General features: G+C 49.2%; 3 protein-coding genes and 2 long non-coding RNA genes across 38 annotated transcripts; 2 read left to right on the forward strand and 3 right to left on the reverse strand.

Moving 5' to 3' along the window:
- Positions 1-32,574: 32,574 nt before the first annotated feature.
- On the forward strand, positions 32,575-266,540 carry PLXNA2 (plexin A2). 6 transcript variants are annotated; one of them, XM_027565724.1, is made up of 33 exons: positions 32,578-33,329; positions 59,048-59,175; positions 59,440-60,707; positions 66,870-67,052; positions 138,702-138,836; positions 180,509-180,609; positions 184,588-184,711; positions 186,412-186,565; positions 187,274-187,370; positions 190,484-190,598; positions 201,897-202,097; positions 203,854-203,950; positions 208,434-208,624; positions 227,463-227,614; positions 233,830-233,947; positions 236,280-236,416; positions 237,304-237,471; positions 237,587-237,680; positions 242,264-242,503; positions 243,055-243,198; positions 243,474-243,708; positions 246,435-246,577; positions 247,216-247,484; positions 249,498-249,564; positions 249,904-250,050; positions 250,684-250,843; positions 251,197-251,300; positions 257,011-257,110; positions 258,288-258,478; positions 260,290-260,459; positions 263,240-263,452; positions 264,069-264,219; positions 266,033-266,540. In XM_027565724.1, the coding sequence occupies exons 3-33, from the start codon at positions 59,520-59,522 to the stop codon at positions 266,126-266,128; spliced, it is 5,685 nt and encodes a 1,894-aa protein (XP_027421525.1). In that variant the 5' UTR covers positions 32,578-33,329; positions 59,048-59,175; positions 59,440-59,519; the 3' UTR covers positions 266,129-266,540. The 6 variants fall into 6 exon arrangements, with proteins under 6 accessions (XP_027421527.1, XP_027421529.1, XP_027421528.1 ...); XM_027565723.1 differs by lacking the exon at positions 59,048-59,175; XM_027565725.1 differs by lacking the exons at positions 59,048-59,175; positions 138,702-138,836 and having other exon boundaries at positions 266,033-266,470.
- Positions 266,541-374,253: 107,713 nt separating this feature from the next.
- On the reverse strand, positions 374,254-376,223 carry LOC113906193. The gene is made up of 2 exons (XR_003514815.1): positions 375,789-376,223; positions 374,254-374,691 (listed from the first exon to the last, which is right to left on the reverse strand). It is a non-coding gene; the product is annotated as an uncharacterized LOC113906193 (long non-coding RNA).
- A 7,238-nt stretch (positions 376,224-383,461) lies between these two features.
- CD34 (CD34 molecule) lies at positions 383,462-406,578 on the forward strand. Of its 2 annotated transcripts, none has more exons than XM_027565730.1 (8): positions 383,462-383,615; positions 393,498-393,683; positions 394,289-394,548; positions 395,561-395,641; positions 403,621-403,759; positions 403,993-404,045; positions 404,338-404,502; positions 405,013-406,578. In XM_027565730.1, the coding sequence occupies exons 1-8, from the start codon at positions 383,537-383,539 to the stop codon at positions 405,025-405,027; spliced, it is 978 nt and encodes a 325-aa protein (XP_027421531.1). In that variant the 5' UTR covers positions 383,462-383,536; the 3' UTR covers positions 405,028-406,578. The 2 variants fall into 2 exon arrangements, with proteins under 2 accessions (XP_027421531.1, XP_027421530.1); XM_027565729.1 differs by having other exon boundaries at positions 383,473-383,615; positions 405,156-406,578.
- Positions 406,579-411,307: 4,729 nt separating this feature from the next.
- Positions 411,308-425,333, reverse strand: LOC113906935. The gene is made up of 2 exons (XR_003515043.1): positions 425,091-425,333; positions 411,308-412,440 (listed from the first exon to the last, which is right to left on the reverse strand). It is a non-coding gene; the product is annotated as an uncharacterized LOC113906935 (long non-coding RNA).
- A 73,893-nt stretch (positions 425,334-499,226) lies between these two features.
- Positions 499,227-538,332, reverse strand: LOC113906936 (membrane cofactor protein). 28 transcript variants are annotated; one of them, XM_027565742.1, is made up of 15 exons: positions 538,002-538,291; positions 534,550-534,738; positions 534,102-534,204; positions 524,387-524,472; positions 523,299-523,496; positions 513,789-513,971; positions 513,328-513,393; positions 513,172-513,213; positions 513,019-513,060; positions 510,819-510,866; positions 510,104-510,157; positions 508,584-508,615; positions 507,804-507,864; positions 507,196-507,239; positions 499,227-501,740 (listed from the first exon to the last, which is right to left on the reverse strand). In XM_027565742.1, exons 1-14 carry the CDS (start codon positions 538,120-538,122, stop codon positions 507,235-507,237), a joined length of 1,230 nt encoding a protein of 409 aa, XP_027421543.1. In that variant the 5' UTR covers positions 538,123-538,291; the 3' UTR covers positions 499,227-501,740; positions 507,196-507,234. The 28 variants fall into 28 exon arrangements, with proteins under 28 accessions (XP_027421543.1, XP_027421534.1, XP_027421540.1 ...); XM_027565733.1 differs by lacking the exon at positions 507,196-507,239 and adding an exon at positions 504,240-504,328 and having other exon boundaries at positions 508,580-508,615; XM_027565739.1 differs by having other exon boundaries at positions 508,580-508,615.
- Between the last annotated feature and the right edge of the window lie 36,523 nt (positions 538,333-574,855).

The raw sequence follows: 574,855 nt of genomic DNA on the forward strand, positions 1-574,855 counted from the left end.
GTCGTGTCCGACTCTGTGCAACCCCATAGACAGCAGCCCACTAGGCTCCTCTGTCCCTGGGATTCTCCAGGCAAGAATACTGGAGTGGGTTGCCATTTCCTTCTCCAATGCATGAAAGTGAAAAGTGAAAGTGAAGTCACTCAGCCGTGCCCAACTCTTAGTGACCCCATGGGCTGCAGCCTACCAGGCTCCTCCGTCCATGGGATTTTCCAGGCAAGAGTACTGGAGTGGGGTGCCATTGCCTTCTCCGATATAGAAGTTAAGGAAGTTGTAAAAAGCAATAGAAACGCTGTGGAATTAAGAAAGAGAAGGAGCCATTCCTCTTAAAGAGGATCGGAGATGGCTGAAGCGGCTTAGCATGTACCCGCGTACCTTGAATATTTACTTTCAAACTTGATCTCCAGTGGGAGCCCCTGCCCTCAGTCTTGGTATCAAATCTAAACACGCAGACTTCAATAAGAAGTTGTGAATCGGGGCAGTGTTCCATGGGAATGGTGGCACGTGGGGCCTCTCGGGGAATTGAGAATATTCCCACACCACTTAATAGGTAGGGATAGTGGGAAGCATTGTGGCCAGAGGACTTGGGGATCAGAACATGTGGGACTATAAAGTGCCAAGCCAAGGGCTTCCAGTGGGATGGAGCTGGCAGGGCGGACCACTGAAGGCTTCTAAGGAGTGAACTGATCCGATCAGGTCTCAGCTGGTTTCCCTGAGACCTGTGTCTTCACTCCAGGAAGCAATCACCCTGCAAGGAACATAGTGTTCCTCCTATTCTTAAACGATGAGGAAGGCGTTCGCTGCCTCTGTGGTCTGTCTGAGCTCCTGGGGGTCGGTCTCTGTGTGGTTATCTCTGAGGGCCTTCAATGCCAAGTAGGCCACTAGATGCTGAACACAGCCAGGTGAGCACGGCACCTCATCCCCCGGTGAGAGGACCACCAGGCCTGTGTGTGCAGTGCCTTCTACCTAACCGATTCGGGTCCCCAGATGGCAAATACGGTGTTCCTTTTGTTCACAACACATTCTCTATCTTCCCTGAAGTCTTCCCAAGGAGAACACATTGCTACTCAGTGACATGTAGCCATTTTCATTACAAACATATGGTATTGACCAACCCCTGCGAATGGCTTACCGCTGAGCAACACATACTCACTTGTCTAGCCCAAATGACAATGTGTGTTAGCCAGTGGAGGGCCGTGAGTGACCCATCCTTGCGGTGCAAGGGCATACACACGAAAGCAGGTAAACTCGAATCATTAGAGGCAAGAAGGAAGGGTGCTGTGATCAACCTTGCTCTTTAATCAGAGGAAATGCAAGTGGATGTTCCCTCGCTAATGACACTCACGTTGCGCCGCATACTGACTTATCTGGATTAGCGGGCTTGGGCGGAGCTGGAGCAGAAACTGTGAAGTCAGAAGAAGTAAGCCTTCTTTTCTTGTGGCTTCTGGGTTATCGGGGACTAAGGAGTGTTTCCATGGTAGAATAGATAATCAGATAATTACAGGGCACATATTTTTAATATAAAAATTGGACATATGGTTTGACAAGTGTGGAAAATATAAGAGAGTTTAAAAAAAAAAACACATTGAAAATCTGGACTGTTCCTGAACAAGCTTTGACATGTGGTCAGCTTCACGTAGTGCCCTCACTTAGAGACGAGTACAGTGCCTGTAATTCAGGATAAACCAATGAACACAAACCACTAATCACAACTCTGGTTCACCTGTGATCTGCATGTAAGACCTCATCAGCATCGCTCAGCTGAGCCTCTGTGCGACTCTCAGCAGATCAGCCAGTGACTCAGAGGTCTCCGCATCCTGCAGGTGAGGGAGCCTCCATCTCTGTAAGGACACAGGACAGCTCTGGCCAGGGTAGCACCTGGGCGAGACTTCGAAGCTGATCAAGTTAAGGCGGGCGGGTTACACAGTGTCCTCCCAGGTAGCTTTCTCGGAGGGGGTTCTCCATCTCGTTTGTGGACAGTTCCCATCAGGATGAAGTCACGGCTTTCCTCGCTACCTAAGAATTATTTTGTTCTCATCCACAAAATGCTCAGTTAGTCTCAATCACCCCGATACACATGTAGACACACCTCCGACATAATCCACCCCTCTCTCTCTCACACACACACACACGCACACGCACACGCACACACACACACGTAAGAGCAGGTTCCATTTGGTTGTAGCTTTTGGAAGGGATGCAAAAAAGAGCCAGATTTTCATAGGATGCCAGACAAGCCCTCTGGCCCCTGAAACTTCACACCTGTCTCCTGCCAGCACTCCAAGTGCCATCTGCTTCCCCAGGAAAGCCAGACACAAGGCCCCCCTCTTTCTGCCTTTGGTAGATGAAAAGAAAACCTGGCATGGGGAGCCTTAATTGCTCAGAAATAACCCCATGGTAGGCAACATACAGTTACATGAAGATCCGAAGAGAAAGCCTTGGCAGTCTTCTTACAAACATTCAGATAATGGTTGGGACATGCAAAAGAGAAACTATTTAAGGACTCAACCGCATCCCATATTATTTCCACTGCCAAGAACTCCAGCAGTGAGGAGCTCTGAGTGTGCGGTAGAAAGTCCCCCAGCAAAGGTATGGGAAGCATCCAGGCAGGATTGTCCTTTTGCATCTACCTCACACTGGGGTTGCGAGGCTCTCCTAGAGCTCTTTCTGTTAACACCACCTCACACAAATAATCTTACTCCTTGGTGCTACTTGTGAAATCGACTTCTAACTCCAGTTTCGAGGCCAGAGCAGAGGGAAATGCCCTCTTCCAGGCCTGAGCGAGAGCAGCCACACAAAGCAGGGAGGCGTGAGAGAAGCAGCAGGGTTTCTCGTGTGGAGAGTCGGCGCAGGACTGTCAAGGCCGGAGGACGCTCGAGGGCAGGGTTTATCAGCGGTGCCCTCTTGACATTTGGGGCTGGATGCTTCTTTGCCATCGGGAGGTTTTCTGTGTGGGGTGGGATGTTTCAAGCATTCTTGGCCTCAATTCATTACATCCCAGACATCCTGCTCCCCAGTAAGACAGCCAGAAATATCTTCAGACGTTGTCCAATGTCTCCTGGGGTTGAGGGAGGGGCCGCTGGGTAGGGCAGTTTCACCCCTTTGGAAAACCACTGAACTAGAGAGTCTTGCAAAGTCTCTTCAAAGCCCACTGGGGTATGTAGGTGGCAGAGAACGTTCTGATAGCGTTGCATTAATCGTACAGAATGATATTCACTTGCTTGTGAGCGATGTCTCCCACTAGACTGCGTTTCAGTGATGACAGGCGTCGTCTCCCTCTGAGCCCTGCCGTCTCTCCAGCCCACAGCCTGGTGCCTGGCACAGGCGTCAAAGGGAGGGGTGAACGCCTGGATGAAGCAGGCTGGACCCGTTCTCCTTCCCAGCCTCGAGCTCCCTGTGCCAAGTGCTGGGTCTTTGTGTTGGTGGTGGGGATAGAGAAGGATAACTTCACAAAACTAATAAAATAAATGACTAGATAAATGGAACCTCTCGTCTAAAGAACACAGAGATAAGATAAATCATTCTGAGTCCTGGGAAAATTATCTCCACCATCCTGCCCCACTTTCTCCGTTCAGCCAGAAAACACTTTAATTTATCTTGTGAAATTTTTCATCCACCAGACGAACATTAAGTATTTCTTTCTTCTTTTTTTTTTTTTTTTTAATATTCTTCTCTCTACAAAGGTGGGTTGGCTCTTGACTCATTGGAATAAAAGCTCCATTAGCCTCACTGCACGTAAGGCTCGTGAGGTTGGCCTGGATTCAGGGCCGGCAGAAGGATAAAGAAATCTGACACTCATTCTTCATGTAATTAGAGTTGGTAAAATAAACTGTGTGCATTTCATTAAGGGAATGGATCCATCAGGCCCAAGACAGGGCGGGAATCCCATGCTCACTATATCAGCCTTTTGTCTCAAATTAACCCCCAGCTGATAAAAAAGGTTCCTGTGGAGTCCCTGGGGAAAATTCCTGCGCCCCACCACCTCTGGCCCTTCATGCCATTTAGTTTCTGAGTCCACATAGTTTTGCTCAGCTGGCTCAGATTCAGCAAACACTACACACAGTTGTCTGCTTGTACACAACACATGTTCTCCAAATCCCTGCGTCAGACGCGGCTCTCGCCCCTGTAACATGATGGCGTTTGCCAGCAGATACCCAGGAATCCTCCCCTGGCCAAGAAGGCACTGGTTTTTCATGCATGTCAAGAGCCAGGACGGGTTTGCACTGAGAAACCCACACTTGTGACCCGCCTTGGGGCAAGTGGCAAAAGGAATGACATTGCTGATGGGGCGTCAATAGAATAATCTGTGATGTAGCAATAGTTTCTTTTTGAAAAGCAAATGCCCCTTCCTAAATTCAAACTATGGTGTTTACCTGTTAATATCCTGCTTGCTGGATCCAACCAACCCTAACTCAGCTTTCAAAAAACGCCAAGGTCTTGGAAGCGTCCAACGTTCTTGGATTACCAACCAAAAGCTGCAGTCATAGCTCTGTGTGGTCTCCCTGTCTGCCATCTTACCATGCCCTCACTTTGGCTAACTTAAAATCAGTCTAAATCTCCTCTAGCAGTTCTCCCCCGCTCCTCACCTAGCAGATGCTCTTATCTTTCTGCATATTTGATCTCTAGGACAGAGAGGAAGGCGACTGTGGGAATAAGATAGGCTTAAGGAACAGACAAGCCAGGTCTCTCCGGACTTGGAAAAATATCTCAAGTAAGAAACAAGAAAAGAGCCAGAATAGTATAGGACCACTGGGAAGCAAAGACAGTCTTCGAAACTGACAGCTTGGGGAGGAGGCTAGGGAAGTAGGAATTGTTTTGTCCAGAGGTGCCAGAGAGCAGCCTGGCAGTCTGCCCTCATTAAGAACTTGCGGGGCCCTGTGCTGGGGCCACACGGCTGTGCTGTGCTGGGAGAGACAGGGAAATAGCCGACGCTACGATATCAGCTAGCGAGGGGACTTCTCTGTGGTGCGGGCTGTGAAACAGCTTTCACCATTTCCGGGGTCTTCAAGATCAGGAGAGGCGGTCTTCTATCTGAGAAGAAAATAATGCTGAGCTAGCCCGGGTGGATCCTTACAAGTTTCTGTAACTCTAGGAAACTATGAAAATGTCCACGGGGCTCTTCCCAGGGCAGGGTGCAGGGCCCGAGCAGACTCCAGCTAGGGGAAGGGGTGCTATGGGAGTCTGGCTGGGTCCAGCATTCGCGCCCTTTAACCCAGCTGGGGTCTCCTCCGGCTTCAGCGCGTGCTGAGGGTATTTCTCCGTAGTCCTGGTGGGTACACTCTGCGGTGTTTTCTTTTTCATCATCTCGCTGATAGAAGCGCTTGTGTGTGTGTGTGTGTGTGTGTGTGTGTGTGTGTGCATGCACACATGTGCATTTTCTTGGCCATTTGCTCCATGGGAAGGTTTCCAGGGATATTTCCATGAGGGTAGAAGCTTGAGCAGAGATGAAGAGCTAGAGGGAGGTGGCTCAGGGGTGGGGAGAGGGGCTGTTCACGGCTGAGCAGTGGCTTCTCCGTGAACTCAGCTGCTTGGCATCCATGACATCTCTGCCGTCGAGCTCACAGCAGAGCTGAGGGCCGTTCTCCCCACACCCTCCTCCCCAGCTCCCTCCTCCCCCGCTCCCTCCTCCGTCCCCATCTACACCCTGCTCTCCTTCTCCCCACTGGGTTCTTCAATTTCAATGAGTTTATTGGCATGACGAATGTTGCCAAAGCCAAGAGCGCCGAGTCTCAGCGTCTGGGGATGGATTTCACAGTGGGAAGGGGGTGATGACCGGGGCCTCAGACCACATTCCCACTGTGGGTTTCGGCTTCAGTCTGAGCCGGTGGCAGGCTGCCAGAGACCCTGTTCCCGTGGATTTCCAGTCCCAGCTGAACTCACCAACCTTGTCTCCAGACGGGGAGAAAGTTCTTATTATGGCAGAGGTCATGTCTGGAGCCTCAGGTCGGGGCGGAGCGGCGGGGGGTGGGGGGGAAGCTTCAAGCTCCTGTTTGCAAGGAGCAGTTTATAAACACATCTCTCACTTTCCTGTGTAAGCCAGGCCGCCAAAACTCCAGCCACCCACCGACCCTGCAAATTCACACACTGGGGCCAGGGTGACAAAACAGGCAGCTCTCAGCCCAGCACTCACGGGAGGTTAGAAAGGGTCCTTGATGGTCTTCTGAACATGGAACAGTTCTATCTTTTTCCATACCCACCCCCTCCCCCAAACACACACACATAAGAAAAGCAGTTTGGAGTAGGCAAGAGAAGATGGATATTGTTACAACCAGAGCCTCAAATATCCATCTCAAATGAGTTCTAGCTAAGGAAGTCTCCTTCCTAATGAACGAGCCTTATGAGGCTTATCAAACTTCTATTTTCTGTGTCTCTCTTTTTCTCTCTTTCTCATTTTCTCAAACACACGCGCGCACGCACACACACACACACACACACACTCCCCTTGTCAGCACAGCAGACTTTCCCCACCAGGGTGCCTCAGCTGATGGAAATTTCTATTTGCAATGAAAATCAACTTTGGATAAAAAACGTCGCAGCAAGGGACTTTTTTTCCCTGGCTGCCCCAAGATTGATCTGGTCCATAGGATGCCCCAGATCATTGCATTCGGTAATTTCATTCTGCTTATGATCTATTTCTTATACGATCAATATGATAAATGCGAGGGAGAGCAAAGTGGGTTACGGCCCGACGCTGCTGAAGTGAGGAGAGGGGAGCGCTGGGCTGCCGCGCCGTGTGTCTCATGAAGCAGAAAAGCAATTCAGTCTGACTAAAGGCTACAGACAAGGCGGTATATTCTCGTGATAAATGCAAATGATGCGAGTCCATGTCCTTCCCACCCCCACCCCGCGCACATGGCGGGAGGGGTGGGCGGAGAAGACCCCCGGTCTGGAATCACGGTATCCCCCTAGGGACCCTCAGGAAGTCTGCACGAGGCACGCACGTGGTATGGGGTGAACGTGGGGGTGCCGGGAGGGAAGAGCCAGGGTTGGTTACATAGTCAGGGCTAAGCAAGGCCCCTCTTCCTGATCCAGCCATGCCTCTGAGCACTGCCACTCTTAAAGCGGTGCACAACGGAATCAGGCACCTAGCCAGTGGAGAACCACGGGGAAATTTTGGACCGTGCACTGATCCATGAGAACCACATCATCTTTTCTGAGCACCTGAGTTCCCTTTGGCTACAGGTCTTATAAGAAACAATCCGTGTCACTGCCTGCCTTGTTATTTTGTGCCAGGGTCTCCTGCTGTCCCATAGGAGCTGGTGTACTTCAGTTCAGTTCAGCCGCTCAGTCGTATCCGACTCTTTGCAACCCCATGGACTGCAGCACGCCAGGCCTCCCTATCCATCATCAACTTCCAGAGTTTACTCAAACTCATGTCCATCGAGTCAGCGATGCCGGCCAACCATCTCATCCTCTGTCGTCCCCTTCTCCTCCCACTTTCAATCTTTCCCAGCATCAGGGTCTTTTCCAATAAGTCAGTTCTTCACATCAGGTGGTCAAGGGATTGGAGCTTCAGCACCAGTCCTTCCAGTGAATATTCAGGACTGATTTCCTTTAGGAAGGACTGGTTGGATCTCCTTGCCTGGTGTACTTAGGTGTCTTTGAACAAGTCGTTGAATTCTCTGTATTTGAGTTTCATCATCTGATAAAGGAGATCCATTCTGTCTCTGAGGTTGTTGGAGAGTGTCTTTATGAGGATGAAATGAAATAATGTAGATAGGTGTAGAAACATATAATGTGCCCAAAGTGTAAGATGCTGGTTGTTGTAGGCACTGGGAAACCTAGAAAAGAAGAAAGGGAGGCCACTGTCCTCAGAGCTTAGAGCTTGATGGGGAAGATGGTCAAATACAAGAAGAGGAGAAGCAAGGCAAGTTCACACAGAATACACAGTCCTGGACCAGGGAGTACAAACCCTGAGCTGTAAGCATGGTTCTTCCACTCCCCCGTCACATGATTGTACAAGTTCCTTCCTCTCCTGGGCCTCGGCTTCCCCAAAGGAGCATGTTGGAGAATCTCCAAGGCCACCACAGGCTCTGATTTTTTTTTTTTTTATGATGCTGTAACAAATCAATCCCTAATGTGGATGCAAAAAATGGAAGAGTGATCTGAGCTCCAGAAGGAAATGAAATAGACTGAGATTTTTAGAACAGGAGAAGGGCATGCTTTGGCAAAATGGAAAGGCAGGAACATTCCAAATGTGAAAATCAACCTTGCTAAGCTTCCCAAGTGGGAGTGGGTGTCTCCCAGTCAAACGTGTTCAAACGCAGGTGGCTGGATCTTAGAGAAGAAGGGTAAAGAGAAAGGTCAAATGGCGTGGGAGATACCTTTGACATCTGAGGCCTCATCTGGGAAGAGGGCAGACAGATGGCAGGGGACGGCACTGTCAGGGTGGTTGGGCTCTCCACCCCAGTTGAGAAGGGCCTGACATGCTGCCCTCTCACCTCCCATCTGTACCAAAAAGACCTCGGGATCCTTCACAGGAGTGCTTTTCACCACAACACTGCTGTGTCTTGTGTCCTTCCAGGAAATTAAATTTGAAGTTGCTCAACCCTGCTAGTGTTTGATCCCTCCCAGACACGCTCCCCCTCCCGCTGCAGAAAGCCTGAGGCGGGTGCGGAGAACGTAGGCCAGGGAGAGAGTGCTGTGGGTGGGGACGTCGTGTAAGATGGATTCCAGCAACTCTGCGTCGGTGATTCTCTGCCCTCCCGCCCCTGCCACTGCAAGAAAGTCTGGCCTGTGTTTGAATAGGGGCAGACAGAAGGCCCTGTCTCTTCTCATCTAGGCGGCAGAGGTTGGCATGAATCTCCAGGGGGAATGTTGACTAAATAGCCACTGTACCAAGGGCAGAACTGGGAACTGTGATCCCACTGATAACCGAGCCTTCATTGCCCATGGAAAATGGTCACGACAGCTCCTCTGGACACCTTCCATGTACAAGGGGGCCAAGCGAATTGTGTTCTTAATAGGTACTGTTTCTACCAAACATATATCTTGGTGGTGGTGTTCAGTCGCTAAGTCATGTCCTACTCTTTGTGACTCCATGGACTACGGTACACCAGGCTTCCCTGTCCATCACCATCTCCCAGAGTTTGCTCAAACTCATGTCCACTGAGTCGATCATGCCATCCAATCATCTCATCCTCTGTCATCCCCTTCTCTTCTTGCTTTCAGTCTTTCCCAGCATCAGGGTCTTTTCTTATGAGTCAGGTGGCCAAAGTATTGGAGCTTCAGCTTCAGCATCAGTCCTTCCAGTGAATATTCAAGTTTGATTTCCTTTAGGATTGACTGGTTTGATCTCCTTAGATTTTATATCTTAGATTTTATTAAAGGTGACCTTTCATGTGTTCATTCAGTACTGGGAAGAGAGCTCCAAAACATGAAAGCGTTGCCTCCTTCATGATGGCTGAGACAGCTGAGACCTGTCCAGGGTGAGACAGATGGTAATTAGAAGGCTCGCAGGTCTAGACAGTGTGGGAGGTCTGTGGCTTTTGAAGGAGGTGGGGGCCTGGGTGGGAGACCATATGCAGCTGTTTGGCCACATGCAGCTGTTTTCCGATTAAAAGAAGACATGAAACTTTGAAAATGGGAACCACTTATTTTAGCCCAAGTTTTCTCATCTCCTCTCCACTCAAGTATCTCAGCAAGTATGAAGCTCAGAAGGAGCACAGGGCAGTGTCAAGGATCAAAGGCGAGATCCATCCCCTTTGGCTTTCCTGGCATGAGTCGTCCAGGCAGAGTGCTTCAAACTTGCTTATCAGTGACTGAGGATCATCAGCACAGGAAAAGAACTTACTAAGTTGGTGTGTTCAAAAGCTGAAGTTGGTGTGCTGAATTAAGAATATACAACTCAATGACAAAAAAACAAACCATCCGATTAATAACTGGGCAGAGGATCTGAACAGACATTTTTCCAAAGAAGATATACGAATGGCCAACAGATACATGAAAAAATGTTCAACATCATGAATCATCAGGGCAACGCAATTAAAACAATGATGCTAGATCATCTCACAACTGTTACAATGGCTATGATCAAAAAGACAGCAAATACAAGTGTTAGCAAGGATGTGGAAAAGGGGAACCTTCGTGCACTGTTGGTGAGAATGTAGGTTGGTGCAGTCACAGTGGAAAACCATATCAAGGTTTCTCAAAAAATTAAGAATAGAATCACCACATGATCCAGCAATGACATTTCTGGGAATTTATATTAAGAATATGCAAATATCAATTCAAAAATAAGTATGCACCCATATGTGAGCTGAAGCATTATTAGCAATAGCCAAGATATGGAAATAGCCTAAGTGCTGTTCATCCGCTCAGTGGATGAATGGATAAAGAAAATATGGTGTATATGTATGGAATACTACTCAGCCATAAAAAGATGAAATCTGGCTATTCATGACAACGTGGATGAACTTTGATGGTATTATTCTAGGTGAAAAACTCAGATGGAGAAGGACTAACACTATATGATTTTACTCATATGTGGAATAGTAAACAAACAAGACAAAAGAAAAACACGTGGATATAGAGAACAGACGTTTACAAGAGGGGGAGGAGATGGAGGGAGGATGAAGTGGACAAAGAGGGTCAACTGTGTGGTGACAGATGGAAGCTTACTTTTCATGGTAAGTAGACTGTAGGGTATACAGAAGCCAAAGTATAATGCTGTGCTCAAGAAACTGATAGAATGTTATAAACCAGTGTTACCCCAATAATGAAATTAAGTAAGGGCACATATGACCTACGGAAGGTGGAGGTACAAGCCACCTACATGTGATCAGCAGCTAACTTCCTCAGCATCAGAGCTCCCATTTCAAGGGGTTGAAAACTTTGAGGTCCTTTTAATTGGTAGAGGGCTTCCCAGGTGGTGCTAGTGATAGAGAACCCGCCTGTCAATGCAGGAGACATAAGAGATGCGGGTTCGAGCCCTGGGTCAGGGAGATCCCCTGGAGGAGGGCATGGTCACCCACTCCAGTATTCTTGCCTGGAGAATCCCATGGAGAGAGGAGCCTGGTGGGCTAGAGTCCATAGGGTCACAAAGAATCGGACATGACTGAGCGACTTAGCGTGCACAGGACACAGTTTCAATAAGTGCACACAAAGGCAAGAAAGTGACAAAATTTGCTTCTCACAGATCCCATAAGTGGGGAGGATGCACAAAGTGAGCTGAGGCAGGGACAGTCCTTTATCCCTGCTTCCCAGGTCAATCACAGATCAAAGGTCACAGGCAGGTGGGCAGAAAATACAGAGCAGTGTAGTGAGCACCTGTTACTTACAAGATGGTTGGGGTGGAGATCACTAACTTCTCATGAGCTCAACTCTGAGCAGTTATTTCAAAAGGCGACCCAGGAAAAGCCAAGTGGGAACTTGGGTCAGGACTCCTAAGCTCCATCCTTATTTACGTGACCAGACTCGGAGTAAGCAGTGTTGTCATCCTGTAAAATGCCAGGCAGCAGCTCAAAATAATCATTCCTCCTGTCCCACCTTCCAGCTCAGAAGAGGAGAAACACTGCTTCTCCCCCAGCCTCCCCACCTGTGAGTTCCTTTTCTATTGCCTTGACTTCAGCTTCTTTCAGTTTTTAGCCATGAAGGGATTTCTGACTCGCTCTGTGCCAGCAGCCCAGGTTGCTCTTCTTTGGTTTGTAATAAGTTCAATTCCCGTGAAAAGCCAGAGCCTGCTTCAGAGGCATCAGGGCAAGTCCCAGGCAACCTTTCTGCCTTACTTGCCCGTCAATTCATCTCAAGCCCCTGGACAACTTAGACTCTGCTCCCTCCAGCCCACTCTCAATGCTCCAGAAGAAGTCAAATACCAAAACTCAAGGGGAATTTTCCAGTGGAAAGGCTTCCAAAATCACCAAAGACTTGAATTACCTTTCCATCATTGGGAAGTCCACCAAATAGCAGAGACATGATCTCTTTCTTTTTCCCCTGGCTTGCCATTCGAAACACTGTCTGCTCCCGATCCAAGGCCTGTCACGAGGCCTCTCCCCAAAGAGCTCAACTTCAGTAATTGGAAGCAGCCCTACCTCGCCTTTGGTCTTGGGTATTTTCATCATGGGACTGTTCCAGCTAAGGCATAAATTTTGCCAAGGAAAACTTTGCTTTGAAACCTCCATCTTATCCAAACAGAGAGCTGGAATTGACTCTTGGCAGCTCCAGAGATAGTTCTGAGTTATGAAAAATAGAACATATGTGTCAGCGAATCTATGAGATTGTCCCCAGTTTGGGGAAAAAAAAAAAGGCAATCTTACACATGAACTCATCTCTCATTCCTATAGCTGATAAAGCCAGTGCACCTGCAAAGTTCAGAGTCCTTTGAAACCACCTGTTCTGCTCCCCTAGATGTGACCACCCCCTCAAACCTTTTACCCAAGGAAGTTTGTAAGGCAAAAGAGCAAGAGGTGTTTCAAAGAAAGAGAAGATCTAAGGTACAGAGAAACATAGCTGTATTCTTCAAGGGGAGGCATTCAAATTCCAGCTCCTGGCAAGATTACAACTTGGGGAAGGTTTGGTCCAACTTGGAGGAACTTCAGTGTTGGGGAAAAAGGGCATTTGCAGGCGCTGTCTGCCTCCTTCGGGAGTAGAGTGGGTCTTCATGATGGAAACCAGATTTATACCCAGAAGCTGGAGAAAACATTTGCAAATATTCAAGCCAATCACCTGACCTGGAAAACAGAAAGAATGCGACCCCCTGACAGCCTTCCCCCAGGCAGGGGTTGAGGGAGGCAGAGAAGGGCCCTTCTTGAGAAATTCCAGGCTCTGTGAATTTCCTCCTGTCCTGCCTCATCCCGGGTTACCGATTTCTCTCCTAGTGGCCTTCACAGCTCCTGGAGATGAAGTGTTATCACATCACAGTCTCAGGACAGTCACCCTAGGGGGAGAAGCAACTTAGAATCACAAAATCTCACAATCAGACATGACCGTAAAGTCCATTTAGTCACCTGGCTCATCTCATCTAGAATGCCTCCCAACACAGGAACCTCCATTGCCCAGACAGTTGCTGTCATCCAAATAGCTCGAGGGGCAGGACCACACAGGATGCGTCATGGCTGTGGTAACCAGATATGGAGACAGAGGAACCAACTTTACCAGTTGAGGGGATAATGCTGCTTAAGACCATGGGCTGAGACTGCCCGGAATTAGACCCCCCAAGCTCAAACGCTGGCCCTACCATTTACTCCTAGGTGACTCTGGGCAACTCAACTGACCTGTCTGAGCCTTGGTCTCTCATCTATAAAATAGGGGTCATGATAAGACCTACCTCATTTGGTGTGTGTGAAGTTAAAATGATTCAACATGAGTAAAGCACCTAGAATACGCTTATTCCACCACATCAGCCAACAGAGATCCTCAGTTTCTATAAGTAATTGTATATACTATGTATACAAAAGCATTAATATCAGTATAATGGGCCCTCATACATCAAAATAGTTTCATGAATGACTCATCCAGCTGCAACTGCACTCCACCCACTTCACTCCCAGCCCCAACTATTTTAAAGCAAATCCTATTTAATCCTTAAAGGTTTCAGTATGCATCTTTAAAAAGGGGCACACTTTAAAAAATTAATAACCATAATAACATTATCACCCTCCTCCCAAAATATAAAATGATTCTATGATATCAAATATCTTCCATCTCTGTTCAAAATGATATGAAGAAAGGTCCGCACATTGAAATTTGTTGATATGTCTCTTACTGTGGTCAGTCGCTCAGTCATGTCCAATTCTTTGTGACCCTACAGACCGTAGCCTGCCAGGCTCCTCTGTTCATGGGGATTTCTCCAGGCAAAAATACTGGAGTGGGTATTGCCACGCCCTCGTCCAGGGGATCTTCCCAACCTGGGGATCGGAATCAGGTCTCCTCCATCGCAGGCAGATTCTTTACCTGCTGACCTACCAAGTAAGCCTGGTATGTCTCTTTCAGTTCAGTTCAGTTCAATCACTCAGTTGTGTCCGACTCTTTGGGACCCCATGAATCGCAGCATGCCAGGCCTCCCTGTCCATCACCAACTCTCGGAGTTCACCCAAACTCATGTGCATCGAGTCGGTGATGCCATCCAGCCATCTCATCCTCTGTCGTCCCCTTCTCCCCCTGCCCCTAATCCCTCCCAGCATCAGGGTCTTTTCCAATGAGTCAACTCTTCACATGAGGTGGCCAAAGTATTGGAGTTTCAGCCTCAGCATCAGTCCTTCCAATGAACACTCAGGACTGGTCTCCTTTAAGATTGACTGGTTGGATCTCCTTGCAGTTCAAGGGACTCTCAAGAGTCTTCTCCAACACCACAGTTCAAAAGCATCACTTCTTCGGCACTCAGCTTTCTTCACAGTCCAACTCTCACATCCATACATGACCACTGGAAAAACCATGGCCTTGACTAGATGGACCTTTGTTGGCAAAGTAATGTCTCTGCTTTTGAATATGCTATCTAGGTTGGTCATAACTTTCCTTCCAAGGAGTAAGGGTCTTTAAATTTCATAGCTCCAATCACCATGTGCAGTGATTTTGGAGCCCAAAAAAAATAAAATCTGCCACTGTTTCCCCATGTATTTCCCATGAAGTGATGGGACCAGATGATCTATAGTTTCCTCCTTCAATTTTATTTTTTTTACTAATTTTCTCCTTGCAACTTTTTTGTCATAAGATCAGACCATTTGTTGTATACACTTTCTAACAGTCTGGAGTCTACTGATTACATATCATTTAACATGTTTTTCTGTCCCTTTTTTATTTCTTGTATATTGATAATTAGATCTGCAGGCTTTAATAATTTGATGCATCTACTTTAATAATCGAGATTCAATTATTTGACAAACCTACTTCATGGGCAGCGGTATGTACCTCTGTCAGGAGGTTCACAGCGTCTGGCTGGTTCTTTGGTGAGGACGTTAGCAGTGTCAGTGATCACCGTCTAGATTCATTAATTCATGGTCAGATCGGCAGCCAAAATGCAGGATGTCCAGTTACATTTGAATTTCAGGTAAACAATGAACAATTTTTAGTGTCAGTTTATTTCAAATACACTTGTACTAAGTAATTAATTGTTTTTTATCTGAAACTTATAGTTAAGTGGGGTTATATGTTTTTATTTGTTAAATCTGGCAACCGTAATAAGGGGCTGCAAAACAGTGACTTTCTATGATTCCTTTTTTATTTCTTAGTCATATTTTTCTAAACATGCACTTCCCTTTGTTGATTTGATAGCCCTAAAATACATATCACATATGAGAAGCAGAAGAGATACTTGACTTTTTTTTTTCTTTTACTTGTCAATTGAAAAATAATGAGATACATCCTCTAATGATCAATAGAGGCATCCTCATGAGCTCACAGATGTGAATGTATTTGTTGTGAATTCCAACTCTTTGCAGTTATTATCTTTTTTGATGCTTAAACCATCCCATCTCTGGTCAGTGAGAATCTATTCTAGTAGGCTCCTGAGTCCTTTTTGACATGACATCAGTAGTTTAATATTTAGTTTGCTTTCTAGCGTGACCAGATTTTCTAGGCTTATCATGTATATTTCCAGCCCTGGATCTTAAATCAGGCATTTCTTCAAGAAACCCTATTTCCCTTTAAGAGGAAATGGTACTTAGAAAACATAACCAGGGAGCTACAAGAGTTCCATGCTACTGAGGTGTTCATTATTTGTAGGTCTTTTCAGCAAATAGACCCAGGAAACATGTATCTTTTTCAAAGATAATGAAATTCATAAATTTGTAATATTTTCCATAGTGATGCAAAACCACGTGTTTTTCTTTGCTTCATTGATCTCACATCTGTATTCCTTTTCTCCCATGGTAAAAATCCCTATTGTCAATGACATTCATTTGATTACTCACATACAACACATACACATAAAACAATGTATACACCCAATATACAACTTCGCTTACACCACAACTTTGGAATAGCAAAATACCAGTGCTACCACCAGCAATATGCTTGGTAAACATAACATAAGGTTCTGTTTCATTTTGTATAGTTATTTTTATTCTTAGGGCATATATCACTAGGGAAATAAAAATATGTACTTTTTATATAAGCAGAGACATTACTTTGCTGACAAAGGTCTGCTTAGTCAAAGCTATGGTTTTTCCAATAGTCATGTATGGATGTGAGAGTTGGACCATAAAGAAAGCTGAGGGCTGAAAAATTGATGCTTTTGAACTGTGTTGTTGGAGAAGACTCTTGAGTCCCTTGGACAGCAAGGAGATCAAACCAGTCAATCCTAAAGGAAATCAGTCCTGAATATTCATTGGAAGGACCAGTGCTGAAGCTGAAGCTCCAATACTTTAGCCACCTGATGCAAAGAACTGACTCACTGGAAAAGACCCTGATGCTGGGAAAGATTGAAGTCAGGAGGAGAAGGGGACGACAGAGGATGAGATGGTTGGATGGCATCACCGACTCCATGGACATGAGTTTGAGTAAACTCAGGGAGTTGGTGATGGACAGTGAAGCCTGGTGTGCTGCAGTCCATGGGGTTGCAAAGAGTCAGACACGACTGAGCGACTAAACTGAACTGATGTTCCAACTGGATGTACATTTAAGTTCTCTTTTTAAAATTTCATTTTACTTTAAATCAATAGGAATTGCTCTTTTGTGTTGCATTTTTAAATTATGTAAAAGCATTTATATAGTTCCGAAGACAACTCTATAAAACATTCAAAGAAATCTAATGCTTATTCTGGTCTCCTCTACTCTACTCTTTTCTTCCTTCTAAAGGTAAACAAACTATTTTCACAATTTATCCTTCATTGGTTTATCCTTCTATAATTACTTTAATCTAAGCAAATACAAAGATACATCTGTATCCTCCTCATTCTCCAAGGCTCAGCTCCAATATTACTCCTCTGAGGCTTCACCACCAAGAGCTGAGTACTCACCAAATTGATTACAGTTAGAAGGATCACCTGCCTAACAATATACCGGTATGGCCACACTGTTTACAACTAACCTCCATTCTTATGGTTCAGTTTTCTGTGCTAATGGGTTGGTGCCCGAGTTTTACCTGATGACGGTTCGTTGCATTTGCATCTGCCTCTCTTGGGAGCAAACACTGCTCAGATTTCCTAGAAAGTTAAGGCCAGGCCAGCCCTTATATCTTTTTTTTATATTCCATACAGCCACCCTTAATGAAAATTCGTTGAATTGAAAGCATATAAATCAGGGCCTCTGAGCCCTGGATAAGCATCCAAATTACCCATATAGTTTTTCCAGCTTTTTTAATAAGTACAGGTTGCCAAGTTCTACCCAAGACCCACTGAATCAGAATCTCCAAATGTGATCACCAAGAATCTGTATTAAATAATAAAGCACGATTCTATTACACAGCCAGTTTGAGAGCCTTTGACCAAAAGCCACTCCACATAAAGGCCCCCATGGAGCACGTGCAGGCAGCTGCAGTGGGTGTTTCTTAGTAGAGTCTCCCCTCCGCTGTTTAAGATGGGGCAGTTCTGTGTCAGTACAACCAAGAGGAAAGCTTAGCTAGCCATTTCATTTACCCTGAGGATTTCCTCCGGAGAAACCCTAAAGAACTGTGGAGGGTGGGCTTATGCCTTTGAAAGAAAATGGTTGCATTCAAAGGTTAATTACTTTTTAAGGTCACGCAGTTTGTCAACACCAAGGATGAAACTGGCTTCATGGTCTCGTGGCCCAGAGGTCTGTCATCATTAGTAAAACAGTTGCTTCCCTTTACCAAGCCCAGGATTATCCAAGGGCAGGGATAACCCACGTCTTCTCTGTCTCTCCAAGGGCACTTCCATCCCCAGGCAGGATCCAGAAGGGATTTCAGGGATCTGATCCAATCCCTAAGGTGAGAAAGCCCTGTCCTGAGTCAGACAGTTAAACGCAGGGCTCAGACTAGAAGCCCAGTCTCTAGCCTTCCGGGCTGATCAGGCTTTTTACTTTCCTCGATGCCTCCACAGTCTCACCCTTTCCTATGTCACCCGGTTAATAGTCACTGCAGCCGCGCTTTGCGGTACGAACAAAGCTGAGTTAGGGTTGCTGACATCTAGTCTCAGCCAAATGAGCCGAAGTCAGATTTCTGCAACTATGTAGAAGGCAGGACTCAGATCCTGCTCCACTTGTCTCAGCTTCAGAGACAAAGCCATTCCCAGACCAGTGTCCAGGAAGCCACCCGACGTGAGCTGGGAGGGGCAGAGGGAGCTGGTGGAGAAAGGATTATCTCCTCCTTTTACAATAGCTTTAAATGAGCGCTCTCATTTTATTTTTCTTGATCATCTGGCAGTGAAACAGGGCAGCGGGTGGGTGGGATGGCTGGGGCAGGGGCCCCCAGAAGTAGCAGCGCCATCGGCTTCCTCCAATTCTGCCTTTTCACGTCTAGCCCCAGGGCTCTGCAAGCCAGAGATGGTCTAATTGGTGTCCTGGTGGAAAGGGATGGTGGCTGAGCTCTACAGAAACAGGCCTAGGTTTTTCTTCCATTGTGCCAGGCTCTGTAATCCTCACCATTCTCTGCCCCCCGCCCTCAGTTTGAACCAAAGGCAAAACCTGGAGGTGGTCCACTTGGGTACATCTGGCTATTTTGGAAAACTCCGGGGAGGAAGTCATCACAGTAATCGAATGCATCAATTAAACCCAACAGATCCTTTTCAGTCACAAGCAGCATATACGTACATGCACACACACACACACAGTCTCACTGTACTCTCCAGGACTCACTCTGGCCTCCCCATCTTCCACATTGTGAAGAAAGGCAAAAAAAAAAAAAGAAACTCTATTCAGGTCACAAGGCTGAGGTTATGAGGGATGAAGGAAACTGGTGGGGGGAGGGGGCCAAGCATGCTGGTGAGCTTGGGTGTGTGCCAGGGAAGGGGGCTTTGAAGGAAGAGTGCTCATTCTATAGGGACGCTAATCTTGAGAATTTCACTGGGATAATTCTGGGTCTCTCTCACTGGGACACACACAAAACTGTGCTGTGGGGTGGGAGCCTCCCAGCTGTTCCCTGTGGCTCCTTTGGAACAGAGGTCAGTGGTAGAGAACAGCCTTCTGCCCAAGGCTTTCAGAAAATCACTGCTTTCACCAGATTAAAGTTCAAAAGAAAATTGTAAGCTAGAATTTAAGAATCTTCCAGGCTAAAAGTGCTGTAAAAACTATAACAAGTACCAAGAGTTTTAGTAATATATTCTAGGTCTCCTAAAGGTTATAAGATAGTAAATGCTTAATCATTGGATGGATACAAAGAGATAAAGAATGACCACTTATTGAGTTGATGCAGTCAATAATTTTTATAGAGGGTATCCCCCCAAATATATGTTCAAGTTTGTGTCTACTAAAAGTATATGTTCAATTTCTAACCCTAGTACCTCTATATGTGACCTTATTTAGAAATAGAGTCTTTGCAGATGTATTCAAGTTAAGAGGAAGTCATACTAGATTAGTTTAGTTCAGTTCAGTTCAGTTCAGTCGCTCAGTTGTGTCCGACTCTTTGCAACCCCATGGACTGCAGCACACCAGGCTTCCCTGTCCATCACCAACTCCCGAAGTTTACTCAAACTCATGTACATCATGTTGGTGATGCCATCCAACCATCCCATCCTTTGTCATCCCCTTCTCTTCCCACCTTCAATCTTTCCCAGCATCAGGGTCTTTTCCAATGAGTCAATTCTTCACATCAGGTGGCCAAAGTATTGGAGCTTCCGCTTCAGCATCAGTCCTTCCAATGAATATTCAGGACTGATCTTTAGGATGGACTGGTGGGATCTCCAAGCAGTCTAAGGGACTCTCGAGAGTCTTCTTCAACACCACAGTTCAAAAGCATCAATTCTGGATTCAGTTCAGTTCACTTCAGTCACTCAGTCATGTCTGACTTTATGCAACCCCATAAATTGCAGCATGCCAGGCGTCCCTGTCCATCACCAACTCCTGGAGTTCACTCAAACTCAGGTCCAGCGAGTCAGTGATGCCATCCAACCATCTCATCCTCTGTCGTCCCCTTCTCCTCCTGCCCCCAATCTCTCCCAGCATCAGAGTCTTTTCCAATGAGTCAACTCTTCGCATGAGGTGGCCAAAGTACTGGAGTTTCAGCTTTAGCATCAGTCCTTCCAAAGAACACCCAGGACCAATCTCCTTCAGAATGGACTGGTTGGATCTCCTTGAAGTCCAAGGGACTCTCAAGAGTCTTTTCCAACACTAGAGTGGGTCCAAATCCAATGATTGATATCCTTAGAAGAAGGCCATAGGAACACACACATGGACAGGAAAGATGACCATGTGAAGACAGGGGCAGAAAGTGGAGAGATGTAATTACAAACTAAGGAATTCCAAGGGCTGTGGACAACAGCCAGAAGCTGGAAGAGGCAAGGAAGGGTCTTCACTATAGCTTTCAGAGAGACCCATGGCCCTGCTGACACCGTGACTTCCAATATCTGGACTCCAGCCACCATGAGAGGATAATCTGTGGTTTTAAACCATCCAGTGTGTGATCCTTTAGGAAACCAAAGGGCTGCCCAGGTGGCACAGTGGTAAAGAATCCGCCTGCCAACGCAGGAGGCACAAGAGACAAGGGTTCCATCCCAGGGTCGGGAAGATCCAGTTAGACTTCATTGTGCTGTGAATTTCTCTCACACATGCACACTCTTCCTGCCCCTCACGTAAATATCAGCTGCATACCTTGTGCTGGCTCTTGGGGACAGAACCAGACCCTAGTACCCAGAGCTGGCAAGTGTGATTCCTGACTCAGGAGCACATTCAATCCCAAACAATTAAGATAATCCAATCCACATCGCCACTGATGCCTTTAGAGGCAGAATCTCCCCCAGGCAGTGGGAGGAGGAGGAGAAGGGTAGAAGAAAGACAGTGGGCTCAGTCTCAAGGTCACTGTGACCTCCCAGCCTGAGTTACTTGGGACAGATGGCTTAGAGGCAATGCCAAAGTTCTTAGAGGCTGACACCAGAGTCCTCTTCTGAGGAATTGTGATTGAAAGTAAAGATGGCACATGCTTCAAGGGACAGGGCACCTTCCAGAGACTTGCAGGGGAGCCCACACATCTCCATGAACAGTGCATGGAGCTGGACTCAGAAATCTTGCCTTGATCTTGGCTTCTCCATTTATCAGCTGCATCCCTTGAATGAAGCGTTCGATCTCCTAAGCCTCAGTGGCCTCGTTGGAAAACAGTGATGTTGCTTGACTTCATTGCTATCTTTCTGTGTTGTTCCGAAGACTGAAACATATCAGGACCCGACGCGTCCCACTTTACAGAGGAGGAGAACAAGGCTGCCTGAATTCCCCAAGGCCACACTGCCAGTTAGTGACAGACAGGGGCTGACACGGAGCAACTGGCCTGTAAGTAGCAGGTTTTCTCGAGCCAGACACTGCGGTTTACAAGACTCATTTAATTCTCGTAACAACTCCCTGATGTCCACATTCTTTTCCTATTTTCCTGTTGAGGGGATTGACGTCAGCAAGAGGTTAAGTAACTGCTGAGACCAAAAAGAGTTGGTGGCACAGCCAGGAACCAAGTCCACTCTGAAGTCTGTGCTCTGAGCAACTGTACTTGGACCCAGCCAGCTTTCTAGCATGTGTCCACCTGCTCCTAATGCACTTGAAAACTTTGCCAATGCTTGCTACACACACTACTACATTAATTATTAATTGTAACTTTTATATATTATTGCATTAAGAGAAGTGAGCATTAATTTGACTTTGAAGCTCGTCAAAAGCACACAGGTGAGTCACAGGTCCTGGGATGAGGTGGCTGCAGAAACTACAAAGCAATTTATCACGTTCTTATGTCAAAGGGTCTTTCCTGTACCAGTAATAGTGAATTTGAAAGCATCTCGGATGTCTCAAATGAGGAGATGTTCAGCCTCCTGAGAGTCCTGTGCGGTCACATTCCATGTAGGAAAGGGAGACCCATATTGGTGGAGCGGGGCTGGGCGGAGGAACACAGTTCACGGGTGTGCGCAGATCCAGGTCCGCAGAAGACCCCAGTGTCAGAACCAAGACCTACCAAAGTTTGGCTCCAAGATGTGTATTTAGCCAGTTTTGACAGACTGGGGGGAAAGCCGGGGTGAAGTGGTAACCGCAGATTGATTAAAATTTTTCACTTCCAAGGTAAGGTGCAAGAGAAACACGAGGCCTGGCCCCTGCCTGAAAGGACTTCGCAGCCTGATGAAAAAAAATGAAATGCTGAAGCTAAGCACACTAGTGAGCAGCAGGAGAGGTCAGAGGAGATTGTAGCAGGAATGTAGCATAGCACAAGGAAAAGACCCTGGACTCAGAGTGAAAACATCCAGGTTCCAGTATCTTCTCTGCCACATAACTGGATAGGTGATCTACAAACGGCTTAAGCTTGCTGAACCTCTGGGAAATGGTGAAAGTAACTCAGCAAACATGTATCTAGTGAATTCTCTAGGCCAAGCTCACTATGGATAGAAACAAGTTTACAAATTATTAACCCTTTATGAGCATCAAGTGCCTTGAGCAGACCTTGGAAAGAATATCTTTAAAAACACAGGTCCTGGAAACGGCAACCCACTCCAGTATCCTTGCCTGGAAAAGTCTAAGGACAGAGGAGCCTGGAGGGCTGCAGTCCATAAGGGTTACTCTACTGAGCACGCGTGCATGAGGGTGGAGGGAGGTGGGTTGGTATTAATAAACTGGTTCAGTTCAGTTCAGTCCCTCAGTCGTGTTCAACTCTGCAACCGCATGAATTGCAGCACGCCAGGCCTCCCTGTCCATCACCAACTCCTGGAGTTCACTCAGACTCACATCCATCGAGTTGGTGATGCCATCCAGCCATCTCATCCTCTGTCGTCCTCTTCTCCCCCTGCCCCCAGTCCCTCCCAGTCTCAGAGTCTTTTCCAATGAGTCAACTCTTCACATGAGTTGGCCAAAGTACTGGAGTTTCAGCCTCAGCATCAGTCCTTCCAAAGAACACCCAGGAGTGGTCTCCTTTAAGATGGACTGGTTGGATCACCTTGCAGTCCAAGGGACTCGCAAGAATCTTCTCCAATACCACAGTTCAAAACCATCAATTCTTCAGTGCTCGGCTTTCTTCACAGTCCAACTCTCACATCCATACATGACCACTGGAAAAACCATAGCCTTGACTAGATGGACCTTTGTTGGCAAAGTAATGTCTCTGCTTTTGAATATGCTATCTAGGTTGGACATAACTTTCCTTCCAAGGAGGAAGCGTCTTTCAATTTCATGGCTGCAATCACCATCTGCAGTGATTTTGGAGCCCCCCAAAATAAAGTCTGACACTGTTTCCACTGTTTCCCCATCTATTTCCAATGAAGTGATGGGACCAGATGCCATGATCTTCATTTTCTGAATGTTGAGCTTTAAGCCAACTTCTTCACTCTTCACTTTCACTTTCATCAAGAGGCTTTTTAGTTCCTCTTCAATTTCTGCCCTAAGGGTGGTGTCATCTGCATATCTGAGGTTATTGATATTTCTCCAGGCACTCTTGATTCCAGCTTTTGTTTCTTCCAGCCCAGCGTTTCTCATGATGTACTCTGAATATAAGTTAAATAAGCAGCATGACAATATACAGCCTTGATGTACTTCTTTTCCTATTTGGAACCAGTCTGTTGTTGCATGTCCAGTTCTAACTGTTGCTTCCTGACCTGCATATAGGTTTCTCAAGAGGCAGGTAGGACTATTAAAAAATATATATATAGGTCTTGAGATCCTAAAGCTTGTTCAGGCTCTGGGAGTGAGGAAAGGAACAATGTGTTCCAGAACATGGGCAGAAGTATGGAGAGAAAATGGGCTTAACAATTTCAGGAAACCCAGAGAGGACCAGTAGTCTAGGTGGGTGGACAGAGGTTTTCAGAAATAAGACTGAGCATAGAGAGTGGGCAAGGTAACGAAGAACCTTGAAAGACGACCTATACATCCTCTGATATTATGATTATGGGGTGTTATTTTTATTCAAGGGGAGGAAAAAGCAAAGCAATTCATGCTGCTCACCCAAACATCAGGACATTCTGTTCCTCTGTGCTGTGCTTCGTGAAAATGCTCTCCAGCAAAAAAAAAAGAGAGAGAGAGAGAAAGAATGATTAAGGGGAAAAAAAATAACCAGAGCCACATTCATTTCAGCTCCACTGAGAGCACAGCAGGAAGAAGTCACTGTGTTTGCCAAACTCCAGAAAGAGACACAATTGATGGGGGAGGGGGGAGGGGTAGAGAGGGGGCGGGGCCGGTGTAGCTTTATTCTCCCAAGAAGATATTGTAAATAATAGTGAGGTATGGTGCACAGAAGGGGAAATTACTCTGACAGGGCCCTTTTAGGGAGGAAAATGGAACTAAATACGTGTTCCATTATTTCTGATCTTTCATTCAACTCCCCATTTACATGGAGGCTCCCCGGAGCTGATGTTTCCCCTTCACTGTCGTAAGTAGTCATTGACTGGAGCCGATCATTTCGAAATAAAGGCCCGCAATTCTTCCATTGTCGTGATTAACACAGGGTAATAATTATTAGCCACACGGAAAAACTGCAGAGCAGAGAGGTACCGCTGCCAGGCTGCCCAGCTTTCCCCACGCCAGAAAAGTTCCCCAGCATTCCACCGGGGGGGGCAACGTCCCTGAGAGACCACAGAAGGGCTTTGGGAGGCCAGGTGGGCAGCCAGGGCTGTGGTTTGTGGCTCAGATGGTAAAGAATCTGCCTGCAAGGCGGGAGACCTGGGTTTGATCCCTGGGTCGGGAAGATCCCCTGGAGGAGGGCATGGCAACCCACTCTAGTATTCATGCCTGGAGAATCCCCATGGACAGAGGGGCCTGGCGGGCTGCAGTCCATGGGGTTGCAAAGGGTCGGACACGCCTGTGCGACTAAGCACAGCACAGCAGGACCTTGTGGGACAGCATAAGATAGAAATTCCACGAAGAGGAGAGGGGTCGGGAGAGCCAGGTGGGAGAGGTCGGAGGATGAGGGGAGGAAGTGAAGCAGATCCACCCTACCTGATAATCCCCTACTCGCCTCGGAAACATCAGGAAATATTATCAGCTGGATGGGTCGAAGGGGCTGGAGCCACCCACGACTCAGAAAGCGTCATAACCGCAGGGCCGCGGACAAGAGAGTTTATCAAAGGCAGGCAGAGACAGAAATATCCAACTGCAGGCAATTCAAAGGCAGATTCCTCCTCTGCAGCTCCGTTACTAACTGCACATCCCGGGTGGTGTCCTGGGCACTGGGCTCTCCTAGTCGTGGCCAGAAAGCTGTCTAGTGTCCACGGCCCTTCTTCCATTCCCCAAGGAGAGAGTTGGAGTGAGGACAGCAGAGAGGGGCATGAGGAGCCTAATTCCTCCTTCTTACGGATGCGGAAACCAGGGCCAAAAGGAGGGAAGGGTCTCATGCAAGGCCAGGCAAGCGTGGCAGCGAGGTCAGCACCCAGCTCACCCGACACCCAGAGGGAAGGGGTCCAACCTCCATTTATTGATGGAAATAGTAGCCTTTCCATTTGGATACTGATTCTGAGTGCGTAGACGCCATTTCAGAAAGAAAAAAAAAACACATACACAAAAACAAATAAACAAAAATCAGTGTTGTGACCCCAGAAAGAAAGACGAGGAAAGTTAGAAGATGACAGAACCAGAATCGCTCTTGCTCTTAATCTTTGCTTTCCACCTCGTATGTGCGAAGTTGCTTCGGCTGTGTCCGACTGTCTGTGACCCCGTGGACCGTAGCCCACCAGTCTCCTCTATCCATGGGGTTCTCCAGGCAAGAATACTAGGGTAACCGGCAAGAATTTATTTCAGAAAAGGGATAAAAACGGAATTATTAAACTGACTATGAGGAGAATGTGTGGACCTTACTTTCTAGGAATTCAAAACTCAGAATACAGCAAATAACGTTAAAGTGCTTTATTCCTTTCCTGGTGGCTGTTAATGGTTTCATGATGTTGGTGATGACACTGTTGACTCCTGCCTGCCAAGACTTGCGCCATTTCTGACTTTTTCCTTTTAGACACTAGTAGCTCACACCCTGCCCTAAATTTACAGCACTGAAGCCGGCCCTGGGGTGGGCATCTGGATGCCAGGACATCTGAGCCATTTAGGCAGTGAGGGCAGTGGGCTTTACTCTCACCAGCCTCCTCTGGGCAAGGCCCCACCTCCCTACCCCCACCCCTCCAAGGCCCAGGATCAGCCATCAGGCAGCAAGCTGGAGGCATCCCAGGCCCCTCCTCGCCAGCCCCTGCTGGGCACTGCCTCCCCGCAGATCAGCAGACCCGAGACAAGCCCCCGGGCGGGGTCTAGCTTTTCCAACCAGCCCCTGTTCATCACTCGAATCACACACAGGCTCCAGTCCCAGGGAGGGCCTGGCACCACATTAGGTCCTCCAGGTATCAGACAGGAGAGAGAAGGCTGGGGGCAGACAGAGAAAGAGCTTAATGTTCTGTCCCTGAAGAGCCTGCCATCAGAGGCAGGAAGAAATTCTTCTGCTATCATTCTTGTCTTCCTTTCTCCCCTAATTGGGAGGAGATGTAAGTTCAATTCTGTTGGGGTTTGCAGAGCCCAGATGCAATCAAGGAGAATGCAGACTCTGGTGCTTGGCTGGCCCTGCTCCCTGTGAATTCCACAGTGACCGGCTGGCATGCTGTCTCTAAGGCTGGGGCTCCAGCCCATCACCCCATTATCCTGCGGTGTTGTGCGGGGCAGAGGTTGACAGAAGCTAGTGGGGACCTGCACGTGTGGGCAACTTCTTTCCTCTGGACCAAGTCTCACAGTTCAATGCATTCACCCCGCAAAAGAAAGGAGAGTTGAGCTCATCAGTGTGATTGTTTATAATGATCACCATAACAATGGCAACACGCTCTCCTGTGTAGGAGAAAATGACACTGCTGACCTTCAGCAGAAGCTCGGTGATGTTCTGCTGGACTTGTGATGAGGACTCCTAAGGAGCCTCTGGCTCACTGGCCAGCTCAGTGCTGAGAACGGGGATTCAGGCCTGGAGCCTCCCGTGTCCTGGCACATGAAGAGCGGACTCCCATACTTTCATCCCTTTTTCCTCCTCAGAAGAGAACAAAACTAGAGAAAAGGGATGTCAGAGAAACCCAAGTTCAAATTCGGACTACCTAGACGATCTTGGGTCAGTTCCTTGGCTTTCTGATCATCAGTTTCTTCATCTAGAAAGTGGGGTGGTAACACCTATGAAGACCAGACTTGTGAGGACGTGGAGTCAGGTAGGCACACTGCCAACTGCAGTGATGGAAGCAAGGTGGGCACCCAATACATGTTAGCATGGACCACTTTATGACGACAATTATGAGCAACTCGATTGCAGCTGGGAAGTGCCCTGTGCTTCCACACAGGAAGGGAACTGGGGAGAATCTCGGTCTGCAGCACTTTCCTGTGGATGCGTGGGAGAGAAGGAGGGACGCCAACGGGATGGGGAGACGATGTAGCCACCCCAAAAGCAGAGGGGTATCTCTAAGGCGCCCAACTCTTTCTCTCAAACACTGAACAAGAGGTTGGACTGTAGATTCAGCAACTGAGAAGGCTTGGTTCTCAAAAGGACTTTTAGAACTTTAAGATAGCATCCCTGTTAGACAAATGTGTTGTGCTCTCCAACTCACAGTGAGCATCGTGTTGGATTCTTGTGAAGCAGAGCATGCAGGCCAAGGATATCATTTCCACTTTATAGATGAGGAAACAGAGGCACAGAGAGGCTTAGCCAGGGATTACATGGCCAAACCGGTAGTATGTCTCCTTTTGGGGGGATCTCTTAGGGAAAAAAATAGCAAGGAGGACCCTTTCTCAGGTCTTCAGTACCCTACACAGAACAGCAGCAAAAGTCACACGCCGGAGCTGAGCCCTTCACCCCATCTTCACCTCCCACATCTGAAGCCCGGCGGTCCACGCTCCTCCCTTGCCCCCTGCAATCTTCTCACCCAGGACACACAGGAGTCTTTAGATGGATCCAGAGGCCCTTCACATAGGTTTAGGGCTGCAGTTGGCTGAGCCTCTGAGAATATTCTCCTCCCAGAGCAGCATTCTTGATGGATGGAGAGAGAGAGGGAGGGTTAGGGACAGAAGCTGAGGATACAGGCACACCAGCTCCACTTTTGGGAGGTTGAGTGAGAAAGGAGTGAAATCCCGCCTTGTTTGATTTGGAGCCTTAACAGGCTGGCTACTGTTTAAGGTACACAGGAACGCGGGCTTTGTGAAGGGCCGGAAGGGGAGGAGAGAGGTGGCTGACATCTTTATGTATGGTGCTGAGAATCCTGGAGCAGGTGCCCAGTGGCCACATCCTGGACCGCTGTCCCCAGCACCCAGCCCAGTGGCCCACCGCTCTTCATTCACACGCCCTGGCCCACACACTCAAGTCTGGCCCATCTGACCAGGCCCTCGGTCCCAGTCCATGTGGGGGGCGGAGGGGCGGCTGCTTCTGCACTGTGCCTGCCTCAGCATCCACTGGCAAAAGTGAGGTGGGCGGGTGGGAGACGGAAGGGCCCACCCACCGGGGAACGTGTCCCTGCCGTGAAATGGGGGAGGTTCAGGACGGGTGGGGCAAATGAAAGGGGACAGGCCTCTTAGAGCCAAGGGAGCTGGAGCTGGTGGGGGCACCCGCGGTCTCAGCTCTGGGAGCTAGAGGCAAGCCCGCTAAGAGACCATGCTCCACCCAACGGTCACCGCTGACACTGGCTTCCTGCCCACAGCTCCAAGCACACAGCCCCCCAGCCCAGGCCCCTAAATGTATGCACGGGCACACTCGCAGGCAGCGTTCCCATGCTCAACACTGACTGCTTGCCACCCTCCCAACCTCCGAAAGAGAGCAGACTGGATGCTGAAAGCCTGCCAAAGTATGGCCGCCTTCCAGCACCAAAAATACCTCCCGCCATCCGAGGGGCTACCGGACTGGCATCTATTTGTGGGGCTGGAGCTGCTACTGTGACAGAGAGGACTTCCCCTGAGGATGGGCTTGTTGCCCACTTGGGCCTATTCTCCCCCAAAGTCTCAGGCTTGCTTGCAAAGGCCTGCGGAGGCCTGCTCAGCCAGACCTGCCTCTGCAGGAGCAATGCTTCTTTCTCCCGGGCAAAGTTCGGCTCCATTCCGGAGTGTGCCTTTGTCCTGTTCTCTCCCACTCCTCTGATCCTCCTCCCCAGCCCAAGCCACCCATCTGGGGACCAGCAAAGAAGAGCATGGGGCCTAGAATGGCAATGCAGTAGGCACCGGTGATTTTGCAGGACTGAGGATCCAGGTGCACCGTGGCCTGTAGATAGAGGTGGGTGGCTGGGGCGAGGAAAACCCTGTTTCAGTCTTCCAAAGATGAGGATTGGGCTTACAGCAAACATCTGCCCACCCATCACTCTATTCATCCGATAGACATTTACTAAACACCCACCACTTGCCCAGAGCTGTGCTGGGCTGTGACCATTACTCCTGATGGACACGAGGAGGAACTGCAAGGGGCTGGCAGAGGCTTGACGAGTCCCCAGGGGCCATGAGTTTGATATCAGCTGAACAGGATGAGAAAGAGGACATCAAAGCCCACAAAGATGCCAGGAAACTCAGGTCCGAGAAAGACGTAGATGGGTCTGAGGGCATGAAACCTATGAGCAAGATTATCAGCATAATTTCCCTTAAAAAAATATGTGTGGAAGAAATAATCATGTACTATATACCATTCCATTTAAGAAATCTAATAAAGTCACTCTTAATAAATAATGTTTGTGGAATGAATGAATGAATGGATACCCAGTGATCAAAAGGATATGATTATTGGAGCACCTTTGAAGATCAAAGGCTCATATATATTGCCATTGCCTCAGAGAGTGCTATATCTAAATATACAGCATGAATCTGAGGTGTTCTTTTTTTATTCCCAAGATATATTGTTGTAATAATGTGCTTAACTCATAAGACCTATATTTGTTTTAGCCTATCAGGACTAAAAATATGAACAAATCTTTCCATTTTAATGACACTATTAAAATCTGCTAACATTTCTATATATTTCTATTTTAGCTCCCACAACTCTCTGAAGATTCAAAGTAGGAATTCCCATTTTACAGATGGACAAACCAAGGCCCAGAGAAGTTGAGGGTGCTTAACAGGTGCCTCCCAGGAGACCGAGTAGTGTCCTTGCCGTTGTTTTGCTGGCCACAGGCACCCCATCACGTCACAGGACTCAGACCTCAGGCTGTGCTCCGTGGCGATGTGCAAACTGGGTGGCATTGGGTCACGTGCAACAGGTTTTCCTGCCTGGCTTCCCTCTCTCCCTCCCTCTCTTCACTATTCATTTGAAAGGGAGAGGGGAGACTGGGGTGGAGGAGGCAGTGAGTGTTTCATTTCACCTCCCTTACTCTTCCTTCTAGGGTTGATTTCTGGACCACAGGAGGTAGGATTAGAAAGTTATTTAAATTGCTACCAAAATCAAAATTGTCCCAAGACATAATTAAGTTGAGGCATAAGGAGATCAAGCCAGTCCATCCTACAGGAAATCAACCCTGAATATTCATTGGAAGGACTGATGCTGAAACTGAAGCTCCAATACTTGGGTCACCTGATGCAAAGAGCCAATTCATTAGAAAAGACCCTGATGCTAGGAAATATTGAAGGCAGGAGAAGGGGACAACAGAGGATGAGATGGTCGGATGGCATCACCAACTTAATGGACATAAGTTTGAGCAAGCTCTGGAAGATGATGAAGGACAGGGAAGCCTGGCGTGCTGCGGTCCATGGGGTTGAAAAGAGTCTGACATGACTGAGCGACTGAACAACAACAACAACAAAAATAGAGAGAGATGGAACCTCTTCCAGAGTCATGCAGCACTTGATTTGAGAACCAGAAGGTCCTAATTTTCAGCTTCAAGCTTTATCAGTTAGGTATTTCCAAGCCTACCACTGCCTATCCTGGGTTGAGCTGACCAGACCCATGCTCCATGTATCAAACAAAGAAATTTTCCAAAATCTTCTAGCAACTTCTTCAAATCATATTCCTTAATAAATTGTGGTTTATATTCAGTCTAACCAAAGTTAAGACGGTAGGCAAGGCTGTCTGGATGGAGAGACAAGATCAAGTTATAAAGAGAAATAAATAATAATATAGAGTAACATGATAATTGCCTGGAGGACTGCCAACAATAAATACTAGAGAAGTTTAAAGAACAGAGCAGGTATGGATCAGGAAAGACAGCTTAGACAAATTCTTTGTGGCTGCACAGGCCACTACAAAGAATAACCAGTTTAAGTCACAAGAAGACGAATTTCAGCTAATTAACAGTGAGGAAAGAACTTTTGAGAAATGAGCTAATTTCTGTGGATGAAGTAAATCTTACATTTCCCCCACAATACTTTACTTAATTCAAGGGGTGATTGCACAGCATAACAGGTGAGTCTACATTTATTTCTCCTTTTTTTTTTTTTGTTTTGTTCTTTAAGGCCCCTGCTGCCCTGAGAATTACGTGCGATTTCTTTTAGGCTTTCTTGTGATTTTTTTCTTCCCCCTTCTCTTTTCTTTATACCACTGAGGGCTGTGGCCACGAGAGGGCAGTAGACGGAGCTTATCAGAATACTTGGACGTATTGAGTAAACTCGCGTGTGCTCTGATCGCCAACAGGGACTAGGCAGATCCAGCGAAGTCGCTGGAGTCCAGCTCGCAGGCCTGTTTCGCAAAGCCGCGTGCAGAGGCTGCGGGGGGAACCGAGATTCTACAGGACGTGGAAGCAAGCAAGTTAAGGCGCTGAGGCCCTGCCATCCGGAATCCAGGCGCCTCTCACCTTAGTTTATTAAAACAAGTTATTGTACCGCTACCTCTCTGATTCCCCTGCCAGGAAGGCTTCCTGGGTCTGGACATAGAAAGCTCCCCGCTCATCTCAGCCTCCCTACATTTGCCAGATGCCCAGGGTCTCTAACCAGAGTCGGAAACTTGCAATTCAGAGCAAGGCTCCTCTTCACATAATAAAAATGGTAATTAAAAACAACAACAACAACTTCAAACCTCATTTGACAGCTTGTTGGCTTTCTGAGATTCACGAGCAGACGGAATCTGCTTGCACAAATTCCGAGAGCCCCCTTCTTAACCTCATCAGCCAAAGGCCGGTCCCCCCACCCCCCGCCACACACCCCTCCAATTAAAGACGAAGAGGAACTGTGCAGTATGCGCGCGGTGACAGGTGATGCTGTCAGGGGCGGGGGGCGGGGGGAGGTGTCCACGTCCCGACTGACCTCACCCACCCACTCCGCTTGTCCTGAGCTCCCCACGCCCCGAGGGGCTCGGCGAGGCCCCCACCCGAATTCCCAGGCCCCAGCACGATTGGCGTGCCCACCCCCCACCCCCCCCACCCCCCCCGCAATCCCGCTTTGGCCACTTAAGGTGGCTGGCGGGTCCAGGCTGGAGTTGGGCGCCGAGAAGACAGCGGGGCGGCCTCCCCCGGCCCAAGCTGGTTGTCCTTTGTTGACAGCTGGCGGAGGAGGAGGTCCGGGAGGGGGGGTGGCGGGGGGGGGGTGGGCGGGGAAGGGGCAGGGGGCTGGCTGCAGAGGGCGGTGCCAGCGGCGGGCGCGGCCCCCGTCCGGGCGGGCGCGGCCGGCAGGGAGGGGGTTAAGGCGCGCGGCCTCTATGATAATGAGCCGCCTGGTAATATAGGGGGGCCGGCGCTCAGGGCCCTGCCGCCGCCGCCGCCGCGGGAGCCGAGCCGCCGGGCGCAGCGCCGTCCGCGCCAGACTGGAGCGGGAGCGCGGCCGAACGCAGTTGCTGGGAATTTTTCAGCCGAAAGGGCAGGCGATCCAGACACAGGGACCCCGCGATCCAGACAGGAACCCCGCGATCCAGACCGAGACCCCGCGCGAGCTCGGGAGCCGTGGGGAGCCAGGGGGCCGCCGGAGCGAGCGGAGCCAACCTCGAAATAGATCCGGAGAGCCAGGTTCCCGGAGGAAATGGGACTGTGAACGAACCCGGGGAGCGAGAAGGGAAGGAAGCGCCGCGATTGCTGATGTCAGAGGAGCCCGGAAAGTCGCGCTGGAAAAAATCTGAAGACAGCCGGGGCTCTGCCGCTTCCCAAGGAGAGACCACCGCCAGCCGCCACCACCGCCGCCGCGCCCCCCCACCCCCACGCCCCCTCGGCGCCTCCCGGTTCTCCTCGCGAGCCGGCCACCGCGCCCGGCGGGGCTGCCACCGGGCGGCGGAGGACGGAGGGGCTCGCGGGCCGGAGACCGAGGGGCCACTTCAGGAATACAGATAAGTGGCTGGTGGCTTGACGTGGATTTTAATGAATTTGGACTCCATGTGGATGCGGTCGTCCGCGTGATCGCGAGCCGTGAGCAGCCGGAGAAGCAGGCAGCGCGCCGGCCTCGGTAGCCGGCGGCCGAAGCGGTCGGACCGGGGACGGAAGGACAGACCGATATCTCCGAGCTGGGTAAGCGGCGCCCGAGGCCGGGCGCTCGGAGTCCGCGGCGCCTGCCAGGCGCCCGATCCTCCCGAAGCGCGCTCGCCTCGCGGCGGCTTCCCCGGTGCCCCGCCTCCGCAGGGTCCCAGCCCCGAGCGCCGGGGCTCGGCTGCAGCCGGCGAGTCCCCGCGCCGGGCCGGCCACTTTCGCGGGCCGGAGCGCGGCGCCCGGGCGCGCGCGCGTGTGCGGGCTTCACTCGGTGCGGCCGCCTCACGCCCCGGCTTCCCCGCCGGCGCCTCGCTTCCCCGCCCGGCTGCTGGCGGGCGGCGCTCCTCCGCGCGCCTCCACGGCGCACCTGCCGGCTAGCTGCGGCTCCGGGCAGCGCAGGGGTGGCGGGGCTGTCCCGAGAGCTGCAGCCCCAGGCGGGCCTACCCGGGCACCGCACCCGCAGGAAAGCCGGGTCCACGGTGGCCGCCGCTCGACTGGGGGCGGAGGGGAGGGCGGCGTTCACTCCGGAGCCCAGAGACCCTGGAGGCCACTGGCGGTTCTTTGGAGCAGGGAACTCGGGAATCCTAGGCGCAGCTTCCCGAGGCTCAGGGAAGGAGTCCAAGGCAGGAATGGGACAAGTGCTCTGTGCGCCCTGGAGGTGAAGCGCCCATCACCGCCACCCCCAGGTCTGAGCTGCAGGAGAGGGTCGGGGGCTGAAGGATGAGCTTACTTTGGGTCTGAGAGGCCCCTTATAAGACACTTTAGAATATTTCTTTCCTTAGGCTTCTTCCTGCCCCACCCCACAAGTGATGTAGGGATCTTAGAAAATTCTAGCCCTGTTTCTCCATCCCACAGGTAGTCTCTATACATACGTTAATCATGGTCTGGATGGTCAGAGAGAGAGAGCCATCCCGAAACTGCCATCCCAGGCCCCTGACGAACGTCCACCTGTTTGGCATGACCCTTGCTCTAGGAAAGAGCTACCTACTCAGACTCATCCTGTAGGGATGGAGTTGGAGGGAGTCAGCTGTTTCTAGAAATGAGAGCCCTATGAAGTGGGTAGTGGAAATATCATTGGTCTCCTGTGAGAATCTAAGATCCTAGGGCAACCATGGCATATCCTAGCAGTGGGTAGACACAGGACATGAGACAGGACCAGCTCGAGGTGGTGGCTTGGGGACCTAGCAGCTTGGAGGGAACCCACTGGGATCTGGGAACCCACTCAATCCCCCTCCTTCTATCCCTGAGCACAGTGGACAAGGTTATGAGCGGCAGATGAAGATGAGTACTGGGCTGGGCAGGGCTGGACCTTCTGGGAGCTGGGAGTCAGCTTCAGCTCAGCCTCCACCCCCACCCCAACAAGAGCAGGCTCCTGTCTTGCTGGGCTTCTTTCCCAGACCTTGAAACTTCACTCTTCCCTCTGGGCAGGCTTTGGGTTCTGGGGCCTTCCCCAGAGCGACAGAGCCCAGGGAAGAGATAGCTCTGGCTGGAAGAATTCAGCTATTCCCAGTTGAGATGCACAACTTTTGTGCAGTCACCCCAGAATGCTCCAGGAGTTGCTAGCAGCTGTCTCTCCCGTGACCTCCTGGCAAGAAGAGAAGAATTCATTAACTTTCCCTTCACCCCCATCTAGTACCTTTTGAAGTAATTACCTAGGCTGTCCCCTCCTTGGCCTGGGGAGAGGGGGTCCAGAGCAAGGTGGGTAAACTAAGAGCCATCTGGCAAGATGCCCTGGTGAGGTTTTGCTTTTCCCCTTCTTCCACCTGGCATCTCTGCTTCTACCCACCCTTCCTCATCCCAGAACGTGTCCTCGCCTGCTGTCAGCGTCACCTGAAAGAGTGGTTCCGCTCAGCCCTCCAGCCAGCCATCTTCGGGCACCACTGATAACGGCAGGGTAGGGCGGGCTGCCCTCTCTGCTCCCTCGCTGTCCTCAGCAAATCATATTAGGATGGGGCAGATTGGCTTGCAGAGCAGCTAAATGGAAATGACGTGTAGAGCGCTGTGCAATGGAGACGTGGCTGAGGAGCGTCAAGGTGGGAAGTGATGGAGAGTGGGAAGGGCCCCTCTGCCCAGGACCAAGAGTCTGGCAAGGGGATTCCACCTGGCCCTTCTCTTTGACAGGATGTAAGGACCAGGGTCACTCATAGCCTGGTGCCGGACGGGGGGACTGGTTGGCCTTGCAGCCCTAGGCTAAATGAAGAGTAAATGGTGGTGTCCCATCACCCCCAAAGAAACGATGCAATTACAAGGTTGGTGGCCCTGCTCTCATAGCTGCCCTGAACACCCACCCCTGTCCCCAGAGCACCAGGGAACATTCACCCCCTCCAGCCTCTAGACCATCAGAGCCGCAGGCATGTCGGATGCAAAAGTTCTCCAGCTGTTGTAGTGGAGTCTGAGCTTAACATGAGGTTCCAGAGACACCCCTTGAAGAACAGCTACTTCTCTACCAGGCTCCTTTCCCACTTCCAGATCCTTCTGGCGATTCTGTTCATCTTTATTTCATGGGCACATTACAAGGAAACACACGAGCAGGAGGGGAGGCCAGTGACACAGTTAAATATACACGGCGGCAGCTGGCAGCAGCCTCAACTTGCCAGTTCAGGTGCCATGAAATATTTATGGCGCTGGAGTTGTCACTGTTGGGGGGGTTTCTAGTCTCTGTCCTGCCTCCTCTGCTACGGCTGCCTCTCCAAGCTCTGGGGTTTGGTGCAGGGGGAGGCGATTTCTGTCTCCAGGAGCGATATCCTTCCCCCACCCCACCCCCCGCCCCAGCTGTCTCCCTGCATTGCCACACAGCTGTCTCCACACACGCAGACAGGGATGAGGGGGGGCAGTATCATCTGTGTCCATCACAGCCGAGGGGAAGAGAGACACCCCAAGCCAAGCCTGCAGCCCACCCCCACCCCCCCCGGCCCGTTCTGATCATAGAGACCGGAGCATCGTATTACTGGAGTCTGTAAACTACAAATAAGTCAAGATGGTCAACAGGGAAACTGGCAGGAGCAGGCTTTGGGGGGCTGTAGTTTTAGAGCTCGTGGACACAGCCACCCCCCAGCACTGCCGCCCTCGCCCAGGGCCAGTCTGTTATCAATTCATTCTAAGAGCATCTTTCTCCCCTTCGCAGATGCTCAGTTCCAGCAATAATGAACGGAACTGATTCCCTCATGGGAAACAGTTTTTTTTTTTTTCCACTTAGTTACAAAGATTTCATGCCTGATTAGAGTAAATGAGGGGTGTGGGGGGGTGTTCCCTTCTTGTCTGGTTGTTTCTAAAGGTGAGCCCTGTGGAGACAGAGAAAAGCTGTTCTTCCCGGGGATGGGGGGAGGGGGTCAAACAGCTGGTCCCAAGGGCCAGGAGGGATGAAGGTAAGAGCTGGACACCCCCTTTCTCCCTGGGTGTAGCCCTCAGCTTCTCCAGGGCCCCATTTCCTGGCCTTTGGGGCATAGGGAACCTCTACTCTTCTATCTGGGATTCAAGGGCAGAAATAGAGGCCAGAAAGTTCTTTGTTGGGGAGCCAGGTCCCTACTGGGAAAGTGTAAAGGGAGAGGAAGAGGGGAGGCGGGGAGAGGAAAGAAAAGGTCCCAGCAGCGCAGGGGCTCCTGCTCCCACCGTGAGTTCAGCGTTGGCCCCTGGCCTGGCCTGGTCCTGTCTCCTGCAGGGTGGGGTGTTCCCTGTGCCCCCCTCTCCTCACCGCAGGCCATCCGCCCTGTCTCCCCTCAGCCCCCAGATAACCCCGGGCCCCACTGACCCTTTATTCTGTCCCCTCCGCTGGCACCAGCATCCTCCTCCCAACCCCTGCCGGCCGGCCCCTCCCTGGGGCTCTGCCAGCTGTTGGCCTGGCAGCAGGCTGCCCCACGGGGATGCTGGCGGGATGGTGGGGAGAGTAGACGGAGGGGGCATGCTGGGTTCACGCAGGCCTCCAAGGCCGGAGCTCCGAGCTCAGGCTACAGACTGCTTCAAACGTGCGCATCAGCCCTGTGGGGGTGCCAGGTTTGCTAGGGAGCGGGCGTGAGGCTGGGGTTCCCTCCCCTGGGGGAACGCCTGAGTTGGGTGAGGAGTCCCCACCTTGGCCCTCGGAGACAGGCCATTTGCTCCATGGCTTGGTCAAAGCATTTCCCTCTCCCCAGACCTGGAGCCCTGAACTTTGTGGGGAGGGAACCAGCAGACTGACCAGAGATGCAGACCCAGACACAGGCGCACCAGGCGCACGTGTGAGACCCAAGCAAGATGCAGGAGCAGTCACAGACAGGCTGAGGGGGCGGGGTGACAGAGGACAGAGACGAAGACAGAGAGCCTGACGGTGAAAGGGGGCGGGAAGGGCTGAGAGCAAACTCAGGGACCGCCGGTGGGAAGGATGCGGGCAGAACGACCCTCGGGTCCTCCCGGGCCTTAAAGGGGCTGAACCGGGAAACCGAAGCTGCAGGTTCTCTCCACTAGAGGGGGCGCTTGAAAACCAGGCTGGGCCCTAAACGGTGGCTTTGTAGAGGGTTTTGTGTGTGTGTGTTTTCTGATTTGTTTTTGCTGTGTTTGTTTTGTTTAGGAGAAGGAAAAATATAGTTAAGATATATTAGAAACTCCCAGCTGTCACTGCTCTGAGGCCACAACGGGCAGCGTCCCATTGCTGGTGGGACGTCGGGGCCCCGTCTGGTGGCGGGGAGCAGGACAGGGCGCCTGCGGCATTAAGAGGGGGCCAGGGTGGGAGAGCCGCGCCGGGAGGGGCCTGCCAGGCTGGCAGGATGTGTCTGGGGGCCGGGGGGCGGGCAGGCATTCTCAAGCAGTCCTGGCCGCCAGCTGGCCCCGCCACGGAGAGGCTCTAGCCTCTCTTTATCGGCGATGCAAGTTTTTGGCCCGACCCCAAGGTGCCTTCACAGGCTTTCCTTTTCTCCCAGCCCCCCTAAACGTGCATTTTCCAAACAGTCTCAGGTGGTGGTAAGACTGCTCCTGAGGAGACTTTTTAAAAGAGACCTTTCAGGAACTGAACGCACGTCAGCGTTGTATCACTGATTTCATCTTTGTCTTCATACTCTCTGTGGGAGCCTTTCTCTGAATTATAATTCCCCCTTTCATTTCAGCAGAGGACAATATGGAGAGAACAGGGTCCAGAGGCTTTTCTCATGTGAGCAGACAGTAACCGTCTGATGGGGGTGGGGAAGATATTAAAAGTTTGGGGATGGCAGCGGGCCGGAAAGGAGCATCTCTTAGGATCTGATAGCTTCCTCTGATATTTAATCTTGGCTCCCCCTTTGGCTCACGTTTACCTGGGGTCAAAGAGGGAGTGGAGGGAGGAGAGAGCAAGGAAAAAAGAAAAACAAGATAAATGTATCATGTTATGAAAGTCTAATCCCGCTTTCCCTTGGCTAAAATTACTTTCGGTATGAGAGATAAAAGGCGGTGGACTCACCCTTGCAGAGTTCAGCTTGTCTGCGAGAAGGAAGTGGGGGAGAGCTCCCAGGGCCAGTGGATTATCCCCCCTGCTCTGCCTGCCCCCTGCAAAAAACATGTGTTCTCTCTGCAGCTTTGAGAGAGGGGGCAGAGGCCCTCACTAAGGCACCTTGACTTCTTCTCCACGCTGTCTGGGGAGTTAAACTTTTTGTATCTTTGCATTTACAAGCCTGCCTTCCCACCTTGGTTTCTTCTTTGCCTATGGAGGAACAGGGAGGGATAGCAGCAAGAGGAGTGGAACAGCTCAACAAACTCCAAGTGAGAATCATTGCCCTTGTGCTGAACCAAGACAGAAAGACAATGAAACCTGGAATCAGAACCCACTTAGGTTTAATCAAGTAGAAATTGATCACTTAGGCAGTGCCAGGAATGTGTAACACCCAGGACCAAGACGAAAATATAACTGATCCTACCTTCAAGACACTTACAGCATCCTGGGAGGGAAGGAAAATGAACCTCCCCTCCCTGAATTTCAATATGAAAGTAAAGGCAGAATGGAGTTAGCAGTATGCTGGGGGATCAGAGGGAGTGGAGGTGCAGAAGTTTCCCTTTTGGCTCGTAGGTTTTCTGGGAGGGAGACTGCGATGCCGGAAAACCTCACAGTTCCCGTCAAAAGGGCCTGTCTCACCCTCTCCCATTCCTCACCCTCTCAGAGCTACCCCAGCCTTTTTTTCCCCTCATCCCCCTCCACGGATTTTAAACTGACACCACTGTAGTTGTTTTCTATTAGTCAACATCCTAGAGCAAGATCTCCATGTAGCACCCTCCCAAGGGCTTTGCACTGTGTATTCTATGTAAATTGCATCCCTTTCCGGTCTCCTGGAGCTGGCAGCTTGGACTCCACTGTGCTTCATCAAGAAATGTTGTTACTCATCTGTATTCACATTGAAGTGTCCAGAATCCTGCTGTTAGCGCACGCACTCTTGTCTGAAGGAACCCATTAAAGGGAACCCAGAGAAAATATATTCGGATTTCCCCCCTTCACCTTGACTGAGCAGGAAAGCCCCCTCCAAGAGCCATCCCTGCCTTCTGTCTGCCTCCTGGAGAAGGACTCTCCTTTAAAGGTTCTGTCCACAGAGAAGGCCAGGAGGATTAAGGGAGGGAGGTTACAAGCAGGCGGATCTCACTTCAACTTGAAAACTTTCTCTAATCCCATAATGGAGGGTAGTGTTCTGCTTGTACATTGACGTGTTCAGATCAGATTTGGGGTGCGAGGAGACCCGGGCCTGGGGTGGACAGAACCAGGGGGCGTGCTTGGACTGTAAGAGGCCTTTGAAACCTTTAAAAGTCTATGCTTTTGAGAAATACGTGTATGTGTGTACGTGTGTGTGTGTATTTCTGAAGAAAAGGAATTTGTAAGCACCCCCGCCCCCGCCCGGTGTGAAGAACCACCGAACTCGAGGCTCCAGGAGCTTACTTGGCCTCAGTTTCCACTTGGTGCTCTGGTGGTGGATGGTATAGAGGCTTCGGGTGAGGAATTGTAACCCCAGTGCCTGCCCTGCGTCCCCAAGTGACAGATGACTGACTCAGAGGAAAGACGAGAGGCCCAAGGCTGGAGCGCCCAGGTGTGGGCATCGCTGTGCAACCATGGACAAGTCATGGCACCTCTCTGGGCAGGAGGCAGGGCAGAGGGTTTCTGCCTTGAAGCGGCCAAGGGTGGAAGGTTCAGGAGGGGAGGAAGGGCTGGTGAGAAAGCCCTGACTGCCCGGTGGAGGCAGGAGGGTCAGCGGGCAGACAGAAGTGACACCAGGGGACGTTGCCGCTTTGAAGCGGTTTCCTGCTCCATGAAAGCGAAAGGCCTCAGCTGGGCTGGGTAAATATTACACTGGCCTCTGACCTCCCACCTCCCCTGACCACCCCCGCCCCCCATTGCAGCTTCCCTTTTTTTTTTTTTTTCCTGAGCTACAAAGATACCTGAGGGAGAAGAAGCTGCTTTCTGAACTCGGGGTTCTCATTGGAAGCCCTTGGCCAAAGCCAGGCGGACGGGCCAGGCTCCATCACTGTGCCCAGCCCTGGGAGCCAGGTCAGCCAGCCCTACAGGATCTGAGCCCCTGCTCCACGCTGGAGGCTGGTGATTTTTCCAGGAGAGAGGCAGTCAGGGTTTCACAAGCCCCTGGAAGGACTGGCCCCCTACTCTCACCCCAGCCACCCAGACCTTCCTGGCAAGTCCCTTGACTGTCTGTGAAATTAAAACCCATAACCAATAGGTTCCGGCCAGGCAAACACCCCCTGAGGTTTATCTGGAAATTAACAGAATTCAAGTCTAACGGCCCATTCCGAGTGACCCCCAGTGTGTGAAGCCCTGCAGGTTCTGGGCCCAAGAACCTAGCTGTGAGAGGCTTTGAGAAAACCGTGTGAACCATTTGTGAAACTGGGAAGTCACACCTGGCACCCGCCTTCAAGATCCTGAGAGCAGCTAAGAGGGGTCGGAACAGATGGTCAGGAAGAGGCTTGCGGCAGGTTAGGGTCCTGATGCATGAGAACAAAGGGCCTGCCTTTACACTTGTGGCTCTTCCATCTTCCTGAAAGCCTTCTCACCTGTTGACTGATGCTCATCCTCCAATTGCTCCCAGGTCAAAGAGGGAGATACGAGGGAGCCCCAAGACACTCTGGGAGAATGGCGTCCTGCCCGTCACACAGCACCTCTGTCTCCTCATCTGTATAGTGGGGATGAATTCTTTCCCTGACTCTTCAAGCGCCCTCGCTTGCCTTTGGTTCTGGAGTTGGGCATGGGAAGATAATGTTAAGGGATTTGGAAAAACAACAATTGTCACAATGTGCAAAATAATTCTAAAAGTTAGAGCAGAAATACAGCCAAGCTGGAGATTGTTTTCCCCTCCCCTCTCTCTCTCTCTGAAATTTGTTTGGAATTTTCTGATAAAAATAAGATTTTATTTAAAGAAAATCTGTGTGCTAAAGATTTTTATATGTAGAAATAGATGAAGAGCTTAAGACTCAGTGGAGACTGGAAACTGAGAACAAAACCCACGGTGATCCTGGCACCCAGGTCATATGTGTGGCTCTGGGTTAGGACTAAGCCATGGGGATGGAGTCTGAATTCTGAATTTGCTACCCTTGGGGCTTTGATGTCTTCACATATAAGAGTAGAGATTTACGATACTATCACAGACCTGACACGTTGGCATTTTCCTGGGAGTCAGCCTCCAATGAAGGACAGAGGGCAGAGTTCTCAGCTCCTAGCTGCCTGCCTGCAATCAGCTTACATTTGTCTGCAGAGGGAGCTCCTAGAAGCATGGATATGAATGGGATGGACACAGCATGAAAAGCACTTGCAGACACTAGGGCCCAGGGCCCAAGCTAGACCCTGGGGCTCAGGAACTAGATCCCTGGGCAGAGCTGATCCCTGGGCAGAACGTAGCAGGATGTCGGGGGAGAAGCTGTCTTCTACTAGCCCAAGAAGCTCCCCCTGACCCAGCCCTCCCCTCTTCAGCGCAGAGCCTGGCCCCTTGTTGGAAACAGCACGGGAGGGCGGATGCAAGCAGAGGGAGCCCCGTGCCTTCCGCAGCACTGCCCAAGAGCCAGAGGTGGAAAGCGAGGGTGACAAGGTGCCTGGGGTTTCTTTTCCAGAATGTTATGAAGAAAACCGTTTGCACTGCAGGAGAATAGGTGTTAAATGTAGAACACTTGAGAAACGTCTCTGAGTGTTTGATCGCAACTTTTCCCCAGTCCACACAATAGATGCAGAAGCTGAGCCCAACCTGGGGGAGTGGGTTGTCACCCAGCCCGGCGAGTCGAGCTGTGGAGAGAGTGAGGAGGTCCGTCTGCCCCAGCCAAGCCCAGCACACCGTCTCCACCTGCCTGTGTGGGAATTTCTCTTTCCAGCCTCTCATGCCTCGACCCTGTGCCCCGCCACGTCTCTGACTCTCTTTCTTGGGTTTGAGCAGGTGTCCCTGAGGCCGGACCTCTCCCCTGCCCTGCCAGTCTGCCAGCCCTCGGGCACCCCCGTGCTTCTCCATGGCACAGGGCAGTGTGTGGAGAAACCGCTCCCCCCCATTAAAGACTCCAACAAGCTTTCCCCCATCCACAGCAGGCCTTGGTATTTGCAGAGTCAATGGCCCTGGCAAAGCCCAGCTCTCCCTTCCCTCCCCAGAGGCACTGTGGGCACTGTTTGCGTGGCGGTCTCTATAGACTCGGCATTCACAGCTTGGAGAGGCTGAGACAATGACCTGAGCAGCTGTCTGCAAACCGAGCTGGCTGGGAGACTGCCGGAACGGGAGGCGGGAGCCGGGGCCGGCCGAGTTTGCCCAGCTCACACCTGCGAGCTTTCTCAGGCGGCCATGGTGGGCCCAAAGGCCACAGGAGGCAGGGCTGGGATCCAGCGGACCTGGCCCAGGCCACCTGACGGACTCCCGCCACAAGCCCCCAGCCTCCTGGGCCAAGGCTTCCACCAGCCGTGTAGTCACTCTGGGCCTGGAGGGCCAAGCAAAGCCCTGTCTTCTGAGGAAGCAGTGGCCTCTGGCCTGAGGACAGGAAGCGGAGAACACCTGTCCAGGTAGGGACAGACAGGCCACCTCCCCAGGAGCCTGCCCAGGCACAAGAAAGGTTTTGGGTTTTGTTTTCTTTTTTTTTTTTTGCATTACTTGCAAGGAGGCTGAAGTTGGCACAGCGTAATTAACTTTGTACAAATGTTTATTGAATACCTGCTATGTGGCGGGTATCATGCGAGGGAGGCAAGGCGCTGTCCTGGCTCTTGAGGAGCTCCCGGTGTGGCAAGGGAAACAGGGGAACACATGCAAATAATGGTCGTACAAATTAAGTGTTGTGGGAACACAGGAGAGAGAAATCTGCCGGTCATATGATCCAGGGAGGGAAGGAACTCTGCATCCACATGGGGGATTCAAGCAGAGGCTGGAAGGTGATGACCAGGTCTCCTGTGGAGCAGGAAGGTGGAAGAGGTGATGGCCGAAGTCCTCACCCACACTCCAGCGCTCTCACCGTGGGTCTTTCTGTTTGCTGCTTGGGGAATTCAATGCAGGAAAAGGCTCCTTTGAGAAGTGAGGTTGGGTGTCAGGCCCGTGAGAATGACCGGCAGCTGCTGGCCTAAATTTCACAGTAAACAGAGCTGGTTCTCACACCTTCGCCCCCACCCCACGACTCCCCTCGGAGCAGGGTGCCAGGAAGGCTGGAGGACTGGGATAAGCCCCGGCCTCTCCTGGAGCCAGAATTGTCCTAATCGTGTCCAAGTGAGCCCTCTGTCTACAAGCAGGGGCAGAGCCGCGTGCATGGTCAGCTCTCTGCCTGCACAGCTCTAACTTCTAATCACTGTCATAAACAGGATGGAAGCAGCTGCTCACTCCAGTCTATTATCAGCTTGGTTGGAGACAGAGAAATTTAAATGACAGTAAGATGCTTAGCAAAGAAACGAAAGTCGGTGTTAAAAATAAAGAAAACGAGACAGCTTGTTTCATCGAAATAGAAGGGTTATTAAACAGCCCTGAATTAATCAGTGATCTGCCAGGGCTGGGACTCAGAGCCCGCGGAGCCGGGGTAGAGAGCTGGAGAAGACAGAGCAGTCAGAGGCAGGTAGGGTCTGCCTGCGATCTCGGGCCAGCTGCTGGGACCATGGAAGCAAGGGTCTTAGAAGGGGAGGTGGCAAGTATAGGTTTTCTTCCCCACAGATAAGAGCAGGTCAGGTGGGGAGGGGACTTTGGCACCCCAGCCTCTCTGCCTGCAAAGCCCTGTTTCTGGATTCTTCTTACCTGCCACACCTGCCCGTGAGCCATCTCCAGTCCTCAGCCTCTCCCCAGGGCTGGACAGGAGCCAAGGGGCATTGGGTGGAGGGCTCCTAGCCAGGCCTCTTCCTTTCTCACAGGGTGTCCCCAAGAATGCAAGTCTGACTTGAGCTCCTTACACTGCACCCCCATTCCGGAAGTGGTGACAGTGTATGCTGGGTGTGGCCGGAGCCTGCCTGGTGCAGGGAGACTGACCTCCAGAGTCGGGGTTCTGTCCTTGCTGGTATCACTTGGTGGCACCTCTCACTCCCGGCAGCAGAGCCGCAGAGAGAGGGATGTAACTCCAGGATCACGTCCAAGGCCCACTTCCAAATCAGTGCTTTCTCCAAAATATTTCACCTCAAGTTTGCCTATGTCTGTGAAGTGGTTATGCTGATGCTCCTCTCTCCTTCATAGGCTTGCATGAGCAGTGCATTAACTGGATGCTGTTGTTCAGTCACTCAGTTGTGTCCAACTTTTTGCAACCCCATGATTCCCTGTCCTTCACTATCTCCTGGAGCTTGCTCAAACTCATGTCCATTGAGCCGGTGGTGCCATCTAACCACCTGTCCTCTGTCACCCCCTTCTTCTCCTGCCTTCAATCTTTCCCAGAATCAGGGTCTTTTCTAATGAGTCAGCTCTTCCCATCAGCCAAAGTACTGGAACTTCAGCTTCAGCATCAGTCCTTCCATTGAAAATTCAGGGTTGCTTTCCTTTAGGATTGACTGGTTTGATCTCCTTGCAGTCCAAGGGACTCGCAAGAGCCTTCTGCAGTACCAGAATTTGAAAGCATCGATTCTTTGGCAGTCAGTGTAGGTGAAATTCTTATTATAGTTAGCTATAAGATCGCTACACAAATGCTAGTTTATACTACAGTGGGGTCCCTTGGAGACTCAGGACAAATGGAAAGGAAGGTTTGCCAGAGAGTGTGGAGTGGGTCGGGAAAAGAGATTTGCGTGCACCTGGGCGGGGCCTCAGGCGGGGAGGCGGGGCCTCGGGCGGGAGGCGGGGCCACGGGCGGGGAGGCGGGGCCTCGCATGTCCTGAGCACATGTGGCTCCTGACAGGCCGCCTGCTAGATCTTGAATTAGTCACTCCAGGAGCATTTTCTTTGCTCTTTGACCTCAACATTCTTTCTCCTCCCGCCTCCCTCCCTCTCGCTTCCCTCCTGGCTGTTTACCCTTTTCCAGGCTCCTCTCTCACACCCCATTCATCATCGGGGGGCCAGATCCTCCCTGGAAAAGCCCTCTCATCTCCGGCCCAGGTGGCCCCGTGCTGCCCCGGCCTGTGTTTCCCTCTCTCCCCTCCGGCACATTCTTCTCCCAGCCGTGTCCGGCTTCTCCCATAACTGTGCCCTTCACTTTCGCTCACCACTGTAGGGCCTCAAAAGCCTCTTCTCTCCTCCCCGCTCACCCAGGTGCTCAGGGTCCTCCAGGCTGAGTGCGCTCTGGCACAGACAAGCCCCGTAAGTGGGCACATCTCTGCCCAGAGTGCCCCTGGCCCCGCCGTGTCCACGTGTCTCCTTTATCCAGTGCCACCGCGGTTCCCCTGCTCCGTGTGAGCCTTCGTGCGCCTGTTACTTAAGAGAAGCTGCTTGACAGCTCTGGATCTTTTCTGCCAAGAGCTCAGAGCCTCAGACAAAGAGAGAAAAATAATAGAAGCTGAAGGTGGGGAGGGACAGGGTGGGCACACAGCCTGCTTAAGAAGCTTCCTCATAAAAAGGAGTTACAGCTTTTTATTCAAAGGCAGGCTGTTGGTTCAGAAAAGCCCGGGAAAGAAGGAGAGGCGGAGAAGGTACTGGAGGGGAGTTCCATCCATTGTGCTGACCAGACCCCAAGCATGGGAAGAGCCCCCCCAAACTGTGGAGATCAGCCCGGGCAAGCAGCTCTCAGCATCTCTCTCTTCTCCTGTAGACCAGCTGTCCTCTCTTCCCCTTTCCTTCTTTCCTGCCAGGGGCACCTGGTGAATCATCCAGAGCCCAAAAGGGGCCCTTAAATCTCTCTCAGGGCCCTGAGAGGAGGGGGTGAGGCCCAGGGCAGTGTGGGGCCCAAGGGACTGGAGTGATGGCTACCAGTCCTCCCCAGAGGCCTGGGTTCCCAAGCTCCACGCACAAGAACCACCCCATCACCTGAGTGAGGCCAAGGCTTCCTTGTCGTCACCACCACCCAGGGCAGCCATTGTTGCCAAGGAGATGATGCCCTTGCAAGTGTTTCTCCAAAAACAGAAACAAGAGTAATTGGTGTTTATTCAGAACTGTAGCATTTGCAAAACACCTCGTCTGTTTTCTCATTGATTCTCGCCACAACCCTGTGAGGTATCCTTTTACAGTTGAGGAAAGTCAGACTCCAAAAGGTTAAATAATGTGTTCAAGGTCACTGAACTAGAAAGTGGTAGAGCAAGACTTGCACCCAGGTCTACTTCCAAAGGGCTTCCCGGGTGGCTTAGCCATAAAGAATCTGCTGCCTAATGCAGGAGCTGCAGGAGCCGAAGGTTCAATCCCTGGATTGGGAAGATCCCCTGGAGGAGGGCATGGCAACCCACTCCAGTATTCTTGCCTGGAGAATCCCATGGACAGAGGAGCCTGGTGGGCTACAATCCATGGGGTCACAAAGAGTCAGACACGACTGAAGTGACTTAGCGTGCACTCACATCCTACCTCCAAAACCCACAGCCTTCCCTCTGCATCTGCTGCCATGTGTCATAGTGAGTTTGACTTCCTCATAGAAGAGTCCTCGTCTGAAACCTTCCGGGGGGGAGTCTCACCCCACCCTCTCTGGTCCTGATCACTTTATGCTATCTGCTGGCCACTTACAAGTGTGTATTTTTTAATGTGATCAATGATAGTATATGATTCATGGCTCTGGCACTATCTTGCCAAGGCTTTTCCTGCACCAGCCCTGTCTGTAGGGGGCATTCTTCAAAGGAGAGCTGGCATCTTCCCACTCTGCTCCATCCTTTTCCCCACCTTATCCACCCAGCTAATGATATTTGCTCATCACCCAGTGGGCCCAAGAGGAACAGCAGCCAGGATCCTTCCCAAGTGGCTCACTCTCTTCTTCACTGCTGCCCAGTGACCGATTATGACAAATAATTGAGCCAAGTGTGTTAGTTCCACCATGGCTTAGAGCAGCCTAGGGGGTGAGAGAAGCACATATGCAATCCCCTCCCCTTTGCCCTGCTCTCCACAAGTCAGACTGAGTGCTGCTGCTGCTGCTGCTAAGTCGCTTCAGTCGTGTCCGACTCTTCACGACTCCAGGGACTGCAGCCCACCAGTCTCCTCCACCCATGGGATTTTCCAGACAAGAGTACTGGAGTGGGGTGCCACGGCCTTCTCCGAGACTGAGTGCAGTCCTGAGTCAAAGGCCTCATGCTAACCCGGCACGGATGTCAAAGACCTCTACTTCAATGGGAAGGTAGGACATAGTCACGCGGAAAAGCGGGCCGACACTACAGTGCAATGTTTGCGAGAAACAGCAATTTCTAATTGACTTTGGAGAAGAGACAAGTGAGCGTCTAGAGGCTTCCTGAAATTCTGAAGGATGGGCAGGGTTTGGAGAGGCCAAGAAGAAAGTGGAGATGGACATTCCAGAGATAAAACTGTGCAAGGTCTTTTGGGGACTCGGCAAATGAACAAGTTTGTTAGGAGTGGAGTCACTCTGGAAGAGGCAGGAAGGAGAGCCAGAGAAAGACGGAAGAGCCAGCTTGGGAGGACTTGAACTTGTGCACTTAGCAGTCCCAGGTCTGTCTGGGCAACAGCAGGGAGCCCAGGAGGGTGTTTCCATGGGTGGATTTCATACTTTGGCCATATGCCTGGCAAAGTCAGTCAACGGTAGTCTTCTGACGCACGAGAAATGAAGCAGGACGAGGCACACCTTGCAGGAAATCTTCGGCTCAGTCTTTGATGCTGGTGGCTTTCACCATAGCCGGGGACGTCCGTCAGGGTGGGAAGCCTGGATGGTGACTGTCTTACATGCACATTTTCAGGGAGGCAGTGCAGGGTTGCTGGTGAAGAGGACCACTCTTTTGAACTTTGGGAACCCCAGCTTCTGGAAACCGCATTAAAAATGCACCTTGATCTGGCACTAATGGCCACTTTCCCTGACAAGGATAAGGAAGCAGCGATGGGGAGCTCCCCTGGTCCCTGGAGCCTCTCAGTGGCTGCCATGGAGCAGAAAGCAGGAGGGTCTGCAAGAGAAACAGCAAGTGCTGTCATCCAGGGTCTCCTGGGAGCTGCTAAAATTCTTCTTCAAGAGGAGAAAGGCAGGACCGCTTCCCAGAGAGTAAGTGGCGTGTAGGACCGGTCCCCTGCCTGAGTCGAGATGAATGTCCAGGGCTTTGTTTTTTCACTTTCCTCGCTCTTTTGCCTCCTCCAACACCTCAGCCCCCACTGCTGAGCACTGGAGATGTGCCACTATTCTTTGAAAACATGGCAGGTAATGGAGCATAATATGCCATTATGTGGAGTATCTGTAAGTGATTAGGGTCTAAGCACTTAGTGGGGCCCCTCTGCCCTGTGTCCTGCTCTCTTATCCCGTTTCTGTCTCGGAGTTCTTGGCTCTCCCTTGTACAGTAAGCATGGGTGAGAAGGCAGGAGATGCCCTGCCAGGCCTCTCGGAAAGATCTTTTGGAATTTCTCTGAAAGGTGACTGCCAGCCAGCAAACCTTTTGTCACAAAGCACCTCCGGGCTCCACCTTGTATCGGATAACTCAGTCCTGGCGGCTCCACCCTCAGCCCTGCTCCCTTACCCAGATAAAATGGGAACCTTAAGGCTTGACCTTTAAAGTACTTGCCAAGTCTTATTTAACATACTCGCAAGTCTTCCGAGACCAGGCACAAGAGAGTTTGGCTGAAAAATAATTTGTAAATATCTCAGTGATGTAAAAGGGTGGGGAAAGCATGGGTGTCAGTAAGTTCTGCTTCCTAGCAGAATGATGCCAGTTACTCAACCCTCCTGAGAAGATTCCATTTTTTTCATCTGTGAAATGGGGAGAATAATACCTATCTTGCAAAATAATCACAAAATTACCCATTGCGTTTGCCAAGAATCTAGCAGTGTGCCACATAGCAGATGGTTAACAAATAATAATAATAATGACAGCTGCTCCTCTTTATTATTTTTGCCATCATGGAAATTTTTATCGTCCTACTAGTCACGGCCCTTCAATTATGAGGTCTTCAAACATGAATTTGGATATGACTTAGCAAAGCTAGATTCCCACATTTATTCCTTTGCCAGACTTGGGAAGGGGCTTGAAAATGCCTCTTCCTGTCCTTTGATTTCAAAAGGCCTACCCACAGAGCAACCCCACCACTGGGGTGGTTTGGATATAGTCCGGCTGGAGTCCGGGGACCAGTGGGGTAACCTTTCTAGGGGCCCCATAATGCAGAGGGCAGGCACACTCCCAGGGCTCAGCTTGGAGGCTCAGTGCCCCGCTAAGTCACGAAATTCTTTCTGCCCCGGGGGTGAGGTGGTCACGGCCAGGCCGGGCCGCACCATCCCCCAGAGGGGGTTGAAGAGGGCAGAGCCCACGGAAGGGGGACAGGGAGGGGTGGCGGGCTGGCAGCTGCTTGAAATTGATGGTTCTTGTAGTTTGGTTTATACTGTGGGCCCCTCTCCGCACTGCCCGGGGGGCGACCTTTAGATAATAAAGGGAATTCTGGGAGAGCTCTGACAGGCCCGTGACATATGGGGCAGGTCTGCAGGGTCAGGCGGTGTATCTCCCTGCTCCCGCCCCCGGGGTAATGAATCTTGTTTTGACTTGGCCGAGCCAGCCCAGCCAGTGCCCCAGAAAGGAGCCCAGCCCCTCCCTGCTGCAGCCCTTCAAATCAGCGCCTGTCTTTGGAACCCCTTCATAATGCAGGGAGACAATTCCAAACTTTGATAGCCTGTGAGTGGAGAGGAGAAACATGGCGTGTTTTGCTAAGGTGCTGGGAGAGCTGGTGCAGTTTCCAGGGCTTGAGGAGAGCCCACTGGAAGAACTGGGAGAAATTAAAAACAACAGAAAACTCTCCCCGGGGTGAAGAGGCAGCGCTCCCCAGAGGACAGGCCAGAGGAGGATCTGGGGTGGGAATGGAGCGATGTGGCTCCTGGGGGGCCACAGAGTATCCCTGAGTGTCCTTGGGGTGGGCAGACGACACGTGGACTCTTCTGGGCCGGAGCAGAAGAGGGTGGGGGAGGCGAGATGGACCGGAAACTCTCTGTAGGAGCAGCAGGAGAGGTGAGAGGTACTACACCCGCCAGGGCCAAAGTGGGCTCAGGGGGCCTGTGTTTGCCTGGGTGAGAAGGGAAGCTCGTCTCGCCACCCTCGGTTCTCACAGAAACCCGAAGGGGCCTCCATCTCCAGGAGAGTTGGCCTCGTGGTGGTTTCCACCCACCCCCCTCACCACAGACACCCTTTTCTTTCAAGGAGCAGGTCCGAAGCCCAGCCGGTGGAGCGCGTTGCTCCTCCTGGCTTCAGGAGTTTGCAAGGACTGCTGTGGCTGAGCACCACCCCCGGGTGGTTTAGACACCGGGTGTTAACGGCCTCCTGGAGGCCTGGAGTGAGGGTCTGGGCAGGGCTGTGAGGGAAAGCGCTGTCCCGGCCTCTCTTCTTGGCTTGCAGGTGGCCGTCGTCTCCCTGTGTCTCTTCACACGTCTTCCCTGAAAGCCTATCTGTTTCTGTGCCCAAATGCCCCCTTTTTGTAAGGACACTGGTGCATTGAGACATAGGAGATGTGGGTTCGATCCCTGGGTCAGGAAGGTCCCCTGGAGGAGGGCATGGCCACCCACTCCAGTATTCTTGGCCTGGAGAATCCCGTGGACAGAGGGGCCTGGAGGGCTACAGTCCATGCAGTTGCAAAGAGTTGGACATGACTGAAGTGACTTATAATACACACGCACCACCCTAATTATCTAATTTTAATTCAGTTACCTCTGTAAAGACCCTGACAACAAAGGCAGTCCTGCTCTGAGGTCGTGGGGCTTAAGACTTTGCCGTATGAATCTGGGGGTGCGTGTCAGCAGGGGCACACTGAGACACCTGCCTTTCAAGCCAGGGCCCAGCCCTGAGCCTCCCCTGCCCCCTGCCTTGCCCACAGTGCCATCTGGGGGCGGAAAACCCGCCCCTACCATGCACTCATGGGGGATGCAAGGCACCTGCCTGGCCCGCTCACTGTCTGGAATCTGGATGCTTCCCTAACTGCTGATCAGTGTTAGGGACGCCCCCACATTTCCTTCACTTACTCCTTGATTATTTGAAACTGGATCAGATTTATCCACCTGTGGAAAAGAATGGCGTGAAGGATAAGCAGGGTATCTCCCTTCGCACAGTGAGAGGAGCAACTTCCAGATGCTACTGAAAGTTGCCTTGACATACTGCGGGGTCGGGGCTGGGGAACACAATGTCGTCTATTTCACTTTCTCAGAAAAGAGGCCCAGAGGCCACATAGACAGAGGCCCGTTTTCCTCCTCCGTCTCCCCTCGCCTCCTCTCTCTCTCGCTCTGGGGCAAGGTGTAGCCACTTAGCTTCACAGAACAGCCCAGAGTCTGGGGGGGGAAATGACATTCGATTAATGAAGCAAACGCAGCTGGTACTGCAGTGACATCTAAATTGTTCCTTTGGTCCTGTTATTTTCTGTAGGAAATTCTGCCTCTCCCCACCCCACCCCCTCCCCTTTTCCCTTTAAATCGCGTGCATGAAATACGCTAATAACAATCTCGGGTGTCTGTGCCTGAGTGACAGCTGAAATAAGAAAAAGACTAATCGTACCTCCTGCAGCCCCGTCACATGGAGATTAAATGAGCCTCTCCCCCACCCCCTCCCTGCCCCCCTCCCCCTCCCCCCACTTTCTCTCCTGGTCTCTTCTCAATGAGAATCATGGGCATTTGAATAATAATATTATAGACGCCGTCAGGGTGACAGTGGGGGAAAAAATCAGCTCAAACCCATGATTACTCCTTCCATCTAACAATTATTTAAATACCAGATAACTCCTTTCACTCTAATTGAGGCCTTTCAGCTGTCGGCGTCACCCGGGGCCTCTGCACACGCCCTGGCGCTCACCTTGTGCTACCCAACGTGCCTGGACCACCGCGGAGGTCGCTGTTCGACAGAGTGACGCTTGGAGTCCTGGCATGTACAGCCATGCAGATGACACGCGTGTGGGTCCTTCGGGAGCAGTCTATCCACGGGAGGCAAGGCGGGGCCCCCCGAATTTTGCTGTGAGAACATTTTACTCTCGTAGATTTTGATTCATAGAAATCCTACCAGAAAGGCCACCTTCTCGGGGTCATTGGAACCAGTCCCCTGCCTCTGGGTAAGCGTATTCCTCAACAGCTGTCAGGAAAACTCACCATCAGAAAATTCCATAATTTCCTTGGCAGGATGCCCCGGGATCCTCTCTGGATAGGATGCCCGCTGGATAGCTCACTCCCGTCCCTTCTGCTCTATTTCTGACTCTTTGAGAAAAAGAAAGACGCGGCCTGTGCTGGGACACATGTGTCCTGCCTGTGAGGTTGTCTGCAAGCCTGAGGAAGAGGGTACGGGATGCTGTGGTAGCTCCCCAGTCATAGTTCAGTCAGTTCAGTCGCTCAGTCATGTCCGACTCCCTGCGACCCCGTGAACCACAGCACGCCAGGCCTCCCTGTCTATCACCAACTCCCAGAGTCCACCCAAACCCATATCCATCGAGTTGGTGATACCATCCAACCAGCTCATCCTCTGTTGTCCCCTTCTCCTCCTGCCCTCAATCTTTCCCAGCATCAGGGTCTTTTCAAATGAGTCAGCTCTTTGCATCAGGTAGCCAAAGTATTGGAGTTACAGCTTCAGCATCATTCCTTCCAATGAACACCCAGGACTGATCTCCTTCAGAATGGACTGGTTGGATCTCCTTGCAGTCCAAGGGACTCTCAAGAGTCTTCTCCAGCACCACAGTTCAAAAGCATCAATTCTTCGGCGCTCAGCTTTCTTCACAGTCCAGCTCTCACATCCACACATGACCACTGGGAAGACCAGTCACAGAAGAGGCGCCCTTCTCATGCATGATGACTGCCTGGGCCTGGAGGAGGTCACTCCCCTGACACAGAGGGGAGCCTTGTGTCCCTTTTCTTCCCTGCCCCTTAATCTGCACCCCTTGAGTCTGCCCTGCATTATCACCTCCCTGTCCAGGCCCAGTGCCAGGGCCTCTGCCGTCAAAAGGCATCTTCTGGGCACCCCAAACAGGGCAGCCTCGAGGCTTAACGTAACTGACCCCTGGGACCGCTTCGCCCACAGCAGAGGAAGCAACTGGGCTTTGGTCACAAGGTCTGGGTTCTGCTGGCACCTGCCTGCAAGTCACGCTGACTCACCTTTGACGATTTGTTTCCTTTCCATGTGTTTCGGCTTCTTCATTTGAAAAAAGAGAAGTGGGTTTGAGTCTTCTTAGAGTCGCCTTCAGCCTGGCCTGGAATCCCTGCTTTAAAGGCGCCACTCGTTAGGAGGGGCAGCTGAGGAGAGGACGGGCTTCTCCCCGCCCTGGAGAGGAAAGGGCTTTGGGTGAAGCCCAGGAACAGCTGCTGACTCCTCTGACTTCACAGGCCTCCTTTTCTGTTCAGTCGCTCAGTCGTGTCCAACGCTTTGTGACCCCGTGGACTGCAGCACACCAGGCTTCCCTGTCCGTTTTGTTTCACTGACGTATAGTTGATTTTATTATAGCTGATATCGTGTTAGTCTCAGGTGTACAGCAAAGTGATTCAGTTATATATATTTTTTCAGATTCTTTTCCATTATAGGTTATTATAAGATATTGAAAATTGCACCCTCTGTTTTAGAGTAAATCCTATTTTATATATTGTAGTATCTGTTAATCCTATACCCCTAAATTATCCCTGCCCCCCTTCTTTTTCCCTTTAGTAGCCATAAATTTGCTTTCTATGTCTGAGTTGGTATCTGTTTTGTATATGGGTTCATTTGTATTATTTTTTAGATTCCACATATGTGATATCATTATAATATTTGTCTTTCTCTGTCTTACTTCACTTAGTATGATAGTCTCTAGGCCCACCCATGTTGCTGCGAATGGCAATATTTCCGTTTTTTTATGACTGAGTAATATTCCACTGTATATGCGTACCGTATCTTCTTGATCCATTCCTCTGTGGATGGACACTGCCGTTGCTTCCACGTCTTGCTTGTTGTAAGTAGCGCACAGCCCTCGTCCTCATACTTACTGTCTGGATTCTGGCTTCTCAGGATCCTGGCTGTGTGAGCCACCTCGTTGGTGCAGTTACAATGATAGACACCTTTACTGTTATCGTGATGAAGAATATCATAGCCTGGGTGTGATGGTGCCTGTAGCGGCGATGACAGAGCGATGGAGGAGCCGCAGATGGGCCCGAGGGCAGGGGCTCTAGCATCAAGAACTTTCACTCAGTAGCAAAATTGTATTCTGACACTAACTCCTCTTTGTGCCTCCTCTTCTTTCCTTTTGCAATAAGGGGGGCCAATAAGCAGAGAGGCTTGTGCTCCCAGATATCCTGAAAGAGGCAACAGAACAGGTTGTGGGGAGGAGAGAATCCTTCACTGAGCTGAGCTGGAAATGCGTGATTGTCGTCTTGTCCCTGCTTTGCCCCTGGTGCCCGCAGCATCTGATCGGGAAGGTATTAGATGCCTTCTCTAGCTGTCACCAACACCTGCTTCCTGAGGCCTCATCGGGGAGATGGTGTCACCAGGCCCTCCAAATGAAATATTTAGTGACTCTTGCTTCCCAAAGAGGCAAGTGTGGCCTCCCCTTGGCATCAGTGCGCTGAGTGCTTTGCGGGTAGAGCTGGCATCCCAGGGCGGCGCGTCTTCATCTGAGACCTGGGATGGAGGAGAGGGAAGCTGGAAGGAGAACGGCCACTCAGCAGGTGTGGCTCTCAAGAACGCATGTGGCACAGCGACTTCACAAACTAGACAGAGAGAGGAAGAGGGACCGGAAGGAGGCATCATGGAGAAAATCCCCGAGGGTGACACTTGGGGTGAGGAGGAAATGCTAGATCTACAAAACCATATGCATGTGTTCACTGGCTTCTACCAAATTAAGGGTGGAAAATTTATTCTCAGACCGTGGGATGGACGAAGATGAAAAGCTGGGAATGTTGACAAATAGATTACTACTGATAAAGGCTAAGGTATCTCGAAGGTTTCCAATGGGCCAAGCATTGTTCTAAGCGCTTTATGTGTATTAAATGACTTCACCGTCATAACCCTATGAGGTAGATGCTAGTGCCAATCTCGTTACGTCTAGTGAGACAGCATCAGAGAACAGCTATGTACCTTGACCAAGTTTACACAGCTGTCGCCTCTGTTTGAATCCAAGCACCTAAATCCAGAGCATATGAGTCTCTCCATCACACTACATGGCATCTCATCAGAGGCACAGAGGTGGGTACCCTTCTCCCTTACCCTGAACTCAGACAGGACCAACCAGACCAGACCTTGCCAACCAGACCCTTCTTTGGAAGAGCTGCCTGGTAACGTCAGCCTTGGCATTGAAAGACTAGGGCTCTCGATTCACTCTTGAAGCCAGTTTGTCCTTGCGAATTCCAAGGTGGGATGCAAGCGTCCCTCCACCCCTGCACTGCAGGGGACCCTGTCTCCTCTTGACCCTGAGGCCCCAGTGCCTGCGTCTCCCACATGGACCACCCTTGAGCCCCATGGAAGGAATCTGTGTGGCTGGTCCCCGGGAGCAGTCTGTCCCAGAGTAGATGCTGATTGAGAGGGAAGGGGAAAACAGTACAATTACTGGTCTGTTGAAACCTCTAGATTTAACCAGCCCTGCCAGGCAGGACAGAAGGACCTCAGCTGTTACTGCAATCATTGACTCTAGAAGCTGAAAGAAGCAAGTCTCAAGATACCATTTTGTCTGAAGGAAGAAATCTTACCAATTGGTTATGACATCCTTTGTTTTAATAGCATTCTTTAAGATCAAATAACATCCTTTACTGGTCAAGAAATAGGCTCGGGTTGACTCTGGAGCAGCCTAAAGCCACACAACTCATGGCGACACAGGCAAGATTTGAACGCAGGTCTCTCTGAGTTCCCCACTCTGCCCCCTGCCCCAGGGCTCCATGCCTTCTGGACACCAGGCCAGTTTTCCCACTCACACTTCAACTCTTCGGATCCTGTACCTCTACCAGGCTCCTTGCAGGCTGCAGAGGGCTGTGCTGGGACTTGTGCAGTAGTGTACTGGAGACGATCACCTTCAATCTATTCCCTTTTCTCTGATGCACGCCTTCATCGGGCCAGGGAGGGCTGGGGCTCAACGGGCTGCCCACAGTGTTCATTCCCATGGAAAGGAAGAATATGAGCAAAAAGAGAAGTCAGGAGGTCTGGTAGGATTCCTAAAGCGCAGTCTCTTGGGGAGGCTTCAATGATAATAATAACTAGTATGAGTTGAGCATTCACTGAGTGCCAGCTCCCATGCTAAGAGGCTTCCCCGCATTATCTCATTTACTCAGATGACAACCCGAGGGGTCGGTACCGTCATTATCCCATCCTACCAGAAAGGAGGATGAGACTGGACTTGCCCAAGGTCCCAAATTTCTTCCCAGATTCTGCCTGACAACAGAAGCCACTCACTCTTCAAACTGTGCCTCTGGAGGATGCCTGGCAGGGCGGTGAGACAGTTCATCTTAACCTCACTTGGTGTCCTCTGGCGTCACCTCTGCTCCTGGGACCGTCCCCGCCCCCCCCCCCTGGGCTAAGCATGTCTGTGCATGTATGTTGTGGGGCAGGCAGGGGTCTCTGCCCGTGTACTCAATGCCAGAGTGTCTCAGAGAGCCCTGCCCAAAAGGCCAAACCCCAAGTACATCATGATGGCAACTATAATCCTAACGGCGGGAGGCGGAGGGGGACACACTGCCCTCCACCTGTAGGCAATAGAGCTCTCCTGCCCAGAGAAGGGGCGCACACAGCCCTGCCTCCTGCAGCTCCCTACCCAGATGGAGAATATGAGGATTCTGTTATTTCCTTTCCGCAGCTCCTCTTGAGGAATTCATGTCCGGCTACCGGCCCCAGGACATAGCTAAAAATAACCTCTGATTTTCAAACCGAAAGCTCCGTCCATCGGGGAGGCTTTGCGGGTGAGCGCATGGGGCCGGAAGGGCTGTGTCAGAGCTCCTGAGGTCAGCCCAGGCCTCATACCGCTGCGCCTTCCTCTTTCCAAGGAAGCCTGGGGCCTGATGAATCACCCCAGAATAGCACCCCAGTGCAGCCTCCTTGGAGGCTGGCGGCCAGGTGGGGCCCGCCTCTGGCACCAGGGGGGCTGTCAGGTGTGGGAGGCACAGCTGCGGAGGACAGGGGGAGTTTTGAAAGACACGGAGCAGAGAGCACGTGGATCCCGCAGGGGGCATCTATTCGATCCCCAGTTCCAGCCCCGTGTAGGCAGGTCGGGGATAAATAAAGGGACCCAGGACCCTGATGCTGGGAAAGATTGAAAGTGGGAGGAGAAGGGGACAACAGAGGATGGGATGGTTGGATGGCATCACCAACTCAATGGACGTGAGTTTGAGTAAACTCAGGGAGTTGGTGATGGACAGGGAGGCCTGGCGCGATGCAGTCCATGGGGTCACAAAGAGACGGACATGACTGAGCCACTGACATGAACTGAACTGGACTCTCCTAGGCCGCCTTGGAGCACGTGCTCCATCCTGGGCGTGAGCCTTTTCACTCCTGCTGCCTCATTGCCCAGACTTCTGTCTGGACTTGTCTGAGAAGGTTGCCGGCCAGTCTGTCCAGCCGGGAGAAAAGATTTCTCTGCTACAGCCACCACTGTCCCTGCCTCCCCCATAAAAGTCAGGAGCAGGCAGAGCAATGGGAAGGCTCCACCGTCTACCCTCTGCCCACCACTCTCTGAAGGTGTGCGGGAGCCCCACCTTGCCCCTCTGGGCAAGCTTCCCTGGAATACTAGGAAAAGCTGTAGAACCTGGGGCTTGGGAGGGCAGGGAGGGAGCAGGGAAGTCAGGGCAGGGGACTGACCGGCAGGGGCGGGCAGCCTGAGGTTGACCATGTGGAGCCTTAAACCATCATGGGGCTCCAGCAGTGGCTACCATGAGACTGACCTTCAACTCACCTCCCTTTGCTCCTATCCATGTCTCCCAAACCCAGAACTCTCGCCTGGGTGGGTGAGGCTGGACTCAGCCAGCCAGTCCCCATGAGTAAGGTGGCCGGCTCCCCGCTGGACTCAGCCTGCAAAGGAGGCAACAGGGTCCATGCTTTCCGGGGAAGCAGTGGCTGACGTCCTCCTGACCCAAAGAGGAGGGGTGGGTGGTTGTCTGCCCTTTCCCCGGGGACTCTTCAGGTCCTGAATAGCACCCGTCGGGGCCCCGGGCCTAGCTCACTCTCCGAACAAGTTTTCCCTGCTAACACTGCAGGATTCTCTCTAGAGAGGACCAGGCTGAAGGGCGGTGAGAGGCAATGGTAGATGACCAGCTCCCCTCCTTCCTTCCCTGTGGGGAACGGAGCATGAAAGAGGAAACCAGCAGTGCGAGGGGGTGGACGGCTGAAATAAGAAGGAATTTTATTTGTGACACCAGATTCGGACAGGAGAGCCTGGGAGAGGGCCTCCCTAACCACTGGTGTTTCACAGGCTGGAGCGTTTTCCACTGGACTGGGAGCAAGCAGGAGGAACCTGGCAACTGAGTGGGAAGACTGGCCTTAGTCCTCACACTGGGATCCACTGGCTGCGGGGACTCAGTCTGTTAATCTCTCTGAGAGGTAAAAACGATCTCTGAAGAGGACAGAAATAGAGATGCTTTGTAAAGTTTAAAAAAAAAAAAAAAAAAAGCATTTTACAGTGTCAAAGCTGGAGACCAAAATAGATAATAGGATTCCCTGAACATCCCGAAGAGGGAGAATGTTTGTTAAAAATAGAAAAACCCAAATACAGAAGGAAGAGGCTCACAGAGCTAGTAGGCGCTGGGACCTGGGTCAAGCAAGATTTGTTTTCTGTCTGACCGTTCTGCCTCTTGTGTTTTGCAGAACCATGTGAGGGCCAGGCCGGGGAGGCGGAGTTCACGAGAGATCGGAGGCCCTGTGTCCTGGCCCTCGGCCGGCTCAGAATGGAACAGAGGAGGCCCGGGCCGCGGGCGGCAGACGGGGACGGCTGGCCTGTGGTCCTGCTCTCGGCTGTCTGCGTGCTGCTGGCGCCCCGGGCGGCCGGCGCGCCCCAGTTCAGCACCTTCCACTCGGAGAACCGCGACTGGACCTTCAACCACCTGACAGTGCACCGCGGGACCGGGGCGGTGTACGTGGGCGCCATCAACCGCGTGTACAAGCTGACGGGCAACCTGACCATCCAGGTGGCTCACAAGACGGGCCCGGAGGAGGACAACAAGTCCTGCTACCCGCCGCTGATCGTGCAGCCCTGCGGCGAGGTGCTTACGCTGACCAACAACGTCAACAAGCTGCTCATCATCGACTACTCGGAGAACCGGCTGCTGGCCTGCGGCAGCCTGTACCAGGGCGTGTGCAAGCTGCTGCGGCTCGACGACCTCTTCATCCTGGTGGAGCCGTCCCACAAGAAGGAGCACTACCTGTCCAGCGTCAACAAGACGGGCACGATGTACGGGGTGATCGTGCGCTCCGAGGGCGAGGACGGCAAGCTCTTCATCGGCACGGCCGTGGACGGCAAGCAGGACTACTTCCCCACGCTGTCCAGCCGCAAGCTGCCACGCGACCCTGAGTCCTCCGCCATGCTCGACTACGAGCTGCACAGCGACTTCGTCTCTTCGCTCATCAAGATCCCCTCCGACACCCTGGCCCTGGTGGCCCACTTCGACATCTTCTACATCTACGGCTTCGCCAGCGGGGGCTTCGTCTACTTCCTGACGGTCCAGCCCGAGACGCCCGAAGGCGTGGCCATCAACTCGGCCGGGGACCTCTTCTACACCTCGCGCATCGTGCGGCTCTGCAAGGACGACCCCAAGTTCCACTCCTACGTGTCCCTGCCCTTTGGCTGCACACGGGCCGGGGTGGAATACCGCCTCCTGCAGGCCGCCTACCTCGCCAAGCCTGGGGACGCGCTGGCGCGGGCCTTCAACATCAGCAGCCAGGACGACGTGCTCTTCGCCATCTTCTCCAAAGGGCAGAAGCAGTACCACCAGCCGCCGGATGACTCCGCCCTCTGCGCCTTCCCCATCCGCGCCATCAACCTGCAGATCAAGGAGCGCCTGCAGTCGTGCTACCAGGGCGAGGGCAACCTGGAGCTCAACTGGCTGCTGGGGAAGGACGTGCAGTGCACCAAGGCGGTAAGGAGGGCGCCCCGGCACACACCCCGCTCAGTACACGCCTGCCCCCAGACCCCTGCGGGAGGAAATGGCAACCCGCTCCAGTATTCTTGCCAGGAAAACCCCATGGACAGAGGAGCCTGGCGGGGCTACCGTCCATGGGGTCGCAAAGAGTCAGACATGACTGCTACTGGACAACCCAGACCATCGCAGCCTGCAGTGAGAGAGGTGGCAGGTTCATGCACTTGAGCTACGTTTGTCGATCCTGCGGAATCATTCCGCATATATCTCATCCAGTGTCTCTACCCCACCAGCCACTGTTGTAAGCGTTGCCGGCTTCAGCCGTGAACCCTACCACATCACGACCTGCCCTCATGGAGTTTTTGTGTGTGTCCACGACTTTTGCTCAGTCGTGTCCAACTCTTTGCGAACCCATGGACTGCAGCCCGCCAGGCTCCTCTGTCCATGGGGATTCTCCAGGCAAGAATACTGGAGTGGGTTGCCATGCCCTCCTCCAGGGGATCTTCCCAATCCAGGGATCGAACCTGGGTCTCCCGTGCTGCAGGCAGACTCTTTCACGTCTTAGCCACCAAGGAAAGCCCTTCACTCACTTCGTTAGTGAGGCAAGACATAGAAATACATAAAACGGGTAGTCTCTCCAGTGATGACTGTTGCTGTAGAGAGAAAATAAAGCAGGGAATGGGGAGAGGCAGGACCCAAGAGGATTGGTTCATTGAGAAAGCAGCATCTGAGCAAAGAATGAGGAAGAGCCAGCTGTGTGGGTATCTGGGGAGAGCGTTGGAGAGAGTGGGCAGGAACAGCAGTACAGAGAATGCCGGGCATGCCCGGAGCGTGTGAGGAAGAGCGAGGAGACCAGTGCAGCTGGACCACAGCATGTGGCAGAAATTGTGGCTGGAGAGGAGGCCGGTCAGGGGTAGCAGGGACCACGTCCTGCCCTCGCAGGGCCCTGCCGGCCACGGTGAGGGGTAAAGGAGGCAGGCTGGTATGTAGGCTGGAGGAGGGTGAAGCGCAACTGATAGGTTGAAAACTAGGGAAGAAGAACCAGGCATCCCAGCAGAGGGAAAGAAGGAGAGGAAGGGGAGTTCAGAGTCCAGACCTGAGGGTGGCAGAGACAAGGAAGTTGGTGGCGAGCCCTGTCCTGTGAGAGGATCAGAATGCCGCCATCTCGGTGGTCACCGTGATCCATCAGGCTGTCCATCCATCCGTCACGTCATCCATCTACCCACCCCTCCGTTCTTCCCTTCATCCCTCCTTCCGTCCATCCATTCAGCAAGAGGGTATCGAAGATCTCTCGAGTGCCCTACTGGGCACTGGGAATGCAGACATAAAAAAGACACGGTCGTGACTCTCCAAAAAAATAGCCAGCCGCGTCATGTAATACCGAAGAGTTTGGGATTCACAGTTTAGATTCCATCTGTGCTACTTCCTGGCTTCAGAAGTGGCTTAGTGTGTCTACATCATCATCTGTGAAGTGGGACTCATAATGCCTGCTTCACAGGATGATCAGATGTGGCAAGATTAACACCATGCCTGGCGTGTTAGGTTGGCCATTATTAGTTAACTGTTACACAGTGTGACAAATTCTAAGATGGATTTCTGTGCAAAGTCCTGTGGACACGAGATCTGCAGCCTGGGGAGCAATGTGACACCAAGTGACCCATATGGCTGCCTTTTGAACCCCGTAAAGAGGGAGGGTCTGCTACTGGGACCAAAAGCCACTTCTTAAAGCAAGAAAAAAAAATCACACGTAGACTATGCTTCTGTTCCTACTGTCGGTTTCTTGGTAAATAGAACAGTAGTTAAGGCCACAGGCTTGGAATTCCAACAGATTTGTATTTAAAAGCCATTCCTACCAATTGTGTGACCTTGGGCAAGTTACGCACCTGATCTGAGTTGTATTTTTATTTTAACAATAGAAATACCAAGTCTCTTTTTATGGTTTTTATGAGGATTAAAAGTATGTATTAGTGCAATACTTGGCACATAGCATCTAATACAGAGAAGGCGATGGCACCCCACTCCAGTACTCTTGCCTGGAAAATCCCATGGATGGAGGAGCCTGGTGGGCTGCAGTCCATGGGGTCGTTAAGAGTTGGACATGACTGAGTGACTTCACTTTTACTTTTCACTTTCCTGCATCGGAGGAGGAAATGGCAACCCACTCCAGTGTTCTTGCCTGGAGAATCCCAGGGACGGGGGAGCCTGGTGGGCTGCCGTCTATGGAGTCACACAGAGTCGGACACGACTGAAGTGACTTAGCAGCAGCAGCAGCATCTAATAAATGACAGCTATATATTAATTAAAGAACCAATCATTTCTTGTTATTTTTCCTTCGTACAATGAGGAGGTTGAGCTAAATAGTTTCCAAAGTTCTTTACAGCCCTGAAATTCTATAACCTATGGCCCCAATGAATTGAGAAAGTAGCACTGAGATATATACATTGCCATGTGTAAAATAGACAGCCAGTGAGAAGGTGCTGTATAACCCAGGGAGCTCCGCCCAGTGCTCCGTGATGACTTGGATGTGGGGAGAGATGCTCCTGAGGGCGGGTATATATGTATACTTGCATCTGATTCACATTGTTGTACAGCAGACAACAACCCAGTATTGAAAGCAATTATCCTCCAATTAAAAATAAATTTAAAAGATAATAAAACAAAAATACAGATTGACAACCAAAAAAAAAGAAGAAGAAATGGCCTTCAGTCAGCACAGCAGGCTGCCCACCACAGGTTTGTTAAATGAATAAATAAAATTCCCTCAAGCACTTAAAAAAACAGAGAAGAGGAGAGGAAACAAAAGGGTTAACGCCTTGCAGAGTCTGTCCTGGTTCCCACTGCCCAGAGGGGGCCTTGTCAGGAGGAAACTGCTGATTCCTGCCTGCTTCTGAGCCAGAGGAAGGAGGAAGAGCCCACACCCTCACGGGACTCCCCTGTCTGCAGAGACAAGCCTGGGCTAGTAAGCAAAGGGCTGCAAAGGCGGGGGACAGCAAGTGGGCTATAGGGCTCGGAGAGAAGAGCCCCGCACTCACCACGCCCACCCAGAGCATCAGACTCTGCTGAGGCCACCTGGATAGCAGGGGTGGGGTGGGGGGCTACAGGAAGGGCCCCTTACCGTCCTTATAGTCCCAGACCTGGGCACCCAGAGGCATTTCGGTGGCCTCAGAGGGGCTTAAGGATGAGTGAGAGAAGCAGAGGTCCCAGGGCTTAATTTTAACATGCTCTCTGGACTCACAGGAAACTCTAAGATAAAAGATTTTGAGCTCTGTTCCCAGAAAAGAAATAAGGAAGGGAACCCTCACTCACTTAATAGCAGCTCTGTCCTAAAGGCTGTGCTGGCCAGCTTAAGGGTTATCTCACTTGATCCTTAGTATGACCCTATAAAGCAAGGGTGTTTGACAGATGGAAGAATAAAGATCCCCAAAACTCAATTGCTAACATCAATACAACCATAAATGGCACAGCAGGGGGCTGGATGCGGTTTAGCCCATAGGACTTCTGAATCCAAGCTCTTTGCCTTTAGCCATGATGTTCCTAAGGAAAGCCATGCTTCAGGCTCTCCCTTTCTGGACAAAAGTAAACGGGCAGCAGGTGTCTGAGAATATCTGACAACTTAGAGAAGAGAGAAAGAAATGCTGGCCAATCCTGGCAGCTTAGGCTCAGAACAAGCCATTTCCCTCCCAGTCTGGGGATTCTAGACTCAGGAGGGATATAGAGAAATTCAAAATCACAGACAAGTGTTCAGCTTCTGTCATCATTTCTCGGAAGCTGGCTTGAGTTATGCCTGAGCCCAGACTCTGCAGCCTTTCGGGTCCCTGGAGAGAGTGAGAAAGAAAGCAAGGCCGTGGAATCAAGAACTTTCAGAGCCGAAAGGCAGCTTGACGATTGCCTGATCCAGTCCTTTTCGTTTACAGTTGAGAACATTTAGACTCAAAGAGGGTGTGTGACGGATCTAGATCACCTGTCTGGCTAGGGGTGGAGGCAGGGCTACGATCTAGATTTTCTGATTCTTTATCAGGGCACTTGTGCCTACAGCGTAGGGATGAGAAAGAGAAGTAGAAAAGGTAAAAAGTGGTAGCTGAGTCCTCTGACCTGCCTTTCTAGGGAGCTTGAAATTTCCATCATTGGCTCCAGGGATGTGCTGGTGAGTCTTAAACGCATGGTTCTATGCAGGCAGTGAATGTGGTAGGGAAGAGATGGGGCTGGGGGATCTTGATCAGAAGCATCTGCCAATGTCCTTGGTGTAAATACCCCCACTGTGAATGATTTCAAGCCACTAATAGGAAGCCACTAAATGCAGAGATAGATGTATGGGCATCCCTCCTGAGCTGGCTGGAGCAGGTCATTGCTCCACTCCCTTTCTGAGAAACTTATCTCTTCTGTTGTGCAGAGTTGCATAAAATCCAGAGTTCAAGGTAATCCTTAACCTAAGACTTAAGTTTCCTTTCCTAAAGAATAAACACATGCATACACATGCAGCCACACACAAGCGGAGTGCCATGACGCACTTGTTGGAGCGGCAGATCGCTACGGAAGGATGCAAACACTGTCCCCTTTGGATCTGAACAGGGAATGGAAGGGAAGTCCCTGTTTTACCAAAAGGGAAAAAAAAAAAACATGCTGATACACAGTTCTTCCTAGGAAATAAGTCTGTCAGGGAGTAATAAGTCAGCCTGCTCTTCCCTGGTGTGGCTGAGAGGAGGAGCGTGATGGGAACACGTCTCTCCACCATGCCTTCCATGCTTCCTGTGACCATCATTTCCTTCCTCCCCGGGATGCCCAGAAGGAACAGCTGCAACAAGGCTCAGTGCTCTTTCAGGCCCAGAGTTGGCAACTTTTGCCCAGAGGGTCCCCTGTTGTATAATCAGCCAGGCCATTTCAGAGGACCTGTCATGGCCAGCCCCAGGCCAAACAGTGTGCAGAGAATGCAAGCTCCTCAGCAGGACCTGGTCTTGGGATGCATGCAGTCTGTTTTCGTCTTCTTCCTTTTTTTTTTTTTTTTTTTTAGCTGAGTGAGACCTTGGAAATAATTTAAAAGCTCCTAAAGAGGATGTTACTAGTTAAGGTTCACAGAGCCACACAGAGATAGAGCAGAGGGTAGAAATCTTTCTCTCCAGCTATTTTTCCACTTGTTCAAGGCCATCTCCTTTCGAAGTGCCCCAGTCTCTCCTGATAGATACTCTTTATACAAGCACACCCTGCAAAAGGCTGCTAATGGGAAGGTCTTCATCCTCAGAATCTACCCAAACTCCATTGAAGCCCTCTAACAGACGATGGTGAAAATTGCTGTGTGCCTGTGCTTACTCGCTCAGTCGTGTCTGACTCTTGTGACCCCATGGACTGTAGCCCACCAGGCTTCTCTGTCCATGGGATTCTCCAGGCAAGAATATTGGAGTGAGTTGCATGTCTTCCTCCAGGGCATCTGCCCGAGCCAGGCAGAACCCGTGTCTCCTGCATTGCATGTAGGTGGATTCTTTACCCACTGAACCATAAGGGAAGCCTGAAAATCACTGTCCAACGTAACCAATCTTTGCAGGCATCATTTCCTTTCCTCCCCAGTGATTCTCTCATGCAGATGGGCAGGTAGTGTGACACATGAAGAAACTGAGACTCATGTAGATGAAGTAACTTTTCCAAAGTATAAGGCACTGTTCAATATTACGATAACCATTTTCAGTCTATCCCCAGTATGGGATGTGGAATGGCTGAAAATTCCTTATGCCCAGAGGCAGGACTTTACAGTCCAGGAAACAAATAAGGAGCCCCGTCCAGGCTGGTAAGAATCTTGTGAGGTTGCCTCTAGACTGAATCCTCACTGTCTAAACAGAAAGAACCCCACCAATGGCAGGGGCCACAGGGAGTTTCAATGACAAGGACATAAGTTCCAGCAATCAGTTTTGCAGATTGCCGCTGGTGATCTCTGGGTGGCAGCGGGTGCAGGAGGAAGAAAACTGCTGGGTCCTCTCTCTGGATTCGCTGGAGCCAGCGTAGGTTCACGGGGCGGGTGTGTGGGTCTGCGCGGGCAGCACATGTTAGTCCCCACGCCTGCACTTCTCCGAGGCCCAGTGTCCCGGACTGGTAGCCGCAGTGGCTGGGCTGGTGTGGGGTGACTCGGCCCTGCCTCCGCTGACACTCACCCCAGGTCCCTCCCCTTCTCTCCAGCCGGTGCCCATCGATGACAACTTCTGTGGACTGGACATCAACCAGCCACTCGGAGGCTCGGTCCCAGTGGAGGGCCTGACCCTGTACGCCACCAGCCGGGACCGCATGACCTCAGTGGCCTCCTACGTTTACAACGGCTACAGCGTGGTGTTCGTGGGGACAAAAAGCGGCAAGCTGAAAAAGGTAAGGGTCTGAGCCTGGATGTCCCGATGCTGTAACTAGAGGCAACTTGGTTTTCTTGGGGGTGGGGTTAGTTAAAATGGGGACAGCACTAGGGGGTAATCCGTGGTTTATCTTCCAGCTAGTTCCTCTAGCTGTTGGGCAATGAGTGTCTTGGGAATATACACATATTTCAATATTGTTGAAACACCAAGGAATTAGGAAGGTGTGTCTGTCTAAAGGAGAAAAAACAAATGTTATCTTCAAATCAAGTAGAACTGATTTTTTGATTATGTGTACTATGAATGGCTCACATCACAAATCCCTCCCCACAGCTTCTAGAGTTGAGCAGAAGTCTTTGTTGAGTCCCAGGAAGCTGCTTGAAGCAGACGTTGGGTCCCGGTTCTCAGTAAATGTGGTGCAGCTCTGGGATGGTGTACGTGCCTGGCTTAGAGGCCATTCCCGTCTCCTTTTCCTGCAGTCGCAGACCCTTCCCCACCCCTCCTTCCTTCCCCACCCCCAGGACCCAGGAGCAAGTAGACATCTTATCCCGTGTGTGTGTGTGTGTGTGCGCACGCGCGTGCGTGCATGCCTGCCCTGGGCACTTCTGCCTGCAGGAGGGCATGGGCCCTCTGGGGCTGGCAGCGCGGGAAGCCTCCTGCGAGGCAGGCTGAGGCTGGCAGCTTGTACCTGCTTGTCTAGCGCTCCGGGCATGGAGATGACGGAGCGCAGTCTGGTTCATTACGTGGGATTACAGCCGCTGCATTCTTTCCGGTCCCTGCTAATCCCTTTTCCCCAAGCTCACCCCTCCCTCCTGCCCCCTTTCCCCATGCCCCCACCTGTGGATCAAGGCACCGGCCAGACCTCTCTGCATCTCACCTTTGATGTTGGCTTCAACCCTCCTAGCTCTTCCCTCCTAATCCATTTAGAGCCTCTGGAGAGGTGTTGTTTGGGAAGGAGAGTGGCAGGGAAGGAGCCTGAGGAGGAAGTACCGTGTTCTGCTTGTTCTGAGTTGCTGGCCAAGGAGGTGAGAAAAACCGGTCTGGGTTGATGTGGAGGTGCTGAACCCAGCAGACCTCTTCTTCTTGTGGTACCAGAGCCCCTTAAGCCTTTCCTCACTCCAGGGAGAGCTTCCTGCCTCTTCCAGCCCTGCACCCTCTCCTTGGCCTGGGACTGTGGGCCCTGGCTTGGTTTCAGGCCCAGGAGACTGAGGATACGTGTGGTCCCTGTGTTTGCTTTTCCAAGAGTGGAGAGGGAAGGGGTTGGCCTTCTGAGATTCCACTAGGATTTAAAAGTGGTATAGTCTGGGAAAGAATCTGCAAAGGAATGTATATATTTAAAACTGAATCAGTTTGGTGTGGCTCAGATGGTAAAGAAATTTGCCTGTAGTGGGGGACACCCAGGTTCGATCCCTGAGTTGGAACGATCCCCTGGAGAAAGAAATGGCAACCCATTCCAGTATTCTTGCTTGGAGAATTCCGTGGACAGAAAGCCTGGCAGGGGACAGTTCATGGGATCGAAAAGAGTCGGACACAACTGAGCAACGAACACACACACACATACCTGAACCTAACACAACATTATAAACCAACTGTACTTTGACTTTTAAAAAGTAGTGTAGGATCAGAAAGACCCCCTGGAGGAGGAAAGGGCACCAGACTCTAGTACTTGCCTGGAGAATTCCATGGACAGAGGAGCCGGGTGAGCCACAGTCCATATGGAGTTGCAAAGAGTCAGACACGACTGAACGACTGAGCACAGCATATATTCTATCCACAGGGTTCAACTTGGACACTCCGAGGCTGGCTACCTTTCTGCAGGGTTATCTATACAGTCGAGTAGATTTTGCCCAGGGACTTTGGGCCAAAGGGCCTATGGGAGTTGAAGTCTAGCCCGAACTCTCCTTGTCAAGCCAGGCGCCCTCGGGTATAAACATACCCCCAGAGGGGTCCTCTTACTCTTTCATCTGCCCATAGAGACCACCTCCTTCTCAGCTGCACAAGGACTTTCTAAGGCCAGCAGTGGCCACAACCAGGCTGGTGCTCAGCATCTTTTCCTGTCCTTCTGGAACCTTCAGTCTTCTTCTGGATCATTCCTGTGACCCTGTCTCTGTTCTCTTAAAAGTTCTATTAAAGGCGGGAGTCATGCTTCATTCATATTTATTTCCTTCTTCCTGCCTCATCCTTTCATCAAATGTTCCCTCCTGGGATGGGCCCCAAAACGATCTTGAAAAATAGAACCCTTTTCTGAGAATTCTTAGAGACCGTGTAGCCCAACACTAGTGTTATTTGACAGGAAAACTGAGGTCCAGAGAGGAAAAATGACTCATCTGAGCTTAGAGACGAGGACAAATTGCCTCTTGCCCTGACACCCAACTTGGCACCCTTTTTACATAAAGAGGCAGCCACGGAGCCTGAGGGTGGAGGCTGAGAAGTCTTCAGGTTCAGGCTTGCTACAGGGTTCAGCCAGGGGCTAGCACCTTCACTCTGCTGGACTCTGGCTCCGAGTTAGGGAATTACTGTTTTCTGAATGGATGGATGAGGGCTGAGTGAAGGCAGAACCCCCCAGCTAGGTCCAAAGGACCCTGTGCACACCTTCCATGGCCTCTGTGCGTCTTGTGCACACAGACAGGGCGCTGTTCGGGGCGCCTTTCCAAGCCAGGCTCTCCAGGTGGCCGAGTCCTCCTAGCCCTGTAGGAACCCCAGCAGACAGGCCACTAAGGAGGCAAGTTGCAGGGTTCGAGGACGAGGCTGGGGGTGTGGCCACCCACAGCTTGTTCCGACCTGCAGGCCGGCTCCTTCTCCTCTCTCTTGGCTTTGCTGTTCTCTGCCTGTTTCTATGAGCTCATAATACCCCTCTTTCTCCTCCAGCGACTCACCCTTCCTTTCCACCCACACGCCTTGGAAGCACCTGATACCAGTGCCAGGCTCCCACGAGCCTCCCGTTTACCCAGAGAAATGGCCCATAAGGAATTTGTGGAATGTCCCCAGGAAACCCTACCACGGTCCAGGCCCCAAAGCTCTTTCAACACAGGAAGGAAAATAAAGAAAAAAAAATATATATAGCCAAGAGTTTGGCGACGGGAGGGAAGCTGGGTGCGTCAGAACCACTCATTTCTTCCCTGCCTGGCCAGGCGTCTGTCAGACCGTGTGGACTGCGTCCATGGCAGCCCATGGGAACAGGATGTCCCGAGTGGGGACGGCTAGAGGAAGCAGAGACTCGCTAGACGTGGCAGGACCGTGAAGGGCTGCTCTGTGCTGTGTCACGTTCATGCTCACACCCAGCCCTCTGCTAGACACGTGGAGAGCAGTGCAGACAGGCCACTGCCTGCTGAGTCGCGAACACGCGGAGGGAACAAACAGAATGAGGGCGAGACCTCAGAACCAAGAGGGGTCATACTTGCAGAGCCTAAGGTCCAGTGCAGTAGAGGCCATAAGAGGACAGGCCAGAATCCCCTACAGAGATGGAACAGTTCCAGAGATATCAGCTGCAACCGGGTGATTAACCTGGAGGGCTTCCTGGAAGAGGAAGCTTACCAGGATTTGCTCCAAGACTGAATTAAACAAAGCGATGAGTTGAGGGTGGGAGAAAGGGACCCTGTAGACCTCGGCTGCCACATTGAGAAGATACGAAGCATGTGTCAGGAAGGTCTAGAATGCCTGGCGGGGCTTGGAGGACTCGGTGAGGTGGAAGCCAAGAGGCAGAATGTCTTGAGGCTTCAGGCGTTAAGAGGATCAAGTGAAAAGGACCTTGGGATTTTCACTGACCTTGTGAGCCAACTGTCTGATCCGGCAGAGTTAATTAGCCTTCACCACACGAACAAAAGAGCGAATTCCAAGTCATGAGAAATGGGGACTCCACTTTACACTGGAGATAACATTGTAAGAGGGCTAAGTCAACTAAAAAGCATTAGCTCAGCAAGGGCTGGAAGGATATGGGAGTCTTGCTCTCCGGAGAATATGTTTAAAAGGATGCTAGCACAAGGGAAGAAGAGTAAAGGAGGAGACCTAACAGCTTTCTTCACACAGTGTGATTTACTGAGCACTTATTAAGTGTTGTTCATAGAGCTTTTATCTCCTAACTCATCTAATCTTTGTATCACTCCCTGGGGTAAGTGCTGTGATGCCCTCCATTTTACTGATGAGGAAACGGAGGCCCAGAAAGGTAAAGAAATATGTCCGAGGCTGCACGGCAAAGGACGTGGCAGAGCTGGGGTTCGAACCTGGATCGCCTGGTTTCCCAAGCTTCGGGCTTCTCCGCTAAGCTGTGCCACATGAATTAGACCGACTCGTGTGGCCCCAAAGGGCACCCGAGGGCCACCAGGTGGGGCTTCCGGTGAAATAGCTTTCCACTTAGTATAAGGAAGGAGCTTCTGGTAGCCAAACCGTCCCATCATAGAAAGGGTTGACTCAGAAGGAAATGATCTCCCAGTCTCAGTGGAAACATTGGGGCAGAGCCTGGGTGGCCCCCGATCAGGGAGGCTGTGGAGGGCGCCTGCCCCACGCACGTGACTTTCCATTCATGCCACCGCTCCTGCTCTGCCTCCTTCGGTAGGAGTGGGGGTTAAGGGGGGCCAGAGGAGGCGTCCAGAGCCGGGAGGCCGAGGCCCCCGGGGTGTGTGGGCTCTGAAGTCCCCGCTGGGCCTGTGCTGACCCTTGGGGTGTAGCAGAAGGGCCCCTCGGGGTCAGCAGGGAGACACTTGGCCCAGAGAGAGGGCGAGACAGGGCGCAGACGATGGTGAAAGTGGGCTGGCCTGGGGCGCGGGGCCCCCCGGACCTGGGTGCGACCGACTCCCGACAACCCTCCGGGCCGCGGGCGGGCCGTGGGGGCCCCCGGAGCAGACAGGGGAGAGTGTGGCCACAGGGACCACGAGCTCGTTGCCTACCATATCCCAGGTTGGCGCGTGCAGTCCGAGAGGCAGGCCGCGGGCTGTAGGAGGGAAGGGGCTGAGCCGAGATGGCAAGAGACACCAGGAGCAGGAGGTGAGACTCATAGGGCTTGGGGCAAAGACCTCTTGGTTCCTCTCCTTCATTCGCAGCTGCTAAAACCACTGCCTCAAGGCCTGTCTTCCCTTTTTTCGGCCTCCTCTGGCCCCCCAGCCCCAGGGCCTCCCAAGAGCAGGGGCCTGCTTCTCCTTCTTGTCCCTGCACCGCGACACCCCTCCTGATGTTGGAGGCCCGTCCTCACCTAGCCCGTAAGGCCCTCCTCAGATACTCCACCGCTTTGCTCCAACAAACACGGGAGCAGCTGCTAACACGTCCCCGCCTCTTGAGAGTCACCATCCTAGAGATCAGGGACCCTCTTTTCCATAGATGTCACCCATCCCTGCGGTCAGATCCCTTGCCTCTCACCCCTCGGGGGCTCATGAAATTTGTCTCAGATGTACTGGGTATACCTCCTCCAGGCCAGACATGCATTTGTACACAGTGATATAGAGCCAGACACCAAGAGTGACTCCTGTTCACGTGGCTGGTTTGCAGAGGAAGGAAGTTGGGATGTGGTGGGCAGGTCTGGGCGGAAGGGGAGGCGGGTGAGGAGTCTAAGAAGCAAGAGAACGGCCAGGACAGGAAGAGAGTTTGTTTGCTGGTGAACAGCGCTTGGAAGAGAGTGGAGCGGAGGTCCCAGAAATGTGGACGGAGCTGAGAGAAGGGAGCTGGGTTGCCGCAGTCGCTTGCGTATCCCCAGGAGAGCATGGCCAGCCATCTGCTTCGCCTGCATCACGGGCAGGCTTGCCTCCAGCAGGGAGGCAGGTACAAAGGCCCAGGTGACGGCCCTCCCCAGCACCATGCCCCCCGCCAGCCCTCTGTTTATTGGACGAACTCCCGGACATTTTGGCAAATCCACAGAGACTCAGCCTTTTCAAGGTCTGGGGAGGGTCGTGGCCTCTTCTAGCCCCACCTTCTTTCCCGATGGCTAAGGCAGCCACCAGAATGCCTGTGAAATTCTTGAGGAAAATTCTTTCTGCCTTCCCCCATGGGACCTAGCAGTGCAAGGCCTCCAGTCCGCAGCCCACAGGAAACCCGTCTGACGTCCCTTCCCATTCCTATTCTTCTCTTTGTAAGCTCACAGACGATTTACTGAGCCAAGTCAGGAAAACTGCAAGCTTCTTGCAGGAGTAGCTTACGAGCTGGAAAGGCTCCATCAGGAGCACAGAAGGATTAAGTCTCCCGGGCCCTGGGGCTGATGGCTCAGTTACTTGATAACACTGATTATTTGTAAGATATCTTTCCGAAGTTCTTTGCATCCTCCACAAATACTCCAGCTAAGGGTGGTGACTGCTCCCTGCATCTCCGCTCCATCTTCCAAACGTGGAAAACGGAGCCCCCGGGATGTTCAATATCTTGCCCAAGGTTACACGGCCCCGCCGTTGGCAACACAGAAAGCTTGGCATTTAGGCTTCCTCCCACACAGACGTTCCTAACCTATGACTTGGCTCCCTTGTGGGGTGGGGTTGTCTTGTGGACGGAAAGCCAAGTTGGATGCAAAGCTGAGAAACATGCCCCTCTCCGTGAGCCAACGCCACCGAACAATAGCCACTCATTCCTCACTCCTCGGAGTGGAAATGATTCACTCGGTCTCTCGGTGTGAACCCTGAATCAAGTAAACAGCCAGGGTCGCGGCTCTTGTCGCAGGAGGCTCAGCGGCTGTCCCGGGACCTGGGACCACTGGGCCGATGCTCTGGCTCCCCGAGACATCTCAGCAGCAGCTCCAGGGGCTGGGGGGAGTGGGAAGCAGACACCCTCTCCTCCTGCCCTAGGGCCCGCGCGGAGGAGGTTGGGGTGGTGGTTGGAGCTCACCATCACATCCCTAGTAATGAGGTTGGCTCCCTGCCCAGGCTCCTGCCGCCAAACTCGCTGTTTGTTTTGTTGTTTTATCGGCCTCTTGGGTCCCGAGAACCGGTCTTCTGAAAGCTGGGAAAGGCAGCATTTCGTTGGCACAGGGAAGGGGGCACATTTACAGAATCCCCCTAAACCCTTGCCCCCGGCCAAAACATCTCCCGTACTTGACCACGACAAGCGGGGAGAGGGGTGTGGGTTTCTACCTGGAGCCCCCGCTGAGCTCAGGGAAGAGGCCCTGATCTCCCAGAGCCATTCTGAAAGGGAGAAGGGAAAGGTTCATTTACTGTTTGCAGCTTTTGTGTGCCTCCTCGTGTGCTTCAGTCCCGGGCAGGCCCTGCGTGAGGCGCCAGGCCGCGTGCTCAGCTGGCTGCTTACCACACCTGAGAGGAACCCTTTGGAGTCCAGGCTGTGTCTCAGAGCAGGTGAAGCACAAGGGTCATGATTCAAGCTCTCGGAACCCAAGTGGCCCAAATAGGTTCTGGAGAATTTTCAGAGGCCACGGTGCTAATGTTTGCAGAGCATCTTTAGGAACATACAAACCGCATCGACACACATCCTTTTGGACCATTGAGCCTCGCCTGCTTGTGAATACAGAGCATGGCAAAGAGCTCAAAGTTGGACAAGACCTCCAAAGACTTGGACCATTGAGCCTTGCCTGCTTGTGGATACAGAGCATGGCAAAGAGCTCAAAGTTGGACAAGACCTCCAAAGACCACCTGGTCCTGTCCTCCTGCCCTCAGATAGGAGCTTGTTTGCATAACAAAGAGCATCTGAGCTTCCAGAGTGCAGTCCTGACTCCAACTGTTAACTGCTTGACCTCTGAGCTTTAGTTTCCTCATGTGTAAAATGAAGACAGTCATAATACCTGCCTCGTGAGACTGTAATGAGAATTAAATGAAATCATTCACTTTTGAACAAAAATGTACTGAATGCCTACTATGCACCATTTGCAGGGTATACAGTACTGAAAAGTCAACACTGCCTGCCCTAGTGAAGATTATACCTTAATGTGGGAAGACAGATGAGAAAATAATAGGAAAGCACAATATACAGTATATTTAGAAGATAACAAGTGATAACGAAAAAATAAAGCATAATAAAATAATTTATGAAAAGCGGGTGCTGAGTTTATGTGCATTTAAGTACGACTACTATTGTTACTTAACTTGTGAGCCTCACGTTTTTTAATTTTTTTTCCTGTGGAGTGGGTAGTAGTAATAAACACTTTGCGTGGTTGCTGGAAGGACACAGTGAAATCTTGTATGAAAAGTGCTTGCTCTGGTGCTTGGCAACAAAAGTCTTCTGTTATTATTACCAGCATCTTGGAGGCTGCCCCCCGAAGCCCACTTCTCCTCTGACTCCCTGGGGCAGTGGAGCTGTCAGATCAGCCTCCCTTTTAGCGACATGTTTGCAAGGTCAGATGGAGGAAGCGAATCCTGCTTCCCGCCCCCAGCCCTAACCATGGGAAAGAAAATACTTAGAAGACTAGACCAGCCGGGCCAAACTAATCTAACCCTGCTGGACACTGCCACCCAGCTGCCTTAGTCACCAGGGAGAGCTTTCCAAGTCCCGTATCATCCAACTGTAGGTACTGACCCCTCCTCAAGGCGGGGCTGGGGGAAGTGCTGGTTCCATTCTTACAGCTTGGTAGTATTAACTAAAGTGGAACCATTCGCTGTGCCTCGCTTGCTCCCAAGCCCACCTTAATATCCTAGGGTTGCACAGCTCTGCCTTGGATGAACTGTGTGATCTTGAGCAGATCTCAGTTTCCTAAACTGACCCACTGATGCTACTTTGTAAGATTGCTATGCACGTCAGACACGGGGGCTGTAAAGTACTTACTATAGGGCCTGGTGCATAGTAGATGCTCAATAAACGGCAGCCGTTGTTGCTATTACCACTGTTACTGCAAGCGTGACCCTCACTAGTGTTATTGCTACCACGTTTGTGCCATTACCATGCTTTACTCCCAACGACCCAGATTCTCTTGGTTTCTATTAGCTCATGAATGCTTATTTTAATGGCACCCCACTCCAGTACTCTTGCCTGGAAAATCCCGTGGACGGAGGAGCTTGATAGGCTGCAGACCATGGGGTTGCTAAGAGTCGGAAACGACTGAGCAACTTCACTTTCACTTTTCACTTTCATGCATGGGAGAAGGAAATGGCAACCCACTCCAGTGTTCTTGCCTGGAGAATCCCAGAGACGGCGGAGCCTGGTGGGCTTCCGTCTTTGGGGTCACACAGTCAGACATGACTGAAGTGACTTAGCAGCAGCAGGGTGCTTCCCAGTGGGGCAGTGGTAAAGAATCCACAGGAGACTCGGGTTCGATCCCTGTGTCGGGAAGATCCCCTGGAGAAGGAAATGGCAACCCGCTCCAGTATTCCTGCCTGGAGAATCCCATGGACGGAGGAGCCTGGCAGGCTACAGTCCATGGGGTCTCTAGAGTCGGGCACGACTGAGCCTGCGTGACAAGGAAAAATGCTCTGTTGCAGATGGTAGTACTGAGGTTCACAGGTATCGTGGATTGCTCAGGGCCACAGGGTAAACCAAGGGAAGACTGGAATGAGAGCTGTCACAGATATTTCAGGGGGACATGGTGCAGCACGCATCTGGTCACCTGTATGGTCCCTGCAACGATGAAGCTGAAAGCTTGCAGCTACTTGAGCTTCCTTTCCTTCCTGTTATCGTGTATCCTTCCATCCAGAGAAACCAGAGATGTATGGAGATGCAGGGTGGTGAAGGTCACCCTGAGGTTCTGTCCTTTGAATTTCTTGCTGGGATTCTGTCCTTTCCTGGCTTCAGCCTCCAAAAAGGTTTCCAGGCTCGTAGGAGCTGGTGCCTCCGGGATTGTCCTGGTATCTCATCACGCTCCAGTACCTCATTGGATTTCAAAGGCTATTGCGACCAGCTGGGTGGATATGCCCCGTCCCAACCTGGAAGGGGTAGTGGCATCCACTTGCTTTAGTAACACATCAGGAGTTCTTGCCCTTGTCTGTTCAGAGTGGATAAAAGTGCAGCCAAGGAAAGAGGAGAAAGCCGTGGAGTCCAGACCTTGCAAAGGGGTCAGGCCCTCTATCACACGAAGTCAGGAAGCTTCCCCTGGTCTTATAACTGGAAAGGATCTCAGAAACTAGTCCAGCCAACAGACTCTGGGCAGGTGAGATGTTCATTGTTCTCATTTGTGAATAAGATGGCTGAGGCCTAGGAAGGTTAAGTGATCAGCACAGGGTCACCCAGGTTCTTAGTAACAAAGGCAAGACTAAAATCTAGGTTTTTAGATTTCAATTCGGGGACCCTTCTTTCTGTATCGTTTGGAAGAACATTCCCTCTGCACGAAACCTCAGGCTCACCTCAGCCTCTCCGTGGGCTCTAAGCAACCCAAGCAGAACCCAAACTTAGTCCAGGGATTGTTCTAGCTGAGTCTAGCTGAGCTTCCTGTCCCAGTCCTGGCCATGCAGCCTTCCTCTGGGGTGGCCAGCATCCCTGAGCCCTCACCATATGTGACTTGAAGTGCTTCCTAGAGCCTATCCAGCTCAGAGGCCTGCTCACCCACAAAATGCTTCCCTTGGACTAAGAAGTTCTGACAAGTCAGAAGAACACTGAATTGGGGACCTCAGTCAGGTCTTATAGGTGAGTCCTTTTTCTAGGCACACTGCTTTATTTTTTATTTTTGGCGAGGAGTGGGCCCATTATAAGTTAAGCACTCACTATCCCCTGGAGGAGGGGATGATAACCCACTCCAGTATTCTTGCCTGAAAAATCCCATGGACAGAGGACTGTGGTGGGCTACAGTCCATGCGGTCACAAAGAGTCAGACACAATTGAGCGAGCATACACACACACACACACACACACACACACACACACACACACGCTAAGCCCTGCACTAAGGGGCTTTTTAGATAAGCCTCGCCGTACCCTTGTAAGGTAAGGATTAATAGTATGTCCATTTTCCATATGAGCAAAGGGAGGCTCAGCAGGGTTAGGTAGCTAGCCAGAGCCCCATTGCTACTAAGTGGAAAGCTGGGATTGGAATCTGAACCTGTCTGTCTCCAGACCTGGGCTTAGTGAACCACTAACGCTGAGCCCTGGGCTGCCCTCCTCTAAGGCTCGGCTGGCTCTTCTGTGACCCACCACCTGCCCAAGGGAGCTGCAAGGAGCTGCAAGAGAGGAGAGTCGGGGGGACCGAGTTTGCCCTCTTTCCAGCCAAGGTGCCCGGGAAGCCGGGGCCATGGCAGCTGTCCCCCCAGCACAGGCTGCCTGGTGCCACTCCCCGCAGGCCTCCTCCTCCCCTCCCCACCCACCGCAGCCCAGATTGCAGAGGATGGCGTGGCCGCCTTTGCACTGCACACAGTCCCAAGCTGACCCCCCCTTTACCCAGGCATCATTGTTTGCCGTGAGCTTTCTGAAGGGGACACAAAGCACTGTTACTGACGAGGCCAAGAGCAGCTGTGTCAAGCGTGGGGTATCACACTGCTGTCAAGCCCATCACCCGGGCATCCCTTGGAGCCTCCCGGCTCTCCTTCAAAGACGCTGTCTGGGGTCTTTTGTGTGCCCGTCATACCGTTCGGAGCTGGCCGGGCAAAGGTTTTGGCCGTGGGGAGGAAGACAGTGAGCAATGGAGTCATTTCGATCTGGCGACGTTGGAAGAGACGTTTAATGCAATAGTTAACAGCAAACCACGGCTGGCGGGTGGGGGGTGGGTGGGTCGCAATGCTTGTTCTCTGTTTATGGAGCTTATGCAATCCCATCAATATTGATGCCTGATGCCTTTGATTCTGACACTAATCATTGCTATGAATTAAATTTGCAGCCATATAATTAGGATTGCTATTAATAGGGCCCTGAGCTAAGCTCTACGATGCGGCATGTCTTTTTCTTGATAGAAATGGCATCCTTGGAACTCTGCTAATGGGGCGCACCTGGGATTTGCCAAGAATGACGCGAAAATTGTACATTCTATATTTGTATTGGGCCTTTACTAAAATGCCAGCGAGCAAAGGTGAGGCTGGCTGGAAGGTTCTCCCCTGCCCTGTGGCTGTGGGCAGCAATTAGGTATCTCTCTCACACTTCCAAGTCTTTAGGAAAGGATATTCCAGAGCCAACTTGCTTGCTCATGGTCCAGCTAGAGAGAGCAGAGAGTCAGGAAGGTCTTCCTTAAGTTTAACCTAGTTCTAGTTAGCTTAGGCTAAAGGACTAGGTACTCGCGTAATTTTGTTCTCAGACTTTGAGGGGGATATGAACCAACCAAGGGAAGAAGAGTATCTTGGTATGCCCCAAGCTTGGCTGGAAGGGGCTGAGCCAAACTCCTATGGAGAGTCCCAATTGGCCGAATTTCTAGGGTGATGAGTAAGCATGACCCCCCCCACTCATAATTGATTCCAAGGCCTCCCATCCAGAGAGCACCAGTGAACCTCACACCTAAAAGAGCCCCCTGCTAGCCTGCTGGGAAAGGGCGAGCTGTCCAGCGTGATGAGATGCCTTCCTGGGTAAACCTACAGCAGGTTCATTGACTGAGGAGCCCCGTCTTTTATTACCATGAGGTCCCCAGGTCAGCACTCGAGACCCGATGCCCCCATTCAGCCTCTGAGTCATCACGTGTCATGGCGCACGAAAGGGTCCTCTAGTCCTTTTCCAAGAACAGCACATGTGGTGACAGGCCCTGGCCCCTGGGAATAGCAGTGTGCACCAGTCGGCATAAGGGATGCATTAGTCCCTGCCCGTTTGACCTTCAGCCTGAAAATAACTTTTCCTCCCTATCATCATTTATTGATTTTTTTCCTTTCATGTTTTTAAGTCATTGTGAGAAGACAATGGTTTGAGTTCAAGTCCTAACCTTCCCATTTATTAAATCTGTGATCTTAGCTAAGTTACGTAACCTCTTGGAAACTTGGAGTTGCAAGTTTGCATCCTTAAAGCACGGATGGTAATATCTACTTTGTAAGGATCATAATGGTTTTAAAGAAGTGTCTGAATTGCTTATCACAGGGCCTCTGTACCTAATGAGAGTCCCCGCTTCCCTTCCCCTTTCTCACGTACATACTTGGATGCACAGGATGACAGGCGGTAGCTCTTGGTACCCACAGCATTCGGGAGAATGCCACTCTATTTCCCACCTATTCTCAGGGACAGCACATGGAAAATTGGTTCTTCCAAACGAATGGTGAGCTGCAGCATCAATTCCAAATGCCTTTGATCTTTTGCTCACTACTCATGAGAAGGCTGACCAGGGGTTCCTCACCCCACCACAGACACCCAAGTCTCTGCTGTTTCTCTTTATTCTCAAGTAACCCAGAATCCTAGGTGGACTGAACACATCCCTGGGTATTCAGGGGCCCTGAGTTCCAGCACAGCTTCCCAGTGCTTAGCGCCTCGAGGCAGAGAAAGGGGCGAGAGCGCCTTAGCATCACCTGGAATGGAGGCTCTTTTTCATACAGGAGTCTTACTCAGTTCCGCGTTCAACCCACACCTCCAGGGGACATTTACCCATTCTGTGTGCGGGCATATGCAGGGGCCAGTGGCCAGCATTAGCCAGAGAATGTATTGATAGAAAAGCCTGGAAAACAGTGTGCTTGGTTCAGTCTTCAAGTACCCGAATTCGTCACAAATTAGCAAACAACTATTTTACTCTTTGTGCCTGAAGTTGAGAGGGGTAGAGATTCGTGTTGGGGTATTGTTGAGGGGGTCACTGTTCTTTAGGTTCCCACCAAGCAGAGAGCATAAATGAGTCCCTTTAACTCTTTAAATTAGCTGCTGTTGGGCAAGCACCTAGTTACTCATAGATGCGTTCAAGCACAACCGCACCGTAAACGCTCATCCCATTATGGCCTCTTGTCTCTTGTAAGGTCTTGGATGATGCAGGCGAAACCCCCGTGGGCTCATCCCATTATGGCCTCTTATCTCTTGTAAGGTCTTGAATGATGCAGGCGAAACCCCCGTGGGCTCACCCAGGAGGTGATGCTCCCGCAAGTGCTGCTGAATCTCCAGTCTTCCCAAGAGTCTAACTGCTCTGGAATCCATAGAACACGGAGTAGCTTCAGTCCCAGACAGATTGCTGGTCTCCCCAGAGGAATGGCCACAGTCAGAGAAACAGAGGGAAAAATATGCCCACCCTCCCCCCACCATCAAATCAAAGAAATAAAGAATCTGTCTCCTTGGTGCCTCCCCAGTATTTATGTCTGAGCTCAGCAGACACCCCTGGGCTGCAGCCAGTCTGTGTATTAGCATTAGTCCCTTACACTTTTTATGATGCATGTTACCTCCCCTGCACCCCTACCCCCCCCCCCCCATTGCAACATTTTATGACTGTCCTTTTCATTTCTGGAAAGAGCTTCACAGAATGGCAGATGCCTGCATTTCCCCACTCTTTGGGGAGCTATTTGTAGGCAGCCTGTCCCAGGCCATAAACAATGGGAGATAAACCACAGCCACTGGCAGTAAATGCATCCAAGGCCAAGGAGACACAAAGCGTACGGCTGGGGGAGCTTGGTGCCGTCTCTACACGCCCAGTGGCCGGTGGGTCTGGGGTAGCTGCCGCCCACAGAAGGAGAAGCGAGGAACTGATGCAGAAGTGGATGCCACAGTCCCGGATTTCTGCAAAAGCCAGAGGGAAATCCTACCACGCTCCCTCATTCCCATGCAGGCCCCTTGTCCCTGAACTGTGATCAGAACCGGTAAACTTTCCAATAAGAAGAGAATGGTTCCCTTCGGCATCATTTGCTGCTGCCAGTTCGTGTTACTACACAGATGACTCAGTGCCACTCCTGTCCCATTGATGCCGCTAGATCTTGGAGCCGCTGTCTGCAAGTGTCTCTGCCTTCCGCCACCCGGTGTCCCTGGGACACCCACCCCAGCCCCTCCCTTCTCCCTTCTCCCCTCTCCAGTCCTCTTACCCTCCCTTACGCCCAAGACCTAGTCTTACCAATCAATCACTGCCAACTTCTGCCTCATTAAAACTTCAGCCAGGACCCTGGTGGTCCTGGAGGTGATATTTATGTATTTCGGCTTGAAGCGGCACCCACACACAAGCTGCTTGTGACGCCACAGGAGCCAACACCTGGAGCCAGCTTTGCTCCATAAAAGGCACCCCTGGGAGAAGAAAACCAAATTCTCAATGAATAATTGGTCTGGTGGAGCTTTCAGATTCTTTCTGCACGCACAAACAGCCACCGTGAGCAACGAATGGAGCAGAGATGGAAGGAGGCGGTTGGTGAGGAAGGACTCCCAGCAAAGCCCTGAATAATGAGTGCTTGGAAGAGTTTTCTTCATCCTCAACCCCGTCGTCACGGCAGCACATGGACTGAGGGTGGAGGTGACGCTTTTTTTCTCCTCCTCCTTTGGTTCCAGACCCCACATTAAATGGATACAAGCAGATGAAAGTGGTGTGCATTTACAATGTCTGTACACATCAGGCTGCTGGAGATAGTAGCTATTATACTGCATGTATGTTTTTTTGCAGTAAGCTGCTAAATTATTTATTGGGCACTGGGCTTTAATCTCATAAACCTGCCTGCGGGCCCCAGGCCCTGGCAGGCTGAGCGCCACATAAAACGCAGACATCGGCCTGGCTCTGCGGAGCACTCTCGTGACTCTGGGTAGTGAGTCTTCATTTTCACTCGATCCTTCCCCCCAGATCAGCTCATTAACAGTAGGCAGACCCAATGAAGAGCCTTCTCGTTTTTCCCTGACTCTGAACTCGGAAGTTGATTTGCATCTTATGTAGTAGACCAGAGCCCCCACCTGAGCACAGAGAGCCAGGAGCGTGGTGGTAAGGGGCTGTCCCAGAGGCTGAGGGATGGGAGCCCTTAGAGAGGGCGGATGAGCCCAGGACCCCTGGATGTTGTTGGGATCGTCCAGAACTAAATCCCTAAGCTGTGAGCCCTTCTGGTTACCCCAACTTACTGAGAGATGACCCTGAATGAACCCTTGCCCCTTGGGCATCAATTTGTCCCCTTTAAGTCAAAGTGGTCTCTGCTCTCCTCCCTGGTTCCAGTCCAGAAGGTAGCTCTCTCGGTGTAAATCTCTTGGTCATTCTCTGAATGCCAAGATACTAAGAACCCCCTTGAACCCACTTAATGGTTTGAGGTACAAAGAGCTTTCATATATACAGCACCCATTTTGAGCTCATCTAGTAATCCTAACAACCTCATAGGCTGTGATCTTGCAGATGAGGAAGCTGGCCCAGCGGCATCAAGTGGTTTGCCCAGCATCACCCGACGATCGCACTGTAATCAGACCCTGGCTGCCGATCCTTTGTCCGTTCTAGGTAGGGGAGCTCACAGGCGTTAAGCTAGTGTGGAAACTGAGGCAGCAGCCGTCTCTGACACCCAAGCTGCCCAGGGCTGTCTGTGTGGGAGCCGTGTTAACAGCCATGCCCTTGTCCCAAGAATGTGAGTACAAGACGGCTGTGCTTTCCAGACCCTGGGCCTCTCCTCTCCTTGAGCAGATGAAGCTGTGCCAGGACTTGTCTGGGTTTCATCATTCACCACGCTGCAGCCGCCAGCATCTTATAATCTCCTCGCAAAGTCAGAGGGGCAGGGACGCCCACTAGGAGGATGTGGCAGGAGCTGGATTGGCAGGAGCTGAATGCACGGGATTTTTCACCAACGTTCCAGGATTCGGGAGAGTTCATGATCTGCCCCACAAATGTTCTGCAAACGTCTATATGTCCATAATGTGTGTATAGAGGGCCCATTACTCTCATCAGATTCTCAGGGCGGTCCATGACCCTACAACGTTGACTCTAATTTTTTAATACATACATTTTTAATTGGAGGGCGCGTGCTTCACAATGCTGTGTTAGTTCCTGCTGTACAGCAGTGTGAATCGGCAATAGGTGCACATATAGCCCCTCCTTCTGCGCCTCCCTCCCAGCCCCCAGTCCCACCGCTCTGGGTCCTCACAGAGCGCCAAGCTGAGCTCCCTGTGTTATACAACGGCTTCCCACGAGCTGTTTCATATGTCAGGGTCATTCAGTTTTTCCCTCGTGGTTTTTAGGCAGTGCGCCTTTGAGCTGTAGGGTGATGACCTCAGTCCCCCAATTCCATCCTCCTTTAATCAAAGCATCTTGCTATCATCTATTTAATATGTGTCAGGGTTACCAGTATGATTCCTTTGTTGTTTAAAAAGTAAGTTCAAATGACAGATAATGAAATCTTGGCCCTACCTGACCCTCGAGTGGTGTGTGCCTCTTGTAACAGGCCTGCCTATAGCATGCTCACCACCTACCGTGCACGCACGCACATATTAGACACATATGTACGCACATGAACACATGCATAAGTGCGTATTCTCACACACAACAGCAGCAACAACCGCTCCCATTCCCAACCTGGCGTAAGTGGCAACAGAACAAGGTGAGACAGAAGGACCCAGATCAAGGCCAAGAGGTGAGTGAGAGCCGAGGCATGGAGGCCAGATCAGGCCTGTGGGAAGACCACGCAGGCAGGAGGCAGGGCACCTGTCCCCGTCCTGGTTGTGAAGGCAAATCGGACCGTACAGGCCAGGATGGGAGGATAAATGGGCGGGTCCACGTGAGTGTCAGGAGGACTAGCCCAGGCCAGAGGCAGGAGTCCTGATCGTTGAGTCTGTGGTTCCAAGCCCAGCCTGAGGCCAGGGACAGGGGTGCGCATGGGGAGGGCGTGAGTTACTCCTAGAACCTGGATGCGTCTCCGTGGCCTTCTCACCTTGGGACTTTGTGTGCCGTCCTCTCATACTAGAAACACTGCCTTCCCCTTGCCCACCTAACACCTTCTCGTTGTCAAGATGCCTTGACATCGCCTCCTCCAGGAAGCCCCCCACCCCCGCTTGTGTGCTCCGTGGGGCCCCATCACATGGCTATCAGAGTAGAGAACACAGTGGTTAACAAGCGTCCAAATGCGAGAGCCAAGATGTCCTGGTTCCACTCCTGACTCTGCCCCTTGGTACCTGGGCGACACAGTAGGAATCACTCCCCCTCTCTACGCCTGCTGCTTCATCTGCAAACTAGAAATAATGAAAGTTTTTATCTCACAGGCTTGTTGAGTTAGTTACATGAGCTGCATGTCAGTGAGCCAATACAGGTAAAGCACGTAGATCCGTGTCCAAAATAGGACCAGGGCTCAGTGAATGTCACCTACGGTCATTATATGTTTCGTCATCATCCTGCTTCCTGTCCCTGCCCTTCAGTACACTCAGCAATTTTGGGATTGTGGTTGCATTTGTCATTTCTGTATCTATAGGATCAAATAATATGGCAGTCACTTAGTACAAGTCTAAAAAGAAAGAAAGGAGTCAGGGAAAGTGAGCGGTGGGGGGAAGAACTCCTCCAACAGAAGTCATCTCTCTGCCCCTGTCATAAGGCATCTTCTTGGTGGGAGTCAGAAAGGGCTTTCGGGGGTGTCCTCCTCCACATAAGGGAGCACTGAGGAGTTCCTAGCAATGTCTCTGCCTGGCCAAGAGCAAGAGACGGGATTCTTTGAGGAGTGCACGTGAGTCAAGCCATCACATCTCATACACAGGAATTCAAGCTGTCAACTGCCGCAGGCAGATTCCTTTGGGACTACCCTTTCCCAGAAGGGAAAATTCCTTCAGCCTCATTTCACTCACAGCCTCACTCACCTGTCACTTCTCTGTCTGCAAATCCCACTAGGCACCAGTATGTTAGTTGCTCAGTCATGTCCAACTCTTTGCAACCTCATGGACCATAGCCCACACCAGGTTCCCCTGTCCAGGGAATTCTCCAGGCAGGAATATTGCAGTGGGTAACCATTTCCTTCTCCAAGGGATCTTCCTGACCTAGGGATCAAATCTGGGTCTCCTGCATTACAGGCAGATTCTTTACCCTCTGAGCCACCAGATAAGCCCACTAGGTACCAGGTCTGCACCAAACAACAGCCGGCAGCAGAGATACCAAGATGCTCTGCCCAGCCCGCTCTGTGATTCCATCAATCTTCTGGAGTCCAGAGCTTAGTAGACTGTATACCTCCTGCCACCAAGGGTTTGAAGGTGCAGAACTACGTCCATGATTACTTCACATGTCCATTCATACATTTGCTCATTCAAAAAAATGTGAATATTACTATCGATGCCTACTATGTGCTTTCAAGTATATTACTTGTTGCTGATATCATCATTAATTACGTTAAGCCAGTATCCCTCACCTGAGGCAATTCTGTGGACATTTGGCAAGGTCTGGAGACATTTGGTTGTTATGTCTGGGGCAGGAGGGGCTACTGGCATCCACTGGGCGGAGGCCAGGGATACTGCCGAACATCCTAGGATGCACAGAACAGCGCCCACAACAAGGAATGGTCCGGCCCCACATGCTGTAGTGCTGCAGCCGAGAAACTGAGCGAAGCAACGTACAGTTATTGGTCATCAACTCTGTGCCAGCCAACTGTGCTAAGCACTCGGCTTTATTTAATCCCCCCGACTGCTCTGCAGCACGGGGACCAGGACTCTGTATCTTTCCAGATGAGAAAACCAAGTCGCAGGGAGGTGGGATTACTTCCCCATTCATCCATGTCACGTGTGTTTATTGGACAACTCAGTCAGGTGGTGGATTTGGAGAGGAAAACCAGGTCTGCGGGCCCCACAGTCTGTGCTCGTCCATTAAACCAGGCTAGCTCTCTGCTCCAGAGCAGGCGAAAGAAAATAGGAAATAAGTAAGGACGGGAGAAGCGCAAGTTTGGGGAGGAACGCGGAGCTGATAAATGCCACTGGGTATGATGACAAAGATACTGCTTTTCCTTCCCGGCCCTGCTGCCCTTCTCCCCAACACGGACACACACGCTCCCAGACACACACATAAGCTATGGAATCACATCCTTGAGGCCCCAGTTTGCCTTCAGGTTTATTTTGGTGTGGGTGGTGATTGTCGCTTGAGATTGCACCCCCACTCCCCTCCCTTCAAAACGTGTCTCATCTTATAAACACAGCCAACCCTTCGGCTGGGAGAAGGGTGGAAATATTTCTCCTCCTGTTCCTGAAGTGTCTTGATAAAGATCTGCTCTCTGCCAGACTCCAGCTTCTCCTTGTGCTGATTTAGTGTGTGCTGGAGGAGGTGTGGTATTTTATCTGTAGCTCCTGCCTGGTGGGCTGTCTGGACGGGGCCCACATGTGTCGTGGGAAGAATGTGGACTTTGGAATCAGACTATCCTGGTGCAAATCTTGGCCCACCTACTTGGTAGATGGTATTGGGAAAATTAGCCTTATTGAGCTCTGATTTCATCATCTGTGAAAGAATGATGAGATATACCTTGAAGGGTGCTTTTCATAATTAAATGAGGTCAGGCATGTTCAGCTTTTAGCGTGGTGCTTGGTGAGGAGTGAGTCCTCGGGAAATGCAAGCCAGTATCCTCATCTCCCACTTCAGCCCCAGGTCGGCTCTTCCCCGGGGCTCACGGAGAGGGAGCTGTAGTCTGTGCATCCTCCTGGTGGGCCTCCCTACCTGCTCTGGGTCTTCTCTAGGGCCCATGTGCGTGGGTCAGCCTAGGCCCCCAAATCCACCACAAGACTGCCGTCCTGCCCTGCCTCTGCGGTTAGCTGGGTGACTTAGACCAAAGCCGCCAACCCCCTGGCACAATTCGTGAGTCACTCATATTTCCCATTTGGCCCTCAACCCAACAGAGGCCTGAAGAATGCCACGGAAGAGCGAGCAGTGGCACAGCTGACCCTTTTTAAAGTTGTATCCTGACATCATTTCAGATGCTGGGGCCAGGAGCCGTCTTCAAGATGCCTTGGACTAGTGACTGTCCTCAGCACCGACCTTTTGTCCTTCTCCTCCAGCTTCTCCCAACAGCGCCTCTCCTAGAATGAATGGAGACAGGAGGAAAACCCATTCATTGAGCAGCTACCGAGCACTTAGGCCTTTTGCCCCCTGGACACAGCCCACCCTCCCCTCCTGGGCGCACTACACCCAGCCCACCCGAAGCAGGAGACTTGAGCTCTGCTCTAAGGGCCCTCAGAAGAGGAGCTCCCTTTCCTCTCTGCTGTCTTATCTTGGGTGACCTCCTGAACCGCAGGGGCAGGAAGATCCAGCGTTAGTCATTACAGCATGCAGTGTCCTTTCTCACTCCCTGTCTCGTTCAGTTCCGGTAGCAGCTTGAGAGGTGCATCTCCTTATCTCCGTTAGGAAGGTGGGGTAAACAGCTCCCAGAAGATGATTCAGTCTGTGAGCCCTGGAGCCTTGACAGAAGTTCTCCTTTCCTGGTTCAAAGCTCACAGTCCCTACGATGCCTCAGCTCCCTCACTGGATTCTTTCTTATATCCTACTTAAGCAACCATTTAAAACATGTTCTCGGAACCCTGTAGGTGATGGGCCCTGGGAGATTTAAAGGACAGCGCCACAAGGGTGCTCTCCTCGGGTACCTGCAGTCTATTTGAAGGTGTGGGATATGTTTGCCTACTTCTCGCTTCCTCTGAAGACAGGATGCTGTGGGCCCTCTCACTGAGGTTCTGGCCGTGCCGCTGGGGCAGGGGTGGGTACGGAACAGGGGAATAGGAGCCCAGACATCAAGGAGCCTGGGCTCCAGCCACTGCTCTGTAGCCATAGACCTTGGGGAAGTTGTCCTTTTCCCTTATATCTAAAGTGGAGACCTGGATAATTCTGGTTCCTAGTTCTAAGGACTAAGGGGGAGATGGAGTGAAATAATATGTGTGAAAGCTTTTGGAAAGCAAATGTTAGGCTCAGTATTCTCATTCTTTCCCCCGCCCCACCCTGCCACATCTTTTTAGGCACCTCAGACACTCTGAGATATTTCTATCGCTAGGTCACCATTGCAGCCTGACCATATGTCTCGTGACCCAGGCAATTACAGTTCCGTGCTATAACTGCTGCCCCAAGCCTTGCCCTCCTCCCCTTCAATTGAACATCTTCACACGTTCCTCCTAAAGGAGATCAGTCCTGAATATTCAGTGGAAGGACTGATGTTGAAGCTGAAACTCCAATACTTTGGCCACCTGATGTGAAGAGCTGACTCATTTGAAAAGACCCTGATGCTGGGAAAGATTGAAGGCGGGAGGAGAAGGGGACGACGGCGGATAAGGTGGTTGGATGGCATCACCGACTCAATGGACATGGGTTTGGGTGGACTCCAGGAGTTGGTGATGGACAGGGAGGCATGCTGCGGTTCATGGGGTCGGACACAACTGAGCGACTGAACTGAAACTGAAACATGTGTGATGGTAGGTTAAATAACATCCCTCCCCATTAAAATAATAGAATGAGCAAGGCCCTGGAAAGAGAAGTGGACGTGCAGGTTAGACTCCAGGAACACGTGACCCGGTGATGCCCTGCAGGTGGAGAGCAAAACGCCAGAAATTTCCACCAGGTCTTGGTCGCCATCCCAGCAGGAGGGGGATCAGCAGTTCAGGAAGGGCCAGGTGCCCTGAGGACGTCTATCTTCCCGCAGCTCTAGGTGTCATGGTCTCTCCAAGGAAGAGTTTTAACCGGGGGAAGTTTTCAGAGTTGCCTTCATGAGATGGGTTGTAGGGAACTAAGCTTGAGCACAGAGCAGAAAAGCATTTCAGGTCTCAGGTGCTCACGGGATGCACTCCTTGTGAAGGCTGCTGCCCCCGTCCTTCTAAAGCCAGCCCTGCCTGGTGTCTCTGGCTCCCTGCAGAGCTGAGATTAGCTAGGTAACCCAAATGTCTCCCTCTCGCTGGTCTGTGACATGCCCCTGCCAGGACGGGAGCCATTACCTTTTCCAGATGTTGGGATAACTGCAGGGCTCGTCACCCTTGGGGGCTTCTGGGATCACTCTCCCAGGGACTCCAGGTCCTTTTACTTGATCCTCAGGGGAGTCAGTAACCATAAATGAGCAAGTGGGGGATGCGGAGGAGAGGAGCTAAAGTATTTGCCCAGAGACCTAGTGAGCTGCTCGTAATTCCAGCTCAGAATTCTTAAGTCCGCAAAACGCTGAAATATGTCTCTTGTCCCTCCCCCTTACTTCCTACAGGAAGAGTTTTGTACAAAATAGCGTTGCAGTTCCCAGAGCAGCGCTCTATCGCTCAGCTCCCTCTCCGCAGATGTGGGGCCACCTACTCCTCCCCCCCATCCCATTTTCTCCATCACTGCCTCCTGCCTCCGAGCCTGCCTTCCTGGAGACACTCTTGGCAGCGTCATTAAACAGCTGCCAGCAGCACCTGCTGGCACTCCTTGGTGCACGGATAACAACCCAGCTTCAGAAAGAAAGAATGCCGAACAAGAAAGCCTGTAAGAGTTGTAGTCCTAAGTTCGGAGCTTTTTTGTGCCAAATTACCTTTTCTGCATTTCTCTGTTGATTCTCCTATTCTTGGGTATTTTCTACTTTCCACTTATGAATCCACTGCTCCAACCCCTACTTGGAAAACCAAGAAAAGGAAACCTGTTTCGGGATGAAATGTGGTGTCAGCATGTGGCTAGGCTCTTAACACCCCACATGAAAGTCCCCAGGGCTGCCTCCGGTCTCCAAAGCCTTTAGCAGTGGAGGGGGGAAAGACAGAGGCGCCAGCTGTTCCCTCCTCCCCGCTCCGCCTGTTTCCAGCAGTGCTGATGCAGGGTGATGGAGAGACGGTTCTTAGAGTCTGTGCCTCATGATAACGCCCTCGAAAGTCGATACCTGGACGGCTTTTCCCGCTCTGTGCTTCCGCCGTGGAGTTCCTCCTGTTTATCCCAGGAGCCATCAGAGAGAGACCCACCACATCTCTGCTTACCGTCCCGGTGGTTGCTAAGCCCGCCCACCGGGCGGCTCACCATCCTGCACACAGAGGTCTAGCTGCTCGGAAGCCACCTACACCCCGTTCTTCACAACAGTGTCCCTGAGTACCGAGGGATCCTGCTGCCCTGCTCATTTCTTCCTGCTGCCAGCTGGAGCTCACATCCAAAGCCTGTGATTTATTTTAAAATGATAGGTCAGAAGCAGTGGATTCTTTTTTTTTTTTTTCTTGCTTTCAGACGGAGGCCAATGAGGAAGAAAGTGGCAGCTTCAGGAAACTGAGTTGTGTCTTGTGGTTGCCAGGGGTATGCGGCCTGTGAGGGCTGCAGGGGCTGAGTTACTGGAAGCAGCGTTCAAGAGAGCCTCGCAAAGGTCAACCCAAAGCTGTATTTGTGGGAACAATCAAACTTGATGACTCCGCTGGTTTTCTATTGTGTCATGGAAAGGGCTCCAGGGGAATTCTTGGCAAGTCTTTAGAAAAAGAAAAAGAAAAAATATATATATACATAGCTAAAGATGGGTGTATTTATAGAGAGCTATATGGATCTATTTATGCCAGTCATGCCAATTATCTCTGCAGGGAGGAGGAGGTGCCTCTGGAAAGAGGAAAGCAGAAGCATCTCCCTGCAGCTCTCCCAGGCTCTCGGAGAAGGAAACACAAGCGTCATGGGAGATACTGGGGTCCTTGGGCTTAATCCCCAGGGACCCACTCCTAGACCAAGAGAGGCTCCCCGATGGAGGCCAAGTCTCTGAGCCCAGAGTTCTCTGAACTATTCTGGCAAGTCCCTGCCGTCTAGAGGACACCTTGGAAGGAGATCTTTCTGGGCTCTGCAACCTAATCTTCAGAGCGGAGTGTGAGAGGCAAGGGGACCATATGGGAAAGCACAGGGGTGCCGGCGAGGGGGTGACGACTGAGAGCTGCTGACCCAGAGAAGCGGAGGAATGCTCTGCATTCATTTGCTTCCCACCTGTGAGAACAAAGCTTAATTGGACTTTTGGGTTTGGAGGGGCCCAGACCCTGATTTTAGAGGCGTTGGGAAGTTTGCCTGCTTGGCTGGGACCATCTGCTGGCCCCCTGGGAGTCTGGAGGAACAACCAAGACTTACTGAGAAGCTGGGCTCAAGATTCTTTCCAGAATCTCCCTGGAATTCCATGATGTATGTGTGGTATACCTGTATGTGTGAGTGTGTATATGCATGTGCCTGCATGCACACGCGTTTATATATGTGTGTGCGGTGTGTCTGTGTGTCTCTGTGTATGTGCATGTGTGGTTTGTGTGTATGTGTGTGTGAGCATGCCTGCCTATGTGCGTGTGCTCTTCCCAGCTTCTCTCCATCAAGGGCCCTCCCGGGGTGGGTGAGGCAGCCAGGGCCGTGAGTGCTTTGGGTGGGAGGGTTAGCTGGGCGAGCCCAGCATCTGACTCTGCACCTCTTATCCCATTTCCGTCATGTCAACAGCTTTCAGAATTGACTGAAGCATAACCACCTGCCTCACCCCCAGCCTGTGCCCCGCCTCCCCATCCCTGCCTATACCCGCCCATTAGAGGCCCAGGGGTGTGATGAGTAAGCTGGGCTAATGACACTACACCCACCTCGTGTAGGATTGCCCTTGGTGTGTACCTCCCTTGACATGCTTCTGAAGCCTCGGGGGGGAGGGGAGGCAGGACCTTATCGCCAAGCCCTTTTTGTTGGAGATGTCGCCTGTATTCCTCCTCCACTGCAGACACCCCATGCTGCTCCTCCCCCGGCAAGCTGAATAGCCTAGTACCATCAAGGAGATGGAGGGTCTAAGGAAGATGTCCAGGGCGGCAGCAGAGAACACGACAGTTGTGACATTCTTGCGCCTCCCCTTCCTCCTACCCATCTCACCCCACCCCACACCCATCCTTAGGGCCAGTCATTCCTCATTCCTCAGGCGTAGGCCAGCATGTGAGCATCTGGAGAAATCAGGAATGAAAGCCAGGCTCATGTCAGAAACTTCCTAGAATACCGCTGTCCCAAAGAACTTTCTGTGATAAGGGGAACGTTTATGTCTCTTCCAGCCAGTACCGTAGCTACTAGCCACAAGTGCCTATTGAGAGACTGAGACACGTTAGCGCAGCTGAAAAACTGAATCTCCTGATTTTCCTGAATTTTAATTAATTGTGATATAAGTAGCTCCACATGGCTAGTGGCTAGCCCACTGGATGGTGCAGTTTGGGAATATGCAGCAGAAAGAACCCGAAAGTCTAGGACACCTTTCACGCCCAGAAGAGAATCCTCCGTCTCTCAGTCCCAATTTAAAAGTTGGGGGCAGGGGGTGGGGAGTTTTGTCAGATGCCTAGGCAGAGTTTATTTTCCATCAGCCCCCAGAGTGAGCCGCATTTTCAGCCTACAGCACGCGATCTGCTTCTTTCTATGATCTGTTCCCCAGGCGAAAGACACTGAGGGCGGGAACAAACAGGAGGGGCCCAGCCCTCCCCACCCCCTGCCACGGGAACCACCGGGCCCTCCCCTGCACCTGGCCCGGTTCCCGTCCTCAGCGTGGGACCCTCGGAGGCGGTGGGGCTGGGGCCGCCACGCAGAGCGGGGCCGCAGCTGCAGACCTCTGCTTGCCCTCCGTCTCTGCCCCTTCGTTTCTTTCCAGTCAGCAGAGTCAAAGAGGCCCTGCAGCCCTCTTTCCCGGTCTCCTCTGCTCCCCATCCCCTGCTGCGGGAGCTTAAGAGGGAACGAAGGGAGACAGGGAGGCTGAGCGAGTGTGAAATGAAATGTTAGCAACATCCAAGGCAGTGACTTTCTGGGCCCCTCACTGCCCTCCCTCCCAGTCCGGGATGAACCTGTCTGGTCTCTGAGCCGTCGGCGACTTCTTCCCTGTCTTGAGCCGTCAGACCCTCGGTCCTGCACGCTCTCCCCCACTCCCAGGAACACAAGAACACGTGTGGCCAGTCCATCTGTGACCTTTATTCTCTGGACCTCACTCCCGGAAGGGGAGGAAGCCCCAGAAGAACTTGCGCTCCCTACCCCAGATTGGATGAATTCCACCTTCCTCCCGGCCCTCAACCTTCCCAGTTCCTCTGGGGACACAACAGGAAGAGGGGAAAAGCCCTCTTTCTGGGCCAGAGGTTGGCAGTCCCGGCTGGATCCTGCAGGAGGAGAAAGCCCGGCAGGAAGGAAGTCTTCCTCCTTCGGATCCCAGAAGGGCATCCTCTGCCGGCTCCTGCAGCCAGAGAACTGACCACCCTGTGAAGCTGCGTTCATTTATCACCCAGCAGCGGGTGGAGCCTCCTTGAACAGAGGCTAGCTGTCCCTCCCAGGGCAGGTGGCCACCCAGGAGTCCAGGACGCAGACCCTGCACAAGTCGTCTCAGCTGGGAGGCCGCTCTGCAAGCCCCTTTGCTTTGCCCCACCTGCAGAGACAGCTGAAAAGCCCCCATTTTGCTGCCAACCAGCAGAATGATGGCAGATACCCCTTGGTTTCCTTCTCTGCAAAATAAGGAAATTGCGTGGGAAGGCTCTTCTTAAGCTGACCTTCCATGAGTGTCATTCCAAAAAAAAAAAAAAAAACCTCCACTTCCGTGGGCCAAGCAAGGGGCTTTTAATCGCTGTGGAAGGGCAGCAACAGTCTCTTGCGGTTCTCTTGGTGGCTCTGATTTCTCAAGGAAGACAGAGGAGCCAGCTCTTGGTTTGAGTTGGAGTCACTCACTGCCTCGCCAGCTCTGCACTTTGGAACTGGGCTGAGCTAGATTGAACAGACCGTGGCGGGGGACAGAGGACAGATATTAGTGAATTCGCGGTTGTTTGTGCAGCAGTGAGAGCAGGGAGGAGCCGGAGTGAGGTAATAGGACTTCCTAAATTGGTACACTCTCCGGGGAATGGAGCATTTCAGCATTTCCTTTCCTAGCTGAGTTTCCAAATAAGAAAGTTGGAGGGGCACATTTGCATCTTGAAAGTTGTTTTTCAGGACGTGGATTTAAAAATATACATTCTCCTCCTACCTACCGGTACACCACCACCTCCTCCGATGCCCAGACCCTCTCTCTTCCCGCCAGGTCCGTGGGGGCTGGCCTACAGATCGGGGGAGGAGGTGATTCTGGGAGAAGAGGGGGGTCTGGCAGAAACCAGGGGTGAAACTCCCCTCCCAGCCGCTCACTGACTTCTGACCTCTGCACCTTTCTTGCTAGCGATCCCTAAATTACTGAGCTGTCTAAGCCTCCCTTGGGAGGAGGGAGGCAAACAGGGCTGCTGGGAGGAAGAGCAGGGAAAGTATGAGGGGAAGGTCAGGGGTCGTTTCACAGTATGTTTTGGCAAAGGAGGCCCGTGGAGCAACCAGTGGGATCGGACTTTCATCCTTCCAGAACTTCCCTCCCAAGGCAAACAAAGGCTGTCACTGGAGCCGTGATTTGGAGCATGTGCTCTGAGGTACCGGGGCTCAGCCTTCAGGGCCGGCGACCTGGGGGAAGGATTAAGTAACGGTCTCCCCTGCACCCCGCCTGCCCCCAGGCTCCTCAGCCCAGGGAGGTGACGGAAATGCCTGGGAAGGCCACAGCCGGGACCACAGAGGCTCAGCCATGCGGGCAGCTGGTGTCCTCAGGGTCCAGCCAGGACACAGCTTCCACAGCGCTCTGATAGCTTCCAGCATCGCCACGCGGCTCCAGAGAACCACCCTGCCCGTCTGTCTCTTGTGCGGGCAAAATCAGGTCTGAAAGGAAAGAAGAGGTGGTGGTGAGCTCAGGCCCGGTTAGTTAGCTCATGTTCCTCGTTCAGTCGTGCCCAACTCTTTGCGATCCCGTGGCTCCTCTGTCCATGGGATTCTCCAGGCAAGAATACTGGAGTGGGTGGCCATTCCCTTCTCCAGGGGGGCCTTCCCAGCCCGGGGATCTCAACTGAGTCTCTCACGTTGCAGGCAGATTCTTTACCATCTGAGCCATGAGGGAAGCCCAGAGGTCAGTGCTGGGATGGCTTGGAAGGCTGGGAGTTTGGGAGTCCAGAAGAACCAGCCCCCGCCAGCCCCCCTCAAACCCGGGGAGTGGGGAGACACCAAAAACTTGACCTGACCATGACAATAGCCAGTAGGACTCTTCCCCCCCCACCCCAGCTTAGATGTCTTCTCCCACAGCTCTCCTTGGCTGCTTCAGCATTCAGGGCGGTAGCAGCAAATCCTCCTGAAGGGCAGGAACTCCCCAGCACAAGCTGGTCTTAACTGGAACCAAGTCTCTGAAGATAGGGCCGTGGCATCACATGATCTCTGTCTTTATTGCTTCGTCTTCCGCTTGCTCGCTGCCTGACTTTGGGCAAGGCCTTTGGCCACTGTGACTCTCGGGTCCTCCTCTGTGAAACAGGGATATTGCTCGTGCCCCCTGGCGTGCACGCGGCCGCCCCGTGAAAGCAGATGCAGAGAGCACAGGGCTGGATCAGTGTCGGCTCTTCCGGTTCTGTCTTGCCTCCCAGCTCTGTTCTTTGTGGGGGCCTTGGGAACATGTACCCACTGACCATCCACGCCCCAGGTAGCCATGACCCCCGCCATGCCAAGGAGTGGACTGAGCGATGACCCCTGAACTCTGCCCCCTCATCCTGCTCATAGCCTTCGGGCAAGGAGGTGGCCACTTAGCCCTTCTGGACCTAGCCCCTCTCCCCCCTCCCTGAAGCAGAGGCGTTTCCTCCGCTGACAGTCTGAAGACAGGTCATTTTTCTTCTCTTCCCATATAATGGCCTTTACTCCCCTACCCACCACCCCCCCTTTCCAAGCCTTAATGACTTTAACATACACATAGTTCTGAAAAAAAAAAAAATACAAGCCCCCTGTGAGCTGCCCAGACCCCTTGTAGTGGAGGAGAAATAACCCGAGCACATGTCCACAAGTCACCGCCGGCGATGACAGGGGTCCGCGCGCCGATTTCCTCCTGTGTTTGAAGCTGGAGCAGGGGGGCGGGGTGGCAGGGAGGAGACGGAGGGCCTGGGCATTCGGTGGTTCCCTTTGATCCTCCTAGAAACGCTGTAGCATTTAGGGAAATATTTCACCCTGAGAAATCTAAAGCGTAAGAAAGACAGGCTGGGCGGGTGTCGGGGACGATGATGGAGGGAGATTGCTACCAGATGACCTTTTCTCTCCTTGAGAGTCTGAATCTCTGCTGTCTTGCTTCTCTGGGCTGGGGAGGGAGGAGACAGTCTCTAAGGGGAGACACTAGCTCAGAGTATTTATGGATCTGCTGAGGCCTGCTACCCCGACCAACATGCGTGGCTTCTACCTCCAGCTTCTCTGTGGTTTGCCTGACAGAGAGAGAGACACGGAGGCCCACAGAGCCCAGGGCCCTCATCTTCCCAGTGTAGACAGCATCCAGGGCCACCCTGTCCGCCTGCCACCCTCAGGGCTGTGCCCCGGCCTCCAGGGCTGACACCTTGTCTGTGAATGAACATCCAGGGGACGGTCTGCTAGGAGGTGGAAGGCAGGCGCCACCTGCCTCTTGATTGTGTCCCCAGCCCTGCATCTACCCACACGGGGCCCGGAGCAGGAGCTGACCTGCAGGAGGAAGAATCCAGCAGAAGGGAGAGATGGCACAGGCCTGGGGCCCCACTGCACCCCCAGGCGTGGAAATGGAGCTGGCCGGAATCCAGGTTTTCCTCTAAATCAGAAGCAAAGGCAACCTTACCCCTTGACCGAAGACGGGAACGTGCCTGTCTGACCTCACGTTATTGGTGCAATTATCATCATTATTGGTAATACCGCCATCATTATCCTGTAATTGACCAGTTTCAATGGCAGGGAGGCCCAGGCCTCCTCTGGGCTTTTGTGTTCCGAGAAAATGAGTTGTGGCAGCCTCCCCACCCCTCTGCTCATCCTTACCACCCACAGGGCCTCTTCCCTGTCCCATCACCTGAGACTCCCTGGCCCCGGTCCAGCGCCTATATCCTTCTGTGGGGACGCCGCGTGGTGGGGTTAGGTTCCCTGGGCAAACGGGGAGGCCTATTTGCTGGGAGATGGCATATGTCTCCCTCCTTCCAGACAAGAACAAGATTCAATCCAGGCCCCAAGCCAGTGGTTCTCAGGCTTGAATGTGCCTCAGGGTCCCCTGGAGAGCTGGCTGGACTGCAGATTGCTAGGCCCTGTCCGGGGAGTTTCAGATTTCATGGAGCGGGGCATGGGGCCCGAGAACGTGTCTCTCCCAGATGCTGATTTTTGCCAAGTCCTCAGATGATGCTGACGCTCTTGTAGGGACTGCACTTTGCAGACCATGGCCCTAAATCATCCTCAGTTGAGTTTGAAAGGGTTGAGTCGCTTGCTCTCTTGTCTCTTCCCATCCTCCTGGAGACGGTGTTTACACTGTGCCTCATTCCGTGGCCCCAAAATCCGGTTCCCAGGCAGGGGGCTGACGGCCCAGGTGCTGCAGGAGGTGGGGAGCACTGCTAGCCTTCACACCGCAGGACCCCTTGGAGAGAAGGCATACGCATAGGCCGGCAACAACCCTCCCCACCCCCTGAAGACTGAGGCCTTCAGTTGGCATTTCGGTGAGCCTTCCTCCGGGGGAGGCTGAGGCCAGCCTGGCTCACTGTGCTAACCTTTGTTGGGAATGCTGGGCCGCGGCCAAGCCCTCCTCCCCGCTTCTTGCCCACCTGTTCCTCTAGCTGAGCTTCGGGCTCCGCAGAGGGTGACTGGCTCTCTGTGCCCACTGTCCCCACCCCCTGGGGTGCCCACTGTCTGCACACGCTCTCAAAGCGAGGCTCCCACAAGTCTGTGCCGTAGCCTCCCGCGCATCCCCGCCCACTGCGGAGCTCAGGGATCCTCCAGAAGCTGCGTCCTGGGAACAGGGCTGTTTCTCTTTCTCTGCTCTTACATCATGCCTCTGGAGGAAAAGGAGGGAGGCGGGCTGGAGCTGACCCTCGGTGGCCTGCTCCTGTATGGCAGAGACCAGGCTAGATGTGTTCCTCATGGTCTCCCATTAGCAGGAGTGTTTGTTCCCTTGATACTTGCTCTGGTCCTCTGGGAAAGGCCCCAAGCTTGTGTTTTTTGTTTGTTTTTTTTTTAATTTTAATTGGAGGATAATTACAATATTGTGATTTTTTTTTTTTTTTTTGCCATACATCAACATGAATCAGCCACAGGCCCCAAACTTGTTTTGCAACAATAGGTTTGAAATCTCAGGGCAAACACTATACCTGGATTGTAAGAAGTGGGCAGAGTCTAGCCCAGAGGTTCTGAAACTCAAATCGGCATCAAAATCCCCTGAAAGCTTGTTAAAACATATGCAGCTGTGTCCCCCACCCTTGCGAGGGGCTCTGATTCAGAAGCTCCGGTCCGGTATGGGGCCTGAGACTTCTGTTTCTAACAAGTTCTAGGTGGGGCTGATGCCACTGACGTGGGGACCACACTTGAAGTACCACAGGTCCAGTTCTGCAGTCCGTTGATGAGGCTTTTGCTGACTGTAATTCTGTGTTTCTCTTCATCAGAACTTTATTCCACCCCCTACATTAGATTATAGTCTTTCTGAGTTCTTCTGAGGTCACTGAGGAGAAATGTGACCAGCTTGCTGATTCTAAGCTGCTTCTTCATTCATTCAAAAGATAATAATCATTATAGCAAATGCTTACACAGTGCTTACTAAGTGCCACTGTCCTAGAGCGTTGCATATATTATCTCTTTTCATCCCCATAATGGTCCTGTGAGGTATCTGGAATCATTATCTCCATTAGACTAGTGAGTAACTGAGGCACAGGGAAGTTCAGGTTACGAGTTGAGTTAAGGTTCACCAGAGGCAGAGTGAACCAGGCAGTGTGGTTCTAGGATCTGTACTCCTAACCAGTCCTCAGCTCCTGAGTATCTGTTGAAAGGTAGACACCATACTGGATTCTGAAGGGTCAGGTAGGGAGAACGCAAAGACGCATGCCACGTTTTGCCTTGTATTAACAGTCGGAAGGAATGCCATAGGACAGCCAAGACAGAAACACATGCCAAGTGCTGAGCATGTAAAGCAGAGAGGATGAGTGGCTTGGCCTGGGAAAGGCGGCAAAGGAGAGTGGGCGCTGAGCTCAGCTTACAAATCAGGAAGGAGTTTTAGAGCTGGAGAAAAGGCTAAAAGGCCACTCCCTGGTGGCAGCCAGACAGTCCGTGCAAAGGCACTGCGTGCACGAACACAGCAGTCCAGAGGCTGAGAGTGGCTCCGTGTTCGAGGGGCTGGAGGAGGAAGGGGAAGGGGAGAGAGAGAGCTGCCGCAGAAGCAGGTCGGGCCAGGCGGTGCGCCGTCTTGAATGACATGCTCAGGGGTTTGGACTCCAGAATGAAGGCGGAGCCGTTTGAGGTCTTTGAGCAAGTCAGGGGCATAACCAGAGGTCTTACTGCGAAAGGTCCAGCCTTGGGTCCTCTGTGGCCTCACCTCCCACTGCACCCTCTGTCACACTTCTGAACAAAATCACTTTCCCTGGCACTTTTTACGGCCTGAACAACATTCTTTGTCTATTTTGCAGTTCAGGACTTTTTCTAGTTCTCTTTCGCATTCTTCTTGAGGCTCTTCCAACTGGTATCAACCTAATTCCGACCTTGTCACTCATGGTCATTGGATCTTATTCTCCATGACCCCAAGTCATGCTGTTGTATAGCCTCAAAGTCTGTGCTTAGGTAGATCAAGGCTCCGGCTTGGGCCGTACGGGTATCCTTGGATACACACATAAGGTCAAGGATTACAGGGGTCATAGCCCTGCGTCCTGCTCGCTCCCATGGAAATGGATGGGCCCCAGAGTCAATTGCAAGCCATTTGGATTCCCTCTCAGTGCTTACTTCAGTGCATTTAAAAGGTTTTGTGAGATCTGTCTAAACTGGCTCTTATCATCTGACTGGAAATGCTGTTGGAACGAATGCCAGAGGCAGCATCCTTTGACCTTCATCTTCTCACCTGTGAAATGGCAATAATTCCTTACCCATGTATTCAACAGTCTTATGATCTGAAATCAAACCTGGATTTGGAAGCACCCTGTAAGCTGTAAAGCACCCGAGAAACGTGAGATAACGGAGGAGGCGTAAGGCTGGCAGCTTCAGATAGGCGCAGAGTCGAGTCATCCATCAGTTTGCTTCAAACGAAACCCCAAGATACCACACAATGGGAGGCAAACCCATGTCTGGCTTTTTAACCATCCCAATGAGTCCCTCAGTTCAGTTCAGTGGCTCAGTCGTGTCTGACTCTTTGTGACCCCATGAACCGCAGCATGCCAGGCCTCCCTATCCATCACCAGCTCCCGGAGTCCACCCAAGCCCATGTCCGTCGAGTCGGTGATGCCATCCAACCATCTCATCCTCTGCTGTCCCCTTCTCCTCCTGCCCTCAGTCTTTCGCAAGATCGAACGACCATGAGTGTGAGTGACAAGGTTGGAATTAGGTTGATTCCGTTGGAATGAGTCCCCAGGTGCCTTGTAACCATCTTGTAGGGCCCTCTGTCTCGGGCCGTCGGTTTCCTTAGGCTCTCTCTTGGGAAGACTGCCTTTCTTGCATTGTTTCTGCAGCCTGACCTCTGCTCCCCAGGGCTTCCAGTTGTAGCTCCCATTCCCCCTGGGACTCTGGATAACCCTTCCAGCTTTCCAGCCCATTTCCCAGGAGAGCAGTGACGACTGGATGGGAGCCAGCTGGTCCCAGAGCTCCGAGCAGAGAAGCTTCTGGTCCCAGGCTCAAGCAGGCAGATGGAGTCCTCACCAGGCAGCCAAGATCTTTAAGGGACACAGGCAAGTTAGGCCTTGTCCACCCTGACAGGCTCTGTAAGAGATAACCTTACCTCTTACTCATCCTTCAGGCCAGGTGGCCTCTCTCCTTTCCTACTCGGATGCTGGAGCCTTTGTATCTCCCATTTGGAGAACTCCGGGCTGGCAGCTATACCAGCCCTCGGGGTGTCCAGTGATGAAGGAAGGGGACACTTCCCCTGGGAAGGAATGGCTCCACCCCACCAGCAATTGGCCGTATTCCGTAGTTGAGTCCACAGTCCCCGTCAACTCTGCTCTGGGTTGGGTGGACCTGCTGGGACATACATCCACATTTGTTCTCAGCCTAGCACTTCCTGTCCTCCCTGCCGCACTCTCCCCTTAGCCTTCTTTCCCGTCATCCCTCAGTCTAGTTTCCAAGTGGTCCAGGGTCTCCAGGTGTTCCCTTCTCCCATCATATGCTTCCCTCCAAAGATTTCTGCAGCGTCAGCCAGGCTGCTCACTGCTGGAGGCCCGGTGGAGGTGCTGTTGACTTCTGTTTTCTGAAGTATCTGGGAGCAGCACCCACAGAGTTGCCGGCACACAAAGTTCCAGCCGCAGCTGGCTTCCCGAGAGCATCAGTCTGCCAGGCCAGGCCAGGCCAGGCCAGAGAGTTCCAGCATCGGGGAGGTGTCAGATCAAGGGGACCAAATCCCACCTCCTTGGTGTCCCGGGGATGTTGAGGGAGACAGGGAAGCACCAGCTCATTTCCTTGAGCACGTCTCTCCTGGGCCCACCATTGCTGTCCTGGGGGCCTTGTCACTCTGCAGCAGTGACCCCTAGGATGTGACACAGGAGGGGAGGGCTCGGGGCTGGTACAGAGTCGGGAGTGTCCTGTGGGCTTCGAGTCCTGGTGGAGACGTCATGCAGAGGGAGCCGCCAGAGCCTCCCCCAGGCTGCCTGTCAGTGGCATGGTCTTGGCGCACTAACTGGCTTAGCAGGAGACACGGCAACCACCCCCCCAACCCTGATGGCATCACTAGGAGACACGGCAACCACCCCCCGCCACCCTGGCGGCATCGCTGAGCGGGCCGACCTAGGAGAGCTGCCGCCCTCGGCCGCATCCTCTACCCTGCCCAGCCATGCGGCGCCCACCCCCAGCCCGTCTCTTCCGTCTGGCCCCACACCTGGCCGACGACCAGCAGGAGAGTTAGGCAGCGCCTCTGCCCTCCCTGGGCAGCCCTCGCCTCCTCCCAGTCACCCGCGGAGTCTCCTTATGACCCTGCCTTCTGTGTTCCTGCCTGCCTCCCCCAGGTGCCCTGCAAGAACAGAGCAGGAATGCGGGCTCTCCGAGGAGTCAGCCCTTCACTCCCTCGCCCTCAGCCCCTCACACAACCCGAGGTCTTACCAGGAGCCCCCGCTCCCCTCCTTCCTACATCTGGAAGCCCCGCTCACAGGAGCTGAGGCCAGTCTGTGGGCGGGGCCCCTCCATCACCAGGCAGACCTTGGACTCATTTGCGGAGACTGGCCTCTGACCCCAATACCGTCCTCAGAGAGGGTTTGGCAGAAGCCAGGGACCTGGGTCCGATCCCTGGGTTGGGAAGATCTCTTGGAGAAGGGAAAGGCTACCCACTCCAGTATTCTGGCCTGGAGAATTCCAGGGACTGTGGAGTCCATGGGGTCGCAAAGAGTCAGACGCGACTGAGTGACTTTCACTTCAGTGTTCCTCTCTCTAAGGATCTCCTCCCAGGCTCCTAATTCTGCCCCTGGTATGGTTTGTGCCTGCATGTGTGTGTGTCCATCCATACACGGCGTGTGTGCATCCATCTGTACACGGTGTGTGTGTCTGTGCACATGGTGTGTGTGTGTGTCATACACCTGTGTGCCTGTACACAGCATGCGCGTGTGTCCGCTCACAGTGTGTGTGTGTGTGTGTGTACAAGCCTCACACCCTGGCATCCCAGCACACCCCCGCGCAGCACCCCAGGCGGCACAGCGGACGTGGAAGTGGAGATTGCAGAGCAGATGTTGCTGAGAGTTCTTCCTGGCCCAGTGCTGCCCATCCCTCCACAGGCCAGGCCTGTAATGAGAGGATTAGTTTTCGTTCCCCTCAATCTCAGCCCCAGTATGGCTGGCAAATGCTGGTTCAGCTGTAGCATTTTCATTGGCAAATCCCCGACTCACCCTGGAGACGGGTTCATCAAACACACTCAGGCCCAGAACTGGATCTGCCTGGAACCGGAGCCCGGGCCTCTGGTCTCGGCCAGATGCGACAGCTGGGGACCGCAGCGTGGGCCTTTTGTCCCCCTGCAGATGGATGGGGGCGCATGGAGGCTGGGTGGGGCCGCACGTGAATCCTGGCTGCCTGAGCTAGCTGCGTGACCTTGAGGATGTAGCTGAAGTTCTCTGAGGTTAGCTTTTCTCCTTCCTTAATGAGCGTAGTAACACAGGACTCACAGGACTTGTTGTGAGGATTAAGGACGACAATGTGTTTGCGTGTAGTCAGCGCTCAGTAAACGCTAGTGGAGTCGGAATCTAAATGGTACACGCGGTGCAGGGAAAGCGAGCCACAAACTTTTTAGAGCCCTTGGAAGGGCTCACGCATCCGAGAGTCTTAGAGCAGCAGGAGGCAGCGCGGCCGTCCGAGTGAACCCCTCACGGGCTTCCCCTGCCAGCTCCCGTGCTAAGTGCTCCACGTGTATTAGCCACAGTTCCACACCAGCCCACCTTATGAATGAGGAAATGCGGCTCGCCAAAGGGAAGAACCTTGCCCCGCGTCATGCAGCCCTGTCGTGGTTCAGCGTGGAGTCCAACCGGGCAAGAAGGGCTCCAGGCTTCCCTCTCAACCACAACCCTCTACCACCCTCGGCTGTGCCTGCCATCTCCAGCCCAGAGAGGGCAGGGAACTGGCTCCAGGCCACCCAGCTGGGAACCTTCTCCCTCCTAGGCCTGGACTCTCTGTCCACAGGCTAATTGGCCACATTATGTATTTTTTAAAAAATAATTTTATGTGTTTATTTTTGGCCGCACTGGATCTTCGTTGCCGCGTGGGCTTTTCTCTAGCTGTGCTGAGTGGGGGTTCCTCTTCTTTGCAGCGGGGGGCTTCTCATCGCCACGTCCTCTCTCGTTGCAGAGCACAGGCCCTAGGGCACACACGCTCAGTAGTTGTGACTCGAGGGCTTAGCTTTTTAGAGGTATGTGGGATCTTCCCAGACCAGGGATCAAACCCGTGTCTCCTGCATTGGCGAGCGGACCCTTCACCACTGAGCCACCGGGGAAGCCCTGGCCGAATTTTTTTAGAAGGTCCTGGAGGGACCCATCTTCTCCAGCCAGACGGCCCCGTGTGACTCAGTTAGCCCCTTCTCCTCTGCTACTGGAGGAAACGTCCCCTGAAGACAGAGAGCTGTTTTGTGCAGGTCCTGAGGGGACTCCAGGCAAGGCAGGAGTTCAGCCTTCCCTTCTGTGCAAAGAGGCAGTGCGCTCAGTACTCCCTGGGGACACGATGCGCTCAGCACCCTCTGCCCTCTGGGATCTTTTAGAAACACAGGCGGCTTCCTTGGGATGGTTGCCACCCAAGAACTCAGAACACTTGCTCCCCAGCGGTGAGATAAGTGTCAGGGCATGTGCTCTGCTCAGCCTGCCCAGGCTGAGATCAGACCCTTGTGAGCTCCAGTGTCAGCTGCAGATGTAGGCAGCGCCATGGGCACCAGCTGGCAGTGGCATCAGCAAGGGGAAAGAGGGGCATCCCTGAGCTGCAAGCACATAGCTGGGGTAAAGATCCCACCTGCCAATGCAGGACACCTGAGAGATCATAAACTATAGCCCTTGCTCTCAAGAATCCCAGGATCTAACGAAGAGGACAAGACAGGGAAAGTAACAGGGAAAAAAGCCAGTGAGCAAATTCTGATACCAGTGATAGTCATGCCAGGAGTTCAAGGATCAGTTCAGGGATCAGGGATCAAGGACCATATTTTATTTAAGCTTCATACTGCAGGATTTTTAACACTCAGAAGGGACTTAAAGAACTTTGTTGGTGCATCACCAATCATGGTTGATTGTTCATTAAAAGCAATGCAAATTGTTCAATCCCTGGGTTGGGAAGATCCCCTGGAAAAGGAAATGGCAACCCACTCCAATATTCTTGCCTGGGAAATCCCATGGACAGAGGAACCTGGCCGATTACAGTCCATGTGGTTACAAGAGAACTGGAGATGACTTGGAGACTAAAAAACAACAGTATGTAAACCTGTAGCTGATTCACTTTGCTGTACAGAAGAAACTAAGGCAACATTGTGAAGACTACATACTCTGATAAAACTTTTAAAGATTGGAATAGTGTTTGGCCATAGTAAACGTTCAAGAAAAGTAAGCTATGATTATGATTACCCAATTGCACTCATCCCACACGCTAGTAAAGTAATGCTCAAAATTCTCCAAGCCAGGCTTCAGCAATACATAAACCATGAACTTCCAGATGTTCAAGCTGGTTTTAGAAAAGGCAGAGGAACCAGAGATCAAATTGCCAACATCCACTGGATTATTGAAAAAGCAAGAGAGTTCCAGAAAAACATCTATTTCTGCTTTTTTGACTATGCCAAAGCCTTTGACTGTGTGGATCATAATAAACTGTGGAAAATTCTGAAAGAGATGGGAATACCAGACCACCTGACCTGCCTCTTAAGAAACCTATATGCAAGTCAGGAAGCAACAGTTAGAACTGGACATGGAACAACAGACTGGCTCTAATTAGGAAAAGGAGTATGTCAAGGCTGTATATTGTCACCCTGCTTATTTAACTTATATGCAGAGTACATCATGAGAAATGCTGGGCTGGAAGAAGCACAAGCTGGAATCAAGATTGCTGGGAGAAATACCAATAACCTCAGATATGCAGATGACACCACCCTTATGGCAGAAAGTGAAGAGGAACAAAAAAGCCTCTTGATGAAAGTGAAAGATGAGAGTGAAAAAGTTGGTTTAAAGTTTAACATTCAGGAAACTAAGATCATGGCATCCGGTCCCATCACTTCATGGGAAATAGATGGGGAAACAGTGGAAACAGTGTCAGACTTTATTTTTGGGGGCTCCAGAAATCACTGCAGATGGTGACTGCAGCCATGAAATTAAAAGACGCTTACTCCTTGGAAGGAAAATTATGACCAACCTAGATAGCATATTGAAAAGCAGAGACATTACTTTGCCAACAAAGGTCCGTCTAGTCAAGGCTATGGCTTTTCCAGTGGTCAGGTATGGATGTGAGAGTTGGACTGTGAAGAAAGCCGAGCGCCGAAGAATTCATGCTTTTGAACTGTGGTGTTGGAGAAGACTTGAGAGTCCCTTGGACTGCAAGGAGATCCAACCAGTCCATCCTAAAGGAGATCAGCCCTGGGTGTTCATTGGAAGGAATGATGCTAAAGCTGAAACTCCAGTACTTTGGCCACCTGATGAGAAGAGCTGACTCATTGGAAAAAACTCTGATGCTGGGAGGGATTGGGGGCAGGAGGAGAAGGGGACGACAGAGGATGAGATGGCTGGACAGCATCACCGACTCTATGGACGTGAGTTTGGGTGAACTCCAGGAGTCGGTGATGGACAGGGAGGCCTGGCATGCTGGAATTCACAGGGTCGCAAAGAGTCGGACACGACTGAGCGACTGAACTGAACTGAAGTAAGTCTGATTGAAAGCACCCCATTCCCAGCATCCTTAATTCTTAACAGCCCTTTCAGGTCAAATGGTGGCAATGCCAGTGTATGGCAGCCTCTTCACTCCCACCACCGTCACCACTCTTTGATATGGGCAACTGACCTCTTTCCAAGTTTGTCAAGTGCGAAGCAAATTTACCTACTTACCTTTAATATGTGTCCCCTTATTCTGTCTGGCCGTCAGATTGAGCCCCATAATGAGATGCTACTGCTAGGTCGCTTCAGTCGTGTCTGACTCTGTGCGACCCCATAGACGGCAGCCCACCAGGCTCCCCCGTCCCTGGGATTCTCCAGGCAAGAACACTGGAGTGGGTTGCCATTTCCTTCTCCAATGCATGAAAGTGAAAAGTGAAAGTGAAGTTGCTCAGTTGTGTCCGACTCTGTGCGACCCCATGGACTGCAGCCCACCAGGCTCCTCTGTCCATGGGACTCTCCAGGCAAGAGTACTGGAGTGGGGTGCCATTGCCTTCTCCACCATAATGAGATAGGACCACCCATTACTTCATCCCTGGGAATGACACCCCCTCCAGGAAGGCTTGCCTCCTCAGCCCTAACTGATCCCTGAACTGCTGGCACGACTATCGCTAGTATCAGACATTTGCTCACTGGCTTTGTTCCCTGTTTCTTTCCCTGTCTTGTCTTCTTCGTTAGATCCTGGGATTCTTGAGAAGCAAGTTCCATATTTTATTTAAGCTTCATACTGTGGGATATTTAACACTCAGAAGGGCTTAAAGAACTTGGTTGGTGGATCGCCAATCATGGTTGATTGTTTATTAAAAGCAATGCAGATTGTAGACAGTTTGGGTCAGTATCTAGGCCTGTCCCAAAGGCCAAAGTAACTTTGGGGTTGTGGAATCCTATCATGAAGCCTGTTCGACTTTGGCCACGCCAGAATCATTCCATCTTCAGGTCCTTGGCTCAGCTAGCCTGGTGAGGAGCACCCCCACAGACAGCTGTTGCCCACCAGCCCGCCCCTTACCCTCACCTGGCAGGCATCCAGCCCTGCAGGGCTCCCCCCCCCCCCGCCCCTCCCCTCTCTGTGGGTGGCTGTGGCTCTTTTCTTGGCTGAGGTTCAGATCCCAACCGCCGCCCCCCCCCCCCGCCCCCCCCTTCCCCTTCAGCCTGTCAATCACCACTCTCTGGAGATGGTCCCCAAGGCCCACCCTCCTTCTCCCCAGCTTCCAGTCACAAATGACTGCTCCAAGGCAGGCTGGTCTTTGTTTAAAGTTCCTTTCATTTGACTTTGGGCTAAAGAGGAAGATAAATGACACTCTGTCTCTTTAAGGTAAAAAAAAGCATTAAAAAAAAGACTTTTTTTTTTTTTTTTGCCTTTTAGAAGAAAAAAAAATTCCTTTAAGTTATTAGGGGAAAGAAAATCATTTGACTTAAGCAGCCTCTGGCAGTCTGGTGATGCTGAGACAATATACCTGTCAGCATGTATCAGGTTTGGAAAACAAAGCCATCTGCATATGGGGAAACGCAGGGGGCTGGGAGTGAGAAGAGGTGGTGAATAGCTGATGAGGGAGGTATGGGCACCCCACCCCACAGGAGCCCTTGCACATCCTGATTGCTGTGACTGGCTGTGACCAGGAAAGTCCAGATATTTGGGGAGGGAGTAATACGTCTGAAATTTCTGGTTTTTTTTTTTTTTTTAATAGTGAAGATTTTAAAGTTCATCCAGCCTAGACTTTCAGTTTTGGGGGGTTAAAAAAAACTCGAGTGTGTGAAAGGGAGGTGATTTACTCAAAGCCAGTGCCAGAACCAAGGCTGGAATCCAGTTTCCACCCAGTTTCCACGCCGCTGTGGGTCTTGGTCCCTTCTCTGCTGATCTGAGTCCGAGTTGTCACCTGTTGAACACGCTCTCTTTTTTTTTTTAAACTTTATAATATTGTATTGGTTCTGCCATATATCGAAATGAATCCGCCACAGGCATACATGTGTTCCCCATCCTGAACCCTCCTCCCTCCTCCCTCCCCATACCATCCCTCTGGGTCGTCCCAGTGCACCAGCCCCAAGCATCCAGTATCGTGCATTGAACCTAGACTGGCGACTCGTTTCATATATGATATTATACATATTTCAATGCCATTCTCCCAAATCATCTCACCCTCTCCCTCGAACACGCTCTTTATGTTCTTCCCCTCCCATCCCCCAGATTCTGCCCCTGGGAACCCCAACGCTATCTCCAAGTCCAAGCCTGACTCCTTAGTGCCCCCACCCCCCTGGTGCCCAAGCCCCCTGCCCCCTTGCCCGCAAGACAGGGTTCACTCTAGAGCAAATGTTCTAGGAGAGGGGCTCTGGCTTATATCTGGACAGGGCCAGGTGCGCCCAAATTATTCTTCTGGATGACGCACCGATCTGCCCTGGGGCTGGGGCTGTGCAATACCCAGTCTTCGGTAGGTGACAGAGAACTCTGCCTGATGAGTTTCAGTTTTATCAGCGCACAAGGCTGGCGCTTCAAGATTTTTTGCTGATCCTACTGTATAACCCATCTGAACTCTCCCTGTGTCTTGTCTTCACTCCATTAATCTGCACTTGTTTATCGGGTTTTTAGTATGTGTCACGTCTGGATCTGGAGCGTGTGGCCTGTCACTCCCATCTGCCCGTGACTCCCAGAGGTCAGCCTCTTCTTTGCTCCGACACTCCCCACAGCACACAGAGGAGTGCGGTGCAGGGAGGGGCCGGCCTCGACCCAGCCCAGCTGCTCCACGTCTAATAACTTGGCCCGGGCAAGGACGATCAGGACCCTCTCCAGGGAGTTCACTGTACAGTGTGCAAGATGGGCTGCTGATCAGCACAGACTGATAGGAGACCGCTGAAGGGCCTGAGTATCTTTTGGAATGAATGTGGGGGTGGAGTCTAAAGTCCCCGATCCTAGAGGGGTCCAGCCTTCTGCTTCCCAGATGTCCCGCCTCCTGTGGCCCCATGTCCTGGTTAAGAACTGTGGTGGGGGGCAGGCGTTAGCCTCTCAGGAGCAGTACCTGTTACTCTTTAAAACCACATATACTTTATATCTTCTGTCTTTATTTTCCCTTTTTTGTAAACTGGAAAATCTCCCCTGATGAAAGCGCCAGCACGAGCACTTGAATCAGGCGCCAGTTTTATTTTGTTTTGTTTTTTCCCAAATTAGCTGTTGTGCCTTGGACAAGGCACTCAACCTCCCTGAGCCTATTTACTCTTTCACAAAACTATGACAGCATAATCCTCCACATGGGTTTGTTATGAGGATGAAATAAGGGAAAGGGTGTCATTCACTTATTTATTCAGTGTTTCCTGAGTACCTACTGTGTATAGGTTACTGTTCTAGGGGTTGGGGACACATCAGTGCAGAAAAGAGCAAAGAGCCTGTTGGGTTCTGGTGACCTGCTCTAAAATCAGCATCCTGAGTGGACGGCATCTTTCCATCCCCGCGGTCCACTCCTCTGGGTAGATGCCGCCACACCCCATCCAGACGCAGAGGGAACAGGAGAGAGAGACAAGCACTAACGTTTCTTATAAATTGTACCCTTTAATCCTCCCAGCGTGTAGGTGCCACTGTGCACACTTTCCATTTTAAAAAAACCAAGGCCCCAAAGGGTTAGGTCACTTGCTCAAGAATAGCAACACCAGAATACAAAGCCAGGCCTTCCAACTCGAAAGCCCTGCCCTTGCAGTTCCACCCACGTGCAGCCGCACAGCAAGTTCACCCTGTCACTTGAATCAGTCCTAATTACGCTGGGTCCCCAAAGCCAGGGAGTCATTCTATGATGGGTCGAGGGGGGCAAGGGGGGCCCAGGAGGGCACGCAGGTGCTGGTGTTTGTATCTGCCAAGTCTGTGCGTGGGGTATCAGCGACAGGGGTCTCGGCGGGGAATTGGCATTTGGGCTGCTAAATTACCACAATTTGTATTAAGCAAAAACATAGTCATTATATACCATGTGTGGGCTGCCATGGCTCACTCACACTGGAGAAGCGGGAAGCTGATGGCGCTCTGGCCTGCGGTCTAGCGAGCAGGTTCCGTCAGGGGTCCTGGGAGGCCCTTCTAGAGGCAGGATGAGGGGGTCAGGTGGTTGGCCAGCGAGAAGACAGGAGGATGGGGGCGTATGTCCCTCAGCTTCAGAAGGGGATTTGTGTCTCTTGCCCTCCTACCTCTGTGGGCTCCTCATCAGTAGGGCCATTCCGATTCTCATTAACTCCAGTAAATACGCATCCCAGTGCTGGGCAGGGGACACACGTGTTGATATTTAATTATATAGTGTGCACTGAGTCTATTATGGTTCCTCCAGGGAATGGCAGTTGCAGACAACGAGGTGCAATGGAGTACGTTCAAAACGACTTAGTTAATGAATGCATTAGCCGCTCACTTTGGTGTGTGTGTGTATGTGGCGGTGTGTGGGGGTGTGTGGGTGGGGTGAGGGGAAAGAGAACACCAGCTCTTTTCCTGGTGCCTTCTTCTCCCCTGAGCCCTTTTCTTCAAGGAGCTCTAGGAAATTCTCGACCGTCGGAACAGCCTCCATCAGGAGCTCTGGTCAAAGAGCTAGAGAGCAAAGAGGGTTAAAACTTGGCAGTGACTGAAGTCAGTGAAGCTTGGAAATGACGCGTGGATTTCCTTTGTCTGGCTGATGCCAGTCCCCAGCGACCTAGAGACTCAGGGAAATCATCGAGCTGACATTCCATCGTAGCCCCGAGCTCTGCTCTCTATTTTGGGAACTCCCTCCCCCGTCCTGTAGCCCCAGGTGTAGACTCACTCAGGTGCTGAGCTGCACAGAATCCCAGCACGCTGGCAATTGAGTGGTTTCGGGGGCAAGGAGGAGGAGGAGGACCGCAGGGAGTAAGCCAGGTGAGGTGTTAGGAACTGAAGCCAGAGGTGATGAATCCCTTCACTTAGTAACCGTCAGGGGAGAGAGCCTTTGTCCCAAGTTCCTGCCAGTATGTATCCCTCACCCTCCTCCAAATCTGTGCCCCTTCCTGCCTTTGGTGAAGTGTGAGGTCAGTGCATGAAGTTGTTCTGTGTTCTGTGCAGATTTCGTTACTCTCCCACTTTGCATGTTTGTTGATTCCCCTTTCCTTGCCCCCTATCCTACGGACCCAATCTCTCATCCTTTTGAACTTCCAGAACGCTTTCCGAAGATTCCACCTGCATTTGTCGATAAGTTTCAAAGTTCTCTGTAAGGTTCCCTCCCAGTGCGAGCTGCTGGGTGCAGAGCCCAGGTCGCGGTCGGCTGTCCGTGCCTAGCACCGTGCTTTGCGTAGCAGGCATTCGAGCAGTACTGGAAGTGATGCAGTGTGTCCCCATCACGTCTTCAGGACATCCCAGCAGGTCTGTGAGCCTGTCTTCCTTTGTCTTTGGAGTTTCTGCTCCCGCCTCAGTGGACACAGCCTGGTGGCCAGTTGCCCACTTATCAGCCTAGTATCAGCTCTTAGGGCAGCTAGCCAAGCCAGGGACCTCACCGAGAGAAAGGGTGACTGGGGGTGGCACTCAGGCGACCAGCTGCCAGCCTTTCTACGGAAGTTCCCGATCGGTTGAGATTTCTTTTCTCTCCCTTCCAAAATGCTGCTGTTCGGGGTTGATTTCTTTCTGCACCACGTGTTAAACGGGAGAGAAGGTAACCTGGTGGAGACAAGGCGCCTTTCAGAGTTCTGTGTCCTTGGACCACTGGAGGTGGGTCCTGCCTTCTCGTGGGAGGTGACCCGCAGTTTATCTGTACAGTGTAAATAGCCCTCAGCCTGTTGCAGGAAGTGAACCCTCCAGGGGATGTTTCTGAGCAGGAGGGAGGAGTATAGTCAGCCCTGAATCAGTGTGCCAGTGGAAACTGCGGGACATTTGTCATCTTTGGTCAAAAAGTGAGACCCAGGTGCCCTCGTCCATGTAGAGGACAGAATCCCACCTGGATGCTTGGGGCTCCTCTCAGAGCTGGGGCTCTGAAGTCCTAAGATGGAAGAGGGGGGCCCCAGCCACACGCTTGCCTCTGGGTCCCCGCAAGAGAGAGACAAATCCTCCAAGACCAGCCTAAGGCTGGACTGACCTTAAACCTCGTGGAGGCACCTGGGCCTGTGGGCCTTTTAAGTCCAGTGACATTAAACGAGGGTTTGTCCTGAGCTGATGGGGAGAGCCTGGTGGGTGGGTATGTCCCTGCGAGGAGGATTGTGGGAGCAAAACTGTTGAGACAATAGAGGATGCGAGATCCAGAAAACCCTCATCCGACTGCGTGCTCTGCCACTTCCTAGATACGTGACCTTGGGCAAGTCTCATAAATCCGCAGAGCTTTGTTTCCCCATATATAAAATTGGGATAATAATTCTCACCCTGCAGGCACGTCGTGAGGCTGCAGTGAGGTATAGTATGAGGAAAGACTTCAGAAGCAATAAAAGCATTCTATAAAGGTAGGGTGTTATTATGCTCTCCCATCCAGGCCGCGGTTCCTTCTCCAGGGTAAGAGAACAAGCGTTATAAAATGAATCAGAGCCTAGGCACCCATCAGCCGACGCAGGGAGGGCCCGGTGCCTGCAGTAGACCCACCAATACGGGACTGTCCAGACCTCGTAAACGAGGCAGAAAGGAAACCCTCCATCTCCGAGCTCTTTTGCAAATTCGAGTTGGAGGCAAAAGAGCGGCTGAAGTCCAGCACATCTGGTTCCACTCCTGACTTCCTGTCCCGGAGCCCTCTCCTGCCTGGAACTCCCATAGCCGGCCCCCTACCTAAGCCGCTCTGCTAACAGAGTATTTTTAACCTGCCACCTCCTTCCGCTTTGCCGATCTGCAGACAAGGGTCCCGGCGAGATAACAGAATCCATTAGTGCCGCTAGCGTCAGGCAGTGCCTGCTAAGTATGTCCTCGGAGCGCCCTCGCCAGACACCCCTGCCGGATGATGGACACTGAGGGCAGGCTGGCTCCAGGCCCCGGGCAAAGGAGGCTCCCGCGGGGCCCCAGGGGGTCTGTGTCCCCGCTTCTTGGGTGTTTTCGGGGATGGTCCCTTTCCTTGTATGTAGAGGAGCCACGTTATTCCAGAGTAAGGATCAGCGCTTCCCTGGTGGCTCAGCAGGTAAAGAATCCGCCCGCAATGCAGGAAACACAGGAGATCTGGGTTTGATCCCTGGGTCGGGAAGATCCCCAGGGGGAGGAAATGGCAACCCACTCCAGTATTCTTGCCTGGAAAATCCCATGGACAGAGGAGCATGGTGGGCCACAGCCCAAAAGGTCTCAAGAGTCCGGCACGACTAAGCGACTGAGCGTGTATTAGATAAAGAGTGAGGATCAGATGCCCTTGACTTCCCTTTCCTCTCAAAATCCCACTGGAATTTGGGTAGAAAGCATTGCTTAGAAGAGTCTGGAACTGGCTCTCAAGAGAAGTCACCAGCAAGGGGGAACTGGTGGTGAACCCACGGGAGGAGGGACGAGGGAGGAGAATCACGCTCTCCTTACCTTTGGAGGGGGCAGGAGAACGAGGCCGCAACTCCAGAAGGTGGAGAAGGATTCGGGGAACACGAGGGGGACTCTCAGCCCCTCCCTGGGACCCTCCTCAGGTCCAGGTTGGCAGTGGTGGCCCAGAGGAGCTTGGGGAAAGCTCGGACGGCAGGCCGGGGCGGATTGACTGGGAGGGGCTGGCCGCGGAAGGGAAGATCTCTTCAGCAGGAGCCCGCTTGTGGGCTGAAGGTGTCCCCCAGCCAAGTCCTCTGTAACGGCTCACGCACACACCAGCCCCTCCTGCTGAGGCCAATTTCCATACTAAACTGTTCATTATGGCCACCCGGCCAGCACTATGGAGGTGTCAGAACCCATCAGTGTGGGGAGAGTGGACAGGGGGACACGGGAACGCACCCCCCGCCCTGCGCTCGGCAGGAGGCTCAGACCCCGGGGAAGTGGTGATGAGAATCCGTGATGCTGACATCCAAGGGTGGGAGAAGGGCGTGCAGCCCAGAGGTGGAGCTCAGTTCTCTGAGCCCGTCTTTGCTGAGCATCGCCGTACCCCACGCTGTGTTCCACCTAGGGCTGAACACAGCTCAGTTCAGATAGGGAAAAGGACACACCAGCAAGTAACCACAGGACTCACTGTTTGAAGGTACAGGGATGTATGAGGTCCCATATGCAAGTGAGGACCTGTGCCTAGGGATGCAGAGTTCCTGGGGGTGGGAGGTCAGAAGAGGCTCCCCCGGGGAAGTGAGCTGTAAGCCGAGTTGGGGAGGCCTCATCAGCCTCCCTGCTTCAGCCCTGGGGTCTGCAGTTTGGAGCCCCCGCCGTCCCCAATCCCCAGCTGCCCACGAGCAGCTGGCCCCTCTGTCTTCCCCAGGTGCCCCTCCTGCCCTCCTCTTCGCCCCCCCGCCCCAGCCCAACTGAGGCTTTGCTCGCCTGCTCCTGAACCTCTGCTGGCTCCGCATCCCTTCCCTTAAGTTCAGTCAGTTCCTTTCAGTCGCTTGGTCGTGTCCGACTCTTTGCGAACCCATGGACTGCAGCATGCCAGGCCTCCCTGTCCATCACCAACTCCCGGAGCTTGCTCAAATTCATATCCGTTAAGCGGGTGATGCTATCTAACCATCTTATCCTCTGTTGCCCCCTTCTCCTTTTACCCTCAGTCTTTCCCAGCATCAGGGTTATTTCCAATGAGTCAGCTCTTGGCATCAGGTGGTCAGAGTGTTAGAGCTTCAGCATCAGTTCAGTTCAGTTCAGTCGTGTCCAACTCTTTGTGACCTCATGGACTACAGCACTCCAGGCCTCCCTGTCCATCACCGACTCCCAGAGCTTGCTCAAACTCATGTCCATTGAGTTGGTGATGCCATCCAACCATCTCATCCTCTGTCGTCCCCTTCTCCTCCCACCTTCAATCTTTCCCAGCATCAGGGGCCGTATTCTCTAACCCTTTTCACAGCGCCCCACAGCTTTTAGGAGGTAGCTTAGACCCCTGAGCAAGGTCCCGGCGTCAGGCCACCAGAAACCCCTCACCTCCGCCCACGTGCCTTCCCCACGTCTGCCACACTCACAGCCCTCGTTCTAGGTTCTCCAGGCCTCTTGCTGTCTCCTCAGCTGTTCTCAGTCCACCATCCAGATTCCACCTCCTCAGTGAAGCCCTCCCTGATTTTCCCACTCAGTCAGTTAAGTTCTTACTATTGGTGACAGCACTTAGCAAAGCCAGTTTCCTGCTTGAGTTATTTAACGTTCCTGTCTCCAAGGCAGTATGCACAGTGACCAGTGTCACAGAGTTTGGGGTGGGACTGTCTGGATTCAAAACTTGGTCTGTTTGCTAGTGTGTCTTTGGCCAAGTACTTAAGCTCCCTATGTCTTACGTTTCTCATCAGCAATATGCGTGAACAGTGGTACCTGTCTCAGTGGGGCTGTTGTGGGCAAGTAATCATTGCCATGGGTAAAGCATGCAGAAAGGGGCCTGTTTCCTCTTATTTTTATTTCCTATGTGATTGCTGTCTGCTCTTCTTGCCTGGTTGTGAATTCCTGGAGGCCAGGAAGCACACAGGATTCATCTTTGTATTCTTCCAAAGAGATTCCACTTCTCCTGTGGTCTAGAAAGAAACACAAAAGGCTCAAGCTAGAAAGGACCAGAGAGGTCATTTGGAGTGAATGCTGGTTTTCCTGATTGGTAAACTGAGGTCCAGGTGAGCTGAAGGACCTGCTCGAATCACACAGCCACAGGAGCCTCACAGTCAGGGTGTGAGATCTAGGTCTCGTCAGCCTTGCCCGAGCCAACGCAAATGCTATTTCTGTGTGCTCTTCGGAGAACAGACGGTCAGCGCTGTCTCAGCCTTCTCTCGGCGTACCAGTGACCACGCTTTAGATGGCCGCTCAACCCCGGACCCCGCCTGCTAATGGATGTCCACTGTCCTCAGCCCTTTGGCCTTTCCTACTGAGGCAGGTTTTCCAACCTTCCAGTCGGGGTGCTGCATGTGCTTTACGAAGGGAGTGGCGATCCAGATCGGGGCTTGACCCTAACAGAGACTCCAGGGTGGAGGGCGGGTACAGGGGAAGGGAACCAACCGAGTCCAGAAGACACGGTCCGGCCCAATCCCCACTCCCTCCCGGCACCTCCCTGCCAGGCACCCAGGACGCGTTCAGACTCCTCCCTTCACCATGGACTTGATACAATCTGGAAAACGCATTAAACATTACAGAGAGTAGTTGACGCGTAATTAATAAAGTACGGATTTTGGCTGGAAGCCTCAACTTAAAATAGCACGGCGGCTGAGAGTGAGGGCAGGGGAGGGAGGCGCAGAAGATGGCATGTGATGAGAAACAAGACTGTTATCTCTGCGCGGAACGGGGTCGCGTCCCTGAAATTAAGGAGGGGGCAGAAAGAGAACAGTTGTGTTTGTCATTAATAAGGGTGAGGTCAGAGCTCAGGGAGGTGAAACGTCTTGCCCGGGCTAGCTGTGTGTCCCAGGACAGAGCCAGGGACCCGAGCCTGGGCCGGCGCCTTTGACACTAGTCCCCACTCGGGCAGTGAAAGAATGCCTTTCGCGTCTCCCTGAACCCCTCTCGTGAGGTTGCACCTTCCAGGGCTGTATTTAATTTGAGAGATGTTTTAATGGCATTTTGAGACAGCCTGTTCCCTCGCCGATTCTCCAGAGAGGCTGGAGGGAGGTTTGTATCTTCTTTGAAGAAGGAAAAAAAAAAGGTGGGGGGGGGAGCCTTTTCTTCTGCCAGCACGTTCAGAGAGACCCTTGCTGTGGTTAACCAGCCTTGTGGTGTGAGGGGAGAGGTGAAGAAGGGGCTTGAGGAAGTAGAGGGAGAGGGGAGAAAAGGCTTCTGTGGTTAATTCAAATGCCTGGCCTCCGGGGCTTTCTCTACGGAAGCTGGAGCCCTGCTGCTTTCTGCCAGCCAACCCCAAGCTGGCTTTCAGAAGCAAAATGCAAATTTCTGCCCAGCTAATCAACCCTGACAAGGTAGCGTCACCTCCAGCCTGCCCGTCGTTAACAAACGACCCAAGGCAGACCTGAGCAATCAGGAGTACCCGCCCCAGGTGGAGGAGGCCATGCTGGAAGGTTCCAGAAACTTTAAAATGAGCTCACCAGAGAGCAGAACCTGAACACTAAAAGGGACACTGAGTCAGACAGGAAGTCCCTGCTCGACCCCCTCATTCCGCTTTGACAATATTGCCTTCCTCTCTCTGGGGGACAGAAATGAACTGGATCGTGTTTAAACAGTAATGAGTGGGTGAGGGCGTGCGGAAGTCTATTATATTATGAGACCTGGTGGGCCCTCTATGAGAATAATTAATCTATTAATTGTGTGACGTAAGGAAAACAGTCCCGGCTTCTGCGGCGTGGTTGCCGCTGCATTTGTTTCTGTATGCCCAGAGCCGTAAGCACCATCACTGGCACATCAGTCAGTCCGTTCAGTCGCTCAGTCGTGTCCGACTCTGCCACCCCATGGACCGCAGCACGCCAGGCCTCCCTGTCCATCACCAACCCCAGGAGTTTACTCAAACTCATGTCCGTTGTGTCTGTGATACCGTCCAACCATCTCATCCGCTGTCATCTCCTTCTTCTCCCACCTTCAATCTTTTCCAGCATCAGGGGCTTTTCCAATGAGTCAGTTCTTCCCATCAGGCAGCCAAAGGACTGGAGCTTCAGCTTCAGCATCAGTCCTTCCAATGAATACTCAGGACTGATTTCCTTTAGGGTGGACTGGTTGGATCAGTGGCACATGGCTCTTCAGAAATGCTTGTGGTCAAATCTTTGCTCCAGGTCTCCCAGAGCCTCAGTATGTTAGTCTATGGCATGGAGATGGAGGGAGCTCCCCTTCCCTCCAGGCTGTTGAGTGGATTCAGTGAGAAGCCGCTGTGGGTCTGGGAGCCAGGCAGCTGCCCAGTGATGTCTGACTGCCTTGTTCTGCCTGTTTCTGGCTTCTCCCTTCTTCCCTCCCATGCCTGGGTCACAGCAAGCAAGAGGATCTGAGAGTGAGAGACACGAGGCATTTCTGCCCTCTATCCCCCAATTCCCCGTGCAGGCACCTCATGCTCAAGTATCCGGAACTTGAACCCAGGACCGTATATGACTACTTCTTTCCCCGGAAGAAGTAGGTCAGTGATCCCGACCTGGGGGCCCAGCCAGCAGCCAAATTCCCAGCTCTAACCATTCCTGCTTTACTGGGTGGGGGGTTGTCACCAGGAAGGAGGGAAGGGGCAAAGAAGGAGAGTGCCGTCTCTGGTGCCCAGGGAGTGAGGGGGAGGCCGGTGGGAGCGGCAGGTTGGGTTTCACTGGCATTCCAGAGCGGGCTTTCGTCCTGCGGCTGAATCAGAGCCCAGGAGCTGCGGAGACCAGAGGAGCCTCAGAGCCGGGCTGTGGGCAAACCCGATAGCCCATCTGGAATCCGTCCCCGGCCTGCCCCCTCCTCCCCCGCGCCCTGAGCCCATGGGAGGAGCCACCGCTGTGGGAACGCAGGGCCTGGCGCCTTAACCAGCAGGCTGGGTAAATCCCCCAGGTGCCAGCCCACTGGCCTGCACAACCTCTCCCAGCTCTAAAAGCACAGATCCCCTCCGCACCAGCCCCCGGCATGGGTTCCTGCCCGTTCCTCTCAGAACCAGAGTGAGCCAACCTCAAGGCTCCGCGTAGCTCCAAAGAAGGAGGTGCCTCAGAGTTCAAGCCATCCTGTGGTCACTCCAGGGGCCAGAGTGTCTCCCCAGTGCATATCAGGAAGACATCTAGATGGGCATCCAGGTCAGTCAGTCAGTCCCGTCGCTCAGTCGTGTCTGACTCTCTGCGACCCCATGGACTGCAGCACACCAGGCCTCCCTGTCCATCACCATCTCCCAGAACTTGCTCAAACTCATCTCCCTCGAGTTGGTGATGCCATCCAACCATCTCATCCTCTGCCATCCCCTTCTCCTCCTGCCTTCAATCTTTCCCAGCATCAGGGTCTTTTCTAATGAGTCAGTTCTTCACATCAGGTGGCCAAAGGATTGCAGCTTCAGCTTCAGCGTCAGTCCTTCCAATGAATATCCAGGGCTGATTTCCTTTAGGGCGACCAGGTAGCCCTGGGCTTTCTGAATCCTCCCAGCCCTTGGCTGTCTGAGTCCTGAATCTCCTTGGATGTCTGGTGCCCTACAACTCTCATCACTCCAGTTTTCTAAATGCCCAAACTCTCCCAACGAAGGGATCGCAGAGCTGGAAGAGCCCAAGTTATGCCCAGGGCAGGGACGACCAACTGTCTTCAGCCTCGCACTTGCTTCTTAGCTCTGCCTGAAGGTGGTTTGCTTTGAACCTTGAAGGAGTCATTTGCTGTCTGAGGGACTCAAGTTTCCTCTTCTCTAATAGGATACCCTCCTTGCAGGAATGATCATGAGGATCACAGAGGAAAATGTGGATTACAGGGAAAAAAATGTTGCTAGTTCCTGTCCAACTCTTTGCGACCTCATGAACTGCAACATGCCAGGCTTCACTGTCCTTCACCATCTCCCAGAGTTTGCTCAAACTCGTGTCCATTCAGTCAGTGATTCCATCCAACCATCTCATCCTCTGTCATACCCTTCTCCTCCTGCCCTCAACCTTTCCCAGAATCAGGGTCTTTTCTAATGAGTCAGCTCTTCACATCAGGTGGAGACCACCCCCCGACCATCCTCTCTGCAGAGCAGCTGATGACACAGTGGCAGTGGCAGTGATAAGTGCCAGCCTCAGCTGGAGACCCTGACCCCCAGGACTCCTTGTCCCCTCTCTCCCTCTCTGGGGTGTCCTCCCAAAGCCTTTTGGAGCAGGATTTATTTCTCCGTGTCCCCGGCACCTCCCTACCCCAGGGACCTGATCAGGGGGGTCATGGTGTTGTGTTATCACCCACCATATTTGATTAACCTTTGATCACCACCCAAAACTGAGACAGCGTATTAAAAAGCAGAGACATCCCTTTGTCGACAGAGATCCACCTAGTCAAAGCTATGGTTTTTCCAGTGGTCACGTACAGAAACGAGAGTTGGACCATAAAGAAGGCTGAGAGCCAGAGAATTGATGCTTTCGAACTGTGGTGTTGGAGAAGACTCTTGAGAGTCCCTTGGACTACAAGGAGATCCAACCTGTCCATCCTAAAGGAAATCAACCCTGAATATTCATTGGAAGGACTGATGCTGAAGCTAAAGCTCCAATCCTTTGGCCATCTACTATGAAGAGCCGACTCATTAGAAAAGACCCTGATGCTGGGAAAGCTTGAGGGCAGGAGGAGAAGGGGATGACAGAGGATGAGATGGTTGGATGGCATCACTGACTGAATGGACACAAGTTTGAGCAAACTCTGGGAGATGGTGAAGGACAGTGAAGCCTGGCATGTTGCAGTCCATGGGGTTGCAAAGAGTTGGACAGGACTGAGCGACTGAACAACAGCCACCCAGCCAGCACGTGGGATTGGACACCTGTGGGCCTCTCCCCCTGTCTCTCCATGAGCAGGAAGGAGTACCCCCCCCTTCCCGGAATACCCTCAGCTTAGTGGGCTGGAAACAGAGCCCACCAGAGGGATCCTGAAATCTGAGTAAAGTTATCCTTTGTTGGAGAACCTGACGGGGTCAGAGGCAGCTCAGACCACCTGGAGGGAACAGGCGCTTTGCCCACCACAAATCTCTTTTCACAACAAACTTTGAGAACAGCTTGCTTTCCCAGTGCAACTTCCTGCATGGTGTTTGCCTAATCCGTCTGTCCAAAATCCCTCTCCAAACACGAGGTTTCCTGCCCAGCACTGGCAATCAGAGAGCTAATTATCTGGGATTAGAGATGGAATGGAGGGTGGGGGGAGGCTCCCATTTAATTACAGGAAAAAATTAGCCCAACTGATGTGGGCAAAGCCACTGGGATTAGAATGGAGGTCCAGGTTTGAAGGCAGGGCAGGTTGGAAGGCGCGAGCACCCTGTGCTCCAGCCTGGGGTCTTCTGCCCTTTGGTGGCTGTGAGATGAGGAGGAGGGCTCCAAGAGTTTCTCGCTTGGGGATCCGGGAGAGATGTGTGTGTATGTGTGTGTGTGTGTTGGAGAAAGACCAGGGAGAGAGGCAGAGACAGCTCAGAGAAAGACAAAGAGGGATAACAGACACGCAGAGAAACTGGAAGTGACAGGAGAAACACAAGGAAGAGAGGGAGAAGGGGACCGGCGGGCAGGAGGCGGGAGGGGCTTGCTGGTGACAGCAGACATCCCCGAGGCCACCTCCTGCCCCAGCGTCCCCGCGGGCTGGCCTTTGCGTCCCTTCAAGGCGGGATGGGGGAAACAGGCCTCCCCCGCCTTCCTTCTTCTCCTCTCCCCACTCTCCATCTTCTAGCGCCCGGCACACAGACCCATTTTGCCACCCACAGTGCAGGTGATGAGCAGACTCATCCCGGCAGGAGGACGAGGCTGCAATGAAGAGCATGGCTCCTTTGGGGTCCTAGTGATCTGGAGTCCCTTCTGTGGCCTGAAGATAGGGCTTCCTGCCAGTCCTTGCCTCCTCTCCTAGGAGAAGAAGCTCCTGGCTCAGAGAGACATTCATTCATTAAGTTATTCATTCATTCTTCCGTTTTACAAATAGCTATGGAGCCTGACTTTGAGTGAGCTCCAGGAGTTGGTGATGGACAGGGAAGCCTGGCGTGCTGCCATCCATGGGGTCGCAAAGAGGTGGACACGACTGAGTGACTGAACTGAACTGATCTGAGGGAGCAGTATTAGGGGCCAAACCCATCATTGAGTAGATTTTCATTAGCCCAACAGAATGGAAATTGACTCTGGCTCTAAGTTATGAGCGATAATCTCCTCACTTCTTCCCTCTCACATACACTAAAACCATCCTGGAAATAGCCCAGAAACACCTCCTGGCCAGCTCCTGTCCACAGAGGATCTGAGCACATTGTGCAAAGACCTGACAAAGCACCAGGACATCAAACAACACAGTGCAAGCCTGTGCAGTGCGCAGTGTGAGTCCTTGAAAATGATTATTTATATGCATTCATATGTAGTAGCCCACTTCTTCCCAAATACAGAATTAGGTGACATAAAAGACTGGCAGACATTTATAACGAAAACCATCCCTGGACTAGAAAGCCCAAGTCGTGAGAGGAGCAAAAATAAATAGGCCATGAATAAAGCCAAAACAGACACCAGCACCCAGCCTCAAATTTGCCCTGAGTATCCTGGCAGCCACATCAAAAAGGGAAATGGGCTGAACTAGAAACTTTTAATCTCCAATAGAAGAGACTTTTATTTTTCAGGAGAGACAATTTCCAGACATTACATTCTGTAAGTAGTTCGCCGTGTGAGCCCTTATACAGAAAACCAGGAACAAGTTTGGCATCACAATCAGAAGCATCTTGTATGTGGCCATTTCTTACCTTGCCTTCCACTGAAGCGTCGGGGCTGTGACACCCTCGTAGCAGTCATCATGCAGTGAACTGCTCTCATGGAGTAACCAACAAAAAGAGGCAAGTGGATAAGGCCTTTGAGGAAAGTGAAACTTGCTGGTTGAGCTCTAGAGGCCCACGTTTGTGGCTTTCTGGAGCTCTAACTTAATTCAAGGACAGAATGCAATGTTTTAATCACCCTCTTTGTGCGTGGCACTCTGTTGAAAGTTGAATAAAATGAACTCGATAGCTTCAGCTTCTGGGAATTTATCGTTTTTGTGGGCACTTCTGTTGGGGCTCAGACAGCAGAATAAGAGCCTTAAAATGATCGATAGTAAGATGTTAACATCCTTTATAAGACAAGGGTGAATGCGTTTTGGGGAGGCATTGTTGTTCAGTCACCATGTCTGACTCTTTGTGGCCCCATGAGCTGCAGCACCCCAGGCTCCTCTGTCCTTCACTATCTCCTGGAGTTTGCTCAGATTCATCTCTGTAGAGTCGATGATGCCATCCAACCATAACCCCTTCTCCTTCTGTCTTCAATCTTTCCCAGCATCACTGGGGAGGCACGCAGCTTAGTAAAAGACTATATAATCAAACTGACCCGGGTCCTGTCTCTCTCTACCACCTACTGGCTATGTGACCTAAAGCTAACCTGACCTCTCTGAGGCCCATGTCTTCATCAGTAAAGTGGGCTTGGGGGATTAAAGTGGGTACTTGGAATAAGGCAGCTGTTGCCTCATGCGGCACATGGTATGTGCTCAGTTAGTGGCAGCTGCACTGCATTCCAGGGTTTCTGACGAAGGCGACCTTCCTAGCATGAGGAGAGGAGGCCTGAGCAAGGCGAGGAGGCTCGCCAGGGTGGCGGGGACCCGTGGTCCCCCTCTGAGAAATCCCCTCAAAGCCATCACTCCCTAACGACTGGGATGGTCCAGAGCAGCTCTGCAGCTATCCAACCTAAGTTCTGCCTCTCAGCTTTATGTTTATCACCACTTGACTGGGAAATCCATGACCCTCCTGTCTCTCCCGTTTGCTTTCCTCTTTGGAGATGCCCAGGACTTGGCCTTTCAGCAAAGGAAGGCCCGTCTCTCCTTGTAGGGAAGACCCATCCTTTCCTGCGCAGCCCCGTGGTCTCTCTCCAGACTTCTGCCCTCAGGGGACCGTCCTCTGCAAGTCCTGGTGAGGTTCAGGTGTCAGGTGGAGTGAGGGGCATCCCTTCCTGATTCGCCCGGAGGCAGCCCTTGTCTAGACTGGATGTCAGCCAGCCCCAGGCAGCCTCCGGGTGACGGCGGAGAGAAGGGCAGACGCCCAGGCTGGGCGGGTTGAGAGAGGCAGATCCATCCCGAGCATCGCGGGGTCGGCCGGGCTGGGCTCACGCCAGGCTGGTCTTCGGGACACACTCCTTTGGCCCACCCTCTCCTGCTCTGCTTTTTTTTCCCGCGGTTTCTCTGGTACTTTCCAGCTCACTGCCAAATTGTCAAAAGCCATGAGAGGCAAAGTGCTGTTCAGTTAATGATTCCGGTCCCTGGAGAGGTGGAGCGCTCTTTTAAGAGGAAAAAAAATAGGATTTGGGGGGGTGGGGGTGGGAGGGGCACGGAGGGGGGTCGCCTTAGTACTTTACACAAAAGCCAAGCTGCAGCTCCTTCTAGTTCTTTCTTTTAAGGAGCAGATTAGAAGTGGGGAGGGTTGCCCCGAGCGGCCTTCTCTCTGTGGGGAAAAGCCGGGGCCTCCCCCTCACTTGCCTCTTTCTCACACAGCAGAAAGAGTCTGCAGTGGAATGCAGCCATCCTTTGGGGGCCCAGCAGCTTCTGCCCTCAGCATCCCCAGTACAGGTCCTGGGGAGACCCTGGCAAAACCACCCCTCCGCGCTCAGAGGTCGTTTTCAAAAGCAGGCAGCAACCTCCCGCCCCACAAAGGGCGCCCGCCGCACCTGCCCTCGCTGCCCGCCCCCGCCTCCTTCCCCAGCTGTTCCCCTGGGAAAGGGCTGAGAGTTGGGGGGCGGGGAGCCTTGGGCCCCTGAAGAGGTCCCTCCCGGCCCAGTTTTCCTCCTCAGTCTGGTCCCTCCCAAGTCTGTGGATCAGGAGTAAATCAGTCAGAAAGTCTTCACCTCCGTGCAGCCCTTTCCAGAGTCCTGGTTGTTTCCAGATTCCTTATCTAATTTGTCCTCACCATAGCCTTGTCATGCTGGCTGTATTTTTTTTTTTTTTACCATTTTTGCAGAGGAAGAAAGTGAAAATTAACTCCCTTGACTGAGGGTCCCCTGTGTGGCCTCCCCCCCAGCCAGTTAAGACATCAGCCCTGACTGGACAGTCTACACCTGTCAGGAGGGAAGCGTGACGTGTCAGAGAGGAAACAGCAAACCCCTCTGAAGAGAAACAGCAAACCCCTCTGAAGAGGCTGCCCTCCTCACAGAGACGAGACCCGGGCACTCTAATTCCCGTCATCTCCAAGTGTGTGGAGAAGGCCATAGCAACCCACTCCAGTACTCTTGCATGGGAAATCCCATGGGCGGAGAAGCTGGGGTCGCAAAGAGTTGGACACGACTGAACGACTTCACTTTCTTTCTTTTCAAGTGTGACCTGCCTTGAGGGGGAGTTTTATGTTTTGTTTCAGAGTATCCCCAGGACAGCCCCCTGCCTTCTTGACCCCTGTCCTCTGCTCACATCCTCATGGGAAGAATCCCATAGGCTGCAGAGAGACAGCCACCCGCTGGGTGCCGTGGCATGTGGCTGCCCAGAGTCCAGGGGCCCATAGCCTTCCGGGCAGTGGGACCCTCTCAGGGGTCAGGAGGATGGGAAGCCGGAAGCAATGGGCAGTGGCTGCACCTGGCTGACCCTGGAGTCCATGGGATGTTCTGTTCATAGAAAAGGTGGTACAAGGTTTGCAGTGCACAAGGCCGAGCCCTCTTCCCGCCTTCACCAGCCCCCTCCGTGAGCCCCTGGCACCTGTGGCGGGCAGTGTGGCACCCAGGCCCCAGTGGGGGCTGCGTGCTGGTGCTGCGCCTGGCAGCTGTGGGGTGTCAGCTCAGGAGGGGGCAGGCATTGAGGAGAAGCACATGTCCAGCCCAAGAGAAACTGGTGACCAGGAAGGGTCTCTGAGCAGCGAGGCCCGGGTAGGCGGCTAGAGTCCATGGCGGATCGAGCAAACGAGACGGTCCTTGCTCATCACCCCACCCCACCCCCAGCCCACCTTGATTAGAATGATCTGGCCCCCGAAGAACAGCAAGGAATTAATTAGGGGTCTGTTGTCATGAAGCAGCTCATTATTAAAGTCCCTCTCCTGGGAGGGGAGATGGGAAAGGTGTGATGACGACAGCTATTCAGACAGAATCTTCCTCAGCTGCCTGCTCTGCCCTTGTGCTCCGCCAGGAAGCCAGACACAGCAGAGCCCACAGGGCAGCCCTGAGCTGCCCCGGCCGCCCGGATTTCAGGCGGTGGAGGCTTTCTGTCCTCACCGCCCTTCCCTTCTCGGACCCTGTTCCTCAGACTTCAACTCTGACCCCATCTTCGTGACCCTAACCCTCACGCTCCATCTGTCGCTGCATCAGCAGAGCTCCAGCTTAGTGCTTCTCTTCAGAGCAGCACCTTGAATGTTTATAGTTGTTGCTGTTCAGCCGGGTCTGACTCTGTGACCCCAGGGACTGCAGTACGCCAGGATTCCCCGTCCTTCACCATCTCCTGGAGCTTGCTCAAACTCATGTCCATTGAGCTGCTGATGCCATCCAACCATCTCATCCTCCGTCGTCCCCTTCTCCTCCTGCCTTCAATCTTTCCCAGCGTCAAGGTCTTTTCCAGTGAGTCGGCTCTTTGCATCAGGTGGCCAAAGAATCAGAGCTTCAGCTTCATTCCTTCCAATGAATATTGAGGACTGATTTCCTAGAGGATGGACTGGTTTCATCTCCTTGCAGTCCAAGGGACTCTCAGGAGTCTTCTCCAACACCTCCTGCTAAGAGCTCTTACCAATCCCATGGGAGCCAAAAAAGCTCATTTCAACAGACACTAAAGTGCTCAGTTGTTTGCATGCGAGTTTCCAGAAGACTTGGCCGTGGGGGATGGGGTGGATATATGGACAGGATTGCCTCGTTCTCTCCCCAGTCTTTTCTATAAATGGGAAAACAGAGGCCCAAGAGAGGTGAGTTCTGGCCTGCTGCCTGCCAGCTCTGTGACCTTGAGGAAGTTACTCACACCTCTGTGCCTCAGTTTCTCATCTGTGACATGGGATAAGACGACCTTTGTGTGGATTACATGAGATGTGTGTAAAGTCCTTGGCATGATAGCTAACAATGTGTTGTTGTTGTTTAGTCGCTCAGTCTAAACTGACTAAAGTCACTAAAGTTTAGTGACTAAAAGCCATGTCCGACTCTTTTCGACCCCATGGACTGTAGCCCACGAGGCTCCTCTGTCCATGGGATTTCCCGGGCAAAAATACTGGAGTGGGTTGCCATTTTCTACTCCAGGGGACCTTCCCAACCCAGGGATTGAACTTCATCTCCTGCATGGGCAGGCAGATTCTTTACCACTGAGCCACCTGGAAACACCCTGTCTAACAATAAGAGGGATTAAATAAAGGCTGTGACTTGCGTTCCACTCCTGCCTGGTTTCAGCAGCAAGAATCTATCCATCCGTCAGTATGTGTTCCTGTGGTCCTACTCAGTACACAGCAGTACCCAGTACATAAGGCATATGGTGCTGCACAGAACTCAGTGTCTGCTTCCCAGGGACTGACAACACCCTCAGGAAAGATAACTGCACATGTTCATAAGTACCTGTGCCTAGGTACTTGTGGGGGTACCTAACCCCCACGCTAGGTACTGTGGGGGTTCAAAGGAGGGGCTGGTGTAGACTTCATGGAGGACGTGGCGTTTGGGTTGGGCCTTGAAGGATGATTAGGATCTAGGAAGTAAAATGAATTCTTAAGCAGAGGTATAAAAACCAAGAACCTGGGGACCCAATGAGGAAAAAAATTGCTGGGAAAGACTGAAGGTGGGAGAAGAAATGGACGACAGAGGATGAGATGGTTGGATGGCATCACCGACTCTATGGACATGAGTTTGAGTGAACTCCAGGAGTTGGTGATGGACAGGGAGGCCTGGCGTGCTGCAGTCCATGGAATCGAAAAGAGCTGGACACAACTGAGCAACTGAACTGAATTGGAAAATGGTGAGAAGGTCATGTGAGTTAGACCTCTGAATGACACCATGGACTGTAGCCCACGAGGCTCCTCCATCCACCGAATTTTCTAGGCAAGAGTACTGGAGTGGGTTGCCATCTCCTTCTCCATTCAGTTGGGACAATTAGAGGTAATTTGTGTGTGTGTGTGCGCGCATGGATGCATGCAGTGATTTCCTTTATTTCATTTTCCAAAAGTAGTATGTGTTCATCATTTAAAAAAAAAATAGGAGGCCAAGATAAGCTAGAGAAAGAAAATTACAAACACCTGAAATTTAAGGATTTTGCATACAGAAAAGGCAGGATCAAATAAGTGTTTTAAGAAGATTAATCTGGCAGTGTTTGGTGGAACAGATTAGAGCAGGAATATGCTGGAGGCAGGGAGATTTCTCAGGTTATTGCAGTAACACAGATAAGAGGCAATAAAGGCTCAGACCTAGCCCGTTAGCAATGGGAACAGAAATACAGCGACGTGGATGTGTTTCTCTCAGTTACTGTGCCTTTTCTGCACCGTGGTAGACACATGCCACATGCATTTTTAAAAAATGACTTTTCCTTTTAAAGTCTCAGGGAGTCTCCTGCACTCAGGCACAAGCCTGGTGTCAGAAAGCCATGCTCACAGCCTAGACCTCGCTTCCGATCTTTCCAGCCTGAAATGCCATCCTCCGTGTTAATGAAAGCAAGAGATTACTGTTCCAGATTATAAAATGTGGGGCAATTTTAGGCCATTGAAAAGAATGAGTTAATTAAAGAGTGTAATAACCCTCTTCAGCACCCGCCCTGTTTTGCTCTTTTTCCAGCTGCAGGTGGCCTTCTTTGTCACCCTGGAGGAGACAGCTATATGATCTATTTTGTTCCCCGGGACTTATCTCCAGGGACACCCAGCACTTTGCAGATGTAATTTTTAGTCCCAGTGCAGGCATTGTCCTCCTGTTTGACTTGGGGAAAGCAGAGGCCCCAGGGGATGGCTGAGTGAAAGGCTGAGTGCAGGCTCTGCAGTCAGGCAGCCTCTGCTTGGAGGTCTGCTAGACTCCCTCCTGGCAGCCTGATCCTGAGCTCAACACTTTGTTTCTAATGCTGTAAGATGGGAAGGCCCGCCGCAGAGTGTTTTCAGGATTGTTCACTGTCTGTATCTCCAGCTTTTTTGCACACTGGTTGTCAAGCTCAACAGATGTTTTGTAAATATGTTGAACTAATTGATAAAGGGAGATAAGCCATTCAAAGAAAGAAAGAAAGAAAGTGAAGTCGCTCAGTCGTGTCCCACTCTTTGCAATCCTGTGGACTGTAGTCCGCCAGGCTTCTCTGTCCATGGGATTCTCCAGGCAAGAATACTGGAGTAGGTTGCCATTTCCTTCTGCAGGGGATCTTCCCAACCCAGGGATCGAACCCGGGTCTCCTGCATTGCAGGCAGATGCTTTATCCTCGGAGCCACCAGGGAACAACCCAGCCCCAGGAAGTGTTAGTTTCCTTTGCCCCATCCCCACCCCTCTCCGCCAGTGCCCCCTGGAAATTTTCCAAGGTAGTAGTTAACCCTGGGGGGCATATGTCCATATGCCTCGTCTTCCCTGCCTGCTGTTTCAGAGCTTGGTGAAGCCTGCATAGTCCCAACATGGACCTAAAGGTTGGTTCTAAATCATTCCCAGTTCAAAAAGCCTAAGCGGTTAGATTGTATCCCCACTCGGCCAGGGCCTCCCCAGGCCAGTCACCTGAGTGTGATGGCTTGAATGGAGATCCTGAGGCTCCAACATTGCTAGAGCTTTGGGTAAACAGAGATTCTGAATTTAGCAGGAGACGCTCATTATTCTTTATGAATTCCTCCTGCTACCCCTCCGTGCTCCCCGCCCCCCAGCTCTGTGCGCTCCCAGGGAATTATTGCTTTGCCACTGCGTGATTTGATTTCATCTGAGGCTGCTTAATGCTTCTTCCGTCCCTCGCTGTGTTTATCTTATTGTTTCCCAGAACAATCAAGTGCTTCCTCTGCCCCTGGCAGCTTCAGCTTGTTCCTGGAGCCTCCTGACCTGCCCAAGCCTTGAGCTGGAGCATCCCTGAAAGGCAGAGCTGGTCTCAGGTCAGAGCCCCACGCTCGAAACTGCCTCTCGTCACTCACCTCTCTTGGTCTCTCTTGTCCCTCCCCCAGCCCCTGCCAGCCCTCCCTGGTAGAGCGAGACCCAAGATGCTGGATTCTGGTACTTCTGGGCCTCGGTGTCGCTCTCCCATGAAAAGTACAGGGCCAGGCCCTGAGACAGGAGTTGGTGCCCTTGTGAAGTGTAGTTGGGCCTTACCCCAGAAAGGCAGGAAGATTCCTCGCCACTCTGTGGGCTGTTGGATGGTGATGCCTTGGCCAGCCACCCCTGGCTGACAAGGAGCAAAGAAGTCATGACTTAGAAGAGAACCCCAGCTAACGTCCTCAACCCCAGGTCAGAGGCCCCTGCTCAGTACCTAGTCACCACGTCCCCTGTCCTCAGAAGCCTGAATTCTCAGCCCGTCCAAAGATGCAGAAGTCCAGAGGCAAGTGGTTCCTCTTGGGACCCCCTCCCTGCTCTCCAGGAGAAAACCCTCCCTGACCTGGCCTTCTGAAATCCAGGAGCCTCTAGCCCCGAGGCCTGTGTGCTAGCCCGTCCACCCCCTGGTCACTATCTGGGGCAGGTTCCTAACACGCACAGAAACAGAAATAACTGAACCTGGAAAAGTCAGTCTCCAGTGTCAGCCCCAGGATTGACCGACAACTCCCTGGGGACCGGTGCAGGAAGCATCCACGTGCACGTGTGTGGAGGATGTGTGTGTGCGTGTGTGTGTGTGTGTGTGTGCGCGCACACACGAGGGTGAGGGTCACTGGAGTTCTCAAGCTTAGTGCACCTCAGTGACCTTGTTCGAGCTCGTAGATAGGAAGGATCCTTAGTTTCCCGCTTCCTCGTCTCTCCTGGCTCCATGCAACCCACAGGCCAAGTTTTCTGGGCTCCCGTGTCCTCTGCAGTTATCTGAGCGTTTAGGGGCAGGCTCCTAGTTGTCCTCCAAGGGCCTCAGCCCACTGGACTGTGTGTGACTACCGTTTGCACAGACTGGGGGCTGAGAGAGGGGCGCTGAGCCCCTTCCAGCACCCTGCAGGTCGCTGCTGCTGTGTCTCTGTGTCCGTCTGTGGATTCACGTGTAGTGAGTGCCAGAGAGAGGGAGGCAGACTCTCAGACACCGAATCTACCAGAGACTTCAATCTATAAATAATTCGGGTCAGGAAACTCTACAAAAATAAACTTCAGCACGAATCCTCGCCCTCGAAGCACTAAATGCACAGCTGCAAACACACACGCTCAGTAACTCACTCCCAAGTTCAGTCTGAGCAGCAGCAGGCTTCTCGACCTTCTTTAACAAACTCAGTGTGTACACACACACACTCGTGCATGGAGACACACACTATGCACTACACAAGCCCAGAGTCCTGAGGCAGAAATAAAATCAAATAATAAAGGCCTCCTCCAAGGGGAATTTTCGACACACGGTGGTAAGACCTGCTGCAATTGTTGAGCCCTCAGTGACTATGTATCAAAAGCCTCACCCTCTCCAAATTTACTCAGGTCTGACAAACCGAGTTCCCAAGAAATCTGGGCTTGGACGTAATAATCGCACTACTATATTTATGTCACATCTTATAAAGTTTCCAAAGACTTTGCATTTCCTTCCCCTCCTGCTTCTCAGTTTCAGTATGAGCTCCTCCAGGAAGCCCTCCCCTCCTTGCCAGCCTCCCTGGATTTCCCCCCGCAAACCTCTGTCACACGGGGCAGCCCAGGTGTGTGAGGTCTGATGGGATTGTCCATTTGCCCGTTCCTGGGCCTTCCTAAGGGGACCCTTTCTCAAACCGTCCCCAGCTCTCAACAGAAGCCTAGCTCCCAGAAGGCCATGTCCTGAATGAATATTGGACAGTCCTGAAATTCATGGCCAATAAGTCATTTCATTCTCACAACATCCTGCTTGAGCTCTGAGGACAGAAGTTACCACCCTTATTTGGCAGCCACGGAACCTATCACACAAACAAGTGAAGCGACTTGCCTGAAGTCACACAGCCAATTAATGAGAAAGCTGGGATTAGATCCCAGCCCTGCAGACACAAACCGGCGCCTCCCTCTGCGGGGTGCTGCCTCTCAAACCAATCTGCTTCCTACTGAGACGCCCAAGAAGATCCCTGGTTCTATGGCTCCTCAGCAGCTATTACAAAAAATACTATGACTTCTAGTACCCCTACTACTACTAATAAAGTGATATGAGAGTGTCAGATCCCAAGCAAAAGCTCCATAATTTAGAACTAACTAGAGAAGAAGTTGATGCATAAGAAAAAGCGTTTGGAGGGGCCTGCAGGTATACTAGTTAATTGGATACGCTGATTTGAATTGGATATTCAAGTAAAGAGGCTGTCATTAATTTCTGTGCAGACCTAGCTGTGATTTAAAGGCAAGTGACTGCTAATAGGATTACTATTTCATTCTCCTTTCGAAGAGGCCCCTCCTACCTGGAAGACCAGACAGTAAATCTCCCATGGATTTCAGCTCACCTCCTCCTGCTCAGAGCCAGCCCTCATCAGCTGACTTTTAGCCTCCCAGCAGTCCTCCCAAATGAGGCTCTGAGCTTACTGCCACCTCTAGGAGACAGATGATTGTCCCACTGTGGCCTTGGGGTCTGAAAGAGGAAGAGCAGCTAAAGGCAGGGCTTGGACGCTCATCTACCCATCTCCTCTGTTCTCAGCTGCAGTGAACGGCTGTGTGCACCCATTAATCTTAGGAGAGTCACAGAGTGACTCTGAGAAACTGGACTCTGTGTGGGTAACCCAGTTCTGCCACCCTTTAGCTGTGTGGTCTTGAGAAAGTGATGTCCTTCTCCGCGCCTCCAATTTCCCATCTGTACAATGGGAACAGTAATAATGTGTCCTTCAGGGGTGGCTCGTAAGGATTAAATGAGTTCATTTTTGTTAAGCACTCTCGACAGCAGTCAGCACATTATAAAAGCTATAGAAGTGGTTGTGTGTGTTGTGTGTTTAATCGCTAAGTCGTGTCCAACTCTTTGCGACCCCATGGACAGTAGCCCACCAGGCTCCTCTGTCCATGGGATTTTCCAGGCAAGAATACTGGAGTGGGTTGCTATTTCCTTCCCCAGGGGAATCTTCCTGACCCAGGGATCCAACCGGCATCTCCTGCATTCCAGGTGGATTCTTTACTGCCAAGCCACCAAAGAAGCTCCAATAGAAATGGGAGCTATTATTAAATTCTTTAGGCCAACAGGGCCCTTTGAAAATCCACCAAGTCCATCCTACCTTGAGGCAGGTCCACATTTAACCATGAACCAAAGACGCCATCCTGTGTTCAAAGCCCTCCTGAGAAGGAGGGTGTGGCCTCCTGTGGTCTCCCCCTGTGCAGCAGGGGCTGCTCTCAGCAGGAATTCTGACTGGACCGAGCCTCAGCCTCCTTGTGCGATGGTTTAGGCACATGATCTTTCTTCTGCTGGTCTCTATGGAGACTGTCGCCCTCCGTTGTAGGACACTGTCCATCTTGTCCCACCTTCTGAGTGGTGTCCAAGCAAAATGACAACCGCTAACTCTGCGTGTCCGCTGCGATCCCGCCCTCCCCGGAGAGGAGGAGCCCAACTAGAAAGACAGGTTGAAGTGACCAGCTTTCCCCTCTGGCCTGCGTCACCTCCCTGCCTGTGCCGACTCCACGCTCCTCCTCTGCCTGGTTGGATTACCTGGCTGGGGCCTGTGCGGCTCAGTCTGATAACGCCCTTCTCTTGGATTGGATTCCTGGCCTATTTCAGTGTCCTGTGTCCTTGTGGTCATTGGATCCTGGCCCTGGGGCTCAAGCTTCAAAGCTGAAGAGAACTCTGATCGCTGGACACTGCAGGACAGACGCAAGCTGCTGCGTTTTACTATCCACTTTTGTCTGGGTTTCTGCCGCAGTCTCCACCACCCCCATCCTGTGTCTGGTGAGGACGGAGGGCAACATCGAAACAGAAAACTTCCAAGGCAGAGAAAGACGGGGACCCCTGGGCTTGAACTACAGCAGGGCCACCCTTGTCCCTCCTCAGTCCAGGGCTGTTGGCTTCATCAGCCGTGTTTTCCTCTGGACCACCCTGGATGGAGCTGGTGGGAGCCCCAGGGCCAGCCCTGACCGCCTGCATCCACGAGTGGAAGGGCTTGGATGAGACAGGCTCCAAAGCCCCGTAGCTCCAGCAGTGTCCCTAAGTCTGTGATTCTCCTGTGACAGGCACGGAGCAGATCGCCTATTCAGAGAGGGAAACTGAGGCTCGGGGAGGTGAGGAAACTGACCTGAAAGTGAACAGGAGACAGAAATCAAGCCCAGACAAGAGCAAGAACACAGTCAGAGCAGAAACCCCGTAACCTGGTGTTGCACTCGGCGTGCTGCCCGCAGGGAGAGAGAGGAATCAGGGGAGGGAACGGCCTCTGCTGCCCAGCTGGCCCGTCCCGCCTTCAGCCTTCTGGTCCCGCCCGCACCTCATCCCTGGGACCCCAGCCCCCTGTCCCCCTTCTACATCTCTGTCTTCTCATGGGGATCTCGGAGGGCTGCACAGCTCAAGCCGGACAGTATGGACTTCTCGGGCAGGACTGCTCCCCTCTCCGGGTATTTAGAGGGAGTGACATAGGCTAGCTCCGTTCAGGTTCAGTAGCAAGAACATTTTCTGTTCTGGTTTAGTTTCAGCTCTGATGTTTTCAGAGTTCTGTAGGTTTGATTCTGGCCTCAACTGGTTTATTGAAAGGTTCAGATTGTAGACAGGAAAAAAAAAGTTTAGGCTTCGTATTCAGAAAAAAAGTTAAGGACTGGGATTAGTCCTAACTGGGACATACCAGAGTATGTGATGGTAAGTTATCTTTGGTAAGATTCCACTCCAGCATGGCCATGGGTACCATCTAGTCCCAGAGCCCAGAGAGGGAGGGCCAGACGAGGTGTTCCTCCTTCTGAGTGTGTGTGCCCAGCCTCTTGGGGAGGAGGCTGATTTATCTGGCAGAGGGTTAACCAGCCTGCCCAGGTGGGGATATCCTGAGCTGGCCAGCCCTGAAGTAGGATGATGATTCTGCAAGCTCTTGGGGCTGAGCCAGTGCCTGGAGGAGAATTAAAACATCCTTGGAGAGGAGCAGCTGTCATAGGGAGGGTGGGAAGCGACACTGGGACATTTCCTTTTCAGAGGAGAAAGCGGAGCTTGAACTCTCCCATTTTATGCATATGGAATAGTGAGGTTAAGCTAATCAGAAGTCATGACTATCACATCTGCCCCTACATCCTGCAGTAGCCTGAGAACTTTTTTTTTTAACAGTCTTTTTAAAAAATATTAATGTATTTATTTGACTCCATTTGGTCTTAGTTGTGGCATGCAGGGTCTTCATTGTATCACGGGGATCTTTCGTTGAGACTCAAAGACTCTCTCCAGTTTGGGGCTGGTGGTCTCCGGAGCACAGGCTTAGTTGCTCCGTGGTAGTTCCCTGACCAGGAGTTGAACCCGTGTCCCCTGTGTTGCAAGGCAGATTCTTAACCATGGGGCCACCAGGGAAGTCCCGTCTGAGAACTTCTGTGATTAAAAGCTACTATGTTTCTAGAAGAATCTCTTGGAAATTTTGGATTTCTCCATCTAAGAGAGAATGCTGCTCTGAAAGCTAAGGGGAGCTATTTTCATTGTGGGGCATTTTCCCAGACTGAGACCCTTGTTCTTCCCTCTGCTTGAATCCATCATGAGATTTGCTCCAGGGTAGAGGACAGTATCCTCGGCCCCACCGCATCATTGCCGACCCTGAGTCTTCCTCCACCCAACAAGAATGAACTAAATGGCCCCCTCACCCCTCCCTGGAAGGAGGGGCTTTAATGACAGTTGTCAAGGCAGCAGCTTGGAATAGTAGGAAGCCACTAGTTAGGAAGGAAAAGGTCGAAAGAGGAGTTTAGGGGAAAAGAAGAATCCACCCTACAGGGGAGTTTCTGGGGTAAGAGTGGCTGAGAGCGAGTTTCTTTGGTTCCACTGAGGTCACCCCCTCATCTTCAAGGCCAGAGCTCCCACCAAAGTCACCCATGAAGCAGACAAGGAGAGCACAGCACCTCGACTCTCGCCCTGCTCCAGTGGCTGCACCCCTGGGATCCAGGCACAGGGCCTCATGCAGGAATCTGCTGGTCCCGCCACTAGGAACTCCAGAACCACTGTGCCCCGCCCCACAGTGGGATTGCGGTCTGCTTCTTACCCATGCCAGTCCAGCCAAGTCAACAATCGCAGACCATACCCCGGCTCAGGCCCCTCAAGTACGCGAACTCTTAGGAGGCTAGAAAAATGTGAAAAGGAGCACTAATCCAACTTTCCCAAGTCTGCAGTAAATAAATGCTCCTGACCTTCCCTACTGGGCCAGTAAAAACTGAAAATGCATCCATTCCTCCATACAAGCATGTTTACTGTGGCATCGGGCTCCACGCTTAGCGCTTGTGATGAATAAGTCATAGTCCTTGCTCTCAGTGGGGTGGGAGAAATGGGCAGAGGGAGGGAGATGGTTAGAAGTCCAAGAGAGAAATCAAAGTGAATAGGAGGGAGGGACTTCATCTTAAAATCATCCAGAGAAAACTGTCTTTTGACCTCAACTTTGATTTAGCACGAAAGAGCCCACGGTACTTTATCAGCTGGGTCATAGTTCATGTCCTTTCAATAAGCATTTCTCAAGCAGTCCCTTTTATCCGTCACCAGCTCTGTTCCCAGTTTCATTCTAGTCCTCCGAGGCTGGTCCTCAGAGAAACAGAAAGCATTCCTGCCTTCAAAATGTTGGTGGACTTAACGCACATGTGAGGCAATCAGAGAACAATTTAAGTAGGTGGTCAATACGCATTAGCTAATATATATACAATGAACAAGTCAATTGATTATAATCTCAGGACAAAAAGCCCTCAGGGTGAGGAGCAATCAGTGTGGTAGAGATATTGGAGAAGGCTTTATGGGGGAAGTGGGCTTGAACGAGGGTGTTTAGATGGACAGAGAACGAAGAAACGGCCCGGGTTGGCAAAATTTTTCAACAGTCAGCTTCTGTGTTGGAAACAGGAAGCCTGGCAGGACGAGTGCGTTCAAACCATGGGCTCCCCGTCATCTTGTTTCTGTATGAACTGATGGTCTTCAGGGGCCTCTCTCCACTGGCTTTCCAAATTCTATGTAGAACTTGAGTGTTAGTTGCTGAGTCATGTCCAACTCTTCGTGACCCCATGGACTGTAGCCCTCCAGGCTCCTCCGTCCTTGGGGTTTTCCAGGCAAGAATACTGGAGTGGGCAGCCATTTTCGTCTCCAGGGGATCTTCCCAACCCAGGGATCGAGCCCCAGTCTTCGGCATTGTCCTGCCTGAGCTACCAGGACACTTCATGTATTGCTTAGACTACGGGAATGTTTCTCCAACCCCCAGCCCGGTAGTCTCCACATCGGCTGGGAATTTATTAGAAATGAAATTTCTCAGGCTCATTCCCGCTGAATCAGAAACTGGGGTAGTCCCAGGGGTGAATTTCTCCGCTCCCTCCAGGCGGTTCTCCGGGCATGCTGGTTTGATAACCGTGGGTGCATTGGTGCTTTTAAACCCCGGCTGCTCATTAGCGTCCCCCGGGGAGCTTTGAAACCCAAAGAAGATGCCAGGTCCCCAAGTGCAGAGTTCCTGATGAATGGATACAGCCATGTGTTTTTAAAACTCCCCAAATTATTCTCATGTACATTGAGCCTGAGAAGCACCAAACTCGATGATCTGTAGGTTCCTCCTGATTTCTTATCCCGGGATGGACTCTGAGACTGACTCCCAGATTTCTGTCCTCAGGGATTCCTGGCTCCCCAAAATCACCTGGTGGATTTGCACACATCTTTCAGGGGATATTGTTGTGGTGGGGTGGCGGGAGCAGAAAGCTCTTTCTGAGATCATTAAATCCTCAGTTTTTTGATGGTTTCTGTGCTGGCCCCACCATCCTCCCTTACCTGCTCAAGGCAGAACCATTGTGTGTAGATGTTGATTCTCCTACCCCAAACGCAAGCAAGTGTGCACAAGCACACACTCACACCCTCATCACACGGTGTTGAGAACATGTGCATACACACACAAGAATAACCATGTAAGGATATTCAGATCACACCTAAAGACATACATGCACACACAAATAAACCCACCGTTAGAAGGTTCAGACCAGCACACTCAGACTGCTTGGGAAAGGATTCCTCTTGGTGGAAACTGGGCTGTTTGAACTAAGAAGCACCTCTGTCTTCCCTGTAACCCAGTCTGCTTCAGGTAGCCCTTGGGGACCGGACATGAGGATTATCTTCTATAAACTACCTGCTCTAGGCTCAGGCAGGGAATTCACAAGGGGCTGCCGAGGACAGATGCTGAGGATGCCCTTGTTTCTTTCGCAGATTCGAGCCGATGGTCCCCCCCACGGTGGGGTCCAATATGAGATGGTCTCCGTGCTCAAAGATGGGAGCCCCATCCTCCGGGACATGGCCTTCTCCATCGACCAGCGCTACCTGTACATCATGTCTGAGAGGCAGGTATGTGCTGGCACCCACCCCTGCTCTCCAGAGCCCAGGAGGCGCAGATAACCCGTGACCTTTGTGCAGAAGCTTTTCTGCAGAACAAGAGAGACCCCTGGGCCTGCTGCTCAGAGGCCCGGGGAAGCTTATGCAGGGAGTCAGGGAGAAGCCACTGGGGCCAGGCGCTTCCCGGAGCTTCTCTGCAGGCCACAGACCCTGTCTGAGCACATGATGAACAGCCCCGCAAGAACGGGCCAGACTGCACGGAGCAGCTTGGTGTGATTAGAAGGGAGATTTACTGCCCCGGGCCCACAGAGTCTGCTGCTCAAGGGAGCCAAAGAGGTGTAAATAATCCAGGCCTCTAGGCTGGACTCAGTCCTGGGAGAGATAGACCCAAGATAGGGCCCCAGAAGGAGATAAAAAAAAAAATTCTTGGCCTGAGTCTTAGAGGGATGCAGGGTAGAAGTTGGCCAGCTCTGAGGAGCTGCAGCTCTGCCTGCAGAGATGGGGAGCCCTGAGAAATGGACCTCTCTCCTTTGCTGGGTAACCCCCGAGTGGGTTCCCCACCCGCCTGGGTGAAACGTTATTCCCTCGGGGTTTTATTCGACCTGAATATGTAGGAGCAGAGCGAAGGCAAATGCAAGGAGAGCCGTAGTGAAGGACAAGAGAAGGGGAAGACGGGGATTCACCAAAGCAATGGAGATGCAGCAAGCAAAGCTTAGACCTTAGGAAAAGCTGGCTCCTTTTCCACTCATTGCCAGTGGGTCAGCAGTTGGTCAGCAGTGGCGGCGGTCTTGGCATTGACCTGCACATGGTAAGATCAAGGCCGTAAGAAGCAGAAAGGACCATGACTCTGTCTTGGTGCGGAGGACACTGACTTGGGCTAGATAAGGATGCTGTGCTGGACGACCAGCGAGCTCTCTCAAGCTGCCTCCCTGCTCGGGCATCATTCTCAAAACACTGCAAAGATCCCAGGCGTCTGTCATCAGGTTCACCCGCCCAGCGTTCTCTCTCTCTCCTTCATGTTTGTGTTTGTGAATTCTGAATCGGGGACAAGGGAGGAGGGAGGGAGGCAGTGGTAAACCTGATGGCATAAGCGCAGTAGGGCTGCAACTCTAACTTGAAAATTCCTTCTCAGAAGAGATGACACAAATCAGAGGCTAATCGTCGGCAAATTATACCACATCCTCTTGAAGCCGCTTTTTTTTTTTACCTGCCTTTATGTAGCCCCCATGATCAAGGCATAAACAGGGCCAGATGGGAACTTGTAACCCTAAAAAAGAAAAGAAAAAAAAAAAGGCTGGTCATGTATTTATTGGGAACAACGTTCTGGAAAAACATCAAAATAAATGGAACTTGGTCACTCTCCTTAAGTTGCTTGGAATCTAACAAAGGAATCTTTAGCATCAGATTGGAGGCTATAAGTGCTCTGCCTTTCCTTCCTGTTTTTCTTTGTTTATAAAACCAACAGTTATTTCTTTAAAATGGTAGATGGGCACCATACAAATTCAAATAGTACACACAGAAAAGGAAATAACAAGTTCCCAAACCAAACACCCCCAAATGTAACACCGTGTCATCATTTGATGAACACCATTCTGGATGCTTCTGCAGAATTATCTACAGATTTAGAAGGATGGGTGAATAGATGGTCCCGTAGGCAGGTGCATAAAAGGATGGTCAGAGGGATTAAGTAGACCTGTGGTCCCCCACCTTTTTTGACACCAGGAACCCATTTCATGGAAGACAGTTTTTCCGTAGACGGCAGTGGGGGGTGGCGGGGTTCGTTTGGGGATGATTCAAGGACATTGCATTTATCATGCACTTTATTGCTATTGTGGTTGCACCAGCTCCACCTCAGATCATCAGACATTAGACCCCAGAGGTTGGGGACCCCTGAAATAGAGCCACATTGACATGATATTAATATTTCAGAAGATGTTAAGTATGGCTGAGGAGCAAGCTAACTCTGGATAAAAATTCTTTCTTGGGTTCTCGGAGCCCCATGAAGTGGAAAAGCAGAAAGAGCCAACAGAAGTGACCAGTGAGACTTCGGTGGGACCGAGACGATGCTGAGACACGTCTCTGGGCTAAATGCTCGGTCGCTTCAGTCCCGTCTGACGCTTTGCAGCCCTATGGACAGTGTAGCCTGCCAGGCTCCTCTGTCCAGAGATTCGTATCTTTCACTCAAATGAGATGCTTTTTGAAATTGGATTCAAAACGTGACCAAAGGAAAGGGCTGGAGGCTGATAAGTGGCCTTCAGGGAATATAATGACCTCTCCAAACAATATCTGATGTTGCCTCTGAGAGCATCAGCTCTGACTAAACTGAGCGTCTGCAGCTCATTTCTGAATAACCCTCCTTCAGTCTCGTCTTCTGGGTCTGCTGCCCAGCTCCTGTCAGTATGCACCAAAGCAGAGCTGCTCAGCAGTAACTGTCACACTAAGCAGATATAGGAGGAGTTTGGGTTTAATGCCCTGTGGCTATCTTGAATCAGGTGAGCTGTGAGTCGGGGAGGTCTCTATGCCAGGCGGAGCCCGGATCAGTGGGCATCATTGGGGCGGAGGGTGGGGAATTGGTGGTAGAGCTCAGAGTCCTGTCGCTTGGAGAGCCACAGGCCACGTGCCAGTCGCTACCCCAGGGATCTCACCAGGGGCCGGGCTCGGGGAGAGGGGCCAAGAGCCACTCAGGAGGGCCATGTGAGGCGAGCAGCGTTAAGTGCAGAGTTCTCACAGACAGCTTGGACCTCTCTAAGGGAGCAGTTGAATGTGTGGCGAGAGAACAGTCAATGGTAATGAAATCAGATGACGTGCGTTCTGGTTCAGTGTTTGCTCTGACACTGGATGTATGACCCCCTTAACAGCCTCTATTTCTTCCCTTCTGAAATGGAAGAAGTGAGGTGAAGTCCCTCAGTCATATCCTACTCTTTGTGACCCCATGGACTGTAGCTCCCGCCGCCAGGCTCCTCCATCTGTGGGATTTTTCCAGGCAAGAATGCTGGAGTGGGTTGCCATTTCCTTCTCCAGGGTATCTTCCTGACCCAGGGATCGAACTCGGGTCTCCTGCATTGCAGGCAAACTCTATACCGTCTGAGCCACCAGTGAATCCTGGTGGAAATGGAAGATTTGTGTCCAATAACAGGATTGTGCCTGAGGTCTGACGCTCTCAACAGGGTGGCCTCAGACAAGTCCCACCACCTCGTCTCACGGGGGTCAATGCGATATGGGCTGAGACGGCAAGCAGGGAGTTCCTGCCGCAACACCTCGCATGCCACCAACGCTCATTCCTGACGGCCCCTCCCAGCTCTCAGTCCTTAGGATCCCATTACGCAGGAGGGTGGTGACCGTGGGTGGTGATTAGGAGGAAGCTGAGTGGCGGTCGGCGCTGCCAGCAGGCCTCAGGCCAGGCCAGGAGACCTGTGTTCTCGTCCCAGCCCCCCTTTAACCAGCTGGGTGACCTAGACCCTGGACTTCCCAGGGACTCAGTGTCCTCAGCTTGAAAGATGGAGAGAATAAATATGACTGTAGAGTCTCTTTCAGCTATTAAAGAGTTTGTCTAAGGTCTGGGGATCAGGACTCTTTTCCATCTCCAGAAGACAGCCTCAGAAGCACAGGAAACAATTTTGAGGTTAGACCAAAAGAACTTTCTGAAGGAGGCTTTTTATGAGGCTGTGTGTGCTCGTATGAACTTCGTCCCCCAAGGATGAACACTGCAGTGAGGATAGAATGGTGGCTATGGGCTTCCCTGGTGGCTCAGTTGATAAAGAATCGGCCTGCAATGCAGGAGACCCGGGTTTGATCCCTGGGTTGGGAAGATTCCCTGAGAAGGAAATGGCAACCCACTCCAGTATTCTTGTTTGGGAAATCCCATGGCCGGAGGAGCCTGGAGGGCTACAGTCCATGGGGTTGCAAAAGTCAGACAAAACTGAAGTGACTAAACCACCACCATGGATAAGCAGATTCCTGTTTTGAGGCAACGATCTAAGGCTTTGGAGTTCCCTGAAAGACCTAAGACTTTATAAGACATGATGGGAATGGGGGTTTCCATCACCCCACTTTACAATAAACCTCTGGGCAGCCTCCTCTCGTCTCTCCCTTCCCCGGGTCCCTAGCTTTTGTCTCCGTTTCCCTTCCCTTCCCCCAAATCATGGTGCCTGTTGTATCCTTGATGCCGCAAGAGAGTAGATCCAGGTGCCTGACCTCCAGTCCTGCCTAGAGAGTCTCCCCTCCCCACAGAGTCAGAACAATCCAATATAGGCTCATGTGTTCAGGCAAGCTTCCTCTCTCTCTCTCTCTCTCTCTCTCTCTCTCTCTCTCTCTCGCTCGCTCTTAGTTAATTAAATGTAATTAAGAAACAGGACTAGTAAGAAGTGGTGGGCCATTAGTGCCACTGCTTAACGACCTTTGACAAGTTGGTGTTAATGTTCTGTTAATAGATCCAAGGCCGGCCGGTCCCAGGGGACCGTTTGGGACCCGATTCCCCCAATCCTACTAATTGCCCAGGTGCTCCACTGATACGCTGCCCGGCCCTTCCTTAGAAAGTCTGCCCCGGCTTCCTCGACAGCGAATCAACCAGCAGATGTTGTGGGAGGGGATACAAGTTGCTACCACATCCTCGGTGTCTAATGGGAGTCAGACTGCGGGTTCAGGAAAAATCAGGCAGTGAGCCAAGTGAAAACCTAAGTCACGAGATGAAAAGAAACTTGATAGCCCCAGTTTCCACCCAGCTTGTCAGGCTGGCCACTCTCAGAAAGGGAAGCTCCCCCTGTACGCGGGGTGGATGGGAAAGAAGTATGGGGATGGAAGCAATTATTCTATTTTATACTTTAATTAGTTTGAATTAGCAGAGGGAATAGAGGCATAAAATGATCCAGCGAAGGGTGAAATGGAAAAAGGGAGTCACAGTGGAGAATGGCTCCGCGAAGGCTGGAAAAGGCCTTGGGAACAGCAGAGAGGCTGGCGATGGGTGTGGGCGTGCATGCGCGTGCACGCGCGCGCGCATGTGTGTGTGTGTCTGTGTGTGTGTGTGTTTAGGGTGGGTGAGGGCATGGGATGCTGCTATTTCAAGACCTGGAGAGGCCAGGTGGCATAGTGGTTAATAGCAGGAGCATGGCCGTCAGACCACCTTGCACGTCATCTGTTGCCACTAACTAGACATATGGCTTTAAGAAAGTGATTTCACTTTTCAACACCTCACTTTCTCCATCTGTATAATGGGCCTAATAGTGGTGACTGTTGTGAGGATTGAGAGACCTTAGTGCTCAGTCACACAGCCAGTGCTTTCAATAAGTGGCAATGATTATCATCATTATCACAAGACCCTGATGCTGGGAAAGACTGAAGGCAGGAGGAGAAGGGGATGACAGAGGACGAGATGGTTGGATGGCATCACCAACTCAGGGGACATGAGTTTGAGCAAGTTCCAGGAGCTGGTGATGAACAGGGAGGCCTGGTGTGCTGCGGTCCATGGGGTTGCAAACAGTCGGACACGACTAAGCAGCTGAACAACAGCACTGTTATTAGTGGTGTTATTCGAATTTCTGAGACCCCAGGGAGGGCCAGAAGCATCTCCACTGTAAATTACGGCTAAGACAGATCCCAGTCTCGGGCAAACACCTCCAACCTGGCATTCTTGCTGCTCGATCCCAAGGGACGCCTCAGAAACCTCTGCCCTGGCCGAACGACAGCATCCGGCTGAGTTGCTCACAATCTGGTATTTATTTTTAAAATCCAGGAATGTGCCCAGCAGACTAAACAGTCCTGCTCCCCTTGATACAGACAGAGGCAGCTCTGGGCTCATGTGTGAGGCCCAGGAGGCCAGTATTCCAGGCATCTGTGGAGAGAAGGGAGGGGGACCCTGAGCCCCAGTCATCCCCCAAGACTCAGGCTCCTGTGTGGCCACATGTGAGGACAGTGGGCTAGAAAGGCGCTGCCCCGGGGGTGTACCATGTCTGACCTCTGCAACGAAGTGAACTGTATCTCCAGCTCACTGCCATAGATGGAGCCACCATGCTCACAAACTAAGTCAGGCGTTCGGGCAGGTGCCCCAAAGGCTGCTTGTCTCTTCTCTGCAGCATCCAGACTGGCGCCTCAGCTGGGAAGACGTGAATGGTCTGGGGTCACTGGATGACTAGGGCTAGCATGGTCTGGAGCCACGTCCTCCCACTCGTATGGCAGCTGGAACCAGCTGGGCCGTCAGCTGCAGTGGCTTCCACGAGGCCTCCCCCTGCACCTTGGGCTTCCTCACAGCATGGCGGCCTCAAGGTGCTCAGACTTCCTGAGCATAGCCGCTCAGGGCTCCAAGAGTGAATATTCCCCCAGATAACGTGTGTCAGGCGAGTGTATTCTCCTTGGTTCTGTCTCGTCTCAACAAAAATTTGAAGCACCGGACGTTAGAGTCCTCGGCATGTCATAGCTCTCGGACAGACCGTTATAGCTCTCAGGTCTCGAACAGACCGTGTTATAGCTCTTAGACAAATCCGTGTTACAGCTCCGTGTTACAGCTCAATTTTATTTAGAAAAGAGCAGGAAAATACATTCTCAAGGTGTGAGGGCATGCCAACCCAAAGACGTGAAGAGAAGAGAGGGGGGAGCACGCCAGCACATGGGAGAGAGAGAGAGACCCCCGCACTTTGGCTCCTCTTTTTATATGATTTCTCCTCCCCCTGGGCCTGCCCTGCATAAATTGGGCGAGCCAGGAGGGCTGTTTGTTCTACCTGAGGTCCTCACTCCGGTCTTCGGACCTTCCTTTATTCCATTTTCGCGGGCTTTTCCCTTCCTTGTCTTTTAGCCACCGCCATTCTGGACTCCTGTTTGCTATTCTAACTACCTAACAGGTGGGACTGTTACTGCCTTCTTTATGACTTAACCTTAGAAGTCTTACAGTTCCTTCTTCCGTCCGCCTCCTCACCTCTCTACCGCCCGTCTCCCCGTGACTCTGGCGCGTGTAGCCCATGACCCCACTTTGAGACCCAAGGCACAGGGAAGATAAATACATGGTTTCCTGTCTCAGGAACCCACAGAGCATCTGCACAGGTGAGGACTCACAGCTCACCCATCCTGACCCCAGTATGAGGCCAGCTTCCATTTCAGCCTATGCTAAACCTAACACCTAAGATCAGAGTCCCCAGAACCAGTTTGGTTTCCCTAAACTCACAGAAAAGTGCCAGTAGCTTTAAAGCTTGCTGTTGATGGACTGAAGGTTGTGTTGAGCCCTAAAGGAGACCTACATCAAAGGTGGCTCTTGAAACTGCTTCTGGGAAGCCTTTGAAGGAATCCGTCAGGAATAGGATCATGCTACCTGGAAACTGCCCAGGTGATGGCATGTGATTTTCAAGGGCTGTCCTGGTCTGTCTCCCTGTGCAGAGCTGCGGCAGCCCACTCAGAAGACCCTTCTCCTGGGCGACCCACCTTCACATGCAGGGTGGGGCATGGGACTTCACCGTGGATGAACGGATAGTGATTTTCTCACCACCTCCACCTTAGGTCATTTCAGAGAGTTGGGGCAAGGAGAACTCTGGCCCGGAGTTACTAGAAATCAAAATTATTTGGAAAGATTATGAAGCTGCCCTTCTCTGAATGTCTCAAGCGTAGGAGAGACCCCTGCCCCTCAGCTCCTTGCACCGGTTTAAGACCCCATGCATGGTGGGGGAGAGGGCTTGGAGGGCAGACCCAATGCCTCTAGCATGCCACCCCAGCCAGCTTCACCTGAGAATCAATTTTGGTTTCCTTGGTTTTGAGGAGGGCATGTCAACTATAAACCGGGACCGAGGGCCAAAAATAAGAAGCATTTTCAAAGGGCCTTACTGTGATGTGAGGGCACTACGTCTGTCGGCTGTGGCCAACGCCACTGAACGACCAAGCCCCTAGGCCTCTAACGACTTGGAGAAGGAGCAGAAAAGAATGTGCGGAGCCGTCCTTCCAGATGGCCCCTGCTCATTTATTTTGACATCTCAGACTATTATTTTGATTGTGCACATTTGTTTAGTCCTGGCGATAAGGCTTCCCAGGGCGCAGGCAGAGCGTGCCAAGGTGTATTTTTACAAGGCGGTTGGAGTCCCAGTAACAGGAGACCTCCCTTCTGCCCGGACTGAGAGGCCTGGGCTGCAGCCGGGGAAGGAGGGAATCTGAGGAGGCAGGGGCTGGAGCAGAGCCTGGGGGACTTTGGGGGAGAATTACAGAGTTTGCGGATTAGGAAAGTGAGGATAAGCAAATTTCTGCCGTACTTGTGTTTTCAAATGTGTCACTTTCAATCCAGGCCTTTGATGCACACATGTTTCTAGTTAAGGACCTCACCGTGGCCCAGAAGCCAAGCACACATCTCAGCGTCTTTCCCAAAGGAGGGGCAAAGCCTGCCTCCCGGAGGATGGGGCACAGGGACAAGTGACCACCCCAGGCTCGGGTTTGATTTTTTTCCCCTCTTTCTCTGCCCCCATTTCAAATGTCAGGGAGCAAAGAGGCTGACATGGAGCTGATTCCCTGGCTATTAATATTCTCATTGGAGCATTTTTAATAAATATTTTCACATGAAGGAAGCGAATCACAAACCCACCCTATTAATCAGGCGCTTGGCTTGCGTTTAAGAAAGAAAACTCCAGCCTCTTATTTTAAAATCCTTTGGTTTGGAAAGAAATGATTGAACACAATGCCCAGGCTGGGAGAACCGGTGCCAAAAAAGCTCATTTCTCTAAATGCGCAGGGAGACTGGAGACTCTTCCTCTAATCCTTGGCAGGGGACATGATGTCTCTCACCAGGTAGGACTGCCAGATGCTGACTCTCTGATGACCCAGAATGACGTTCCTAGGATGGAGAGGTGGGAAATCACCATACCTCAATCCCAGAAGGAACTCCTCCCCATATACTAAAGATGAGGAAAATGATGCCAGAGAGGGGAATCACTTCCTAGATCATTCCCCGAATTACCAGAAAAGCCAGAATTAATCCTAATTCACCTGGTCCAACCCGGCATTCTTTTCCCAACTTGGCAACAGCTTCACTCAGCACAGACCAGACCGAACATCGGTTGTGTTAAAAAAAAAAAAAAAAAAGACTTTCAATTAAAAAACATTAAAGCTACCCAAGCCCAAGGGAGTCCCTGAAGATGTTCCCAAGGGTCAAATTAAAATAAGGCAAGATTTGCATCTCATTTGCATACACAGACTCATTCATTCAACAGACCATTAAGTGTCTACCATGTATAATGCATAGAGCTGTCCGCTGGCAAGTTATTTGCATATGCAGATATAGACAGGGCAATCTTTCTAAGTCATATTCCAGCAAAAGGTCTTATAAATAGGTACCTTCTTGATTTCTTTCTGTTCTTTACAATGCAACAACAGCACCGTTCAGTATGCTTTCGTATAGGGATAAATAAAATACAATCCCTGACCTCAGGGATGCTACATTCTGGTGGGGAAGAATGATGTATAGATAAATTGCGATATAAAGTGAGCAGTACTGTCGCAGAGATATACAGCACGCCCAGTGACTGAAGTAACTCATACCGAGCATGGGGAGCCCTGTCCTGGTCCCTCCATGCTTGGGCTCATTCAGAGGACAGACCCTCTCCCTGACCTAGCAGTCCAGAGCTGGGGGAGCTTCAGGGACTGTCTGGTGAAGGGCAGTCCTTCCTTTTATAGGTGAGAACAGGGGACCTTTGAGACCTTGAGACCAAAGTATCCACCGAGCCAGAGTGCAAAGAAGTAGATAGTGACTGACGATGGGCAGTTTCCTGGCTACCGTGAAGAGCATGGGCTCTAGAGACTGCCAGCCTGCCCACCTTCCTGGCTCCCTGCTATGTGACCTTAGGCCAATTGTTTCACCTCTCTGCTTCACTTGCCTCTACTAAAAATGGGGATAATTATGACACTGCTTGAGGATTAAATGAAGTGAATGAATACATTAAAAATATTAAATGAAGTGAATTCATACATTAAAAAGCACTCTGAAAAGTACCTGACACGTATTACCTGCTTAATAAACGTTAGTAACAGTAATTATGCTTTTAAGGTTGTGGCCCCATGTATAATCGCCAGGTGAAGCTCTGCAAATCAAGCTCCCATCACAGCCACACCTCGAAAAGAAACTTGGCCACCCTGCCTTGCCTCTCAGCTCTACCTAATTTAAGACGTGTTGAAATCTAACATTTAGGTCCTGTTTTTCTTCTGATAGTTTGCAAACATGACCTTGGCTAATACAACAATCTCCTGGGATAAATAGTATTGTCTTTGCTTTTTTTTTTTAAATAGATAAGAAAACTGCGATTCAGTCTGGCTAAGTAATTTGCCCAGGGCCCCTGAGCTGGCCCGCGGGCAGAGCTAGGACAGCGTCCCCCGCACCCCGCACCCCGCACCCCGCACCCCGACCTGGGAACAGACGCGGAGTGAAGCCGAGCCTTGTCCCACGTCCTCCTGGGATGGCGCCCCCTGGTGGCCGCACGGCTGCAGTGGGCCCGCCCCGCCTGCTCCCGGTCTACCTGCAGTTCTCAGGGCTCCAGACCACCAGGCCAGACTCAAGACTCCTCCCTGGACACCCGCCAAGGACCCTGGGGCAGGGCACTGTTTTGTTTTATAAAAAAGAAACCAATAGAGGCCTGCTGCCCGATGTGTCCAGTCACAGGAAATGTCTCTGGTGGTCAGAGAGGAAAGAGAGAGGGCACCCGCCCCAGGAAGCTGCTGTTTGTGCGGCAGGCCGGGTCTTCCGCCAGCATCAACTCAGCTGCTTACAGCAACCTTGAAAGACAGGTATTCTCAGCCCCGTGTGACACGGGGGGAAGTCAGGGGCGGCAGGGTCCAGCGACCAGAGCAAGGCCGGGCCCCCCCGGGACTCCTAGGAGGCAGAGCCGGGGCAGAGGCGCTTGCCAAGCTAGCTACTGCCCTGCCTGCCATCCCCTCACCACCTAGGAGCCCGGTTCAAGGCGCCCAGTGGGTGAGGCCAGCACTGCCCTGCGCTCTCTACCACGCAGCCTGTCTGGCAGAGGCACACCTTTGCGAGGAGGGCAGGTGCAGACGCATGAGAGACATTGCACAAAGCTGATCAAGTGTCTTAGGTGCACTTCCAAGTGTGAGCCAGGCAACAGGTACCGATCGGCTGCCTCGCTGGCCCTACCTAGGGGTTCTTGGGCTCTCAAGAGCCTTCTGTGTTGCCATCTTGAGTCTGTCTCATCTAGCCAAATGCGGGGTGCCCCATCACGACGCCCCAGAGCCCTGCAACCTACGTTTCAGCTCCCTACCAGAGCGCCCTCTCACACTCCCCACGTGGAGTTTCTGTAACCGAGCATGTTTTATTTAGACCGTAACATTTAGTGCCGCTTTGGATTTCCAATTAGGCTTCAGTCAGATGCGGAGAGCCTAATTTCATTTTGGTGTTTTGATCAACACAAAAGAGGGCCACATCAAGAGGAGCCCTTGTCAGTTATTTCCACCCGCTGGCAGCTGGAACAGTTGCTGTGATGTGAAGATAAAGCTTTGGAGATGCCAAGAGATTGGCCGGGTGTGAGGGAAGGGGCGCGGGTGAGGGGGAGTCAGTGAGCCCCTGGGAAGAAGCACAAGTTAGGGTTCTGAGAGCCCAGCCCATACTCCATGGGGTCCCTCAGTAGGCAGCCTGAGCTCCTTCCCGCCTGGACCAGGGTCCCGCTGCCCTTGTGAGATGGCCTTTTATCCAGAGGTTCCTAGAACACTGGCTTTCCCCGACACAGGAAGCTGATCACCCGTGGATTTCTCCAGAGAAAAGTTTCTGAGCTCTCCAGCCGGAAATGAGCCCCTAAGCTAGTTTCTAGAAATATCAGAGAGAGGGTTGCTTCACTACCCATGAGTTCTGCCCAGCTTGCTCACACGTGCTGCCTGTCTGACAGGTTTTCTCTCTGGGGCTGGCCTAAGGGACAACATTTAGAAGCCAACTTTGAGCTGCTAGGGAGTCGGAGAGGCAGCAGGGGGGTGAGTGTGGCAGAGTGTCAGGGGAGTGGGAAGTTAGGATCCTGCCTCCAGGGACTCATCACAGACTGTCACGAGTGCCTCTGAGTTAAGGGCAACTGGAGCCTCAGTTTCCCCATCAATAAAATGTATTGGAATGCTCCCCGCGGCCATGACCTGTGGGTGTTTCTGCAGCCGTAAATGTATTTCAGACGGTGGCTGTGGGCACAGCCCTTGGAGGCTGACCCGGATCGGCGTGTGTGATCCGTGTGTGTATGCACGTGAGACGGGGGTGCATGGAGACAAGTGAGGTGAAAATAGCATCACTTTGTGTTCTGGGCTGTGGAGAGGTCTCTACACTGACTTTTTCCTGCAACTGGGCAGGAAGCTCTGCTGTGCTCACTGCGGGGGGAAGTGGTCATGCCCCCTCTCCTGCAGGCGGGCTTGCTGTTTTCAGAGCCCGGCTTCGCTGTGGTTTTCCAGCTGGCCCTTTGATCTCGCCTGCCCTGCTCAGGGACCCAGCGTCTCAGCCACAGTCTTCCTTCATAGTTTGCATGCCGCACAGTTCAATTCCCCGAGCCTTCACCACTCTGCCCAGAGTTCCCTTCCTCTCTCCTGCTTCTGGTTATCCCCACTCCCTACCAGACCACCTACAGATTGGGGTTTGAAATTTGCACCAGCTGGAGGGAGAACTGGCCATGTCATCAGCCGTTGGTGGCTTCCAAGCAGTCTGGGTTCAGTCTGTCCATCAAGTCGTGTTTAATGATGGGAAGAGGGAGATGGGCAGAGAGAAGAGCCAGGCAGACAGAAGATTAGAAAAGGGGAAAGTGGACAGAGTTGAACTCATCAACAACCTCTTGTGCTCCTTGAGCGCACAGAGCTCGCCCTCACAAAATCACAGATACAGGATGCATGCACACATCCACATTTACAATACAGTGTGCAGAGCACTGGGAGGTGTGAGAGGGTGCTACCCGACAGAGCCAGTGAGTCAAGGAAGGCTTCCTGGAGGGGATTATATTCTAGGTGTATTATGAAAGGAGAGGGGTTCACTGAGTGGAAGCCAAAGCCAAAGAATCTGAAAAATCACTTTGTTGTGTTTACTGTGTCCAACTCTTTGCGACCTTACGGACTTGTAGCCCGTACTGGGATTCTCCAGGCAAGAATACTGGAGTGGGTTGCCATGCCCTCCTCTAGGGAGTCTTCACAACCCAGGGATCGAACCTGCCTCTTCCACACTGCAGGCAGATTCTTTACAACTGAGCCGCCGTGGGGGAAGCCCGTGATTCTTAACACAACATCGTAAATCATCTCTGCTTCAATTTTTTTGAAAAAAAAAAAAACAAAGGAATGCTTCTCAAGTGAGGGAAAGCATGGAGGCATGAAAGAATTCAGCAGGTTCAGGGACCGTTCCCCTAAATCTGATGTTGTTGGAGCCGAAGGCAAGGGTTTCGGGGCATCAGTCCTCGCGGAATATCCACAGCTCATAGGCAGGCAGCCTTCCGGTGGACGCTCCCCACCTCCTCTTGCCAAGAGGAGAGAAGCCTCAGCCTAGAGAGAAGGCACCGCTGGTTCCCCAGCCCTGCCGCTGGAACACGGTGCCCGGGAGGAAACAAGCCCATGCCCAGCTCTCTGTGATCCTCCTCCACCAGCGGGGCCCCTGGCCAGGCCTCGGAGCTGAGCAGCAAGTCAAAAGATGCGCAGTGAGAAGGAAGATGCCCGCCACAGGCAGAGCCCACTGCTGAAGCCCCCTGTGGCCAGGCCAGTGCCCCATCCCTCAGGACAGTCACCCTTCCCGCTGTGTGGCAGGGAAACTTCTGCCCGACGCAGGTTTGTGGGAAAGGAGAGTGCGCCGGTTCGGTTCATTCAGTTGATCATCCCAACAGCACTCCTTGCTGACGGGGACCTTGCCTGTCCAGGCGGCTTCTGTCTCCCAAAGACATATTGCAGTGTTTGGCCCTTACTAAGTGCTCAATAAACAGTTGCTGAAGTCTTGGAAGAGGGGAAAAGACAAGAAAAGGGAGGGTTCAGAAGCATTGTGGGATAATCTAAAGAGCTCATTTTTGAAGGCAGGTGGGCCTGTATTCTCGGCTCTGCCGCTCTTCAGTCGAGCCTGGCTTATCCTCCCTAAAGCCTCAGTTTTACCTTCTGAAAAGCGGGGAGAAGAGTAAGACCTGCATTGTAAGGGTGCTAAGAAGATTCAGTGACTAATCCCTGCAGCATGCCTGGGACAGAGGAAGAGCCAGACCCTGGAAGCAGCTCCAGCTAAGCCCTGTCCTTCCCTCTGCTTCACTCATGAGCTTTCTGCTCCTCTACCCCTGAGCACCCCCCACCGCCAACCCCACTCCAACTAACATGTTGCTCATTTTTCATCCTTCAGTCATCTGCCAGTTGCATCTATTTCTAGCCTCTGTCTTATGAGACAAGAAGAAGGAAGGGAACAGATAACTGCAGAGGCTCATTTGCCAGTTGTCAGCTCCTGCCGTCAGCAGAGCTTTCTGTCTGCTTCTCTCTGGGCGCCTGGGGAGAATCACTGTGACCTTTTATTTACTAGTTGATCTAGCCGGCTCTTGGCTCCATAACACCTCTCTGCTCCCCGCCGCCCACCACGCGGCTCCAGCCCACCTTCAGCCTCCCTGCCCCTCCATCAACCCAGCGCTGGCTTCCTGCCTCCCATGCCCCATCACACTTAGGATGGGCGAGCTGCCCCGGGCCCTCTGAGCTACCCCGTCTTCATGATCGGAGTCTTAAAAACCTGTGAGCAGGCACAGAGAGGAAGGAGAACCAGAATTATGGATGGCTCCTGCTCGCTGCTCCCACCAGGGAGGATTTCTGCTGCTGATTCTCTTCTGCGGGGCTCCTTCTCCATCTCGGTTTTACTGTGGAGCTGCACACAGATGTCAGCCAGTAAGCGACCTGCCCCAGAGCGCTCAGTGAGGCAGCAGCACAGTCTCTCCCAGTTCCTCACCCCAGAGTCTGTCCTTTGACCTTTGCAGTTTTCACTCCATCTCCCTTCAACTTCTGCCACCCTGTGTGCGAGCTCCTGACCTGGATGGATGCAGTGGTCCACAGCCCTTTCAGCTTTTCTTTCTCCTTCATCCCTAAAGCCAGCTACACATTCAGCTACAGCCCCTCTGAGCCAGCTGGGCTGAGACGGGCAGGCCTGGGGGTTCGTCGTTGGAAATGCTGACAAGTGTAGAGGTGATGAGGAGATAAAGGTGATAAAGAAGTGCGTGCTGACAGGAGTCCCAGAAGGCCAGAAGTGAGCCGGGCAGACCCAAGCTCTGGGTCTTGCAGGAGCTAATTGTATATACAGTATGCCTGTGTGTGTATGTGTACGCGCATGCACCCATATTATATCATATGCAAATTCGCTTCTGCAAAAAATGGTCCAAAGTAGAGTATGGCTTTCTGACTCCATCACCTTCAGGCCATCTGCCTTGGACTTCCCAAAGCCTTCAATGCCCATCCCAGAACTGGCCAGCGTTCCAGCTCCCTTGAACGGGGGTTGGGAGAGAAGAATTTTAAAAGCCTCTTGGGCAAGTCAGCTCCCTGCTTTCCAAGCTCTCTTCTTGGCCATCGCTGTCAGCATCAATTTTCTGCAGGGAGTGATTTAACCTTCATTTATTCATTAATTCTTTTTTCCCCTTAACTTCATTAGGTAAGATTTATAAAGGTGCTGAATTGGAAAGGTCACCTGTCCCTGGGTCCAGGACACGGTGTGCTTGCCTGCCTTCTCCTGAGTTTCCTTCCAGGAGTGCTCTGGTGGTAGGGAGAGGAGGGGAGCAGAGGAGAGAGTGAAAGCGGAGCCTGTGACGCCCAGAAAGGCCAGGCAGGCAGAGGGGTGCTGGAACCTCCGAGCACGCGCCGTGCTACCTTCTTGGGGTTGAAAGACTGAGCTGTGTGGGGGCAAGGCAGACTCCATGTTAAGCACATCTGGAATCCTGACCCCACCCCTTGCTATATTGACCCTCATCCGACGACCCCATCTTATCAAGCCTTCCGTTTCCTCTTAGATAAATTGTCTGTAAGGATACACTCTACTTTATCAGATGCGGCAGGGTGAAATAAGGTGATGCAGGCACAGCGCTGAACACAGTGCCTGGCACACAGCAAGCAGGAGCCTTTGAAAAAGCTCTTGAACGTTCTAGATGGGCCCTGGCCGTGCTGGGCAGTTCATCAACTAGTGACCACTGAAGACTGGTGGGCGGGGAGTCTGATTTCTCCAAGAAAAGGAAGGGCCCATATTTTATGACTGATCCCATCTCCAGAACCACAGGGAAAGCCTCAGCTCAGGGAGAAGCCAGAAGGAACCACACCATGGCTCCATGTCAAGACTGTCTGCCAAGGCCCAGCGGATTTCTGCAGGAAGTCGGGCTAAGCTGGCATCCTGCTGTCTGACCACACGCACTGTCTCAGGCCCACCCAGCAATTACCCAGAGCCATGGGCCTTCCTTCAACCTCTAGCCATCTCTTCTCAAGGAGTTGTCTCTTTCATGAACAGCCTCCCTAGAAGGAGGGGACGCAGAATAGGGATGAAAGATCCAGGCAGGTATTTTGAACTTGTAGAAAGACGAGAGTATCTGCTTGCTGCCACCTTCTTGAGGCCTTGACCTTCACGCCCCCATCAGAACTCAAGACGCTCCCAGTTGACCCCAGGCAGAATGAATTTAGCTCTCTGAGTTTGTCTACCTTTATGGTAAAAGCTACATACCTGGAGGGAATATCTATTTGGTGCCTCCCTCATTAGGATCTAAGCTACTCGGGGCCTGATACAGGTCCGAAGTACCCCACACCCTCCCAGTGCCTATAATACAGCCAGAACTCAATCAGTGTTTGAGAAAATAGTTTTAATAGGAAAGCACGGAGGGAAGCGGGCAGACAAACCTATGCTGTGTGCCAAGCTGAGAATATTGGGTTTGAATGTGATCACAGAGGATTACAATAATTAATTTTATTTTATCTAATACTCTTGCAGTTGGGGCCTCCAGAACCCAACATGAAAATGTACGCTCTTAGTGCAAATTGGAGCATGCCCAGATTAATAGAGAAAAGTCTAGTCCCCTGACTTTCTCTGGACTCCTATCTCCCTCACCTGGGCTCACCTGTTTGCCAAGAATGGGCTGAGGAGTAAATTCCAGGACAAGAAGGAGCTCCAGGGCTGCGTAAATGTGACCAGTGCCTCCCTGCAGCTGCATGGAGTGAAGAGAGGTGCTGGGCATGGGACAGCAGCCCGCCAAGCCCAGGGTTTCCAAGTAGCAGCTGCAAGAAATCTAGACTGCGGATCTGGCCCCAGCGCGGTCCCCACCGCCACGCAAACCATGTCACATGTATGATATTAGTCAGTACTGTTCTCCTTCCCCCAGATTTAATGAGATTCTTTGAGCATGGTTAATAAACAACGCTTGACCTTTTTAGAGCAGCAGCACTGTATCGTTTTATTTCCCGAGATAGGGCCTTATACAACAGACTCTTTGGTGTCGTGATTGCTGTTTTCTGATGGATGTAGTTCTAAACATGAGTTGGATTCTGTGACACACGGGTCTCCCCTGAGGTCCCCGGGGATACGGGTCACCGAAAAGCCCAGATAGGAAGTCACCAGCTGTCGTACCTGGGCTTCACAGTCACGCCTCATTTCAGAGTTCTTCCCTGCTTCCGCCTGTGGCCGCAACCACAACCCCCGTGTCTGGCAACTGAGGCCACTGTAGTCTGTGCCTCAGTCTTAGCCTGGCTGTGGACAATTTCCTCTTCCTGGAGCTCAAGCTAAATCAATTTCTAGGAAAGCAAGAAGGCGTCACATAACCCTCTTTTGGTGGGTTTTCCTGAAGCATAGATATTAGTCCATGGTATACCTGGTTCTATTTTGCATTAAACTCAATTTTTTTTTTTAACCTGTTCAGTTCAGTTCAGTTCAGTTCAGTCACTCAGTCGTGCCCGACTCTTTGCGACCCCATGAATCGCAGCACACCAGGCCTCCCTGACCATCACCGGAGTTCACCCAAACTCATGTCTGTCAAGTCAGTGATGCCATCCAGCCATCTCATCCTCTGTCGTCCCCTTCTCCTCCTGCCCCCAATCCCTCCAAGCATCAGAGTCTTTTCCAATGAGTCAACTCTTCGCATGAGGTGGCCAAAGTATCGGAGTTTCAGCTTCAGCGTCAGTCCTTCCAATGAACACCCAGGGATGATCTCCTTTAGGATGGACTGGTTGGATCTCCTTGCAGTCCAAGGGACCCTCAAGAGTCTTCTCCAACACCACAGTTCAAAAGCATCAATTCTTTGGCGCTCAGCCCTCTTCACAGTCCAACTCTCACATCCATACATGACCACTGGAAAAACCATAGCCTTGACTAGACAGACCTTTGTTGGCAAAGTAATATCTCTACTTTTCAATATACTATCTAGGTTGGTCATAACTTTCCTTCCAAGGAGTAAGCGTCTTTTAATTTCATGGCTACAATCACCATCTGCAGTGATTTTAGAGCCCCCAAAAATAAAGTCTGCCACTGTTTCCACTGTTTCCCCATCTATTTGCCATGAAGTGATGGGACCAGATGCCATGATCTTAGTTTTCTGAATGTTGAGCTTTAAGCCAACTTTTTCACTCTCCTCTTTCACTTTTATCAAGACGCTTTTTAGTTCCTCTTCACTTTCTGCCATAAGGGTGATGTCATCTGCATATCTGAGGTTATTGATATTTCTCCCAGCAATCTTGATTCCAGCTTGTGCTTCTCCCAGTCCAGCGTTTCTCATGATGGACTCTGCATATACGTTAAATAAGCAGGGTGACAATATACAGCCTTGACGTACTCCTTTTCCTATTTGGAACCAGTCTGTAGCCCTAGACTAGCATCTAGTGGCCATGACATAATGGTGGGCATCAGGACAGAGACTGAAGCTTCACCAACAATTTAGTCTTTAAATATTTTCACCCTGGAGCCAGGTGGACAGAATAGATACCCTGTATCTCTCAGAACCTGCCCCTCAGGGACACATCTCACATCCTTTATAGAACAAAGGTGATTGACGTTTCCCGAGTCCAATGAATAGCTTTGTCATTTCGGTCCAGTGTATAAGCCCCTCCTCCTTCAGGGGGGCCTTTGGCCCAAAGGTGTCTCTTCCCTGCATCCTAAGGCTACAGTCTGAACGTCTAAAATTACTTGAAACATAAACAATGACAGATAACCATTAGAGGAGAGTCATTCTTTTACACTGTAAAAATAGAGCTGGGAATTGTCACTTTTAAGAGGTAAGAGAGAGACATATGGGCAGAATACCAAGAGACGCTCATTTGCCTCTTAACATTAAATCTAAATCATAAAACCGCAGACAGGAGACTCTTACATTTGGATCCTCTTTTGTTTTCCTTTCTTTGTATAAAGGGTATAATGTGTGCAAAAAAAAAATACACACTCAGAAGAATGTATCCTTTCTGCACTGTGATTCCTCGGTGGTAAAAATAGACTCACCTCTAAGTCTGTAACTACTAACTAGTCTTGATCCAGTGAGATTTCTTGGGGTGACAGTTGGACAGTTTCCATCATGACACTGGCTTCTGTGTGTGTGTGAAGCTCTGCTCTTCCACCTACTTGGCCTTGACGGAAGAAATTTAGGAAGTTACTAACACACGCTACTGGAGAAGGCAGTGGCACCCCACTCCTGTACTCTTGCCTGGAAAATCCCATGGACGGAGCTACAACAGGAACAAACCTTGAAAACACAATACTAAGTAAAAAAAAAAAGCCAGCCACAGAAACCCTCCTGTTGCTTGCTTCATTGATGTAAAATGTCCAGAATGGCAAATCCATAGAGACAGAGAGCTGACTGGTGCTTCCCTGGGGCTGGAGAGGTGCAGGGGCGGGCAAAATGGAGAGTGACTGCCAGTGGGTACAGGCTTTCTTTTGAAAGGTGAGGGAAATGCCCTAAAATTGGTCGTGGTTATGGACACGAAACTCTGAATACCCTGAAAACCACTGAGTTGTACCCTTTACGTGCGTAAATATTACAGTATGTGAATTATATCTCAATAAAGCTGTGACTTAAAGAGAACTCATGGGAAGGGTGGGCCATAATTGGCGGCTGCTCCACAACCGGTCCTCGGGCACCCTCACCCGAGAAGGCATGGCTGCCCGCCGTGGGTGATGCTGGCGGGGGGCCTCCAGGGGGTCTGGCTGTCCTTCTCTCTCTCATCCTTCCCTTCTCCGCCCTGCCCGTCTCCTGCCTTGGTCTCCGCTCTAACTTTCCCTTCTGTTTCCCCTCTTTTTCCTTCTCTCCCTATGCTCCCACCAGCCAGCAGGCTTTCCTTGACCCCAGGAAGCTGAAAGGGGAGGGGACAAGAGATAACCATGAACATTCATCGTTCACTATATTGATAAATTATTATTGCTGCCTAGAACTTCATCTAATCTGCATAACATCCCCATTAAGGGGATAATCATCCACACTTCATAGATGAAGAAACTGAGACTCTAGCGAGCAGCATAACCAAAGCTAGTCAAGGGGCAAAATGAGAATTTGAAAGCCAGGTCTCTCTGGCCTCAGCGTCAATTCTCCAGAGCATGAGAGGACCTTGAATATGAGTCTGGACTGGGTTATTTATTGATGAATTCTAATAGCAGCCATTTGATGGGCTTCAAAACTGCAGTATCCACGATCTCATCTGTTGGCCCGATATTTATGGCCACTTATGGGTGATATCTGTGTGGCCCTCCATTCATTCCATTCATTATGGTTTTCATTAAGAGCCTAGTCCTTTTTAGAAGTCTGTTTGTCACTTTTAACTGCTCTGTTTAATCTCTGAGCGCCCTGATCCTTCTTCACAACAAGCCGGAGGGAGGCAGCTCCAGATGACCCTTTTCTTCTCGCAGTTGTGTGCAGGCGCTGGGGCGGGGGTGACAGGCGTGATGGGGACATCTGTGTGTCACGAGTGTGTGTGACGTGAATGTGTGTGTGTGCATGTGATGGGAGGACGTGTGAAGTGTGTGTGCTGTCCGTGTGCTGGTGTGGAGTGTGAGTGAAGGGTATGAATGTGTGTTTGTGTTCATGAGTGTCTGTACTGAAGAGTATGTGTGTGTAGAGTGAGGATGTGTATGTGTGTCGGGAGGCTATCATCCACTGTATCCTTTTTATTTTCAGAAGCACCCAGATTCTTGAATTAAGGCCTAGCCGTTTATTTCCAAAGCACAGGGATTGCTCCCCCCTCTCCCATGACAGCCTCCCAGGCTCCCTCCCCTAAGACATGCTTAGAGTTGGAAGGGGTCTTGAGACCAGCCTTGCGCTCATCAGGGACCTTGAATTCTTGCTTAGAGGTCCCAGGGATGGAGATCGCCCTTCCTCCCTGCGTTGCTGGTTCATAGAAAGATTCTTGCTTTGGACTAATCTTCCTTGAGGGAGGCCTGGAGCTGTTTTACTGTGTTTAATTCATATGCAAAATGGCTACTCTTGAGGAATCGGAAAGAAAAGACACTCAAAAGGGACGTGCTTTATCCTGTCCTTTGCTGTCCCCAGAGCACACCCGAAAGCTCATTCTGTCTGTTGGTGTCTGCCCAGGACACTTCACCCACCCCCTCCGCGAACCGCCGCCCACCTCCATGGAGCCTTCTCTTCTCCTCAACCCACTCTTGACTCTCACCTTCTCTGGACTGCCCCCCCAGAGAATTTAGAAGAGATAGTGTTTAGAATCCAAAACTATTCTGTCTGTGGGTCATCTGGGTAAAACCTGGTCAAGCCACACTATACATTTCCCCTTCTGTTTCACTAGAGATGCCCTGTTTGGGCTTTCCAGGTGGCACTAATAGTAAAGAACCCACTTGCCAATGCAGGAGACATAAGAGATGCAGGTTCCATTGCCGGGTTGGAAGATCCCCTGGAGGAAGCCATGGCAACCTACTCCAGTGTTCTTGCCTGGAGAATCCCATGGACAGAGGAGCCTGCTGGGCTGCAGTCTGTAGGGTCGCAAAAGGTCGGACACGACTGAAGCACGTAGCACGCACGTGCCCTGTGGGCATCAGGGCCGGTGGATGTGATGGTTCAGATTGTGTACAGCAAGCTGAGGGCCAGTTCAGTCCAGTCGCTCAGTCGTGTCCAACTCTTTGCGACCCCACGGACCGCAGCATGCCAGGCTTCCCTGTCCATCAGCAACTCCCGAAGCTTGCTCAAACTCACGTCCATCAAGTCGGTGATGGCATCCAACCATCTCATCCTCTGTCGTCCCCTTCTCCTCCCACCTTCAATCTTTCCCAGCCTCAAGGTCTTTTCCAATGAGTCAGTTCTTCACATCTGCTGGCCAAAGTACTGTAGTTTCAGCTTCAGGGTTCACTTCCTTTAGGATGGACTGATCTGATCTCCTTGCAGTCCAAGGGACTCTCAAGAGTCTTCTCCAACACCATAGTTCAAAAGCGCCAGTTCTTTGGCTGAAGGCCAAGGGGAGCCAAAACCAAGTCCTTACTCATCTTAACAAACCATGCACCTAGAGGGGTCACCTTTTCCAAATTGCACAAAAGAGCTGTACTGGCTAGAGGTGGCCAGGAAAGGGAGCCTCAGAGGGCTCAAACCTGTTGTCTCAAGGCCTCTAGTTGCAGCCAGAGGCATGCTTGATGGGGACGCAGAGAGGCTGCCTCCTTGGCCCTCAGCAGATGAAGCCAGGCCCCCGCAGCCCTCCTGCAGAAGGCCTGGACCCCTCCCATCACACTTGGATCACTGCTTAACTCCACATAGCTCTTGTCTGACTCCAGCTTAATTTTCACTTCTCCGTATCTGCCTTTTAAGTGTCCTAAGTCTTCTTTTCACATCTTTGTTATGTCCTTCAACATAATTAGCAAGCTCTAGGAGGGTGGACAGCATGCCCACCCTTTGCTTTCCGCCACCCCTGTGACATCTATCCAAAGATTCGGCCCCACTCCGGGCCAAGTCAGTGTTGCTGATCTGCTGAGCCGCCAGCTGAAGGGGTAGCAAAACCAACGCTCTGCTTGCGAAGCCTTGATGGATCCCTCTCCTGAAATGCCAGCTCAGCTGAGTGTCTCAGGGGACAGAACCCATCCACTCAGCCTCCTTCCTTCTCTGGTTCCTAAGGGTTAGAAGGTTCTGGAGAAATTCAGCCCATCTTCTGATCTCTCTCCAGGGTGACACAAAATGCTGGACAGGAAAATGAAGAAGTGGCCCCAGTCCTGCACCAGATTAACTTTTGATTATCACTTAGCAAACCATCAGTTGAGGCTTTCCATGTGGCACAGTGTTAAAGAAACTGCCTGCCAATGCAGGAGATGTAAGAAATGTAGGTTTGATCCCTGGGTCAGGAAGAGCCACTGGAGTAGCAAATGGCAACCTGCTCCAGTATGCTTCCCTGGAAAATTCCATGGACAGAGGAGGCCGGTGGGCTACAGTCCATGGGGTCGCAAAGAGCTGGACACAAATGAGTGCACACCCGTGCATTATGAACCATTGCTTAGCACTGTGATGTGCGGTGGCTTGGCAGGGACTAAAGCTGTACCCCTCCAGATGCACGTCTGGTTTGAATGAGGGACAGGCCATCGTGGAGACAGAGCATGCCAGGAAATGGCCTTTACCTGGCTCTGTGATGTGGTGCCTCTTCAGGACAGTGTATGAGGCATGTCCAGCCTGCAGCAGTGGGAGAAGTACCTCTCTGCCTTTCTTCCTGGGGACCTCAAACCCCGGGCCCCTGGCTGACCCCCTCCACTTCCGTCTCCATCTTTCAGCATTGGTACCCCCTCAGCGTGCTCTCACACTCTGAAATAAAGCATTCAGACAGTCACGAAATAGCTGTATTGATGCTCCACCCCGCATGCCCCGAGATGATAATGCATCGCCCGTCGTGCGTATCCAGACGGAGCCAGATTACGCTCAGGTGCTTAAAAGTCCAGGTCTAATTAGAGTTCCAGGGAATCAAGCCATTGTATTATTAATGATTCTCCGCCAATGTTCTGATTAAAACAGTAATTTTAATAAGCACAGCTCGATGCTAAGTGTTCACTGAGCGCCTAATTACATCAGTTATAACTCCAAAATTATTTAAAATTCCCCCCTTTTTTTTTCCACCAGACCCGGCATGCACCAAGTAAAATAGAGACTCAGACAACTCGGTGATTATTTGGTCTAATTAATTTCTTAAGGACCTGTTTTTTTAATAAAGAATCTTTTGTCTGTCTTCCATCTCCCCACCTCCCCCTCCACCCCTTTCTATGCTCAGAGTCTCCGTGTCATTGGTTACATTTGAGGCCACCATCGAAGGAGGCCAGGAACAGAAAGAAGTGAGGAAGGGAAAGATGTGGACCATCCCCTGCACCAGCCTCCAGGTGAGGCAAGGTTGCAGAGTCTGCACTGATGGCTCCAGCCTGGCTGGGCTGAGAGGGCGTGTAGCCAGAAGCCAGTTCCTCACCACATCCTTGTCTCCTAACTTAGACCAGCTTGGGATGTCTTTATTTAATGATCACACTTGCATCTCCAGGAGGACGAAGGCAAGTGGGTTGACAGGCTTCCTTCCCATCGTGGCTGTTCATAAATCCTTTTGACCCGTGAGGCACTCGAGTTTGAAAAAGAGACCTCACACCTGTTCACTAACTGCAAGGACACCAGAATTTCAGAAAGAATGGTCTGCTGAGTCATCCGAGAGTCGACGTGCAACGTTTCCTTTAAAAAAAAATCATGTCATCAATAAGTTATCAGTCTATCCCCAGAAATAAGACCAATAAACTCCCCTGCATTTGTGCGGTAAACTCAATCCTGAACAATGCACTGCTCCGGCTCTCACTTCATGTGACCCTCATGACAAGAGAGTTAGGAACAGCTGTTGTTAGCATTCTCACACTCAACCGGTATGTTGGAGAACCAAATCACAGCTTTATTTTTTTCTCCCACCATCCCTTCACCTCTGCCTGGGGCAGACTGCTTAGCTCATCATCTCACTCTTGGATAATAAAAAGTCCTTCATGTCTCAAACACAGTCTCCAGCCAGGAGTATAATGCCTGGTTCCAGACTAGAAGTAAAACTCTGGACTTCACTGATGCCCAGATCTTTCTCCCCCCAACCCCTGGGTCTGCTGCATGCTCCCCACTTGCAGAGGTGGGGAGACACATTTCCTCTCTTTCTGTCACTTGTCTCCCCCGACTTAGGCTGTTGTTACTGACCCCTTGCACACCCTTAGCCTGTCACTGTCACCAGGGAGCTCAGTGGCCTCCCAAAGTCCTGCTTCCCTGTGTCTCCCAAGAGCTCGCCACCCTACTCTCTGGATTTCCTGCTTCCCAGCTCTTCCTGTCCACTCTGACTCCTACAGTCCTGAGGATGCATCTCAAGCTTGCTAAGAGGTCATAATGAATGTGCCTCCCTGGTGGCTCAAATGGTAAAGAATCTGCCTGCAATGTGGAAGACTAGGGTCCGACCCCTGGGTTGGGAAGATCCTCTGGAGAAGGGCATGGCAACCCACTCCAGTGTTCTTGCCTGGAGAATCCCCATGGACAGAGGAGCCTGGTGGGCTTCATTCCATGGGATCACAGAGTTGGACACAACTGAGCAACTAACCCACAGTGAAGGGTGGCTGGGTTACAGCATCCCAGGGCCTTCTTCCGAATATCTCACAAAATCCTCCCGTCATTCTTCTTCGACCACACTGCATTAATGTGGGTCAGGGGATGCAGAGTAAAGGGTAGAAGATTCATGTGCTTGGATCTTAAGAACCTACTCTGAAATCTTGCCTGACAGCCGGCCATCCTTCTTTAGTAGGCAGCAGTCATATCTCAGCGCCTTGGTGGATGCTTTCATTCTGACATCCACCAATATTTACAAGTGTGGAAACTGAAGCTCAGAGAGGTTAAGTGGCTCACCCAGCACAGCTGAACGTATGCTGCGGCTGAGCCAAGTGCTTCTAACACTAATAGTCGTGTCCTTTCCATGACACCATGCACCTCTGCTGGGTTATAAACATTAACTCTATTAAAAAAAAAAAAAAAGCCTTCGCATTACCTAATGGATCCCAGCAGAATGCCAGGAGCCTCAGCCACACCTACAGCGTCTTTGCATAGTTCTTAGTACATTTACTTAAGGAGCTTAAAATAAAACCTGGATCACCCGGTAAGTGTGATTAGCTTCTCAGCAGGTATTTATAGACCTATTTTATGTAAGAAACTGGAGTTGGAACATACAGGGATATCTCATATGAAGAAATAGAAAGTAGAGCCCTGTGAATAACCTAAAAAGATAGAGACCTCAGAAGGGTTTAAAAAATATGTTCAGAGTCCTGCCAGTTGGGCAGGGGATCGGATTCTAAGCTCAGAGAGAGGGGTCACAGAGGTCAGTGGAAGAGGGTTCGTGGAGCAGGGATTTGCGTGCTCAGGAGAGAAAGACATTCTGATTAGCAGGAACGTGTGCACAAAGCAAGTTAAGGAGGCAAAACCATGCAGAGCAGGAGAGGAGGCCTGCCTGCCAGGCGTGGGATTCACGCTGACAGAAGAGTCTGGAATGGCGATGTGAGCTCGGATGGGGAGCAGAGGTTAAAATGCTCAAACACTGGGCTGGGATGTTTGGATTATAAACTTCCTCCAAGAAGCTTTTTTTTCTTGTTGTTTTTGAATTTTTATTTTTTGAGCAAGGGGAAGGTATTGATTTTTGTTTGTATTTTAGCCAAGGCCATGGTTACAGAACACTGCCTCTGAGAATCCTTCCCTGATTTTCCCTTCCTCTTTGCTCTCATACTTTTGCCACATCCCAGTAATAGTGTGGTTCCGTGATGATTTGGCACCCCACGTGTCTTCCTGACAACACTATGAGTGCTTCAGGATCAGGACCCAAAGTCTACTCATCTTTGAACTCCATGCCTACACAGAATATATAGCTGGCCCTTCATGTATTAATAATAACTAACAGCTGTATCCCAAGCACTGGGCTAAGTGTTTTCCAACCCATGTCACCCTTTATGCCTGAGAGGCAGTTTAGGGGGAGGTTCTGCAGCCAACCTGCCAAGATTTGAATCCCAGGTCTACGACTTACTGACTACAACTTACTTAACGGGGTGTTAGCAGCTCAGTCATGTCCGACTCTGCGACATGAGGAGCCAGGCTCCTCTGTCCATGGGATTTTCCAGGCAACAGTACTGGAGCAGGTTGCCATTTCCTCCTTCAGGGGATCTTCTCAACCCAGGGATCGAACCCGGGTCTCCCACATTGCAGGCAGATGCTTTCCGTCTGAGCCACCAGGGAAGCCCACTGTGACTGTGTGACTATCAACAGATTCGCTAAGCCTCTCTGTGCCTCAGTTTCTTCCCCATCTGCAGAGAGAAATCCTACACAGGTATGTGCTATAGCTATCACTATTTTGTGAAGTCGCTCAGTCATATCCAACTCTTTGTGACCCCGTGGACTGTAGGATACCGGGCTCCTCCGTCCATGGGATTCTCCAGGCAAGAATACTGGAGTGGGCTGCCATTTCCTTCTCCAGGGGATATTCCAGACCCAGGGATCGAACCCGGGTCTCCCGCATGGCAGGCAGATGCTTTACCCTCTGAGCCACCAGGGAAGCCACAAAGGAGGTTCACATTGGCTGAGAAGCAAAGGGGCAGGGGTCTGGACCAGGCGGCTTGACTGTAGGCCCCATGCCCTCAAGCACTACGCCTTTTTGAGGAGGAGAGCCGAGGGAGTGCAGAACACATGCAGTGTGGGAGGCGGAGAAGGGAGACGGATGGCCCTCCGCCTGTCCTGCCGTGAGGATGGGCCCCGAAGGGCGAGGCCGCAGAACGCCCGGGCAGGGACGGACCTGACTCGCTCATGAGAGCGGACACGCAAAGCTCCGCGCTTCTCCCTCCTCTTCCGCCTCCGCCGCCCTGGCCCGCCAAGCCTCGGCCCTGCGTCGCCTTTCCGGCGGGCCGGCTCACCCTAGGACACGCCCGGCCCTCGGCTTCAGCCTGCACCTTCGCGTGGCTGTTTTCTGCCCCTGATTCTCTCTCCTTGCACGGTGTCCTTCCGCCACTCCTGCCTCCGAAGATATCACTCAGTTTGCCTGGCCTCCCGCCCGGATCATGCCTTACTGGCCCTTCAGCCCGAAGGGCCACTCCCCGTTGAACCTCTCATCTTTCCCGTTCTGGCTTCTCCACCAGCGGGGATGGTCTTTATCCACTTGGCCCGTCTCTACAGCTTCCCAAAGCAGCACCCAGGCATGGGATTCAGCCTTACACCACCTTGTCAAGCTTAAGTGATGGAGTGTGTGTTAGTCGCTCATTCGTGTCCGACTCTTTGCGACCCCATGGACTGGAGCCCGCCAGCTCTTCCCTCCATGGAATCCTCCAGCCAAGAATACTGGAGTGGGTTGCTATGCCCTCGTCCAGGGAAATGAATGAGTGCATGAATGAATAAGCGAGCTCTATACTCAGATATGCAGATGACACCACCCTTATGGCAGAAAATGAAGAGGAACTCAAAAGCCTCTTGATGAAAGTGAAAGTGGAGAGTGAAAACGTTGGCTTAAAGCTCAACATTCAGAAAACGAAGATCATGGCATCCGGTCCCACCACTTCATGGGAAATAGATGGGGAAAGAGTGGAAACTGTCAGACTTTATTTTTCTGGGCTCCAAAATCACTACAGATGGTGACTGCAACCATGAAATTAAAAGATGCTTACTTCTTGGAAGGAAAGTTATGACCAACCTAGATAGCATATTCAAAAGCAGAGACATTACTTTGCCAACAAAGGTTCGTCTAGTCAAGGCTATGGTTTTCCTGTGGTCATGTATGGATGTGAGAGTTGGACTGTGAAGAAGGCTGAGCGCCAAAGAATTGATGCTTTTGAACTGTGGTGTTGGAGAAGACTCTTGAGAGTCCCTTGGACTGCAAGGAGATCCAACCAGTGCATTCTGAAGGAGATCAGCCCTGGGATTTCTTTGGAAGGAATGATGCTAAAGCTGAAACTCCAGTACTTTGGCCACCTCATGCAAAGAGTTGACTCATTGGAAAAGACTCTGATGCTGGGAGGGATTGGGGGCAGGAGGAGAAGGGGACGACAGAGGATGAGATGGCTGGATGGCATCGCTGACTCAATGGACGTGAGTCTGAGTGAACTCTGGGAGTTGGTGATGGACAGGGAGGCCTGGTGTGCTGAGATTCATGGGGTGGCAAAGAGTCGGACATGACTGAGTGACTGATCTGTTCTGATCTGATACTGAAAGCTGGAGAAGGCAATGGCACCCCACTCCAGTACTCTTGCCTGGAAAATCCCATGAATGGAGGAGCCTGGTGGGCTGCAGTCCATGGGATCGCTAGGAGTCGGACACGACGGAGCAACTTCACTTTCACTTTTCACTTTCATGCATTGGAGAAGGAAATGGCACCCCACTCCAGTGTTCTTGCCTGGAGAATCCCAGGGACAAGGGAGCCTGGTGGGCTGCCGTCTATGGGGTCACACAGAGTCGGACATGACTGAAGTGACGTAGCAGCAGCAGCATACTGAAAGCGGGGCTTCCCAGGCGGCTCAGTAGTAAAGAACTCACTTGCCAATGCAGGAGACATAAGAGATGCCGGTTTGATCCCTGGGTCAAGAAGATCCCCTTAGGGAGGGCTGCGATTCATGGGGTCGCAAAGAGTTGGACACGACTGAGCGACTGATCTGATCTGATCTGATCTGTTTCTTGCCTGGAGAATCCCGTGGACAAAGGAGCCTGGCGGGCTACAGTCCATGGGGTTCAGAGAGTCGGGAATGACTGAAGCGACTTAGCACGCACACAGGCATACTTCAGTATGCACGTTAAAATCAAGCACGTTAAAAATCTTAATATAAGTGAGGAGACTTTTGTAACATACAGTTGTATCCTGCACTTCTGTCTCTTACACACATGTGCACACGTGTGCTTGCACACTTATCCACTACCTACTAACTTGTCCTAGAAAGCTGTGAATCACAAGAAACTTCTGTGTCCTTTCTAGGGGAGCTAGTCACTCAGCATTCGAAGAAAAATCAGTGTTTTCACATCAAATGTGTCAGGGAGGACAAGATGTCGTCGTGTCAGATAGTTAGAAAGGTGCGTTGAGAGATGACGGGAAAGACCACTCCCTGGGTCTGCTGCAGATCAGAGTTCTGTTTCGCAGTGGCTTCCGGTCTGCTCAGAGTTGTGTGGCAGCTCAGGCAGCGAGGGGGGCCGTCTCCGACCCAGCACCTGTGGGCAGAGCTGAGACAGCTCTGTTCCTTTCTTGTGTGCACAGCTGCTGCTGGGGGTGGGCTGACAAGGGGCCTAGGTTTGGCTTACCCAGAGCTGAGTCCAGCTTCTACTGTCTGGGAGGACTGCGTTCCCTATATCAGGATGACCTGGGAACTTGAACACGGGGGCCCTTCACTATCCAGGAAGTGTATTCCAGGGAAGGTATTGAGGTCCCGAGACCCCACCAGCTTGTCTCAGTAACCCTTCATGCCAGCACCCGAGGCAGAAGTGCCGTTGGGCACCAGGAAGCAGAAACTGGAGCTTGGTCGGGAGGCAGTGCCAGCAACTCTGCTAAACGGGGCTTGGTGTGAACCCCTTGGGGAGTAGGGGTGTCCTGAAGGCCCACTTGCCGTCTCAGAGGAGTCCCTGAGTCCCCTTCTCAGACAACACTGAAGGAGCCCCACCTCCTACCCAGGCAGCAGCAAAGGTGTTCTTACCCCAGGTGTCTGAGCAGCCTCTTCACTGCCGTGATGATTCCCTCCCCAAACCTCACCTTTTATTTTTTTTTAATTTATTTATTGTAATTGGAGGCTAATTACTTTACAATACTGTAGTGGGTTTTGGCATACATTGTCATGAATCAGCCATGGGTGTACATGTGTTTCCCAAACCTCACCTTTTAGAGCTTATGGGCGGGAGACCCTTCAAAGAGAACTCAGGATTAACAGGAGGGCCACGCCCTCCTGTCTTGCTCTCCAGGTTATGGGAAGGTGGGAGAGCCAGAAGTTGAAGGGGTGCGGCCCAGAAACCAGGTTGCGCTGGGCAGATGTCCCACTCTCGGATGAATCAGGCTCCATGTGGCAAGGCTGCCCCTGGGCCCTCTGCATCCAGGGGCCTGTGGAAAAGCCTGGACCCACAGGAGTGTGAATGAATGAATGGGAATGGGCTGGTGAAGGGCATCCTTGCTTCATCACTCCATCCCCTGCCATCATCACTCTCCCCTCTGGGGTTGATGACGAGTTGATGTTGGCCTTGTGGGGAGCTTTGTGGGCCCTCTCTAATCCCAGCCATCTGGTTTCCAGGTGAGAGATCTGTTTTAGCTATTTCTTAGGCCCTATTTCCCAAATCCTCTCATCCCCTATTTCCTACCCCACCTGCTTTCCCGCACTGAATAAATCCACGGTTGTCATGGAGACAACATAGTATCAGCATCTCTGCTGCTTTGTAGATCCTTCCGCAAAACAGAACGAGAAAGGGCCCTCCTTGTACCTTCTTAGTGTGTCTGGCACAGGAGTCCTGTCTGACAAAGTTTGGTGTGGTGTTGGATGTTTCTGCTTCGCCCACTCACTTTCCTCCCTCTGTCCTTCCTTCGCCCAAGTTCCACCTTCTTAGGAGACTAAGCCTGGTTTGACTTTTTTCAGCCGAGGTCAGGGTCCTGTGTTCTTCAGCCTCCAGCAGGGACTGTGTCACGAATAAGGAGAAGAGTTTGAGGGACTGTACAGATGTAATTCTCCCCAGATGATGGATCAGCAGTCCCAGCGCAGAGAGGCGAGGTGGTCGCTATAGATCACCCCACACGCAGTGCAGAGCCTGCAGCTTCCCTTGCAAACCCTGCCACCTTCAGTGGGTCTGCACCGAGAGACAGCACAGTAACTACCACTATTAAGCACCAACTGTGTGCAAGGCTCTCCGTGTACAAATGTCACTCAAACCTCCGAACAACCTTGTGAAGTTAATATCATTATTGTCAGCATGTTACAGAGGAGGAAACTGAGGCACGAGGAGGTCAATGAGGACCCTTTATTCATTGATCACCATAGCAGCTGGATTTGAAACTGAGGACTGTCTCCTTCAAAGCCCCACTTCTTAACCAGGACAAAGTAAATAGGGTCTCTACCAAAAGGATTCAAGAGGGGCCATCATTACCCAAGTGTTCATCGATAGCATGAATTCCACTGTTTGGGGCCAGAAATTGCTTTCCCCATCATCCTTTCCCCTTTGACTCCCACATGACCCTCTGCTGGGTTTTATGAATGAGAAGGGGAAAAAAATATATATCATTGAAAAGTTCGACGAACTTTGGCTCCCATTCTCAGAATGATAGATAGCTTTAATTACTCCGAACTACTCAGCCACTCCACTCTTCTCCCCCAAGTCATTAAAAATAGATTTTTCTCTTTGAGCTTCACTCCGCCCTCGGGTGTCCAGATAGTCAGGAGTTCTTGGGAGACAGCCCCAGGGTCAGCTTCTGGTCAGAAGGTTGCATGTTGCTTTGGTGGCGATCACAGGGTCCAGGAACTCCAGCTGGCTTCCTGGGAGGTTCACGCCTCCTTCTTGATGCTATTGGTCACGTGACTTTCGCAGCTCAGAGGATGGTCAGGGGGCTGGATTGGCGTTTACTTTATGAGGATTTAAAGGGCTCTCACACATCACTATTGGTTTTTAAAGAACTGGACCTAACCCTGGGAACAAACAATAATGACTTCTTCACGTTAATTACTGGGAAGTTGATTTGTTGGAAAGGCCGGAGCTGAAAATAGGAGCTCAGAAGGGCTCTGCTCCCTGATGAGCAGGCAGGATGAAGTGAGATGGGTATGGTGGGCTCCGTTTTAAAAATGAGGGAGGCTTAAAGAGGTTAAGCCGCTTTGCCGAGGTCTCACTGCAAATGACTAGCAAGGCCAGGACAGGAAGCCCCTGCCACCTCGACCTCCAGGCGGGGCTGGCTGAGGGCTTGTGGCTCAGGGTAGAGGGTGTGGGACCCATTCAGAGTGGTTTCCACTGCTCTGGTCCTGGCAGGCTTTTAAGACATCCCGCAGGGCATCCTCAGCCCCATCAGCCTTCCCCCCGCCTCACCCTCTCACATCAGCCCTTGTATCGTCTGGCTCCAGATCCACCAGCTGACTCCCCGTCAGCCAGCAGTGGTCGGAGGGCAAGCGTCAGTACAGGGGCCGGCCCCCGTGTCCAGAAGGAAGAAAGCTGATCCTGACGGCCAGCCCTCGGGGCAGCCCCAGGCGAGGGGCCTTCCCTGCCTGCTGCCGCCGCGCTCCCCTCACAACCCCATCCTGGCAGTCGGGCACACCCAGGCTCCAGTTCCGTTTCCACCACCTGCAGGCGACAACTAGGGCAGGTGATTGAACCCAAGACTCAGGCAAACCCACTCCAGTGTTCTTGCCTGGAGAATCCCAGGGACGGAGGAGCCTGGTGGGCTGCCGTCCACGGGTCACACGACTGACGCGACTTAGCAGCAGCAGCAGTTTCCTAACAAGCAAGGTGGGTCTCTTCCCTCACCTGGGAGGCTGGTGTGAGGATCAGGCGAGGGGACAGAGGACGGAGTGCAGCAGGCGCAGATGAACGGCCGCCTCATCCCCTTCGTTGGACAAGGCTCAGCCAACTGCCCGCTCAGAGGAAGGTGGCATGGGCCTGGGGCGCCCTCAGCGGAGGCCTCAGTCCCCCTCAGATCCAAAGAGGGGGTCTCACGGCTGCCCCCAACCACACCTAGCAGAGGAGAACAAGGTTAAAATGCCGCTTCAGACATCTGGTCGACAATCAGCTCTTTGCCTGTAAAGCATGGGAGAGCAAACAAGGGTATTATTCCATGAAGTCTTGCTGAGCCAAAGGGCTATTTATTATACGAGGTGTGTTTGGAGCCTGGGGAGGCTGGCCTGTCCCTGAAGGGTCAGCTTTGGCTTGGATGCCTGAGGGCTGGGGGCTGGACGAGGCCTCCCTAACCGTCAGCCCATGTTTCTCTTCCTGTGAGAATGCTGAACTCTGGCCCCATCGGGCGTACAGGGAAGGCAGAGCCCTAAGCTGTCAGGCCGGCTGTACCTGTTCCCCATGGGGCTGACAAGATTTGGTTAAGCCTGTGAAGAGAGACTCCTCCCGCCCATCCCTGCCAGCCGGTAACAACTGCCAGGTGCCGGCCAGTCCTAAGATCAGTGGAGTCAAAAAGATGGAAGCCCAGCCTGCCCTCTGGTTGCTTCCCACCTCTTGAATCCCCCTCTGACCTCAGCCTCCGGACTGACCCCTGCACCTCCTGTCCCTCTTTTTCTCCAAAAGATCCCTTATGGCATGTCACCACTACGGCCACGGAGGACCCCCTCCCCTCCAGCTGACCTTCTCCACTCCCTGAGACGGGCCCCAGGGTTTCAGCCAACCCTTTGTGTGTACTATCACTCAGTCATATCCAATTCTTTGCAACCCCGTGGACTGTAACCTGCCAGGCTCTGTCCATGGAATTCTCCGGGGAAGCATACTGGAGTGGGTTGCCATTTCCTTCTCCAGGGGATCCTTCCAATCCAGGGAACGAACCTGGGTCTCCCACCACGGTGAAGGCAGATTCTTTACCATCTGAGCCACCTTGGGTGCCTCTATTTCCTGGTGAAGCAAATGGATCTCCCACTACATAACAATCCGCAGCCTCTCTGCCTGCAGGAGCTGAGCACAGCGAATGAGATAAGCGCGCAGAGCATGCCCACACCCTCTCCCGGCCTGGCTGTGATGGCGCCACGGAGCCCAGCCTGCATACCAGCCCTGGCAGGGCCTCCCTTCAGCCTGCCCTCGGCCTGTGACCACAGATGAGCATCAGGTTGCTTCTTGAAAAAACGTATCTGGTTTGGGAAAAAGAGCAGAAAGGAGGTCTGAGACCCTAGAGGCTCCAAGGGAAGAGAGGGTGGGCTGGTGGGGAGGGCCCATCAAGAGAAGGGACAAAAGACAGGAGGGCGGCTCTGGGAGCCAGCTGTGCCTCAGCTGCTGTGCGCTTGGCCCCGGGGCCCCGGGGACCCTGAGGCTGTGGCTCAGGCCAACTGCATGCTTCCACGCAGGCTGTGTGTGTGCCCTCCCAGCCCCGCCACCTGGCTCTCAGCCACCGAGAAGGCCGCTGTTTCCCTCCTTGAGTCAGGAGGCAGGGGACATGTGTGGGGACAGGTGGGGACATCTGGCGGGGGCGGGGGTGCAGGTTCCGGGGAAGCAGGGGGTGAAACACTCAGTCCTCAGGGCCCCTGCGGCCTGGGGAGCGGCTTTCCCTTATTCCTCCCTCTCTCTGTCTCTCTCTTACCCGATTGCCAAGGGCTCCTGCCCCCTCTGGAGCAGACTGCCCACGTGGAAGGCCCCCGAGGCCAGCCTCTGCACTTTGTCCTCTGAGCCACAGCTGCCCCTTGCTTGATGTCCCAGATGTCCCTCCGTCGTGCGTCTGTTCTACCATGTTAAGATGATCCAGTTTCCTTGGTTCTGTCCTCAACCAAACCATGGGCTCCAGAGAGCAGAGAATGTGGCCTGATGCCTCATGGAGAGCTTGCATGCTAAGTTGAGTCCGACTCTTTGCGGTCCTGTGGACTCTAGCTCGAGAGTCTCCTCTGTCCATGGGGATTCTCCAGGCAAGAACACTGGAGTGGGTTGCCATGCCCTCCTCCGGGGGACCTTCCCCACCCAGGGCTCGAGCCCCGGTCTCTCATGTCTCCTACTTTGGCAGGCAGGCTCTTTGCCACTAGTGCCTCCTGGGGAGCCCAGTGGAGGGCTTCGTGTGTGTGCTGCTTAGTCGTGTCCAGCTCTTTAGGACCCCACCCACCAGGCTCCCCTGTCCTTGGGATTCTCCAGGTAGGTTACTGGAGTGGGTTGCCAAGGCCTTCTCCAGGGGATCTTCCCAACCCGGGGATCAAACTCGGGTTTCCCACATTGCAGGCAGATTCTTTACCTTCCGAGCCACCAAGGAAGCCCACAGTATAAATGCTCTGTAAATACTGAAGGGTCACGGGGGACCCAGGCCCAGCCCACGGTCAGAATTCTCTACATTGGTCTCCTTCTAACTCAGGTGTCTCTCCCGTAGACACCCCCGGATTCTCAGAACCCGGTAGCTCCTTCTCGGTGTCCACACAGGGTGGCAGAGTAGAATTCTCTACGTTGGTCTCCTTCTAACTCAGGTGTCTCTCCCATAGACACCCCTGGATTCTCAGAACCCGGTAGCTCCTTCTCGGTGTCCACACAGGGTGGCAGAGATGTGGGCTTAATTCTCTCTCCCCAGGCTTCCCTGCTGAGGCCTGCTGTCCCTCACTCTGCTACTGGGGAGCTCTTCTCTGAAGAGGGATGGCTTGGCACCTGACGGAGAAAGTCTCCAGGCTGATGGTAACCACCAGGGTCACAGAGGTCTCCGGGGCCTTCCTGGATGGTTCTAGCCCTGCAGGTGTGCCGTGTCCTTTGAGACCTTCAGGAAGGAGACGGCTTCTAGCCCTTCCCTTGGTGGCTTGTCCCCAAAGCCAATGATCATCTGCTGTCACAGCCCTTGTTGAGCTAGACCCCTCACCCGATGGGCCAACAGGGGGGCGGGTGGGGAGCAGGGACCACTCCAAACTCTGCGCCCTGCTGAGCCTCACCCGCGTTACATTAGCCCCTGGGACTCAGGCCAAGGGGGAGGCCCTGGAGACTGGGGCCCCGGAGCTGGAGAAGCCAAGAACACAGGATGAGTCACCTTTAATGAAGAGTGTTTCTTAAGTAAATGACTTAATAGGGCAGTTACATTCATTAGAGGCGTAATTACGAGGCCTAAGATCAAGTGGAGATGAATGCCGAGTGAGCGGTGGGTGGGTGCAGGGGAGAAGGTGGTGGAGGCGGCAGGGGAGGGTTGTCCTCACTGCCACACCCATGTGCCCTCCCAACCACCCGGATCCCCGCACTCAGGCTGGGGGACGGGGGGGCCTCCAGCATAATGAAAGCACAATCATAATAAACACACACTAATTAAAGTGTCATCGAGTGTCCCATTAGACTCTGAGTCAGCCCTGACAAAGCCCCGCCTGACGCGGTGGACGCTCTCCAGGACTAGCTGCCTTTCCTTCTAGAGCTTCCCCGAGACAGAGTGCATCCCCAGCCCATCCTCCCCCAGGCCCTGGCACAAGTGCCCACCTGTCGCCTGCCTGGTGCCAGCTGAGTGGCCCCTGACCCCAGGTCCACCACAGACTCAGAGATAGTGGAATCAGTAACTCCCTGGGCCGTGGAGCAGTCCCCAGACCAGCCTCCAGCTCTCCTACCTGAGAAGCAGTCTGATTCCTTCTGCAGCCCCAAGGCAGAGTTTGATTCTATTTCTTCACGGCCCCGGGCAGAGCCTGACATTTAAAAAGATTTCCCAGGATGTGAGGTCACGTTTACCAGTGGTTCTCATAAAAAAAATTAGCTGGAGAGCTTGTTGGAACCATTTCTCAGGCCCTGCCTCATGCCAGAATTTCTGACTCAGTTGGACTCTGGATTTTGATGTCTCTGAAGCTCACAGGTCATGCCAAGGGTGTTGGTTTGAGGATCCAGGATGCCTCTTCATGGAGGACACTCTTTTGGCCAAGAAGTGATGGACTGGAGAGCTTACATTGTGTATTCCAGCTGTGTGGACTTCTCTGTCCTTCCCAAGTCAACCCAGACCTGTTCTCCAGATTTCTATACACTCATCACTCTTTACCCTCAAGCTCTGCTTTCCTGTTTGCTCATGTGGTTCCTTCCACCCGGGACGCTCTTCATCTGTGTAAATACTATTAACCCTTGAAGACCCAGACCCAGGCCACATCCCTCACAAAGCCTCCTTGGGACACCCATCTAGAGCCACGCTCCCCCCACGAGAACAAAACTCCAGGAACCTAGCGGCGTGTGTCATTTTAAGTTTTCTAACAACCATATTTTAAAGAGTAAGAAGAGGCAGCTGAAATCATTAGTTAGGTTTTTATTTAACCCTAAATTTTCTCAACACTTGTCAATAAGAATTATTAATGTGCTATTTTCCATCCTGGTTTTTCATGCTCGGTCATCTACAACCAGTTGTCGTTAGAGCGTGTCTCAATTCCAACTAGCCCCTTCCACGTGCTGGTAGCCACACAGGCCCATGTGTTGGATGGCATAGATGTAGAAGTAGTTTTTTCTTTGCTCCAAATTCCCTCAGCCCTCTTTCAATACCTCTCTTAGAACACACATCAGTTTTCTTGTTTTTATTGCTAGTCTGCTTGCAACTTGAAGGTGAAGGCTGTGTTTTAATGCTGCTGTTGATTTTATTGCCCTAAAGTGCCCTGCACTGGCCTTTCTGTACAATGTGATCAATGCCTTCGACTTGATGAATGAATATGGAAGCACATGTTTATAGGGAAGACAGAGCACCCGTGGAAACACCTGACTCTGAGTGCCTCCCTCCAGTCCCCGTGACGTTTCTCTCCTCCGGTTTGTATGTGGCTGTCAGATCTCTGAGAAGAGAATAAATTCAAGTTTTAGGACCCCCACTCCCATAAAAGTTTCCTGTTTTACTTTGCTCTTCAACTCTGTGTATTAAAAAAAAAAAAAAAATTCCCACCAGGAGGGCCCAGGAAACAGGAAAATAGTTGTGCAGTTGGTTTCGTGTTTGGAGAAGAACAGGCTTCTCACTATCTCCGCGGCACTTGGCGTGAAAGTGGGCTTTGTTGCTGGAGACACTGCTCCCATTCAGGGCCCCATTCCCCAGCTGCTGAGAGCAGGGCTGTGTTTTGACAGACGGGCCGAATGCAATGCAGACAGTTGTTTTAATTTCCAGCCAGATGCAGACATCACTCACACGGAGCCCTAAACCCAGGAAAGGGAGCCGGGCACTGGACCGCGGCTCTCAGGCCTCCGAGGGTGGGTTGGGAGAGGGAGGGCACTAGCGGAAGCCCCCCGGGCGACTGGGGTCACGGATACCCTGAAGGGCTGAGGGTCCCTGGGCGTGGGGAAGGACCCACAGGGAGAGCATCCGGCAGGCACACGCCAGAAAGGTGCTTCTGGCAGGGATCGCAGGTCACAAGTCAGGGGTCAGCGGGGGCTCCTTAAGGCAGGGTGCTGTCAGCAGCCGGTGGTATGGCTGGAGATTACCTTTGAACCGTCCACGTCATTCAGCAGTCTCAGGGAGGAGTTAGGAGCATCCTGAAAGGCAGAGCTGGAAGGACTCAAGCGGCCTTCCTCTGGGTCAGAAGTATACCTTCCGAAGCCTCCCAGACACACGTCCCCTTGACTCGGTTCACACCTCCCACGGATGGGCGTCCCTGCTGGAACCCCGGTCTGCTGCGTTATTGGACAGTCTTGACATTCTTCTGTCGAGATTTTGTGGATCTTTTCACCCCGGGTCTCATCTCTGCCACAGGGCTGCCCTTCAAACCATGGCAAACCACTTCCATATTCCCCTTGAGATTCACCTTCTCTGAGCTAAAGAAACATCCAGGTCTCTCAAGCTGTACTTCAGATGCCACTGCTGGGTCCCGCCCCATCGTGACCACCCTTCTGGGAAGTCTGTCTGGTGGGGCTACACGTCTCCAGGGGCAGGCTGCCCAGCCCTGAACTGGGAACTCCCCAGGGTGGGGCACCTCCGTCCTGACACCACGTCCATTAATGCAGCCTGTGACCGAGTTGGCCTCCAGAGCCGGGCTATCACCCTGTCAGGTCCGATTGGACCTGCGAGTTGAGAGTCCGCTCAAACCCGCACACCTGTCGTGCATGAGCTATTTCAAACCAGCTGTCTCCAACCTCCACTTAGAATATCTGCTTTTTTAAACTGAATTTCCAGATTTTACACTTACACTTTCTGCATTTCATTTATTTTATTATTAAAGGCAACTCAGGAATGCTTAAAGCTGATCATGTCACTCAGAGGGAAAAGCTTTGTAATTCAGAATGTTAAGATGTGGGGAGAATGAGTCGGTGCGGGGGGCACCCAATAGAGAGAAGGAAGGTTTCTGGGGTTGGTACCCAAAACTTTTCACGATCTGACCCCTGGTTACACACGCCAGCCGCATCTCTCAGCTCGTCGCATCCAGTGTGCACGCCACACTTGAGTTAAGCTGAACTGAGCCGTGATTCCCAGGAGATGCAGTGGTAAAGAATCCGCCTGCCAATGCAGGAGACACAAGAGATGCGGGTTTGATCCCTGGGTCGGAAGATCCCATGAGGAAAGAAATGGCAACCCACTCCAGTATTCTGGCCTGGAAAAGTCCATGGACAGCAGAGCCTGACGGGCTACAGTCCACGGGGTCACGAAAGAGTCGGACAGGACTGAGTTCGCATGCACCAACAGCCATGATTACTTTTGCTCGTGGTAATCTCTCAGCTAGGAAGGCCCTTCCAGGCATCTGCAGCAGGCCCACTCTTACCCTGACTCTCCCACACTCAGCTGCTGGTCTGTTTTCCAGACAGATTGTGCTGGGTGGCCCCTCCTTTAATCTGCCAAGGCCCCCAGGGCATATACCCATCGCCTGGATGGATGTTCACCACAATGTAGAGTAGGTCTCAGTTTGTAATTACCGAGTCCCGTGGGCTGCGTGCTCTGCAGAGGGACAGATCTGTGTCCGATTCACTGCAGTTTCTCTAGCACACAGCACTGGAGCCTTGACGCAGTGACATCTGATAAACGGTTGCTGGGTGAGCCTTGTTAGACTCCATCCCGAGCCTCTCGGGAGGATGCTGTGAAGGCGTCTCCATCAGACCCTTCATCTCTCCGCCAGAGGCGGAACACTAGGCTGCTGGACCACAGGTTGTGTTTCCGCTTGACTTCACACGTCCAGTAGGTGGGGAACCTCTCTGCCCTGACACATGAGATCCCATTCCCAGCCTAGCAAATGTTTTTGCAGCCCAGCTGCCTGCGGGCTCAGCCATCAACAGATACCTAGGACATACCGAATGCAAGACTTCAATCTTCTGACCCTTTGCCTGGCCTTAATGTTAACACCCGCTGGGCAGGTAAGGGTGAGTAATGAGCACACAGGCCTGGTTTCTGTCCCAGCATGGCCTCACCTGGAAGCCAGGAAGGGAAGGCTGTCTGCTCTTGGGGGGAGGTCACAGGCTTGAGCTACACACTCCCCGTTTCCCTAGCAAGATGGCATCAGACAGGCAGCTCATCTCTGTTCACATTTAGCCAGACTTTTCAAAGGACGGGAGATTTACTAGAGAAAAGTGAATACAGACATCAGAGAATGGGATAATTGGATCCAGGTGGTGCGTCTGGTTGGCGGTAAAAAGACGGTGCCACTCAGTGAATACTATTTGATAGGGAAAGTTTCTCCTTCTCTCTCTTTTTATTTATCAGTGTTTTCTTTGCAGGCAGGATGTCTCAGCCCAAGCCCAGCTGAAAGCTCTTCAGAGGCTAGTTGGTGGCACTCAATAGCCTTTCAGCAGACTTAACCATTTCCAGCGTCTTCCCAGAGCAGGCCCAGCCCTCCCGAGGACTTTAGTGCAGGCAGAGAGAGGCTGGAGGGCTTGCTTCCACCTCTGGGGAAGGCCAGAAGCCTGGGAGCCGTTAGCTGTGCCTGCCTCATGCAGGGGAAACAGATGAGAACGCCGAAGGACCAATTCAGGCCTGTTGTCTCCTCTCTAGGGGTGGTGGCAGTGCAAGTGTGCACACGCGCGTGTGTGTTAGTCGCTCAATCGTGTCCTACTCTGTGAGACCCCATGAACTGTAGCCCACCAAGCTCCTCTGTCCATGGAAGTCTCCAGGCAAGAATACTGGAGTGGGCAGCCTATCCCTGCTCCAAAGGATCTTCCCGACCCAGGGATGGAACTCTGGTCTCCTGCATCGCAGGCAGATTCTTTCCCATTTGAGCTACAGTGGTTAGGTGTAACTGAGTCTGCACACAGCGTCCGGAGGCATCACTCCCTGATCTAACCTGCTGTCTTTTCCCTCTCGGCCAGATCACCAGGGTCCCCGTGGAATCCTGTGAGCAGTATACAACCTGCGGGGAGTGCCTGAGTTCGGGGGACCCTCACTGTGGCTGGTGTGCCCTGCACAACATGTAAGTTTGGCACAGTCTGGAAAAAAAAAACCTGGAATGCAGAAGACCAGGTACTTTCCTGGGAGTGTTGATGGGGATGTGACCTCAGTTTGCAGGGAGAGAGGAATTTCCCTCTGCTGAGCAGTAATTCTAATCGCAGTCAGAGTGCTGAAAGCAAAGAAGAGAGGCCGTGAGTGCCTTCTTTCCAAGGGCAGTGCCTCTGTGGTCTCACCTCCAAAACCCGACCCCTACTCCCTCCATCTCTGGCCAGCTGCTCTGAAGTCTGCACCTTTGCTACAGGGAAGGCTAGTGGCGTTGGAAGAACTTGCAAGGGAATTTGAAGTGTCTCTAGATTGTAGCCTGAACAAGGCACCTCATTCCTGGAGTTTGGACCCCAGTGAGAGGCTGTGTGACCCCGCATGCTCCACTGACAACCCTGGGCCTCCTTTTCCCCATCGCCGGAAAGGGATAATGCCTACCTTGCAGGTGAAGCGTGAGGATTAAATGCTAAATAAATGCTTTGGCAGTAAGGAAGCTCAGGATAAGCTACACAAGTCAAAATGATGATCATGGACTTGGAACCCTTGGGAGGACCCTTCTGGCCTCCTCAGTCAGTCCCTGGTTCCAAGAAGCCTACATCTTACTCCAACTGGCCTTGCATCCCTATTCAGATACACCCCCTGCCACTGAATACCAGCCCAATAGAAATGCAAAATCGCACTTAAACTTCCTAACTCCAAGAGCCCCAGAGGGAGAGCAGAGGGAAGAAACTCCAAAGGCAGAGGGGGAGGCGGCTGGCTAGGAATTCTGCTCCCCAGCGGCCTAGGAAACTCCAGGGCTCCTTGCCAGCCAGCAGAGCACCCCCACGAGAAGTGCCGGTTTAGGGTGGGGGCGGAGGCGGAGGGCCAGAGTTCAGGGTCCTGCACAATCGCTCTTGGCTTCCAGCCTCCGCAGCAGGTGTTGGAAGGGCTATGCAGGGAGGGAGCGAAGCAGGCGCCTCACAGATGCAAAATCCGGACTGGATTGGCGCCCACACATCCTGGGTTCCCTGCTTAGATTCAGAGGTAAGGGGCTCCTCAGAAAAGTTTTTGCCAGAAATGCCCTCACTAGAACCCAGACAGAGTGGTACCATGTGGGTCAGACAAATGGTAGAGATACTGATGGCACCCCCACTGGGCCCCAGGAATGCCGGAAAGGAAAAAGTGAAGTCATGCAGTCGTGTCCGACTCTTTGTGACCCCATGGACCATAGCCCACCAGGCTCCTCAGTCCATGGGATTTTCCAGGCAAGAGTACTGGAGTGGGTTGCCATTTCCTTCTCCAGGGGATCTTCCCGACCCAGGAATTGAACCTGGGTCTCCAGCATTGAGAGGTGGCTACAATTGGGGTTCCCGTCAGTGAGGCTGGCCCTACAACCAGCAGGCTGTCTTTCCTCACGAGGGTTTCTCCCTCCATGGAACCCGACAGCCACCCCCAGCTCCTCGCAGTGGCCTGGGTCACCCGGCCCCCTCACTGGGCGGTGGGCAGGCCCAGCCATACCACCTGCTCCCTGCTCTTCCCTGCCAGTCTGGCCACGATGTCCCAGTCTGCCAGGGGCCCCAGACCACCCATCCTCCTCCTGGGCCAGATCAGCAGGGGGGCTGACTTAGAATGACCCCAGAAAGGGTCTCAGGTTTCCTCTGCGCTCTGAGCCCCTCCCCTGTCATCAAGGCCCAGGGATGCACTGCTCCTTCCAACAGCTCAGCTTGCCTCTTGCACCACGTGGGGATCAAGCCTTTCCCGTTTCACCTGGATTTTTCCCTTCTCCTGGCCCGTCTCATCTTCGGCCCCTCGGGCACTGCCCACCCACCCGCTGTCCCCTTGCCTGGGTGACGGGGCCGAGCGGAGGGACCACCTCCAGCAGCCCGGACCACGCGCTGGATTTGAGCAGAGGCAGAGGGCTGAGGGCGGTAGCTCAAGAGCCGCTGGGTCCAGGGGTGGGGGGCGGAGTGGATCTGAAACCCTCCTGTCTCTTCTGTAGGCCTTGCTCTTGCGAGTGTGTTATTGTCTCAGAGGCTATTTATCTCTGTTGGGGCTGTTGCCATAAATAGTATGATAAAAAAGAGCCATTTCAGTGAGTCAATGAGATAAAGGCTCCAGTCAAGAGCTCACTTTAGAGCTATCTTAAGGATTCACTTAAACCTCCATAATTCTTTCCTTTGACAGCATTCATATTTAGATCCATTATGTGCGTGGCAAGGAAGGGTCGGGGGGAGGGACTTTGTGGGGAGTTCGGTGGGAATCTCTGCTGGGTCGTGGACTCTTGTCGCATCCCCGGAGGGGGCGCTTTGGTCAGAGAAGTGCCAGCCCTGGAGCGTGTTCCCAGAGGTTCCCTGCGTGCAGGGGTCACAGTGCCCACCTGCTGCTGTGGCCCGCAGCGCCAAGGACCAGAGATGAAGGTGGGGGACGAAGCCACCACGCACGCTTCCTGACAGAGGCAACCCTGCCCGCGCATCCCCGTCTGTCTCTGTGTTTCACAAACATTTATTGAAAATAAGCCATGTGGCAGGTGGAATATCTCAATGAATAAAACATGGTCCCTGCCTTCAAAGAGCCGGGAATCCAGCCACAAGGTCACACACACGCTATCCCACACAGCTGAGACCCTGTCCAGGGTTTTACATGTCCCTGGGGGGGAATAATAATAATATCCATAGCCATCATCATTAATATTTTTCTTAGTAGGGCCAAGAACAGGCCATTTTCTAAACACTAATTCTTTTAATACTTACACCAGGCCTCTGAGATACAGTATTATCATTGGGTCCAGCATTTTACAGTTAGGGGAGCTGACACTGGGACTTCCAGGAACTTGCCCAATGGGGCCACAGCTAGCAGGCTGGAGATCTGGGTTAGAACCCAAGCAGCCTGGCTCCAGAGTTCACCTTCTGTGCCTTTTGCCTGATACTTCTGTTCCCCAACCTTCCCGCCCTCACTCACAGAGCTTCCCATAAAGATGCTGTCTATACGAGCTATTCTTTATGTCTGAACTGCAGCTGTCATTTGGGAGCCGGGGCGGGGGTGGGGGGGGGAGGGCGTTGATCCCACTTCTTTTAGTCTGTCCTCTTTTTAAATAATCTTCTATATTTTTTTTTAATATTTTTGGCTGTCCCAGGTCTCCGTTGCTGAACGGGCTTTTCTCTCAATGCAGAGCACGGGCTCTGGGGTGCGTGGGCTTCAGTAGCTGCAGCTCCGGGGCTCTAGAACACAGGCTCGGGAGTTGTGGTGCCCGGGCTTAGTTGCTCCACAGCATGAGGGATCTTCCCGAATCAGGGGTTGAATCTGTGTCTCCTGTATTGGCAAGCAGATTTGTTGCAGGAAGAGGGACCCCTTCCAGGGCCCGAAACTGGGCTTTTGTCTAACACTTAGAAATGAATTGTCCAAGGGGATACACATGTTGACAAAGCAAGACACTTTATTGGAAAGGCCGCTGGGCAGACAGCAGGAGGGTGAGGGAACCCAGGAGAACTGCTCCGCCACGTGGCTCGCAGTCTCGGGTTTTACGTGATGGGATTAGCTTCCCGGTTGTCTTTAGCCCATCATTCTGACTCAGAGTGCTTCCTGGTGGTGCCCGCCTTGTTCAGCCAAGATGGATGCCAGCAAGGAGGATTCTGGGAGGAGGCAAGACATGTGGTGTCTCCTTTTGACCTTTCCGGAACTCTTCCGGTGGGGGGTGACTTCTCAGTTCCGTGTTCCTCACCAGAACCTCCTGTCATAAAACAACTCATGCCAGTGGTGACTGTGCAGGCCAGGGTGGGCGGTTTCAGTCAGTGTGCTTCCCCAGCAGATTCTTTCCCACTGAGCCACCAGGGAAGCCCCTCCCTTAGTCTGTCTTTGACCGCAGTAGAGACCACCTGGGAGTCACCGAGCCCTCTGGGAGAAGTGACGCTCGTCCTGAGAAGACAGACACGGGCCGCAGAGCCGCAGAGCCCCCTCACTCACCCCTGTGCGTCTGTGGCAGGTGTTCCCGCAGGGACCGGTGCCAGCGGGCCTGGGAGCCTAACCGATTTGCCGCCAGCATCAGCCAGTGCGTGAGGCTCGAGGTGCACCCCAGCAGCATCTCCGTGTCTGAGCACAGCCGGCTGGTGAGTGAGCCCCTGCGGGGCCTGGGGGCAGGGCACAGCGCGGCACAAGCATGGGTGTGTTCCTTTAACTCCAGCACAGTGTAAGCGGATCAGACTTCACGCGCTCCGAGGACATTTTAGAGGAAAACTACGGTAACGCCTGTCGTTACCCAGGACCCAGTCATTCGCCCCATTCCTTGCAGATCCATCACCCATTGATCTGGTTTGTAAATCTACATTTTGCATTTAGCGGCAAGCCTCTGCAACATCATGCAATCCCATCCCATTCTGTGGTATATGATAGAGATTTCAAGGGACCACCTGGTACAGTTGCTCACAGGAACTTGGAGTTGCCTTTGTACATGTATGTGAGAGAGAGACAGACAGATGGACAGACAGACACAGAGAGACTGAGGCTTAATTCACAGTGTGTGCCGAAAGAGAATATTAAAGAGAATACAGCAGTCCTTCACCACCTGTCGAGGTGCAACCCCAAATACTCCGCGTCCTCGGGCCTGCGCGGTTATTTCCTTCTGGAGGTTTTATGGGCATTCACGAATGCTAATTAGTTAATGAACCTTCCAAGACTTGTGTTCATTCATCCCCACCGGGAGGTTTTGGCTCCCACAGAGCTGAGGGAACAAACAGCAGAGTTTGTACCTAAGTCTCTCGGCCCCATGGAAACGAAACTGGGGCAGAGATTCAGCGGCAGACAAATGTATGGAAAGGCTAGGTGATGGCCATTGGGGCTAAGCCCTCCAGGCATCATGGGAGGACAAAGTGAGACCTCCCTCCCTCAGGACTCGCTTCTCAGAGAACACAGGGTGTTGTCACCGCGAACCCCCATGGGCACTCCCCACTGGGAGTCACGTTTCTCACCTCTGGTTTCCAATACCACTTAGATATATTGTTGTCATTTAGTACAAACCCACTTCCGAGGGCATGGAATTCAAAGTGGTGTTTTGCTATTAAATGGTTTCTGGATCATTCTTCTGACAGTCTGTGATGTTTTTACCATTCAGAGAAGGATATTCAAATTTAAAAAGCCTGCAGACCACTGGCCTGCCTCCCTGGAAGCCTAGGGAACCACAGACATCATCCAGGGCATTGGTGTCCACTTCCTGCCTTTCTCTGATCCCCTAAGCGCCTTGTGAGGCAACTGCCCTGCTCTCAGGGAACACTCAGTGGGCAAAGAGCCAGAGGCCGACCGAGAATAGAAACCCACCGCCTTAGTAGCCAGCCCCTGCATGACAGCCAGGGTGGGGAGCCAGCCAAATGGTAAACTCCTTATAAACCTCCAGGCTGGTGGCACGTGTTCTCCTATGAACCAGAGCTAAGGCTTATTTGTGATGAGTTCAACTCTGACTGGCTTTTTTCAAGTTTGCATGGTTTCATGTCAAAATGAGCTCAGGCTCAGATGGGTTTTGGGACCTTCCCTCACCCCTACCATCCCTTCCTCTCCCCTCAGTGCTTTATGATTCTGGACAAGACTGAAAAGTAATATTAATAATAAAGACCACTGACCCTGCAACACCCCTTGCAGTGCTACGGTAATGGCTCCGGGTCAAAGCTAGAAGGTCTTCTGGACTGACATCTTCTTCCTAGATGAGGTCCGGGGAGAGGAGTGAGCAAGTGGACAGTGGCAGGGCCAGGCCTGGAGCCCAGGTCCCCCGAGCCCTGCGGGGTGTTCCCACAGCATTGTCTCTCTGCTCCACCCACAGCTCAGCCTGGTTGTGAGCGATGCCCCCGATCTGTCTGTGGGCATCTCCTGTGCCTTTGGGAACCTGACGGAGGTAGAGGGACAAGTATCTGGGAGCCAGGTCATCTGCATCTCACCGGGACCCAAGGACGTGCCTGTCATCCCTCTGGATCAGGGTAAGAAGCCTCTGCAGTGGGCGTCGAATGCTCGGGGCTGCTTGATCAGGCTGGCCCAGAGTAGGGGACCCAGGAGACAGGGTGGCAAGTGCCAGCACAGACCGACTGACAGCTGCCAGACTAGGTCTTCTTACGCCAGACTCTAATTTGACTTATAAATCCGTTTAAGTTTGAAGGCAAACTGTCATGCCCCAAGGAAATTTCAGGAAGAGGGAGGTCCCTGTCTCCCATTTGGGTTAAGCCTGCGCAGTGTGCATAAGAGTTTTTCCAGACTTCCCTTTCCTTCGAGGAACGTCGGAGGCTTCAGCCAGTGGTTTTTAGTAGGTTCTCTCCGTAGAACTGGGGGCTTTTAGGGGTTTTGACCTGATATATATATATATTTTTAAGTTTTATTTTTATATTGATGACCTGATATTTCTGACAGTCTTTCAGTAACTGAACATATTCAACCTAGGCAGGGGACTCTACAGAATCTGATCTGTCACGTCCTCCCTAAGAGGGGGGCCTAGGGTGTCTGGGTCTCAGTGATGGGCTGGTCATCAGAAGGATGAAAGGGACTCTTGGAAGAGGACTCAGGAAGGCTCCGTCTGCCATCACTGCCCCATGGGAGCCCCGGAGTGGCTGAATGATTTAGCCCCCAGCCTCTCCACTGGGCTCCCAGCTTGTAACTTTCTCCTTCCGCGCCCCCCCCCAACTTTTTTTTTTCAGACTGGTTTGGGCTAGAGCTGCAGCTGAGATCCAAGGAGACGGGGAAGATATTCGTCAGCACTGAGTTCAAGTTCTACAACTGCAGCGCCCACCAACTGTAAGCACGCCCCTAGCGGCGCGAGCCGGCATTCAGTGTCAGAGCGGGAAGAGCACCTGGGCCAGCGCCCTCCCTTAGAGATGAGGTCGGGGAGACTGGCGAGCCAGCGGGTCATGGCAGGGCCAGGCCAGGAGCCAACTTGCCCCGGGTCTGGATGTGCGTGGGGGTTTCCTAAGTTCCCACAGGACAAGAACTTACGGTCACCACCCAGTCTCCCGATCAGACGTGGCACTTTGTCTAGAACAGCGTAAAGTGCCCCCTAAATATTTCAGTTATATTCGGTTTATTCAGTTATACCGAACCGAATGGCATTCGCTGTCCACAGCCTCTGATCTCAGTCTCCCTTGCACCACACCCTACCCTCAACTCTCAAGCTAAGAGTTAAAAAGGGTGTGAAGTAGAAACAGAAGTCATGGCTCAGGAGCCTGAAGGAAAGTCCTCCCTTTTATGCCAGCGGGTGGTGGCTTTGAATGTGGAGATTAGCAGCCAGCGGAACGTAGACACATTATCCATGGGCACATGAAGAAGGACTCAGAGATGACAGCCTCAGAGGAGGGGCAAGGCTGGGGAAATGGCCTCACCCAGTGCCTGAATAAAGGACCTGGGCTGGGACACAGCGAGGGGGCTTTCAACTCTGAGGTCCACAGTGAGCTTCAACTTTTCAAGAAGGAAGCGAAAACCAGACCCAACCATCGGTCCCCAGAGGGGCTTAGGTGCTGCCCATCTGACTTCACCAGCCACGTCCAGCAGCTGAGTGCCATGGCTGTGAGTTCTTACAGCTGTGCAGGAAGCTGGGCACACTTCATAAGTCAAAATCGGGGCCGGGAGTGGAGGAGAGAGACCCATACTTAGTTTCTGCTGGTCTTCTCTTGAAGTGAAACCAAGACTCTTTCCACGTCATCTGGAAACTCAAGAGAAACGGGGGTCTCTGTAATAGGGCCACGTAAGGGCCATGTGACCTTGGTCATAGGCCAGAGCAGAGGTTAACCAAGAGCTCCAGGCCGGAGGGAGAAGCGCCTGGGAACGTTCTGGGACCCATCCTCCTGTTGCCCAGGGCAGGATCCACCTGAGCACTCCAGGGGTGCCAAGTCTGAGGGTCCAGGCTGTGGCCACGATGGGCCCAGCAATCCATGTGGGGAAAGGGTCTGTTAGCAGCTAAGCCCTAAAGGAACCTTTAAGCCATAAAAATAGACAAATGAGCTTTGTTCATCTCCCCTTTTCTGATCTGGATTTTCATGATGAGAATCATCTGCTGGAGTTCTCGGGTCTCCAGAGCAGCTACGGAAGGAGATGTCGCTTGGATCCATTCGGGACAAATCAATAGATGTACCGAGAAAGACAGAACAGGTGATAGAAAGTGGCCTGGGAGGAGCCAAGGCAAGGCGGTATGTGGCAGGAGCTGAACCGGATAAAATCGCCCCCTAAGCCCTGCGTCCAATCCCAGCTAACCCTGTTTTGGGAACTGCGAGCATCTTGGACTGGGAACTCCCCAACCTCCCTCTCACGCTCCAGCACAGTGGTGATGGAACGCATTGCTTGGAGGACGTCCTCATCTCCACAACACCCCGGTGTGATGTCACCACGCTGAACCGTGGATTACCGTGGCAGTGGAGATGCTGTCACGGGCAGCAAGTTTTAGCAGAAAGAAAAGCAAGTATCTTTGACCTTTTATTGCCACGCACTGTCTTATCCGTCCACTTACAAATCACAGGATCGCTTTCAAGCCTCTCCTTTTACTATGGTAAACTAAGGCCCAGAGGGGACAGGTGCTCCATTGGAGGTCACCAGATTAGCAAGTGGACAAGCCTGTTCTCGAAGAACCCTGGTCTCATCATCCTTGATCCATTTTTGTGATTTACTTGCTGAATCGTAAGATGTGAGGAAGACCCAATCCATCTGGCCCAAGTTCAGGAACGAAATAACTACGGGCACATCTAGAAGGGGATGAAAATATCTGGCACGGGGAAGAAGTGTGGATGGGATAACGCGCCTGGTCCACCGTGACTTATGAACCAGCGGGCCCTGGATCAAGCCGCATCCTCCCGAGTGCCATTAGGGCCCCAGCAGGTGGCGCCAGTTTGCAGACCTGGCCATGTGCCTGCCAGGTGGGCCCAGTGGAGACAAGACTGGATTAGGGGATCTGGCAAGGAGCGAGTGGAACAACTCCACCGGCCAGACCTACTTCCCTGGTGGTGCCTGACCGCACACAGGGAACCCAGATGATACGCACAGAATGCAGGGGAAACCAGAGGCAAAGAGGCGCTCTACCTGGCGAGAAGGGCAGGAGCCACGCACAGCCTGTGGCTACCATGTCTGGCTACTTGGAGGGGGCGACAGAGTTATCCGTTGATACCATTCACTCCACTCAAACTCCAAAACACAGGTGATATGAACCACCTGTGAACACTCAAATATGGTTTAAGAACTTGAAGTAACAGGTAAGTTAAGCCCCTAAAAATAATACATTTAAGCATTGTATTTTTTAAAACCACGTCCTGTACGTTATCTCGTTTGGCACAAAACAACCCCGTGGAGTGGACAGAAAAGTTTCCGTACAGACGGATGAAGAAATTCTGGTTCAGCAGGTGAAGTGACTTACTCGGGGCAGCCCTCATGGCAGGGCCAGAGGCAAAACGGGTCAGCGCAGTTCCTATCCCTGCTCTCCTTGGGCTGTTCCCTCCTATAAGTGGTGCTAGGCTGGCAAATGTTTAGCTATCAGAAATCAGGGGGAAAAATTTAGTAGGTGGCATTTTCCAATAGCTATGGCATAAATACTCCCTCTGTGGCTCGTTTCAAGCTGCTATCATGTCAATGACCTGCTTGCAACATTCCTGAAAATATGGATAATTGTCTGTCATGAGCTGAAACAGACCAGCTCGAGCACTCCACTGCTTTCGGAGACATTATTCCCACTCTGGACACATTTCTCCCTCAATTTTCTGGCCCCCTGGTCCCCTGAGCATCTTAGAGGGAGAAGCCACAGTTTTCAGGGCTGGGGAAATTGTGAGAGCGAGACTCGGGTAGCGGACTTACGTCACGGCGCGTGGGCTCCCTGCCCCCCGCCCTGCCCTGTGTGCTGTCCTCTCTCTGCCTCTTACTGTCTGTCTTTGCAGGTGCCTGTCCTGTGTCAACAGCGCCTTCCGCTGCCATTGGTGCAAATACCGAAACCTCTGTACTCATGACCCCACCACCTGCTCCTTCCAGGAGGGTCGGATCAACATTTCAGAGGTAAGCAGGGCTCAGCCTGGCACAGCAGCATCCCCAGTGGATCTGAGCAGACCTCCCTTTTCAGATGGCCAGTCCGACAGCTTGGCCATCTCCTTGCCCCGGTCCACGTTGGGCTTCTTCCAAAGAGGTTAGAAAACCCTGGTATTATAAAGCCAAAAAAAAAAAAAAAAATGGCAGCAAATACTCCCGAGAAGGAGAAGTGCACTGTGTTTGCTAGACTCTTGGAATTGTATTCATTCAAAAGTTCGAGGGGAGCTGAGGGCTGAGACTGAAAGCTCAGAGGAAACATATCCAACCAAACAGACTCCACGGTCTAGAAGAGCGTGGAGAATGGCATTTGTTCTCTGAGTTTTCAGCCCTCTGCTTGGCTGCAGACACAGTCTAGTTCAATAGCACATTCACTCTCAACCACTCTTTCATGCCAGCCTCTCTTCCTAGGCTAAAATTCAATGATTCTTTGACTCTTTTGTAGGACTGAGTAGGTGGCCTTATAGAAGAGAGAGGCAGTCCACTGGTGAAAAGAACCCAGGCTTGCTAAAAGCCACATTTTATGATACAGTCGATGTGCCATCGCTAAGACCGGTTCCACCTTTGTTATCAACACAGGGAGATAATAAATCGCTTATCTTTCCAATAAATAATCCCACCCAGAGATGTTTCCTTGAGGTTCACTTTCTTACAAGCTCACAGCAGGCCTTAGGACAATGAAGCCTGCTGAGTCAATGTCCTTTTCTCATATCTAATGTTTTCCATGCCCCAGGGTGACCAGTAGTTGGGTTTGAACAACTATAGAGACCTTACGTATTCCCACAAACACACATGTGCGTGAATATACATCCCCATCTCGTTCTACCTTTTAGGAAATCCATAAATGTAAATAAGTGACTGCGTAGCATGGACAAATATTGCTGTGACCTTTATCTGTCTCCTCTTACACTAGACTGAAGAAGTGAAGTCGCTCAGTTGTGTCTGACTCTTTGTGACCCCATGGACTGTAGCCTGCCAGGCTCCTCTGTCCATGGGATTTTCCAGACAAGAATACTGGAGTGGGTTGCCATTTGACTACAACCTCCTTAAAGGCAGGAGTTTCCTCAGGGCCTTTTCCAGTGAAAGTCTGTAGCGTGCATGCGTGAAAGCATAGAGCAATCAATGACCACTGTAACCAAACGTCATTGATAGGAAGTGTTCCTTGGAGCTCCTTGTCTAAGATTTCAAGGAAGTTTCTTGTCTCTCCTAATCAAGGTAGAAGTAACAGTTACTTCCAAGAAAGAGCACCTTGATCGACATGATCATGTTGTACAGTTAATTTTTTTTTAATTAGAGGATAATTGCTTTACAATGTTGTGTTGGTTTCTGCTGTAGAAGAATATGAATCAGCCATTTAGTTCAATTCAGTCACTCAGTCGTGTCCAACTCTTTGAGACCCCATGGACTGCAGCACGCCAGGCCTCCCTGTCCATCACCAACTCCTGGGGTTTACTCAAACTCATGAGCCACTGAGTCAGTGATGCTATCCAATCATCTTATCCTCTGTCATCCCCTTCTCCTCCCGCCTTCAATCCCAGCATCAGGGTCTTTTCAAATAAGTCAGTTCTTTGCATCAGGTGACCAAAGTATTGGAGTTTCAGCTTCAGCACCAGTCCTTCTAATGAATAGTAAGGACTGATCTCCTTTAGGATGGACTGGTTGGATCTCCTTTCAGTCCAAGGAACTCTCAAGAGTCTTCTCTAACACCACAGTTCAAAAGCATCAATTCTTTGGCACTCAGCTTTCTTTATAGCCCAACTCTCACATCCATACATGACTACTGGAAAAACCATAGCTTTGACTAGGCAGACTTTTTTTGGTAAAGTAATGTCTTTGTTTTTTAACATGGTGTGTAGGTTGGTCATAACTTTTCTTCCAAGGAGTAAGCGTCTTTTAATTTCATGGCTGCAGTCACCCGTCTGTCACTGTTTCCACTGTTTTCTCATCTATTTGCCGTGAAGTGATGGGACCAGATGCCATGATCTTAGTTTTCTGAATGCTGAGTGTTAAGCCAACTTTTTCACTCTCCTCTTTCACGTTCATCAAGAGGCTCTTTAGTTCCTCTTCACTTTCTCCCATAATGGTGGTGTTATCTGCATATCTGAGGTTATTGCTATTTCTCCTGGCAATCTTGATTCCAGCTTGTGCTTCCTCCAGCCCAGCATTTCTCATGATGTGCTCTGCATATAAGTTAAATAAGCCAGGTGACAATATACAGCCTTGACGTACTCCTTCTCCTATTTGGAACCAGTCTGTTGTTCCATGTCCAGTTCTAAGTGCTGCTTCCTGACCTGTTAAGTGTCCCTATATCCCCTCCCCTTGAGCCTCCTTCCACTCCACCCGCCCAGCCCTCCAGGTATCACAGAGCACCGGGCTGAGCTGCCTGTTTTGTACAGCAACTTCCCACGAGCTGGCCGTTTGACGCGCGGCAGTGTGGGTATTTCAGCACTGCTCTCTCTGTTCATCCCGGCCTCTCCTCCTCCTGACGTGTCCACAAGTCCGCGCTCTGTGTCTGCGTCTCTATCCCCGCCCTGCGGATAGGCTCATCAGTGTTAAGCACCTCACAATTGTATTTGTCAATGGTTGTTTAGTCGCTAAGTCAGGCCTGACTGTTTTGCAACCCCATGTACTGTAACTCACCAGGCTCCTCTGTCCATGGGATTTCCCAGGAAAGAACACTGGAATGGGTTGCCGTTTCCTTCCCCAAGAAATCTTCCTGACCCAGGAATCAAACTCATGTCTCCTGTATTGGCAGGCAGGTTCTTCACCACTGAGCTACCTGGGAAGCCCAGTTATACCTCAATAAAGCTAATTTTTTAAACTTTTAATTTAAGAAGAAAGTAAGCCTTGAAAGGTTTCCCAAACGCAATCACACACACACACACACACACACACACACACACGGCCTTGAATTCTTCTTAGCTTCTGAAACAATATGTGTTATATTCAGGCTAGAAAAAAAATGAAATCTGCCTGTCTTGAAAGAAACACACACAGATGGTGCCCACAGGCGGTATTTAAGGCAGACCCAACCGCAGGTGCCTCCGCGGGATGGAGCCAGTTATCTCGGGCCCGAGAACCTTTCAAGGAAGGCCTTTCCTCCAGCCAGTCAGGATGCTTTGAAGTGGCTGCCCAGAGAGCGCCACGCTGGTCTTAGTGGGCCTTGGAAATTAATCCCAGCCCCGGGATCCTGCAGGAGGCTGAGACCGCTTTTCAGGCCTGTCTTCTCACCCGTAGGAAAGGACCCACGACCCGAGGGTGCAGTGGGACAGAGGGAGGACCCAGCCTGGGCGTCCACAGGACAATGGCCAGGGGAGGTCGGACGCCAGGGGCAGGGTGACGCTGAGGCCAAGGCTGGGCAGTGAAGGGCCTCAGAAACTGACCTTCATACCAGCCACTTCTAACCTCCTAACTTAAGTTAGTAAGTGTTAGTCGCTCAGTCGTGCCCAACTCTTTGCGACCCCATAGACTGCAGCCCGCCAGGCTCCTCTATCCATGTGATTCTCCAGGCAAGGATGCTAGAGTGGGTTGCCATTTCCTCCTCCAGGGGATCTTCCCGACCCAGGAATCTAACACGGGTCTCCAGCATTGCAGGCAGATTCTTTACGGACTGAGCTACAAGGGAAGCCCTTAACCTCCTAACTTGGTTAATGAAATAAGTCGAGAAGGACCACAGAATGCCGAGAGAGAGAGAGAATGACGGGGACGTCCGGATGAGAAGCCACTTCATTTTCTCCTGGCAGCTGGGCTCCTTCAGGCCCAGAGAAACCCAGAGCCGAGCCAGACAGGACCTGCAAGCCACAGGAGTGCGGGGGGTGGAAGACCCAGCGAGACAGTAACTCTGCCCGTGTGGGCCAGGGGCCTGAGGCCCAGAGGGCTAGCTGGAATCATGCCGCCTCCCTCACGCGCTCTAGAAGTCCCTGGAACACAGCTCCCTCTCGGCCACGGGTAACTCAAGTATTCCAGAGAGCTGGGCCTGGGAGAGGCGGTTGCCATCCAAAGTTAGGATTAAATTAATACCGAAAGAGCCCTGGGGGTAAAGCCAGAGGCTTCCCGGCTCAGTTTTCATTTCCTCTCCTTAATGTCTGCTCCTGGAGGTGAGAGAAATGCCTTAGTCTCATCGCCTCCTCCTCCTCACCCTGCTGACAGGCCCCAGGCCCCACCCCGGGGATGGGCTCTCTCGGAGGGGTGGCCCCGGGTCCCCCAGGCTCCTGACTTAGCTCAGGACGGGAAGTGGGAGGCAGGACCCCAGGAGATGGCAGGGCCGCAGCCCCTCACACATCACTTCCCAGCTGTCCAAAGCTTGTTTTAGGGGGAAGCCCCGAGGGGGGAACCACAGAGGTGAGCGTGTTCAGCTTGAGCGAAGTTCCTTTATTCAGTCGGGAGTCTTTCCTGGCATCCTCAGGTTCTTCTGGGAACTCGAGATCCCTTAGCTGTCCCTTTGGGGTTCCTAGAATATCTTTTATGCTTCCAGTAAGCCCCCTCCCCCCTGCCCCACTGCAATTTAAACCAAAATTTTACATCTATCTACTTCTTAGGAACAATATATAACTGATTAGCTCCATTGATTTGTATAGCAAGGCTGAGACATCACGCATTTGCATTTCTCTCGCATGTGACAGGAGGGTGGGGGAGGGGAACCAGCCGCACCAGCATCACTCGGGAACTTGTTAGAAATTCAAATTCCTGGGCCCCATCCCAGAGTAAGCCGAAGATTGAGAACCACTGACATATGGCATCTCAATTGATTCTCACAACAGACCTGCAGTTTCACATAATTCATATTTGACAGATGTAGTAACCAAGATGCTAAAAATTTAGTTTTTTTTTTCCTTTGCCTAAGGCTACAGAGAACTCAGGCATCCAAAAAGGCGCAGTACAGGATGCTTTCTCCAGAAAATCAGGCCCAGCTCGCACGTCTGTTTTCATGGTCTCAGCTACACTCGCCGTCCTGATCTTAACCAGGCTCTGTGCTGTTGGTCATGAGGGTTCGGGGTGGGGAGAGCGTATGTGTGGTGCTCAGTCGCTCAGTCGTGCCCGACTCTTTGAGACCCCATGAACTGTAGCCCGCCAGGCTCCTCTGTCCACGGGATTCTCCAGGCAAGGATACAGGAGTGGGTTGCCATGCCCTCCTCCAGGAGATCTCCCTGACCCAGGGATCCAAGCCGCATCTTTTCCATCTCCTGCATTGGCAGGCGGGTTCTTTACCACTGGTGCCATCTGGGAAGCCCCCAGTGTGGAGGGACCCACACAAATCCATTCGCACAGACAGAGAAACTGCCCATGGAACACAGGTCAGTAGTTCCATGTCCAGATGCAAAGGTGGCCAGTACATGAGGTACATCTGCCTACTTCTTTCCAAAGGGCTGATGGACCGATGATCCCAGGCTTAGTCCTGAAAACCAAGAACCGCTTTGCTAAGTGAAAGAGAAAGCGTTAGTCGTTCAGTCGGACTAACAACCCCATAGACTGTCCGACTCTTTGCAACTCCATGGACTGTAGCCCTCCAGGCTTCTCCAGCCATGAGATTTTCCAGGCAATACTGGAGTGGATTGCCATCTCCTTCTCCAGGGGATCTTCCCAACTCAAAGACTGAACCTGTGTCTCCCACATTGAGGGCAGACTCTACCATCTGAGCCACCAGGGAGGTCCTAGAGTGAATGCAATTAAAAATAAACATATTAGTAGTTAGCATTTTTTGAGAGTTTATTATATACGCAACATTATACATATATATCTTTAACCTCAGTTGTAACTTTTCTATGAAGTAAATTCTATCCTAGATGAATAAATTGATAAGTTTAAACAGTTTTCCTATGATCCTCACATAAATGCAGAAGTCATGATTCAGTACACCCAAGCTGGCGCTGAATAAGTTGAAGTCCTCTGATCCTGAGTTCACGTGAGAAATATGCAGTGATAATATTAACATGGTTAATCCAGTTTATTACCACTGACGACAGACCTTCATGTCCTTATTGCCTGCAACCTAGAGTTGTCAAGTATAACTGGTCCCATTTTATAGATGCCTGAGTGGTAAGTCTGTTCAGTCATGTTTGACTCTTTGCAACCCTAGGGACTATAGCCCACCAGGCTCCTCTGTCCATGGGGTTCTCCAGGCAAGAATACTGGAGTGGGTTGCCATGCGGTCCTTCAGGGCATCTTCCCAACCCAGGGATGGAAATCACATCTCTTATGTCTCCTACATTGGCAGGCGGGCTCTTTACCATTAGCGCCACTTGGAAGCCCATTTTGTAGATGAGGAAGTTGAATTTCAATTGAGCCATCTCTTGAGTGCTTTTAAGTTCACGAGCCAGACCTTTCCCCCACTCAGAGCACAGCCGGTCTCGGATGGGGTCCCAGAAATCTGGGCCCCCCTGGGCCAGGGTAAGCGGTGACAGTGTTTGCGAGCGGGTGTGCGCTGGAGTATATATGGCTTTCAGCCTGAAAAGCTCATCTCCCACCATGGCTAAACCAGGCCTAGTGAGATGTAGATACATAAATATCTCCTTTACACCCTGTCCCGGGGGAGAGATAGAACCACATAAATCCGATTAGCTTACCCGGATGTGGGCTGCTGTCTCTCTTTGAAGTCCAGTGGGTGAAGATAATGTCATTTGCACGTGGGAGCAGTCGTTTCAGAGGGCTGAAGGAAGGTCCCCCGTGCTGAGAGCCGGTGAAGTACAGAACAGGGTGAACCCTGCCGCCCGAAGGCTCGTCCATCGGGCTGCAGGGCCAGCGTCCTGCCCTCCCCCTCACGTCTCCTCCTCCTCAGCCCACCCCTCCCCCGGGACGTCCCCAAACAGGACATCTGCTCATCTCGATAGAAGCTCAGCTTGCTGCTAAGGAGCGGAGCGGGATCCTGCTGCCCATTGACCTAGAGGCAGAGGGAGGAGTAGAATGACCTACAGAGGTCACTCAGGAGACCGGGGTCTGCAGGAGCGATGTCTTCGAGCAGCGTTCACGGCAGTCCTCACGCTGTGCATGAAGGGCGCAGCATGCTGTGTGTGTGTGTGTGCGTGCGTGCGTCTGTGTGTGTGTATGTACTCCCAGGAGCAAACAGGTTGGAAATGGCCTTTTATATTTGATGAAACCTATCACCTTCCACGGGCTTCCCTGTTAGCTCAGCTGGTAAAGAATCCACCAGCAATGCAGGAGACCCCGATTCAATTCCTGGGTCAGAAAGATTCCCCTGGAGAAGCGATAGGCTACCCACTGCAGCTTGGGCTTCGCTGGTGGCTCAAACGGTAAAGAATCCGCCCACCATGCGGGAGACCCCGGTTCGATTCCTGGGTCAGGAAGACTCCCTGGAGGAGAGCATGGCAACTCACTCCTGTATTCTTGCCTGGAGAATCCCCGTGGGCAGAGGAGCCTGGCGGGCTACAGTCCATGGGGTCACAAAGAGGCAGACACGACCAAGCGACTAAGCCAGCACAGCACAGCACAGCATCACCTGTCACAAACCCCGGAGGAACTGAGTTCCAGCAACTTGGCAATGTTCTGGGCTGCCAGCTCTCCTGTACCTCAACCCTCACCACCGTCTTTCCCACCCAAGACCCACTGCACCTCCAGACAGTCAGCAGAACCATCTCCTAACCCAAGGAGTCTGTGTATCCCCTGTTACCTAGGAGAAGAGAGGACACCTGGGCACCAGCCACTTCTTTCCCTAGAGAATGCAAGGAAGGATGCAATTCTGTCTGGCCCGAGAGAAATAGCCAAAAACAAGCAAAGCCTGAGATTCTTTTCCCCAGGGGCAATCTCAGAACCCTCTTTAGGCATTTGGAAGCCCCTAACCATCACCCTTCAGCTTAGTCCCAGAGAGTCTGAAACAGCAGACCACAGGAATTTTTTTTAAATAAAATTTTAGAATCTCTTTAAAAAATGCATAAAAGTACTCATAAAGTCTACTTAATGATTCTTCAACTGTCAGGCTGAATCAGACAACCCAGCCCGAAAGATGAGGGTGTGTGTGGGTATATAGGTGTGTGTTTGTGCATGTACACACGCATACGTGTATTTTTGTCATGGTTAATAGGATTCTACAATCTTGTTCACTAACCTAAGACATCATACTCCCAAAAGTATGTCTTAAAGACTCTGCTCGTGAAATTTGAATTTGTTCTCTGAGCTCATTAGAGGTGAAAAACAACGGGTCATCCTTTACAATATATCAACTAGTTCTGATTCTGAAAATCTGTTCTCTCCCTCTCTCTTACAGGTACACACACACACACACACACACACACACGCACACACCCCTTGCTGTACCTCAGCCTTATTTCCAGTCTAAATTAAAATTCTGATTTATTAGACTCAATGAGGATTTTTAGCCACTAACAGGAAATAGTATCTCCTTCTCTATGGGATGCCTGGGTTTTCCTAAAGTGGTGTTCACTTTTTTTTTTTTTTTCTTGGCTATAAATATATGAAAGACTCTGTCAAGAGTGCCCTCGGGGAATAAAAGTAAAAGTACAGCAAAGAGCAAGTTTATGAGCTGGCAGCTTGAGTGACTGGCTTCTAAACAGGGCCCCACCTGTTCTGGGGCTGTCTCATGATCCTGTCTCCTGTGGAAACCGCGCTTGCCCCGTGCTCTCACAGGCAGTCACCGAGGGCCGGCTCCATGACCCCAGAGCTTCAGCCAGACCCTCCTAGACAGGTTTCTGTGGAAACTTCTTCTGGACCCAGCTTTCCGTAAATCCTCAGGATTCCTCCAATAGATACGGACATACCAATTTAGCAATCCTGTGACTCCAGAAACAGTGACCATTGCAAATCAATCCCAGCTTTGGGAATCAAACTCCTGCCCAAGTCTCTAGATGTCCGGAAGACAAGGATTTACCCTCATCTCTGAAGAATCTGGGAAGTTGGAGCTGAAAGGAAAGTTTGAGATAGTTTTGTGTCTGTTGCTTTACTTCCTTGATTTCCACTTACCTTCCCACAAGCCATTAGCAGTTGTCCACTACACGTCAGGAATGGGGATAAAGCCTGGGGATACGGAGGTGAGTAAGATGCAGCCTGATCGTCAAGGCTCACAAGCCAGTGAGGAGAACAAGTCAACAGGAAACTGCAATTGTGAGGGCTCAGTGCTGCTGGCGGACGGCCCAGGGGAGGGCTGGGGAGTATCTGTGACCTGCCAGTAGGGATGGGGTCAGGGGCTGCTTTACAAAGAAGGAGCTGCAGAGCTGAGTTTGAAGGCTCCGGTGCTCTTTCCTGGAAAATCCCATGGATGGAGGAGCCTGGTAGGCTGCAGTCCATGGGGTCGCTACGAGTCGGACACGACTGAGCGACTTCACTTTCACTTTTCACTTTCATGCATTGGAGGAGGAAATGGCAGCCCACTCCGGTGTTCTTGCCTGGAGAATCCCAGGGACGGGGGAGCCTGGTGGGCTGCTGTCTATGGGGTCGCACAGAGTTGGACACGACTGAAGCAACTTAGCAGCAGCAGCAGCAACTAAAGAGGGCTGAGTCAAGGGCCAGTAGGAAGATTAGGGGTGGTGGGGGGGAGTGTTTCCAGTACAGAGAAAAGCATCTTCAAAGGACCAGAGGTTGATGAGTGAGGGCAACGACTCCTCAGGTCTAATCTTAAATTCCTCTGTGGTATGGCTGGACCTCGATGCACAGGAATCTCAGAGTAAGAGGGACACAGGGGCCAGATGGTGAAGGACTTCCTTCTGAGGCCCACTGCTGAAGCCCACACTGAGCCAGAAGCCCCCATCCCCCATCCCCTACCCCCACCCCCACCCTACTGCCCCAGGCCATCCATCGTTAAACATTCCTGCCATACCAACGGCTTCTTTCCTGGGATGCCTTGGGCCTTGGAGAAGGACCGTTTATTGTTCTAGACTGTCCTACACCTTGATGCTTTTAAAATGTGGTGTTGGAGAAGATTCTTGAGAGTCCCTTGGACTGCAAGGAGATGCAGCCAGTCCATTCTAAAGGAGATCAGTCCTGAATATTCACTGGAAGGACTCATGCTGAAGCTGAAACTCCAATACTTTGGCCACCTGATGCAAAGAACCGACTCATTGGAAAAGACCCTGATGCTGGGAAAGATTGAAGGCGGGAGGAGAAGGGGACAACAGAGGCGGAGATGGTTGGATGGCATCACAGACTCGATGGACATGGGTTTGAGTAAGCTCCGGGAGTTGGTGATGGTCAGGGAGGCCTGGCGTGTTGCGGTCCATGGGGTCGCAAAGAGTCGGACACGACTGAGTGACTGAACCGAACTGTCCTACACCTTGAGGAAGTTCACCATCCTGCCCCCTGCCCCCCACCCCCACACTAAATGCCAGTAGCACCTTCTGCAGGAGAGCAACCCTACACCATCCCTAAAGAACCACCACCACCATGGACCACAAGGGTACAAGGAAATAGGCCCCTCCTTCAAGACTTGCCCCAGCTGATCCTTGGAGACAGGACACGGCTGCACGTGAAGGAGGCTTCGTGTCCTCACTGCCCCAGGCCACTGGGCAATGTCCTCCCAGAGGGAGAAAGTGGGCAGGGGGCTGGAGCTGTGGGGAGGTGGCCGTCTGACCTCTGGCAGAGAAACAGCCTCTGGAAGAAGAGCTGGGGGACATCACTCTCCCCCTCGCATCCTGGCTCTCTCATGGTCCTTCCCGCAGCGCGGGCCCACCAAGACTTTTTTTTTTTTTTCTGTTTTGTTTTCCAAAGCAACATGGTCTTCACACCGGGCCTGGTAATGAACTGAGATAAAAAGCCAGAGTAAGCATTTAGAGCACTGATAATTGAGGCAGGGTTGGGGGGCGGATAGGGTACAGTGGGGGCTTGATCCACCTCCTGAAAAGACCGCTCAGTTGGAGCTGGGAGCTGAGGCTGCCGATAACAGATGGCCTCGGGCACGGACGGTGCAAGCGAGAGGGGAGCTGGAGCCGGTGGGAAGAGGCAGCCAGCGGTGCAGGCGTCCAGGCTGGGGACAGGCACGTGTAGAGCCTCATTTAGCCTGTGTCTCAGGAGATAAAAATTCCGCAACCTGCCACATCGAGGCTTGAAAATTTAATTCCTCGATGGTAACATGCACATCAGATTCAGGATGACTCGTGGGCTGGGGATGACAATCTCAAAGCCCTGGAGCTAAGAGATAGGTCTCACATTCCCTGCCGACTCCACAATGAGGAGCGTCCTCGGGGGCACCCCGCCTGGATGCAGAGGGGTCTGGCGTGGCATCAAGGGCCTGTCCCTCCACCCGGGCTTGGGGAGTAGGGAGGTATGAGCCAGGACAGACCAGACAGAGGCCTTCTGCTTGCTCCCCAGGACTGCCCCCAGCTGGTCCCCACTGAGGAGATCCTGATACCTGTCGGGGAAGTGAAGCCAATCACCCTCAAGGCCCGAAACCTGCCCCAGCCTCAGTCTGGCCAGCGGGGCTATGAATGCGTCCTCAACATCCAGGGGGCCGTCCATCGGGTCCCCGCCCTGCGCTTCAACAGCTCCAGCGTCCAGTGCCAGAACAGTTCGGTAAGAGGACCGGGGCCCAGGCCAGCCAGAGCCGGCCTTTCTCTCACACCTGGGCCGGGGCCTCAGCCTGGCCTCCCCCCAGCTTCTAGAACCTTCCACGTCCACAAGCAACCCCTGTCCACAGAGACAGAGGAGAGTATACAGACACCCAGGGTTCCTCAGCAGAGCAGGGCAGGTGTTGGCGGGAGTGGAGGGCTGCAAGGACCCTCGTGGCTTAAGTTGAGAGATTTGCGCCCTCTCCGAGTTGAAAAAGTACCTCTTAGCCTTTGGTGAAACTTTTTCAGTGCCAGTCAACGTGACCCCAGAGCCTGCCCCAGTTCGGGAAGTGGATGCAGGGAGGGTACCACGCGGGAGGAAAGCTGCGGAAGGGACCAGGGGAGGTAGGAAGGAGGGGGGAGGAGGAGGAGGACGCAGTGAACCTCAAGAGCAGCAAGGGTTAAACCGATCCTGAACGCCACAGAGCCCCACGAGGTGTTTCATTATCCCGCTAGCCCAGCGAAGATCTTTTCATCTGCCAGCTCCCTGTCTCTGCCCGTGGGGGGTCAGCTGGGAGATGGAGGGGGGAGGAATGTGACAGAGGTGCTGAGGGAAGGTAATTCGCCCGCGAGCGATAAAGAGAAATCTTGGGCCTCTTATCAGGGAGCTGTCGGGTTCCCGGGTCACGGGCGCTTGATAGAATTTGTAATTGGTGGAAGACCGCCCAGCACCCGGGGAAGGTAGGAGATGAGAAAGTCATGGAGCACGACAAAGGGAGGAAGGCGGTGGGAAGCTGGGGCCGGGGAGGGGGGCGGGCTGACGGTGACGGGCCCCGGGAGCTGCATGGCCAGGCCGGGCAGCCCCCGCAGCAGGGAGTCCCAGGGGCGGTCTCCACTGAGGCTCAGGAGCTGGGCCACCAGAGGGGCGGGTCTGATGTGTCTGAGGGCTTGAGGGTCCCAGGCAGGATCAACATGGGAGGAAGTCCACTCCCGACTGCGGCTTGGTAGCCTTCAGGGGTTGGGCTGCTCAGAGGTGTGCCCGCAAAGCTCTGGGCACTGTCCCTAGTGGACTATTGATGGAAGTAAAGCTCACACGTGGAAAGAAAGGGCCCCTGCAGGGCCTGGCCAGTCAACCACTGAGGCACTGTCGTCCGTTATGCACGTGCTGTGTCAGGGCTTTGCGGGGTGTCCAGAGCGGTGAGTGGGCTTCCTAAAGAGATTTCCATGGGGGGAAATCCAGTGCAGATCCCAGGAAGTGCCGGGTTCAAGACCAAACACCAGGGGACGGGGAGCACGGAGTGGGCTGGGAGGGAGGGCAGAGAAGAGAGGAAGGTGCGTCTGAGCCAGGCTAGAAGAGGCAGGGTGCTGGAGGCTGGAGGCTGTCGGGAGAGGAGAGGCTTTCCTTGTGAGGTGTGAACCGAACGGGTGCAGCGAGGGGCTTAGGAGAGTTTCCTCGGAGACAGGGGCTCCAGAGGTTTCTGGAGGAAAGCAGTGGAAGCGAAGGTTGGAGAACTAAGCCTGGACTGGATTATAGGAGGTTTTAAATGCCAGCAAAGGGGTCTGAGCGGGATCCTGTTGGCGCCAGTGACTGGGAGTCGGAGGGAGGCACTGTAGGGATGATGTGAGCGCGCCTGGGGCTCCTGTCTCTCCATCTGCTCCTCTCTCATCCCAGAGGGAACCCGAGCCCCTGGTTTGCTTCCTGGCCCCCTGGGATGCCAGCAGCACCCTGACCCCCGGGATAGAATTCCTCGTGAACGTGTGCCCCGCCCCTCTCCCCGCAGTACCAGTACGACGGCATGGACATCAGCAACCTGGCCGTGGACTTTGCCGTGGTGTGGAATGGCAATTTCATCATCGACAACCCTCAGGACCTGAAAGGTAGGCGGCTACTTCCAGGTCAAGTTTTGGTCTTTCCCCGACCCCCGGGAAAGACCGGGGCTGGAGGGATCAGAGCCGTCCGGCCACGGTGCCATGAATAATATACTCCCCCTGTCCGCGGAACTCTTCAGAGGCCCCCAAAGCAACATTTGGCGTCATCAAAGGAGTCCTGTTGGGAACCGTGTTTTATTACAACCAGAGCATCCGCCGGGCGGCTGCCGGCTCATCGCCTGTTCCTCTGGCTCCCGAAGACTTTGAAGTGTCTGTGGAACCTGACCAGGAGAACAGCAGGCAGGAACGTCCTGCCGGTTTCCCTGGAAATGGAGATATTATTCCCAAAGAGGTCCTGGTTCTCCTGTCTTTGGCCTCAGCCGCTGTACAAAGAAGGCTTGTCAATCTGCTCCCCTGGTCCTGAGGTGGGTGGGAGGGCCCAGCTGGCTGACTCCAGGGCACGGCTGTTGCGAGAAACCTCAGGAAGGAGCTGGGCTGATGCGGGAGGGGGCGTTCCATGAGGTGGCCTCATTCTGGTCCTGCAGACCCACGTGGAGGTCCTCCTGGGTGCCAGGTCGGCTGCCCTCCGTATAGCATTCCTCCCAGCGCTCCAGAGTGACTGAAGTGACTCCAGTTTGATGAGCACCCTGGCTAGGCACTCACTGAGTGATTTATTTAGGATTTTTTTTTTTTTTTTTGTCCTAATCATTGTAACACTGAGAAGGATGCCCTAGCATTATCTTCATTTTATAAATAAGGGAACCAAGACCCAAAGAAGCTAAGAGGGAGACCAAGACTGCTGGCTTTGGCAACATGGACACTAAAATTGGAACAAGGCGGAGACCAGCCTGACCCCTGCACAAAGTGATGCCAGCTCACCAAGTGTTCCATGTTTTTAAGACAAAGACTGTGTAGGATAACTTATATGTGGAATCTGGGAGGGGAAAGTCCCAACTCATCAGAAATAGAATAGAAAAGAGGTTGAAGGTTGGAGAAATAGGGAGAAGTTGGTAAAAGGGTACAAACTTCCAGCCCTAAGATGAATAAGAATCTAATTATAGCATGGTGACTATGGTTGATATCACTGTGTTATGGAACTGGAGTTTGCTAAGAGAGCAGAACTTAAATGTTCTTAACATTTGTGTGTTCTTAACATCTATTAATTAACAAGATGGGAGAAATCTTTTCGCTCTGTAGTATATCAAATTATCACTTTAAATATTATACAATTTTTTTTGTCAGTTACACCTCAATGAAGTTGAAAAAAGAAAGAAATGGACCAAGAGTCAAATAATAAGAGACAGGATTTGAACCCAGACAGTCTCATTTTGGAGCTCACGTGCTTAACAAAGGCACTGTCCTTCCTCCCATGGCTCAGGCCACTGTGAGATGTGAAACTTCCTCCCCCAGAACCCTGTCCTCTGACCCAGGGCCATGAGCCACATGTCACGTTTGAATTAGCTAGGGTTTTCACAAGCCTGTCCTTCAGGCTGAGGTCACCCCAGGGGCACAGAGAGAGGGACCAAGGCCCCAGGAGGACCTGTGAGTGCTTCAGCATCTCCTCCAGGCGCTGCCATCCCTGTGCTGGATGCTGCCATCGAAATCAGAGCCCAGGCTGGGAGATTCTTCTTCTATTTCTCCTCATACCCAGGCCAAACTTTCCCAGTGCTAGGAGATAGACATTTCGCCTGCTGAGAATCTGGGCTTAGTTCCCGGAGGTTGCCTTTGCACCTGGAGTTTTAGAGAAAAAAAATGGCCACATCCAAGCTCTTGTATCAGAATCCTCCCTTGTGGCACCCAACAACTTTTAAGCAGCTCCTTGAATGCATAGGCCATGGTGTCTTCACACTTACCTCCCGCCCAGAGCCTCGCTGTCCCTGGAGGCTAATGCATTGTGTTGGTGCAAAGGACTAGGATTCCATAATCCAATGAACTGGGGTTCGAATCCTGCCTCTTTCACTGGTAGCTAGATGAACTCACACTAATTACCGCTCCTCTGTGTGTCCCAAGTTCTCTATCTGGGCAGCGGGGGGCCATCGTGAGGATCAAATGAGGAATTAGATGGGGACCATTCATGCATGTTAATAAATGCAGTGTCGACCTGTTCATTTTAAGATTCCCATTTCCTGCCCTGTACCATAAGAAACCATAGGATCAGGATGTTTCAATGTAGTCTCTGTAGCTGGGATTGAGGAATGCTTGGCAGAGCAGAGGAACAGGATGAGAATAAAAGGGAAGAATAAACCCATGGAAGAATAAAAAAATGCGCCTCCCCTGGGACCTGTCCCTGGCCTCCAGACGCACGCTGCCCAGGGGCCTGCAAGTTCATGTGTGCTTGACCAGAAGAACTGAGAAAGGGCTTTCCCAGTATCTCCCTTCTGGAGAATTCCTCCTGGGACTCTGAATTCAAAACAGCAGCAGACAACAACCAAGCCTCGGGTTCACAAAACTGTTCTGCCACTGGCCTGTCCAGGGCTTCTAAGTGCGGAAGAGACAAAACCAAGAGCATCTGCAGACCCCAAAAGTAGCCAGTTTGTCCTCTTTCGGGATGTTCTCTCCATCCACAAGACTGTGCCGACCCTCTTTCCTTATGAGCTAGCTCTGTCTCCACGCCGCCGGGCATGTGGCCTCTCTTGAAAGCCCAGCCAGCATCTCTCAGACCCACCAGGTCCCCCTGCGTACCCCTGTCCTCTCGGGACCTGCGTTCTAGCAGCACAGCGAGTGTGTTCCAGCTTGGGGCTCTAACCTTTAAACTCTGAGAGTCCCTACCTCTCTCTTTGAGCTTCATTTTTGCCTGAAATGGGGAATCAGTCCTGACCTCTTTCAACGAGGCCCATATATGTCAGAAATAGAGGCAGCAGCGCAAGAACGTAGCCTGAGTTGAAAGAAAAGATAGTAAGTATGTACAGAACTAGGCTATGCTGCAGACACCGTGTCAATCACTGAATACCACATCCAAGAATGTAGCCTGAGTTGAAAGAAAAGATAGTAAGTATGTACAGAACTAGGCTATGTTGCGGACACCGTGTCAATCACTGAAGACCACATCTCATTCAAACCTCACGAAAAACAGTGATTATTGTGTGGATCACAATAAACTGTAGAGAATTCTTAAAGAGAAGAGAATTCCAGACCACCTCACCTGCCTCCTGAGAAATCTGTATCCAGGTCAAGAAGCAACACTTAGAACTTGACATGGAACAACAGACTGGTTCAAAATCAGGAAAGGAGTACGTCAAGGCTGTATATTGTCACCCTGCTTATTTAACTTATATGCAGAGTACATCATGGGAAATGCTGGGCTGGATGAAGCACAAGCTGGAATCAAGATTCCCAGGAGAAATATCCATAACCTCAGATATTCAGATGACACCACACTTATGGCAGAAAGCAAAGAAGAACTAAAGAGCCTCTGGATGAAATTGAAAGAGGAGAGTGAAAAAGTTGGCTTAAAACTCAACATTCAGAAAACTAAGATCGTGGCATCTGGTCCCATCACTTCTTGGCAAATAGATGGGGAAACAGTGGAAACTGTGACAGACTTTATTTTGGGGGGCTCCAAAATCACTGCAGATGGTGACCGCAGCCTTGACATTAAAAGAAGTCTGCTCCTTGGAAGAAAAGTTATGACCAACCTAGACAGCATATTAAAAAGCAGAGACATTACTTTGCCAACAAAGATCTGTGTAGTCAAGGCTGTGGTTTTTCCAGTAGTCATATATGGATGTGAGAGTTGGACTATAAAGAAAGCTGAGTGCCGAAGAATTGATGCTTTTGAACTGTGGTGTTGGAGAAGACTCTTGAGAGTTCCTTGGACTGCAAGGAGATCCAACCAGTCCATCCTAAAGGAAATCAGTCCTGAATATTCATTGGAAGGGCTGATGCTGAAGCTGAAACTCCAATACTTTGGCCACCTGATGCAAGGAACTGACTCATTTGAAAATGATGATGCTGGGAAAGATTGAAGGCAGGAGGAGAAGGGGATGACTGAGGCTGAGGTGGTTGGATGGCATCACCGACTCAACAGACGTGAGTTTGAGTAAACTCCGGAAGCTGGTGATGGATAGGGAGGCCTGGTATGCTGCAGTCCATGGGGTCTCAAAGAGTCAGACACGACTGAGTGACTGAACTGAACTGATCAGAACTGAACTGACTGAACTAACTGATCCCCGAGTGTTACAGACTAGATACTCAAAGAATTTAAATTCTTTGTCACATCGCTAGGAAGTGCTGAAGCCACAAGAAAAGCCCTGATCCAACTTAATCTAGAGCCAGAATTCTTAAATAATAATATTTTCTGTCGTGCCTTTAAACAACTGCTAAGAGCCTCAATTTATTATTAATTCCCCGTCAATTATTCTTTGCAAGGATAATGACAATCATTGGTGTTATCCGTGGACGGGGCGGTTTCTATCACGCTCGCAAGAAGGGGGTAAGCAGTGAGGAGTCCTCTGCAGCTCCCTGTTTGACCGCCCCGTCCTTCCCTCTGCAGTCCACCTCTACAAGTGTGCAGCCCAGCGGGAGAGCTGCGGCCTCTGCCTCAAGGCCGACCGGAAGTTTGAGTGTGGCTGGTGCAGCGGCGAGCGCAGATGCACCCTTCAGCAGCACTGCAGCAGCTCCTCCAGCCCCTGGCTCGACTGGTCCAGCCACAACGTCAAGTGCTCCAACCCTCAGATCACCGAGGTAAGCCCCCCAGGTTCCCAGAGTGGGACAGAATGGCTTGGAGCTGACCCTCCCCCAGGGCACGGGGAACTGAGCCTTTATGAAAGAATGCTTGATGTAGAATGAGGTTAATGCGAGAGCAGGTAACGCCTCTCACGGGTGTCCCGATGGCCCGTGTGCAGCCATAAGTGACAAGTGTGTGGGAGTGTGTCCTCATGCACGTGCACAGCCATGCGTGTGCCTCAGTGTGCATGTGTGCGCCAAGGAGGCAGAGCCAGCCCAGCCTGCCTGCCAGCCCAGCTTTGCCAGGTGGGGATGAGAAATTGGCTGGATGGTGGGTGAACATTTCAGAAAAAACAGGCTCAGCTTTTCTCAGCAGAAATGTGATGTCAGGGGCTGCAATTAGCCCAGAGTTGCAAAGTTGAAAATGGAAGGAGAAAGCGAAGGCAGGCACTGCATGAGCCACCGCGCCGTTTCCCCGGGTTTCCTTTCTGTCCGAATTTGTTTGTGCATTTTAATGGAAAGAAATAGGTAACTAATTATCCTGAGGAGGGAAAAAATGATGTTTCCTGAATAGTCAGTTGCAAAGGAAGATGAAGAGATGATGTGAATGAATATGCAGCTGCTTGGGGTTTGAATGGCTGGGGAGAGGAGTAGTTGCATTTAACTCTGGTTGCCTTAGGAGCTCATCACTCTTTACTGTTCCCTACTCACCGACTGTCACTTGCACTTTGAAACTAATTACACATTCCTCAAGATGACTAGGAATATCAGCCAGGGCAGGTACCACTGTGATTTGCAAGTCTAAGAAAGCAGGAGCAGGGAGTTCTCTGCTGGTCCAGTGGGTTACACTTGGCCTTTTGCTGCCATGGACCGGGTTCTAGCCCTGGTTGGGGAACAAAGATCGCACAAGCCATGCAGTTTGGCAGAAAAATTTTAAAAAAGAAAAGAAGAAAGCAGGAGCAGCTGCTCCTTTTCTGCTTCTTCCCTGAGCAGCTGCACTGTCCCTTTTCCCGCCTCATTTTCCCATTACTGGCCAAAGCAAGCCAAGTCTGGCTCTAAGCCAAGTCTGGCTCTCACCTGTGCCACAGAGTAATGGGAAACTAATGGAACGTCCCTGTGACCAATTTGCAGCTTCAGATCAGTTAAAAAAAAAAGAAGAAAGAAGCCTCAAGATCAAATGAGTATTGTTAACCTACCAGGAGATATTTGAAGAGGGAGCAGATATTTGTTTGGTGTGCTTGGCACTGTCTCATCTAGCCCTCATAAACTCCATGAGAAGCCAAAATTCTCACCTCCGTTTTACAGAGGAAGAAAACGTGGCTCTGAGTGATGGAATTGTCCAAGTTCACAATGGCAGAGCTTATATTTCAGCTCAGATATATTTAATTGTAAGAACATTTTTAAAGTGTCTATGATTTGCCCAAGTAATATTAAACAAGAAGCGGGCTTCGACTGAGGGTCTAGGTCCGGGCAGCCAAAGAGTGTGGTTAGCAAGATGAACAAAGATGCTCAGTAGAAAGCATCAATGAAGCAAAAGTTGATAGAAACTGGAGAAAGAGAACGCCTCAAAGGGCTGCTGAGACCTAAATTAATTGAATGTTGGCTGGAAGGATCAGCAGAAGGCATACTGTAAAGATCATGACTTTAAATGATGTGATTTGCTTTTTGCTTTTGCGCTAGAGGTAATTAAAGAAAAAAGACTAGAACATGTTACTGTGGATGATTTGGTGGCTGAAAGCTTACCAAAAGGCAGAGCCCTGGAACCCGACACTGAAAAGGACATTCCTTGCTCAGCGTGCCAGCCTTTAAGATTGAATGAGATTGTGTTGTTTGGGGGTTGTATTTCTGGAAGTAAAACCTGCCGTAAATTAGAAATCTATCTCCCAAAATAAAATCCTTTTTTCTATGATGGTACAGTAAAAAAGAAGTGGGCTTCCCATCCCTCACATCCAGCCTTCCTAGGGTGTACAGACCAGATGCTGTGCATCCACAGGGCTGTGAATCCCAGGGACAGTGAGGTGCTGGAGGAGCGTGTGTCCCTCTACCCAGGTTCTCATTCATCCCTGTAGGAAGGTGCTATGAGGGTGCGGACTCTGCCCTTCAAAGACCAGGCTTCTACAATCCCAATCTTCTCTTGGCCATGCCCGCTGGCGGTGCCTACTGACTCTCTCCTATGCCCTCATCTCACCGGCAAAGTGCTCACTGGGACTGCTGGTGGCGCCCCGGCCTCTGCCCCAGACTAGCTCCCTGAGCCGCTCAGGGCTCCGTGCCTTCTCCCTGATTCTAGTGATTTCCAGCAGCGGCTGCCCTGAGAATTTGCTCCATTCTATAATTCTTCCTGCTGCGGCTGTGGTTCGTCTCTGTTTCCGCACCTGCGGTCCAGGGGCGCTCGGACAGGAGGGACCCGTTTCCATCAGCCCTCTCACCCTTGCCAACCCTGACTGCGCCCCAGCCCCGCCCGAAGGCGGGCTTCTCCAGAGAGGCCTCTGCCCCCACGCCCCTGCTCACTGACCGGGGACTGACAGGCTGCTCTGTTCCCCAGGACACCCAGGCTATGCGATGCTAATTAACCGCCTGAGGTAATTAGGCGGTAATTGATTTTCCCAGTGAACGCAGCAGCAGGAAGTGGAGGCCCTGAGCAGTGGGGTCTCTCCTGTTGGTGTTTTTCAAGTAGAGGCTGTAGACAAAGAAAGAGCATCAGGGGAGAGAGACAAACCCACACGGTGTCTCCAGCCACTCCAGGGACGGCAGGCACTCCGGACCGGACACGTGGGTGGGAGAAGCCAGAGCAGGAACCTTCTACCCGCGTTCAGTCTGCACCCCCAACCCCCAACCAAGCCTCCTCTCCTTACAAAAGCCATTTTTCACTTTTTAAACTTTGCATGTTTGAGATAATTTCAGACTGATAAAAAGGTGCAAAAATAGTACAAAGAACTTTCATATACTCTTCACCCAGATTCTCCAAAATTAGCATCTTACATAACCACAGAACAATGATCAGAATTAGGAAATTAACAGTGATGGAATAACGCCGTCCAATATACATGTCTTCTTCACATTTCCCAGTCGTCCCGATGACGCCCTTTTTCTGGCCCAGACTCCAATCCAGACCACGTGCGGCATTCGTCATCACGACTGCCCAGCGCCCGCAACCCCAGTCTTTGTCTTTCGTGACCATTGTTTTGTAGGATGCCTTTCAATTAGGATTTGTCTGACGGTTTTCTTGTGATTAAATTCAAGTGACAACACTAAAACAGCTGTAGTTTCACGTCAAAAGGGCTCATGAGCCGACTTGATTTAGCCCCAGTGGCCAAATCTGCGGCAATGTGAGCAAGAAAATAATCATCCTAATGTACTTGATGCAAGAAAATAATAGAAGAATGTGTGGTCCTTATTGATATAAATAAACAATGTGAGAGAGAGGAAGCTCCTCTTTATTCTAGAATCCCAAGTCCTAAAAATAGAAGGACTTTAGGGAAACAGAAATATCACCACTTAGCAAAGTTCACAGTAATCTTTGTTTCAGGCAGGAATGTCCAATAAAGGCTAAAATTAGCAAAATTAGCAAATTAGCAAAGAACGGTGAGAAATGGGATGCTGACAGAGCCTCAAGCTCTCTCCCCACACGACCTGTGTTCATTACAACAAGAATGGTGCAGAGTACTTTCGTACACGCTTTACAGTGAAGAAGCCTGGTGGACGGTGGTTAAAGGCTTAAGGTATCTTAACCAAGTGATCAAAGTTAGCATCACCAGTAATCAAGAGAACCAACCTCTGTAGCATGAACTGAGAAGAGCACCACCTCATTTCGGCGGCATCTGTTCCCAAGAACGTGTGATTTGTTAAAAGTAACTTTCAAGAAGAGTCAACTCATTTCCTTTACCTGGGCTTTCTTGGCTAATTCCTTGATGTTGGCCTAGATCTTTTTTTTTTTTTTTTTTTTAACAATCGGAATTCTACAAGCTCTGTGCACTTTTTCACAAACCTCCCTCTCGTCTCTGACCCTCCCTTATTTTCAAAAATGTATAGCCCCTCAGGACGTGCCCACGTGTAAACAGGAGCCATTGACCACAAAGATCCTTCCTGAGGGAGGAGATGGCCCAAGGTGGTTCCTGGGAGCAGCAGGATGTCCACTGCTGGAAACCAGCAGGGACTGGAATGGGGCTGTCTTGCCTGCGGGGGCAGGGCAATCAGTGAGCTGACCTCAAAGGAATTCTACTTTAGGAACAGGAGTGAGCTGAAGCTTAGTTGGCTGAACAGCTGTGCTCTTCCTTAACCCCTCCTAACCCAGCTGTCTCCATGGCAACCAAGCCCTCCCCTAGAGACCCATCTCCTGTGGCAGCTCCATGTAGGACACATCTTCCAGCCGATTGAATTTCCCAGTTTGCCTCGACTTCAGGTTAGGACCCCCTCAGGACTCACCGTCTGCTCCCTCTCAGCCAGCCCTTGGTGTGATAATGACGCTGTCCCCCGCGGGAGGCATTCCAGGCTGTTCCCACTCCAGCTGTCATCCTGGGCGTCTGCACACGTGTCACCTGTTCAGGCCCCAGAACAGGAGATGACGCGTGGAGGTTTGGAAAGCACGCTTCTGTTCCTCCCCAGCGTGTGCCTCAGGGACCCACCAGGACATCACAGTGGAGGATGGTAGGAGCTATCCCCTAGAGAGAAAGCAAAGCCCAGAGAGACTGTGAGTGGGCAGCGCCCAGCAGAACGGGCCAATGGAAGAGCTTCTTGGGAGAAAACTTTGGGAAGGGCCAAGAGGTATTGCAGCACCTGTCAAAGAGGTCTCCACTCCAAGCGAGTGCATTGGTCTGCTAGGGCTGTAGGGATCAGACTCCGCTGGGGACCTTAAAAAACAGAAATTTGCTTTCTCAGTTCTGGAGGCCGAAGTCTGACATCCGGCTTTCAGTGGGTTGGTTCATGCTGTAAGGGCTGTGAGGAGAATGTGTTCGAGCCTTTCTCTTGGTTTCTGGTGGTTTGGGGCAGTATTTGGCATTCTTTGGCTTGTGGAAGCAGCTCCCTGACCTCAGCCTTCATATCACCAAGGTGTTCTACCTGTGTGCATGTCTGTCTCCAATTTTTTAAAATAAGAATCCCAGTCATATTTGATTAGGGCCCACACTGATGACCTCAGTTTTAATGTGATTATCTCTGTAAAGACTCTATCTCCAAATAAGGTCTTATTCTGAGGTGATGGGAGTTAGGGATTCAACATGTGAATTTGTGGGGGATAAAATTCAACACAAATTCCCACAACAGAATATTCTAAGCAAAAAGAGGAGGTGCTGTGGTTCTAAGGAATTGATTCAGGCATGATTAGGTTAGAAGTTATCACGTGAATAAATTAGTCCTGAGTTGGGTGGCCGGGCGATACAGCCAGCCTGTCCCTCAACACTGGCCACCTGGAAGAGGCTGGGACCTGCTTGCCCTGCAGGCTGCTCTACTTCTCCCAAAGGGCTTCAGACAGAGATTTGTGATTTATAACCCTTTGCAGCTGCCTGCTATTAGGAAAGAGGACTGCAGCAAGGACCTAGAGCTCCACACCTAACAAGAACACCAGTCAGGCCAAGGACCTGAACAGATGAGTCACACTCGTAGTTCCGGGAGTCTTACTAATAATAGCTTTTCTTTAACCAGACACTACTATGTGCCAGAACCCATAGATTCCGCATACCTGCTCCTTCCTATTACAATCCTGCAAGATGACTGTAATTATCTCCATTTAAGAGCCAGGGAAACAGTGCTTAGGGGAGTAAATAATTTGCCCAAAGTCACACATCTGGTTAGTGGCAAGACAAATTCACTGGTGCTTCTTGACTCCAGAATGCAAACTTGCCCCACCTTTTGATGCTCCTTCTCTTGGCCAGAGGGATAGAGAAGTATTCCCTGGCTGTGCACTTTGCCACTTCACCCCACCCCCAAAACATCTGAGCCCAGGATCCGAGTCCCCTTGGTCAGTGTCAGGAGATACGGACAAACTGGGGACGTTGGCTACTCTTTTAAGCCTTAAAATAACCGTCCCCTGTCTTCCTAAAGAGAATTAAGTTCACACTTACTTCTATCAATGGGGAGAAGAACGGTAGAACATTGGGGGCACTTTTCAGTGTAAGGCGATCACTTCTTGTACATCCAGGGGAGGTGTTACTTCAATTACCTGTGGTCCTTAAAGCTATCGGACTGTTCGGTTGGCTTCTGGTTGGTGTCTATGAATGGGATGATGGTCACAGTGAAAGTTGCTCTCACAAGCATCTCAGTTGATCAGAAAGCCCAAAGGCTGGGGCCCAGGCAGTTCATATCTGCAGGTGAGAATGGAGATCAGGGTGAAATAAAGGCAAAGCAGGCTTAGGATGCAAGGGACAAATCCCCCGTGTTGGCGTCCTCAGTGAGTGATCAGGAGCCTACACCATTTGGGTACCAGGAGACACTCCCCTGCCACACTGTCCAGTAAGGTCACACTGATGCCAGATCCTAGGAGAACTGGTTTTGCAGTGGTCTCTCCATTAATCACTTTGTAGCTTTTCCGTATAAAGTTGTCAACTTCAGTAACTCCCCACGCCTCGCTAAACCACCGTTAGGGAATATCCATTCTGTTCCACATTATCTTAGGTACATGTAACCGGGAAAGAAAACCAGTTGAAAACTGCCAGCACTGCCCTCCGAAACCAGGCATAAATAATTCTTGATGCGCTAGAAGTTTGAGATGATCCATTGCTCTTGATTCCTCCTGCTCTCCGTTTGCCCTAACATTTTAAAGCAGATCTTTTTCCTGGATTCTCTCAGTTGCAAATGCTTGTGTGAAACTGTGTGGCAAGCTGGATACTTGGAAGTATTTATCTATAAGGCTACAGTGAGTTTCCGCAGGAAAAGACAAGAGCCACCTGCCCAGGGTGAGAGTGACTCTCTGCAAAGTTCCCAACAAATAAATAAATAAGTCAGCCAGCTTTCCTGAGAAACAAGTCAGCCCTCTGATCTCCCGTTCATTTATTTGCAGGCCTCATTAATATAACATCACTGCAACAAACAGCTAACGGGGGATGGTGTCAGGATGAATAATGGAGTTACTCTGCTGAGATAACAATTAGGTTTTGAATGTACTATCAGCTAAGACAGAGCCGGCAAGGATCCGTGCCGGGTAGAAAGCTGGTGTTGCCGATGCTATGGATGCCTGCAGAGCTCTTTGGCTGGGCTCTGCCGTGAAGAGTGTGCTCACGCTTGCTCGAGCACATGCACGCCCACGTCCACACCCACACAGACACGCGAGGGTGGAAAAGGACGTGACAGTCTGCTATCTTGGATTCAGCATCCAGGTGCCTTGGGGAGCCAGGCTGGGGTCAGAATTTTCGGACACAATGTTGGCATCACTGCCCTCTCAAGTCAGGAAAACTCTAAGCAACAGGAAAGGAGTAAGTGGGTTAGTCAGGAGAAGATTAACTGTCCCCGTACTACCCACAAGTGTCCTCCCTGGCCTGTCCTGATGAAGGGCAGAGCCCTCCTGATTCCAACCTCAGACACAGGAGCTTTCGATACAAAGTGTACCCGTCCACTGGGGGTGCTCCACCCGAGTGGCTCCCCTGGACCCACACCCTTGGCTGTGCTGGGAGGCTCTGAATTCTCCTTTCCCACCTCCTCTTAAGAACACAGTCTAGGGTGCTGACAGCCTGCTGCAGACATGGCAAGAGCCCCACAGGTCCGTCAGAGAGGCAGCAAACGCCGTGCTGGGCAGTCTCCACACCTGGCTTTCCCCTGCTACAACTTGGCTCTCTCCCCTTGCCCTGAGCCCCACCAAGAACAATACCCAGAGGATCCACTTGCGTGGGACACTTGTAAACATGAAGCCACTTTGGGAGAAATATCAATAACCTCAGATATGCAGATGACACCAATCTTATAGCGGAAGGCAAAGAGGAATTAAAGGGCCCCTTGATGAAAGTGAAAGAGGAGAGTGAAAAAAGCTGGCTTAAAACTCAACATTCAGAAAATGAAAATCATGGCATCCGGTCCCATCACTTCATGGCAAATAGGTGGGGAAACAATGGAAAGAGTAACAGACTTTATTTTGAGGGGCTCCAAAATCACTGCAGATGGACTGCAGTCATGAAATTAAAAGACGCTTCCTCCTTGGAATAAAAGCTGTGAAAACCTAGACATTATATTAAAAATCAGAAATATTACTTTGCTGACAAAGGTCCACCTGGTCAAAGCTATGGATGTGAGAGTTGGACCATAAAGAAAGCTGATCACCCAAGAATTGATGGTTTTGAACTGTGGTGTTGGAGGAGACTCTTGAGTGTCCCTTGGATGGCAAGGAGATCCAACCAGTCCATTCTAAAAGAAATCAGTTCTGAATATTCATTGGAAGGACTGATGCTGAAGCTAATACTTTGGCCACTTGATGCAAAGAACTGACTCATTTGAAAAGACCCCAATGCTGGGAAAGATTGAAGGCGGGAGGAGACAGGGATGACAGAGGATGAGATGGTTGGATGGCATCACTGACATGATAAACTTGAGTTTGAGAAAGCTCCAGGAGTTGGTGATAGAGAGGGTGCCCTGGCGTGCTGTGGTCCATGGGGTCAAAAAGAGTCAGACGCAACTAAGTGACTGAACTGAACGGAACCAATGCTTTGAGGTGTAGGATGCCCGTAATTTCTGAGTATTTCTGAGGTTCTGTGGAGTTCATTGTTTTGCTTCTGGGTCAAGGCTGTGTATTGTCACCCTGCTTATTTAACTTATATGCAGAGTGCTGCTGCTGCTGCTGCTAAGTCACTTCAGTTGGTCCGACTATGTGCGACCCCATAGACAGCAGCCCACCAGGCTCCCCCGTCCCTGGGATTCTCCAGGCAAGAACACTGGAGTGGGTTGCCATTTCCTTCTCCAATGCATGAAAGTGAAAAGTGAAAGTGAAGTCGCTTAGTTGTGTCTGACTCCTGGTAACCCTATGGACTGCAGCCTACCAGGCTCCTCTGTCCATAGGATTTTCCAGGCAAGAGTACTGGAGTGGGTTGCCATTGCCTTCTCCGTATATGCAGAGTACATCATGTGAAATGCTGGGCTAGATGAAGCACAAGCTAGAATTAAGATTGCCAGGAGAAATATCAATAACCTCAGATACGCAGATGACACCACCCTTATGGCAGAAAGTGAAGAGGAACTAAAGAGCCTCTGGATGAAAGTGAAAGAGGAGAGTGAAAATGTTGCCTTAAAACTCAACATTCAGAAAACTAAGATCATGGCATCGGGTCCCATCACTTCATAGCAAGTAGATGGGGAAACAATGGAAACAGTGAGAGACTTTATTTTGGGGGGCTCCATTTTCATCGCAGATGGTGACTGCAGCCATGAAATTAAAAGACGCTTCCTCCTTGGGAGAAAACAGTAGTCATGTATGCATATGAGAGTTGGACTATAAAAAAAGCTGAGTGCTGAAGAATTTATGCTTTTGAACTGTGATGTTAGAGAAGACTTTTGAGAATCCCTTGGACTGCAAGGAGAGGCAACCAGTCCATCCTAAAGGAAATCAGGCCTGAATATTCACTGGAAGGACTGATGCTGAAGCTGAAACTCCACTACTTTGGCCGCCTGATGCAAAGAACTGACTCATTTGAAAAGACCCTGATGCTGGGAAAGATTGAAGGCAGGAGAAAGAGGGGACAACAGAGGATGAGATGGTTGGATGGCATCACCAACTTAATGGACATGAGTTTGAGCAAACTCCGGGAGTTGGTGATGGTCAGGGAGGCCTGGCGTGCTGCAGTCCATGGGGTTGCAAAGAGTCTGACACAACTAAGCGACTGAACTGAACTGAACTCTTTTGGAACTCAACTGGCCTGGCTTCTGCTGAGATTTCTTAATCAAAAAATAGTAATGAGAAAAAAGATAGCTAGCACTCACTGAATGCTCACCTGCGACCTAGCACTGCTAACTTATCACCATCTGTATATTATCTCATTTAGACCTTATGACAACTTCTATGAGGTGGAAGCAATTATCATGAGCCCCACTTTACAGTGAGGAAACCAAGGTACTGTGAAGGGTGATACCTTTCTTAATGTCACACTGCTAGTGAGCTGTAGAACTGGGACTTCATCCTAGCTACTTGACTCTGGAATTCCCATGTTTGACCCTGTAGCATCCTTCATCTCTTTCCTGGGCTCAGTTAGACAAATAGAACTGTCAGTCCATGGGCTGGGGGAGGGAGTGGAGTGGGCACCACACTCGTCATCAAGCCTGCTACAGAGATGGGAAGCAAGCCAGTGGTCCCCACCCAGAGCATCATTTGGGGAGACTCGAATGCACAGAGAGAGATGGCACCGGGGCAAGGCCGAGGGGAGTGTGGGCATTCACAGGGTCAGGGCCAGAGAGTGGGGAGGATGGAAGCTGAGAAGTTCACAGAAATGGTGGCTAACCAACTCCAGAGCTCCTTGGAGGGCAGCAAGTGTGCGGGCCTGCACAGAGGGGCTCACGAGGCTGGGGCATGAGTTCTCATAGCTGACGGCCTTGGGGCTGTGCCCTGGCAGGACGCTGGAGACTCAGGCAGCGTGGTGGGGAGGCTGGAGGCACCGGTTAGGTGGACCTGGCTGGGCTCTGCCGTTCACTCTGTCCTCTTGAGCCGGTTCCTTCGCCTATCCAGAACACTATTCTGCGTGTATAAAATGAAAATAATGGTAGCACCTCCTTCATAGCTTGTCGTGAGCCCTAAGTGAGATGTAATACATAAGAAAGTGAAAGTGTTAGTCTCTCAGTCGTGTCCGACTCTTTGCGACTCCATGGACTGTAGCCTGCCAGGCTCTTCTGTCCATGGGGATTCTCCAGGCCAGAATACTGGAGTGGGTAGCCACCCCTTTCTCCAGGGGATCTTCCCAACCCAGGAGTCAAAGCCAGATCTCCCACGTTGCAGGCGGATTGTTTACCATCTGAGCCACCAGGGGAAACCCAATATATAAGACCCTCAGCACAATTCGACTCATGATAAGTACTTAATAAATGAAAAAATCGGTAAGTAGGTACCATTATCAGAATCTTTAGTAACCTGGAGCTGATGCCCACTTCTGTCTCATCTCCCATCACGTCTATCAGGCAGGAGATATAAACAGAGAAGACAGGGTCTCTAGGATGGGAGCCAGTGTTCGTGAGGCTCCCACCTCGAAGGGGTTCTCCTGTGACCCCTTAACCATCTACCCGTACATCTGCCCCAACTCCAGCCTCCAGGGCTCTGCCCAAGTCCAGGAGTGGCCCAGCCAGTGCTCCCTAGGCTGCCCAGACCCTGGGCCTCCAGCACCTCCCTCTGCTCCCGGTGCAGCCCCGCGGAGCTCCCCAGCTGTAATTAATCGGCTGCATCTGCTCTCGCCCTTGGGCGGCTTTGTGGCACAGTTCCCTCCGAACTGTTCAATTAGCGGCTGTAAGAATCAGGGCGAGTGCAGCATCGCGGCGGCTGTTTTCCAGGTCACGGCACCCACGGTGGAAAACACACATGACACAGTCTGGCAGGAACGCAGGCTTGGCCCGGCTGCCCGGGCATGCGGCGGGCAAGGTCGGGCTGCCGGCAGGTGAGGTCTGAGGAGGTGGGGGAGTGGGTCCCCAAGTCAGGGATTCCTGGTGACTTTTAGAGGATGCGCAGGAGACAGGAGTCTCCTGGTTTGTCCCTCCCATCATTCATGCCAGCCTCATCCCACAGCCTGCTGGCCTGCTCATCCAGGCCTACAGAGGGCAGATGAGGGGCACGGCCTGGGCTGGGGCCAGACACCGGGATCCTGGCATGATCTGTGATTGCTTCTGGGACAGGGCTTAGGGGCTGCCGGACTGAGCCCTCTTGTGTTTCCCATATTCTCTTTCTGAATCCTGCAAATAGACAAACTTAATTCTACAACCAGTTAAAAAGCCAATACTCTTAAGGCAAGGTAATAACACAACTTTAAGTCTCAGTAGGATGCAAATTAAAGGTTCTTCAGTTCTTGCCTGGTGGCTCAGATGATAAAGAATCTGCCTGCAATGCAGGAGACCCGGGTTCTATCCCTGGGTCGGGAAGGTCCTCTGGAGAAAGGAATGGCTATCCACTCCAGGATTCTTGCCTGGAGAATTCCACGGACAGAGGAGCCTGGCAGGCTAGTCCATGGGGTCGCACAGAGAGTTGGACACGACTGAGTGACTAACACACTTAAAGGGTTCTTTGGAGTTTCCCTGGTGGCTCAGATGGTAACGAATCCACCTGCAAACCAGGAGACCCGGGTTTTATCCCTGAGTCAGGAAGACCCCCTGGAGGAGGGCATGGCAACCCACTCCAATATTGTTGCCTGGATAATCCCATGGACAGAGAACCCTGGCACACCACAGTCCATGGGGTCGCAAAGAGTCAGATACGAGTAAGCAACAGAGCACATACACATAAAAGGTCCTTTAGGGAAGAGAGACACATAGGGTGAGAGGTGACTGAAACGGGGAAAGGAATTCCAGGGAGTAAGGTAAGCATATGGGAAAGAGAAGGGCTTACCTCCCCCTGGGGTTTGCCCAGGGCCCGCCTGGCTGGTGGCGTGTGAGCCCGCGCTAGGGCAAGTCGATGTTGGCACAGGCCTCCCTTGCAGCGAATCAGCAGACCTTTGCTCAAGCTGCGAGCCTGCTTGGCGTTTCTTTCTTACACTCGCAGAGGATTCATGGATATCCAAGGGTCCAAAGAAAAACATCTGAAATGATCAAAGGGCCTGGAAAACAAGAGCTTCCAATGCAAGGCTGATGGAATTGCAGAAGCACAAACCAGGGGTGACTTAATTGCTGTCTTCAGTATCTGAAAGAGGTTTGATGAGGAGGCAGCTGTTCGGTCCTCCATTCAAGGAGAAATCACAGCAGAAACTGGCTTGAGCTAAAGTCAGCGAGATTTCAGGAAGAACTTGATGCTTCTGATGTGAAAAGACTGCCCCACTTCCAAGCGACACCTGGGCACCTACCTCCATCCTTGCAGCGGTCATTCGAGAACACAGGTTGTCCTGGAATCTGCCTGAGCCCAGCGTTTCCCAGGAAGAAAGAGCTGGGGACAGGTCTTGACAGCTGCTGTGTCCCAGGCAGTGTGTGATGTGTCAAGTTACTAAGAAAAATGGAGGAAGTCCCTGTCCCGAGATAGTTATTGTCTTATTGAGAAAAGACAGAGTCCAGGGTGACCCTTGCTGTCAGGGGTGTTCACCCATGGCAGTGAGGGTGTAGGCAAAGGGGCTCCTAAATCTGCCAAGATGGTTAGAGAAAGACTTTCTGAGGAGGTGTCATTAGCAGAGCCTCGTGTGATGGGTAAAGCATGTGTTAGCATCACGCTTGAGGGGCAGAGGGAACTGTGGGTCAAAGGCACACGGGCTTCAGACCCTGTAGCCACGGGCGCCCCACCTCCCCCAGGGAGCACGCATAGTACGTAAGAGAGTGGAACCAGAGCTCGCAGAGGGGACAAGGGGAGCACACAGCGAGAGCCGGCCCAGAACGTGGGGGAGCCCTCGGTCGCCCCCCGCACCCCCGCTCAGCAGCTGCTCTGTCTCTCCCCACTCCTCCCGTACTTCTGGCTCTCCCTGGGGGTCCACAGAGGAGAGTGGACAGCGATCCCTCATCCACGGTGTGTGCTGCAAAGCATGGAGCTGAAATGCGTCCGTGTATAAAGATCTTCCCAGCTGATTTCACAGGACTTCAGCTCCCTCCCGCCTCTCTCCACACCCCCATTACCCCCAAGCACACACACATCCATCCCAAACTGTCAAACCGTTTGTTCGCGTGGGTGTCTCATTCAGAGTTACTTTCCTGAAAGAGTCCATTGAGTTCGTAATGCAATGCCCCATGGACCTCAGAATGGCCAATAGCCAGGGGCAAAGAAGTGACGAGAAGGGAAGAATGAAGGCCATTTTAGACTGGGCCAGTGTCCTCCCAAATTTATTCTGGGTGAAAGGGCGATGTCTGGCTCCGAACACGCTTCTGCGGGGAGCCGTGAACCCGCGGACACAAAGGCCCCGCCCTGGGCGGCACGGCCACTCCCCCACCAAGCTCAGGCTTTCTCCAATCAGCCCGCAAGCATCTCTCTCCGCCCTGGATCAGCCCACCAAGCACCATCTTAAGTTATGCGTTCCCTGGACCGTGTGTCCTCTTTCCAGGTAAACAGAAAGATGCCTCCCACCTCTAGGCTCTCTCCACCACCACCATCCCATGTTTTTGTGGTCTAGGAAGACACAGGTGCAGGGGCACTCTAGGAAGGAAACTAACTGCCAACTATCGTGACCTGCTCTCACAACCATCATCATACGAGGGAGTTTTCAGGTGCTGTCTTATCTCACCTTCACAGCATCCCTGCGCGGCAAGCACTGTTATCTGTTTTCTGATGCGAACACAGAGAGTGAAGGTTACCTAGCTTGTAGGTATCAAGCTGGAATTCAGAGTCTGTCCCCCTCCCGAGCTCACTGTCTTCCGGCCGCCAACACCGCCCAAGCATCAGGCCCTCCTTCTGCACCCCTGCGCAGCTGGCAGCCCGGGGCCCATCCGAAACTAGAAGACCAGATGCATGGATCTGGCTGCTCCCCGGCTGTCTCTTGGTCTCCCTCTGACCGTGGGGGGACTATCTTTGCCTCACCTCTCCAGGAGGTTAGCACTTTCTCCCCTGTGGCCCCACACCTCCTCCCAGATCTGGAAGGCCTTCCTGGGAGCTCTACAAGCGATAGTCTGGGACTCCACCAACTCGCCTCCCTGTAGACCTACACGGAGAAGCCAGACGTGACTCCCAAGGGGACCAAGCTTCCTGAGTGCCATGCTGGGTGCCCTGCCATCTAACCCTACTGTACTGAAGAGAGAGTCTTGGAGGCAGTCTCCAGGGTGGGGCACTGGTGGGCCTGGGGCAGTGTCCTGAAGACTCCTGTTCACGCCCTCTCTGGAGAATCCATTCTTTTCCTCCAAGCCTCCCCTACAGAGCCTCTCCTCCATGCTTGGTCCTGGGGAGAAGTGAGAGCAGGATGGCCGGGATGTTACCACTACGCAGACAGGGCTTTGGCAGACCCTGACCCTCATTCTCAGAGTCACCTGGAAGCCCTCAGGTGGCAGGTGGTGAGTTTCACGGGACTCCTGTCTCTGTTCCACTGAGCCCAGACCTCCACCCTGTCTCGCTTTGATTTTCAAGCCAGGGGGGAGAGCAAATGACACGGGCAAAGGCACAGAGAGCTTTAGAGTGCGTTGTGTGGACAGGACCCCCTGGGCTCTGGGGAGCACTTGGGGGACAGAGTGTGAGAGGGCTGACGTGGCTGAAGTGACTAAGATCAGAAAGTGACGGGCCAGCCCGGGAGTCAGAGACTTTGCCTGGACAGTGGCCAGAGCCGTTGAAGGTTTTCAGAGCAAGCGACCAGTCCCCAGATCAGGTATGTGTCCATGACGACCACCTGGCCATGCGAGGAAGTCAGATCGCATGGAGGAAGACCGAGGATAGTGTGATTGAGGACACAGATCCGCTTATCACCTCCTCTGACACCGGAGTGGGGCACGGATTCAAAAGACACCTGGGCGCCAGCACTGACGGTCCCTGTGTTTATCACACACGGTAGGAGAGGGAAGGGGAACAGAGATGCTTGCAAGATCCTAGCTGGGTGCACGGTGATCCCATTAACCTTGAAAGAGGATCTGGGAGGACAATCAGGTTGGGGGTGGAGGGAGGGAAAATTAAGAGTTCATTTTTAGACGTGGTGAAATCTGAGATGCCTGAGGGACATGCATGTGGAAGTCGAGGTGTCCAGTAGCGATTGGATATATGGATATGGAGCTCGGGAGAGAGGTCTGAGCCAACAATATAGATTTGGAAAGCATCCGTAATGGCGGCCTTGGGAATCCTCTTGCAAATCAAGTTCTCACCACCTCATCTGTGTTTTGGAAATCCAGATTTTTGTTCATCAGTTTTGTCTTAAGCAAGAAAAGGGAAGCTACACCCCATGTAAGCCCCAGGGCACAGTGGCTGCTGAGTGTTCTGACCCTCAAACTCCTTCACCACCTCCCCGGGTGCTGGAGGCACAGGATATAGTGTGTACTGTGTGGGGAAGACCCACAGGGACCCAGCACTCCCCAGCCACTTGCCCCTAACCCGTGAGGATGATCCCAGTCTGGATTCCAGCAGCTCTTACCTGGGTTAGAAGGGCTCAGACTTGGGTCTCCACACCCCTAACTATCCATCTCTTTGATGTGTCTTCATGCAAGACGATTATGCTTGCTAATAATGTTGTCAAGTCTCCCATCTCTAAACAGCATAAGCTGGCTTATGCTTCTGAGCAGCTCTGTGCTCACAAATGTCCATTTGTGACAGTCCCCAAGTGACCAGGCCTCTGCCTCAGACCCTTGAAGATCACTGTGGTGAATTCGCAGCAGGAGGACACTGCCCCGTGGACCTGCCAACATCACGGAATAGCCATAATACCATCCCCACGTGCTACCTGCAAGACCAAAATATTTTTAGGCTTTCCAGAAAGATTTCATTTCACAGTGTTTCTGAAAGGTTGTAATTAACCGCCGTGAGCAAGAGAATGTATTTTTAAAAATAAAAGTGGAGGAAAGAGAGCAAGCCAATCATCACGGTTCTGTCAGGGTTTTCAGTAGGTTCCTGGCATCCAGGTGGCTGAAGGAGGGGAGGGCGGGCCAGTGATGCTCGTTCCAGGCTATCAGGGGAGGGCGCCGGCTCAGATTTGCTCAGTGGTACCTCCTTCCTCCTGACACTCTTCCTGCAGGGCCATGGAGGCCACCCTTTCCTTTTCCTCCTTACAAGTATCCATCTCCCAGAGCTCAGGAGGCCCAGGGACCTGAGGAAGTGGCGCCGGGGAGGGTGGAACAACCAAGATCTCATGTTGGTTTTATTTAGAATCCTCAGAGACAGGAAAGCCATGGGGCTACAGGTTCCTCCTGCCAGCTCCTTTCTTTCCAAATCGCCCTGACTCCCCCTCACCTCCAACCCCACACCCAGTGCCCAGAGATGCCTCCGGGCACCCCTTTCCCTCCCTCAGGAATTTATCTCATGAATCGGATTTATTTGTATTCATCAGTTCAGTTGCTCAGTCGTGTCCCCGCCACAACCATCATCTTCTCCCTGTCTGCTCTCACCTGTGCGCTCACGGCCAAGCTGGAGGCCGCATGCATGGTGCTCACGTTGCTGTCAGAGAGCAGTGCCCCCTTGAGAAAGACAGGCGGAGGAAGAGTCTCCAGAGCCTTCAGTAGCGTTTTCACCTGTGCTCACCACTCATCGCTGCCCAGAGGCCCCATCTGGAGGTTCCTAGTGGACTCTTGGCTTTGCCCCACCCTCCTTGCCTCTCTCCCTCCCTTACTGTCTTATCTCTCTAATGTGCAGTGAAAAGAGCCCTGGACATTTTTTTTCTATTTGGTCCACGTATACAAGTTGTATGATCTTAGAATAAGATACCCTGGCTCTCCTTCCAGTTCCGAAATTCTGTGCTTCTGCCTGAGGTTGGGTTCGTGTCTAATCTCCTCCTACTTTGGATAACTATGGACCTCAAAGTAGAAATTATTCCCTGGAATCTGTTGGATCCCAAAGAGCTGTGTTTTTCCTGGAGCCTGATTCATTCTCAGATAGAAATTTACACGTTAGGAGAGCCTGATTCTGCAAGTTCCTTTTCCTGTTGCATCAAAATAAAATCAAGCAGTCAGCATTTGGTGACTGAATTAAGAAATGAGTAAATAAACAATCCTGGCTCATGGGAAACTTCTGTGGTGGCTCAGATGGTAAAAGCATCTGCCTACAACGAGGGAGACCTAGGTTCGATCCCTGGGTTGGGAAGATCCCCTGGAGAAGGAAATGGCAACCCACTCCAGTATGCTTGCCTGGAAAATCCCATGGACAGAGGATCCTGACAGGCTACAGTCCATGGGGTCACAAAGAGTCGGACATGACTGAGCAACTTCACTTCACTTCACTGGAAAGGAAGCCAGCAGACTTTGGAAAATCAGGAAGCTATTTCTCTTTGATACGAGCACAATCGAGTTACAGGATTTTTCTTTTGTGTGTGTGTTGGGTAATGTCAAATATACTTTCCGTCTGTGGTCATCCCCTGCAGTGGCCCTTAATCAGGGACTCCTCAGAGCTCCCATGGCTTTTCCTTCAAATCTACCTTATCACTGGGTACCCTGCATCAGCCTTACTTATGGCCTTCTTATCTCCTCCTCCTTGACCACTAAGTTCCTTGAGGGCAAATTCCCTGTTCATCATTGTAAACTCAACTGAGGCTAGCACACAGGGGCGACCGGCATGACATGTCACAGTTCAGTTCAGTTCAGTCGCTCAGTCGTGTCCGACTCTGTGATCCCATGGACTGCAGCACGCCAGGGCTCCCTGTCCATCACCAACTCCCGGAGCCTGCTCAAACTCATGTCCATCGCGTTGGTGATGCCATCCAACCATCTCACCCTCTGTCATCACAATTACAGAGCCCTTGGGAGTTGACAGAATGGTCCCGGACACCCTCCATGTGGGAGCTTCCAGGGTGACGTTGGTTAGAGAGGACTATCCTCCTTCCCAACTAAAGAGACCTGAGGTTCAGGGAGATTCTGAGACTTGCTTTCAGTCAGGCAACTAGTGAATTCAAGCCCTGCCTTGAGCCTAGTACTTTCTCCTAATCTGTTTCTCATAAGTGGACGAATGAATGAAGGCGTCATTGGATGGAGGTCCTAAAGAACCAATGAAGTAGGTACAGTTTCATTGTCGGGATGATGACGTTGGAATCCTAGACAAGTTTAAAGTGGTGGAAATGCAGTTCCACCCCAGACTCCAGGTGTTCCAAAGCCTCCCTGCAGGGAGGGAAACAGGTGCCCATGCCCCTCCTGCCGTGACCGACCAATTACTCCTCCCGCTTCCCTCCCGCAGATCCTGACGGTGTCCGGACCTCCTGAAGGGGGGACTCGAGTGACCATCCACGGTGTGAACCTGGGCCTGGACTTCTCGGAGATCGCCCACCACGTGCAAGTGGCCGGAGTGCCCTGCACGCCCCTGCCAGGGGATTACATCGTCGCTGAGCAGTGAGTCCAGTCTGCTCAGGCCCACACCCTCCCTCCACCCCCTCAAAGCTTGGGGAGGATTCGCCCCTCTCTCTCTCCTCTGGGACTGCTCCAGGATTCATCCCCCGTCTCCCTCTTCCCAGGGACCCCACTCCCTGAAGCCTTCCCAGGACCCTCTCCTGGCCCACCTCCACTCCTCGAGTGTCCTGTTCTATGTGATTTCCAATTCCTTGGCTCCTCTGGCATCAGGGCTCCCGGTGCCAGGCCACCCCGTGGTTGGTCTCCGCCTGCCCACTGGCTGACTGAGCTGCCTTCCCAGCCCGTCCGTTCTCCTCCTCGGCTTCCCCCCTTCTCCTCCTCGGCCTCCCCCTTCTCCTCCGGCCCCCTGTTGGAAGGCATCCCACTCGGTGGGCTGCGGGCAACAATTTGTTTGGCTCGTGGGGCTCTGACAGCAGCTTAATCCGAACAGGGCCTCCGCCGGAGCAAATTCATTTATTTCACTAAGGGAAATGTCAGCTGGAAATTAGAAAATAGGCATGTAGCGGTGGACGGGCGAACGGGGCTCCCGGAGTGACATATGTTCCAATTTGGGGTGCTCATTTGGCAGTGGCGGCCGCTGTGGAGTCAGTGGACAGGAGGTGGGCAGGAGGCTGGGGGGCTGCTGGGGGTGGGAGGGCAGCAGGAGTGATGTTACCCCGCTAGGGAGAAAGGGAGGGGGCCGCCAGGGTCTCCTGCATGATTTCTCAGGCAGAGTTGGGCCACATCACCCTGGGTCCAGCGGGCACGCAGCTCTGCAGTGGGCACTGGGAACCTGGCTGTGAGCAGGGCTGGAAGCTGCGTTCTCCCCTAAGATGCCACACCTTGCAGCCTCCCTCAAGCCAGCCCTGAGTAACAACCAGAAAAGTGGCACTGGCAACCGTAAAAAAAAGACAGTGTGTCTTCCATCGGCATTTAGGCTTTCCCATCCATTTTCTTGCTTCTAATGAGTAAGGACTCTGAGAGGTAGACATTGTTATCACTATTTTAAGAGCAAAAGACCCGGAAATGAAGTGACATCCCCCCACCCCCTCACCCCCGTTCACTCAGGGCATAAGTGGCCGTAGAGAGTTGGAACTCAGGTCTCCTAAGTTTTGGTTCAGGCCTCTTGCTGTTCCCTAACAGCCAGGGGAGACTCCCAGATAAGAGTGGCCTGAAAATCCCATGATCCGTCAGCATGTGGTTTTCTGGGTCAGAGGCCGTGATTCCAGGATGGCCAGGACAGGGTCAGAGTCGGGGGCTGAGTTCCCCGACTCTGGGGACTCCCGGCGGGGGAAGCAGAAGCCGCCTGCCTGATCCTTCGGACCTTCAGATCCTGCAGACTGAACCCTTCATTATCAGCCTTGGCCCTTCAAGGAATGAATCCTGGAGGAGAGACTGGCCAGGTCTACAGGAAAGAGATGAAGAGGCAAATGGGGAAATATTTAAGTAGCAATTCTGAGCCAGGAGGGGAGGGGAAAGCTGGCGGGCAGGAACCAGGAGCCTGCGGACTGTGGTCAGGCAGTCTCTATAGAGCCCAGTGCCCGGCCAGACCCAGCTAGACACTCAGTCACACTGAGCCCAAATCCGCCTTGGCCTCACAGACGTGCCCTAGGCCTTGGGACACAGGCCAAGTCTCCAACTTGGTGACATGCCACAGGGTTGCAAAGGAAAGGGTTTGCGGGAGATGAAAGGGTAAGGCTTTGAACTGAGAGGTGCTGAGTCTTGGGCAGCTGAACATAGAAATAGCCAGGGATCTGGGATTCAAAAAAGTCGTCTAAGTCCTGCCTCATCTACTCCGGGCAGCCCTGAGACCTTAGTAAACTGCTCCGTCTCTCCACTCTTCACTGGCCTCAAGGAAACCACGATTCTAACCGCGTGGGTTTGGGGGGAGAATTCAGTAAGATGAAAACGAGGAGCCTGTAATATGCCTTGGGAACATCAGGAAAGCTTGTTCCATCTTTGAAATCAAATGCATCACACCCACACAGGTCCCCAGGGAAGAAAGTTCCCTCAAAAAAACTGAAAGTGAGGATACGAAAGGAGCCTGGGAAGGTGAATGGTTGCCAGGGGTCCTGGCAAGGCCAGGAGGCACCCTAGAAAACCACCCCCACTGTCTCCTTGGGCACGGGGCAGGCAGGAAGCGGCAGGCGCATTCCGCACCTCGGCTGCACGCAGCCCTGGCTTCCAGCGTGTCAGGCTCATCACTGCTCTCGAGGTTTCAGAGTTTGTTAACATCATTAAAGCCTCCATCCCGGGCAGTGAGCAGCAGGCACAATCATTACAGATGTCTGTGAGAGATGAATTTGGCTAAATGGGCCCAGTGCAGAGTCCCGGGCACGGGCAGGATTAGCGGGCACGGTAATGACTCACCATATGCTTGTGCCACGCCATCTATCACTCAGCAATTAGGTTAATGTTGGTTAAAGGGTCCTGCTTAGTCCTGCAATCAGCGCCCCACAGGTCTGGGGAGGGCCGGATGACTCCATCACCGGACGTTTCCTGGGTGATGAGAGGCAGGTTGAGGCTGCAGCTCAGCCCTTCCTGAGACAGGGGCTCTGTATGAGACAGACTCCGCTTAGGATGAGAGACCTGCCCCGGTCTCTCTCATCTGCTGTATCTATGAGCTCAGCCATGCCTTGATGGATGTTAGATTGCATGTGCTCCCCACCCCAAGGATGCATGCTCATGGGGAGAAAAGCACCACCCATGCCAGTCTGCAGGAGGTGGTGCAGGGTGGGGTGAGGGCACTGGGCTGGGTGCCAGGAGCTCAGCTATTGATGAGCTCTGTCACTTTGGGCAAGTCCCTTTGCTCCATGATCCTCAAATGTCTCATCTGGAAAGTGGGTCTGTTGAAACAGATCTCTGCAATCACTTTTACGGTCCCTAGGATATCAGAAACGATAGCCTCTATGCCTCATAGGATCTACAACTCCCATCATTAGAAAGCATTATCAGTGGCACTAATGTGAATCCAGAAGCCCACTATCTACCAGGAGGAGTCAAGCCTTCAAATGTGGAAGCTAACTGTTAAAGGGTTATTTAGTCTAATTCCTCATTTTACAAGGAGAAACTTTAAACATCCCCAGCTCCTGTCTCCTGGTAATACACAGGGAGACTGAAGCTATCAGGGATGCTGGGAGGAGGCAGGGAGACAGGGAGGTAGGCGGCCCCCAGAAGTCTAACCACAGGAACTTTGCTGACCTGTAAGGCCTGAAGGAGGGAGTGGTACCCACACCACTGCCCGTGGTTCTCTCCTGCCAGGGAGGGAGTGGGTGCAGCTGGCTAAGTCTCAAAGCCTTAGAAACCCAGGTCTTCCCAACCTTGCCATCCTCCACCTCCGCCAGCAACCTCAGCTCCACCCCAGGACAGCCACCTTGTCCACCCTGTCCCTTCCACAAAACACACAGAGAGCATTCCGCTGATTTTAGGACAGCAGAGTGGAGGAGAATCAAAGGCATGAGCTTTGGAGCCAGGCTGAACCTGGATTTGAATCACAGCTCTGCCACTTGCCAGCTCTCTGGCCATAGATGAGTCACTTAGCACCTCCGAGCCTTGGTTTCCTTGTCTGTAAAAATAGAGACAGTAAGACCCACCCTTAGGATGTCTGAGGATGACATGAGATCCTGTCTGGTACAGCGCCTGCCACATGCAGCTCAGTAAGCTGGAGCTCTTGTTATTATTGAGAGACTCCACTTTGGCTTGACCCTCATCCTCAGTATAACCCTCTGCACTCCCTACAGCTGCCCTCGAGCTCAGGGATCAAACACCAGCAGGAGTAACAGATCCACTCAGTCAAGGGGGCCTCTCCATCCTTCACTGCAAGCACCGGGTCCCAGGAATGAAAAGGAAGAAGAGAGACAGGTGGCCAGAGTTCCCTACAACGTGGTCTGCATCCTTAGCACTCTCACCCAGTTCTTAGACTTACCAAACAGACCCTTCTGCAGCCCACTGCCACCCCTGTCCACTCTAGAGAGGGATGGATGAAGCAGAAGCCCACTCCACCGGCGGGGAGAGCACTCGGCTGCAGGCCCTCCCTGCAGACCAGTCCCTGGGCCCCCAATCACTCCCTTCCAGGAGGGACACTCAGAGCCAGCTGCAGGCACTCAGCCTTGGGCCCTGGGGCAGCGCCCTCTCCCCTCCGTCCGCCTTCTCACAGGTGCTTGACACGCAAAGCTCACCTTTTGGGCCATGAACCCTGAGCAAGAATATGTTCTGGAAAAGAGAGTGTGCCAAGAGACCCCAGCCCTATGGTTCACCCCCTACAGGGACAGCAGAATAGGCCATCCTGGGCCTTCTCCTCTCTTAGGTCCCAGGAGGAATAAAGATGCCCATGACCTTCACGTGTTCTCACGTTTCCTCTTTCCCGGACTTCGAGCCCACCCTGATTTCCTCCTGCTTTTTCTTCTCGAGGGTGGTTCCAGCACAGTGACCAAGGTTGGGTGAGTGAGGGACAAGAAAGCGTTGATGAGAAAGGAAAGAGACTCATCTGCTCCCTCCTCCTCTTGGTCTTCCCCTCCCCGCCACTTCCAGCAGAGAGCAGAGATAATCCGCTGATGCTGCTGGAGAGGGCAGATCAGCAGGATTGGATGGCAGGGACCCCAGACAGGAGCAGGCGCTGGGGCCCAGGAAGCCCGATAGGAGGGCTGTGACTCCAAGCAGGAAGCAGCGTGGAAATAACCCCACGCAGTACCTCAAATGAAGCTTCTCAAATGCTCCTCTAATGAGGTTTAAGGAGACAATTATGTGTAAAATACTAATTGATCATCACTATCATCTTTACTGTGGGTTCATAATTAATTTATTTATCCTTGGCGAAAAGGAGGGGAGAACAGCCTTCGACACGCACCCACTAGTGTCTTGTCGAACTTAATATGCTAAACGCAATAAGACAGTTATTGCATGTTAAGTAAATATTCACCAGGAGTGAAAGTACTTATTTGGGATTAACTGTTATGAAGGAGATGGAGCTCGGTGGCATGCCGTGTGCGCGAGCACGCCGTGTATTTGTTTAATGCAAGTTTTATTACATCGAAATGAAATCTCTGTTTAGTTACCTTCCTTCCTAGAGAAGCTGTTGAGATAAGCATTGCTCGGTTAAACACGGATCTTCCCCACCGTGCCTGGATAATGCTGAGGATTACTGGAGAGGGGTCTGTTTTTCTGGCTCCCCCACTAAGCCAGCCTACCAAGGGCACCAGCCTGCTCTGAGCTCTTAAATGGCATTGGGAGGAGGGTTTCTCTTTACTGAGCCTGGTGGGGCCATTTCCCACCCACCCCATGCCTTAGGATTCCGGGCAAGAGGTCCCCCCAAAAATCTGATTCCTTCCCTTCCTCCCATATGCTCCAGCTGCTGCCCACTCCTAGAGGTGGCTGTGGCCAAGGCAACCGGTCTGTAAATGTGCTTGTTGTGGCTTATCTCAGGCACCAGGGAAGCCCCCACCCCACGAGGGGGCATCGATTTTGCACAGCAGCAGAGGGAGTGCCCCGCCCCCTCTTCCCTCCAGCTCTCCTGTTGACATGAGACATGATTTCCAACCCCGGGGTTGGTTGGCCGCCTCGCCCACCAGCTTCCTGCGCTCAGCCCTTGATTAAGTGAGAGTCCAGTGTCGACTGCCGTCCTAATGAACTTATCCACCTGCCACCCCGTCACCCGCTGCCCCTGGACGCCGCTGCTCTCACTCAGCCGGGAGCTCCGGTTCGGGGAATTCACTGTCTGGCCAGATTATCTGTCCCCTCACTGCAAACCACAGGGAGGGAAACGAACCACACATGAGTCAGCTTGCCCAGTCAGTCCTCAGTCCTTCTTCTCGGGAGTGTTCAAGTGTTGGCCTGCCACTGCCTCTGCCCTGCCCCTCGGTCTCTCTGCAGGGCATTAGGTTTATCCCACGGATATTGGAACAGGACTCAGTGCTGAGCCCTGCATGAGGCACTGACTGCAGGCTTGTTCGTAGAAATAGGCAGCATAGCGTTTTGAAGGGACGCAGGTCTTTAGAGATGCGCTCATCCACCTTCTCACTGTGTCCATGAAAGATTAAAGCCCAGAGAGGGAAAGTCCTTGGCCCAGGGTCACACAGCCACACAGTTGAGCAAGCTGTCTTGGTCCAGCCCTGGTGTAAGACTGTGTTGAGTTACTCACCGTGACTGTGGTGGGGTGAGCAAACAGGCAGGAATGCCAGCTGTCCCCAAGTCTCTGATGGGAAGGTTTGCTGTCTCGTCAGGATCGTCTGTGAGATGGGCCACGCCGTCGTGGGAACCACCTCTGGGCCTGTGCGCCTGTGCATCGGCGAGTGTCAGCCGGAGTTCATGACCAAGTCCCATCAACAGTACACCTTTGTGGTGAGTACTGGGTCTTGTGCTGGGCTGTGCTGCTGCTGCGTCGCTTCAGTCGTGTCCGACTTTTGCAACCCTCTGGGCTGTAGCCTGCCAGGCTCCTCTGCCCATGGGATTCTCCAGGCAAGAATACTTGAATGGGTTGCCAGGCCCTGCTCCAAGGGATCTTCCTAACCCAGGGATCGAACCCACGTCTCTTCTGTTTTCTGCATTGGCAGGTAGGTGGGTTCTTTACCACTAGCGCCACCTGGGCAGTTGCTGGGGTGCAGATTCCCAGAAAGGGCACATTTCTGCTCCCAACTTCTCCCAGGAAAGTCCCACCCTCCCCTTCCCAAGCCAGTGCCTCTAGGCTTCTTGCAGACTGAGTAGGAAACCAGAAAAAGTAAAGCCTGTCTTTCCCGGGTGAGTCGCGTTCACGACCAACAATGCTTCTTCGGACACTTGGGAGTCCCAGGGAGCCACAGGTCAGGGTTCTGAATAAGCAACATCAGACCTTTCTTAGAAAGTGGATCCTCAACTCAGGGTGGGGAGGTGCTGCCCTTTGTCCTGCCAATGTGATATCTTTGTCTAATTCCAGCCTAATGAGGACAGATAGCCTGAGGGACCTAATTAAAAGGGTCTATATTTATCCACATGCTTTTTTTTCTGCCAGGGATATTGTAAGAGGGAGTTTAGAGGAGCCATTTGAAATCCTGCAGGGACACGTGTCTGTGTGTGCGACCACGGGGAGGAATATAAGAGTGAGCTGCTCTGTGTACTGGTGTGTTGCATGCACTTACACACATACACAGCCCTGAAAACACTTCTTCACACCCAGGCAACAGGTGGAATCACAAAGACTGTCTTTACTCCTTCTGAACAACCCTCTTCTGGGGCCCAGAAGTCCCTTTTCCGACACCTAACCAACATTGTTTTATCAAGTTCTTTGTTAAAAAGCGTTAACACCCTGCAGAGGGGGTCAAACCAGCCTTGCTCAGAGTATTGAAAAGTTATTAGATCACAAAATTCTCTTCTGCCTAAAACATTTTACTGCTTATGTTAGGTTTTCCGGTCTCTTCCTTGCTATCTCAGCAACTCTACCTTCCCTTATACCAGTCTTTTACTGCTTATGTTAGGTTTTCCAGTCTCTGCCTTGTTATCTCAGCAACTCTACCTTCCCTTATACCAGTCTTCTCTTGGGTCGGAGGGCATCACGGGCTTCCCAGTTGGTGCTAGTGGTAAAGAACTGGCCTGCCAATGCAGAAGGCACAAGAGATGTGGGTTCAAGGCCTGGGTCAGGAAGACCCCCTGAAGAAGGAAATGGCAACCGCCTCTTCTTGCCTGGAGAATCCCATGGACAGAGAAGCCTGGTAGGCTACAGTTCATAGGCTCATAGAGAGTCAGACACGACTGAAGCGATTTAGCACACACGGATGCATACAAACATGCATGGCCTATATCTGCAGCCCACCCCCCCCCCCGCCCCATCTGAGAGGGTCTTGTGTGAGAAGCAAACTCAGAAAGACTAGATGGAGAGAGAGTAGTAGAGTGACGAGCAGGGGGGGCTTCAGAGATCACGTCGCCTTCCTCCTCTCTTGACAGAGGAGCTAGCAAGACTGATTGCCAGCCCAGACTGATGCAGAAACTTGCTCCAGGAGTGAGTAGAACTTGCTTGCATTGCGTCGCTAGTGAGTGGCTAATGCAGACTGGAGTTCATATTGTGTGGTTGCTCAGTTAAATGTACTTTCCACTCCACTCTGCTGCCCACTAGGCAGAAACAATTTCTTTCTGATGCATTCTAGGCCAGTGACATTTCTTTTAGGCTTCGGGGTGATTGTTACAATTTAATGAGCTTAGTAGAACATCCCAACCAACGATGGGCCATCCTCCTGGTAAAGGTCAGGGAAGCCAACATTACCCTGCCGTGCCCCTCTCAGGCTGAGGGAGGGATCGAAGGACGTGAGCTTGGACCATTAACAGAGACTCTTGGTGGCCCAGTCCAGACACGGATGCTTTATTCAGCCCTATCGATTTTGTGCCAAAAAAATCAGTACTGCTCCAGATAGAGAAGCATTCTCAATTGTTCTCAATTTGTAAACTAATTGATAGATTAGTCAGTGTCATCTCTGCCTTCCCATCAGTGTTATGAGCAGAAGACTCCCCGGGGAGTTAATTACTTGCCAAACATGGCCTTTCTGCCTTCCCTGGATATGCCCGGAGCCTCTTCTTAGAAAGGGTCTCAGCTCCAGGGTAGGCAGAGAGTGTTTGGAGTTCCCCCTTCTGTCTTTTTAGGTCTAGCCTGGGCTTCTCCCTTTGGGCAAAGCCTGAGCCGTGATCATGTCTCTGCTTCCTCCCAAAGAACCCTTCTGTGCTGTCACTCAACCCCATCCGAGGGCCTGAGTCTGGAGGCACCATGGTGACCATCACCGGCCACTATCTCGGGTCTGGAAGCAGCGTGGCCGTTTATCTGGGCAACCAGACCTGCGAGTTCTACGGGTGAGAGGGGCTTGGAGGAGCTCTCAGAGACCGTGCGTGTGTGGGCTGTGCACACATACATGCACATGTATGCCTGCCCCACCGTCTCCATGGTACACGTCACATCCTAGCCCCAAACCCTGTTCCAGTCGCTGCGAGAAATGCCTGCCAGTAGTCAGTCTGTATCGCATCATAAGGGCTAAACAGTCCTACGAACACTTGCAAGTGAGGCCCATGAGACCTGCTCCTGAGCAGGGCTCCCAGGAGCGCTCAGTCGCCATCAGGATCGAGGGTTCATTAGGCCCCCACCGTGGTGACTCCAGAAGCATGGCCTCTGTCCCCACGCCACCCACAGATGCCTCCTTGGGGCATCTCTCGTGTGTAAAAATTGAAGCCTGCTATTTGGCAGGTATTCCAATGAGTCTCTGGGGATGTAGAGAATCTAGAGAGAATTCTGAAAGGGATCTTTAGATGGGAACCCAACTTGCTCAGTAGACCTCCTGCCTGGACCGTACACAGCCTGGGGCCAAGACTGTGTTTTGGCCCCAGGCCAAAACTTATCTGCATAGTAGATACTCCATGTGTCAACTGACCGACCAGACTCCAAGCACTGGCTAAATAGTCGTGTTTTAGAAAAATCCAGAAAGACAGGCGTTCTCCCAAAGCCCAAGGAGTCGTGCCCCTGCCCCACCTTCTCTAACCCCCTTCTCCAATTTGTTGCTCCCCAACCCAACCAGAGTTGGAGCTCAGGTAGAAAGAGACACTGATACACACTGCTAAGGGACGTTCCCTAGCCTGGGGTAGAACAGGACAGAAGAACCCACCCTTCAACTGGGGGAAAGCCCCTTCTCAGGCCAGAGGCCGCCTCACTTGCCTTGGCTCCTAACCCTCCTGCGGTCTGCCTGCAGGCGGTCCATGAACGAGATCGTGTGCGTCTCACCCCCGTCATCCAATGGGCTGGGGCCGGTCCCCGTCTCCGTGAGTGTCGACCGTGCCCGAGTGGACAACAACCTTCAGTTCGAGTACATAGACGACCCCCGGGTGCAGCGCATCGAGCCCGAGTGGAGCATCGCCAGGTGAGGCGGAGGAGGCGCCCAGCCGCCGCGCCCGAGCCCCTCTCACCCCGGGGCAGGGAGCGTGGGGGCAGCTGCAGAGGGTTGTCTCCCTCACCCAGCCTCTGCTTCTTCCCAGTGGCCACACACCCCTGACCATCACGGGCTTCAACCTGGATGTCATTCAGGAGCCGAGGATCCGCGTCAAGTTTAACGGCAAAGAATCTGTCAACGTGAGTACCAGCACGTCCACCCGGGCCTCAGGAAACGCGGCCCTGGGTGTGTTTGGCAAGGTGATGGGGTCTGTGTTAGCACTGGGGCCTTCGACTGCCAGAGCAGAGTCCGCAATCATGGCCCCGAACACCGGGGCCTTGCAGTGGTTTTTATGATGACAGTATAACCGCTGCTCATCAGAAGGTCACAGCTCTGTGGGCTACAAGAGCGCGTGACTCCTCATCCCAGTATGGCTCCTGAGCCTCGGATATGGCGCCAAAGGGCTCCTGTTTTCTGCCATGTTCCCTTCAAGGTCTGATAAGAGGAGTGTGAGAGGGTGAAGAAATTCTGGCTGCAGATTCAGATGTTTTCAAATTAGAAATAGGACGCTGCCATCTATTAGCTGGACACCCATGATAAAGTCGTTTAACCTCTCTGATCCTCGCTTCCCCGTCTAGAAATGCTGATGATAAGACTCTCCTTGTGGACATGTAACATGCAATGAGGCCGGCACTTGATAAACGCTAGTCACTGCGTGCAGATAATTCCATGCTGGTTGCTAAGATGATCAAGCTGAACATTTCACTTCACTCTCCTGGGCAGAGCCATGTAATTTAATATTTTTTTCCCCACTGTGGATTTTTGTGATGTTAAAAAAAGTTCTCTATCGTCAGAGCAGAATGTCTGCTATGTTGTTATAAATTTTTTAGTTTGTTCTACTGGCTCCATCTTTCTCTTTTCAGTCAATATGCTCTGAAACATTATTGTATTCATAATTATAGTCCAGGAGATGCTATTATGGCCATCATTTTTCACATGAGTTACTATTATTACTGCTTTGACCTTCTGGAGATTGACGAGGCTGAGATGGAGATGGAAAAGGTGGTGTTGCATCGACCCTCTTTTTCCTGACGCATTCCCAGCATGCTTGGGGCTTCCCTGGGAAACAGAAATACACAAAATGACGGACTTGCCGGAAGGCTAGATCTGGAAAGGTCTCGGAGATCATCTGGTCCAAACTTCTCCTCGTGTAGCTTAGAAAATAGGGCCAGAAGGGAGTAATGACTTGCCCCCAGACATGAAGGCGGCAGGTGGTAGGGCCAAGCTCAGTCCCACACATCTGACTCTTCGTAGCTAGACTATGTGAGATGCTGGTGGGCTTGACATTCCATCGTGCCAGAAGTGTGGGATGCCAGTCTGTTACCTCCAGTGCCCATCGTGGTAACAGCTCTGTAGGCTAGACGAGCACATGGCTCTGTGTCCCAGTGAAGAGCTTGATATCTGAGCAAAAGAGACTGTGTCCCCTCTCCACTTTCAGGCTGAGGCCACAGCCCACCTCCACCTGTCTGCTGTCTCTAGGAACTGGCCAGCCTGGGGAGGAGGCACAGTCCCTCCAGGGTCAGCAAGACCCCAGAGGTCAAAGCATCAGAATACATAAAATAAAAGACACGGTTCATTTAGCACAGAGGGAATTTTGTAGGATGAGTACATGACTGAGAAGGTCAACTTCCAAGGCTGCATGGTTAGTCCCCAGGAAGCTGTTTGAAGGGACGAGAGAGCTGGGAAGGGCCCCCCAACAGCTGACATCCTTCTGAGAATGCTTGGGTCTTGCTGCCCTCCCCAGGACAGGCTGGCAGGAATCTCCCCAGCAGCTCCCCCTGCCCACCCCCCAGGACCTCAGTGCTTCAAGGAGTTAAGAAGCAGCCCCTCCCTCTCGAGAGTCGGGGGGCCCTGAGCACCAGCAGTGACCTGCCTGGTGTCTGCGGGCTGCAGCCTAGAGGAAGGGCCTGGGTGTGCATGTCTCCAGCAAGCTAGTCCCGGGAGGAAAAGCCGGTCTGCTCTGCCCAGTGCCTTCCGGTTTGGGGGTGTTGGGAGAGAACCCTGTGTCCCCTCGGCCCTGCTTGGAGCCCACCTCACCTTCAGGCCCTGGCGCTAACCCCCCCACCTCTGGGTTTGGAAGCAGACCCAGGGGGACGGGCCAGAGCGCAGGCCGCCAAACCCGAAGGAATGTTTGGCAGGCAAAGTGCCGATGTAGCGCTGGGCAGGGAGCAAACAGAGGCTGTTTGTCTGGGGGTGATTTGCTCATTCTCAGAGGAGCCTCGTCCAGGGGCATCAGAGCGAGCGGAGAGGAGACAGGGTGGGCAGGCCGGCGGCACTCAGGCTGGGGGTCTGTCCGGTGGACCCCGGGCTGGGACCCCCAGCTCAGCTCCTCCGACAGGGTGGGCAGGCGGCGGTGCTCAGGCTGGGGGTCTGTCTGGTGTACCCCGGGGTGGGACCCCCAGCTCAGCTCCTCCGACAGGGTGGGCAGGCCGGCGGCGCTCAGGCTGGGGGTCTGTCCGGTGTACCCCGGGGTGGGACCCCCAGCTCAGCTCCTCCGACAGGGTGGGCAGGCCGGCGGCCCTCAGGCTGGGGGTCTGTCCGGTGTACCCCGGGGTGGGACCCCCAGCTCAGCTCCTCCGACAGGGTGGGCAGGCCGGCGGCGCTCAGGCCGCGGGTCTGTCCGGTGGACCCCGGGCTGGGACCCCCAGCTCAGCTCCTCCGCCCGTTTGACAGCACCTGTGTTTCCCTCCTGCCAGGGCGTCCCAGCTGGTATGTGAAAGGGGCTCTGGGTTCACAGGGGGCTGCTGAGGGGACCTGCGGAAGGGGGGGTGGGCACTGCTCTCTGATGGCACGGAGCCCTCCTGAACCATCTGGTTTAAACTCTTCAACTCCCCCTGGAAAGGGAGGGTTAAGGCTTGGAGTGCTGACGTCATCTCCATGCAAGTGTCCGCTTTCTCTGCCCTCTCTCACACCGTCTTGTTTTGCGAACGTGAAGCCTGGGTTTGTGTATGTTGGCCGGACACGCAACACGTGTGGAGCTGCCAGGACAGCGCGTACTTGAGCAGGGTTCCCACACATGCCCCTGGTGGTTGCTGGGACACCGAGCCTCCCGCAGCCCCAGCAGCTGCAGAGGGCCGGACAGGAGGAGCAGGGAGGGGTCCAGACCCTGCTAGGGCCCCGGGGTGGGGTCTCCAGTCGGGCTGCTGCCTGGGAAGCCCCCAGACCAGCCGGCAGAGGAGGGCCAGCTCGGTGACCTGTTAGCTGGAGACCAGGGCCCACCCAGGAGGAAAGGACAGTGTGAACTCAGGGGCAATACCACGGTCACACCTCCATGGACAGTGAAGGGACCCTCAGAGAAGAGAGAGACCTTTACTAGGACTTTTAAGGAGGTGAAGGAGCTTTTTCATCCATCACTGTGGTCAGTAAACATTAACTGAACACCTACTATGTGCTCGTCTCACACAGCTTCCCACATCCCATCACACACACACACACATTTATACACACACACATACACACACATGGACACACACACGGACACACACACATACATAGACACACAAACACATACACACATTTATGCACACACATAGACACACATATATACATATACACAAACATGGACACACACATACATAGACACACATACACACGCACACAGGAGACACACACACACATAGACACAGATATACACGTATACACACACACATACACACACATGGACACACACATACATAGACATACACACATGGAACACACACATAGACATAGATACACACACATGCATACATATACACACATACATGCACACACATGGACACACATACATAGACATACACACATGCAGGACACACACATACATAGACACACACACATATATGCCTACATATACACACATACATGCACATATATACATACACACATGGACACACAATACATAGACATACACATACACACATTTATACACACACATAGACACACATATATACATACATACACACACACATGGACACACACATATAGACACACATATACACACGCAGGAGACACACACATTCATACACACACACACATGGGCACACACACATAGACACACACACACACATGTACACACACACGCAGGACACGGCTTCTGTTCTTATCTTTTCCTCATTTGTTCAGGCTCCCTCATTCCCAGGCCTTTGCTACTGTTTTTCTCTGCCTGGAACTTGATCCTTTACCATCCCTGCTGTCTGGGAAAGTCCTACACATTCTCCAGGTTAAATTTCATTCATTGTTTCCAAAGGAAAGCTCCCATGAGTCACCCTCACCCTGCCCAGGCCACGCGCGCGCACACACACACGCACACAGGCTGGTGCACACACACAGGCACCCCTAGAGTGCCAGGGACTGCCCGTCCGGGCGTTTCTCACTCCATCTGTGCCTTTAGCAGTGCCACGGCCCCTCCTGGGCCACAGGCCCTCTGCTGGGACCACCCTGTGATGCTGGTTGGATCCTTGTCTCCACCCTGGACTGGGGCCTTTTCACTGATGGCCCAGCTCCTGGGCACAGCGCCTGTAGGTGCTCAGTCAGTGTGGGCGAGTGAAGAAGTGAAGTTAAAACACACCCCTCCTCCTTCACGCACACACAAAACCAACAACAGAAAAATACAATTTCACAGCTCTTTTCCCGAAGTAAGTAGCTCACTGGAGACCGGCTAACAAAGCAGAAGGTGGGACAATGGGAGTGTGACCCCGCAGTGTTGCCGGCTGGGTGTTGGAATGCTGCGCTCTGGTCCCCTTAGGTGTGCAAAGTTGTGAACACCACCACCCTGACCTGCCTGGCACCCTCGCTGACCACGGACTATCGGCCTGGCCTGGACACCGTGGAGCGGCCAGACGAGTTTGGATTTGTCTTTAACAACGTCCAGTCCTTGCTGATTTACAATGACACCAAGTTCATCTACTACCCCAACCCGACCTTTGAACTTCTCAGCCCTACAGGAGTCTTGGATCAGAAGCCAGGATCCCCTATCATTCTGAAGGTAGGAGCACGGCGTGGCCAGAGCACCCCTCTCCCGTCCTGGCCTCGCCTCCCTTCAATGCCCACAGGCTTCCGTCACTGTCAGCGCCCTGTGAAGAGAGCTCAGGAATAGCTACAGACCCACGGAGTGACATATCTTGAGCTTGGGATTCTCGAGGAACCCTGGAGAATATTTTTGTGTTCTTGTGGACATTGGGCCCAAAAAGCCTTGCAGTGCCTTGGAAGCAACCATGTCCTTTATTGACCTCATCCGTGGCCACCATAACTGCCCTCAAATGTGAGGCAGTCAGGGTCCCCGGTGCCATCTGTCCAAGGGTGTGTTACTCCACCACTTTCAGGTCTCGCCGCTCTCTCCTTCCCTTTCATCATCTCCTCCCTCTGTTTTCTCTTTTCCTCTCTAAATTGTGGCCGATGGACGTCCTCGCCAATGGAATCCCTCTTTGGTTTTTGGGTTGCTGCCCTTACCCTCTCTCTTTAATCTCTTCTTAAATAGGCAATTAACTTCTGTGTGCACGTGTCAATTATTCCTAATAAGACTGCTATTATCTGCAGGGCAAAAATCTTTGCCCTCCTGCCTCTGGAGGTGCCAAGCTCAACTACACAGTGCTGATCGGAGAGACCCCGTGTGCGGTCACCGTGTCTGAGACACAGCTCCTCTGCGAGCCTCCCAACCTCACGGGGCAGCACAAGGTCATGGTGAGTGAGCCTTATTCTTATTCTTTCTTCCCTCTTCACCTTGCATGTATAATCTATCGAAGCAAAAGGGTTTTCCACCTCCTCCACATCTCCTCATCTCAAGGTTCCATATTAAAATGGATAGGAGCAGAGGACACAAGAAAAGAAAGCCAGGTGATCCGCAGGAAGTTGTTTGGTCTTCAGACTACCCTGTGTGGTTGTGGTCGCTCCTGTCCTTTCTGAAACGAGAAGGGCTGGACGGCTTGACAGCATCTGTGTTCGTGTGTCACATGCAGGTCCACGTGGGCGGGATGGTGTTCTCGCCCGGCTCCGTGAGTGTCATCTCAGACAGCTTGCTGACCCTGCCTGCCATCGTGAGCATCGCGGCGGGAGGCAGCCTCCTGCTCATCATTGTCATCATCGTGCTCATCGCCTACAAGCGCAAGTCTCGAGAGAACGACCTCACTCTCAAACGGCTCCAAATGCAGATGGACAACCTGGAGTCCCGTGTGGCCCTGGAGTGTAAGGAAGGTAAGTGGGCTGTTCCTTCACTTCCGGAACCGCTTTCCTCACCAGCCTTATTACCTCCCTTCTCTGAGACAGCTCTCATCTTTACTCCCATCTCATCTACCCCAAGCCGTCAAGCTCCATTTTGACCTCTGTTTTCCTTTGAACTTCCTTTGCTCTCGGGGCCAGAGAAGTCCTATTGACATGCGCGCAGTGAGGCCCCAGGTCTGATGGCATTATTCTGTCCCGCTGTGCCCTGACTCATCCCACCATCTGGCCACCTTCCTCTCTTTCCTGGGACAGCGGGTGGCCCTCAGTGTCCCCACAGGCAGAGCTTCCTGGGCCCTGTGGCCTCAGACTCTAGATCCCCACGTGGGAATGGCTCCTTTCGCCTGCAGGAGAGCACGTCCCCCCTCCTGGCCCGTCCCCTCCCCCAGGGCGTTGTCACCCCGTGCCGCAGGCTGAGCCTCTGAAGGCCACGTGCAGGGCATCTCAGACTGTGATGGTGGAGACTGTGCTTCCTCCATCTCCCAAGCCACCACCGCTGCCAGGCGACTAGTGTACCTGGTGTCCCCTCGGGCTGAGGGCCCGGCAGACTCTCTGGGCAAACATCTCAATCAGGAATCAAAATACTTCTCCTTTTACTGCAAACTTCGAGATCAGAACAAGTCCCCTGTGAGGAGCTGGGCTGGGAAAGTGGACCATGGCCCCTCCCTCTGCCAGGGATAGGGCAGAGAGAGGAGGGGGCAGGCTTGCCATCAGGGGGAAGCCCCTGCTGGCCAAGGGCCTGGCAGGCACGGCACCCTAAGGCTGGGTTTGGTGGCGTTCTCGGTCGTGTGTATGTGTGTGTGTCTGTGTGTGTGAAAATATACATAACATACGATCTACCATTTAACTTTCTAACCTCTATACCCTAGCGCTCTCCCCTCCAGTTCAGAGGCATCGTGTGCACGTGTGTGTGCAAGCAAGTGTGCATACTCGGTCGCTTCAGTCGTGTCTAACTCTTTGCAACCCCATGGAATGCAGCCCACCAGGCTCCTCTGTTCATGGGATTCTCCAGGCAAAATTACTGGAGTGGGTTGCCATGCGCTCCTCCAGGGGATCTTCCCAACCCAGGGATCGAACCCCGGGATCTCTTATGTCTCCTGCTTTGGCAGGTGGGTTCTTTACCACTAATACCACCTGGGAAACTCCTCAGAGGTATTAAGTACATTCAGAATACTGTGCAACCATACCCACCATCCATCTCCAGACGGCCCTCATTTTCCCCAAATGAAACTCTGTACTCATGAAACAATCGTTCCCCGTCCTCCTCTCCCTTTGGCCCTTCTACTGTCTGTCCCAGGACTCCGACTGCTCTAGCAACCTCATCGTACAGTATTTGTCCTTTTGTCTAGTTTATTTCACTTAGCATCATGTCTTCGAGGTTCATCCATGTTGTAGCACGTGACAGAATTTCATTCCTTTTTCAGGTTGCATAATTGTTCATTAGGTGTAGAACCCACATTTTGTTTATCAGGTTATCTGTCAATGGGCATTTGGGTTGCTCCCACCTCTTGGTATCGTGAACAATGCTGCTATGAATGTGAGTGTACAAGGATCTATTCAAGTCCCTGCTTCCAGTTCTTGTGGGTATATATGTCAAAGAGGAATTGATGGGTCATAGGATAACAATTCTGTGTTTAATTTTTTGAGGAATCATCAAATTGGTTTCCAGAGCAGCGGTGCCATTTTACTTTCCCTCCAACAAAGTACGAAGGTTTGAGTTTTCCCACGTCCTTGTCGACACTTGTTATTTTCCATCGTTTACATTAGTCATGCTAACGGGTGGAGCTTCCCTAGTGACACTAGTCTTAAAGAACCCGCCTGCCAATGCAGGAGACGTAAGAGATGCAGGTTCGACGCCTGGGTTGGGAAGATCCCTTGGAGAAGGGCACAGCAACCCACTCCAGTCTTCATGCCTGGGAAATCCTATGAACAGCAGGGTCTGGCGGGCTACAATCCATAGCGTCACAAAGAGTCGGACACGACCAAAGTGACTTGGCACACATGCATACTAATGGGTATGAAGCGGTATCTCCTGGTGGTTTTGATTTTCATTTTCCCCCAAGGTCTCTGCATCTTGATTTTTCCTTTTGCTGGGAAAAGGGGAGCAAAGCTGCCTATTCTGGTCTTTGTTGGATCCGCTCAACCAGTCTCTCGCCTGTCTCTAGCATCTGTGTCAGCTGTATGACCCAAGTCACGTGTGCTTCGTTTGTTTTAACAGCACGTGTAATACATAGAAAGAAAATTCAAAATTATAGATAAGCATAGAGGAAGAAATGGGCTTCCCTGGTGGCTCAGCAGTAAAGAATCCACCTGCAGTGCAGGAGATGCAGGTTCAATCCCTGGGTTGAGAAGATTCCCCTGGAGAAGAGGATGGCAATCCACTCCAGTATTCTTGCCTGGGAAAACCAATGGACAGAGGAGCCTAGTGGGCTACAGTCTGTGGGGTCGCAAAAGAGTCAGACACGACTTTGCAACTAAAGACACATAGAGGAGGAAACAGTATAGAAATCACCTGTATTCCCACCATCTAAAAAGGCAGTCTGGAGCTAGCTCACTCCCTCTGGAGGTGCACGCCTGTAACCCCACACACGCACCGTCTCTGCATCCCAGCCCTTCCCTCCTCCTTCACAAACGTCTCTGCCTCTCCCCTCCCTGTCTGGGTTCCCCTCCTGAGTCTCCCTGTCTCCCCCGTACCTTCCCAGCTTTTGCCGAGCTCCAGACAGACATCAACGAGCTGACCAGCGACCTGGACCGCTCAGGAATCCCCTACCTGGACTATAGGACCTATGCTATGCGAGTCCTGTTCCCGGGCATCGAGGACCATCCTGTCCTGCGTGAGCTGGAGGTAACACCTGCCTCCCTCGCCCAGCTGCCCACTGGGCTCCCGGGGCCTGGGTTTCCTAGGAGATGCCCCGCAGCTGAGAAGGGTCATGAGTGAGGAGGAGAAACCGCCTGTAGAAGCACCAGCACCACGGGGACATTTCCGAACAGGAAACTCAGGGCCACGGGGGCACCCGCGTTCTTCGGGATGATTCCAGGGGAAGGCTGACTGTCGTTTTTTAATTAATGACTGAATCAATTAAGATTTGGCCTCATTTCCAAATGGATTTGAGGTGGCTTAAGGAAAGGCCCGTGATTCTGTGAGGTTTACACGTTCATTTCTCAGTTTGCTTTACGAAAGAGAGTACCTCAGGGCAGAGGAGGTGGAGGGGGGGAGTAAACCCAGCCAGTCTGATGGGGTAGCTCCTGTCGTGTTGGATCCTTGGCGCAATCAGATGTAGAGCATCCTCTCTGGAGCCCAGCCCTCTCCACCCACTGGGAGGTCAGGCCACAGAGAGCAGGCATTCCTGCCTCTCCAGGGTGGGGTGGCTATCAGTGTCACGGAGAGGCTCCTAGAGCTGGTGCCATCATCAGCTGAGACGCCCCGGCCCCCGGGAGAGCCGGAAGCCCATCCTGACGCCACGCTGCCGACCCCTCCCCCAGGTGCAGGGCAACGGGCAGCAGCACGTGGAGAAGGCCCTGAAGCTCTTCGCGCAGCTCATCAACAACAAGGTGTTCCTGCTGACCTTCATCCGCACCCTGGAGCTGCAGCGCAGCTTCTCCATGCGGGACCGCGGCAACGTGGCTTCGCTCATCATGACGGGCCTGCAGGGCCGCCTGGAGTACGCCACCGACGTCCTCAAGCAGCTGCTGTCTGACCTCATCGACAAGAACCTGGAGAACAAGAACCACCCCAAGCTGCTGCTCCGGAGGTCAGACCTGCGCCCCGGGGCTGGGGAGGCAGCCGGCGTCTGAACGGGGACATGGTGGGGGGCGGCGCCCCTCCCCGGGAAGGCCTGTGTCCCCGCAGCCCCCCAGTGCAGAGTTTCATGTCCCCTTCCCCGGGCGGCTGGGCCGTGTCCACAGGGGCTGGGTGTCCAGTGCACCTCAGCCTGGATCCCAGCGCGGCCACCGGCTCGTCATGAGGCCTGGGGCCAGTGGTGCAGCGTCTCTGCTGTTTAGCCCTCTTGTGCACACTCATAACACTCATCTCCAAGTCTTTCTCCCTCCCCCTGTATCTCAAGTTTCACTGTCCAACGCCATAGCACATGTGGCCATTAGTTAAAATGAGATAAAATGTGAGACTCAGTCCCTCCGTTGCACTAGCCACATCCTGAGGGCTCGGTCCCCACAAGTGGCCCCCACGTTGGAAACGCAGGCAGAGGCTGTTCCCATCCCTGGAGGAGTTCTCCCTTCAGCACCCAGCTAAGGATTTGGTGCTGCCTGTGCCTTCAATGCCCAGCTTCCAGGATCTGAATCACTAGCACCTACCGCCAGCCCCTCCCCAGTTGCCATTTTCCCAGCAGGGAAGAGGATCAGAGACCTTGACATGCATCCCCCAAGCCCACCGTGTCTGGAGGCCCCAGGGATCCAGCACAGCTTTGGAACCACCTCCACATCGCCGCCTCCTCCGTACCCTTCTCCTAGCAAGGTCTCAGGCTTCCAGACCCCACATGGGGTGAAGAGGGAGGAAGAATGGCTTTGTGTTATGAATACAGAGCCCCCATTCTGCCAATCTGAGCGTTAGAAACTCTCATTAAGAACTGTTGTATTTAAATTAGAGCTAATCTCAGGCATAATGCAGGGAGAGGGTGCTGGGAGGGGCCCACGGAGAAAGCTACAATTTCTTCTGCCTTTGTCACTCTCTCCCAGGCCCGGGGTTGCTGAGCCGCCCTGGCAAATGCCTGGGATTTACTGCGATCGGAGGGTGTAATTTGCACCATGTGCAGGGAGTTAAAGCACTCCTCCAGCGTCCTCATCCCTGAGGGATCTGTCAGGGCTGCGTTGTTCCTTCCCAGGTCCCCAGAGCTGCGGCCTGGGGTGGGCGTGGGGGGTGGGGGCGGCAAGGCAAAGGGGCAAGGCTTGCAGAAGCAGATCCCCCGTTAGCTGAGCGCTTATGCACGCAGCTCTCTACATGAGGGGCCGGATCCAGACCCCACACGTCAGCGGGGCGACAGCTTCCGGGTCTCATGAACGCTTATGCACGCAGCTCTGTATGTGAGGGGCCGGGTCCAGACCCCACCTGTCAGCGGTGCGACAGCTTCCGGGTCTCATGAACGCTTATGCACGCAGCTCTCTATGTGAGGGGCCGGGTCCAGACCCCACACGTCAGCGGGGCGACAGCTTCCGGGTCTTCGCACTCTTCCTAGCCCTTTTTGTACATTGACTCATTCAACCTTGACAGCAGCCCTGTGGGATACACGGTGACGACGGTGGTGGTGGTTACCATTATTAATTGTGGTTGTTATTATTATGATTAATTCCCCAACTGAATCCAGAGAAAGGGAAGCGACTTACTCGAGATCACACAGCCAGTCCGTGGCAGTCGAGATTTGAACTCAGTCTGATTCTGAGTGTTTGGAGGGGCAGGTATCAGGGGCCTTCTAGATATGCCTATAAGTATTCAGACCAGGCAGGAAACCTCAGAGGGACAGAGAAACTGTATTTATCCCCCTGAGGCCAGAAGAGGGCTGGAAGATGGTGTCCTTGGCACCTGCGCCTGTAGACCCAGAGTGCCACTCCATTTTCCCAGGAAATTGAGGCTCACAAGGCAAAAGCCTCTGGCCCAAGGTCTCGCGTCTTGCTACTGGGGTGAAGTCGGGACAGGACGCAGTGTCCTGGCTCCCAGCCCTGGGTTCTCTTGGGCGAGAGTCCACCTAAAAAGCCAGGCACCCTCTTGGGAGCCCTCCATGAAGGGCTGCCTCTCATCCCTTCTGCCTCCCCAGGACAGAGTCTGTGGCAGAGAAGATGCTGACCAATTGGTTTGCCTTCCTCCTGCACAAGTTCCTGAAGGTGAGAATAGGAGCAGGACGGGAACTGGGAGGTGAGAGAGGGATGGGGGAGCTGCTTCTCTGAACCTGGCCGCCAGGGCTGCATGGATGCCCCCCATCTCCCCCATTTGGAGCAGGAACCTACCTGTCCAGGTGCCCCCAAACCACGCAGGCCTAGGAGCAGGGTCAGGAGAGGGAGGGAGGGGGAAGGCAGGCTGGGGTCCCGCTGCCCACGCCCACCTGTGCCCACAGGAGAGCAGGGTCGGGGGAGAGAGGGGGGAGGCAAGCTGGGGCCCCGCCCACCCGTGCTCACCGCCCACGTCCACCCGTGCCCACCATCCACACCCGCCTGTACCCACAGGAGTGTGCCGGGGAGCCGCTGTTCATGCTGTACTGCGCCATCAAGCAGCAGATGGAGAAGGGCCCCATCGACGCCATCACGGGCGAGGCACGCTACTCACTGAGCGAGGACAAGCTCATCCGGCAGCAGATCGACTACAAGACCCTGGTGAGGAGGCAGGGAGCCTGGCGGGACAGCGCGGACCTCCTGCTTCTGAGCCCCGCCCCAGCCTCTGGCCACCAAGCCAGACTGAGAGCTCGGCAGTGAGGCCAGGAGACCCATCTGGGGGCCAGTCCAGGCCCAGCCCAGGGTCCCAAGGGTGGGCACGCCAGCCTGGGCTCCTCTTCCCCATCTCATTGCGTGGACCCAAAGAGTTCCAATTGCCTCAGTTTACCCTAGATTGCCCAGCATCGGGCTTGGGGAAGCTGGCATGATGGAGAAGAAGTCTGCTGATTTCCAATGTAGAGACTTCAGGGAGGCGGGAGGTCAACCCACCTGCAACCACCCCTAAACCCTTAGGATGCCTGGACCCAGGATGGCAGCCTCCCCTAAGCCATTGGGGGCTACAGGGTGGAGTCCTGGTTCTTTGAGAAGTAGAGGAGTGGGCAGAAGGACTCAGGTTGCCATCGGCAGATGGCTGGAAGGTGGGAGAAACTGAGACGCAGACAGAGAGACGCTTGTTTCTCCTGTGAGGAGGAGGAGGAGCCTGGGTAAGAGAAGGTTCCAGGGCCGCACTCCCCACCCTCAAATGACGTCTTCGACTCACATATCCCCTCCCCCACCCTCGATCACCACCTGCAGATTCTGAACTGCGTCAATCCTGACAACGAGAACAGCCCGGAGATCCCAGTGAAGGTGTTAAACTGTGACACCATCACGCAGGTCAAGGAGAAGATCCTCGATGCAGTCTACAAGAACGTGCCCTACTCTCAGCGGCCCAGGGCTGTGGACATGGACTTGGGTAGGAGCCCTGGCCTTGGCTGCACCAGGGCAGCCTCCTGAGGGCACTGGGGCTTGGGGGCAGGCTGGGAAGACGGGACGCCCTGCCCAGCAGATGGCCCCTCCTGGGGGCCTGACTGGGTCCCCCATCCCAGGTGGGGAGCCGGGTGAAACACTTCTCCCAGGGCACTGCCTGCTCAGACGTGGCTGCCTCTCAGGAGGCTCCTCCCAGCCTTGCACCCACGGAGCCCTGGACGTCTTAAGTGCTGTCATCGTCCCCGCTTGCGGGAGCCAGGGTTGCCAGGCCCCCAGAGAATGCCCCACGGGGCAGTCCCGGCCCCCGCCCCTCACACTGCTGCCCTCCCCTCCTCCCAGAGTGGCGACAAGGCCGGATCGCCAGGGTCGTGCTACAGGACGAGGACATCACGACCAAGATCGAGGGCGACTGGAAGAGGCTGAACACACTCATGCACTATCAGGTGAGGGGCTTTGCGCCAGGGACCCGGGCCTTCCCGAAATGCCCCCTCCCTCTAAGGTTTGCTCTAAGGCCCTCAAGCCCTAAAAGAGTTTTCCTGTCACCCCTATCTACCAGGGAATCCCTGGTGGCTCAGCTGGTAAAGAATCCGCCTGCAGTGTGGGGGACCCTGGTTCAAGTCCTGGGTTGGGAAGATCCCTTGGAGAAGGGATGGGCTATCCACTCTAGTATTCTTGGGCTTCCCTGGTGGCTCAGCTGGTAAAGAATCCACCCGCTCTGCAGGAGATCTGGGTTCAGTCCCTGGCTCGGAAAGATCTCCCGGAGAAAGGAACAGCTACCCACTCCAGTATTCTTGCCTGGAGAATCCCATGGACTGTAGGAGCCCCTGCAGCCCATAGGGTCACAAAAAGTCGGACACGACTGAGCAACTAAGCACAGCACAGCGCATCCCCCTATCTGACTCCTCCCTGAGTCCAGAACGGTGATTCCCAGCCCCGCCTGCTGATTAGAATTACTGGGGGGTGTAAAAACACGAGTGTCCAGACTCATCCTGAGAAACTGGCTTAACTGCTCTGGGGTCTGGTGGGACCTTCCCATCCTATACAGAGTGTAGCTCTTCTCGTGCAGAAAAATCGCGTCTTTCAAGGACAGGTTCAGAGGCGTCTGCCACTTTCTCTGACTTCTGACTAATGCAGCTTACCTTCCACTTCGCGCCTGCAACGAAGCAGGAAATTGAGTCTTAGTTTCTGCCGCTTACCAGCTGGTGTCCTTGGGGAAGCGGCTTAAGCTCTCGCTCTTCTCATCTGTAAAATGGAGTTAATGGTGATCCCTGCCCCATGAAGTGGTGAAGAATAGACTGAATATAGTAGGTAGAGCATTCGGCGCACCGGCAGACACACTAAAAGAACAGTCATAAAAGAAAAATCCCAACAAAAGAACAAAAGATCCAAGAGGTATCAGCTCTCACTCTGCTTGCTTCACGGGGTAACTGGTCACAGCTGGGCCCTCTATAAGATTAAGCACAGGTAGGCTGCTAGGGATTCTAAAAAAACTACTAAAATAGAAGCTGGAAAGGAGAGTCAGCGAGGGAAATTAAACCAACCAGAGGAAGCGCCTCAGGCTGCAGGACCCTGGGGGACTGCTTGATTAATAACATCACCCTCTGTCCCTGCCTCACTCGGGGAGGGTGTGCAGGGCTGGCACGCTGGGCTCTCACACACTGAGGTCCTAAAGGCCAGCAGGACCTGGCTGGGAGCCTCTTGGTGCGCACAGAAAGCTAGGGGAGGGGCAAAATTCCCAAAACGTTCCCTTCCAGGCTCCATCGTCCTAACTAACTTGCATTCACCATGCTGACACTTGGCCTGGACTCCCACCCTAAATGGAGAGCGCGTGGTATAGTGGAAAGAGAAAAGGGTTTGTGAGCGCTATTTAAACCCCTGCTTCCCCACGCACTGGTGATGTGACTTTAATCTCCCGGAACCCTGAGCTCCTCATGAGTAAATGGAAACACAGTCCCAAATTGCATATGTGGTTGGGAGTGTTAGAAGCCACAGGTGAGGTTTACCAGGATGCGTGTACCTCTCCATAGTAGCTATAATCATGCTGTTGATCCACCCCACCCCACTTCACATTGTGCGGAATGCATTCTGGAGCACAGTTGTAATGAACCAGTTAGAACTAAAGAAGAAAGTACAAAAGAAAAGAGCATCACGCCCCCAGTTTATGTTTCTCGAAGGCAGTGATGTGCTGCTCCTCTGTCTTTGCTGCCCTAATGCTTATGAATGGGCTGTCTGTCCTGTGACTCCCAGTCAGAAGAATGGAATATTCTTCATTACAGTGTTCATCATGCACAGCACTTTCAATTCCTCGATGTCATTTATCATTCATGTATTCATTCATTCCTCAAATATTTACTGAGATTTACTCTGTGCGAGGCACTTCCCACATGCCAGCCCTGAGTGACAGGGGACAACAGGGATATTCTTCCCTTTGAGAGATGATGATGGTGGTGGTGATGGTGGTGATGGTGATGATGATGGTAATGATGGTGGTGGTGGTGGTGATGGTGGTGATGGTGCTGCTGATGATGGTGGTGATGGTGATGGTGGTGGTGGTGATGGTGGTGGTGATGGTGATGATGATGGTGATGGTGGTGGTGATGGTGGTGGTGATGGTGGTGGTGATGATGATGGTGGTGGTGATGGTGGTGATGGTGATGATGATGGTAATGATGGTGGTGGTGGTGGTGATGGTGGTGATGGTGATGATGATGGTAATGATGGTGGTGGTGGTGGTGATGGTGGTGATGGTGCTGCTGATGGTGGTGGTGATGATGGTGATGGTGGTGATGGTGGTAGTGATGGTGGTGATGGTGATGATGATGGTGATGGTGGTGGTGGTGGTGATGGTGGTGGTGATGGTGATGATAGTGGTGGTGGTGATAGTGGTGATGGGATGGTGACAGTGGTGATGATGATGGTGAAGACGATGGTGGTGATGTGATGATTATGGTGATGATGGTGGTGATGGTGATGGTGAAGATGACTGATGATAATGGTGGTGGTGGTGGTGGTGATGGTGAAGATGATGATGGTGATGGTGGTGATGGTGAAGATGATCATGGTGATGTGATGGTGATGGTGGTGATGATTGTGATGATGGTGGTGATGGTGGTGGTGATGATGATGATGGTGGTGATGTGATGAATGTGGTGGTGGTGGTGATGGTGGTGGTGATGGTGATGGTGATGGTGATGATGTGATGATAGTGGTGATGGTGAAGTTGATGGTGGTGATGATGGTGGTGGTGATGGTGATGATGGTGGTGATGGTGATGGTGGTGGTGATGGTGATGATGATGATGGTAATGTGATGGTGGTGATGGTGAAGATGATGATGGTAATGTGATGGTGGTGATGCTGAAGATGATGGTGATGTGATGGTGGTAGTGGTGATGGTGGTGGTGGTGATGGTGATTATGGTGGTGATGGTGATGGTGGTGGTGATGGTGATGATAATGATGTTAATGTGATGGTGGTGATGGTGAAGATGATGATGCTAATGTGATGGTGGTGATGGTGAAGATGATGATGGTGATGTGATGGTGGTGGTGGTGATGGTAATGATGGTGATGATGGTGGTGATGGTGATGATGGTGGTGATGGTGAAGATGATGGTGATGATGGTGATGATAGTAATGTGATGGTGATGATGTGATGATGGTGGTGATGATGATGATGGTGGTGATGGTTATGGTGGTGATGATGATGATGGTGATGGTGATGATGGTGGTGATGGTGGTGTTGGTGATCATAGTGGTGATGGGATGGTGACAGTGGTGATGATGGTGAAGACGATGGTGGTGATGTGATGATGATGGTGATGATGATGACGATGGTGATGATGTGATGATGATGATGGTGAAGATGGTGATGGTGATGATGGTGAAGATGTGATGATGGTGGTGATGGTGAAGATGATGGTGATGATAATGGTGATGATGTGGTGATGGTGGTGATGGTGATGATGGTGGTGATGGTGATGATGATGGTGGTGATGATAGTGGTGGTGATGGTGATGGTGGTGGTGGTGATGATGATGGTGAAGACGACGGTGGTGATGTGATGATGATGGTGATGATGATGGTGATGATGATGACGATGATGGTGATGATAATGGTGATGATGTGATGATGATGGTGGTGGTGATGATGGTGGTGGTGATGGTAACCCCAGAATTTACTGACTCTCACTGGGCACCAGGCACTGCTCTCCACCTTTACTCGCGCTAATGCCTTTATCTTCACAACAAACCTAGACACAATTATTATCCCCTTTGACAAATGAGACAATTGAGGCACAGAGAGCTTAAGTGACTTTCCCGAAGCCATGGCGCTAGTAAGTGCAGAGGCAAGGTCAGACCCAGCCAGGTGTCTTGACCACAGCTTTGCATCATGTGTTGGTCAAGAGAAAAACTAGAGACTAAGGACAAGAGAGATTTAGTGATGAGACCAGGAGCTGAGTTGAACTGTGGTCATTCCAGTCACCTTGTGAATCTCTCTTTAGGTGACAACCAGCCATAAATGATAATGCAATCCATTCTCCCTTGGAGAATAAACCCTTGCCCCTGCCAGGTGTTCAAGTATCATTGCTAGGATGCTAGTTGCAGAGTTCCTAAAAGATTGAGGTGGAGAGTTCCCCCTCCGTGTCAGACCTGGTGCAAGCTGCCCACAGGCCATGGAGCTGCCCCCGCTGGGAAGTAACTATGCCTTGGCATCTTCCAGGCACTGTGAGGAGCCTTGGACCTGCAGCTTTATGCCATCAAGTCAAAGCATTGCCCTCTTGTTACCCTCCCAGGAGTCAAAGGTCCTTGGAGCCCCTACAGGAGAAAAATCTGCATAACCTTAATTAACAAAGAGATTTTTAAAAACTTCCTGGGCTCCCGCAGATTTATAGGGAGGGTGAAATTAAACACCACCGCTAAAACTGGCTATCAGGGAATCTCGTTAGCACTAATGTTCATTTATAGTTTGACTTCCCAACATTTAATTCCTTTTTGGTGGGAGAGAGGGACTGACAATTTAAGACCCAGAAAGATGGTTTTACGACTGGTGCAGCTATAAATCAAACTTATAAAGTTCATAAAAATTGTTAAAATAAAAAATGGTTTAATAGGAATGTTTTATGGCCCATAACATTATTATAGCTGTTTTATTCCCTCTGCGTTAGGGGTTTAATTGGATCGCCACAATTCTGGGGATTCTCCGTTTTTATTGGATGGAGGATAATCTTAAATCAAAATGGCTCCAAATGTCTTCAATATGGCGCCTCATTTATCAGCCGTCGCCCTGCAGGCTGGGTGCTGAGCCTCGGCACCCTCACAGAGGACATGCAAGACACCTTCTTTCTCTCTTGAGTCCCCAGGAGCGGCTGCCCTCTGGGGAAGTTCCTCAAGGTGGCTGAACCATTATAGGGCCCAGGCCAGAAAGAAATCAGAGCCAAAAGGGAAAAATGGGCTCAGACCAGGGTGTCTTGAAATAAAATCGCGAATTAGAATGCAATGAGGAGAACACGTGCTCTGGAGCCCGGCAGCCTGGTGACCAATTTCAGCTCTATCGTATGTGAAGCATGTGACCTTGAAGGCGGAGGCTCAGCCGCTCAGGGCTTCGGTTCCTCCTCTGTGAAATGCGGACAGTCGTGCGTAACTCACGGAACTGAAGGTAGGCTGGGCTACCCCAGCTCCCTCTAACAGAAACACAAGGCAAACCACGTGGATGCCTTGACATTTTTTTACTAGTCACATTTAAAAAGTAAAAATGAACGGATGAACGTGATGTTAACAATGTTGTCTGTAACACCACTGATCTAAAATAATTGTCATTTAAACACACAATCAACATAAATGTTATTCATGAGACAGTTTGTATACCTTTATTCAGGCTCAGTCATTGAAATTCGGTGTGTCTTCTACACTTCCAGCATACCTGAGCGCGAACACTTAAAGGGCACCTCCCTTTGGTCCAGTCAGACTATAAGAGCCCAACAGCTACAGGTGGCAAGTAGCTACCATGCTGAATAGCAGCAATGATTATTCCTAGCATTCCTCACCTCCTCACCCTCTACCCCTACCTATTCCATCAGCTTCTAGAAGTATCGACAGTCCCATTTCCCAAGGTGCTGACATCCACCCAAAGTGTCTCTCTCGTCTCCCCCTCAGGTGTCAGACAGATCGGTGGTGGCCCTGGTCCCCAAGCAGACCTCCTCCTACAACATCCCCGCCTCCGCCAGCATCTCCCGGACATCCATCAGCAGATACGGTGAGGACCACAGACGCGGCCTGGGCGGCCAGGGGCACCTTCTGTGACTCCAGGGGCTGCTCCCCACCCCTGCTGACAGTGGGAGCCTGTGCCGCTGCCACAGCTGGCCTGCAATCAAAGGAGGCCGGCATGGCCAGTCTCCTCGGGGCTGTGGCACCAGATGGCACCGTGAATCTTCCCTTGGATAGCCCAGGTCTGATGGAGGCATCTGAAAGGCCCAGAACCAAGGAGGCCCTTGGATGGGATGTTCACAGAACCCAGTCCCAGTGCGTGCGTACTGTCCTGGCTGAATCATTTACAATGTCCCCCGTTTACTCTCGGTGATACGGACCAAATAACTTCCCTGGTGGCGCAGATGGTAAAGAATCTGCCCACAATGCGGGAGACCCAGGCTCGATTCCCTGGGTTGGGAAGGTCCCCTGGAGAAGGAAATGGCAACCCGCTCCAGCATTCTTGCCTGGAAAATCCCATGGACAGAGGAGCCTGGGGGGGCGACAGTCTATGGGGTCGCAAAGAGTCGGACAGGACTGAAGTGACTAACGCTTTCGCTTCGCTTCCCCGTTGGCTCTCAGTAGTATCCCGATATGGGCATTCGGTTGGCCGTCCCAGGCCTTCCAGCCCTGAGTGCTGGGCCCCCAGTGCCCTCTGAGGATGAGGCTGAGGAGTTTCTGTTCCTCTAGTTCTGGGTGGCGCTAGTCTTTGAGCCGTGCAGCCAAAGGGCCCCTCAGGCCTGAAGCAGGAGGGGCTCTGGCAGTTCTGTATTCTGGGCCCTAAGTAAGAAGGAGCCTTAACTCCCGAGAGGGAGCTTTTCCATTCACAGACCCTTAGTGCCCACACTTCGATCAAGCCCCTGTGAGAATATCTGGCTGACATTCCACCTATTGATTGGTCTTTGCTGGAAGCATCACGGATGGAGGTACTCCTGTATTCCCCAGGGCCACACCAGCTCACAGAATTTCTAGAATCTCATTTTGGCAACAAGATTTCAGGCTGTCCTCACACCAGCCAAGGATCACTAAAATAACCCACCAAATATGAAACCCCAAGTGCTCCCTTCTGATCGAAACTGGCTTGTTCTTAGTGAGGGCAGCAGGTGGGCAGGGATTCTAGAAGGATTCTACCAGCAAGGATGAGGAAACGAGTCACTCACGGGCCTCTGCCACCTCCTTCCCCTCAGACTCCTCCTTCAGGTACACAGGCAGCCCCGACAGCCTGCGGTCTCGGGCCCCCATGATCACCCCGGACCTGGAGAGCGGGGTCAAGGTGTGGCACCTGGTGAAGAACCACGACCATGGGGACCAGAAGGAGGGGGACCGGGGCAGCAAGATGGTGTCGGAGATCTACCTGACCCGGCTGCTGGCCACCAAGGTAATAGCCCCTGTGCTGCCCTGGCCCAGGGAGGGCACACATGTCCTGCCCCAACCCCTACCCGGCCCATGGCATAGGAAGGATGCCATGGGCTCTGCCCCTGCAGGGCACCCACCTGGACAAAGAGGGCCTCGCCCTGGGGTGTGCTTCCCTGGAGGTCAGGCCACTGCTGTTCTCTACCCTGCGGCAAAAATCACAGTGGTCTGCCCGGCTCACTCCATAGCTCCCCTGTTACTCCTCAGAGGACCGGTGCTCTGGCTTCTGGGTCCCCATACCCCTCAAGAAGACACTGGGGTTTTTATTGGCAAATATGAGATGGACGGATATGCCATCCTCCTCTGTCAGTGTCTTCTCTACCCACTTTCTGCCCACACTGGGAGCAAAAGCATGAAGGCCTGGTCCGTCTGGTAATATAAGAGAGAGCTTCCCCTTCCCCATTCCATCATGTGTGTGCGTGCTAAGTCGCTTCAGTCAAGTCCACCTCTTTGCAACTCCATGGGCTGTAGCTCTCCAGGCTCCTCTGTCCATGGGATTCTCCAGGTAAGAATACTGGAGTGGGCTGCCATTTCCTTCTCCAGGGAGTCTTCCTGACCCAGGGATCAAACCCATGTCTCTTGAGTCTCTTGTATTGGCAGGTGAGTTCTTTACCACTAGCCACCTGGGAAGCCATCTCATCTACCCCGACAAATGCTGACAGAGGCTGAGATCTAAAGCAGCCTGCCAGCCTCCCCAGCAGAGAACAGTATACCTATAAGCATAGCAACCATATACAGCTTGTATTTGACAGGACTCTCCTCCACTGAACCAACAAAAATGCTGCTGAAATTCTAATACAGTGGCTTCTCAGACTTGTTCCCTGAAGTGTCACAGAAATACACCATCAGAGAATGTGTCTCAAATTTTGATGATAATATGCTGATAAGAGACCAGACTTCCCAAGTGGCTCAGTGGTAAAGAACCCATCTGCCAGATCAGGAGATGCAAGAGATGTGGATTCTATCCCTGGGTCAGGAAGATCCCCAGAAGGAGGGCATGGCAACCCACTCCAGTATTTTTGCCTGGGAAATCCCACAGACAGAGGAGCCTGATGGGTTATAGTCCATGGGGTTGCAAAGAGCTGGACACAACTTAGCAACTGCATGCTCACAAAGAGACTCCAAAAGGTTGGACATTTACTGACCTTCAGAGATGTTTCTTGAGCCTGCGAACTGTGGGCCCCAGGCCCAGCCTTGGCCCTGCCCCCCGATATCCTCCAAGGCCCCGTGATCAGGGCTGTGCCTGAACATTCTTAGATCTGTACCCTTCACCCAGTCCTCACTGTAGACCCCACTTACCCCAGGCTGCTAACACGGTGAACCCTTACACCTTGCTGCCAGGCCCTCTGCAGCCCTCCCCTGCTCCTGCTGGAAGGGTCCCAGTCCTCTGGCTGGTTCTTTAGATGCCCTCTCATACCCTCTCGTACCAGCCTGTGCCCCTCATTCCCTGTGGGAAGCCTGAGCTTGGAGCACTTTCTGTCTTCGATCAAACTCCCTCTGCCCACACCCACCTGGCGTGGACACAAGCATAAGTGTGCACGTGGCTCCCGGTTGGAGGCAGTTCCTCCTGGAAATCTGCAGCCCATCAGTCCTTCCCACCTCCCCGACACCCCAGAAGGACCCTCGTCCCCCCACCTCTGCCATCCTGTCTGCACAGCCTGGCGTCGCAGACAGATTTCCGAGGCGGGGTCGGTCCAAGCAAGGCACCATCCGGCCTGTGTGTTTGCTGCCAGCAACCCTCCCCCACCTCACCCTCTCCCACCGCCCCTCCCCCAGGGCACCCTGCAGAAGTTCGTGGACGACTTATTCGAGACCTTGTTCAGCACTGTGCACCGGGGCAGCGCGCTCCCCCTGGCCATCAAGTACATGTTCGATTTCCTGGATGAGCAGGCAGACAGACACAGCATCCACGACACAGACGTGCGGCACACCTGGAAGAGCAACTGGTAAACCCCGCGGGCAGCCCAGGCCGGACTGCAGCCTGGCGAGGCCAGGACCAGGGGTGGGGCGTTGGGGAGGGCCCAGCAGGGACCGGGGAGATGGGGCGTGGGGTAGGGCCCAGAAGGGACCAGGGAGATGGGGGATGGGGTAGGGTCCAGCAGGAACCAGGGGGTGGGGTGTGGGGTAGGGCCCAGAAGGGACCGGGGAGATGGGGGATGGGGTAGGGTCCAGCAGGAACCAGGGAGATGGAGGGTAGAGTAGGGCCCAGCAGGGACCGGGGAGATGGGGGATGGGGTAGGGCCCAGCAGGGACCGGGGAGATGGAGGGTAGAGTAGGGCCCAGAAGGGACCAGGGAGATGGGGATCGGGAACCTGTTCTCTGCCATGGCTGGGTAATCCAAGGCTCCTAGGACAAACATATGCTCCGCAGAGCCGATGTGGTTCCTCAGGTGCCAGGCGGGGCCCGCCCAGCGTAGGGCCCAGCACCAGGACACACACAACACACACACACACACACACACACACACACACACACTTGAGCTCCTGTCCTTTCAGGCCGAGACCCTTTCCCAGGCCACGCCCCCTCCTCTCTGACTTGTGGTTCTCGGGAAAGGGAGCCAGGGGAACCCACACACAGCCACATCCCAGACCGACCGAGCAGCAGGCCAGGCAGCGTGGGGCCTCCTGAGCACAGCAGAGTCTCGGGCACATCCTGGCATGGGGAGAGCCCTGCATTAAACTCAGACCGCCGGGGAGGCTGGCCAGTGCTGGGGGAGAGCTTGCACCTGCCGTGGACTTGAGCCCACCATTGTACACGCAACCCTTTAAGGCCGAGTGATCACCCCGGCTCCATGGTTCTCAGGAAGCCACAGGCAAGAGGTCCCGCGGGCCTGACTCCCTCCCCTCCCTGGGCAGACCCAGTAGGGGGAGAGACGGCTCCCCCGGGCCCTTCTCATGAGACGTCTCTCTGCTGGGTTTTGAACCTGGATCTCAGACCACGCTGAAGACAGGCCCTCGTGTCCCGCCGGGCCTGGCCAAGAGCCAGAGCACAGACCTTCCTCAGGAAGGAGCAGAGAGAGGGCAGAGAGGAGGGCCAGGCCTGGGGTTGGGCAGGCCGCCCACACAGCTGTCTGGACTCAGCCCTCACCTCGGAAAACAGAGCCAGCGCAGATGGGCCCCGGCTGTTATTTAGGAATCCAAAGTCCTAGCAACCAGCCAAACACTGAGGGAAAACCCGGCCTCAGACCCCACCTATTCCTCCCTTTCCGGGGTGTTGTGGCTGCCAAGCCCTCCAGAGGCCGCAGCTTTTGATCACAGTGGAGCGAAGCAAAGAGGCTCTGGTGGTCTCGGGGTGTGGAGCCCCCCGGGGCAGGTCCCTGAGACCAGCCTTCCACCCGCATTCCCAGGGCCTGGGCTGCGGCTGCTCCATGGCTTTGGAGCTCCACCCACCACCACCCCCAGCCCGGCCCGGAGTGATTTCAAGGGAATCAAGAGAAAGTTCTGGATTGTCCTCCTCTCCATGCCTGCTGTTTCTGGCCAAGTCACAGAAGCACCCTCCCCTGGAATTGTGGCAGGGACAGTCCTCATACCAGACCTCAGTACCTAATGCCCAAGGAGAGAACACTGGAAGTTTCCAGAGCTGCTGGGGGAAGGGAGGGTGGACCAGCAGAGCCACCTGTTCACCCAGGCTGCCCCCTCCAGGTTAAATGAAGGATCCCCCGTTTCACTGCAAAGATAGGCGGAAGTCCTAATGGAAGGCCTTGGATCTGGGCAAAGCTGATCTTTCCCAACACTTGGCATGGGGCGTGGAGACATTTGGGAAGACCTGGGGTCCAGGAGATTCAGGAGATAAGAAGAAGAGAGGGGACGTCAGCCCAGAGGACAAGCGGGACAGAGCTCACTCCACAGAGGAGCCCAAAGAGTTAAGGGCCAGCGGGCGGCTGGAGAGGAGGGCCAAGTTGGAAAAGGCCAGAGAAACAGCAGCTGTTCTGGTTTTGAAGGGGAATAAATGGGCTTATCCTCCTCACAGCCAAAGGAGCAGAGAAAACGCATTCTCCTCCGATTATAAATTCCATGAGTCACAGAAAGAATTCTCCTAACGACTGATCAGTTGCTCTCGGGGTGGGAAAAACGCAGAGCCCCAGCGAGTCATTCCCAGCGTGCCAACAATGGCCTCCTCTTCTGCCTCTGCCCCTGGCCGGAGCTGAGAACGCCCTGGGGAGTGCCCTGAAAGAGCTGCCCCCAGGGGAGCCCATTCCTCCACCCAGCGTGGCGGGGCCAGCCCTGGGAAGCCGCTGGCTGGCCCTTCTGGGCGGGGAACCCAGGTGGGGCACCCAGGTGGGGCCTTTGTGCCCACTCTGAGGCTGGGGCTGCCACCCCGTCCTTCCAACAATGGCCGCGGGCACTGGGAAGGGGACTCTGGGAGCCTGGGGGCTTTGTCTGAGGCTCTGAGAAAGCGATACAGGCCCTCTAGACTTAGGCTACCCCAGGGGCACAGGAGTCTTTGGAAAAGGCCTCCAGGAGGGAGTGAAGCCACCCATGCCCACCTTGGAGCAATTGAAGCACGAGGTCAGTGCCCCGTTAGGGCACAATGGGGCTCCTTCTCTTCCAGCATCAGTAAAAGCTCAGGCTAAATTAGCAGCCCTGGCTGGACCAGTTTTCTGTGATTCCATTCCCTTGCCCTTCGGAGAGAATTTTGCATTTGTGGGGTTGGGAGGAATGTTAGTGGATGGCACGGGGCCGGGCCCAGATGCAGCCCTCAGAGACCCCTCTGCCCTCTCCTCCAGCCTCCCTCTGCGCTTCTGGGTGAACGTGATCAAGAACCCCCAGTTTGTATTTGACATCCATAAGGGCAGTATCACAGACGCCTGCCTCTCTGTGGTGGCCCAGACCTTCATGGACTCTTGCTCAACTTCAGAGCACCGGCTGGGCAAGGACTCCCCTTCCAACAAGCTGCTCTACGCCAAGGACATCCCCAGCTACAAGAGCTGGGTGGAGAGGTCAGTAGTATCCCGAAGACCGGCCCACCCCCAATGCCTGCTTCATTCCCTCCTCTGGGCTTCACTGACCAAGGACTTAAAGCCCTGCTTGTGGTCCCTTCCAGACCTCGTGCTCAGCTTTTTCTCCCTTGCCCAGAGTTCCTGCTGGGGGAGGAAAGGGAAGCTCTGCACCCCCTGAGTCAGATTTAGCATTCTGATCACCCTTTACTGAGCATAAGCTAAGCACGCAGCACTTTGATGAAGACGTTGTATGTATCATCTCAGTAAAGTACCCAGCAGAGCTGTGAAGTAGGTCTTACTATCATCCCCTTTTTACTGAGGAGGCCATGAGGCAGAGATGCCAAGTGACTTACCCAGGGACACACAGCTAGCAGGGCGCTGAACTGGAATGTGAATACTGAGAATCTGGTCACAGCACTGCAGACTCTGGCCTGAGGGGGAACAAGTGTGCAGGCCCCAAACTCAGCTTGAGAGCAGAGGCCAGAGCAGGCTTCGTTAGAAGAGGAGCAGGGCAGCAGCAGGGGACACCCATCCTCTCCGGGGTCCTGGGGTCGGGGGACGGACAGGCGGGTCTTTGCTGAGCCCCCCACCAAGGAGCCTGTCCTCTCTATGGCAGATACTATGCAGACATCGCCAAGCTCCCCGCCATCAGTGACCAGGACATGAACGCCTACCTCGCCGAGCAGTCCCGTCTGCACGCCGTGGAGTTCAACATGCTGAGTGCCCTCAATGAGATCTACTCGTACGTCAGCAAGTACAGCGAAGAGGTGAGACAGAAACCCGCACGGAGAGGGCCAGGCAGGTCAACCAGAAAGCCAGGCTCCATCCTTAAACAACAGCAATGGGTGGCAATTCTGAAAACATTCACGGAGTCAAAAAGTCACCCGCTCTTCCTTTGGAAGGCAACCTATCCTCTCCTGATTCATCCTGTGCTTTCTTAAACCTTATTTTGGCTGGTCTTCACTGTTAATGCACTTCAGTTCAGTTCAGTTCAGTTGCTCAGTCGTGTCCAACTCTTTGTGACCCCATGAATCGCAGCATGCCAGGCCTCCCTGTCCATCACCAACTCCCAGAGTTCATTCAAACTCAGGTCCATTGAGTCGGTGATGCCATCCAGCCATCTCATCCTCTGTCGTCCCCTTCTCCTCCTGCCCCCAATCCCTCCAAGCATCAGAGTCTTTTCCAATGAGTCAACTCTTCGCATGAGGTGGCCAAAGTATCGGAGTTTCAGCTTCAGCATCAGTCCTTCCAATGAACACCCAGGGCTGATCTCCTTTAGGATGGACTGGTTGGATCTCCTTGCAGTCCAAGGGACCCTCATGAGTCTTCTCCAACACCACAGTTCAAAAGCATCAATTCTTTGGCGCTCAGCCCTCTTCACAGTCCAACTCTCACATCCATACATGACCACTGGAAAAACCATAGCCTTGACTAGACAGACCTTTGTTGGCAAAGTAATATCTCTACTTTTCAATAGACTATCTAGGTTGGTCATAACTTTCCTTCCAAGGAGTAAGCGTCTTTTGATTTCATGGCTGCAGTCACCATCTGCAGTGATTTTAGAGCCCCCAAAAAATAAAGTCTGCCACTGTTTCCACTGTTTCCCCATCTATTTGCCATGAAGTGATGGGACCGGATGCCATGATCTTAGTTTTCTGAATGTTGAGCTTTAAGCCAACTTTTTCACTCTCCTCTTTCACTTTCATCAAGACGCTTTTTAGTTCCTCTTCACTTTCTGCCATAAGCGTGGTGTCATCTGCATATCTGAAGTTATTGATATTTCTCCCGGCAATCTTGATTCCAGCTTGTGCTTCATTCAGCCCAGCGTTTCTCATGTACAATTGTGTGGTAGCATTCTTTGGCATTGCCTTTCTTTGGGATTGGAATGAATACTGACCTTTTCCAGTCCTGTGGCCACTGCTGAGTTTTCCAAATTTGCTGGCATATTGAGTGCAGCACTTTCACAGCATCATCTTTCAGGATTTGAAATAGCTCAACTGAATTCCATCACCTCCACTAGCTTTGTTCATAGTGATGCTTTCTAAGCCCACTTGACTTCACATTCCAGGATGTCTGGCTCTAGGTCAGTGATCACACCATCGTGATTATCTTGGTCGTGAAGATCTTTTTTAATATGTAACACTTTTATTAAATATTATCATTGTTGCCCGGATCAAAGTAGATGATGAATTTCATCCCTTCTGAAACAGCACATCAGACTATTCTTTGCAGTTGGGCAGAAGCTGTCAGTTGAAATATTTCAGACAGGTGGACATGGCTAGATCCTGAAGAAGACAACTTCAGGACAAGTCATGCATCAGCATCGTACCTGAACACAGTAATAGTCATAGCTAACACTTACACAGCACTTCCTGTATGCCAAATGTTTTAAAAGCTTTAGATAAATACATGCATACACACACATACGTATATCATACACCTGTTCAGGTGATCATCTGCGTTATTTAGAGTTGTGCTCGTTGGGCAGGATAGAAAGGCAGATGGAAGGATGAAGGATGTGGGGAAAGCCATCTCGCATGCTGAATGCTGAGCCTGCCCACCTTTGTTTTCATCCCGCAGCTCATCGGGGCACTGGAGCAGGACGAGCAGGCGCGGCGCCAGCGGCTGGCGTACAAGGTGGAACAGCTCATCAACGCCATGTCCATTGAGAGCTGAGAGATGGAGCCTCCCATTCCTGGGAAGAGGGACCCGCAAAAGCTGTCACACTGGGCGTCTCAGAAGGAAAGACAAGTGAAGGGGGTCAGGCCCCAGAGCTTGCTGTCCCCTGAGACCCTAACCCCGGGGAGAGGGGAGGACCCCTCTCCCCACGCCAGCCAAGTTTCGTCCCAGCCGGTCCCTGCAGGGAGAGACCAGGGGCAGCGCAGCCACGCACGACGAGAGGGATGCAGGGGCCCGGACAAGGTGGTTCTTCAAGCCGAGAGGCGCAACTGAGCACGGTTCTGCCTCTGTGACTGCTGCTTTGCATGAAAACTCATTTGATGTATATTGGGGAAATAATGAGAACTTTATTTAATTTTTTTTTAAGAAAAAGGAAAACCAGAAATAAAACAAAAAGCCTCCCTGTTCATCCCGTCCAACTTTCATTTAATTCTGCTTTCTGTCCCCTTCCTTCTTTTGCCCCCATCCCTCCCTCCTCGCACAACTCCTGGTTCCCAACAATTGGAAAAAAAGCCTACAAAGAGATGCTGAGAGAAATTGATTGTTTCCTTGCCCTTGAAACCTTCTTTGTCTAAGAAGTGAGGAGGAGAAGAATGAGCATACATTGGCACCAAACGCTCCGAAGGAAGACCAGCCAATGAAACCAGAAGAGGTGGGGAAGGTGGGACTTGGCACGAACGGCCGAGCCCCCGGGCTCCACCCTGCTGACAGCAAGCTGAGCTTTATGTCCGCACGTCCATGCGTCCTCTTCTCCAGCGGACACGTGTGTCTCAAGAGCACCGACGCTTTTTGCTACTGTTTGGTTGTTTTCTTTAAACCCAAACCTCAACAAGTGAGGAGCTGATTTTGGTACTTTTCCTTCAGGTTTCCCTACAGTGACTACCAGACATGAGAGCTGGGCCTCTCCCAGAGGGGACGCCTGGTCTCCTGAAGGACGCTGGGCAGCTCTGCCTTATATCCATCCCCGTCGTAAACCAGGCTCCACAGGGGCAGGGCCCTGGAGGAGCGCGGGCCAGGCCTCCGGGAGGTTCCATCCGGGAGCCGAAAGGGGCACATGGGTGTTCAGACTCTGCTCCCGTCCGCCCATGGTTTCTTACAATTAAAAAGAAAACAAAAATCAAACACTGTTTACAGCAAGCAATACTTGAAGAGCATAGGTTCAAGAAGCTGCAGTATTTATTGTTGTGCTTTCTTTGTTTTATTCTCTCGTGCCTAGAGAGGGGAGACGACCCTTCGCTCGTATGTGGATGCTCCTGATGGTCTGAGCACTGGCCGCAGTAGACAGGACTGTAGCATCCCCAGATTGTGTCTTCTGCCTCTCTCTCTCTGCCTCTTGCGTCCTCCTGAATTTGGAGGACAAGTGGGTGGCTTCTCACTGGGCTTCTGTCTTTCCTGCTGACACCTAAATCCGTGGATGCCCAGCCGTCCTGAGTGTAGTTTCCAGATAAAGAGACCAAAGCTCCACGCCCTGATCCGAGGCCCCATGGAAGGCAGTGGGGGCATCCCGGGGAAGGACACCCCCCGCACCGGTGCAGGGCCCTGGTGATTGGACAGCCACCAGCTTCCAGGCCTCCCACCCTGGCGAGGATCCAAGCAGCCAGCTCCAAGTTCTCTGCAGGCAGCCCCAGAGAGGGTGGGAAGGACGAGAGAAAGGTGAGGGATGGGAAGAGAGGCCACTGGAGAGGTCCCGTCTGCCCTGCTCTGCGAGGGGCCACACTGCTGGGAAGTGGGACCAGGGAGAGACCAGACCAGGGTCACTTCCTCTGTAATTAACTCTGGGCCCTGGCTCCTCTGGGCCCGGATTTACCTCCAAACCCTTCCAGTTTCCAGAGACTCTGCTGACCACACTGGATTGTCAGGAAGTGGCCGGGGGAGGGGGAGCTCAGAGGGCTGGCTTCCATGGCTGGCGTGTGGCTTTGGATCGCTGTGTTCACCACACGGCAGACATCACTGGGTCGCCTCAGCTCCAGTTTTCTTGCCTGAATGCGGCTGACAAATGGGACGAGACAAGCATTCAGCAAAATACTCAGGAAATGCGCTGTTTTCATTATAATTCACAACCAGCCATGCCAAGACCGCTTCCTTCTGATAATCCACTTCTGCTAAAAGTTTCTCTGGGCCCTGTGAATAGCCTGAAAGAAATCCTAATGACTGGCCTTCTGCACTAAGCCAAAGTGTTTGCCCTTCATAGCACCCAAAGCTTATCAGCTCAGCGCGCACGATATATGGAGATGAAAGGCGAGGAGATACGGGCGAGGGGAGCGTGAGCAGGGCACTCTGTGCTGCCCACAGACAAGCGCAGCTCCTCCCCTCATTTTGCTTCTGAGCTCCGAATGAAGGTGGTCTGGTTACACTGCTGCTTAGATCGGCACCTCGGGCTTTGCTCCACCAAGAAGTAAAAGCTAGACATCTCAGCTGCATCATGACCAACCCTGACCTCTGTGCGTCTATCCGCTGTTTCCCAGCAGCTACTTTTGGTGACCACTCACCAGCCCTGGGGCTGAGTCCTTGATGGTCTGGGGGGAGTGGGAGAATGGTAGGGGATGGCTGCTCAGAGAGTGGACAGGAGAGGCACCAGAGCTCACACGAGAGGCTCCACTGCCTTTCTCAGGATTCCTCAGGAGGACTGGGGAAGGGGGGCTGGTGAAGGAGGTGGCAGGGGGCATCCCTAAAGAAGGAAGGAAGATCAAGGAAAACTACACAGGACTCAAGTCAGGCTGTGATGGTGAAAGGTTGGAGAGCCTTGCTTGACTTTGGGTCACCAAGAGTCCATGCCCTACGGGATGGGAGGAGAGGGCCTCCCTCCTCACCGTCATCCAACGTGGAGATATCCTAACCTCGCGTAAGGAATAAGTGTTCAAGTCTTGGCCTCTGCCCCCACACAAAGCCGTCCATCTTGGAGGGAAGCCAAGAGAGACTGCTCTCTCTGAAAGTTTGATCCAGATCCATCTTGTTTCACTGAAGTGCGCAAAGAGACAGTTCACCAGAAAAGGGCAAGCACCCTAGAAAGTGCATTTGGCAAGACAGAGGGTATCCACGCCCGAGGTGGGCGAGCTGGCCTGAGCCCCTCCAGCTGGCCTGCTGCCGCCTCCCAACCTCCGCAGGGGCTCCGGGGCTTCCAGGCCTGCCCCCAACTCCCGTCACCCCGCTCCAGCCCAGCTCAGAACTGTCTCTGATCCACTTCTGGCGGAGCGCTCCCCATCCTTGGAAAGTTGAGTCATTGAAAGCAAGGAGCCCCTGGGAGCCTCACTCACAGGATGGAGCTGTTTCCTGCATGCATGCATTCATTCAGGGAGCATTCCTGAGCTAACACTGTTCCCCAGGCCCTGCTCCAGGTGCTGAGGAATGAACGAGACTGAGAAGGACCCCTTTCTAGCGCACGGACATTCTTCCACTTGCTGGTTCCTATCACCACCTTAGCCCTCCTCCCAGACCTGCAGAGGGCACGCGTTTTAGAGGAAAGGGGAGTGGGAAAGTGGAAGAAAGCCGACTGACCCAGCTGCCTTACCTGCTTCCAGGGACAGTCCTCCAGCCACAAGGGCCTTTCTTGTCCCCCGCTGTCTCTTCTGGTGGCCCTCCACCTGCCTCTTGAGCTCCTGACCTTCCTCCATTTCCGCCAAATGAGGACAAGAAATAATAGTCAAGGCCCCTGACCCTGCTGAGCACGAAGCAGAAGCAGTGGACGGGGTAGGCTGGACTGCGATGGTCTGGGCAGCACAAATAAGGAATGTTTCTAGAAGCCTCTGGCTGATCAGCCTCCAGGCGCATCCCGGTTGCCACACCTGCCACCATTCATTTCAGTTCAGTCGCTCAGTCGTGTCCGACTCTCGCAACTCCGTGGACCGCAGCACGCCAGGCCTCCCTGTCCATCACCAACTCCCGGAGTTTGCTCAAACTCGTGTCCATCGAGTCAGTGATGCCATCAAGCCATCTCATTCTCCATCGTCCCCTTCTCCTCCCGCCTTCAATCTATTAACCCGCGGCCCGTACTGAGCCGGCAGCTGCCCCAGCGGGGGGCCCGCTGCTCCTTGCCACGCTGTGTCCTGACTCAGGCTCCGGGGGCCTGGCCGTGGACAGGAAAGAACTGAGGCTCGGGGGTGGGAGCTCTGTGGGCGAGAGGACGCAGAGGAGTTTGGCGACCCGGGGCGCTGGAAGCGGACCCCGCGTGTTCAGGGCCTTCTGGCACCTCGTCTCAGGAAGAAGCTTTGAGAAGGTGGCAGCATCCCCATCATCACCCCGCCTCTCTCCCCCCACCTCTTCCCTTTCTGCTGGTTTCCCCAAGAGTGAAGGTGTAGCCTCTGGGGCTCACGATGTCACCGATGAGAGATGAAGTTTCGCCCCTGGTATTAGGGAGGTCCTGGGAGACAGGGCCTCAGCCCCATCAGCAAACTGGAAAGTCTGTGTGGACATGCTGACTGCATTCCCCTCTGTCCTTTGTGCTGCGGCCTCAGGGCAGAGGGGAGGCACGGCCGGATTTCGGTCACAGCCCTGACTCTGGCCTCCTGTGCTCTCCGTGTTGGCATCACGGCAGGAGAACGTGCTGGAACGTGGCTCCCCCTGCAGAGCAGATATTGACAGATATGTCAGGGAGGGGGAACAAGCTCTTTAGACCACGAAACTAGGGACCTGAAACCGCCTGCCTCTCCCCTCAACTGCTCCTTCCCAAACCCACTCTTCTTGACACACTGGAATCTGTATTATATATATATATATATATTTTTAAGAAAATAGAATAATAGCTGTCTGGTTTTGTTGTTTTTACAGGTGTTGTGGAATAAAAGCTGTAAGAAAATTACGTATTTAAAATGTTCCAATAAAATGGGTTTTTTTGTTATTCTAATATATTATTGTGTACCTATTGTAAATATGAAACACTCCTATTTTGCAAGCCAAGGACACAATTTGTACTGTTGTTATATATAAATAAAGTTTACTGGATAAAAAACCTTATATCGTTAAAGAAACGTGGTTGTTCAGTAGCATATATGCAGAATAACGTTTCATGGGCATATTTTAGAAGAGGGTACTCATGGGAAGATGAGCTAAGGTGTTTTGAGGGACTCCTAGAATTCTCTCTGGAGCTGGAGCTTATGAATGTCCAGTTATCAGTGTCAACACACACACACACACACACACACACACACTCTGGATTGCACCCATAGCTGAACACTGCCCCCTAGCCCCAAGACCCAGAACATTGCTTTTCCCCAACAAGAGGCTGACAGGGCAGATCTGAGATTGAGGTACTTTCCTAGGGGTGAAAGAGATCTCCAAAGGAGGAAATCCACCCGCAGTGCTTCCTGAGAATTGCACTCATTTATTTGTATTAAACATTTTAATCACCTCCCACAGCCCGGCACGTGGTAAGTGCTGGGGGATGAAACACTAAAGGAGAAAGACATAGCATTTGCCCTCACCAGCCTGAGAATCATAAGGATCCCGAAAAAGGGGTGTCTCAGCAGGGCCGTGGAGGAATGTTATGGGCTGTTTTTTTACTCTCAGTTGCAGGATTAAGGGTGAATCAAGGGAAGAGGAGAGACAGCGTGCGCTTAGATCTAGCCCAGGGGAGAGGCCTGGGGTTAAAGCAGTTCAGGCTGACGCGGAGTCCGCAGGCAAAGAGGCCTCCAGGTAGGGAGCTGAGGTTTGGCCTGAGGGTGCCACGTCCCATCCACCACTCTTTCCCCGTTTTGCTTTCTCATGTTCCAGAGTGTGGGGGTGACCCTTCCACTCTCAGCTGCTAAAAGGAGCAGATGAGGATAATTGGTCAATTTGACACCTCAACTGAGCATGCCAGGAAACCACCGCTCTCCCCCTCCACGAGATCAGAACTGTGTCTGCGCCCACAGCCTCTCCCCCAGCACCAAGAGCGGAGGATCTTTAAGGATAAGACACAGCCCTCGCCTTCAGAGAGTCTCCAATCTGATGGTGGAGACAGCCCCTGCCTTCAGGGTGACTCCAGCTAGACAGGGGAGACACGGACCCTGATCTCGGGGACAGCCCAGTTTTATATGGACAGACCGCGCATGTACGAATGGGGCCCAGGAAATTTTGATTTCCAAAACTTTTTTAAAATGATTTCCAAATGATTCTGAAAAACAAAATCATATCAACAAGTGCATGTTGATAAATCTAGGGCATGCTAGAGTTATGGGATTATTGTAGATTCAGAGAGACAATTCCTATGCAGTGCCTATTCTGCAGCCTCTGAGTTTAGGGTGTTGTGTACACACACACACACACACACACACACGCACTCACATGCACTCGCTCCTGGCGAGAGTGGAGGGATGCCAGTGCTGGTCCTGTGGGTGAGGAAATGCAAGCACAACACCCTGGAGAGACGGGAGATCACGTCGCCCAGGCCTGTGTGTAGCTAGGGCCTCGTTTTCAATTGCACGCAGGGTTTTGCTGTGAGTGCAGCAGGCTGTTGGCTAACGTTAAACCATCCTCCGCTTCTCTTCTAAACGCAGACCTTGGATGCTGGAGGCACTCTGTTCCACCGCACCGACAAAGCTATAATCCTTCCTTGGCAGAAGGCGCGGCGCGGCCCCTGCCAGCTCCTGGAGGCTCGGTGGTGTGCAGCAGTTAGACGAGACCGGCCTCCGCCACTGCCGCCTGGGGACCCTGGGGTCAGCTGGGCTGGGACGTGGGCCCATATGGGCTGGATGGAGGAGGCCATTTCTCTGCATGGAGTCTTGTACCCCAGACTTTCTCCAATCTTCTTTCCACCACCCCCCCTCCGCCATGTCTCCCCTCAGCAACTTGAACTTGGGGCACTGCTGTTATTAAATATCTGCTGCAGGAACTACAGGGAAGGAGGAAATCGTGGAGAAGGGAATCCTCCAGGCGTCTGTCTGTCCCGCTCATGGTCGCCGTCCCAGGACAGAGCCCAGGATGCACCAGATGGACCTAAAGCGGGTGCCGGATCAGAAGGTTCTGAATGAATGAGCGATGAAATGATAGGGTGCTGTGAACCACCTCCTTATTGCAGACACTGAAACATCCTCTTTTTCAGGGTCTCATGTGATAGGCAGATTCCAGTTTTATAGTCTGAGGAGCAGAGAGGTTAAAGGATTTGTTTAAGGTCACACAGCTACTCTGCTCTTTCCAGTGCACAACACTGCCTTCCATTCGCTCTAGAACGATTTAGTACTTGAAACTCTTCCCAGGCCTTGATCCTTGGCCTTGTAACAGGCAAGTGCTATAAGCGCACCCTTCAGCGTCCGTCAGTAGCCACAATTGCTCGATACAATCACTGTCTTTCTGTCACTTGTAGTGAGAACGACACCAAACCCGGCTCTGCTAGACGAACAAAGGGAACAAAACCAAGTCTTAACGTTGCAACCTTTCTCAGATTTTACAATCTAATATCAACACTCACCATTATTTAAGACAGAAAGACTCATCCCTTTTCTTAGTGGGAATTGGATCTCATTTTTACTACAAGTGCAAAATCGTGTTGCCAACTGCAGCCCTAGGATTCTCAGAGAGCTGGATCTTTCGGTGTGAGGGGAAACCTTCAAGATAAGCTGCTCACGAGACTTTAGGGAAATGGGCGCTGCTGGTGGTCTGCGCTTGATCAGGGCAACACCGTGTGTCGTCAAACCTCCACCTCAGTGAGTGTTGGCTGCTAGGAGCCGGGAGCTAAGTCCGTGGTCCACTGGTAACACATGGGTAGGATTTTCTGCATCCTATTATAATATTTATCTTATTCCTGGCTTTGCTTTATGCCTCTAATTCTTTTATTCCTCACTCCCCCCATCTTTTCTAACGGCAAGTTTTCATATATCCCTGGCTAAGAGCACAGGCCTTGGATTCAGATTGCCTCGGGTTAAATTCCATTCCCAAAATGCATGGCCCGGGACAAGTCACATAACCTTCCTGTATATCAGTTTTCAAATCTATAAAATGGGGATTATCTGTATTAAATAAGGGTTTTGCAAAGGTTAAATAAGATAATACATATACTGAACTCCATAAATATTGTAATAGGTAAATGAGAGAGAAAGAAAGAGAGAATTAACCATCTACCCTCCTTTTACATGCAGTCCAGCAGGACCTACCGGAGGCTCTGAGAGTCTCTATCTGGCTGTGGGAAGAAGCAGAATTAATGCTCATAGATTTCAGCAATAAAAGTTGGTGCCTGAGAGTAAAGCCCTTAGGAAACTAGGCATGGATGCTGACCAAGGAAAACAGGAGATGAATTAAGGGCTTTACCCAAAGGCAGGACCACTTAGGAGCCAGCCGGTAAATAAGCTCCAGGTAAATGCAGAGGGGAAGAGCGGAATGGATCAAACCAAATCAGCACGTGTTAAATGCACAGGCGGAGCCCGAGTGCCCACAAAGTCAGGAGATGGCTTCCAGAAAGCCTCACTGGGACCAGGGTCTAAAAGTGTCAGGGGCCTCATAGGAAAGACACTCCACCTAGAGGGCCGGGGGGTGGAACAACTCTCAGGCCCAAGGCAGGGGTAACAGAGAAGGGCAAGTAGGCTGGACGCAGAGGGCATTTACCCCAGGGAAGCAAGTCCCAGAGGAAGCGGAGGAGGAGAGAGAACGTAGCGCTCAGCAGACCTGGGAGGAGGGTCCCTCCTGTTTCCCCTCTGGGTACCTGAGCACCTCCATCCTCAGCTGGTTTCAGATGAGTGTGTTATTGAAGGTTTTTCAGGGAACCAGAACTAGACCAATAGGAAGTGTGTGTGTCTAACTGAGTGTGTAAGTGTGTGGATAGGGAGGTAGACAGACAGAAATTTTAAGGAATCAGCTCACACAATTGTAGGAGCTGCCAAGCCTGAGATCTGCAGGGCAAGCTGGCAGGCTAGCAACTTCTGCAAGAGTTGATGCGCAGTCTCAGGTCCAAAGGCAGAGGAAGAATGTCTTCTTTGAGGAAACACAGTGTTGCTCTTAAGGCTTTCAACTGTTAGATGAGGCCCACCCATACCGCGGAAGATAGCCTGCTTTCTCACAGTCTGCGATTGTAAATGTTACTGTTGTTGTTGTTCAGTCACCCAGTCGTGTCCGACTCTTTGCAGCCCCATGGACTGCAGCATGCCAGGCCTCCCTGTCCCTCACCATCTGCCAGCGTTTATTGGTGATGCCATCCAGCTGCATATTAACCACAACTAAAACATAGCTTTGCAGCAGTGCCTACAATGGCGTTTGACCAAGCTGGGCACCACGGCCTAACTAAATTGACACAAAAAAACTCGCCATCACAGTGAGGGAAAGTCAGATCACCTACCATCAAACACTGCAGCTAAGCTCAGTGCAAATGATCTATATATCCATCCACTTCGATGAGTTTTGTTTGTTTGTTTGTTTGTTTACTGTGGTAAAATACACGTAACGTAAAATTTACCATCTTAACCATTTTTTGCTGTTCAATACATTCACATTGTTATGCAACCATCCGCATAACACTTTTCATCTTGTAAAACTGAACCTCTATACCCATTAAAAAATAACTTCCCATTTTCCCCTCTCCAACACATCCCCTGACAAACACCAAGAAACCCTAGGGTCATAAGCTTGCACTAAGTCCTTGCCCTCTGTACATACCACCCAATACTACTGCCCATTGGATCGTTTAATGAGACCCTGGTATCAGCCCCACTTAAGAAAAAAATGATAGCTTCAGATTCAAGGATGGAAACAGCAAGGGCCAAATATGGAGCCAACATAAGGATTAAGAAATCAGAGAGGGTAGATTTGGAGCAGCAGAGAGCAACAGTACAAGGAGCCTGAGCAGTTCCAGACGTGAGCATGAAGGAGGCAGCTGCCGGAGAAGGGAGCATTCTGGGTTCCTTTCGGGGTCCACCGTGGGGCAAACACCCACTCCCCCAGACCCAGCCACAGCTCTCTTCTCTAAGTTCCCCATGTTAGGACGTGATCCTTAGAGCCTGGGGGGCAGAGTTTCTGAAGCATTCCCAAAGAACATAGCAGAGGTCACCCGAGTCTTAAGGTCCTTGTTTTTCTACCTACAGAGAACCAGCCTAGACTCAGATATTAGGGAGGCTGGAGGCCAGTCCCTGCTGCCCGCCCAGCCTGGACGCTCCCTATTCCTACACTCCTATTGCCATTTCCCTCCTCCTTCTGTGCTCCTTTGCACTGAATGAATGCTGTCTTTTATCAGAGACACACAAAAGCAGTCAGGGGGATGCTGGGCAAAGCACATAACTCAGACAGCCTCAGTCTAAGACACTAGCTTTGAGGAACCTTCCTCTGGTGGTCTCTGATCCTGGTCTTTAGAAAATCCTGAACTTGGAAACGTGTGATGTGATCCTCCCTTTCCTCTGTGCTCCGCCCCACTCCCCCTAGGTTGCCCACCTCTCCTTTCAAGGCCCCTTCCCCTAGACCTTGCAGGGAGGAAAGGACGGGGCCTCTACATACCTCAGACGGCCCTACGTCCCTGCCCCTCGCCCTTGCGCTGGTCTTAGCGCTTTCTGAGTCTCCTCCCTCTCTGCGTCAGTGGCATCGCTGGCTTTTTACCGTTCTGTAACAGTAAATGGACAAAACCTGCTCCTAGGGCCTCGTTCTAGTCTGTACCGCACAGTCAGACAGTTTCGCTGAAGGAGGCTCCATCGGAACCTGGACTCCCTGGCTGCGGCGTCTCTGAGCAGCCCAGATTCCCGGGGGGCACCAAGCCCCTCCCAGCCCCCTTCATCCCAGCCCCTGTGCCCATGTCTTTGTTCACGCTGAGCCTTCTGGGAACTGAGACAGAAATACAGCAAGATGGTGAGATGCGTATGACAAGCCAAACAGGGCACAGACTCTGCCAACGCAGAAGAGCAGCACTGTGGTGCTCAGGCTTGTTCCAAGGGCAACGTGAAAGGCAGCTCACACAGATGGGAAAGATAGGAGACAGGGGGCCAGGATCCAGGAAAGAAGCAAGGTGGTCGCCAGGCTCAGGTGGAACCTCGCAGCCCTTGTCGCCTTCTTTCTACAGAGCCTGATTAAACCACCCAGCCGGCATCCAGAAGGAAAGACAGGAATACAGGAGGCGCGTGTCAACAGCTCAGACGGAGAAACACTCCACTCTGAGGGTTCAAAGCTGGGCTGGCATGAATAATAAGGAAGGGGCTGGCCGCGCCTTTCTGCAAGGGAGTTGCCAGACCCTCCATCTCTGACATGATTCCCACAACCATGAGGCTGGTGGAGGTGCCATCTGCAAAGTCACGGCTGACTTCCTGACCTTGGGCCGGCCATTTGACCTCTAGGGCTCACTTTTTTCTCCTCTGTAAAACAAGAGGGTTAGATGAAGTAAACTCTAATATCCCTCCATCTCCGGAGTGTTATGGATTCTATGACTATCAGAACAAAAAGAGAAAAGTCTGAGAACCAGAGGAAGAAAGTATCTTATAAAAACACAGACAGTAAATAAAACAAAAAGCCAAGCTCAGAACCCAGGTGTCTAGATTGCCAGCCCAGGGCTCTGGCTGAGCCAGAGGAAGAGCTTCAGCATAACAGTTTGCATGGTTACATTTTCTATGCCTCTCACTCCCAAAAGTAAAATGCCCCCACCAAGCAAATGTGTTTTTTATCTTCCCACAACCAGTTTCTCTGTTATCAGTCTGTCCATGCATGGCCCTTCCCAGATAGCTTTCGAAATGCATTTTCTTTAATTATGGATTATTGACAGGATGGAATGCTATAGACCATGAAAAACTAAATGTGGGAACTATGTCAATATGCGGATATGTGAATAAGGACTAACTTCTCATGGAAAGGAGGACGGCACCATAGGGACAAGGACACATTGATTAGATGGGTGGGAAAGGGACCAGGTGCTCATTGTTTACTGACCAAGATTAGAGGCAAATTTAGATTGTCTCCTTTTTAATCTTTTATTGAAGTGCAGTTGAGTTACAACGTCGTTAGCATCTGGCATACAGCAACGTGACTCGGTTGCGTGTGTTTTTTCATTTTCTTTTCTGCTAGAATCTACTGTAGGATATTGACCTTGTGTCTTTTATATATGGCGGTTTGTATCAGTTAATCCCAAACTCCTTCTTTATCCCTCCCTCCCACCCTCTCCCCTTTGGTAACCGGAAGTGTGTTTGCCAAGTCTGTGAGTCTGCTTCTGCTTTGCAGATAAATTCATTTGTATCGTATTTTAGATTCTACATGTAAGTGATATCATATGATACCTGTCTCTCTGACTTACTCAGTTTGATAATCTCTAGGTCTATCCACCGGAGAAGGCAATGGCACCCCACTCCAGCACTCTTGCCTGGAAAATCCCATGAACGGAGGAGCCTGGTAGGCTGCAGTCCACGGGGTCGCTAAGAGTCAGACACGACTGAGCGACTTCACTTTCACTTTTCACTTTCATGCATTGGAGAAGGAAATGGCAACCCACTCCAGTGTTCTTGACTGGAGAATCCCAGGGACGGGGGAGCTTGGTGGGCTGCCGTCTATGGGGTTGCATAGAGTCGGACACGACTGAAGTGACTTAGCAGCAGTATCCTGTATATATATATATATACTACATCTTATTTATCCACTCCTCTATTGATAGACACTTAGGTTGCTTCCATGGTTGGCTGTTGCAAATAGTACTGCTGTGAACACCGGGGTGCATGTATCTTTGAATCACGAATTTATCCAGATATATGCCCAGATTAAATAAACAAGTACTTATTATTTTAAAATTCTGGCTGTCTTAGCCATCTCAGCCACTGCTTTGGACAGAACGTGACCAGGTGCACAGAATCCTTTTTCAAGCAATGGGCTTCCCCCTCTTCCTTCTCCCTGCAGGCCCCAGGCCCTAGCTCCAACCCTCACCAGGCACAAGGGCTCCCCCCACACACACCCAAGCTCAGGAGTCAGCAGCTAGATGGCCCACTTGCCTGGCTGGCTGGGAAGCCAGGGCAGCAGCAGGCTGGTGGACGTGGGGAGCAGGACCTGCAGGCAGAGCTCCCACCCCGGCTAAGGAGAGCGAGGACCCTCAGGTGACCCCACTAACCTGAGTGGAGAGGAGACCTCCGAGCCCTGGCTGGGGAGACCAGCTTCAAACCCCTGGAGCTCACACCACCAGATTCTACCACCATGAGAGCTGAGCCAGAGGACCCTCAGAGCTCAAGGAGGTGAAAACGTTTTCTCCAGATGACAAATTCCCAGCTCAGAGGAGCCTGGGGGAGGGGCTGCAGTTCCTATTTGGCCTGAGCCACCCAAGGACAGAAGTGATAATCCTGGGCCTTGGGATCGGAGGCAACCGGAGTGAAAAACAGGTTCTGCTGCTCAGTAGCTGGGTGATATTAGTTGCTTCTTATTCCCTCTGGGGTTTCCCAGGTAGTACTAGTGGTGAAGAGCCCACCTGCCAGTGCAGGTAGATGTAAGAGACGCAGGTTCGATCCCTGGGTTGGGAAGATCCACTGGAGGAAGGCATGGCAACCCACTCCAGTATTCTTACCTGGAGAATCCCCTGGACAGAGGAGCCTGGTGGGCTGCAGTCCATGGGGTCACACAGAGTTGGACACGACTGAAGCCACTTAGCATGCACATACTCTATCTGAGCAGGACTTCTAATCTGTAAATTGTGGTATTGGCTCAGGGGGCTCTGGGGGAATTTAGATGAATGTGATGTCCTTAGCCCAGGCATGGCATATGCTCACCAGTCACTTGAGAAGTGGGGAGGTTTCTTGCCTATGTTAGTATCTCACCCCACCTCCCTGAAATATTCTGGCCCCTCTTCTCCCGCATTCTTCCCCAGTCTGGAGTCTGGAGCTGCCCCATTCGGCTGTCCTGAGGTGCTGAAGGCAGGGAGGCGCCCAGGTCGGCCCTTGGTCTCCAGCCACCTCGGTGCTTTCTTAATCGGAAACTGAAGCCTGGCAACCGGCTGCTCCGTCCCAGTCCCTGAGTCACTGAAAAGCTCTGACCAGAGGTTCTGGCCAAAGGGTTGACTCTGTTCAGGAAGTGAATCCCAGCTTGGGAGAAACAGGCAGCGACTCCAAAGAGCCATCTGGAAGGGATGGTGTTTTCACATAGTGCTGGGAAAGACAAGGCGGTGATCAGAGCAGTGCAGCATTAGCACAAGAACAGACAGACCAGTGGGACTAGACAGCCTTGAAACAGACCCTAATATATATTTAAGGACTTGAGAAATGATAAAAGAAACGTCATTAATTATTGGAGAAGGTGTGAATTATGCAAAAACTGGAATCAAGGAAAACTGGTTATTTGAAAATGAATCAATTTTGATCCTCCTCACAGCCTACACTAAAATTTCACTTAACTTGAAGGGTTAAACCTGTCAAAACAAAGGAAGCGGAGGGGGTGAAATCAGAACATGTCATTTTTCCACATGGTAAGACTGAACAGCATAAAGATGCAAATGGCTCATGAATTAAGATATATGTTGAATCCAATCCCTTTCAAAGTCCCAAATGGGATTGGGTTTTTTTTTCTGGAACTAAACAGCATGATTCTAAAATTCATCTGGAAAATGAGCAGGAATAGCCAATTTTTTTTTTGTAAAACAGGGTAATTGTGGGAGATTTGTTCCACCAGATAACCAAATGCTCCATTTCATATACAAATATGTCATATTTTAAAATATGTGACTGTATAAAGATACAATAATTAAAACAGTGTGATTATAATAGAAGAACTAACTGAACAGGATAAGACAGTTCAGAATATCCTACTGTATACTAAAAAATTTCATGTGTGATAAAGGTGGCATTCAAGTCAATGGGGAAAGAAAATATTATTTAATACATGAAGCTGGGATAAGTGTTAACTATTTAGAGGGGAAATCTATTTAAATCCTTATCACACAAGAGAGGACAAACTCAATTCCAGATGAATTAAAGAGTTAAATGTAAAACAAGAAACCATAAAATACTTGTAATAAAATACAGATTACTATTTCTATCTCAGTGTGGAGATGGAATTTCTAAGTATAAAAGCAACTGGAAAAATCACAAAAGAAAAATAGATCTATTTGGCTGCATAAAATTTCAAACTATGTCTATAAAAAAAAACATAGAAAGTAAAAATAAACAGCAAAATCAACCTGAGAAAAATGTCTGCAACAAAAACATCAAGAAAATTAATGTTCTTAAAATATAAAATAGCATTTATACGTAACGGAAACCACTAAACACAAAAGAAAATGCGCAAAGAGCAAGAATCGGCTATCTGCAGAAGAAACACAAATATTCATAACTGTTTAAATATACAAAGGGCTGTTAAGCCTCACTAGCAATCAATACATGAGAAGAAAACAGTCCTGAAATGCATGTTTTGCCCTATCAAATTAGCAAATTCTTGTAAAAGGCAGAGTATCGATGAAGGTCTGATGCAATGACGGGCTTCTCACACCCTGCTAGCATGGTAGATATGTACACAGTATTTCTAGAATACAACGTGGTAATAAGCCTCCAGAGCCTTTAAAATATTCATTCTCTTTGTTGCCATAACTCCACTTTGATTTCGAACAAGTGAAAATATGGACAAACATAAACGTTCATCTCTTTTATTTATAATGATAGGTAGAAATAAATATGCCCCAAGTTTTTGAATATCCACCAAGTTTTGGAAAGTTATAGTTTCCAAAACTTATAGTTCAGCCAGAAGATGGAATATTATACTATCACTTAAAATTATGCCCTGATAGAATCTTTCATGATTTGGAAAACTGTGCAAAATGTGTTATAGAATGATCTGAATGAGACAGTGGGAGTGTGGGTGAAGTTTATTTCTTACTTATTCTGTTTCCCATGGGTGCTGAGTCACTCAGTCGTGTCCGACTCTTTGTGACCCCATGAACAGTAGCCCACCAGGCTCCTCTGTCCATGGGATTCTCCAGGCAAGAATACTGGAAATGGGTTGAAATTACATGGGTTGCCATTTCCTTCTCCAGTGTTTCCCATTCCAGCCACCAGCTTTTACAAATGTAATGACTGTAATTTAAAAAGTACTGTACTCTTGAGCTTCTCTTCCACAATCACTCTTGTGGGCAGACAAAGAACTCTCTCACCCTCTTGTCTCAGCAGACCCTCTTCTTTCCAGCCCTAACTCAACTATCCTCCACTGGCGACCCTTTCACTCCCCTGCGTTTGCCCGGTTAGGAAGTAGAGGGGCCCTCACACGGTATGCATTGTTGTGGCCACCCCACCCACAGGACCCAGCACCCAGGGAGAAGGAGCAGTGATTCCCCAGGCTTTGGCATTGGCACAGTCTGCCTGGGTTCATGTATGATGCTGGCTAACGATCGTGGGAAGCTCTCCACTGAGCCAAGTATGCTGCAAGAGTGAAGGTTCTGTCGTGGCCACCACTGTCTCTCCAAAGCAGATTCAACAAATATTGAATGAATGAAGAATGAATGAACACTTCTTCTGTGAAATGGATGAAGTACTCCCGTTTGACAGAGTGTTGTGAGAACCGAATGCAGTGATGTGAGCACACGGGCCCCTCGTAGATGCCGGATGAACACTGGTACCCATGCCGCAGCCGGCTGACCCCCGACGGGGGCCTTGGTCTCCCTGCTCTCCTATGGTAGACAGCTTTGCTGAAGCTATGCATGGCTTAGCCTTGTCTCTCTGAGTTTTCCCCGATGGTCTGAAACACGTGGCTTTCCTCTTCTTGTTTTTCTTTTGGTTTCCTCCGAATCGATTCTGCCACTAGTGAAGGGCAGTAAATTAATAACTAGCTTTCCCCCCACGACACCAAGCCCAACAACTAATTGGCTCGATATCTCCCCGTTGCTGTGTCACTTTGGGATTTTCTGGGTGAGATATAAATAAGCCGATTCTATTAATAAGCCATTTGGCCAAGGGAAGAAAATACTCTTCCGAGATCCCCAGGGGCCTGGGGAAGCCGCCCGGTGGCCCGTGGAGCGAAAAACTTGATTACAGGAATGAAGCATGCCGCCTCCGTGCCCGCCTCCCTGCAAAGCTGTCCTCCCAGCAGAGTCCTCTCGGGTCCTGGGGGGGCAGGGGAGGGAAAGCTTTGTTAAGTTTAAAAATTATAATTTAGATAAATCTGCACATTCATTGGTCTGAGCGAGTCTCTGGAAAATAATAGTTAGCAGGGTAGAACCTGCCGCATTTCAGGGCTTTATTGTCTCCTTATAATTAAGTCCTGCACAGAAATCCAATTACAAATGTTCTCAATCGCCCTCCAGCTAAGTGCTAACAGAAGAGAGGAAGAAGGCTCTTGGACTTAAATAACTCTGGATAAAAATTAATATCGTGGCCGTGTTGGCTAATTAAAAGTACCGCCTCTATTAGCGGGCCTTTATATTAATAAATGAGACTATTATTATCATATCCGACAACCAGGGCCCTTATCAAGTCTGTTCTGTCAGCTTTGCTCTTGAAAGCACAAGTTGGTTGCCCCGGGTCCAGGCTTCTATGGGAGCAGCAGGAACAACTGCCTTCTAGCCTGGAGTTTACAGAGATGGACACCCTGGCCTCCACCGCCTTGCCTGTTCCTCACACTGTCGGCAAGGTGAGATGGTTCCTGCTTCACAGGTGGCGGAAGCTAAGGCTTCACGTTCAGTTCAGGTCAGTTCAGTTCAGTCGCTCAGTCATGTCCGACTCTTTGCGACCCCATGGACTGCAGCACGCCAGGCCTCCGTGTCCATCACCAACTCCCAAAGCTTGCTCAAACTCATGTCCATCGAGTCAGTGATGCCATCCAACCACCTCATCCTCTGTCATCCCCTTCTTCTCCAGCCCTCATTCTTTCCCAGCATCAGGGTCTTTTCCAAAGAGTCAGTTCTTCACATCAGGTGGCCAAAGTATTGGAGCTTCAGCTTCAGCCTCAGTCCTTCCAATGAACATTCAGGGCTGATTTCCTTTGGGATGGACTGGTTGGATCTCCTTGCAGTCTAAGGGACTCTCAAGAGTCTTCTCCAACACCACAGTTCAAAAGCATCGATTCTTCAGCCCTCAGCTTTCTTTATAGTCCAACTCTCACATTCATAGACTACTGGAAAAACCATAGCTTTGACTACATGGACCTTTGTTGGCCAAGTAATGTCTCTGCTTTTTAATCTGCTGTCTAGGTTGATCAGAGCTTTTCTCCCAATGTGCAAGAGTCTTTTAATTTCATGGCTGCAGTCACCATCTGCAGTGATGTTGGAGCCCATGTTCAGTAACTTCTCCTAATAGGAGGCAAAGGACCCTGAGTCTAGGACTCATTAGACTATGATATATATAAATATATATGCAACATTATACATTACATATATATAATATAATATATATATGGACTTTATGTATTTATATATTTTATGTATTATTAATATGTATTATGTATAATTTCCCAGGCAAGACTACTGGAGTGGTTTGCCACTTCCTTCTCCAGGGGATCTTCCTGACCCAGGGATCGAACTCAAGTCTCCCACATTGCGGGCAGATTCTTTACCCTGTGAGCCACCAGGGAAGCCATATATATGTATATAATTATGTTATATATATATAATTGTATTATATATTATAATATTATCACATTATACTAGCTAAAGTTTCCTTGTGGGCGAGGGCGCAGGGGGAGGTTTTTAGAACACACTGGTTCCAAGAAATTGGAAAACTCCCTTTCAGTGTATTTGGCACATTCCTTTGTTCCCTGGTGAATTATTTCAAGTCTCCTCCTGCGGGCCAGGCAGTGTCTGAGGCACCAGACACATGGTCATCCCCGCTCTCACGGGGCAAGCAGGTATTTACAGTGGCAGAACGAGTGCAGGGCACTTCGGAGCCCACTGAGAAGTATTCATAGCCAACCCAGGCCTGGGGATAGGGAAGACTCATCAGGGGAGGTGGCAGCTAAGCTGAGTTTGGAAGGAAAAAGGGAAGAAACCCAGGTGCAGTGGTGAGCCAACAGGGTGGGAGGAGATTCCCAGGCCAGGAAACCTTGTATGTAAAGCCTGAAGACAGTAGTTGGACAGTGCTCACTGTGCCTAAAGCATCAAATTCAAGGTGCATTCAGAAAAAATGATACAGCTGCAGAAGGAAGTCAGGCCTGATCACATCAGGTAAGGTCTTGCCACGATACTCGCAGTTTGGGCAGCTTACCCAAGGGTGATAAAAAGTCTTTGAATCATTTTAAAGTTCTGGTCTCTCTGGCAGGAATGTGGGGATGAGCTGGCTCCTGGAAGCAAAGGGCAGGTTAGAAGTAACGCAGAAGAGACATCAGGGGACCGTGGAGGTGGAGGGAGGGGCCCTGCTCAAGAAACATACAAGACACTGTCTTTTCTCCAGAGCTCCAGGTATGCTTCTAATGAGCAACCTTGTTTAAAAACAACTGGACTATATGATGATCTTTTACTTTTATCTAGTTTGACTCACTGGAAAAGACCCTGATGCTGGGAAAGATTGAAGGCAAGAGGAGAAGGGGGCGAAAGAGGACGAGATGGCTGGATGGCATCACCGACTCGAAGGACATGAGTTTGAGCAAGCTCTGGGAGAAGGTGAAGGACAGGGAAGCCTGGTGTGCTGCACTCCATGGGGTCACAAAGAGATGGACACGACTGAGCGACTAAACAGTAACAGTTTGCTTCACTTTGTCTACTTCATAGTCAGTGCTCCCATCTCATTTAGTTTATATTTTTCAATTTCTCCATCTCTTCTTTCTTTTTTTTATTGATGTTCTTTCTCAAGCCTTTAGCAAGCATAATAGAAAAGCTTCTGTATAATATATGTAAATAATATGTATGATATATATACATTTTATAAAACTTCTGAATTTTTGCCTAACTAAAAAATTTATGACTTTTTGATTCTGCTTGTTTGGCTTAGTATGAATAGAATACTAGATTTCTAATTTAAAAATATAGATATGCAACAAGCAACAAACATTTACAGTAGAGCACATGGAACTATAGTCGGTATCTTATAATAATTTATAATGGAAAATAATTTCAAAAATAATATGTGTCTATGTATAACTGAATCACCTTGCTGTGCACCTGAAACATTGTAAATGAACTATACATCAATAAAATATATACTTTAAGAAAGAAAAAAAAAAACATACGAAACATAAAGTCCACCCAACTCAGAGACTGGCCGCAAGCCCATGTGAGGGAGACACAGGAGTCGTATCCGACCCCAGATTTCCAGCTGGAACAAAATGAAGGGATTCCAGAAGACAGGAAAGAGAGAATGGATGAGGGGCAGCTTTGGGGGAAAGATAAGTTTGATCTGGGGTATGAAAAGCTTTCCATTCTTGAGGGGCATTCAAGGGCGTTGTCTGGTGAGCTTCGGGTCCAGGGGTCTGGACCTCAAGAGAAACAACGCTTCGGGACTGAGCTGGTCACACATCAGCGATTCCAGGGTGACCGCAGACGACGTCATTGCAAGAAGCAGGTGGGTGGACCTCCACAGTCTTGTTCACCTTCGCAGCAGATACTTAAAACACTTAGCGTGCTTCTCCTACGGGCAAGACACCCTTCTCTTGTCATCAAGCATTTCTCCTATTAGGATATTATGTCCTGGTGACAGGAGATGAGGCATGTCATGTCCAGTTTCCCCCAGACTCACACAGAAACGTTAGATTTTTATTTGAGTCATCAGAATCTGTGGGCAACCCAGTGACCATGAATCGAATTCTAATTCTGGGCCCCAACTTCGGTTGGCCTCAGATTTACTCCGAAGCCAGAACTATCATGAGACCAGAGTGACTGAGAAAAAGTAGCCAAATACTCTCTCCATCTCAGAGAATATTTATCCTAAGTCACCAGAGCCCCATAATGAAACCAGACTCGATCATTTTCATGTCTAAATTCCAAATATAATGATAATAATGAATGAAATACTGACTAGACTTAAAGAATGAAAGCTTTTAAGTGAGGCAGGAGTAGGGGGAAGAGGGAGGAAAGAAAAATATCTGAAAACAACATCTTGTTTTTACAAAGTAATGGGCCAACCACTTGCCATCCATCAGCTAACAAACGCAGGAAAGTCCAGATTGATAGGAATGCTAAGAGAATGGGGGAGGCCCATGGAGGTAAGGGATTTTTCTCAAGATAAGGAGGTTTTTTCAGCTTTCACTGAAAATCTTTCCAGAGTATCTGGTTAGGCTTTTCTGCTCTAGTGAGTCAGTTGACTTTCTGATCCTGCTTTTGGGTGGATCTTTTGGGTGGGAGGGCAGATCTGGCCAGCGTAGGGTTCAGGAGGTAAGCGGTGTCTTACACAAGACTATAAAGTGTTCAATCAGAAGGCAGACCCCTCACATTGTATCTGGAGAGGTACCAAGGTCAAAGCCACATGGTAAGGCCAAGACCTGACCATCAACCCAAGCAACTGGAGGGGGAGCTAAAGATGGAGTCAAAGCAAGAGATTAGGGGCTGGGAGATAGAACTGGGAAGCTGGAGAACAGCAAGCAGGGACAGTGGTGAGCAGAGGGGTCTAAAGGGGCCCTAGAGATCAAGAATTAGTCTCGGGGTCTCTGCTGTTGTATAACAAATGATCCCAAAACTTAGTGGCCTAAAACAGACTTCTACCCTATTTTATTCATTTAGAAGCAACTAAGTGAGTCCAGCCCACACTTAAGGGGAAGGGATTACACAGGTGAGTGGCTACCCAGGGGCAGGGATCACTAGAGGCTGTCTCAAAAGCTTGAGTGAGTGAGTGAGTGAAGTCGCTCAGTCGTGTCCGACTCTTTGCAACCCCGTGGACTGTAGCCCACCAGGCTCCTCCGTCCATGGGATTCTCCAGGCAAGAATACTGGAGTGGGTTGCCATTTCCTTCTCCAGGGGATCTCCCCAACCCAAAAGCTTACCTACCACCTTTTTTTTGTCTCCAAAGGTGGGACCGCATGTATGGGCAAGCCAGGTTCATTTTAGGGGCTGGAAACCAGTATGTGGGATAAACAACTTCTTTGACAGATGAGAATCTTGCAGAATTTCTGGCTCATTCATTATCTTCCTGGGTTGTTATTTTCCATGGCAGCAGATGATGAAATGGAAGGCTTAGGCAGCTCCAGTAACTGCGTACTGATTTTCAGGTATTTTCTACAAGCTGACTTTTTGACCAAATCACTGATGACATCCTGACGTTTGTACCTGTCCTCCCGTTGATCCCTCTGTCTCAAAAACTCCTCTACAATTATTGTCTGTGTTACAAATTAGTCTCAAATAAAAGGCAGCGAGCTCTAAGCATCAACACTTTCTCACAATGCTACTTTGACGGATAAATCTTCTGGGAGTAGCGCTCCAACATCCAGCCAGTCACACCAGGAAAAGGCGTATTTGTCTCTTGTCAAGGTGCGTGAAAGGCCTCTGCTTTTTTAAATGGGGTATCAAGCATCAGGATGGGTGTCTCAGGTGATGCTTAGTGGTAAAGGACCCGCCTGCCAATACAGGAAATGTAAGAGACACGGGTTCAATCCCTGGGTTGGGAAGACCCCGTGGAGAAGGGCATGGCAGCCCACTCCAGTGTTCTTGCCCGAGAATCCCATGGACAGAGAAGCCTGGTGGGCTGTGGTCCACAGGGTCGCACAGAGTGGGACACGACTGAAGTGACTTAGCACACACAAACAGCAGGAAGTGAGTGAGAACACGGGGTGATGTGCGGTCAGAGGAATGCCATTAAATCGCAGCCGGGGCCTGTTCCACCTGCCTGGATGCGGCCTGGCTCCATCCTTTCAGATGCCTGGAGAGATGCGTGAGCAGGCGCAGTCCAGGAAGGTCCAGGAAGGGAGTACACAGTGGGACCCTGGCTGCATATTTTTACACCAGGACTGAGTGTTTGTGGAGGACTCCTTGAGAAAGCACGCTACAAATGCATCTTTCTGTGCACGTCAGAACAACCAGGGACCAGGCCAGGTCTGTGGAGGGGAAACAGGAAAAATGAGCAAAGAGAGAAGGATGGTAGTAGGGTGTGGAGAAAGGCAGTGGCCGGAGAAGAGAGAGAAACTAGCAGGAAGAGCCCACGATGGAGATGCAGCAGGCTCGCACGCCCAGCTCGCGCGCCAGCAGCCATACCTCCCTCTTCCTAAACTCCTTCACCAACTCCAGCAAGCTCTCACGGAGCCCAGAGGACACAGGATGAACAGGCATTGATGCTGTCAACCACAGTTCCCGGTAGAGGGGCACGGAAGTGGAGCAGGGCAGAGGCTCGTGGGGGAGACGGCGGGTCACGAGAGTGAACCGTCAAGGCCACGGATGCTGCGGGCCCGTCCCCGTCCCCACGCCAGCCCCCAGCGCAGCAGACTGCGTGTCCTCCCGGCTTGGGCTCAGCCTGATGGAAATGAACCTCCCCACCTTCCCCAAACCGCAGCCCAAGAGCCGGTGTTCAGTTCTCTCACACACTTCTCTCTCAGTCTCTCACCGCTTTGACCATCTCTCGGGATCTGGGTGTTTTTTTCTTTTTTTTTTTTATCCTTTCCCTGCCTCTTCAAGGGCTTCCCTGGTGGCTCAGCTGGCAAAGAATCCACCTGCAATACGGGAGACCTGGGTTCGATCCCTGGGTTGGGAAGATCCCTGGAGAAGGGAAAGGCTACCCACTCCAGGATTCTGGCCTGGAGAATTCCATGGACTGTAGAGTCTATGGGGTCGCAAAGAGTCGGACATGACTGGGCGACTTGCACTTCCCTCACTGCCTCTTCAAGGTCTGGCCATTCAGACTTGTTAGGAACAGGAAGGGCCAGAGGAAAAGCCAAGGCTGCCGTTTGCCACGGGTTCGGGAAAGAGTACGTCCTCCAGCCCTGCTGACGGGAAGAGGAAGGAAGTGCCTCTACCGGGGCAGAGGTAGAGGGCGGCGGCCTGGCCTCCCTTGCACCCTGCTTGTCTCTGAATGGCTCTGTGTCCCTGTGGTATCACTCTGGGCACACGGCAAGGAAGACAACTCGGCCAAGGAAGCAAACAGCAGCTGGCGCGATGTTGGCTCCCAGACACATCTGATCCTGGCCCACTCTGAGAGCCCTCGGTGTCTCTGGTCGGTGGATTCCTCTCCAGCCCCCAGGCCTCAGACGTCAGCTTCACCCCACTTGACTTGCTAGTTGGAGTCCTGAAGTGGATTGTTGACACAACCCTCAGCTCCTTTCCCCCCCACATTCCTCACCTCCTTTTATGAGTTCCTTCCTAAATGTCTGCCCTAAATCTCTCCTGCCATGATTTCCTTCTACAATCGGGAGCAGAGACCTGGAGTCAGCAAAATGCCACAAATTCTGGACACCCTTGCTGCACACAGAGGTCAAGCGCCTGAAGCAGCTTAACTGTTCACACGGGTATTCTGGGAACCGGGCGTCTCAATTAGGGCTTGAGAAGGATGGAAGGAAAGCCAGGATGGGGAAGCCTCCTTCAGAGGCCATGCAGCAGCCCCCTTGCAGGCTGGGGGGTGTACACCCACAGTGCCCACCCCTGGCACAGCTCGTAGCTCCAGCGACGGGACTTGGAATGCACTCCCGGGGGAAACCGACCAGCCCCACGTGCAAAGATACTCCCAGCCGGGTCCCCATCCTTGGTCCCGCAGAGCCCTTCTGGGGAGCCCGGGGCCCCCTCATGCCCCTGACTCATGCCTACCCTTCTCCCACCCAGACAGCCAGCGTACACGCTGAGCCATCTTTCAATTTTCTGGTTGGCTTGGCAAATGGCAGCTGCCCTGTCCCCGGAGACCCGGGCCTCTGCACAACTTCCCCACACTCCCCTCCGCTGTCCCTGCCTGGCGAGCACCAGACCATCCCAGACTGGCCATCAAGTGGGCCTCCATGCCAGTCAGACACTCCATGTGCCCCTCCCTCGCCTCTGCCCCTCTAATCCCAAGGGGGCTCCCTTCCTCCCTGACCCCGACCCCCAGACTCAGCAACAGGGCAACTCCAAACGCCAAAAGAGGAGAGAGAGGGAGTAGGGAGGGGAGGCTGGGAACTAGGAGCCCCCCACCCCCACCCGCATCTGCTGCTGCACGCACACCCCTCCCCCAGCCGCAGCAGCCCCCTCGTTAGATCCAAAGACTCTGGTGCCAGCCCGGCCCCTTGGAGCAGTGACAGCCACGCGCTTCATGTGCCCGATTCTGCAGCTGGGCTAATTACTGTGGTTCCAGAGCTTGGGGTCCAGCCCCAAACCAAACAAATTAGGACACAAACCATAGCCTTCTTCATTCCTCTCCTTCCCAGCCAGCAATTGCTAAAGGACCCCTATAATTGATAACAGTGCAATAAAAACCCACCACCTGTCCTTAATCCTAAGGACTCGGGAGTCCAGCCAACAGCACAGTGCATCCCTCTATGGCCACAGCAACACGGCTTAACAATACGGCATCTCCAAGGGCCAGCGTCGCTTCTCCCAGGCTGGACCGTGTCCTGGCACATGGCACCGGGGGCCTGTCACGTCCCCGGACATGGTCCAGGACATGGACAGCTGGGTGGACAGGCTAGACCATGGAGGACTTGGGGCCAGGACTTCCCACAGGGGTGGACCAGCCCTGTCAGAACTGCCGCTGCTGTTAGCACTGGTGTGGACCCGGGGATTTGTGGCTGGAACAGCAGCAGTGGGTGGCCTGGGCCCTCAGGGCGCTCAAGTGGACAACTCAGAGGCTGAGAATCACCTCCCAGGAGGCCAAATCCAGAAAACTGGGGAAGCAGGAGGAGAGGATCAGTCAAGTCTGGCAGTTAGTAGGAGGGCCCTGGCTCCAGCATCCAGGCTCGGGAGCAGAAATTAAAACAAGGATGCGGTGATGTGTGAGAGCTGGATGTTAGGGAAGGAGATCACAGCACTGTTAAGGCCAGGCTCCGCCAGCCAGAAGCAAACAGGACCCTGATCAGATGCTGAACTCAGACAGCCTGACCAGGGTCCCACTTAGTCCTCAAACAGAAGTGGCAAAAGAGGCTGGGTCAGAGGCAAGGACCAGCTCATGGACATCGGTGAGGTGGACCTATGCCCCACGTCCGGTTTGAGCCTGAACTGACAGGTCCTTTGGTGGAGCTCTGGCCTGAGAGTGTCAGGCACCCAAACCCCAACACCAGACCACACGGGACGGAGCAGCCGCCCAGGTGCACGTGACCGTGGGAAGCCAGGGCCGGCCAGTCTGGAGTGAAGGGGCGGAGAACACCTGGAACCTGGTCCGTGGTGAGCACCTTCCCAGCAAAGTGCCCAGAAGAGCTCCCGGAAGTCCCAAGACCAGCGGCATCAGCTTCCCTGGGAACCTGCTAGAAATCTACATTCTCCAGCCTCACCGTAGGCCCCTGTATCACAGACTCAGATGGTGGGGTTGGACCACCTATATTTTTATAAGCTCTCCCGGTGACTCTGATTCTAAAGGTTGAAAATCTCTAGGTACAGTTCTCAGGGGAATGAGTGTGTGCATGCGAAGTTGCTTCAGTCATGTCTGACTCTTTGCGACCCCATGGACTATATAGCCCACCAGGCTCCTCTGTCCATGGGATTCTCCAGGCAAGAATACGGGAGTGGGTTGCCATGCCCTCCTCCAGGGGATCTTCCCCACTGAGGGATTGAACCCGCGTCTCTTACATCTCCTTCACTGGCAGGCAGGCTCTTTACTACTACCTGGGAAGCCCTCTCAGGGGAGACTTTCATTTATTCACAGTTGTTTTCAAATTCAGTCCTACGCTGAAATTGTCTGGCAGGCTTGTTAAAACACAGATCCCTGGAGTCCCTGACTCGAGGGGCTGAGGTGGGAAGCCTGAGAAGAGGCATTTCTGACTAGTTCCGAGGTGATGCTGATTCTGCTGGTCCAGGGACCACACTTTGAGAATCACTGATTTAAATATCTGGGGACAGGATGTAATCCTCTGACTGGAGGTGAGCTTTTCCCAGACTGCATCTCTGGGGCAAAGCCAGGGCCCAGGAGGAAGCATCAATTCTAATTAGGCAACGTGACAGGATGGATGCTTATACTGCCCCTTCCAAATTCACATATCAAAGTCCGATGGATTTGGAAACAGGGCCTATAAGCAAGTGATAAAGGGTAAATGAGGTCGGAGGCGGGACTTCAATCTGAGAGACTTGGTGCCTTTATAAGAAAAGGGAGAGACACGAGAGCCCTTTCTCTCTCTCTTCCTCACGAGGACATGGCTAGAAGTTTGTCTAGAAGCCAGGAGAGAGGTCTCACCAGAAACCATATTGACCAGCACCTTGATCTAGGCCTCCAGAACTGTGAGAAACAAAGCTCTCTCATTTCAGCCACTCAAGATCCGCTGGAGAAGGGAAAGGCTCCCCAGCCCAGGTTCTGGCCTGGAGAATTCCATGGACTGTATAGTCCATGGGGTTTCGAAGAGTCAGACATGGCTGAGCGACTTTCACTTTCACTTACTTTCAGCCTGTGGTGTTTTATTATGGCAGCCTAACCCTGAATATTCACTGGAAGGACTGATGCTGAAGCTGAAGCTCCAATCCTCTGGCCACCTGATGCGAAGAGCTGACTCATCTGAAGAAACCCTGATGCTGGGAAAGATTGAAGGCAGGAGGGGAAGGGGACGACAGAAGACGAGATGGTTGGATGGCATCACCGACTCAGTAGACATGAATCCGAGCAAACTCCCAGAGCCACTGAAGGACAGGGAAGCCTGGCGTGCTGCAGTCCATGAGGTCACAAAGAGTTGGACACGACTTCGCGACTGTACAAGAACGACAAGCAGACTGAGACACTCAGGGACCAAACAGCCTGAGTATGTCTGGAGATTTAATCAGAAAGCGAAAGAACAGTGTGCACGTTTCTGCCCCAGCTGCCAGCACCAATGAACTCTGCCGAAGGTTTTCTGCTGGTTGGGACCCCTCCTCACCTTCTGAGTGATCCTCCTGTTTTCCCTCCCCGTGCAAACAGCCCTTCCAAAACTGCCTTTAAAGTCTCTTCCTGGCTCCCCTCTCCTCCTCCGTCCGTCCACCAACGGCCTCTCCAGCCAGCCCCCAGGCAGGCCTTCATCTCTGGTTCAAGGTCACACCCTTGAACCCCCTGCCTCCCTGCTTCAGTCTCCTTTCACCTCTGCCCCTGGCTCTGGCCCGGATGAATCATCTCAAGGGGCAGTCAGGAGAAACCAGCTCGGCCGGGCAGAGGAGGACCCAGCTAGCCAGCGAGTCCCTGCGGAGGCAGCAGCCCCAGGTCAGGGAGGCTCCCGGAAGATTTATTGGCCACTAAACCCAGCTGGAGGGGGTGGAGTAAGTAGGCAGAGTGTAATCAAAGTGATACTTTATGTTGTTCCATCTCAGGAAAATAATTGTTCCACTGGAACATCATTACACTATCATTTTTCTACTCTTGCACCACTTACTGGGAAATAGAAACTCACTTTCTTCTTCATAATAAACAGCAATTTCAATAACTCAAAAAGCTTTTTCTGAGATGGAGCCATTCTCCATCCAGACTCCCAGGCTGGAGCAAGAGTCTCAGGAGCTCCTGGGGACGGCTGTCCCCGCCTTCCAGTGCCCTCCCTGCCCGCCACTCAGGGGACCATTGATCCCAGTTTTCCAGGATTAAAAGGTTTTCCAAGATGCTGGACTTTCAGCACCAATGTCAGGTCAGAAAAATAAAATAGGGAAGGAAGATTGACAATGAGGGGTAGAGTGATGGATTTTAAGTAGGTTGATGGGGGTAGGCTTCATTAAGAAGGTGGCATCTGAGCAAAAGTTTAAAGGAGGTGAGGCAGGTTATGAGGATATTTGAGGGAAGGGCATTCCAGACCGAAGGATCAGTCAGGGCAAAGCTCGAGGCAGATCTTGGCGTGTGTATTCCAGGAATCCCGTGGAGGCCCTTGGGGCTGGAGCAGTGTGAACAAGGGGAAAAGGGAAGGAGAGCGAAAGGGCAAGCGTGATCAGAGAGGCCAGATTTTGCAGGATTCTACAGACCTTGATGAGACCCTTTGGCTTATATGTGGAGGAGATGAGCAAAAGGACATGATGCAGTTTACATTCTCCTGCACTGGCTCTGACCGCTGCGGAAGACCATGGAACGCCAGTTAGGAGACTGGCGCAGTAACACAAATAGGTAATGACCGTGCCTTAGACCGAGATGGTGATTAGCGGACCTGCTGGACAGCAGCTGGGTCCTGGGTATATTTTGAAGGTGAAGCTGATAGATTTTCCTGATGGAGATTGGGTATGAGGTGTTAGAGCAAAGAATGGCGTGACTTCCAATATGTAAATGCACAGGGCCCATCACTAGATCGTAGAATAAATAATGCATGTGTTGCAAAGGCTCACTCTACCCCAGAAAAGCATGCACTTGAGATATTGATGGATTTACATTAGAAACTAGACTGCACTCCCAAATGGAATCATTTAGACGCTGGAGTACGGTCTTTAATGCAGAATAGATGTGCGTTCATCGCTAGGGCTGGGGCTGAATAACAGGACCACCTACCCGAGTCAGCTCTCTAGCCTGGCGGCTGACTCAGTGCAGTCCAGCAGTTAAGAGACTGGATCTCCATTTAAACTGTCTGAGGTTCTGTTTTTTTCCTCTAATGATTGTTGTCAGAATTGAATAAGATTATGTTCATAAAATACATAACACAGGACCTAGACCCTGGGGAAGGCTTCATTACCGGTAGAGATGCTGTGCATGCTAAGTCACCTCAGCTGTCTCTGACTCTTGGCGACCCTGTGGACTGCAGCCCATCAGCCCCGTCTGTCCATGGGATTCTCCAGGCAAGAATACTGGAGTGGGTTGCCGTGCCCTCCTCCAGGGGACCTTCCTGACCCAGGGATCAAACCCTCATCTCACGTCTCCTGCACTGGCAGGCAGGTTCTTCACCACCAACGCCACCGGGGAAGCCCCAAGAGATGTTTATCGCTCTTTGAACAGCGTTGAAATTCTGACAGTGACCAGCAGAGGGCACCACCAGCAGAGACAGTGCCGATGCACTGCTAGGGAGACTGGCATATGTGCCTTGGATCCACTAATCAAAAAAACATAAATAAATAAACTAAACCGGCTTCACATAAATAATAAGCTGGCATTGTTTTTCCTCTCTCCTCTTTCTCCTTACCCCTTTTTTCTGAATTTTACATTTCCCCCGATTCTCCTCCTCGTTACAGAGACCCCTTGCTGTGTGAAATGGATCTTCTATTTTGGGGTTGCCTTTGATCAGAACAGCCCCAAAGCCCTGGCATTACAGGAGAATAATGTACCAGCCTGCACCACCAGTCAGTTCTCAGCTCCTCCCCAGAGCCCCAGCAGAAGACCAGACGACTCTCCTGGTACCCTGGGCGTGGGGAGGACCAAGACACGGATAGATCAGGTTTGTCCAGTTTTGCTCTGGCCCCTGGAAATTCTGCTCCTTATCTCGTCTGCCATTGCTTCACCACACTGCCAAAATTACCTCGATAATATATTTTTTTTAATTTAAGAATTCATTTTCACTTCAAGAAAGAAGAACACTGCAGCCAGATAAGAAACTCCATCTGTCATCAAGAAAAAAGGGTCGTGGATTTGGGTGTCACAAATCCTGTAATGTCTTAAATTAAGGTGCCACTTCTGCAGGCTTTCTTCGTGTTTGTGAAATGATTATTCTACAGAGGTGCATTTAATATGGTTAAAATAATGATTATGCATGTTTAATACATCAATTTAAGTTATTATCTCCCATGCTATAAAATGCAGGATAATTTCATAAATAATTATAAAGCATTTACAAATGGCGACTTGATGCAAAGCATTCTTGCTAATCCTTTATCTTTCACAAACACAGAAATAACAATTAGATTCCTGGAATGGGAAAGGGAGGTTATGTTCTAGAAAGTGTCACTCCCTTACTGAATGCAAATAAGGAGGCAAGGGAAAAAAATAAAAGCCCTGGGTAGAACCAGTGTACTTTCCCCCGCTCCTGACAGCTGGAAGATGTCTGTCCAGGTTATCATTAGTCTAGGTACCCACCTTTCTCTCTGCAGGCATTGGGGAGTCGGGGTGTGGCCTCAGGGAAGGGAGGTGTCTTTGAATCCCTTAGAGAAAGAATAATTCTGCCTCCTTCTAATTTTTTAAGAAATAGAGAAGTTGCCGTACTGAGACCTGACCACAGGGTTAGAATAAGAAGCAACCTTCCCCACGCAATCACACGCACACATAGGCAGGACATCCTTTGACTGCTGGAAGTTTGATCCAGATCTTCAATTATGCCGAAGGATGAACTGAGTCACCAGGGACCATGTATGGCAAAAAGCTTCAGCCTCCGCCCTTCAGCCTGTCAATCAACGACACAGACTTGGAGAGGCAGGAGATCCCCTCAAAGGGCTTCTGCTCTTGATGGGGAGCCTGAATGTTCACTTTGAAACTATTCAGTAACACAGACAGCATAGAGCTGAGGTTAAATCAGCCACGGTAAAATTTAGTTGACATAAATAAAGTAAGTCCAGGGAGACTTTTTCGAAGAAATGAGATGGAGCCAGGTCACAGATCAGTGGAATCAAGTAAACCAAAGACAGGCCATAGATGCTGAGAGGGACAATGCACGGTGCATTTAAGGCACCTGCCACACACACGGTAAGGACCTGCTGTGACTCAAGCCAGGACACCAAGGGCTCGGAGGTATCTTGGGATAATGCCCTTTGCACCCCGCCAAGTCAGCCTGTCTCTCAAAGGCTGGACAGTGGCAGAGACAAGGACGGGAAGGAGGTCCTAAGTATGCCTCCAGCCGATCCAAACCCCAGCTCTGCAGAAAGGGATGTGGGGGAGAAAGAGAAGGGGCAAGACCTCGAGGGCCCCGATGCTGGGACGTCGGTTCTACGACGGTGCATCACAGCTACTTACACACCAGTAGAGCTCAAGTGAGTCCCAGCTGAAGACTGACTCCCCAGGTCTGGGGAGGAGGACGGGTAGAGGAGGGTCTTAACACCAACCAGTGGGTCAGCGCCGTGCCAGGCTGCAACCCCACAGAGGAGGCTGCCGACAGTTGCTGAGTGGGCTCAGGAGTAGGCTCCAATCACAGCTCAGATGTAAGAGCCTTAGAGAAGCTGGAGGGCATCTCCTCCACTTCTGCCAGTCTCAGAGCCCCCAGCAGGGAGGGTCAGGGGATAAGACAGACTGAATTCTTACAGCTGAGTCCTTGACTCTTTTCCTGCAAAAGACGGCCAAGAATTCATCTCCAGGAACCCATGCGAAGTGCACCTTTCTCCCCCCACAGCCGCACCCACACACTTTTGTCACCACCGTGACACGTCTGCAGAGGCCCCGGCCAGGTCATGAACACTCACCTAGCCCCGGTTCCAGCAACATGCGGCTGGGCGACTGACCACAGGCAGAAGGAGAATCTCTCTGGCTCTCAGACACCAGTCCCCAGTCCAAGGGACCTTTGGATCTTTCATCCTGTCTCTAGCTCCCTTCTGTGTCCTCTGCGCTGTAGTTTTGGTAAAATCAACTAGCCCAGTAATGAACTCAAGGAAACAACATATCTGCTTAGCTTCAAAAAATCACCCCCTCAATGATTACCTGGTGGTTTTAACACATCTCCACAAATTTTTTTCCACTCTCCCCAAGAAAGTGGAGCTTAATTCCATCCCCTTGATTGTGGTCTGGACTTGGTGAGTCCCTTCTAACAAACAGAGTGTGGGAAGGGGAAAATAGTGACTTTTTAGTAGGGAGCATTGATGAGGAATCACCCAGGGGCTGAACTTCCTTGGTGGCTCAGACAATAAAGAATCTGCCTGCAAAGCAGAAGACTAGTGTTTGAACCCGGGGTTGGGAAGATCCCCTGGATAAGGGAATGGCAAAGCACTCCAGCATTCTTTGCCCCGATAATTCCATAGACAGAGGGGCCTGGTGAGCTACAGTCCATGGAGTCGCAAAGAGTTAAGCACAATTGCATGGCTAACACTGAAGCTTTTTCTAGTAAGATGCATGTCAGCAGGACTACTAGATGATTCTGGAACAGTAGGCTGAGGCTACACTTTGAGAGCCCTAGAAGGGCTCACATCCATGGCTTGTCGGCTGAGGCCACGGGCCTTGTGGATGAGTGGATCACTGGATGAGACGGGCACTCTGCCTCAGTGGTATTCTTCCTAAAAGCCCATGCGTGCTTGTGCTAAGTCACTTCAGGCGTGTCCGATTCTTTGTGACCCCATGGACTGTAGGCCACCAGGCTCCTCTGTCCACGGAATTTTCCAGGCAGGAACGCTGGAGTGGGTTGCCATTTCCTTCTCCAGAAACCCATAACCTCACTCAAATCATAAGAACATATCAGACAAACCCAAATTGGGGGACAATCTACAATACACCTAACTAGTGCTTTTCAGAACCTCCATGGTCATGAAAAGTAAAGGGAAGTTTGAGAAATGGCCACAGATTGGAGTGAAGGATGACTGCAACGCAGCATCCAAATGGCATCCTGGAGCAGCAGAGGAGCATTAGTGGGAACACTGGAGAAATTAGCATAAGGTCTATTGTTTACCTGTTCGTCTGGTTTCAATGCTCATGTCTTGATTTTGAGAAATGTATGATGATTATGTATGATGTTAGCAGCAGCGGGAGCTGGGTAGAGGGTAACAGAACTCTGGACTGTCTTTGCACCTCTTCTATAAATCGGATACTATTTCAAATTCAAAAGCCATGGTTCTTCTAAGAAAAGAACTTATTGTCTTGCTCTTTCTCCCTCCCTCCCCAAACCTCTCCCCGCTAACATGCCCACTTGTGTTGCTCTGTGTCACAAAGTCAATACCTTGGGGTTATTTCCCTCTCCTGAACACACCAGGCATCCTCTTATCTCATGGGTTTTGCTCATGTTGCCTGCCTGCCCCTGCCTTGCTGCTGGTCCCACCACACCAGCCTTGAGGGCTAGTCCCGAGCTCACCTTCCCTGTGGCCCACCCACTGCCAAAGTCCCGTGTTTGGCTCTTCAGGCACTTGTCCACATCACTCCTCTCCATCCTTATAAGCAGAGATGGCTTTGTGGGAGTAACACTCAGCTTGGAAATATCCACCACACTCCTGCCCTCCTGCTTTCCCCACCAAATCCTTTAGGCTGAGACACCCCCCCACCCCCCTGCCCACCGCCCCGCAGTGATTGCAGCCATGAAATTAAAAGACGCTTACTCCTTGGAAGGAAAGTTATGACCAACCTAGATAGCATATTCAAAAGCAGAGACATTACTTTGCCAACAAAGGTCCGTCTAGTCAAGGCTATGGTTTTTCCTGTGGTCATGTATGGATGTGAGAGTTGGACTGTGAAGAAGGCTGAGTGCCGAAGAATTGCTGCTTTTGAACTGTGGTGTTGGAGAAGACTCTTGAGAGCAAGGAGATCCAACCAGTCCATTCTAAAGGAGATCATCCCTGGGTGTTCTTTGGAAGGAATGATGCTAAAGCTGAAACTCCAGTACTTTGGCCACCTCATGCGAAGAGTTGACTCATTGGAAAAGACTCTGATGCTGGGAGGGATTGGGGGCAGGAGGAGAAGGGGACGACAGAGGATGAGATGGCTGGATGGCATCACTGACTCGATGGACGTGAGTTTGAGTGAACTCCAGGAGATGGTGATGGACAGGGAGGCCTGACGTGCTGCAATTCATAGGGTCGCAAAGAGTTGGACACGACTGAGCAACTGAACTGAACTGAACTGAACCCCATCCCCCGGCCCGCCAACCCCCAGCCTCTGGAGAACAGGATAACAGTGCCTCCTGGTGACAGGGATGAGGAACTGCGCACCTCCCCATCCCTGCTGCTGCTGCTGCTGCTGCTAAGTCGCTTCAGTCGTGTCCGACTCTGTGCAGCCCCATAGACAGCAGCCCACCAGGCTCCCCCGTCCCTGGGATTCTCCAGGCAAGAACACTGGAGTGGGTTGCCATTTCCTTCTCCAATGCATGAAAGTGAAAAGTGAGAGTGAAGTCGCTCAGTCATGATTGACTCTTAGCGACCCCATGGACTGCAGCCCACCAGGCTCTTCCGTCCACGGGATTCTCCAGGCAAGAACACTGGAGTGGGTGCATTTCCTTCTCCCATCCCTACAGCTCTTCAGACCCTGAGCCCTGATGGAGCCATGCTCCAGCCTGCCTTCTTTCTCTTTTATCTCCTCTCAAGACCCAGTGAACTTCAGCACAATTGACCCGGTTTCCCGTGTAGGCACACACCCTTTTCCGGTTCTATGCTGGGCTTTTTCCCTTTCTTTCTCTTGAACCCAGGTCTCCCGCATTGCAGGCAGATTCTTTACCAGCTGAGCCGAAGGGAAGCCCTGACTCTTGCCAAAGCCACCCCCCCCCCAGGATTTCTTCACTCCCCGTTTTTGTTAGATTTGTGAACAAACCAATGACCTTCACTGAGACCAATAAAAGCTGGCCTCATCATATAGCAATCGGGGAAGGGGAAGGACAGCCCTGAGTTCTGCACAGAAATTAGACAAAATAAAAACTCAGTCTCATTGACTTCTAAAACCCTTAGAAATACTCTGAAATTCCATTTAGGCTTTTCCATGTCTCTCTCTACATTCTCATCCTTTTCTAATCATTTTTCCTCAGACTCCAATATTCAAAATAAAAAATGTTTACCTATTTTACTCAATACTATCATATGTCTCTTTTAATTACTAGCTTTACAAGAGTATTGTTTTCTACTATTTTTCATGGCAAATGCACAGTACTTAATCTATACTCTGGGTTAAATAGGTTTTTGGCAGCCCGCCCGGGAGCCTTGCCAGCACTGATATCCTTGTCGTTGTGGGAAAAAGCTTCAGACAACTAACTCAAATGAATTTTTGGAACTCAACCCATTTATAAGTCAGGAACTGCCTGGGCTGCCGTGAATGGTTGTTTGATTGGTTTGGGGGATATAGGTCTTTCTTGTTTCCCAAATGAACTCATTCAATATGCAACAAATACAAATTAAGGCCTATTACAGGCAAGCCGTCCGCCAGACCCAGGGGATGCTACAGGGCCAAGTTTAGTATCCGTCCTCACAAGAGGCATACGGGCGAGCAGGCAAGTCCAAGGCCAGGCTGTGATGGGGGTTTGTATTAGCTGAAGTCCACCAGAGAAACAGAGCCAATAGGAAGTAATATACACATAGGCCTCCCCAATGACTCAGTGGGTAAAGAAGCTGCCTGCAATGCACGAGACACAGGAGACGGGGGTTTGATCCCTGGGTCGGGAAGATCCCCTGGAGGAGGAAACGGCGGCCCACTCTAGTATTCTTGCCTGAAAAACCCCATGGACAGAGGAGCCTGGAAGGCTACAGTCCAAAGGGTCACAAGGAGTCAGACATGACTTAGCGACTAAGTGCATGTATATATATATGAAAAGAGAGATTTTAAGGAATTGTGGGGGCTGGCAAGTTTGAAATCTGTAAAGAAAGCTGGCAGGCCTGAAATTTAGGTAAAAGTTGATACAGTCTTCAGTCTGAAGTTTGTAGGGCAGCTAGAAGGCAAGAAACTGGAGGGGGACTTTCGTGTATCAGTCTTGAGGTCAATTTGTTCTTATTCAGGAAACAGGCCTTCAGGGGACTGGATGAGCGCACACACACACACACACACACTATGGTGGGCAATCCACTTCACTCAAAGTCTACTGATTGTTCACGTTGAGAACATCTGAAATATATCTTTGCAGCAACATCCAGATTGGTGTTTGAGCAAACAGCTGGCCTCCATAACCTTGCTGAGCTGACACACAGAATCAACCATCACACGGGAAAAGCTCAGTGAGCCTAGACTCCGTAGGTGGCGTTCCTCCCCAGTCTACAGGAATAAGGTACAAGCTGAGACCTGAAATAGGGCTTCGCCAGGTGAATGCTTGGCAGACAGGGCCAGCGCTCCCCTCCACGTCCCCTGGGTGGTCTGTTCCATGACGGGCTCAGAGTATTACACTGTACTTCGCACACCCCTGGGCTTCCCTTGTGGCTCGGAAGGTAAAGAATCCGCCTGCAATGCTGGAGACCTGCGTTCGATCCCTGGGTTGGGAAGACCCCCCAGAGAAGGGAACGACTACCCACTCCAGTATTCTGGCCTGGAGAATTCCATGCACTGTATAGTCCATGAGGTCGCAAAGACTCGGACACAACCGAGTGACTTTCACACATAGCTTGCACACCCCCAGGGTTTCCCTGTGGCTCAGAAGGTAAAGATCCCGCCCAGGGGATCCATCCCTGGGTCAGAAAGATTCCTTGGGAAAGGAAATGGCAACCCACTCCAGTATTCTTGCCTGAAAAACCCCAGGGACAGAGGAGCCTGGCGGCTACAGTCCAGTACAGAACCTGGCAGAGAGTCAGAGAGGACCGAGCGACTGACACACACTTGTGCCCCCACCCTCAAACCCGCCCCCCTAGACACACTTCCTCAGACCCTAGGAGGCACAGCAAGCTTCTGTCTGCTCTGGTTGCCGAGGGCAAGTTCAGCCTTGGTCCAGGTGGGTATTCAGGTAAGGCCAAGAGCCCAGACCCGTCGGCTCAGGAGTGAGTGTCCCCTCTTCCCCTCCCCCGGGAGGCCCGGGCTGCTGCAGAAACACTGGCTCCTGGCGTCGGCCGCCGCGTTCACATCCCAGAACGTGCACCTGTGCGCTTGCCGCCCGAGGGTGCCACCGAGCCGGCCCCGAGCCCGGGTCTGCCTGGGCGCCCCCCGCCCGCCCCGCTCGCGGCCCCGCGCCCCCTCCCCGCTTCTGGAGGCGGCGGAGCATCTGGCACCCGTCTCCTGAGCAGTCCGTCAGCCTTCACGCCGCTGTCACCACCAGACGTGGGGGAACGAAAACAAAAGACGTGACAAATTTGTCCTTTTCTCTTTCATAATTAACCAAAATATCTCAGCGTGTCGCGAAGCACGGCTCCTAATTAACAGACAGGCGAGAGGCGATTAAGGAAAAAAAAAAGCCCCGCATCCCCCCGCGCCCCCTCCCCAGCCCCAGCAGCCCCTCCCCCTCCCCGTAATTATGTTTGCAGGAGAGAATGATATTCTGGTCAGACGCGACAGACAGAGAGAGCCCAGTCCCCAGCGAGGCAATTAATATTTCACACCTGCCAACGCGCAGTGGCCGGGGGAGCGGGGGCACCGGGGAGGCGAGCGCCTTGTCACCAGGCCAGAGTGTGCAAAAGCCAAGTGGCGACAGTCCTTCTGTTGGGCTTCGGGGATGGGCAGGGCAGGCTGGCGCGGAAAACAACTCTTTCTGTTGTGGATGGGGGTTGGGGGGAGGTGGTTGGAGGATCATTGGACAGAACAAAGAATCTGCCAGAACAAAGTCATTGCATCTGGACAGAACAGAGTCGTAGCGTCTACTCTTCAGCGGCTGTCCAGCTCTGGCCCCACCTCCGGGCTCACACACACCGCCTCCCCATGGAGAGGGTGGCATGGAAGGAGGGGTGGGCAGCTCCACACGTGGGCATGCACCTGTGCCCCCCCCCCAGGCCCACAGGTTCATACATTGCCTGCAGGGGCACTGTTTCCTATGCCAACCCTGCTCACCCCAAACAGGCATCCTCACACCCTCTCTGGCGCTCCCCAGGGAGCCCAGGCAGGGACACACACTCATATCCCTGCTTTTATGTAACCCGGCCACACACAACCATTCCCAAGGCAAACAACCAGCAAAAAGTTAGTGACTATTTATTATGTTCAGGTTCCTGCCCCGCTGAGATTCTAGCCTCAGTGATGGAGATAAAGCTACTGTGACTTAAAAAAAAAAAAAAAAGAAAAGAAGGTCACTACAAAGCTCTGTCTGGTAAGTGATACCTGCCAGGCAGGGGTGTCTTCCTCGCCTGTTCTAAGTACTCGCTAGTCATCAGGTTCTCTCACAATCGCTTCACATCCCTTATATCATTCACTGCCTATAAAAATCATGGCAGACACAGAACACCCCTGCATCTCACATACAAGAAATCCAAGACTCCTGGAGGTTAGGCATCTTACCCAAGTTAGAAAGTTAACAAAGCTGAGATCTAAGCTCTTCTGTCTGGTGCCTAATTCAGGTGACACACTCACAATCGCCTAAAGGTTAAAGCCACCCAAGTGTCACAGTTGAATGTGTTCACAGATGAATGGATAAAGTCACGGAGTAGATCTATACAATGGAATACTATTCAGCCTTGAAAAGGAAGACACTTCTGATGCACAACACAGATAAGGCTCGAGGATATTAGGTGGAGTGAAATAAGCCATTCACAAAAACACACTGTGTGATTCTTATATGAGTGACCTGCTGCTGCTACTGCTAAGTCGCTTCAGTCATGTCTGACTCTGTGCGACCCCAGAGACGGCAGCCCACCAGGCTCCCCCGTCCCTGGGACTCTCCAGGCAAGAACACTGGAGTGGGTTGCCATTTCCTTCTCCAATGCATGAAAGTGAAAAGTGAAAGTGAAGTCGCTCAGTCGTGCCCAACTCTTCGCGACCCCATGCACTGCAGCCTACCAGGCTCCTCCATCCATGGGATTTTCCAGGCAAGAGTACTGGAGTGGGGTGCCATTGCCTTCTCCAATGAGTGACCTAGAGAAGTCAAATTCATAGACACAGAAAGCAAACTGAGGGTCTTGAGGGGCTGGGAGAAGTGGCGGAATCCGTGTTTACTGAGTGTGGAGTTTCAGCGGGAGAAGACATGAAGCTTCTGGAGATGGATGGTGCTGATGGCTGTACAGCATGGGAAGGGATTCATGCCGCTCAACTGTAAACTCAGAGATGCTATGACGGTAAATTCTATGTTATGTTTTTTTACCACAATTTAAAACATAAACAAATAGCAGGGGTTAGGGTGTGAAGGTCGGCAAAACACCAAACAAAATGCACACAGGGGGCTAGTGCCTCCCTGGAGGAGGACACCTGTGGAGTCCATTTCAATAGAGGAAACCACTGTAATAGAGATGATTCTAGAAGGGATATCTGAGTGACAGATGGGATCAGATGTCATTTAGGGCTCTGGATTCCAGAGGGAAGACTCTAAAGTTTCCAAGGACAACAAAGCCTTTGTGGAGAAGGAAGTGGGAAGTGAGTCCAGCTGAAGTGTAGGAGCCTAAGGAGAAAAGAGGCCCCTGGACCACCTAGAACACTCAGACATGGGGCCTGAGGCCACGCTGCGCGGTTTGGACATCCACAGGCATCGGGGAGACTTGGGAGGGCTGAGCAGAAAGTGGTGGGGCTGGAAAGGGTTGTTCAGAGGTGAAGATGGTCAGAGATACAGTCAGAACTAGAAAATGAGAGAAAGCAGAGCCTCACCCAGGAAGAGGCCACTGCCCTTGGGGAAGAGACTGAGCGGGAAAACAGACAGGTACATGAAAGGTGACTTCAGGCTTTCCTAGGGAAAAGAGGCAGCGTCAGGGGCACTGGTGTCCTCGAGGACGAGGGCACAGCCTCCCTGCGTGGGGAGGAGGGCAGCTGATGGGAGGGGCGCTGCAGTTCAGTCCAGGTCCCCCCTTGAGAAAGACGATTCCCCTCCCTCGAGCTGCCAGGGCCTTACCAATTCCCCCTCCAATGCGAATCTCGATCCCACTCTCTTCTCCCCCACTGCTCAGGCGCCACTCCAGCCCAACCATGGCCCACTGCTTTCCTGTGGCATCACTAAGTCATGGAAACAATTTGGTCCGCAAGATGCCAATCAGGGAACTAGCTTCCGTGTGGTGGAATCACTTGCTAAAAGAACTGCAAAACTGATATTGATGGATGCTATTGAGGAACCTGAGCCTCCTAACTCAAAACAGGAGCAATTAATTCCCAGGTGCGGAGACCTCTGAGACGGTTTACCATCCTTCCCTTCCCCCCAGGACTTTACAATCAATTTAAGCCCATCAAAAACGAAATATTGATAAAAAAGGTCGTGAATATCTGACCCAAGTGTGAAATGAGTTTATAGCAAGGCCAGTGGGAGAATAGAGATTATACAAATCTTAGGGACCCAGACACAGAGCTGGCATCTCTCCTTCTCTTGGTGAGATCGTGAGATCACGGGCACACTCCTTTTAAGAGCCTCCATCTCTTCCTTAGTAAATGGCTACTGTTCCTTCATGTATTCACTCTTACATCTGTTTGTTCAAAAGTAAATCTTGAACAGATAGTCCGAGTCAGGTATTGTGCTTGACACTGGAGACACGGTGTTGAATGGGGTACAGTGTCTACCCTCAGGGAGCTACGTTCTGGTGAGATGGGGTCTGGGATGGAGACCAGGAAGAAGCTGTGCTGCCACATGGCCAGGAGAGGACAGAGCCTTGGATCGGGCGGTGGTGTGGAGGTCGAGAGAAGAGAATGGACTCAAGTTATGTGCTAGAGGTGAAATTCACAGGGCTTGCTGATAGATGAGAGGTTAGAACCAGAAGAGAGATAGGGGAGAAGAGAGTAACTCCTGCAAGAAGAGTTAGAAACAGCAAGACCCTCGGCACTGTGCCTGGCACATACTGGGGCTCCAGGGCTCTTAGCACTGAGGGAATGAGAATGGAATCCCAGGGATACTTCCACAGAGGACGGCAGGAGTAACAGAGAGAAACTTCGGAAGGAGGTGAATCTCAAGCCCAGTTTAAAGCAGAGGAGGGAAGGGGATTGACATGGGGGTGGAAGAGGAGGGCGTTGGGGGTTTCTGGTGGGAGGCAGAAAGGCATGGACCAAACACAGGTTTGGAAGTTGCCAACTGTGAATCATCAGACCTAGAATCAGTTAGGATTGCACATAAGAGGATTTTGCTTAATATACAAGTAAGACATATGTAGAATTTTAAGTTAAAATAGAACTAAATCCCGATCCTCGAATTCCTGACTCCTCTTCAGATCTGTGAGCCTAGATTGGGAGGTTTTCCCACCCCCGTCCATTTGGACACTCTCTCCTTCCATGCAAGGGGGAAGAAATTTGAGTTGAAAAGGCTCCGAGAGGTTGTGGGGCAAAGGGGCTGGGTGGGTAAGGACCAGCACCAGAGCCCAGAGCCGTCTCAGCACCTCTAACCAGCTGCCTCCCGGAGTGTGCTCTAAAAGAGAGCCCACCCAGGGCCTGCTGGGTCTCCCTGTTTTAGCATCTGCTGCCTACGCAACCTCTGCTTCACTTTCAGCCCCCACTCTCTGAAGGTTGCATTGTGTAAGCAGGAGAAGTGACTTAAGCTTCAGATTGGAGCAGCCTCGCCCCAGGCATATACATCCCCCACCCTTGGCTGCGGCAATCTGTGTGGGTGGCCCAGGCCCAGCCCCATGAAGGGAGCATGGAAGGGGCTGAAGCTGCTCCTGCAACAGGTGGGGCCATGCCTTCCCCTTCTGAGTACAGCCTATGCCCGGCTCTCCAACTCAGCACTTCTTAAAGTGTGGTCCACGGAGTCCTGGGGTTCCCGAGACACTTTCAGGGGTCAGAAGAGTCAAAATATTTTCTTAATGATATTAAGACATTATTTGTCTCTTTCACTGTGTTGACATTAGCACGATGGCGCAAAGGCAACCGTGGGTAAAACAGCTGACACCCACGTGAACCACAGTAACGACGCCAAATTGAACTAACAGTCGTTTTGTTTTCCTCATCTCATATTCAGTTTCATGAATGTTCACCATGAAGCAGTAGAAATTGTTAATTTTATTAAATCTCAACCCTAAGTCACATCTTTTTAAGTTTCCGTGCAAGTAAATGAGAAGTACACATAGAGCATTTTTTTCAGACGCTGAAACCTAGTCTTTGTCCCAAGAGAAAAAGCACTTGAGCGACTGAGCTGTTAACTGAATGACTTACTACTTTCACAAAACACCATTTTTATTTGAAAGAACAGTTGACAAGCTATGGTAATTTAGACTCATGGTTTTGGTTAGAATTTTCTCGAAGATGAGCAAAGCGAACCTGTCACTTTAAGGAAAACCCTTGACAGATATGTGGCCAATGGTAAAACCAGACTTTCATGTGGAAAGTTTGGAAAATTTCATGAACTGATAGCTTCCCAACACTTAAAATCTTTCCTGATGAGGTCAGTGACAATAGTAACAAATGTTTTTTTGTTTTTTTAAATCTTGTATAATGTGGTGTGTCAACATTTGCAAATCTACAAAACTCAGTGAAATAATGTTTTCCAAATGTCCAGGCATGCCTGGATAAAAGATCTGTTGCCAGTAGAAGAATCACCCATGTATTTTCATGCAATACATGCAAAGGGGTATGAAATATTTACTGATATGGTTTCAAACTCTCAATTGCAAATAACCTTTAAGAAACTGTCATGTTTGGAGTTTTGGTTTAGGATCAAAGATGAATTGCCACAATTATCTAAAGAAACTATGAAAAACTCCTACCTTTTCTATCTACATATTTGGATGAGGCCAGATTTTCTCCACATATTTCAACCAAAACAGCAAATCCCAACAGATTGATGCAGAAGCAGATGGGATCCAGTCAGACATGAAAAATATTTTTTTTAATGGAAAACAATGCCACTTTTCTCACAGATCTTTTTGTTTTGAAAAATATTTTTCATAAAAATATGTTATTTATATTAACACGGAATGGTGGTGGTGGTGGTTTCATTGTTAAGTCGTGTCTAACTCTTTGCGGCCCCATGGACTGTGACCTGCCAGGTTCCTCTGTCCATGGGATTTCTCAGGCAGGAATACTGGGGTGGGCTGCCATTTCGTTCTCCAGGGTAACGTGGAATCACTCTACTATCATTATTTTTATTTTTTGCTGGTATTTTTAAATAAATTGAAAATAAGAATTTTTAATTTCTGTTTTAATGTCTAACATGGGAACTATTGTATTAAAAATACAACTCACATAAACAAACGATCTTTGGCATTCTCAATAATTGTTAAGAGAGTGTGAAGACTCCTGAGACCACAAAGTTTGAGCATCTCTCTCTAGCTCACTGTGCCCACCACCATATCAGCCTTCTCTGGGCCTGGGGCCCAGGTGTTCCTCCTGCTTCCATGCCCCAAGATCTAGTTCCTGAATCATAATGTCAACCACAGATCCGTAATGCTTCCCCAGAACTTTCAAGGGTTCCCTTTCAAGGCAGTCTATGCGGGCTCCATGCTGCCCTGGGATCCCTGTGCTCAGCACCTACCCCTGCTCTCGCTCGCTCTCTCATACACGCACAGCAATTGCTCCTGTGGACAGTAAAGACCCAAGACTTTCTTGTAGCAGCAGCTTTTTGATCCTGGAAAAGTCAACCTCTCAGGCTTTGCTTTCCTCAACAATAATACACAGATGTTAGTAGTTAAAACCATCCTAGTGGGGTTCGCACAAGCCTCTTATTTTCATCCATCAGAGGGAAGGAAGAAGAAGCAAGAAGTTCAATCCAATGGCCTCCAGAACAAAAAACACCATCACAGAAAACTAACCAGAATGATCACGTGGATCCTGGTCTTGTATAACTCAATGGAACTATGAGTCATGCTGGGCAGGGCCATCCAAGATGGACAGGTCGTGTTTGAGAGTTCGGACAAAACGTGGTCCACTTGAGAAGGGAGTGGCAAACCACTTCAGTATTCTTGCCTCAAGAACCCCATGAACAGTATGAAAAGATAAAAAGATATGACATGATAGATGAGCCCCCCAGGTCAGCAGGTGTCCAGTATGGTACTGGGGAAGAGCAAAGAAATAGCTCCAGAAAGAATAACGAGGCTGAGCCAAAGAGGAAATGATGCTCAGCTGTGGATGTGTCTGATGGTGAAAGAAAAGTCTGATGCTGTAAAGAACAATATTGCATAGGAACCTGGAATGTCAGGTCCATGAATCAAGGCAAATTGGAAGTAGTCAAACAGGAGATGGCAAGAGTGAACGTTGACATTCTAGGAATCAGCGAACTAAAATGGACTGGAATGGGTGAAATCAAATGACCATTATATCTACCACTGTGGTCTAGAATCCCTTAGAAGGAATGGAATAGCCCTCCTAGTCAACAAAAGAGTCCAAAATGCAGTACTTAGGTGCAATCTCAAAAACAACAGGATGATCTTGGTTCATGTCCAAGGCAAACCATTCAGCGTCACAGTAATCCAAGACTATCCCCAGCCATTAATGCTGAAGAAACTGAAGTTGCATAGTTCCATGAATACTTACAATACTTTCTAGAACTAACACCAAAAGATGTCCTTTTCATCGTAGGGTATTGGAATGCAAAAGTAGGAAGTCAAGAGATATTTGGAATAACAGGCAAGTTTGACCTTTGAGTACGAACTGAAGTGAGGCAAAGGCTAACAGAATTTTGCCAAGAGAACGCACTGGTCATAGCAAACACCCTCTTCCAACAACACAAGAGACAGCTCTACACATGGGCATCACCAGATGATCAATACCAAAATAAGATTGATTCTATTCTTTGTAGCCAAAGATGGAGAAGCTCTACACAGTCAGTAAAAACAAGACCAGGAGCTGACTATGGCTCAGTTCATGAACTCCTTATTGCCAAATTCAGACTTAAATTGGAGAAAGTAGGAAAAACCACTAGACTATTCAGGTATGACCTAAATCAAATCCCTTACAATTATACAGTGGAAGTGACAAATAGATTCAAGGGATTAGATCTGATAGAGTGCCTGAAGAACTCTGGACGCAGGTTTGTGACATTGTACAAGAGGCAAAGATCAAGACCATCCCCAAGAAAAAGAAATGCAAAAAGGCAAAATGGTTGTCTGAGGAGGCCTTACAAATAACTGAGAAAAGAAGAAAAGCTAAAGACAAAGGAGAAAAGAAAAGATATACCCAACTGAATGCAGAGTTACAGAGAATAGCAAGGAGAGATAAGAAAGCCCTCCTCGGTGATCAGTGCAAAGAAATAGAAGAAAACAATAGAATGGGAAAGACTAGAGATCTCTTCAAGAAAATTAGAGATACCAAGGGAACATTTCATGCAAAATGGGCACAATAAGGGACAAAAATGGTAAGGACCTAACTGTTAGGTAAGGACCTAACAGAAGCAGAAGAGATTAAGAAAAGTAGCAAGACTACACAGAGGAACTATACAAAAAATATCTTAATGGCCTGGATAACTATGATGGTGTTGTCACTCACCTAGAGCCAGACATCCTGGAGTGTGAAGTCAAGTGGGCCCTAGGAAGCTTCACTACAGACAAAGCTAATAGAGGTGATTGATGGAACTCCAGCTGAGCTATTTCAAATCCTAAAAGATGATGCTGTGAAAATGCTGCACTCAATATTCCAGCAAATTTGGAAAACTCAGTAGTGGCCACAGGACTAGAAAAAGTCAGTTTTCATTCCAATCCCAAAGAAGGGCAATGCCAAAGAGTCCTCAAACTACCGCACAATTGCACTCATTACACATGCTCGCAAGAAAAATCTCAAAATCCTTCAAGCCAGGCTTCAACAATGCACGAACCGAGGACTTCCAGATGTACAAGCTGTATTTAGAAAAGGCAGAGGAACAAGAGATCAAATTGCTAACATCCATTGGATCATAGAAAAAGCAAGGGAATTCCAGAAAAACATTTACTTCTGCTTCATTGACTATGATAAAGGCTTTGACTGTGTGTGGATCAAAACAAACTGTGGAAAATTCTGAAATAGATGGGCATACCAGACCACCTGACCTGCCTCCTGAAAAACCTGTTTGCAGGTCAAGAAGCAGCAGTTAGAACTGGACATGGAACAATGGACTGGTCCCTAATTGGGAAAGGACTGTATCAAAGCTATATATTGTCACCCTGCTTATCTTACTTATATGCAGAGTACATCATGAAAAATGCTGAGCTGAATGATGTGCAAGCTGGACTCAAGACTGCTGGGAGAAATATCAATAACCTCAGATATACAGATGATACCTCCCTAATGGCAGAAGTGAAGAGGCACTAAAGAGTCTCTTGACGAAGGTGAAAGAGGTGAGTGAAAAAACTGGCTTAAAAACACTGAAAAAACTAAGATCATGGCATCCAGTCCCATCACTTCATGGCAAATAGTAGGGGAAACAATGGAAACAGTGACAGACTTTATTTTCTTCACTCCAAAATCACTGCAGATGGTGACTTCAGCCATGAAGTTAAAAGACTCCTGCTTCTTGGAAGAAAAGCTATGACAAATCTAGACAACGGCCGACAAAGGTCCAGATAGTCAAAGCTATGGTTTTTCCAGTAGTCATGTACAGATGTGAGAGTTGGACCATAAAGAAGGCTAAGCACTGAAGAACTGATGCTTTCAAACTGTGGTGCAGCAGAAGACTCTTGAGAGTCCCTCGGACAGCAAGATCAAAACTGTCAATCCTAAATGACATCAACCCTGAATATTCACGAAGGAACTGATGCTTAAGCTGAAGCTCCAATGCTTTGGCCAGCTGATGTGGAGAGCTGACTCACTGGAAAAAACCCTGATGCTGGGAAAGATTGAAGGGAGGAGGAGAATGAGGCAACAGAGGATGAGATGGTTGGGCAGCTTCATTGACTCGGTGGACATCAGTTTGAGCAAACTCTGGAAGATAGTGAAGAACAGGGAAGTCTGCCATACTCTAGTCCATGGGGTCACAACGAGTTGGACACAACTTAATGACTGAACAACCAAGTGGGGTTATTGTGAGAATTAAGCAAGACAAACCAGATATTCTCCATCTGGAGACCGCCCCTCACCTTCCCCGCCTGCTCTGTGTCCCTGGAGGCTCCCAGCTGGGTTTGGCCACTGGGGGGTACTGGTGGAGGACTCTAAGGGCAGGAGGAGAAGGTGGTCAGAGGGCCTGCGCCTCCCGACACGTACACACGGGGATCGGGCAGCAGAGGAGGCAGAGCTCCTGTTGGATGGCCCTTCACACTCGGCACGTCGTCCTCCGTTGGCCTTCAGGCCTCAGAACGGTCTTCGTTGGCCCCGAGGTAACTGACCACCCCCCTGCTGGTTTCACCCGGCCCTAACTCTTCCTTTAAACTCTCCTTCCATCACGTTGTCTGTGCGTGCCATTTAGTTTCTGCAGGACCTTGATCAATGCAGGATATGAAACACTGGACACTCAGATGTGTTTGCACCAAAGAAAAGTTCTTTTCCTTCTGACCCAAAGTCGTCTATGACCACTGGCCATCTTCAGCTCATGGCTCACCCTCCTAGCAGGGCAAGAAAGGACAGAGATTTAATTCCACTCAATGCCGTTTATTCTCAGCACCGCTTATGTCTAAGGCACTGCACAAGGGATTCACAAATAAGCTCAGGAAAAGGAACAAACACCCCACGCTTTCCCATCTTTGTGCCTTTCCTCCTGGTGTTCCCTGCACCCCGAGCATTCTTCTCTTTCCATCAGCTAGAACCCTCAGATGTCACCTTCTTAAGAAAACCTCCCATATCCCCCAGTGATAAAGAATGTCTTTCTCACCCAAAAACCTCTTTTCAAGCACTTATCTCCTTTTAACTCGTATCATTCAATTTGATTGAACACACATTTACCCAGTGCTTTTTTTTTATGCCGAGCCCTATGGCAGACAACAAGCAGTACAAGGAAAAACTTTAGACAGTACCTGCCCTAGGGGAGCTCACACTCTCGCTAGGAAGACAGAAACACAAATAATTATGATGTAAAGGGAAAGAGGTCATAACAAGTTTATACAAAATGCTATAGTTTGGTTAATGGAAGCACTACGGAAACATCTAAATAGATGAGAGGTGATCAAGACCGTTAGAAGGGCAGTGGTACCCTCTCAGGAAATAGGTTTTGGAAGGCTGGAAGCCTCAGTTGAGCAGCCATTGTGCAGGGTGCTCACTACATTGGTAAACCTGAGGTCAAGCCCTTGGGTCTTTGATTTATCGACTGGTGGATTGTGGGGATGCCCTAGGACCTCTTTGTACCCTAGTGAAGAAACCCAGAGCTGCCTAGAGGGAGCAGCAGACTCTCAGGGTTTGATCAAAAGGCCGCAGGTGCTTTCCAATCAAAATTTCAGAACTGGACCATTGACGCCACAGGTGGGCAGCAGCGTGATGCTCCAAACAGCCAGATGAGAACCCCTGGGAGACAGAAAGCTCCTGAAAGCTGAGAATAGTTGTGTTTTTGCAAGGGGATGGGGGTGGGGTGGGTGAGTGGGAATAGAGGGGGAGAAGCCCCAGTGGGAGATTGGGTTGGCTCTGAAGCTCTGGTCTTGTACTGCCCTCCTCTCCCCCAACACACACACAAATACACACACAGCTACTGTGAGATGACCATTGTCTATGCAGAGCAAGCAGCATCACAACCAGACCTCTAGAATTCCAAGAGTATTCGAGAAATCCTAGAACCCTGCTGAGATGAGAGCTAATGGGGCCAGAAGCGTGCTTCCAGTTGCACTTGGGTGTCGACTCGTCCATCCAATACTCTTCCCTAGCCCCCAACAGTCAAGGTTGGTTTATCTACTAAGGATCTGGCTACCTCTCAAGTTCCGCTTCTTTCAACGAAGAATGCCAGGCAGAGAGGAGTACACAGTAAAGGAAGAGGATCTAAAAGGGACCCTAAATTGGCAAAGGGCAGCAGGTTCCTGGGACAAATCAAGAGAGTTTCTGCAGAACCAAAGATTCTCTGCCTTGGAGCTCATCCTCACCCTCTCCTTTAAATTCACCAAGAGGATTCACCTAACTCACCAATTAGGATTTAGAACCTCCCCCCAGTACACATTACAGACAGAGTCACTGTATTCCCAAGGGAATACGTTTACAGGCCAAAATCATTTGACCTTGAGAAATGAAACCACTTTAAAAGAAAGAGAACAACTCAACACCATGCATCCCATGAAGCAAGATAACTTAGGACAGATGGACCAAGATTTTTAAATAAGCATAATAAATATTCTCAACAAAAGCACTGAATATGAAATGTCATGCAAATAAATAAAAATCTTGTATTAGAACAATAATTGAAATAAATAAAAGAGATGAATTGCTGGAAGGATAACCCTGAAGACAGAATATATAAACCAGAAACTCATGTTGAGGAATTCTCCTAGAAGTCATCAAAAGAAGATAGAAATTTTTAAAGAAAGACTAAGAGTGTTGTAAGTAAACAGAGATATTTATATTCAAATGATGGAATTCCGAGCAAGAAAGGAAAAAACAGAGGGAAAGAAATATTTGAAGAAATTTAAACAAAAGATGAAAAATCTGAGATTGAAAAGATTTATAGAGTGCCAAGTAGAATAATAAAGAAAAACCCACATCTAGACATATTTTACTGAAATTCAGAAATCAAAGATGCAGAAAAGTTCTAAAAGCTTCCAAAAGAAAAACAGATGATTTAAAGAGGTTAAGATTGATTTCATCAGACTTCTTAACAGTCCACTGGGTAAAAGAAAACAAAGAAATATTTTTAAAGTATTAAAGGAAAAGAACACTGAGCCTAGAATTTTACATATAGACAAATCGTCATTTATTGCAAGTATTATCAAGATATTTCCAGACATATGAGGTTTATAATACAAAATCCCATTTTGATAACTCTTGGAAGAGCACTCAAATATAAAGAGAAATAAATCCAGGAAAGTGCTGCAAGAGAAATTCGATGGAAGAATGATCAAATACTTTAATAAAGCTTGTTGTTGTCTGAAAAAGTAAGGATCAAACAAAAGATTTTAAAAGAAAAACATATTTATAACTCTCAAAACTAAGATTTTAGACACTGTCAAGCAAATAAATGTATGAATAGGTTTAAAGATGACAACAATAATAATAAAAATAGAAAAGAAAACTTTTAAATAGCGTAAGATGATTTATCTATGCAATGAAAATGAGACAAAATAAAAAACAAAGGGAATGTAGAGTAAATGAAAAATATTAAATAATATGGCAGAAATAACTCCTTAGTTAGTACTATTACAGTACATGAGGGGATTTAGCTTACCAATTAAAACACTGAGGCTCACTCTAAAATTAAAACAGTGTGGTATTGCTGCTCTAGTAGGAGACAATTAAAATAAATTAGTAGCTACAGAAATAGGCCCAGGTGCATAATGAAAACTTTTATACGATAAAGGCAACATCTCAAATCACTGAAGAAAAGATAGAATTTTAAATAAATGATGCTGAGATAACTGAATAGCCATTCGGAAAAAGATAAAATTGTAATCAGCCCTCTCACCCTACCCAGGAATAAACTGCAAGTCCCTAAGAGATGTAAGATACATCAAGGAACCCACACTGTATTAGAGGAAAACAGGTGATTTATCTGATAATTTGGGATTGGTAAAAGACTTTCTCAGTATGACTCAAAATCTAAAATCAATAAAAATAATTCGACCAAATAAAACAACTTTTTGCATGGCTAAAATTAGCATAAACAAAATCAAATGCACATTATATTAAATATATTGGGAAAATATTTGCAATGACTATCACAGAAAAAGGGCTCATATCTTTTATATATAAAAAGCTTACAAAATCAAGAGACTAACAGAAAAATCACAAAACTAACAGAAAAAAAGAGAAAAGATATTTAAAAAATAAATAGAATGAGAGAAATGCCAATTGAAACTATACTGATACCATTTTGAAACTACAAAATATGCAGAATTTCGAAAGCTTCATAAAGCATTCTGTTGACAAGGATATGAGGAAGTAGTCACTTGAAATCGATCCCAGTGGGAATGTGGAATGTAGAACGCTAATCCCGCCTATAAGAGGGATTGGCAGGATCTCACACAACTGCATACGCGTGTGAACTTTCACTCAATGCTGCTGCTGCTGCTGCTAAGTCGTTTCAGTCATGTCCAACTCTGTGTGACCCCATAGACGGCAGCCCACCAGGCTCCTCCGTCCCTGGGATTCTCCAGGCAAGAACACCGGAGTCGGTTGCCATTTCCTTCTACTTTCACTCAATAATCCTATTTATATTAATTTACTTTGAAGATCCATCTTCAAAAATATAAAACAAAATATGCACACGGTTATTCACTGTAGTATTATTCATAGTAACAAAATATCAAGAACAATCTACATGCATAGATGCAGAGCAGATTGGTAGAATAAGTCATTGTATATCCACACAGTTCAGTTCAGTCATTCAATTGTATCCGACTCTGTGTCTGCAACCCCATGGACTGCAGCACACCAGGCCTCCCTGTCCATCACCAACTCCCAGAGTTTACTCAAACTCATGTCCACTGAGTCGGTGATGCCATCCAAGCATCTCATCCTCTGTCATCCCCTTCTCCTCCCACCTTCAATCTTTCCCAGCATCAGGGTCTTTTCAAACTAGTTAATTCTTCACATCAGGTGGCCAAAGTATTGGAGTTTCAGCTTCAACATCAGTCCTTCTAATGAATAGTCAGGACTGACTTCCTTTAAAATGGACTGGTTGGATCTCCTTGCAGTCCAAGGGACTCTCAAGAGTCTTCTCCAACACCACAGTTCAAAAGCATCAATTCTTCGGTGCTCAGTATATCCATTCAATGGCATAATATGCAGCTATAAAAATGAGAAATATCTCTGTAAACTGAAATGATTCCCATAGTATTTTTAAATAGAAGACACAGATAGTATGCTATATTTTGTAAAAAAGAGGGTGAAATAAGAATATATACCCATTTTTGCAAAAGAAGCATAAGAAGGATGAATCAGAAGTGAGTGAATATGGTTATCTGAAGGGAATGAGTTAAAATAAGGAAGAAAAGCTAACAAAGAGTCAGAAATGTCTCTAAGTATACTGTTTGCATAGTTTTGATTTTTTTGACCCATGTAAACATTTTACCATACAAAAAATAAAGCTAACTCATCAAACACGTGGGAAAAGACCTTAGAGCTGAATGTAAATAGGAATAAGCGTATCTGAGTATTAAATTGGTAAGATAACTATACAGAAGGAAAAATTAATACAACTAACTTTTGATCATAGTACTTGGATGTCTATGTGTATAACTCCTCAGTTAGACACATTCTGAAAGTAAATGCAAAGAAATTTTGAACCTTTTCTAACAGTATTGTTTTAGTAGTGGTATAAGTACAGTACTTTCAAGATTATTTGCACGTGTCACAGCAATGAGCAAATATATTGATGTTGAGAACAAGGGACGTTGAGAATCTGTTGGCGAGAATCATCGTGGAGGGATGAGATACAGATAAAAAATGGGAAAAGGAAGGGGAGAATCTTGTAGTATTGGATTGGAGTTGGAGGTATTAATGCATGATGCTTAAGCATTCACTTTTCTCCAACTTTATTGACATAAAATTGAAGTACAGGAAGCCACACATATATAAACTTATGCAATTCATTCGGTTTTGACAAATGTCCTTACAAATAAAACATCGTTACAATAAAAATCGTAAACATTTCCATTGTTCCCAGAAGTCTCTTTGTGATCTTAACATCCACCCTCCTTCTACCTTCATCCTCTATCTCCTTCCTGTCACTATATGTGAGTGTGCATTTTCTGGAATTTTACATAAATAGGAGGATACGGTGTGTACTTTTTTGCTTGGCTTCTTTCACTGAGTACAGTTATTTGAGCTTCATCAATGCTGTGTATTTATTCTTATTATTTTTATTTCTAAAATTGGAATGGCTTTGTTATTAAGTTCATTAAAGTTTATATTGTTGTGTTTTTCTGATGAATTGTCATTTGAATTGTCCACCTTTATCTTGAAAAGTAAAAGAGTGATACTCTTTATTTGGAAGACCATTTTGTCTGATTTTAAAATAACCATTCTAGCCTTCTTTTGCTTATTACTTGAATGCTATCTATTTACTGTAAGACTGTATTTTTGTACATAGAGAATGTCAGTTGAAGGAAACAAATTAGAGACTTGTTTTTTTGTTTGTTTTTTATTCATTTTGTCAAACTCTAGCTCTTGACAGGTTTAGACCATTAGCAGAGCTTCTCTGGTGGCTCAAACAGTAAAGAATCTGCCTGCAGTGAGGGAGACCTGTGCTTGCTGCCTGGGTCGGGAAGATCCCCTGGAGAAGAGAATGACTACCCACGCCAGTATTATTACCTGGAAAATTCCATGAACAGAGGAATCTGGCGGGCTACATTCCATGGGGGTCACAAACAGTTGGACACAACTGAGCAACTAACATAAGTACAGGCCATTAGCATTTAATGTAATTATTAATATTGTTGAATTTATTTCTGCCATTCTACTATTTGTTTTCTATTTTTCCCCTTTATATTTATATCCATATCTCCCCTTTCCAGCCCCCTTTGGGATTAATTAATTTTTAATATTCTATTTTTATTTTCTATTGGCATTTTTATAAATCTGTTTGTATTATCTTATAGTGTTTCCTCTAGAGATTACAATACACACACTTTCATTTTCAAGTAAAATGTAGAAGCTTTGCAATCACATAAACTTCTTTATGATTCGCCTCCACCAACCTTTATGTTATCATTGTTATTTGTATTATATCTCCATACACTGAAAATTCTACCAGATGGTGTTAGAACCTCCACCTTCTATACTCATGCGTGTCCTAAAGAACTGGGGGAAACATGATCTCTTATATTTACCCAGATAGTTACCATTTACGTTTTGCTCTCCTCATTCCTCAAGACCAAATTTTCTTTTGTTATCATTTTTATGCAACCTGATACATTTTGTTTAACACTTCTCACAGAACAGGTAATCTAGTGACAACTTCTCTTTTGCTTTCCTTCAAAAGTCTCTTTTGACTTCCTACTTAAAGTATACTTTTGCTGCATATAGAGTTCTGGGTTGACTGTTCTTTTTTTTTCAACCCTTGAAAGATGAGGTACCACTGTTTTCTGACCTTCAGACTTTCTAATGAGAAATCTCCAGTAATTAGAACTTTTGTTCCCCTGTATGTAAAGTGTCATTTTTCCCTCTAAATGCTTTCAAAAGTTTTTCTTTGCTTTAATTTTCACCATTTTTATTATGCGTCTTGGTGTGGTCTTCTTTGAGTTTATCCTATTTAGAGTTTATTAAGCTTCTTGACTCTTGAATCTTACAACATGAAATAAAATTGAAATGCAATATGTTAATAGAAATATGCAACACATACAGTGAAGGCCCAGAAAAGGAGGAGTCAATTCTACCAAGTTGGTAAAGGAAAGGAGATACCAGAAATGGACGTGAGCAGGTATACAGAGTGTGAGAGAGACAGTCTCGGCGCAGGGAACATCGTAAGCAAACACGAGATCTGACACCTAGAGAACTCAGCTCTTCATTCTCCAGCGCTCTTTCACTCCACTTCCTATTTTCTAAACCAGCTGGTTTTGTCTGTGAAGTTCTCAGTGGCATCTTTAGGAGGGACATGCTTTCTCATACTGTCTTTTCTTTTTAATGCAAGAGTAGCATCTCCTCCTTACCCCTGTACTTTCTGAGGATGTCTAACATCAGACTTCACAAATTAAAAAAAAAAAAAAACGGCCCTGATCTTTGAATAGTATGTGGAGGACTGATTCTGGTTTGTCACTTTATGAAGATACAGTGCCAGAATGAGGAAACAGTTTTCCCCACTAAAAAGGCAAAAAAAAAAAAAAATCTGCCTCTTTTGACACTAACAAGTTAATTGGTTGAATAACTTTGAGACTCTTAGAAACATAATAAGCAAACTATTTCATTTTATCACCCAAACTTATACCTAATAAAACTAGCCCTCCAAACCTTAGATGTTCAACCAGCATTAATTATGACATTTAAGGGGATAAAATTAAGTGCTTTGTTGGTTTCTCTAGATAATTTACATATCATTACTCTACAATTTATGTTGCAGTGAGTCTTATTAAAACTAGTAAATGAAAATGGAATGGTATTACCTTCAAGCTTTCAGGACCCTAAGGTCAGAATCACTAATTTTTTTCTCTTTTAAAATTATAATAGTCAATTTTAAAAATATATCTACTATAGAATTTAATCATTCATTTTAAAAGGGAAAGCATGAAACCAAAATGAGCTGGTATTTATCATTTTACTGGGACTATATCAAACTTACAATCAATGCTTTATAATATAGAGGATGAGAAGAAAACACAGACAGAAATGGAGAAAAATCAACTAGAGCAGAGAAGAGAAGGAGGCAAAAAAATTCCAAAAGTGAAACAGAGGAAACGACATTATTAAACCTTGTTAGCCCAGAACCGTTCAAATTTATTTGACTGTGGAGTGCTGAAAATAGCTCAAGCACCGACAGTGCCCCCAGGGACATATTCTGAGAAACGCTGATTAGAGCCATCCTCAAACATCCTCCCGGAGTGGTGGGTAACATTTGTGCAAAGAGCTTGGAGTCCAAAGGCAAAGACTGGAACACTTGTGTGGAGCCCTTCTGCATCCATCAATTCCCAGACAAGAGAAGTGGCCCTGGGTGACCACGATTCAGTCCGTGGCACCCTCTCCCACAGGCCACCTCTTTGGAGAGGCTTAGCCAAAGCTGGTCTGCAGTCCAGAGGGTGGGAGCAGTGTTCTGTGAAGCACACTAGGCTGGTAAGAGGTTCCTGCTATGCATCGGGACTCTGGGCAGCTGGAGCACCTCCAGACAAAATTGGGGGTGTGCTGGGAATGTGCCCACTTATCTGGGGGCCGGCACCTTTGGAAGCAGGGCTGTGGAAGCTAAGGAAACAGAGGCTCTCAGATCCTGAGAGATGCCCCCCATTCGGAAAGCAGAAATTATGACCTCTCGTCCCGGACTTCTCTACTCCTCCTTTATTCCATTTTCTCTTTCTCCTGGTCACTTGGTGTTTTCTGTCTCCTCTGTCTCTCTCCCTCCCATCCTCATCTGTATCGCCTCCGTCTCTCATTTGAGGTTCTACCGGGTCATTCTGTCAGACGGGGATCTGCCAGGACTAGCCGTGGACCCTGTCTCTCACTCTAGATAAACCCGCCCCGCTGCCGCACTCCCCTCATCCCCAGACACGGTGACGGAGGGAGCCCGCCCTACGTTCTTCAGGTGGGGTGGGCGGGAAGGGTGGCAGTCTTGGTTGTCCACGCCGCTGTAGGTCTCTTGAGTTGGAGGGGTAGGGAGAGTCGTTTCTGGAGCAGAGTCTCCTCAGAATCCAGTCTCCACCCGCTCCCTCCGCAGAGAGAGGATCCGGCCGGTGTGACATTTCCTGCCAGCTCCGACAGGCCTCAAGGAGACAATTAATGCCTCACACCTGCCTCTACCGGAGAAGGTGCCGGAAGAGGAGGAAATGGCGTCGGGCGAAGAAGTGCGTCAACCTGCAGAAAGTTTTAAAGCGGTGGTAGAGAGTGGGGAGGGGACACTGAACCCAAATCTTACTGAAGAAACGCCTCTTGGCGTTCCCTCAAGGGCCCCCCCGAGAGTGGACACTGAGCAGACATGGCATCACCACAGAGCGAGGCTGACAGACTTCTCAGTGCTCAAAGCTTCCGGAAGGAAGGAGAAAGAAAGCTGGTGGCAGAGCCTCGGCCCTTGGCCTGGAGCCCTGAAGTGCCGGACCTTGAACCCTGCCTGCCTCGCGGACGGGCATGGGGGTCTGTCTAAGGTTGCAGGGGCCCAGCTTCCAGGGCCAGGGAGAGAGTGAGAGACCTCCCGGGCAAGTGGCTTCTGATAAAAAGGCAGACGGACAGACCGAGATGGACGGGGCTCCTTCCTTCCCAGACGCCCCAGCGCCTGCGTGGGCAGACAGATGGGCCTTTCCTCTGGGCTTTACAGATTAATGCGTCCTTCGTATCAATTATAGAGACAAGAAAGTGTAATTTTCTCCCCATGTTTGTACTGTTCAGGATTAATCTGCCTGTAAATGGATAATCTGTCAGCTTCCGAGACACTAAAGTGGGGAGGGGGTGGGGCAGGAAGTGAGGGAGAGATTTACCAGTGGGTAATGCCATCTGCTTTATTAGGTTGTTTTATAAACCTGACATTCAATTTGTTCTGGAGGACTTGGTGACGGATTATTCTGTAAATTCCCAAATAATTACGATAACCGGAGAAAGGGGGGGAAAGGAGAGAGAGAGAGGTGGGTCTGGAGGGGCGGGGGTTGCTAGCGTACCTGGGAGGAAGGGTCCCAGAGGACAGAATCCACCCACTGCTCCCTCCGGGGTGGGAGGCCAGGCCTCAGAGAGGGGTTGGTCAAAAGGCCCCAGAGAGCGCTTCAGCTCCTGGTCTCCTCCATCCCCCTGCCTTTTCAAATCCTCAGACTCTCTGCTCGCCTCAACAGGACAGCGAAGTCACGTGAGCAGGGTCTCTGTTATCAATAAGATCTCATATTCTTTCTCCTGTCACCTGGGTCTGAATCCCATGCTCTCTTTACTGGCTCTGTGAACTTGAGTAAATTAAACTCTGTGCCTCAGTCTCTTCAAGGGTACAACCGGGCCAGTGGTAATACTTACCTCCCAGCGTTGCTGCCGAGATCAAATTAGTCCTATATGGAAATCACTTTAAAATGATGCTTGCTGCATACTAAGTACCGTATAAACGATTTGCATTTTTATTATTCCTTTGTGTTTTTATCCCTCAGGTTTGAGCCTGGTCCAGATAGTATAGTACACTCTCGATAGACATCTGATGGTTGGATCTGAAAAAATCATGACAGTAGAATCCGAATTTGGCACCTAGAGGCCCCTCAGCCATCCCGGGTTCAGCCCCCACCATCCATCCCCTCGGAACCTTGCCAAGGACACGGAGCTCGCTGCCCACCGCTGGGCGGCTCAGGCCTTCAACCTGACCCAAAGCCAAGGACTGCCCCCCGCCAGTCCCCGCAGAGCCCTCCCCAGGGTTCCAGCTGCCGCGTCTGCACAGAGAGGCAGACAGAGCCCCCCGGGTGAAGCATCGTCTTGGTTATCAGCTCTGAGAGCTCGTTTCTCAGCAGAATGCTATTCAATTACCCCATGCACGTTTATCTTTTAAATTTCCGAACGCTGCCTTCCGTGGTTTCTGTAGCTTATTTGCTGCTTGTGCTGAGGTGGAGGGGGTTGGGGGAAGGAAGGCCACATGGTGTGTGTCCCCACAACCCACCTCCCTGACACCCTTCCTGTGTTCTGGGGTCCAAGCGTGATGAGGTCCAGCCATGTGATCCTGGGAGTCCAGGTGGCGGGAGGAGAGGGGAGGGACTAGAATCCTCCCTGTCTGCTCTTTCTGCCTATCTCTGTGCCTTTGTCTTCCAAAGGACGGCTCTCCGTTCAGCTGGTTACCAGGATAAAGAGGCTCTGGAGTGCAGTCTCTGAGGCTTCCCACGGGGAAGACGTCTGTGCCATGGGCGACACCTGGGTAGAATACACACATCTCAAGGTGCGTTCCTGATCTTAGGCCTCTGTGTCATCCACGTGAAAGTCCTACGTCCACGAGAATTTATTCCCTTCATTACTTCATCTAATCATACATGGAGCTAGGATGTGGACTGCGTGCTGCTGCTGCTAAGTCGCTTCAGTCGTGTCCGACTCTGTGCAACCCCATAGACGGCAGCCCACCAGGCTCCCCTCTCCCTGGGATTCTCCAGGCAAGAACACTGGAGTGGGTTGCCATTTCCTTCTCCAATGCATGAAAGTGAAAAGTGAAAGTGAAGTCGCTCAGTCGTGTCCAACTCGAGACCCCATGGACTGGAGCCTACCAGGCTCCTCCGTCCATGGAATCCTCCAGGCAAGAGTACTGGAGTGGGGTGCCATTGCCTTCTCCGGTGGACTGCGTAGTGGGCTTCTATTATGTTCCCTGTCCAGAACCAACCTCCCTAGTTCTGGTAAAACAATTCTTTTTTCTCTGGAGAATCTATTCCAAGAGGTTTGGATGGGACCATTGCTGCCATCTTCACTGATGTGCAGGAGACTTTGTCCTGACCAATCAGGATACTTTGTGCCCTTGGCCAAACTAATTGAATCAAGCGTGGCCATGTGACCCAAAACCAGGCGATCAGGTCCTTCCGCAGGGCTTTTCTGCCAAAGGTTTTGGGGAAGAAGCTTTATTCTTTCCAAGTTGCTAGTCTGGTGGGATGTGAGCCTTTGGCTATTGGCAGCCCCATGCTCACCATCAGGAGAGCGCCTGGGATAGATAGAGCCCTGATGATATTGTGGAAATCCTTGTCTAACCAGACATATCCTCCAGACTTTTCAGTTACATGAGTCAAAATATTCCTCTTTTTAACTTGATGGTATGAGTTGTGTTACTGTCATACCAAACCTCATGAATATAGGCTGCAATTAGCACCTCCTCCCCGTCTTCAAGCTTCATCTCACAAAGTCGAGGTGTTTGTCAAGGAAGGGCTGGGAGTGGGGTGATCTCCTTCTTAATAGGAGTCAGGCTGTATACCTTCGCAGGACCCTTCCAGTTCCCAGAAGGTCCTCTTCTATTATAGCCCCTCTTCCCTCGTATCATTCCTGTGTGCACTGATAGACGGGCTTCTCCTTATTGGTTTATAAAGTTTCTCCTACTCTTTTCCTAATGACCTTTGTCTCCATCAATCATCACAGGCTCCCTAGGGACAGGGAGATCAATCACTTCTGGGTCTTCTTGTCTCCACCAATTTCTAGTACAAGGTTCTCAACTGTCTAATATGCAGCCTGATGGTTTGAGGGTATCTGCCTGTTTGCCGATATAGGAATGTATCCCTGGGGATGCATGAGAATGAAGCTGGAGAGGCTTCCAAAAAGCATGGGGGGAGCGAGACAGAATAAAGAGCAGAGCAAACAGGACCCCTTGGGCTTTCAGAGTCAGAGGTCCTGTTCAGTAACTTGAGCTGGCTTTATGGTATCATTTACTCAGACCCCATCTTCTGCCAAAACAGGACCAAGGGAACTTACAACTATGATTCTTGAGCTGCAGACAATGATAACAGAAACGTAGTGTTGACTTCCTTAACTGTGTGTCCAGCCCTGGTGCCAGGCCCACATGGGGACCCCAAGAGCAGCCCCATCCCACTGGCTGTGGTCCTCACTAACTGTCCTACCCAGTCTCTGGCTGGGCTGACTAGTGAAGGGCTTTTCCTGCTGAAGGCAATCTGTAAAGACTGGAAGAGGTGGCTGAATCTTCAGATGTGCAGACACTAATGCAAGGCTACAAGGATCATGAGGAATCCGGGAAATGTGACACCACAAAAAGAAAAACCAGAGCTGCAGTAACCTGCCCTGAGGAAACAGACATCGACACACTTCCTGACAAAGAACTTAAAAGAACTGTGTTTAAAAATGAAAAAGCAAGTCACAGACTGCAGAGAATATTCAAAATTTGTATATCTGACATGACTCACGTCCAGAATTTATCATGAAGTCTTACAACTCAATAATAAAAAACAAAATTAAACTTGGCAAAAGACAAACACTTAACAAAGAAGAAAAATCCAATAAGCACATTAAAAGATTGCCAACATCTATAATTTTCAGGGAAATACAAATTAAAATCACAGTGAAATATCACTTCATACCCAACAGAATCACTAAAATATTAAAAAATAGTCAATATAAGTGCTGGTGATGATTTGGAATGACTAGAACCCTCCTACACTGCTGGTGGGAGTGTTAAATAGCACAGCTTCTTAGGAAAAGGATTTTGCAATTTCTTAAAAAAGTTAAACATACATCAGTCTTCCAACTATTAGGCATTTACCCAAGAGAAATAAAAACCCATGTTCACACAAAGAAACATACAAATGTTCTTAGCAATTTTATTTGTAATAGTTTGCTTTGGTGGCTCAGATGGTAAAGAACCTGCCTGCAATGCAGGAGACCCAGGTTCCATCCTTAACTTGGGAAGATGCCCTGGAGAAGGAAATGGCTACCCACTCTAGTATTCTTGCCTGGAGAATCTCATGGACAGAGGAGTCTGGTGGTCCTGAGGGTCCCATAGGGTCCATAGGGTCCCAGAGAGTCAGACACGACTAAGCAACTAACATAACTAACAAGACTGTAAACAACCTAACTGTCTATCAACAGTTGAACGGATAAACAAATGTGGTACCTTCAAACAATGAAGTACCTGTTGTTCAGTCACTAAATCATGTCCAACTCTTTGTGACCCTATGGACTGCTGCATGCCAAGCTCCGCTGTCCTTCTCCTGTATCTCCCAGAGTTTGCTCAGATTCATGTCCATTGGGCAGTGGCAAAGAATGTACAACAGAACACTGCTGCTGCTGCTAAGTCACTGCAGTCGTGTCTGACTCTGTGAGACCCCATAGACGACAGCCCAACAGGCTCCGCCGTCCCTGGGATTCTCCAGGCAAGAACACTGGAGTGGGTTGCCATTTCCTTCTCCAGTGCATGAAAGTGAAAAGGGAAAGTGAAGTTGCTCAGTCGTGTCTGACTCTTAGCGACCCCAAAGAATGAACTATTGGCATATATAACCACATGCATAAATCTCAAAAATAATTACACTGAGTAAAAGGAATCAGACATGCAAAAGGCACATATTCTGTATTTCCATGTCTGTGAAGCTGGAAAAAAGGCAAAATTAATCTGTGGTGTTAGAAGCGGGATCAGGGGTTGCCTGGGATAGAGACAGGGTTTTGACTATAAAAGTGTACAGGGAGCTTTCTGTGGTGATGTAAGTGGTCATTCCTTAATTGGAGTAGTGGTTACGTGACTAGATCTATTTGTCAAATCTCATCAACCCTTACACGCTCACTGTGTGTATAATATGGTATGCAAAATATTCCTCAATGAATAAAGTAGTCTTGAATCAAAACGCATACACGAAGCAGAGTGATGGAAGCTTTCAGCTCACACTGCCCCGTCCTGCTCTTCCTTCTTCACACAGAACACCGCAGATCCAACAGAGGGAGGCGAAGGCAAGCCTTTGTGCCAGGGCTCTGGCTTTGGACATCACAGCCCCAGACTCACGAGGCAGCTGAAGAGAGAGTCCAGCCCTGCTCGGACACAGTCCTTACCAGAACCCCGAGGAAAGAGTCATCCGCCAGGTGCCGCAGACACAAGCAGGACCTACACCAGCCTCCAAGCTCTCTGCCCCCGGAGAACTTGGGCAAGTTCTTCGATCTCTGGGTGCCGCCGTTTCCTCGTCGGTGAATGGGAGAAACTCCTGCGCTTGTTAAGATTCAGTTAGTAACAAACATCCTATATGAACAGATTGATAAGGAATCTAGAAAAAGGTACTGATGAACCTGTTGGCGGGGAAGGAATGGAGACGCAGATGCAGGAAACGGACTTGTGGACACAGTGGGACAGGCAGGAATGGACGGACGGAAGTAGCCGCAACACACATACGCTCTCCTGTGCACGGTGGGCAGCCGCTGAGAACTTGCTGCGTAGCAGAGGGAGCCCCGTCTGGCGCTCCCTGATGACCTAGAGGGGTGGGGGTGGAGGGGAGGGAGGGGAGGGATGTGAGTATAACTATGGCTGATTCGGGTTGTTGTATGGCAGAAAGTAACACAACATAGTAAAAATTAAAACAAGAAAAAAAGTTTAAAAGATTCAATTCATGGACCTCAAGGGTGTAGAACAGAGCTCAGCAAAGAGGACTGCACAAGGAATGTTGGCGGCTCTCTGGATAGTGGGGCCCTAAGGCCGCCGGTGCTAGCTCCAGGCGGAGGGTGTGGCTGCGGAGGGACCCATCCTACGCGAGTTATCTCTTGCTGTCTGTGCCAGAGCGCTGTGCGCGCCTGGTGTGGGCACGCCCCCGGACTCTTAGTACTTTGGACTTTCGTTTCCTAGGGCCACCATAACAAGGCACCGCAGCTTAAAACAACCAGTTTATTTTCTCACAGTCTTGAGGCTAGGAGGCCAAGATGAAGGTGGTGCAGGGCCGCACGCCCTCCCGAGTCGCTATGAGGGAGTGCGTCCTTGCTTACTTCAGGTCCTGGAGGTCCAGCTTCCCTTGGCCCAGAGCAGCATCACTCGCCCTGTCTGTCTCTGTCGGCGTCCTAACTCTCCGCTCTGTATAAGGACACCAGTCACACTGGATCCGGGCCCACGCCACTCCAGTGTGATCTCATCTTCACCAGCTGACACGACAGAGACTTCTTTTGCCAATAAAGTCGTGTTCACACAAGGTCAGGCTGGGAGCGTAGCTTTCTGAGAGACACCGTTCAACCATAACACTGGGTCTCCACTTCACACTGAATGTCTGTGTAAAGATGCCGAGGGGACACGCGTGTCCAGGCATGTCATCACATAGGTCTGAGCAGTGTGTGTGTACACTCCAGGCTCTGGCTGAGTGGACCCATGCAGTGGGTTCCATGTTCACGTCTTGGGTGTCTATCAAACACGGGACTGTCTGTCTTGAATAATAGTCTGTTTCTCCCTGCCCCGACCCCCAGCCCCAGCTCTATTCTGCGACTCCTTACCTGCCCAGAGGTCCCTGTGCTCACAAACAAAAGGAAAGGTTTTTAATGACTTTCCTCTAGTAAAATGAGTTATTTCCTGACTGACATATTTCCTCCTCTAATTATACACTTACCTCCTCTACCAGCTTACTGAGGAGAAGAGATAAAAGGGTCAAGACTCAGGCTGACTCAGGGCACAGAGGCACGCATGCACACACACACACACACACACACACTTTCACAAGGAGCGGATAGGGTGTGGTACTCAAAGCAAGTGCGTGTGGAGGACCCTGGGGGGTCTTCCTGCCCGAGATAAACATCTGCACAGCTCCCTGCAGCACCTCATACCACCAGGGTCTTCAACTCTAGAACTGCATGTGTATTTTCAGGCACTAACATTAATATCAGTATTTTTAAACATTCTTTTAAGATTAAAAATACAAATAATAACTCACCCTCCCCCAAAAAACTTACTCTAAGATTGCTGCTGGTTTCTCCACTTGCACATGAGCATAGACGGGGTGAGGGAGTAAATAACACAGATCTCCTGCCTGACCTCCTGCTGGCTGCCCCAGAGAAAGAGGGGTTCGGAGGCTGAGTTTGAGGAGGGACCCAGGAAAGATCTGACGACCCTTCTGCCTGGCCTGCAAGCAACTGGACAAGGATCTAAACAATGGATTCTCTCCACCTCTTTTTAGAGAAACAGCTTACAAAAGCAAGAAGAAAATTCAGGATCATATTCCAACCTCCTCATGGTACAGAAGGGAAGACAGAGGTCCGGGAAGGAATTCAGTGTTGTCTAAGCTCAGGGATCCAGTGTCTCCCGACTCCAGTCTTCTTTCCTCCTCACCCACTCCATCTCTTTAGGCCTGGAGGGGGCGGTAGAGAAGGAGGGTGGAGGGAAGAGCCCCCCTCGGGGAAGATGCAGAGAGCCACAGAAGAACATTACATAAAGCACAGAAACTCCTTCTCCAGCTGAAGTTTCCTCCACAACCCAGACCTCCCTCCCAAAAAGTCCAAGGTGCCCCCTGCCTGCCCCAGCCCCTCTGCTGATCTACTTAACCCAGAGACACTGGTGCTCCTGCGCTTTGATCCTGCAGGCGTCGGGAGCTTTTTGTTCTATTATTCACTGCAGGGTGGATGCTGGGTTGTCTCTCCTCATTACAGGCTATGGCTGGACTGCCCACCACCTCCCCAAGGCCACCGGAAGATGTCCATCAATAAGTCAGTAACAGCGACTGGATGTGAGAAGCCTTCTGGGGCAAGAGTTGGCACCATTTCAGAATCAGAGTTTTCAACAAGCCTCTTTTTTAGGAGGAGAGCTGGAGAGGAAAGCAATAAGCATAAAAACTATAGAAGTGCAGGTAGAGATGCCATGAGACAGGTCTCTGCCCAGCTGATCGGGCAGCTTCAGAAGGCGGGTCTTGCTCGTAGGGCTATGTGTGTCCCCCAGAGCAGCCGACACACAGTGAGACACCACCGGTGTTTATGTAACAAGTGAGTGTGTGAGCGGGCTTCTCCTCCCAACCCTCAAGACCATCTTCTCCAAGAAGGAGCACAGAGCTTCGCGGCACTTCTAACTGCACACCGTGATGGGACAGGTCTGGCTGTCTATCCACGATCCCACACATACACACCAGAGGGTATAAGGTCTAGGCAGTCATTCCCTTCTGTTCACAGCTGCATCCTTAGCACCCAGCACCATGCCCAGCTCATAGCAGGCCCTCAACCAATGTGTACAATAAATTAATAAATTGGGTGTCAGACCCGAGACCTATTTCCAGGTCAGCTGCCAGCTTGCTGAGTAACCCGGGCCAGTCACTTCCCCTCTCTGGGTCTCAGTTTGTCCCTCTCTGTACTGAGGGCTGTGTGCCAGAAGATCTCCAGTGAGGTCATCCAGTCTAGACATTTCTTAGGAAGATGAAAAACGGGCGTGACCATACACAGTCATGCGGTGACTCTTCCAAAACTCATGTTCTGTCCCTTGCATCGTTATGGGAGCTTCCATCACCAGGCCTCTGATAACCTATGGGGAAGCAGGTGATGGGGTTACATCGTAAACCACAGATACCTGCAGCCAGGACGAATGTTCAGAAACTAGATAAATGCCCTACCTGGAAGGCGTGACTCCCCCAAAGTGGTAGAACCTTGGCGAGTTCGTACCTTCATGCCTGAAGCTGCTCTCACCCCCCAACTCCAGGCACAGACTCGGCAGCAGGAAGAGGGAAGCCCTCAGGAAGCCGTTTCCCAGCACATAGTCTAGAAACACAGGTGGAACTCAGCATGGGCGGAGGCCAGTGACGCTTTTTGTAATTAATCTTGGAATCTCCAAGGAGAGAAAACACATTCCAAACTGACTGCTGGAGAAAAGCACAAGGTGGGACCATAGAAGATTAAGGACAACTCAGGCTCAGGGAGGACTTGGCCTGCCTCGCTAGCTGGCAACGACCAACTTCAAGAGAACTAACTATGTGCAGCGTGGCTGTCTAAGTGGACTAGGCCACACAGCGATCACTTCAGTCACTCCTGTGGGAGTCCACTCTCCACGGCTAAGCCCTTCAGATGCCCTTCAGGTGTGGTTATGACTGGACAAGTCCCCAGCAATCCTTCCATCTTCACTCCCACCTTGCAGAAAGCTTGCCTCTCTGGAATTGTTATTAGTCCACATGCATTATGTCTTTGTGGGATGGGCAAAGGGGAGGGCGTCAGCCCCAGTTCACAGACCCAGGGGGTGGAATTTGAGGGCTGGCCAAGGTTTTTCCAGTAGTCATGTAGGGATGAGAGTTAGACCATAAGGAAGGCAGAGCACCGAAGAATTCATGCTTTTGAACTGTGGTGTTGGAGAAGACTCTTGAGCACCCCTTGGATTTCAAGGAGATCAAACCAGTCCATCCTAAAGGAAATCAGTCCTTAATACTCATTGGAAGGACTGATGCTGAAGCTGAAGCTCCAGTACTTTGGCTACTTGATGCGAAGAACTGACTCATTGGAAAAAACCCTGATCCTGGGAAAAACACAGGCAGGAGGAGAAGGGGATGATAGAGGATGACATGGTTGGATGACATCACTAACTCCATGGACATGAGTCTGAGCAAACTCCGGGAGATAGTGAAGGACAGGGAGGCCTGGTGTGCTGCAGTCCATGGGGTCACAAAGAGTCGGGCACGACTGAGCGACTGAACAACAACAGGCTAGTCACTTCTAAGTCTTGACCCTGCCCCTCCGCACCCTGCTGCCTCCTCCGTCCTCCCCCAGAGCCTCGCTCAAGGTCAGGGAGGAGGGAGTGGTGGTTCCCAGCACTGCGGTCACCTGACATGTACTTTACAGGCTGTTGACTCCCAAACAATACAGTCCATGCTGATCTGCACGGTACCTTCCGCCTAGTTTTCCAGTAAACTATTTCCACCGAACAAACACGCAGTCTCCCGGTTCCCGCGCGGACCTGGAAAAACACAGCGCTTGGCTGGGCTCCCGGCCTGGGCTTTGCCTGCCATCCGCTCGGGGCCAGCGCCGGCCGCATGTGGACGCACGCGGGGTGCCCTGGCGCCCAGCTTCCACCGGGAGGCGCCCGCGGGCCGCGGGAGCGCCGGCCGCTCGCGCCCCGTCTCCCGGGCGCGCCCGGCCCGCGCCTGCGCACACCCGAGGCCTCCCCGGGCCCCGCGCCCGAGAGCCGCGCTTCCGGCGGCCTTGGCTCTGGAGGTTACCGCGGGCCACCCGCCCTGGAGGGCTGGCTCTGAGGTCCGCGAGCGGGAATATGCCGCCCTGCGGAGATCCGGCGGCCGTGTTCCGAGGCCCCAGGGGCGCTCTCAGAGGCGGCGGCCTGCGGTGGCGCGGGGGGCTTTTAGGAAGAATTCTTAAATTCTTCCTAAATTTCGGAAGCAGCCGCTGCGCCTTAAATCCCGGAGCCGCTCTCCTCCGCGGCCTCTGGCCGCTCGGCTGGCCTCGCGACGTTCCGGCCTCGGGTCCACCGACCGCCTGTCAGCTCCAAGCTGAGCAAGGCCGCCTCGATTTTCAGAAGTCGCACCGACCCAGGGCAGGGGAGGCCTGGGGCGAGGGCCCCTGGCGCGTCCATGGTACAGAGAGAGCCGCAGGAACGGAGGGGCCAGCGGGCCAGTTGGGCTTACTGCTCGCCGAGTCCCAAGGTCAGAGCGGGGAACGACGCCAGGGATCAGCCAGACACCGGTGGGAGAACTGGGAGAGCACGTTGTCCAAGGTCACTGAGTTTGCTGGCAAGGAGCAAACCCTACCGTGTGAGCCCTTACTTTCAGTTCAGTCGCTCAGTCGTGTCCGACTCTGCGAGTTTGATCCAACTCATTCATGTCCATAGCGTCGGTGATGCCATCCAACCATCTCATCGTCTGTCGTCCCCTTCTCTCGCCTTCAGTCTTTCCCAGCATCAGGGTCTTTTCCAATGAGTCAGTTCTTGGGACCCTGTAATGGTTCCCCTAGCTCTTGGGAGAAAGTTCGAGCTCCTTAAAAGGGCCTCGAGGCCCTACGGCATCATCAGCCCCTGCTTACTGGGCAACAGAGCCGCTCCCTTCGCCTCTCCTTCTCTGGGCTTGGCCAGGTTCAGTGAGCCCGGCCTCCTGCAGCCCCAGTCTCTTCGGGCAACTCCTCCGTGTCTTCTAGCTCCAGGCTCACACACCATTTCCTCTGGAAAGCTCTCCAGGCCTTCCCCTGTGCCTCACGCACAGAGCCCCGTCCCACAGTGTGGCCATATATCCGTGCCACACTTCCCTGCTTCTTTACCCGGAGTCCTCTTCTACCCCCAGACTGTGCCTGGGCCCATGATAAAGTGAAAGTGAAGTCGCTCAGTCCTGTCCGACTCTTTGCGACACCATGGACTGTAGCCTACCAGGCTCCTCCATCCATGGATGGGATTTTCCAGGCAAGAGTACTGGAGTGGGTTGCCATTTCCGTCTCCAGGGGATCTTCTCAACCCAGGGATTGAACCCAGGTCTCCTGCATTGTGGGCAGACGCTTTACCACCTGAGCCATCAGGGAAGTCCTTCTAGGCACTCTGTAAATATGGTGTGAATGAATGAATGGGTCAGAGCTCCTCCCACCTGGTTTCTGGACCTATGTACTTTTCAACATATTGCACGCTGACCCTTTTACTCTCTTAACTAAAGGCTTATGGCATGGAAGCACCCATGTTATATGGCAACGCTGGGGAAATCAAGGCTCAGCACAAGAGCCGGTTCTTGAAAGAATACTGTGTTCCTTGCTTTTGCTTCCAAGAAGTAACTTTCAACACGGTGTTCTCCCTAGTGCTCTGAATGGTAATTTCTAACTTAAGTTATTTTTGTTATTTCACTCAGAGAAACGACCTCACAAAACAGATTTCAAACCATGTTCCTAGAATCTGACGGACTGTTTGAGGGGCTCCATGTGCCCACTTCAATCAGAGCAGCACCATTTTCATTTTATTTTTTTATTTTCCAGGTAGTTCTTGTGGAAAAGAAAAGGAGCCAAGGTTTCTTTTGATGCTTTAAGAATATTTAGAAATGAATGGCGCCAAAAGATTGCAGAGTAGAGCAGCTGAAGAGCTGTGAACAATGGTTAACAGCTCATCATTTCAAAGGCCTGTAACTTCCATTCCCAGTAAGGCACACACCACAATTTCCCAACCTACTGAGCTTCCCCCCTGTTCTTTTATGCAGAGTCTATGTCTGAGGCTCTTCATTATTTCTTCTTCCTTCATAGCAGGGGATCTGATGTTAAATGGATACAGGAAGAAAAGCAGAGGTATATTTTTTTTCAAAGTTTGTCACATTTATAGGAGAAGTTGCTATGTTACTTTTTTTTTTAAAACTGGAGGATAATTGCTTTACAATATTGTATTGGTTTCTGCCATACATCACCATGAATCAGCCATAGGTATACATATATCCGCTCCCTCCTGAACATCCCACCACATCCCACGCCTCTAGGTTGTCACAGAGCACTGGGTTGAGCTCCCGGTGTCACACAATAAATTCCCACTTCTTGGTTGAAGAAGAGAGTTGAATGTTTGATATTTCTCCTTAGAAAAATGTTCTGAGGCCCCAGTTCCGCCCCTCGCCCTGCCAAGTGGCCTAGTCTGTGGAACTCGTGAATGTGAACAAGCAAGAGGAACTTTACTGATGTGATTACGTTAAGAATCTTAAAGAGATTATCCTGGATTAGCCACGTGGGCCCAGTGTAATCGGAAGAGGCCTTACAAGGAGCAGGGAAGTGTGTCAGTCAGAAGGTGTGAGGTGAGGCAGTGGAAGCAGAGCTTGGAGCCAATGCGAGGTGAGGAAGACTCAGCTCAACACTGATGGCTTTGAAGACAGAGGAAGGGACACGAGTCACAATGCAGGTGCCCTCCAAAAGACAGACGAGGGCAGGAAACGGGTTCTCCCTTAGCGCTTTAGGGGGAACACAATCCTGCTGGCACCTTGATTTTAACCCCAGTGAGACCGATTTTGGACTTCGGGCCTTCAGAACTGTAAGATACATGCTAAGCCACTACATTTGCAGTAATGTGTCACTGCAGTAATAGGAAACTAATCCCCTCCCCCTCCCCCCAGTAAAAAGAGGAAAAATATCCCTGCCATAGACCCACTTTAATGGAAAGAAGGGGGTTCATTGGAGACGGGAATGACTGGGCTAGAGCTATGGTGTGGCCAGATTGCCCGTGCAGCCAAGGGAGGAATGTGAGCGGCGAGCCAGATGCACGGGTATTCTGTCGTTCCAGAAAGGGGGTAAGGCCATGCCACGGGGTACACGCTGTAGCACTTGCATGCAATCTTATGTTTTGACTATGTGTATAGCCATTTTTATTTCCCCTGCTGGCCTGGAAGATTCCCAGATGGCATTCATTTTTATATCCCTGTTGTTCCCAGCGCCTTGTGTGAACGTGTGAGGCATTTCACACTTCCCGAAGCACTGGTGTGCCAGTATCCATTTTGAGTCTCACCACAACTCTCCCGGGGTGAGGCAAGACCGGTTGTAGTATTGCTAGAAGTTTTCGTTTTGCCAAGGACTAGCACCCAGATTTCTCTGGCACCCAGGCCCTTTTTTCTTCAGCATCCCGACCATTTTATCAGCAAAGTGAACGCTGGAGCACAGATGAGGAAGTTGAGGCACTTTCAGACTCCCAAGGGTCCCGGTGGTGGGTGGGCTCTGGGGAGGGGTGGTCCAGAATGACTGTGTGGACCACCATGGGCCACTTCCTCCCTCTACACACAGGAGGAAATCCTTTTGCCCAACTGAAGGTGGAGAGGAAACCCCACAGCAGTGAATCTGGTTTTTCAAGAACACCGCAAAGGATGTGGATGGGAAGACGGCGAGGCCCCCCTCTGGTTCTGGCTCCAGGCGAGGCTTACTGTCGGGGGTCCCCACCCTGAACCCCTGCCTCTTCACCAGCTATCCTAAGGAAGGGTCGCTGTGGAGTTCGGGAGGCGGAAGGGTCATGCCTGTGGGTGGGACTCCAGGCACCGAGGGAGGTGGAAGAGAATAGTGTCTACCACTCTTTTGCATCTTAAAAATTCTGTTTCCCATCAACATTCTCACAGTCCAGTCTCTGGAATTAGAGATAATTTCAAGTCACAGGTCCCCACTCAGCCCTGGTGTAACCTTGGCAGGCGTGGATGGATCTCACTTCATCTGCAAAAAGTGGGTAACACCGACCCTGTGTGTTGTGGGAAAGACAAAAAAATAATGTACGGAAGATAAGAAGCACACCCATGATAGCTATATTACGGATAATCAAGAAAATGGGGGAGATTGGATTTCTCAAGCATGGGCAGCTGGTAAATAATGGTGACACCAAGACCCTGTCCTCAACCCAAGCCTTCAACTTCTCAACCAAAGGCCCTTCACTCCCCCCAGAACATTCTATGGCCATACGCCGGCCCTCCCAGGCAAAGCTTCCCCACCCGGTTCACACAGAGAGCAGCAGGGGCCGCTTCTGACTCGGCCCCCACCGAGGGGGAAGCCCGCACGCTGCACAGCTGCACACATCTGGAACCTCGCCCGGCTGGAGCCCCGAGGGGCGCGCAGGGCTCTCCAGAACCTGTGCGCCCGAAGATACCAGAGCGGCCACAGGCCTCTCCGCCCTGCCGCGGCCCTTCGGCTCCCGCCCGCGCGCCCAGGAGCACTGAGCCCAAGGTCAGGGTGGACCCCTGGGCACCAGGCACGGGCTCGGTGGGGCAGCCCCCTGCGTGCGTCCCTGTAGGGAGCGGCGGCGCGCGCAGGGAGCCCCCGGCGCGCACACGCCCGCAAACCCGTAAACCCAGCCCCAGGGTTTTGCACCCGTGGACGATCGGCGCGAGGATCGGGGTAGGGGGAGGCCCAAGGCGGGCCTGGGAGGCCGGGAGAAGCGTCCCGGGCGGCCGGGAGGCGTCGGGAGAGGGGCCCGGTGCGGCGGCGCTCGGCCCGCCCTGGCCCGCGGCCCGCAGGGTTCAGACGGGGCCAAGGCGGCCAAAAGCGGCCGGCGCGCGCCAGGGGCCGCGGCCAAGGCTGACGCGGGGTGCTGAACAATGTTGGGACGAGCCGGCGCGGCCCCAGGGCTCCGCCGAGCGGCGCTGGTGGGGCCCTCCCCATAGGCGGCTCTGCCAAGCGGCCTGCCCCTGGTCCTCCGGCGGCGGCCCAATCCCCAGCCCGCTCCGACCCCGGAGGGCGGGAGGGAAACGCCGGCTTTCTCCCCGGACTCTCGTCGCCTCGGGGCTCCACGGCCCTGGTGCGCGGCTGGGATCCCGGAGCAGGCTGGGGAAGGACGGGAAACACAGGCCTCGCCTTCAATCTGTTGTGCGATCTACGCGGGCACGCGCGAGTCACTGGGGCCTGGGGGGGATGGCCGCGGCCCAGTGCACACGCTTGGGGGTGTGGCGTGGGGAGCGCAGCCTTCTGGAGCATGAACACCTGCTTGGCCAGGGAGACAGGCACGGGGACCCAGAAACTGACCCGGGCCGCCCCTCTTCCCCAGGAGCCTTTACACAGCCCTGACTTACCTTTTTGTGATTAATAAGACTGCAGATAATAAAGAGCTTTGCATTTGGCTGGGCAGTTTCAAACCCGCCTTTCCTCTTGATGCTCACAGCAACCGTATGTAGCCGACCGGACAGGCCATTTCACAGACAGCGGGGAAAGGCCTGAGGTTCTGGGCCCCTGTCCCCAGCTAGACTCTAACAAACAGGCAAGTTCCTTCTCCTTTTCCTCCAGTGGCAGGGGGCCAGGTTTCCACCCTCTAACATTCCCGGACACGATGGCCTCTGTTTCTCTGAGAGTTAGGCCGTGGAGTACCTACTGCCTGGAGAGGGGCTGACAGCAAGTGACAAGGATACAGGTTCCCCTTACTGCAGAAGAATCGATGTGAGTGGCCCAGTGGCCTCCTTAGAAGCTTCCCTTCTAGATGGAAGGAAGATGGGCGCTCCTGGCCCTAGAGCAGCGGTTCTCAAAGTCATTGTCTAGAAACTTGTCAGAAAGGCACATGGTCCCAGACCTACTTAATCAGATGCTCTAAAGGTGGAGGCCAGCAAGCTTTGCTTTAAGGGGCTCTCCAGCCCTTTCTGTGATGCACTCTGAAATCTGGAAAACCCCCTGGTCCAGAAAAGCATCCCTATAGGCTAAAGACAGGCCCTGCCTCCCAAAGGCTGACTGCTGACTTAGGGGCCAGAGAAGGCAAGAAGTGAACTGGAAGGTTCAGTGGTTAGCTGCAGTTGTGAAAGGCCATTCCCCAGAGTCCCTTAATTCAATGTGTGTGTGTGTGTGTGCCCATAAAACACTGGAAGGAATGGAGACTTTAGGACCCCACACAAAACTGTATTTATAAACTCACTGAGCTCCCCACGTGTACCTGCTAAAGATGAGCTCAGGGTTAGCTGACTCTCTGAGTTGGAAAGAAGGTCAACCAATTCATTTCATGAAATGGAACGTCATTGTTAGGTGCCTGAGGTGCAAAGTGGAGCAGGCAGTGCTGTGTCCATCCCCTGGCCAGCTGAAACATGGCATTATCTGGGTTAGTGTGGTGCCAGTCAGGGGAGGCCGAGTTCCTCCCCACTGGCCCCAGGGAATGACTTGGGAGTGGGCATCAGGCGTGATTCTGGCCAAGGAGATATGATGGAAGACTGGGGAGGTGATGAAGAGTTGATGCACACAGGAAAACTGCATCCTTTTTTGTCTCTGGATGTCATTACCTGGAACTGCCACCATCTTCCTGGACAAAGGAAGAAGTTAGCCTAGAAGGACAAGCAGCATATTGGGGTGATGGGAGAAAGCCAGGAAACACCTGGAGTCTTCACGACACTTTTGAATCACTAAATGAACTGACCTTGGATGGTGGCTAGGGTGAGGAGTTGAGATGAAGAAGTGGGGGAACCCTTGGGATTTTAAGTGAGAAAAAAAGATCATTTTCTTATTTAGACTGTTTTTAGTTGGGTTTTCTGTTATTTGCTGCCTGTCATCCTAATACAATTAATGTGATTAGGATCGCACTGGAATACACAAGCGGAAAGAAACAAGTCCAGCAGGGCGTCAGAGGGAGTTATGGGGAGGACGCTGGAGCCTTTGGGCAGCCCCAGGCGCTGGACTGTCTTCACTCCCACGTCTGTTTTGGGAGTCCCCTGTGCCCCGCTAGTGGGGCTCTGCCACTCTCTTGCCTTCTGCATGCTTTCTGTCTCCTGTTTTCTCTTTCTACCAACTGGCTGATACTCTCCAATTTCCAGTTCAAATTTCCAAGAATGAGACCCTGGTTGGCCTCTTTATCGACCATTTCTTCAGAGCGCTTCGTACCTGGTCACTTCATCAGCCGCTGGTCGGTCTGTGGGTTGACTGTCCTTGAATCCAAATCAAGGATGGAAAGAGGCACCATGGAAAGGAGGGTGGATGCGGGACACAGCCAGCCCAGCTTAGTCTGAGGCTAAGGTCGTAGGCTGGGAAGGTTCCCTTGAAAGCGAACAGTCTTCTTGGTGGGTACCAGGACTGACTCGCCAGCAGTCTTCATGGGGAGCTGTAAAATGGCAGTTTTGAGCCAGCAGGGTCAGAGCAAAGGAATCCATTCCCACTGCAAGCCTTCTCTGCTAAAGATCTGTTTTATACTTGAGAGTGAGGGGCTCCCAGTCAAAAGGCCTGCCCAGATCCTAGATCTACCCCCAAACACTCAGTCATACCGCTCGAAAAACACCCCCACCCCAAGCACACCCACCCATGCCTCCGCACCGGAAGCAGACGCACAGCTGTCGTCCAAGACACACACACACCACACGTGACTTTTCCATATGGCGCTGTGTGGCAACTGTCGCAAGAGTTGTTCCGTTGCTTCAGTCATGGTGAGACAATGCGTCGGGATGTGTGAGTGACAGCGGCACTGATGGAGTGTGAGCAGAAGCGAGGGAACCCCCGGTGGCGGAGTGTTTCCTGAATCAGAGCGTTAAACGTGCCTAAGTGTGAGAAGCACCTGGGAGCCCGCATGTGAGGGTGTGACACTGCTTCCACTGTGTTTGTGGCATTCTGATAGTATGTGTGTTGTTTTCCCCTTAAGAGCAAATAATCACAAGCGTGGAAGAGGTGCAAACTGAGATGTTTCTGTCTCTCATTGGCACTGTATCCTTAGGCGAATTGTTTGAACTTTCTGAGTTTCAAAGTCTTCGTAGGCATAATGTGTCTAATAATACTTCATTTGTAGGATCGCCAGGATCCTTATATACAGACAGGGACCTAAGAAAATGTCGAGCACTTACTGTTATAACAGTTTAAAGGTGTCATTCTAAAAGACCCCTTTCCTGGGGCAAGTGGACTATGGGATTCTTTTGAGAGAATCATAGTCTGTAGTATTGGCTGGGTCCCATGATGTCTGTCACCCGGCTCAAGAAACGAGCTTGAGATTCAGTGTGGTCATCCTATCAGAAAGGAGAATGACTAGAAGGTGCCAAGCAGGTGGTGAGATACTGGGAAGGAGACACCTTCATTCATGTGAATCCACCCAGGAAATGGAGAGGAAGCCCCAGGAGCGTCCCGAGCTGAGCCCAGGTGTAACTCACCGTCTCATGCTATGTGGGGAAAGGAGTGGGAGCCAGGCGGAATGCTGGCTGGGTCCCTGAGAAAGAGGTCAAGTTCACCGGGGAGCAGGGACCACGGTGACCGCCGCTGGGTGGTGCTGAGGCAAGCTGCCCAGCACTGAGACACGGGCAGCGGTGGGAACAGGATCCTCAGGACTGGGGAGCCAAAAGACCTGTAGGGCAGTGGTGGAAGGTATTTGGAAATCCTTGGGACTAGAGTCAGGAAAGGTCTATCAGGCCTCCGAGAGGACTCACAGGTTCAGTGAGTCTCCAGGTGAGAGTCCAGCCTGGTCAACGCCTTGATGTTAGCCTTATGATATCCTCAGCAGGAGTCCAGCCGTGGCTTACTACTTTCAAAATCGGAATTATGAGATAATAAGTAGGTATGTCATAAGCCTCTGGGCTTCCCAGGTGGTTCTAGGTAAAGAGCCTGCCTGCCAGTGCAGGAGATGTAAGGGACATGTGTGCTATCCCTGGGTTGGGAAGATCCCCTGGAGGAGGGCATGGGAACCCAATCCACTGTTCTTGCCTGGAAAATCCCATGGACAGAGGAGCCTGGCAGAATACTGTCCACAGGGTTGGTTGCAGAGTTGCACCCTACTGAAGCAACTTAGTGAGCATGGACATCTTAAGCCACTAAGTTTGTGATGAGTTCTATGCTGATCAGTGAAGAAATATATGGTCCAGACTTAGGACTTAGAAATGTGCCCATCTTCATCTTCTATATATTCTGGTTCTTCCTACCTTTATTTCCTTTTTATTTTCCGTTAGCTTTATTTAAAGTCACAAACTAAAAAATAAAATACAAAATTAAAGTCGCAAACTGATTACTAAGAGGCAGAAAGAATTTGACTCTGTCTAAAGGCTTCTCTGGTGGCTCAGATGGTAAAGAAGCTGCCTACAGTGCAGGAGACGCAGGTTCGATCCCTGGATGAGGAAGGTCCCTTGGAGAAGGGAATGGCTACCCACTCCAGTATTCTTGCCTGGAGAATCCCATGGACAGAGGAGCCTGGCAGGCTACAGTCCATGGGGTCCCAAAGAGTCAGACATGACTGAGCGACTAAGATACTAAGTGCTGATAAAAATGTAAGACAATATAAGAAAAATATGAAGCCTGAATTCTACTTCTGCCACTCAGTTGGTGTGGCTTTGGGAAAACTTCCTAACTTTCCTATATCTTGGTTTCTCATCTGTAAAATAAGGATTATAATGTTTACTTACTAACTTAAATAGTCAGACCTGAGTCACATAATGTAGTCCAATGCACTTTATAAAATATGGAGCCATGTACAAATGTAAGCTCTGGGAGAGCGTGAACGACAGGGAAGCCTGGTGTGCTGCAGTTCATGGGGTCACAAAGAGTCAGACACGACTGAACGACTGAAAATAGCAACGAACATAAGCTACTATTTTTATGAAGCCAGAGTAGCCAGCAGGATGCTTGAGGGAAGCTAGGTGAGCCAATGGCAGTGAAAATCCAGCTACAAAAGCTAGAATTCTAATAGGAAAGAGAAAATAAAGAGAGCCCTTTACAGAGGTGCTGGGAAGTAGCTACAATGACTGTGTCTTCTCCCCAGTGTGCTTTCATTTCCCAGATAAGAAGAGTGGATTGAGACGCAGGCCAAGGTAATTCTCAGGATCACCAGTAACCAGATTTCAAATCCTAAGTGTGACAAAAAAGTAATATGACCCCTAACGTGGCCAACAAAATTACTTAGAGAAGGAAAGAAGAAAAAAAGAGGCCACAGTATAATACTTTGTGTAATGAGGATATTAAAGAGAACCAATGAATGAAGTCAGGCACCTAAAAAGCAAAGGAGAAGCAGAAGGAAATGTCTTGGAGGAAATGTGGTCATACGCCTGCGCTTAACAATGGCAAGCAAACCGTTTTACACAGGAAAGAGATCGTTGGAGAGAAAGGCTGCAGGATTGTGGAGCAGCATATGGAAATTCAATCCACAACAAAGAAAACCAGACAAGAGATGGGCGATAAGCACACCCAAGAAGAACAGAAAGACAGACGGAGGAGTTCTACGACTACTAACAGCATCCAAATGAACAGAATGCTTTTTAAGGATCAGATTACAGTAGCTTTACGGAGGAGAAATACTTTGGAGAAAATTCAGAAAAGGAAAACCAGAACGGAGGCTATATTTACCCAACAATAACAACAAAGCGTTTGTTTCCTGCCTGTTCCATTGTTCATTGACAATGAAACTGTAATTTTAAGATGTGACCCCCAGGTGATACGAAAAACGTAAATTCCAGATCAATTTACAGAAGTAATCGAAAGCTTTCACAAGCACACAAAATCTTAAACTCATTTTAGAGATGGAATCAACTGAGAACCAATTCCAGGAAGGAAAAGCAGGTAATCCCGGGCCACAGAGAAGATCCATTTGCAGGATCCTGAGTTAATTTAAGACTAAATTGAGTTCGGAGCTCAATTTTACCATTTGTTATTCGTGAGATGCAGAGCATGTTAATTAGGCTCTGTAAAACTGAGATAATAAACACTTTACAGGGGTTTGGAGAGGACAAGGTGGAATAATGTATGTAAAATGGCTGGTTTATAGTCAGTGGCCAAAAATGGTAGCTAATCTTTAAACTACGATTGTCTCCCCAGCTGTAAAGTAAGGGAGCTAACTGAATACACCGCAGGATCTTTTCTGCCTCTCAAGGCTTATGGTTCCACCCTTGTATATTGTTCGTGGGGAGTAAAGTGGTGCCCTGGCTGTGGCAAGTAGTTTGGCAGTTCCTCAAAGAGCTAAACATAGAATCGTCAAGCCACCCAGTAATCCTACTCTAGTTATGTAATACTCAAATGAATTGGGAGTGGGGACTTACACAAATGCTGGGCCACCAACGTTCATTAGGCATGGTTTACAGTAGCCAAAAGATGGAAAGAGCCGAGAGTCCATCACCAGATGAGCGGCTCAACAAAATGTGGAACCCATGTACCGTGGAGTATCATCCAATTATTCAGCCGCAAAAAAGAATGAAGCTCTGTTACATGCTACAGCGTGGGTAGACCTTGGTGCCTTCTGCTAGGTGAGATAGGCCAGGGACAGAGGGCAAATACTATATGATTCCATTTATATGAGATACATAGAACAGGACTCTTCATAGAGACAGAAAGTAAAGGTTACCCTGGACTGTGGAAGGGAGAAGGGGAAGATATTGCTTAACGGGTATCGAGTTTCTATTTTCGATGAGAGAAATGGTTTTGGAGACACTGTGGTAGTGGCTGCTCCACAGCACAAAGGTAACTGCTGCTGCTAAGTCACGTTAGTCGTGTCCGACTCCGTGCGACCCCATAGACGGCAGCCCACTAGGCTGCGCCGTCCCTGGGATTCTCCAGGCAAGAACCCTGGAGTGGGTTGCCATTGCCTTCTCCAATGCAGGAAAGTGAAAAGTGAAAGGGAAGTCGCTCAGGCGTGTCCGACTCTTGGAGACCCTATGGACTGCAGCCTACCAGGCTCCTCCGTCCATGGGATTCTCCAGGCAAGGCCACTGGAGTGGGATGCCATCGCCTTCTCTGACAAATATAACTAACTGATGCCCCTTAATTGTACACTTAAACGTGGGTAAATGGCATATTTTATGTTATATTAATAATTTTCCCACCAAAAAGTGTGATTCAGTCTTTCAGACTCTCCAAAGTAGAGAAATGATTGCTACTAGCAGCTTTCATATTCCTTGCGGTTGTAAGCGTGGCCTCTTGAGTCAGTTTGTTTGGGTTCAGATCCGCCCTCTGTTACTGCCTGTGCCATTGGGGGCAAGGTACTCCGATTTTGGAACTTCAGTTTCCTCTTCAGTGAAATGGAGATAACATCATCCCTGCCTCATAAGGTTGTTATGAGGAAGCTATGAAGCTCTTCCATTACGACTGGTACAGAGAAAATACTTGCAGAGTATAGGTGTTTATCATCCCTTGGTAATCTTCATTAAAGTGGTGGCAGAAGGCAGAGAGCATCAGAGGGTGGGGTGTGGGATGCTGGGGTGAAAGCTCTTGCCACCCTTGGTTCTGATTTTCCAAGATGCTTCTGATGAGATGGGAACTGAAGGGCTCTCTGCCCTGGGCTCTCACCCTCAGGTGACCAGATACAACAAAGTTACTCCTTGGAGCTCTTCTTCAAGTCCACTGCGTCCTTTCCACTGTAGGCGGAGAGAGAATTCTCAAGTCTTCAGTAACAGCACGTCACCGCTCTTAGAATCCAGTCCAAAGCCTTGAATAAGACTTACAAGGCACGTCCTGATCGAGTCCATTTACTTCTCCTTTCTCAACTCTCACCACACCTCATCTCATCCTTTGTGGTTCAACTGTGTTGATGCTCACAGCGCCATCTGGAAGGCTCCCTACCTCACCACTTCACTTGGCTCTCTCCTCCCTGCACTTGGACTTGGTACCTCCCAGGAGGGTTTCTGTGACTCACTGAGGCTGAATCACATGCTTCTGCCATGAGCTGACTTAATGTTCTTTCTCCGATTGCTACCATTGCATACTCACTCTGTTGTTATTGCCTGTTTTCTTATCATCTTTCCAGTGAGGTCATAAGGTCCTTGTGCTATTAACCATTCCATCCCCAGTACCTAGCACAGTACCTGACTCGTAGAAACACATGCTAGATAAATGGATGAGTGAACTTGAGTTCACTCAACTCGAAAGACTAGATGGATGGATGATCAGGCCTTGGTTCTATAAATTGCATCAGGTTGTGAGATGGTGTCATCAGTTTTTTCAGACCTTTACCAGATGGCTTTTCCAGTAATCATGTATGGATGTGAGAGTTGGGCTATAAAGAAAGCTAAGTGCTGAAGAATCGATGCTTTTGAACTGTGATATTGGAAAAGACTCTTGAGAGTCTCTTGGACTTCAAGGAGATCCAACCAGTCCATCCTAAAGGAAATCAGTCCTGAATATTCATTGGAAGGACTGATGCTGAAGCTGAAACTCCAATACTTTGACCACCTGATGCAAAGAGCTGACTCACTGGAAAAGACCCTGATGCTGGGAAAGATTGAAGTCAGGAGGAGAAGGGGACAACAGAGGGTGAGATGGTTGGATAGCATCACCGACTCGATGGACATGAGTTTGAGCAAATTCCGGGAGTTGGTGATGGACAGGGAAGCCTAGTGTGCTGCAGTCCATGGGGTCACAAAGAGTCGGACATGACTGAGCAACTGAACTGAACTGAACCAGATGGTTATGGACCCTTGACATTGTATCAGTATTGATGGGGAATAGTGACAGCACAAGCTGGAATCAAGATTGCCCGGAGAAATATCAATAACCTCAGATATGCAGATGCTATGCTATGCTACATGACGCCACCCTTATGGCAGAAAGTGAAGAGGAACTCAAAAGCCTCTTGATGAAGGTGAAAGAGGAGAGTGAAAAAGTTGGCTTAAAACTCAACATTCAGAAAACGAAGATCATGGCATCTGATCCCATCACTTCGTGGCAAATAGATGGGGAAACAGTGGAAACAGTGTCAGACTTTATTTTTGGGGGCTCCAAAATCACTGCAGATGGTGATTGCAGCCATGAAATTAAAAGACTCTTACTCCTGGGAAGGAAAGTTATGACCAACCTAGATAGCCTATTCAAAAGCAGAGACATTACTTTGCCAACAAAGGTCCATCTAGTCAAGGCTATGGTTTTTGCAGTGGTCATGTATGGATGTGAGAGTTGGACTGTGAAGAAAGCTGAGCACCAAAGAATTGATGCTTTTGAACTGTGGTGTTGGAGAAGACTCTTGAGAGTCCCTTGGACTGCAAGGAGATCCAACCAGTCCATTCTGAAGGAGATCAGCCCTGGGATTTCTTTGGAAGGAATGATGCTGAAGCTGAAACTCCAGTACTTTGGCCACCTCATGCGAAGGGTTGACTCATTGGAAAAGACTCTGATGCTGGGAGGGATTGGGGGCAGGAGGAGAAGGGGACGATAGAGGATGAGATGGCTGGATGGCAGCACTGACTCGATGGACGTGAGTCTGAGTGAACTCCGGGAGTTGGTGATGGACAGGGAGGCCTGGCGTGCTGCAGTTCATGGGGTCGCAAAGAGTCGGACACGACTGAGCGACTGAACGGAACTGAACCAGATGGTTATGGACCCTTGACATTGTATCAGTATTGATGGGGAATAGTGACAGCACAGGTCTCAAATAAGGGAGGTAGAATGACTGTTTTTTAGAATCTTCACTGGCTCCAACTGTCTACCTTCAGATAGGTTCCTACACATGATCCCTGTCCCTCTACCACCCAAACCTACCTGGTTCTTAATTCTCCCACTTCTGCTGATGGAAGCACCAGCATCTGAGCTACTAAAATTTAACATCCGTGTTGTCCTTGACTCTCATATCACTTCAGATCTCTGCAGTCCCTCAGTCCACTGATTTGACCTCCCACCTACACCCGCTTTCCCGTTCCTGCTATTACTGTTGCAGAAACCAGTACTCGAGAAACCAAGCACCACACTCGGAGAGCTGGAGAGCTGGGATGTATCACGCCGTCAGGCCCAGAGGAGTTAACGCTCCAACCTCTGAGCCCTGAACAAGGGATTACAGAGTTTTTACAGACAGACTGTAGTGGGCAACACTAGCTGTTAATAGGCTGGTTTAAACTAAGGGGTTTCTTGTGCAGGAACAGCAGTCAAGATGCGGAGGGAGATGCCTGGCCTGGACAGGCATGATTAAGCAGGTTTGCAGGGGCCCGGTGATTGCAAAGAGCAGGACAAGGGTAAGTGAGATAAACTCCAGTTCCTAGTATTGCAAGTCCCCACTTTCTGAGACTATGTGACCTACATGATCTAGACTTTCCAAGGGGCCAGCTGAGTTAAGAGGCAGGATGAGCAGGAGGTGATGTAAAATTTTAACTTTTCCTCTTCATTACTGCTAAAAATGGCTGTGTATAAGAACAAAGCTCAGTTAAAGAATAAGTTTTCCTCCACATTGTGAACGCATCCAGGACCCTCGGGTAACTTAACATCATTCACTTTGTATCACAGACTTCAGGCTAGCCTCTGCTTCTCTAGTGCCTCAGAAAAGCAGCGTGTTTGAAATAGTTAGATTATCATGGCACATACCCAACCAGCTTTAAATGATATCAAATGGGACAATGAACTTAGCACTGCTCATTTTTTAATCTTTATAAGACTAGGAAAATTAGGGACATGTCCCTCTGTAATAGGAAACGGGAAGGCCGGCCTTTCTCCTTTGAAACAGTGGCCTTGTTTTATTGTCTTTGACAATAAAGATGTCTTTGAAAAAGAGTGTATATATATATGTATATGAGTGTGCGTATGTATAACTGAATCACTGTGCTGTACACCTGGAACTAACACAATATTGTAAATTAATTACACTCCAGTTTTACAAATTTTAAGCAATATATAATAATTAGAATGGAGAACTCAGTAATTATAATAAATGCCTAGTTTAAAAAACTAGACTTCAGTTTTTTTTAAATTGGTAATAAATAAATAGGTCTTAAACAGTGGTTGAATTTGTAGTTTAGCCACTGCCAAAAGGACCGCTAATTAATATTGATTATACCACTATTAAATCATAGAAATAATTAAGCTTTTATTAAAATTTCAAAGAGCAATTTTATACAGTTTTCTCTTGCTGCTTAAATTGAATCGTCCTGCTATTTAAGTGACTTTTTCACACTATCACTTCTCAGTGGCACCCAATAGACAACTTCTTTGGAAAAAAGTACAGGATAATAGAGACGTTAGCTTTGAGAAGTATAGAAGGGCGGCAACATCCAGCCCAATCGCTTGTCAAGCTGAAGTCTTGTTTTCCCAAGTAATTTGGACAAGACTTACATCTCTTGGCTCAGTACTGGACTCTGCAGGCAGGGAGGCTTATGTACGGCCTCGGATTTCTCTGAGCTTCCGTTTCCCCATCCGAAGGATGTAGAGAATAGTAACATCTCCCTACAAACTTTTCTGGAACAGTACCCAGCATCTCAACCAGCTGCCTACTAGCCCGAGTTATCCCCTGCCCGAGCCTGGATGTCTCTTGCCTCCCCTGAAGTGAGCAGCCTGTCTGAGAAGCCTGTCTAGCTTTTAACGTTCCAACAGAGCATGACTCATTTCTATCTTTTCCCATCGCACATCTAGTTCTCATTTTAATAAACAATTCAGAAAAATCTATATCGTTTAGAGAATTTGGTCATTATTTATAACCATTTGGCACCTGCCCAGAAATGGTTTAGGCGTCTGGTACTGGAGAGGGTCAAAGCATCTAAATCACCCATCAGAGAGTCTCCAAGGTCTAATCATGGAATTCTAGCCCTGAAGGAAGTGCAACATCATGTTTTTTTCAGCATTTGGAGATGCTTTCACAAGGAGCAGCTTAGTATGTAAGGGCATGCTCTCTTACTTAAGAACAACATGACAACCAGCTATCCAAATGATTCTTCTGTGTCTCATAAAACCAGGGTTAGATATTTTCTATGTTGTTTAATCCCCTTTATTTGAAGGCTCATACGTTAATTCCTACTTGAGTTGTCTGCAGCTGAATTATATTCTTCTTGTGTCAGGAATTGAAAATGATTCAATCTAATGTGTGTAGCTCTTGCCCTTGCTGCCAGAAGCCTTAGAGCTAGCTTCTGGCACCTGTGCCAGTCGGTCCAACGTAACTGCTTACTTGTCTACGCTTCTTGCATCCTTCAGCTGTGCTCTGCAGGGCTTTACTATGAATTATCTTATTTTGGACTGTGTTTCGATCTTGAAAGCATTAGTCGCTCAGTCATGTCCGACTCTTGCAGCCCCATGGACTGTAGACCGCCAGGCCCCTCTGTCCACGGGATTCTCCAGGCAAGAGTACTGGAGTGGGTTGCCATGCCTTCCTCCAGGGGATCTTCCCGACCCAGGGATCGAACCCTGGTCTGCTGCATTGCAGGCAGGAGACCTGCAGAGCAGAGAGAGAGAGAGGCATCTCCCACATCCCTCCCCTAAGCTCCTCCATCAGCAGTGTGCAGTCTCCGCCCTCTCAGTTTTCAGGTGAAGGAGCTTCTACCTTGGGTATAGTGGACAGAGTCCTGTGTCACCCAGACACCTCTTGAAGGGTGAAGTACTTTTCACCCACTACTGCAAATGCTCAGCAATCAGTCTTCAAGTCTTGCCTAAAGAGAAGCCCTTTGCCTGAAGGCACAGCCCTCCCTAGAACAGTCTGCATTCAACGACCGGCATCATACTCAGGAATGCCTCTGCCCCCTTGATCCAACTCAGAACCATAGTAAGGGATCATCTCAGCTTCAGAGATTCCTGTGAAGTCTGGTGAGGTCTTTGTAAAACCATGCTGCTGCTGCTAAGTCGCTTCAGTCGTGTTCGACTCTGTGCGACCCCATAGACAGCAGCCCACCAGGCTCCCCTGTCCCCGGGATTCTCCAGGCAAGAACACTGGAGTGGGTTGCCATTTCCTTCTCCAATGCATGAAAGTGAAAAGTGAAAGTGAAGTCGCTCAGTCGTGTCCGACTCTCAGCGATCCCATGGACTGTAGCCTACCAGGCTCCTCCACCCATGGGATTTTCCAGGCAAGAGTACTGGAGTGGGCTGCCATTGCCTTCTCCTGTAAAACCATGGGTCATCCAAATTCCCCTTCTGCTGAATTCTTCTTTCTATCCACCCCTTCTCCATGTGTTCAAATGAAGAGCAACATTTAATAAACTTCTATGCTAAAAAAAAAATTACTGTTTGAGCCAAATTTTAATCAAGTCCTTTCTAAAATAGGAGGCAGTAAAATATGCAACCCTAAATTTAAAAAATTTGATAGTTCATTCAATTCAACAGTAGGAATAACAGCAAAAATACTGGGTAAGTATTATAAGAAAATGTGAGTAAATCACTGTGTAGATATTTGAGATATCTGTTCAGGAAGGATCAAATAGAAGTATGCAAAGAGCCGACACATTGGAAAAGACCCTGATGCTGGGAAAAATTGAAGCCAGGAGGAGAAGGGGGCAACAGAGGGTGAGATGGTTGGATGGCATCACTGACTCGATGGACATGAGTTTGAGCAAACTCCAGGAGTTGGTGATGGACAGGGAGGCCTGGTGTGCTACAATCCATGGGGTTGCAAAGAATCCAACATGACTTAATGACTGAACAACAACCACCATATATATATGTGTGTGTGTGTGTGTGTGTGTGTGTGTGTGTGTGTGTGTGTGTATATATATATATATATATATATAGCTTCCCAGGTGGCGCTAATGGTAAAGAACCTGCCTGCCAAAGCAAGAGACATAAGAGTCACGGGTTCCATCCCTGGGTCCGGAAGATCCCCTGGAGGAGGAAATGGCAACCCACTCCAGTATTTTTGCCCAGAGAATCCCATGGATAGAGGAGCCTGGCAGGCTACAATCCTTGGGGTTGTAAAGAGTTAGACACAACTGAAGCAACTTAGCATGCATGCATCACTTAGCATGCACACATATACGTGTGTGTGTGTGTGTGCGCACGCTAAGTCACTTTAGTCATGTTCGACTTTTGCCAGCTTTATGTTCTTGGACAGGTCATGTATCATCTCATTTCTTCAGATTCATCATCTCAAAACTGTAGTTAAAAACAGTCAGAACTAATGCTGCTTTGAGGATTAAAGAGATACTTAGGATACAGTGAGCTCTCAATGAAAACTTTTAGCTTTTACTCTTACAACTCTCTTTTTCTAATTTATAACAATGCTTCTAACAACATATCCTGACAGTGTTTAAAAGCGCTGTATTCAGAAGTTGAACACTAGGCTTACATCTTTTTAGGCAGGATGACGTATCTCCCCCAAATGCTAAAGATTAGAAAGTCCTTTGTTTCGCTTCCTATAGATGTTGCCTCACTTAAGCTCCAGTGATTTAGAATATATGAACATCTTTAACAGGCCCATTGGGGCAGGCAGGAGCAGCTGTGAGCATGAGGGGAGGGATCAAGACTTAGTAACTTACAGGGTCAGGGAGCCACGCAGCCCCCTTCCTTGATCCCCGCCACCAGGACATTAGGGATACAAAGGAAAAGGTGGCAGAAACAAGATCTCTTCCCTTGGATCCCAAACAAGAGCTGAATGAAGTCTTGATCTGTTTCTTCCAAGCTCACTCATGAGTAAAGTCTTCACTCAGGGGCCAGCCTTCCCTGTGGTCAGAGAGGATGGGGTCTAGCAAGATACCCACTTGAGATAATGACTGCATGTGGTGAGCAAGCTCCAGACCCTGGTAGTCAAGGGACTGGGTCATGGGTTGGGGAGAAAGATGGTGACAAGGACAACTGCTGTCTCAGAAGCCCAGCTTCAGCTCTCAACCATCATCCTTGGGCTCCTCCCTGCTCTCGGCAGCAGCAGCAGCAGCAGCAGACAACAGCACCAAACTCTATGGGCTCAAAAGCATCAGCAATCAGACGATCAAGGAGAGAAAGCAAACAAATGTGTCCCTTTATTATGCTCCAGACATTGTGTTAAAGGGTTTACATGGAATATCTAATAGAATATGTAAGACAAAAATGTGAAATGCACGAAAGCTAGATTTCTGAAAATTGATATTTTTTTTATTCCTAATGTATACCATTATTTCATTATATCTTTAGAGGAGTCACATGAATTACAGCATAAACATACTTTTTACAGCACCTATTCATGGTTTCCCTGTGTGGCTCAGATGGTAAAGAAACTGCCTGCAATGCAGGAGGCCCAAGTTTAATCCCTGGATCAGGAAGATCCTCTGGAGAAGGAAATGGCTACCCACTCCAGTATTCTATTCATGTGTATTTTTAAATATTCATCTATTGAAATGGAATAAAAATCCCTTTATTGGGGATTTTTAGATTCAGTTAGGTATATATCAGTTCTCATTAGTGATAATCTGAGATTGCGTTAGCCAGTACCATAATCACCAGCCACATGTGGCCACTGAGCCCTTGAAATATGTCACTGTTTCATTTTACTTAATTGTCATACTTTACGTTTTCCAGTGGTCATGTATGGATGTGAGAGTTGGACCATAAAGAAAGCTGAGCACCAAAGAATAGATGCTTTAGAGTAGGTGTTGGAGAAGACTCTTGAGAGTCCCTTGGACTGCAAGGAGGTCCAACCAGTCCATCCTAAAGGAAATCAGTCCTGAATATTCACTGGAAGGATTGATGCTGAAGCTGAAACTCCAATACTCTGGCCTCCTGATGCGAAGAACTGACTCACTGGGAAAGACCCTGATGCTGGGAAAGATTGAAGGTAGGAGGAGAAGGGGATGACAGAGGGTGAGATGGTTGGATGGCGTCACCGACAAGATGGACATGAGTTTGAGTAAGCTCTGGGAGTTGGTGATGGACAGGGAAGCCTGGTGTGCTGTGGTCCATAGGGTCTCAAAGAGTCGGACACAACTGAGCGACTGAACTGAACTGATACTTTACATTTAAAAACTGAAAGAGTGTAAAATATTTTTCTAAAAATATGGCTTGATTATTTTGGTAGGACAGCATGTAACCTTCACTGTGAAATTTTGCTCTCACGTTACTGTATTATACACACTATTTCTAATACTACATGTAAACGCTGTACTGAGCAAGCTGATGTCTATACACTGATTTCAGTGTTTTTTCAGTGATTTTTTTTCCTATACACCAATGTAATTTATAATGTGTTTATCTGAATGCTTTATACAGACAGCGCAAGTTCCAGTGATACCTCTATAAATTATAATTGGTATAATTTATACCAATTTATAAATAATAAATTATATAAAGTATGATTTTAATTGTAATACAATTAAATTATTTTTCTATTTAAAAATTAAGAATGGACAAGTTTTTAATTCAAAGTGAAGGCATTGTACTGATGCAGAATTGCATACAGGTGCAAAAGCTGGTGAGAACACTAAAAAAAATGATTGGTAAAGGTATGTTGTAAATTTCACAATGAATGACAGCTGTAATTTGCTGACATGGAGCAAAATGAGAAAGATAGTCGTATAAAAATCTTTGGAGATAATAAAGTACACAATGTTAAGAGACTTTTCAGAAAACACATACTGAATTTGATTTATTTCCTCCAGTGTTTGAAAAAGAATTGTTGAAATTAGTTACCTGAAATCATGATTAAACATCTAAGTTTTTCGGGTTTTGTAGACAATTTATCTTCACTTTCTCTTTTACAGCTTTATTGAGATATAATTGAAATACAAAAACCTGCACATATTTGACGTATTCAATTTGTTGAGTTTTTACATACGTTATATATACCTGTGATACCATCACCACATTCAAGGTAATAAACATGTCTGTCGCCTCCGGAAGTTTCTTTCTGTCCCGTGTGTGTGTGTGTGTGTGTGTGTGTGTGTGTGTGTGTGAACACTTAACATGAGATCTTCCTTTTAACAAAATTTTAAGTGCACAATACCATATTATTAGCTACAGGTATGTTGTATAGCGTATTTCTACAACTTGGCTGTCTTCTATGACTATAAATTTATACAAGTTGAGTAGCAACTGCCCACTTTTCTCTCCCTCCACTCACTGGCAACCAACATTCTATTTTCTACTTCTGTAAGTTTGATTAGTTTAGATAACTCATTTAAGTAGAATCATGCAGTATTTGCCCTTCTATGACTCACTTACTTAGCATGGTGTCTTCCAGATCCATCCATGTCATCCCAAATTCTTAAGACTTTTAATAAGATTTGAGCTTGTCATTTTGGCCAGATACAAAATTGCTTTCATTTTCACATTTTTAGATGGAGAGATGGTAAAAGAAACTATTATCTCAGTTACAGAAATTTTTGTTGGAAAATTGAGAAAAATACTAAAGAAGATATTTCACCAAAGTAAGAACTTCAGTTAAGCCACCACAACTATTGTTTATAAAATACAAGATCTTCTTAACAATACCAAGATCAACTGATTCAAAATCTGAAAAATTGTAAAAAAATTTCACCTGTCTATCTAGGTCATGGACAAGCTTTTCCTTCTCTTGGGTTGCCTTTAAATGAGTCACAAGATATAAAAGACACTGTACAATTAGTACTCTGGGTATGTTTTGTCTCCAAAGATTTCTTGGTTTACAAAGAAATATTTTCCATTCATAGTCCTAAAATAGCAAACTGACGGTATGGATATTTTTAACATATTTTACATCTGTCAAAGAAGAATATTGGCTCGATATTAAAAAATTAGTTTCTAACACAACAAACAATTTTCAGCCGTATTAGGCCAAAACAAACCAGTTTATTGGAATTTTTTAAAAGGAACTGATGTTTCCTTTAAGCCTTTGTTTCACTGTATGATACATCTTACAAATATTTATGCTTAGTTGAAGCAGACACCATGAAATTTGTCATGGATATAGTTGTTAAAATCATTCAGTGTTTGTACATTAATCTAATGAACCATTGCAAGTGAATAGAACTGTTGAAAGAAATAAAAGATGGTAAGTTTAACGGCCTTGTGACTTCTTTGCCAATGCTCTTCCGGTTGAGTTGTGAGAGTTTTGCAAGGATTTGCTGTACCCTTAACTCTAATTTAAGATTTTCTTGAAAATAAAGGAATATTTGCCCAATAACCAAAATTCAAAAAAAAAAAATATGGCAATGTGATTTACATTTTCAGACTGCATATGAATGAGCTAAATTTGAAGGCATAAGAAAAGAAAAGGAAAAGCTTATCTGTGACCTAGCTAGAGAGACACAGGATTTTAAGTTGAAGTTGAAACTTTTCATTATATGATCAATTAATAATGATTTTACAGTTTTCTTATATGAACAAATATGAAAACAATTTTTCATTGTGATTGATAGTATTTAGGTAAACTGACTGTATAAGCTACAAGAAATATGTGAAGAACTCAACACTAATAAAGAATTGTTTTTCAATCTGTCAATACCATTTTGAGTTCACTGTTTATATTACTGAGCTAACACAAGAGTTAATGAATTTACTTAGCTTTGACATGAATCTGAAATTGGTATCTTTGGCTTTGAAGTCAAAGCAATTATTTTTAAAAAGATACACCAGTCTTGTCCATGTGGATGCAGTATTAAAGGAGAATGATTTTTCAGTTATGGGGAAAATGTAAATATATTTAGAACACCTTAAGTACGTGAATATACTTATCCAACTATGAATTACATAAAATTGCAAATACTTCACCTATTCCTCATAAAAACTTAGCATCCAAATATGGTGTGCTATAAGTCTAAAGTACACTTAGTAAGAATAAAACAGCCTAAAATATCTCAATATGTTTATATTGATTATATGATTGAATATATCATGTTATGTAAAGCATATTATTAAAATTACTTTGCTTATTTATTTTTACCTTTTTAATATGGCTATAAGAAAGTTTTAAATTGCATAGGTAGCTTATAATATATTTCTATCAGACAGCGCTGGTCTGGGGGAGTCTGCAAACTGTCTCCTCAGTAAAGACTGCACTGAGTTGCCTCAAAGAACAAGGAGGGGAGGAAGCAGCCTGGACAAATGACAGGTCCCCTGACAACTGGGAGAATTTTTTGCCCTGTTGGGTATATAATATTTGTCAGTGCTTGCCATTGTCTTTCTGCTCTTTCCTCTTCCAACCACAAAAAGAAAAGAAAGAGGAAGGTCCCTTCTAGAAGCTTAAAGCCAGATTTCCTCTGGAAATCTAGCTGGCCAGTTAAAATACGTCAGAGTCTATTCAGAGAACCAAGGAGTGAAACAGAATGCCCTTTCTCTAGTAAGGCCAAGAAAATAACTACAGGCTTTTTGAGCCCAGATCTATCAGAAGCCCAAAAGCAGAGAAACGGAGAGACTCTGAGCTTCTCAGAACATTGGAAGAGCTAAGACTCTTTAACACTGGAAATTTCATCTAAGAAGTTAAAAGGTTGTTTTTGCAAAGTAAGAAAAGTGGGGTTAGGTGAAGAAGTGATTAGGGCTAAAATTGAGTTCAATGGGAGAAGGATATTTAATTTGCCCTTGTGTATTTTTTCTCTCTCTGTATTTCCCTAAACTATACAAGAATCATACACAATGATTAGTTATGACCTAATGATTCATACCCTTGTTTTAACAATCATATTTTGGAAGAATATCAGTATAAATGATCAGATCGTTTGGTACTTTGGCATGGTTAGGGAAAGGTTTTGTTTGTTTGGGGAGGTAGGGTGCAATGGAGAAATAACCCATTTACCTGATGGCAGATACATAGAACTTGGACATGGAAACTGGGAGGAAATGAACAATTGCTGAGCAAGCTTACACACTCAGCCATGGTGCTCTGTCTGTGTCATAACCAGCTTTCTGCCTGGCACAGTGCCTGCCACCACGTAGGCGGCCAGCATCACTTGCTGGATTGAATTATAAAAATGAGATCATTTCCACCAAGAGTTTTGTTGTCTAATCAGAAGACAGAATGCAAACCATGAAAAATTAAATAAATACAGTTGTTTTTATTTTTGTGTATTTTTGTACTGTGTTTGAATTTGTTTTGTTAATTATAAAAACCTTTTTATTGTTTGCTTGGGTTTTTTTTAAGAAAAGACAATGGGTACACAGGATAGAATATAGATATTGCTTTTACTACCTGAATCCTCACTCTGCAAATATTCCCTGTAATGACTTGGAACCATTTTTACCCCACATACATTACCCTAATTGAAAACCTGCTGTAAAGTATTTGCATGCTGGGACCAGTAAAAACTCATCATTTGAACGCAAGTCTAGACAAGAGGACGCAGGATGCCCTGCAGTCTGTCTTAGCTATTTCCCCGGCAAGACGGCTTCTCTCCTGCTTGCGCCGTTGATTGCGTTGTTTAAACTTGTGTGTTATCGCTGTATCTTCCCCACATTGTTCAGTGAAAACGCCTTCTAAGAAAGTGGAAAAGCCTGTGAACCAAGTACACGAACCAAAGAGACCTAGAAAAACCCAAATCACTAAAAAGATAGTTGAGAGCGGAAAAGCACTTTGAGAGAAGACAACGGATAGAAAATAAGCAGGTAGAAATGATAACATAATGTGTATTGGCTATTGAACAACAGGGTTGCACAGCGTTTATCTGTACTCGCTAATGAGTTCATTAAATGCAACTGTCATTTTAAATCCTTTATAGCTCAGGAATCCCCCATGGATTGTTACAGAGGTTTCTAAGAGGGCTTTAATGGTAAATGGGGGCCTGGTGGAATTGGCTGGGGTTTTAAGAAATGCTTTTTTATTTTTCTCACTTAAAATCATGAAATATGAGCTCAAGCTATTTGAAATTTTAATATCCAATATATTTTCAGGAATAAATTGGGTAATAAAACAAGATGCCTGAGGTCACAAAGTGAAAACAGAATCAGGTGGTGTCACGAACAAATCTGCATTATAGTTCTCATGCCTAGAACAGTCTTGTAAAGTACAAAGAACTTAACATTTTTATGTTACTTAGAGATATTTCGCAAATAGATGACTCTAGATGATTTCCAAACAGAACTTCAAAGCAGTCCTGTGATGTTGAAATAAAGTTGGAATCCTAAATAAAAATTTTAAAATCCCAAATCTTAAATACATTTGAAATTTTTGATATCTTTATAAGATCTTCTCTCCTTAAAAAAGAAAAAAAAAATTGATTGTGGAAGCCATAGCTGGTCTATGACCACCGTGGCTGTTCCTAGCTGGTTTCTGTATGTTTAATTATCTCTATCCCTCTATGTCCCAGGAGTCAGCACAAAGCCCTCAGATTTTTCTGGCAAAACACTAATCATAATAGCTTCTGGTTGAGGAAACATCAACTTCCCATTTCTTTTTGTATCAGATGAGATGTCTCCTTCCCGTGATCAAGTTCCCACCACGTCACCAAGTCACTCCATTAGCTTGCCCTCTTTTGTATGATATTTTGTGGTTCTTTCATTCCTTCTGGGGTTGGCAGACACTCCTTTCTTTTCCTAAAGAAGACATATAGATGACCTACGGGCACATGAAAAGATGTTCAACATGGTTAATCATTAGAGAAACACAAATCAAAACCACAGTGAGGCGTCACCTCACATCTTACAGAATGACTGTCCTCTAAAAGTCTACAAATAACAAATGTTGGAGAAGATGTGGGAAAAAAGGAACTCTTACACCCTGCTGGTGGGAATTCAAATTGATGTAGCCACCATAGAAAACAGTATTTAGGTTTCTTTAAAAAAAAAAAAAAAAACTAAAAATAGAACTACCATAGTATCCAGCAATCCCACTCCTGTGTATATTTTCGGAAAAAGTGAAATCTCCAATTCAAATGATACATGCACCCCAAGGTTCATAGCAGCACTTTTTACAATAGCCAAAGCGTGGAAGCAGCTCAAGTGCTCTTCAACAGATGACTGGATGGAGAAGATGTGTTATATGCATATATACACAATGGAATATTATTTAGCCATTAAAAATAATGAATTATTTCCATTTGAAGCAACGTGGATGGACTTAAAGAATATTATGATTAGTGAAATAAGTCAGACAAAGACAAATTTTATATGATATCACTCATATATGGACTATAAAAATAATACAAATGAATGTATATACAAAACAGAAACAGACTCACAGACACAGAAAGCAAACTTACGGTTGCCAACGGGGAGAGTGAGGGGGGAGGGACAGGTTAGGGGTATGGGATTAACAAATACAAGCTGTCACAGACACAGAAAGCAAACTTACGGTTGCCAACGGGGAGAGTGAGGGGGGAGGGACAGGTTAGGGGTATGGGATTAACAAATATAAGCTGTCATACATAAAATGTGCTTCCCTGGTGGCTCAGATGATGAAGAATCTTCCTGCAATGCAGGAGACCCTGATTCGATCCCTGGGTCAGGAAAATACCCTGGAGAAGGGAACGGTTACCCATCCCAGTATTCTTGCCTGGAGAATTCCATGGACAGAGGGGTCTGGTGAACTACAGTCCATAAGGGTGCAAAGAGTCAGACGTGACTGAGCGACTAACAATTTTTTCACTTTCATGCATAACATAGAGTTTTTTAAAATGTAGTGATAGGTTGAAGATCAATTTGGTTGAAGCAGAAACTCGAATTTGAAGATTCCCAAATTTCCATTCAGCTCCCCTTGTCCCATCCTACCATACCATGAGATACTGCCCCTTCTAAACTACAGCAAGATGTCTGGAGATTTGGTGACTGAAAAATATAAAACAGAAGGTCTCTGGACTGTCAGAAAATAGCCCTTGTTTAGGACAAGTGCATCACTCTGAAAATAGGGGCATGAATTGAATGCTGCCCATCCAGCTCACTTCTCCCACTAGCTCCCAGGTTGCAGGCAGCTAGGAATAAACACTCTAGGCATGAGAATTGAAAATCTTCTAGGGTCTCTGGCAAACACAAGAGAAAAGATCTGAAGCTACTGATGCCAGGGATTTTCCCAAAGATACATCCCAGCCAGAACACTCCTACAGTAGAGACCACACTTGAGCAGCCAAACCCTTTCTCTCAGGGCTCACAGTCAGCTTGCTGGTGCCCCACTCATGAACTTCAAGCGTCATCAAATGTCAAAGAATGACATAGACCAAAGCAAAAAAGCAAATAAACAAACAGGAAGAAAAAAAGCAACCTGCAGGAAATGGAGACCATGCAGGAAGAAGAATTTTTTTTAAAAAAGGGAAAGAACTATCACCAATATTCTCAGAGAAGTAAGAGAAGACACAGTGTCCATAAAACAAAAATAGAATGCAAAAAAAAAAAGGAAAGAAAAGAAACAACATATAGAAAATAAAGTACTCTAGAAATAAAAATCATTCTGGAAGAAATTAAAAATGTAATAAAGGTGGTGAGCATCTCCTAGAACAGCATGAAAAACACAAGATGGAAAACATTATTGAAAAGACAAAGTGAGAGGACTTGTTTCAAATTGAAACATCCAAAGAACAAAGTACTTCAAGATATTTTCCCCAAATGGATGTTACATGTTTCCAGAGATAAAGGACTTATTGAGAACCCAACATTATAGCTGAACATAGTCCACAAAAGGTACATTAAGGTTTCTCAGAACACTAACGAATAAAGAAAACATCCTACAATTTCCAGGAAGAGAATATGGCACATCTAAATATCAGGAATTGGCTTTGAATTTCAGGAATAGCTTTGAATTTCTTAACAGCAACATGGGACCTAAAGAACAATGGAGCAGGGCCTTCGAAATTATAAAAGAAACCAATTTACAATCAATAATTCTATTTGTTGCTAGACCAACTGTGAGAGTGGAATAAAGACAATTTCAAACACATGAATACCAAAAAGTTTGCCTCTAGCATGCTGATTTTCAGAAAGCTGGTAAAGAATGTACTTGTTAATAAAGGGAATAAATTAAGGAAGAGGGAAATGGGGAACAAGAAACAGGGAATCTAACAGAAGGGAGGAAAAAAAAATCCTTGGAATGAAGGTAAATGGAGAGCCTAGAATGAGAGCTGTGCTTCAGGCAGCAGGGGCAGCCAGTCCAGACGGGAGCACATTCAAAGGCTCTCAGAAATATTTCTTTAGGAAGACGAGATTGATGGAATGCCTGGTGCATTTGAATGTCTTGGGAAGAGGGGTCAACAATAGTGGCGGGGTTAGGGTTTAATTGATGAAATAAAAAGGAAAATTGAAGACTACAGTTATTTCCAGGGAAGATAAAAAATAATTCAGGAAATTAAAAAAATAATGGTTTCTTGGCTTACTTGTAAGTAGAGTTTGTATAATAATAAAATAGTATATACAGAATGCAGATCATATAGGTCACTATAACTTTACAAAATGAATCACTTATTGTCCTTCCTGGAATTAACTTAGTGGGGATAAGAAGAGTGAATGGGATAACAGAGGAGGTAAAGTGAAAGACAGGTAAACCTCATCTGCCAACATAGGGAATTTGAGTAATGACTTAAATGAAAAATCTGGAAGTAGCAATGTAAACACATTATTTAGAGACATGGAGGTAAATACTTATAGGATTAGGTAAAAGAGAGTAAAGTGGACTGATGTAAAGATGGGAAATAAGAGAAAAAGCATCCTTTTTTGGTTGTGTTTTTTTTTTCTTTTTGGCAATAAGTCCTATGAAATAACAAGAGTCTTTAAACTATATATGCAGAGATTGATAAAATCTGTCATATATGCATATATAAAGGTGTGTATGTGTGTGCAGCGAAACTGATCTATTTCAACTTCTACCTCTACCAGTTTATATACAAAGATAAATCACAAGGAAATTTTAAAATTTCTATCTGGTCTTTGGGTCTTGTTGGGGTGGGGGACCAAAAATATGTCCTTGGAACTCAACTATAGGCCTGCCCTCATTAGATAATGGAGTAAGAATTTCTATTTTTGGAAGGTTTTGCTTCCTTATGTACCCCATGCTGCTAGCAGTGTTGGCACACAGCAAGCACTCAATAAATATTTGCTGAATGAACTGATAATGTATGAAAACAGAATTGAATTACTGGAATACAATAACATGTAACACAAAAAGGAAATCCCTGTATGTAGACTTCATTAAAATTAATATGTTTGTTATTAATAAAAGCTTAACTTCTAAAATAACAAATAGACTGCTAAAAAATTGAGTTTAAAAATGACCAATTTAAAAAGATGAGAAAATAAAGAGGAAAAATAAGAAGTGGGACAAATAGAAAACATAAAGTAAGATGGTAGAAATAAATCTAAATGGATAAGTAATGATAATAAATGTAAGTGGACTGAAAACTTACCACCTAAAAGGCAGAGATTATTAAAACGGTCCTGGGAAATACAACTTTATACTGTTTACAAAAGACAGACCTTGCAGTGAGGACACAGAAATGTCAAAAATAAAAGGATGAAGAAAAATCTTTCTGGCAAATATTAATAAAAAGAAAGCCTATGTAGCTACATCAATATGAGGCAAAACACTGCTGCTGCTGCTAAGTCGCTTCAGTCGTGTTCGACTCTGTGCGACCCCATAGACAGCAGTCCACCAGGCTCCTCTGTCCATGGGATTCTCCAGGCAAGAACACTGGAGTGGGTTGCCATTTCCTCCTCCAGTGCGTGAAAGTGAAAATCAAAGGGAAGTCGCTCAGTCGTGTCTGACTCCTAGCGACCCCATGGACTGCAGCCCAGCAGGCTCCTCCGTCCATGGGATTTTCCAGGCAAGAGTACTGGAGTGGGGTGCCATTGCCTTCTCCAGAGGCAAAACACACTTTAATGCAAAACCCTTTAGATTAAATGTTAATCTAAAGGTTAAATAGATTAAATGTTTCATTCACCATGAAAATGTAAACGTTCTATTCTTTTCTATATCTAATGATATAGTTTCAAATATACACAGCAAAAAAGGGTAGAACGACCTAAAGAGCAAAATTCACCTGCTCAGCAGAAATTTTAGTACAATTCCCTCCGAAAATAACAAATCAAGCAGTAGGAAAATTAGCTAGAAGTAAAAAAATTCATAGACACAATTAACACATTTATTCCAAAGACTGTACATAGAACTCTGAATCCAACAATTGGCAAATACGCATGGCGGTCAAGCACACGCGGGACATTTATGAAAATGAAACTTTATCAACAAGCTGGTAAGCAAGTCTCTGTAAGTGGGAAAGCTGTCATGTCACTGACATTACGTTTTCTGACCAAGATGGACTTAAGTGTATTTTTTTTTAAATAACGTAACAAACTCAATATGTTTGAAAAATTCTAAACAAGCTTCTAAAAATTCCTTGGATCAAAGAACAAACCAAGGTATAACTAGGAAAATGCTAAATTCAAAGGATAATAAAATGAAACACATCAAGATATATGTAAGGAGAAAAGTTGTTATTACTGGGAATTTTACAAATTTTCATGTTTGTTTAGAAAATAAGAAAGAATGGAAATTAGTGAGATGAGTCTTAAAAAATTACAAAAAACCCAGCAGAACGCACACAAAGCCAAAAGTTGATATCTTTAAAAACCTTAAAATTGATATCCTTTGACTAGATTGAGTTTTAAAAAAGAAAGAAGGAAAATAATATTAGAATTTTAAAATAATTCATAACTATAGATGTAAGAGATAATTAAAATATTAAGAGAATAGTATGAACAATTATATCCTTTAAGTTAAAAAACAGATGAAAAGGAAAATATTATATACCAAAACTGACTAAAAAAAAACAGAAAAAATGCATATTACTATCCTCCTGAGAAACCTATATGCAGGTCAGGAAGCAACAGTTAGCACTGGACATGGAACAACAGACTGGTTCCAAATAGGAAAAGGAGTATGTCAAGGCTGTATATTGTCACCCTGCTTATTTAACTTATATGCAGAGTACATCATGAGAAACGCTGGGCTGAATGAAGCACAAGCTGGACTCAAGATTGCTGGAAGAAATATCAATAACCTCAGGTATGCAGATGACACCACCCTTATGGCAGAAAGTGAAGAGGAACTAAAAAGCCTCTTGATGAAAGTGAAAGAGGAGAGTGAAAAAGTTGGTTTAAAGCTCAACATTCAGAAAACTAAGATCATGGCATCTGGTCCCATCACTTCATGGGAAATAGATGGGGAAACAGTGGGAACAGTGTCAGACTTTATTTTGGGGGGCTCCAAAATCACTGCAGATGGTGATTGCAGCCATGAAATTAAAAGACGCTTACTCCTTGGAAAGTTATGACCAACCTAGATAGCATATTCAAAAGCAGAGACATTACTTTGCCAACAAAGGTCCATCTAGTCAAGGCTATGGTTTTTCCAGTAGTCATGTATGGATGTGAGAGTTGGACTGTGAAGAAAGCTGAGCACCAAAGAATTGATGCTTTTGAACTGTGGTGTTGGAGAAGACTCTTGAGAGTCCCTTGGACTGCAAGGAGATCCAACCAGTCCATTCTGAAGGAGATCAGCCCTGGGATTTCTTTGGAAGGAATGATGCTAAAGCTGAAACTCCAGTATTTTGGCCACCTCATGTGAAGAGTTGACTCATTGGAAAAGACTCTGATGCTGGGAGGGACTGGGGGCAGGAGGAGAAGGGGACGACAGAGGATGAGATGGCTAGATGGCGTCACCGACTCGATGGACGTGAGTTTGACTGAACTCCAGGAGTTGGTGATGGACAGGGAGGCCTGGTGTACTGAGATTCATGGGTTTGCAAAGAGTCGGACACGACTGAGTGACTGAACTGAACTGAAATTGAATGAATCATTAAAACTTGACACCCACACTCTCACACATACTCAGTCTCACTCAGATATTTTAGAAGTGAGTTCTATAAAACAGTCAAAAAGCAAATAATTCTGATTTTATACAAACACTTCCCCATAATAAAGAGGCAACAATAGTCACCAACTTACTATATATTTTTAACAAACTTTAAAGCAAAAGGTCAAGGAGCAACAGTTAGAACTGGACATGGAACAAGAGGCTGGTTCCAAATCGGGAAAGGAGTATGTCAAGGCTGTATATTGTCCCCCTGCCTATTTAACTTATATGTAAAGTACATCATGTGAAATACCAGGCTGGAGGAAGCACAAGCTAGAATCAAGAATGCCAGGAGAAATTCCAATAACCTCAGATATGGAGATGACACCACCCATATGACAGGAAGCAAAGAAAAACTAAAGAGCCTCTTGATAAAAGCGAAAGAGGAGAGTGAAAACGTTGGCTTAAAACAACACTCAGAAAATGAAGATCATGGCATCCAGTCCCATCACTTCATGGCAAATAGACGGGGAAACAATGGAAACAGTGACAGACTTCATTTTCGGCGGCTCCAAAATCACTGCAGATGGTGACTGCGGCCATGAAATTAAAAGACACTTGCTCCTTGGAAGAAAAGTTATGACAAACCTAGATAGCATATTAAAAAGCAAAGACATTATTGAAAAAGGTCCGTCTAGTCAAGGCTATGGTTTTCCCAGTAGTCATGTATGGATGTGAGGGTTGGACCATAAAGAAAGCTGAGTGCTGAAGAATTGATGCTTTTGAACTGTGGTGTTGGAGAAGACTCTTGAGAATCCCTTGGACTGCAAGGAGATCCAACCAGTCCATTCTGAAGGAGATCAGCCCTGGGATTTCTTTGGAAGGAATGATGCTAAAGCTGAAACTCCAGTATTTTGGCCACCTCATGTGAAGAGTTGACTCATTGGAAAAGACTCTGATGCTGGGAGGGATTGGGGGCAGGAGGAGAAGGGGACGACAGAGGATGAGATGGTTGGATGGCATCACCAACTCAAGGGACATGAATCTGAGTAAGCTCCGGGAGCTGGTGATGGACAGGGGAGCCTGGCATGCTGCAGTCCACGGGGTCACAAAGAGTCAGACACAACTGATCGATTGAACTGAACTGAAAGCAAAACTATACTAGGACAGTAATAGAAATAATAATAACATACTAAGCTATTGCCGAGCAGGGCATGGCAGCCCACTCCAGTGTTCTTGCCTGGAGAATCCCATGGACAAAGGAACCTGGCAAGCTACAGTCCATGGAGTTGCATAGAGGGGAACATGACTGAAGCAACTTAGCATGCACACATGCAACCTATCGCTAGGCAAGGTGCAAGACTTTTCTTCATTCTTTAACTTTTGACATTTCTTTATCTGAGGCAAAATGATAGCAAACAAAAGCTCACAGTTACATTCACACATACACATACACAAATGGTGCAAAAAGGGATCTTCAATCGTATTAATAATGTTCTATTTTCTAAGGTGAGTGAGGGCTCACAAGTTCCTTGCAGTACTCTTTACGGACTTTTTTACGTCTAATATATTTCAAAATGCATTTTTAAGCCGCTAAAAGGCCTTTGAGATATAACTGAGGATGTCTGAGAATTGGGGTATTTTAAACTGAAATGTTAATAGTTTCTGGAGACATTTAAAGACTCATAAAATATAGTTTATCCATGTGTTATTCTTAACTCTTAATCTTCTTTTCTCCCCAGAAATACACTGAATTTCCTCTATCAATATATCTTCAGTGGGATGTATGTTCTACTTTTTCTCTCAACTTTCACCATCTTCTTAACTTATAAACATCCTCAAGCCTGTACTGTCCTTAATAAACCTCAGAAAGAATTCCTGTCATGGATACCTGCTGTGAGTTCCTCCCCTCTCCTCTTATCAGAATTTTTGGAAGAGCAGCCTGTACTTTCTTTCTTTAACCCATCACTTCCACTCACTCTGCAAACCACTACAGTCTGGTTGCTGTCCACGCTGGCGGAAGAGCTCACTCTTAACAACTGCTGGAAAGTCAAATTCAGAAGAGCTTTCCAGTTTAATAGACCTCTACTGTCCTTGGCTCTGTCCTTCTCCCTGAAGCTCTTTCCTCCCTTGATTCTGGGATGCTCTACTTCCCTGGTTCTCACATCTCTGTTCCGCAGCTGTATTCTTCACAACCTCTGAGCTGCTACCTTTGTTGTAAATCAGACCAAATGCATGTGGGCGTATATCTGAACCATCTGTTCCATCCATCACTTTGTCTATCCTTGTTCCCAAACCATGCTATCTTCATTGCTGTATCTTTATACTACATCTTGATCTAGACTAAGATATTCAGCTTGTTTGGCTGAAGACTGGCTCGGTTATTACTGGCTCTTCAAATTTTCGTACATATTTTAGAAAGTTGCTTTTTTTTTTTTGTAGTCTTCCCCCACCTAAATCTACCCTAAATTTTTTTGGGAAATTTTTGAAATTCTACGATCTAAGAATATCTAACACAGTTATTCCCACTCATTTTAAGGGTTAACTTAGAGGGCAGTTTCATCAGAAACCTTTTTCTCTTCCTCAACACAGTTTGCTTAGCTTCTCATTTTATTACTATCCCATTTACTATATCATGAAATGATATAAATATTTAATATATTATTAACATGAGGCATAGAAAAGTAAACTTATCTGTCTTTCATGCAACTGGCAAGTTTTAAATTTGGAATTCAAATCCAGATTCCAAAGTATGATTTTTTTTTTCATTATTTACTCCTCCTCTTCTAATGACATAATACTTAATCACGGAATTTAAATTTAATTGGTTAGAGATTTGATGTTTACTTTCTAAAAACCTAATGAATTATTAACTTCATAGAAACAATATTTACTACCTGTAAATAAGGGTTTAACATCGGCTTTCTATTTTAGCTATCATATCTATACTTTCTTATTCTAAATAAAAATATAGTTTAAATTATTTATTGCCCCGGGAATGTGTCAACATAAAACAAGTGTTTTATTATATTCGTGAATTCTGTGGGTCAGTGCCCAGCCGGAAGGGGTTGACTCAGCTCTATCAGGAGGTCCAGGGCCTCAGCGGGAAGATTGGAGTATCTGGCACCCCACTGAGGCTGTCAACCAGAGAGCCTAGATGGGGTCTCTCCTCATGGCCTGCGGCACCTCGCTTCCAAAAGAGGGAGCATGTCAGGAGAGCAAGCATCCCAAAGAAGCAGGAGGAGGCCACAGGGCCCTTTCCCATCCAGTCTCAGAAGTCATGCAGCAGCCCTTCCATCATACCCTCCTGGCGGAAGGAGTCGAGAGTAAGCTCAGCTTTAAGAGGAGAGGACATGCAGCCTGCCTCTCAATGGTAGGAGTGTCAACACGCGTGGAGCCATACCTTAAAACCACCACCGTTTATAAAACTTTCTAGACTTTAATCGTGTTTTTGCTATCTGCATGCTTGCTTCCCTCTTTCCTGTTAGTATGGGGTCTGAGAGTGACGCCTTCTCAGTACCCACAGGTAGATACACTCTGCAGGAGAGATGACGGCCCAGCATGAGTTCCCGTTGCTCTTTCCATCATGAGGATCTGGGGAGATGTTAAAAACAAAGTCCTATTCTTCCACTCCTCTCTTCTGGAATTACCCCATTGCCATGGACTGCATAAAGGACTGGCCTTGATTGGGTTCCAAGAGATAGAACAGGGAGTATTTCTTTGACTTAAGAAATTTGCTTTTAGACTATGGTAATAAGTAATATATGGGGAGAGATCTAGATGAAGATCAATGAACATTTTAGTATTTCATTTGAATAGTAGCAAGGCACAGTTTAGGCTTCCCTGATAGCTCAGTTGGCAAAGAATTCGTCTGTAATGCAGGAGACCCCGGTTCAACTCCTGGGTCGGGAAGATCCCCTGGGGAAGGGATAGGCTACCCACGCCAGTATTCTTGCACTTCCCTTGTGGCTCAGCTGGTAAAGAATCCACCTGCAATGCGGGAGACCTGGATTCCATCCCTGGGTTGGAAAGATCCCCTGGAGAAGGGAAAGACTACCCACTCCAGTACTCTGGCTTGGAGAATTCCATGGACTGTATGGTCCATGGGGTCACAAAGAGTCAGACATGACTGAGTGACTTTCATTTTCAAGGCACATTTCTTGAACACTTTCCACTTGTCAGCACCATGCTCAGCACTCATTTGCTCTTTTAGTATTCCATGCTCTTGCCACTCAGAGTGTGGTCCTCAGATGAGCAGCATCAATATCACCTGGGAGCTTATTAAAAATGTGGACTCTCGGGCCCTAGCCCAGACCTCTTGAGTGTGAATGTGCATTTAACACTTCCCTGAGGTGATCTGTGTACATGTTAAAATTTTAGACCCACTGCTTGACAAAGTAGCACTGCTATCTTCCTGGAGAACCTTGCTGAAGAGTGTGTAATTTGTGAGTTAGCAGAATCCAAATCTAGATTTAATCAGCTCCAAAGCCTATCCTCCTAACAAATGCTCTGAAACACCCCAAAGTAAATTTCATCGTCACATTAGCAAGGACTTTGCTATCTGTCTAAAGAAAGACTGTGAAAGTCCTCAGTAATTCTGAGAAAGGGACTGGGGAAACAGGTTTCTCCACCAAAGCAGTATTTCTCCACCACTCTGCAAATTATTTAGCCCTGCTTCCCTGCTAGATTGAGAGTTCCTTAAGTGATGGGAAGAATCTGTTTGTTTTCACATCTCTAGAAACTAACACAGAAGCTGGCATGTAACATATGATCTGTCCCTTACATGCGCATTAATGAATCAACAATGGACTGTCTATTCAAGTGAACGATATAGATTGTGGACAGTTAACTGGGGAGCTGAGGTTATTTTGCTGTAAAAGAGGATGTAGGGGTTCTCTCTTGGGTTTGCTACAGCCCAGGATTTCAGCTGCCTAAATCTTCTGCCCTTGGCTTGTCAATGAAGCTTATCTCTCCGTCCAGGCAGTCCCCCACCCCAGCCAAGCAATGGACTTCCTGAGAAAGTTCTCCTTTCTTTCCCAGCTTCCTGGAGGCTATAATTAACTTCCACTTGATTTATGAAGGACAGGACCTGTGAAGCACAGAGAAGCTTGATCATAAGCCCCAGATTTCTGTGGCCCCTCGATTTCCAATGCTCTATTTTATGTATTCCGTCTCATCTCTTCCTATTGAGAAATTCAGGGAGAGGTGAGCAGGGACGTGCAGCCATGTTTGGTGGTTAGAACAACCAGATGTCTGGTCTTCCAGGATAGTTTCCATCAGGCTTGCTCTGCTGGCGTAGCTATTAATAACATCCTCATTCACTGTCCAAATGAATGCTCCCCTAGTCACGGGAGCTTCGTGATGGACACAAAGTTACCCTCATGGCCTTGGTGCAGAATACGGCCAGCCCTTCACTCGGGGAGGTGCTTTCTGGACTGCTAAGCCATCCGTTGTTGGTTGCTTCTCAAAGTGTGGTCTTCAGGGCAACTGCTTCAGCCAGCTTTAGAGCTGTGTGCCCGTGCGGGGTGCTCAGGATCCACTCTGGTCCCCGTCGCTTGGAACCAGGAGCGCCTTTCCCCGCAAGGCCTTAGTCTGATGCTCTCGGCTATAACCTCAGCTTACCTTGAAGACCCCTGGCAACCTGCTTCTCTTCCAAGCACACATCCTCCCAGCCCTGGGTACCCAGAGTTGTTAGTTTTCAGTTTCCAGACCTCCAGCTTCCCACCAGCCTTCAGCAGTGGCCTGACTCCCACTCCCCCCGACCCCGCCCCCGACAGCAGAACACTATTATTAGGCGGTAGCGTCAGAACTAGAGCTTCCATCCGGCAGTCCTTTGATCCGCAGGGCGGAGGAGAGAATCGCCGGAAGGGTCAGCCCAGCCTGAGGTTATATAGTCCGCTCTCTTTCCTCTGGGCTCCGGCGGCCTGCAGGCCGGCAGGAAGGAGCTGAGCTATTCTTAGCCAAGGTGTGGGAGCCTGGCAGGAGCTGCAGGCACTGCCCCAAGGGTCAGAGACAGGAACTGGCCACCCACTCTGGCTGCTTCCCCTCTCGCCCTTGGCTGCCCGGCACACAAGGAGACGACCCCCACACTCCCGCGTCTGGCAGTAGCTTACGGCTCAGACACCAGCCGCCCACCCCTCTTAGTCCCCTCGGCAGCAGGCATGGCTCAGCCTGCCTCTTAGAGGGAAGCCGGTGGGTGGGTACGGTTGGAGCCGGAGTCACCTTGGCAACCATCTCTCTGAGCCCTATCACACGGCAGATGCCAGGACTGGGCCCCACGGAGGGGCAAGGATTCACTCGGGTCCACTCGGATGTTCAGAGTCTGAACACCTAACCGACGTTGGGCGCTGTCATGGGTTGTAGGAACTGTGAGATGGGGCTAAGGTTTCCAAACGCAGTCAGAAGACGTGGGCTTATCTGTGACAACATTTTTCACAGGAAACTGAAGAAATTAGGATAAGATCACCAACTGTGCCTCTGTAGAAAGGGCTTTCTTTTGAGTTTAGGCTCCACTCACCTTGAGGTTGTAAAAATGACCTTGTTTTTCTGAAACAACGATAATAGCATGTGATAATCCTATGTTTGTCCCTAGCATTAAAACGTTTTCTTTTACTAATGTCTGGGCAAGTGGAGACTCCTCAAAGGAAAATAAAGAGGTAGTGCATTCATTCACCCAGTAAATATTGAGAGGGTCTGTTACCCATCTGCACTGTTCCCAGGCACAACAGACACATGATGTCTGCTACTGTGTCGCTTACAGTCAGAAGAGAAAGACAAGGAGCCAACAAGTAAGTGTGTGGTTGTAGACTGTGATATGCAGCATGAATGCATGTTTCAAGGTGGGGTAGGCTGTGAGAGAGAAAAGTGACTGGGGGTGGGGGTGCTTATTTCCATGGGGTGGTCAGGGAGGATGGGACGATGAGCCGGGTTACAGAAAGAGGAGCAGTCAGACAAAGAAACAGCTTGCATCAAGAGTTAAGGTGGGAAAAGACCTTGGGAGGTTTTAGGAACCCCAAACGGCCAGAATGGTGGGGAGACAGGGCAAGGAGGTGAGATCAAGAGAGGAGACTGAGAGACAAGTAAGAGTCCAGCCCAGCCAGGTCTCCAGATCACAGTGAGGAGTTTGGATCTTATTTTAGAGCAAAGGACAATCACTGAAGAGTTTTCAACAAGAGAATGAAATGCCTCCGTTTTAATTCTTCATACAGTATCTCTGCCTGATGTCTGAATAAAGAGAAGAAGAAACACCACCACCACCACCAACAACAAAAAAATGGTTATCAGGAGACCAGACTAGAAGCTACTCGTGTTCCAAGTGAGAAATGCAGGAACAGGGGAGTTACTGACAAGCTGTGTGGCAGACTCAAGACCTCCTTGGAGAAGACTATGTTCTAGTTGTGAAGCAAACACACACACAGTGAGTCAGATTAGCTGGCAAATGACTAAAGTCATATGTTTGGACACAGAGTTTTGGAGAGAAGAGCTGAGAACACTCCAGGGCCTTGCCATTCTTTCTCCAGTTCCAGTCCTCCAGCTTCACTCTGGGGTCTTCAGACGACTGCTGTGCTAGCTCTCCCAGGTTAGGACATCCTCAGAGGAATCTCCCAAGTCCCACCCCAACCAATCCTCTCAAAGCTCCCGTGTTTGGATATGGCCATTTCTGAAGACACACATCTGGGAAGCAGCTGCCTCCCCACTCTCACAAAATCTTCTCTGTCTGATCCAGTTGAAGTCAGAGCAGAGAAGAGGTGTGGGGGACTAAGGAAACGCAGAAAATCTGTCCAAGATGGGATCTAGGTAGAGTGTCAGGGGCACCACCCCAAATCTTCGGAGCCATGCCTCTGGGGTAGCCACTGGGATTCCAACTGGTCTTTGCGCCTCCCTCTGATCCCTGCAAGACCAGATGCGTCCCACAGCTGTGTGCCATCTGCCACCCCCTACCCTGAAGGAAGCTGCAGTTTGGAGGTTAAAGATGTGAGGGGGAAGAGAGTGACTCTTTGTTGGCTCTGGAGGGTTAGTTATGGGAATAGGCATCTAGACTTCCCACGTAGTAGGCAAATGGCCCAACATCCAACTGCACAGTGGCTCCCCCCAAAACTCTCCTGGCATGAGAAAAAATTTCAAAGAAAAAAGTCAATATGCTGGGGTTTCCAAACTCTTTCCCTACTAAATATTTCACAGACCCGAGCTTAGAAACTTCACCTTTCCGGTTTATTTACTCCCATTTACTCTCTGTCCCTCTCCCTTCCTCCACACCCCAAACACTTGCACCCCGAGTTCCCAACCTGGGTCATCATGAAGTCTAACAACTTCTAGTCATACTGACATGGAATCCTCCCCAAAGGAAGAGAACCGGACGCCCGTCCAGCAGATGACGTTTTCGGCCCCTCCCTGAGCTCAGAAGCCTGATGCCGCCCAGACATATGGATCTTTTTAGAGACTTAGGCAATTTAGCAATCCCGTTTCACACCCTCCAAGCCCTCCTGCTCAGACACTGTTCTGCCGGGACTGCCCCAGGAGAGGGAAGGAGTGGACCCATGGAGGCTCTTTTCTTCTTCTTCATCCTTTGTCATTGCTCCTGGCAAGAGTCTGCTCAATCAGGAAGGCGATTGTTTGTCCTCGAGTCCAGTCTTGGGCCGAAAACAGGAAGGAATTGAGAGAGAGAGAAAGAAAGGAGGGAAAGAAAGAACACAGCAGCACTATTTTGGTTAGTTTTCCAAGACAAGGCTGGAAACCCCTCAACCACCGACACACTGGGTCTTGCTCCTCCCCTTCTGCACTGCGGCCACTTCCGGAGGAGCCATTTTCATGCCGTTGTCCACAGGAACAGAGCTGCTGAGTCCCGGCCATGCTCAGCCCGAGCACAGTGTTCTGCCTCTCTACTTCCTTCACGTTATCCATCCTGAGCCTCTGTGGCTCCATTCAGCCTTGCTGTGTGTGCTCAGAAATGGAAAATGCTTCTGCTGAGGCGAAAAGAGCTCCCTGCCTCCTTGCGGGCACACCTGCCCCTATCCTCCCCCTCAGACGGCATACAGGAGGCTGCCATGTTTTGAAGGAAAGGGAAGTTTCTCGCTGTTATGGAAGAAAGAACAACTCTGCTCAAAGGTCTGACACCAGCACAGCCGAGGAGAGTGTTCTGGCTCTCAGAGGTCTGATTCTCACAGCCTGAGACCTCTGGTGATTCCCAGCTGGGAAGTCTGCAAAATTTGTACCCTAAAGGGTGGGGCCATCTTGGATGAAGATGGTGAACTAGGAGGAGTCCGAAAAATTCATAGGAATTGGGCTGTCCTTGACCCATTCCCCCGACCCGCCGCCTCTGAGGTGGTCTCTTTTAGGCGTAGCCCTAACTCAGAAGATAAGCAGTAGGAGAGGGGTGAAGGGAGAAATGTTCCCAGAGCCAGGCCCCAACCAACCACCTTATTTTATGTGATGGTTTTAAGAAAGAAAAGACCTCCATGGAAAGTGCAACAATCAATAGTTTGGGACAGATGTTTCCTTTCCAGCCACCTTTTCCTGCCCCAAGCTAAAAATAACCACCCTCTGTGCTTTGGCTTCCATCAAATGTGTGTCATTAAAGTTGTCCGTTTGGGTTTCCAGAGACAAAGACTGATGGATTCCTGGATTTCCCAGCCTGTTGGGCCATGTGCTACATGCAGTATTGGGTGCAAGATGACTCTAGCCCCCCGAGGTGATTCTTGGGTCCCAGACATCACTTCCCTGCTCCTACCTTTAGGTAGCACCACAGAGTTTCCAAGTGAGGAAGTGCAGTTTGCCAAGTAGCTCCACTTCTGTTACTCCAAATAAATCCTTCACATTGGCATTTTCTTGAATCCATTACACTCCAGCCCCCAGGGTAGCCTTGACCCTTCCTGTACTCTGGCTTTACTGGAAATACAAATGTTATCTGGTCGCACTCAAGAGGGATGCTGAGATAGGCCTGCCCTGGCAGGAAGATTTATTGGAAACCTAGAAGAGACACAAGGGACATAAGCAGAGCCAACAGCAGAGGTAGAGACACACTCACATTCACAGGGCACGGATTTCTGCCCCATTCTCAGAGGGCTGCTTCCCGCGGCTTAGAAATGTTTTCTCCAAGTGCCCTCATTGCTGACATATATATTCACTCTTAAGCCAAGCTGTTTTCTGTTATCACGTGGCTGCTCCTTCAGACAACCTAGGTCCTAACAAATCTTAAGAGGACTACAGTAAAAATCAGCACATTTATTTTCCTTTTCACGATGCAAATAGCTTTATTTGTCATTTTTTGTTTGTGAAAGTAACACATCATTATTGTAAAAAATAAAATAAAAAAGGGCCATGCTGTACACAGAAGTGAAGAAGGCAGCATTTGCCCCTAACTCTGCCAGCCAGAGATAACCATGTGACAGCTTATAGCCTTTCATACACTGACCTTTTCTCCCTTCCCACCGCAAAATATCACCACACCGCGATGTGCTTTGTTCCCACATGCGTGTCTTATCACTAGCTCTTAATAGCTATAGTTATAGCCATGCACAGAAAAGCTATGGATTACACGCAAGTCCAGATGAAACGCCACGTCCTTCTCTCTTACTGAGAAACCTGTCCCTTAGGAAGCAAAACTCAGATGGCAGATCTGAGCCAATATTGAAGGGAGGGAGAAACGAAACATTGCATTTGATGACTCTTTTCTGAACATCATTACATTTTTGGGCTTTAAGGATATCCCAAGGGGCCTATGAAAGATGCTAACATATTATCACAGGCACCTGCCCTGGATGATGGGCCCAAGCTCACTCCCTTCTAAGGAACAGACCCCTCCCCGCCCCAACTCAAGTGCAAGAGAGGGACGTCGTCCCAACATAACATATACATGCAACTTGAACACTTTTGTAACTTAAATATTTATAATAAATTAAGACACAAATTATTTACAAGCAAGTAATAATATGGGAGAAGGCAATGACACCCCATTCCAGTACTCTTGCCTGGAAAATCCCATGGACGGAGGAGCCTGGTGGGCTGCAGTCCATGGGGTCGCTAAGAGTCAGACATGACTGAGCGACTTCACTTTCACTTTTCACTTTCATGCATTGGAGAAGGAAATGGCGACCCACTCCAGTGTTCTTGCCTGGAGAATCCTAGGGATAGGGGAGCCTGGTGGGCTGCCATCTATGGGGTCGCACAGAGTCGGACACGACTGAAGTGACTTAGCAGCAGCAGCAGTAATAATATGGGTGAAAATGAAGATATCTTCTAGGAAAAATATAAATAACATAAAAGGAATTTTACCAAAAATCATTGAAACGTTCATAAATAAATGATTTCCTAGAAAAATAACAAAATTTACTCAAGAGGAAATGTTTTAAAACTGAGAACTCATAAGCAAATGGAAAATAGTATTTTTAAATAGTCCCAAACTAAATATCAGGCCCAAGTGATTTTGTAGGAAAAAGTTCTAAAAAATCTTTAAAAAAGTGATCATCACAATCTTATGAAAACTCTTCCTGGGACTATTTAAAAAAAAAAGAAATATTCTCCAAGTTAGTTTATAAGAACTTAATAACCCCAATACCAAAATCAGACAATATAGACCCATTTCATTTATAAATATAGAAACACAAGCCATAAATAGAAGACTGCATTAGCAAATTAAATTCTACAGTATATAAAAAAGATAATAAACCATGACAAGGTTGGGTTTAATGCAAAGTCGGTTTAATGTTAGAAAGTCTATAAATGTAATTCACTACACTCCCATATTGAAAGAGAATCTCTTCAATAGATACAGATATTTTTAAAAAATCATCACACGTTCACTATTAAAGAAATCTTTTAATAAATTAAAATAGAAGGGAATTTCTTTAGCATGATATAAAAAGCACATTTTAAAAATTAAGCAAATGTCATCCTAAGTGGGGAAACATTAGAACGTTACCCTTTAAAATCTGAAATGCGTCAAGAATGTTTAAGATCACCCATCTTTCATTCTTGTTGCAGATGTTCTCCAAGTACATTAACTTTAAAAAAAGAAAAAAGAATTCAAAGGGAGGACTGGAAAGAAAAACTAAAAATATCACTATTTGCGGTCGATATGATCATTTACATAGAAAACCCAAAAGAATCTACAAATACTTAGAAATGATAGAATTTAACAAGGTAGCTCAGTGGAGGATTAATATAAAACAATGAGCAGTCATTTCATACACCAGAAACAAAAATAATTAAATAGAAGATACTATTTACAGCAGTATTAGAGGACATCTATTACCTAGGAATAAATCTAACAAAAGATGAATTAAAACCACTACAGGGAAAAACATAAACTTTAAAGAAGACCCAAGTAATAAAGAGCTATGCCAGCTTCACTGAACAGAAGATTCTGTTCTCTCCAAATTAATCTACAGGGAAATTTTGATCAAAATCCAAAAGGTTATTTTGGGGAGGAATCTGATAAGTGAATTCTGATCTTATATGGGAGAGTCCCTGATAGCTCAGTTGGTAAAGAATCCCCCTGCAATGCAGGAGACCCCAGTTCGATTCCTGGGTGAGGAAGATCTGCTGGAGGAGGGATAGGCTATCCACTCCAGTATTCTTGGGCTTCCCTTGTAGCTCAGCTGGTCAAGAATCTGCTGGCAATATGGGAGACCTGGGTTGGATCCCTGGGTTGGGAAGATCTCTTGGAGAAGGGAAAGGCTACCCACTCCAATTATCTGGCCTAGAGAATTCCTGTATGGGCCATGGGGTTGCAAAGTCAGACACACTGAGCGACTTTAACCTTCACTTTTCAAAGAGCCTAGAATAGCCAGGTCACTTTTCTGAGAAAAAAATTGAGTCTTCACTTGACCTAACCATATCAGGACTTATCCAAAGCTGCATACATCGTGACCAATGGATAGCGAGCCCAGAAAGAGGCCCACATACACATGAAGTGTAGATATGTAACAGAAATGGCATTTCAGATTAACAGGGAGAGACCACACAGCAAACAGAGCTGGGCAAGGGTTTCTCTGTATAAAAAACACATGAACCTGGATTCATGCCAAGTATTCACCCTGCATCTCTCAGTCCCAACCCCACACTTCTATAATCTTCTCTATAATGCAGAGTATAATGTATGTTTGCTCTATTATGGGAGAATATTCACTTCTACTACGGAGGACAAGGAAAGCAAACAGGATAGGTGAAAGTCATCAATATTAACTATAGATGATAAGTAAGCAAGCAGTTTGTGAGACATAAGCGGAATTCAGATGACTAAAAATAGGAGCAAGTTTGTAATCTGTAAGACATAAAAACATAGAATAAATGGAATGTATTATATAAAAAAGAAGGGAACAAACAAGAGTGTTACGTATGTGTAGAAAGGAATAGAAAAGTCAAGTCATAAGTCAGCAGGTGTAGAGCATGCCCCCTCAGGGCTGACATCTTTAAGCTCTCTTCCTGTTGGTAGCATCGCCCTGGGCCCTGTATGCTCTGCTGCAGAAACAGTGGTGGCTGCCCAGAACGTGTGAGTTGTATCAGTAAACCTGACGCCAGACCTGCTTGCCCTTGCGTCTCCCCGTAGAACAAGTGTGTGTTACTTCCAAGCATCTTCCACCTACTGACTCCTTAACCTCAATTCTGATACTTGCAACTACACTAACGGAGCAAAACACAAGATTCAGAGAGCTCAGTCCTTTCACGCTGTTGCACCCCATCCCAAGTGGGTTGCTGTGCTGCGCTGTGCTTAGTCGCTCAGTCACGTCTGACTCTTTGCGACTCCATGGACTGTAGCCCGCCAGGCTCCTCTATTCATGGGGATTCTCCAGGAAAGAATACTGGAGTGAGTTGCCATGTCCTCCTCCAGGGGATCGTCTCACCCAGGAATTGAACCCAGATATTCTGCAAGTCTCCCGCATTGCAGGCAGATTCTTTACCATCTGAGCCACCAGGGAAGCCCAAGAATACTGGAGTGGGTAGCCTATCCCTTCTCCAGAGGATCTTCCCAATCCAGGAATCGAACTCAGGTCTCCCACACTGTGGGCAGATTTCTTTACCAGCTGAGCTACCAGGGAATCCCCCAAGTGTGTTAACCTATCTGATTCTTTCCTATTGTTTCTAACTGTATGGTTTAAATAGACAGCCTCTAAATACATAACCTTTGTGATTTGATCACCATAATTTGGTTTGAGCCTTCTTGGTCTGGGGCCTCTATAGCCTGCCTTGAGCACACGTGGAGGTTTCCACTGCATGGAACCAATCTCCCAAAAGACGCTACATGCCACATTTCCCAGACTCCCTTGTCAGCTGGTTTCTGGTTTTGTTCTGCCAAGAGGAAGTACTGGAGAGATCGGCAGGTGGGAAGAGGAAAGAATGGGCTCACATCTGACTGCAGGTGCTCATCGCCTCCTTCTAATATTAATATCTGGACACTTCCACCACCAAGGATCCCTCCTTGCCAAACTGGGCTCCAAATCTTGAAAACTTTCAAAGACCCAAGATAAGAAAGCAATGTGGGGGGGGGGGGGAGTCTTGGTTCCAAAATAAGAAAATGGTAAATCAAAATGAACAAGTGTTTTATTAAGTGCCTCGTATTCTTGCCTGGAGAATCCCAGGGACAGGGGAGCCTGGTGGCTGCCGTCTATGGGGTCACACAGAGTCGGACACGACTGAAGCGACTTAGAAAAACAAAAAAAAGGTAAACTCAACCAACTTAGAAGCTGCAACTCACTCTTTTGATGAGATGGTTGGATGGCATCACCAACTTGATGGACATGAGTTTGAGCAAACTCGGGGAGTTGGTGATGGACAGGAAAGCCTGGCATGCTACGGTCCACGGGGTTGCAAAGAGTCGGACACAACTGAGCGAGTGAATTGAACTGATTCAATTTTAAATCACAAGAGCAAAATGAAGAATAAACCATAAGACTCAAAAATTTTTTTACTAATTTTCCTTACTTTTTTTTAATACATCAAAGAAATTGCATTTAACACAGGATGAGGGTCTATTCTAAATGGATTGATATGACATGTATGTGTTTGGGGCCTGGGGTGGTGGATGTTCATTGGTAAGGGCAGCCATGCCCCAGTGGTCTATAAAGGGTCCAGCAGAGCCTCTCACTCTACAGATGACAGTTACATCCTCCACGATGTGCGGTGTCATTAACATCCTCTTTCGGCAACAGCTCATGTGACAAAGTTGGGGAGGAGAGACATGAAGGAGCAGCCAAGAAAGGCTAGAGCTTTGAAGGCACTTACTAGCTCAACTCTGTGTGGCCTGTGGCGGAACACAAGGCTGTGGTCCCAGGGTGGATGTGTATCCAGTGGCTAGAACCTGAGTTTGTGGGTGATCAGGGTAAGGCTACGTGTGCTCGGAGTATGAGTCTCAGGGACCCTGGAAAATAGGAAGAATGGTCAGTTATCCCCTGGTGGCATGGTTCCGGTGTCACCCATAGTCCTTTAAGCCAGAGAACAGCTTCCCAGAGTAAGTGATCAGTCAGCCTCCAATGCCCCCTATTCCTATTCCCCTCCCTGAAGTCTGTCATCCACTTTGTGCCTAGCCTGTCTTTGTTCTATACCAGGGCTTCCTAAACTTTAGCATGTATAAAAAAGAGTGCCTATCAAAAGCGTAGTGTCCCAGACCTTACCCTCGATTCTCTGTGCACCATGCTTTGAGAAGCTCTGCTCCACAGGATCATTCTCTCCTCTGCCCCCAAGACGAATTAAGAAACTCAGGTGCTAGGGACAAGTTCTTTCCTGTTTCCTGTGCTCCAGCTAGGGCAGACAAAGGGCATTCAAAGTAACCCGAAGAATGTACTGAGGATGAAGGAAGAGCCAAGAGAGACAAATCTGTTTTCATATGGGGTTTCCAACCTCCCATTCTGCTCACCACTTCTCACTGGGGGTAAAGCAGTCCCGTTTCCTGGAGCTGAGAGAGTTGGGGTTGGGGAGGGCAGCTCTTTTTCTCTGTCCACTTGGGAGTTCCAAGGACAAAAGCCTGATTTTAAAAATGTGTCTTGTAACGCTTTCTGTCCCCATCTGCAGGCCCTTGAGATCATGGTGTGGTCAGTGTTGTCAGATGTGAATTCCCATCTGCACTTTCCATCAGTCATAGCATACCGCCACGTGCGCTACCAAGTCTGCTTCAGGAGGCTTTGCCTTCGTTCTGTGATGCAAGGCTTCATTTCCTCTGTCAAGGAAAGTCAGGCAACAAGACCACAGTGGAAGTTCTGGGTTTTGCTTTTAGACCCCGGTGCACTTCCACTCTCATAATGCCAGGGGGTCTCTGCAGAGAAGGAAATCAGAGAGGAGCTGAGGGTGCTGGGCTTTCTGCCCCTGTGGGCTCGGTGCGGCAGTCATCGTGGAGGAGACTGGACTGGGTATCTGTAATCCTGCGAGCCCACTCAGGATCTCAGAGCATGGTCTCCAAGACTGTGCCTTCTCCCCACCGCTCCCGCTCCCGGTGCCATCATCTGCTCCTCCAGGCTCCTCTATCCCTCAGTCTCCACCCCCACAATCCGGTCTGTAACTAGGCTGACCTCCCAGCTCCCAACACCCAAAACAACTCCTGAGGAGCACGGCAGCTCCAGGATCAACTAGGTAAAAGGTGGTGGAGTCAGGAGAAGTATTTTTTTCTGACAGAAGATCAGGATGGAGCCCCTAGAGTCTCAGCCCCAGGACTGGAGACGGGGCAGGGTGTGTGTGTGTGTGGGGGGGGGGGTGACTGGGGAGAAAGCATCCCAGATGCTAGTGGAGTTCTTTGTCTTTATGATGCTGGTGACAGGATCAAACTATGTGAGAAAGTAGGGCCGGTCACAGGGAGAAAAATTAAAACCCTCCAAATTAAAATAAACAAATCTTGTAAGGGGAAAAAAAAGTGGACAGTTACGGTCATTTACGTGTCCTGCTCAGGCTTTCTGCATCGTTACCACACATTGCAGTCTGCATCAGGTTTAACACGGGGTACGTTTTACCTGGCTTCTCTGTTTTTACCTGATTAGCAAAAATGCTCACACTTGTAAACTCAGGTCCTTACCAGTAGATTCCTTCTGCAAGACTGTTCTCAGCTTAAAACTTAAAAACCAAGAAAAACAAAAAGGAAAGGAAATGAGGAAAAAGAAAAAAAAAAAAAAATCAGAGGAAACCTGCCCTGGATACCTGTAAGGCTGACACCAAGGGGTTAAAAGTTCAGTGGAAGTGAGCTTGAAGAAGCTGGGGTCGCTTTATTACGTTGAACAGGGCTTCTGGGGGCCCTTACAAAACCTTTTTTGGCCTCGACAGCGGCAACCCCGGCCTCCCTCCTAACGTCCTCCGCCTTTGGGACTAAGCGGGAAGCTCACGTTAGTGGCAGCCAAGGAGAGGGGCTGGCCGTGCCAGGACCGAAGAGGGAGGGGAGGGGAAAAAGCGAGTTTCGCCCACCCCACGCTCGGGCGGAGGGGCGGGGAGCCGCGCGTCCCGGCCGGGCCAGGCAGTGTCTCGCTCTCTGCGCATCTCTCTGGGGTCGCCGCGGGAACGATGCTGGGCCGCAGGGGCGCGCGCGCGGGGCGCGGGATGGTGCGGGGCTGGACCGCGCTCTGCCTGCTGAGTCTGCTGCGTGAGTACGCGCCGCGCGCCCGGCCCGCCCGGCTGGGCGGCGGGGAGGGTCGGCGCTCTCCCGGGGGCAGAGCGCGCCGGGTCGAGGCGACCACGGAACCAGGGGGACCCCCGCCCCGGGGACCCCCCCGCCCCACCCCCCCGCGCCCACGCCCACTGCCGCAGCTCCTGGCTTGGTGGGACTGAGGCCGCTCCAGCAGAACCCAGTGGGGACCGGCCCCTCACCTGGGAGTCGGTGGGGGTGGGACGCGACGGGAAGGGGACCCCCTGAGTGTAGCCCAGTTGTAAACCGGGCGGCGCGCCCCAGGCCTCCAGGAGTCAGGCCAGGAGACTCTTCTCTGAAATAAAGCGCTCTGGAGATGCCAAAGGTGCGCGCGGAGCGCAGAGCTGGAGCCAGAACCCGGGGAGAGGGGTGGAGAGAAGGAAAGGAAAGGAAAGGAAAGAAGTTTGTAGCTGATGGTTGGTTCAGAAAGCAAGCGGCTGCCTGAGCCGGTTGCTGGGAAGGGAGCGCTGGCGCCCACGTACCACCGGGACACGGGGAGCCAGAACTGGACCTTCAAGCAATGGGAGCGAAGCCCACCTGGGACGAGGCTCGGGTCCGAGGTCCAGAGGCCAGGGAGGTAGGCTGAGTTAGGTGACATGGGGAGTTTGCAGTGAAGAAGAGTCCGTGAGAGTGAATTTAAGATGGGAAAGCTAGGTTAAGACTCCTTCTCTGGGCATCCACACCTGCTTCCCTGGAGAGAAGGGACGGGTGAATGGAATTTGTTCTGTACTCTGCCTTCTTCGCCCCACCACAACCGCTCACCCTGGCACAAATTCAAGCTCGTTGCATTTGGGGGGTTTTCTTTCCTTGCCCTGTTCTCCAAGTTCTAACTAGTGGACAGACCTGCAGATTGGGGGGCACTCCTTTGCTTATCCAGGCAGGCCTGCATACTTCTTAAGCTCTTGCTGTCATTTCTGTTGAAAAGAACAATATTGGTAGGCACACAATCAATATTCGTAATTGCTTTCATTTGGGGATAACATTCTCCGTCTCATCTCATGGAGCTCAGAAGGATTTAAATATTATAAGTTATTCTCTTGTTAGCTCCAGGTTCTGCTTCCAGGCCTCCAATTTCCCTAGTCTTAACTGCATCCTAAAAGCCACCCACCACGGCCCCTCTGAGTGACCTGGGTCAGCCAGCCAGGCCTCTTATGCTCTCTCCCTTTGGGCCCACCCAGTTGGAGAGAGACTCCAGGCCAGGGGAAGCTCTGTTAGGCTCTGGGTTGACTTGTTCGGTGGACCCAGATGTGGTGTTTGGGGCCGGGAAAAAAGCTGTCTCTAAGATGTTGAAGCCCTAGAATGGGGCACGGCCTTGGGGGCTGTCTGCACCTCACAACGGGCTGAGTTGACCGGCAGCTCGGATTCCTATCCGATGCTCCATGCTCCTTTGGCTTCACAGCTCATGATGACCTGGTCCCGGGCCGAGTGAGGCCCACCCTTTTCTTATTTCCTCAGCTGGCCAGTCTCAGTCTCGCCTTGGCCTGCAGTGGAAGGGACGCGAAAGTGATTTAACCTCTGCAGAACCCTGGGCAGACACGCAGAGAATTTCCGCGTGTCCGCTTTGGGGATGAGCAGTGGGGCCTGGGTGCCTCCGCTCAGTCTGGCCCCACTGCTCAGGCCAGTTTGTAGCTTTATGCTTTCCCCAAGAGCTTTCTGGGGTTTGTTTTTATTTAATACCAGGAGTCATTTTCTGGTATATTGTGGGGTAGATGAAATGAGTGAGTATACCTGAAATGTTAACGAAGGGACATTGCAGAAATTCTGTGGTATGGTTACCATGAACTTTAGGGCACCCACAGAAGGGAGGCCTGGAGTTTTCTCCTCTCCCGGAGCTTTGTTCTGGGAAGGTCAGTTTTCCGTCCCCGTGAGAAGCTGTTCCGGGCTTGAACCAGAGCGGACTTTCTCTGTTGGAGACGGGGTCACTCTGTGGGGTGACCAGAGGCAGGGTGGGGTCTGACCTGAGTGTGTGTGTGACCAGAATCACACCTCCAGCTGGGAGGAGAAACCTTGCAGGTAATTAGGGAAACCCACTTGTCAGGCCCAGGGTATCTGTTTCCTCCAAGCCCTCCAGGCCTGTCTTTCCTCTTTGTCCAGCGCGTCCCACCCCTTCACATTCCTCTTCTTCCTCTGCGTCCTTCGTGCCTGCTGACCCCACACCCATATCCTGTCTGGGGCTGTGTGTAAGAGGGGGAAAAAGAAAAGGGAAAAGAATTTTATCAGATATTTTCCGGAGGGGAGAGACTCCACCCTTGACTCGCTGCCACATGGAGACCAAGACGGAACAGCCTTGGGACCTCTGACTAATTCCGTGGTCCCCAGTGCTCCCCCTCCTAGGGCCGGCCCAGCTGGCACTGCCTTTGCAAACGCAGGTTTCCCTAAGCATTCCTGTTTGACTGATAAAAGGAGCCTGGGCAACTTTTTCTCATCCCTTTGGCTCCACCTCCTGGGCCTCTGTGCTCACTAGTTCTCATCTCCTTTGGAAGAGTCTTTGTCTTCCAAAGCTCAGGGCCAGAAGGACCACACTGCAGCAAATAAACTCAGGCCTAGCGTTCTTACGAAAGCAAATCAAAAGGAGCAACAATTCCACTTCTTACCACCTTGCTGCCCGATTTCCTTTAGCTCCTTGGGCAGGAGGGCGCAGGCCTGCGCTCATGGCGGGGTGGTCACCCAGCTCCACCCTGAGGGTGCCTGGGTCTCCTTCTCCCAATGACTTTGCTGGATGTCACTAAATGGCCCCAAGTGTGGCGAACTGAAAATCTGAAGGTATGGAAAAGGAATAAAACGCCACCCTCCAAAAGAAAATGCTCAGAGTTGCCAGGGCAGAATTTCCGTATTTTTCTGGGCTTTGACTTTCCTAATGAGAACACTCTCTTCCTTCCTCAGCTAAGAAATAAAAACACAGTGTCTACACTTTTTAGTCTCAAGGGCCCTCGACTTTGCTAAGGAGAAAGGTGCATGCATCTTGGGAGAATGTGGTAGAAATGAGGAGGGATATATACCAGGGCATGTGTCCCAGGACATACACCCTGGAGCCTGCTAGAATGAATCACTTCCCTTTGGACATAAAGGAAAAGGCCTCTGGCTTCATTCGGAAGTCTGCTCCTGATTTAAGAGGGAAAAAACCCACAAAGAATCCACCCCTGCTACCTTCCTGGAGAGCACCATCTCTAGGTAGCCCGCTCCATTGTTTAAGAAAATGCCTTAACGAGTCTTTGGTTGAGAAAACCTGGACCCTGGCACAAACCGTTGCTGGGCAGTGGCAGACAGGAAGTTGAAGTGCTGAGCATGATAAAATAAAGTGAAACTTTGTGTTTGATGAACCAAGAGACAAAAGGCTGAAGGACTCCGAGCCCAGGAAAGCATAGAGAGAGGAGGGAAGCGCTTGGAGCAATAGGGAAACGGTAGTGAGTGGAGGGTGGAAAAGACCTGGCTGGGAAAACTCCTGATGGTGTGGCCCGGCTGTTTAGCATGGGAATGCCTGGTATTTCAAGATTAGCTGCTGTCTCTTCTGGGTTGTGCTGTAATCTTCCTGCATGATCTTAAATCTTCAGTCAGTTCACACTGGCCTTGCAGCCCTGTTAGTGCTGCTCTGGGTAGGGGGAATAAAGGAATGGGTATTTGGCAAGCCCATGGTACAGCAGTGTAGAAGGAGAACTCCTGCAGCCTGAGCACAGAGCTATAAAACAGAGGTTCCTGGAAATGATGAAAGTGGAGGAAGAGGTGACCGGGAGAAACGTAGGCCCACTGAGAGAGCTCACGATATTAGGGTTCCCCAGGAAGTGGATGGGGGTCCAAGATGTGCTATTTGAATATAAAAGGGGAGTGTCAGAACCCTGGGAACACTCAGGCCACAGACTCTCGGTTTATGCTCACACCTCAACTTAGCCTCTGTAACATAGGAAGGCATCAGCCTAAAACTTTGATCCAGTCGCACATGACCCAAACCCGCCAAGACCCATAGCATGGAGGCTTCCTGAAAGCTCCCAGGAACATGGGTACCTTGTTATCTCCTAGAGTCGTTTATTCTATTAAAGAAAAATCTTATGATTATTAGCTTTTTTTTTTTTTGGTATTGCAGTGGAATTAGCCTTTCTGTAACTTCTAGTCATTGATTGTAATTCTATTCCTTGAACTCTCATAGGATTAAATCTGATCTTTCTTCAGGACAATCCTTAACAACCTTTCTAGTCTGCCCCACGAGATTACAAATTCCTTGAGGACAGGGATTTATTTAAATTCTAGTGACACTAACAGGTAACAGTAGAAAGGTGTTAATTTGTGCTCCCCACAGTGCTGAGTCTGGTCCTCTGCACCTCACTGGTGCTTTGGAAAATTAAGAATGAATGAATAAGTGAAATGAATCTTGAAGAAGATTGTTTATTCTCTCTCCTCAAATTCTTCCTGTCTGGATCAAAGATCAGTGAATTTTTTTTTTTTTTTCCCTGTAAAGGGCCAGATAGTAAATATCTCAGGCTCTGGAGTCCATATGTGGTCTCTGACACATATTCTGCATTGTTTTTCTTTACAGCACTCTAAACCTGTAGAAGCCATTCTCAGCTCACTGGCCAAACAACACACAACCCATGGATCAGATTTGGTCCACCAGCACCAAGCACCAACCATCCATCTAGATGAAACAACACTAAGCCCTCAGCCATATGACTTAGTCTCTAGAACTTTCCTAATTCTGCTTATCCTCTCAAGGGCATTCCCTTAATTAAATTAATTTCCTCTTATAGCATTGAGTGAGGTGGTTCTATCAATACAGAGAAGTGGTCAGTGTGAACATGCCTGATGCAGTTGCCATTCAACGCAAGTGCCTATTGTGAACTCAGAAGGGATTGTGTTCAGCGCCTTGAGTTAAACAAGTCTAAGAGAGGGTTCCAGCACTCAGGAAATCTGCGATGTAACTGAGGTGACAAGACCTACACTCAGGAAACAGTGTATATGATCTTCTGCCAGATAAGTCGTGCAGATACATGTCTTAACGTCTCCTAGAAGCAGGAGAAAAGGGACCTGTCCTTTGCCCTAAAGATAATCACTGTCTCTGGAGCACTTAACAGATAGGCAACTGCTTTACACCCCCTATCTCCTTTATTCCTCCAAAGAGCAAGGAGGAAGGGGCTATTTTTATCTCCATTTTACAGATAAGGTATAGAAAGGGGAAGAAGCTTCCTATGGTCATGAAGCTAGAACTTGGTAGAGGAACCTTTAACACAGTCCAATCACAGAGTCTGAGCGCTCTGTCCTGGGACTCTCCTGTCTGCTCATCAGCCATCAACGCAGGCGGTGGGCTCCCGGCAGAGGCCAGCTTGCTCCTTCTTCCCAGCCCTGCATCTAAGATATCCCAGATCTCCAGGAAACTGCTCTCAGGCCGGGTGCTAGAACCCGAAAGGGTGGGCAGGATGGGGCTGACTGCCTAGGAGATGAGAAAACAGAACCAGCAAAAAAGAAAAAACGGCACCACTACAACTCAGAGGGCTGTGAAAAACAAGACCAAATAATGGGGAAAAAACATCTCTTAAAGTACAGGAATTTAGTAATTTAGGTAGCAGAGCTTTCTGGATCTCTGAAGATTTGTAAACACCCTTTAAAGTTTAAAAGAATTTTCAATATATTAATTGTAGGTATAAATCTTTTAAAAACCTATTACATATGTTTCTGCTTTCTCGGTGTATTAGGGGAAAAAAGGGCTTTAACCTTCAGTCTTAGAAGTATCAGGAAAATAATTTGGTTATGGTGCAACTCAGTGCCATTGTTAATTCTCGTTGTTCTTCAGTCCATAAGTCATGTCTGACTCTGCAACCCCATGGACTGCAGCATGCCAGGCTTGCCTGTCCTTCACTATCTCCTGGGGTTTGCTCAGATTCATGTCCATTGAGTGTGAATACTTATGAAAGTGTGTATTTTTTATTTACTCTGACCACAAATGGTTCCAGACTAGTGTGGGTTTTAATACTCATGTCTGGTTTTAATTTATTGCTGTTTATTCATTTTCAGCTGTTGCTTTGCCTCGTTGTTTGCCTCTAGTAGTCTCTAATTTTTAGCTTTGACTAGGATAGCAGATGAAGATGTTTGTTAGAATTCTGTGTCAAACAAGAGTAATTGCCTCTGAAATAAGTACCTGTAAGTTAAATGCATGACGTTTACAACATTAATTTTATGACATCTCTTTGGCTTCTTGGAATCCTCATGTCTCTAACTGCCCGATCCCTTGTCTCCTTTTATCCCGAGTTCATGGGCTGAGATCAAGTAGGGTAGGTAGGGGCAAATAGTGTGCTTCAGGAGACACAGTTAATACAGATGGAGTGAGAGGTAAACAGCAGAAGATAGGCGTTCTTTCATGTTTAACTTGTGGCATAATGCTCTGTTGGGTTGGGGGTAAGGGCCGTTCCTCCAGTTTCTAGAGTAGAACAAGGTGGAGGCTTCATTGACCATCTCTTGGATCTGGCTGAGAGGCTGCTATGAGTTCCATATGCAGTTGGAGATGAGAAGCTCAGATAAAGAAAGATCCGCCTTGGATGGTCTTACGCCATCAGCACGTGGGGGAAGACAGGATAAACGCAGACCTGTGGTCGTCTTGATTCTTTTCATTGCTTTCCTCCAAGACCCATCTCTTCATGGGAGCACTAGAGAGGGAGCCCTAGAGGCTGTGAAAACAAGAGCGCTCCTCACTGACAGTCTCCAGGCGCAGTGCCTAGGTCAGGATAGGCCCCCAGGGCTCTGCCAAGGTGTCGCCTTGCCCTGCACCAGCTTGTACATACCCCATTGCTCAGCCTTGCCTTCCTGCCTTCCCTCTTTGTCCTGTCTCTCAAGGGTCTCATGGGCTTCCCCACTCCGCCTATGCTTGGGGATGTGAATCTGCGGTTGGGGTTCCTCCTCATTTGCAGACAGATCCTGCAACCTGTTCGTCCGTTCTTAGTAGAGGGGCGGTGCAGGGGGGTGGTGTGGGAGGAGGCAGCCCCAGCCAGGAGCCTGACCCCGGTGGCTCAGGAGCTGGCCGGGGTGCAGGGTTGCCTCACTCCTCTGGAACAGCCACCTCTGCGCTCAGAATGGGCAGCGGGTCTCTCTTCACATCTGGAAAAGTTCAAAACTGTTTGTCTGGGTGAAGGAGGCCCCGGGGGAGGGGTTCAAAAGCATGACGTAACCTCAGCCAGGCCCAGATTTTGTTGGGGAGAGGAGAGGGCTTGGCCAGGCCGGGCCAGATGGGATTCCCAAGAATCGGTGTCCTGGAGGGAAGAAGAAAAACAGGGTGGGCAGGAAGGATGTCGAGGGGGAACGCCAGTGGTGCTTTGGAATGGTAACCTTGGGGGATGGTCCTTCAGTTCAGTGTCCAAATGTTCCCACCACCTTCCCCCTGCACTGAACTTAGACCTTCGGGTCAGATTGCTGAGAGGCACTTGTTCGGTCGCTCAGTCGTGGCCGACTCTTTGCGACCCCATGGACTGCAGCACGCCAGGCTTCCCTGTCCTTCACCGTCTCCCGGAGCTTGCTCAAACTCATGTCCATTGAGTCGGGGATGCCATCCAACTGTCCCCTCCTCTATGGTCCCCTGGGAAAGATAGAAAGCAGCAGCAGAAGGGGATGACAGAGGACGAGAGGGACTGATTTAAGAACAAAACCACTAGGTCTGCTTCCCCATCTATTTTATTTTGAGAGATTCATTCCTCCCACCCCCAGGGCCAGCCAGCCAGAAGCCCAGATTTTTCTCCCCGAAGTGTGGAAGATGCATCCTGATCCTTAGCAGTTTGGACCCCCTGACCCTCTTGCTGCTTATACTCAAGGGTCAGCTAAACCTCGGGCGTCCCATGGCTCCTTGCCCTGCATTAATGACAGCGTTCCCCCTTGGCTGAAACCTCGGTGATCCAGGTTCTTATCTCTGAAATGGAAATAGTAATACCACGTGTTCTCCTCCTCTTTTGCCCCATCATTTTCAGATAGGTGCTTTGTACTCAGCAGGAGTACCAGCCTGCCTGCAGCAGGCTGGGAAGAGAGGTGGATGACGGAGAGTGAGACTTGACACCACCTTTGGGGGAAAATTCATTGTCTTGAAACCATTACCTCACTGCTGCCTTGAGGCTGTGGAAAAGAAGAGGTGTTCTTCTGCACTGCATTTACCTGGAAACCTCTGAAAAGCACAGACTCAGATCTCAATCAGAAAAGTTAGAGATAAGCTTTAGGGTGCCCTGGGACCCCGGGGGGCCTTTCCTTGAGGATAGTATTGCTGGGTGTGAGCTCTGGATGCCAAGTCTACCTCTAATTGTTTCTAGGGCTCAAGCCAAGAATATAGTAGAGGCCCATATCCCATATATTATATGTCTGAATACTTCAAGTTATAAATCAGGCCAACTAACTGGTAGATAAAATATCTCCTGTCTTAAAAATGTACCTTCATGGCAACCTGGAAGGCCAGATTTGAATTTAAGACTCTCAGAGCCTTGGGGTTCAGTGTCACAGTGGGGCTTAGCAGGAAGAGATGGTCCTCGGCCTTTGCCCACCCTCTTCTCTTCCTCTTACCCAAGGCTCTGGTCCACACTGTAAGGGACCCTGCGTGCAGGCAAGGGACACCCCACCCACACGCTTGAGCTCTCACCTTTTCCCTGCACACTGGCCACCCTTGAGCTTGGAGAATATTCCCTGGAGCTGCAGTTCACCCTTGGAAGGATGGAGAAGAGACCCATGCAGATCCTCCAGTAAGCAAAGAGCCATTTGGGCAAGAAGTTCTAGGACTTCTGGTCCCAACACATGATCTAGAAGAGAGTGTAGCCCTCTGTTGGCCCCATGGACTCCTCACATTTTGGGAACAGGGAGGGCAGGAGAAGGAACAGTGTGTAGGCTCTTAAGCACAGGGTCCATACAGGTAGCTTTTCCTTCCTGGACCTAAGGATGGCACTGCTGGGCACCACAGGGAATGTGGGAGGGTTAAGAACCTGCAGGAAAAGTTTCAGAGAATAACTACTTCTAGAAACATTATACTATAGCATTTGTTATCTTGTTGATTTCCCCAACAATCCAAATAATAAAAGACCCTCATTTAAAAATTAATACACACACACATTAAATGATCAAATTCTTGGCAGAACCAGAACCCAGCTATCTGTCCCCACGGCATTTGATGAGAAACCAAGTCATATGCTCTCCAGTCCATCAGCTAGATTCCTAGGTCAGAGCTTCCCAAAAGGAATCTTGGGCTTGTGAGCCACAGTTCCTCAATTTAAAAAAAAAAAAAAAAAAGGTTTTAAGGCCCTGAGGGAGAGAATGAAAGGATTTGGGTAATGGGGCAATCTACAAAGGAAAAAAGATTTTTTTAAAGGATTGCATAGAGATGGTGTGAATCTAGTGGGTATTCCAAGTTAATAAATTGAATGGAGAGACGGATACATTCAAAAGGAAATAGAAGCGCATCTTTTCCCACATTTTAGATCTTGGCAATACTTATTCAGGTGTAATTTGAAATTTTTATATTTTACTTAGCCTATTATGAGCATTGCCTCATATTCTCATGCTGCTATAATTGTGGCATATTTTTGTTTGTAGTGATTATGGTATGCTGAGTGCATATAACATTTACCCTATTGTAATTCATTTAGTTGCTTGCAACTTTTCCCTCCTATAAATAATACTACAGATGTTTGGGCATGCAAACTTTTCTTTCTCTGTTTCCTTGGGAAAAAATCTAGTGGGAAATTAGTCAACTGTCCAGGAGGGTGTCGTTGTTCTGCTCTGTTACCAGGGGACGTTCTAGGTGGATTCTCCCTAATGTCAAGAAACTGAATCAGGTGATGCCATGAGGCTTCAGGATGATCTGCGCTCTGATATTTCTTCTTTGTTTCCCTATAGCTTCTATGGAATTCACACAGACACCCATGGCAGCTACTACTGCCACAGTGTCAGCCAGCCCAGAAATATCTTCACCTGTCCCTACAACTACATTCGACTGGAGAAGCATGAACTCAAGTACTTTTAGAAGCACCAGCCTCTACGATGTCTCTCAGGACAGCAATGGGACCACAGCAGTCACCTTAGGTAAAGATTTCTCATCTCACCCCAGAAGGATGCTGCTGGCACTTGGGTAAAGCATTAGGATATTTGCAAACCACCTCTGTCCTCCATGTTCCCCCACAGATGGAAACATACAAGCTCCTTTTAATAATGGCTTGAGTATCATGCTTAGGGAACCCTGAAGTATGTTCTAGACAATTCTTCCTGTAGTGACAGCTTTCTCCAGTCAATGTCTGGGCTGCTCGTTCTGATCAGTAACTCTCCTTGTACTCCTGAGTCCAGCTTAGTGAGAAAAGAAGAATCTATGATCTTTTCTAAGTAAAGCAAACCATGTACAAATTGGGGGTCTTTGGTGTCTCTAAGGTACCAGTTTCAGCGTTCAGTTTCAGCGTCTTGGAGGGCATTTCTAACACATTCTAGATTATAGCTCTGGTTTCAACAGCTGGCTGGAAATGAGTTGCCAAGGGTTAGGACATGAAGTAACTTTTAACTCCCCAGATTCCCTTTTCTGGGTTGAAGTCCGAGCCTATGTGAATGAACTGAGATGTGTGTGTGTGTGTGTGTGTGTGTGTGTCTGTGTCTGTGTGTTTATGCCATTGTGCACGTGTTCACACTTGTGTATTGGTCAGTTCCAGCGTCTACAGACAGTTTCACGTCTACCTCTGAGACCCTCCCAGCCTCTGGGGCCGTGAACTCTTCTGTCCAGTCACAGACCTCTTTAGCCACCACGGTGTCTTCTACCCTCATCAGCTTTGCGACTTCAGAGGCGACTCTGCAGCCCAGCACTTTTCCTGGAAATATTTCGGATTCCCTGTACAATAGTACCAGCCCTGTGACTTCTTCCATTATTACCTCTCCATCATTTTCTCCTACCCAAAGTATCCTCAAGGTGGGTGAATTGGGCTAAAAATGACAGATTACCTACCCCCTTACTTCATATGTATGCAAGCTCTCTCCCTTCCCCTTAACCTCTGCTTATCCAAACCAATGAATTTTGATCATATAGGAGTTCACATGAGAATTATGCAGCTTAAATATTGCTGAAAGGGGAGGAAAAGGGTAGGGTTTGGTGGCAAGACCGATCTGTGCCATGGGTATAATGTTTCTAGAGAGTAGAGAGTGAAGAGGATTCTCAGAAATCCATCCAATCCTTGGTGGTTCTTTCTTATACCCCTTGGTCTAGTCATGGACCAAGGTACCACTCGCCTTTGGGCATATTTGGAAACTATCTTGCACTTAATGGTGCTGCTTTCCCCAAAATGTTTAGGGTGAATACTATTTCCTTTCTGCGAGAGGGTTTGGTGGTATGCCAGGTGTAGAGAGGCAGTGAGGAGCTAAGAAGACTAGGGGTGTTGAGCTCAATCTGCCTTGTTCAGTCTTGGGACTAGTGACTATCAACAGCTTTCAGCAGGAAGAGTAGAAAATATGAGGGCGTGGAGCCTGTCAGCAGGCATGGGAGACCTGGTTTCTGTTTTTAAGGGAGCCAGAATAGAAATCTGGAGAGTCCCAGGGCCCAGGAGGAAAATGAGCATCACCAGAGTCTGCCTGGCCACCTCATTACCTGCTCCCCTGCAAGTGTGTAACTCGCTGGAGGGAAAACAGCTCTAAGGGGAAAGATCCTACCCTCTTCCATTTCAGCAGCATCCAAGCCAGTGTTTACCAAGATTGCAGATAGCTACTTGCCTGCAAGCCCAGGCTAGTAACTAAAGTTTTGACTATCCGATGTGTTAAGAAGTGAGGTGAAGGAAGAGTATGTCTTATAACTTTCTAGTCTCCTAACAACATGTTTAAATTTCCTTTTTTTAAAGCCTCTTTAAAAACGATGTCATAGAAATCAAACCAGAAAAGAGGTGGGGAAGAAATGATGCTGACTTATTTACTTTTTTTTTTTTTTAATACAGAGTGAAATAAAATGTTCCAGAGTCAAAGAAGTGAAATTGGCCCACAGCATCTGCCTGAAGCTAAATGAGACCTCCAGCTGTGTAAGTCAAACCCCTCTGCCCATTCCGCCCCCCTCCCTCTCCTCCCGAAATTACTTCTGAACCTCCTTAAGGTGAGTCTTGGAAGGACCGAGTTGGGTGGAGGCAGGGGCAGTTTAACATGGACAGGCTGCTTTGAATATTGAGCTTTAGATTTAGGGAGTGAGAGGCCCCATCTGGTGGACAAAGAAGGCAAAGGTGATTTTATTTAAATTTACTTCCCCCTCCTCTATTGTACTATATAGGCTTCTCAGGTGACTCAGTGCTTAAGAATCTGCTTGCCCATGCAGGTGACATGGGTTCCATCCCTGAGTTGGGAAGATTCCCCTGGAGGAGGAAATGGCAGCCCACTCCAGTATTCTTGTCTGGAAAATCCCATGGACAGAGGAGCCTGGTAGGCTACAGTCCATAGGGTTGCAAATAGTTAGATATGACTGAGCACACACACATGCATATTACAATATATAGTCCGATTTAGGTTTGCTTTTATGTTAAGAAAGTCCTTCAGGAAATATAAACTAGTCACCTAAAAAATCAATTTATTATTATTTTCATATAGCTCTTTAATATAGAGAGAATTTTTTGCTGTAAATGCTTCATTCTCCGTATAACCAGTTCCCCTAGCATTATTTAGTCAATGACTCTCTCCTTTATTGACTGGAATTCTTCCTTTAGTTTGTATTCAGTTTTTATGTGCCCTGTGCTGTGCTTAGTTGCTCAGTCATGTCCGACTCTTTGCGACCCCATGGACTGTAGCCCGCCAGGCTCCTCTGTTCATGGGGATTCTCCAGGCAAGAATACTGCAGTGGGTTGCATACCCTTCTTCAGGGGATCTTCCCAACCCAGGGATCGAACCCAGGTCTCCCACATTGCAGGATTCTTTACTGCCTGAACCAGCAGGGAAGCCCAAGAATACTGGAGTAGGTAGCCTATCCCTTCTCCAGGGCATCTTCCCGACCCAGGAATTGGACCGGGGTCTCCTGCACTGGAGGTGGATTCTTTACCAGCTGAACTACCAGGGAAGCCCTTACACTTTTATACATCAACACTTTCAATATCTAGCCAAGCGGATCTTTGCTATACAAAGACCTGTGTATAAGGCATTTTTCATCTGTTTTTAGAAAAATTTTAGAAACAACAAGTAAAAACCCACAAAACCATTAAAATTTTAATTGGAACCGCTCTAAAACCTCACCATTTTTTTCTGATTTTCCTCTGGTATTGTTCTGTGTCTTTTTATTTTTTTAATTTTTAAAATGTTTTTTCCCATAGGTTTTATGGATTTCTTAAGATTTATTATATAGATTTTCCACGATATAGTCCAGTTGATTGTTTCTTGTATATTAGAAAGTTCATTGAGTTTATCATATTTACCTTGGGTCTAGCCGTTTTCTTTAACATGCTTATTAATTCCAGGAGATTTTTTTTAATGATTATTTTTCATTTTTAAGGTAAACCATCTTGTCATTTCTTATAATATGTTGGTTTTGTTTTTCTTTTTAGTAGTTATGCCTCTTTCAGTTTCATGTCTTATTCCATGGCAAACTGTACAGTATTGTATTAATTTTTAATGATGATAGCAGATCTCCTTGCTTTGTTTCAGTAAATCCAGTTTCCTGCCAGTAACAATTTCCTGGATGAAAGAAAGGATGATAGGAAGAGTACTATTTACTTACAGATAAAAAGCATGTTCTTACAAGTTGGGAATCCATTTCAGGGAACCACATATATATGACATGTGACATACATGTATGGGAAAGAGTCTGGGTAAATACTGTAGTTTGTAGAGGGTGTTACGTTACTTATTTTTGTCCATTTTGACTGTTGGTATCTTGTGATTATCAGTTGGGTCATTCTAACTCACAGGTCTTCCAAAATAATACCTAAGAAAATTATTTAACTTACAATTTTAAAAAAACAACAGAAATTTGGAAGACATAGGTTCACGCAATGGGAATAGCTAAGTGCAACTTGTAAAACAGTTAAGCATGAATATACAGTGTGTACATGTTAAGATTCTGTGTGTTTCTGATGCTGATTTTCAACTCTACTCATTTAAAAAACATTTTTTTTTTTTTTTTTTTTGCCCAACAGTTTGCTAATTATAGCCAAGAAAAATGATCATCTTCTCTCTCTCTGTATTATCTTGGCTGAGCACTTATTTTCCTGTGCGTTGCAGTGGTCTGTGCCAGAATACTAATTCTTCGTACAAACGATTTAGAGCTAATCGCAGACGATTTATTCTAAATGTCTGTCCACTGCTCTTCAAAGTTCACGTTTAACGAGGGTCATCGTACCAGATAAGTGCCAGAAACTTACTGCTACTCCAGAAATAACTGCTTTTACTGTGCTACAGTCTCTCTCTCTCTCTGAGGCCTTTACTGTCTAATCTACTTTGTGCCACAGCTGAAAAGATCTGCACTCTACTGTAATTCGGGGAGAATCTGCCAGTGGGGATATGGAAAGACAGTAATTCCTCCAATATCCTAAAGAAGGCTTCTGCGCTGCCCATGATGAATCAACTCATAGCAGCACCTATGCAGTGCTGTTTTGGGTTTTTTTTTTCCTTTTCCTTCCACCTCTGTTGATCCCTGTCTTCCTGGGGGCTTCCTCTTCCCCAGCCCTCAGGCAGCATTGCCTCCTGTTTCCCTCAGTCAGCAATCCTTCTTCCAGAGTTTTGGGCCACAGCTCCTGTTCCCCAGATTCCTTTTCCATGAGTCCTACTGCATGCTTCTCTGATAATCAGCCTCTCCCCGACAGTGGTGCGGTGCCTCCTAATTTTCCTTAAATTTCCAAGGCTTTCGTACCTTGGCCGTCAGAGAGCCTTATGGCCCTGGTTCTCATCGAGGGAAAACTCAGGCCTAATGAGAAGCATGAAGGACGTGGGTCCCCCTAACATCACACCCTCGAGTACTTATGTAATGCTGTCATGCTCTTCCATCTAATATGCTCCCATAACAGAAATAAGCATTGTTCTCAGCTCTCCAGACACTCATTTTACACTGGTAGACAGTAAGGATCCAGTCTGCTGGCTCTTGCTATGGGGATCACTGGGCCTGTCTTCTGTACATGCGTTCTGTAGACATTTCTATCCCAGCTACTCTCCTTTTGCTCCTGTGCTTCACCTCTAGATAGTGGTCACCTATGTCAGCCAGAGGACGGTAATCCCATACTCTTGTCAAGCAGCTGGTACTACATCCCAGGAGCCTCATTAGCAGAACGTGTCACCCACGCCTGATGTTCATTCTCTGTGCTGCAACCTCAGGTTAATTTACTTCTTGGTGGTTGTGATTTCCCACATGGTTTTCAGAATGTAAGCTTACTTTATTCTCTTATGCGTGTGTGAGTTGCTCAGTCCTGTCCGACTCTCTGCGGCCCCATGGACTGGGGCTTGCCAGGCTCCTCCATCCATGGGATTTTCCAGGCAAGAATACTGGAGTGGGTTGCCATTCCCCTCTTCAGGGGATCTTCCCCAGCCAGGGATCGAACCTAGGTCTCCCACATTGCAGATAGACTCTTTACCGTCTTCTTTACCAGCTGAGCTGCCAGGGAAGCCCTTATTCTCTTATTTCATATCTATTGATCCAGGGGAATCTACCAAGGAGTCATTTTAATGGTGGTAAAATATACATAACGTGAAATTTACCATTTTAAGTGTGCAGTTCAGTACTGTTGCGTACATTCACCCTGTTGTATGATCAATGTTAGGAACTCATTTCATCTTCCAGAACTGAAACTCTCCACCCATTAAACAACTTCCCTTTACCCCCGCCTCCTCCTTCTCCCTGATAACCACTGTTCTTTCTATCTCTAAGAATTTGGTTATTCTAGGTACCCCGTATGAGTGGAATCATGTAGTATTTATCTTTTTGTGACTGATACATAATCACTTAGTCTAATGTCCTCAAGGCTCATCCATGATGTAGCATGTGTCAGAATTTTCTTTTTTAAGGCTGAATAATATTCCATTGTATGTTCATGTCCAATTTTACTCATTCATTCACCTATGAACACTTGGGTCGCTTCCCCCTTTTGGCTTATGGTTAATAATGCTGTTATGAACATGTTTGCTCAGATATCTCAACACTCTTATTTCTTTTGGTATATATCCAGAAATGGAATTGCTGGATCATATGGTAACTCTATTTTTAAAATTTTGAGGAATCACCATACTGTTTTCCATAATAGTTGCACCACCTTATTTCTCACCAATGGGACACAGACGTTCCAGTTTCTCCTCATCCTCACCAGCACTCATTATTTTCGGTTTTTTGATGGCAGCCGTGTGATTGGATGTGAGGTGCCTCTGATTGCCATTTCCTAATGATTAACGATGCTGGGTTTTCTTTCATGTGCTTACTAACCGTTTGTGTATCTTCTCTGGAGAAATCTCTATTCAAGTCCTTTGCCCTCCAATTTGTCTTTCGGAACTGCCTTTCTTCAGAACCACCTATGTTTATAAGCAGAGGTGGTACTTGCTCAGCTAGCTCACACCCCCTTGTGCTGTCCCACTTACTTCACTGGGCAGGCTGCCTCCAGGTAATGTCCCCCAGCCCGTGTCTTCCTTGCCCTCCGCTCAAACACTACAGGTTAGTTTCCATGCAGAAAAAGTAAGTTGCAGATGGGGGACTGATGAAGACAGAGTGTCTTCTGGAAAGAACCTGAGATCGGGGACACCCTGACTTTTGGTCAGCTGCCCACCTGTGTGACTTGTCCTTTAATTATTCCAGTCTCTATATGAAAAGAGGGATTTTAGCTGCATTGTCAAGCTTACACCAAAGTCAATAAAATACTGAGAGAGGGGGAGGAAGGGAGAGAGAGAGGTGACTGATTCTAGAGTTTTAAGATTGAGTAATATCTTAAAGTTGAGAAAAATACCTGTCCCTCTCTCCCCCAACTCCAATATTTAATGTGCTTCTTTAACATGCTGAGAGTCTTTGCAAAGTTTGAGAATGCTGCTTTAGAAAACTTAGGTGGTTTTATTATGATGATGATAATGTTTTTATAAAATACCATGTGCTAGCTGATGGTCCACCAGTCTGATTCCCACGAACAACATGGTGAGGCTGTGGCTTCCTCCTGCCCACTGTCCCATGATGCCTGCCTGCAGCCTCTCTTGGGGGAGGATGTTTATTTCAAGCGTCCGGAGGCGCATTGTGCTTTGTTCAGGATCCACCTGCTTCTGTCCAGGCTCAGACACAATTCACTGATGCTGCTGGATTCCAGAGTAGGAGGGAGGCTGGCCGGCCACTGTTATTCCCCTGAATTGAGTCCAAGAAACTAAGCAAAGGGCGGAGGGCCCCCGTGTGGAAGTCAAACCACTTGGGATGTTAAGATGAACAAGAGTTCACAGAGTTCTTGTTTTTCTGGTGCTATGCTTTGTGCAGTCTGGGTTCAAAATTATTTAATGTCCACCCACATCCCCCTCCCCGCCCCCAACTGAGAGGCCTTACAATCTAGTCACAGAGAAATGATAATAGCAGTAAGGCAGAATGTGATTAAACATCGACGTGCGGATTCTAGACGATATGGTCTAGGAGGTGTTGCTTCAGAACAGCTGCCGTTTATCCCGTGCCCACTTGGTTCCAAGCACCTTGTCAGACACTCTTCACAGAGCAGCTCTTCAGTCACCACCCCTACTGAGTCTTCAGCTGAGGAACCTCACACTCAGATGAGCTGTATGACTTGCAAAGAATCTAGTAAATAGCAGAGCAAGGACGGATACCCAGTCTGCTGGAAGATAGGGACTGGTTTCTTGGAGGAGGGGAGGTGGAATCAAGCCTTGAAGGATGAAATTCCAAGGGGAAAGGCCATGTGCTTCATTCCCAGGGGCAACCCGTTCTGTGAAGGCTGCAGGCTCATACACGCCTGGGCTTCCTCAGGGTGGCACCCGCACTCCCGAGGCCCTTCCCCAGCTTCTCCTGCATACATTCTGTCCATTCTGTGAGGCCTATTTCGAGATGTTTCTGATAACCCCGAAGCAGGCGTGTGCTTGCTCTCCTGTACATGCCCACGGTACCATTGTGCCTCTCTTAGGGTTCTTACCATGTGACTCTATCAACTCTGAAGTCTCTTTGTGCCTCAGTTTCTTCATCTATAAAATGGGGAGAGTAACAGTGTCCATCTCATAGAGTTGTGTGAAACCTAAGTGAGTCAATGTGCAGAAAGCACTTAGGACCAGTGCCTGAGACACAGGAAGTTGTGTCTGTCTTCATGGCCGTGTGGACATACCAACAGCTCCGACCACGTGGAATTCATTGCTAGCCCCGCTCCACATACACACACCACACACAACACACGCACAGAGGGATTCACGCAGTTCTGATCACCATCAGAACAGCTGAGTCTGATCGAGGCGGAGCTTCTTAGGACTCAGCACACGGAGGAGGTGCCTCCTTGTTCGGCTTGTTTCGATTGTGCCCCGTCCCCCTGCCTCTCTCGGGAACGAGACACATGTCAGCCAGAGATACCTTACAAGCCCAGAGTCATCCAGGCAGGGACTTCCCTCCTCCTCCTCCAGAAGCTGCTCACGGGGCAGCAAGGCAAGTCCGAGGGGACACGAGCCCAGAGAAGAAGGAGACTGCTGACCACACCCAGTGTGGTGCCCAGACTCCCCACAGCAAATGCTATTGTGAGGAGCTCTTATCCTGGGACTTCCCTGGAGACCTGCCTCATCTGTCCTTCTCCCAAGGAAGAAGGAGCCATGGCCTGAGGACTCATCTCTCTGTAACCTTGGCTCTTGGGGCCCTTCTAAGGTTCCCGCTGGATTCCTCTCTTCTGTGATCCGGAGGTTAGCTCGCCCTGCTGTCTGGCCTCCCCAAAGCCTCGAATTCCAGCTGGCAGAAGAAAGCTGGGACGTGAGGCCAATCTTGACCTTGCCTTGTGCAGGAGCAAAGGAGCCTGGGTTTTACTGCCTTGGGCCACAGCAATAGGAAAATACCCAGGCTGCTTGCCAAGCTGGGAGGGCCCTGTGGCCTTGCCCTCGGAGCAGCACCGCTCTGCAAACAGGAAGCTCTCTCCTCCACAGAGGCTCAGCTCTGATGCCCCTCACACGCCCCAGCAGTTTTCCCCTCACAGGAAAGCTGTCAGAGCTGCTCAGGCATTTCCTCCCCCGCCATCTGCCATCCGGACAGAGGAGAGTGTCTTGGTTTTGATTCCTTTTCTGGGTAGAGCAGGCCACTCCCTTCGGAGGCTGCTGGAATAAATCCTAGAAGACCGAGGAGGGGGAACAGCCACGGCTTCTAATTCATCCCTTTCCTGAGGCTATACTGTTGAAGAATTGTCAGAGTCTGTCTTCTGAGTCTGAGCGTCTGACTCTCACGGACCAGTCAGTCAGCAACCTGGAGCGACCTGTCCACCTCATGTGAAACTGGATTCCGTGTCTCTAGTGGGGACAGGGAATGGAAAACTAGACAGGAGCCCCACTTGAATTTGAGCCATGCTGTCTGTGAGACCCCTTGGAGACTAAGAGGGAAGGGATGAGGATCCCGTTGCATCTATAGTCATAAATTTCTTCTCTACTCCTCATCTCCCTTGGCTTTTCCTTCAATATCTGGGCCTCTTATAGCCTTGTAACAGAGGGTTTTATCTTCATTTGTATTGCACTGTTAATATTTTGTGTTATTGGTGATTTCTTTTGAACTTAATTTGGATAGTGTAGGTTTACATGGGCAATCCTTCAATAAGGTAATGGTTCCTAAATTTGTTCTCTGACATAATAGAGTGCCAGCTAAGACCACCTTTTGATCTTGGAAAATTTTGGAGTTTTTTTTTTTTTTTTTTTTTCTTATTGTGTTTTTGCACATATGAAGTTTGCAAGATTTTTTTTTCACTTGGAATTTTAGGGGGGGAAAAAAAGGATTCTTTTTGTTTTGAGGGTAACAGTGGGACTTTAATCTGAATCATTGCCTGAGACTCTGGATACAGTGCAGAGGATACCAGCGACCTCATGTCCTGCTCACCACTTTTCTCTGTTGTCCCAGGAGGAGTTTAAGAAGAACAATGAAGAGAAACTGACCGGATTCCTGTGTCAGAAGAAACAGGCCGAGGTGTGCTCCTTGCTCCTGGCCCAGTCTGAGGTGAGGCCTCAGTGCCTGCTGCTGGTCCTGACCAACAGGACAGGTAAGGGACAGGTCTGTGCTGAGGTCTAGAGGGGGAGACGGGCTGGGGTTAGAGGATGCTGGGTAGAAACCAGGCATTGCAGCTCAGAGGGCACAGGTGCCGGGGAGCAGGGCCATGCTGAGGCTGGGAAAGACCCTCCTGAGATCTACCCTCACTGTCAGAGCCTCTTCTAGAACAGCGCAGGATGAGCTGTTCCAGCTTCTAGATGCAGCAAACTCCATTTCTCATTCTAGAAAGTTCCAGCAAGATCAAACTTCTGGAAGAGCACCGGTCTGACCTGAGAGAGGTAAGTTTGCAGAGATGAGGGGTCTCAGGGGAGAAAGTACCTACCTACCCTTCCTACCTCCCCACCCTTCTCCAACGGTCTTTGCCCTTCTATCTTTGAAACAAAATTTTACAGTTCAGCTTAATGAAGAGATACCAGTCTTAAGTCCTGTTTAGAAAATCCCCGAGGTCTATGTCTTCTTGGGTGTATTCAGTGTTGAGTCACACAGAGGCGTCTAGCATGGGCTGGGCTCCTCTTGTAGAACCCACCTTCCACAAGTGGAAGGCTCACTTTTCTATGGCTTCTCTTCAAGATGGGCATCGAGGACATCTCTGAAGAAGCTGTCAGCAGCCACCAGAGCTATTCCCGGAAGACCTTGATTGCACTGGTCACCTCGGGGATCCTGCTGGCCATCTTGATCACCACGTGCTATTTCCTGATGAACCGCCGCAGCTGGAGCCCAACGGGAGAAAGGCTGGTCAGTTCTGGGCTCCAGGGCAAAGCAAATGATGAAGCTAGGTCTCCTGGGGAGGTCCGTGAATGTCATGCAAGGGGAGGAGAAATACCGGAAGAGGTACTTCTGTGCCCTCACACAGGAATGTGTGCACATGGACATTACTGTATCTGTGGACGAGTCAGAACAATATATAGTAGACTGGGGAGGGGGGCGTGAACTGGGACCCTGCCCCCACATGGTAACAGATGGTTTGTGTCATCTATTTTTTGTTTTCCCTGGGATAGTTTAGCTGGGTACAAACCAGAACAGCTAAAGCAGCCATTTCTTTGCAAGCATATTAAAGGCCCATGGGTACCCAGTGTCTCACAAGAAGGGGACATGTGGAAGGAAACTCGACTCTTGAAGTGGTCTAGAGGAGGGTTTGGCTGTTGGCCCCTGGCCTCCTCTGGGGACGGCCCAGTTCCTGGCGCGAGTTGGCTCTCGAACTGCCGTGGCACTGTGGGCGCCTCTCCTCTGTCCTTTCTCCTCTAGGAGCTGGAACCCTGAGCGCTCTTCAGGAAGAAAGGAGTCTGCACACGCAGCTGCAGCCCCCTCCCCCTCCTCTGCCTCCCCCCTCCCCCTCATCTGGCTCCCATGCTTACGAGATAATGCTCCTTTATTTATACACCATCCAGGGCGAAGACCCTTATTACGTGGAGAACGGTGGAGGCCAGGGCTATAGCTCAGGCCCTGAGGCCTCCCCCGAGGCTCAGGGAAAGGCCATTGTGAATCGAGGGGCTCAGGAGAATGGCACCGGCCAGGCCACCTCCAGAAACGGCCATTCAGCGAGACAACGTGTGGTGGCTGATACCGAACTGTGACGTGGCTGGGGAGGGGCGAGGCCGGGAGGGATCCGGGGAAGGAGCCCCTCCCTGGGTCTGAGCGCATGCGGCCTCTGCGCTGGAGCGGCGCCCCCTCACCGTCCCCCCTTTCCCAGCGCACACACCCACGGAAGCCGACCCTGGAGCCCCCCGCTGTACCAGGGCAAGGGGTCCTCCTACCCTCAACGCATTCAGCTCCCTGCACCCACCGCTGGGCTATTCTGAGGAAAGCTGTGATGCATACAGCCAAGATGCTGAGAAGCTCCTCGGGTGGGGGGGGGGGGGGCAGATGGTCTTGCAGCTTCCACGCAGGGGCCCCTTTCCTCCCCGTCCTCTCTGCCTCATTATAGGAACTCCCAGGGGAAAGCAGGGGCTTTTCTGGACTGTGATTTCATCCCAAGAGGTGTTACCTTTTCCTGTTTCTTCCTTGTATTTTTCTTTCTCTACTTCAGGAACACCACAGCAATCCCTCTCACTTGCCCCTTTGTAATGATACAGCCAGAAAATCATGCCGTCTTAACCCATCTCCGTTATTCCCCCCTCTGAGGCCCTGAGCCTTTGCTCACCAGCTCCCCTCTTGCTCTCTAAGTTCCCCGAGCTCCACAGGTAAACCACCCCCCACCCCCACCACCACCTCTGTAGACCGAGGCCTGTACAGCTTTTCTGGCTGAGCCTGGAACCAGACTCCCAAGTTTTAGAACAAGGTCCAGAGTCTGTGTGTTTGGAGGATCTGGTAGGGATACATGTGGACACACGGGTTCCCACTCAAAGGGCAGAGGGGTGCGGACACACAGCTTGGTCCTGGTCTCTGCAGGGCCACAGAGAGCCTCTGCTGGGGCTGCTGTCTCTGCCAGTGGGTCAGAGTGGACAGGACCATGGGACCAGATCTCTGAGCCAGGCCTCTTGACCCGTGAGCTTCGAAGGAAGCTTTTTGCCCTGAGGCTAGGTTCTGGCCTTCACCTCTGTCTCGAGGGCCTCCTCCCGCCTCTCCCTGACTCCTGGGTTGAGCTGTGGCCTCAGTCTCCCAGCAGACTCTTTTCTGCAGGTGACCCAGGTCCTTGGGTTTTTTTTTTTTTTTTTTTTCTTTTTCCAGAAGGGTGAAAAGGGATCCTGATTTCAATGACGGTTGGAAATAGAACTTTCCAGAGATAGGAAGATGGGGTGGATTTTTTGTTTTGTTTTTCTGAATAAAACATGCTGTGTGTAAATAATGTAATTAAAGTGATACTGAAACACATCTGTTCTGTGTTCTGTGCCAGCTGGGTGTGTCTGAAGACCAGAGCAGAGGTCTCCCCACGAGACCTAAGGGGACCATGTGGGGACGTGGAGGGTGGGGCTGGCCATCTCAGGGTACCAAGCAGGATGCTGCCTTTCATCTGGGCCTACTGACTGCTCCCCTCTCTGGGGGAAGACAGGAATGCTCTCAGGGAAGCTGATGCTCCTAGTTGCAGAAAGAAAAGCAGAGAATGCCTACAACTTGGAAGCCACACCCTTTGTGAACACCTTCTGAGAAGAGGTACATATGCAAAAGATGCCAGACTACGGGAGGGAAGGAACCAGGGCCTGTGAACCCTCAGCTGTCACACCATCCCTGCTGCCAGCTGCGGGCACAACAGTGAGGGACAGTGTGGGAACGTCTCTCTAAGAGATCTGGCTGCCAGCCCCTGGAGGGGGTGGCTTCCACCTCTGCATTAAGACAGCAGCCTAACTGCAAAACTGTCTGTAAGCACCCCCCCACCAGCAGAGCCCAGACACCCCCACTCCACCCAAGCCCATAGGAAGTGGGGGAAGGGGAGCTGTCGGACAATCAGGACCTTCAGGAAAGGTTCCCAAGTGTGTCAACAATGGCAGTGGCGGTTGGGGTCAAACAAAGGATCCTTCCAGGCTTATCTGGCCCAGGCCAGACCTTTCCCCTCAGCAGCAATCCCCCCCACCCCACTTCCCCCTTGCTTTTCTCCCACTGCTCTAACCAGACGTTTCTCCCCAGGACTCGGGGAGGCAAAGGGAGGAAGTCTTGAGGTTTCCCTAGAAGGTGACGGCTGGGGGTTGGAGAAAGGGAAGATGTTAATTAAAAAAAGTCAGGCTGGCCTCTGTCCGGTCACACATCCTGCCCTGAGACTGACTGGAGGAGAGTCTGGCCAAGTAAGACTGGTGGTTCAGGGTACAGACTCCCAGGAAACCAGGAGGAGAAAAGGCAGCTGGGTCTTTGAAACTCCTTCAGCCTCAGGCTCAGTTCAGCTCAATCACTGTCGTCGTGTCCAACTTTGCGACCCCACGGACTGCAGCACGCCAGGCTTCCCTGTCCACCACCAACTCCCGGAGTTGATTCAAACTCATGTCCATTGAATTGGTGATGCCATCCAACCATCTCATCCTCTGTTGTCCCCTTCTCCTCCTGCCTTCAATCTTTCTCAGCATCAGGGTCTTTTCCCATGAGTCAGTTCTTCACATCAGGTGGCCAAAGTATTGGAGTTTCAGCTTCAACATCCTTCTAATGAATATTCAGGACTGATTTCCTTTAGGATGGACTTGTTGGATCTCCTTGCGGTCCAAGGGACTCTCAAGAGTCTTCTCAAACACCACAGTTCAAAAGCATCAATTCTTCAGTGCTCAGCTTTCTTTATAGTCCAACTCTCACGTCCATACATGACCACTGGAAAAACCACAGCCTTGACTAGATGGACTTTGTTGGCAAAGTCATGTCTCTGCTTTTCAATATGCTGTCAGCCTCAGGCTCAGTAACCTGTAACAGTACATTACCCTGAGTTTGTCAGAATGTGTAGGCTTTGGGAGCAAGCCGTGTGTGTGTGTGTGTTTGTGTGTGTGTGTGTTTAGGAGACAGCGTGGGGTAGCAACTGGTTCTTCTTGTTGCTGGACAGCTTGCCCTGAGAAACTGATTGCTTTCTAGAGAAATCAGAACTTCCCCCGCCTTTGGTTTGAGCATCTTGGTGTGGCAATGGCTCCACCTGCTGGCCATGCAGAGCTCCTACCGCTCAGTTTGGTTCAATTGCCTCCATGTTGGGTTTCTCTCCCCTGCAGCCCCGGCCCTTCAAACAGCCTAGTCCAGAGGATTCCACACCTGAAGCTCATTTAATTATAGACGGTGACGATTGGAGGGCACTTTAAAGATATTTTCAAGTCAAAAAACCTCTGGCATAGTTACAAACTGAGGCCCTGAGAGGGGAGGTAGCTTGCCCGAATCACCTGGAATTCAGAAGTCCTGAATCCAAAGCTTTCCCCACTCTTGTGCTGGGACCTCAGGGTTCCTGCAATGCCCTGAAGCTGGTGAGGGCAGGGTCAGGACAGGTTTGGGACTTCGTGTCTGAGGCATTTCCTCAGGGGGAGCTTTCCCCAGGTCTGGGCAGCCAAGCAAGTCCCCGGACCTTGGTTCCCTCTACTCTGCCTGCAGTCAGCCCTGGAGAATTAACCCTGGACTGTTACATAGTTCACTGTGGAAAAATGTACCTAGATGTATCTTCTGCTAGATTTTCATTTCATGGAAAAAAAGAAGCCTGTATCCAAAGTCTGGATATATGTGCTGGTGGCAGAGTGGCCCCCTGGTTTTTCCCTTGAAAACGCTTTATAATAATGCAGAACACTTATATATAGAAATAAACTGCCCAATAAAGGAGACATGCTTGAAGCATCCCCAAACCATTCCTCTTCCTCAGCCTGTGGAAAAACTGTCTTCCGCAAAACCGGAAAGGTTGGGGCCCATTGGACTGCAGAGATGGGATCAAGAGTGGTCACAGCTGGGAGCAGGGCAATAATAGAGGCGGTAGGGAGACGAAGTAGAATTCAAAAGGACATTCTGAAGGTAGAGTAGGTAGGACTTGCTCCATCATTTATTCCTTCAAATGATAATAACAATAATCATGGCTCACATTTATTGAATACCGACTGTATCAAAATTGAGATGCTGTATCAAAATTTAAATAGTGTATTTTTGGTTCAGTAGCCACAGAACCCCTATGACGTAGGTACCATGATCTCAGAAAAAGAAATGGAAACTCCCTGAGAGTAACAAGGGGCTATGCTAGGGACTCCGTGGCAGAGGCAAAGATGAACAAGACGTGAGTTTGAACTCACGGATCTTTCTTGGCTGTGCGGTGCCGCCTACTGGTGGGATCTTAGTCCCCCACCCGGGATCAATCCCACGCCCCCGCCTGCTGTGGAAGCATGGAGTCTTAACAGCTGGACTGCCAGGGAGTCCCAAACCCACAGAGTTGTAAATCTTGGGTGAATACAAGTGCATTCAAACAAGCACATAAAAACAAAGCAGAACTTCCCTGGCAGTCCGGTGATTGAGAATCCGCCTGCCAGTGCCGGGGGACATGGCTTCAATCCCGGACCCAGGAAGATTCCTCATGCCACGGGGCAACTAAGCCCAGGTGCCCAAACTGCTAAGCCGGGCTCTAGAGTCCGTGAGCCTCAGCTGCTGAGCCCACAGGCCCCAACTACTGAAGCCCTGGGCTTGGAAACTAGAGAAGCCACCGCAACGACAAGCCCTGGCACCATAACAAGGAGTGGGGCCCTGCCCGCTGCCCCTCGACGAAGTCCGCGGGTAGCAATGAAGACCCAGCGAAGCCAAAATAAACGTACGGCAGAGAGGGAGAAGTAAGTGAGAAAAGATTCGATGAAGTGCCGTATACCCAGAGGCGGGTGGGACCCCTTCCAGCAGGGGAGAGTAGGGGCTGGCTGGGCACGGCCAGGCAATGTCTGAGTGGGGCTGTAAAAATGGCTGGGAATGTCTGAGGCTGCTAGAAACGCATACATACGTGTATGTGGCGACGGGAATATAGGGAGGTAAAAGGTCCTTTCAGAACACTGTCCTCTGGGCCTTCCCTGGCAGTCCAGGGGTTAAGACTCTGCTTGACCACTGCAGAGTCTGCGGAGTCTACCCCTGGGTGGGGGACTAGTATCTCACCAGGCCCATGGTGCTGCCAAAAAAGGAAAAACAAAACAAAATACTGTGTTTTCAATCTTACGGTTACCAGAGGGGAAAGAAGCGGGGAGGGATAAATTGGGAGACTGGGATTGACATATACACACTGCTGCTGCTAAGTCCCTTCAGTCGTATCTGACTCTGTGCGACTCCATAGATGGCAGCCCACCAGGCTCCCCCGTCCCTGGATTCTCCAGGCAAGAACACTGGAGTGGGTCGCCATTTCCTTCTCCAATGCATGAAAGTGAAAAGTGAAAGTGAAGTCGCTCAGCCGTGTCCGACTCTTAGGGACCCCATGGACTGCAGCCCACCAGGCTCCTCCGTCCATGGGATTTTCCAGGCAAGAGCACTGGAGCGGGGGGTGGCCAGTGCCACCTGTATGAAATAGATGACTAGCAAGTTCGTGTACAATGAAGTGAAAGTGTTAGTCACTCAGCCGTGTACGACTCTCTGCAACCCCATGGACTGTGTAGCCTGACAGGCTCCTCTGCCCATGGAATTTTCCAGGCAAGAATACTGGAGTGGGTAACCATTCCTTCTCCAGGGGATCTTCCCAAACCAAGGATCGAATCTGAGTCTTCCACACTGCAGGCAGATTCTTTACCATCTGAACCACCAGGGAAGCCCACCAGGTCCTCACTAGGGACCTATTCAATAGGGAACGCTACTCAACACTCTGTAACGACCTATGTGGGAAAAGAATCTTTTAAAAAAGAGTGGAGATATATATATGTATAACTGATTCATCTGGCTGTATATCTGAAACAACATTGTAAATCAACTTTACTCCAATAAAAAAAATTTTTTTAAAGAAAGAAATTAACCATTGTATGTGACAAATAATAAGTGTTTTGAAGTTCCAGGAAAACAAAGCACTGTTTTCCAGTGTGGCAGAGGAGTAGGAGCTATGAAGGGAAGCCAAATACCAAAAAGATGTGTATCACAGTTTGTGTGCGGCATTTAATGCCTGACCACAGGCATTAATTAGATGTATTCAATAAAAGAGAGAGTCACGGCAGAGTTTCCATTTATTCACAGATTTATTCATTTATTCAACAGTTTTCTGAGTGCTTAAGCCAGGTGCTATACCAGGCACCTGGGATAAGACACAGTCTCTCTGGCAAGTTTTTACACTGGGTAGGTGTGGAGGGAGAGAGGACAGAATAATTGGAGTTGAGTGTGAGTGCTATGGCGTGGGGAGCTTTCAGGAGGAAGGGGCATGGAAGTCAAAGAAGGCTTCGCAGAGGAGGTGACATCTCAGCTGACCCCCGGGACAAGCAGGATTTAAAAAGGAGAGATGGGTGTTCTAAGAAGAGGCAGACGCCTTGGCCCAGGCATGAGGTGAGGGTGGTCATCCCGGAAACACGAGTGGCGCTTTTAAGGCCCAAGTAAAGGATATGAGCCTTCTTTCCACCTTTTATTTCTGCGCTGAGACTTGCTATTCGTTCCTTTAAGTTATTGAGCAATGTTACCATTGCTCAGTGAAGCATGTTGATGATGGTTGTTTTTAAATCCTTGTCAGATAATTCCAACATCTCTGTCATCTCCGTGTTGGCATCTGCTAATTATCTCTTCTCATTCAAGTTGAAATTTTCCTGGTTCCTGGCATCATGAGTGATTTTAAATTGCATCTTGGACACTTCAGGTATTGTGTTCTGAGACTGATCTGTTTCAGCAGGGCCCCTTTCCTACTGCTCTGCCAGGCAGGGTGGGGCGGGGTGGAGGGTGACCTCCTGGTTACCGCCAGGTGGGGGTAAAAGTCCAGGGTCTCCATGCAGCCGTCGACACTTGAGGGGTGGCAGGCTTCTCGTTATTGCTGGACCAGAGCAGAAGTTCAGCAACCCATCTCGGGCTCTGTTGATACCACCTCGGTGCCATGTCACTCCTTGAGTCCTGGGGTCCCTAGCCTTTGCTTTGCCTTTCAGATGTTTGTTGTATCTGTGATGTTCGGGATTTTAGGAAGCACTTAACCAGAGGAAGAGGGAGAAAGTGGATCTGCTTCATCTTGTCTGGAGCTGGATGTTCATGTGAAAAGTATGAGAGAGGAGAGGAAATCACTAGCGATGAAGCTGGAGAGCCAGGCTGCTGGAGGCCAGCTCTTCTCAAAGCCCTCTGACACCATAGAGAAGTGAGAGTTCTCGCCATCGATAATTACTGTATCAGAAAGTAAAACCGAGAACATTTCAATCTTTTCATTAATTCATTTAAAAATAATCATCTCATTGAGTATATAAATATACACATTTTAATGGAAAATAATTATACTTTCCAAGACAAAAGCAAGTCAGGAGAGAAGAAGTCTTGTTTCGCAATTTGGTAAATTTCTTCACTATCTGCTTAATACAAACTGCTGATTCTCTTAAATGTTTCTATGTTCAATCTGTGGTCACATTACATGTTATGTGGCCTCTGGAACACTCCGCTGTGCTATACTGATGGGAGAAAAAAAAGTGAAAGAAGGCAAATAGCATTTAATTGTCATGAAAATAATTTTGACCTTAGTGAGCCCTTTGGAAAGGTCTTGAGGACCCCCAGGGAGACCCTGGATCACACTTTGAGAACTGCTGCTCAGGAATTCCCTTTTTCAGGATCCACTAGCCCCTGTGGCTACTAAACACCTGAGATGTGGCCAGTGTGAAGGAAGAACAGAGCTTCCCATTTTATTTAATTTTAATTAAGTCAGCTGGAACAACATAAATTTTTTTGTTAAATATAATCTTGTTATTTTGGTAAGAATTCATTTTTCATTTACCCTTGGAAAGTGAGCATCTGAATTGAGATATGCTGTACATATGAAATAAAGGTCAGATTTTGAAGACAGGAGAAAAAGTAAGACATCTCATTAATAGTTCTTATGTTGGGCTTATGCTGCTATGATAAGATTTTGAACATATCGGATTATATAAAACGTATTTTTAAAATTCATTTCACCTGTTTTTTAAGAACTTTTAAAAATGTGGCTACATTTAAAATGTAAAGTTACCAGACTTCTCTTCTGGTCCAGCGGTGAAGAACCCACCTGCCAATGCCGGGGACACAGGTGTGATCCCTGGTCAGGGAAGATTCCACATGACCCAGGGTGACTAAGCCCAGCACCGTGACTGCTGAGCCCGAGCTCTGGGGCCCGAGAGCTGCTACTACTGAAGCCTCCACACAGCTGTGAAGACCTGGCAGGGCCAAAAATAAGCAAATTTTCTATGAATAGTTACTTATGTAGCTCATGTTACATTTCTAGTGCTGGGCGAGACGGCTGTAAATGAATCTACATGATGAAAGCTTATATGCCTTGTGAAGTCTGCCTTTATTTTGAAAGTAATATAGAGCTACTGACAGGTCCCGAGAAGGGAAGTGACATAATCAGATGTGTATTTTGGAAAGCTCACCCTGGCAGAAGCCTGGGGCATGGATGATCAGAGGAGGACCTAGTTAGGAGATGGCTGTGCTGGTGATGATAAGGAAAGCGCACGGCCTGAAGGAGGCAGAGCGGGGAAGGTGGTCTCAGGAATGATAATGGCATTGTGGTTACATAGGGGAAGAGCATCATGGTTCTTAGGAGCTGTTTTGTTGTTTATTCACTTGGTCGTGTCCAACTCCCTTGTATCCCCTGGTGGACTGTAGCCCACCAGGCTCCTCTGTCCATTGGATTTTCCAGGCAAGAATACCAGAGTGGCTTGCCATTTCCCACTTCAGGGTTCGACCCAGGGATCAAACCTGCATCTCATATATTACAGGTGGATTCCTTACCACTGAGCCCCTGGGAAGGCTAAACATTTTAGGAAACAGATGCAGAACTCTTTAGGGATGAAGTGTCATAATATCTGAAACTTTCTTTCTTTATCATCTATCAATAAATTTTATTTATTTTTAATGTTTATTTTGGAGTCTAGTTGATTTACAATGTTGTGTTAGTTTCAGGTATGCAACGAAGAATATACCCACATACACCCACTCTTTTTCAGATTCTTTCCCTGTAACTTACTTTCAAATCCACTGTATTTACATAGAAACTTCAAACACACACACACATACACACACTGTATATCTGTGAGAGAATGGCAAATAGCATCTGAATATTACTACGAAAAGACATAAACCTAAGGGAAGAGAAGCAGGGAGAGAAAGCAAATGCGACACGAAATATCAGCAACTGTGAACCTAGAAGTAATCCAGTCAATAGGGGATCGTTCTACTGGTCTTTTAACTCTTGCTATATTTTGACATTTTTCAAAACAAAAGATGGGAAAAACAATGAGAAAACAAATAGCCTTAACATGGTGGTTGGATATGAGAGAAAGGGGAAAAGGCAGCGACAAATGGTTTTCTGTTTCTTGTAGGACAATGGAATGGACACTGTCATTCTTGAGACGGAAACACAGGAGGAGAAACGAGCTCGTGGGCTGAGGATGAGTTCAGCCCAGATCTGTGGACTCTGAGGTGCCTTTGGCTCCAACAGAGAGTGTAAGATGGGCTTCGTCAGTGACTCAGCGGGTTAAGAGTCAGCCTGCAATGCAGGAGGCGCAGGAGACGCGGGTGCGATCCCTGGGTCAGGAAGATCCCCTGGAGAAGGGAATGGCAGCCCACTCCGGTATCCTTGCCTAGAGAATCCCATGGACAGAGGAGCCTGGCGGGTTATCGTCCATGGGGTCGCAGAGTCAGACAAGACTGAGCATGCACACAGGCAGAGAGTGTACAAGCTGAAGGTTCTGAGAGGGAACTTGGCTAGAGACGCAGACTTGGATGACCTTAAAATTTAGATGTAGCTGAAGGGGAGTTCCATGCTGTCAAGGGTGTGTGTGGAGATTGAGAGGAGGCGGGTGTCGGGATGGAACTCTGGGGAGCACTGACTTTTCAGGGTCAGCCAAGAAGGCTGCCATGGTAGCCAGCATCCAGGCTGGCCCCCAGTGCTGTCTCTGATCTTCATACTGGTGTGTGGTCCTCCCTGACGTTGTACCAGGGTCGGGCAGTGTGACAAGGGCGGAAGTGATGGGACGGCACCCCTGAGATCTCCTGGGGAAGCCGCCTCCCCGTCACCAGCAGTCCTGTGCAGAGGCCCACATGTGCAGAACTGAGGCCTCCTGCCCAGAGCCATGCAAGGGGGCTTGAAGAGCTGAAGAGAATCTTCATGAATGAATAATGAGTGAGACTGCATATCAAGAGAAAGCCCAAGTCAAAACAGCTCAGTTAAACTGCTCCCAAATTCCTAACCCTCAGAAACAATGCTATTCTAAGCTGCTAAATTTGGGGGTAATTTATTATGCAGCAACAAATAATAAGGATGCCTCAAATGGAGACTTAAAAGGATGGTCAAGCAGACATGCAAATGTCAAGGCTGACACTGCCCACTCTAGCTGGTAACCCTTTGCATAAATTATTTTATGACAGGAGGCCCTGGGGTCATAAGGAACCAGGGAAGAGATTATTTCATGGAGAAAGTTCTGTTATTCAGTGTCAAATGCCACCAACCAATGGAGAAGTGGAATTTTCAACAAAGGGGTGATCGGTAACCTCAGTGAAAGCAATCAGTGGGGTGTGGGAGGGCAGAAACCAGATTAGAGTAGACTGAAGAGTAAGTAAGGATAAAAGCTAGAATTTTTCCATTATCACACTTAACTGAGGGGAAAAAACCCTTATGATAAGTAACAAACCCCCATTTTAGGGATGAGAAATCCAGGGTCACATTGCTACTATGTGGTAAAATCTGGACACCTCTGCCCCAGAAGCTTGTTAAAGAATTCTAACTGCATTCGTGACTCTTTCTGGGAAAAGAGCAGATAAATTCTGTAGCCTCATCCCATTTCCAGTGATGTTCTTGAATCAGAACAATTTTGGTGCTCCTGCCAGCTGCCCAGCTGGGATGGATGCTCCTTTGTCTGTTTCTGCCTAACTCCTGCCTTGGGAAGAGAACTGACAAATTAAAGAGAGTGAAGAGCCTTTCTTTCATTCATTCCATAGCTATTTATTGAGCTCTTTATAAGAGCCGCAGCTACCGGCCAGCCTTCACAGATGAGAAGGGGCTCCCAAAGTGATGTTTTACATATGAAGCCAGAACTCCATAAGCAGAAGAAAACCTTCTTTATCTTCCTGGAGAAGAGGCCCTACCCAAGGTTGAATAAAGCACAGCAGATTCAGCAACTGCAGCATCAACAAAATTGAAGCAATCAGAGTAATCATTCAGCAGTGATTAATAGCAACAACTCTTGGGTCTCATACATGAAGCTATAGATATGTAGCTATTTCTAGCTCTAAATCTGTTTTAATGGCTTGGGTCTTCAGTCAATCAATTCACCTTCCTATGACCTACATTGCCTTCCTCACAGAAAGATTTCCTGAGAAAGTTTTACCATAGAAGTAGAACCACCTCAGACCAGCTTGAGCTGCATTAAGTGACCACACGGTGTCGTGATCTGCCTCCCTGGCTTTGGAATCAGACAGGCCCGCCCTGGGAGTCCAGCTCTGAATGAGCTGTGTGACTTTGGGTGGGTCACTTTTTTTTTTTAACATCTTTCACTTCCAGATTCCTCATCTGGAAAAAAATGGAGATAATATTATCTACCTCCTACCATGATTGTTAGGGGAAACACTGACACCACCCACTCTGGCCCGTAACCATTTATTTGCATGAGTTATTTTGACAGCAGGTCCCGGAAAGGAACATGGTATTACCTAACAAGCCACCACCAACCGGAAGAATTTGGGAAAGGTCAAAAGGAGACGACAGTCCATATGTCCTACCAGTCTCCCAGAATCCTCTTTGCTGGAGTCCATCTTGGCTGAGCCATGTACACACCACTAGGAAGGGCCGAGTCAGAATGATTAGCCAGAGGCAACCTGGAAACTAACCCCACAACCATAAAACCCAAGACTGTGAGCCACGTGGTGGAGCGGTCCTCCTGGGTCCCTCACCTCCCACTTTCTGCCCCGGCTCCCCTTCCCAGTAGAGTCTCTTGCTTTGTCAGCATGTGTCTCGGACAGTCTGTCTCTGAGTGTTAGAAGCCCACTCTCGGGTCCTAGAAGGGGTTCCCCTTCCTGCAACATGACCACAAGTATAACAGGAAGAAAAAAATATGCAGAAATAGGACTGCCATATTTCTTCACTCTAAGTGGGGCAGGAGTCATCTCAGAGGCCATCTCAGGCCATCTCATCTCAGTGGCTCATTTGTTGAGGAGGACACTCCGGTAAACTTTCGTGGCGGAGACAAGCAGCTGAGCCGCTCTATACCCCGCCATCTCCTTAGCTCCTCTGACCCAGGACTGAGAACAGCCTGGACTGGAGACCTTTGTTCAAAGAGCTAAATGTATTTGTGTGATTAAGTAACAGGAAGCTGATGTTTTCAGGGCAAGGTGGAGAACAGTAGAGACATGGAGGAGAAGGCTCTTAGGAAGGAAAAATGGCTGCTGCAGGGCTCTGGGTAGCAAAACAGCCAAGGGAGAAGGCACAGGGGCGAGGGAGGTGGGGAGCTTTACTGTGGTGAATTGCAGCTTCTGCTTGCTCTAGGTGGTGCTATAACTTCCTGTCTTGCCTCTTGACCTTCAGTAAAAGTCTTCCACTCAAAATGGCCCTGTGCTCTGGGGGCTTTCCGGACAGAAGGAAGGGAAGAGTTCGATTTGCTCTGAGACTAAGAGGATGCAGGGAAATAACCTTGAATTCAGCTTGAGCAGGAATTCATAAGAAACCAGGATCATGAAAATGTCAGCCCATCCCCTAAGAATCCTTGGAAATCTTGGGGAGGACATGGACTGCCCACAAAATTTGGTCCGGGGGCTGGGGCTGTTTAAGGAAAACATGTTCTAAGAAGGCTGGCAAAAATCACATTACGTCAGGATTAAATGAGAGAATGTACAGAAACCAATTAGCTCAGAGCCCAACCCGTGATCAGCACTCACTACAGGTAGCTTCTTATTATGATTTAATGGGCAGTTTCCTCTTTTCTTCACCCTTTTGACCTTCAAGGACTCACAATCTACTTGAAAATTATGATGTAGTCATTCATTTATTCTACAAACATTTATCAACTCCCTTCTATGTAGCAGTCAATTTAGATAACTTCAGACAGTAGTGATGGTCATAGCTCATCTGCTTGGGCTTAGTATGTGCTAAGTGCTTTACCTGGCTTGTTTCACTTAATTCTCATGACAATCCTAGGGAAAGTTGGAAGTGTTAGTTGCTCAGTCGTGTCTGACTCTTTTTGACCCCATGAACAGTAACCTGCCAGGCTCCTCTGTCCGTGGAATTTTCCAGGCAAGAATACTAGAGTGGATAGCCATTTCCTTCTCCAGATAATCTTCCCGACCCAGGGATCAAACCCAGGTATCCTGCAATTGTAGGTGGATACTTTACCATCTGAGCCACTAAAGATGCCCAATCCTAGGGAGGAACCTAGGATTATATTCTTACTTTATAAACGAGCAGGCTGAGGCACAGTGAGGTTAAGGGACTTGCCCAGACCACATAGCTAGCCAGTGGGAGGGGCAAGGTTTGAACTCAGGCAGTTGGATTTCAGTGCATTCTTTAAAACTCCACACTGTGCTGGTTTTGAACGCCCCCCGACGCGTGTGAGTGATGGCCTACGACGGGGAGGGATCATGAGTGAAGGGTCTTGGGGAGATAAGCTTACAATTATGGCTAGGATTTTCTTGCCATCTTTTCCCTCCTACCTCCCCTCCCCCTTCTAACTGTCGCTGTCAAGACGCGGGTAGCACCAGCACTCTGACCCTTGCTTCTGCTCATCCCCTGGTTTAAGGTTTCCCATCCTGCCTGTGCCCACCGTTAGCAAACGGACACACGAAGAGGGAGAGAAGGAAAAGACCCAAGGAACCAACCAAAAGATAATGAGAAGCTGACTATTTTGCCATAATGCAGCACAAGAACAATAAATAAATCAATCACTTGGTGGGGGGGTGGGGAACGACTTTCCTATAATCAGCTATTAAAGGCTTGTACCACTTAATTAGTCTATTAATTAAAACTGTTCTCCTCCTTCCACATGTTATCAGCCTGCCAAGGCAGAGAAAACTCAAACCCCGGGGGCAGAAGATAAGAGAAGTAAGAAAGACTGGAGTGCGCAGCAGATTCAAACAGCTGGGCCTGCGTGTGTGTTAAAAGCACAGCGCTTAGTGCCCAGGGCAAATCCACCTGCTAGCATGAAGGGAACGTTTATCAAAAACCAAAAGGCTGTTGTCTTTGTTGAACAGAAAGGGGAAAAAAAATGATTTCATCTTGAAAGAGAAAAACCACCATCACCACACACAGGGATCTGTGAAGGGCAGATCCACTGGGTGTTCCCTGGGGCACCGGACACAGTGAGAAACAAACATGCTTAGGGCAAAGGCAGGCAGCGTTATCAGAAGGCTCCGGAGCAGGGGCTCTGCCCTGACGCTGACGCGTGAGCTTCTTAGGGAACTCACACACGCCGAGTTCCTACTACGCGCCAGGCACCACCTCTGTTCTCTATGTCTGTAACCATGTTTCGATGACTTCGGCGGCATTCTTAGAGTGCCCTAGAGTTGCTTTTGTGTAGTCAGCTGCTCAGTCATGTCCGACTCTTTGTGACTCTCTGTCCACGGGGCTTCTCCAGACAAAAATACTGGAGGGGCTTGCCATTCCCTCTTCCAGGGGATCTTCCCCACCCAGGGATTGAACCCACATCTCTTGTGTCTCCTGCATCGGCAGGCGGATTCTTTACCGCTGAGCCACGAGGGGAGCCCAGCGGATTTCTGGAAGTCCCCAGAAAGGCGCCTCCTATAAGCCCTTACAGCTGTGGGCACCACAGCAGCCACTCAGCGCTTCCCCTTCTGTTCTGGCTCTCAGGGGTCCATGCCCCCTGCCCACCAAGAGCTAAGAGAAGCCTCTCATCGCTGCAGCGGCTGACCGTGTCAAGCAAACTCAAAGGGCACAAGAACTTACAAGTCATCCTTGAGCAGCTCAGATAGACTCTGCGTCCCGCAGCTCTCTCCATGCTCCTGGGAGCACGGCGGCCTTCGGACTCCTTTCCTGTCCTTTCCAGCCCCTCCGCCGCCCTCTGCCCTCCCCTGGTTACCGAACACACACGCCCATGCACTGGAATGGAGGTGAGCAGACACAGAGAGGGGGCTGGAGACAGGGGTCTCCATCAGCAACAGCCCACCAGCAGGGGTGAGGACATCGTCTTATTGTAACCCTCAAATCAGGCATGTGACAGACCATTGGTACCGCTAAGTCACTTCAGTCGTGTCCAACTCTGTGCGGCCCCATAGACGGCAGCCCACCAGGCTCCCCAGTCCCTGGGATTCTCCAGGAAGAACACTGGAGTGGGTTGCCATTTCCTTCTCCAATGCATGAGAGTAAAAAGTGAAAGTGAAGTCACTCAGTCGTGTCTGACCCTCAGCGACCCCATGGACTGCAGCCTACCAGGCTCCTCCGTCCATGGGATTTTCCAGGCAAGAGTACTGGAGTGGAGTGCCATTGCCTTCTCCTGACAGACCATTAGCCATCCTATTTTGAAAAATGGGGAAACTGTCGCTTGGAGAGGGTTAGTCGTTTGTCCAGGACTCCACAGGCAGTGACAAAGCACTCAGATGAGCTCAGTAAATAGTTGCTAACATACAAAATTGAAAATATGGAGGCAGGAGAAGCTCACCAGCTTCTGGGAACTTTAGGTTCTGCAGGGGGGCCCAACTATGTAATAAAAGGGAATGGTCAGTTGAGGCTACCCCTCGAGGGCGGGAGAAGGGGCAGAGATAGGGAGTCTAGGGTCAGCTCCAAGGTCAACTCCTCCTGAACCCAATTCTGCTGGATACCTGTAGTTATATAATCCACGTTCGGCCAACAACTCATCACACCTCCCCCCAACCTGGGCCCCACCCCCCAAAAAACCCCTTCTGGAAACGGTTAAGTGGCCATACGTTAGCTGTAGGACACTCAGAATGTCAGCATGTTAGAAGGGAGGGGCAGTGGTAAGGTGGTGGAGACAACCTGGACTTGGAACCCAGGGACAGGTTTCTGTTCCTGGTAACCAGCTGGTGCCCTCAGGCAAGTTATTTCCATTGTCCACCGTCAGCTTCCTCATATGCAAAATGGGAAATGTCAGTCGCCTCTGTCAAAATGGTACTGAGAGGATTAAGCAAAGTAATCCAGTATTACTATTACATAGAGAACTTTAAAATTACAAAGGGCTTCTACATAGATACCTGGCAACCCTCAGAGCAACCCAGAGCATTATTATCTCCATTTTTCAATTGAGAAAAAAATCCAAGACTCAAAAAGATTGAAACTCATTGGTAAACAGTGAGTGGTGTGATTATTCAAAAGCCGCGGTGGGCCTGGCCCCACCACGCCTGACTCTCAGGCCCTGCAGCCCCAAGGTGTCCGTCCCAGAGTCCCCCGTCTGGGCTGGGTGTCCCGTTCCCAGCTTTCATTCACCAGGTAAGCAGTAAACATCTGTGCTCCTATCTGGCACCAGGTACCGTGCCCAGCATTGAGTACTCTACTGCAGCGCTCCCGGCGTGGCAGAGAGAGTGGGTGTCGGCTAAGTGAGGAACAGTCTCTGTGACGAATGTTTCCAGGTGCGGAGGACAAGGTGACATAGGTGGAGACAGACACAGAAGGGAAACTTGGAAGAATGAGGAGGACACGCGTGCGTGCTAAAGTGCTTCACTCGTGCCCGACTCTCTGCAACCCGTGGACTGTAGCCCACCAGACTCCTCTGTCCATGGGATTCTCCAGGCAAGAATACTGGAGTGGGTTGCCATCTCCTCCTCCAGGGAACCTTCCCCACCCAGGGACCAAACCCGCGTCTCTTACACCTCCTGCATTGGCAGACAGGTTCTTTAGCACTGGCGCCGCCTGGGACGCCCTAATCAGTAGGACGTAGCCTCACAAACCAGGGGAGGGGGTTCTCACCTCAATGTGGGAAAGAGCTTGATATCTGGTACAAGTGAAGCACAAAGGGGGAGAGAGAAGCAGAGAGAAAGGAGGCCAGAGGGTTAGCAAGGGCCAGAGCCTGGAGGCTGAGAGAGCTGGGTGAAGGAAGGACTTTGGACCTCGTCCTTAATAAATGCAGAGCTGCCTGAGTGCTTTCAGCAGGGAAGTAGATGATATTTTTGGAAGATCTTCTGGCTGGGATGTGGAGACTGGATCTGAACCTGGTGAGACTGGAGGCAGGTAGGCCAGCTAGGATGGAGACAGACGCAGGAACTGAAGCAAGAAATAATGGTGGTCTGAGCTTGAGACGGGGCCATGGAGATGGAGAGAAGGGCAATCTCTGAAATGGACCGCGGGCATGGTGACTGATGGGGGACGTGAATGCAGGGAGGGAAGGTAGGGGAAGGAGTCAAGCATGATGCCAGCTTGTATCTGGCCTGTGCAACTGGTGAGTGAAGATTTCCCTTATTTGACAAGGGGGCATTTGGGGCAGAATATCTGCTATTTGTCAGGTGTATCCTGCATGAGCCTGGACCCCAAATTCACCCAGGGACCTGTAAATTATGTCTGTCTTGCCCAGAGGAGAAGCAGTGGATGAAAAGATCCTGCTAACTTGAGAACGCCTAAAGAACTATGGATGGAGGTTCATAACATTGTACAGGAGGCAGTGATCAAAACCATCCCCAAGAAAAAGGAATAAAAGGCACAATGGATCAATATCAATAACCTCAGATATGCAGATGACACCACCCATATGGAAGAAAGCAAAGAGGAACTAAAGAGCCTCTTGACGAAGGTGAAAGAGGAGAGTAAAAAAGCTGGCTTAAAACTCAACATTCAGAAAATGAAAATCATGGCATCCAGTCCCATCACTTCATGGCAAATAGATGGTGAAACAATGGAAACAGTGACAGACTTTATTTTGGGGGCTCCGAAATCACTGTGAATGGTGACTGCTGACATGAAATTAAAAGATGCTTGCTCCTTGGAAGAAAAGCTATGACCAACCTAAACAGCATATTAAAAAGCAGAGACATTATTTCGCCAACAAAGGTCCATAGTAGTGAAAACTATGGTTCCAGTTATCATGTACGGATGTGACAGTTGGACCATAGAGAAGGCTGAGCACTTAAGAACTGATGCTTTTGAACTGTGTTGCTGGAGAAGACTCCTGAGAGTCCCTTGGACTGCAAGGAAATCAAACCAGTTAATCTTAAGGAAATCAACCCTGAATATTCATTGGAAGGAATGATGATAAAGCTGAAGCTCCAATACTTTGGCCACCAGATGCCAAGAACCAACTCATTAGAAGAGACCCTGATGCTGGGAAAGATTGAAGGCAGGAGGAGAAGGGGATGACAGAGGATGAGACGGTTGGATGGCATCACTGACTCAATGGACATAAGTTTGAGCAAGCTCTGGGAGATGGTGAAAGACAGGGAAGCCTGGCGTGCTGCAGTCCACAGGGTTTCGAAGAGTCAGACACGACTGAGTGACTGAACAACAACAAACTTGAGAATTCTACTTGCCAGCAGCCAAGGTGTGGACGTGTGCTGGTGGTGAAGCATCTGGTATGAGGGGCATCTGGTTCTTCTGGAGCAAAGGCATTGGTTTCCCTGGGTCTCCAGCAGACCTCCTGTTCCCTCAACCCCGCTTCCCTTTGATTATTGCTTCCCTGGTGGTTCAGAGGTTAAACTTGTCTGCCTGCAATGCGGGAGACCTTGGTTTGATCCCTGGGTTGGGAAGCTTCCCCTGGAGAAGGAAATGGAAACCCACTCCAGTATTCTTGCCTGGAGAATCCCATGGACAGAGGAGCCTGGTGGGCTACAGTCCACGGGGCCGCAAAGAGTCGAACATGACTGAGCGACTTTACTTTCACTTTTCACTGTCAAGGGCATACCGTATAAAGCACCTTCATAGATGCAGAGGGAGAAACCATAAGAGTTTATAACCTAGAAGATGTGAAAAGACAACTAATCACAAAAGTAACTACAGGTCCACATGAATAGGATTAATAGTCATAAACGGCATAGAGAACATGTTGCCAGGAGGCCGTGGTCGTAGACACTTCTGAATGGGAAAACCAGGGAGGAAGTGGTATTCAAGCTGGTTGTAAAGGAGAGGTGGAATGTCTACAGGCATAAATGTGGGATTGCAGTAGGCAGGTATTCCTGAGGGAAGAAAAAGCATTAGCAAAGATGGCAGCAGGCACAGGCAGTCACCAGCCCCATCTCCTGCTGTCTTAGGGTACCTTAAGCTGGGGTACAGGGAGCTCTGACAAGTCTGAGAATTCCCTGATGGTGCAAAAATTACGTTTAGGGATGAGTGTGCACTTTTCTGGAGAGAGGGTCCACAGCCCTCCTTCAATTCTCTGAAGGGTCTAGAGTAGAGAAAAGGTTTTATTTCACAGGTGGGTCTGAGGCATCTAAAGGAAATCAGTCCTGAATATTCACTGGAAGGACTGACGCTGAAGCTGAAGCTCCAATACTTTGGCCACCTGATGCGAAGAACCGACTCATTGGAAAAGATTCTGATGCTGGGAAAGATTGAGGGCAGGAGGAGAAGGGGACGACAGAGGATGAGGTGGTTGGATGGCTCGATGGACATGAGTTTGAGTAAGCTCCGAGAGTTGATGATGGACAGGGAGGCCTGGCGTGCGGCAGTCCATGGGGTCTCAAAGAGTCAGACACGACTGAGCGACTGAACTGAACTGAACTGAAGCATCTACATATGTCTGTTGTTTTCAAAAAAGAAACCTCCTTCAAGAACTGTCCAGTGCACCCTTTGGATCTCTAGACAGGCCCAAGAAGGCCCTGGAAAAAAGGTAGCTCACACGGGCTTCTCTCCCTTTGCCCACCCTTGCCCCCGGCCCCACCTCCATTCTACGAGTGGTCCCCACGCTCACCGGCCTCCACCGCCTTGAGGTCAATAAGGGAGGCAAGGTCAGAGCGCCAGACGGGAGAATAGGGGACTCACGCAGAGGCTCTGGGACCTCCTTGGGAGACGCGGTGGGCAGGAGCCGCTCTGCGCTGAAGCTGGAGCCGGAGAGGTCGGCCTGCGGGGTCCCCCAGCCCCGTGTGAACCCACAGCCGCGTTCTGGGCCGGCGGCCCGCCGGGCTGCGGCAGCCCCCTCGGGCCGCGGGGTTGCGGTGCCGGCGGCGGCCGCTGGGCGGCGCGGAGCGGCGCGCGGAGCGTGGGAAGCGCGGGCGCGCGGGCGGGCCGGGCTCGCTCACGCCCGGGCAGCGGCGGCCGCCGCCGGGCCCGAATGCGGAGCCGCTGCGCAGCTCGCGCCTGCCGCGGGGCGCACAGGGCGCGGCGAGGCGGCCGTGCAGACCCTGGCGGGGAGGGGGCGGCCGCTGGAGGTAAGAGCCGGGCCGCCGATCGGGTGGGAGCGGCGCGGCGGCCAGGCCTGCGGCCAGTCTCCAAAGCCCCGGGCAAGGCTGGGGGGCTTCCCTCCCGGCCCTGGGAGGGTGATGCTCCGGGCCTACCGCGATCGGGTCGCCCCCACCCCCGCTGCGGCGCCAGCCTCCAGCCGCAGCTGCCCTGGCCGCGTGGGTGGGAGCAGACTGGGGCCGGCTTCTGCCCTGGCAGGCACCCCCCCACCCCCGGCTCCGGGGTCCCGGGGCCAGCAGGGTGGGGGAGGTAAATGATCAGCCCCCGCACCCACCCAGGGGCCCGGCCCGGGAGCCCCTGCCCACTCCTCACCTTCCGCTTCTGGGCTCCGCAGTGGGCGTGGTGCCCCCCTCTGCTGCAGAGGGGGGGCGCCCCGGAGTTGAGGAAGGCCGTGGGGGAGGAGAGCGCAGAGACAGGTGGTTGAGGGGGCGAGCGATGGTGCGGGAAGGCTTGTGATCTTAATGCGTATTTCTTTCTCGCCCCTTCTTCGCGGTGTGGGCGGGGGGCGCGGAGGTGCGTGTGGAGGAGGAGGTGGGAAGGCTTTAGGCTCGGGAGAGGCAGGCGCAGCCAGAGATGCCACTGGGCAAATGTCCCTGTTCGGTGCCCGCCGCCCCCCAAATTAATGAAGTGGGTGTGGCGGTGCAGGTAGAGGAGTTGGATGAAGACCTGGCCCCGAACTGCCCGGAACTGGCTGCGGCAGCGGCCGGGCTCCCCGCTGCATGTCTGGGAGCCGCATGCACTGAGCGCTCTGCAGCGGCTGGGGGTGGGGGTGGCGGGTGGCCATGCCCTCTCATCCTCCTGGAAGCTTCAGCCACGGGGACAGCTCCGGAGATGGGGGCTGGGAGAAGGACGTGGGGGTGGGGGTGGTGTCCGGAGGGGAACGGCAGTCTCCAGGCCTGCAGACTAAGTTCCTAGGTGGTGGATGGGCCAGGAGATGGTGGGAGGTGGGAGCTGCAGGGAAAGCAGGTAATGTCCTTAGAACCGACCCCCACCCACCCCCTTCCAGCTTTGTCTGTAGCCGTAGACCAAAATTTGGGATTCGGCATTTGCCAAATATGCTTAATTTTTTTTTCTTCTTTCCTCTTTCCCTTTCGGTTTGTTTTGTTTTTTAGAGGAACGGCAAATGACAAGGCAGAGGGAAGGCTGGCCCAGCCAATCCCGGAGCCGCTGCAGCGCCGGTTCCCCACATACATTGTGGTGCAGGGACAGAGAGGAGGGGGCGGCTGGCCCCCGCGCCTCCCCTGCCCGGGGCCCCCTGGCCGCTCCCCGGGGAGAAGGGCAGCTGGACAGAGGCTGCCTGGGGCCAGGGTGCAAGGGTGCAGCCGCACCTCCCTGCTGCCCGGCGTGGGAAGAAGAACGCGGAGCCAGGCAAGTCTCCCTCTGTGTCCTCTGGGGTGGAAGGAGCATGTAGAGACAGGGCTGCGGTGGCCAGCGCCCGGCCTTGCTCTGGCATCGGCGGCCAGAGGGCTGTGCCTCCAGCCCCTTGGGTTTGGTTCTGCTCTCGGCCCGTCCCTGGCACTTGACAGCTGCAGCGTCGCCGTGCTGATTGGTGCCACCATGTTATATAACGCTTATATAATCTCCCGGGGCGAGCGCTGCGTCTCCGCTCTCGGGTCACACAGCCGCTGTGTCCGTGTGGGAGTCCGCATCTGTGGAAGCTCGTGGGCGGACTGACACCCTCATGCTCACCCTGGCTCCCTCTGCTCATCCCGGCTGTAGGAAGCGACCCGGGAGAGCCCATTCCAACTGTCTGGAGCTGACCCAGCGGGGTTGGCCGGATGGCCTTCCTCCCGTTCTTGTCCCTTCCATGTCCCCCTTGTCCCGTGGACCTTCTGGTGGAGTGGGTTCCATTCTTGCGCCCTGAGGCCACTTTTTTGTTCCTGGGATCCCTTGGCATGGCAGATGGGTATGGTGAGATGACCCCCCAGAATGTTGCAGTGGAAGAATATACAGTACATAGGGTTGGATAAAGAGAGCGAAAAATTGAGGTTTTGAGCAAGAGTGACTGGAAGGATGGGATGATGGTGGCCTTCTAAGAAATTTGGAGCCGGCCTTGGGGCTAGAGGATGGTCAGGGAAGGGTGTACAGGGAAGTGGATCAGACGGCAAAGATAAACATGGTGTTCTTTCACTGTACTCTCCACTGGGCTGTCCCTGGTTACCAGGGCAACAGAAGCAGTGATGAAAATCATGCCTTTCGTTCAGTGGAAAAATCTGGCTCCTCCTCCCGCCTCTTCCTTCTCTAATCGTGTGCAACCTATCGGAAGAGTGATGGCTCCAGGGATCAGAGACCCCAGTGTGTTCATATCAGGCCCCCTCCTTCCCCATTTTTGGTCATCTTTCCCTTTCCTGTGTTCCCCATCTCCCCCAGAGCTCAATAATTGGCAGTTGCGGAGGAGTTGGACTGGATGGAGGGGGAAGGGCATGGACGTCATTGCAGGGCAGGGTGAGCAGAGCGCGTGGGCAGAGATGTGGATGCAGGAATGACTGGCACACGAGGAGGGTCAGGCATTGATTAGCTGGATGGAGCTCGTGCCTGGGATGGTAGGAGCTGCGGGCAGGAGGATGGGGGCAATGATGGAAGGCCTGGAGAGTGTGGCGGTCTGGGTGCGCAGTGGTGGTAGGAAATGGGAAGGCCCTGAGGTTTCTGGTGTGGCCGTGGCTCCCGAGGAAAGCTCGGACCCATTCATTCAGGGCTTTTTTGGGCCTCCCGTGTGAGGTAAGGTTCTGGGAACTCAGAAGACACAGGTAGGATTGGACCTTGAAGACATCATGGTAGATGAGGGTGGGATACGCATACGGGGGGGATCAGCTGGCGTGCTTACAAGCCTGGACTCTGGGGCTCCAGGCAGGAGACTGGCAATATTCCAGACTGGAAGTGATAGATTAAGGTGGAGCCTGCGAGAAAGTGGAGGAAGAGGTAGTTCGCAGAGCCCTCTTGGCTTGGGCACAGGACACGGGCAAGAGAAGATGCTGATATTTTGAGCCTTCGTGGTTGACAGAAGTAGCAAAATCAAGGTTCAGACTTGCTTGGGGGAGTCATGTTTGATTTGCCTTTGGACACACTGCCCAAGACAACAGCAGGGTGTCTGAGCAGAAATATTTATGGTCAGGCAGAGAGAATTTGCGGTGGAAATCCGTTCTGGGAAGAGAGTTGGAGGAAACCATATTATTACGGAGCTTTGAAGGCGTGAGGCTGCTGAGAAGGTGTGGAGAGAGAGATCCCAGGGCCCGGGACATGGGCCTCGGGCTGGGTGAGGCTCTGAGCCTGGCACTTGTTTCTTACTAGGGCCCGCCCAGACTGCTGGACCAGATTTCTGCTAATGAACGCCCACGTCTCCTACCAGACCACACCCTTTTTTGAAGTTCAGGTTTCTGTTTGAGTTTTCCTCTCCCTGGTAACTATGTCCAGAAGGATATGTCCTGGAAAGATAGACACGTATGCTCACCTCTCCGAGCTCTCTCCTTGACCTTTGCTCTACCATCCGCTTATAAATTCCTGAGAGGCCCTGCCCTGTGCTACAGAGATGCGCCATATGCCTTCGGCCCCCACCAGCAAGGCTGTTCTTTCTGGCTCATTTCCAGTCACCACTGCAGGAATAAGAGGGCTCGACAGAGGCCTTTGCTGGCAGCATGATCATGAGCACATCACTTCCTTTTGCAGGCTATAGGCCTAGTCTAAGGGTCTAGTTTCTTCCAGCTCTGAAGACTTCAGATAGGACGTCCAGTTTTTTCCCTGCGTTTGCCCAGGTTTCTGTTGAAGACCAGGTGTTTGAAACCAACAGCCCAGATTTCTTTGGTGCCCTGTGGGAGGGGGCATGGGAGAAATGGAGCCTTGGTCCCTAGAGCAGGTCCCTGTCTCCAGGGTGGGTAGGAGCCCTGCAAGTAGCGGGTTGCCCCTGTTCTTCTTGGGAGCGTGGAAATACTAGAAGGATAGTTTTTCCCCAGTGACCAGGACTGGGCCAGCTGTGGCCCGTGGGCTGATGCCTGCTTTTGTAAATAAAGTTTGATTGGCACATAGGCCCACTGTCTGTCTATGGCTGTTTCCACGCTGCGTTGGTACAGCCGAGTTGTCGCAACAGAGGCTGTGTGACCTGCAAGCCTAAGTCTTTACTGCCTTGCCCTGCAGGAAAAAAAAGTGTTCACCCCTGTCCTAGAACACCAGAAAAGTGCTTGGGTCACCACTGAGGGTGCTTACAATGGCCAGATTCCTGGGGTTCTTGAAGATTGTGCCTTGGGCCTTCCTTGGTGATCCCATGAGAGGATGAGGCAGCAGTTGATGTAGTAGGTTCTTACAGTCAGCCCCAAGATAGTGCTCCCGTGTCTGGAAGCCCCTTCTGTTTGGATCCCTTTTCCTGAAGCCTTTCTTTCCCCAGCCCCCAGCATCCCCCAGCACATACACTTCTTTGAGCCCAGAGGCCTGAATTCCTTGTCAGGGATGGCTTGAGGCCCTGGCGTGACAAGCTACCTCCCCACTCATTTCTCAGGCCCCTGCAGAGGACAGTGGACCAACTGGTGTCTGGGAGGAGAAGAAGAGGCTCGTAGGTTCTGACGCGTCCCGCGGCGTGTTTCTCTTGATACCTTTGCCTTGCCGCTTCTGGCCTCACTGTGCCCTTTTGGCCGGAGGCCCTGGAGATGCGTCTGCAGAGAGGGTCTGCAGCCCAGCGGGGTCTGTCTGCCGGAGCCTGGCCCCGCCGCCTGGGGTTGGTGGAGTGTGAGCCTGGGTGGCTTGAGGCTGGAATCCCAGCACTCGGGATTCTTGCTGCCAACCGTACTGGGTCCTCTCAGGTCCCGGTTTCCACCTTTTTTTGACTCAGTCCTCAAACTGGAGTCTCAGGGGAACTCCTGGCAAGGAACAGGATGAATTTCAAATTCTTCCTTTTACAAAACAGCAGCCGCAGGGCAGTCGGGTCGCTTCTTCTCAGGGCTGAGGTAGAAGTGAGACACTTTGGTGGCGAGAGGAAACGGTGTGTGCAGAGCCGTGCAGGAGTGGGGCAGGCGGGTGGTGACTGAGGTTTATTCCCGTTGCAGCTGGAAGGGAGGAGGCTGGCCAGGGGAGGCAGGAGCCGACGACCCAGAATAGCAAAGAAGACAGAAGCTAAGCACACCCAGAGCTGCTTTTAGCCGGCAATGGTAAGCCTGGCTCTAGAAGTCTTACTTCTCACCTCCTCTACACACATTTCCCCCAGAGGCCCCAGGAACATTTTCTTCTCATTGAAGAAAAAAGAGAAAAGGTCTTTATCAAAAATTCTTTTTAAATACCTTTCAGTCCAGGGTGAACCCATACTACGCGGGTTTCCACAAATGTTCAGACAAGTGCACTGACTTGGAGGAACATTCATTTGCTACAGATTTATTAAGGATCTGTTCTGGGTTGGGCATTGTGCAAAGCTTGGTGGGGATACAGATATCTAGAGGATTCACAGAATAGTCTGGAAGGTATGTGGGCAGTTGAACCAATTTTAATAGGACCTGCCCCAGATCATTTGAAAAGACCCTGATGCTGGGAAAGATCAAAGGCGGGAGGAGAAGGGGACGACAGAGGATGAGATGGTTGGATGGCATCACTGACTCAGTGGACATGAGTTTGAGTAAACTCCCGGACTTGGTGACGGGAGGCCTGGCGTGTTGCAGTCCAGGGGGTCACAAAGAGTCAGACACTAGTGAGTGACTGAACTGAACTGCCCCAGATCATAAGCTTTAGGCGAGCGCATTTGTGTCTGTTGCATTCACTGCAGTGGCCCAGTGTGGGGCACTGCGCTCGGCACTTGGCGGCCGTGCACACCCCTGAAACTGGCTGACCCATCTGCGCAGGCTCCCACGGCCCTGTAACTGACTCACCCAGCCCTGTTGGTGTCCGTCCTGGAAAGCAGGAGGGACCTGAGGAGGTAAGTGGAGCAACACAGGAGCTCACAGCAGCCCGTGTGACAAACCTGGGCAAAGATGGAGTCTTTAATGATAACCGGACAGACTGGTTGTGTGGGTGCCATTAAGGAGAAAGGACACAGACGGGTTGACCCTGTTGGGAAGGAGGGACCTTTGACCTTTGGACTGTGAGAAAGGAGGAAAATGACCTGGGACAAAGAGGTGGGTCACCATCCCCATGTGACCGGGTAAAGCCGGGGGGCTAAGGAAGAAAAAAGAACCAGCCGGTGGCAGGGAAGGTAGGATGGAGTCAGGAGAGGAGAAACCAGAATGGGAGGGAGCCTGGAGGCATCGCAGACCCAGGGCGGACACGGAGCCGAAGCAGGTAAGTCCCAGGGGAAGATGCTGGCAGTGGCCGTCCGATCTGACCGGCGGGCCTCCTCCCAATGATACGACCATAACCAGATATGACCCAGAATACCACGTTTCTCTGCACTGGGCAGGCACAGGGAAAGTAAGTGCAGTTTGAGGTTATAGTTACTATGGAAGTTTTCATGTATCTGCGAAGGTAAGGAGAGCATAAGTGATTTTGGTGTTCTGTCACTCCATTTTATCCTGTAATCAACACATGGCCCTGTCTGCTTCATTTGTACGTTCATCAACCTTATCCCTCACTCCCCTTTTGGAAGATTTTACAGCAGATCCAAGATACCACATTTCATCCATAAGTACTGCATGATGAATCTTTTAAAAAGTATTATTTTAAAAAACATAACTCCCGTAGTATCACTCCCAGCAAAAGCAGTCATTCTTAACGCCACCGATTATCCATTCAGTTACATTTCCCTTGCTTGTCTCAGTTTTGGTTTTTTTTTTTTAAACACAGTTGGTATTTTGTCTGAATCAAGCTGCACACAAGGTCCCCATGTTTCATGTCGTTCACGATCGATCTCAGCGTCTCTGTTAGGAAAGAGGATGCTCTTTCGGGAAAGCTCAGTGCTGTGCAATTCTGCGGTTCAGATTTACTTAGCTGCCCTGCCCCATCTCCAGTCGGCTACCGTTAACAGCTCTCCTGAGTTTTGTGAACCGTTTGGTGATTTTTGAGCATCCTTCATTATTCCTCTTGTCTTTGTGGTGTAATGTAACTAGTCATTTTTTCCTTTCTTTGATAAGTATTTCTCGCGAGTCTGCTCGGTGCCAGACACCGTAGCCGGCACGCTGCGGTGAACAGACAGGCCGGCTTTGCTCTCGAGGAGCTTCTAGTCTGACCACGTGGGTGCTGTTGAGGGCCTGCTGGCTGTCCCCGACCCCGTCCAGCCGGCTGAACTGGGTGGCCGCAGGCGTCCCTGCTGGTCCGAGGGATCCACCGCGTCCCCGGGCTTGGTGTTGGTGCTCTCGTGTGGTCCTCACACGTGGTTGATCAGTGGTGTCCCCGGGTGTGGCGGCTGCATCAGGTCCCCGTTCCGTGGCGGTGCCTGGGGATTCCGACAGTGTCACCAACTGACTCTGCATGGGTCCGCAAGACGCTGTTGGGCCTGAGCCTTTGTCGCTGAGCCAGTGAATGCGGAGCGCTGGCTTGGCTGGTGGCTTGTAGAGGGGAGAGTGGAAACATGTGGAAGGTGCTCGGAGCGGTCAGGGGGCTCAGCACACACTGTGGTGCGGGCCTATTCCTGGAGCAGGTTGGATGTTTCTGTGCCTCTGGATTTCTGGGGACCTTGCGGCTCTGGCCCTTAACAATTAGGCCACCTGCCTAATCAGCCCTACTTTCTCGACCTCCTGTTCTCTGTCGAGCAGCCCAGTACTGGGTGGCTATGTTGTCTCAGTAGCACTGTTCAGGCCTGTCTTGCTAATAAGACCTTTCACTGATTTGCAATTCTCTGTGGACAAATAATCAGATTTTTTGGGACACTGTGACTTTTGATTTTGAGAATGGCCCATGATTCATGATTTAGGCTTCCCTGTTGGCTCAGAGGCTAAAGCGTCTGCCTGCAATGTGGGAGACCTGGATTCAATCCCTGGGTCAGGAAGACCCCCTGGAGAAGGAAATGGCAACCCACTCCTGTACTCTTGCCTGGAAAATCCCATGGACATAGAAGCCTGGTGGGCTATAGTCCATGGGATCGCAAAGAGCTGGACACGACTGAACGACTTCACTTTCACTTTCATGATTCTTGTTGCAGTTTTCAAGTTCAAATACAGGTATATTGCAGTTCCTGAATTATAGCATCTGCGCCTTTAAAAAAAAATCTTAGTTCATAAAATTAATGTATTCTCAGATACAAAGACTTTCACCTTCTCTAGATCTTTTATTGTACGCTTAAGATAATACCGATTATATGAATATGCCAAGATATGTATTTCTGAAGGCTATCTAGTGTAGCCTTTGGTGATACGGTTTTATTTCCTTCTAGTTAATCTTTATTTTGATTGTCCCCTGGTATTGGTTAAAACTTTTAAGCAAATTTCCTTATGTGTTGTGTGTGTGTGCATGTTTATATACAGCAAGGCTGTGCTAATAATACATCATAAACCTTATAAAATAAAAAGTGAAAATGATTGGGTGCCTTGTGTTCCCGCGTGAACTACTTACAGTTCTATCTGAGGGCAGCCGCTCTTCTTTGCTCTGAATTTCATCCTGAGACGTATTCAGGACGCTCTTTCAGCACCTCCGTCTCCTCCTGGCATCACTGTTTCTCCTCTCTTAACGGGATCGTTTTGATATGCTGCTATTTTTCCCATCTTAAAAAAAAAAAAAAAAAATGCTTCTTTGACCCCACCCATCTCTTCCAGCTACTGCCCCAAACAGTTTCAGTCCTTGCTTCCTTCTCTCCCCTTCTCTCATCTCCCCGGTCAGGCTTGTCCGAACCACTCTGGGCCACAGTGCTCTGGCCTCGGCCAGCGGCGACCTCCGTGCTACTACGTGCGGTGGTCCCTTCTCGGTCTTCATCCTGGCATCAGCAGCTCCAGCAGTGTTGACCCAGCTGCTCGTACCCTTTTCCTTGCAGCTCTTTTTTCGCTTGGCTTCCAGGGACCGTGTTTCAGGTTTTCCACCTGTCTTATCTGCCGTCCCTTTCAGCATCTCTGCTCCTTGACTTCTCAGTGTTAGAAGGCCCGGGGCTTCTCCTCTCCGCCTTCTGATTCTCTTTGTGGCCCTCTCCTGACTTGTGGCATTATATACCCGCTGTATGGATGCTGCCTGGAATTCGCTCCAGAGGAATTCTGTGAGATAAACAAGACTAACCATGAGGTGATAATGGTTGAAGGTGGCTGGTAGGTACCTGGAGATTTATCACACGATTATCTCTAGTTTTGTCTACGTTGGAATTTGCCGTAATGAAAAGAACAATCTACGTGCTGATGAGCGCCCCCGCCCAGTTCTTTGTCTCAAGCCCAGCCTCCCTCCTGAAGTTCTGTTCTGTCTGTCTGCCCACAAAACGTTTCAACTTGAATGTTAATAGACATTTCATACTTAACACGCCCAGCAGTGAGCTCCCGATTTTTCCACGTAAATGTGCTCCTCCCCGTCTCCTGTCTTGGTTTTACTCATCAGTAATGCCTGTGGTCTTGCTTCCCTTCTCTCTTTCACGTCCTTCATCCAGTCCACCAGTGAATCTCCATCACTCTGCCTGTAACATATATTCAGACGTAGGATATGACTAGTCAGAGCTGCCTCCACTGCCATCACCCCGGTCCAGGCCAGCATCATCGCTCACCTGCTTCTCCTCTGCCCCGTACAGGCTGTAGTCCTCACCGTGGTTGGGAGGATCCCTGCCGTGCTCAAAAACCTGCTGTGGCTTCTTTTGCTTTCAGTGAAACCCATGGTCCCCAGAGTGGCCTACAAGACTCCGTAACTTATGAACAGAGTCCAGTAGAAACACAGCGAGTTACACAGAAGTGCCACATTCGTAATTTAACACTTTTCTGGTAGCTAAATTTAAGAGGGAAAAGGTGGAATTAATTTTGATAATTTAACCCAGTATGTCAACACCGTTTTCATCTCTGATGTCTTTTTTGACGTTCTTTTTTTGTGCTGCATCACCCCCATGGCACACGCAGTTTGGACCAGCTACGTTTCATGCGCTCGGTGTCCTGACGTGCCTGGCGGCCGCCACACTCCATCTGCAGACCTCCGTGGTCTTTGCTTCTGTGTTGTTCCCTCCTACCGCTCTTCTCTTCTCTCACTTTGCTCCAGCTGCACCGGCCTCCTCGCTGTTCCTCGAATAAACCGGGCATTTCCAGTTTCAGGGCCTTTGCACCTCCTGCTCCATCTATCTGGAATGCTTTTCCCCAGATGGCCACACAGCTGGCTCTCCCTTCTTTTGGGTCTGTGCTCGTATCTGCTCTACCTTCCAGCGCCCTGCCTGCCCCCGGACCCTTGCTAGCATTCCCTGCATCTCTTCCCTACAGTGGTTTTCCTCCATCGTGGGTGCGTGCGTCCTAAGTTGCTTGTGTCGTGTCCGACTCTTTGTGACCCCATGGACTGTAGCCCACCAGGCTCCTCCGTCCATGGGATTCTCCAGGCAAGAGTACTGGAGTGGGTGGCCATTCTCTCCTCCAGGGGATCTTCCCGACCCAGGGATTGAACCTGCATCTTTTACATCTCCTGCCTTGGCAGGCTGGTTCTTTACCACTAGCAGCATTGGGGAAGCCCTTTCTCCATAGTATTATTACCATTTAACATACTTCTGTTAGATTTTCTCTCTCTCCTCACTGGAATCCGAGCTGTATGAGGGCAGAGATTTTTGTCTGTATATTCCCTGCTGTATTTCACACATATAAGAAGTAGATGGATGTTGCTGAGGAATTAAATGTATTAAGAATGATTCTTTTTTTTTTTTTAGTAAGAACCATGGAATTGAGTAGTATTGTTTCAGAATATCTTGGTGTCATATTTTGCATGACAGTTGAACCAGACCTTCAAACAGTTTGAAGGTCTGGTTCAAGTCACAATATTTTGAAAGAGTCTTCTCCATAATGATGTTATTATGGGTTCAACTTATAATTTAACTGGATTCAAGACCCCTGAGATGCTGTATTTCATTCACTTCACTGAGAGATTTAAAAACAAGTTGGGATATTCTGTTTTATGGGTGTGCATAGGTCCTTGGTTTCAGAGACAACTTCCTTCCATCGAATTTGGTAACATCATCATGTAATGGTGGAAGAGATTTCCAAATGCTGGTTTTTGAAACAGTTTTTCTGTGACATAAGTCTCTTTCAAAAAGGAAATGCTTTCTTAGCCACTTTTAAGATATCACTGTACCTTAAAGGGACAGATTAAATGTTTGTTGGTTTGAACAATATCCGTCAATCGACATTCTCCTGACTCATTACTGAAGAGGTCAGCAAGTCCCTTGTTTTCCAGTTTAAAAAGAAGCATCACTTCTGCTTCGGGCAAGCTGCTTTTCAGGTCCTCCGCCGTGAGACAGTCATGGCAGTGCGGTCTTGGGCCTTGAGGGTCCCAGCCGCTCATTACAAAGAACTGCCATTTACCGAATTGAGGAGGATGTCTTTACATTTACTTAACCGGGCACAGGTATACTATATACTCAAGTGTGGCTCAGACAGTGAAGCATCTGCCTGCAATGCAGGAGACCCAGGTTGGATGCCTGAGTTGGGAAGATCCCCTGGAGAAGGAAATGGCTACCCATTCCTCTATTCTTGCCTGGAGAATTCCCATGGACAGAGGAGCCTGGCGGGCTACAGTCCATGGGATCACAAAGAGCAGGACCCGACTGAGAGACTAACGTTTTCACACCAATGACTGGTCTGTCCTGTCCATCCATCCTTTGATGTCTTGTGTCTCCTGCCCAGACCCAGGATGCAGGCATGGTGGCTGCTTGAGGCACCAGCATATTTTGAGTTAGGAGGTGAGCATGGCTGGGATTGCTGGAAGAGATGGCCAAGCTGGCTAGAGTAACCAGCTGCCTTCTTTTTTATTTTATTGAGGTATAATTGGTTTACCATGCTGTGTTAATTTCTATCCTACAGCACAGTGATTCAGTTATGGTGTGCATACACTCTTTTTATATTCTTTTCCATTATGGTTTATCTCGGGATATTGAATAGAGTTCCTTGTGCTCTACAGTAGGACCCTGTTTATTCATACTGTGTGTAAGAGTTTGTATCTACTAACACCAAACTCCCAGCCCATTCCTCTCCTACCTACCCCCGCTTGACAACTACAAGTCTCTTTATGTCTGAGACTGTTTCATAGATAGGTTCATTTGCATCATATTTTAGACCCTGCATCTTTCTCTTTCTGACTTACTTTAGTCTGTACGACAGCCTGTAGTTGCACCCATGTCACTGCAAATGACATTGTTTCGTTCCTTTTTCTGGTTGAGAAATAGCCCACCGCGTGTGTGCTGCCTCTTCTTTATCGTTCGTCTGTTGACGGACGTTCAGCTGTTTCGGTGCCTTCGCTGTTGTGAACAGTGCCCGCTGTCTTCTTAGAGAGAGAGGTGGTATGTCTTTGCAGCACGGTGCCATATCTTCCATCCATCCGCTCACCTATTCGTGGAAAATGCTCGTGCAAGTTTGCTTTCCATCCGTTTTGACAGCGTAGGAGGTATGTCAACTGGACACGTGTGCTTGGAGCTGTTTTTCCAGCTGCTGTGACCAGAATCACAGTTGAAAAGATCCGCATCTGGACGGAGAACTGCAGCTCCAGCTGGGCACAGACGCCCTGGTTACTTTCTGCTGCGGTAGAGACCGTCTCCCACGTGCCCTGGGCCCGCATCAATGAGCAGGGCTCATCCCTAGCGGGCTAGTCTTTGGTACTTAGACCATCAGCCAACCCGTCAGCTTCTGAGTTTGACATACGTTTGTACAGGGCCTCCTGTGGGAAAGGCTCTGCATCTCCAGATGGAGTGGGGTGGGCATGGGAAAGGAAGGAGCGTGCCAACGTGAATGCGAGTTGGGCTCCGTCCTCAGGGGGCTGCTGCTTACTGAGGGGGGCAGACACCCACGCTGAAAACAAAACAAAGCGTCAGAGTGGTGTGCATGGAGTGTGAGAAAGTGTTCTGTTAATCAGAAGGGGTTGGGATTTGAAGGAGAGGTGAGGAACCGGAGCAGGGGGTCTCATCCATCTTGTTCATGGCTGAGTCCTCAGAGCCTAGCTCTGCACTGCATCCCCATCCAGTGCTCAGTAAATGTGCATTTGTTAGAGGTTGGGATGGGCTTCCCTGATGGCTCAGAGAGTAAAGAATCTGCCTGCAGTGTGGGAGACCTGGGTTTGCAGTACGGGAGACCCAGGTTTAATCCCTGGGTCAGGAAGATTCCCCTGGAGAAGGGAATGGCAACCCATTCCAGTATTCTTGCCTGGAGAATCCCATGGACAGAGGAGCCTGCTGGGCTACAGTCCACAGGGTCACACAGAGCTGGACACGACTGAAGCAACTTAGCACGCACAGGTGTTGAAGGAGTGGGCTTCACCACCAGAGACGAAGGAGGAGATGTCCTGTTGAGAGGAGGTGGCTGGTGCGGCAGGAGCAGGACCGTGTACCGGGAAGGGAGCCTTGTAGCAGGAAGGGGGCCGTGTAGCGGGAGGGGGGCTGTGTACCGGGAGCGGGGTCATATGCCAGGTAAGGGGCCGTGTATCAGGTGGGCCAGCCATGGGGGAGCCTGGACCAGCTTTCCAGGAATTTGGTTTTGGTGGTTCGGAGAAGGCAATAGCACCCCATTCCAGTACTCTTGCCTGGAAAAGCCCATGGACGGAGGAGCCTGGTAGGCTGCAGTTCATGAGGTCGCTGGGAGTCTGACACGACTGAGCGACTTCACTTTCACTTTTCACTTTCATGCATCGGAGAAGGAAATGGCAACCCACTCCAGTGTTCTTGCCTGGAGAATCCCAGGGACAGGGGAGCCTGGTGGTCTGCCGTCTATGGGGTCGCACAGAGTCGGACACGACTGAAGCGACGCAGCAGCAGCAGCAACAGCAGCAGCAGCAGCAGGAACAACCTCTTTATATTCCAGTTCTCATTAGGAATTGCCTGGAAACCATAGTTTCTTTCTCCAGGAGGAAAGAAGAGTCACAGCAGCACATGATTTGACATGTACCATCAGAGGACTCACAGACCCCAAGTTATAAACTCCTGCCATGGGCTGGGGAGCCGTCAGTCCTTATTGAGCTCTTTAAAGGGGTAAGACCCCCTTTTTTTTTGCCCCCTGGCGTCTTTGGGAGTTGACTTGGTTGAGTGTGTACCATGTAGGTGTTCTGGGTTTTGAAGGTGCTGTTAAGTGACAGGCTTAACAGTGGTCCTGATGAGCTTGAGGAAGCAATGGAGAGCTGAGGGGCGGGGGCTCTGTGTACTCACGTGGAGAGATTCAGTGTTTCCGTGTTTGCTCCATGGAGCAGGGGGCAAAAAAGTTTACCTGAGAGGAGATAGAAAAAAAAAAAAAATTAACTGTTACAACTTACTCATTCAGGGACTTCCCTGACGGACCAGTGTTAAGACTCCAGACTTCCAGTACCGGGGGTGTGGGTTTGATCTCTGGTCAGGAAACTAAGATCCCACATGCCCTATGGTGTGGCCAAAAAACAAAAAAAATTTTTTTAATTACTAATTCAGAATATGGAATGCTTATGCTAGTTATTTTTTTTCTGTGACATGGTTTCCAGCCCAGATACCCAGCTAAGCAGTAATTACAGACATAGAGAGGCAATGTTTTGCAATTCTTGGGTCTGTGAGTGTGGAAGGGAGTCATTAGAGTTTATCACCCAGGTATCGGGTTGAGAGAACTCCTTAGCAATCCTGACCCATCATGGAAGGCTGCCTGGAGGAAGAATGTGGCAAGAGTTCATAGGCCATCTTGGGAAAATTTGTTCCTGTTGTCATAAAAGTTCTTATCTAGAGTATCTGTGTACCTTCAATTAAAAAATAAGCTAAAAAAACAAATTTCTTGTCCTCTAGAAGTTTGTAGTGGATCTGCTGTACAGATAGGCAGTCTGGAGAGTTAAAAAAAAACCCAGTATGGGCAGCACAGCGCTAACCTTTGTGTGTCGTGGGTAAGCTCACTCATGGAGGGGCGAGGTGCAGGGGCGGTGTGGCCACGCTTTTTCTCAGGGAACAGTGTTGATTGAACATTGGCCCTGCCGCAGGCTGGGTTAGAGACTGGCCAGCGCCAGCAGGCACTGCTGGATGGAAGAGGAAGCCCTCGGTCTGCCCCTTGAGCACAGCCAGGGACAGGCGCGGGGGTCTTTCGAGAAGCTCTTGCCCAAAGCGTACGGCAGGAAAGGGGCTTAACGAAGTCGGCTCTTCCTCCTCTCTGCTCACATCCCCCACCTGTGGGATTTTGCTTGCAGGGAGGTTGGTCTGGACGGAGTTTTAAAAGTTCTTTCAAAAGGAAGAGCCCCTCCTGTTTTCCCATGAGTGGTCTTCAGACTGCAAATCCAGACACCTTAATGAGTGGTGAAATCAATTTGGTGGGTTGGGACCGATTTGAAAAAAAAAAAAAGAATGTAGTAGGAAGTATTAGATGGCATAGTATGTAGTAAAGATGAGTATGGTTTCATGACAGGTATTTCAGTGGTGCATGTAGATGTAGATGTCTATCTATGTCTGTATCTATGGATGTGTGTATCTGTATGCACACAAGTGCGACAAGGGGGCGGCAGAGGATGAGGTGGTTGGATGGCGTCGCTGACTCCATGGACATGAGTTGGAGCAAGCTCAGGGAGATAGTGAAGGACAGGGAAGCCTGGCGTGCTGCAGTCCGTGGGGTCGCAAAGTGCCGGACATGACTTAGCAGCTGAACAGCAACACACAATTGCACATACATGCGTCTGTGTGCGTGCACCAGGCCACCGTGTCAGCTTTCCTACGGCAGCTCAGGGCCACCAAGTTTGAGAAACAAGTGCAGGAAGGATTTCTTTGCTCTTAGGGGAGACAGCAGGTTCTGGCCGCTTCCCCAGAGGCCATCGCTATGGAGACAGATGTGGCGAGAGGGCTGTTTTCTTTTTTTAAGAGCCGCAGAGTCAGGCTCTCACAGCGTGATCTGAGGTCCGTCTGTGGCTGCTCACCCACTCCTGCCCCCACTTCCCAGTGCCCGGTGTTTCCTGCTGCAGCCAGCTGGGCAGAGAGGCCGGCAGAGCTCTCCAGGGGTGGGAGCAGAGGCCGCCTCCCCCTCTGTCACAGGTGTGACCCCCTGAGGAGCAGCGTCTTCAGCCCTGCGCCCTCTTCTCTGGCTTCCTAACTTGATTAGCTGTTTCCATACCAAGGTCAGGGCTGGGAGAGGAAGGCCATCCTGACCCATTACTTTGCCCTGTGGTTCTCCTTTTCACAGGTGGACTGGGAGGGGAGTTTCGAGTTCTGGCTGTCTGGGGAGGGGATTCCTGGGAGATTGGGTTGAGCCAGCTCCCCGCCTCAGAACGACCACTTAGCTCGGTAATTCTCTGGCTCCATCTTTCCTGCAAAGGCCAGGAGCCTTTCTCGGATCTTGCTTCTCCTTCCATCAGCTGTGCTGACCGGCCTGCAGGGCGCTGACCCACTTGTGGTACCTCAAATAGAGGTTTAAATTAGGACCTTTAATCTGTAAGAGGCTTACAGCCTGTTGGCTGGCCAGCTGCTCTGGACTGCCTTGTGGGCAGAGCTGGGCTTCGCCTGGCCCTTGTTGGGTCGAGGGAACCTTGGGGATGGGAGTCACGGTGGCTTCCTTGCAGGAGTGACTGGACTTGTAGCCTCATTCACGAAGGCCTGGGAGCAGCCAGAGGCCAGGGCGGCAGAGTTGCTTGCCCAGCACTCCTTCTGCCATCTGCGCTTACACACACGTCCCTGGGAGCAGGCGGGCGCCGTCTCTGGAGATGGGACAGGGTGGCGGTCTGTCCTCGTAATGATGGAGTGGCTGCTGGTGCGCCTTCTTCTGGGAGCCGAACCCGGCTCCTCTGGATCCACAGTTAGCTCTGTTTGCGTTTCCATCTCCCAGATGCCTGTTAACCAAGAGCTGGCCGTCCAGGGCGTGCTGGGCGCCGCAGGGCACAGAGGAGCATGAGACTGGGGGCCTCCCCCGAATTTCTCGTCTTTGAGGAGACCTGACCAGCACGTGTCCCTCTTCCCACGGACTCACATTTGTGCGGGTGGTAGCTGTTTACCGCAGCAAATTATAAAGTTGCAAAGTCACAGGCGTAGTGGTGGTGGTGGCGGGGGGAGGTTCTGTGGGAGGCCTGGGAAGGGAGAGGGCTCTGGGCTGGTGAGAGCTGGCTGTGAGTGGCGGGGCTCAGCGGGATGTGGAGTGGGGAGATGGGGAGGGAGGGAGGAACCCCGGGAACAGAGGCTGGGAGAGAGGGTGGTCCCCCAACTAAGTGCAGTCACCGGAGGGTCTACCTCCCCAACCATGTCTTGAAATCGCCCCAGTTTCGGTCCTACAGACTCTTACCCCTTGATAACACAGAGACAGACCTCAGGTTCCCACCGTTTTCTCCTGTTTATCATTTATAATAACAATACTGATTCTTGATCTTATTGGGCGCTGACTACACACCAGTGTTATTGTGCTTTCCGTAGACGGCCTCACTGAGTCTTCCCAGCAGTATCCTGAGGTCATTGTTATTTTGTGCATGTTGCCGAAACTGAGGCAGAGGAAGGTGAAGTGATTTGCCGGAAGTCCACCTGAGACAACCCGAAAGCAGAGGCCATGCTCTTAACCCACTCGTTCCCAAACTTATCTGAACAGTGAAATCACCAGGGGCTCTCTTAAACTTTCCAAAGCCCGGGCCAGTTATGTTACATGAGGACCAACTGCATCACAGTCTCTGGAGAGTGGGACTCCGGCATGAGTAGTTTTTGAAGTTTCCCAGGTGGTTTCAGTGTGCCAGGTTTAGAAACCACTATCTGAACCCTCTGCGTTTTAGGGCCTGTGAGTATTTGATTAAATACATTTTCATCTTCCCCCAGGCCCCTGTCACCCACCGTCCCCTAGTGATTCACTCCAGCTTCCCGTCTGAGGGAACAGGACCGATGTCACCACCACAGCTGGGACTCCCCAGAGGGAAGCCTGGGTGGGCTGGAGTGGGCAGAAGGTGGGCTGGCCGCTTGGCATCAGTGCCCGCTTCCCCCCCTCTGAGCACCACCCTGGGGCAGAGGCTGCTTGCAGAGCCCTGAAGACCTTCAACCGTGGCTTCTCACGTCTTCTGCTCCCCTGGGCCCCTGACTTCATCGGGGAAGGGAGAGGGTCACATGAGGGCGCATCGCTTCTAGACAAGTCTTGCTCCTCTCCTGTCTGTCCCCGGGTGAACCTGAAATGGACACGAAGCGCGGAGTCCTCTGGGTGCTGGGAACAGCACTAAATTTAGCAAAACTGTAGCTGGTGGGGGGCCGGCCTGTAGTGAGCCAACCCAGCCCCGAGCGGGCTAGATTCACAGTCAGCAGCGCAGCGAGTGCCACCTGCGCTTGGGCAAGCCTGTGGTCACTCGGGGTCTCTCCCTGTCTCGCGTCCTGCAGGCTCCCGGCTCTGCCCTGTGACGCTTGGCTCGACCGCCACCACCCTTGGGGGTTGGCCTTCCGTCCGTCCCTGCCTCGTGTGTCTGGACTTCCCCCTCCAGCGCCTTTGCCTTGGCCTGCAGTCTTCCTAGGCCTCTTGGCCAGTGTTGCCAGCCTTCATTGCCAAGGCCCTGGAGAGCAGGACCTGTTTGTTGTTGTTCAGTCGCTCCATTACGTCCGACTCTTTGTGATCCCACGGACTGCAGCACGCCAGGCCTCCCTGTCCTTCACCATCTCCTGGAGTTTGCTCAGAGTCGTGTCCATTGAGTCGGTGATGCCATCCAACCGTCTCATCCTCTGTCGTCCCCTTCTCCTCCTGCCTTCAATCTTTCCCAGCATCAGGGTCTTTTCCAGTGAGTCAGCTCTTTGCATCATGTGGCCAAGGGATTGGAGCTTCAGCTTCAGCATCAGTCCTTCCAGTGAGTATTCAGGGTTGATTTCCTTTAGGATTGACAGGTTGGATCTCCTTGCGGTCCAAGGGACTCTCAAGAGTCTTCTCCAGCACCACGGTTCGAAAGCATCGATTCTTTGGCACTCAGCCTTTGGTCAATTTTTCACAGGGCATCTGGCCATCTTAGGACACTTTTTGGTTCAGATTGTTGAGTGGAGGTAAGGGAAGAGCCGGGATGATTGGTCGAACAAGGCTGTGAGGGACCAAGATGGTCTGTTCCTACCAGGAGCTCAGCCAGGTACATGGCACCAGAGTGAACTACCATGTGGGGTGGCCGTGGGTGGGCTTTGAGACTCTTTGGTCCTTGGGGCTGTCTTGGGTTGGCTCGGTCTTCGGCCCTGATGTGGACCTTCTCTGAGAGGAAGTGGGTTTTGTGGAATTGAAGGCAGAGGCCTGCTGGTGGCAACGCCCTCTGGTCCTGGGCCACCTCCTCCGTCCCCCGCTCAGATCTGACACTGGTGGCTTCTCTGGCAGAGACTCTGCTGTCTTAATGCCCTAAGATAGAATGACCAGGCTCCATCTCTCGGCCTTCTCCAAGGCGGACGGTTACACTTTGAGCAGGCCTGGGGTCTTGCCTTGGTGACGTGATTTGTCAGTACGAGGCAGTGGTTCTCAACTAGGGGCAGCTTTGCCTCCAGGGGCCACTTGTTTGGAGACAGTTTGATTGTCACAGCTGAGGAGCAGAGGGGTATTTATTACTGGTGTCCAGTGGGTAGAGACCAGGGATACAGCAAAGTACTGTACGCTGAGCCTGGCAGCCCGCCCCACAACAGAGGTTATCCAGTCCAAAACGACGGTAGTGCTGAGGCTGAGGAGCCCTGGTCTAGGAGGACGGTCTTGTAGAAACGGCCCTGCCAGGTAATTTCACCCAGATCCCTGCTTCTTGAGAAGGAGGAGCTATATAGCCATTGCCTTTGCCCTTTGTACTCTGACTTCTCAGCTTCTCAGCACGTACAGTGCCCTCTCATCATTGTGTTTAGGAAGTTGTTTCCAGGGAGTTGCTTCAACCTCATATGGCCCTGTTTCCCGTAGAATCCCCCCATCAAGCACCTGTGGGTGCCAGGTGGTCATCTGGAGCGGCTTGGTGCAGCCTGGTGTGCTTGTGCAAGCTCCAAGATAAACGTGAAGCATGTCGGGGAAGCCGGTCCATGCAGACATCACATGGGAATGAGCTGTTTTCCCTCATTCTCTGGTGGCTGAGGGGCTTGCTCTGCCTTGCAGAACTGAGTTCCGCTTGCTAAAGTTCTCTTAGACCAGGAAACACAGACACATTGCCCTGGAGAACACGATGTTGCTTCCCAGATGAGACGTCCAACCCGTTGCCCTACCTCAGCAGCCCCGAGATGGCTTGTCTGCCGACACCATGCTCCTGCAGCCGGCACGACTGCCTGAAGGCTAGAATGGGGAAACAAAAGACGTCCTCCGCAAAGTTGAGGACCTTAGCTCGCTCTGCGTGGTGTGGGGAATCCACGGGCTTTTTACAATCCACCAAGCCTCAAGATTCTTCCTGTGTGACTTCACTGCTTTGACTCTTCATTTGTGATGCCAGAGAGTGAAGGTGTGATACGGATGCGGGGAGGAAGGGGTGGAGGGGGGAAGGGCTGACGTGGAGAGAAGGCCAGGCTGCCATGGAGATGCTCAGAAGCTCTCCTGTGCGCCTTCGACATTCTCGCCCCAGGTCACTTCTCAGTGTTATTCCCCTGCCCCTGATACAGTCACTCAATTTCCACCAGTTTAAGGGAGACCAGCATATTTTGGGATGGGCCCAAGCCAGACCGGGAGGAACGTAATGCTGCGTAGTCAGCACCAGTGAGTTACCTGGTTTTGGCCATGGTTTTGTTTGTTTGTTTGTTTGTTTTGAGCTTTCTGTCTCCTTTTGTTGATAGAAGTCACCTGGGGAATGGATTATCTGACAAGCCCTGGTATTCCTGGAATTCAGATTTGCTGAACTTATCCTTATCCTCATGTGAAGGACTAAGATGATGACTTGGGGCTCGAAAACCAGGTTCTAGATCCGTCTAAGCCAGCAACCCTGACAGTTGAAACCAAAAGCCTCCGGAGTCCTGTTCAGTGGTGGTTAACATCTGAATGGATCCAAGGGTTGGCTGGGTGTATATTTAGAGAGTCACACCCAGCGGAGAAAGAACCCCTGGGTAAGCCTGGCTTGCTCATCCCAGCCGCAGGTCTGAGCACACCCAGGGTCACATCCTCTTATTCCATAGTCAGCTGAGGTCACTTCCTTGTGTACCCAGGGCTGCCCACACCCAACCACTATTTCCTGTCCTGGGTCAGGGCGTGTTGCTCATTCTCCACAGAACCTCTTTGGCAGCTTATCGTCATCTACCAGCATTCTTTGGCCTCGGGCCCTAAGCCTCCTTCCCGCTTAGCTCCTATCTTGCTCCAGGTCTTGAACAGGCCTTTGAGTCTCTGCCTTCTGCATGGACTTCCTGGCTTCTGGGCCCACAGCTACTTCAATGCCCTGCCGGCCACTGGATGTGGAAGCCCTGGGTTGCTGGTTTGGAGCTCGGTCATCTCCTCAGTCATCTTGGTCTTTACTCTCTTCAGCCCCTGATCTCTACCACTTCTGTCTCGTTAAAAAAAAAAAAAATCTTGTTTCTCATAAAAATTACTCCATAGTTCACCATGCATCTCAAAAACCCAAATGCATTTTCCAACTGTGTCTCAGAACAAGCTTGGCAAACTAATTGGGAGTTTTTAAAACACATGTTTATTTAATATAGCTTTGAAGTGTTGTAGAGTAATATTTCTGCCATTTATTAAAAGGCAATAGGAAAGCAATCAGAAATGTGTATGTCTCTTTACGTCTTGTGAGCAGAGACGGTAGGCCCTGAAATCTGTTGATGTTGAGGCAACAACCCGTCTGGATAGAAGTCCATTGTTCTTCATTTTTTTCTCATTAGCTATTTTTTTTTTTTTAAGGAAACTTTGTAACTGACATATAATACACGTACATAAAACTAAGCAAATCATAAGTATTGGGCACAAAGTGCCCACAGCCTGTAACCAGCACCCACGTCAAGCCAAGGAACAGAACATACCAGACCTCGTTCCAGAACATGCTTTGGGCTTTTTTCCAGCTCCTGACCGCCCTTCCAAGGGTAACCACTATTTTGACTGCTAAAATGACAGATTAGTTTTGCCTGCTTTTCAGCTTTATATAAAGGTAATCACGCATTTTGGCCACCTGATGCAAAGAGCTGACTCATTGGAAAAGACCCTGATGCCGGGAAAGACTGAAGGCAGGAGGAGAAGGGGGAGACAGAGGATGAGACGGTTGGATGGCATCACCGACTCGATGGACATGAGTCTGAGCGAGCTCAGGAGGTAATGAAGGACAGAGAAGACTGCCGTGCTTCAGCCCACAGGGTCGCAAAGAATCGGACACGGCTTAGCGACTGAACAGCAGTCACGCGGTGTGTTCTGTCTTGTGCTCAGCCGCTTTCGTTCATCCTTTTGTCTGTGACGTTCATCCACGCTGTGTGCTGTTGTAACTACACACAACCTGCTCTTGCGGCTGTGTACTATTCCATTTATTAATAGAACACAGTTTATTATTTGTTCTACGGTTGATGAGTATTCTGGCTGTGTGTAGAATCTGACTGTGTGAGACAGTGTTCCTATGAATATGAGTGTGTCTTTTGATGAATGAATGTATGCGTGTACACATGTCTCTGTGCGCGTGTGCATAATTTACGTGTGTGTTTCTGTTGGGTATGTACCTAGGTAGGAATGGAAATGCTGGATCGTAGTCTTAGTTCTTGTTGTTCAGTTGCCAAGTTGTGTCTGGCTCTTTGCAACCCCATGCACGCCAGGCTTTCCTGTCCTTCACTATCTCCTGGACTTTGCTCAAACTCATGTTCATTGACGGTGATGCCATCCAACTATCTCCCTTCTCCTCCTGTCCTCAATCTTTGATGGCACCAGGGTCTTTTCCAATAAGTCGGTTCTTATCACATCAGGTGGTCAAAGTATTGGAGCTTCAGCTTTGGCCTCAGTCCTTCCAATAAATATTCCTGGTGGATTTCCTTTAGGATTGACTGTTTTGATCTTGCTGTTCAAGGGACTCTCAAGAGTCTTCTCCAGCACCACAGTTTGAAAACATCAGTTCTTTGGTGCTCAGCCTTCTTTATGGTCCAACTCTCACAGCCACACATGACTACTGGAAAAATCATGGTAGAAATTGCCAAACGGTGGTACAGTTTCCACTAGCAAGTAGGAAAGTTCTGGTTGTTCCTCTTTCTTCATTTTACTCTTTCTAGTGGGTCTGAAGCAATTCTGGACTGTGGTCTGAATTTGCCTTTCCGTGATTGGCCATTTTAGTATCCTCACTTTTGTGAAGTGCCTGTTAGAATAGTTTTCTCTTTTGTCTATTGAATTCCCTGTCTTTTTCATATTGGTTTCTTGAAAGCTCTGCATCTGTTGTTGAATATATGCATTGCACATATTTCCTCCTTTGCCTAGCTTTTGGTATCCATTCCTTTAGGGTTATTCCTGAGGTTAACCCTTAGGAAACCTTTGGATTATATATAGTACTTTGCATGGGGATCTTTTATTCTTTGTTAGTGATGTTGACATTGGGGCTACATTCTGCCAGTAACTTGTCTACAGAGGTGGTATCATGGTATTGGTTGTATAGGGTGGGACAGGGACTCTCGAAGTTCTTGGTATATGGAGGTGTTGGCACCTTTGAGATCATATTAAAGTAAAAACTGTTCATATCCAAGTGCTTGCTGTGTGCCATATCTTCTTCTAAGCTTTTACATGGACTCATTTATTCCTCATACATGCTTGTTATTACCCCCACGAGTCACTATTATTAGTGTCTAATGGTGTGTGTGCATGCTCACTTGTGTTCTACTCTTTGCAACTGCGTGGATTGTAGCCTACCAGTCTCCTCCGTCCATGGGATTCTCCAGGCCAGAATACTGGAGTGGGCAGCCATTTCCTTCTCCAGGAAGGAGATCTTTCCCACCCAGGGATCGAACCCATGTCTCCTGCATTGGCAGGCAGGTTATCCATCACTCTTACCCCCATTTTCAAGTGAGGAAACTGAGGATCCATGAGGTCTTATAATTACTGAAGGTCACATAACTTGGAGTTTGGATGCAGAGCTCATGCCCAGTAATCAATTGTACTGCATAGGAAACTGCAGTTCCTAAAATCGATAATTTATTAGGATGCCTGGCACATAATAAGTGCTCATTAAATACCTGCTGAGTGACAGGGTTTGACAGTGGTGAGTTGGATGACGGCTTTGTCTGGTAGGGAGGTTGGCTGGCAGTAGGGTATGTCGTGTTCCATCCTGATGTACCCCTTGCCTAGGGCAGTGCCTATCATGTGTAGACATCGTGGTGGACATTTGTGGAGTGAATGACTCGGTTACAGACAGGCTGTAAATCCTGCTTCGCAGAAGGGGTGCATTCAGAGGATGCTGTAGGGAGGGCCCCGGGGCCCAGACGGGCACATCAGGGCCCCGGGAGAATTCAGAGTCCAGCTCACAGCCTCCTGGTGTCCAGCCGCAGGGCAGCCCAGCTCGCGGAGGCAGGCCGGGGGCCAGTGTCAGCAGGCAGGCCTGTCCCAGTTACAGGCTGTTGGGTCAGAAGACGTCCCGGCAGCAGTGCGGGGCCGGCAGGCTCCAAGGTCAGGTAATCCAGAGTCACAAGGTTGCAGGCAGTAAAAGTTCAGGCAAGCAGGAAAGCGAGCCAAGGAGCGCTTGCAGGGAGCTGTTTCCCCGGGCCGGCCGGCCGGCCTCCCTCCTGAATGAGGCCTTTCTTCTCAGGCTTCTGAGGGCCTGCGAGGAATACAGCAGACCTCGGGCTGGGCTGGGACGGGTGACCCAGAGACCAGCCTGCGCTGGAGCCAGAAGAAGCCATCGTGAGTGTCTGCTCAGACTCTTCACTTAGCTGGCGAGGAAATGAAGGCATCAGAGCGACGTTACTCAGAGCCAGGGAAGAGCCGGCCTGGGGACCGTGGACTGCAGTGTTTCCTGCTTCCTCGTGTTTTCCATCAAAAGTTAAGAGGCGGCAGGGACTGTGATCCTGGAAGGAGGACGGACTAGGTTGAACGCCTTAGAGAAGAACCATGGAGAGTCCTCGGATGTGGGGGAGAAGGAGGAGACATGTGACTGCAGCACAGAGCCTGGGAGGAGGGCGGCTCCAGGGATGGAGAGTGGGTGGGAAGCTGCCAGGTGATGAAAGCAGCCATGAGCGGAGAATATAAAAGTTCCATGAAGACAGAGCCTTTTTCATTGTTATTGAAGCTCCAGTACTTTGGCCACCTGATGCGAAGAGTTGACTCATTTGAAAAGACCCTGATGCTGGGAAAGATTGAGGGCAGGAGAAGGGGAGGACAGAGGATGAGAAGGTTGGATGGCATCACGGACTCAATGGACATGGGTTTGGGTGGACTCCGGCAGTTGGTGACGGACAGGGAGGCCTGGCATGCTGCAGTCCATGGGATTGCAAAGAGTCTGACACGACTGAGTCACTGAACTGAACTAAAACTGAAGCATAACATACAGAAAAGTACATGGAGAGTGAGGACCTTTCTTTTCTTTATTTTTTTTTTTTTTACTGTGGTAAACACGATGGCACCCCACTCCAATACTCTTGCCTGGAAAATCCCAGGGACAGGGGAGCCTGGTGGGCTGCCATCTATGGGGTCGCACAGAGTCGGACACGACTGAAGCGACTTAGCAGCAGCAGCAGCAAACACATAAAATGTACCATCGTAACCATTTTGAGTATACAGTTCACTGATATTCTGTACATTCATATTCTTGTACAACCATCACCACCATCAATCTCCAGAATTCTTTTCATCTTTCAGAATTGAAATAGTACCCATTAAATACTTGGGCTTCCCTGGTGGCTCAGATGGTCAAGAATCTGCCTGCAGTGTGGGAGACCTGGGTTCTATCCCTGGGTGGGGAAGATCCCCTGGAGGAAAGAATGGCCACCCATTCTAGTGTTCTTGCCTGGAGAATCCCTATGGGCAGAGGAGCCTGGTGGGCTACAGTCCATGGGGTCACAGAGAGTCGGGCATGACTGAGCGACTAAGCACACAGCACACATTAAATACTAACTCCCCATCCCCTCTCCACTGCTGCTAAGTCACTTCAGTCATATCCGACTCTTAGCGACCCCATGGACTGCAGCCTACCAGGCTCCTCCGTCCATGGGATTTTCCAGGCAAAAGTACTGGGGTGGGGTGCCATTGCCTTCTCTGCATCCCCTGACAAACACACCCACCTACTTTCTACTACTCTAGGCACTTTATACGGAGAAGGCGATGGCATCCCACTCCAGTACTCTTGCCTGGAAAATCCCATGGACAGAGGAGCCTGTAGGCTGCAGTCCATGGGGTCGCTAAGAGTCAGACACGACTGAGCGACTTCACTTTCACTTTTCACTTTCATGCATTGGAGAAGGAAATGGCGACCCACTCCAGTGTTCTTGCCTGGAGAATCCCAGGGATGGGGGAGCCTGGTGGGCTGCCGGCTATGGGGTCGCACAAAGTCGGACATGACTGAAGTGACTTAGCAGCAGCAGCAGCAGCAGGCACTTTATAAAAGTAGAATCATACATTATTTGCCGTTTTGAGGGGACTGGCTTATTTCACTTAACATCATGTCTTTAAGTTTATCTGTGCTATAGCATGTGTCAGAATTTCCTTCCTTTTAAAGCTGAATAATATCTCTTTGTATGGATATACTGCATTTCATTTACCCATTCATTTGTGGATGGACACTCGGGGCAAGAACTTTTATATGGTTTGCTTGCCAGTGAATAGAGTAGGTCCTGGCCTTAGTATGTGTTCATCAAGTAATTGTTGAATGAATTTTAGCTATATTGAACATGAACTGACGGTAGGCTACCTAGGTGGGCTGTCCAACAGGTGTTCCCAGATGGCTGAGGACTGAAGGTGAGGTAGGGATGAGGCCAGCCATGAGAAGGTGCTCTCAGGGTGCCGGGGGCCAAGATGGGAGCCGGGCCTGGGCTCAGCACGGGCAACAGCAGAGCCATGAAGGATGCAGAGAAGGTGGTCTCAGGGAAGTGCCATGTGCTTCACACTAAGAGAGGTTTTTAGAAGGGGGTGCTGAGTACCATCCAAGTCAGGAGGGATGAGGTCTGAGGACAGAACACGAGTTGGTAAACAGTGGTAGACCCAAGGTGAACTTGACTCTGTCTGACGTCATTGTTGATCTCGGAAAGAAATTCGTGGTGGAGGTACAGGCCAGAACCTGCGATCAGGGGAAATTCACCAAAACAGCCGGAGCCGTTAAATGCTGAGTGCTGGAAGGCGCCAGGCCCCGCCGCAGGAGACACAGCAGCAGAGATGAATGATGCTCAGACCATTCAAGCTTCATGCAAGTCTCGAACTTGAGTGTGGCCTTGGAATACTGTTGGGCTCTGAGTAGTATAGAGGGGAGAGATGGCAGCCCCAGGTACATAAGCAGCGAGAAAAAGAGCTTGGTGGAGGGAGTGGGGGCCTGCCTGGAGACCACAGGAAAGCCAGATCCGTGAGGCAGAGGATACTTGGGGGAAAGTGGGAAATATCTTGGCCTTTCTGTTCTTTGCTTTTAATGTTGATTAGGAGATGACGATTGGGAAGCTTGAGTGATCTACATCGAAACGCCGCATCTAGCATAACTTAGCAGTCCCACTTACAATTCCTGGACACTAATCCCCAGGACAACCCGGTTTACCCTGTAAGTACAATAGAATATTTTACCATGGACGCTGGTAGCTGTCAAGACGTGGGTGCTTGTGACAGACAGACCTGGCTCAAAGGTGAGTGTGGCTGTTTCTGGGCTGCGTGCTGGAGAATCCGAGCCCCCATTCAGTGTAACTGCTATGCAGCGAGCTCCCGCCGAGCGCCAGGCCTGGTGCTAGATGCTCGGAGGTCAAGGCGAAATGGCTGCAAGATAAAAAGTGAGACTTGAACTGGGACTGTCGCGAGACTCACCTGCGTCTTCAAGGCTTTCTGCAGGGGAGATGTTGGGCTGGAGACTGAGAAAGCTGATGCCCCACCTGCCGCCACCTCACTCTTCAGCAGCTTCCATACAAGTGCTCACTGCCGCCACTGTATCCTGGGGCCCGGCAGAAGCCTGGCCTCCAATAATGAAAGTGACGACCCCATGGACTATACCGTCCATGGAATTCTCCAGGCTAGAATACTGGAGTGGGGAGCCTTTCCCGTCTCCAGGGGTTCTTCCCAACCCAAGGATCGAGCCCAGGTCTCCCACATTGCAGGCAGATTCTCTACCAGCTGAGCCACAAGGGGAGCCACAAGTGAAGCCCAAGAATACTGGAGTGGGTAGCCTATCCCTTCTCCAGCAGGTCTTCCCTACCCAGGAATCGAACCGGGGTCTCCTGCATTGCAGGCGGATTCTTTACCAACTGAGCTATCAGGGAAGACCACTCTCATACATAGCCCCCACTGAGAGAGCAGTTTGGTGAATTCCTATGTGCACCCACAAGGTTCGCCCCAGATCTCAAAGAAATATTTAGAAATGGTTTTTAAAGATAATATCCAGTTAACTTTCCCAGACCCAGGATGCCTGCAAGCTATCCATCTCAAGGAAAAGGCCTAGAGCATTCCCACAGGACATAAACAAGGGATCCAAGTATGCGAGAATGTAGATACTGTCTATGGGGTACCAGTCAGATGACTCCCCCAGGGCATGAACCAAGGCAGAGGGTGTGAGGCAGGAGAGGCCAGAGTCCTTAGGTACCTGTTTCTGAGTACCAGGGTTTACCTGGCAGAGCTGAGAAGTGCAAAGCCTCACACAGCCTGCCTCTAGCTCTGAGATGCTAAAAGGGAAGCTAAGACGCTACCAGGAGGCTTTGAATCTCTGCAGGCTCAGACTGAGTTAGCTCTTGACACCACTGTTCACTCCACAGTAGATTCCCTTAGCATCCAGCCTCGTCTGCTTGGCATAGGTTTTAGGGAGCCTTATACATTGATACTGGAGAAGGCAATGGCACCCCACTCCAGTACTCTTGCCTGGAAAATCCCATGGACGCAGGAGCCTGGTGGGCTGCAGTCCATGGGGTGGTAGAGAGTCAGACACGACTGAGCAACTTCACGACTGAGCGACTTCACTTTCACTTTCACACACTGATACAGAGAGTAAAATAACGACAGCCAAATTTATCAAGCATTTGTTGTGTCCAGATGCCCGCTTCTTGTTTCTGTGTTATTAGCTCCTTTAAACCTTACGGTGACTCCACAGGATAATTGCTGTTTGACAGATGAGGAAACCGAGTCACCGAGAGGCATGGTCTCTTTCCTGAAATCACTCAGCTAGTGACAGGTGGAGTTGGGAACTGAAGCCGTCTGCCCGCAGAGCCAGTACTCTTCAGGGAAATTGGCCCCCGTGGGGTGTGTAGGATCCACCCAAGGAGGGAGCAGAGAGGTCAGCTGCTGAGCGGTCAGGCGCAGAGATCCGGTTTCTCCCCGTCGGAGCGGCTGCCCCCGCTGCTTCCGGGAAGGGCCGGCCGCCCTGCTGTATTACCCGTGTTTGCCGGGGGGATTAGCCTCTCTCTTCTTCGTGTCAAAATAAGCCAAGCAGGGAAAAAAAAAAAAAAAAAAAATCAACAAATAACACATGATTTCCAGCAGGAAAAGCTCTGCAGGCTCTCGGGTAAGAGGGAGATCTCTGCTGTGGAGGCTGAAACGCCCCGGTCGCGTCCCAGCTGTAGGTGTGTGCTGGGGGGACCTGAGACCTCGGGCTTGATGGGTTGTTGCCCTGAGACCCCGGCCCCACTGGGCGCTCACTGCCCGCCAGCTGCCTTCCTCCTCTGCTTCCCATTATGCCGTGTGAGATTTGCTGGTGTCTCGTCCTGCCAGGAGCTAGCTCTGGGTCATGGCAATCTCAGTTTCCATCTGCAGTGTGACGAGACTGGGTTTGAGCAGTGATTTCTTTTTTTTAATTGCAAAAGAACATGTTCCTCCAATAAAACAACTTTGAATAGGTGCAGACGATGAAGCAGTTTAAAGCAGAGGTGTAAATTTTCAAAAAATAAACAGGCAGGGAAAACAGCTTAGGCCACGAATTCTCTGCGGATTGTTCCCTGAGCCTGACTGGTTCTATGTCCAGACTGTTCTGCACACCATTCTTTGCCCCTTGGCCTTTGCTCCTTCCGTTGTTACTGGAAGGTTTGGATTCCTCAGAGCCCCCTTCAGCTCCCACCTCCCCCGTGAAGCCTCTGCCTCCCGTGAATCCTGCCCTCTCCAGGTTCCCACTGCATTTTTAGCTGTTTTAATCTTTGGGCTCCCCCATACTGCCTAGTAGTGGCTTCAAAGAATTTATGTGTATCATAAATTTGCATATTTTATATATGCAAACAATTTAGTTCAATACATATTTTTATATATATGTATATGCATACATGCATGTACATATATACGCATATTAAATATATACGTGGCTCAGATGGTAAGGAATCTGCCTGCAATGCGGGAGACCTGGGTCCAACCCCTGGGATCAAGAAGATCCTCTGGAGTAGGAAATGGCAACCCACTCCAGTATTCTTGCCTGGAGAATCCCATGGACAGAGGAGTCTGGTGGGCTACAGTCCTTGGGGTCACAAAAGGTTGGATGGGACCGAGCGACTGAGGCTTCCACTTCATATACGCATATCCGTGTGTGTTTGCACACACGAGGCCTGGAAAGAAAGGTCACGCCTTCACGCCTCTCGGCACCTGGTGAATGATGAGCCAACGGTATAGTTTCTGTTGTCGGAATCATTTCTGTGTCCTCTGGAGCCTCCAGCTGATGTCACGGGCTCAGTAAATCCTAGTGTCTGAAACAATTGCATGACCTGCTGAGTCGCACCTGGCTGTGAGTCTTGCTTCTGCCGTAGACCAGCTGAGTAACCTTTGGAAATACTCAGACTTCCTGTTTGTAAGATGGGGGATGGGAACGCTTGCCTTCCACAAGCATTTACTGAGTGCTTACTGTTTTCCAGGCACTCTTCTCGACTCCGGGTGTTTAGCACTTTACAAAGCAGACAGAAGCCCCCGTCCTCATAGAGCTGGTTTCAGGAGGTTTCAGGAGGCACGCCCACCCCACCCCTCCAGAGTTGCTGGGAGAAGAGGAGGAAACGGTCCCTTCTGATTGCTTGGACCCCAGCCTAGGTGGGACTGGGTGGCAGGACAGAGGCAGCCCCGGTGGCCTGCACGGAGCGCCGAGACTGCCAGGGTGGGGTTTCCATTGTGAGAGAAGAGGAGGAGAAGGAAAGACCCCCTGGAGAGTCCTGGAGGGCCAGCGTGTCTCTCTCCTCCCCAGGCATCATCTGTGCCTAACCCTGAGGCTGCATGCCCCGCAACACACACAGCCCCTGTGGGGAGGAGAGCAGCACCAGGTGGAGGTACCCCGGTCTGAGGGCTGTGCCCCAGAGCCCCGTGCCTACCTGTGCCTCAGAGTTGTGCCAGCTTCCCCGCCCCAGCCCTACCGCTGCTGGGGAAGGCTGGCACCAGTGCAGAAGCAGCCTGGCTGGCAGGGGCACATGGAGTCTTCCTGGCCACACAGGGCCCCTGAAAGAAGAGACCATTTGATAGACCCCAGAGATCCACCCCCCAGCTTGTGCCAGAGGCAGGACTCTGGCGTCACTGAGCCCCCAACAGATCCGGGGTCAAGTTCCCCCACTGGTGGCCCAGTGGTAAATGGAGATGCGGAGTGGATTTGCTGTGGATGTGGCCTCCTCCTTGCCTCGTGCTGTGACCGTGGGCTATTGCTCGTACATGCATCCTTTCCTGCTTTCTACTTTCTGTCTAGAATCAGGGAGGGCAGCCTTGGGTGATGGTTTACCTGCCTTGTCCCCGCATCTCTTTTCTGTGTGGAGAGTGCCCATCTCCAGCGTTACCTCTGTGGAGAGCAGAGAGGGGGCCATGGCTGTGGGCCTCCCCGCCTCTGGCTGCCCTGCTGGGCCTCAGAGCCTCCCTTCAGCCTCTCTGCTGGCCGCAGGGTGACGCCGAGTAAGTTTATTTGGCCTTTGCTAGGCTTTCGTTTCGTCATCTGTAAAATGGGACTTGTGATATTAACCACTGCCCTTGGGCTTCCCTGGTGGCTCAACTGGGAAAGAATTCGCCTGTAATGCAGGAGACCTGGGTTCAAACCCTGGGTTGGGAAGATCCCCTGGAGAAGGGAAAGGCTACCCACTCCAGTATGCTGGCCTGGAGAATTCCATGGACTGTATAGTCCGTGGGGTTGCAAAGAGTTGGACATGACTGAGTGACTTTCACTTCACTCACTTTAGCTCACGGACTTATTTAAAGGATTCAGTGAGCTTGTAACGTGCTTGAAACAGCATCTGGCTCGTAGTAAGGACTCTGTCTGTTGATCCTGGATCGGTGACCACATCGTGTAGTGGTGGTGGGCTTGTTTGCTCGGCCCTGTGACCATGGGCTCACCGTGGGCAGGACGTGTCTTGTGTGGCCTTGTGGTATCGATACCTGGCGCACCCAGGGCCTGGCATGTGGTAGGCACTCAGCAGATCTGTGTCAGGAGAACAGCGACCTCTCAATTTGGGCCAGGGGGTGGGGCAGACCCTGCACCCACCTCCCTAGGAGGGAGGTGCGTGGAGGGGCGGTTCAGCAGCGTCAGAGTGGGTGCCGCGTGGGAGAATGGGGACACATGGTCACCCTGGGGTCAGTGTGACCTGACCTCGGGGTGGATCAAGCTCTGGGGGTGATCAGGACCATGCGTGAGGGCGCCTGGAACAGCTGGGAGAAAGCCTGTGGGAGGCAGGCACCGGCAAATGGTAGAAGGTTTTAGAGAAAGAGCAGGACAGGCAGGTCCAGGACTTCAGGGAAGATCCTGGTCGAAGACTCGGGACTGCCCTGGAGAAGAGAGGGCCTGGAGCTCACAGAGCGACCTGCTGGCAGGTGCTGGGGCCACACTGCTGAGAGTCACAAGCCATGCGCCCTGCTCACCGCCCCGCCCCCTCGGGCCCCGGTGCCACCAGGAACCAGGAACCAGGCCAGCCCGCGGTGACCTTCCCCGTCCGGGCCTGGCGCCTCCGGCCCTGGCGCCTGTGTGTTTGCAGCCTCCTGGCTCTGACGCACCTTGCCCAGGTTGCCCGGTTAGGGCAGCCCGCGCTGCGCAAGTCCTAGCGCCCCGGCTCCTCCGAGGCCGCTTGATTTCCCCCTCCCTCTCCAGCCTCTGGGTGTCGGTGTTTATTATTTTCATCTTAAAGTGAGAGACAGCAAGGTTGCTGGAAAACAGGCCACGCACTGTTATCGGCTCTTCTCGCCCAGGACAGGCCTGTTTCCCAAGCCCAGGAGCAGGACCTGGGGCACAGGGCGGGGCGTCAGCAGAGCACAGGGGCCTTGCCTTGGGGGGCTGGGGGTGCGGGGCAGGGGCCTTGGACCGTTCGGCCATGTGGCCCTGCGATGGGAGCCTGCACCTCCTTGATGCCTGGTCCTCTGGGCAGACACTGCTGCTCAGAGCCACTGTGGTGGACTGGCAGGAGGGCACAGGGCCCCGCCGTTGAGGACACTGGCTTCTCCTTGTTGCCCACGCCCTTGAATCTGGGCCCCAGACTCTCGGGAGGTGCCTGGCTGGTGGAAGAAGGCACTCACAGCCCACCTGTTAATAAGCACCCGCAGCGTACACTGTGGTACCTGGTCTGCCCCGTGGGCCTGCCGGGACATGGGGTGCGGGGGCAGTCCCCACCGTTTCATGAGTGTGGGCTACTGCTGAGCATACAGTATCTCATTTAATCCTCAGGGTAACCACATGTCACGGTTGTCGTTAGCACTGTTTTATGGACGAAGAAGCTGAGACAGGAAGAGTTTAGTTAACTTGCCCTGGGTCGTACAGCCAGTAACTTGAGAGTCTCCCTGACTCAGAGCCCCCGGAGTCAGTCCTGATGCCCGTGCAGGGGGCACCCAGAGCTCAGGGCTTATCTCCAGGAAGACCTGGGGATGGTTTATTGCTCGGTTGTTCCTTTACTGGCTGGATGGTCTCGGCCAGCTTCCCTTGCTTTTCTCATCTGTTCATCTGTAAAATGTGAATAACTTAGTATACTTCACAAGGCTTTGAGCCGTGGGATGGGGCTGGTGAAATGGGATAATGTGTCATAAAACTTCTTTGTGCACTAGAAAGAGTTTTACATACATGACACCTCACTTAAATGAGTCAGTAGTAAAAACTTATCCTAAAAAATTACAAAAATGGCACATGGAGATGTTCCCTTTTTTTTTTTCCTAAAAAAAGGAAATGTGGTTGGTCCCACCTTTGTCTCTGCATTTGTCAGGCATGAAAATGGGGAGGAGTTCATCAGGGACGGACGGGGTTCGGAGGAGGTCTCCTAAGACCGGGATGTTGCTAGCTTGCCTAGCACAGGGGTTGAGAGTCTAGTCCTAGCTGCACGTCCCCGCACAGGCTCCTCGGCTCCTAACCTGTGGATGGAGGTGGTGAGCTTCTGAGCCCTGTCGTGAGGACCGAGCTGGGATACACGCATGGGGCCGGCACCAGGCTCAGTGGATGTTGAGGTCCACATTCGTGAAGAGGAGAAGACTGGGCAAGTAGGAGGGAAGCGGCATCCTGATCTGGAGGCTCATCCTCATTTGAAGTTTTTCTCAAAGGGGGACCAGAAATATCCGTGTCTTTTGGGAATGAGGGCCTCGGCCACAGGGCAACCTTGGGAGAAGGCCAGACCCTCATTAAGGACCCGAAGCCAAATGGAGGCTCTGTTTCCAAATCGGGGCAGGGGTGTCGGTGGGGGTCAGGGCTGCAAGTCCTCCTGCAGGCGGCAGGGAGATGGCTGTGTCTCAAGAGGTCAGTGTGCCAGGTTCCAACTTGGGCCGGAGCAAATGGGGAGGTAAGATGTGGTGGGGGAGGGGGAGACTAATGTTGGCAGTAGCTCATGGGGTCCCCTTTCTCTCTTTCTTGTATGAAGGTGATGCAAAAACTCTGGGTGTAGCCTAGAGGTACTCAGCCGTCAGTCAGTATCTGGGCCTTTTATGATTTCAAAAGTGAAAGGTAAATGTTGATATTTAGGATATTTAGAAAAGTGAAAGTGTTAGTCGCTCAGTCGTGTTTGACTCTCTACGACCCCATGGACTGTAGCCCGTCAGGCTCCTCTGTCCATGGGATTCTCCAGGCAAGAATGCTGGAGTGGGTGGCCATGTCCTTCTCCAGGGGAATCTTCCTGACCCAGGGAGTGAACCCAGGTCCCCTGCAATGCAGGCAGACTCTTTACTGTCTTAGAAGTAGACCCCAAAGAAGTCGTACTGTGTTTCCACTCCTGTGTTCACGTGTTCGTCCGGCCAGCAGGCAGTCGCCGGAAACGGGCGCACCATCCGTGGTGGCGTGACGGCCTGCGAGACGCAGTCCAGGGCCACAGGAAGCTTCCTTGCAGGCAGGCTGTTTTATAACTGTTCCCAAATCATGTTAGCTCTGGAATCTATTTTAGGAACTCCTTTGGTTATGAACCGTATCTTATATTTAATTTTGATTCTCTTTCTCCTCCTGCCCTGGATTCAGTAGCCTCGTCCACAAACGCTGTGTGCCTGGCGTTATCTTAGGTGTTAGAAATATTTAGAAGAATCAGAGCTCCTTGGTAGGAACATGTTAATGAACTAGAGCCTGTGCCTAGAACAGTCTCCCGAGGACTTCGGTTCTTTGTGCAGCCACCACTTCCATGTCTCAGAGGAACCCTGAGCTGCTATCTGGAGCCCATCAGTATTTGTGAGCTGCCTAGAACTGGAGGTCAAGGCAGAGAGGCTTTGCCCCTCTTTTCCTTGGTTGGTGAGTGTTTGTAACAGTAAGAATTGCAGCCCACCCCCGGGGCCACCTGAAGGTAGGTGAGGCTCTGTGTTTCCGCCTACCCCCGGGGTCTGCGACAGCGCTTCTTTGCCCCTTTCTCTTCATCTGCTCCTGTATCTGGTGAGGATGCCGTTGGGCTCTTTGCTTGGCTCATATCTACAGTCAGTAGCCGTGGGGAGCTAGTAAGGTCTCTGGTCTTTCTCTGGGAGAGTGTGGGTTTGACAGAGGGTGCCTGCCCACCTCTAAGATAAGCTGTCTTCTCCGTCCTCAGCCTTGCGCTGGGCCACGCCAGAAAGAAAACCTCATGACTGATCCCAAGGTCTAGAGTTGACGATGCACTGTGTTCAGCTCAGAGCAAACCACCCTTCGCATCCTCTGGCCAGGAGGTGTCAGTGACAATGTTCTGTGTTCAGCCCAGAGCAAGCTACCCTTCTCATCCTCTGGCCAGGGGGTGTTAGTAAAAGCACAGGTTGGGTGTCCCTTTGACATATGCTTGGGGATCCTTTCTAGAAGCTGGAGTAACGAGGATTAACTTCATGTTTGATGAGTCTAGATCAGGAAGGAGAAAGCAGGGGTCTCAGAACCAAGTAAGCCCGTTTCGTGTCTGCCAGGGACTTGAGGTGGTGATGTTAACAGAGAGGCCAAATCTAGCCTCATGAGCCAATCATCAATCAACAAGTAGAGACTGGGGTGCCTCTGGGAGCTTCACATTAGAGGGAATGAGAGTTCTAAACCTGGCCCGGGCCTTGTCTTTGAAAAGTTCAGGCTCTAGTTGGAGGCTCTGTACTGTAACAGAGGGCTCCACGTGCTGCTGGCACTTGGAGAAGGGAGGGCAGCCGTGGCCATCTCTCCTGCCTGGGAAAGGCTGGAGAACAAAGGTCGATCTCTTGTCTCGTCTGGGAGAGACAGTGGGTCTCTGGTCCTCGTGCCCATCAGCAGTGTCAGCCTGCCTTTTCCCTGCAGGAGCTTGGCCAGTGGAAAGGACCCATCCAGGGAGCTGCTCAGGGCACTGAGCTCTAGGTGAGAGAACAGGCTTCAGTTCCCAGCTCAGGGGAGTTAAGTAGATTCGTGGACATAGTATATGTGAAAGCCTCTGGTTGAGTGTTTTTCAATGGAGCAATAACTCAGCAGAACTTGGTTGATACGTTCCTAGGATCATGACTGAGAGTTTCCCAAGGAAGATACCATGGCAAGGTTTAATCAGGTTGTTGGGGGGCAGGGCGAGGATGGGCATGGGGGGACGGTAGCCACCCTGCTGGAGAAGGCAAGCGAGAGGGAGTGAGAGATTCTGCTGGAAGAAGGCTCTGCTGGAGACGGGTCTGCTGGCCCTCGTGCTTGGAGCGTTTGTTCAGGTCTTGAGCCCAGCGAGGAGAGATGTCAAAGCAGAAGAAGGGCAGAGCAGGGCTGCTGGCTGGTAAGGAGTGGTTAGAGCATGGGCATGTTTACCCCAGAAAGGGGGAGAGGCACGCAGAACGGGTTTGCTGGGCACAGTTGTGTGCATGGACAGGACCGTCCCGTGATGTGGGTGCTGGGCTCACTTACTCTGGGGTGCTCCAGAGGACAGGCTGGGGCCGCTGGGTGACAGTGGCTGGGGCGGGGGGCCACTGCTGATGCAGGGGACTGGGTTAGTGTCCGTCCCGTGGAGCTGGGAAGGATGTGAGCGAGGGAAGACGGGTGACTGAGGCAGTGAGCTCCTTCAGCGGGGCGCGGGTGGCAGTGGGGGGCAGGTTCTGGCGTTTGCAGGTAAGTTGAATGGCCACCACGGGAGGATGCTAAGAATAAAGCAGTCACCCCAGCTGCCACTTCCTGCACCTTGCTCTGTACCAAGCAGTGCTGCCAAGCGTTTCACACCTATGGACCCTACAGCACTGGGCAGTGGAGAAGGAGACGGCAGCCCACTCCAGCATTCTTGCCTGGTGAATCCCAGGGACAGAGGAGCCTGGCAGGCTACAGTCCATGGGGTCGCACAGAGTCGGACACGACTGACGCGGCCGCCAAGCAGTGCTACAAGTGTCTACTGCATGGACTCATTTCAACTCATTTAATCGCCACAACACTGTGGGCAGGGCTGTGAGTTTCCATTAGCCCTACTTTAAGATGAGAAACTTAGCCTGAGCTCTGAAGTAACCCACCAAGGTCCCACACCCTGGCCTCCAGCCCAAGACCAGTCTTCACGTATTGGTGAAAGGTGAGGCTGCATGACTCACAGGATGCCTCATATACCGGGTTTCTAAGTCTTCTAAGCCGGGTGGATCATCCCCGCCATTGGGATGGGGTCAGGCGGCTCTCTTGGGTCTAGGGCAGAAGTGATGATTCCTGCTCTCCCCGTGACTTCACAGGGACTGGGTCAGCAGGCGTGTGCCATTGGCTGTGAGGAACCGGCCTTGCCGGGGAAGTGGCTGGGGCGGGCCCAGGCTTATCTCGGCATCTCCACTCCTCCCGTCCACGTCCTCTAGCCCTCTGGTGACACTAGTCTCTCGGAAGCACCGGTGGTCCTTTTGTGGGTCGGCTTCCCCAGAAGCTTCCTGAGCGCGTCACCAGCGCACTCGGCCTGAAGGCATCCCACCACCCAAGTGAGCTCTGTCCCTCCCATGAGCTCCAGCGACTCCCAGGGCCTCGACCCGCTGTACCTGCAGGTGGGGTTACGAAGCCAGCTGTCCTCTTACTGTCCCGATGTCCTTGTTCTCCAGCCTCTGGCAGCCAGCAGGGACCCTGCTTCCGTGGGCAGGGTTACCTGCAGAGGGCCCAGCACCAAGCCTGACCCATGGTCGGTCCCAGACACTTTTCGGGGGGATAGAAAAGATGTAGGACTCCCTGCCTTCTCAGTGTCCACGCTGGGCCCCGGGGGTGTTGGAGATGTTAGAGGGAGGGTGGTGGACCGCTCCTCTTGCTCCACGTTACATGGCAGTACGGGGAGAGAGCTCTCAGAGTCATCCTTTGTGTTTTAAAGCTGTCACTGCTGCTCTGTTTTGTGGAGGAAAACCCTGATCTTCTTACCTGAGTGAATCCTACCCTGAGAATAACGGCCTCCCGCCAGTCCCAGAGGCCTTCAAGGAGCAGAACTCTCAGCATTGTTCCAATACCATCCCTGTGCAAGTAAGACACCCACAGGGCCTCCTTGCACCTAACAGCTCTGGTCATCAGCCCCTCCCGACTCTTGAGCTCTGTATGCAGAAGACGTACTCAGACATTTCGTAGGAGCTTACTTTGGTTAAGGCTTAATACTATGAAAATCATATAAAATGCATCCTCAGTATGGCCCCGAATATGACATTCAAGATTATGTTTTAGCCTCCCCCATCAGACGAGAGCCTTGGCCCTGCTCCAGCTCCTGACAAGGCCAGCGTTTTGCTGAAAGTCAGGAGTCACGCCCTGGTGTGCGCAATGTGGTGTGGGGTCTTTCCTCTCCTACTGAGGCTGTGGCCGAGGGCAAGGGCATGCCCCTGGATGGGGGAGAAGGCAGTATGGAAACTAAAGCTCAAATCTGAGCTGTTTGGGGAACTCCCATCCTACTGGTAATTTGTGACAACTTCTGTCTGGTTCTGACTCAGCTAAGCGCAGCAATAGGTAGTTCCGGGGCAAGAAACTCCACTTTTGAGACACATAGTGCTAAGCTCATGTGGTCACGCAGAGGTCAGTCCAGCCTCATGAATCATCAGTTGCCCAGATTCTCTGTACCCTGGAGATGTCTCCTCCTGCTCAAAGCCTCCCTCTTCAATCAAGAACCCCAAGAGTGGCAGTAACATCTAAGGGTCCCAGCCTATGTGTGGAGGGCACCTGGCCAGGACACCCTCGTTTCCCAGCCACACCTGGTCCATGGCACAGACCACTGGTTCCGCCGTGAAGCGAGGTGGTAGAGCTTCCTTCAGTCCAGCTCACGTGGACCGGCCACACTCCATCTCTGGAAATTATTTCCATCCGGTGACAGGGCCAGGGTTTCAAGAGCAGCCAGCCAAGAGTCGAGTTAGGTTACTCTCTGAGTCCCAGAAAAGACTTTGCCCCCTGCATTTTGGGCAGCCCTAGAAGCCCCTGGTCCGGAGCTTCTGACTAGTGGAATGACCGTGTTTACTGAGCCCCTAGCCCATCGTCAGAATAGCAGGCGCCCATCGCATCGCCAGCCTGGGTTTTGCTTGAGGTTGAGCCGTGAGCCTTCTGGGGACAGTAGCTTGGAAAGATCGGTGGCCTAGGGGAAGACAGACATTTTGGCCTCTTTCATTTTCCCAGGAGGTGATGGGAGCCAGCTTGGGCAGGACACTTTGGAGCCTGGAGTTTGGGCCCGAGAGGCAGACTGACTCAGTCTGCCCAGGAGAAAGCATCTACTTACAAACAGGGCATACTGGTCATAGTACCTGCCACCCTAGGCCTGACTGACCACCTAAACAGATGTGGCCCATTGCTCTCCTGCCCCTGGTGTATTTCACGCGGACGTCTCTGTTGGTGCTGGGACTCATTTCTGTCTGTTAAGGCCCTGACTTGGCCGACACTCCTCTCCTTTCACCCTGCAGTCGGGGGAGTCCTGTGTTCCCGGGTCTGGCGTCTGCCAGGCCACCGACCGTCTGCTGCCTGGCTCCAGCTGCCCGCCCGCGGTGGCATCTGAGTCTGCATCTTCACGTCACCTCTGTCAGGACCTGCCCTCCAGCACAGGCTGTCCCTGGCCCTTGTCTCTCAGATTCTCACTTGGCACGTGGTGTGGCGTTGTGTCCTTGGAAGTGTTTGTGGTCACTGCTGGGGCCTTGTTTTGCTTCAGCTCAGCAGTCTGGGCAGAAGTGCCATGGTTCCCCCGGGTGGGGAATTTGATGGGAAAAACCCCGCCATGGTTCTGGGGTCCTTGTTCCTGGAGACTGATGAGATTCGGTCTTTAAGGCTGTGACGCTGACCACATCATGGTCATTATTATTAATCGAAACTGTTCATGGCACTGTTCTTTCAGGAACCTTCTTCCCTTGGCTACCATCAGACTTCTGATCTACAACTACCATTTCTGACACACATAACCCACCCTCCCCCATTCAATTCAGCACATTTTCAGGCTTTTTCCAATTATATATATTCATAGACTCTGTGTTTTTATTTGTTCTTAAAGTTCCTTGAGATTTTCCTTAGAATTTCCTTACCAGGTATTTAACTGTCCCAGCATGTTTGGCCTTTACATGGCATCTCAGCCTTTTTCCTCCAAGCCCCTCCTCTGTCTTAAGCCTACCACCCGCACGCACTCAATCTTGTCTACTCGGTCTTGTCTTGTGGCTATGCCTGGTTAGTACTTGGTTGGAAGACCCTGATTGCCTGGTGCTATAGGTCTTTTGAGGTGTTACTAGGCCTTTTCTTCCAGTGCTTGGCATGGTACCAACCAAAACATCATCATTGTCCGTCATCATCGTCATCAACATAGCGATACTGGTATCTGTTGAACATTAACTTTGTGTTGGGCATTGTGCTAAATGTCTCATACCATCCTCACCAAGAAAATCCATAGGAAGTACAGATGAAGCTCAAACTAGGAACTTAGGGAGATCAAACAAGTTATTCAAGTCTCTATAACTAGTAGAGACCGTACAAAGATACACATTCAATCCTGTCTCATTTTAGAGTCTGAATTTTTTTTTAACCACAATCTGATTTATCTTTGTTTAGTTATACACACTCGGGAAAGGTTTGTTGAATGGCAAGATTGCTCCCACAGTCGGGCTCGTCTCTGAGATACCACTCCTCATGATGAAAGTCCCCAATATTTTTTAATACTTAAGATTCCTAGGCTCTGTGATGATGAGATATAAGTCATACACACCAGATTAAGCTACATAATCTGCACAGCTCATTGAGGAAGCTTTCCCCCATCTGCAGATCAGGAAACTGAGGCTCAGAAAGACTGAGTTAACTTGCTCAAGATCACACAGCAGAAAGTATGTAGTTGGGATTTCGATGCCAGTTATCTCTTGAACAGTATAAGTCTCTTCTCTTGATCACTGTATTAACTGTTTATGAAAACAGGACTAATTTCTTCCTCTGTCCCTTTCTTCTTGCTGCTGCCTTCCTTAGCTTGGGGAGTTTTTTCTGTGTCTGTTCCTTTTCATCCTATTCTTTCTGAGAGTCCCAGGCTGGGCTCAGACTGTGTCTGTCCACATTGAACTTTGCAAAGTCAGTTCCTGGATTGATATTTTCTTAAACTTTACTTGCAAACCTATCTTAATGTTAAAAATCACCTGATTTAAGATTAGTGCTCCATACTATAATAGTAGAACTATTTGTCTATCTTATATCTGACTGAAGGAATGGAACAGAGAGCCTGGTGGCAAGCCCCTGTACATCTGGACACCTGATTGATGACGGAGCGGGCACTGCTGAGCAGTAGGGAATGGACGGTCATTTTAATAATAAACAGCGCTGGGTCAGTTGGATGCCCACAGGGAAAGAAATGAATCTTGACTGCTACCTCACGTCATACACAAAAATAAACTCCAGAGAGGTCATCAATCTCAATGTGAAAGTTAAGACAAAATAAAACTTCATCGACAAAATCACTTAGCATATTTTCATAACCTTGAGGTGGCTATACATTTTCTTAAAGAAGATACCGAGAATGCAAAAAAAATAAAGGACAGGATTGATAAGCTGGATGACATTAAAATGAGGAACTTCTCATTATCAAAAGACATCAATGAAAGAGAGAAAAGGCAAGCAGAGTGGAGAGGATACATGTAATACCCACCACTGGCACGTGGATTTGTACCCAGGATGCGTAACTAACCAACAAATACATAAGAAAAAGAACCCCCTCCCCCCAAAAAAGGGCAAAAGGATATTCCATGCTTATAAACGGAGTTGTACGTTTTCTTCTCCCAAGCTCAGGTTGTAGCCCGCTTGTCCCGGGTCATCGGCACAGCCTGGTGGCTGGCCTTGAGAACTGTCTAAGCCCCTGGCCCATCTTGTATCTTCTCTGTCTGGACTGTGGACTCTTCCTTCCGCGTGTCCTGCGTCACTCAGCTGGTTTTCTGCCACTAGTGCCCCCTTTCTCATGAATACATAACATAGGTCTCTTCCTCTTTTCCGTTGGCTTGTTAACTTTTGACCAGCTATTTTAAGAGTATTTCTCTCTGGCTTCTTCTCCCCCACCATCCCTCCCGCCCCCCCTCCCCCACCCCTTTTTCATTTCCCTTTTTGTACCTCCTTGTTTAGCCTAAAGACTTGTAAAAGTTATCCTAAAATATCTGAAGGCCTTTGAAGGAGGAGGCTTGTTCTATGGGCTCCAGAGGCAGAGAGAAAACGAAAAACTGGTCATTAGTTACCTCGAGAGAGACGTCATCTTAAGTGATGTTCCACTGTCTGAGTTCCCCAAAAGTGGGCTGGGGGTTACGGAGTGAAGCAGAGGCTGGACAGTGCCTTGGTCATAGTGTTGTTTACGGAGGGCCCTATGCCTTGGGTGGGCAGCTGGATTAGGATAATCCCTTCCTGTCTGATCAACACAGCCCCGAACAGAGCCTCTGAGGATGCCTTGAGCAGCGACTCTCATCTGGGAGAGAGGGCCCATAAACTGAAATGATTCTTTTGTCCTTCTGGGATTGGGAGGGGGCACAAATACTAGCACTTTCAGGGTATCATGTGTCAAGTTAAAAATAACTCTGAAGCACCCCTCCGCCCGCAGCCCTCAACATGGGGCTGTTGGACAACCATTGACCCGAAAGGCAGGATTTCCCTTATTTTCTTCTGCGCCATTCTTTCCCTCTAGTAACAGCATCTATGTGGTGAATCTTTTCAGTCTTATCTTCTTTCTTTCTTTAAATCCTCACTTGGCAGCGCAGCTTCCTATAGCATATTGGATATATCACCACAAAGAAAACACAATAGAGGCTCTGCAGGTATATTCTGGCTTTTAAAAAGTCTGGACGATGTTTAAAAATCAAAAGCTTAATGTAATACATTTAGATTTGTAACTTCTCCTGAAATACTGGACCATCTGGGCCCTTGGGGGTTTCCACCCCCAGACCTGGGGAAGGGCTTGCTCCTTCCCCTCACACTTCCCCCAGCCTTTACCTGCTGAGCCCCACAAGGCATTGAACCTCCTGACTTCCTCAAGTAGTAAAATAGGCTTTCGTGGGCTAGCCTGGGATCCCAACCAGTACATTTAGTATTGTGAGAAAATGAATTCAGCTTTTAAAGAGCATTTTAGAAATATAAAAAATGCCAATTCGGGAATGCTTGTAGGGTCCTCAGTTAGAACCCCTCCCTGCGGTGAGGGGCTGTGTCCTGGACTTCTCCTATGCCGAATGTGGCCTCAGCAGCTAGTAGAGGGCATCCTAATGAGGGGGGGCATCCCTAGTGGCTCAGTGGTAAAGAATCCACCTGCAATACAGGAGACCTGGGTTCAGTCCCTGGGTCAGGAAGATCCCCTGGAGAAGGAAATGGCAACCCACTCTCCATTATTCTTGCCTGGGAAGTCCTATAGACAGAGGAGCCTGGAAGGCTGCAGTCCATGGGCTGGCAAAGAGTCGGACACGACTTAGCGACTCAACAATCACAACAAAGGTACCTGATGAATGATTTACCTCCTGGGATCACTGAGTGCCCTCTGCCTGCCCCTCTCCAGGCGGTGAGCAGAAACTCCTTCTCCCTGAGGACCTGAACCTGTCAGTTCCGCCCAAGACCAGACTGCTGCCTGGTCTGTTATCTAGAACACCCACTCGAGCCCTCGATGCTCGTGCAGAGTTGGGATGGGTCCCCTGCACAGCTGCCTGCGTTGAGAGAAGTGACTTCTTTCTTGGTGAAAGAGCCTGCCCCATTCAGGAGGTGTCCAGAAGGGGATGGGAGCACAGAGAGGCCTGCGTCAGGCCTCTGCTCTCAGCTGGTGCCTGCCGACCTGGAGTTTGTGGCAATTACAGACGGCTTACGTTCCGAACCCAGGGCAAGGGCTGGGTAAAAGTTCAGCTCATTCCCTTTAAAGAAAAAAAAAAAAAAATTCTTCCTCTTTGACATTTCAGAGTTTTGACCCAGATCAGTCAGAGGCCACGAGAGCTCGCGATGTCTGGAGAGAGCGTTTAGTTCCCAAGGCCTGAAGCTGCAGAGAAGCTGGAGCAAGCTAGTGACCTGCTGGGCTTGAGTTGAAGCCCTGTCTTTTCAAGTGTGCCCTGTCCCAGCCTCCCCAGACCTCACGGGGCGGACAGAAGGAGTGTGCCACCTTCCCCTCCCTCCAAAAGTTATCTTTACCCCCTGAAATCAAACACTGAGTACAGCCCTGTAAACTGCTTCCTGGTAGGCTCGGGTGTCCTTGCTAAGTAAACATCCTCCCATGTTTTTGGAACTGAATCCCCTTTCTGATTCCTGGTCATCCCATTTGTGTTTTTCTGTTCTGGATGCCATGTACAATCAGGTTAATAGACGGAAGACCTAGAATGGGGCAGAGGCACCTGAAATGACTGTTTCAATCTTAGTCAAACTGTAAGGAGAGTAACGGGGTCGTGGGAAGAAAAAGAGAAGACTTAGATGAAAAGTGAAATGAAACAAAACCTCCCAAACATTGTGCGATCATAAGGTTTTGCAAGTCAGAGCTGATTCCCGCCAAGCGCCCGATGCAGGGACCTTCCTTTGCATGGGCTTGAGCTGTGTTGTTCTGTGGTTGAACCACAGTCGGCCTCCGTCTATAGGCTCTGTGGCCACGCAGGGCCCCCCTGACCCCAAGTTGCTCTTGCGCCATCTCTCGTGACTTATTTGCCTCTCCTCTCTCATGTCCACCCACCCATGACATCTCCATCGCCATGGCAGTGAGCAGCCACGTCATTCACCAGCTCATGGGGTGATGGGCCAACTCTGTGCTGAGCCCTACTTCCTCCTAGTTCTCCCTCCTGAAGCAGGAGGCTCCCTGGCAGAGCTCAAAGCCCTTTGTTTATTTGATCCTGGGCTCTTGGATAAATCAGGAATGTCCTGACATGAACTTAGGCATGTTTTTCTTCCATGGAAAAGGAAACTATGGCAAATGGTATTTAAGTAGGCAGAGGACCATTCCGGGGGACTTGCTTTGGTGCCATCAAGGCCACATTCCTTTGGTCATCAGACCAGTAGGTGACTTCTTTATTGGCCTGCTCTACCCTGGAGCCCAGAAGGTGTGAATTTGAAGCACTTTCTCCCCTGCTGAGAGCTTGGCACAGATGCTCTGGACTTCTTTTAAAGCTGTGGAGTGCCATGGTTGTCTTCCAAGTGGTCTTCTTTCTGCTGGGTGAAACCCTGGCCCAGAGCAGTTGCTTGAAGAAGCCTGCTTAGGAGTCGAGGTATGGGATAAGGTGTCTGCCTGGCGCCTCATTCTCTAGCTGTCTGGAAGTTGCAAGGATCTCCATATGATATACTTTGAGGCAGCTGCCCCTGAACCTGAATGAGCCTGAATACATCTCTCACTTCGCATCAGGACTAGGCTCTTGTGCTACAACTGGTCGTCAGGAACCTTGGCGGGTCTGCCTTTGGATGTGGCCATGTGGGAACCCAAGACACCCGGAGACTGTCTAGGTGTGTGTGGTTCAGTGAGTTAGCATCTGAGCTGTTCGGGAACTATTTCTGGGTCGGAGAGCAGGAAAATGTTCGGAGTTGGAGCTGTGTGCTCTGCCGCAATGGAGACCTGTCAGTATCCAAAAACAAGTCCGGTCAGTCTCCAGAGCATTGGTGGGAAACCCCCTCCTTATAAGTGGTTCCAGGTGTGAATGCCCATGTATTACCGTGGCAGGGGCAGTGGGGGGTGGGCTGGTGGATGCTTGTCTCATTAAAGCCAGTCATTGGCCGCCCAGGGTTCAGGCTTGGCTGCCACTCTGGTTTGCTCCTTTTCATGTTGTCAGAGGATCTTCTTGGGAACAAATGACTCAGCAACCTGAATCTCTGGGACTGAGTAGCCTAACTGCCTTGAGAGTGATTGGACGCATCCACCTAGGCCCTAAAATTCTGAACCCTGGAAGAGTGGAGATCCTCTAGATTCGTCAAGCTGCCATTCAGTTCAGTTTCTCTCACTCCTGCCCCAATAGAAGACTCGCAACTCATGGGGTAAGCAGGCAATGTTCTAATTATGCATTTTCGTCCTTAAGAAATTCCAGGGAGAAAAAAGGTCCTGGTTTATGGCCAAAAAAAGCAGAATATAACAAAAATCAGCTCCGGCTGTAATACTAGACTTGTCTGTGGCAGAAAGAGTTAATAGAACAGTGGTCTCAGGGTGGGGACCATTATTTTGGGGGATCCAGGAGAAGCACCTACGGTTCAAGAAATGATGACACCACATTCAGTGTGGGACAGCCCTGTCTGGGCTCTGGGCACTGTCACTCAAAGAGTTAAGCTAGTCTGATGGCAGGGGAGCCCTCGGAGAAGGCGTGAGCCTGCGGGCACTAGGCCCTCTATGCCCCAGAGCAGTGAGGTCTAGGGTAAAAGGGGCCGGAGAAGTGCGGCCAGAGAAGCGAAGTGTAGGCCCAACTTTTTTTTTGCCTTGTTTGACCAGCCTTGGCACTGCCCTCCGGCTCTCCAGGGGAAAAGCTGCAGTTCTGCTCTTGCAACACAAGGAGCAGACTGGAGAATTTAGATCTGCGTCACAGAGCTCTGAGAGAGAGAGAGAGAGAGGAGAGAGGAGAGAGAGAGAGCGAGCGCTCCGTGGATAGGTCTGCTAGCAACAGCCGTGCTGCAGCAGAGAGAGAGAGAGAAATCAAGAAACAAGTCATAGCAACACCGGGCACCAGGTTCTGCCAGCTCACTTGCCAAGCGTTCAGAAATCTGTCGGGGGCCGGAGGCCTCTGGGTGGCCTAGGCTAGGGAGGTGACACGCAAGGTGGCACGGGCGGCTCCGCGGGGAGGAGGTGGGGTGGCGGTGGGGGCAGGGTCGGGAGCAAGAGGTTTTGGGGCGATGGCGGAAGGTTTGCTGGGACCAGTTTCTGGAACATTCGGGACTGCGGCACCTTACGGCCGGCCGAGATTTGGGTCTGCGCAGGCGACGATGGGTGGTCCGACGGGCTTCAGGACTTGATGGCGTAACCCCCTTTTTCCCCCACGTACGTATTTGCTGGGATCGGGGGCGATGTCTCTGCGTATGTGGGTGCTCTGTCTTTCTCACCTTCTTTCTCGCTTTTTGCTTTTTTTTTTTTTCCTCTGAGGGAGGGTTTTTTTTCCACTTTAATTTCTTTTCCCTTAGTATCAGCTGCTCAAGCCTGACCAGGGTAAAGGAAAAAGTAGCAAGCCGTCCCCGGAGTCCCACCTGACCTCCCAGCCTTTACCCCCATTTCTTTCTATCTGGCAGACAGACAGACTGGTTTTCCAAGTTGTTTGGGTGTCAGTGTCTGTCCGTCCGTCCATACGGTTCTCAGGTGAAAGGTAAGGAGTGAGGAGGAAGAACACTGTGAGGAAGGCGAGAGGGGCAGCCTTTCCAGGGCTTGCCTGGTTTGAAATGTTCATCCCTGGGAACCCGGGGCTGGTGGGGGAGCAGGTGGGCAGGACGGGGCGCGGGCTGGGAGAAGTGGGGTAAAGCCGGTTCGTTTGTCACTGCGTAGTTGGGGAAAGTGGGGAATGGTGACGCAGTCACTGTTGGGTCTTGTTGTGGGCTCCGGGGGGACAGGTAGTGAGGCTCCCGAGATCTGTAGGGCCAGCTGAGAGGGGTTGAGGATGAGCTGGGAAGGGAAGCTAGCATTTAGAGATTAAATGTCATCCTTTTGGCGTTGGAAAGTTGTTTACCTTGCGCTCTCTGTGTCTCCATGTTGGCACCCTTCCAGTTCACATGTGATGGCCTTCCTTGTACTGCTGCATCATTAACTAAGTGACTGAGCTGGCCTTCCATTGGCCAGGGGAGGGCTCTCACTCCAGACACTTCCTCTGATTGGTGGGTGGGGCAATGGCAGGTGAAAACCTTTTTTTGATTGGCCGAGGGCAGGGTATCAAATCTGAATTTGCATTTCACTTGCTTAAAGGGGAGGGGGGAGAAGCCCAGCAGCTTTCTAAAATCTGTTTAGGGGTGTGCGTATGCTCCTGTGTCTCTGCCTGATTTTGACTGACCAGTTGAAGGCTCTTCCTGTGCCTTTTTAATTTCATGCACTATAAGGAAGAGGAGCTAAGGGCTCCCCCAAACTTTTTTTTGGAGGAGCAAGGGTTGGGGAGGTGGGTGCGCAGAGGGTTGACCAAACTGGAAGAGAATATTTGTTCTTTAGTGGGAATTTTCCGATCAGCCACACCTCAGCGTTGCGGCAAAATAATTCTTGGCTCCCCTGGAAACGCACGGGCAAGGTAGGGCACAGCTGCTACTGCTGCTCTTGCTACCACCCTGGGCTTCCTGCTGACTCTGGGCTACTCCCCGGGGACGAGAGATTTGCATTGACGTCCCGGGCTGTCCAGAGATGAGCCCATTATGGGAAGGACCTGCCTTCTGGAAGCTGCTGCTCCCTGGTGCTTGGAAAGGTGAGGATGGGGACTGAGCCTGGGACACGGCTCAGAAACTGCGTATTTATTTAGTGGGGTTTCAGGGAAAGCCCCGGGGCCACAAGAGACTTGGAGGTCCCAGGTCAGAAGGGTTTGTCATCCTGGGGAGTGAGGCGAGTGAGCAAAACTAGGGCAGCCGGCTGCTCGCCTCTGGTTGGGGGAGGAGGGCTTGGGAAAATCAGGGTCCCAGCTCCCCACCCAGCCCTCGTTGCAACCCCTACGTCCGTGGGGAGGGGGTTTCCGAGCCCCACATCTTGCGCAGTGGCCCCCGCCCATGACTGCGCATCCAGGAGCGCAATGCGCTCCGGGTCTCTGGCCTAGGACAGCACCGCCCTTCTTATTACATAACGGAGGGCACGGCTGTGCTTTCTCGGCCCTTCCTTGCAACCCCACCTCCTGGCTCCCCAGGGCCCACAGAACTGGGGAGGGTCTGGTGGGAGACAAGTGATAAGACTTGACTCCCTTGGAGGGCTCGCTCTTGTCCAGTCAGTGAGAGGGGCTGGGTTTGCAGACGGAAATGGACTGCCCACCCCTGTCTCGGGGTATGAAATGCAGAACGTCCTTCTGAATGCCCTATGTCACCTATGGGCCCCCAGGACCTCTCGGGGGCGAAGGGGGGGACGGTGTGGGGGGGAGCAGTGCCCTTTTTTCTCTCATGCTTTCTGAGAGGAAGTTTCTGAAGGGAAAGATGTGACCATTGGGAGAGTAAGGAAGACTTTGGGGGGCCAGTTGGGAGGTGGTTGACAGTTCCCCTCCCCCTGTCTCTAGCTTCCCTTTCCCTGGGTGGGTTGATGGCATTTGGAGACTCCTTTTGATCATAAGGCTGCCATTTTGGAGGCATTTCTGCTAGTCTCGGACATGGTGGCGTTGGTTTTTCTGGTCCTGCTGTGCCAGTTCCGCAGAGTGGGCGGGGGGCGGGGGCTGTGACGGAGGAGGGGAGGGGGGGCAAAAGCGCAGCAGAGGCGGGCACAGTGGTGGCTGCCGCAGTGACGATGGCCCCACGGGCAGGACTGCCCAGTGCCACTCTCGGACACAGCCCTGGGTGGGGGTTCCACCAGCTGGGGCCCTGGCTTTGCCCAATCGTGGGCACTGCTCACTGAAGGTCTCGGTCTCCCATGCCTTCGTCAGCCTGAGGCTTAGAGCAGTCCAGGGGGAGGGAAAACCAGGTTTTTGAGGGGGAGGGTAAAAGCAGAGATATGGCAGTTCATCTCCGACGAGTTGGACCTGTGGTTTGTGCTCCCCAAATAGGTTCTGTCTCTGGCAGTCTCTCCATGGGGACAGGGGGTGGGGTCCGTGGCAGCTTTGACGATCTGTTTGGATGGCCCTGCCCTTTCCCCATTTTTTTCCCTCTGTGTTCCTCCGTACGTCCCCTGCCAGGGCCGTGGTTCCAGCTGTAGTTCTCCAGTGAGGCTCCCTGCCTCCCGTCCCTCTCCTTTCCAGGCCCTTCTGCGTGCAGCGGCCATCTTGTCTTTCTTGGTCAGAAATTTAAAATGGTTTCTCTTCGTCTCCAGAGTGAGATCCCTTCGCTTTAGCAGGATGCTGGAGGTTGTCTATGACTAGTCTCGTCTTAGCTCTCCTAGACAGTCTCACCTTTCCGAGTTTGCCTAAGTGGACCAAGTATTCCGGGAAAACCAGGCAACTTACTTTTTCTTGCCTTTTCTCTCTGTTCTCACTGCTGATATTTCCCATGCCTCCTCCACTGCTCCCACCTGCGGCAGTCCCACCATCTCCCAAGGACCTTTCCTGATTACTTTCACGAGAAGCAATGCTCCCACCACCCCTGCTCACGTCAACCAAACTCCCATATCTTCATGCGTCTCTTATGCTACTTTAGATGTGCTGGGGTTCTTTGAGTTTAAGTCTTATGTCACCTATGAGATTGTGAGCCCCAGGAAGCCAGGGCAAAGAAAGGAAACATGTACCTATATGACATTTTCTGTTTGGCAGGTACCACATCCAGCTCATTGACGGTGGTTATTTCATTTATTCCTCACTGCAACCCTGCAAGGAGTGGCTGGTAAGTGTTCTGCTCATGATTAGAACCTTGGTGTCTCACAGCCTTTGCATTTTTCTTCTCTCACTCTTCAGTGTCTATAAAATGCCTCTTAGGAGGTAGATCCCCAAAACACGTCTATGTAAGGAGTTCTGTGAGTCCCTGATGCTTTGTGGGAGTTTGGGTGGCTCATCTTCCTGAACCCAGGGTCTGGGTCACTTAGCTCTCCCGTGCCACCCTCCCTGCGGCCTCGTTAACTTTCTCCTCTTGCTTTGAGGATAGGTTCATGCAAGAGGATGAGTTTGTTTTATTTTTGTAGCTGAAATTAATGGACTGCCAAACCTCAGTTTTCCCCTTGGAAGAGGAGGTGGAGGTGGAGGGGTTGCATTACCTTCAGGGCAGACAGAATAACCCCCAGAATCCAGAGATCCGTAGAGAGCAAAGAAGCAGAGATGTGGCACTTGGGCAGAGCTGGGTCTACATCTTGACTCTGCCTCACTCATCTGGGTGGTTTGAGACGTGTTACTTGATTTCCCTAAGTCTTACTGTCCCCTGTCAGTGAAATGAAGCCATTATACCTACTACACAGAAATGCCTAATATATTGTCAAACAGGTAGGATCCTAAGAGAAAGTGATGCAGCTTCGTTCCCCTTGCCCAGTTGTCTGCTGCGGACTTAAGAAAGGAATATACGAGGTAGCTCGAGAAGAAATAGGGAAGAAGGAAGCTTATGTGTCTTAAGTGGTCTCATAGGCAGGGGCAGCGAGGAGGTAACCGGCCAGTAGGCACCTGAAGCCTGCCAGGTCGTGCCTTTCCCCCCCGGGCTAAATACCCGTTCTTGCATTAGAACCTTCTGAATCAGGAAAGCACCATGGAAACGTAGATGAGCCATGTGGTGGCAGAGTGAGGGTTAACCAGTGAGCCTCCCTGGGATCCTTTTGATGCCAGGTTACTTTCCCTTCTTTCCGAATGCAGCGGTGGCTGCCCGCTTCCTGACGCTATCGCATCCCGTGGGAGGGGAGTTGGACACCCTGAAGCCCCTCGTCACCAGTTCCGGGGCTGCAGAGCAGGGAGTGACGACAGCTCATGAGTCGTCAGCCGACGGCAGCGGGGACCCTGGTGACGGCTGCTTTGTTGTTTTTTTCCTCTTCGGATGATGACTCAGTGTGTCGGGAGCCGGGAGATGGAGCACTCAGCCGAGTGGCCAGGACGTTCTGTCAACATGAAAACAGCAAAAACAGCTCGTCGGAGCTCAGAGCTGACCCTGGGCTGGGGTCATTTTCAGGAAGGGCTTGGCAAAGAAAAGGCGACCGCCACGTATTGGGTTGGCAGGGGTGATACCGGGTAACTTAACAGGGCTCTGTAGACCCTTGAATTTTAGAACCTGAAAAGAAAACGCAGCCGTTTGTGTTACTAGATGAGCTTGGCAACCAGGATGGCTTCTTGGGCTCCTCGCACTCGTCCCCGACAAAGAGACATCTTTCCGGGTCCAGAAAACCCCCTTGGGGATTTCTCAGTGTGGCTCATTGCCTTGGATGGAGGGCAAGTCTCTTTTTGTGGGGGAGCAAGGGTGGGGCCTGGCAGCCCTAGTGCCCGTTGTGGGGATGTAGTGTCTTGGGGGTCTCCTCTGCCGGCATCATGCGAAGATGGTGGCTCCCGCGTCACCGGCCTCAAGCCGAAGACCAGCTCTCTCGGGCAGCCATTCTTCAGCCTTCCCTTTCCTCATCCCAAATTCCAAGCTTTTCTTCTTCTTCACCATCTTCCTCACTTCCTCCTCAGGTGCCATGGCGGGCCTTGACCTCCGCGTCTGTGTGTGTGTGTGTGTGTGTGTGTGTGTGTGTGTGTGTGTGTGTGTGGTGTCATCATGGCGGCTCGGGGTTCTAGGCTTTTCTCCCGTCTGCAGCAATGCGCTTTGTGCGCGTGACGCCCCCGTGGCCCCGCCCCGCCGACCAGGCCCCGCCCTGCCGCCAGGCCCCGCCCCGCCGCCAGGCCTGTCCCTGAGACCCAGCGAGGAGACAGGCCCTTCGTTCTTTCGCCGCAGAATCTCGGCCAAACCACCATCATCCCCAGCATCCGGCTTCCCTTCTCTCCTCCCGCTCTGTCGGCCAGCGTCTGGGGCAGAGGAGCAAACAACTTGTGGGAGGGGATGATGGAGGGACAGATAGCCTGGCCGAGCTCTCTGGTCTCCTCAGCCCGGGTGCCATTTTTCTCAGCCTCCCACGCTCCTGTGGACGATGCCTGCTCTGACTTTTGTCGCTGCGCACCTCCTCTTCCCCTGAGGACCTCCCCGCGTGACTCGTTGGGATCTGGGGTCTCGGGCGCCCAGAAGGAGCAGGGGGACCCGGCCCAGGTCACAGGGGAGAGCTGAAGAGACAGGCGAGGGGGTGGGAGCTGGCCGACCCCACCCAAGAGCAAAGGCAGCCCCATCCCCACCCCCCACCCTTTTTTGCAGTCATGTCTTTTCGAGCCTAAGCAGAGAGCAACTTGACCTGAAAAAATTCGTGTCTCTATGTGGGTGTTGGAACGTCTGCGGATCTTTGTCCGGAAGCTGCGTGGTGCCCAGAGCCCAGGTTCTGTGCTTAAGGGAGCTGTTGTCCTTTGGGTTTTCGCAGCTGTTTTTGCAGCAGTGTGATGGATGGGTCCTCCTCAAGGAGCCCCTGTGCCCGCTGTGACTGGCCTTTCTCCAGGACGCTGGGCCCGGCAGTGGCCCTGCTTCGTGTTGGTGGACAGGGCGCCGCAGCGGAGGGCGGTGTCCGGGGGCTCAGAAGAGACCCCGATGACTGGGGCCTGCGCGTGGTGCCTCACCTGGTGGTCCCTGGGAACTGAGCCCACCTTTCACTTCTTCCCCACAGAGAACTCAGGGGAGTTCAGCTCCAGAAGTAGGTGACAGCCTGCTGGAGACTCCGCTGCTGACGGTGCTGGCGTTCAGAAGACACTCGTCATCCTTTGGGGTAAACGTGTTGCCTGTTTGCGTGTCTTATTTGGAACACACAGAAAAAGGAGCTGCCTGGCAGCCTGGCTCTCCGCAGTAAGTATCTGTCTGCATTCTTTTATCCCTTCGAATGTCGAAAGTGGACGGACGCGGTGCTGAACTCAGCTGGCTCTTGTGCCTTCTTGGTTCTTTGCTGCACAGCCCCGCCCTTGGTCCTCCAGAAGCGGGCGCTGGATCCGTTTCCCCATGCTGCTGGAGAGCTGCAGAGAGCCTAGCAGTCAGTGTGCCGCCCCCGTGCATCCCCCTCGGGTTCAGGAGAAGTCGATTCTCCCTAAAATGGAGCCAAGAAGCCGGGTCCCCCCAGAACTGAGTGTTCACGGGCTGAATGGAAGGGCCCTGCCTGTGCTCACTGCCCCCAGCAGGGAGGTGACTCTCAGTTGCCTGGGTGGGGGAGTGGCGAGGGCGGGGATGTGCCTTGCCAGCATCTAGCATGGTTCTCTGCCAAGTTCTAGCTCCAGATCGCTAGGCCGCTAGGAACCTAGACTATATATAGCGTTGTGCTAAGCAATTCTTATCGGACCTGTCTGTCCCGTCACCCCCACGGGGAGGAGAGCTTCTATCAGAAAACCAGAACCTGGAGAGAGTAAGCCACCTCCACGGGGCCTTTTATTCTGGGAAGGGGTGTGGGGGTGTGTGTGGGGGGGGTGTGTGCGCGCACATGCATGCACATGCATCTATGTGTCTGTGTACACGCATCTGCATCTGGTTGTCTGGTTGAGAGCTGCCAAGCTTTCTTTCCTTCCCCCTGTTTCAGATGCTAGGAGATTCAGGACCTTGCGGGTGCCGGCGATGTAGGCTGAGGGGCGGGAGGGGCTGGTGGTTCTCGAAGGATCCTGGGTTTGTTTGGAGGAGAGGCTGGCACCCAATGTGGCTGAGAGCACTGCGTGGCCTCCTCTGTGTCTTAACAGCTTCCGGTTTGCCCTGCTTTGCCCAAGCATGTCTTTTGACCTCTCCCTTCCTTCTTTGGAACCTTCTGCCTTCCCTGCCTTCCTCCAGCCCTGCCTCGTCCTTCCTCTGAGTCTCTTTGGGATCGATGAGGCAGCCCCAGCTCTGGGCATCCGGGAGCTTGTCTGTACCCCGCCCTCACCCTTGTTTGGGATTTCTGGAAGTCTGGCTTGACCGGCAGAAGGGGTCAGTTGTCTGCAGAGTAGCTGGGTGGTGAACGAGTGCGTCTTGCTGGGACGAACAGAGCAGCATGATCTGGGTTCCTCTCAGAGATGCTGTTGAGCCCACAGTTTGTGTGGTTCTGGGACTGTAAGTGCCGATGGACGTGACGTGACCCTGGGCTTGTCAGCGAGCCACCGCCAGGCTGCTTATTGGAAACCAGATGCAGGAAGGGAGATAGGATCCCGCCACCTCCCTGCCTCCCAGGTAAGTCAGGTGTGGGCTGTGCGGTCCGGCCCTCCCCCAGCCCCTCTCTGCCCACGGAGGGCGTTCTCCTTAGTGGAGAAGCCTCAGACTTCTCCATTCAGAATCTCCCAGACAATTGCTCTCTTCTTTCCATCTTCCTCCTCCTGGCTTTTCTGTGAATGGGGTTAGTAACCAGTGAAGGCTTGGGGGCCGGGTGGCCAGCCTAAGTGATCGGACGCCAGCGACAGTGGGAGTGGCCCCTGGCAGAACAACCGTCGGGCCTCCCGCGGTAACTGCCCTCCCCAGGCCCCTGCATCCAGCGCTAGGTTCTGGGTGCTGAGCCCTCAGAGGGGCTGGGAGCCTGCCTGGGAGCTGGGCCTTCCTTTCCCCATACCCTCTCTTACCTGGACACCAGGGCATCTTTAGCCTCACTGGGCCTTAGTCTAGGCCCATGGCCTGGACTTTATGGGCTGTGGGCTGGGCAGTGAACTTCGGGGTTCTTTCCTTACCTTAAGTTTTTTTTTTGTTTTGAGTGAGTTATTTTCTTCCTCTAGGCCCTCATTGCCTTTACTTAAAAAAAATAATCCTGGCCCAGTGAGCCATTGCAAAGCATCTCCAGGCAGTTGACGTAGGAATGTTTTTCTCGCTGCTGCACTAGATACTGGTCACAATAATAGCGATGATGATTAAAAAGGATGAGGCCTACGGAACTGGGAGGTCTGTCACTTGATGGAGATGGTGCAGACTGAGGCTCTGTGCACATTCTCAGGAGATCTCTCTCCTGTCGAGTCGATTCCTGCCCTGTCTGGGCCAGTAGGGCCGGATGGAGTGAGCTGACAGCCGATCGTCTGGGGTCTCAAGACCAAAGGGATGGTGCTGGGGAATTTTATGATGTTCTCGGATGATATCACGAGGCCCCTGTGGGATCCCAGTTCTTCTCTTGTGCCTCATGGACACGGGTGGTGTTTCTGCCCCCACTCCCCCGCCCACCCCTTTCCCCGGGAAGTCTGCTGCCTGCTGCCTCCCAGCGTTTCATCTTCGCCTCTTCCCATCTGAGAAGAGACTCTGAGTTGGCCACGAGCAGCCTGGAATCCTTGCTGAGCGGATTTGGAAGAGTCCGCTGTGTCTTCCTTCAAGGAATCTGAAGCCTCAGCCCCTCTGGCAGGAATGGAGTGAGGGATGGCTAGGGGTGTTGGACCTGGAACAGGAATAAAGCAGACAGAGCAGCTCTGGTGCAGCTGGGGAGATGAAGCGGGAGCTGGCCAAGTCCCTCAAGATGTGCCGGCTAGAGTCTGGCCAGCGCTGGCTGCCGGGCTGGAGCCAGATGGAGCTGCTGGCCGTGCTAGGGAGCCGCGGCTCCCTGTGCTCAGCGGGTCCCCAGGCCTGGCTCCAGCTGCCTACTGCCCACGCTCACAGCCCTGCCCCTGGCTCGTCGTCGGGGGGTCACCAGGGTGCAGAGGCTGGTGTTGCTCCCTGAGACCCCGTTGTCTCTGGGGCCTCTGGTATCCACCCAGATTGGGGCTTGGTGCTCCCCTGCCGACTTGCCCAGTTTTCTCCCTCATCTCATGCGTTCCTTCCTTCCTGCTCCTCGGCCTGGCTGCTCCAGACGTGCAGTGGAGCATTGTGTCAGGAGCCAGGCTGGCAGAGCTTTGGCATCCCCCGCTGAGAGGGGGGCCAGGCAGATCCGGCGCTTCTCTGTTGACATTTGAGTCCCCACAGTCTGGGACCCGGGAGGCAGCTCGGGGGCCTCTCTCCGGCTGGGGTCCGACCGAGGTTAACAGGGCTGGTGGCCCTGGAGCCGCATTGGTGCAGCTTGGCCGGGAGGTGTGCAGGAGGGGCCCTGCCAGGGGGCTTGGTTGGTCAGCGCCTTCCTGTCCATCGACTCCTGTTCTGCTCAGGACCGCGCACTGTCTAATGCACAGCTTGGCTCTGTTCCCTGGCACAAGCGCCCCCAGGGCTGCAGCGGGGCTTCAGTGAGCATCTGTACTCCGTGCTGGTCACTTTATTGGGCATGTTGTTGCCACCCCCCCCCCACCTCCGAAGTATGCTAGAGCGCCTTTTCCACTTGCCGGCTGTCTGTGGGAGGCCCTCTTCATCATGTGTTTCTTTTCTGGGACTCGGAGTGTCTGTCAGGGAAGCGTAGACACGGTTTGGCTCCTTGCTAGCTCCTTCCACGGGAGCTGCTCGTAGGCAGATGAGGCTAGAGAACGCCTCCAGCAGCCCCCCTGGGCTGGTGCAGGCTCGTGGAGACCGGGCAGGGGAGGAGCAGGGGGGCAGGGATGGAGAGAGCCACTCGGGGCGGGGGGAACGGGGGTTGGGGAAGAGTTGTGCAGCATCTGACCGCAGGATCAGATGAGCGGACATGTGTGCGTGGAGCCCGGATTGGGGTCTGTAACGAGGCTGGAAAGCCTGAGACGGGCCTTGGAGTCCTTGTTCTTAGCATGCAGTCCAGGGAAGCCGGCCTTTGTTAGGTCCCCTTTTGCTTATCTGATTTCATGCTCAGAACAATCCTTTTATGATTGAAGACACAGTGATTTGGTTAAGTGACTTAAGCAAGGTCACAAGCCTGGTGGGTGGCACTCCTGAGATTTAAACTCGGGCATCTCTGAGTCCGAAGCCTGCATGTTTTCTTCGCGTTGTTAGGCTGAAGCCCGAGCTGAGAACCTCAGAGGACTGGCAGCCGACATGACCCAGAGGGCAAGGCCAGATACTCTGTGATCCCCGTGCACGGGCAGGCAGATACATTCCTTCCACACGGTGTCTTCAGCCTCTGCGGTATATGTGCCAAGGACAGTGCTCAGCATGGGGTTGCTGGGCTCAACAAAATCAAGTTTCTGTCCCTGAAGGGGTGTATATCCTCACGTGGGGAAGATACTCTTAATGCTAGTAAATGGGATTTAAAGATAGACATAGAAGGAAAAGAAGGACCCTCTTCCTTCTGCAGAAGCGGGATCCAGATGTTTTTTCGGGGAGGGAACTGGGGAGACTGAAGGACCTCGGCCCCCAGGGAAGCCATGTTGATTGAACTTCCAGAGAAAACTAACACGCGTTCTAACCCTTCTCGTTTCCCACCAGCTGGGAAAATCCATCCGCAGCCCACAGACGCTCACAGAAGCTTGCAGTGGGTCAGGAATCAGGGTGTCTGTAGCTGTCAAAACTTTGGTCACCGGCAGACTAGGGTTCCCCTTCCCCCACTAGCCACGGCTACTCCTGACCTCTCGTCTCTCCCACCCTTACCAGGCGCCAGCTGGCATCTTCCCCAGGGCCTGGTCACTGTCTTGTCCATGCAGCGCCGGGGGACACTCGGGGTCAGTGTTTGCCGAGTCACTGGTAGAACCTGTGCCCATAGGAGGCAGAGCTCCGCGGAGCTGCTCCTCTGCCAGCACGCGTGGTTCCAAGATCCTCACAATAGGGAAGGGAAGAGAGGGGAGTCCCTTGGTATCAGATGTTTGGAGGAGCTTTGTGTCCCGAGAGGTTGAGGCAGGTCGGTAGCTGGGGATGGGGGAGGGCGTGTTTCCTGTGTGCAGCGCCAGGACCCGGGGCCTGTTGACACGGTGGGAGTGCCGCGGCTGCCGGGCCCGGGGTGAGGCAGGCCACGTGACTCGCCGCTCTGGCACCACAGTCCCGCCGGCCGGCCCACCCTGGCCATGGAGGCTGCCACCTGCTGCCAGGCAGCCGGGGTTGCAGTGGGACCAAGTGTGGGCCTTGGTGGTGCGTGCCTGTGGGGGCTCACAGAACCCGGAGACGAGTCAGCGAGCCTGGGGTTCTGGCTGCGTTGGTAAAAACATGCTCCCTCGCCTTACCTCTGTGGGCCTCGGTTTCATTGTCTATAAAAACGAGAGGGATTGAACTAGAATTTTTTTGGAGGTTCCCGTCAGCTCTGATACGGGGGCTCCCTGGATGTTTGTGGAGGTATTTCTTTTTTTTTTTTAATTATGTATTTCTTTTTGGCTGTGCTGGGTCTTCGTGGCTGCGTGCAGGCTGTCTGCAGTGGCAGAGAGTGGGGGCTACTCGTCACTGCCCTGCTTGGGCTTCTCATTGCGGTGGCTTGTCCTGCCACGGGGCACAGGCTCTGGGGCACTGGGCTTCAGGAGCTGCAGCACATGCGTGCAGCTGCACCGGGGGGGTGGGGGGTGAGAGCCTCCTGGACCAGAGATCGAACCTGTGTCCCCCCCGCCGCATTGGCCGGCAGATTCTTAACCACTGGACCACCAGGGAAGCCCCATGGAGGTATTTCTTAGCCAGAAACTCGGGACCTGCGTTACGAGGAGAGGGGAGGGACACCAGAGACGTGTCTTGAGTGCAGCGGTAACCGTGTTTCCTGAAGGGACACGGTTGGAGTGAATTAGGGTGGGCGGGTGGAGGCACTTTTCGAAATACCCCAGAGGTAAATGCGAAAGGTGAAGACCGTGAAAGTGTCTGCTGAGGACCCTCCAGGTGACCAAGGACATGGACTCCAGCTCCTGCTAGGAGCTCGTCTAGAACTCCTAGACGGCCGTGTGGGAACTGCTGCAGGGCTGCAGGGGGGTGACCTGACACGCCATGCTCCCAGAGAGATATGCCCTCCCCTTTTGGCCCTAAATCCTGGAGAAGAAATAGGTCTGCAGGGTCCTTGTGTCCTCTGCCTTCTCTGAAACTTCTCAGGGTCTGTGCCCCTGTTGCTGTCAGAAAGTTTCCCTTTATATTTAGCCTTCTTTTCTCATGTGATTGTTTAAGCCCTTCCATTAAAAAAAAAAAGACAGGAGCAAAGCAAACAGAAATATCTCAGAGCCACCAGTTCCATTTTGGCTTTTTAGTCTTGAGCCCCTCCTTAAAAGACAGTAAAAATGAAATACGTGTACGGCAAAGCGCAGGGTCCCCAGCCCTTCTGGACTTGTGTGCAGAGCCGGGCTGCGACAAGGCGTGGCGGGGCCCCAGCCTCCCTGCTCCATGGTGGCCTTGGTCTCTGACGTCCACTGCGTCTCCAGGGGTGTGTGGGCAGGAGCCCCGAGGCAGAGGCGCACGCTGTGCAACCCGCTAGACAGAATGCAGAGCTTTAAAAATAGCTGCGTTTCTCCCAAGATGCTATCTGCTCGCCAGTCTCCAGGACACTTTACCTGGGGTTCGTCACTATGAATCCGGCCTCCTGGACTCCCCGAATGGTGGTGGGAATGGGGATTGGGGCTCGGATACAGGCAGGAGAGGAATTGCTTGGTAACCGTGGTCTCACCTGCACCCCATGATGTTTCACGGTTCTGTTCACGTTTGCTAGCTCTCCTGACCTCCACATCCTGTGAGGGCGGGTGGGTGGTATGAGCCCCATGGCTGATGACCCTGAACTGGAGAGAATCCTGCTTGTACCTGCGTAATTCGGGCCACCGTGCATCCAGGTCCCCTGACTCTGAGTGTTCTAGCTAGGGGACCCAGGGGTGGGGTGGGGACGGGGGTGGGTCTTGGGCAGTTGACTTGGCCATTCCAGGTCTCAGGTCTTTTCTCTATATATTGAAGGGACAGGAAACCTCAGAATATCTGGGTTCTCTGTTTTTTCAACTCTCTCGGAGCTCTCGTAAAGACTGGCATGTGTTCTGTCTCTGGGAAGCCAGCCATGCACCATGCGTTTCTGGTGAGGTTTCTTGCATTTGGAAGCTTCTGGAATATGCTGTGCTTCCGACCATTCTGACACGTCTGTACAGCACTTCATGCTTGTGCATATGGTCTGCTTCTGCCAAGTAGCGCTCTCAGAAATGAGGCCTCACGGTGGGGTCTCTGAGACTGTTTTCCCATCGGACTTGCAAGCGTTGCTTATGGAGCTCTGCCTAGCTGCTCGTTACCTGTTTGCTCGCTGCTTAATGTGCAGCACCTGCTGGAAGAGCCGGCTGATGTGCGATGGGAACATGTGCTTCAGCTCTGGTTGTTTGCATGATGACTGATTGGAAGAAGTAGGCCTTTCCTGTGGAGAAGAAGGTGCTCAGAGAATCCTTGGGCAGCCGTGTGTTCTGAGTACTGAGCCCAGCCCCCACCCTCCACAAGGGCTTCTGAAGCAGAGCGTGGGCTGCACGACTCCTCGGCCATGTGGCCCTCTGTGTGATCTGTATTTGGTTAGGAAGGGGGAAGGAGTGTTTGTTTATAGCATATTTAACCAGGGTGACTTAAGCTTTATCTGGGTGGTGTTTGGGGAAGGATTGGGGTTGGCTGGGGGGGGGGGGGCAGCACACTTCACACATCTGTACCTCGTATCCCCTGAATGCAGCCCCAGCTTGTAGAGAAACCCTGTGATGGGCAAGCCACCTGGGAGCTGTTTTGGTGGCCGCAGACTTCAGGGACTTGACGTGTGAGCGTTTGTTGTTCTGGAGTCTGGCTGTCTGGAGGATGGAGCGGAGGAGGTCTGCACCAGCACAGGGAGGGGGTTTAGGCTACACCCCGGGAAGGACCACCATGGTGTCCCGACGGCTCCCGAGGAGAGACGAGGCTTCTTTGAGAGGCGGAGCCAGGCGGTCCTCGGGAGGGTCCTTCGGGCCTGTGTTTGTGGACGCCGGGAGCAGCAGGAGGTGTGGGTGCTAGGATCCCCGGCGGGCTCCGCTAGTCCTTTCTGCCTCTGAGGCACGCCTAAGCTCGGGATGGGGGACACGCGAACGTTGTTTCCCTTTGCAGAGAGGACTTCTGGCACCGACCCTGTAGGACTGATTGTATTTGCGAATAAAAAGGGAGAAAGGCACGTTCGCCCCTCATCCCTGCCGGGAGAGCTCTGAGCTCTCTGATCCTGATTTGTATCAACACCGCCGCCATCCTGCTGACTGGCTTCTCTGCACTCTAGGGATCGCGGACAGGGATCAGAGATGCGTTGTGTGAGGGAGTGTGTGTGTGTGAGTGAGTGTGAACTGTGTGTGTGGGAGAGAGAGTATGTATATGTGAATTTTGTGCGTGTGGGAGAGAGAGAGACTGTGTGTGTGTGTGTGAGTGTATATGTGAATTGTGTGTATGTGTGACTCTGAACTATGTGTGTGGGAGAGTGTGTATATGTGAATTTTGTGTGTGTGTGGGGCAGAGAGAGACTGTGTGTGTGTGTGTTAATGTGGCACGTGAGGCAGGGCCATACATCTGTTGGCTGGAGAAAGGCAGGAGAGGGAAGAGGAGCTCTCGGGGCAGGTGCACAGCTCTGGGACCACCGGCATTGCTGGCTCTTTTAAAGGCATGGGGGTGTGTTGAAGCACACCTAATGTACTATTTAGAAAGGGCTAAAGTCCAAAAATCAACCAGTTAATGTCTAAATGAGGGTTGTGTTAAATACAGAGAATCATATATCCTTTAGTATTACAACCGCCTGCATGTTTAACATAGAAAGACCCGACAAGTCAGGAGCCTTCCGCTGCCAAGCCCCTGCCTGCGGCCACCACCTCTGTAAGCTCCTGCTGCTTTTGTGTCAGTTTTCGGCCTCCCTTCTTGCCTGTTTCCCACCCTCGCTCACTCCTTAGGCATACAGGAATATCTGTCCGCACGCCCGTGGTATCGTTTCCTTGGGGACCTGTTCTTCCAGCGTCTCTGACATCGTAAATGGTGTTCCCTTCGTTTCACGTGTGAACACAGCGTAGGCTTGCTGCAGAGGTGAACCATTTCTGAGATGGGGCGGCTTCCCGCCTGGTCCTGGAGGAGGTCGTCTAGACCCCTGAGGAGAGGGGATCAAGGGTACCCACGTGGGGGCCAGCTCGGGGGCCCCCCGCGCCAAGCTTCCTGTCTGGGGCGGGCGTTGCTCAGGCGTGAATCCCCCAGCCATCCTAGCTGTTGCTGCTTCTCAGCTTGAGCCCTGAGTAGCGGCCTGAAAGTCTGAGACCCCGTCCCCCTGCTAGGTTGACAGTGCCAGCAGAGAGGGTCAGAGAGGAAGTGAACATGGGCTCCCGGCCACGGGGCTCCCTCCAAGCCAGGTGAGCTCTGTTCAGAAAGGAACGCGTCTAATCTTTTGGCCCTGACGGCCCTATTTGTGTTTGTCTCCTTCTCTCTCTCTTCCCTCCTCTCTCTCCCTCATCTCCCTCCCCCGCCTCCAGAAGAATTTAATCTGCCGGACAACAAACAATACTGTTATAAAACTTGGAAAACAAGAGGGCGAGGCCTCCCTGACAAGGGAAGGGCACGCCGGGTAACTGCCAGGGAGCCTGCCAGGCCCGAGATGGAGCCGGGCGAGGGCCCAGTTGGCTGGGCACCTGGGCGCCCGCCCGGGCCTGGCCCACCAGCCGTGCCATCCCCGGTCCAGAGGGGGAGGAACCGAAACGCAAGTGGGGGCCCAGAAGCGCTTGAAAAGGGGAAGTAGCCTGTGTTCCCCTCTCCGATCTGATGGGAATGCACTAGACTGTGAAACTCTCCTCCCGCCCTCCTCCCCGCCCTCCTCCTCTCCCTCTGCCCTCCTCCCCCTCTCCCCTCCCACTAGTCTCTGTTGCAGGTCCCGGACTGGCAGACCCAGGTCCCGAGGCTGGCATAAGCAGTTCAGGCGCAGCTACCTGCTGGGCCAGCTGCAGGCGAGTCAGGAGAGGAGGGTGCTCCAGGCCGCCCAGCACTGCAGACCTACCCCCTGCATGCCCTCCCCGACCTAGGAAGTGGAACCAGGTCAGGGGTGTGCCCCGGTCCACATGCTCTGCCAGGTGTGGGCCCAGGTACCAGGTAGAACTGCCACTGGGAGGTCTGTGGATGCTCCCCGGGCCTCCTGGTGCCCACAGGGGCCGCGCTCCCGGGAGGATGTCCACCTCCGGGAGAGGCCCCGCTCTCCTTCCAGGAGGAGTCCGGCAGCGCCGCAGAGGCCGGGCACGCCTCTGGGCCTGTTCCTGCTGACAGACACAGTGCTCCTCCCCACAGGCAGGCCTGCGCCTCCTGTTCACTCCCCGTGGCAGAGACGCTGGGCTCTGGGTGTCTCTTCCCCCAGCTTCCAGGGTTAGATTTAACCTGAGCCTGAAGTTTCACCTCCGAGTGCCTCCTCACCGGGTCAGTAAATGATGTTGGGGGGACACGCGGGGAGTGTTGGTGAAAGCTTCTCCTGGGGACCTGCTCTGGCGCGGAGCCGCGTACTGTGGTGGGCATCGTGCGTGTGACGGACGGTCCGCACACTCCCTTTCCTGCTTGTGGAAAGTGCCAGCTTCCGTGAAGGCAGTCCAGGACTGTGCCCGCCCGTACCCAGGCGGAGCCGCGCTCTGGGCAACAGGGAGTCATCCTTGACCCCATCTTCATGCCCCCCACCCCACCGTCTCTTGCTGCCCCCCCAGGCCCCGCAGCATCCCCGGGCAGGGTAACCTTGTGCGTCCTCCCGGCCCAGGGCCTCCATGCCCTGTCCTGAGTCCAGGCCGTGGGGAGATTTCCAGACCCAAGTCTTTGGTGGTGGTGTCGAGGAAGGGACGGAAGCCTCAGAACGTAGGTCCCCCGTACCCCAGCCCCAGGAGAAACCAGAAGTGCAGGTGCTGGGCCCATCCCAGTTGAGAAGGCAGTGATTCCTGGCGTCATTATCTCAAGGGCGATGTGCGTGCGCAGTGGGGAGGGGTGATGGTTAGTGGGTCCGCGCCACCCCCACTTTGGGATCCAGGGCTGGTGAAGTGTGGTGGTTCCCGACGCTGAGCCCTCCATGCCCTCGTGCTCCCGGCCCCCTGTCCCTATACCTGTCATTTTATTTCCCTTTCCTGATTCATTAACCACAAGCTAGTTGGCCACAGGCCCCACCCTGATCACTTGGAGACAAAATGTTCAGGACACTGGGCCGGGGCTGGAGCTGAGGGTGGCAGGAAGCTGGGCCGGGCCTCCGTGTTCACAGGGACAGTGGTCCAGGAGCGCCTCGAGGGCAGACCGCTCCCCGTTCTCCAGGAGGGCCTTCTCGGGGCCCTTGTCTTCCCAAGATGACTCTTCCTCACTACCCGAAGCCCCGAAACCAGCATTCCCAGCGGCAGGAAGATGGATGAGCTGGCCTCCACTTCCGGCTCTCCTCCCCCGCTCCGGCTGGAACTTGCGTCAGTCGTGTAAGTAGCTGTGACTCAGCACCCAGCGGGTCGGAGGGAGGGGGAGGCTGCCGCCTCCCAGGAACCTTCCCGGCTCTGGATCTGAACACGCCGTGGTGGCGCAGGACATGGCCGGTAGCCCTGGTTCCTGTGTGTTCTGTGTCTCTGCTTACAGATCTCATAAATAAGGGTTCTTCTCCTTCCTGTTTTCCTCCTTTATTATTTTTTTTGTAGGGGGTCACCATACTGGGCATAGGATTCTTAGGGCTTTAAATGACGCAGACAGCATCATTTACAGAATGCAGTAGACACTCTCTTTGCCATCTCTGGACTGTTCTGGAAGCAGAGGCCCATGAATTGTATTTAACCCTCAGATGTTTGGTTTTGGCCTGCGCAGTTTTTGTGTCTTATTTCTTGTTTAGCTGCATCTGACTCTGCGTGCCTTTAGACTGAGCGGGGCCACTGGACTTTGCTGCACACTGTCCCCACTTCGCTTGTCTTATTTCCGCCTGGCCCTCCTTACATTTGAAGGTGCAGTGACCAGTCTGCCCCTGCCCCTCTCTTTTCGGATGAGCACCCTGAGGCCCGTTCCAGAAAAGTCCAGGCCCCCCGTTCTCAGAACCTGGGCTGAGCAGAAATTAAAGCTGCCGCTGTGTTCTGATGCGCTGTGTGGTGACCTTTCCTCCGCCCTTGGGTCCCTGCCCAGGCAGAGGAGTTTTCGTAGGCATGAGGGGGGTGGGGAAAAATCCTCCAAATAGAACGTGGACACGGAAGTGGCCTGGAGCAGCCCTGAGGCCCCCAAAGCCTCCTGCGAGGTGGCACCTCCAGGGCCAATGTCCCCACTCGTCCAGGGCTGGCTCTCCCTCCTGGGCAGCCCGCTAAGCCCCTGTCCACTGATTGGCTTGCCCAGGGCTGCTCGGTTGCGGTGGGAAGACCTGGAGGCTTCAGCACGCTGGGGCTTTCCCAGGCCGCCTTCCTCCAGATCCTGGAGGCCTCCGGGCTGGGTGCCAGGGAGAGCGTGCCGCTTCCAGCCACCTTGGATCACCTGGCTGGGTGCAACTTGGGGACAGAACCAGCGGCTGGGTTCAGGTAAGCGAGTCGCTCCCTGCCCGACTGACTTGGAGAAAGAAGCTTGGTTCTGTCGGGAGGTCTGAGACTTCAACAGACCCTTTTATCTGGTGGGCTTGGGAGCGCAAAAGCTTTGGACCCTAAGGTGACTCCCCTTGCCCTTTTAGAGTGTGCCACAGCAGTGCGCTGCTGATGACCTCTTGTCTCTCTCCAGGGCACTGAGTCTTTCACAGCTCCGGAGCTGGGAGCACACACTTGGGTTCGTGCCCCCGAGCTCCCTCAGTGACAGTTGCCTGTCCACCATGCATGGCCCGTGCTCTGCACTAAGAGCTGACACTTCCCGGGGAGCTGGGGATTAGTCACCCTTGTGACCTGATGACCCGAGTGTGTTCTGAAGGACCAGAGCAAGGTGGAGTGTGAGGGGAGCTTAACCAAATGCTGGACTAGACTGGGGTGCTTTCCTGAGGATGGGGTAGCCCCGCTGAGACCTGAAGGAGGGCTTGAGACCACCAGGCTTACTGTGCGGGAGGACTGGGGTGGTTCAGGGCTGGGAGTTTTGGGACAGTAGATGCAGAATATTCCAGCAAGAGGGAGCGGCATGTGCAGAGAGGCCTTCTGGAAGGGGGGGAGACATTCTGGGTCACCAAAAGACTCCTGTAATACCTTCGGAAAGGGGGTGGATAGTGGCAGCTGGACGTCACTAAGGAAGAAGAGTTCGGCTGCAGCAGAAAGCAGCAAAGCTGAGAATTGCCAAATGCAGATCTCCTTCAGCCCCTCCTTTTATATTTTATTCGTATCCTGTAGTCATGACTCACTCTCAGTCTTGACCTTAAGCCTCAGTGATGACCTGATTCACACCCCAACCCCACTGACCCCACCTCTGCTGTTGACCGCAGGTGCCCATACTTAGAGCCCTTCCCCGCAGGCAGTGCCGACCCCTGCCTGGCCCAGACTCCCCGTCTGTGACTGAGGCCCTGCAGAGCCTCACAGGTTGCAGAGGCGTCCACCAAGGTGCTGCAGGGCCTTCCTCCCCAGCGTCTTCCTCACCGCCGCAGCCGCGCAGTGGAGACCACGCAGGCACGGCTTGAGGGAGAACGAAACCAGTGTCAAAGCACCGGGTGTGCTCCCATCTCCACCCAAGTTTAACACGCTGGACAGTCAGCAACACCCCGCCATCTATGCAGAAGCACTGCCTAGGATTCCCACCTGCCCTCAGTCTTGCTCATAATCAGGGGCAAGGGCAGAGGGAGACAGTCGCAAACCACAAAGCAGGCGCGGTGGGCAGAGGGGCAGGAGCGCAGACGCTGGGGTCAGACCCAGCTTGGACCCGGCTCACCAGTCATGTGACTGTGGACAGGTTTCTAAACCACACTGAGGATCAGTTTCTTCTGCAAAAACAGGAATAATCTCTGGTTCGTGGTGAGAATTGAAGAGCACAGCTCGGTGTTCGCATTTTATTTCCTTCTCTTCCCTAGAGCAGCACGTCACGTTATTTCCAGGAGGCAGAAAAAACAACGTTTTTATCTGGAGTCTTGAAGAGTTGGTAGGGAACCTGAGAGGTAAAGATTTTGTCTCTTCTTTCTCTCGGTTATGGTATCAGGAAATACAGACATACTTTCTTAGCTTCACCCATAGGAGATGGAAGTCTGATTTGAACCCTGTGCGCACATCTTATTTTCAAGCTGAATTTGAAAACAACACAAAAGTCCATTCTTGTATTAGAGAGTTGTCTACTTAATACAATTTTAGGACCCCAGTAGAGAATAAGATTGGTGGCTCACGGGGTCATACTTGAACGTCCTGACCGCTCATCTGTGATGGGGAAGGGCGAGCCCGTGGTCTTCCTCACCAGGGTCTGTGGGCGAGTCGCCCTGGTCCAGGAGAAACCCACCTGTGTGTAGTCGTCAGCGCCTCCCAGGCAGAAAGGGTGCTTGTTTCCTGATGCAGGGAGATAAGATCAGAAAATGCTTTGCAGACTGTGAAATAGTTTACGAAACAGGGCAAAACTAATGTAAATGTTCACACAGTTCAATGATAACTTTCACTATTTTATTTCATCATATATATAATAATGTGAAGGAACTGGTTGTGGAATTGAATAAACTAGCCTAGAATTCATGACTTTTGTATTGCGATTGTCTATGTGACTTACCAGCTTTGACTTTCATGTTCTTTGAGCATCACTTTGTAACTCTTCTCTGTGCCTTTTGAAGGGACCGTTATGTCCCGTGGCAAGTATAACTGCAGTAAGACATCTTTTTGCTCAGGCAAAGGCTGGGTCTTCTGATCGCATCTCCCTCCTTTCTTCAGTGAGAATCCTCTTCTTCTGGAAGCTGGTTTCACATGGTGGCTTAGATTTTTCCATCTTTGTATCTAGCACCATTTGAAATCAGTGTTTTAGGAGTAAGAATTGCAGCACAGCCAAAGGCCACCTTCAGAGGAGCTGCTGCCCTGGGACCAGCTCCCCTCCTCCTGCCAGCTGAGCTGGTTCAAGAAAAGAAGAATTAGAGAAGAAAAGTATATTCTTGAACATGTTGGGTTGGGAAAGGGGACAGTGCAGGGATGGGGCTGTGTTCAGTAGAAACTCAGAGGCTTGAGCAGAGCCAGGGTTTGTGATGGTCTTCCTATGGACAGGTAGCAGCAGCCACCAGCAGGAACCTGTTGGTGGGGCCTTTCAGTGTGTGACTGGGCAGCACTGGGTTGGGTACGTGATCGCAGTCGGCAGCGGGAGGGCCGTGGACCGGAAGGACTCTCTCATCACACCAGCACTGTCCACCTGCTCCTACGCGCCGTGGAACATCCAGCTGCAGTTGCTGAGTAGGTGAAATCAGACTTGCCACCTGTACCATCAAGGTGTGGACCCCACTGAGCACCACCGGACCCATCTCTTACACAGGCTGACCGATTTCTCCTGGTGTTCAGAGTCTGTTTTTGTCTAGCACCATTTGAAATCGGTTATGATGTAGGGGGAAAAGCAGCAGCCTCGAGGTCTCGTGCCAAGTCTGGTCAGCAGCAGCCTGTGGCTTCCTGGAAGATGGATGGGCAGAGAGAGGGGGAGGGAGGTTACACCTTTTCCTACTGACTTCCTTAACTACATCTACAATACTTTATGCACAGGTAATAGATCATTTAGTGGATTTTTAGAAACAAATCACCATAGTGTACCTAATGTCCTCAGTTTGCTAAAATGTGATAGTGCTGTAAACTCCAAATTGGTTTCTGTTAAATTATCTTTCTGTTCATGCATCCTGACCTTAATAAATATTTACTGTATTAAACTTACCATGTGTTTGTTTTTCATAGATTATTTTCCATTCATAATTTTATGATGATAAGTGGGGCCCTGAAAAATTAATTTGCTATATGCAAATGTTACCTATTTCATAAAGAGTTCAAAGTCGGTTAAAGCAAACAGATATTAAAAATGTAGCCCGTTAAGAATGAAATTCTGTGAGCCAAGAAATAAAGTGAGAAAAACAATGATAGAGAAGTGTTACAGACCTGAGTTGAAGGGGAAACTGACCTCAGTCGCAAATAGGCTGCAGCCCTGGAGCCTTTGCAGTCAGCATTCCCGCAGAAATGTTTGCTTAACTGAGCCGGTACTCACGTGGCCTCTAGAGGGAGGTGCACTGATGAATTCAGCGATGTTAGGAGAGATGCAGACGTTCTCTACTTTTGTTCTTCCTTTCTATCAACCCTTGAGGACAGAGTGAACCAGTTCTGTAAAGGTTCTCAGGAGATGAGCCAGATTTGACTTCACAGGGGGTTTCACTTGAGGAGTCTTCAGGTTGGAGAGCTGTGTCCCCTTGATTGACCTTTTTGAGCAGAAAGTGCAAGGCCAGCCCTAATCTACCTGCAGGACTTTGATTTCACATCTATTCTCCATACATGGTGGCACCTCAACCACTTGGGAAGCTTTTTAAGGTCCAGTTCCTGCCAGTCTCCCCCCAGCTGGCTGCCCTGCCCGGTGGGGTGGGGTGAGGTGGGTGAAGCCTCTGTTGGGAGAACTTCCCTGGGAATGGGGGGCACCTCCCACTGTAGCTGTAGGGCTGTTTGGGGCTGTTGACTGGAGAATTCAGGTTCTGGTTCCCAGGATGTGGTGGGAACAGTTAAGACCCTGGATTGTTTTCTTCACTTCTCTGCTGAGGTAGCTACAAACCTATGGGCATAAACGCTTTGGGTCAACTGTAAGAAACTGAACAGCTTCTGATTCACCTACTGTGTCCCTGGCTCCAGGCTGCTGCCGCCAAGTCACTTCAGTCGTGTCCGACTGTGCGACCCCATAGACTGCAGCTCACCAGGCTCCCCTGTCCCTGGGATTCTCCAGGCAAGAACACTGGAGTGGGCTAGGTATTGCCAATAAAGCAAGTCACCCGTGGATTCTGCCAGCAGGTTGCTATGATTCCAGTCCCCAAATGAGAAAGTGCCAGAAGATCTGGGTTTAACACGAAAGCATAAAAACAATGACTTGGGACATCTTTTCCATGAAAGTAGTTTCTGGAGTTCTCATGAATGCTTAATTTTAAACAAGTGCTCATGGCTGTGTCATGAGAAGCAAAATGAAAGCCCCTTGGTTGTAACTGAAGGGCCACTTATGGAGGATTATTTTTCTTTATTCATCTGAAGGTTGACAGCTTTTTAGCTAAAATTAGCATCCCAAGGTGGTTTGTGCTAATAGATTGCTGAGCAGTGTTGATTTTGAAGACATCTTGAGTCTGCTTTTGTGACCATGCTTTCAACTTAGAAAATGCTCTGCCAGGCATGGGTCTACCTAAGTTTTACCACGTTTATGGCTTTCTGGGTGGCTTAGTCAGTAAAGAATTTGCTGGCAACGCAGGAGACCTGGGTTTGATCCCTGGGTTAAGAAGTTCTCTGGAGAAGGAAAGGGCAATCCCGTGGGCAGAGGAGCCTGGCGGGATGTAGTCCATAGGGTTGCGAGAGTCCGACACGACTTGACTACGCCACAACCACTTGTTTATCACCCCGTACAGGTCTTCTCGAACCATCAGGTGAAGAATCGGGGTGGGGAACTTTCTCAGTGTCATCCAGACGTGGATCAATGTGGTCACCTTCTGGTGGTATGTACACCAGAGGAAAGGAAGATAAGTTTATTGACCACAGACCCCTATATTACGCTTCCCCCATATGTAAGCCATAAGGGACTGAGGTTAGCCATTTTTAAAGGTAATTCTTTAGAAGGTAAGTAGAAAAGAGCTAGTTAATTAAAGTTGAAAATGACTTCTATGTATCTCAGCAGTGACTAAAACCTCTGAGTTTGAACTACGCAGAGAACATGTCAGATGCCCTCGCAGTCCACAGGAGGGCAGCAGTGTGGTGGTTTTAAAGTTTGTCCGCACTATGCCAGGGTAAGGTTTTCTAGATGAGCCTGGAAGTGATGAAAGCAATGCAGACTGGGAAAAGCAAACAACATCCCCTCCCCACCCCATCCACAAATGTGTGTGAAGATCAAATGGTAACTCACTCCAGCATTCTTGCCTGGAAAATTCCACGGAGAGACATCTGGTAGGGTATACAGTCCATGGACTCGCAGAGTCGGACAGGAATAAACGACTAACACTTTTCAGTTTTGTATCATTTCTGGAAGACGAAGACTTTTCATTATCACCGTAAAAGCTCTCCCGGTATATCTTATGAAAAAGAAAAAAAAAAAAAAAAATACAGCAACTGGAGGACCACTGGTTAAAAATCTGCCCGCCAGTGCAGGGTTTGGTTCCTGGTCTGATTAAGAGTCCACGTCGCAGGGCACTACCAAGACCACGTGGCAGAAGCTATGCTGCCCGTGCGCCGTGGAGCCCACGCCCCCACAGAAGCAGCCTGCCACCACAACCAGAGAGGAGCCCTGCTTCCTCCAACTAGAGAGCCCTGTGCAGCAAGAAGACCCGGCCCAGCCAAAAATACTACAGTAGTCTCAGGTTCGGTTCGGTTCAGTCGTGTCCGACTCTTTGTGACCCCATGGACCGCAGCATGCCAGGCCTCCCCGTCCATCACCAACTCCTGGAGTCCACCCAAACCCATGTCCATTGAGTCGGTGATGCCATCCAACCATCTCATCCTCTGTCGTCCCCTTCTCCTCCTGCCCTCAATCCCTCCCAGCATCAGGATCTTTTCAAATGAGTCAGCTCTTCGCATCAGGTGGCCAAAATATCGGAGTGTCAGCTTCAACATCAGTCCTTTCAATGAACATTCAGGGCTGATTTCCTTTAGGATGGACTGGTTGGATCTCAGGTTACAGGTAAATAAAATTTGGCAAAATGTTTTCTTTATAGCCAAGCTAATTCTCAGCGTTGGCATTATAAAGATTGTTTCCTTTCTTTTTAACCAGATAGCTTCTTTGGATTAGCTGGGTGACAAGATCTTAATTCAAGTCTTGGTCATTTTCTGACTTAACAGGCTGAATTACAAAAACACATTTTTTTCTTGCAGATATAAACACCTCTGTCGTTACAAGTTTGTATGTGCAAGTTCACATGCAGACGTGGACTCTGAGGCTGAAGAACCACTAACGCAGAGGTTCTCCCTTAGCTGTATATTATAGTCACTTGGGAAGCTTTACAGATACCTAATGCCCAGGCACACCCCAGGTCAACAGCATGACGGGGAGGGGGTGGGGGCACCCAGGCATTAGTAAAAATCCCCAGGGGATTCCAGAGTGCAGCCGTGCTTCAGAAACATGCTGTGCTTTCATGGTTGGGACCCGGGTTTTTACTCAGCTACACCCGTGCATAAAAGTGATGTGGAAGACACGTCTTCCACCACACACATAGACGTGTGTGTTCCCTCAAGGCCAGGAAATCATGAAGGCTGAGAGCCAGGCGGGAATCAGGAGGGGCTGCACACGACGGGCTCTGTGAACTGGGCCTGAGTGATGCCCAGGATCAGACAGGACCAGAGGCCTTCAGGCAACAGTGAGCCAGGAGTACAGCAGTGAGCACAGGATGGGTGGCCTGGCTGGCTGAGAGCAGGCTATGTGAAGTGCTGCAGGTGGAGAAAAGCTGGGCATTAAGTGCAGCAAGTTTTCAAGCTTCATGAAATGGACGTTATGCTGAGGATAACGTTATGCTGCGGCTAACTGTGGGACTGAACGCCGTGAGCAGGGGAGGCGCGAGGCAGGCTGGGAGGGGGGAAGCCTGGACAGACTTCAGGCTCTGAGACTGGAGGGCTAGAAGGGGTGACTGTGGGAGGGGAACGCTTCCAGAAGGTGGGCCCGATTAGAGGCGCACTCTCATCTGAGGTAAAACACTCCGGAAATAAATGCACCATCACAAATGAAACTTCTCCATAATGACATATTATTTTTTAAACAGACTCAAAGGTTCAATTCTCAGAAAACAATACAGACATGAGACGTCTCATTCCACTGGGGATTCACTCTTGCAGTTTTAAGTTTAAATTCAAATACACTTTTCCCTCTCATTCAGACAGACATTTCTAGAAAAAAATGGTTTCTCCATATATTTAAGTGATTGACAAGTTATTTGCAGACAGAACATTATTTATATGTACACATATTTCAATCTTACATATAACTATGTTACACTGGAAAACCAAATCTGAAGTGGAAACTATTGTGAAAGCCTATTTTGGTAAGCACAATAAACTTTGGTTGAAAACATTTCCTTGAGGTTTTAAGAAATACATACTACAGCCACCCCCATGCTTCTGAGAAACTGTTAGATTCTTAAAGAGCATGTGATAAAAAGGGTGCGGCAAAACTTCACCTCTGGATTTGTCTCAGAATTCCTGAATTTATTCTGCTCAAACTCATCTTCCACGTGCCTTACCCAAGATTACAAAGGGAAGGACCACTTACAGAGGGCCTTACAAACATGTCCTCAGGGAGAAAAACAGCATCTACTCTTGTTCACCCTCGAGTCCTCATTCATACCTTTCTAAGGCAGCTTTTCTTTGGCCCAGTGTGTGCCACTAACTATGAAGTGTGACGACTTCCACTTCTTGGTGGTCCAGTGGTTGGGTTTCTGTGCTTCCACTGTGGGGGGCACAGGTCTGATCTCAGCTTGGATAGCTCTGCGTGTCAAGGTATGGCCAAAAAATTTAAAAAAAAAGAAAAACAATTTTTTTAAGGTGTAAAACAAAACCTGTAAAAATCTGAGTCAGAGCAGAGTCCCTCCTCTGTGGCCGTTGGCGTGAGGACAGAGAAGCGGGCTGGGGTCTGTTCCACCTGAGTGTCCAGACCCCCCCTGAGCTGTCTCCTTTTTCCTTCCCTTTCTGTGACCTACAGCTAATCCACGGAGTTGAGTTTGCTTTTCTAAAATACAGGGCTTCATTTTTACTCTGCCCTTTACAGATGAGGTGAGGAGCCCACAAAGACTTAAGATTCTGATACAACCTGAGGTTATCTGATGAATTTATTCCCTACAAAACTGCTTACATTCTGATGACATGTGTAAAGACAGACATATCTTTATCCAAGTGGGCAGAGAAAAGCCCCTAGAGCCAGACTTTAGAGTGGATTCTAATTCTCTTAGAGAGTAGAATTCTTCAGCACAAACAGATACAACATTGTTAAGAAAAAAAAAAAAAAAAAACTATAGTACAATAATAATAATAACAAAGTGGAATTCTTCTTAAGAAAACTATAAGGCCACAGCATTCACTTTGTCCTGAGCTGGCATTATTGCCATGGGTGCTAACAGTACTCTAACTTTGTATAGAAGCCTGAAACTGATGCTGAATTCTTGGTTTCTCAGACTGGCTTATTATAAATAAAAGGAGTGAAGAACAAATGCCAGATAAAAACTTAATAGCATCTCTAAATTACCACGAGGTTACACATTTTTAAAAATAGCATTTTAATCTATTCAATGTAAGAGTATTTTCCAGTAATATTCTTAGTTAGGAAACTCAAAGAATGAACCTTAAGAATTGGTAATCACCTCTGAACAAAAAAAGATTTCAAAATCACTTTCTTTGCAAATGAAATGTAATATCATTTTTCAATATATTTCTCTGAGTTTGGAGATCTTATAGAAGAAAAAACAAACACATTTCCCTACCTTAGAATGCCATGTTGACCTACCCCATAAATCAAGTGCTATTTAAGGAAAAACAGGCAAGGTGTTTAAACCTAAATTCATACATGTTTCAAAGAAGCATTACAGAATAGTGACTATACTTCTGCCACATTAAAATGTTTTAATGTTCCTATGGCTATCGCTTAGCAGTTTTATTTCTGACAGTGTAAGAAAGTGGCAAATAATCTTTATACTTTTTTTCCTTCAGTATTGAGACAAAATTGAGAGAGGGCATTGCGTTAAGTTTAAGGTGTACAGCATGATTTGATAATGTCAATACTACAAAAAGCTTTTTTCTTCCATGTGATTAGAACTTTTTAAGATCCACTCTCTTAGCAACTTGCCAACATAAATACAGTATGAGTAACTCATGGTAGCCACTGTGCTGTAATTATACCCCAGTACTTTCTCACCCTATAACTGAAGGTTTGTATTTTCTGACCACCTTTACTCAAACCCACCCCCACCAGTCCCCCACCGCTGACATCGACAAATCTCATTTTTCTTCTGTGAAAGCTTGTTTTTTTCGATTCCATGTGTAAGTGAGATCAGACAGTACACGTCTTTCTTTACATGACTTATTACCCAGCAAAGTCTCCTCAGGTCTGTCTGTATTGTGGCAAATGGCAAGGTTTCCTTCATTTTCATGGCTGAATGGTACATGCGTTCCTGGAAACGGTTCAGTTCATCTGTTCTGTTGCAGTGGTTGCTTTATCCTGATAAGTGGTGTACGTAGCGCTACATTCTGCTTTCCTATAAGGGAATAGAACAGTATGTACTGTGACATTCTGGTTTCCTAAGAAGCAAGGTTAAGAAGACAGCATCAGAGATGAACATAATTAATAATTAAGTACATACATTAATTCCAGAAGCCCATTTAGAATAGGGAAGATTAAAAAAAAAAAAAAGCTACATACTAGTAAGAGTCACTGAACTAGGAAATACATGATTTTTTAAAGTTATTCCAATGTTCAACCAGGCTCACTCTACAAACTCTTTTTTCTAATTCTGTAGTGTAGCTTGGATTTCCTCCAAGACAAGAAACAGGGCAGTCACATATACTTAGTAAATATCCTCCTATCTTAATTTAGGAACAACAGGAGAGAATAGAGAGAAGCACATTTTCATAATATTCAATTTAAAATCCAGCTCTGAGATGATTATACAAAGGTAATGATTCTGAGTGTTCACGTTCAATAATGCTTCATTTACACCTCACTGTCAAGGAAATCACATATTCTGGTTAGAGCCTCCTAAGTAACTAAAACTCACATCACACAGTTTTGGTGTTTGTTTTTTTTTGGTAACAAGGAACATCTTTCTAAACCCTGTCCAAAGAAATATAATGCAAGTCACACAGGGAATTCTGAATTTTCTAGAAGCCATGTTAAAAAAGGGAAAAGAAAATTAACTTTCATATAGTTTACGTAACCCAACATCCATGGTTGTACATTTTTTCCCCATGAAGTCTTTGACTCTGATGTGTAAACTGTGCACGCGAGCTCACTTTACGTAGGAGGAGCCAGTTTTGACATTCGCAGCAGCCACTCAGGACCACCGGCTCTGGAGCTGGGAAACGCAGTTCCACTCCTGCTTCGGAACCGGACTACAGCAGACAGACTACAACCGAACGCGGACGCGCCGGTTACTGACAGTGTGCCCGCCCAGCGAACCCTCGGGTGCCTGCCTCATGAAGAGCTGACCGTGTGAACGCCGGAGACTTCATTATTCCCCTGGAGGGGAGGCTTCACTATGAGCCGGCGCTGCCACGCGCGGTACTTGTTACATGGCCGTGTCCTCAGGTCTGCTGTGGAGAGCGATTCAACAGTCAGGCCTCTCACTGAATACTCCAACACCATTGTATTCTGCTATTTGTTGAAGTGAATACACTTATTTTTTTTTTTTCTCTAATAGTAGTGGAACACTTATTTTCTTAAATAGAATTTTAAACAGAAATCCAATATATGAGAAGGATAAATAAGCATTTACATAAAGTTAAAGAAACAACTCATTGGATATAACCTCAAGCTATTTAAAGATGATTAAAATGTGAAAGTGAGTTAGTACTTACAGTTATAAGTCATATTAGCTTTAGCATTCACTAAGGTAACTTCAAGTGTTTACAGACAATTTGAAGCTCACGGATTGTCTGAAAACCGCTTTCCTGGTTGGTTGGAGCCTCAAAGGACTCCTTAGAGAACTGAGCAGATACATAGGGCGGGGTAGCTGGTATATTTTTGTCTTCCCCTCTGCCCCTGTGATCAAAGACATGGCTCTGCTTTTACTAAGGAACTGCCCATCTTACTGGTCTTTGTGGAATCTGCTCTCAACTTCATGACTGTCACCTAGGGTAGTGCCTTGCACGTGAGTGTGGAAGTCTATCTACTCTCTTCCTAGCTATGCAGAGACACTCAGGCAGAAAAAGAACTTCCAGTTCATTTCATTCAGAGCCAGAGATAGAGGGGATTAAACGGCTAAAGGGAATGCATTTCACATCAAATTTGAGGATTTTTGTTGGTGCTGGTTTATTTTTTATATGCTAAAAATATAGTGGCTGAGGGAAACAGTTAAATGCCTTTATAGAACTAATATTTACAAGCTGAAACTGAAATTCTTTACCAAAATTACATAAAATGTAGTTTGGTTTCTGTCAATAAAAAACCTACAAGTGAACTTCAAGTGGACCGACTATCTGATTATTTCCCATTAGACTAAAAAAATTCCCCCAGATTTGGATTTACAGCTGCTAGAAGGTAGAGCTGAGTTGTTTCTTTAGGTTTATATAAATGCTTATTTATCCTTCTCATATAATGCATTTCTATTTAAGAAAATAAGTATTCCACTACTACTAGGGGGAAAAAAAAGTGTATTTATTCACTTCAAATAGAAGAATATAGTGATCTTCAAGGATTCATTGACAGGCCTAACTATTGAATTGCTCACCACAACAGTCCTGAAGAAATGGCTATATAAAACACTTGTCACAGTCTGACCAAAGGTCAAGGGGTCATTACTCTCTGTTGGTGCCTATGTCAAAGCAAAAGCCTGTCAGTGCTTATTATTTTACATTAAAACAGGGAAGGAGAAAATATAAATATCAATAATCTCACAAAGGGGAACCAGAATCCAAATGTCCTCCTTGCTGTCTACTGTCTACTTAGCTCAGCTCAGGATATCGATATCTAAATGTTCATCAAATATTTTACAGAAGAAAGGACATCTCTGAAAAGAAATGCAACAAAAAGCAGATACCTTTTAATGATAAAAGCAAACGTTTCTCTCATCTCTTCTCAGAGAGAAATAAAATGTCTTGTCTGTGGCTCTCACCAGTTACGTATATGCTGAACAGAGGAAGGGGAAAGTGTTGAATAAAATAGTGAGGTCACACCAAAAGGAAGCAAGAGTGGCATAAAAATGGGATAAAATCAATGAGGGGGGAGAAGGGAAGTAAAGCTGACAATTAGGCCCATACACTATGTCTCTCCTGATTCTCATTAGGAAGTTGAACCAAGAATTTGGTGCAAGAAGCAACTTTACCCTTGCGGTCTTATAGATCATACAGCAGGTAAACAGACTCTAAATTTGCATATAATCTGTTTACTTCTGAAACCGCCTAGTCTCAAGTGAATAATGTACACTCGTTTTCTCAGAATGAGAGTGTATGGGGAGACACGGTCCTGGTCTCCAGTAGCACAGCCTTTGAGGCGATACATGGGGCCTGTATTAATCCCATGTAACACTGTCTCAGAAACTGATGTCATGACATCCTCCATTTTCAGATGCATCTTTTGCATCAAGGACAGTTTCTTCTTGTGCACAACTGTTTCCACCTGAGGGAAGACCTCTATAAAGCATTACATGACTTCCCATTTTTCTAGGATGGATCTAAATTTTGTAAATATGCTCTCTCAACTAATTACAAAATCTTTTTTATTTACTAATTCTTGCTTAAAAATTTTAAGGCCTTTGTTGAATGGTTAAGAATTTGAGAACCAGGCAGAAAAATGTTCAAGTTAATTTGACCATTCAAGTTTTGGACCGTGTCGTTACACTTCACCACTTGAACTGGATTTACCATTTACAGTATATCCAAAAAAGCTTCAGTAAGATGCATTTAAGCAGACAACTTAAAAGTTACAACATTTCTCGATCAATCTTTATTAAGATAACATAGTTTACAATTGCACAAGTAATAAATATACTTAATGGAAAAAAAGAAAAAAGGTATTTAGTTACTATTACTAAAATACATAAATTATTTCAATAATTCTACTGAACTTAGCAAACTCTCATTTATCCCGTGATGATTTAACCCAAGCAGAGAAAAATGATCCATTTATGAAAAAAAAATATTCACCACAAATAATTGAAAACATTCATGTTAACAAAAGACATCTGGAACCACATAGTCAGGACATGCAAACAGGACTTGGGCAGGAGCAAAGGAGAGAGCGAAGGGCTGTGGATCCAAGTCTGGAAAGTGTGGCAGAAGAGCTGGTTAGGAAAGGAAGCTGTGCGGGAAAAGGAAGGCGTGTGCACATGGAGCCTGTCAGCTCACCTGGGACCCTATCCTCTTCTTCATTGAGAGCTAAGAAACAGAAAACTATAGCAAAATGCTTTAACCTTGTGGCCATTTTTCATAATTTAATGATCTTTAAAAAAACAAAACAAAACACTACTTAGGGGATTTCCCCGGTGGTTAAGCTCTGCTCTTTCTATGCAGGGAGCTTGAGTCTGATCCTTGGTCAAGGACCTAAGATCCCCTCCACAAAAAAAACTACTTATTTTCATGCTTTGGTATAAATCCTGTAGGAGGGTAACTGTGTTCCCAAATTATCGAAAATACAAGTTCATATCGAATCCATTTTGTATCAAGTTTTAACAGCAAATTTGTGTTTTTGATTTGTTTTGAGGCTTGTAGGATCTTAGCTCCCCAACCAGGAACTGCACTCCTGCCCAAGGCAGTGAAAGCCTGAGCTCTAACCACTGGACTACCAGGGAACTCCCATTAACAGCAATTCTTGCGCCTGGTATCCTGCTTCCAGATTTATCCCTACAAATAGAGAAGGAACTGCATATAGTTTACAGTCTTGTAAGGGAGTTTCCAAAGCAATGAAAGCAATTTGGGGTGGGGGAGAATGGACATTCAATAGTGCAAAAAATGTATCAATAATAAAAATAATTACCTCTTTAAAAGAAAAGCAAACTAAAGCTAGGTATTACTTCACATTCTTTTAAAAAGGCATGCAACAAAAATGTGGAGTCTTTAAACAATTCACTTGATTGTCTTGAACAGGTGAACCATTTCCCAATAAGCTTGATGGTGCTTCTTCAAAGCTAAAGAGCATGGGCACATTGTTAACAGTCTACACCCTGCTTTCTCTAAGTGTCCTCCAGGCCCAGCAGCAGCAGCCTCACTGGGGAACTCTTTAGAAATGGGATCTCAGAACTCTAATGCCCCTGGTACCTTAACCTGGGGGTGTGATGCTCAGATACTTGTTTAGCTTTAAAAGACTCATTCACTGGTAGACAGAGTTTGGCTAATATTTGTTAGGAAACTGTATTTTTGTGTAATGATGTTTTACAAAGGTCAGTAAGGAGCAGAAAGCTATTTTGTTCTGCTTTCTTTAGAGGTTACTTCTAGTTAACAAATTTTAGACTTGTCAAATATTTCACTGATGGTGTTTCCATGTTATACCGCCTGTGTATATGCAGTTTTAAAAATACACTACTGATAGAGAAATCAAACGTGCATATTATATGTTCTATAAATATAAGATTCAAGGTTCAAATGAAGGCACTGTGGATATTTTTAAAAGATTACCAAGAAATTTAAAAAATATATATTTAGCTCTTTATGAGTGAAGAATGTACTTTTATTACATAGTCCAAATGCAGTGATTAAAATAAAAGGAATATAAATATCATAAAGCCATTAATACCATTCATTTTTAATTATTAGTTTGATTTACAAAGCAATAGGGAAAAAAATCACGAAAAATGAGAAATATCAAAGCACTAATCTTGGTCTATGTTCCAGTTTTATTCTAAGTCTTTCATTAGATTTTAAATTACTTCATTAAAATTTAAGATGACGTTTAAAAGGTACAAATTATATATTTGTACCTTTTTGCAATTTTAACTCTCTCCCTTATTTCATTTTTATAGATAAAAAGACAAAGTTCATGAGGTTCCTTGTAAATCTTACCCTCTCAGCAACTTTTAGTTTAACCCCATCAGTTTTACTTCAACCTAGTAAATTAAGAGAACATAAGAGGGAAATCAAATGATGTTGCTTTAAATTCTCCAGTTTAACTGTATAACAAATCTAAAAGAAAAAAAACAGATTTGGTATCTGAAGGAGACATCTATGTAGCTTCTTACAACTACCTATCTAAATTATACAGACAACTGAAAACTTTCACCATCAAAATTGCAGTGACTACAGCTATCAAAGTCTCCACAGGGAATCATTTTATATGTAATCTTGGTCATTAGTCCAATCTAGGAAGTTGGGTATGCCTACAGTAGAGAAGACCCCAAAGCGGTCCATGATTCATTTCAGCACTTATACCTCAAATCCCACAGAAATTTTTCTTACATCATAATTAGTTGACACGACCTGCACAGATTATTCGTATGGCAGTGATATTAAAAACAGGTGAAAACATTTTTAGTGAAGATGTGTAATTCACACAGCACACTCAAGCAGGAGCAATTTTTAAAAAACACGTAATACAGAGTACAAACGAAAACTGCACGAAAGAGTGTCAACAGTGAGAAGGAGCAACAGGTGAAAAGCATGCTGTACTTTACCCTTTCTTCCTCTGTCCGCAAAAACAGCAGTACAGGCAGAGCAATAATCCAACGCCAATAACTACGAGAAATCAGGAGACAAACGTCACATGACCAGGAAAAATCGCTGCCAAGACTCAAAATCTAGCAGAAGAAAATGAATGCTGATCAGAGGTTCCCTGGAGGCTCAGATGCTAAAGAATCTGCCTGCAATGCAGGAGACCTGGGATCAATCCCTGGGTTGGGAACATCCCCTGGAGAAGGGAATGGCAATCCACTCCAGTATTCTTGCCTGGACTAGAACAGACAGTGGAGCCTGGTGGGGTTGCAAAGAATCAGACATGACTGAGTGACTAACGCTTTCATTTTTGGCTTTCAGATACCCATGGCCAGAAAATGGTATCTAATTTAAGCACATATACATTTCTATTCCATTTGGACTCTTCAGTATATTGTATTCTTTGGATTAAACAGTATACAGTAAGTCAGAGAAATTCTTGATTAATTTATAAAATTACCCAAAGCATATTTGGGATGAAAACTCATATGAAAAAAACTCACCTTTGAAACAACATATATTATTTAGAGTTTGTTAGTATGTGGACAGGCAGAATAGACAGGAATAGAGTAATACTAATACAAGGTAGTGTATTATGTAAAAAGTCAGGTTTTCCTGTTTTACTTAATTTCAAGCTATAAAGCTATAAATACTGAAAAACCCTTAAAAAAAAACACAAAACTACACTTCTTCAGAGCAATGTTTTGATTCCATTGGTATCAAACTTGTTGACACTTACGTACAGCAACAATGACGAGCACGATGTATCCTGCACCTGTGAAAAATGAAAACAGTTTGGGAGATAAGTGAGTATCTGGGATCTCCTAGGAGCGGCTGCACCTTAATTTCACCAGACCATCCGTAACTACAGAGAAACAAACCTGCCAATCTAGTTTAAGCACAACTGCTCGTGCTTCCAGGTTATCTGCACCACAGAACCCTTCTGATCAGATTCCAGAGTCAGGACACTAACTCTGTGACATTCTTAATAAGGAATCTCACTTTTCACTGCTGTTTGCTCTGGCTACCATGTCAGGTTATTTAGTGAAGATTAACAATTAGAATTCACTAGTTTGGAGGCAAACAGTTTTTAAAATGTGAGTATCCAACTATGGATGGTTTAGTTCGACATTCAGTTCTTTCATTACTTATGACTTTAAGTTAGACATTTAACGTCTATTTTTCCCTGAAGTCTGTGGGATAAATCTGAACCCATCAAGAGTCTTCATCATATCACCACAGCTCCTACCCCACTTTCTCCCCAGATGAAGACGTGGCCCTAACTCCCTAGGGAGACTCGCTGAAAGTAATGCAAATTAAGACTGTAAAGGGAACACCAGGGCACATGATAACACTAGGCACAGAAGCGTAAACATGCATTTTTGACTCTCCGGAGGGCACTGAATATACCACCAAATCTTAATTCTTAGAAACGCTGGTCACTGGCACCTCTGCTTCTAAACTGCCATTACTTTTATTATCTATAACGTACAGCAGGTAACACAGCATACAATGTCATGTACAGCTCTGCTTTTTATTCCATAAACATTATCGAATGTAAACATCCTGAGATGGCACTGGATTCTCTTGGCAGAGTGCCAGTGTGACCACAGTTTTCACAGGGAAAATATAACAAGCCCAAAGTGCATTTTATAAAAGGACTAAATAGTATAACTAAACTAGTCTAAAAATAATAAACTATTTTTCTTCATTTCCTTATCAGTAAGTCTTTATACTTCATGTAACTGCCACAACTATACTTCCATCAAGTTCTCTAACACATACTGTGTGAACTACGTGTGCAAACATTAAGTGTGCTACCCCACCCTTGTATAGAAAAACTAATCCAACATTAGTACTTCAAGCCTTTTGTTCACAAGGTACCAACAGAAAGAAAATTCATCTACAAATTGCCATTATAAAGTAAAACTATTACATGGAAAATAACTTAAATGTTATATGTGTTAGACTACGTATAGCCATATTATTATTTTAAAAAGTAAACTTATTTATTAGGTATCCTAAGTTGAGCACCCTCCTAAAATCTGTATTATCTACATGTGTCTAAAAGTACCCCTTAAATATGTCATAGGATCTGCACCTTTAAAATTCCTTAAAACATGCAATTTTACAACTACAAACTGAACAATTATCACCAATTTTTAACATGTTGTTTCTTCTCTAATTATAGACAATGGTAATATTTCCACATAGAAAACTAGGGCCTTATGACACAGAGTTATAATCAGTAACAAAATAATACCTAAACCCTCAGCACCGTTAGGGGGTGATGCATCAGTAGGACGGGGGGGATGTCCTAGAAAAAAGGAAAAAAATGCAAGTTAAAAAAAAAAAAAGAAAAAACAATAGAGCTTAATGTCCTCTAAGTTCACAGGTTTTGATTTTTTTCACTTTGTACAAAAACTCTTATAATTTCATTCTCCTTATATAAACTACATTAATGTTTGTCATTAAAAGTAGTATCAAAATATTATAAATTTATATTCAATACCAAAGCATTCTACTTCTTGTCCAGTAACATTTCCTAGGACAATATTCTGTGGTACAGCAAGCAAATTTATCATTAGTGTGGTGTCAGAATAACCCTATGGATTCGATGTGATTATACTTAAAACTAAAACAGAAAAGCACATTTGTGGAGGCTAAACAATATGCTACTAAACAAGAATGGATCACTGATTGAATCAAGGAAGAAAGTTTTTAAATATCTGGAGAAAACGAAAACAAGAAAACAAATCCAAAATCTATGGGATGCAGCAAAAAGCAGTTTTAAGAGGGAAGTTTACAGCCACATAGCCACAATCATCAAGAAAAAGTCGGCCCCAATTAACAAAATCAGAATGAAAAAAGAAGGTACAACCCACAAACACTGAAGAAATTTCAGAAGCTATGTAGAACAATTTAAAGAAGGACATGAATAAATAAGTGTAGATGGAAAAAAAGCTCAGCCACTGAACCTGGATGACTTAGTCCTGAAGTCATGGTTGGAGAAGTGGGCTTGGAATCTGGAATGGAAAATTAGATTCAATTCTCCAGCCTTATCCATACAAAATTATGGATTTAAATCTGGTATTTGATTTTTTATAAAGATTCTCAAAATGAATTATTTCTCAAAATGAAAAATACATGTACTCCCTAAATTTTGCAATTCTACTTCTGTAAAGCTAACCTAAACACATGTTTACCGAAGTGCACAAGAATGTTGCACGGGAATGTTCCCTGTGCCTTTGTATACAGTGGAAATCCTAGAAGTTAACTAATGACAAACCATAAAAAAAACGTGCTCAGAATAAACATATGGTTCTTTAAAAAAATACCGTCCATATAGTTTCCTGTTGCATAACTTGTATCCTTCTCCAGTTAGTATTTTGCCTACAGTTTTTCATATTTGCAAAATCAGATCTACTTGACCACCGTTATATGTTGCTAATGATGTTTTTCATACTAACTGATGACAGAAAATGACTGACAGTCTCATGAGGAATTTTGATTTTTTGATATTTTAAAATAATCCATAGTTTTATCTTCACTGTACATCTGTCCTCAGAACTCTTCTTTTAAACTGTATCAGTGCTTTATAAATCCTTTATGAAATGCTTATGTCAACTCTTCCCTGGGGCTCAGAGGTTAAAGCGTCTGCCTGCAGTGCAGGAGACCTGGGTTCGATCCCTGGGTCGGGAAGATCTCCTGGAGAAGGAAATGGCAACCCACTCCAGTATTCTTGCCTGGAGAATCCCATGGACGGAGGAGCCTGGTGGGCTACAGTCTACGGGGTCGCAAAGAGTCGGACACGACTGAGCGACTTGACTTTCACTTTCCTTTATGTCAACTCTTTAAAAGTCTGCCCAGATTGATGCTCTTTCCACCCTTCCTCTAGTCTCTAGCTTCTGCGGCAACTAAATACAAGCCAGAGATAGCAGCCCTGAACTTAGGAAAACAATTCCCTCCAACATATCAAAATACTCATTCAAGTCTCAGGCAGAGGAGCTGATCAGCAGCCCCTGCTAGAATTCCTCCATTTCATTCCAATAAACAAGGGCTTTTTCTGCCTTTTAGTTGTTATACCACTTACTTTCTGTTGCCAATTCCCCCTTTCCCCCTCAAAAAACAAAAACATCCAAAACAAACAAAAAATGCTCAGTAAAGAGAAAAACAATAATTGTTAGGAGTGGGAGAGTGATGGAGGTGGTAGAAATACTAGTCTCATTCTAGAGACAATGGTAGTCTCCCAGTTTATAAAAAAGAACCAAGCTGGTCAACCTGGGAAAGGAAACAGTCCTGGACCCAGAAGACACCCTGTACAGGTGTCGAGAGATCACTTTTAAAATGAATAAATCATCCGTGTTGATGACACAGAAAACATACATGCTAAAAAATAGAACCTGTGGACCTTCCTCTACACTAATATTAATCTGAGTTTAACTGGTACAAGCTGCCTTTTAAGAGCTTTATAGATACCAGGGGCTATGCTAAGTGCTTTAAATGAATCCCACTTTAAATTTACTGTCACTAAGTAAGGAAGCCGAAGAATTGATGCTTTTGAACTGTGGTGTTGGAGAAGGCTCTTGAGAGTCCTTGGACTGCAAGGACCTCCAACCAGTCCATCCTAAAGGAGATCAGTCCCGGGTATTCATTGGAAGGACTGATGCTAAAGCTGAAACTCCAATACTTTGGCCACCTCATGCAAAGAGTTGACTCACTGGAAAAGACACTGATGCTGGGAGGGATTGGGGGCAGGAGGAGAAGGGGACGACAGAGGATGAGATGGCTGGATGGCATCACTGACTCAATGGACATGAGTTTGAGTAAACTCCGGGAGCTGGTGATGGACAGGGAGGCCTGGCGTGCTACAGTCCATGGGGTCGCAAAAAGTCGGACACAACTGAGCAACTGAACTGAACTGAACTCAAGTAAGGAAGGTTTGAAATCATTTTACACATAAGTAAACATATTAAAGTTTACTTAACTTGCTATCTGCTTGTATCTGCAGACTGCACATAATTTTAGAATCACTCAATCTAAGAACTAAAAAGGCTGTGAATATTTCATTACTAAAATTGATAAATGAGTATAAATCATTGGAATTTAAAAGACTTTGAAAAAAAGATCAAAAGAATGTAAAGGATTTTGAAATATATAAGCAGGAAGTTACTAAACCTGAGACATTGGGAATTGGATGTTGGGTGCTGCGAGTCGACACTGGGGGGAAAAAAAAACGCAGATAGGATCAAACATTTGGGAGTTACTACTGGCATTTTCACCAGGAATTTAAAAGATTTTTGAAAAAATATATGTAGGAAGTTACTAAACCTGAGACACTGGGAACTGGATGTTGGGTGCTGCGAGTCGACACTGGAAAAAAAAAAAAAAACGCAGATAGGATCAAACATTTGGGAGTTACTACTGGCATTTTCACCAGGAATTTAAAAGATTTTTGAAAAAAATATATGTAGGAAGTTACTAAACCTGAGACACTGGGAACTGGAGGTTGGGTACTGGGAATTGGAGACTGGGTGCTGGGAGGAATCGACACTAGAAAACAAAATAATGGAGACTGAATCAAAAATCTGGGCATTAATACTGTCTTTTCATTCGCATGAATTATGCCTTTCATTCTTGACTTATTTAGGTAAAACTCCCTACGCTTCAGTTTACCCTGAAAAATGACTGCTATCCATTTTTACATTTAAGAATGCCTAGCAAGAGACATTTATATACCTGTGTTATGTACATGAAATGCTAAGACCCTACAAAGACAGAAAATCGCTGCAGCGGATTTCTTGTGAATTTGAAGTCATACAACTATCATAGAAATGAATATAACACAGTTAAATATGAACATTGTTTCTCTTCAGTTTTTCTTGCATCATTGATATTTAATGAGAAAGAAATAAAGAACAAAACCAAAAGGAAGATAGTATTTTTACCTTTAATACACTTTGGTAGCTCGGGCTCCCAAGTACTGTTCTCACCACAGACAACTACACTGTTGCCTTGAAGGTTAAAACCCTCATTGCATTTAAGTACAACCGTCGCTTTGTAGTAATATTTTGGTCCAAATCCTGAGACTATCGTTCCATATTCAATGGCTGGATATACACATTTGACCACTGAAAAATTGAGAAATTCCAGAATTAATGGAAAGCCGCTTCTACACGGGACCAGAAAGACTGGTGTGAAGTAATCCCAGGGAAGAAGCAGGAGAGAAATGAAAGATGCTAATTGGGGAAAAAAGAAACCTTTGAGCATCTGAACTCCAGGTAAAGAGATCTAGAGAAATCTAGCAATGTTTTTTTTTTTTTTAAAAAACCTAGAACAGACTGTCATAGTTCATTTGCTTTTCTACATTTTCTTTCCATTACTGACAAGTTTTGAGAACCGTCTGATACCAGATACAAACTCAGGGTAAGGTCAAAAGTAATTTTCTTCAGTTTGAGGATTTTTTTTAAGATCATTCTGACACTGATTACATACCTTGCTCTTTTAGAAAGGTAGCAAAAGCTTTTCTGAGAAGGTAACGTTTGAGCTCAAATTTAAGTTGCAGAGAAGCTAGCCATGCCAAGATACGAAAAAGAAAGTTTTCAGGAGGCAACAACACACAGAAGCTAGAAGTTCAAGAAGTAAAGGCAGTGGGGTTAGGGCAGTGTTTTCCAAACGCTCTGGGCTACATCAGAGATCAAGAAACACATTTTATGCTGTCAACCAGTATATAAACCAACAGGCCTGAGATAATCTTAGTAATGGTATGTCCCATTCTGCTGCTGCTGCTGCTGCTAAGTCGCTTCAGTCGTGTCCGACTCTGTGCGACCCCAGAGACGGCAGCCCACCAGGCTCCGCCGTCCCTGGGATTCTCCAGGCAAGAACACTGGAGTGGGTTGCCATTTCCTTCTCCAATGCATGAAAGTGAAAAGTGAAAGTGAAGTCGCTCGGTCGTGTCCGACTCTAGCGACCCCATGGACTGTAGCCCACCAGGCTCCTCCGTCCATGGGATTTTCCAGGCAAAAGTACTAGAGTGGGGTGCCATTGCCTTCTCCTGTCCCATTCTACTCCACTCATAAAAAGTACTCATCCTGACGGTCTCAGTTGACTTTAGTATCCATTAATGGGTTTGGCAGAATTGGGGGGAAAAAAATCAAGAAAACACTTGCCTGAGTAGTGAGTTCAAGAGAACATCTTATGAGATTAAATCCGAATGACAGATAAGGGGCAGATAATATACAGCCTTTTAAACCAGAAGAGTGTTCTTTCTCTTTCTTTGGGTCTGAATTTCCATCAGGTATCATTTCTCTTCAGCCAGAAGAACTTCCTTATCAATTCTTATAATCCAGGTTGTTAAAGTTGCTCAGTTGAGTATGACCCCATGGTCTATACAGTCCATGGAATTCTCCAGGCCAGAATACTGGAGTGAGTAGCCTTTCCCTTCTCCAGGATAATCCAAGTTGACCAATGACAAATTCACACAACATTCTACATTAAGTGTTATTTTTTGGGGTTTTGTTTTTCCTTCAGCATATTAGCAGAAATTGTCTTTTACTTTCAATAGTTCCATGAAAGTCAGCTGTCACTCTCACCTTGGGGTGAGCAGAAAAAGGAGATAAGCTTTCCCGTCTGTTTCTCCCTCCCATTGGCTGCTGCCTCTTTTGTCTCCAGGAGTTCAAACATGCTGTGCTTAGCTTAATCGGGGGTTTCTTGGTAAATTTTTAAAATTTATTCTGCTAAGGGCAGTGAATTTCCCAGACATGTGGGGTTGTTGTTTGTGATCAAATTTACATAATTTTCAGCCAGTATTTCTGAAATGATTTCCTGCGTTGTTCTCTCTTCTGAAACTCCAATTAGATGTATGTTTGGCTGTTTGCTCTTTCTCCCAAAGGTTTCTGTCTCTCTCTCTTGTTTTAATCTTTCTTTTCAAACCATGCTCGATTTCTATTGCCCTGTCTTCAGGTTCCCTGATTTTTTTTTCACTGTTGGGCCAATATGCTCCTAATTGCACCTAATGATTTTCTTGTCAGTTGGGTTTAGTAGATACAAAGTGCAGACAGTAAATCTCACCCTTTTCTAAGGTGTACAACTGTATTAGTTTTCATAAACCAAAATAATCATGTAATTACCAACACAGTAACAAAAATTCCATTATCTCCACATACTTCATGTCACTTTGTATCAACCCTCCAGTTCTCAAGCACCTTCCCCACCCAGCCCAGCACTCATCTGTTTCCTGCCTGATAGTGCTGCTCTCCCAGGATGTCCGAAGAGAATCACAGCCTCTGAGTATGGGTATTTTAGTGTAATGCACTGGAGATTCCTTTGCTGCATGATTCAAGAACTCATTTCTTTTTATCACGGAGTATTATTCCATTGCATGGATACAGATTAGGCTGTTCATCCATTACCAGCTGAAGGACATGTGAGTTAATTCCAATGTGGAATGATTATGACTAACGCTGCTTTGAATATTCTCATGCAGGTTTCTATATAAACATACGTCTTTTTACTTACATTGCTGAGTTGTATGGTAAGTGTATATTTAACCTTATAAGGGATTGCCAAACTATCTTCCACAATATTCGTATCACTCTGTATTCTTACCAGGAATGCCTTGAGTTCCAACTGCTGTATATTCTTGCCTATTAATCGTATTGTTAGTCTTTAGTTTTGGGGTTATTTGTTCAGCTATTCTAATAGCTGTTTACTGACATCTCATTGTAGTTTTAAATTCCATTCTGTAATTTACTATGACACTGAGCAACTTTCCATGTATTTGGGGATCCATATATTTTCTTTGGTGCAATAGGTCTATTCATGTTGCCCATTTTAAAAAACTGGGTTGTTTTCTGATTGTGTTTTGAAAGTTATTTATATTGTAGATACAAGTCCATTAGCAGATACGTACTTTGTAAATGTTTCTTCCCAATTTATGGCTCATTTTATTCCTTCTTTTAATAATGTATTTGAAGTAGAAGTTTTGAGTTTTAATAAGTCCAGTATATTAACCGGAGAAGGCAATGGCACCCCACTCCGGTACTCTTGCCTGGAAAATCCCATGGATGGAGGAGCCTGGTGGGCTGTAGTCCATGGGGTCGCTAAGAGTCAGACACGACTGAGAGACTTCACTTTCACGCATTGGAGAAGGACATGGCAACCCACTCCAGTGTTCTTGCCTGGAGAATCCCAGGGACGGGGAGCCTGGTGGGCTGCCGTCCATGGGGTCGCACGGAGTCGGACACAACTGAAGCGACTTAGCAGCAGCAGCAGTATATTAACATTTCTTCTTTAAAGAATCATGGTTTTAGAGTTGTATTTAAGAGTTGTATTTGTGCCTTTGACTAAGGCACAAATATTTCCTATGTGCTAAAGCAAAAACCTTTTGGTTTTAGATTTCACATTTAAGTTTTTGGTTCACTGTGAGTAAATACTTGCAAATGGTGCTAACACAGTGTTGAGGGTTTGTTTGGGTTTTTTTTTGAAAGGTTGTAGTTCTGGACACTGCTGTTCCACGCTCTACATGGCCGACCTCTCACCAACACTGCACTGTCTTGATTACAGTCCTCACAGCAGTGTTTATCAGAAGTCTTGACAGCAGGTAGAACGAGATGACTTTTTTCTTTCTTCCAAATTTCTACTGACAATTCTAGTTGTTTTATTTTTCTAAATAAATTTTACAATCTTTTTGTCAAGTTCTGCTGCGATTTTATGGGATTGTCCTGAATTTATAGATCAATCATAGAGGACTGACATCCTTATTATATTGTATTTTCTAACCCATAATCACTGACTTTTCTCTATTTATTAAAGTCTTGTTTAATTTCTTAGGTTTAGTTATTTTTACCATTTAAATATTTCACATTGTTGCTAGATTTACATACAAGTATTTTGGGTTTTCAAGTTGGTGTAAATAGTACTTGAAAATTTTCAATTTCTATTGGTGTTTTACTAGTGTATAGATGTACAGTTGATATCTGTGCTGATCCTGATAAAACTTCAGTCTTTCAAGTTTTCTACAAAAACAATCTTGTGTAATAAAGTCTATATTACTCCTTTACTCTTCAATATGTATGGCTTGTTCTACTATCTGCTGCTGCTGCTGCTAAGTCGCTTCAGTCGTGTCCGACTCTGTGTGACCCCATAGACGGCAGCCCACCAGACTCCCCCGTCCCTCGGATTCTCCAGGCAAGAACACTGGAGTGGGTTGCCATTTCCTTCTCCAGTACATGAAAGTGAAAAGTGAAAGTGAAGTCGCTCAGTTGTGTCCGACTCTTAGCGGCCCCATGGACTGCAGCCTACCAGGCTCCTCCGTCCATGGGATTTTCCAGGCAAGAGTGCTGGAGTGGGGTGCCATTACCTTCTCCAGTTCTACTATCTAAGAACTCCAAATACAAGGCTGAGTAGTGTTTTAACAGAAGACATTTTTTTCTTGTTCCTACCTTAAACATAACCAGTCTTTTACTATTAATTATAATATTAGCTGGGGAACTTTTATAGCTGCCTTTTGTCAGCTTCAGGCAGTTCCCTTATATTCCTCATTTGCTGAGTTTTATAATGAAAAGATGATGAATTTTGTCATGTTTTTTCTCTGTGTCTATTAAGGTGGTCTTTTTTTTTCTCCTTCAAAGTTTCTTGATATGGCAAATTACACTGATTTTTAAATTTGAATCATTCATGCATTCATAGAATAAACTTCACTTGATTATGATGCACTCTTATTTTTTGTAAGAAAGGATTTGATTTATTAATATTTTGTTTAAAAGTTTTAGTTCTAAGCCCACTTTGGATACTGTATAACACTTGTCTTGCAGTGTTTCTGTCTGGTTTTGGTATCAGAGCAACACTGTTCTCATGAAATAAGTTAAGAAGTATTCCCATCTCTTTAATTTTCTTGACGACTTTGTATAGGGCTGCTGCTATGTATTCCTTCCTTAAATGTTCGGTATAATAATACCCTAGTGAGGACCTGGGGCCTCTACTACACTTCATGAGGTTTTGGAAAAATATTTATTGAATATAGTGGATCTGCTATCCTGTGTTAAGTTTCAGGTGTGCAGCACAGCGATTTGTTTACTTGTTTTTTTCCCAGATTATATTCCATTACAGATTATGACAAGATATTGGATATCATTCCCTGTGTGTGCACGCTCAGCTGCTCAGTCGGGTGTGACTCTTTGCCCACCAGTGTCCTTCTCCCATGGGATTATCCCAGGCAAGCGTACTGGAGGAGGCTGCCATGTCCTCCTTCAGGGGGTCTTCCCAACCCGTGTCTCCTGTGTCTCCAGCACTGGCAGATGGGTTCTTTACCACTGAGCCACCAGGGAAACACCAGATAATTCCCTGTCCTATGCGGCAGAATCCTTGCCGCTTATTTTAGGTGTAGTAATTTGTATCTGCTACTCCTATACTCCTCATTGTTGTCCCTACCCAACCCCTCTGGTAACTATGTATTCATCTACTTCACCTGAGTCTGTTTCTGTTTTGTAGCATCACTCGTATTTTTTTTATTCCACATTCAAGTGACATCACATAGTATTTGTCTTTCTATGTCTGACTTAATTCACTAAGCACAGTATGCACTAAGTCCGTCCATGTTGCTTATTTATTTCAGGTATAGCAGTTTGGATCGGTTAACCATCCCGTGCTTCTAACTCGCTGCTCCCTCCCCTCTTCCCACTGGTAACTGTAAGTCTGTCTTCTACATCTGAGTCTGAAATCATCTGTATTATTTTTTTGATCCCACATATAATATTGTGTGTGTGTTTTGTCTCACTTATTACACTGAGTATAATATTCTCTAAGTCCATCCATGTTGCTGAAATGTATTTTATTCTTTTTAAAAAACCAAGTAATATGCCAATATACACACACAAACACAAAACCTGTTAATCCAATCACCTGCTGATGGGCACTTGAGTTATTTGTCTTGGCTATTGTAAACAGCGATGTTATGAACACTGGGGTACTTGCACCTTTTTGAATTAGAGACTGCTTTTTCACATGTATACTCAGGACTGTGTCTGCAGATCATAGTTCTATTCTTCGTTTTTTAAGGAACCTCCAGACTGCTTTCTTTACTAGCTGTACCACTTTCCATTCCCACCAACAGTTTAGGAGGGTTCCCTTTTCTCCACACCCCCTATAGCATCTATTATTTATAGACTTTTTGATGATAGCTGCTCTGAAGCCTGGTGACACGTCACTGTGCTTTTGATTTGCATTTCTCTAATAATTTATGATGCTGAGCATCTTTTCATGTACACGTAGGCCATCTGTATGTCTCTTTTGGAGAAATGTTGATTCGGGTCTGCCCATTTTTTAATTGTGTTGTTTGTTTTTCCAATACTGACTTACACGAGGTGTTTGTGGATTCTGGATATTAACCTCTTGTCATTTGCATCATTTGCAAGTACTTTCTCTCATTCCATAGGTTGTCTTTTGGTTTTGTTGATTGTTTCCCATGCTGTGTTAAAGCTTTTAAATTTGATTATGTGCCATTTATTCCCCCCCGCCTCCTTTTTTTTTTTGCCTTGGCAAACTGACTTAAAGAAAATATTGCTACAATTCTGTCAGAGTTTTATGTGTCATGTTTTACACGTAGGTTGTTACACCATTTGAGTTTGTTTTATATGTGCAACTTATTTTTGTATATGGTTCTATCTAATTTCACTGTATTATATGTGGCTGTCCAGCTTCTGAAGCACCACTTGTTGAAGAGACTGTCTCTTCTCCATTGTCTCTTCTTGCCTTCTTTGTCATAGGCTAATTGATCGCAGGTGTATGGATTTATTTCTGGGCTCTCTCTTCTGTTCGTTGATCTATGGTTTTTGTGCCAAGTATCACCCTGCTTTCATTACTGTAGCTCTGCAGTACAACCTGAAGTTAAGGAAAGGACATACCTAGAGCTTTGCTCCTTTTTCTCAGGATTGCTTTGGCAATTCTGGATCTTTTCCATATACATTTTAGGATTATTTGTTTTAGTTCTATGAAAAATGTCATAGGTATTTTGAAAGCAATTGCATTAAATCTGTAGATTGCTTTGGGTAATATGGTCATTTTAGCAATATTAATTCTTCCAATCCAAGATCTAACAACACAGTGTATTTCTCCATTTCTTTAAAAATTGTTCAGATTCCTTTACTGATGTTTTACAGTTTTCAGTATATAGGTCTTCCACTTCCTTGGTTAAGTCAATTTTAGGTGCTTTTTATTTATTTTGGATACAATTTTAAATGGAATTCTTTTTTTTTTAACTTGGTGTGGCATTTTATTATTTGGGTAAAGAAACACAACAGATTTCTCCATGTTCATCTTATATCCTCCTACCTTGCTGAATTCATATATTAAGTTCTTCCAGTAGCTTTTATGACTAACCTAGACAGCGTATGAAAAAGCAGAGACATTGTTGCCGACAAAGGTCCATCTAGTCAAAGTTACAGTTTTTCCAGTAGTCATGTATGGATTTGAGAGCTAGACTATAAAGAAAGCTGAGTGCTGAAGAATTGATGCTTTTGAACTGTGGTATTGGAGAAGATTCTTGAGAGTCCCATGGACTGCAAGATCAAACCAGTCAATCCTAAAGGAAATCAGTCCTGAATATTCATTGCAAGGACTGATGCTGAAGCTGAAACTCTATACTTTGGCCACCTGATGCAAAGAACTGACTCACTGGAAAAGACCCTGATGCTGGGCAAGACTGAAGGCAGGAGGAGAAGGGGATGACAGAGGATGAGATGGTTGGAAGGCATCACGAACTTGATGGACATGAGCTTGAGCAAGCTCCAGGAGATGGTGACGGACAGGGAAGACTGGCATGCTGCAGTCCTTGGGGTTGCTAAGAGTTGAACATAACCGAGTGACTGAACTAGAGCTTTTATGAAGACTTTAGCATTCTCTATATAGAGTATGATGTCATCTGTAAATAGTGACAGTTTTACTTATTACTTCCTATTTTGGATAAATTTATTTCTTTTTCTTTTCTGACTGCTGTGGCTGGGACTTCCAATACTATGTTGAATAGAAATGGTGAGTGGGCATCCTTGTCTTGTTCCTGAATTTCAGGAAGGCTTTCAGCTTTTTACCTTTGAGTATTATGTTGTTTGTGGGCTTGTTGTAAATGACCTTTATTATGTTGAGATATGTTCCTGCTGTACTCAACATGGTGAGTTTTTATCATGAATGGACGTTGACTCATTTGACAAAATTTCTTTCTGTACAAAGATGGTTCAACATAAGCAAATCAGTCCACGTGATATACCATAATAACAAAAGACAAAATCTTCATGAGAGAAAGGTTTAACCTGTTATATTTACAGGCATAAAGTTGTTTGTTTTATTCCTTTATTGTCATTTAAATGTCTACAGTATATTTCTTGACATCTTTTTCACTTGTGATACTGGTAATCTGTATCTTCTGTTTTCCGTCAAACTGCATACAGGTTTATCAATTCTACTGATCTTCTACAAGAAGCAGGTGTTGATTTCTTGACTGTCTCTATATTATTTCTCTTTTCAATTTCATTGCTTTTTCTCTGTCTTCATTATTTCCTATTTTTGTTTTATTTGCTCTTTTTCAGTTTCTTAATGTGGAAGTTCAGGTTATTGATTTGAGACCTTTCTCATTTTCCAATATAAGTAACTTCACGCTTTAAACATCCTTTGAAGCAATGTTTCTGTTGTACCCAACAGGTTCTGATATTTTGTAGCTTATTTTTACTATGCTTAAAGAAATTCTGATTTCCTTTGTTATTTTGTCTTTGATTTATTAATTTTAAGTGTCTTGCATAATTTTCAAATATTTGGGGATATACTAGATTATGTTTTGATTTATACATTCACCCCATTTTTGATCAGATAATGTACTCCAAATGATTTCAATTCTTCAAGATTTGTAAAAATTTTCTTATTGTCTAGAATATGGTAATAAGAATAGTCTCTCTTCACTTGAGAAAATATTTTGCTATTATTCAGTGGATCCTTTCTTTCAAGAGGAAAAATCCCTCCAGTGTCTCCCTGCTTTTTGATCAAGCTCTAACACCTCAAATATTCTTTACAAAAAAGATTTTCCCAAGCATTTATCAATCATATCTATGAGACAATTTATATCTCTTACAATTTATACTACCATTTCCTGCAGCCACATTGTCATACTTCTTGTAATACAAGACAACACCTAAGAAAGTGTGTTGAATTTTGATGCTTTCATGGAAAACAGTCCTAACTCATGCAGACGCACAGCAGTTAGCCATGTATCAGCTGGAACGCCAAGAGCCTGCCGGGTGAGAGGCTGGAAACTCCACAACTAGTTTTTATCTGGTTTGATATTAAATCAAATTAGAAACCAACTTAACAGGAGACTCCAGCATATATGACTGCTTTTACTTATAGGTAAAACTATTTACACAGTTTCTACAGTACTTACAAATTAAGAAGGAAATAAATAGAAATATTATTACCTTTACACTGAGGGGGTTGACTACTCCATTCACCATTTCCAATACAAGTAAGCTTGCTCTCTCCAACAAGTGAATATTCATCTGGTCCATTTGAAGGATCACAACTATAAGTTACTACTTCATTGTATTCAAATACATCCTTGTGGCTATTGGTGTATTTTCCATTTTGAATTTCTGGAGGTGGCTGACACAAAATCTCTTAAAAAGAAAAAAAAAAAGAGAGAGAACATGAAAGGCTAAAGGGAAGGGTAAAGGATTAAACAGGATTAGTAAAGTCCTATGAATTGCCTTCAATAAATTCATTACCATATGATTGCTATATGCTAGTTGTGAATCCACTATCCATTTAGAAGAAGCTTTTTATGAGAAAATATATTATCCTAAACTCAAGCTATTAATCTACAAATGAATTTCTAGAATAAAACTCATTTTCTTAAAGTCATGAAATATCTACATGAGATACATACATTTACCTGTAAGGCCAAACTAAGTTTTGTTCTCATCATAAGAGATGCTGACAATTTAAAGATATAATATAATCCTGACTAAAAACAGAACTCAGTGCTAGTTGAGAAATGCTTCATAATTTGTAAATGTATCTGTTTGCTAAGTCAGTTCTTCCCATTAATACCAATTATTACTGTCATTTTCACTTTCATCCTTACAAGTGTATTGTGAAATTTTCCAGAGGCTATAAATTGTGTGATTTCTCAAGGGACTAAATCCTGATGTTTTCCTTAAAGCCAAACATTGCAGAAATTTGCAAAAATGTAAAACAAAACCATTATTTTAGATTTTTTTTCATTAAATATGTGTTATATACTAATAGGTACACATTTATTCTTCTTAAAAATGAATTAATAAATAATTATTTTGAAAAATTTTCAGGATTAATTCAATATAATAGAACTGACACAGCATAACCCATAACATTATATGGGTTATGTCTATACACATTGTTGTTATGACAGTAGACATAACCTATATAAGCAAAAGCTCACAGGTGTCTATGTTAATTTGAAAGTATAAGGGAGTCCTGAGGCCAAAAGTTTGAGAATTGCTGCTCTACATTCCGACAACATACTTACTTTCACATGTTGGAGGATTATCACTCCAGTTCACACCAGTTCCAGAAACTTCACAATAAGAAATACTTGTCCCCAGTAAGTAATAACTAAATGAGAAAGGAAAAGTTACTATGTTCTTTAGTAGTTACAAGGTGAACATAATAATGAAAACAATTTTACATGGCTGTTTTTCTGCACTAGAGTAACTGGAGAGAGAAGTTCCTTAAACAAAATATAATGGAAATGCTCACTAAATCTGCAACTTAATCAAATAAAAGTCTCTGCATCTGAATGAAATCACATTGGCCCACAGCAAAATGTCTAAATTGCTCTGTCATGCTGTCTGGCATCTTTGCCATATCTGGCAAATGCATCACACATTCACGTCTACGCTTTTGCTCACACCTTTCTACTCCGTAAGAACTGGACAGACAGATGAGGCCCTAGAGCTTGGGTTTCGCCCACCCTGGCCCCCACAGGCTACTCAGAAGCTGCTCTAGTGGGGTGTGCACAGATGCCTGCCTGGGTTCAAGTTCCAGCCCCAAGATCAACCTGTTACCTGGGCTTGGCAAAGTCCATTAAAGTTCACATCTTCAGTTTCCTCATATATGAAAAGGGAGACAATGGTACGTATCTCATGAGACTGTTTTAAGGATTGTTTGAATCAGCATCTGGCACAGTGAGTACTAGGTAAGTTTTAGTTCTTATTAATAGTCTTTAGAGTATTAATACTCAATATATAGGCATACCTCATTTCACTGCTGTTCACTTTATTGAGTTTTTAACAAACTGAAGATGTGTGGCAACCCTGCACCGAAAAATCTACTTGTGTTAATTTTCCAACAGTGTTTGCTCACTTCATGTCTCTGTGTCACATTTGGTAAATCTCACAGATTTCAAACTTTACTACTATTATTATATTTGTTATGGTGACCTATGATTAGTGTCTTTCTTGTTACTACTATGACTCTCTGGGGCTCAGATTATGGTTAGCACTTTTTGGTAACATAGTATTCTGAAATTAAGGAACATACATTTTTTCATACATAATGCTACTGCACAATTAACAGACTATAATGCAGTGTAAACACATGTAAAAACTCATTTGATCTGCTTTACTGCAGTGGCCTGGAAGTGAACCTGAGGTTATCTCCAAGGTATGCCTATATCTTTCTAGTAGTAAAGTGGTTTAGCAACACTACTCAATGAAATCTTCTCTGATCGTTTAAATTCATACTACACTCTTCTCCTGGACTCTCATGGTAAAGATCACAAAAATGATCTACTTGGTGCTTTTCATTTACTATTTTGTTTTGACACCTCTCTATATAGTGTTTCTCAAGAAGTCTACAACTTCCTTGAGTCTCCTGGTACCTAGCAGCCTCTTTCTATCTATTCACCGGATCTCCCACTATTTTCACTTGATCAAGTTAAAAAATACCCAGTGTATCTGCCTGTGCCCACTTCCAGATGACTTTTCCCCAAGGGTTAACGCACTGACTCTACATTATGACACGTTAAGTAAAGGACTCTGGGATGATGGCAAGACAGGTGGCAACAGGAATCTGTCTCCCCACCCTGACGACAGGTTCACTGATAGAATCTGCCTGATTTCCACTGTTTTGGAAATCTAGAATCTCTTCATGACTTGCAATTTGGAGAAGACTTGGACAGGTAAGTTAACTTAATTTCGGTCAATCAGCTTTCAGCACAGCGGCAGCTCCCCACCCCCGATCTCAGCAGCCCTCTGTGCACACGCAGCTGGAGCAGCTTGTAAGTAGCCTGCGGGAGCTAGGGTGGCCAAAAAGGGGCCTGCCCTCCAAGGAGCAGGGAATTTCGCTCTTATCACTGCTGCTTCTACTCCCAGAGGAGCAAAAAAGAGACGGGCAGCCACTGTCTCACACCTCTGCCAGCTTTTCCAAGCTCCTTCAACACTGGCCAAATGATTTCCAAGAGATTTGAAAACCAGCACCCCTTGCTGCCTCCTTCACTTTTTTCCCCCCCATTAGCAGAAGTGTGAGTGAAAGTGACTCAGTCATGTCCTACTCTTTGCAACCCCATGGACTATACAGTCCATGGAATTCTCCAGGCCTGAACACTGCAGTAGGTACACTTTCCCTTCTCCAGGAGATCTTCCAACCCAGGTCTCCCACACTGCAGGCAGATTCTTTACCAGCTGAGCCACAAGGGAAGCCCAAGAATACTGGAGTGGGTAGCCTATCCCTTCTCCAGCAGATCTTCCCAACCCAGGAACTGAACCAGGGTTTCCTGCATTGCAGGTGGATTCTTTACCAGCTGAGCTATCAGGGAAGCCACTAGCAGAAGCTGGACATTAAATACTAGGATATTCCAAAATAATTGCCATGCGGGAAAAAAAAAAAAATTAGAAAGCGACTGTGCACGCCCAGAGAAAGGCTCAGAAAAGACCTGAATCGGCACTGAGATGCCACACAATAATCAAAAACAAAATCAAAACAAAAGAGGGGCGAATCTGATTTTTCAGAGTTACCACATTGTTAGATTTCATATATCGATTCCACAAAAAGTCACAAGGCATACAAAGAAACAGAAAAAGAATCTATGGCTCATATAATGGAAAGATAAATGAAAAGAGCTTTTTTTCTGAAGGAGACCTTATGACAGATCAATTAAACAAAGACCTTAAAGGGGGTGTCTTGTGAAGTCACTCTCTCTGGAAATAGGTGGGTGCTGGTTCTGCCACCCCACTTTTTGTCCACAAAGCAGCCAGACAGTAGACCCACAGATGCAGATCTTTGTGAAGACCCTGATGGACAAGACCATCACTCCTGAGGTCAAGGCGAGTGTCACCATGAAGAAAGTTATAAAGTCAAAATCAAAGACACGGGGCATCCTGCCTCACCAACAGAGTTTGACTTTTGCAGACAGACAGCTGAGGGGGCCAAGCTCTCTCAGACTATAATATCCAGAAAGAATCCACACGTGGGGTGGCATCATCAAACCTTTCCTCTGCCAGCTTTTCCCGGAAGTACGACTGTGAGAAAACAATCTCCGCAAGCGCTGTGCACACACGCTGTCACCTGCCACAGGAAGCGAGGCCAGACCAACAACCTGTGCCCCAAGAAGGCCAGTCAAATACAGCCTCTTCACTGGCTCATCTCTGCCCCACAGGGCGGCCCCCTACTTTGGCTCTGTGGACCTGGAGCCTCAGTGAAACTGGGAAGAAATAAATAACAGCCGTTAAGATGGACAAAGAACTAAAGGAAGAAATATAGAAAGTCTAGAGAACAGTGAACCCAGTGGAAATATCTATTAGAGACAGAAAACTAAAAAGAACCCAAAAGTAAATTCTTGAGTTGAAACTTACATTAATGGAAAAGAAAAAGTCACTAGAAAAACTGAAGGCGTATTTGAGAAAAAAGAATTAATAGAACTGATATAGGGTAACAGAAATTACTGACTCTGAGAAAGAAAAAAGATTGAAGAAAAATGGATACAGCCTAAGGAATCTGTGGGACCCCCAACTATGGGGCTCTCAGAAAAGGGACAGAGAGAATTCTTATAGAAATAACGGCTGAGAATTCCCCAAATTCCATAAAAGACATGAATATGAATATGTCAAAAGCTCAAAATCCTAAGATGAATACAAAGAGACCTGCATAAAGCCATAATAAAACTTTCAAAAAAAAGACAAAGAATACTGAAAACTGCAAGAGAGGAGAGAAACATCACATGTCAAGCATCGTAAATAAGATCATCAGCAGATTTGTCATTAGAAATTCAGAGTTCAGAAGCAAGTTATTGATACAATTAAAAAAAACCAACTCAACCAAAACCCCTCTATCCAGCAAAACTGAGCATCAAAAATGAGGGACAATTTAAGACATTCCCAGAATTAAAAACTTAAGAAGTTTGTGACCACTATACACTCAAGAAGAAATGTGAAGGGAGTACTGAAAACGGAATGAAAGGTCTCAAAGTCTTAAGCATTAAAAAAACATAGAAACTCAGCAAAGGTAAATATAAAAGCAATTATAAAAGCTAGCATTACTGAAACAGTGGTTTGCAACTACAAATTTTGTTTTCTATGTGATTTAAAAGACTAAATTATAAAATAAATAGATTATTAAAGTAGAAGTTAGCATTACAATTAACTGTGTAGACAGCAGTATGATTATCAACAACCAAAAAGGGTGGGTATGGGGCGGTAAAGGACTGATTTTGTAATTTATCGAATTTAAGTTGGTATAAACTCAACCTGGAGTGTTGTAACTATACAGTGTTTTTTTGTTTTGGTCACGCTGTGAATCTTATTGGATTCACAGCTTGGATCTTAGCTCCCCAATCAGGGATCGAGCCTGTGCCCCCTGAAGTGGGGGTGAAGAGTCCGAACCCCTGGGCTACCAGGGAATTTCCATGTACAGTATTAAATGTAATTTCCAAGGGTGACAACAAACAATACAGCCATAGGATATACACGTAAAAGGAAATGAGACAGGAATTTAAGCATTTCACTACAAAAATCAACTACAGCCATAGGATATATACGTAGAAGGAAATGAGACAGGAATTTAAACATTTCACTACAAAAATCAACTACACAAAAAGACAGTAATGCAGGAAATGAAGGACTAGGCGAAAAGCTACAAAGTATACAGAAACCAAACAGCACAATAATGGCAATAGGTCCCTCCTTGCTCCAACCAAATCCTGTCTGCAAGAGACTCGCTTGACAACAGAAGACATAAATGGAGTGAAAATGAGAGCCTGGAAAAAGATATTAGTAACCGTAACACAGTTGAGTAGGTACACTAAAATCTGACAAAACAGACTTTAAATTTAAAAAAAAAGGCTACAAGAGACAAAGAAGGAAATTTTATATTAACAAGGGTTCAATACTGCAAGAAGACCTAACAGTTATAAACATTTATGCACCTAATGACCTGCCATCAAAATATATGAAGCAAGAAATGACAGAACTGAAGGGGCAAAAAAACATTCCTACATAATAAGCATTTCTCCAATATTAGCTGGAGACTGTAATACCTAATAATGGACAGAAAGACTACACAGGAGATAAACAGAGGACCTTAATAAGAAAACCACCAGATCTCACAGAGACATACGAAGCACTCGAGCCAACAAAAACAGACTCTACAGTCTTTCTAGCAGCACATGGGGCATTCTCCAGGATAGACAATATGCTAGGCTATAAATAAGGAAACAATGTTATTCAAACGTAATTAATTATTTAACAAATAATACTATGTTTATTTTATGCTACAAATTAAAGTAATAGATTTTAAAAGGTAGATATTACACAAAGTATATTCTTTGACCACACTAGGAAGAAGTTAAAAATCATTACCAAAAGGAAAACTGAAAATTCATGAAACTGTGAAAGTTAAACAGTATGTTTTAAATCAACCAATGGTTCAAAGCAGAAATCAGAGTGATTAAAACATACCTTGACAAATGGGAATGAAAATATAACATATCAAAACTTATGGGATTTAGTGCCAAAGGGAAAATTTATACCTATAAATGTTTACATTAAGAAATGGTACCTCTGAAAGTTCAAACTAAGTTTACAAGTTAACGAACCAGAAAAAGAAATAAATCCAAGGCTAGCAGAAGGAAGTAAATAATAAACATTTATTATGGTTTAGCTGCCATATTAGAACAGAGATAAACAAACAAAAAAAGAGCAAAACAATAGAGAAAAATCAAAGAAACCAAAAGTAGGTTCTTCAAAAACTGCAAGAGCTGAAAAACCTTTAAATAGACTAAAAGTGATTAGACTCAAATTACTAAGTCAGAAATAAAAGTAGTAACACCACTACTGATTTGACAGAAATAAAAAATACTATGAGTGTCATGAACAATTTTATGCCACAAATGGAAGCACTAGATAAAACAGACAAACTCCTAGAAACACAAAACCTACCACGACTTAATCACCCAAACAGATAAGCTGAATAAACCTTAACTAGTAAGCAGATGGGAGAAGGAAATGGCAACCCACTCCAGTATTCTTGCCTGGAGAATTCCGTGGGCAGAGGAGCCTGGTGGGCTGCTGTCCACAGGGTTGCACAGAGTCAGATATGACTGAAGCGACTTAGCATGCATGCATGCATTGGAGAAGGAAATGGCAACCCACTCCAGTATTCTTGCCTGGAGAATCTCAGGGACAGAGGAGCCTGGTGGGCTGCCATCTATGGAGTTGCACAGACTTAGACACAACTGAAGCGACTTAGCAGCAGGAGCAGCAGTAAGGAGACAGAATCAGTAACCAAAAATCTCTCAATAAAAAAAAAAATTCTGGATCTGATGGTTTCACTAGTGAATCTAACAAACATTTAAAGAAGTAACACCAATCTTTCCCAAACTTTTTCAAAACACTAAAGCGAAGGGAAGTCTTCTGAGCTCATTCTATGAGATGAACATTACCATGAGAGCAAAATTTGACAAAGACACAATGAAAGTTAGATCAACAGCCTTTAAAAACACTGATGCAATTAACCTCAACACAATACTAGTAAACAACTCAACAGCATCTTAAAAGGATTAAACATCATGAGCAAGTGAGAGTTATCCCGAGAATGCAAGGGATGGCTCAACACACAAAAAAGTCAATCACTGTAATAACCACATCAAAAGAATGAAAGAGAAAAAAAGCACATGATCACCTCAACTGAGGCAGAAAAGAACTTGACAGAATTTGATCAGAACAGGCAGGGACAGCTACTGTTAGCACTTTATTCAGCATGGTACTGGACGCTCTAGCTAGAGAAATTCAGCAAGAAACAATATATATATATACATTTCTACTACATAGAAAACCCTAAAGATTACACACACACACACACAGAAACAAAAATACAAATGTGGGAACTAATAAACTCAGTTTATTATTGAGTTTATTGGGCTCGATAAAGGACAGAAATGGTATGGACCTAACAGAAGCAGAGGATATTCAGAAGAGGTGGCAAGAATACACAGAAGAACTGTACAAAAAAGAACTTCACAACCCAGATAATCAAAATGGTGTGATCACTCACCTAGAGCCAGACATCCTGGAATGTGAAGTCAAGTGGGCCTTAGAAAGCATCACTATGAACAAAGCTAGTGGAGGTGATGGAATTCCAGTTGAGCTATTTCAAATCCTGAAAGATGATGCTGTGAAAGTGCTGCACTCAATATGCCAGCAAATTTGGAAAACTCAGCAGTGGCCACAGGACTGGAAAAGGTCAGTTTTCATTCCAATCCCAAAGAAAGGCAATGCCAAAGAATGCTCAAACTACCGCACAATTGCACTCATCTCACACGCTAGTAAAGTAATGCTCAAAATTCTCCAAGCCAGGCTTCAGCAATATGTGAACCGTGAACTTCCAGATGTTCAAGCTGGTTTTAGAAAAGGCAGAGGAATCAGAGATCAAGTTGCCAACATCCGCTGGTTCACGGAAAAAGCAAGAGAGTTCCAGAAAAACATCTATTTCTGCTTTATTGACTATGCCAAAGCCTCTGACTGTGTGGATCACAATAAACTGTGGAAAATTCTGAAAGAGATGGGAATACCAGACCACCTGACCTGCCTCTTGAGAAACCTGTATGCAGGTCAGGAAGCAACAGTTAGAACTGGACATGGAACAACAGACTGCTTCCAAATAGGAAAAGGAGTACATCAAGGCTATATATTGTCACCCTGCTTATTTAACTTATATGCAGAGTACATCAAGAGAAACGCCGGGCTGGACGAAGCACAAGCTGGAATCAAGACTGCCGGGAGAAATATCAATAACCTCAGATATGCACATGACACCACCCTTATGGCAGAAAGTGAAGAGGAACTAAAAAGCCTCTTGATGAAAGTGAAAGTGGAGAGTGAAAAAGTTGGCTTAAAGCTCAACATTCAGAAAACGAAGATCATGGCATCTGGTCCCATCACTTCATGGGAAACAGATGGGGAAACAGGATCAGACTTTGTTTTTTTGGGCTCCAAAATCACTGCAGATGGTGACTGCAGCCATGAAATTAAAAGACACTTAACTCCTTGGAAGGAAAGTTATGACCAACCTAGATAGCATATTCAAAAGCAGAGATATTACTTTGCCAACAAAGGTCCGTCTAGTGAAGGCTATGGTTTTTCTAGTGGTCATGTATGGATGTGAGAGTTGGACTGTGAAGAAAGCCGAGTGCTGGACAATTGATGCTTTTGAACTGTGGTGTTGGAGAAGACTCTTGCGAGTCCCTTGGACTGCAAGGAGGTCCAACCAGTCCATCTAAAGATCAGCCCTGGGATTTCTTTGGAAGGAATGATGCTACAGCTGAAACTCCAATACTTTGGCCACCTCATGCGAAGAGCTGACTCACTGGAAAAGACCCTGATGCTGGGAGGGATTGGGGGCAGGAGGAGAAGGGGACGACAGAGGATGAGATGGCTGGATGGCATCACCGACTCGATGGACATGAGTTTGAGTGAACTCCGGGAGTTGGTGATGGACAGGGAGGCCTGGCGTGCTACGATTCATGGGGTCGCAAAGAGTCAGACACGACAGAGCAACTGAACTGACTGAATAAACTCAGTAAAGTACCAGGAGACATAGACAATAATAAAAAACCAGTTGCATTTCCAGAGATATCACATTTATCCTTTAAATTCACATTTTTAAAAAAGGCTCAGTATGCTTAATATATACTATTAAGAGAGCCCTGTAGAACAAAGGCTGTTATTAAACACTCGGTACCTCTTTGAGATGCTTCACTCCTTTGTAGTAGTTTCAACAATAAGGTTTTCCAACTAAAAGATCCTGATGAAGATTACTGTCTAAGCTAGCCAGGTCAGCTTTGGTCTGGTAACATCTTACAGATTACTTCGATATAAGAACAACTATAGTTGGCTATTCCACTTCCCAGTTTCATAAACCCTATTTCAAATCCCAGATTTGGACATTTTATTGACAAAGACAGTGCACTGTGTTGTCAAGGATACAGTCACCGTGATTTTTCAATGTTTAATACACATACTAAATTTTGTGGACTTCCCTGGTGGCTCAGACGGTAAAGCATCTGTCTACAATGCAGGAGACCCGGGTTCGATCCCTGGGTCAGGAAGATCCCCTGGAGCAGGAAATGGCAACCCACTCCAGTACTATTGCCTGGAAAATCCCATGGACAGAGAAGCCTGGTAGGCTACAGTCCATGGGGTCGCAAAGAGCCGGACACGACTGAGCAATGTTACCTGTAGTCACCTGTATACTAAATTTTATACTATTTCACTTTCCTTCAATTTAAATTTCTATTAGTTATTCATCTTTTCAATCTTCATAAAAAGTCCAAGGTTATTTGGCTACAGTATGACTTACATATAAAGCAAAATGAAATCAACTTTACAGCAATGCTTGCTGCTACTACTGCTGCTGCCAAGGCGCTTCAGTCGTGTCCGACTCTGTGCAACCCATAGACGGCAGCCCACTAGGCTCCTCTGTCCCTGGGATTCTCCAGGCAAGAATACTGGAGTGGGTTGCCATTTCCTTCTCCAATGCATGCATGCATGCTAAGTCGCTTCAGTCATATCTGACTCTTAGTGACCCCATGGACTGTAGCCTACCAGCCTCCTCCGTCCATGAGATTTTCCAGGCAAGAGTACTGGAGTGGGTTGCCACTGCCTTCTCTGACGGCAATGCTTAAGAGAGGCAAAATGAAAATGGACTTAGTCATACATAACCTTATTTCCTCTAAGGAGCAGCCTACTTACCCATTATTACAAACATAGTGAACCTCTGAGCCAAACTCAGTATTTCCATTTACAAGGATAACTTGGCCATTTGTGGGATCAGCTAGGGTAGGACACCGTCTTTCTAAAAGCAAAAGATCAAACTTGTTTTATACCCATTTCAAAATAGATCTGAATCAAATTCAAAATTCTATATGGCTTGTTTGAACTCATGGAAATATTATTACTTTTATTACTATTTTCTTGCTTTAACTATTATAATGCCACATAAGATTCTTAATTACCCAGGCAACCAATTGTGACGAAAACAATTCCCTGGAGATTTTTCAAAGCCTGAATGCATGGCTATCTAAAAACCTACGTTCACATGAGAAAACGATCATTTCAGTAGTAAAATACGTACTCTAAAATGTGTGAAAATCTCTAGAGCAATAAAAAGTTTTTTGAATTAAAAAAAGATTTTACTTACTTTTACAGCCCTCCTGGAGAGACGACCATGTATTATTATCCTGACAAACGAGAGCCAGGACTTGACCAGGAGTTATTGGCTGGAACCCCGGACGACATTCATGCAGAATCTGCTCCCCAGGACTATAACTGGGTTTAAGGGTACCCTGGGGCTTCATAGAGACAAATCTTGGTGGATCATCACAGGCATCTAGGAATAGAGAGAATAAGAGCATGAAAATAAATCGTTTTGTCTTATTCACCAGACAGGGACTGTGGCCTGGCAACAGACAGGTAGTACAGGACAAACGGAAAAGTTCTTAGCAAGATTTTATACATGCCTTGCCTACTTTAAATAACCTATGAGCTTCTGGCCTGTTGGAGAATAAGATGAATTTTAATTCAGCAGTAAATGGAAGAGACAGCATCAATGTGCCTGGTTCTGAAATGTAAATATGTTTATAGGTCCGTATCCTTCCCCACTTCTTTCTAAATTCATCATCTCAAAACTCACCTCTCTTCTAAGAAGTCTCCTATAGCACTATGCTCAGATTATTCTCCCAGAGTTTGAAACACAAACATATCAGGCTGTTTTCTCTCAGAAGACACGGGCCCAGAGGGCAGGAATCAGATGCCTTCTTTTTCTACTAAACTGTATATTCAGTTGTAACTCAAGATATGCTGTGGTAAGAGGTGAATACAAAATACGCATTGAGGGATTAATAAATCAAAATAAATAGGGACCAAAGTATTTCAAAATACTTCATTTGTTTTCTATTAGTGAACTGAACATTTTTTAAGTGATATATAGAGACACTATAAATATCAAAATACAATATTTGGATAGCATTACATGAAAAAAAAAGTGCTCTCCTGGATATTAAATATAATTTCATTTTCCTTCACAGATCAATCCTTCAGAAGCTCCCTAAGGTAGCTGGGTTGTTTATCCAATATATCCTGACGTAAAGCTACTATCCTGATACGCTTTTAGAGTTTTTTACTTCTGGGGTTTTTGCGGGGAATGTTGGGGGAAAATTTTTTCTCCCTAGAATAATGTCATTTCTATTTCAGCAAGTCCTCTTCCTTTTAAGTACCTGGGCACTTGACAACCTAACAGGTCTGTTAGAAAAATTATATAAAATAACGTGATGGAGACACATCAAGTCCTAAAGGGCTAAAGGAAAGCAGAGGCCTCGCTTACAAGGAAAACAAGAGACAGACCTATTTTGATCCCTGAGGAACATTTACTTCCTTACTCCCTGGATCTAGGTCTTACTTCAGATTGAGAGAATTCCAAACAAGTGAAATATCACCCTTCTTTCCCTCATATTCTATATTCACTTTCCCTCTAAATTCTTTTCCATCATATTCTAAATTCTAAACTTCTCTCTCAATACTCGTCCAACATTTCACTTATAACATGTCTTATATCATGTCAAGTGAATTGTTTCAACATTTATCAAATGTTTTCAACATTTCTACTTTGCTAATCATGATACATGAATTTTCTTCAATTAACTGCCCATAACAAACCAAAATAAAAAAGTCACAGATATTAACATTAAATTTACTGAATACTGAGGCACACATTCTATTTTTTATAACAGAAAAGAATATGAGCTAGAAATGTTATTTAATTCCATTTTAGATAAAAACACACATCATCATTCAAGAATATCCTGGAAGCACCAAGGAAGAACTCAAGTGACCGTGCATATGATTAAATTATATGTGTTCTTTGCTTTATGCATTCAATTTCAGTAACTATCCTGAAAGCATAAAAAGAAGGGAGAATTTCTGATATGACTCTCACATACAGTGTATGGAAAAACAAATGTCAATTGGTTTTTTTAAACCATTCAACTAACTTCAAGTATCTCTTCCCAATAACATGCATCATGAAAAACATGCTTTCAACAATACGCAGTTTAGAACGTTTGCTTCGGAAATCAGTGGATTATAAGGTTCATACACTGTGATGACTGAGTCCGATATCGTATTTGTTTTATAAATCAAATTTCCTCTCTTTCTCAGAATACTGAATTCTTTTTCCTATAAGGATTTTCAAACGCTGCCAGCATCAAAAAAATCGTATCTTGACTCAATTTTTCCTAGAGAATTTACAATGTAAACATTACCAGGCTGCAGTGCTATGCTTTGCCTGATGAGTTATAGTCCATGGGGTCGCAAAAGAGCTGGAGAACACTGAGTACACACACACAATGCTATACTTTAACAGGTGCCATTATATAATTCGAGAGGCTGCATTCAGAAAATTCTCCAGTTTTCCAGATGAGTTTCAAGAAAGGTGAAATAGTCTCTACTATGGGTCAAGAGAACTGCCCACTTCCGTACACTTACAAAAGTTGTGAAAACACTCCCTACTTGCTTGCCAAAGTTATAAAAATAACTCTCTGAGTCTAGCATAGGCCCACATCCCCGCCCAGATGGTACCTTTGGATAATCACCGTCTCTAACCAAAACCAGAACTTCAGTGAAACCGAAGACTCCCCTTTTCTGTCTACACAACCTATTTTTAACCTTCCTTTGCTTCCTCAAAACTGAGGCTTTAACATCTATACCTATCCATTTTATCTCACATTCTACTCATTTCTAGACCTTAAAAAAACAAACAAACAAACAAACAAAACATCTACCAGGTTCAAGCAAACAGTCAGCCTCCTTCTAGGTAAATTCAGCCTCATTCTCTGTCCCTGAGTAATTGAGAGTTAACCTGCCTGTACCACGGGGAGCTACTGATCACTCTCTTAGCTCCCTCATGCCTGAAAAGCTCTCTTTCCTTGCTACGTATATTAACTGGGTACCAAGTTGCCTGTTAACCTGAATTACAAAAAGCGCCCTTTTCCCCTTGCAAACCTTCTAACCCTAGCCAGGGCCTGCTCTCAGCATAGACAACGGGCACCACATGGGCTCCGCAGGCCCCCACTTTAAAGGCAGGAAGCTTTCCTGTTCCGCATTCGGCCCAGCTGGACTGGCCACTTCCTCAAAGCACATACCTGGGCACACCTGGCCCGGACTCCCCTAATCCTAGACAAGCTCCGCGGGGCACCAGGCCATCACCCCGCCCCGGAAAAAAAACACAGGGCCAACTCTCCCAGGAGACACAGCAGCAGCCTAGCAACAACCCCGGACACCGTCACCACCCTGCACGTCGGCTCTCGCCTTACCGACTGGATCAGTCCCAGAACCACTCTGGAAGCTTCGGCGGGGGTCCCAACCCGGCCCCAGCTAAACCCGCCAGCCACACCACCAAGGAAAGCCGTCTCCGTGGTGCCCACCCCACCCACCCCTCGGTACACCTTCCACCCCAACTCCTGACGATCGCGGGGGGACCCGGCCCCGCGCCTGCGGCCCGAGCCACGAAGGCTCCCAAGCAGCGTCCAGCCGGCCGGCCCCCACGCTCCCCGGGCCCGCTCCAGTCCCCCTCCCCGGCCAGGGCGCACACACTACCGGAGGACGTGGGCAGCAGGAGCAGCGGCGCCAGCAGAAGCACCCAGGCGAAGCGCCCAGAAGAAGCCAGTCTTTCGGGGCGGCGGAGCGGCGCCTTCAGCGGGGTGCAAGACGCCCTCATTTTCGGGGAGACCAGCGGGACACCCAAGACTGCTCCGCAGAGACCTTGCTGAGTCCAGCTCCCCGCGATACAGGACCCGGACGCACCGGCGGCGCGGGCAGCCTAAGCCCGAGGCGCACCCAGAGCCCCGCGGCGCACCCAGGGCGGAAGTGACTCCGGAGAAGGGGGCGGGGCCGATGGGCAGGCGGCCCCCCTCCCACAGGCCTGCAGGCCCCGCCCATGAGCGGGGAGTGCCGCGCGTCCGGGGGACCCTGACAGCCTCTAGCTCCGCCCCCTGACTGCCTCTAGCTCCGCCCTCTTGCGGACCTACCCGGAAGCTGCTGCGGCTTGCGGGAAATAGCTGGTTTCCCCGGGCCTAGCTTTGTTAAAGGGACTGTTAACGCCCTGTGCAGGAAAGGTGGAGCGGAAACTCGCAGTAGCGTTGTCATCGGTGTCCGTTTTCCGGAAGGCTGGATTAAAGAATAAAGGACAGAGACCTAAAAATAGAACCCTAGAGCTCGGGCAAGGGGAGCAGACACCCCCTCAAGACTCCAGTTTGACCCTGGGATCCAGAGTGTCAGGACACCTCTGCCCTTGCTCAGACTTTGGCATGTGTCAGTGTCAACTATAAATCGGCACTTACCAAGAGCCCTGCTGACGACTGAACAGCAAAAGCATTTGCCACCTGCCTCTAGGGAGATTGAAACCCATGCTCCTAGAACTGTTGACCTTCAGCAACCCCTGAGGCAGTTCAGGGTGGAGTGAGGCTCTCTGTTCTCCAGGGAATCTGGTGGGACAGGTCTTTAGGTAGTTGAATGTTTTTAGGAACAGGTTCTATGATCTCAATCCTTGCATCTCCTCGTGGCTAGACAAACACTGAATCCCTTCATGGTGACATCAGATCCTCATGACTAACAAATAACTTTTGTAAAATAACTGCTTCATGGCATTGAGCTCCCCCTTCACCAAAACTTTATATATTGACTTTCCCCCACTGCCGCTTTGGAGCAGTCTCTCAGAGCTGAGGTGCTGCCTTCCAGGCTGCAGTCCTCATGTTGCCCCAAATAAAACTTAACTCACGACTCTTAAGTTGTACATCTTTTTTTAGTCGACATCAGTCATACTTTGGGACAATAATTGAGATTTCCATGGCTGAACGTCTGCTACTGGAAGTTTCTCCTGGCCTGATAGATATCAAAATCACAAAAGGTTTGGCCATTGCTCTCCCAACTGCTAAAGTCAGTTCAGTTCAGTTGCTCAGTCATGTCTGATCCTTTGCTACCCCATGGACTGCAGCTTGCCAAAAGTTGATTAGTCTCCCCTGTAATTCCCAGGAGAGGACCCTGGGAAGGTAAATTATTAAATAACACCAGGCCGTTAGCATATGAGGCCTCAACTCTATGGCCTTGCTTTTGAATTAACTAAATGTTTTATTGAAGATGAAATACACATGCATGAAAAAACCAAGGATAAAGGGTGCCTTAAGCGCCATATTTCTGGAAGCAATGAATGTCGTTAGAGTTGGAATGGGTAGGAATTAATGAGTGACAACTTTTCTGATGAACCAATCTCTCAATGCTGGAAAATGAAGAATGAGTAAAATTTATTTGTAGAGTTGTGAGTAAACCTGTATGACTAGTAATAGGAAAGAAAAGTAATGTGACCGTTATTAAACAGCAGACAAAGGAGTTGACATTTTCTTGGTAATAGTTGGTAAAGAATAAAAATGTCAACCAATGTGTAAACATTGCGGGCTGGGGGAACCAGTACCCTCAAACTTTTAGTTTTTAACATCACTTTTGCTTGGTTTAAAAATTTAAATGGACATGACTTTGAAACCACTAGGTCCATTTAGAGTTTCAGTTCAGTTCAGTCGCTCAGTCGTGTCCGACTCTTTGCGACCTCATGAATCCTAGCACGCCAGGCCTCCCTGTCCATCACCAACTCCCGGAGTTCACTCAAACTCACGTCCATCGAGTCGGTGGTGCCATCCAGCCATCTCATCCTCTGTCGTCCCCTTCTCCTCCTGCCCCCAATCCCTCCCAGCATCAGAGTCTTTTCTGCCGGGGTCAGCCCCGGCTGATCCAGGGAATTTGAAGGGGAGATGGCTTTGGCGAACTGGATACAATAGCTTTAATTAAATATTAATCAAAGATATAAAGAGTCATGGAATGAGGATAGCTCAGCAGGAAAATTCAGTGGAGAAAAGAGGCTGAATAACTTGGTTTACGCGGAAAATCAATATAACCTGTGACATCAGGTTAGCTCTGACCACCGAGGCCACAGGTGCCCTCTGGAATAGTGGAAGGTGCCACACCTTAGACACCTTCTAGAGTGAGTCTTAGAAGCCCAGGCAAACAAGTGGTCGCAGAGGACCTCTGCACTCCAGATGGGTATTCAGCCAGAATGTGAAAGAAAGAATGACATGGGGAGACCAAGCTTCGGTGAGCTAGGCCCGTAGCTTTATTTTCAACAGGGGCTTTTATACCCTAAGTTGCACATAGAGGATAATAGGGGATGTGAAATCATGCAAAGTCAGCAGTCTTTGATCTTTATCGAAACCAGGGTATCATATACAAATGGTTTAGGTGATTTACATCATCTTCTGGCCAGAAGGCCTATTAACATTTTATGACTTTGACAAAGGTTTGTCAACCATAAGACTTATTTTCTCTACGAGTAATTATTTTAAAGTTTGGTGCCATCCTCTGAAGATGTTAGATAAAGTTGCATTCCTATAGGGCAGAGGTGCAGTGGGTTTACAACAAAGGAAAGAATTTATTACCTTAAGGGTCTAAAGTTACTAACACCAAGGCCACTACTTATTTTTTCTACACACCAACTATATTAATTAATACACATTCAAAGATACCATACAGGGGATGTGGAAACTTGGCAGCAAGCATTGGCTCATCAATGAAATCTACTAGTTTCATTCTGACAGTTTCTAACTCTCCGAGAGGCTCTAAGCTATTTGAATATCTTAAGCTTCCCGTGCCTCTCGCAGCTGGGAGACTGTAAACAATCGTATGCATAGCTGTAGGAGTCCAGGTAAACTTGTCAGGCAAGTTAGAGAGCCATCTGAGGGGTTTGGATTTAAACACTCCTATTATGCCCAGGAACTTTATTAACTGGAGCTGTAGGTTAACTCCTTTTCAGAGAGAGCAAGATGGTGGTGGGGGACAGCCCCCCGTAAAGTCAGAGGTTAGAGCACAAAGCAGTAAAGTAGGCAGACTCTGGTTTTGGGGGTAGATGCTCGAGAATATCCAGGGGGACTCCTGAGGCTCGATCCTGCCTTTGCATATGCCGAGCCTCCTTCCTCATGACCTTTGCCACGGGCGGAGTTCCTCACGCTGGCTCCTGGCACTTTTCCAATGAGTCAACTCTTCGCATGAGGTGGCCAAAGGACTGGAGTTTCAGCTTTAGCATCATTCCTTCCAAAGAACACCCAGGGCTGATCTCCTTCAGAATGGACTGGTTGGATCTCCTTGCAGTCCAAGGGACTCAAGAGTCTTCTCCAACACCACAGTTCAAAAGCATCAATTCTTCGGCACTCAGCTTTCTTCACAGTCCAACTCTCACATCCATACATGACCACAGGAAAAACCATAGCCTTGACTAGACGGACCTTTGTTGGCAAAGTAATGTCTCTGCTTTTCAATACGCTATCTAGGTTGGTCATAACTTTCCTTCCAAGGAGTAAGTGTCTTTTAATTTCATGGCTGCAGTCACCATCTGCAGTGATTTTGGAGCCCCCCAAAATAAAGTCTGACACTGTTTCCACTGTTTCCCCATCTATTTCCCATGAAGTGATGGGATCAGATGCTATGACCTTCGTTTTCTGAATGTTGAGCTTTAAGTCAACTTTTCACTCTCCTCTTTTACTTTCATTAAGAGGCTTTTTAGTTCCTCTTCACTTTCTTCCATAAGGGTGGTGTCATCTGCATATCTGAGGTTATTGATATTTACCCCAAGGAAATCATTAGAGTTGTAAACAAAGATGTATACTTTTGGAGAAAATATAAACTCTTAAATATTTGGCAGAAGTATAAGACTTTTTGATAGGTATCTTTTTGAAATGAAATTTTGTACAGCAAGAAGTGTATAAAAAGAGAAACTATGACATACTAATAAGTTGAAAAAGCAAACTTCAAATCAGTGTGTGCTTTTTGGCATTCCTTTTATTAAAATAGTATATTGACACACTTTTAAAAAGAGGTTACTTGAAAATAAATCAAAATTAACAGTTGATAGGCTTCTGTATATTTCATTTTTGTGTATTTTTTAGTTTTCTGCATTGACCCTTTATTACATTTGGAATCAGGTAAAAAAAAAAAAAAATCTTTTTTTTTAAATCCAACCTGTATATCAACTACTCTTTTGTTCACAGGATGGTGGAAAAAAAACCTGTATCACATAAGGTTAATGTATGAGAGGATGGTAAGGAAAGAAAGCTCTTCATGTAAACCTCAAATGTATCTTCTGTAATTATAGAACTTTGTATATATTTTAAACAGTTTGTATTAAAGATTTTCTGGGCTCAGCAAACTTTGGAATTTCTGCTTCCTCCCAGATCAACACATGTTTGGATTCTTGGGAGAACATACAAGATACTAATTGTGAAGGCGATGTATAAAATGAACACCTTAGTATCTTGGGTTATAAAATTCAGATACTCCATGATGACAATTAAAGGAGGTATAATTAAGGAGACAGGGAATAGGAAACTCAATGAAGGGTAATTGTCGTCTTTGTTATTTCTTATAGTTGTAAAACAGTGATACAACAGAAATGTTTTGTGGCTCAGTGTTGGCACTTAAGAAAACACATTTATTCATTGTTCTCTGCAGCTATCAGTATATAATGTTATATGTCAGTTATAGCTGAATAAAATTGAAAAACACTTCCAACTTATTTCTAGTCTTAGAAGTAAAGAAAATTTAAAAGGAGAAAAAATGACTACTGTTTGGTTTCCTAGTTACAAGTGCTATATTAGATCCAAGAATTGGGCTTTGCTGGAATTTTGTTTCGGTCAGTGATATTTCTGGGGTTCATCAAGTCATTCTTAATATAAATGAAGAGTTTTACATAGATTTCTTAACTTATTTTGATTTGACTCAAGGGATGCTACATTTGAAAGGTTTTTGAGCCTTGTTCCCTATTTTTCTGAACAAGTGCCATGGGGCAGAGATTGTTTTCTTGCTGTATCTCCAGTGTTGAGGCAGTTCTAGACTGATACTAAGTGCTTAACAAATACGCATTAAATACTGAATGAAATAAATGGATGTTGCTGTCAAGTGCTTCTAACATATTACTGCTGTTTCTCCCCTAGTGAGGATTTACCAAATGCTGGAAAAATTCTGAGAAATTTTGATTTTAATAATGTTAGGTACTGGGAGCAAAGCTGGATTTGTCTCTGAAAGGAATGAAAGGAATGTCTATACAGGAAACTTTCCTGAATCAGGAATGGCGAGCTGACCTCTGAAGTGGGTCCACTGTTTAACACTTAGCCTTGAAGAGATCATTTTAGTGAGAGTTCAAAGGGAGAGTATTGACTGTCAACTTCCTAAGGTTCTGAGAGGCATAGAACTTCAGAGTCAGGCTTTGAGTGAAGTAGGAGCTTAAACACTAGTGGTTCCTCCAAATTTCCCAAAGACTTTGTCAAACTGCCAGCAAGAAAATGAGGAGAGAATAGAGAGTATGATTGTTTGTAGACCAGATTTTGAGCTCTGTAGTAGCTCTCCTGTAAGCTTTAGGAATGGCGGTACCATGGAGGGAGGTGTCTGGGGATGTCAGTACATAAAACAGTGTTAGATATCCTTTTCCTCCTAAATTGGTTTATTTACATTTTGTTTTTCAGAGGTGGGGTAGCAGTATGAAGGGGCCTGTAAATGCTCTCGGAAGAGGCTTTCCCCTCTTTTTTTGTTGTTGGTGTTGGTGTTCAGTCACTAAGTCCTATCCTTTTCTCTTTGCAAACCCATGGACTGCAGTATGCCAGGCTCCCCTGTCCTTCACTATCTGCCAGAGTTGGCTCAGATTCGTGTCCATCGACTAAAAAGATACACAACATGAGAGCTGAGTTAAATTTTATTTGGGGCAAAACGAAAACTTCAGCCCAGGAGACAGTACCTCAGATAGCTCTGAGAGACTGCTCCGAAGAGGCAGTGGGAGAAGGTCAGTGTATGATTTTGGTGAAGGGGGAGTTCAATGAAATGGAACTCTTACTTTACAAAAGGTTTTCTGCTAGTCACGAGGAGCTGATGTCACCAAGAAGGGATTTAGTGATTTTCTAGCCATGAAGAAATGCAAGGATTGGGATCATGAAATCAGTTCCTGAAAATATCTAGCTACCAGAAGAAATGTTCCCCCAGTTTCCTGGAGCACAGGGTGCCTCACTCTCCACCCTGAATTCCCCTGAGGGAGAGTTGAAGGTCTGCAGGTGCAGCAACAGAGGGCTCAGTCTCTGCAGAGGCAGATGGAAAATGCCCTTGTTGCTCAGTCGCTGGCAAATGTTCTTGGCAAGTGCCGATTTGTAGTTGACACAGTGAGTGATACTATCTAACCAGCTCATCCTCTGATGCACTATTCTCGTTTTGCCTTCAATCTTTCCAGTGAGTTGGCTCGTCCCATTAGGTGGCCAAAGTATTGGAGCTTCAGCTTCAGCATCACTCCTTTCAATAACTAGTCAGGGTTGATTTTCTTTAGGACTTGACTGCTTTGATCTCCTTGATGTCCAAGGGGCTCCGAAGAGTCTTCTCCAGCACCACAGTTCAAAAGCATTGATTCTTTGGTGTTCAGCCTTCTTTACGGTCCAACTCTCACATCTGTACGTGACTGTAGGAAAAACCATAGCTTTGACTATATGGACCTCTGTTAGCAAAGTGATATCTCTTCTTTTTAATAGGCTGTCTAAGTTTGTCATAAGTTTACTTTCAAGGAGCAAGCATCTTTTAATTTCATGGCTGCAGTCACCATCTGCAGTGATTTTGGAGCCCCCCAAAATAAAGTCTGTTGCTGTTTCCATTTTTTCCCCATCTATTTCCCATGAAGTGATGGGACCAGATGCCATGATCTCAGTTTTCTGAATGTTGAGCTTTAAGCCAACTTTTTCACTCTCCTCTTTCACTTTCATCAAGAGGCTTTTTAGTTCCTCTTCACTTTCTGCCATAAGGGTGGTGTCATGTGCATATCTGAGGTTATTGGTATTTCTCCCGGCAATCTTGATTCCAGCTTGTGCTTCTTCCAGCCCAGCGTTTCTCATGATGTACTCTGCATATAAGTTAAATAAGCAGGGTGACAATATACAGCCTTGACGTACTCCTTTTCCTATTTGGAACCAGTCTGTTGTTCCATGCCCAGTTCTAACTGTTGCTTCCTGACCTGCATATAGGTTTCTCAAGAGACAGGTCAGGTGGTCTGGTATGCCCATCTCTTTCAGAATTTTCCACAGTTTATTGTGATGCACACAGTCAAAGGCTTTGGCATAGTCAATAAAGCAGAAATAGATTTTTTCTGGAACTCTCTTGCTTTTTCCATGATCCACAGATGTTGGCAATTTGACCTCTGGTTCCTCTGCCTTTTCTAAAACCAGCTTGAACATCTGGAAGTTCACAGTTCACATATTGCTGAAGCCTGGCTTGGAGAATTTTGAGCATTAATTTGCTAGCGTATGAGATGAGTGCAATTGTGCAGTAGTTTGAGCATTCTTTGGCATTGCCTTTCTTTGGGATTGGAATGAAAACTGACCTTTTCCAGTCCTGTGGCCACTGCTGAGTTTTCCAAATTTGCTGGCATATTGAGTGCATTAGGAGTTAATAATTAAACCACCTTTTCTGATGTTGGTCCTGGGAGCTCTGCCATCTCTGCTTGCACCTGGTAGGCACCTGCCAGTCAGTTGACCTTCTTACTTGTCTGTGACCTCAAGAGCTTTACTGTGGAGCCACACCAGACACAGGGATCTGGAACCCCGCCAGGCACAGAGAGGAGGGCATTTCTCGGAAGGACCACGCACTCACTTTGTTTCCTCTTGGTTTTCAGAAGCTTCGCACTGTAAACATTACAAACCATATTCCACAAGTAGGTTTGCAAAGATAAAATCTTTTATTCCTTTCTCATTATAATAGTGGAGACAGTACATTTCAACATCATAGACTTAAACTAACTTACAACTCACACTTAACTGTACAAAAAGTCAAGCAAAACAAAACAAAATTAGAATGCTAACATTAGGAATAGCTTTCAAGACCAGTTATTCCAGACCCTGCTTTTCAGATGAAAAATGTAAGGCCAGGGTTGAAAAGACTTGCTCAATAATGCAAGTTAGGCTATATAATATTTTAGACTTTTATATGTATCTTTTATATATACAGCATTTCCCAGAGATAGCTGATGTAATAGAAAAAAATCACACAGATTCCTGCAGTTACAAAGTCTCAGGTATCAGATATTTGTTAATCTAATTGCTCACCAACCTACTCCATTTTGGGGGGTGGGAAACAGAACATTTTTTTCTTGTGATAGAGAATTTTCATTCTAAGGAAGTTGCATTTCTGTGCATTTAATTTCTAGGTCCTTTAAATGTTACTTCTTCAGAAACCCAAGAATAAACAGAGATTACTAAATTTCAACTAAGTAGAATGTTTGAGCATCTTTTCCTATATTTATGGGCTACCTGCCTTTCTTTTTTGAGTTACCTGCTTGCATGTCATTTACCCGTACTTTAGGAGGTTGGGGGAGGGTTAGTCTTTGAATAGTTGATTCTTTAGAGAAGCCAGTTACCCTTTATCTGTAATATAATTTCAATTTTTTTGGTCACTGTTTGTCCATTGACTTTGCTTATGCTAGTTTTTTTCCTATGTTGCATAATTTCAAATTGAAATTCAAGTTGGTGTCCAGTTCATTCTTTATATTTATCAAGGTAAATATGGCAGAAGTATCTTCTAAAAGTAGCTGTTAAAGTCCAGAATTACACAGAAGTTAGCAGTAGTCATACATGGATCTATTTTTAAATATTCAGAAATATACTGACTTTTCTAGAGGTCATTAGCAAGTCTCACAATATCATTCCATATAAATTTTAGATCTAGAAAAATGTGGACCATAGAAATAGAACTGCCTTATGACTCAGCAATCCCACTACTGGGCACACACACCGAGGAAACCAGAATTGAAAGAGATACGTGTACCCCAGTGTTCATCACAGCACTGTTTATAATAGCCAGGAAATGGAAGCAACCTAGATGTCCATCAGCAGATGAATGGATAAGAAAGCTGTGGTACATATACACAATGGAGTATTACTCAGCCATTAAAAAGAATACATTTGAATCAGTTCTTAGAGGTGGATGAAACTGGAGCCTATTATACAGAGTGAAGTAAGCCAGAAAGAAAAACACCAATACAGTATACTAATGCATATATATGGAATTTAGAAAGATGGTAATGATAACCCTGTATGTGAGACAGCAAAAGAGACACAGATGCATAGAACAGTCTTTTGGACTCTGTGGGAGAGGGGGGGATGATTTGGCAGAATGGCATTGAAACATGTATAATATCGTATATGAAATGAATCACCAGTCCAGGTTTGATGCAGGATACAGAATGCTTAGGGCTGGTGCACTGGGATGACCCAGAGGGATAGTATGGGGAGGGAGGTGGGAGGAGGGTTCAGGATGGGGGACACATGTACACCCGTGGCTGATTCATGTCAATGTATGGCAAAAACCACTATAATACTGTAAAGTAATTAGCCTCCAATTAAAATAAATAAATCTATATTAAAAAAATAATAACAATTTGGATTACAAAAAAAAAGACTCCAGGGCCACTTATTTAGAAAGTATCAATACATGTTTATTAATTTGATAAATTCTTAAAAGTCATGCTTTCTTAGTTAATTTAGTTTATTCTGAATCCTTTAAAAGTAAGCTAGCTAATTTTATGATAAAAATTATTCTTTTATTTAAATATTAGTGTTTTTTATATAGAACATAATACAAAGTACTTTTGAGCTACAGTTTAGGAAATATTAATTTCCTAAATTTTCTTTCAGATATTTCCCTTAACCCACTCTCTGTAATCATTTAATGCCTTTTTACTAAACAGAAATTAATTTTTTCCTAGAGAAAGTGAAAACTGGCATAGCATAAACCTTACTCCAATCTATCTGTATGGATTGGGTTCTCCTCTATAAAAGAAAAAGAAGGTATTTAAAAAGGAGGATACCTGTGTTTATAAAGAAATATATCTGAAGAAAGATTAGCAGAAAATGAATTAAAATATTAAAGTGGTTATCACTAGGTAATATATTTATAGGTAACTAATCAGATTTTCATATCTTCCTCCTGTGTTTTCCAAATTCTCTTCCATGAGCCCATTCCATGTTATAAACATTTAAATATAAGAAAGAAAAAGGACAAACGTGTAAACAGAAATCCTCAGTGACAGCTCCTTTCTTTAACTAATTGAGACTGCTTATACATCCAGAGCGTAGTTTCCCCTGACTAGATAATGTGTGCTTTCAACACAAGAGAAGAGAGCGGAGGAGTGATCGGAGACCAAACGAGAGGAGGGAGCTTCAGGACGTGCTGGGAGAGCTTCTGCATCCTCAGGTTCCCGTGTTTGTATCTCTGTGTGGTCACTTTTAAGGTTTTAGGGATCTCAGATCTTATTCTGTTGAGAATAACCGGCTCCTTGTCAGTGTTTTATTTCAAGATTCCCAACTTTATAGTGCTTTGTCAAAGAAGGACACTGAAATCCCAAGTCCCTTTATTTAGATGACAGCATGGTTGACAACTGGCCTACCCCAGAATTTATATGCTGATAATCATGATGCAAGCAACATAAATAACAAGTTCAAAGGAAGTGTTTATTGCCTTCTATGGTTGCTATGTTGGGAACTAGAAAGTATTGCCTAATATTGAGAAGATAAGTGAGAGTAAAGAGTAACTTGACCTTTCCTCTTGGTTCTTTTGTCAAAACAAAGTGTCCTCCAAGTTGAGTAACTAAAAAGAGCCTCATTCTAGAACACATACAGGTCCTTATTAACACAGAATATATTTTCTTGTTTCTTTCTCTGAATGATGGTTTTGTTAGAGGAAATGAACAGGAACTGGTAGTGTGCAGGAGGGTCAGCTTCCAAGAGCATGTCCTCTTTTCCCGCTCACAGTCAGGACTGAAAGAAGTTATTGTATAATCCGAGATATCAGAATGTTCTCTTGGCCGTGCTGGTGCCTGGCTCTGGTTTTGTAAGACCAGGAACACTGTCCACCAACAGACACCCATGATGAGGGCTGTCAGTTGATCTGACACTCCCAGTTACTACTGATTGCTCATCATTGTTCTACTTCTACTTCATAAGGCTTTCCAGCATCATGTGTTACCTGCATCATCACTGAATATTCTCATGGCCTTCAAAACACAGCTGTGTATTTGGAGTCTGCTTCTTCAATGCATTGCCATCTCTGCCCCTCTGCCTGCCCTGGGTGCACAGGTGTTAAGCTTGGTACAGACTCTGACTTCGTGTCTATGATGTGTTACCACAAATAGTTAACCTTGCTCCTTTGGAAGACTGTGGCCAAGACTGCAAGCTTAAAAGAAAACATTTTGAGAAAATTATTATTAAAAGTCGTCAACATGCACAATTTGAGATGCACCTTGGTATAAAAGAATGATTTCAAAATGTTGAGGATAAGTAAAATTTTGGTAAGTTCATTTTCAAGTACTTACCGTATACTTCTTGTTTGATTAAGTCTATACTCAGAAATGTGGGGACAGTGAAAAAAGTGATCCTTCCTCATAAGTTAATTTAGTATGGGAAAGGAAATACATAAGCACAAAATTTGATACATTCTAGTTAACTACTGAGTAAAGAATGAATCATGAGCAAGCAAATGAATGTAATACCATTACTAGGTAAAAAAGCCATGAAATATCAAATTCTATGAGATGTGTTTAGATAAATGTTAGGGGAAATGATAGGGGAATGTTTTTCATTTGGTTAAAAAATATACAGTCAATATAATCTCAAGTTATAACCTTGCAAATGTAAAATAAAAAAGAAGCTTAAAAATACTAATTACTGGGTAGAGGCTTTTACAGGCAATTTTAATATTCTTCATATTTTTCTGTATTTCTGTGCTTTCAATAATGAGCCCATATTATTTTAAAAATAAGTTATTTTAAAATGGTATAGAAAGTAAGTGCGTTGAGTTCCAAAGAATGATATCACTTTGCACTGGAGTTATTTGGGAGGGTAAGTGAATTCTGAGCTGGTTATGCAATTTAGATAGAAGAAAGGTGAAATGTGTTTTAGACAGGCAGCCTGGCAGGAATGAGACCAAATCCAATGATGTTTTCAGATCGCCTATGAAATATTTTTTCATTGAACTCTTGGAAAGACAATATTGCTTCTGGGTCTGTTCTGTTTATATTTGGTGACAACATGGCTGCCTATGGAACAGATTTGCACAACTTTTCCATCCTAGCATCCCAATATCAAGAATCCCTCAGAAGAAATGGAGTAGCCCTCATAGTCAACAAGAGTCTGAAATGCAGTACTTGGGTGCAATCTCAAAAATGACAGAATGATCTCTGTTTATTTCCAAGGCAAACCATTCAATATCAGAATCTATGCCCCAACCACTAATGCTGAAGAAGCTGAAGTTGAAGACTTCAATGAAGTCTGTGGAGACCTACAGGACCTTCTAGAACTAACACCCAAAAAAGATGTCATTGTCATTATAAGAGACTGGAATGCAAAAGTAGGAAGAGATACCTGGAATAACAGGCATGTTTGGCCTTGGAGTACAAAATGAAGCAGGGCAAAAGCTAATAGAGTTCTGTCAAAAGAATGCGCTGGTCATGGCAAACATTGTCTTCCAGCAACACAAGAGAAGACTCTACACATGGGCATCACCAGATGGTCAATACTGAAATCAGATTGATTATATTCTTTGCAGCTAAAGATGGAGAAACTCTATACAGTCAGCAAAAACAAGACCAGGAACTGACTGTGGCTCAGATCATGAACTCCTCATTGTAAAATTCAGACTTATATTGAAGAAAGTAGGGAAAACCACTAGACAATTCAGGTATGACCTAAATAAAATTGCTTATGATTATACAGTGGAAGTGAAAATAGATTCAAGGGATCAGATCTGATAGACAAGAGTGCCTGAAGAACTATGGATGGAGGTTCATGACATCATACAGGAGGCAGGGATCAAGACCATCCCCAAGAAAAAGAAATGCAAAAAGGCAAAATGGCTGTCTGAGGAGGCCTTACAAATAGCTGAGAAAAGAAGAGAAGTGAAAGGCAAAGGAGAAAAGAAAAGATATACCCACTGAAATCAGAGTTCCAAAGAATAGCAAGGAGAGATAAGAAAGCCTTCCTTAATGATCAATGCAAAGAAATAGAGGAAAACAACAGAATGGGAAAGACTAGAGATCTCTTCAAGAAAATTAGAGATACCAAGGGACCATTTCATGCAAAGATGGGCTCAATAAAGGACAGAAATAGTATGGACCTTACAGAATCAGAATATATTAAGAAGAGGTGGTGAGAATACACAGAAGAACTATACAAAAAAGATCTTCATGACCCAGATAATCACGATGGAGTGATCACTCGCCTAGAGCCAGACATCCTGGAATGAGAAGTCAACTGGGCCTTAGGAAGCATCACTATGAACAAAGCTAGAGGAGGGGATGGAATTCCAGTTGAGCTATTTCAAATCCTAAAAGATGATGCTGTGAAAGTGCTGCACTCAATATGGCAGAAAATCTGGAAAATTCAGCAGTGGCCACAGGACTGGAAAAGGTCAGTTTTCATTTCAATCCCAAAGAAAGGCAATGCCAAAGAATGTTCAAAGTACCACACAATTGCACTCATCTCACATGCTAGCAAAGTAATGCTCAAAATTCTCCAAGCCAGGCTTCAACTGTATGTGAACCGTGAACTTACAGATATTCAAACTGGATTTAGAAAAGTCGGAGGAACCAGAGATCAAATTGCGAACATCTGTTGGGTCATTGAAAAAGCAAGAGAGTTCCAGAAAAACATCTACTTCTGCTTTATTGACTATGCCAAAGCCTTTGACTGTGTGGATCACAGCAGACTGTGGAAAATTCTTAAAGAGATGGGAATACCAGACCACCAGACCACAACTGAGTGACTGAACTGAACTGATCCCAATAGCAAAAGAGGAATGCATCACCCCTGAGCCTTAGAGGCCCAAAGCATCTCTTGAAGCACAGTATTCTCTCTCTTATTCATCTTAGAATATCCTGGCTTATTTGTCTTCTGCTCCCTTATTATATATTTGTTTTAATATAGAAATAATGCTGTTTTCCATTTAAACTACTGAAATAACATTAGAAAAAATATTCTCCCAGGAAGCCTTGTCATGTTTATTGCATTATTTCTATATCCTATTTGTATAGCAGCCAAGCACTCCCAGGACATATGCAAACACCCTTAGAAAAGCATTGTTAAAGCTTCAAAAAATAAATTACCAATTCGGAATTTTTAAAAAACAAGGCATATTTCATTTTTTCCATTAACAGTCATGAAAAACAAGCTGCTTGACAGAAACAAACTGACTAGCAACCAGAAAGTAAACATGTTGTTCAGTCACTCAGTTGTGTCCGACTCTTTGTGACCCCATGGATTGTAGCACGCAAGGGTTCCCTGTCTATCAACATCTCTCATAGCTTGATCAAACTCATGTCCGTTAAGTCAGTGATGCCATCCAACCATCTCATCCTCTGTTGTCCCCTTCTCCTTCTGCCTTCAATCTTTTCCACCATCAGTCTTTTCTAGTGAGTCGGCTTTTCGCATCAGGTGGCCAAAGCTTCAGCATCAGTATTTCCAATGAATATTCAGGGTTGATGTCCTTTAGGATTGACTGGTTTGATCTCCTTGCAGTTCAAGAGTCTTCTCCAACACCACAGTTCAAAAGTATCAATTCTTTGGTTCTCTGCTTTCTTTATGGTCCAACTCTCACATCCATACCTGACTACTGGAAAAACCATAGCTTTGACTAAATGGACCTTAGGTGGCAAAGTAATGTCTCTGCTTTTTAATATGCTGTCCAAGTTGGTCATAGCTTTTCTTCCAAGGAGCAAGTGTCTTTTACCTTCATGGCTGCAGTCACCATCTGTAGTGAATTTGGAGCCCAAGAAAATAAAGTCTGTTACTGTTTCCATTGTTTCCTCATCTATTTGCCATGAAGTGATGGAACCAGATGCCATGATTTTCATTTTCTGAATGTTGAGTTTTAAGCCAACTTTGTCACTCTCCTCTTTCATTTTCATCAAGAGGCTCTTTAGTTCCTCTTTGCTTTTTGCCATAAGGGTGGTGTCACCTGCATATCTGAGGTTATTGATATTTCTCCTGGCAGTCTTGATTCCAGCTTGTGCTTCAGCCTGGCATTTCACATGATATACTCTGCATATAAGTTAAATAAGCAGGGTGCCAATATACAGCCTTGACATTCTCCTTTCCCAATTTGGAACCAGTCTGTTGTTCAATGTCCAGTTCTAACTATTGCTTCTTGACCTGCATATAGGTTTCTCAGGAGCAGGTAAGGTGATCTGCTATTCCCATCTCTTGAAGAGTTTTCCACAGTTTGTTGTGATCCACACATCCAAAGGCTTTAGCATAGCTGATGAAGCAGAAGTAGGTGTTACATAGGCCTTTCCAAATTCATTTCTATTTAGGAGAAAATTGACCTCATCCTGTACATTATTGTTTAGAAAAATTTGAATTGCATGTAACTTAACTGTAAAATGTCTCTCCCATTTCCTTATCTTTTCCTGTGGCCCCTTCTATTGTTCTCTGTTAAATTTATAACTTCAAACATGTATGTAGATATAAAATCCAGATTTGGATTAATGCACACTGATAGGGGAAAAGGGTAGGTCATAAAGAAAGGAAATTTACTTTAAAAGGTGATGATTTTGTTTCTGCTTCTACAGCAATGGCCTAATCCCTTTCTAGTGCTTTCGGTATGGTTCCTGAAAATGCCCTAAGGATCTTATGGATAGGAAATTTTAGGACTCCTGGCCATAGCTGGTGAATTACTCTATAATAAAGGCAACTGAAGTTTTGCATTTACAAGAAAACCAAGAATTGAAATGAGATACCCTGTGATTACAGAAAAGATTTGAGAGGATGAGTGTCTGTTGGGAGAAAGACCTTCTTGAGAAAAGGGTGTAAAGCCACGGCTTAAAGGAGAAGAATTTTTCCTTGAGAAAAATCTTGATAGGCTGATATGATAGAGTTCAAGGGTTGACAAACTTGTCCTTTTATGGGCCATAAGTCAATATTTGGCTTTGTGTGTCATGCAGTCTCTGTGGCACGCTCTCAGGTCTGCTGTTGTGATGTGAACGAGCCGTAGACGTTGAGTAAGGAATGTATGTGCCTGTGTTTCAGGATAGATATTTGCAAACAGTGGTGTTTAGTTCAGTGTTTCTGCTATTCAGTCTCAGGTGTGTGCCCCTTTTGGTTGTAGCCTAATTTCCCTTTCCACTCCAAACCCTAAGCAAACAGGGACATGTGTATTACAACCGCTTCTGGTAAGGCTACTTTCAGTAGGTGGGATGATGGATAAGGTCTGGTATAAGCCCAAGTGGAGGAGGACAGAAAGGAGAAAGCAGTCACCGGAGGCCAGGAGAGGCCAAGAATTCAGTGGACGTCAGAGCAGGGGAGGAGGTAAGGCCAGAGTCTCCACAGGACCCTTAAGAGGTTCTGCACGTTTAAGGGAGTTGGAGGGCTTGGGAACTCACCCAAGGAGTCAATACTTAGATTCCACACGAGAAGAAAAGCTTACTATTTCTCCAAGTTTATAGCATAAATGCAAAGTATAGGAATGTTTTGGAAAAAAAAAACAATCAAAAGCACAGTGCCTGTGCACAGCCCTGACAGTTATCACCCCTAATCACTGGAAAAACAAGAACCCAAGAAAACAACACTTTGTTACCACTTGTCCGACTAATGACGATTCATATTCAAATCCTGTTTTCATTTCCAACATTTAAATTGTTGAAAAACATTTGAGTTCAGTGTGTGTATTAGGTGCTTGATATTTTCTTGATTTGCAGAGTTTGAGGATGGACACTACTGCTTTCTTTGAAATGTAATTGGATAATCACTTTTTTACATTTTTTCATCTGTTATTGCTGATTGGCGATGGATAAAAAAATAAGAAAAGTTTATCAATTATATGTTTCTTATAATTCCTTAAAAGAAATTATTAAAGAAGGAAATGGCATGCTACTCCAGTGTTCTTGCCTGGAGAATCCCACGGACAGAGGAGCTTCAGACTGTAGGCTACAGTCCATGGGGTTACAAAGAGTCAGATGCAACTGAGTGAACTAACAACTTAAAAGAAATTAGATAGTAGCTTTCATTTTTTAATTTAGAGCATAATTTGCCTTGAGTTTTTGAAATATTTGCAGTGTCTAAAAGGAAAAACATGACTAAATCCCAGCTTTCAAGGCTAAATACTTATTAGGAAATAATAATAAAACCATACCTACTGTGTCTGGGCTTCCCTGCTGGCTCAGTGGTAAAGAATCCACCTGCCAATGCAGAAGACATGGGCTGGATCCCTGGGTCGGGAAGATCCCCTAGAGAAGGAAATGGCAACCCACTCTGGTACTCTTGCCTTCGAAATCGTATGGACCGCGGAGCCTGGTGGGCTAGAGTCCACGGGGTCTTGAAACAGTCGGACGTGACTTAGTACTAAAGAACAGCAATCCACTGTGTTAGAAGAATCTAAATTGCCTATTAGACCAGGGCCCATGCCTTAAACAATACCTTTCACTATTACCAAAGTAATGTGATTACTAAATATTATTCACCACAACATTGTGACATGTAGGCTTCACAATGTGAATGTCATTGCGCTGCAATCTTACAAGGCTTCCTTCTTCCCCTGTAGTGAAGATACACGTTCTGTTTTCTGTGCAGTTAATACCCACAGTTAGGAGAGCGGCAGTAGTTGTCCTGAAGGTATACGAGAACTGACAGCAAATAGAAGTATTGTATTTAATCGCACTCTTAAATGTCAGTAATTTTTCCTGACATCCATCTGAGACCCTGTGTTAAATGAAGTAGAAACTTCAATTTTCCGTATTTTATAAGCAAGGAAATTAGAATTCAGGTAGGATAAGTATCTGGATGGTCTCATAGCTAGTCAGTGGGTGTGAACACGGGTCTTAGCGATTGCAAAGCCCAGCGTCTTACCTAATACTCCTCTGCCTCTTTGTGGGCCGTTTAATAAGCACTTCATTTTACATAAGTGAAATGATGAATCATGCAATACCAGTACCTTTCGACTTCAAGTCTGGGTTGTCGTTAGAGATTTAAGAATAGAAGCACAAGAAGTTCCCTCACCCCACCGCTTCCAGATACGTCCTCACTCCTCAGTTACTCTCTCCCTCCTGTGGAGGTTAGATGATGGCATCACTTGAGATGGAAGCGGAGACTGTGAGTCAGGAGCAAAGTTTCCACAGGATAAGGAAGGTCAACTTGAGATTAGGCGTGAGGGAGCACAGACGGCTGGACAGTGGGCTTCCAAGGAGCAGTGACTAAGTGCTTAGGTGAGTAACGGCACGAAAGTGGTCATGGGTGCTGGGAGGTACACACGGTGTGAGAAAATACAACCTTAGTGAGTATGTGTTCAAAGAATGACTGAGCAGGTGATTGATGGTGGCTAATGTGAATTTTTTTTTCCAGTAGTTATGTATGGATATGAGAGTTGGACTATAAAGAAAGCTGAGCACTGAAGAATTGATGTTTTTGAACTGTGGTGTTGGAGAAGACTCTTGAGAGTCCCTTGGACTGCAAGGAGATCCAACCAGTCCATCCTAAAGGAGATCAGTCCTGGATGTTCATTGGAAGGACTGATGCTGAAGCTGAAGCTCCAATACTTTGGCCACCTGATGCGAAGAACTGACTCAATGATTCTGGGAAAGATTGAAGGCGGGAGGAGAAGGGGGCAACAGAGGATGAAATGGTTAGATGGCGTCACCGACTCGATGGACATGAGTTTGAGCAAGCTCCAGGAGTTGGTGATGGACAGGGAGGCCTGGCGTGCTGCAGTCCATGGGGTCGCAAAGAGTCGGACACAACCGAACGACTGAACTGAATGTGAATATAGGGCAATGCAGAAAGCCTTTCCAAAGAGCGGCCTTAATAGTTTTGAATTCTACACGTAATACTAATGAAGACCTATGGCTTTATCTAACTGTGGACAAAATAGTGTTTTGTACAGAAATGAGAGTGGATTCAAGGCGGAAACAGTGGCAGAGATTAACAGGCTCTGTGGAGCAGTCTAACATTATTTCTCAGTAATCAGTGCATAACTTATCTTGTTTAATACTTGTCACAAATTATTGATGTATTGTAGTAAATACAGAGTAAAATATCAAATATGCTGATAACAGTAATTTTTTTTCACCATTGTCCTGAATGGTAGGGCTCGGGGTAAGGAGTTTGGTGGTGACCAAAAAGATGACAGAGGATTTGATGAGTGTGGAAAAACCCAAAGCAGAGGGTGGGAGATACACAGGCTAAATAGACATCCCGAATCTGGGAAAGCTGAGGACTGAGGAGTCATGTGAAATCCTCAGTAATGTGATGTATCTAAAGCAAAGTTTGCTCACTCAGCTCAGTGTTCGTAGAGTGAAACGGTGAAACCTGGGGTGAGTTTAGGACAAGTGGGAGGTGTACCGTTTAACATGGCAGCAAGCTGTGGCAGCATCTCCTGAGGGACAGGAGTGGCAGCTTCATCCATCAGAACCCTTCATTCTCAGGGCACAAAACCCCTAGAAGGCATTGCTAACTGATCACCACGCCACTTTCCTCTGGATACTAAACACACCTGAGCTCACTGACCAGTGTTTGTAGCTGGTATTTCCCCTGCTAACATCGCTGTCTGGCTGCTTCATTCCTAGTATCCTCTCTAAACTGGGCATGAAAAAGTATCTCCTTAAAAAAAAAAAAAAAAAAAAGCAATTAGATGTTTTACTAAGAAATTAAAATGAGAAAAAATAAATATACACACACACACCCAGGAAGATCTCAGTGAGGTCTACTCTAACCATTGTGTTAAAGATTGCACGTCCCCCACACGCGTGTTCCTGAGGTCTCCTCCTCTGCTCGTTTACTCATAGCATTTATCCCCTGTGATATGGGTGATCCAGGTGGCTCAGTGGTAAAGAATCCACCTGCCAATGCAGGAGCCACAAGAGACCCAGGTTCGATCCCTGGGTTGGGAAGATCCCCTGGAGAAGGAAATGGCAACCCTCTCCAGTATTCTTACCAGAATAATCTCATGGACAAAGGAGCCTGGCAGGCTAGAGTCCATGGGTTCACAAAGAGTCAGACATGACTGAGAAACTCAGCGTGCACACACGCGCATCCCCTGTAATATAATTCATTAATTAAGTGTCTTGTTTCTAGTGTCTTCCTCCACTAGAACAGAAACTCCTTCTAGGCAGAGAAGAAACTTCTGCATTCTGACTATTTAGGCTTAGAATGTCCTTCTCTACTTTAAGTCATGCATTATTTGTAAGATGAAAATAAATGACATTTTGTTACCCCAAGAAGTGAATCAAACAAAAAATATTTTTTTAACATTTTGAAATTTTCATAAACAAAATTTAATAGGTCTCATTCTGAATTGCTTGTTATCCCAAAAAGTGAAGCAAGCCAAAAATAAACGTTTTAAAATGTTTTGAAATTTTCATGAATTACACATAATAGGTTTCATTATGAGATGTTTACACATTTTGGAGGTTTGCTCTCTGACCTTTAAGATCAAAGAGGACTATGATCTTTTCCCCAGCCACACTCTCGGTTGCCATTTGTCAGAGAGAGAATACTCCTCCATGGACGTTACATGTTTATAGAACCTGAAAAAAACAGCAGGCAGGTCTTAAGAGATGGAATACACAAAGAAATGGTATGTGATCTAAGATTGATCAATAAGATTATAAGATAATGATTTCTAAAGAAGTGCTTTTATGAAACGGTTATCAAATCTTGTTTATGTTTGTGGATGACTAATATGAGCTTATGATCTTAAATTACCTGGGTGAAACAAGTCAACAGTTAGACTTGGGAATTTGACCCTCCAGTTGATGAGCAAGGTGTAGGAATGAGGATGAAATAGTTGAAAGGGAGGAGATCCTTCCCTTTAGGTCACTGGCATGTCCAGGCACAGCCTTAAATACCAGGAGGCATTAAGAATATAATAGGCAGCTTGGACAAGGAGAGAGGTTTGAGAGAAAATGAGGGAGCTGAGGCAGAGTTGAACAAGGTTTATTTCCTACATGAAACTATTCCTTCAATATTGAGAAAAGTGTTTATTTCATCTACTATAAATAACCAACACAGAAAGCCAAACAAAATGAAGAAACAAAGGAATATCTTCAAATGAATGAACAAAATAAAACCTCAGGAAATAATGAAATTGAGGTGATTTATTTACATGATAAAGAATTCGAAGTAATGGTCATAAAGATGCTCACCAAACTGGGGAGAAGAATGGATGAATGTAGTGAGAATGTCAACAAAGGTTTGGAAAATAGAAGAAAGTAAATAAGATAGAAGTCACAGAGCTAAAGAATACAAAATAACTGATCTGAAAAATACAATAGAGGGACTCAACAGCAGACCAGATGAAGGAGACAAAGAATCAGTGTGTCGGAAGACTGGGCAGTGGAACTCACCCAAGCAGAGCAACAAAAAGAAAAAAAAAATAAAAAAGTGAGTATACCTAAGGAATCCATAGACCACATCAAGAAGACTAACATTCATATCATAGGGATCCCAGGAGGAGAAGGAAAAGAGAAAAGGGCAGAAATCTTATTTGAAAAATAATGACTGAAAGCTTCCTTACCCTGGGGAAGGAAACCAACATCCAGTTCTATGGTGCTGGGAGAGTTCCAAATAAGGGGAACCCAAAGACACCCACACCAATACACATCATATTAAAATGTCAAAAGTTAAAGATAAGAAAATATTATAGTGTCCAGAGGTGTAAAACACCTCGTTACATACAAGAGAACCCCATAAAACTAAAGCTGGCTTTTCAGCAGAAATTTTGCAGACCAGAAAGGAACAGCAAGCACAATGTAAAGTGATTCAAAGTGATAAACGAAAAAACTCCCAACCAAGACTACTCTTTACCCAGCAATGTCATCACTCAGAAATGAAAAAGAGATAAAGAGTTTCCCAGGCAAGCCAAAGCCACTAGATCAGCTTTGTAAAGAAATGTTAAAGGGACTTCTTTATGCTGAAAGAAAGGGAGCTAATTTAGTAAAAAGAACATACGTGAAGGGATACATCTCACTGGAAAGGTAAGTATATAGTAAAGGCTGTGAGTTAATCACTTATAAATCTTGTGTGAATTTTAAGAGACAAAATTAGTAAAAGCAGCTATGATTACAACAATTACTTAAAGGATACTCAAATAAACAGATGCAATATGCAAATTAAAAACATAAATTTGAGATGATAGAGTAAAAATGCTGATTTTTACAGTGGAATCCAACTTAAGTTGTTATCAACTTAGACTGTTATGTGTAAGTTGCTGCTGTACATAAGCATCAGATATCCAAAAAACAAACACCCATAGTAAATACACAAAAGATAAAGAGAGAGGAAATTTAAGCATACCATAAAAGAAAGTCATCAAACCACAAAAGAAGACATACCAGGGATAAGAGAGAGTAGTAAGCAATAGCTTAGTTTGACTTTTTTTTAAGTTAACTGTTTTAGAGCCTTTTAGGTTCAGGACAAAATTGAAGGGAATGTTCAGAGATTTCTCGTATACCCACAACCCCAATAAAAGCACAGTCTCGTTATCAGCACCCCTTACCAGGGTTACATTTGTTGTAATTGATGAACCTACACTGACACATCAGAACCACCGAAAGTTACTGTTTACATCAAGGTTCACTGTTGGTTTGCAGAGGTTCTCAGTTTCGACAGACACGCAACGTGCCTCCGTCACTATGGTGCCAAACAGGGCATTTGTATCTCCCTAAAATTTCTCAGTGCTCTGCCTGTAGCCCCTCCTCTGACCCAAGCACTGGCAACCACTGATGCTTTTATTGTCTCCAAATTCTAGAATTAATTTTTTAAAATTATGAATGATTTTACTATGAATTAAAATAACAAAATGAATCAAATGACTGCCTAAATAATTAAAGTACGGTTCTTCTAATATTTGATAGTATTCAGACATGTTGTTAACATCATTGAAATTTTGTGTGTGACTGAGTTCTGTACATAATTATTCTGTGTAAAAATATCTATTATGGTTTACAGATTTGTGATTTTCAGTAGATAATCTCTGTCATTATTATTTTCTTACTGCTGGACTGTTTTTGTGATTGATTACTGAAGGAACAGCAGGACAGATATACTGCCTTTGATACTACTCATGAAGAAAACAGAGAAAAGAAAATATAATAAAAGAGAAGCCAAGAGAAATTATAATCACAGAATCAGGGGTAATAATATAATGAAAACTGTTCTCTCATAATACATTTAAAATATTAGCATAATTGGTTACATGTATGTTTCCATAAATGTATATAATCAACACTGACTCAGTTAAATGTTTGTTGTTGTTCAGTTGCTAAGTTGTAAATCATGTATATTCAATAAGGGCTTAATATCCAGATTATATAAAGAAGGCATACAACTTAATATCCAAGACAAACAATGCGATTAAAGCATGGGCAGAGAACCTGAGCATCCTTCCAAAGAAAATAAACAGACGGCCAGCATGAAAAATGGCCCATATCACTAACCATCATGGAAGTGCAAATCAAAACCACTATGAGATATCACTTTACATGCTTCAGAACGGCCATTATCAAAAAGACAGAAACACGTGATTGGTGAGGATGTGAAGAAGAAAGATGCCTCATTCACTGTTAACAGGATTATAAATTGGTGTAGCTACCATGGAAAACAGTAGGGGTGCTCCTCAGAAAATTAAAAATAGAACTACCATATGATCCAGGAATTCCACTTCTGTGTATTTACCAGAAAAGGTAAGAATGCTAGAAAAGATATATGCACCTTGTGTTCATTGCAGCATTATTTGATCTAGTCTTTAAGCAACCTGGTGAAAGAAAGAAAGCGAAAGTGAAAGTCAGTCGTGTCCCACTCTTTGTGACCCTATGGACTAGTCCATGGAATTCTCCAGGCTAGAATACTGGAGTGGGTAGCCTTTCCCTTCTCCAGGGGATCTTCCCAACACAGGAATCAAACCCAGGTCTCCCGCATTGCAGGTAGATTCTTTACCAGATGAACCACACGGGAATCCCAAGAATACCAGAGTGGGTAGCCTATCCCTTCTCCAGTGAATCCTCCTGACCCAATTGAACCAGGCAACATCTTTACCAGCTGAGCTCAGGGAAGCCCAAATGTCCATCAACAGATGAATGGAGTTGGTATAGGTATACAGTGGAATATTACTCAGCCGTAAAAAATGAACTATTGCTGTTTGTGACGACATGGATGGGCCTATGCGAAGTGAAAGATTACAGAAAGACAGACTCTGATTCCATGTGTGTGTGGAATCTAAAAAACAAAACAAGTGAGCAAACAGAACAAAACAGAAACAGACTCAGAGATACAGAGAAAAACCCAGGGTTGCCAGAGGGAAGGGAATGGAGGAGATGGGCAAAATAGGTGAAGGGGACTAGGAGGTAAGCACTTTCACTTACAAGTGGGTCGTGGTGATACGATGCACGACATATGGAACATAGTCAATAATACTGTAATGAATCTGTATGATGACATGGTAATGAGACATGTTCATTATTTCATAGTGTATATAATTCATAAATTATCAAAATAATGTGTACAATATAATTGCTATGTTGTACACCTGAAACCAGTAATATCATAAAATACTTCAATAAAAGCTCGAGAGGGACTGTCTACTAGTCAACAACAAAGAGCTAAGAGAATGACCCTTTATAAGGCCAAATAAAAATGTGAAGGAAGATGAAAAATGAAGAATGACCAGAGGCTTGCGGAAATTATTTCATTGTTTGGAGAAGAATAATGAGGAAGTGAGTAGCATAATTCCTGGGCTTGTATTGCTATTTTAAGAAATAACACAAACACAATTAATTTTCTCTAATATCTTTTAATTTCATCACTAAGGAGAATGATATTTATACTGGAAAGGATTACTATCAGAGCAGAGCAATTTTAGCTTTTTAAACCCACAGTTTCTAATAAATTTCCTCCTTAAAAAAAAACAAAAAACAAACAAACAAAAAAAAACTAGAAGGGCCATGCAGTACATTATAGCAATTTTCAAATATCTGAGAGATTACTCTGTGGAAGAAGAATTAGAATTTTTCTTTCTAACCCCGGAAACAAATCAGGATCACGTGGAGGGAGTCATGGGAAAACTTACTGACTCACAAATAGGTTCCTTCTTATCCCAGCTGATCTCACTGCCTGAGATGAGACAAGCAGCAGAAGGGGAACCTGTGAGTCAGTACCCAGAAGCTAAGAATGAGACACGATCACACTGTACGCATATTTCCCACTTAAATCACCATGAAAAAATAATAGCAGGAGGATGTTACAAATGACTAATTGGGCATGGGAGACCACAAAGAAGAAGAAAGCCCATCTCCACCTGCAATATGTCCTTTATTTCTAAGGACAAGCTTAAATTCTTATCTCTTTAATTCATCTTCACTCTGGTCTCCGCACAACTTAATGCAGTAGTTTCCTGATTCATCTTGAGACTTTTTTTTACTTGTCCTTAGGGAACTTCATAAAGTTATTTGTGTGTATTTCTATCTGGGGAATTATAAACTCCTTGATAACAGGGAAGATGGCTAATTGAAATGTGTGCACTCTGATACCTAGCCTAAAGACGGTTAAGCTTGGGTGCTCAAAAAATATTTGTTGGTTTAAGGAAAGAATGATGCCTTTGCCCTGAAGACTGAGTAAGACTCAGAGGAAATAACCATCCTGACTCTTTGCAACCCCATGTGGACTGTAGGCTCCTCTGTCCATGAGATTTTCCAGGCAAGAATACTGAAGTGGGTTGCCATTTTCTCCTCCAGGGGATTTTCCTGACCAGGGATTAAAGCTGAGTTTCCTGTGTCACCTGTATGGCTGGCAGACTCTTTACCCACTGAGCCATCAGGGAAAGCCCAATATCAAAGGCAAAGGTGCCATAAAATCGTTTAGAGCAGGCCCCAAATTTGGAACATTTCATTATTTCATTTTTCATCATTTTGATAGTCTCTCAGTACCATGAGAAATGTCAGGAAAGATACTCAGCCAAGCTCTTCATGTGTTCCAATGTACAATGGAGCTAAAGCCGATAAAGTACAAGGTAAGGGGCACAGTGCAAAGTTATATAACTGTGAGGTAGTTACGGGAACCGCTGAGAACTTTGCCTCTTGATTATCCAAGACACGGGGTCAGGGTAGTCCCCATTTGTGGCAGAGACTGCTGAAATCTCTTGTATTCACTTTCCTCTTCTTCATTAGTAACAGGACCCTGTACTTTTCACTGGATCCTTGGCCACCTTCCTAAAGGCTTCATTTCTTGGCTTTCCTTATTGCCATGTGACTGTGTTCCATCTAGAGAGATGCAAGTGGGGTGTTTTGAAAGTGTCTTTAGAGGGATCAGTGCTCCTTCCCTCCAGTCTTCCTCTTTGCTGAAGTGCGTTTGGACCATGAGTTGAGATGGATGCTGTCATGGAAGGTCCCAGCTTTCTCGGGCTCTTAGAGCCACCATATGAGCCCTGGGCTGCAGATGGTTCTTAACCTGGTATCTTTTTCCCCTTGTCTTTTACAGCTTTTCCCCCCTATCTTTTATGGCTTTCCCCCGCTCTGTCTTTTACAGCTTTTCTAATCTTAACAGATATACCAGTACTTCCTGGAACAGTGACATATAAAGATGACGGGAGCCATGTGAGTGTAGCCGTGACAGGGAATATTTTTGTAGACAGAGTGAGTCAATTTTGTATTTAGTTAGTGATTAAATTTTGCTTAGTGTTAACTTCTTTTTTATTGGCTATCTTGTAATCTTTTAAGCGTGCCAGCATGGCAACTCACTCCAGTACTCTTGCCTGGAAAATCCCATGGATGGAGGAGCCTGGTAGGCTACAGTCCATGGAGTCGCTAAGAGTTGGACACGACTGAGCGACTTCACTTTCAATTTCATTTTCATGCATTGGAGAAGGAAATGGCAACCCATTCCAGTATTTTTGCCTGGAGAATCCCAGAGACAGAGGGGCCTGGCGGGCTGCTGTCTATGGGGTCGCACAGAGTTGGACACGACTGACGCGACTTAGCAGCAGAAGCAAATATTTAATCTTCAGAATTTCTGCAAATAGTTATTTTGAGAACCACTTGAGTAACGAAGAATAATCCTTGCGCTCCTCTGTGTTTCCCTCTGCCGGCCTCCTGTCATACAGTTAAACCTTGCCTTAGGAGCACAGGGTCCTGGGCGTCCTCAGAATTTTGATGTCTAAAGGTTGCTCTTAATGTTCTCATTGTGACTAAGCTAGAGCTTTGAAATAAAAATATGAAGCAAGCCCCAGCCTCTGTATGACTGTAATGTATTGTAAAACACTAATATACTATAGCGGTGATTATATGGTAATTTTTCCCGACCTGGTTTCCCATCTCTGAGAAATACTTTTATTGGAGCCCACGTAGCTCCCTTGAGTATTAGAAATCTGGGTAGCTGTGAATCTAGACTTGTTCAAGAAGAGTCATGAGATTCCTCTTGTCGTTGCTGTTGTTTACTCGCTAAGTCGTGTCCGACTCTTTAGGACCCCATGGCTGTGGCTCGCCAGGCTACTCACTCTGTCCATGGGATTTCCCAGGTAAGAATACTGGAGTGGGTTGCCATGCCCTCCTCCAGGCAACCTTCCCAACCCAGGGGTTAAACCCACATGCCTTGCATTACAGGCAGGTTCCTTACTACTGAGCCACCCAGGAAGCCCAACAATGGAGTTTTTCTGGGCCTCTCATTTTTAACCCTCCAAGAAACCTTTCCATCTAGGGGCTTTCTTTTTCCTTTTTAGTTCTAAAAGAGAACTATTTTTGTCCATCATTTCTTCAATACTTCCTCCTTTTCATTTCTTATTTCTATGGTGCTGGAGAAGACTCTTGAGAGTCCCTTGGACTGCAAAGAGATCCAACCAGTCAATCCCAAAGTCAGTCCTGAATATGCATTGGAAGGACTGATGCTGAAGCTGAAACTCCAATCCTTTGGCCACCTGATGTGAAGAACTGACTCATTGGCAGAGACTCCGATGCTGAAAGAGTGAAGGCCGGAGTAGAAGGGGACGACAGAGGATGAGATGGCTGGATGGCATCACCGACTCGATGGACATGAATTTGAGTAAGCTCTGGGAGTTGGTGATGGACAGGGAGGCCTGGCATGCTGCTGTCCATGGGGTCGCAAAGAGTTGGACACGACTGAGCAACTGAACTGAAGATTCCTATTATTCATATGTGAGTACTGCTATATCTATTCTCCTTATCTTTTAGTTTTTCATTTATATATTTTTTCCTTTGTCTTTTTCTCCTTTGTTCTGGGAGACTTCTTCAGTCTAGAAATCTAATTCATTCAACTATATCCATTCTATTATTTCATCCATCTGATGTGATGATTATTTTTTTTTAATTTCAACTTTTGTATGTTTTAAGCCAGCTATTTCTGCTTGGTTCTCTCAGCCTATGCTTATTCGTGTTTCAAGTTGCTAATATCATCCCTATTTCTTTCAGGATGATTATCTGTCTAACTTTGAATGCTTGATCCATCTCTTCTATTATTTCTGTTCTCAGTTGTGTCCGACTCTTTGCGACCCCATGGGCTATACAGTCCACAAAATTCTCCAGACCAGAACACTGGAGTGGGTAGCCTTTCCCTTCTCCAGGGGATCTTCCCAACCCAGGGATTGAACCCAGGTCTCCCATATTGCAGGCAGATTCTTTACCAGCTGAGCCACCAGGGAAGCCCAAGAATACTGGAGTGGGTAGCCTATCCCTTCTCCAGTGGATCTTCCTGACCCAGGAATCAAACTGGGGTCTCCTGCATTGCAGGTGGATTCTTTATCAACAGAGCTATCAGGGAAGCCCCTTTTCTGTTCCAATGAAGCCTATATACTGTCCTTTTTTGAAATACCTGTGCTCTTCATCATTCTCTTATTTTTCCCTGGAGGACAGCAGCTCTTCTGATAGGGGAAGCATAAGGGAGGAGACCAAATTCCACTCAATATGAGTCACAGTAAGCTGAGTAAGGCAGGAACTGAGCACTAAGAAATGAGACTCCTTTACCTGCACACATCACACACTAGAGAATCATACTGAAGCTTTGGAGAGCCCTTTAAGGAAGATTCGAGAATCGAGGGCTAGGATGGAGTCATTTTTATCTTTTCCTTTTGTTCATGCATCTTGGAATATTTTGTAGTAGGAGAAATTGACAAAGACATTAAAGGAGTTGAAAATTATTAAAGAGAGTTCACAGATATGAATCCGTGGCAGGACTTTTTTTTTAAGGAAACTTAGAACTTTATTGGATTATAAAAGCTGATGTATATTCATTGTAGACATTTTGGAAGTCATGAATAACCCAAAGATCAAATAAGCCACCACCCATAATTCTACCACTCGTTATAGTTAACATTTTGTTGTGACTTGTTCTAGCTTCTTTATCTGAAAATACATGTTAACCCAGATATCAACTGGGGTCAGCTACCTTTACAGCAAGAACTGGTTAAATCGGACACAAGCAGCAATACCACATCTGTAAAGACTCCCACCTGCCCTTACCACCCATCCCCCAAACGCGAGTTCTCAGATACCTTAGGGGTTACTTTCTCGTGTTTTATCTGTTTCTTTACCTCTGTGTCCATATCTGCTGGCTAAGCCAAAGCTTCTGTAGGCTTTTGTAAAAAAGTGACTCAAATTCAATTATTTTATGACTTTATTATGTTTATTGGGAATTTGGAGGATATTCACTTGAACAGCACCTCTATCCATCTTTTTGGCTTCTCTTTTCCTAAGACTCCTTCTCTAGAATAATAAATATCTCATACGTATCTTTCACAGTGCCCTCACATTGAGTTTCCTCTTTTGCTTTGAGTATTTTCTAAATAAATGCAATTCCTTTCCTAAAAATGATGAGTATAATTTTAGTTTCTTTAAACCTTTATGTTTAGTTATAGTTTAGTTAGTATAGTATAGTATAGTTATAGTTATAGTTATAGATATAGTTATAGTTATAGATATAGTTATAGATATAGTATAGTATAGTTATAGTTATAGATATAGTTATCATTTAAGCCAAAATGTTTGAACTCACACGTTATGCAGTCTTCTAACCTTCTTTATCTTTATCAGCTATATTGTGAAATTTTTCCTCATAGTTAATAGTACTCCACAGCATCGTCTGTAGTGGTTGTTTACTGTTATTACTCGGACGGTCCATCATCTAGCTATCTAATTACCTATTCTTGGAAATGAACTACTTTTTAATTTTGATCGTTAGAATAAGCACCACAACACACACTCTTGTAGATATAGAAAGAAATGAGGTGGAAACTTTACTGACTTCAAAGAAAGCTCTAGGATTCAGATCTTAAGGGTTACCTAAGAGAGAAGGCTGGATGGCTTCACTGACTCGATGGACATGAATTTGAGCAAGCTCCAGGAGTTGGTGATGGACAGGGAAGCCTGGCGTGCTGGGTTCATGGGGTCACAAAGAGTTGGAGTGACTGAACTGCACTGAAGAGAGAAGAGTTATAGATTTGAGTGAAAGGCTATGCCTTGTTTTAAGATTTTAGGTACCTATTTCCAAACTACCCTCCAAGTTTTGACCACAATTACTAGCAAGTCAAAGCAGTGCCTCCTTTTCTGAGCCTTTATTACTAGTTTTTGTCAGTTTCCCTGTCTCTTAGGCAATTAAGGTATTCCATTTCTAAAAGTGCATTATTTCTCATGTTACAAGTGAAGCTAAACCTTTTCCATATTTTTTTTTTTACTACTTCAACTTTCCTTTTATAAATTATTTGTTTTTAATTTGTTAAATTTTTATACTTGGATGTTTCTAATTTTCCCATTTGTCTATTACCTTATGTTTCTATGTACAAAGTTTTATTTTGTATCCATTTTTTAAAATCTTGTCTGTGGTAGAATTTTCCCTTAAGATACATCTCTAGATCTCTCATATCAGAAAGATATTTGCCTATATTTTCATGTAGTTCTGTTATGGTCTTATTTTTAACATTTAATGTTTAATCCATATGGACTTTGCTCTGGTGAATAACCTGAGGCAGGAATCTAACTTATATTTTCAGATAGTTGCCTTATTAATAATTCCAGTTTTCCATGTCTTGAAATACCATGTTAATTACTGTCAAATTCTTACAAAAACTTGTGCTATTTCAATGGATCTGTGTTTAGTTTATGGATCTATGTCTTTATCCCTGCATCATATCAAGTATTTCTTTTAAATAATTTTTAATATCATTTATATTTTGTTCTGGAGCTGAACACCCTTCTTTTTCTACTTCAATAAATTCTGTTGATCAGTCTTATGACATTTATAGTTATTTCATCAAATTAAAAAAAGAATGCCATTGAAACTCTGATTGAAATTACAGTAAATTTGCCTTCCAATTCAGAGATAATTAACATCTCCACAGTATTAAATCATCTTTTAAACAAAAATTCAGAGATAATTAACGTCTCCATGATATTAAATCCTCTTTTAAATAAAATTTTCATTATTTATTTTTTCAAGCATTTTTTGTATCCCTTCCAAAATGTTTAAATGTTCTAATTTGTTTCTAGATGACTTGTTGCTATTGTGAATGGTACTTTCCCCCACTATATTCACTTGGTAGTTACTCAGATAAAGAATGTAACTAATTTATGAATATTTACCTTTTTACTAGACACCAACTAATATCTCCAATTAACTCTGATAACTATTTTGGTCAAGCAGGAGATGGCAAGAGTGAGCACTGACATTTTAAGAAACAGTGAACAAAAATGGATGGGAAGGGGCAATTTAATTTAGATGACCATTCTATCTACTATGTGGGCAAGAATCCCTTAGAAGAAATGGAATAGCCCTCATGTCAACAAAAGAGTCTGAAATGCAGTACTTGAGTGAAGTCTCAAAAATGACAGAATGATCTTGACCCATTTCCAAGGCAAACCATTCAACATCATGGTAATCCAAGTCTGTGCCCCAACCACTGATGCCAAAGAAGCTGAAGTTGAACAGCTCTTTGAAGACCTACAAGACCTTCTAGAACTAACACTTTAAAAAAAAATGTCCTTTTCATTGTAGGGGATTGGAATGCAGATGTAGGAAGTCAAGAGATACTTGGAGTAACAGGCAAGTTGGCCTTGGAATACAAAATGAAGCAGGACAAAGGCCAATAGAGTTTTGTCAAGAAAACACACTGGTCATAGCAAAGACCCTTTTCCAACCACACAAGAGACGACTCTACACATGAACATCACCAGATGGTCAATACAGAAATTGATTCTATTCTTTGACTGATTATATTCTTTGATTGTTTTTTTGATTATATTGATTATATTCTTTGCTGCCAAAGATGGAGAAGCTCTATACAGTCAGCAAAAACAAGACTGGGAGCTGACTGTGGCTCACATCATGAACTCCTTATTGCCAAATTCAGACTTAAATTGAAGAAAGGGAAAACCACTAGATCGTTCAGGTATGACCTAAATCAAATTCCTTATGAATATACAGTGGAAGTGACAAATAGATTCAAGGGATTAGATCTGATACAGTGCCTGATGAACTATGGACGGAGGTTCATGACACTGTATAGGAGGCAGTGACCAAAACCATTGCAAAGAAAAAGAAATACAAGAAGGCAAAGTAGTCATCTGAGTAGGCCTTACAAATGGCTGAGAAAAGAAGAGAAACAAAAGGCAAAAGAGAAAAGGAAAGACATATCCAACTGAATGCAGAGTTCCAGAATAGCAAGGATAGATAAGAAAGCCTTAAGTAAACGATTTCAAAGAAACAGAGGAAAACAATTGAATGGGAAAGACTAGAGATCTCTTCAAGAAAATTGGAGATACCAAGGAAACATTTCATGCAAAGATGGGCACAATAAAGGACAGAAACTGCAGGGACTTAACAGAGGCAAAAGAGATTAAGAAATGGCAAGAAATCACAACTATTCAAAAAAGGTCTTAAGGACTTGGATAACAATGATGGTGTGATCACTCATCTAGAGCCAGACATACTGGAGTGTGAAGTCAAGTGGGCCTTAGGAAGCATTACTATGAACAAAGCTAGTGGAGGTGATGAAATTCCAGATGAGCTATTTTCAAATCTTAAAAAGATGATGCTGTTAAAGTGCTGCACTCAATATGCCAGCAATTTTGGAAAACTCAGTACTGGCCACAAGACTGGGAAAAGTCAGTTTTCTTTCTAATCTCAAAGTAGTGTAATGCCAAAGAATGTTCAAACTGCCATATAATTACATTCATTTCATATGTTAGCAAGATAATACTCAAAATCCTTCAAGGTAGGCTTCAGCAGTACATGAACCAAGCTGCTGGATTTAGAAAAGGCAGAGGAACCAGAGACCAAATTGCTGCCAGCCACTGGATCATAGAAAAAGCAAGGGAATTCCAGAAAAATATCTACTTCTGTTTCACTGACTAAGCTAAAGCCTTTGACTATTTGGATCACAACAAACTGTGGAAAATTCTTAAGGAGATGGGAATCTACCAGACCTCCTTACCTGTATCCTGAGAAACCCGTATACAAGTCAAGAAGCAATAGTTAGAACCAGACATGGAAAATGGACTAGTTCAAAATTGGGAAAGGAGTACATCAAGGCTGTATATTGTATATAGGCAGTGTTTTCTTCTTAAACATATTGCCTTCCAATCCCTGAATGTGGATGTTTTTATATTTATGTCCATATTTTTCATTTCTTTCAATGACAATTTATAGTTTTCAGTGTATGTCTGTGTTTCCTTGGTCAAATATATGTCTACACATATACACATGGAATTTTCCTATGTCATTTTAGTTTAGGAATGTGTCTTCAAATATCATGTAGTTTGAAGTTTTTTATTTAGTATAGTTAGAAAGTATAGTCCTTCAAAAGGGAAATGTAAGCCATTTGCGTATACTTTCATACCTGATATGTTTTTGTGTTTGATCTTGCTTGTAGAGTTCTTTCCTTTTTATTTATTTAACAATCCCAAGGACTGAACTCAGCACTGTACAAGACCAACTTTGCTCTTGGTCTGCTGATGCTGTTTTCAGCAAGAGATATAGAAAGCGTCCCCATTCTTCATTTCCTCATTCCTCTTTTGTTACATGGACCAAGTGGTTTTGCTGTTTTGATTATCTTTGTGTTTTTAAAGTTGCATTTTTCCATTTTATATTAGTGTTGAATATCGTTTTCTCTTTATCATGTCAAAATAGGTTTTTCCTATTTTACTTATTCCATATGTATTATAAGTTAAGTACAGTTTTTTTTTCCGTTACTTCATCCTCAACTTCCTAGTTGTATTGACAAAATCTACTACTTTATATCAAGCTTATTATTTGTGTTTTCATTGCCCATGAGTTCTCTTTTAAGATTTGTCATACCATTAAATCTAGTTTCAGATCCATATTTAAAAAAAAATTTGGTTACACTGTTTAACTAGTCTGTGCCTCATTACTATTTTATTGATTTCTTCCTTAAAATTCCCCCTGGGTGTGTGAGAGTTTTTCTTTTCATGGGAAGACTATCTACTAATAATTGGTGTGTCTTTTGGGTTCTTGCCTATGTAAGACTATTTATCTGTGCCTTGTAGATACATGATAGCTTGGGTGAGTACAGAAATTTTATGCCACATTTTCTCTCAAAACACTAATTTCTGGTGTTTAGTTATGAAAGACACATTTGATACTGATATGTACTTTCTCTTTTTCTGTTTATTTTATCCCTAGATATTTATAGTGGAGAAGGCAATGGCACCCCAGTCTAGTACTCTTGCCTGGAGGGTCCCATGGACGGAAGAGCTTGGTAGGCTGCAGTCCATGGGGTCGCTAGGAGTCGGACACAACTGAGCGACTTCACTTTCACTTTTCACTTTCATGCATTGGAGAAGGAAATGGCAACCCACTCCAGTGTTCTTGCCTGGAGAATCCCAGGGACGGGGGAGCCTGTTGGGCTGCCATCTATGGGGTCGCACAGAATCGGACACAACTGAAGCGACTTAACAGCAGCAGCAGCAGATAGTTATAGTATTTTTCCAATATATGAATTTTATCAATTTTCTCCATGTAGGGCAGGGTCACTTGTCATTAAACTGGCATGTGTTTAGTTAGCCTTAATGAGTCAACCTAGATAGCATATTCAAAAGCAGAGACATTACTTTGCCAACAAAGGTCCATCTAGTCAAGGCTATGGGTTTTCCTGTGGTCATGTATGGATGTGAGAGTTGGACTGTGAAGAAGGCTGAGCGCCAAAGAATTGATGCTTTTGAACTGTGGTGTTGGAGAAGACTCTTGAGAGTCCCTTGGGGGATCCAACCAGTCCATTCTGAAGGAGATAAGTCCTGGTATTTCTTTGGCAGAAATGATGCTAAAGCTGAAACTCCAATACTGTGGCCACCTCATGTGAAGAGTTGACTCATTGGAAAAGACTGATTCTGGGAGGGATTGGGGGGAGGAGGAGAAGGGGACGACAGAGGATGAGATGGTTGGATGGCATCATCCACTCGATGGACATGGGTTTGGGTGAACTCTGGGAGTTGGTGATGGACAGGGAGGCCTGGCGTACTGTGATTCATGGGGTCACAAAGAGTCGGACACAACTGAGCAACTGAACTGAATGAGTCAACTAATGGAGTCTTTCTCTTGATCTGGGAAATTAATCATACTTATTTGTTAATTCATACTTCACCTCTTCCTGCTTTCTTTTATTTTCTCATATCTAGATGTGTGTACACACATGTGAGCTCAAGTGTCTGAATGTATGTGTAATTTATAGTTACACATACATTCAGTGCATAGTTAGTTGGGGCTTCCCTGGTGGCTCAGCTGGTAAAGAATCCGCCACCAAGGCAGGAGACCCAGTTTGATTCCTGGATCCGGAAGATTCCCTGGAGAAGGGATAGGCTACCCATTCCAGTATTCTTCCCTGGAGAATTCCATGAACCGAGGAGCCTGGCAAGTGCAGAGGGTCACAAAGAGTCGGACATGGCTGAGCAGCTAAGCACAGCACCATAGGTAATTATGGAGAATTTAAGCTTATTTTCTCATGATCTCTTTGGTGTTTCTTTTTCTGGATTCAATCTCCTGATTATTGTTGCCTTTTAGACTTCCTCATGTTTTATTCATGTGTAAAATTTTTGATGTCAAGTCATTAAATCTTGCAAATGGCTCCTATTTTTTCATGAATTTTGTGTTACAAAAATATGAGCAGTTTCTAATACTCTGTTTTGGACTTGTTGTTCCCTTGTGTATTTTAGTACATTGATTTGTAGAAAAGTACCATGTCGGATTTTTTTGATTAGTCTCTCTTATTTTCAATTGCTATATCTTCCTTTATGTTTGGTAATGTTTTGTTTGCCCCAAACAAACTTAGAGCTACTAAGCCTAAAGGCTTATTCACAATAGGAGGTGGGAAGGGATTGGTGATAAGATAATGCGTCAACCCCCCAGGCT

The sequence above is a fragment of the Bos indicus x Bos taurus genome, chromosome 16 (genome assembly GCF_003369695.1).
Source record: "Bos indicus x Bos taurus breed Angus x Brahman F1 hybrid chromosome 16, Bos_hybrid_MaternalHap_v2.0, whole genome shotgun sequence".
Classification (NCBI taxonomy): Eukaryota; Metazoa; Chordata; class Mammalia; order Artiodactyla; family Bovidae; genus Bos; species Bos indicus x Bos taurus.

Excerpts from the sequence above, each read along its gene's own strand:
- PLXNA2 (XM_027565724.1), top strand. The coding sequence starts at position 59,520 with ATGGAACAGAGGAGGCCCGGGCCGCGGGCGGCAGACGGGGACGGCTGG. Across the intron at positions 187,371-190,483 it reads AACTGCAGCGCCCACCAACT|GTGCCTGTCCTGTGTCAACA; the intron begins GTAAGCACGCCC and ends CTGTCTTTGCAG. Across the intron at positions 203,951-208,433 it reads CAACCCTCAGGACCTGAAAG|TCCACCTCTACAAGTGTGCA; the intron begins GTAGGCGGCTAC and ends TTCCCTCTGCAG.
- CD34 (XM_027565729.1), top strand. The coding sequence starts at position 383,537 with ATGCTGGGCCGCAGGGGCGCGCGCGCGGGGCGCGGGATGGTGCGGGGC. Across the intron at positions 393,684-394,288 it reads GACCACAGCAGTCACCTTAG|TTCCAGCGTCTACAGACAGT; the intron begins GTAAAGATTTCT and ends TGTATTGGTCAG. Across the intron at positions 404,503-405,155 it reads GCCCAACGGGAGAAAGGCTG|GGCGAAGACCCTTATTACGT; the intron begins GTCAGTTCTGGG and ends TACACCATCCAG.
- LOC113906936 (XM_027565731.1), bottom strand. The coding sequence starts at position 538,122 with ATGAGGGCGTCTTGCACCCCGCTGAAGGCGCCGCTCCGCCGCCCCGAA. Across the intron at positions 524,473-534,101 it reads CACTATGTTTGTAATAATGG|TTATTACTTACTGGGGACAA; the intron begins GTAAGTAGGCTG and ends TTTCTCATTTAG. Across the intron at positions 513,061-513,171 it reads TCCAGTTCCCAGTGTCTCAG|TGTCGACTCGCAGCACCCAA; the intron begins GTTTAGTAACTT and ends TTTTCCCCCCAG.